The 570,707-nt window shown below is 46.8% G+C and overlaps 16 protein-coding genes and 1 long non-coding RNA gene across 39 annotated transcripts in view; 4 read left to right on the top strand and 13 right to left on the bottom strand.

The window, feature by feature from the left end:
• The first annotated feature begins 39,566 nt into the window (after window positions 1–39,566).
• NHLH1 (nescient helix-loop-helix 1) lies at window positions 39,567–39,971 on the top strand. Its single transcript, XM_035099184.2, has one exon. It carries the CDS (start codon window positions 39,567–39,569, stop codon window positions 39,969–39,971), a length of 405 nt encoding a protein of 134 aa, XP_034955075.1.
• Window positions 39,972–61,949: 21,978 nt separating this feature from the next.
• Window positions 61,950–65,118, bottom strand: LOC118076205 (Golgi-associated RAB2B interactor protein 3-like). Its single transcript, XM_035098830.1, has 4 exons — window positions 64,960–65,118; window positions 63,627–63,829; window positions 62,359–62,537; window positions 61,950–61,999 (listed from the first exon to the last, which is right to left on the bottom strand). The coding sequence occupies exons 1-4, from the start codon at window positions 65,116–65,118 to the stop codon at window positions 61,950–61,952; spliced, it is 591 nt and encodes a 196-aa protein (XP_034954721.1).
• Window positions 65,119–82,408: 17,290 nt separating this feature from the next.
• On the top strand, window positions 82,409–125,364 carry VANGL2 (VANGL planar cell polarity protein 2). Of its 3 annotated transcripts, none has more exons than XM_035097787.2 (9): window positions 82,409–82,835; window positions 101,109–101,316; window positions 115,197–115,472; window positions 116,482–116,602; window positions 118,329–118,936; window positions 119,465–119,601; window positions 120,624–120,759; window positions 122,158–122,389; window positions 124,612–125,364. In XM_035097787.2, exons 3-9 carry the CDS (start codon window positions 115,402–115,404, stop codon window positions 124,870–124,872), a joined length of 1,566 nt encoding a protein of 521 aa, XP_034953678.2. In that variant the 5' UTR covers window positions 82,409–82,835; window positions 101,109–101,316; window positions 115,197–115,401; the 3' UTR covers window positions 124,873–125,364. The 3 variants fall into 3 exon arrangements, with proteins under 3 accessions (XP_034953678.2, XP_034953680.2, XP_034953679.2); XM_035097789.2 differs by lacking the exon at window positions 82,409–82,835 and adding an exon at window positions 84,544–84,788; XM_035097788.2 differs by lacking the exon at window positions 82,409–82,835 and adding an exon at window positions 92,445–92,695.
• A 3,548-nt stretch (window positions 125,365–128,912) lies between these two features.
• LOC132591364 (SLAM family member 5-like) lies at window positions 128,913–151,850 on the bottom strand. Of its 3 annotated transcripts, none has more exons than XM_060269783.1 (8): window positions 150,892–151,850; window positions 144,773–144,918; window positions 138,578–138,784; window positions 137,512–137,772; window positions 135,879–136,001; window positions 134,702–134,740; window positions 133,762–133,808; window positions 128,913–133,440 (listed from the first exon to the last, which is right to left on the bottom strand). In XM_060269783.1, exons 2-8 carry the CDS (start codon window positions 144,822–144,824, stop codon window positions 133,315–133,317), a joined length of 855 nt encoding a protein of 284 aa, XP_060125766.1. In that variant the 5' UTR covers window positions 144,825–144,918; window positions 150,892–151,850; the 3' UTR covers window positions 128,913–133,314. The 3 variants fall into 3 exon arrangements, with proteins under 3 accessions (XP_060125766.1, XP_060125767.1, XP_060125768.1); XM_060269784.1 differs by lacking the exon at window positions 150,892–151,850 and adding an exon at window positions 147,195–148,239; XM_060269785.1 differs by lacking the exon at window positions 150,892–151,850 and having other exon boundaries at window positions 144,773–145,130.
• Window positions 151,851–151,887: 37 nt separating this feature from the next.
• Window positions 151,888–213,126, bottom strand: LOC118075668 (SLAM family member 9-like). Of its 10 annotated transcripts, none has more exons than XM_060269774.1 (11): window positions 213,002–213,126; window positions 209,028–209,375; window positions 207,950–208,294; window positions 206,591–206,857; window positions 176,260–176,304; window positions 167,438–167,539; window positions 165,608–165,646; window positions 160,932–160,981; window positions 158,119–158,211; window positions 154,601–154,690; window positions 151,888–152,982 (listed from the first exon to the last, which is right to left on the bottom strand). In XM_060269774.1, exons 1-11 carry the CDS (start codon window positions 213,051–213,053, stop codon window positions 152,896–152,898), a joined length of 1,518 nt encoding a protein of 505 aa, XP_060125757.1. In that variant the 5' UTR covers window positions 213,054–213,126; the 3' UTR covers window positions 151,888–152,895. The 10 variants fall into 10 exon arrangements, with proteins under 10 accessions (XP_060125757.1, XP_060125755.1, XP_060125760.1 ...); XM_060269772.1 differs by having other exon boundaries at window positions 167,438–167,542; XM_060269777.1 differs by lacking the exon at window positions 176,260–176,304 and having other exon boundaries at window positions 167,438–167,542.
• Window positions 213,127–224,422: 11,296 nt separating this feature from the next.
• On the bottom strand, window positions 224,423–228,984 carry BGLAP (bone gamma-carboxyglutamate protein). The gene is made up of 4 exons (XM_035099422.2): window positions 228,841–228,984; window positions 227,622–227,669; window positions 226,379–226,439; window positions 224,423–224,830 (listed from the first exon to the last, which is right to left on the bottom strand). Exons 1-4 carry the CDS (start codon window positions 228,899–228,901, stop codon window positions 224,689–224,691), a joined length of 312 nt encoding a protein of 103 aa, XP_034955313.2. The 5' UTR covers window positions 228,902–228,984; the 3' UTR covers window positions 224,423–224,688.
• A 5,364-nt stretch (window positions 228,985–234,348) lies between these two features.
• PMF1 (polyamine modulated factor 1) lies at window positions 234,349–240,584 on the bottom strand. Its single transcript, XM_035098831.2, has 5 exons — window positions 240,421–240,584; window positions 239,297–239,402; window positions 238,304–238,404; window positions 237,157–237,352; window positions 234,349–236,080 (listed from the first exon to the last, which is right to left on the bottom strand). Exons 1-5 carry the CDS (start codon window positions 240,582–240,584, stop codon window positions 236,030–236,032), a joined length of 618 nt encoding a protein of 205 aa, XP_034954722.2. The 3' UTR covers window positions 234,349–236,029.
• A 1,355-nt stretch (window positions 240,585–241,939) lies between these two features.
• On the bottom strand, window positions 241,940–257,354 carry SLC25A44 (solute carrier family 25 member 44). 3 transcript variants are annotated; one of them, XM_035098984.2, is made up of 5 exons: window positions 257,245–257,354; window positions 252,388–252,508; window positions 250,148–250,781; window positions 247,057–247,184; window positions 241,940–245,619 (listed from the first exon to the last, which is right to left on the bottom strand). In XM_035098984.2, exons 3-5 carry the CDS (start codon window positions 250,767–250,769, stop codon window positions 245,428–245,430), a joined length of 942 nt encoding a protein of 313 aa, XP_034954875.1. In that variant the 5' UTR covers window positions 250,770–250,781; window positions 252,388–252,508; window positions 257,245–257,354; the 3' UTR covers window positions 241,940–245,427. The 3 variants fall into 3 exon arrangements, with proteins under 3 accessions (XP_034954875.1, XP_034954874.1, XP_060125341.1); XM_035098983.2 differs by having other exon boundaries at window positions 257,240–257,354; XM_060269358.1 differs by lacking the exon at window positions 257,245–257,354 and adding an exon at window positions 257,154–257,183.
• A 3,246-nt stretch (window positions 257,355–260,600) lies between these two features.
• On the bottom strand, window positions 260,601–279,208 carry LOC118076207 (semaphorin-4A-like). The gene is made up of 13 exons (XM_035098832.1): window positions 279,121–279,208; window positions 278,362–278,519; window positions 276,903–276,965; window positions 274,165–274,263; window positions 273,816–273,927; window positions 271,883–271,990; window positions 271,654–271,793; window positions 271,038–271,207; window positions 270,308–270,458; window positions 268,057–268,246; window positions 265,515–265,630; window positions 262,368–262,525; window positions 260,601–261,073 (listed from the first exon to the last, which is right to left on the bottom strand). Exons 1-13 carry the CDS (start codon window positions 279,206–279,208, stop codon window positions 260,668–260,670), a joined length of 1,959 nt encoding a protein of 652 aa, XP_034954723.1. The 3' UTR covers window positions 260,601–260,667.
• Window positions 279,209–283,028: 3,820 nt separating this feature from the next.
• LOC118075825 (semaphorin-4A) lies at window positions 283,029–358,522 on the bottom strand. Of its 7 annotated transcripts, XM_035098143.2 has the most exons (18): window positions 357,945–358,522; window positions 357,469–357,857; window positions 351,569–351,733; window positions 349,773–349,934; window positions 316,865–317,029; window positions 303,171–303,331; window positions 300,528–300,590; window positions 299,107–299,205; window positions 298,855–298,966; window positions 298,372–298,479; window positions 298,003–298,133; window positions 295,680–295,849; window positions 294,877–295,027; window positions 292,451–292,640; window positions 291,266–291,381; window positions 290,950–291,107; window positions 288,872–288,990; window positions 283,029–287,902 (listed from the first exon to the last, which is right to left on the bottom strand). In XM_035098143.2, exons 5-18 carry the CDS (start codon window positions 316,959–316,961, stop codon window positions 287,232–287,234), a joined length of 2,346 nt encoding a protein of 781 aa, XP_034954034.2. In that variant the 5' UTR covers window positions 316,962–317,029; window positions 349,773–349,934; window positions 351,569–351,733; window positions 357,469–357,857; window positions 357,945–358,522; the 3' UTR covers window positions 283,029–287,231. The 7 variants fall into 7 exon arrangements, with proteins under 7 accessions (XP_034954034.2, XP_060125964.1, XP_034954035.2 ...); XM_060269981.1 differs by lacking the exon at window positions 357,469–357,857 and having other exon boundaries at window positions 349,773–349,931; XM_035098144.2 differs by lacking the exon at window positions 357,469–357,857.
• An 8,023-nt stretch (window positions 358,523–366,545) lies between these two features.
• On the bottom strand, window positions 366,546–370,759 carry LOC118097139 (uncharacterized). The gene is made up of 2 exons (XR_004694010.2): window positions 367,369–370,759; window positions 366,546–367,330 (listed from the first exon to the last, which is right to left on the bottom strand). It is a non-coding gene; the product is annotated as an uncharacterized LOC118097139 (long non-coding RNA).
• Window positions 370,760–374,301: 3,542 nt separating this feature from the next.
• On the bottom strand, window positions 374,302–420,555 carry LMNA (lamin A/C). Of its 2 annotated transcripts, XM_035097758.2 has the most exons (12): window positions 420,075–420,555; window positions 387,780–387,936; window positions 385,815–385,940; window positions 385,425–385,595; window positions 383,493–383,618; window positions 382,926–383,146; window positions 382,421–382,634; window positions 380,527–380,634; window positions 380,217–380,336; window positions 379,411–379,503; window positions 376,498–376,746; window positions 374,302–374,473 (listed from the first exon to the last, which is right to left on the bottom strand). In XM_035097758.2, exons 1-12 carry the CDS (start codon window positions 420,422–420,424, stop codon window positions 374,447–374,449), a joined length of 1,962 nt encoding a protein of 653 aa, XP_034953649.1. In that variant the 5' UTR covers window positions 420,425–420,555; the 3' UTR covers window positions 374,302–374,446. The 2 variants fall into 2 exon arrangements, with proteins under 2 accessions (XP_034953649.1, XP_034953650.1); XM_035097759.2 differs by lacking the exon at window positions 374,302–374,473 and having other exon boundaries at window positions 376,574–378,739.
• A 43,366-nt stretch (window positions 420,556–463,921) lies between these two features.
• On the top strand, window positions 463,922–486,329 carry MEX3A (mex-3 RNA binding family member A). Its single transcript, XM_060269474.1, has 2 exons — window positions 463,922–464,619; window positions 483,937–486,329. Exons 1-2 carry the CDS (start codon window positions 464,034–464,036, stop codon window positions 485,040–485,042), a joined length of 1,692 nt encoding a protein of 563 aa, XP_060125457.1. The 5' UTR covers window positions 463,922–464,033; the 3' UTR covers window positions 485,043–486,329.
• Window positions 486,330–511,488: 25,159 nt separating this feature from the next.
• LOC118075853 (ras-related protein Rab-11A) lies at window positions 511,489–527,215 on the bottom strand. Its single transcript, XM_035098199.2, has 5 exons — window positions 526,998–527,215; window positions 519,615–519,810; window positions 514,737–514,930; window positions 513,534–513,614; window positions 511,489–513,225 (listed from the first exon to the last, which is right to left on the bottom strand). The coding sequence occupies exons 1-5, from the start codon at window positions 527,035–527,037 to the stop codon at window positions 513,083–513,085; spliced, it is 654 nt and encodes a 217-aa protein (XP_034954090.1). The 5' UTR covers window positions 527,038–527,215; the 3' UTR covers window positions 511,489–513,082.
• Window positions 527,216–537,189: 9,974 nt separating this feature from the next.
• On the bottom strand, window positions 537,190–550,702 carry RAB25 (RAB25, member RAS oncogene family). The gene is made up of 5 exons (XM_035098200.2): window positions 550,378–550,702; window positions 543,098–543,293; window positions 540,154–540,347; window positions 539,188–539,268; window positions 537,190–538,424 (listed from the first exon to the last, which is right to left on the bottom strand). The coding sequence occupies exons 1-5, from the start codon at window positions 550,415–550,417 to the stop codon at window positions 538,288–538,290; spliced, it is 648 nt and encodes a 215-aa protein (XP_034954091.1). The 5' UTR covers window positions 550,418–550,702; the 3' UTR covers window positions 537,190–538,287.
• Window positions 550,703–557,908: 7,206 nt separating this feature from the next.
• On the bottom strand, window positions 557,909–562,864 carry LAMTOR2 (late endosomal/lysosomal adaptor, MAPK and MTOR activator 2). The gene is made up of 4 exons (XM_035098388.2): window positions 562,636–562,864; window positions 561,526–561,688; window positions 559,463–559,552; window positions 557,909–558,170 (listed from the first exon to the last, which is right to left on the bottom strand). Exons 1-4 carry the CDS (start codon window positions 562,701–562,703, stop codon window positions 558,114–558,116), a joined length of 378 nt encoding a protein of 125 aa, XP_034954279.1. The 5' UTR covers window positions 562,704–562,864; the 3' UTR covers window positions 557,909–558,113.
• A 406-nt stretch (window positions 562,865–563,270) lies between these two features.
• Window positions 563,271–570,707, top strand: part of UBQLN4 (ubiquilin 4) — a 13,905-nt gene continuing 6,468 nt past the window's right edge. Inside the window, exons 1-6 of the mRNA XM_035098387.2 lie at window positions 563,271–563,582; window positions 565,201–565,352; window positions 566,074–566,318; window positions 567,295–567,557; window positions 568,159–568,317; window positions 569,470–569,692. Of these exons, the coding sequence (XP_034954278.2) occupies window positions 563,400–563,582; window positions 565,201–565,352; window positions 566,074–566,318; window positions 567,295–567,557; window positions 568,159–568,317; window positions 569,470–569,692 (1,225 nt within the window). The 5' untranslated portion in view covers window positions 563,271–563,399. The remainder of the gene's footprint in view (window positions 563,583–565,200; window positions 565,353–566,073; window positions 566,319–567,294; window positions 567,558–568,158; window positions 568,318–569,469; window positions 569,693–570,707) is intronic.

Below are 570,707 nucleotides of genomic sequence, written 5' to 3' on the forward strand. Positions count from 1 at the left end.
TTGTATCCTCCACTCTGGCACAGTGATGCGTCCCTGGAGTCAGTCCTGGGGGCAGGCCTTTGGCACCTGCAGCACGCAGGCGGCACCTTGACATGAGAAGCAGCCGCAGGGGACGAAAAGAGGTGGCTTCACTCACCTACCTGCTAGGCAGAAGCAATTATGCAGCATTTCCTGGTAGCGGGGCATGCAGGATTGTCTGGAAGTGTGGTGAGAAAGTTAAATGGCGCGGCACTGCTATTCCAGTAGGGAAACCGGAGCAAAAGGTGGCATGCGTGGTTCTCCCTACGACAACCCTGTGGTGTAGGCTAGGCTGAGAGTGAGTGTGACGGGACCACTCTAACCACTACGCCACACTGGCTCTCACACCACCTCAGCGAGTGTCCCTCTCCACATGCTCTGGCAGCAGATTCCGTAAGCAACTCCTGTGCTGCGACCTTTTGGTCTTTCCTGAATCTGATGCAAGATCAGTTTCCTTGGACTGATGAAGCTCCGTTTCAAGTTTTATTGCAGTGCCATGAAGATCTCACGCTCTGTTCCTCTCAGTCACCTTCTCCCCACATCCCCAACTAAGAAGCCCATTGGAAAATACTCCAGGCCCCTGATGAATTTTGGCCATTTTCCCTCTGTTCTGTTGGTTGAGGGGTGGAGGGAATCTTCCTCTTCTCCCTTTCTGTAATTTCCCCCTTTTGGAATGAGAGCAGCAGGTCTTTCTATCGGCTCTCCTCTCCCTCCTCTCTCCCACAGCCCTTGGATCTGACGGCTGGCAAAGCGAAGGTGCAGCTGCCACACTGTTGTCTCTGCCTCCCAACGCTCCACGGGCAGCCAATGGGCCTTCCTGCGGATGGCGCAGGAAGTCCTCACCCTGATGCTCTGGCTGCCGAAGCCACGGCAACAGAGGGGCAAGCGGGAGCCCAGCATCAGCTAGACCAGGAGCTGCCAAACCTTGAAAAGACCGAGACCTGTTCCTGCAATTCCCTTGGCAAAACGTCTTCTGACCATCTTTGAAACTGAGGAAGGGCTGTAGCTCAGTAAGAGAGCATCTGCTTTACATTTAGAAGGTCCTGGAACATCTCTCATCACCCTTAACAAACCACAGCTCCCAAAACCATTGCTACTTAGAGTGGCATCATAGCTCTTTAAGTGTATGATGTGAATTTGGCCTACTTCCAAAGAACCACCATTGCAGGGGGTACCACTTGTATTCCCAGCACTAGAGATGATGCTCAGATGGGGTGTCAGGTGCTAGCCTCTCCTTCTCTCTGAAGGAGAGGGCTCTTGTGCTCAGCTTCTGTTTTTGGGTTTTCCTTTGGGGCATCTGGTTGGCCAATGTGACGGAGTAGATGGGCCAATGGCTAGATCCAGCAGGCATTAGGACTCCACCTGAAGCACCAGGCGCAGCCAGGCTCTGCCCCACAGCTCTCACGCACCAGACACACTATCTCTGGCTTTGTTACCCAAACCCTTAGTTCGGGACCTCTAGCCCATCATCAAGGTCCACCAGGCCAGCCATTTTGTCCCATGCAGCCACCATTGTTTGGCCATAACTTCCCATGGCTCTGGTGGTGGTTAAGGATTACGGCTACAGAATTGTTAAAACTACTAATTAACTTATAATTAATATATTTATCTGCTGCCTTGGGCTCCTTTGGGAGGAAGGATGGAATACAGATATTACAGTGGTACCTCGGTTTACAAACACAATTGGTTCCGGAAGTCTCTACTTAACCTGAAGCGTAGTTAACCTGAAGTGAACTTTCCCATTAAAAGTAATGGAAAGTGGATTAATCCGTTCCAGACGGGCCTGCCGAGTACTCAACCTGAAGCGTACTTAACCCGAGGTATGAGTGTAATTGGTTCCGGAAGTCTGTTCATAAACTGAAGCGTTCATAAACTGAAGTGAACTTTCCCATTGAAAGTAGTGGAAAGTGGATTAATCTGTTCCAGACAGGTCCACGGAGTACTCAACCTGAAGTGTACTTAACCTGAGGTATGAGTGTAATTGGTTCTGGAAGTCCATACTTAACCTGAAGCGTACTTAACCTGAAGCGAACTTTCCCATTGAAAGTAATGGAAAGTGGATTAATCCGTTCCAGACGGGTCCGCGGAGTACTTAAACTGAAAGTACTCAAACCGAAGTGTACTTAAACCGAGGTATGACTGTAAATTTATGGTGTCTGGCCCATGCTGTGCTTTCACCCCTCACACGGAGAGAGCCCATGATTGTGATCAATCACATCCATCTCTCTGTGTGCTGAAGACCCCAGGATCAACCCCTGCCATTTCATTTTTTTAAAAGCGGAAACATTTTTGTTATTTAAACTACAAATATCGTGAAATTATGGGTTTTTTCTCGAAGTGACACACCATCCGAGTTATGCTCGGGTTTTTTTGGCGAATTTTGACACACCAAGCTCAAAAGGTTGCCCGTCACTGACTTAGACTGTGCCTAGAAAGCATTGGACAAGCAGAAAACCTATTGGAGCTGTGCTTTCTAGGCAAGTAACAAGCAGAAGCCCTTAATCCATGAATCTCCATCTACAGTGGTACCTCGGTTTATGAACACAATTGGTTCCAGAAGTCTGTTCATAAACTGAAGCTAACTTTCCCATTGAAAGTAGTGGAAAGTGGATTAATCCGTTCCAGACGGGTCCACGGAGTACTTAAACTGAAAATACGCAAACCGAGGCGTACTTAAACCGAGGTATGACTGTATTGTTTATCATCATCATCATCATCATCATGTAATAAGAATAAGAAAAATGTACAGCTTATGTTTTTTATGTTCTTCTGTAAGCTTGTTGCAATTATTATAACAACCATGCAAAGTCCAATACCATTCCTTCTTTTGGATTTAGCTTTTAGTCAACGTCCTCAAATACCAACATACTTTAGCGCATGTCAGGCAACCATCAAACACACAAGTATGTGCGCACACACACAGACACACACAAATGCTCTCCGTCCAATTTAGCTTGCTTTCTGCACAAAGCTGCTCTACCCATCTCGCCATCTCTTACAATTCTGTGACCCGGCATTTGGACTCATGGGAGAATTCCCATCACTGAAGCTTGCTTTGCTTTGGTAATTAGTGGTGGCAGCAGGGGAAATCACACAAAACCCGGCAGAAAGTCAACAATTTTCTTTGCGGTGGGGCTGCAGCCTCGGAAGCTGCCCCTGCAGCTTTCAAAATACGTGCCTGCTATGGTTTGGGGAGAAAAAAAGAGCCAGCGTCTGCTTTCCCACCCCTCTCCTTTTCATACTGGTGGGTTTTTTTGGCAGGTGTAGTCTGCAACATGTTCTTGATGCAATCACAGTGCCTTAGTGATGGGCTCTTTGCATACACCTGTTTTATTAGTCTTTCTGTGATGCTTCTCCGATGCTTCTGAAATCTGGAGGGGCTATTGCTCAAGAAAGGCAAGACATCCCTACCGCTAAAAAATGTTTGTTGTATGGAAAGTTACAGGCTTTCATCAGGAAGTTATAGGACATGCACTGATTGGAAACGAAGTGGTATGACCACCCCGGCAGAAGAGCAGTACTGAAAGCGTAATTGCGTATGACTGCCTCCACAGCATCATGAGCAATCCACAATAAAATGGACCTCTATGAGGGGACGCTGAAGTTATGCACTGCCGCCACGTCAGTGAAAACACCACATGATTTCCCACAAATTTTAAACTGGGGAGAGGGCCCAGATATTGAAAAACAGCCCTCCTCTGCTTAGATTTGCATTTCAAGGCGTTGGACCCACACACACTTGCAAACTTTTTTTGGGGGGGGGGGAATGTTGATTGGAATGTGTCCACAATTTTGTGGGGTTGAAATACCCCTTTATCCTGTGTCTCTGTTCACTGTGTTCCATTGTGACGCCACAGAAGCAACCCTTGTAAGGAAAATGGTCCCAATTTTTTGGGAGGGCGTTAGCTTCCCTCATTTGTTTTTTTGATAATTTACAAACATACCATGCTTATTTGGAAGAGAATATAGTGAACAAATTCTTTCTTTTCCATATGAAAGCAGTGGTTTTTATGAATCATGATGGGGGTGGAAAGAAAATAAATCAGCTCTTGTATGTATAAAAAAAACCTCAAGTTGTTTTCAGCTTAACTTTTTTTATTTTAGACTATAACATTGCAGAAGATGTTCCTCCCCAGCCTTACAGAATTGCAATAAATAAAATACTTAACCCAGTCCATTTTCCTTCCCAGTTCAACTAAAATTCAAAGTTGCTCAATTTCTACCATTTGAACCATCTTAATCATCTGTGTGTAACTGGCAGAGTTTATGTTGATCGCCAAGGCTTGGACCAATATAATCTGAATGATTTAAACCAAGTAATCTACAAATACCTTCCCTATCCTTTATCCAAATAAATCAGCAATATCACAAGTGTCTCTAATTTCAGCCTAACACATTAGCTGAAAGTTTAATATCTACTTTTGGAGACCAAGTCAAGAAACAAGGATGTGAAACTCGAGGAGAAATTAGTGGAAGGAAGGATGGAAGAGGTGGGGACAAACCCCCCTGAGATGCTGTCTCCACAAACCTCCACCAAAGGGCACTTGGCTATGATGCAACCTTTGGCAAATGTTACCTGAAAATAAACAAGGTATGTGCTCACCTGTGGGGTCTAGGGAGAGGAGGAGGGGCTGCCTGGCCCCGAGGGGGCTCTGACTATCAGGTAGCATCCCCTCCAACATGTTCTGGACAAAAATAGGGCCATGTGTTGTGCTTATTCTCAGATCACAGCCTGAGGGTGCTTGGCTCCCCGCCCCCTTGTATATTGCCCACCGCACATTGACCATTTATTTGCTATTTTAAAAGCAGAGTGAAGACAGACATAGGAGGAACAGCAGAAATGGCGTGAACACGCTTTGGCTGCCCTGAAAATACAGTACAGCATCCAAGCCACTTCCTGTCTTCCTGTCCATAGAATGTTGATTGCTATGGATCTGATTGCAGCGGATGGTACAATACCTGTCAAACACATCAAGGAACATTAAGACTCGCCTCCTGAGTCTGAGCACAGGGGCAGTTTGGTAAGGGAGATGGCATTCTTGCAGATATTTGAGTCCCAACCAATTGAGACCATCCTAGACCTGCAGGGCCAAAGCCAGGACCCCCACGGGCACTTTCCCCCGATCAACCAAATGCCTCACCAGGAGCGGAGTAGACCAGTGACGGCTGCAAGTGCACCAGGTAGGAGGAGTCTAGGGATCAGAGTGCCTGCTTTCAGGACGGGGGTTTGGCCCTTTTAAGAATCCACAGTTGGGTCACATGCCCACCATGCATTTAAAGCACTATGGCACCACTTTAAAAGTCATGGCTTCCTCCCAAAGGATCTTGGGAACAGTAGTTTGTTGAAGGTGCTGAGAATTGGTTGAAGACCCGTCACAGAGCTACAATCCCCAGCACCGTAAACGAACTAGAGTGGTACCTCGGTTTAAGTACACAATTGGTTCCGGAAGTCCGTACTAAACCTGAAGTGTACTTAACCTGAAGTGAACTTTCCCATTGAAAGTAATGGAAAGTGGATTAATCCGTTCCAGACGGGTCCGCGGAGTACTTAAACTGAAAGTACTCAAACCGAGGCGTACTTAAACCGAGGTATGACTGTACAGTTCTCGGGATTCTCGAGGGGAAGCCACGAGGCTGTTAAAGCGGTATAAGAGTGCTTTAAATCAGCGTTTCTCAACCGCTGTTCCACGGCACACTAGTGTGCCGCGAGACGCTGGCTGGTGTGCCGCGAGTGCAGTGATGAGAAGGGCGATTTGGGGAGAAGGGCAATCCCCAAAGCGAAGAAGACCTCAGGCCTGGCAGCTAGGCCTCTTCCCCACTCGCACCCCGCGCCGTCTCCTAGCAACCGGCCGTCGGCGGCGCTGATTGGCCGGCGCGGCTCCCGCCGCCATTTTCAAACGGCTTTTTTTTTTTTTGCCGAGGCGGCTGGGCGGCCCTCCTCCCTCAGCCGCCGCCATTAACCATTCTCGTCCCGGGCTTAAGCGGAGACGAGTCTGGTCTCGCCCGGCATGGAGAGCGGCCCTCTGGCTGAGAAGCCCCCTTTGAAGAGGAAGGGGAGGCGGCGGCAGCAGCAAGCGGCGAGGCCCGCCGCCGCCGCGGGGGGAGCGCCTGTGAGGCGCAGCGACGGCGGCGCGCTTCTAATCGAGACCACCGGAGGGGCCCGGCAGGCCTCCTCCTCCTCCTCAACCGCCTCCTCCTGCGGGCGGTAAGTGCCCCCTCCCACCCCTGCCCTGGGTCCTTAGGGTGAGGGGCGGGTGACGATGGTAATAGGAATAATAGTAATCGACGAGGGGGGCGTAAGAGCCTTCAGCCCCCTACCCGTCACAGGGACGATCCGACTGCATCGCCACCACCACAATCATTATTGATTACAGTACTATTGAACCCCAGGCCCAGTTTTCTCCCCGAAAAGGGGAGGGCAGCACAGAGTTGGTGTGCCTCGTGATTTTTTTCATGGAACAAGTGTGCCGTGGCCCAAAAAAGGTTGAGAAACACTGCTTTAAATGTATGTTGCACCAGCCATGCCCTTACTCACAAGGCTGTGAAACCTGAGAGCAGAAGCTGTGTAAGGCTCAGTTGCTTTAAAACTTGGTTGGAGTGGAGCGGCTTGCTTGGAGCTTTCCATGGTGCTGGAACCTCTGACCAGCCTCACATCCTTCTCTGTGGGGTCCAACATCATTGGACCAGAGCAGGCAGGGGTCTGGGGTGGGGAGGAAGAATAAAGGAGCGAGGAAAACAACATTGTGGCTGTGCAATTTCTGAACCCCACACCACTCACCCACAGCGCCCAGTCCTGGAGAAAAGGAGCAAGACACCCTTGCCTTGGGAAGGGAGGCAAAAGCCTCTTGGGCTCCCTGAATCAGAAAAGCCTACTGAATCAGGCCAGTGGCCCATCTAGCCCAGTATCCTGTCCTCACAGCAGTCAACCAGATACTCATTAGGGGAAGGACCTGAGGGTAATAATAATAATAATAATAATAATAATAATAATAATTTATACCCCACCCATCTGGCTGGGCCTCCCCCAACCACTCTGGGCGGCTTCCAACAGAACACTAAAACACAATAATCTATCAAACATTAAAAGCGTCCCTGAACAGGGCTGCCTTCAGATGTCTTGGGGAAACATATGGGAGAGAGCCAGTGTGGTGTAGTGGTTAAGAGCGGCAGACTCGTAATCTGGGGAACCGGGTTCGCGTCTCCGCTCCTCCACATGCAGCTGCTGGGTGACCTTGGGCTAGTCACACTTCTCTGAAGTCTCTCAGCCCCACTCACCTCACAGGGTGTCTGTTGTGGGGGAGGAGGGGATAGGAGATTGTTAGCCGCTTTGAGACTCCTTCGGGTAGTGATAAAGCGGGATATCAAATCCAAACTCCTCCTCTTCTTCTTCTTCTTCTTCTTCTTCTTCTTCTTCTTCTTCTTCTTCTTCTTCTTCTTCTTCTTCTTCTTCTTCTTCTTCTTCTTCTTGTCTGGTAGTTGTTTTCTCTTTGTCATCTGGTGGGAGGGCGTTCCACAGGGCAGGTGCCTACCGAGAAGGCCCTCTGCCTGGTTCCCTGTAACTTGGCTTCTTGCAGTGAGGGAACTGCCAGAAGGCCCTCGGCAGTGGACCTCAGAGAGCCCTCTCCCCTTGTTTGTTTTCCAGCAACTATTTTTCAGAAGCTTTACTGCCTCCAACCTTGGGGGCAGAGCATAGCCATTCTGACAAGCATCCGTGAATGTCCCTCTCCTTCCTGAATAGGTCCAGCCCTCTTTTAAAGCCATCCACGTTTGTAGCCCTCACTCCCTCCTCTGGAAGCAAGTTCCATAGTTTAACTACAGTATGCACTGCATGAAGAAGTCCTTTTTATTTTTTTAACCTGCCCTGAATCTCCCAACATTCAGTTTCCTCGAATGTCCACAAGTTATAGTGTTATGAGAACTGGAGAAAACCTTTCCTCCATCCACTTTTTCCATGACATGCATAATTTGACAGACTTCTATCATGTTGCATTTTGTCTGTCCCACATGCTGCAACGGAAATGGCTCCCCTGACCCAAAGCCAGGATTGTTGGTGAGGAAAGGCAAGGGAGCTACGCAACACATGTAGGAGTCTCACGCATACAGGCCCACGCAGAGGGAACTTGCTCATCTAGCCTGACTTGCAATCAGTGTCAGTGTAGACCGAGAAGGAACCTTTTTTCAGTCCAAGGGCCACGTTAGCTTCTGGGGCAACCTTCTGGGGGCCACATGGGCAGGGCCACATATCCTCATTTTCCCTTTGTGCCCTAGGTCTGTTTCTACACTCACATACTGCTCTCTTTCCTCCATCCAAACAAGCGAGAGGCATTATCGGAGTTCAAGGGCACATTCCAGCCAGGCAAAAACATTAAAGGAGAGGGCAAAGTGAGGCCAACGAGGGAGTGGTCTGGGGAGAAGAGGCTAGAAAGAGTAAGACAGACGCATGTGGAAGGTCACATTTGACTCTTGGGCTGGAGGTTCCCCATCCCTGGTGCAAAATAGTGCCACACAAGAGGGACTAAGGCATGGTATGTGGTAGCTTTCTCTTTGCATCAGTATTTGCATTCACAATCCTGCGGACTGGAAAATTACTTTATTTTGTGCAGTAGATGTGAGGAGTAACAAGTAACCAAAGAGTTTTTTTTTTTTAAAATACATTTTATTCCAATTTTCCGAATTCAACAAATTAACAAAACCAATCTTTTATACAAAATCTTATATTCACATCTTTTACCTTGCTCCGCCGAGCTATGACTTCCCCCCCTCCCTTCATGCGGGTTTCTTGTTAATTCCTTTTTTTGCAGTTCCTTTTTTAACATATTGGTCAATTCGTAAGGTTTATTTTAATCCTGCGAGAGTTTTTAATGATCTACAGTTTTTCTCCATATAGTCCACATATTTACTCCAGTCCTTTTGAAACCTTGTCTCCCCCTGGTCACGAATCTTGCATGTCAATCTAGCAAGTTCAGCATAGTCCATCATTTTTATCTGCCACTCCACAATTGTAGGTAATTCCTGTAATTTCCATTTTTGGGCTAACAAAGTCCTAGCCGCGGTTGTTGCATACATAAACAGTGTTTGATCTTCTTTTCTAATCTCTCCTCCTATTATTCCTAACAAAAATGCTTCTGGTTTTTTTGGAAAGGTATATCTAAACATCTTTTTCAATTCATTATATAAACTTTCCCAAAATCTTTTAACTTTTTCGCATGTCCACCACATATGATAAAATTCACCATCTTTCTCTTTACATTTCCAGCAACTTTTATCACTCATTCTATACATTTTAGCTAACTTAACTGGAGTTAAATACCATCTGTACATCATCTTATATACATTTTCTTTCAAGGCAGTACATGCTGTAAATCTTAAAGTTTGATTCCATAGTTTCAACCACGCATCATATTCAATATTATGCCCCAAATCTTTTGCCCATTTAATCATCACTTCTTTTGTCAACTCATCTTTTGTATACCACTCCAACAACAGATCATACATCTTTGCCAAAAGCTTTGTTTTGCCTTCTAGCACTTCTATTTGAAATTTGGATCTTTTATCCTCAAAACCTATTTTTCTATCTTCTTTAAGCACATCATTTATTTGATGGTATTCTATCCATCCTGTTAACACTCCTTTAATGTCCTCAAAAGGTTTTAAACTCCATCCTTTTTCAGTTTTCGTCAAGATTTCCTCATACGTGGCCCACCTCTTTTCCATATTTACTTTCTTAACTGTTAATACCTCTGCTGGTGAAACCCACCAGGGTGTTTTAGTCTCTAACAGCCTTTTATTTCTTTCCCACACCTCGTACAGAGATCTTCTTATCACATGATTCGTAAACCCGGTATGTGATTTCTTTTTGTCATAACATAAATATGCATGCCATCCAAATCTATTGTTAAAACCTTCCAAATCTAACAAGTCCGTATTCTCTAGAGTTATCCATTCTTTTATCCAACAGATACAGGACGCTTCATAATAAAGTCTCAAGTCTGGCAGGGCGAATCCACCTCTTTCTTTCTTATCTACCAAAATCTTATGTTTTATTCTAGGTTTTCTCCCCTGCCAGACAAATCTTGATAAAATCTTTTGCCACTCTTGGAATTGCCTCGTACCTTTAACCACAGGTATAGTTTGAAATAGGAATAACATCTTAGGTAATACATTCATCTTTATTGTTGCAATTCTTCCTAAGAATGACATTTTCATATTAGTCCATCTTTCCAGGTCTTTCTTTATTTCCTTCCATACTTGTTCGTAATTATCACTGTAAAGATTAATATTCTTTGCTGTCATCCATATTCCCAAATATTTTACCTTTTTAGCCACGTCGAGTCCATGTTTTAACTGTAATTCCTGTTTTTCTTCTTTCGTCATATTCATTGCCATAACCTTGGTTTTTTGTCTATTTAATTTGAATCCTGCCAATTGACCAAATTTCTCCATTACTTCTATAGCTTCTGCAACACTTTCCTTTGGATTTTCCAATGTTAAAACTAAATCATCTGCGAAGGCTTTCACTTTAAATTGCTTTGCACCTACCTTAATACCTCTAATTGTAGATAGGTCTCTTAATCTGATCAATAATATTTCCAGGACCATGATGAACAATAACGGTGATAAAGGGCAACCCTGTCTAGTTCCTTTTGTGATTTCAAAATATTCTGTTAGGGTGTTATTAATTATCAATCTTGCCTTTTGCTCTGAATAGATCGCCTCGATCCCATTCACGAATGTATTCTTCCCAACCATTGATTCCAAATTCCTCTTCATGAATTGCCAAGATATATTGTCAAAAGCTTTCTCAGCATCTACAAACATCAAGACAGCTGGTTTATCTATCTTGGTCTCCAGATATTCTATTACATCTATTATGTGTCTTACATTATCCTTTAGCTGTCTACCAGGAAGAAAACCAGCCTGATCCTTATGTATTATTTGATTTAAAACTTCTTTCAATCTCTTGGACATTATATCTGCAAAGAGTTTGTAATCATTATTCAATAATGAGATTGGTCTATAATTTTTGACTTCTAAGCCATCCGTATCCGGCTTTGGGATCAATGTTATGTATGCCTCTTTCCATGTATTTGGGATCTTTCCCCCCAACAGAATATCATTCATCATTTCCTCTAAAACTGGAACCAACAGTTCATTCAGTACTTTATAATATTTCGCCGTTAAACCATCTGGTCCTGGGGCTTTACCTTGTTTCATTCTCCCTATTGCTTGTTGTAATTCTTGTGTCGTTATCCTGTTATTTAGCTTTTTCCTCTCTTCTTCTGGAATTGGTTTCAATCCATATTTTCCTAGATACTCACTGATCTTCTTCTCATCTTCTTTCTTTTTGCAATACAAATCCTTATAGAATTTTTGAAAGGTTTTCTTAATCTCCTTTGAATCTTCCGTCATTCCTCCCTCTGTTTTAATCTTAGTTATTATGTTCTGATTTTGACGTTTCCTTAACTGCCAAGCCAACAGTTTTCCTGTTTTATTCGCCGATTCGAAATTTCTTTGTCTCATTTGTTTTATTTTCCACTCAATCTCCTGATTGATCAACAGGGAGAATTGTGTCTGTAACATCTTTATATTATTCTTTATTTGCTGATTCTCGGGTTTATCAATCAGGTTCTTCTCATTTTCCATGAGACATTTCAAAATTTCTTCTTTCTTCCTTTCTTTCTTTCGTTTCAGAAAACTGTTTTGCTGTATTAGAAAGCCTCTCATCACTGCTTTACTTGCATCCCATACCATATCCAGTCCGGTATCCTTGTATAAATTCCAATGAAAATAGTCTTTCAGGGTCTTTTTAGCTTTCGAGACCACCTCTTTATCATCAAATAAATCTTCGTTCATTCTCCACCTGAAGGACTTTTGGTCTTTGTTTTTCAATTCCATGAATATAGAGTTATGGTCTGACAGTGTACGTGGTATTATCTCTGTTTTACTCACCCTGGGCACTAGTTCCTTGGAGATCCACATGTTATCTATCCTTCCCGAACTCTGATTTGGTTCTGAGAAGAATGTAAATTGTTTAGTTGTAGGGTGCCTCAGTCTCCAAATATCCACTAGACCCAGGTTTTCTACTAGTTCAAAGAAGGATTTTGGTAATTTACCTTCATTCTTCCTTTTCTTGGTCCTATCCAATTCTGGCACTGTCACTCCATTAAAATCGCCCATAAGCATTATCTTTTGATCCATATATTCAGTCAGCCTTTCCTCCAGATTCTTGTAGAATTCAGCTTTATTTTCATTCGGTGCATAGATTCCCACCACTAACATTTTTTCTCCCTCAATCGATATTTGAGCCGCGATTATTCTTCCTTCTTCATCTTTAAAAATCAATTTCGGATCTAATTTCTCCTTTATATACAAGACCACTCCTCTCTTTTTCTTTTCCATAGAACTTATAAACTCTTTACCCAACCTTTTATTTTTAAGAATATAACTATGTTTTTTTGCCACATGTGTTTCCTGAAGACAAATTATATCCAAATTCTTCTTCTTCAAAACATGATCAATTTTATTCCTTTTAATCTTATTATTCAAGCCATTCACGTTCCAGGAATGTATCTTCAATGCCATTTTACTTCCTACTATCAGGAAGAGCAGAAAATTATTTTGCTAAACTTGGTCGGGTTCTTTATTTAAATCCTTATCTTCTTCTTCTTCTTCCTCTCTCTCTGACTCTTGATCTTGGTCTTCTTCCTCTGCCTTTTCTTCTTCTTCCTCTCTTCTCTTTCTCCTCCTTCTTTGTGGTCTTGGGTCTTCTTCCTCTTCCGCTGTTACTTCTGCTAGAACAGCCAGTTCTGGGTCCAACTCTCCCAAAAAAATTTCGTACTTCCTCAAGAATTTTCCGATATCCTGTATACTTGTCAGCACATGTCTCTTCTCCTTATAATGAAACATCATTCCTTCGGGGTATTCCCATCTATGTTGAATTCCATTTCTCTTAAGCAAGGCCACCATTGCTTTATAATTGTCGCGTTTTTTCAAAAATCTTCCTGGTATCTCTTTAAACACAATTATAGGCTTACCACTGATGATTAGCTTGTTGGTGAAACTCAGTCTTAAAATCTCATTTTTCATCTCCATTGTATTGAATATCACCACACAATCACCAGGTGCTTTCCTTGCTTTCGCCTTTGCTGATTTCACCTTAATTCTAAATACATTTACAATTGTCTGACTCACTTCTTCATCTGTTTTTCCCATCCATTTTGCCAATTCAGCAATTATTCTCGATTTGATATCTTCTCCCGTTTCTTCAGGAATACCCCTCAATTTCAGATTCAACTGTCTTTGTTTCATTTCTATCAATGCCAAATTGTCAAGCATTTGTTCATGTGCCTTATCCAGTTTTTTCACTTTGTCTTTCACTTTATCCGTTTCCTTTTTAACCTCTTTTACTTCTTTTTGTGTCTTCTTAATTGAATCTTCCATTGTTTTGGATCTCACTGACAGATCTTTTATCTGAGTCGAAAGCTCTCCCACCGCTCCTTCAATCTTCTTGTCAATCTCTCCCAATTTCTTATCCATTCGCTGTTCACTATGTTTAAATTCATCTTTAATTTTTTGCCATAAAGCTTCTAGATCTTTAACTTCTTCTTGTTTAGAGCCTCTTCTGTCTTTCGGTGTGCTTGCCGGCTTCTTTTCCTCTTTACCTGCCATTTTTATTCAGGAGGGAAACAAAAACAAACAAACAAACAAAAACAAGTAACCAAAGAGTTAACTGTGTTCTGTATAGCACCTGACCACTGAGGAATATCATGTTACAGAATGTACCAGAAGTGTTTCTGTATGTTTCAGTTGGTTTCGTTTCTGCCTGGGAGACGGTCGCAAGATGTCTGCGCTCTCACCAGGTTGTTTGTTATTTTTCTCTCTAGAATAAACTTAAGTAGTTATTAAGAACACCTTGGACTCTGTGTGTTCTTAAGAGGCTTTTTATCCAACGGCTATACAAGCTTTCGCTGTGTGAGAAGAAGAAGAACTCTGCTGTGTGTGTTTTACTGCCAGCCCGGATCTACGGAAGCAGAGAAGCGCTAGAGGAAGCGCGCCGGGCGATAATCAGTGGCTCCTAATTGAGTCATAAACAACTCAAAGGAGTCCTATACCCGTCACAGGTTATGGGTCATAGAACCTAATCAATCACCAAAGCAATAAAAGGTGATTGCAGCTGTAAAAGCCGTGGAGAAAGCCGGTGTAAAGAGCTAGCTGGGAGAAACCTGTTTTGCAGTCGGCAATCAACAGATGCACTCGCTAGCAGAACGACCCTGTACCAGAAGGCTGGGATCCGCAGTCTACCCGGAGGAGCAACGTGAGCGATTCTGAGTGAGTACACAGACACGGAACCCGGGGGTGGACAAGATGGCGGAGCAGCTACAGGAGTCATTTGTCGTGCCGTTCCAGAGGTTGAATGGCGACAACTATGCAGAGTGGAGAGAAAGGGCCAGAATGTGGTTGCTGGGAAAGGATTTGTGGACTTGTGTGTTAAATCCTCCAACCCCTGTCGCTGATAATTCAGCAGCTGAAGCACAGAGGTTTGCAGCAGAAACCAGAAAAGACAATAAGGCTCTATGTGCCATTGCCATGAGCTGTGATGCTACGCAACTGCCCTATGTGCAAAATGCTGAAAATGCTAAGCAAGCCTGGGACAGTTTGGCGGATGAGGAACTGAGACGCCAGAAAGAATCGGCTGAGAAGGGGGGCCGTGGGCGCAGAGAAGCCAGTGGGGGTGCAGTAAAAAGCACTGAGGAATCCACTGTGAGTGCGTGCGCAACAAGGCTTTGCTATCGGTGCCAGCAGCCTGGGCACGTAGCGAGATTTTGCCCAGCTCCGGAAGCAGCCAAGGTCACTCAGCCAGGTGCCAGGCAACCCAGCGGACGTGGTCGTGGGACCAGCCAGCAGCGCCGAGGCAGAGGACGTGGGAAAACTCCAGATAACCCTGTCAGCCGACATCTTTCTGCTGCCTTAGCAACGGTTAGAAACAAAGGACAGGACAGTTTCACTTTTATTATCGACTCAGGCAGCACCCATCATCTTGTACCGCCTTCAGGACAGATCCTGAACTGCAGGCCACTTGAAGATGAAAAAAGCCTGCATCTTGCTGATGGTTCTTCTGGAACAATTAAAAGCAAGGGTGTTTTTTATATGCAATGCTTAGACACTAACCTTGATGTTTATGTTGTACCAGGCATGGAGAATGGTCTTTTAAGTGTGTCTTGCTTATTGCGTGAGGGCTTTGAAATAAGTTTTGCTAATGGTGTTTGCAAAATTGCCAGAGATGGGGCTGAGCTGGTAAGCGTTACTGTTGGGTCTGATGGTCTGTTTGTCCTAGATGGGAGGGGGCAAGCAGGTGGAAGTAACACTGGTGATGCTCAGGCTAAAAGTGCCAATACCCCAAAGGGCACAGAGGGCGCTATTCATAAGGATTGTATTCATGCTTGGCACAGAAAATATTGTCATATGTCTTTTCCTTATGTGAAAAAAGCCCCTGATTTTGTCAAAGGTTGCAGGTTCAAGCCATGTCAAAAACACCTGCAATGCCGCGCATGTGCGAAAGCGAAGACGAAGAGATGCTCTTATCCTAGGTCTGAGAGGAAGAGCACAAAACCATTTCAGTTAGTGCACATGGATATTTCTGGGCCTATGTCAACGTTAAGTTTAGGTGGTTCAAAATATGTTTTGTGTCTTCTGGATGATTTCAGCCATTTTTCCTGGGTCATAACACTGAAAGAGAAGGGGGAGGCTGCCAGAGTGATACAGGAGTGGGTAGCCGAAGTAGAACTACAGTTCTCCGTCACTGTCCAGTGTTTCCAGAGTGACAGGGCGGGAGAGTTTTTGAGTGCAGAACTACAAGGGTTTTTCCGCAGCAAGGGAATTAGGCACAGAAAAACCGCTCCTTTTAGTCCACAGGAGAATGGTTTAGCTGAAAGGAAATTTAGAACGCTGTCTGAACTGGTAGAGGCAACGTTGTTTGATGCAGGACTACCCCAGAAGTTTTGGGGGGAATGCTATAAATTTGTGAATTATTGTTCAAATCGCGCTTTTAATTCAGTTGTGGACAACACACCCTACTACATGTTGTATGGCAAAGTTCCGAAGGTGCACTATTTCAGAACTTTTGGGTGTGAGGCTTGGGTTCTAATTCCAAAGCAGAAGCGCAGAAAGGGAGGATCAAGATCCAGAAAAATGATCTTCTGTGGTTACGAACCAAACTCAAAGGCTTGGAGGTTTGTACCAGCAGAGGGGGACCAAACCCGCGTTCACATTAGCAGGAGTGCTACGTTCTGTGAACAAGAGGGCTGGAGACGCATTCATGCTAACCCCGAAGTTCTTCTTGACTGGTCTTCAGGTTTTGACCAGGAAGAGGAAACTCAGGTGGCTGATGCTGGAGTTCCAGGTGCTGCAGGACCAGATCCAGGTCAGGCAGCTGGTCCAAGTGGTGTAGCTCCTAGGGAAGTGAAGCAAGTAGTCAGAAGCGCACCGACTTCACCCCAGGTCAAGCCTGGGAAGTACAGCAAACGTGGTAGGTCACCCACTTCACCCAAAGCAAGCCCAGAGGGGGCTGCAAAGCGTAGTAGGTCTCTTGACAGTGCTGCTAGTCCGAGAGAGCCACAGTCAGAGACAAGCAGTTCGGATTTAGAGGGGGAAGATGTGGGACCAAGGCGTTCAAAACGCACCACGAAAGGTAAACCACCTGAAAGGTTTTCAGCTGTCAGTGTATGGGCGAACCTAGCAGTGTGTGAGCCTGAAAGCTTTGAAGAGGTGCAACAGTTGTCAGTGGAGGAAGCTAGTAAGTGGAAAGTTGCAATGGAGAAAGAGTTGAACTCCATGCAATCTCTTGGTGTGTATAGCCTAACACAGTTGCCAGAAGGTAAGAAAGCAGTCAGTTGTAGGTGGGTCTACAGGTTGAAACCCACAGTGACTGGAGAGCCTCAGTACAAGGCTAGATTAGTGGCTAGAGGTTTTACTCAGAAGAAAGGAATCCACTACACAGATGTCTTTAGTCCGACTTCGAGAGCAGAATCTTTCAGGATGCTTTTAGCGACTGCAGCGCAGAGAGGCCTAGTGGTCAACCACTTTGATGTGGACACCGCGTATTTGAACTCTGACCTCCAGGAGGAGTTGTACATGTTGCCTCCTCCAGGGTTTGAGAGTGACGTGCCAGGTCAGGTGTGGAAGCTGCACAAGTCGATCTACGGTCTGAAGCAATCAGCTAAAAATTGGAATTCATGTCTTGATTCTGTTTTGAAGAGCCTAGGTTTCAGGAAGAGTCTAGCTGACAGTTGTCTGTATCTCAGAGGTGAAGGAGAACAGCAGGAACTGTTGCTTGTCTATGTTGATGACTTGATCTGCTTAGCAAAGAGCCAGATGCAAGTGCAGAAGTTTGCAAAAGAGCTAGGCAAGAGGTTCAAACTCAAGAATCTAGGTGCAGTGAATGTTTATCTAGGTGTGCAGATAGACAGAACTGAGGATGGAAGTTTCTTGCTCAGTCAGAAAGGCAAGATTGAACATTTGCTTGAGAAGTTCAGAATGTCTGACTGTAAAGGGGTCAGAACACCCATGGAGACAAACTTTGTGAAAGAGTCACAAGTGAAGGACAAAGTAGCGTTTGAGAGTCCTGAAGTGTTTCAGTCAGCGCTAGGGAGTCTGTTGTATTTGTCACAATGGAGCAGACCAGATATTGCTTTTGCAGTCAATTTGCTCAGTAGAGAAGCATCGAAACCTAGCGTGCATGCTTGGAATGGCATTAAGAGAGTGCTTAGGTATTTGCAGGAGACCAAAGAGTATTGTTTGGAGATGTCAGCGCAAGGTGAGCCACAACTCACTTGTTTTGCAGATGCTGATTGGGCCAATCAGGAGGACAGGAAGTCAGTGACTGGTTTGGTAGTCAAGTTTGGAAATGCCCTGATTGGTTGGCGGTCGCGCAGGCAAAGCCTAATAGCAATGTCTTCCACGGAAGCCGAATTCTGTGCGTTGTCTGCGACATGCACTGAATTGGAGTACTACAGATGTTTGGTCCAGGAAATCTGGGGTGATTGTAGCCAGCCCATCACTGTTTGGGGCGACAATCAACCATCTTTGAGACTGGCGGAGTCTGGACAGTTCAAGGCCAGAACCAAACACTTAGACATCCGCTTCCGAAACGTATGTCAGAGCATACAGGTAGGCTTGGTGAAGTTGAGGTATTGTCCAAGCCAAGAGAACCTAGCAGATGGGTTCACAAAACCCTTGAGTTTCCAACGGCATGGGGAATTCTGTGAAGGGTTGGTTTTGGGGTAAGTTTGGATACCCGCTATCCCCAGTGTTCAGGTGAGAGGGGGTGTGAGGAGTAACAAGTAACCAAAGAGTTAACTGTGTTCTGTATAGCACCTGACCACTGAGGAATATCATGTTACAGAATGTACCAGAAGTGTTTCTGTATGTTTCAGTTGGTTTCGTTTCTGCCTGGGAGACGGTCGCAAGATGTCTGCGCTCTCACCAGGTTGTTTGTTATTTTTCTCTCTAGAATAAACTTAAGTAGTTATTAAGAACACCTTGGACTCTGTGTGTTCTTAAGAGGCTTTTTATCCAACGGCTATACAAGCTTTCGCTGTGTGAGAAGAAGAAGAACTCTGCTGTGTGTGTTTTACTGCCAGCCCGGATCTACGGAAGCAGAGAAGCGCTAGAGGAAGCGCGCCGGGCGATAATCAGTGGCTCCTAATTGAGTCATAAACAACTCAAAGGAGTCCTATACCCGTCACAGTAGAACCACAGCTCAGTGGTAGAGCGTCTGTTTCATAAAAGGTCCCAGGTTTAGCCCTGAGCAGGGCCATGGCTAGCGGGTGGTGAGGTGGGAGGGGTGCAGGCAATGGGGAGTGCACGCAAAATCAGCTAAAATATATGACCATAAATATAAAATGTTGATTATTGGCTCATAAGAAATGGTTTTTAGGGACCCAGGTGGCGCTGTGGGCTAAACCACTGAGCCTAGGGCTTGCTGATCAGAAGATCGGCGGTTCGAATCCCTGTGACGGGGTGAGCTCCCGTTGCTAGCTCCTGCCAACCTAGCAGTTCGAAAGGACATCAAAATGCAAGTAGATAAATAGGAACCGCTATAGCGGGAAGGTAAACGGCGTTTCCATGTGCTGCTCTGGTTTGCCAGAAGCGGCTTTGTCATGCTGGTCACATGACCTGGAAGCTATACGCCGGCTCCCTCGGCCAATAATGCGAGATGAGCGCGCAACCCCAGAGTCGGTCACGACTGGACCTAATGGTCAGGGGTCCCTTTACCTTTACCTTAAGAAATGGTTTTAAATAGAGGGTGAATTGAATGGGGGTTGGGGTTGGAGGAGAGGCGGAAAGAAGAGCTAATTTGTCCATGGCTAGGGGGTGCAATCTGGACGATTCTGCCAGGGGCGCGAGATCACCTAGCTACAGCTCTGGTCCTGGTCATAGAATCATAGAATTGTAGAGTTGGAAGGCACCCTGAGGATCATCCAGTCCAACCCCCTGAAATGCAGGAATATACAGGTGTCCCTTATAGGGATTGAACCTGCAACCTTGGGGTTATCAGCACCATGCTTTAACCAACTGAGCTATCCAGAAGCTCCAGGTGGAGCAGCAAATGTGCCCTATCTGAAACCATGGGGAGCTGCTGCCAGCCTGGGTCTGTGATGCTGAGCTTGATGGACCAGCAGGCTGACTCAGTATCTAGCAGCTTTCCATGCTCCTGTTCAAGATGCAGGCAGGAATCCTGTCCTCAGCTGCAGGGGTGGGCAGATTCTGGTTGGTGGATCTCAGCGATCTAGTAAAGAAACAGAACAGGGCCCTGCAAGCCTGCCCAGTAGGGCCTTTCACACCTGGCTTTCAGCTTTTCAATTCTTCCTTTCTTTCCCCCACACCCTGACTGGGCACAGCATGGGGCCAGGAGCACAATGGGGCTGCATCGCCCAACCTTTGAACTCAGCTGTTTCCCCTGGGTCAGAGGTAAGGTGGGGCGGGACAGAGGGGTGGGGTGGGGAGAACTGCAGCTGCCCCCCCTCCACTTGCTACCCTGAGGGGAAACATATGGGAGTGAGCCGGGAAGTCAGAAATGGGAGCAGTTAATAAATGGAGCATCTTCGTATCCTGGCTTCACAGACTGGGAACTTTCTGGCTTTGGAAGAACTGGGAGGGAGTCAACTGAGGCTCAGCTCCCTTGCGGCTGGAAGTGGCAGTGTTGTCTATACACACACACACACACACACACACACACACTGCCCTCCCAAATCCAGCACGCCATCCAATTCATTATTTGCTTATTAAATTTTAAAAGCTGCTAAGCGGGAGAAGCGGGGAGGCGAAGCGCCAAGCTGGGGAGCGAGTCTGGCGTCAGAGCTCGGCACCGGAGCTGTCATCACCCAGTTTGGAGCTGGCTGCCTCCCATGGCATCCTTGGCTTCCGGGGAGGTGCAAAGGGCCTTCCTGGGGAGTGGGCCAGGCGAGCTAAGCTTCTGGTGGGGCCGTTCCAAATGCTGGGGAGAAGCAAGGGAAGATCTACTCCTTGGGGGCCAAGGGAAGATCTGCTTCTTGCATGCGAACCTTTGCGGGCACACAGGGCCGTCTTAAGCATATCTGGCGCCCTGGCGCCGTGGTGCGAAGATCCCTGCAGCAGCACCCCCCATTTCCTAGCGCGGCTGGCTGGCTGGTGCAGCATCGGGGTGGCCCTGGCGCCCTGCGCCACCCAGCCTTGCCGTAGGGCCGGCCCTGCGGGCACACACGCTAATCCCTGTCTGGGGTGCCTACCCCTTACCCCCAAAGAATGAGACAAGAGACTAGAGTATGGGTTCAAATTGGCCGCAACTTTATTGAACTTCAGAAGTGGGAAACTTGGCACAGGCCTTGGCAGGTAACCCTCTCAGCCCATCTGGCTGAGGATATGCAGGCTAATGAGGTACAGTGGGAGGGGACTGTAAAGCGCAAACTTACACAGCATGCCTTTCCACTAATCTGGGCCCGGGAGTTTGACCTACATGCCGCCGCTCTAGGGCCAGGGACTCCCGGTTTTTGCCCTTTGACGGGCCCTGCAAGTGCCGCCACATAGGAAGGGAGCATGAATGCAGTGCAGTAGACAGTACTGTGCTTGACAGACCAGTGGTCTGACTTGGTCTTCCTTTCCTTGTAGGTCTTTTTGGTGGGATGTCAATCTGGAAGATACCTGTGGGACTTCTCCAAACTTTTTTGGTTGACTTCTGATAATACGTTGACTTCTGATAATACGTTGACTTCTGATAATACAGTGGTACCTCGGGTTGCGGACCCAATCCGTTCGAGGGTGCTGTTCGCACCCTGAAAAGTTCGCAACCCAAGTGGCGCTTTCACGCATGCGTGAAAGCGCAATAGAGCACGTGTGAAAGCGCAATAGAGCACTTCTGCGCATGTGCACACGGCAGAACCTAGAAGTAAACACTTCTGGGTCCGTCGTGTTCGTATCCTGAAAGAACACAACCTGAGGTATGACTGTACCCCCCCCCAAAATTCATCTAAACATAGAGAAAACATAGAGGTTAATTTAGCGAAATGCTTAGATTAGAACTTAAAAGGAGAAAATAAAATAAACCTAAAGTGAAAGTTTGATTTGGAACGGATCAGGAGGAACAGCAAGAAGAAGAGAAGAAACAAAGGAACGCGTACTGTAAATAACAGGAAGTGATTTTTATTTTTCCTTTTATTTTTTTCCCTCTATTCTATTTTGTTGTAGCTTTGTATATGTTTTTTTTCTTGTTTTTTCTTGTTTTTTATAAATTTACTTTGTATATATATAATTTGATTATTCTTACTATTTTTTGTCCTTTGTCCCTTTTTTGTTATGTATGTTTTTAAAAAATTGAATAAAGACTTGATTTTTTTTAAAAAAATCATCTAAACAAAAATAAAAACATGAAAAAGGAAAAGGAAAGTGCAAAGTCCTCTCTCATAGGTAGATCTTAACTCAGTGATGGGCAACCTTTTGGGCTTGGTGTGTCAAAATTCGCCAAACAAACCGAGCATAACTTGGGTGGTGTCTCACTTCGAGAAAAAAACACCATAATTTTGCGATATTTATAGTTTAAATAACAAAAATGTATAATTGTAATATATAACTGTATTTAATAAACCAAAACCTAATTATTTAACCAAACCAAACCAAAAACTCCTTATTTATTACAAAGTGCCCAGAGTTGTTGAGCTTTTTGGGGGGAGCTGCTGACCAAAGTTTTGGAGGTTTTTTTGGGGGGGGGTGCAAAAGTTGTTTTGCTTTCTTGGGGGGTGCCCTAAAGCTGCAGTGCTTTTTTGAGGGGGGGGGAAGGAGAACAGAAATAAATGACGAATAATACCTTCGCTGGAACTAACACGTAGCACCGACATAGTCCGCCAAAGCGCCAGAAAAAACAGCACAGAAAAGGTTAAAAAACCAATCTCTGGCTACCAGCAACAACAACAACAAAAAAGGATCCGGGTTTTAACAGCGGAGACAAGCTGTAGGAGGAGCGAGAGAACAAATGGGGGGATAACAACAACAGCGTGAATGGGCCGATGGGGCACGTGCCAGCAGTGAGGGCTCTGTGTGTCACGTCTGACACGCGTGTCATAGGTTCGCCATCACTGTCTTAACTCTTACCCCACCCAGAAAGAGGTGAACACCCCCCAGCTCTCACCTGGGAATTTCCCTTCCCTTTCCCAGCCTCCCATCCTGGGACATCTTCACTTTCCTGCCTCTCACACAGGTTCCTTGACCGACCATCCATCACCTTCATCTGCAGGTAGTCTCTTTGCTAACCCAGAGTAGGGGATAAAAAGCCTAAGCAAAGCAGAACGAGAAAAAGAAAAAGAAATCAGAAAGATAGACATAAGAGAGGGATGAAAGAGTTAAAAAAGAAAGGAAAGAGAAAGAGGGGGGGGGAAGATTAAATAAAAACATTAGCAGAAAATGCAGAAGAGGAATTTCTGGTTTTCCGCCTGTAAATATTACTTTAAAGTAAAATATTACTTTAAAAAAATTAAAGATTTTCTTGGGTTACATAAGTACGTGCATTGTCTCTATTTTCAGGTCATGGAGTCTTTTCTACTAATCAGTTATGTTCAATGTGAGACATTGATGTTGTATGCAGTTTAAGATTTACAGCAGGGGTCAGCAAACTTTTTCAGCAGGGGGCCAGTCCACTGTCCCTCAGACCTTGTGGGGGGCCGGACTATATTTTGAAAATAATAATAATAACGAATTCCTATGCCCCACAAATAACCCAGAGATGCATTTTAAATTAAAGGACACATTCTACTCATGTAAAAACATGCTGATTCCTGGAACGTCCACGGGCCGGATTTAGAAGGCGATTGGGCCGCATCTGGCCCCCAAGCCTTCGTTTGGGGACTCCAGCTTTCAATCCATGTCAGCAGCCATCTTCTCCACTTTCTGCTAAACAATATCTCTTTCAGGCCAACCCTGTGATCCTGCATACGTGAGGCTAGAATCTGTCAGAGGGAATGTGATGAACCCGTCAGACTGGGCAGGCTAAGTGTTTCTCAAGAAGTGAGCTGTGAGGATAAAGTGGGGTGGAGAAATATGTAGCACAACACCTTGGGCTCCTTTTGGAGGAAAGGTGGATGACAAAAAAGAAAGAAAGAATGACTACCGAGTTAGATGGGGCCCAATGGCCTGGGCTCCATGGGAGGCAGCTTCCGATGCTGAGCACAGATCCCCAGAAGCGTTCTGAGCAATTTACCTGTGCTCATTTGGAGGGCTTGCGGCTGTTGTGGGGCTGGGGCTACGGTAGGCCTTTCAAGCCCCAAGCCGCATTGCAGGGGTAAGAATCCAGTGGACGCAGGCAGAAGGAGGTGAAAAGGTGCCATGCCACAGGCCTCCCCAATGACTTCTTGCTCCTCCGCATCCAACCTCTCGTCTCTTCCCCCCTTCTCCGCTGGCTAGCACGGAGGCAGCTTTAACCAGAGCTGCTGGCTCTAATCAAGATGGATAGAGAGCGAGGGAAGAGAAAGAAGAGGGGCCTCCCCAAGAGGAGAGGGTCGGGGAAAAGAGGAGCAGATGGACAAGGGAGGTGGAGAGCCACGCGGCAGCAGCTAAGTGGATTGATGGAGAGGCCTTGGAGAGAGAGAAAGATGGAGCCACTGCAGGCCAATGAGAGGGGAAGAGCAGAGCTGCTGCCGGGAAGGGACCCAGGCAAAGGTGGTGGCGAAGGCCTGCAGCTGACAGATGGATGGACACAAAGGCGCGAATGGCAGAGGGTGCAGTTTAGAGGGGGGGGGACAGATGGACAGGCAATAGAGCCCGCCGAAGAGAAGGGATCGGAGCATAATTAGCTTGGATCCGATTATGACAGACTCGATTAGGGCCATATTATGATCGGCAGCTTCTGCTACACTTTGGCTTTCGAGGGAACAAAGCCACAGAGGAGCCGGGAGCAAATGGGGACAGGAACAAGACCGTGTGTTTGTGTGTGTCCTTTTTACACAGATCTGACAGCAGGAGCAGCAACAGATTGCGGTGATATTGAGTAGCGAGGCCTTCTGTCGGGGGCTGCACGCAAACCCCAGGGAAATAAGGTGAAGCAGGCAGAAGGCCTAGTGGAGGGAGCAGAGCGGGCCGGGCTAGGACAGGCAGTGGGCGGAGGTGGTCTTGCTCAGGCAGCCTGGCAAGGGAGGCACAGGCGGCAAGCGTGCCACGGTGAGCCAACACTGCGCACACAAAATAAATTGCCCTGCTGCATGGAGTCAGAGGCACACACCTCTCCCCTGCATGTGTGACTTTGCAGAGATGCGGAGAGCACTCTCCTTGTGTTGTTTTCGAGTGCACATGTTCCAACCAAGCATGTACTCTGCAACGCACTCCCCTCTGCTCACTGCCTAGGAGTGTCTTGCGAACACTTGGGGAAGGGCTGTAGCTCAGCAGTAGAGCATGCAGACGTTTCCTGTTTCAACCCCCAGTGGCATCTTCAGGTAAGGGTGAGGGTGTACCCAATCTGGAATCCCAGAGAGCTGGGGCCAGGCTGCGTAGGCAATACTAAGGTAGGTGGATCATACTTCTGGCCCAAGCACCTACCTAATGTTCCTGAATGGGGCACTAATGCTTCTGGAAAAGAGTCCTCCTGATCAAGCCATCAGACACAGTGAGCAACATTAACTCTCCAGACAGGCAGCTGGGAGCATGAGAACATGAGAAGAGTCGTGCTGGATCAGGCCAATGACCCATCTGGTTCAGCATCCCGTTCTCACTGTGGCCACCCAGGTGCCTGCAAGAAGCCCATAAGCAGGACCCGAACACAAGAACAACTCTCCCCACTTGTGATTCCCACCAACTGGCATTCGGGGGGGGGTGCGCCATTGTGGTTAATAGCCATTCATAGCATTTATGAGCAGTAGGGTCCTACCTGGAGACATTCCCTGTGATCAGGTGCAAGTGTCAGAATTTCCATTAGGCTCTCGGACATAGCCTAGCAAATGCTACTTAACTGGGAAGACTACAATGGTTCATTAGGAATTTTGACAAAGTCTGTTTCGTCGCTCCTACATTTGAGGTGGCTTCCCAATCACCAACCAAAGTGAGGATCAAATCCAGTTTAAAATATGTAGGTGTTCAAAGGTCCACACTGGTTGCCAATTTGTTACTGGCCGAAGTTCAGGTTGTTACTATTAGTAAATAAAGCCCTGGACAACTTAGGGCCAGTTTACTTGCAGATCGCCTGACGTGATATACACCCACTTGACCGCTTAAATCTGCAAAACTGACCCTGTTACAGGTGCCACATAATATTTGTCCTGCATTTGTTAAGAAATTCAACTTCTAGTGTGGCAACACCTACACTTTGAAACTCCGCTGTTCAATTTCTGGTGCCTGATAAAAACGTTTTGTTTAGGCAAGACTGTCCAGGTATGCAGAATACCGATGCGTGTTTTCATATGTTTATATCACCTATTATCATTATTATTATTATTATTATTATTATTATTATTATTATTATTATTATTTGCATGTTTTAAATAGCTGTTTCTAACTTTACTGATAATTTCTCTGTTTTATTCCTTTGTAAACCGCTTCGAGGCTTGTTTACAACCAAGCAGTGTATAAATCATAGGGCATAAACCTAAAATAACGTTCAGATGAGCTTCCCCTTCTGCCTTTTCACCCACATAATTAATGAAGATGTTGGACAGTGCTGGAACCATGACAGGCTGCTGTCAGACCCTACAGCAGGACACTGATTTATAATTCCATTTGGGGTCCAGCCTTCCAAGTCAGGGCGGATTATTTCTCCTATAGCAGCATCTATGGCCTCTAGCCCATGGTAGCCCTTTTACCCACCCAAACCCACCTCTTTCATTGAAGGTGTGTGTGGTGGTTTGGTTCCTAGCAATGGCTTTGTAGCAGTTGGGGGTCACCCTCGTTTCTTGTACACAATTCCAAGCCAATTCTGTTTTCAAAGAAATTCCCAGGAGTTGAAGTTAAGCCAAGAAGCCTATGGTATCAAGGTTGTTGTTATTATTCTTTTAATGGGGAAGAGTCCCTTCCCAGGTGCTGAAAATTTGGTGTGGGTTTTTTTTAAAAAAAAAAATATGATAGTGATAATGGCCACTATGGTTTATCTCTCAGCTGCTGATCTTCCTTCTGCTCCTCACTTTAAAGGAAAGCATGTGGGGAGTCAGCAGCGGCGCTTCAAGGGTTAAGTCCGTCTGCTCTGCCTGACAAGAACAGGCCAGCCAAGGTCCCCCACGGGATTGTACAATATGTCGCCTTGCCTCCTGCCAAATGTTGCCTCTCTGGTGTTTTCATGGCTCCCATTTGCCTTCCCGCTCAACTCCCCCCCCCACGGTAAAACACACACTCACAGCAGCCTCCGCTGTGCCCATAGCAACTCAGTCCAGAGCTAGGCCTGGGAACAGTTGGCCTGGATTTGCTGGGATTCTGCAAAAGGAGGTCTCTTCCTCCAGAAAGGGAACATCCGAGGAACATCGCTGGTGGCTGAGCCGTTTGTGCGCTCGTTGGCGTTTGTTGCAGAGGTGAGAAGGAGAAGCTAAAAGAGGGAAGGTCCCTGCTCCAAGGGCCTTACAATCTGAATGGAACACAAACACACCCCAGCAATGTTTGAAATGAGAGGACTGTGCTGCAATTGGTGGGATTCACTCCTAGGCAGAATGTACGGTACCTTGAAGGCGGCTTTCAGATACGAAGCGATTTTAACCGCAACCCTAACAGACGTAGACGTTTTGGACCACAACTCCTCTTAGCCCCAGCCAACGTGGTCATAACCAGCGCAAAAACAAAACTATGCCATGATAAATCTCCCTGAAACAAGATTGATAAGGTGAATAAAACTAAAACTCAACTAATGATTGTTCAAAGAAACGTAATAGGTTTAAATTTCCCAAAAGAAGCTAGGATATAGAAAAGACATGAATATCTCAAAATAACCTCTAAATAAAGTAAACCTTGACAAGGTGCCGGCTAAGTGATTCGTTTCACTGGAAAATCTCTGTTTCCTCAGAAGGAAAATGTCTGAGGAAACAGATAGAGATTTTCCAGTGATACGAGTGACTTAGCCGGCACCTCGTCAAGGTTTATCACGACATAGTTTTGTTTTGGGGCTGATTATACATTTCCGCGATTGTCTTTTTTGCCAACATGGTCATAACGGCTGGGTCTGATGGGAGTTGGGAGTCCAAGACAGTTGAGGGGCACCAGAGGAAGGGGTGGAGGAAGGGGGTGCAGTGGGGGTGGTCTGCCCCGGGTGTCACCACTGAGGGGGGTGACAAAATGCCGGGCAGCACGCATCGCGGGGCCTGCAGCGCGCCAGAGCCACACGTCTCTCCTGGGAGTGACGCGGCGGCTTGGCTCCGAGCTGCCCCAAACGGTCCGCCCACCGCCTCCCCCTCAGCTGTAGGGTGGCTGAGTGGGAGGAGGCAGGCAGACTCCTTCAAGGCCCCACAGAGCGTCCTGCCCCCGCGGGCAGCTGTCCCTCCCCCGGCCATAGGGCACACACTCTGCCCCATGCGCCCAATCAGCTTGCTCCGCCGCTGACCAGAGGTGTAGCTGACCACTTGAACCTGCCCTCTCATCAAGTGGAGCTGGAAGGGTGGCCGGGGGTGATTCGGATGTTTATTGACTTTATGGGTTACTTGTCATTTCTTATTGTTGATTGCCTTCATAGCCTACATTTTTCGCTAAGGAGCTCGAGGTGGCATCCATGGTTCTCCCCCTTCTCATTTAATCCCCCACAACAACCCTGAGAGATGGGTTCGGCTGAGAGGCAGTGATCGGGCTGAGATCACCCAGTGAGGGAATTTGAGCCTTGGCCTCCCAGGTCCTAGTCCGACCCTCTAATCATGAGGGATGGCTTCCTTTCCAGAACCTGGTTCTAGCAGTGTGACCACACCCAGAGAGGACACTGGGGCCTGTGGAGACAAGCAGGGCATTCTCCTTTCCCCTGGAAGACTGGTCAAGTTTCCCTCTTTTATGCAAATGGCAGAGCATCCAGGCTAAAACAAGAAACTACAAATTAGGAAGTCTATGGCTTCAATTAAATGGAGGGGCAGCGGAGGAACACCCAATTATAAAGTTGTTTTTTAAAATTACATTTCCCGCCCCCCTCCAAACAGAGAGAAAACATGCTTAAACTGAGCTGCTGGTGGGGGAAAGGGGGGGGGAATGAAAACCATACATTAAAAGAAGCAAGAAACAAAATCCACAACAGGTGTGGCAAAATCTGTGCTGTTAACGACATGCTCCATATTCTGGGGGCCATAATCGAGATTTCTGGCATTGCTCAGTGCCTGGACCCAAGTTAAGCAGAAAGGATTCTGCTTGTTTTTGCTCTTCCCCACCACACAGACTCACACTGAACTAAACATTTCACCCAGGTGCTTATTTGATGTTTGTATCTCACCGCAGCTAGTATTTAGATTAATGTTGGTTTTGTATTTTATGGTTATATTACACGTGCTTTTACTCATGTTTTAATCTCCTAATCATTAGTAGCGTTAGTATTCTTTCCTCTGCCATAATCTCACTCCCATCGCCACCCTCTAGTTCCCCGTTCCTGCAATTTATTTAACATCTTCCTCCTTTTGTCAGCCCTTTTGAGGTTGAGGAGTAAAGAAATGTTTTAGCAAATGAGGAACATGTGTATTCATTTAAACCTTTTTTGTTAAGTAGGGCTAGCTTCTTTGTACGGAACTGATGTGACGCTTATGCCGTGACCTGCCTGGCAACTGTTTATAGGGTGAAAGGTGAGAAATAAATCCACAAAATACAGTGATGCTTCGCAAGACGAATTTAATTCATTCCGTGAGTCAATTCGTTCTGCGAAAAATTTGTCTTGCAAATCGCGGTTTCCCATAGGAATGCATTGAAATTTCTTTTTTTGCCCATAAAGGTAAAGGTAAAGGGACCCCTGACCATTAGGTCCAGTCGTGACCGACTCTGGGGTTGCGCGCTCATCTCGCATTATTGGCCGAGGGAGCCGGCGTATAGCTTCCAGGTCATGTGGCCAGCATGACAAAGCCGCTTCTGGCAAACCAGAGCAGCTCATGGAAATGCTGTTTACCTTTCCGCTGTAGCGGTTCCTATTTATCTACTTGCATTTTGACGTGCTTTTGAACTGGGACCAAGCAACGGGAGCTCACCCCGTCACAGGGATTCGAACCGCCGACCTTCTGATCGGCAAGCCCTAGGCTCAGTGGTTTAACCACAGCGACACCTGGGTCCCCCCCTTTTTTTTGCCCATAGGAACGCATTAATTAAATTTCGATGCATTCCTATGGGAAACCGCGATTTGCAAGACAAATTTTTCGCAAAACGAATTTGTCTTGCAAGTCACCATCAGACCGCAAGACGCATTCGTTTTGCGGAAAATTCGTCTTGCAGGGCATTCGTCTTGCAAGGTACCACTGTAAAAATTAATAAATGTTTCCAGGGCAGCTTACATAGTATTACAATTATACTGTAAAAATAGAACAAAAGCATTAAAATGGCACAGGGTTGTATCCAAGTAAGCCTTACTTAGAGTAAGCCACTAAACTTCATAGCCATGATTAACATATCCATTTATTTCAATGGATCTGCCCTGCACATAAGAACTCCCATCAGCCATGGGAAGCATGGCCAATGGCCAGGAATTATGGAAGATGTAGTTCAGCAGCACCCGGCAGGCCAAAGTTTCCCCACATGTGGCAGAAAAGCTGTATTGTTCTTTTGAAAAAGTGTAAAAGCAGGAACCTGCCGCAGGTGATATAAATGCAACTTTGCAGGGGGTTATAAGGACAAGCACAAGAGAATGCCTAAAAAATTTTTTTTTGAACACACAAAAGTATTATATAAACTGGAAGAATCAAATACTTTAAGGCAGCTCGCCCTATAAGTATGTGCTTGCTTCATGTTGCAAGACAGGTGCTAGGAGTTGGCAGTGGCACTACCAGACGGTGGCTGAGGCCAGGAACCCTCCTGTCCTTGCTGCAGCTTTTTAGTTTAGAAAAAAAAGGCGAATATGGGAGCATATGTTAATGATTATTTCGCATGGTGTGGAGAAAGTGGACAGAGAACAGTTTTTTCTCATAACATTAGGACGTGAGGACATCTAAAGAAGCTGAACGTTGGAAGATTCAGGGCAGGCAAAATAAAGTACTTCTCCACACAGCTTTTTGTTAAAACTCTGCGGTTCGCTCCAAAACGGTGTAGAGCGAGGGCCACCAACTTGGAAGGCTTAAAAAGAGGATCATGCTAATTCACGGAAGAGAAGGTTATCCGTGGCTACAAGCCACAGTGGATATGTTCTCAAGCCACTGCCAGGGGCAGCGCGCCTCGGAATAGCAGTTGTTTGGGAAGCACAAGAGTGCTGCTACACTCAGTTTCTGCTCCCCGGTTGGCCACTGTGACAGGAGGATGCTGGGCTGGCCGGCCTGATCCTGCAGCCAGCCTCTTCTGACAAGTCCTGACACTGCCTGCTGCACCTTCTGCTCAAACTGCATGTAAGCAGCCAGAGGAGTTTGGAAAAGGAGCTATCACCTCCTCATGCCTCATCCTCTGGAGGTGCCGACTGGGCCCAGGGGCTAGCAAGTGGGGGGGGGCGTGGAGCAGGGGGGACTCAGGGAGAGGCCCCCACTCCAAACATCTTGACCACTGGCTGCTGGCCCTTGCAGATCCACCTTTGCCCATTCCACACACAGCCTAAGTGGAAAGTCCGCTGCACCAACTGTCAGAATTCAGGGTGATGCCAAGGCTGGCTTCGGGGTGGGGGGAGAGAGATTTGTCTCTTTTTAAATCAGCTTTAATGAGTCCCCTCCTAATGTGAAGGCGACGCGTGCCGGCTTCTGTCTCCCTTTTTCATTCTGCCTCTCCCTTTCCCTCTCTCTCTATTTCTTCTTTATGAAATATGCATGCTGAACAGATGTCTCCAACTCCCTGAGGGCCCACACCCCATTCCCCCTCCCCCTCCCACTGCCTCCCTCCCCTCTCCTCCAGCCCCCCCCCCCGTCCCAGGGGCTTGCCCTTCTTTTCCCAGCCAATGGCATCCTTGCTCCTGGCTTTTAATATTTATGAGGGGGGGGGCACTGGAGTGGCCAATGGGAAGCCCGATGATGGACACAGCATGCAGCCAGGCTGGGTATATATAGTGGTTGGGGCAGGCATCCCCAGGTGCGCCCATGGTGTCAGTGCAGAGCACCTGGGCGTGTGGCGGATCAGGGGGCCCCCATGTGGCAGCCGCACCCCTGCCAGAAGAAGGCAGGTGCTGGGAGCACAAGGATGCAAACTTTCTTGCCTGCAGATGATGGGATGCATGAGTGGATCAAGGGATGAATGGAGTGGCCCGCTCTACCTGGATTCCCACTCGGATATTGCCTCTGAAGCGGAAAAAGCGCTCCAGGAAGAAGTGGTTTGGGAAGGAAAGGGTCTCCTTTGCTCAGGGGTAAGACTTCTCATGTGCCTTGGTGTGTGTGTGTGTGTGTGTGTGTGTGTGTGTGTGTGTGTGTGTGTGTATTTACTGTGTGGGTTTTTTAAAAAATTAAAAAAGAAGGCCTGTTTGGAAGTTGGTTTTGCACATTTGTGGTACCCAGCTGAATGATGTTGCCACAATCAGTAGGCAGTGAAGTGTAGATGGGAAGGAAGGAAGGAAGGAAGGAAGGAAGGAAGGAAGGAAGGAAGGAAGGAAGGAAGGAAGGAAGGAAGGAAGGAAGGAAAGAGAAAGAAAGAAAGAAAGAAAGAAAGAAAGAAAGAAAGAAAGAAAGAAAGGAAGGAAGGAAGGAAGGAAGGAAGGAAGAAAGAAAGAAAGAAAGAAAGAAAGAAAGAAAGAAAGAAAGAAAGAAAGAAAGAAAGAAAGAAAGAAAGAAAGAAAGAAAGAAAGAAAGAAAGAAAGAAAGAAAGAAAGAAAGAAAGAAAGAAAGAACACCTGGGGAAAACTGAAGGAAATGGGGAAGAAAGGGAACCTCTAAAGAGGAAAGGGGTTTTTTGTTTTAAACTGAAACTACAATCACAAATACTGTATCTATCTATCTTATCTATCTATCATCTATCTATCTATCTATCTATCTATCTATCTATCTATCTATCTATCTATCTGTTTGACATCAGAAAATAATAGTGTGTGAAAAATAGTCTCCATTTAACAAAACAGGTGAAGAGATCCCATGGCTTATATGAACTACATCTGTTTGCTGAACCATTTCTATCATTTCAAGAGCCTTGGTCAGCCATTCGTTTATAGAGCATGGTTCTTCTGCCTGTTACTTCCAATGTCTAGGACAGACAGATGGATGGATGGAAGCAAAGCACTTTTATTATTTAATAATAACAACAATTAATAAATTTATTATTTATACCCCGCCCATCTGGCTGGGTTTCCCCAGCCACTCTGGGCAGCTCCCAACCGAATATTAAAACACAATACAGCATTAAACATTAAAAACTTCCCTCAACTTCCCTATTACTGTCTTGATTCGTGAACATTTCCCTCTCCGCATTTTGTGCTGTGAAGGAAATGAATTACATCCTGTTTTGTTTCTTTCTGGAACAGGGTTGCCAACTGACCAGCCTGGCCTGGTCTTGTACCTTTTAGAGCAACATGTTCTGTAGACACCATTCATGTTCAGCTGTTCACAACACAGGAGATAAACCTTGTTACCTGCTCATGTCAGCAGATCAGGCAAAGGAGCGGAGGCTGGTGTTTTTCTTTTTTTAAAAAAAAAAAAGTTGGCAAACCTGCCAGAATGGTGAGGAAAGTTTGTGTCTAAGAGTGGGCTGTCTTCATTTCCATGATATCCGTAAACAATTCCAAGCCAAAGTTTTTTTAGAGGCAGATTCAGAGAGGAGCCACTGGATCTGGGTGGAGCACAAATTAGTAGTAGTAGTAGTAGTAATAATAATAATAATAATAATAATAATAATAATAATAATGCCTTCCGTCTGACTGGGTTGCAGGGTGATGCTCCAGGGACAGAGGGGGTAGGTGTGGGAGAGGGATGGGTCTGCTGGTCACCTGCCTTCATCCCATGGATAAAGCAGAAAGATGGAGATTGCCTCCCCAGCCTGCCCACTTAATTCTTCTAACTCCTGAAAGGCAGCCCAGATAGAGACGTCTTGCAATATTTCGCAAAGATGCACAGGCACAGACTTTGACTAGCCTTCAACTGGAAGACGGGGCTTTAGCATCAAATGAAAAAGCACTCCGTGAGAATGAGCCTCTTCGCTCCCTTGCAGCCTGAGCCCACGGCATTTGCCAGTATTAATATGGGCAGAGAAGGACCTTTCCTATCTCTTCCTTCCGAGATCCTTTTAAAACTGGACATGTGGGGGATTAAATCCAGCCTCTGCATGTGCTCTGAATGATGGGCTTTCTCAAGGAAGTTTGGAAGAACCCAGTTTGGCACAAGGCAGCCCCTAAGATACGCTCTTCTTCCCGAGGGTGTCCCCGCAAATTCTGCTCCTGCGCCTTTCATTTTTGAAGGGTTGCAGCTCAGTGGCAGAGCATCAAATCTGTACATAAGTTCACTTCTTGGCATCTCCAGGTAGGGCTGGGGGGAAACCCTATCTAAAACCCTGGAGAGTTGCTGCTAGTCAGTGCAGGCACTACTGAGCTGGAGGGAGTAATGGGCTAAGCTTAGCAGAAGGCAGTTTCCTGTGGTCCTCTGAGGTGGGAAATGCCTGGTGCCCAGTATGTTTGAGCCTTGCCCTCCAGATGTGTGTGGATCTGGCGCTGGTATTATCCCACCTGACTCCAATTCTGTGAGAAGTTTGGCAGAGTTTTAAGTGTTGAATTCATGTGGTTTGGGCATAACATATTATCACTGTAGAATTTAGATGGAGTTTCTTTAAATGAAGTGTCCCTTGCTAATGTTGGTTTTATTTTCATTTCTTTTAATGCTAAACGTACGATCACACACCTTAGCAATCCTGAGAATTAATAACTAGATTCATTTAAACCAGCTTGGAGAATTTAGCTCCATCTTGAATCTTCCATATGCAAACCAGACACCCTTCCCCCCAAAGCTACCATGAGAACAGAACGCAGTGAGAGTCGGGGCAAATCTCACAATATTTGGCTTTGATTGCACTTAGCTCAAAAACCTTGCTTATACTTCCAGGTGCCACTCAGAGAAGCAGGCAGTAATAAAAAAGGCATTTGGTGCCTCTGAGCATATGTAGAGTGCCTTTCCTCATTCTGCACACCCAGAAGGCGGGTCCTTCAGTGCCATTTGCAGGGCAGTAACTGTGCCCCAGGGTGCTGTGTATCAGAAATTAAGCACGAGACTGTTCCTTTAGCTGCGTTTGCTCCCCAAATACTGTGGCATTTTTATCCACGTTCCCTCCAGCTTTCTCTTGTTTGACAACTTCACAGGGGCTTAATTTCGCCCTGGCTCAGCCTTGAAAGCTCAGTCCAGGAGCTTTTCATGCCACGAAGGAGACATCTCTGAACTTGTGCAGTGTGGTTCTGTAACCAAACCAGCGACACACAGATCTGGGATCAGGGAGGCAACATCTGCCCCACAACATTCACTGATGAAATGAGGGATTGGCTTGCAACATCCCAGTGCCCGCCTTTCCATCATCTCACACTGAAGGTTTCTCCCTTGCACATTCAATGCTCTGTCCACTGATTTTGCAACAAACTATTGGTTTTTAAAGCCAGCGATGTGTCTTGTCAGAAGCTAAAAATGAGCCTCACTCCAGCATGTGAAATAGCAGCACCTTGTTCACTTTGTGGCACCATGATGTCCACAATGGGTGTGCAACAGAGGGAAGGCATATCTCTCTCCCTTCTAGGGGTGAGCCCTGAAAACAAGTTGTATGCTAACAAGCTATTAGCAGCTCAGCCACCCCCAGAGGAACTCAAGAACCCGTTTTCCTTTCCTTATTCAAAACATGTTTTCATACACTGGTTCAGAACTCTGCTGTAGCTTCTGATAACTGGATGAAGTTTGGATAACCCAAAGTCACTAGCCAAACAACGGTGTATTGATACCCAGGGGGGTTAGGCCAGGGAGTGGAACAAGAATGTTTTGTGCCACTGCCACATGATGCTGTGTTAAAAAGTGCCCCTTTCTTTGTTGACTCTCAAAAATCAAGAGCCCTGCCGTGGTGGATCAGTGCAGGATCGATCCAGCATCTTGTTTTCAGCTGGTCAGTCAAAATGCTTCTTCTTGGGAACCCCACAAGCAGGACATGCCCACCTTCCCATGCTATTTGCCCCCAGCACCGGACATCAAGAGGCCTCCGAACTGTAGGCTCTGCCCCCGTATCATTATGATTGATAGGTTTATTTTGTAAAAAGAAAAGAAATGAAAAGCATTGAAGACTATGACTATTACCCCATCCAGTAGCAGCGAATGCCTCCTGGGTTAATTGTGCATAGTATGGGGAAGTAATGTTTCAAAGCAAGTTGAGCAGTTTATTTTCCTCGATCCAAAAGATGTGGGTACTCCCTGGATGTAATGCAGGCACCCCCAAACTGCGGCCCTCCAGATGTTTTGGCCTACAACACCCATGATCCCTAGCTAACAGGACCAGGGGTCGGGGAAGGTGGGAATTGTAGTCCAAAACATCTGGAGGGCCGAAGTTTGAGGATGCCTGCCTTAGCCCCAACGCTAAGGGGTGCCTGATGTAATGGATTCATTACCGCTTAGGGTCTTGCTTCTCCTCTTGACCATGCAAAGTGTCATTTGAGCACATAAGAGCATAAACTAAACGAAGAGGCCTGGATCAAGCCAGAGCCCATTTTCTCCTCAAAGTAACCAACCAGATGCCTCGGCGGAAAACCTGCAAAGAGGACCTTAAATGCAAGAGCATTTTTCTCACCTGGAGTCCCCAGCAACTGGGATTCAGAAACATTACTGCCTCTGAAGTATCTGAAGAAGTGTGCATGCGCACGAAAGCTCATACCAATGGCAAACTTAGTTGGTCTCTAAGGTGCTACACTATTGTTTCGACTACGCCAGACCAGCACGGCTACCTACCTGTAACTATTACTGCCTCAGACAGTGAAGGAAGAGCATAGCCATCATGGCCTGTAGCCACTGAGGGCCTTAACATCCACGAGGGTGCCTTTCCCTCCTTCCTAAGGAGGCTCCCAGGGTGTGGCTTCAGGCAGACTTGAGGCCTGCCAGTTGCTCCCATTTAAAAATAAAATAAAATATGGTAAGCACTGAGGACTAGCAGGCTGACGAGCCCTCCTTCCTTCCCCAGCCATTGGGACAAGCTGGCTTTCGCACGCCCCAGGCACCAGATTTCTGCAACAGAAGGGCTCTTTTCCAGAGACAGGCGGGCTCTTCTCCTCCCTCCCGACCCTGCAGGCCTGTCTTCCCTCCTCTCCCATCCGCCACCTGTCACCTCTCAGGAGGGAACAGAGCAGGCAAGGGGCTTCCAAAGTCTGGCCCCCTCCCCCTCCCTCCCTCCGAGGTCTTGGGATGGAGAGCACGTTGGCCTTCCTTCCCCCACAGGCAGCATGTAAGAGCATCTGCCAGAGAATTCCCTCTTTTCAGACTGAGGCCGTCTGTCACTCGCAGATATTATTCCCCCAACCTACCACATTCAGTCGCTCTCCCCGTTTTTTCCATTCCCTCCCCCCACTTTCTCTTTCGCATTGCACTTTCTTTAATCCTCCCACCTGTTTCCTTTCATTCGCAACCTTTTCCCGCACTCCTTGTTTCATGTTCACTTCTTCGATTGGTTTTACACAGAACTTATTTCGTTTTCTTTTAAAAACCACAAACCTGGATCTCTTCCCCCCCCCCAATGTTCCCTCACCTTGCTCGCTTTAGCCTGCCTTCTAGAAGCATCTCCAGCTAATACTTTACAGGTGAAAGGCTGCCACAAACTCTTTATGGTCACACTATGAAATACTTGACAAACTCGGCTAGAGTGATTAGCTTAAATGAATGTATTTATTACATACCCCCACCTTTCCTCTGAGGAACTCAAGGTGGTTTACATATGTATTTCTCCTCCTCCCAAATTTATCCCAGCAAGAACCCTGTGAGGTAAGTTAAACTAAGAAGAAGTGACTGGCCCAAATGTGCCCAGGGAACTTCATTGCCGAGTGGGAATATTATTATTATTATTATTATTATTATTATTAGGCAAAATCTGCTCAACAGTGGAACAGGCTCCCACAAGAGATGGTGGACTCTCCTTCCTGGTATGCCCCGCATAGGACCTTAACTTCCACAAACAACAATATTCTGGAGATCCTGAGCCATAAGGTGGCTAGATTGGCCTCAACTAGGGCCAGGGCCTTTTCAGTATTGGCCCCAACTTGGTGGAACGCTCTTTCACAGGAGACCAGGGCCCTGCGGGATTTGTCATCTTTCCACAGGGCCTGCAAGACAGAGCTGTTCTGCCTGGCCGTTGGGTTGGATTGATTCTGACCCCTGTGTTTTCCTCCCTCATGGTTTGGATTTATGGACTACAGTACTTAAAATGAGGCTGCATTTTAAATTTTAATATTGTATTTTAATCTGTATTTTAATTAATTGTTTTCTTTTTTATGTCTTATTGTAATTTTATTGGTGTTAGCCGCCCTGAGCCTGGTTTTGACTGGGGAGGGCGGGGTATAAATATAATAATAATAATAATAATAATAATAATAATAATAATAATAATAATATATTAATATTATTCCTTGGATTTGGACCCTGGTCTACCAGACAACATTCTAACCACTACACCACACTAGGCTTGCTTGACTTCTTTTGCTACAGAATCCCATCTGAATAGCAATAAAAAACACAGGCTGTCTAGGCTACTCTCCTCCAGTCCCTGCAACTGTGTTGGCCTCCATCTGTGTCAGGACACAATGAAGCGGAGTGCGCCTTTGTGGGTGATATCAAACAGTTGGGAAGTTGCAGCGCCTGCTGTGGCTGCAGAGACCGATATGGGAGAGACATGTCTTGTTGCAACTGGAGAGGATGAAGGCATCGTTGCGCTGCGCTGCTACAGGTGCAGCATGTCCTTTCTTTTCTCTGCGTTCCTCCCAGCGGTCATTCCTCCTCTGGTCAGTGCTGTGGGTGCACAACTTGACTGTCCCTAGGCACTTGTACCCCTAACTTCACATTATCCACTTTTTTCGGTGGGAATTTGCAGGAGCGGTCTGAAGGATTAGTTGCTGCTCCTGTTATTAGCAGTTGCTATTTCGTGATTTGTTAGGAGCTATGAATTTGACGAAACTCCAGGAGGCAGTGGAAGACAGGAGTGCCTGGCGTGCTCTGGTCCATGGGGTCACGAAGAGTCGGACATAACTAATCGACTAAACAACAACTGCACAGTTATTTTATGGCTTGTGCTTTTAAAAAAATATTTTTAATTGATTTTTTTTTAAGTACAACAAAATCAATTGCAAATCCATATCAAGAGATTACTCTGAATCTCAAGACCTCCCCCCATTCCTTCCATGGGTCCTAATATCAACATTTACAACTGCATATCAATCCGTTATCCACATTTTTTTTTATCCATCTGACTTATCCATAGTTTCTGTTACCTTACAAACAATATTAAAATCCTGCTAATGTGTTCGTCTGCTTACAGTGGCCTGCTAAGTAAGTTATAAAATTTCCCCATTCTTTTTTTAAAGTTCTTGTCTTCACGGCTTGCGCTATTTTATGGGTTCTTTGCATCTTCATCTGACTTCCTCGCAACCCTCCCTGTGGCCGGCGCAAACGCGGAGGTGCTCTGAACGCTTCTATTACAAAAAATTGTACACTTTTAGATATATATAATTTGCTCCATTTTCCTCCTTTCAACAGGTTAAGGACTCTTCTTTCTCGCTCGTTCTCCCTCCCTCGGCGGTTAAGAAATCCTGACTGGCTCTCTCCGCAACTCAGCCCTGGCACAGATCCAGAAGCAAGACCAGCAACCTTTATTTCTCTCATGGCCTAAGCGGAGGCCATCGCCCTGGAGTCCCCGCCACCCAACTGTGCCATTTTGAGGTGGCCTCCTAAGCCGGGACCCTAAGCCCCACCTGTCCACCCCTTTGCCCCCCCGACCCGCTCTAATTCGCCCTCCTTTCTCCCCCTCCCTTGCCCCGCTCCCCTACCTCGGCCTCCTTGCCTTGGGCCATGATGCTCAATTCGGACCAGACCGAGCTGGACCTCCAGCCAACACACTCCGAGACGGAGTCGGTCTTCAGCGACTGCGGAGGCCGAGGCCTCGCAGGGGAAGAAGCCGGTGGCGGGCTGGGCTTATGCAGCCAGTCCCGGGTAGCTGAGCCTGGTGACCCTCTGAAGAAAGACCTGCAGCACCTGAGCCGCGAGGAGCGGCGGCGACGGCGGCGCGCCACGGCCAAGTACCGGACGGCGCATGCCACACGAGAGCGCATCCGCGTGGAGGCCTTCAACATGGCCTTCGCCGAGCTCCGCAAGCTGCTGCCCACGCTGCCCCCAGACAAGAAGCTCTCCAAGATCGAGATCCTGCGGCTCGCCATCTGCTACATCTCCTACCTGAACCACGTGCTGGACGTCTGAGAAGGGACGGGACTGGCTTGGCCTGGCCAGAGGAGCCCACACTCCTCCTCTTCCTCTCCAACCTGCCTCTGCTTTCCTGCTTCACCTCCTCAGGGGAAAATATATGTATAGCTCGATCTTGATCTACTGTAGATATAGGTAGGGGGGCAGCTGGTGGAGCCAGCCAGGTGGACCGCTCCTCCAATTCTCTGCCTGGTGGAAACGCCTACAGATGCTAAAATTCTCCATCCTTAAATTATCCAGGAATCCCACACTGGGGTGGCCGACATGGTGGTTAAACTGCCCTCCAGCTGCAGGCAAGGAAATGTGGGGTGCCTCAGTACTTCGTGCCTGGAACACCTCCTTGCCCAGGTCAAAACCACCCTTGAGGTATTGTTTGTTTACACACTCTCTCACTCTCTACTCAGCTCTTTACACACAAGTGGGCCCACTAGAAAAATATTATTATCATCATCATCATGATTTACATTTCCATCACCCTAAGGTCCCAGGAAAGGGCACAACATTAAAAACACATTTTAAAACAATCATAGTCACAGGAAAATATATAAAAAACCATAGCAGCGTTATTAGGCCAATCAAGCAAAACGTTACAAAACAGCATGCAAATTTTGGAGTTCCCCAGGACTCTTTTTTTCAGGTTAGATGTCAACAGGGCAAAGGGGGCACAGGGAGAGAGCAAACGTTTGCTGGTGATGAAGAGCTCTGGAGAACTCGAAAGCTTGCACACCTTTTTGCAACATTTTGGTATTGGGTTGCGTTCAATTTAGTTACACCCAGAGTAGACCCATAAAAATGAATGGGCAGGTCTGAGTAGGACTAACTTTGGATTCAACCCCAACACCCTAGTATGGATTTGGATTTCAAAACATCTGGAGGTTAAGGAAAGTTGGTTTGTGGTCATCCTGCCAGAGAGCAAGAAGACCAGTTTGAGACTCCAGGGGCAGCCTCTGGAGACGGAGGTTAATTGGGAAGCAACTGTCTTGGTGCTGGATGGATGACCTAGGAGGACCCATTCCCGATATCCAGAGTAGGGACTCGTTTATACACTTTTCACGATCTACTCTCTCCTTTTCCTACTTTTACTCTCGTTAGGGCAGCCAGATGCTACAGAGGGTCAGGCTCCTATATTATTCATAATTTTATAACAGGGTTTTGTTTGTTTGTTCATCAGAGCTGCAGCTTGTCAAGTACATCTGAGAAGAGCTGAGCTGCCTATGCACCTACAAACAGCAAAGATCCCTGTTCTCCTTTGTATCAGGTCATTGCCCCTCTTTTGTTTTCCAAAACACAAGACACAACATAGTGGTGCCGCTGGCGTAAGTCTGGCCCTTCAAGCTCAGAATACCATCTTAACTAGCCTTCTCAAAACTGGTGCTCTTCCAGATGTTTTGGACTCCTGTCTCCCATCAGCCCCGGCTGGCATGGCCAGCGCCCAGGAATGATGGGAGCTGGAGTCTTGAGGGCACTACTAGTAGGTTGGGGAAGGCTGGCTCCAAATGCTCCAACAGCAGCTTTCCAGGGTTTCAGATGAGGGTCTTTCATACCCTCCAACATTTCTCTGATGAAACTAGGGACGTCCCATTCCATAATGATAATTTTACTATTTATACCCCACACATCTTACTGGGTTGCCCCAGCCACTCTGGGCAGCTTCCAACATATATAAAAACATAATAAAACGTTAAACGTTTTTTTTAAAAAAAAAAAACCTTCCCAATACATGGTTGCCTTCAGGTGGCTCGGGGGGGGGGTCGGAAAACTCCATACCCTCCAACATTTCTCCAATGAAAATAGGGACATCCCAAGGAAAAGCAGGACGTTCTGGGGTCAAATCAGAAACCAGGACGGCTTCTCTAAATCAGTGACGTACCTGGGAAAATAGGGACACTTGGAGGGTCTGGTCCTTTCCTTCCCTGTCTGGAGATGCTGGGGATTGATGCTGAGAATGTGCTTGACCCCTGAGCCGCTGCCCTTCCTCTTCGGGTGCTGCATGACAAACGTGTGTATCTCAAACCACCAGCAGAAGACCAATGATCCAGACCAACATTCTGTTTCTAAGAGGGGCCTGCAAATGGACTCCCCCCGCCCCCACACACCAGGAAGCTTAGATGTTGGGCACAGAGGTGATGGATTTCCCCTATTGCTGCTCCCCCTGCGTCTGGTGTGCCCCCGGCCCAGTCTACTGCCTCTAGACAGGGGATGTTCTGTTGAGCTGTTTTAGCCCACCCTAGTCGCTTTGCACAATACTCAGAAAAGCTTGGGAGCTACTGGCTTTTCTCAGAACATGTGATTTGGCTCCTGGTTCGGAAGGAGACACAGACAAGTGCCAGGGTTGGAGAGGATGGAAGCCCCTTCTCGTGTCTTGAACAACGTCTGCGTGCCACAACCAGCATTCCTTTATTACTTATTTATTTGGTGTATTTATATTTTTAAGATGTTATTTATTTGCAGTGTTTATGCACTTTTTTTGGAAGGGAAAGAACTTGGGAGGAGGAGGGGGGGCTGGGGAAACCTTGTTTACGGTATGTCTTTATATAAGTGTGTGTGTATTTATATGTGTGTCTGTTATTTGGTTTAGAACAGACAAGAGATTATTATTATTATTATTATTATTATTATTATTATTATTATTATTGATTTTGTAAGCAGAAGGGAAGATATTAAATTCTTCCATTCAGATGAGAATGATCTGGTGGAGAAAGGAGGGAGGAATTAATGATGTGTCCATTTCTTTCTTTAAATAAATTAAAATAAAAATCCCCGCCTCATGTGGCCTTGGGTGGCAGCTGGGTAATTTCACGAGCGGTAATTGATGGTCACGGACTCCGCCTGTTAGGATCAGCCTAATCAAATCTTACGCTCCAAAGCATGAAATGATCACAGTGGGGTGGAAGGCTGGAGGATTACTGCTGGAGGGGCCTCCCCCTTCATAAGCCCACCCCTCCCCGAGTCAGTGGGAAGGCTGAATGTTTGGTTCACTGCCCCAGTGCATCATAGGCATTGGCTGGGCCAGTCCTACCATTAGGTGGACACACAGGTGACAGGCGTGGGTGGGGTGGGGGGCATAAAAAGGGCATTATTTTGAACTGCATCAGCCAGATTCTTTACTGAAGCTGCAAAATGTTTGGCCATCTCAGGGAGGGGTGTTCAAATTATCCCCCCCCCACAGTGGTGCACAGAAGAGTCAAAGTTTGGGTCTCAGCCTCAGGCCTGTCACCAGGATGTGCATCTCAAGCAGCAAAATTGAAACCACATCCAGACACTATACAATTAAAGCACTCAGATACCACTTTGAACAGTCGTAGCTTCTCCTAAAGGTTTGTGGGAGCTGTAGTTTGTTAAGGGTGCTGGGAGTTGTTAGAAGATATTGTCAGGAGTGGGTGCCAGGAGCAGGTTAGCAATAACTCACATGGCGTCAGTGAAGTTAACTCCTTATTCAAAGAAACAAGACTGCTCAGGAGGCCAAGCCTGGAGAGCACATCAACTTTTACTGGTAGATCTTGCCCCAATGAGGCAGTTGCAATGATTGAAGGTCCCCACCTTCCCACAGCTCCCTAAGTCTCCTCCTTCCCCAGTTCCTTCCCAAGCAATCTGAAGCTCCGTTGTCTTGCTTGTCTTTGCTCCGCCCTCTTCACACCTCTTTGGGTTCTGGGAGACCAGCAGGGAGGGCACCCTCTGGCTTCTTCAGCAGCCTGCCTCCTCTCCAGCCTCCACTTCTGCCTCTGATTCTAGACTGCTCTCAGCCACAGACTCTTCCTGCTCACCAAACCCTGTTACCTCTTCAGCTCCTGACACCTCCTCTTCCCAGTCTGCTCCCTCTTCTTCCTCTGACCACTCACCGTCATTTCTTCCCTTGGTGGTTCCCTGGCTGGCATCTCCCGCCACTCATCTGTATCCAGCCAGTCCATGACAGACACCTGTTCCCCTCACATGCTACAATTCCCAGAGTTCCAGAGATGGACCAGTCAGTTGCCAGTGCAGGCAGGGGCGCCAACTAGCCCCCCACATTGGGGTCTGTGTGTGCATCACGTGATATCACATGACGTTTCCCGCCACTGCAAGCACTTGCGCACCAGGCTGGGCCACGCCGCACGGATGTCCCCACAGGGGTGGGACACAAGGAGGGCAATCTTTGCCCTCACTCGTCCCAGCTCCCGGGTGGAGGCTAAGGCATGCAGAGGGCGCCCAGTGGTGGGAAGGGGATGTCAGCTCCCTCAATATTGGCTGGGCCCCCTGATTCAAAACATTGAGGGAGCTGGAACCCCTTGCACCCCCTATATCTGGTGCCAGTGTTCCAGTCTGAGCCAGATTATTGGGGTCCATCTAGCTCAGTGGACTGGCAGCAGCGCTCCAGGGTTTCAGACAAAGAGTCTTTCCTGGAGAAGCCAGAGAACTGGGATCTTCTGCATGCAAAGCAGGTGCTCGATAATTGGAGCTACAACTGTTTCCCATGTCAGTTTCACATGTGTTCAATCATAAGTACAATATGTTCTGTTATCTGCACTTGTTTTAGAATATACACACACAATATTCACATTTAAATTGTGGGCATTTGTTTCCCCTTAAAATATGCACCTTCAATGCATTCTTTTCTAAAATACCCAATTTTTGTACATATTCCCCCACAATATACATGTTTGTATGCAATTGTTACCGGTATATTTAGCTGAGGATTGCATTGCGAAATCCAGAGGGGCTTGTGACCCCAAGGATATCTGTTCCAATCCATACATTAGTGTGTTGGGAAGGTGGAAATTAGGACTGTTCAAAAATGCAGATCGAATAGCCAGGCTTGCTTTCCTACGGTGGCTATTCTAAATTCTGGGTGCCTTCCTTAAAAATATGCCCTGCCTGTACATCTAACTGGGAGACTCAGAAAAGAGCCAGAAAAACGAAGTGAGGGTCTCAGGCAAATTCATATAGAAAGAGGCAATTCTTGAGATACTCTGACCTCATGCCTTTCAAGACTGTAACAGGTTAAAACTGCAGCCTTGACTTGATCCTAAACAATTGCCAACTGATGATGATGGCAATATTCAAGTATCGTATTTTTCCGTGTATAAGACTAGGGGTTTTTTCCCCCAAAAATTTAGGTTTAAAATTGGGGATCGTCTTATACATGGGTAGTGCTGAGGGGTGTTTTCTTAATTTGGAGTCCCCCAAAATAGGGGATGTCTTATACATGGGGACGTCTTAAACACGGAAAAATACGGCATTATGTTCTGTCCTGCATGCTCCAGTTTAAACCCTGGTGGTTGCATTTTGAATCAACCTGATGTTTCTGAACTGTCTTCAAGGGCACCCCCATTTAAAGTGCACTACGGTAATCAAACCTCAAAGTAAATAAGGTGTCAGCGATTGAGGCCAGATTTAGGCCAATCCTTGAAGAAGGGCCACAGGCAAAAAAACTGTGGCCTGATTCCTTCCCATGTAGAGCACTGTGTGCTCCACTCCCCAGGTTGTGACAACCTAGAGATGGGATTGTCTCAAAACCCTGGAATCAGCCAAAGCAAGAGGGAATTAATTCCCCTTCGAGGGAAATTTACTAGACTTTGGACCTGGGACTGGCAGCTTGGGACTTTTGTAAGAGGGTTCTGAATTGCCCCACCTACCAGAGATGGTTCTCCATCCTTTGCTGGAGAAGGCAGAAGCGCAAAACCCCATGCTATGGAACAATATGGTTTCCAAGATAAAGTAAAGGTAAAGGGCAAAGGGACCCCTGACCATTAGGTCCAGTCGTGGATGACTCTGGGGTTGCGGCGCGCATCTCACTTTACTGGCCGAGGGAGCCGGCGCACAGCTTCCGGGTCATGTGGCCAGCATGACAAAGCCGCTTCTGGTGAACCAGAGCAGCGCACGGAAATGCCATTTACCTTTCCACCGGCGCGGTACTTATTTATCTACTTGCACTTTGACATGCTTTCAAACTGCTAGGTTGGCAAGAGCAGGGAACCGAACAGCAAGAGCTCACACCGTCACGGGGATTCGAACCGCCGACCTTCTGATCGGCAATCCCTAGGCTCTGTGGTTTAACCCACAGCGCCACCCGCTGTGGTACCACCCCTTTAAATTCCCTGCCACTTTGCTAGGGAGTGAGACTCCGGCAGTTCTCCTCAGACCCTGCTTCCTTTAGAGGGGGCGGATGGGTAAGATGGCTCAGTAGAGATTAAAATTTTGCCAGGTCAGTAATTCTTTCCTAAACTGCAGTTGCAGAGCAGAAGGTCCTAAGCTACACACCCCAGTAGCAATTCCAATGTCAGGGCTGACCAAAATCCCTCTGCCTATGAGAGGCCCTGGATTGCTGTGGCAAATTGTCCAGAAATGGGCTATGCAAACCAGTAGCACTACACAGTATAAATTAGATCAGAGCCCAGACTCGGAAACCCTCACCCAGAACCATAGACCTGTTTCCTGCTTCATACATGATCAGCATCCATGTAGGTTCTCATCCTGGCCGGACCTTTATTGACACCACCATGTTAGTGGTGTACTCTCCTCCTGGACATTGCTGTTTAACATTTCAATTGTGCGGTAAATCAAAACCTACAATATTCAAGTCATCATTTTGTTGTTGTTTAGTCGTTTAGTTGTGTCCGACTCTTCGTGACCCCATGGACCATAGCACACCAGGCACTCCTGTCTTTCACTGCCTCCCACAGTTTGGTCAAACTCATGTTCGTACCCTTCTTTTGCAGGGCATCTTCTTCTTTGGTGACCACCCGTAGCCGAGTAAGATTGTCTTCCATAAACACGTTTTTAAAAGAAGTGTGCATGCACATGAAAGCTCATACCAAAATAAAAACTTAGTTGGTCTTTAAGGTGCTACTGAAGGAATTTTTTTACGTTTTTAAAAGTGACTGTGGAGGCCAATTCTGGATCCACACGTCCTTCCACAGTGGGGACATAGGTTTCCGGGCGGGAGTTGATCGTGGTGAGGGTTTGCCAAGCGTGCCTTCCTCTTAGCACGTTTCTCCCTTTTGTCCTGAGCTCGAGCGTCTTCAAAACCCATGCCACCTTTGGTAAATGCTGTTCTCCAATTGGAGTGCTCACAGGTCAGTGTTTCCCAGTTGTTGGTGTTTATACTACATTTTTAAAAAATATTTGCCTTGAGAGAGTCTTTTAACCTCTTTTGTTGACCGCCAGCATTATGCTTACCATTTTTAAGTTTGCAGGTTATAGGGCAGACTTAACTCAAGGCTTGCTTCCTGTTTTCAGTCTCTCTCACACATACACTCTCCCTCTTTGCCTCATGTATTCCCAAGAAAGCAGACACAGAGCCTGGCAGCAAATTCTGTTTTCCTTTTTGCCTCAGAACATGTGGGGTTCCCCAAGGAGAGGATGGGAGGCCGGTTGCAGGTGTTCACAAGTTGCTCCAAATTTCTTCGGATAATCGATTGGATTCGGCTGAATCTCTGCCCGCTGGGGACACATTTTTTGGGGGGGGGGGATGGACATGCAAAGGCAGCGGCAGAAGCGTGACAGTTCCATGCCTGCTGAGTCCTAATTCAGAGTAGTCTTTGACTCTTTCTTCTTCCTCAGGGTGATGAAAATGGAGAGGCTTTGTGACTGCTTGGCCCAGGCCCCAAACAATGGAGCAAGGTGCGGAATACTGAAAGGGAACAAATATAGGGGAGCAATTTGATTCAGTTCACATTTATTATTATTATTATTACTTATTAATCATCTTCTAAACAACCGTCTCAAGGCAATTCATGCATAAGGTAGTTTAAAACACTGAAAAACACAAAAACAGCAAATAGATTTAAAACAACACGAAAAACATACAAAGTAGACACTCATGCTATTTATCCTACTAGGAAAGCCTATAGGAACAGAAATGTCTTCAACTGTTTCCCGAAAGTAAAGATGATATTACCGTATTATTATTATTATTATTATTATTATTATTATTATTATTATTTCAATTTATATACCTCCCTTTATAAAGAAATCTCAGGGCGGTGTACAATATTAGAAAGTGGCCGTCGTTCATCTCTCAATTGCAATACTGTTCCACATGGGCAGCCACACTCAAACCTTCCTCTGACTTACTGCAAAGGGGGATTCTGAGATCTTAGGAACTTGCAGGAGTCAGGCGAAACCTTTCCACAGATCGCAGCAATGCAGTGGGTGTATAAGGGAAAAGGCGGTCTCTCAAGTAACCTGGCCCTGAGCTGCTTAGGGTCTTATATGTTAGGACTAGCACCTTGAACTTGGCCCAGCAGCAAACATTTAAGGGTGGATCTAGTAAATTTGCACTTTCTGAAACATTATGAGAACAGAAACACAGCCATCTTTTGCAATTTGCACTTATCCGAATTTTGCGATATAGGGATAGTTATCCGACCAGTGTTTACACAAATGCATTCTATTAAGGGAAACTGTGCATGAAAATTAATATACGGTATTAGTGAAAATAACATACAAAAATTCGTTATATTGTGGGAAATTGCTTGCAAAACTGTGGACGTTGGTCGAAAATGTGCTGTGCCATTATGAGAAGGGATCTGAAAGAAGTGGGAAAGGTGGACCCACAGAGGCGTTCTAGAAGGCAGTTCTGGGTCTTCCGAAGGTGTAGAAGAGCTTTAGATCAGGCATCCCCAAACTTCGGCCCTCCAGATGTTTTGGACTACAATTCCCATCATCCCTGACCACTGGTGCTCTTAGCTAGGGATCATGGGAGTTGTAGGCCAAAACATCTGGAGGGCCGCACTTTGGGGATGCCTGCTTTAGATGAATGGTGAGGCTGTCTGGACCAATAGATGATAGATAGATAGATAGATAGATAGATAGATAGATAGATAGATAGATAGATGATAGATAGATATTCTGTCCAACTGCCTGCATTTTCTTACTTTCCTTTGGATGTGGTTATGAGGACTGGTATGATCACTATAGCACCTTCACTCTGTGATCTTAGAATTAAGGATCCAGGGTCTCCCTTCCTGGCAGATGGTGGGCACTCATCTGAGCCCCAGCACCTCTTCCTGCAACACAACTAAATATGGTGTTCTACCACTGACTAGTTCCCCCTCCCACCGCACAGTAGCACCATCTTGTTGCACCCCACCATTCCCCCATCAGCCCTGACCCAGCTCCTGCCTCCGTAGGCTAAAAGAGCTTTGAGGACTTCTGATTCACGGCCTTGGAAACAGCTGCTCCCCTGTTTATTATGGTTTCCTGCGCTTTTCCCCAGTGAGACCAGAGGAGAACAGAGCGAGGCTCGAGAGGACATGCCTGGACATGCTTTAATGAAGAGGAAGTGAGGGGGGGGCAGCTTGTGGTTGTGGGTCACACATGGGCAGGCAACTCTTGAGCCAGGAGGGCGAGTTTTGGAGCAGTTGGTGTCATCAACTCGTTTTGTTTTGTTTTTATTTGAAGATGGTACTTCCCACCTTTTTTTGCAGTTTTAGAGTTCATTGAAACATACAAGAAAAGCAACATAAAAAGAAGCAGAGCATCACACACTATGTCACTAAGGGCTCTGCTGCACCATGAGATTTTGCAACTGCATGGGAGCCTTTTTCGACCTGTATGAACACTCACATGATGAATTGCATTGTTTTCTTGGGAAGAATTATTGAACTTATTTGGCCCTTTGTCTCCTTCTGGTGCCCTTCTATATTTTTTTCTCCCTTTTTTATTAGCATTAGTTGCTGGTACCCTTTTAGCAGTTTTGCTTCCTAATGGTTTTGTGTTATATGGTGTGTGTTTTTTGCCCTTTTTTATATGTAATGTTATCAGGGCTGGGTGTGTAGGGATGGATCAGCCCATTCCCAGTCACGCCTGCCCCCAAATTAGCCCATACCGTCGGCCAGTAGGCTCGGAGGCCTTCCTGCAGCCCCAAAGTCAAGTACAACTTAATGTCCCAAGTGCTGTTGCATTTGAACAGCAACGACCATCACCATTAATAATAATTAAATAGTTCAGTCACAGGGCCCTTTTGGAAGGCCTCAAGAGACTCGGCAGAAGGCCTAGATGAGGCTGGCCTTGTTACTACGGCCTCCTCTGCTCCCCTTGCTGCCTCTTGCCGTGTGTATTTGGGGGGGGGGGTGGAGGTTGCCGAGGCAGCCTGACGGGAGCCCAGACAAATTAATCACGTTATGAAAGTGTGAACATTCTGTCGTTTTCTCCAGCCCGTCTGCAGCGCCCATTGTTACACGCCTGCCAGCCAATCCCACGACATATGGACCCCATTGTTGCCTCACACGAGGCAACAACCCGCACCGGCCCTTGTAGTCCCCCTTGACAGATTGGGCTTCCTTCTCCTCCTTTAATCTCTCACTCGCTCCTTTGTGTTCAGCTTCAGGTAGACTTAACAGACCAAGTTAGCTTCTGTAGCTTGCAAGGCCTTCTTCACAATGTTTGTTTGTTTTTTTCATCACCAGAGTCCTGTCAGCCCTGCAGTTTTGACACAACTGCAAGTTGTTTTCTGTCTAGAAAGCAGGCCGTATTGCACGTTGCGCCCCCACATGCACGCACATGTTAGGTTGCTATGACTCCTGGCACACATGCACAGGCAAAATAATAATAATAATCACATGCACATAGACAGGAGACAATAGCCACACAGGATTGAGGCAATTTCTTCAAAGCGCACACACGGAATGGCTAACAAAGTGGCTGTAGCATCAGTTTTCAGCTTCTGTCACAATTAACCTAGTGATCGCCAAAGAAGAAGAAGAAGACGACGACTAATCCTTTAGGTGTCTCTGCACACTGGAATCTGTCTTACAGGAAGCAGGTGTTGGATTTTTTAATGCATTAAGAAAACCCCCAAATGAGCCTTCCTTAGTAGTACTTTGGGGAGATTGGATCTTCTGGCTATACCCCCTCTTGGTAGACTGAGCCCCCTAACTGGGACATATCCCTCATTGCAATTCTATTTTGGCCTTCTTACAGGGAGCCAGGTGGGACCCAAGGGAGTCTTGGATGGGACCCAGGTGGCGCTGTGGTTAAACCACTGAGCCTAGGGCTTGCTGATCAGAAGGTCGGCGGTTCGAATCCCTGTGACGGGGTGAGCTCCCGTTGCTTGGTCCCAGCTCCTGCCAACCTAGCAGTTCGAAAGCACGTCAAAATGCAAGTAGATAAATAGGAATCGCTACAGCGGGAAGGTAAACGGCGTTTCCATGTGCTGCTCTGGTTTACCAGAAGCGCTTTGTCATGCTGGCCACATGACCTGGAAGCTGTACGCCGGCTCCCTCGGCCAATAATGCGAAATGAGCGCGCAACCCCAGAGTCGGTCACGACTGGACCTAATGGTCAGGGGTCCCTTTACCTTTACCTTTACAGGGAGCACAGGGTCCTTCCCTCCCTCACCCATTTTATCCTGTGTTGCCAGGGCCGTCTTAGGTGATGATCCCTCCGGCGCGCCTCGCACTCCTCCACCGGGCAGGGCCAGGTGCAGCAGGCAGCCGAAGGGCACAGCACGACAGGCAGGGGCGCTGCCAGTTGTCCTCCGTCTCCACCTGCATGGCTGAAGCAAGACGGCAGCAGCGGCAGCAAAGCTGCCTCTGTCAAGGGAAACCTGGACCTGGGCTACTTTCCGCCCACACTCCTTCAATTCACAGCGAGCACAGACAGTACTGTCCCACAATGCTCCACTGCACCTCATTTGCATAAATGAGGTGCCACGGAGCATTGTGGGGCAGTGCTGTCTGTGCTCACTGTGACTTGAAGGAGTGTGGGCAGAATGTAGCCCAGGTCCAGGTCCAGGTTTCTTTCTACGGAGGCAGCTTTGCTGCCGCTGTTATCGCCTCGCTTCAGCCACCGCTGCCAGGAGCGGAGCAGGCGAGGTGGAGGTGGAGGCGCGGGTGGCTCCATGTGCCTCCTTGATGGGCCCCCTTGATGCGCCCCCTGCTGGGCAGGTGCCCTGGCGCACTGCGCCAGTCAGCCCAATAGGAAGGACGGCCCTGTGTGATGCAGCCCGAGAAAGAATGACTGGCTTAATATCACCCACTGAACTTGGCTTAGTGGGATTCCCCCCCCCCCCGTTCCGGTTATATCTTCTCACCTTCTTAATAGGGGCACCCTCACAATATGACATTTGGAATTCATAAGTGCTATGGGTTAAACCACAGAGCCTAGGGCTTGCGAATCAGAAGGTCGGCGGTTCGAATCCCCACAATGGGGTGAGCTCCCGTTGCTCGGTCCCAGCTCCTGCCAACCTAGCAGTTCGAAAGCATGTCAAAGCGCAAGTAGATAAATAGGCGGTAAGGTAAACGGCGTTTCTGTGTGCTGCTCTGGTTCGCCAGAAGCGGCTTTGTCATGCTGGCCGCATGACCTGGAAGCTGTACGCCGGCTCCCTCGGCCAATAATGCGAGATGAGCGCGCAACCCAGAGTCGGTCACGACTGGACCTAATGGTCAGGGGTCCCTTTCCCTTATGTCAGCATGAAGTGATGGCCACCAACTTGCATGTCTTTAAAAGAGGACTAGACAAAGTTCATGAAAAATAACTACCTTACCAGTTGCTGAGAATCACAAATGGGCAGAATTGCTGCAGCACACAGGTCCTGCTTGCTGCTTTCCCAGAGGCATCTGTTTAGCCACCGTGTGCTGGACTATATGGGCTTCTGGCCCGATCCAGCAGGGTTTTTCTTATGTTCTTCACTGCTTACCTTTATATTTTCAAAGGAAAGCCACCATTTATTTCTGCCAGTAGCAAAGTCTTGCACCCAGGACCTCCACATGACCTAGTGATGTCTATGTCATTGCACCAACTGGTCTGTTTTCTTTTCTGTCAACTGGCACTGTTCCTCTTTGGATCTTTAAAATAAGCAATTCCACCAACTTCACCAGGAGTTACTCCAAAGAAAGCTTGCAACTGTGTACACACTTACCCCTGAGCAAGCATGCATCTGATCAAACTGCGCGCATTGGTTCGATTAACTCAGCTTAGGTTTTAAATAACATGGCGATGGGCAGTTTCCAAACACCCTCTTGTTTCTGAAGCCAGCACAGGCAAGGCGGCAAGGAGCTGATGAAGGCAGGAAACAGAAAACAGCAAAGCACCTTCCATGGTGGTTAAGGGGTGCTGGTGTTTAGCAGTGATCCTCAGTGTGAGGCCGGGATTTCTGGTGTGAATGTGTAGGGTCTCTCCCAGCCCTACCTGGAGGTGCCAGGAATTGAACCTGGGACTCTCTGCATGCAGAGCACTTAATCATGTCCCTTCCTCTACGGTAATAATAGGTGACAATCATCTCCCACACTCCACTTTAGGGGCTTAGCTTCTTTTCACCACACCCAAGGAATATATATCTTTTACAATCCAGCCTTTTTCTTGCTTGTGTTTTGAGGCCCCGTGTCTCCCCCCCCCCGGTTCCCTAAGGTGTAAATAACTAGACACAACACATTTTATTTGGGATCAAATAAAAGCTCATACCAATGACAAACTTAGTTGGTCTCTAAGGTGCTACTGGAAGGAATATTTATTTGTTTTGTTACAACTTTATTGGTTACAGATGTGAGGTTTGACCATAGGCATGTTCCTCCTGTCCGTCTGCTGGGAGTGTTTCTAAGGGTGAAGCTGGTGGGGGTGGGGGTGACACTGCCCTGTGACCTAAGTCAAATTGGGGTGTCCCCCAAGTGGTTCCCTTAGAGCCAGTGTGGTGTAGTGGTTAAGAGCGGTAGACTTGTAATCTGGGGAACCGGGTTCGTGTCTCCGCTCCTCTACATGCAGCTGCTGGGTGACCTTGGGCTAGTCACACTTCTCTGAAGTCTCTCAGCCCCACTCACCTCACAGAGGAAGGGAAAGGAGAATGTTAGCCGCTTTGAGACTCCTTCGGGTAGTGATAAAGCGGGATATCAAATCCAAACTCTTCTTCTTCTTCTTCCTTAGGAGGAGGAGTATGGCCCTAGCCCCCGCCTGGCCATCGGAGAGGAGCCACTCCTCCTGGATCGCTTTAACAGGATACCCTTACCTGTGGAGGGGCAGGCGGAGGCTACAACCTCCCCTCCAACCAAGACTAGGCTTACCCAATGCCTATCTGCCTTTACAAAGTTGTGACAATTGTCACGAGGTAGGTGAAAACAAAAATGGCAGTGCCAATTAGCCAAGTTGGAAAAATACCTACGCAGCTCTTGAAAATTAGGCGGCCGACATTGTCCAATAGCAAGGTCAAACCATACCTGAACAAAAAACAATCCAAGGGAGGGAGGGTAGGAGAACAGGCCAGAGAAAAGCCGAAAGGCCACGCCGGTCGGGCATTTAAACTTCCCCTGGGTGCAGTGCCAAGGACTGCAATTGCTCGGTTGGTCCCGTGCCCAGGGGAACGCCCACTAACTCCTGCCGCCATTGGCCAATTGAGCAACACTTTAGCAGATACACGATCTGGACTCCAGTAGGCTGGATTTCCAGGGAGGAAAGGAGCCGAACGGATTTAACATCCCGCCTGAGGGAGAGTTCTGGGGAACGTAAAAGCTTGCTTCTTCCTTTGTGGGCTTTGTTGATCATTTTGACAGCCCCGCTTTCTTCCATGAAGGCACACAAAGGTACCTCAAGCAAAGCATTGTGCGCCTTCAGACCAGGCTGTAGCTACACGGTCAAATGGCATCCTCTCCTCCATTCCCAGTCTTTTCTAGAACCATCCCAATGGATTGCATCTCAGAGGGAATCCACTGCAATTTTCCAAGGTCCTTGCCTAACAGCTGCGGCCAGGGGCAGCTGCTCTTCCTTCTCTCTCTCTCTCTCTCTCTCCTCATCACAGCCATGCCAGCCGAATTCACACTGCCCTCTGCCTGTTGCTCACATGACTGCAGCCTCTTGATTGGGAGATGGAAGTGGTCTTTGGTGGGGTCCAACCTTTGCAGGACACACCACATCCATTTAAGCCAGGTTGGGGAGAAATGAGGCTGGACATTGCTCCAGAGAGCATCCTTGGGTTCAGACTCTGAACTGCCCTGGGCATATCCAAACCCAGCCTTCCCAAGAATAAATAAGCTTGTAATGTGAACAGGAACTACAGTGATTTAGAAAATGGAATGAGTTCTGGCTGACACCAGTCAAGAAGAGAAGCTGAGAAAACCTGGCTTGTTTCTGTTTTGTAAACAGTTTGGAGCTACATAGTTCCTTCTAACCCAGTCGCTGTGGACCATTCAAAAGCTTGCAAATACTACAAAGTGCTCCCTTGCATGAATAAACTTAGCAGAGTTATTGTAAACAGGCATGGCCCCAGGGACACACATGACCAAGAATCTGCTCAGAGCTTTGCAGCTCAGAAAGGCCAATCGCCAATTGGTCCTAGTCTAGGGTTACCAGACACCCCCAGTTCCTGGGGACAGTCCCCGGATTTGCAAATCTGTTCCTGGACAAATTCCGTCCCTGTAATATCCCCAGATTTGCACATCTGTCCCTGGGAAATGTGGCACCGGCAGCCTCAGCAGCCCGGAGCCAGCCTGGTAGCGCAGTTGGCTGTAGCTGGCTTCAGGAGCTGTTCGCTGCCGTGGCGCCCGCCATTTTTCCTCACCGGAAGTCCTACCAGGCTGGCTCCGGGCTGTTGACTGCCGCTGCCAAAGGGGAACCAGGGATGTCCAGCGCTACAGATCTCCTTCCCCCTTCCCCCTTTGTTTTGACTGACTGGGAGACGCTCCGGAGTTGCGGGCGGGCGGCCATTGCCCAGTTTTTCAAAAAAACCTCTGCGCATTTATGTTTCACAACGTGCAAAATAAGAGCTTTGCACCTTGCCTGGCAGAGAAAGCGTGCGCCTTGCGCCCCTCCAGGGCAATGCCCGCCCGCCCGCAACTCCTGAGCCTACCCTGATCGGTCAAAATAAAGGGGAAAGGGGGCAGGAGATTGGGGAAGGCTCAGGAATCACAGGTGGGCAGCACATCGTTGCCCAGTTTTTTTAAAAAAAAAACTCTGCGCATTTATGTTTCACAGGGTGCGAAAGAAGGGCTTTGCACCTTTATACAATATGCATGTGTGCTTGGGCCCAGGGTCTTTTGCCTCACCATCCCCACTACTGACTCCCTGTTGCTACTGAGCTTCATTGAAAAAAATCTGGCAACCATATTCTAGTCACTCGCTGCACCCTCTCACCTTGGGTGTGATATACTGCTTTTAAATGGGACCTAAGCCATTTTATATGGGACCCAGGTAGCGCTGTGGGTTAAACCACTGAGCCTGGGGCTTGCCGATCAGAAGGTCGGCAGTTCGAATCCCTGTGACGGGGTGAGCTCCCATTGCTCGGTCCCAGCTCCTGCCAACCTAGCAGTTCGAAAGCACTTCAAAATGCAAGTAGATAAATAGGAACTGCTACAGAGCGAAGGTAAACGGCGTTTCCATGTGCTGCTCTGGTTTGTCATGCTGGCCACATGACCTGGAAGCTATACGCCGGCTCCCTCGGCCAATAATGCGAGATGAGCACGCAACCCCAGAGTCGGTCACGACTGGACCTAATGGTCAGGGGTCCCTTTACCTTTAAGCCATTTTATGGCTCCAATCAAATGTCTCCACAGTACAGAGTTCTAGTGTTGTGAGAGAGTGATATAAGCTTTTCTCTCTCCATGCCAGACATACATTGATAAACTTCGATAATGTCACCTCTTACATGCTTTTTCTCCAAACTAAGAAACCCCAAACGCTGCAAACATTCCTCATGGGGGGGGGTCATGCCTTCCCCTTGACCAGACCCCTCTTAACTCTCCCCTCCCCTTCCCCCACCAGCCTCCCCTCTCCCTTGTGCCTCTTGGCCCAAGACTCACAACGGTGTGGTTTGTCTAGCCATTGTTTTTATTAAAGTCAGAGATGGTTGGAGAAGAGGGGAAAGCACCTCTGTCCCTTTGGGGCCTCTTCTGCTTCTTGGGCCACTCTCAATGCCCCCCCTCTCTGTCCCCCTTTCTGCTTCCTTTGCGGTGTTTGTGGCTGGTGCTGGAGAAGGAACCCATGAGAATAGAGGAGATCTTGCTGGGGCTCCGGCTGGCAGCTGGAGGGAAAGGAGGAGAGACCCCCGAGAGGAGTCAGCGGAGCTGCTCCCACCATCCTCACCTGCTGCCCCTCCCCTCCATGGGCACAGGCGTGCAGCACTGCCCCTACCCATCTTCGGCTGTGCCAGGGGTAGCCAACGTACCCACCCTTGTCGTTGCTGGACTACAGCTCCAACATCCCCCTGACTATTGGTCATGCTGGCTGGGGATCATGGGAGCTGCAGTCTAACCAACGTCTGAACCCTTCGCCTATCAAAGCGTGCAACGAATTTATTCCTGCACTGCAGAGGGGTGGACTGGATGACCCTCAGGGTCCCTTCCAATTTGAAAGTTCAATGATTCCATTGCCTTATTTTCAGATGCCACAGTTCTCAAATCCATTTGATTTTGGAAATGTTGATCCAACATGGCACCCCTGGATTAATGGATACAGTGGAACCTCAGTTTATGAACACCTCGGTTTACGGATTTTCGGTTTACGAACGCCGCGGACCCATCTGGAACGGATTAATTCACTTTCCATTACTTTCAATGGGAAAGTTCGCTTCAGTTTATGAACGTTTCAGTTTATGAACAGACTTCCGGAACCAATTACACCCATGCTTTGGGTTAAGTACGCTTCAGGTTGAGTACTCCGCGGACCCGTCTGGAACAGATTAATCCACTTTCCATTACTTTCAATGGGAAAGTTCGCTTCAGTTTATGAACAGACTTCTGGAACCAATTGTGTTCATAAACCGAAGTACCACTGTAGATGGAGATTCATGGATTAAGGGCTTCTGCTTGTTCCTTGCCTAGAAAGCACAGCTCCAATAGGTTTTCTGCTTGTCCAATGCTTTCTAGGCACAGTCTAAGTCAGTGACGGGCAACCTTTTGAGCTTGGTGTGTCAAAATTCGCCAAAAAAAACCGAGCATAACTCGGATGGTGTGTCACTTCGAGAAAAAACCCATAATTTCACGATATTTGTAGTTTAAATAACAAAAATGTTTCCGCTTTTAAAAAAATGAAAAAGGGAAGGGCCGCGTGTCACCGAAAATGGCTATGCGTGTCAGTGCTGACAAGCGTGTCATAGGTTCGCCATCACTGGTCTAAGTAGTTTCCATTTGCACCACCACTTTCCTTAGAAAACCCGTCCTTTGCTGATGAATCGCAGCAAATGTCAATCTGCAGAACACCCAATTGATGTTTGCTCTGATTCAGCGGAGGGACAGGCAGAAGCATGGCTGATCCCTAAGATGCTTACAGTAGCATAGATCCTCCAGTGTGTTTGGGGATGGGATCTGAGAAGCCGGCCGGAGCAGCTCTTACCTCTCTTTGATGAATGGCTTCGGCGTGACTTGCTTGACCTTTTCCTTCTGCTGCTTTTTCTGAAACAGGAAGAGCACCTGTGAGAATGGCTGCCATGTCCACCTCCTCCATTCACCATTCACCACAAGGACAATCGGAAAGTGGGTGGGTGTGGCTCCCCCCTACACCTCACATTTAGGGCTTATCTACAGTGGAGTTTACTGTCAGTTTGCAGCTATTTGCAGTCCCATTTAATTAGCACAATCCACATAATACAGATCGTGAAGCTGAGGCTCCAATACTTTGGCCACCTCATGAGAAGAGAAGAATCCTTGGAAAAGACCCTGATGTTGGAAAGATTGAGGGCACTAGGAGAAGGGGACGACAGAGGACGAGATGGTTGGACAGTGTTCTCGAAGCTACGAACATGAGTTTGACCAAACTGCAGGAGGCAGTGCAAGACAGGAGTGCCTGGCGTGCTACGGTCCATGGGGTCATGAAGAGTCGGACACAACTAAACGACTAAACAACAACAACAACAACATAATACTACTCTCAAACAGCACCAATCTCAATGCTTTTCTCCTGAAAATTTGGGTTTACCAGATACAGGATGTATTGGGGGGGGGCACTGTTGACTCCGCCCAGGCCTTGCTGCTGAACAACATCAGCCCCAAGCTGCTTTGCGAGGCTGCAATTATCCCAGCCTCGCAAAGCGACACAAGGCTCACGCTGCCCTCTCCGAGCTGCTTTGCAAGGCTAGAATCTGATTAGATCCCAGCCTCACAAAGCGGCACAGAACAGGCTTGGGGAGGGTGGTGCGAGAAACACCCCCCCCCAAAAAAAAGTGCCCGGGGCGATTGTCCCAGCAGCCCCCCCCCCACGTTATACCCCTGCTACTGTGAGATCAGAATTCTGGACAAGATGGGCCTTGGGTACGATCCAGCAGCCAGGCTGTTCTTATACTATAGGATATTGGGAACTAGTTGGGTAGCCAACGTTGTCAGAATACAACTCCCATCATCCCTGACCATTGGATATGTTGCTTGGGAGTAATGGGAGCTGGAGTCCAAAAACATCTGGTGTATATGTGCACCACCTAGCTTGCCATAATGTCAAACTGGAGCTTTCTGCCAGCATATGTTTGTTTGGGGTGGTATGGGTTGAACGCTTTCGCCGTCAGCCTCAAATCCCAGCTCCGCACTCTGGCTGCCAGCACAAAATTTCCCTGGTACCTGCTTCCAGATGAGTGGTCCTGATGCCTCCTGTCCTTCTTGTCGCCCTTGGAGGACCTTTGAAGGAGTTCTTTGGAACTTGGACCCTCTGAAGGTGGGAGGCTCTCTGTTTCTGCTGGTATCCCTTGGCTGGGAGTTGGAGATGGGCTGCTGCTGGGTTCAAGGATGCTATACTGATTCTCCAAGGGCTCAGCTGGGTTCCTCTTGTCCTCTTCTTCTTGCAAAGTGCTTAGGACTTCTGCAAGGGTGTACTCTCTGTCCACAGGGAGCTGGGGCTCAGGATTCTGGGTGGATGGAGAACAAGGTATTTGAAACAATGGCCATGGACCTAATTTTCTTTCCTGGCAGCTTTAGGGCAGCGCGACCAGTTTCCCCACATTGGGTGCCAAGCCTAGGGGGTGCCGTAAGGCGTCACAACTATGACATAGTGACTTGAGCAGAGCAGAAGGTGAGATGTGGGAGGGCGCCCAATTTTCAGCTCACACAAGGTGCCACTGAAGTTTCTACAACTATTTGGCTGTAACGTTATTTGTTGGAAGAAAATTCTATTAGTAAAGCTTTGGAACCATATTTCGGGTCCGGACAATATTTATTCCAAGAGGAGTCAGTTTTCATCCACCCTATTGCTTCAAGCTGTGCAGTACTGTATTAATATCTGCATTATGTTGTAAGGGTGGACGGACTTGAGGCTTGTCGGACAGACGTTGCTTGTTGTTTGCTAGGAACTGTCAGATCAGCCAACCAAAGCCAGGTGCATAAGATAGAAATAAATAACGCATTTTGAGCACAGGCTGAGGCTAGGAAGACGTTTTTAGAAGCTGAAATGAGTGGAGCTTACAGTCCTCTCACATACACACTCATGGTTACTCCAAACTTACTTCATTTTAGCAGCCTTATTTAAACGGAGAGGAAACAATGTGAATAACTAGTTTTCAAGAAACCTTTACTGATCTACTTCAGAACACACAGAGCTCTACCAAGCGCCCCCCCAATCTAACAGCACTCCACCCCAGCTCTGCTAAGTAAATTCCCTTTAAACCTTTTTTTCAGCTGGGGTTCCCCAGGTGCTGTTGGACTGGGAATCCCATCATTCACCATTCATCCCAGACTGCTATGCTGGATGAGTTATAGCCCAACAGTGTCAGGAGTATGGGCAGGAGTCAGGCTCTGGGGCCTGTAGTGCTTTGCAGGTCTGGGGCCTGCCTCAGCTTGTGCTGGGGAAGCAAGGCGTGGCCACACAGGTGAAGACCTCAGCTTGTGCTGGAGAAGCAAGGAGTAGTCACCCAGGTGAGGCCACTTGAGATCTCACTGCACCTGGTGGCAGGAGCTGGGAGGGATAAAAGCCCAGCATTTCCCTTCAGCTTTTTGCCACAGCAACGCTATCCCTGCCTGGTTGCATCTGGCCTCCTGATCCTTGCTCCGTGGACCCTTGCCTTGCCAACGTCTTGATTCTTGTTCCTTGGACCCTTGCCTTGCCAACGCCTTGATTCTTGCCGTGGACCCTTGCCTTGTCGACGCCTTGATTCTTGCTCTGTGGACCCTTGCCTTGTCGACGCCTTGATTCTTGCTCCATGGACCCTTGCCTTGTCGACGCCTTGATTCTTGCTCCATGGACCCTTGCCTTGTTGATGTCTTGATCCTTGCTCCGTGGACCCTTGCCTTGTCGACGTCTTAATCCTTGCTCCGTGGACCTTTGCCTTGCCGACGTCTTGATCCTTGCTCCGTGGACCCTTGCCTTGCCGACGCCTTGCTCCTTGACTCCCAGACCTTCACCTCTGCCTTGCTCCTTGACCCTGCGACTGCCTGCTGCTGGACCCTCAGCCCTGCACCTGTTCCTGCCTCTACACCACCATCTTGCCTCTGGTCCTGACGCCCGCCGACCGGACCGTGACAAACAGTATCTGAGACTCCAAGGTTAAATAACACTGCTTTTTAAACAGCTAAGATCAGTTCAATGTACTGTTATAGATTTGAGGGGTCTAGATTATACCTGTGGGTATAATCTGGACAAGTGATCCTGTGTATGGGAGGCTAGAATCTATAGGAGGAAGCTTGCCAGTTCATTTGTCAAGGTAATGGCCTCAGCTGCTCAGTTAAATAAATACCTGTCATTCACATCTTAAAAGACTGAGCTCTGTTCCCATAGAGACATGTGGGTGAGTTTTTCCCCTGTCTGTTCTGGTTATATGCCACATCATCCTAGGATGGAGAATAATAGGCCAAGACTGTGTATGTGAAAGTTGTGAGAGAATTTTTGCTAATGCTGGCAGCTGGAGACTCAGACGCATATTTTGCTTGGTGCTGGACTCCAAAGCTAAGGCTTTGGGCTTCCCTGGAACTCTAATGGGGAGGCAATATCTGTTTTGGTGTTAATGCTGTGAGCCCCTCCATCCTATGCTCAGGTTGAATATATGTGTCAAGAAAACCATATATCATAAAGACACCACAGTCTCTGTTGACCTTCATTCCAAGGAAACTGAACCCTGGGAAAGAGCAAGCACGCCTGGAGTCTCTCACCGCTTAGAGATTAGGATGTGTGCAACACTGGTGTCAGAAGTGCTGGAGAAGAGCAAAGTGGGGTGTCTGTGAAGGGATGGCAGAATGCACCTCAAACAGCACTCCTTGGTGCAAGAGCAGGGATAGTGGAAGTCCTCGAGGGTTACCCTACTTCCATCTCCGAAATGGTAGAGATCATCCATCTGTGAGAATGGAGAGGGCTGGGGTCTTCTGAAGTGATCTTTGGTGTGGGAGGAGTGTGTGTTAACTATACCCTATTTTCGCCTTCCTTCTCACATCCCCCCTGCATTCCCAGGATTCCGGGTGTCCTACTTTTAGGGGCTTTACTTCCATCACCGCAAAGGAACTCACATCTGTAGCATTGAGGGCAGGCTGGCCTGGCTTCCATAGGTCTTCAACAGGCTCCTTCTTCAGGCTAATGTCCGAGGGGGGTCGCAGCAGGTGGACAACCTTGACCCATGACTCAAACTCACTTTCCTGTGTATCTGGTAGTGGGCAGAGCTGGAGGTAGAAAGTGCGGCCGGTGGACATTTTGAATCGGAGCTGTTGCTTATCAAAGTCATGGATGGAGATCTTGACAAAGCACAAGGGAAGGAGCCTGCAGGGACACAGGGAGAGAAAGGAGGAAGATCTGTATGTGTGTTTGTTGAGGGAGCACAAAATGGGGTCTATGAACTGACTTGCCGTCACACCACGCTCTGCACCCTCTTTATTTATTAAGACTTTTTAATGGCATGTACATTCACTGAAATAGCACAGCCATTCTTAAAAATCACCTCTGAAAGCAGCAAGAGAATTTAGAATGAAACAAAGTGAGGTCTGCTACACTCACGTCCTGCTTGTGGGCTTCCCATTGCGGTTGCCAACATTTTGGAGCCAGTGCCTACAGTTCCCAGAGTTCCCTGTAAGGAGGGATCGACTGGTAACCCATCCTGGAAATTAGGGTCGGCCCAATATATTTTTGGTACTTGAGGTAAACCCACAAAATGGCGCCCCCTTCCCCACCACGTAAGAAGGTGTGAGTGAAAATCGACATCAGGAACAAGGGAATAAAGACCTATATTAGGATCTGCTGTCCCTGTGGATCCTGCCACCTGAGGCAGTCACCTCACTTTGCCCCATAGGTGGGCTGGACCTGCTGGAAATTGTATCTCTGTAGGGATAATAGGAGGGACCCAGGTGGCGCTGTGGGTTAAACCACTGAGCCTAGGGCTTGCTGATCAGAAGGTCGGCGGTTCGAATCCCTGTGACAGGGTGAGCTCCCGTTGCTTGGTCCCAGCTCCTGCCAACCTAGCAGTTCGAAAACACGTCAAAATGCAAGTACTGTAGATAAATAGGAACTGCTACAGCGCGAAGGTAAACGGCGTTTCCATGTGCTGCTCTGGTTTGTCATGCTGGCCACATGACCTGGAAGCTATACGCCGGCTCCCTCGGCCAATAATGCGAGATGAGTGCACAACCCCAGAGTTGGTCACGACTGGACCTAATGGTCAGGGGTCCCTTTACCTTTACCTTTAGGGATAATAGGGGCCTCCTAACCACTCTCAGCACCCTTAACAAACTACAGCTCCCAGAATTCTTTGTGAGGAAGTCTTGACTATTGTACCATAGTGCTCTAAATCATGCGAATGTGGCCTTTTTAAACAGGGTGCTGCCTTGGTGTGAAAATGGGCAAGCTGGGCCTCACCTGGTCAGCTCAAACTTCGTATTCATCGAAGAGCGGTGTAACCGGGCGGCATGGAGGCTTTGAGGCTGCTGTCGGGGAGGGAATATTGGCCGGGCCAGCAACAGCACGTTGGGGACCTGAAGGCCTGGGCTGGTGGCCGCAATGGCAACCCGCACCATCTGGACTTGATTGTGGACGTCCAGGGTGCCACCTCGCTTGCTGACCTGCAATGCAAAGAGAAGTTACCATGTGGTGACTGTTGGATCAATCCATCAACCTCTGATGGATGATTTAGAAGGATTGGGTCCGGCATCACTTTCACTATGTGTGTGTGAGTGTGTGCCAGTGTCCATACTCGGCAGAGTTACATCTCAACGCAGCTCCTTCCTTGGAAGTGTCTTCAGGGTTGAAGGTACACACAGCAGACAATAAACACTCATGGACGCCATAAAGATTCGATCAAGTGTAGACGCTTACTTGACAGACATAAAAGCATATCGGTAGCAAATGTATGCAGACATCCACCACTGCTGGGGTCAAGGCATGCTTAGAGTCCAACAAGAGTCCAAGACTCACTCTCACTGCTTCTCATCTCCCTTTACGCTTGGAAGAAAAAACTGACACTGCCTTTAGGAGATAAAGATGAACTCCTCTTCTGGCCGCTAACAAACCAGCCTAAGAAGATAGCTCCCCAGAAGGGGTCTGCTTCCACTGACACAGACTGAGCAAAGTCCCCCTGACAAACATCACCTCACCTCTCTGCAAACAATAGACATCACTCCCTATGTTCCTGGAGATTTAACAGCTATGTACTGAACTGCACTCAAAACTGACAGCACAGCCTGCAATTCCATACTGCTCCAGTAGGGATAGGAAAACACTCCTGCTTTTAACTCCATAGAAAAATAATTTCAGGCTTACCAAACTTGCTAGACTGCAGATGTAGGTTACCAGCTACAACATCCTCACTGCATCCGTGAAACTCACTGCCACTACACCAGAAAAACACCAGCCTAAAGTGTTTTGGCAGGAGGTTGGCAGGAGCTGGGACCAAACACCCTAGACATGGCGGCATGTCTCGTATCAGCACCCCAGACTATTTGTAGGGGTGGTTACAGCAGGGAGAATTCTGCCAGGGCCAGATTTTCCAAACATGTTTCTGCAGCGACAGAGAAAGGGGAATTCTCTTCGGCTGAGTTTTGCCCAGTTCTTGAGAAACTCTGGATGTGAGCTGGGGAAGGATCTTGACTCAGTGCTTCCCCCCCCCCGGCCTTGCATGCAAAGGGGTGTTGAGTTCAACGCCCCATTTCCAGAGTCCCAGGAAGCAAACCTATACCTGGACAAAGTCCCATACCTGGACAAAGTCGCTTTCAAACATGGTGGCACACTTGAACAGGTTGTACTCCCCAGAGCGTAGTTGGCGCTGGAGGGGCCCCATAGCTGTATTGAAGAGGCCTTTGGTGGCGATGTGACTGGGTGGTTTAGGCGCCTCCATCGCATTCCCTTGCTCCATGGCCTAGATGGGGTGTGAGAGACTAGTGGTTAGAACAAGAGCAGGGAGGGGCAAGAGAGGCAGGCAAGAATTAAGGGCTGTAGCAGATAAGTATATGTGTGCATGTGTCAGGCTACTGTTATAAAGGCACAGGAGCAAAGCTGAGAGGAAAAGGTGGCAACCTTCCCCGAGTGCCTTGATTTGTGAGTTGTTTTTGCAAGATTGCCAGGTTTCCCCACTGGCTGCTGCTCCTGTGCCTTTAACAGCCTCTTGATTTGCAGACCTTATCAGGTTAGGAAGCTGTAGGTAGCTGTAGATCTTGTAGGTGTGGCTTCTGCAAAAGCAGATCAAGCTCTCCCCTCATCCGTTGGCAACCCAACTCATGGGGCGTTGGGGCTAAGGCAGGCATCCTCAAACTTCGGCCCTCCAGATGTTTTGGACTACAATTCCCATCTTCCCTGACCACTGGTCCTGTTAGCTAGGGATCATGGGAGTTGTAGGCCAAAACATCTGGAGGGCCGCAGTTTGGGGATGCCTGGGCTAAGGACATGCTCTGGTGCCTGTGCTCATCGCTTGCTTCTACCATGGCTTGTTTAAAGGGTGTCAGTAACTGACCTGTGGTCTTTTTCCGGCCCCTCCTGCCAGCCCTGCTCAGTCCCTGTTTTTCCCAGGCCCCTTGGATGTAGCTCTCTGCCGGAGAAATCTTGTGATGTCATCCTTCCCTCTATGACCTCTCACTCCATTGCCATGGATCTGCCTGCAGAGTTCTTGAGCCAAGGCAGGTTGGTCCCTGGGATTGCCATCTTTTTGTGTTTCTCGAGAGGGTTCTTGTGGATGCAACAGCCACAATGTGGACAGCAGAAATGCAACAGAGACAGAGGTTGCCACACGGCGGTTATAAAGGCGCAATAACTCTACTGGTGGTTTATGGCGCGAGAGCAACAGTGGGTCCAACAGTCAAGGCGGTGGTTACTTTGACGCTGCAAACTCAGCAAAAACAATGCAACAGGCAGCAGCCACGAGTTACTGGTCTCTGCAGCCACAGCAGGCGCTGTGATTCTCTAGCAGTTTGACTACAACCCCAGAGGCGCACTCCATTGTCAGCCAACCTTTCCCAGCTCAAGAGGTACACGGCAGAGGTGTCTAAAATGATGTGCAATGGGGAGAAATAGGTAAAGGTTCCCCCCTCCTTCACTCATAATGTTATAAACCAGTGGCCTCATTCAGTTAAGATGAAGCGTGGGGGATTTAGGACAGACCACAGGAAGGCCTTCTTCACATGGCATATAGTTGAACTCTGGAACTCACTGCCACAGGATGTAGTGATGGCCACCAACTTGGATGACTTTAAAAGGGAATTAGACAAATTCATGAAGGAGAAGGCTTCTAATGGATGGGCTACTAGTCATGATGGCTGTATGCCACCGTCTGGATCACAGCTGAAAACTGTCTATGTGTAAAACTAATAAAAAAATTTTTTAAAGAACAAAAGAGGAAATCCTGGGTAAAAATCTTGTTCTGCCATAAGCTTACACACTGGCCTTCGGCAAGCTGCCATAATTTATGCTCCCCCTCCCATCTGAAATAAAAAGTGGCCTACTTCGCAGGGCTGTTGTAAGGACCAATAAAATATCATTTGCACACTGTAAACTCCTAAATGCCATTGTGCCTCTAATTATTTGAGCTCATTAGGGTTCTACCTAATGTGAGTCATACTCAGACTTCACTAGACCCATTTAAATTCATTAATGGGTCAATTCATTTCTGTAGGTCTGTGTTGAGTTGGACACAAGTTGGGCACAACCCTCAACTCCTGGATTCTTGACCAGTTTGAGCTTGGCAGCTCTGTCGAATAACATCACATTTTTATTTTAGCATTCCCAATTGGAATAGCCTACACATTTACGAATTCAATAGCAGAATTTCATGGGTCCCAAGGAAAAGCTCATAGGTGTGGACACTGGCTCCATCTAGTGGAAGAAACAAAAACACACTTTTCTGAAGTGCAAACTTTTGACCAAACACTAGTTTCCCCTCCTAACACTTACCCACACTATTGTTTATCATTGTTATATAGACTGCCAACTCAAGTGGGCTTTTAGCAACCATGGGCATTAAATGTCATGCCTAACTGATATTGCAGAATTAAAATGTTTAAAAAAATGAATAAGAATGGAATACCTGAATAGCTCCGTTGGTTAGAACACAGTGCTGATAACTCCAAGGTTGCCCTTATGGGCAGCTGCGTATTCTGGCACTGCAAGGGGTTGGACTAGATGATCCTTAGGGTTCCTCCCAACTCTACAATTCTATGATTCTAAGAACCTGTTGGATCAGGTCAATGGCCCATCTGGTCCAGCCTCCTCATCTAGTCCAGCCTCCTTCTCACAGGAAGCAAGCAGGACCCAAGCAAAAGAGCCCCCTTTCTTCCTGGTACAATAGTCAGAAGCATCACTGCTTCCAACCAGGGAGGCAGAGCATGGCCACTGCAGTTAATAGCCATTGACAGCCTTATCCTTCATGAATTTAATCTTTTTAAAAAGCCAACTAAGTTGGTGCCAATCACTGCCTCCTGTGGCAGCGAGTTCCATAGTTTAATTATGCACTATGTGAAGAAGTCCTTTCCTTTATCTGTTCCAGCATTCAGCTTCATTGGATGTCCACAAGTTCTGGTGTTATGAGAGAGGGAACAACAACAACAACAAAATCTCTAGTTACAGGTAGGTAGCCGTGTTGGTCTGAGTCGAAGTAAAATAAAAAAATTCCTTCGGTAGCACCTTAAAGACCAACTAAGTTTTTATTTTGGTATGAGCTTTCGTGTGCATGCACACTTCGTCAGATACACTGAAACAGAATCCACCAGACCCTTATGTATATTCAGAGGGTGGGGGTGATGGGAATGGGTGATGGGCTGAGGGAGTGGTGAACCTGTAGATGGCTGTTAACGACTGTTGATGACTGCAATTGGTCCTGGGGGGGGGGGGGGAAAGCAAGGGCTGAGGCGCTAAAGAAAGCTTGATCTCTATTTGTTTTATCCAGGTCGCACATACGGTAATTTGATAAACTTCTATCATGTCACCTCTTACTTGGCTTATTGCAACCTTTCATCAATTCAATTCAATTCAACACCTTTATTGGCATATATAAGACAATAAAACCATATAGACCATCCATATGTGTTATAATTCTGAAACATACAGTAAAGAGGGAATCTTTGGCAATCACTATTATACAGGCCAAACTACCCCAGATTTAACTTCAAAGATCCTAGTCAAAAATTGTACCATAACTCTAGTGAGGAGAGTCATCTCTCAGTAGAGACTGCACCACGTGTTGTTTATTGGCGGGGGCCCCAAGCCACAGAGATGACACCGAAGGATCATCACGGAAGATGTTAAAAAGAGGGCAGTCCAAAATTATGTGGTCCAAAGAGTCAGGTACATTCTGGCCACAGGTGCAGAGTCTATTCTGGTAAGAGATGCCTCTGAGCCTTCCAGATAACACTGCGGATGGAAAGGCATTCAAGCGGGCCAGCATAAATACTGTGTGGTGTAATGGGGTCACTAGATTGTAAAAATAATTAGGCATCATTCCATGATGGAACAGGGGCAAAGTGGAGATGACTAAAACACAACAGGAAACAGGAAACTCTCCCCTCCTCCGCCGAGTCTTCCAACAACCACAGCGAAGAGCTGGTTGTGCAGAGAGGGGAGTGTGCGGAGGAAAGACACAACAAAGGGCCGAATGTGCTAAAAGGAATTCCAAATATACTCGGCACAACCGCTGAGCTATCCCTGAAACTGAGATTTAAACTCCAAGTACCCCCTGCACCCCCTGCTCCACCTGAACCATCCCAAAACCAAAAAATGGAGGAGCTAATGCAACCTTTCATCATAGAGGAGCCACAAACCAAAACTGACACGGGGACAAATAGAAGACGACTACAGTGGTACCTCTGCTTACGAATTTAATGCGTTCCAAACGCACATTTGTAAGTCGAAAAAAATTGCAAGTCGAATCCCATAGGAATGCATTGGGATAAAAAATTCGTAAGTCGAAGCAACCCTATCTAAAAATTCGTAAGTAGAAAAAATCCTATCTAAACCGCATCCAAGATGGCGGACGGAGCTCCATTCGTAAGTAGAAACATTCGTCAGTAGAGTTATTCGTAAGTAGAGGTACCACTGTATTTGTTTCCCCAGCCCAACAAGACAACAACACTAATTCAGCATATGAATCAATCTGGCTAACTTGATCAAAAAACACACACATACCCCCCCCCAAAAAAACTAATCTCACTACAGCCAACCAAAGACAACCAGCCACTGGGCCTTCCCCAATGTCTCTCACTACCGAGGAAATACAAGAAGTGAATAGTAAGAGAACCCACACAAATGCCGCTGACACATACACTAAGTAGAAGAATAGAAGCATTGCCACCGAACTTAAAAATGGAAAGCGTAATGCTGGTGGTCAACAAAAGAGGTTTAAAGACTGTCTCAAGCCAAATCTTAAAAAATGTAGTACAAACACTGACAACTGGGAAACACTGGCCTGCGAGCGCTCCAGTTGGAGAACAGCCTTTACCAAAGGTGTCATGGGCTTTGAAGAAACTTGATCTCAGGACGCAAGGGAGAAATGTGCTAAGAGGAAGGCACGCTTGGCAAATCCACACCGTGATCAACTCCCGTCTGGAAACCAATGTCCGCACTGTGGAAGGACGTGTGGATCCAGAATTGGCCTCCCCAGTCACTTACGGACCCATTGTTAAAACCGTGTTTATGGAAGACAATCTTACTTGGCTACGAGTGATCGCCAAAGAAGAAAGAAGACCCCCACTCACCATGCTCCTCCCCCTCATTTCTTCCTAACCTAACACAGTATGTAACACTAATGACTCACAACAAATGAAACCGTTCTGTAGAAAACGCAACTTGAGAAAAAGAGACAATGCACGTATTTTTGTAAATGTTATAAGAATTTTGAGGTCATATATATATATATAATAATTGTTCATAAAACATGTACATGAATGTACAGAAACATGTCTGAAGCAGCACAGGAAGACAGGCCTGACTGACACCATTTTGACTCTCTCTCTCTGACCAGGTGTTCCTCTGCAAGGAAGAAGTGGGGTGGGGGGAACCTTCTCATTGTCTCAGGAATTAAAGTGATAATCCCTGGCATCCTGATACCTGACTGCCAGACAAAAGGGTGTGATTAACTTGGCTGGGAAACAGGGAAATGTAAATATCTCTCAATTTTGTTGATTAGGTTTTGGGGGCAGGGGGCAGGGTCCAGGGTGCTCAGATTACTGCCACCAGACCTCCCCTTTCATGATGTACCTATGATGAATCTAGGGAGGGGGGGGTCTTGGGCTACACCCCTTCTGTGACATATGGATGATGCTTCTGGGGGGTGGGCTGAAACCAATTTCAAATCTCTTTTTAAGGGCAAGACATCTTTGTTTGGGGTTCCTTCCTTGTTCTCCTGTGTGAGAGGAAGGACCCTGTTGCAACAGCGAAAATAAAGGCTTTGCTTCTCAAACTTCTCTGGTTGGCCTCTGTTATATTCTCCAACCGATGGAGAACCCAATAAGGGAATAAAGGCAGATTTTTGCCTATATCATAAACTAAGAAATCTTTAGTAAAAATATATCATAGAGGAGCCACCCTATCCCATTGATGGCTGTAGCCAGAAGGTTGAAAGTGGTATAAGCAGTGCCGGATTTACATATAAGCTAAACAAGCTATATAGCTTAGGGCCCCACTCTCTTGGGGGCCCCCAAAAAAATTAAAGGAAAAACAAAACTGGATGTACATTTTCAAAATATAAGATAGAAAAACAAATAAAATAAAACCTACATACAGCAGCAGTGTTTTGTGTTGTGCAGGCTCCTATTTGTTATGTGCAAATGGTTTTACAGTAGATACCTATTAGGTCCATAAATTACCATGTAGCCTATATTCAACACAAAAAAAAACAGCAACAATTTGTTGTTGACAAAGGACAGCTGGACATATAAATGGCCCCATTACCTTCAGGAGCTTAGGGCCTCATCAAACCTAAATGCGGACCTGAGTATAAGCTGAGGTGTGTACTTTTCAGGCAACTGTTGCACATGCTGGGGGTGGGGGACACAAATCAGGTACTGGGCGCCAGGTAATGACACCCCTGCCCCCTCTCTGGTAACAGCAACATTAAAGAGCAACCTGAAACACAGTGGAGGAAGGGGGGGGAACACAACCTCACTGCATTTCACTGCTACAGTACAGTACTAAAATGCACATAGCCACAGTGAGGCACACACACACACACACAGTGACACACACACACACACTGTGCTAAAAAACAAAACCCTTTGTCTCTGCTCAATCCAGAAATGATAGCAACTGAACTTCTTAATGTACAGTATTCAGTCTTTTTGCATTGCAGTCTCCCTTTGAAGTTCCCTTGCTGCAGGACGGTCACTTTAAGGTCCCTGGAAGAAGGAAATGCGCCGCCACTCACTTTTGAATGGTATCTTGCAAGACGAGCAACAAAAAACTTGCAAGACGAATGCAGTTTTGCGATGTTTTTGGTGACTCGCAAGACGACGTTTTCTACGGCCGCGCTTCGCAAGATGAATTTTTTTTGCCAGGTTTTCGTTTTGTTTTTTTGCCGCGGCAAACCGCGCTTCGCAAGACGAAATTATCGCAAGACAAAGCGACTGCTCTTTCTGGTGTCTGGTTTTGCTTCCTAGAGACTGGCCTGTTTGCCCTATGAGGAATAAATTGCAGGCATGCACTCTTGGCTGATAGCATCATATATCACACTGGAAGATAAGCAGGGGAATGATCCCCCTATTTTTGGGGGAGGGGAGCGTGATTAGGTCCTGCAGTAGCATTGCTGGAGCAGATTGGGGAACAGAGTTGGCATCTGGGTCTGGAGTAGGGGCCGCTCTACATGTCCATATCTCTGTTATGTGGCTGGCTGTTGAGAAGCTGTTTTAAGTGGTGGGGCACTGTTCACATAGTGGACTGTCCTCTGTAAACTAGGACATATAGCCATTCTGCTAAGTGTGCCTAGCTCAGTCTGCTCCAGGTAGGTTCTTAGGCAGGGTATGAACTTTGGAAGAGACAGGTGGGGACACCGTAAGGAGGGACCCCTCTTCCAAATGTCTCCCAACACTCTGAAAAAGAAAACAAACTATTAAAGAACTAGAAAGACATAGCTGCCAAGTTTTCCCTTTTCTCGCGAGGAAGCCTATTCAGCATAAGGGAATTCCCCTTAAAAAAAGGGAGAACTTGGCAGCTATGTAGAAAGAGTGTAGCATAGTGGTTAGTGTCGGACCTGGGAGATTAGGGTTCGAATCACCACTTAGCTATGAATCTCTCTGGGTGACGTGGGGCCAGTCACTGCCTCAGCCTACTCTGCCCCGATAGTTGTTGTGGGAATTAAATGAGGAGGTGGGGGAGCATGTGCACCAAGCTCCTTGGAGAAAAAGGCAGGAGGGTAATAAATAATAATAATAATAATAATTTTTCTACCATACCCATCTGGCTGGGTTTCCCCAGCCACTCTGGGTGGCTTCCAGCACATATAAAAGCATAATTAAATGTCAAACATTAAAAACTTCCCGATACAGGGCTGCTTTCAGATGTCTTCTAAAAGTTGTGCACAGTAGTTCTTTATCTCCTTGATATCTGATGGGAGAGCGTTCCACAGGGCAGGTGCCTCTGTAGACAAGGCCCTCTGCCTGGTTCCCTGTAACTTGCAAACTCAATAAATTAGTTTCATTTTTTTAAAAAAAGCTAAAACAGAGGGAGCACTTGGGCAAATCCTGCCTCCTTAAAAGCACCAGATTCACCTTAAAGCAGGCATCCCCAGACTTCGGCCCTCCAGATGTTTTGGACTACAATTCCCATCTTCCCCAACCACTGGTCCTGTTAGCTAGGGATCATGGAAGTTGTAGGCCAAAACATCTGGAGGGCCGCAGTTTGGGGGTGCCTGCCTTAAAGTATCTTTCCCCAAACCTAGGACCCTCCAGAAATTTTGGACTATGCCAACACCATAAAGCCAGGCTGGCGGGGGCATAGCTGCCAAGTCTCCCGTTTTTTGCTGGAAACCCCCGGGTTTTAATCCGTTTCCCGCTGTTATCCCGAATAGAAAAAAAAATCCTGTAAATCCCCCGATTTCCTACCTGCCAGAGAGGCTCCTTCTGCGCATGTCTGGACATGCGCAGAACCGATTTCGGGTGCCGTTCTGCCCATGTCTGCGCACCGGAAATCGGGCAGAGCGGCACCGGAAATTGCTTCTACGCATGTCCAGACATGCGTAGAAGTGACTTCCGGTGCCGCGCCGCTGCTGATCCCGGATTTTTCAACGGGAGACTTGGCAGCTATGGCCGGGGGCTGATAGGAGTTGTAGTCCAAAACATCTGGGTTGGGGGGGGGGGGAGAGCCGCCTTAAGGTCTCTTAGGCTTGCAAGCCGGCGCTGGCAGGGAGAAAAGAAGGGAAGCAGTAACATCCCCGCACCTCCCCAGTTCCCCAAATGTGCGTGAAGGTAGCCAGCTGGGCGGACTGCGCCTCTCAGAAACCAGCTGGGGAAGCCTTATGATGCCACAGGCAAGAACCGCCTGGAGATGCAACATTGTGAATGGACCCGCTCAAGTCGGAACGAACGTGAAGCTCGGAGGCGGAGGAGGAGGAGGAGGAGGAACCCCCAACAATCAGGAGGAGGCTGGCACCCCCTTCCTTGAAGCTGACAGCCCTTTCCGTCGCTCATTGGCTCTATCCGCCCTCTCCGACGCCTCCTCCCCTTTAAGAAAAGAAGAAGAGTCTCGCTTTGGGAAACGCCATCAATGGAGCCTGCGGAGCAGCTGGATTGGCTCGTTTGGAAAGGCTGGCTCCGCCTCCTCGCCTGGGCTGCCTTTTGAATGGAGAGGGTGAGAAGGGAGCGGAGGGCTCGCTCTAATTCAGGCTGAAGGGTGAATAGGGAAGCGGGAGGAGAGCGGGGGGGGGGAGTCTGCTGGGAAGGGGCTCTTTTGTCAGGCCGTCTTCCCACTGAGGCTGCAAGCGGAGGCCGGGGGAACAAAGGTCTTCTAGCATTAGCCTCGGTCCCCTGCCTGCTCCCATCCCGGCCCCTCTGATGCAGTACTTTGCTATTCCCCACCCCCACCCCAGACAGAGCACCCGCTAGATCCCCTCCGAAGGCCGGCCAGGATTAGCCTAGCTGCGCAAACCCACTGGATTCAGATAAGTGACTTTCCCTGACTGAATAGTTTCTAATATTATTCATTCATTCATTCATTTTCATTTCGAAATCTCTTTCTGTGAAGTATCTTGAAATGATCAGATCATGCCTCATTGCGCCTTAGGTTTCTCAGGACTGAACTCCACGTGGCATTACCTGCGTGTTTGAGGCACCATGTGTACTGTGGTACCTTGGTTTACAAACTTAATCCGTTCCGGAAGTCCGTTCTTAAACCAAAGCGTTCTTAAACCAAGGCACACTTTCCCATGGCAGCGGGGGACTCAATTTACAAATGGAACACACTCAACAGGAAGCGAAACTTGTTCTTATTACAAGGCGAAGTTCACAAACTGAAACACCTACTTCTGGGTTTGCAGCTTCTTAATCCAAGTTGTTCATAAACTAAGATGTTCTTAAACCACTGTGTTTTAATCAGTATCTATATATTTTAACCAGTACAGTCATACCTCGGTTTAAGTAGCTTCGGTTTGAGTACTTTCAGTTTAAGTACTCCGCGGACCCGTCTGGAACAGATTAATCCACTTTCCATTACTTTCAATGGGAAAGTTCGCTTCAGGTTAAGTACGCTTCAGGTTAAGTATGGACTACCAGAACCAATTGGGGACCCAGGTGGCGCTGTGGTTAAACCACTGAGCCTAGGGCTTGCTGATCAGAAGATCGGCGGTTCAAATCCCTGTGACGGGGTGAGCTCCCGTTGCTTGGTCCCAGCTCCTGCCCACCTAGCAGTTCGAAAGCACATCAAAATGCAAGTAGATAAATAGGAACCGCTACAGCGGGAAGGTAAACGGCGTTTCCATGTGCTGCTCTGGTTTGCCAGAAGCGGCTTTGTCATGCTGGCCACATGACCTGGAAGCTATACGCCGGCTCCCTCGGCCAATAATGCGAGATGAGCGCGCAACCCCAGAGTCGGTCACGACTGGACCTAATGGTCAGGGGTCCCTTTACCTTTACCAGAACCAATTGCACTCATACTTCGGGTTAAGTACGCTTCAGGTTGAGTACTCCGCAGAGCCGTCTGGAACAGATTAATCCACTTTCCATTACTTTCAATGGGAAGGCTTGCTTCCGGTTAAGTACGCTTCAGGTTAAGTACAGACTTCCGGAACCAATTGTGTACTTAAACCAAGGTACCATTGTATCATACCAAGCCAACAGTTGTGGCTTTCCCCAAAGAACCCTGGGAAGTGTAGGTGCTGAGAGCTGCAAATGGCAACAGTTTGTTATGGTTGTTTTCATTTACTGAATCTCCCCCCCCCCCCCAGAAAGGCGAACAGCCTGGCATTCTGATGCAAGCAATACAATGGTGTGGGTTCTTGTAAACCTTTGCATGCATGCATGACATCAGCCTGAAATTGATGCTGAGAGGCAGGCGGACAGAATCAAAGTGCTGGAGCATTTTCCAGGTCATTGTTGCAGGGTGTCTTTGTGTGCTTTCTGGGTCTTTTGCACTGACCCGTCTTGCCTCTTCCTCAAAAACTTGCTATATTTTCCACTTTGTTTACAGAGTGGCTTTCCCTTTGAAAGCAGGCCTAAATTTGCATGTATAGTTTTGCAGATTTGTTTCATGGGCCTGTGGGAGTTCAATGAAGGGCCTAGCAATGCCTCTCTCTATCAAGAAAAGTGCTTGGGGCTTCTTTGAGTATTTTGGGGTGGGATTCAGTCACATGCTGGCAAATTCAGGTTGCGCAATTGCAGCTGATTGGGAGGATTTGCGCAAGGAACCCAATTCCCCAGCAGATCAGACTTAGGGTGGGAAAGCACTTCTTTGAAGCAAGGTTATCTAACAAAAACAAACAAATCGAAATGAATGCTCAATAAATAGCAGGCAGTCATCTCATCTCCTTGCAAACAATGGATGAATGTTTAGTAAAAAAAAGTTGTCTGGAAGTGGCCTCGGGTTAGAAAGAAGATGGCTAAAGCGATGGAAATGTGTGAGAGGTCTGTTAAAATTCTGTGTGGTACACAAGGGTAAGTGGATTGTTTGATTCCCTTCCTCACCCCTGCTCCTCAAATCAGAGTACAGTTGTACAGTACCTTGGTTTAAGTACATAATTGGTTCTGGAAGTCTCTACTTAACCTGAAACAAACCTTCCCATTGAAAGTAATTGAAAGTGGATTAATCCGTTCCAGACGGGTCCGCGGAGTACTCAACCTGAAGCGTACTTAACCCAAAGTATGAGTGTAATTGGTTCTGGAAGTCTGTACTTAATCTGAAGCCTACTTAACCTGAAGCCAACTTTCCCATTGAAAGTATAGGAAAGTGGATTAATCCGTTCCAGACGGGTCTGCGGAGTACTTAAACTGAAAGTACTCAAACCGAAGCGTACTTAAACCGAGGTATGACTGTACTATGAATCAGGGTCACTGGACAAAATGGATTTGCAAACAAACCAGTACAGGACAGTCCAAAGAAATACTTCACACATGAATATTACTTGTGGAACTCACTGCTGGAAGATGTAGCTTAAATGGCTCTAAAAAAGCAGTTTAACCAAAAGAAGTCTATCAATGGGTTCCTCCAGCCATGATGGCTAAATGGACCCTCCTGGCCTAGGAATTAGAAAATGGCAACTTCCCTGGTAGGGACCGAAAAGGGTGAGCCACCTGTGCTTGAAGGTCACACTTCACTTCGTGCTTCAAGAAATAGAATACGTGATGTGTACAGGTTCCTGTGTGCCTAAAAGTACCCACACAGGAGATGAAGAGAAGAGGAGTTTGGATTTGATATCCCACTTTATCACTACCCGAAGGAGTCTCAAAGCGGCTAACATTCTCCTTTCCCCTCCTCCCCCACAACAGACACCCTGTGAGGTGGGTGGGGCTGAGAGACTTCAGAGAAGTGTGACTAGCCCAAGGTCACCCAACAGCTGCATGTGGAGGAGTGGAGACACGAACCCGGTTCCCTAGATTACGAGTCTACCGCTCTTAACCACTACACCACACTGGCTCTCAGTGTTGTATCTCTGCATGAGGAGGTGTGGCAAGATATCGGGGTGCTTTCCCCAGGACTCCCTCCCCCTTTCCAGGCCACCATGAGATCAAGGCCAGCAAAGACGTCTTCCTTGGGGTCTCAGACCTCCTTTTCCTTCCTCAACTCAAGGTTCTCATTTGCTACATTTCACCCACCGTTTCCACTCTCTTTCTGCCTAATCTTCTCGGATCCTCCCTCCTGCCCTGGCCCCTGAAGGCCCCACTGAACAGAGTGAGGGGGTGAATGATCCGCAGGGCTCAGGGCAGGAGGGTAGGTAATGAGAGGTGGCAGTTCTAGGCCGCCCACTTGACCACGGATGCTGTAATGACCACAAACCTGAACCTGGCAATTATCTCATTGCCCCTGGTGGGTGGCATTTGTGGAACGCCAGGCGCAAAATTCAACCTCAATTAGAATAATGGGGCAAATTGCAGAGGGAGGGGGCAGGGTAAGGCAAAGTCCAAACATATATAATGACTCTGTCTCAGAGATAGCTTGGGTGGTCCACTGGACTGCTGGGGGCAGGGGGGAAGAGCTGTGTTGCAATCCAGCATTTCACAGACCAGGAGAGGGTCATGCTCACAACACACACATTTTCTTACCAAGAACCAGTTTGGAAATTCCCTCAATTCCACACATTGATGATGGCTCATTGTCACCTGTTTGCCTGATGCAAAATCCAAGAGAGCTTTCAAATTTTATTTTTTTTAAAGCATTTGGAAAAGTATCATTGCCTGACAGTTCCAAATGTACCATACTTCAGCATCTGTGGTGCTGTGCAAAAATTGCAGGACGCACATTGCAGGAGGCTTAGTGTTCATGTGCATGCATGGCTATAATTTATCTTACTTATTAAATTTATTTCTATACCGTCCTTCCTCAGAAGACGATAAGGCAGTTTACAACAGACAACACAAATGCCGCAATGTAATATCTATGCAACGTTAAAAAATTAAAAGAATTCTATAATGAAAATACTCAGAATTACATAATAAAATGCAGGTTCATGGAACAGCATGAAAGATAATGGAGGAGAAAATCAGCAGCCGGGCATCAGAACCACAAACGGACCTCGCCTGACACCAAAAGGATAGTAATGAAGGCCATCAGGTGACTGCATTTTATTTATTTAGGATTTGTATTTATACTTCGCCCACTAACCGAAGTTCTCAGGGCAGCTTACAGTATATTTAAAACACAATAAAATGGCCACAATAGCACCACCACCTCGTTGTCTGGTGTTCCACCAAGTGCTATTCTGCAGCTGAATCTCCTGGCTGTTGAGGCAGCTAGGATCCCTCCTCTTCAGGGAGGGGGGACTTTGCGGGCGGGACCCGTTCTACGCACTGAGCAGGGGGGGGGTGTTCGGCCCCCTGCTCCACCTATCCCTGCTGTCGCGCTCAGGGCCGTGGCTGGCCAATAGGGCCAGCTCGTGGGCGGGGTTTCCTGTCTCAAAAGAGCGTGGCAGCCTCCAGATCGCCCCTTTTCGCGCTGCTCCTCATCGGCGGTAGGCATTGGAATATGGAGTCATCTGGTCTGTTCGAGGACTGGTTGTGGCCATCATCCAACCCTCCTCTTATAGGGGTATCCCCTTAAGGGATCCGGCGGTCGTGGATCCCGTCCGACGCCCAGCTGGTGGCTAAGGCCATGGCACGACCCCCGGTGACACCAGGGGGAGCTTTCAGTTGTATTTGCATCAACAGGCTCCTCCCTTATATGACCCCCCCCCCGCTGAGCGGGGTGGAGTCACGCTTGCTAACGAGTCCAATACCTAAGCCAATACCTCTCACTTGCTCTAACCAATAAAGTTGTGACCTTATTCTACCCATTAACTCCAATACCATGTGTCACTGTGTCTGTCTTTATTTCTTGCCGGGGGCGGGTCCTCGAACCGCAAATGCCCTCGCTGGGCGGCTGCTGCTGTATCACGCAGTCTTGGCCCTGGTGGCTGATGCAGGAGGTTGTGGGTGGATCAAAGATGCCATATGCCTTCCTGGACTCCTAGAACTCCATAAAACGTTGGTCTGTTTAACTTACTTCTGAGTAAACATTTCTAGGCCCTGGCCACACAGCTGAACTGTAAGTCACAGCCGGGCTTGACATAGTTTAGCTTTAGCTTGCAGTGTGATCCTCTGCATGTTTACCCAGAAGAAAATCCCACTGTGCTCAATAGGGCTTCCTCCTGGAGAAACCGTGCATAGGATTGGCTTTCAAAGCCATCAAATTCCTGGAGGTCAGCGCAGCCCATGGCTATTAGCCATGAGGACCCAGGGGCGGACATTTGCAATATGGTGCGTCATGCAAGCCCAAAATTTGGTGCCTCCAAATGGATCTTCTTGATTATGGGTATTCTCAATTTTGCACTTTCTTGATTTGGCATCTTGTGTGGGGAGGGGGAACTGCCACACCACCCTAAATCTGGTGCTTTCTGTGGAACCCCCTTGTCAAAGGCAAACAGCAGGGGAGGGCAATTGCATTCTCACTCCACCTGTTGGCTTCCTAGAGGCATCTGGTTGGTCACTGGGAAACAGGATGTTGGATTAGGCAGGCCCTCACTCTGATTCAAGGGACCCAGGTGGTGCTGTGGGTTAAACCACTGAGCCTAGGGCTTGCTGATCAGAAGGTCGGCGGTTCGAATCCCTGTGACGGGGTGAGCTCCCGTTGCTCGGTCCCAGCTCCTGCCAACCTAGCTGTTCGAAAGCACGTCAAAATGCAAGTAGATAAATAGGAACCGCTACGGCGGGAAGGTAAATGGCGTTTCCATGTGCTGCTCTGGTTTGCCAGAAGCGGCTTTGTCATGCTGGCCACATGACCTGGAAGCTATACGCCGGCTCCCTCGGCCAATAATGCGAGATGAGTGCGCAACCCCAGAGTCGGTCACGACTGGACCTAATGGTCAGGGGTCCCTTTACCTTTACCACTCTGATTCAGGAGAGGTGTTCCTATAGCTGTACGTAATGGTATTTGGCAGTTAGGTCACACTGAACCCTGTGGGATTTACTTCTGCACAAATGACCTTTTTGGATCACATTGTTAGACTGAATTGTGATCAGGTACTAAACATTATTTCAGAGGCTTTAAAAATAATAATGGTAATAAAATTAAATCTCTTTCTGCTCACCCTCCTCCTCCTCCTCCTCCTCCTCCTCCTCCTCCTCCTCCTCCTCGTGTCACCTTTCAGAAGCAAAATTGTGTGAGAGAGAGAGGGGTGGGGAGAGAGATTCTGAGAATAAAATTTTGGATTCCCAAGCCTGCCCCCTTCAGATTCTACCCCTCTCAATCCCATTCTACTCCCCCAGGAAAAACAAAACAGGTACTGTAAAACTAGGTTAGCTAGTTATAAATTGCCAGAAAAGAGGACACGGATCTGCATAAATGTTGCATGTGATGATTTATATAAAGAGATACACATTTGGAAATCAAGTTTACTGTTGATGAGATTCAGCTGGGTCCTACCCACTGAAATGAATGAACCTGGTTGTTGTTGATTAATTCAATGTTTTTCTCTGATAAGAATAGCATTGCAAAAGAACACAATGAACAGCTTGCCGGATCAGGCCCATGGCCCATCTGGTCCAGCATCCTGTTCTCAGAGTGGCCAACCAGATGCTCCAACGCTAAACCCACATGCAGGATTTGAGCACAAGACCACTCTCCCTCCAGTGGCTTCCAGTATTCACACAACCCTGTTGGCATATCACTGCCATTGTGGTCCTTAGGGTTGCCAGACTCAATAGAGGACAGGACTTCTGTGCCTTTAATTGCCCTGCTCTCTTTTGAGTCTTAGAGAAAACTTAGAGAAACCCGCAGACCCTTTGCTTGGAAATTAAACAAAGGGTCTGCTGGTTTCTCTTTAAGGTTTCCAGACTCAAAAGAGAGCAGGGCAATTAAAGGCACAGAAGTCCTGTCCTCTATTGAGTCTGGCAACCCTACGGTCAATTGCTCATTGATAGCCTTCTGTTCCATGAATATTTCCATCCTCTTTTTAACCAGTCCAAGTTGGTGGCCATCATTACATCTCTCTACTGGGCTTCTGGATGAACCCCAAGCCAGAATTAAGATTGCCGGAAGAAATATCAACAACCTCAGATATGCCGATGACACAACTTTGATGGCAGAAAGTGAGGAGGAATTAAAGAACCTCTTAATGAGGGTGAAAGAGGAGAGTGCGAAATATGGTCTGAAGCTCAACATCAAAAAAACTAAAATCATGGCCACTAGTCCCATCACCTCCTGGCAAATAGAAGGGGAAGAAATGGAGGCAGGGAGAGGTTTTACTTTCCTGGGCTCCATGATCACTGCAGATGGTGACAGCAGTCACGAAATTAAAAGGCGCCTGCTTCTTGAGAGAAAAGCAATCTTAAAAAGCATCTTAAAAAGCAGAGACATCACCTTGCCGACAAAAGTCCGTATAGTTAAAGCTATGATTTTCATAGTAGTGATGTATGGAAGTGAGAGCTGGACCATAAAGAAGGCTGATCGCGAAAGTATGGATGCTTTTGAATTATAGTGCTGGAGGAGACTCTTGAGAGTCCCATGGACTGCAAGAAGATCAAACCTATCCATTCTGAAGGAAATCAGCCCTGAGTGCTCACTGGAAGGACACCAGGCAGCTGGGGCACCTGCTCAGGCTGCTGAGCAAATGCTATCAACTATTGATACCTAATTTCAAGACTCCTGTTCCTCTTTCAATGGTCATTTACCTTGAAGCCAGACTTGAACCTAACAGTCCCTCTGTAAAAAAGGATATATATGGAGCTGCCCTATGTAAAATTAAACAGGGTACAGGAGCAATTCCCTGGGTGCTTTTTAAGTTTGGCTCCTGCCTGAGTCGTCTCCACTTTATTTCCTAGACATGTCTCTGTCTCGATTTTTTATTTTTATTTTGAAAGCGTTTGGAAAGGGTCAAAAGCCTGGAGAAGGCGAAGTTTAGCCCCCGCCCACCCTGCTTTCTGTCTTCCTTTCACTTTAACAGTAAACCATAAAACTAATTGGGGCGGGAGGGAGGGGGGGCACTGGGAACTTCGCGGCGGAGACAATGGAAGCGCCGGAGGGAGGCGCGCGCGGGCCTGGGAACAGCCGCGGAGCGTCCACAGGTTCGAATCCTCTTCTGTTCACACGCCGGCAGACGCCGGAGAGGAGAGGATCCGGAGCTGCCAGTGTGGGCGGTGCGGCTGTTTGCAACGACTTCTCGCCTTTTCCCAAGGCGAGGGACCGCAGGCTTGTTGAATCCTTGTGCTCTCTCTCTCTCTCTCTCCCCCTTTTTATCTTACACATTTTCGAATTGGATTTCCTCCCCCTCTTCCTTTTTTGTAATTGCATGGAAAACGGAAGGAGCCGCCCGAGAGAGAGAGAAAATTGGAATTTTGCAGGCAGTTTGGGTGGCTGGAGAGGGCCGGGAACGAACAAAAGCCGCCGAAGCAGGGAAGGAAAGGAAGCTGCTACGTCCGCCTTTGTCATACGCAAGCCGGAGAGCAACGGGATCGGGGCCGCTGTTGGCTGGATGCAATGGTAATTCGGATCGAAAGAGCGCCTGGGTCTTCCTTTTGTTTCCTCTACCCCCACCCCCTCGAAATCAGAGTTTGCAAGGATGGCAAAGGAAGGGGCCGTTCCGTGTCTGCGTCCCCCCACCCCGGCTTTCAGCTGTGGATGTGCGGGAGGGGACTTAAGAGGAGCTCGTTTGAGAGGAGGGGGCACTTGGAGGGGGGTTCCGGGGAGGGCCGCCTGGTAGGTCTGCTGAATCCTCCTGCTCCGATGGGCCTCTGTAGAGCCTGGGATTTGCCTGGGTAACTGTCCAGGGGAAACGGTAGAATCGAGCGCTTTGCAAAAGGGGTGTGGGGTGGTGGTGGGAAGCCTGGGAAATCTTTGCAATGGGGAGGAGCGGGTGGGGGAGGGAAACGGGTCTCGTACAGCGCTGGAGGGGGGCGGGCGGGTGCGAAAAAGGCGTGGATGGTGGTTGCAGGATTGATTTGGCATTTTCCCCACTTCTCTCCCCCCCGCCCCAATCTACTAAATTGCATCCAGCACGTATCTTTAAAACTGGAGGAAGTGGCGCGCCCGGGGAATGGGGGGCGGGTTTTGCTCCTCTGCGTGGGCTGGTCAGGTGAAATTTTGCAGGGGTTCCAAACAGCTGGGAGCTGTTGGTTTTCCTGTATCTCCCCCCCCCACGCTTTTTAATCTGAATGATAGAGTTTAAGCACACATGGGCGTGGGGGAACGGACGTTGGGAGCCCGGCGTTGCTCCACTAGGGCCAAGTTTGGAATGGCTTCATATTGTAGAGCATTGTGCCTAAGGAGGGGTGTTTGGTGCAAATCGTTTGTGCAAACGTGCCCTGTTTGGCTAGGTAGCTGGAACAGTAACAGACCCAACGCCAGAGAGCTGGCGGAGTGATCGGCTGGGCAGCTGAAACGCAAGTCCGGCTTGTTTCTGTGCCTGCCTCCTAAGGCGTCATGGGAATGCAAGGCGGCTTCTTTGGCTTGTTGCCTGGCCGTGGCCGTTGGAGCGGCGGTGGCCTCCGAAGCCAAAGGTGTGCCTGGCTGGGAACCCGGATAGAGCGCACAAATCGACTTGGGAGACTGTAGCCATGGTGGAACGCCTGTTTTATTTAGACCTCGAAAAGCTCCTGTGTGTGTGTGTGTGAAAATTGGGTAGCTGCAAGAAAGACCCCCAAAATGGAGGAATTGCCACCTTCTGTTGGATGGAAAGATGTTACGCCCTCGCCAGGGGCATCTTCTATTCCTCCAAACAGGCGTAAATACCCAAAAGGGAAGGTAGGGGAATCTATTATGGGCTGTTCCAGCACCTTTTCCAAAGCTACTTGAGAGGGGGTGCTGTTTAGCACAGCAGCTTGTTTGCAGTTTTGCTGGCCTTCCAGGAGTTTCACAAACAGGGTGCGAAGGTGATCTCCATTGCCAGTTGTTTTGCTATGGTAGCTGGACATCACTATCTGAGGCACAGTTTTCTTGCTGCCACCCCCAATATATTTATTAAGACTCCTTTAAATAGCTATTTGTGGCAACATCCTGGGGCAATGAGTTCCAAAGATAGGCAGTGGGTCAGGAGGTCCTTCCCCTTTTTGCATATACTGTACAGTATAAACATGGGAGCCTTGGAGGCCTCTCGAGGCAGGATGCTTGATGAAAACTTTGTCTCCCTTTAGAGTAGACCATGATAGAGAAACTCCTGATTGCAGCCAGATGCAGTACAGTACTACTAAGTTCAGGGCCACCTAGTGACCAGACTAAATAATGGCACTATCCACATACAGTACCTTGATCTCTTTGTTTTAAAGGAGCAATAATGAAATAAGTCAGCATTGTTGAAACATCAGGTCATGGATTGATGTTAGTCATTCATCACTAAATCTTAAACACTTCCAAATAAGTTGACCCAAGAGAGTGATTGTCTGCAAAATATCATTGCTGGGAGCCTTGCAAGATGGCTTTGGTTGAGAGTCAGAAAAGGTGAGCTTGCATTTGGCCAATTGCATTCTCAGGGATAGAGAAAAACACCAGTTTTTGTATTTCACATTCAATTTGAACATGTTGTGGGTGCTCCATTGCGTAGAAGCTGGAGTCTAGCCTTGGCCCGTTCACAGAGTTTGATATAAACTTTTTTGATATATAGTTCTTGTACCAAATTGAACTGGCCCTAGAAACACGGTTGTAACTTCTGTTAGCATGGAAAACCGAAGAAGCAACTTTCCCCAAGGTTGGAATGGATGTTCTGATTTGTCTTCCCGTTTGCAATATATCTGAGCCAAATCCAGTGGTGTATCCAAAGCCCAAGTTCTGTAGCTAAAAAGGGCAATGTTTGGGTCATGTTCAAGTTTCCTGTCCTGTGTGCCAATTCTCTCTGCTTCTCCATTTCCTTGAAGGTAGCGAGGGCGGATGGTAATATGGCAAAATATATGGTAATACAGTATATCCAGCATGCCTGGAATTCTGCTGCTGTAAAATGCTTTGCGCTGTTGGTCATGAGCTCACCTGGTAGGCCAAAAGCGAACTGGGGTGTTCTTCAGTTGTGCAACAATGTCAGAGCAACGTCAGACAAGGAGAGTATCTCGCTGTACCTGGGATAGTGCCCCCCCCCACAAACCAAATAGTTTCAACCTCCCAGTTCACCTAGATCAGCTGTGGACCTTTCCCAAGGTCTATCTAAAATCAGGGTGTAGAGACAAAAGGTTCCTTTCATGATGTCGATGTGTTTATTCTGTAATAGCCACAGGATAAGATTTTATTATTTCTCATGCATTATTAGACTTTATTCCCTTGTTAGACTTTCTAATTCACTTGGTGGCCCTTTCTCAACAAAGTACTGTACTTAACAGTCATCTCTGAAGCATTACCAGGATATTTAGGCCCTCCTGATCTGAAATATATTAAAAGGTTGTGGATTTCCATAAGTAGCTGTTTGGATTCACTGAAACTGATGCTGCTAGAGAAGGGTTCTGGAAGAACGTAGTACCTTAGCAATCTTCTCTAACTTGTAACTCTCCGCTTGTGTTTTGACGTTTTTTTTGGCAGGTGTTGGCTATGATATGGCCAACTTTTCTTTCTGTGATGTATTCAGCTACTGGGTTGAATCTTATCATTCTTGCGAGAAGACATTGGTGTCGTCATGGTCTAATTATTTTCCTTTTAATCAAGGTCACCAAGGGTTTATGGTCTGTGAGGAGCCTGGAATGAGCATCTGCAAAAGGGTTTCAGTGTTAAAATGCTAGCTAGGCACTTCAGTTTTTGTTTTGTAATGTTTCTCTGCTTTGGAAAGAGTTCTGGAGTAGAATGTTGCTAGCATCCATTCTGAATAATGTATTCTACCTAGCTTTCGGTTGTTTGCACAAGTGCCCAGGGCCGGCTCTACATAGAACCCCGGTGGCGCAGTGCACCATGGCGGGGGGCTGGTATGCTGGGCGCCGGCCTGGCAAGGAGGGCGCCGCGCAGCGAAGCCGCGCGGAAACCAATTGCGCCCTGCGGGGGCGGGGCGATCTCCGCCCCTCAGCACCAGGGTGCGCGATCTGCTCAAGACGGCCCTGCAAACGTGGGGCAGTGGAGATCATGTCCTTTATCTTTGTAAAGGCAGCCTGCTAATCTGATCTCGAAGATGTGATGGATTTCAGTAATAGGTTTAGAGGATGTGCTTCTGCGGGGTTGTCTTGCACAATCAAGCAAGATAATTCACAGTTCCAAAAAAGCGCGGTAGTTCTGCTTTTGAGCCTCTGATAGCATTTGTCTTCGCCTGGCATGTCTTAATTGTTGCAAGAACTTTGCCTCCGTGAAAAACTCATTTCTCCTTGTCTACCTTGAGTCCAGATTCATGGATCTTAAGTCAAGACTGTCCCCTGTGTCCCCAATCTGTCTTCCAATAATGTACCTGATTGATGTCATCCATGAAGACCTCCTTTTATGCCTTGGACGAGTTCTGTCATCTTCCTTTGAAACATCTCAGAAGCTGTTGCAATTCCAAATGGCAAGCGTTGAAGAGTGTGATAGATGGCGTTGGTGTACAACTCTGGTATTTGGTGCTTGCCAGAAACTGCTTGAGGCATCCAAATATTTTGGTTCCTGTCACTTTTGGGAGACAGTCCTCTAGTGATGGTAGCACATATTTCTCACAGGCTACAACTTCATTAAGCTTCTTGATCTATACAGATTCATATCTTTCCTCCCCCCATCATTGGAACCATTGATGCACACTATGGGCCATACGTAAACGACGTCCCTTCATCTTTCCTTGCTCCATTTCCACCATGTTGAGTAAGGGATGGGGAGTCAAAGGTCTGTTTTGCATGGTTTGATGTCTAAACAAAGCTGTGTATCTGAAGAAGTGTGCATGCACACGAAAGCTCATACCTATGACAAACTTAGTTGGTCTCTAAGGTGCTACTGGAAGGATTTTTTTATTTTATTTTATTTTATATTTTCGACTACGTCAGACCAACACGGCTACCTACCTGTAACAAGAATCTCCTCCTGTTAGCAGACCAGTTTCTCCAGCCACACACTGTCTCATTCCAGCAGCTACTCTGCGACTTAGGAGGTTATGTAGTTATGACCCCCATATCACGTACATGGCAAACATATAACTGCTCTTCTTTGGTATCATTGTGCTTTAAATATATACAGTCATACCTCATGTTGCGTCCACTTCAGGCTGCGTCTTTTCAGCTTGCGAACGCGGCAAACCTGGAAGTGTTTACTTCCGGGTTTTGCCGCATGCGCAGAAGCGTTCTGCGCGCTTTGTGCATAAGCACTGCTCTGGTTGCGGACTTTTCGGGGTGCGAACCAGAACGGATCATGTCCACAACCAGAGGTACCACTGTAGTGTGAATGTGGACCTACCAAGGATTCCAGAACCTCCCCGCCCTGGATAAGGCAGAAACCCTTTTACCACATCCAAGGGGAAACCTAGGCTCTCCTGGATGCTCTGCCGCACAAGCAAGGACAAGGTGTGTGTCTTTACCGAATGTAGAGCCAAAATAAAAATGGTGCTCTCCTGCTGTGGTCAGTTTTTGCTTCATCTGGGAATGGTGTGCAATAGGAAAGTGGCCTGTTTGTGTACGCTTCCTGCATGGTGGTCTTACAACAGGACAACTGTCTCGGTTTTCCACCCCTTAAAGGTAAAGGTACCCCTGACCATTAGGTCCAGTCGTGACCGACTCGGGTTGCGGCACTCATCTCGCGTTATTGGCCGAGGGATGTCATGTGGCCAGCATGACAAAGCCGCTTCTGGCGAACCAGAGCAGCACACGGAAACACCGTTTACCTTCCCGCTGGAGCAGTACCTAAGGTTAAGGGGTGATATGATAGCCATGTTCAAATATATAAAAGGATGTCATATAGAGGAGGGAGAAAGGTTTTTTCTGCTGCTCCAGAGAGGAGCAATGGATTCAAACTACAAGAAAGAAGATTCCACCTAAACATTAGGAAGAACTTCCTGACAGTAAGAGCTGTTCGACAGTGGAATTTGCTACCAAGGAGTGTGGTGGAGTCTCCTCCTTTGGAGGTCTTTAAGCAGAGGCTTGACAGGCATATGTCAAGAATGCTTTGATGGTATTTCCTGCTTGGCAGGGGGTTGGACTGGATGGCCCTTGTGGCCTCTTCCAACTCATATGATTCTATTTATCTACTTGCACATTGACATGCTTTCGAACTGCTAGGTTGGCAGGAGCTGGGACTGAGCAACGGGAGCTCACCCCCTTGCGGGGATTCGAACCGCCGATCTTCTGATCGGCAAGCACTAGGCTCTGTGGTTTAACCCACAGCGCCACCCGCGTCCTTTCCACCCCTTACCTTTCTCTTATTGCTGTAGAGTGTTTTAAGAATATGCTAGCCCAGCTGTTGGGTCAAGCAGATGGGAAGCCCACAAGCAGGACCTGAGAGCACTAGTGACCCCTGGCGCTGCAACTTCCCAGGGAGGAGATTGTCATCCCCTTTTCATATCCTGCTGCAAAGTTTGTCTGGAGAAGATAATCCATGAGCCCAGCTATGGATAACATGCTAAGTCCAAACCATGGCTTAGCTTGCAGGAACCGAGGAGGAGCAAAGTTTGCAATCTCCTTTTTGGGAGCTTGTGGGTTTGCCCTAAGGCCTATGCCATGGTTTGACTTGGTGTTACATGCGAATGGAACCATAAATCACTTGTGTTTATGTATCTCCTTTTCTTTTTCCTCCCGGATAAATATTGAATTGCTAATGGATCCTCACACCTGGGTTGCATCTTGTTGCCCTTCTGGGTTTTTTCTTCTTCTCTGTATTCAAAGATCAGCCTTGGCTCTCTCTGCGATGGGAAAAATGCTCTCCCTAGTGCACATTGGAGCTTTTTATTTGGTTCCCCCTTCAGGCGTGAACATCGTAATTGCTGAGAAGGTGCACAGGGAGAACTGCTTAATCAAGGAGCCCTGGCTGATTGTGCTGGGACTCTTTTATTTGGCTCTGGGGCTGATCCTGCTCTTGCCTGACTTGGCACCTGTGCCTGCATTGAGGATGTGTGTCAGTGTGCAGGATCCTGCTCTCTTGAGTTTTTTAATTAAGCCGTGACTTAGCTTCAGGCAGAAGACTCGCTAGAAACCCATCTGGATTTTTTAATTTAGGTGGCGATTGGGGGAGCTTCAGCTTCTCTGCCCCCTGCTTTCTGGAGTGGTGTCTTTAAGCAGGGAGAGATGTGGGTGAGGTCTCCACTTTGCCTGAAATCCCTGTTTCCCAGCCCTGGAAGTGCATAGTGGGGGGAGGGTGGCTTTGCTTGCTTATAGGGCATGGAACTTTGATTATTCTACATGCTGCTGATCAGAATCCTGGAATTCTGAATGCTACAGGAATCCACCCTGTTGGGGATTGAGCCTTGGACCTTCTGCATGCAAGGCAGATGTACTGCTACCAATCTATGGCTCTTCTCCACTACTGTATCTAGATCAGGGGTGGCCAACTCCCAAGAGACTGTGATCTACTCACAGAGTTAAAGGCAGTTATCTACCCCCTTTTGGGGGGTTCAGGTCAAAGTTGTTGAGCTTTTTTTTAGGGGAGCCAATCTTGTTGAGCTTCTTTGGGGGGAGCTAGTGATCTACCAGTAGATCATGATCAACCTGTTGGACATACCTGATCTAGATGAACACAGTGGAACCTCGGTTTACACCTACCTCCGTTTACGAACACCACGGACCCAGAAGTGTTTACATCCGGGTTCCGCGGCGTCGGATGCGCAGAATCGGCACTTCGTGCACGCGCAGAAGCATGCCTTCGGGGAGCGAATGCCTCCGTTTACGAACGCCTCTGTGGAAAGGATTGCGTTCGTAAACCGAGGTTCCACTGTAATGACTGTGGTCTCTTGGAGAGCTGGGCTGCAGAGGCAAAACTGAAGCCCAATCATGATAAAGCCCCAATCCCAAGGCAGCTGGCATTTCAGTGCTTTGTAGCTGAGGCTCATGAGAGATGTTGCCCATGGTTGGCACCCTGCTATGGCTCCCCTCCAGATGTCGTTGCACACCATCAACCCCTGCCAGCGCAGGCAAAGGCATCATGGGAGTTGAGTTTCAGCAAGAATTGGAGGGCACCTCATTGAGCTCTTCTGTGCAGGAGCGGCACCGCAGCAGCAGCAGCCTTGGAGAAGGAGTGTCGCCGCTGGTGCGTACTGGGAAGAGGCAGGGGGGTGAGGTGAGGTCAAGGGTCGGGGTGGTGCAGGGGCACTGGCAGCCCTCCTGGTGCCCCCTGCCAGCCCCAATCTTGCTGCCATGGGAAGTGGCAGCATCTTCTCCCCTCAATAAGGAGATGGTTGAGTTGGAAACAGTGCAGAAAAGTGTGAACAAAATTACAAAGAGGATGGAGCGCAACGTTTGGGACTTTATAGTTTAGGGGGAAAGGCAGGTAAAAGGCGACATGGTAGAAATTTATATAATTTGCATGGCACGGAGAAAGCGGATAGAGAGAAGTCTTCCTCCCCCTCTCGTAACACTAGAATTCGTGGACATTGAATGGAGCTGAATGTTGGAGGTGAACGTCAAGACAGATAAAATACTTTTTCACGCAGCGCATAGTTAAAACTATGGAACTCCCTCCCCCAGGAGGCAATGATGGCCACCGACTTGGATAGCTTTAAAAGAGTATTGGACAAATTCATGATGGAGAAGGCTATCAATGGCTACTAGCCATGATCACTATACTTCTGAATACCAGCTGGTGGGAATTGCCCCAGGAAAGAGCATTCTTGGCACCTGCTTGTGGGCTTCCTGTTGGGGCATCTGGTTGTCCATTCTGAGAAGAGGATTCTGGACTAGAAGGGCCATTGGCATGATCCAGCAGGCTCTACCTATGCCTACTGGGCCAGCCACTCTTACTCCAGCAGCTTAGTATATTTGCTCTCTAGTATACTCCATGCTTATTGGTAAGAGTTGCCATGAGTGTGTCAAAAGGCCTGGCTCTTGGCTCAAGCCAACGGCCCACTGAGTCCAGCATCCTCTTCTCACAGTGGCCTGCCAGATGTCTTTGGGGCAGTGTTCAAAATTCGGCAGGTGCATTTTGCACCTGGCTATTGGCCACTTGCGACCAAGTGAAGATGCCTGGGCGGCGCCTGGCATCTCAACCTTCTGCAGGTGTGTGCTTTAGATCTTGCCTGTTTTCACACAGCAACAACACATCCTGTAGAATTCTGTCTGTGATAGTTTATCTTCACAATCGGAATGAATTTCAGGAACCAAAAAGCTGTATCGAAAAATACGACCTTTTGAGCCATCTGGCCCCCAAATGGCAACTAGACATTCTGTTTTGGCAATTGTAACCCTGGTTTTAAGGAGCCATTTGGCACCTAGTTTATATATCCGAGTTTCTAACACTGCTTTGGGGGGGAGCCCAAATGCAGGATCTGAGCACCACAGCACATTTATGTGTAACACTGCAATTTATGAGGAAATAGCAGCCTCTTTGGCCTGTTTTCATTGAGGTGGCTGACTTTTGTCTGGGCTGTAGCACTAAGCTGAGGCCTCACCCGATGGAATGCCTCCCTCCCCATGTTTGTTTTTAAAATCCTGCATGAAAGATGTCGGGGAGAAAGCTAAGCCAGGCACCCCCAAACTTGGGCCCTCCAGATGTTTTGGACTACAATTCCCATCATCCCTGACCACTGGTCCTGTTAGCTAGGGATCATGGGAGTTGTAGGCCAAAACATCTGGAGGGCCCAAGTTTGGGGATGCCTGAGCTAAGCAATAACCTTTCTTCTTGATCTGCTAGTTTCCTGTGGTCAATGTTACATTTTTTAAAAAAAACCACACAAAAAGGGTGTTGGAATTTTAATTTTATTGCGGGAAAGAACGTTCCATCATGTGAGCTGGTCCCCTTCAGTCATGAAGTCAGGCAACCACCTCTTGTGGGAGAAATGGCCCTTTGGTTCGCAGATGTGCTGTTTTCCCGCATTGGTTTCCGTGGCAGGCATTTTAGGGTGATGATATCGGTGTGAATGCAATCTCTGTTGTCTAGCAGGGAGCCTGCCATGCCACATTTCAGGCCTCCCATTTTAAGGGTTTTGTGTGGGGTTTTTGATCTGGAGATAATGAGGTGGCTGCCGGCAGCCCCTCAGTCAAGTGTTTTCATTTGCTAGGACGGCCTGTTGGAATGAGGGTGGTTTGGGGGGGGGAGGGGGCTGGCTCTGTGTGGGAGACCTCAGAGCTGCAGATGGTGCGTCCTGTTGTGGTGATCGGCCTGCAAATGACCGTGAGGCAGGGGAGGGGGGCAACTGATCCCCCTTCACTGCTGCTGCTGCTGCACTGGCAAAAAACGGCTCTTGTGTTTTTCTCTTGGAAATGGAGATAATGGTCGTTGGGGAGTATGGAATTCCGCCTGCGTTAGGGAAAGAGGAGGAATTCCAGGACTTGACATTTGTGAATGTAAGGTACTAGCTTTTATCGCTGGGCTGCTGTGATGTGTGTGTTTTTGGAAAACTTTTAACTGTAATGTCCAGTGCCTTCCCGAGAGCTATCCAGCTTAGCGTGTTTATTTCATTTCACATTTAGTAAGCAAACCTAAAAACTTTGCCATGCCTGCCTGATGTTTTTGCAATGCGTTGTTACAGAGAAACAAAAGTAGTAGGAAATTTTCAGTCCCATGACGCCAGCTCGCTAATCTGTATGATTCGCCGTTTTAATCGCAAAACAAGAGTCTTGCGGAACCGTTTTAAAAGACAGGCAGTTTTTATTGCGGCAGAAAAATACTGGAACCAACTTGGTCTCCATAAAAGCAGAATACTATTTTTCTCCCCCTGCTGCAGCAAGGCTGCCCTTCTAGAACTGGCTGTAATTATAAAATTGTGGCCACTACCTCCCCTTTGGTGTACCTGTGGGACTCAGGGTGGGGAACCACCTGTCCAGGGGGCAAATGCAGCCTCCCAAGAATCAGTATATGGCCCCCAGGACTTTCTCCAGGCCGTACCCCGCTCACCAGCCCTGCTCTGCACTCTTGTCCAGGAGTTCTTGCTTTGCTTTTAATGCATCTTTCTGCTGTGATGTGTTTCTTGACTGGATGGAGGACAGAGAGATGAGTGGGTTGGGGATGTATGGGAAAACTGCCTTTTGTGTGGCTGGTATGTAACTTTCTGTACAAAGTTTCTGTACTTACTGGTACCTCTTGCTCTGGCTGTGCCCAATTTTGTCTTTTGGCCTGCCCACCAGTGGCACATGGCCAGTGTTAGAATATGTTAGGCAACAAATGCCTCATTAAACCAAGGTTACAGCCGCTAAAATGGAATGTCTAGTTGCCATTTCAGGGGCAAGACGCCTCTAAAGTCTTGTTTTTCAAACGATGGACTGACTGTGATTGGTTCTCAGTTACACGTCTGGCTAGTTCAGATGACTACAGTGGTACCTCTGGTTAAGAACTTAATTTGTTCCGGAGGTCCGTTCTTAACCTGAAACTGTTCTTAACCTGAAGCACCACTTTAGCTAATGGGGCCTCCTGCTGCCGCCGCACCGCCAGAGTAAGATTTCTGTTCTCATCCTGAAGCAAAGTTCTTAACCCGAGGTACTATTTCTGGGTTAGCGGAGTCTGTAACCTGAAACGTTTGTAACATGAAGCATTTGTAACCTGAGGTACCACTGTACCTTGAGCTAGGTTAAGCTTTGAGAAAGCTTTAAGAAGACACGTCACTTAAACCAGGGACAATCCACATGTATATTGGCCAATTCCAACCTCTTTTTCTTAACGGCGACTGGTCCTGCTCAGGCTGCACAGAAAAAGCAATTTGGTTCCTGAAATTCATTCCGATTGTGCAGATAAAATATAACTGAGGGAATCCTACAGGGTGGGTTATTACTCTGTGAAAACAGTCCAGACCCTCCTGGCAAGCAGTTTCTGGTCTAATTAATTTAGTTTCTAATGGAAAATTGACACCTTTCTCTCTAATGGCTCCCATGTTGCGAGTTATACATGAACAGAGTTGTGCTTTGATGCACAATTGTAGGGGCAAGAAAAAGGTGAGACATTTATATGGAGAGATATTTATACACTTAAAAACATGTGGTGTCATCCTAAGGAAGAGAGAAGAGCTGGCCTGTGCTTTTGGAATAGCTTTGTTGTGGTTTGTGAATGTGTTGTGCTGGGAAGAGAGAGAGACATAGGGGAGCAGTTTGCTTTCGCCTTAACTACAGAGGCCTGGGAGTCTTCAGACTTTCTCCTTCTCTTCCCCATCACTGTTTTCTCTCTCTCCACTCCCCCCCCCCAAACCGCCCTGCTACTGCTCTAACAGCATCTTTGCCCCTGTGGTTAGTGGCAAGGGGGGCCAGCCTGGTGTTGCACGGTTCTCCACAGGGGTGGGGGAGGTTGCATAGTGATGGACAGGAGACGAAGATGACCCTATTGTGCAAACCCAGCTAGGCATGCTCATTTCCTTTAAGCCAGAGAAAATCCTGCTTGGGAGCGCCGCTCACCACTCCTGCCTGATGGCTACAGATGGCGGCAAGCAGAGGATGGAGAGTGTGTGCGTGCATGTTTGGGGTGTAGCCACGAGCACCTCAGCTGCAGATTTTGTAAATGGCTCCCACCTGTTTCTCTCATCCGCAGGTGCACAGTGCCTCTCTTCTTAATGCTACAATAGACTTTAAACAAAAACTCTTTTGCTTAACAGGTAAGGACACTTCCAACCGTGGAGGGCAGAACATAGCCATTGTGGCTAGTTAGCCCTAGAAAGTCTTACAGGTCCATCATGGCACCTGGCTGGGCTGATGGGTGTTGTAGTCTTAAGATGCCTGGTGGGCACCAGGTTGTCAAATGCTGCCCTAGTTGAGCTGTGGGATGCTTTGACTTGCTCTGGTTTGTCTTCCAGAGGAATGCCTTTGTTTCACAAGGATGCAAGGAGAGGCCTCCTCAGTCACGTCTGTCTAGTCCAGCAGTGGCCTAGCAGATGCTGTCAACCAAAGCAGGGTGTGAGGGCAGCCATCTTCCCTCCTTATTTGCCCTCTGTACCTTGTACTCAGAGCTCCCTCTAAGCATTCTGTTTAGATAGCATGCCTAATTTTCCTGGGTTGGTGCATCCTCTTTCCAGGGGTTGGCCCGCTCCTTTAAAAGAAAGAAACGATCAGACTTGTCACTATATCGCGTGGCGTTGAATTCCGTGAAGATTTACGCCCCAACTGTACAGTGCGTACAGTCGTACCGCAGAAGTCAAACTGAATCCGTTCCCAAAGTCCGTTCGGCTTCCAAAACGTTCAGAAACCAAGGCACGGATTCCGATTGGCTGTAGGAAGCGCCTGCAGCCAATCGGAACCCGCGTTGGACATTGGGTTCCAAAGAAAGTTCGCAAACCGGAACACTCACCTCCGGGTTTGCGGCGTTCGGGAGCCAAAACGTTCTACTCCCAAGGTGTTCTACTTCCGAGGTACGACTGAACCATGGTTCCTCCTTTTGGACCTTCAGAGAAACCTCTTTCCACTGCTGAACCCTGGAAACTCCCTGATCTATGGATGAACAGCCCACCCACCTTGCCACTATCTACTCCCAGCAGCGTTCAAAATGCACCAGGCGCATTTTGCACCTGGCTGTCGGCCACTTGCGACCAAGAGAAGATGCCCAGGTACCAGGATAGTGCCAGGTGTCTCCACCATCTGGAGGTCTTGCCTGTTTTCACATATTAGCAACACATCCTGTAGAATTCTTTCCACTATATTTTATCTGCACAATCAGAACGAATTTCAGGAACCAAAAAGTCGTATTGAAAAAATACGACTCTTGAGCCATCCGGCCCCCAAATCGCAACTAGGCATTCCGTTTTGGTGACTGTGTAACCCTGGTTTAAGGAGACATTTGGTGCCTAGCTTATATATATCTGAGTTTCTAACACTGATCAACAGCCCACATGTATTCACCATTATCTATTCCTAGCTAGCCAGGGCTTGAGCAGGAAGAAATCTTTCCCATCACTGGGAGATGCTTGGGATTGAACCTGAGACCTTCTGTGGTCAGAGCAAACACTCTGCCACAGAGCCAAATCCTTTTGTTGGAGGACCTGGTCTCTATGGCCTTCGCAAGGCTGAATTGGTCCAGCTCAATGTGAGATGTTGCTCAGTAGTAGTAATCCTATCCTGCTGGGGCCCACCCTCTCTCTTCCTTCTTCTGCAAAAATGAGTGGTTTTCAAGTGGGTTTCCTGCATCAAACCCCAAACATTTAATCAATTGCCCCCATGCTGGCTCAGCTTCGGCCCTGTGGGGTTCCGAATGCAGAGGAAAGACCCCCGCAGGGGCGGCCTCCTGTGTCGATATGCCCTGCTGATGTGTTCGCATTCAGGAGAGAGCCCCTGAAATTGTTCCCAAGAGTTGCCCTGTGTGTGCATATTCAGGAAGGGTTTGGTTCATCTGCCCTATTAATGTGGGTTTCCTAACCCACCCACTCCCAGGAATTCTCACCTCGGGAGCTCCTCTTTGCCTTGACTGGATCTGCACTGATTCGCGCCTTCCTGGAAGATTTGGAAGTGGGCGGAAAGGGAAGCTGTTCAGATCCTCTTCACTTCGTAAGCTGGGGAAGAGCCCACCCACTTCTCTCACCCCCCCCGCCCCCAGATCTACGATAATTACGCCTCTTTGGGTAACTGTTGCACCAATAACTGTCAGCTCTTTAAATCGACGAATTAGTAGAACGGTGACGAAGCGGCTGCTAATTGCAACCAAGAAAACCCCCAAGTTAGTCAGTCTACCATTATAAAACCATGTAATTAAATTCCAAACTATTGCTTACAATCAATTATTTACAGCCAGCCGTGTTCTGCAGACGCAAACAGACGGCAACCAAGGGCGAGGGAGCAGATGCTTCGTCTGAGCTTCCTGGTTCTGGAGCACCAGAGAAGAGCCCCCAAAACAGTGGCAAATTACTGCTTTAAATTGAAGCAAAGAGACAAGCTCAGTGACTCTTAAAAAAACAAAAATGGATGATTCTTAGTTTTTAAAACGCAGTTGTGGTGCCACTACCCAGAGCACAGGAAGATCCTTTGTATTTGGTTTTGGCATCTCATCCATTCAGCCCAGGACTGTCTGTTTCGATTGGGATGGTCTTGGGCAGAAGTCTCTGGCAACCTGGTCCTTTAATTAGATTTAATTAGAGATGCTGGGTCTTGAACCTGGGACCTTTTGCGTGCAAAGCATGTATGTGTTGTGCTGCTGAACAACAGTCTTCTTCCAGATTCCTACAGGGCCAGAGAGAACCTCTCCTGCTACTTTGCTTTTAGATGGCACTTGGGGGGCCAATTGGAGCACTAGCAGGGAAGGGGCTGCGGCTCAGTGGCATCTCCCGAAAAGGCTGGGAATGTCCCCTGCCTGAAACCCTGGAGAACCTAAGGACAACAACAGAAGAGAAATAAGAATTATCAGAAGATTTGAAATGCAGTAGGATTATGATGTTGATTAGAGCCCTCTGAAGTTCCGAAGCATGGGGAGTCCACCCAAAAAATTATAATTTGCCAGAATATTTGGATTATTTGACATGTATATGTATAATATGGAATATTTGATATGATTGGATTGTTAAAATGGAAAATTTAATAAAAATGATGATAAAGAAACTCTGGAGAACCACTGCTGGTCAGTGCAGTCAACACTGACCTAGTCAATGGTCAGACTTTGTATTTCTGGAATCCCTGTGTTCCTTACTGTAATTAGCATGTTGGATCAGGTAAATGGTTCTGTTTTTGGTCATGGCTAATCTTGCCCCTCTGGGATGATGCTCCCAAGCAGGGCATGGAAGATGATGGACCTTACCTCATCAGCATTAGAACTTCAGAGGGTACAGTACCACTGTACATGGAGGTTCCATTTTAGTGATCTTGGGACAGAGCGGTTGGATCTTTTAAGCCAAGTGGCCGCCAGCTTATTGTAATGGCATAGCTGCGCAACCCCAGTAGGACATTTGCTGCCTGCCAGATGTGTGTTGCAGCCTGCCAAGTGACAGTCTTAGCAATCCCTGTGCTATTGCTATCTGGTTCATAGAGGTGTCTGGCCTTCTGAGTGTGGAGGTTCCACTTGACTATCATAGCAATTAGCTGGTTAGTACAACTCCGAGGCTTGACGTGGTAGCCTTCTGCCTTTCGGCACTGTGCAATATTCAGCTATAGGGCAGCTATCATCGAATGCAAGGCAGTCAATTGACAGTAATTAACAGGTCAATTGTCCATCTACCCAGCTCTATAGACCCTTCGGCTGTCTCGCCTTTCAAGTTTACTAGCTCGGCAAGAAGAATCAAATGTGAATAGTTGAGTTGTGAAACTGAGTAGCAAGGTACAGTGGAATATGCTGGTTGCCAGACTGCTGTGATAGAATCATAGAATTGGAAGGGACCCTGAGGGACATCTAGTCCAACCCTGTGCAATGCAGGAATCTCAGCTAAAGAATCCTGTCCACTAGCTACTTCTTTCAAGACACTTGCCCAACCATCCCAATAAGAAACCAGCCCCTCTCCAGCCCAAACCATCAACTCTTACTTTAGAAACCATTTTGGATGAACTCATTCCTATTTGGCAGTAGAAGGAAGCTGAGTCAAACAGGGATGACCTCTTAAGCGAGCCCTTGCCAACCTGGGGCCCTCCAGGTGTTTGGACCACACAGTAACCCAGTGTTTCTCAAACTTTGGTCCCTGGCTGTTGATGGACTACAGCTCCCATCATTCCTGAACACTGGTTGTGATAGCTAGGGATGATGGGAGTTGTAGTCCAAAAAAGCTGGAAACACAAGTTTGAGAAACACTGCCTTAACCCATAGTAACTTGCAAGTTTACCTGTAAGATTGCCTTGCCCCATATATGCCTGTTTGACTGTTTTGATTTGCAGAATGCCATGTTACAGGTGACACACAATATCCATTCTGTGTTTGTAAGAAATTGAACTTTGGAACTCCCTGCCTATTGACGTCAGCCAGGCAGCTTCACATTTACTCTTTTCAATCCCTATTTTTTTTTATAAAAAATGTTGATGCAAACCTACCCAGATATGTGGAACTCTGGCGGGTGTTTTAATCTGTTTTTTAAGCTTACCAATTTTAATTACTCTTTGAAAGTTTTAAGTACAGTGGTACCTTGGTTTATGAACTTAATCCGTTCTGGAAGTCCGTTCTTAAACCAAGGCGTTCTTAAACCAAGGCGTGCTTTCCCATAGCAGCGGGATACTCAAATTACACATGGAACACATTCAACAGGAAATGGAACATGTTGTGCTTCCAAGGCAAAGTTCACAAACCAAAACACCTACTTCTGGGTTTGCGGCGTTCTTAATCCAAGTTGTTCATAAACTAAGCTGTTTTTAAACCAAGGTACCACTGTACTGTAGTTGTTTTCAACTGTTGTTTACTGATAATTTCATTGTTCTGAGGTTTCTTTTACATTCATAAATTTTATGAAACGAGAAACAAAAACATCTCATCAGCCCACAGTGGCACAATGAGACATATCGTCCACAGGGCTACAGGCCCCTCCTTTTCAGCTGGTGGGGTGGGTGGGCAGGACCTGGTGGACACTCCCTGTCTTTCACATACCGGTGACTTGGAAGGGCCAAAGGGCCAAAACACTTGATTCCCTGCCTTTTGGAACAGTCTGGACACGCCTTGTCTTGCAGATAAGTCTGGAGACATTGCTAGGCTATAAAGTGTCTGGAGCCAGCAACTTCCAAGGCTGCTTCTTTGTTGTTGTGCATTGATGGCCATGAGGGGTAGAGAAGGAAGGGAGGACGAGAAAGGACTCCTCCAAGTTCACAACTATTTCTTCGGCTGGTTGCCTGGAGGGAAACCTTTATGTGCTATATTTGACTACGCCTGCCTTGCAGTGAAGCCCTTGTTGCGTGTCCACCGGATAGGCAAGTTCCTTTGGAGTGTACCTAGGGTTGCAGCCTTAGTTTCTGTGCTGTGGGATGGCTGGGTTCATACCAGTGTTTCTCAAACTCTGCTCCGCAGCCGTTGTTGGACTACAACTCCCATCATCCCTAGCAAGCAGGACCCAGTGGTCAGGGATGATGCGAGTTGTAGTCATACAACAGCTGCAGACCAGAAGTTTGAGAAACGCTGGGTTGTACTCTGCCCCTCCAGGCCAGGAGTGAGACTGTGAGCCACCTTTGTAAAGTATTAGACAAAAATCATAGAATCATATAGTTGGAAGAGACCACAAGGGCCATCCAGTCCAACCCCCTGCCAAGCAGGAAACACCATCAAAGCATTCTTGACATATGCCTGTCAAGCCTCTGCTTAAAGACCTCCAAAGAAGGAGACTCCACCACACTCCTTGGTAGCAAATTCCACTGCCGAACAGCTCTTACTGTCAGGAAGTTCTTCCTAATGTTTAGGTGGAATCTTCTTTCTTGTAGTTTGAATCCATTGCTCCGTGTCCGCTTCTCTGGAGCAGCAGAAAACAAAACGATGATGCTTAACCTGGTGACAAAAAAATTAGAATGCAGAGCATTCCACAAATGGGGTGCCACTGCAGGAAAAGGCCCGTTCTTGTGTTGCCACCCTCCAGACCTCTCATGGAGGAGGCACACAAAGAAGCGTGTCAGATGATGAATGCAGAGTCCAGGGTCGGTTTTTATGGGGAGAGGCGGTCCTTGAGGTACCTTGAAGTCCTGGGGTCAACATGGTGCGGATTGAGAGTGCAGCGCAATAATGCACGAAAGGGGGCTTGTTTGCCTCCCATCTTGTGTTCCGTTCCTCATGTCTAGTGTACTTACGATGGTTGTTTACGTCCAGTGGCTTGAACAACAATAAGATAATCGCTGAGAGGAGCCTCCTTATCCCAGGCACTTTTTTTCTTGCTGATCTCCTATTTTGGGTTTGGTCTTTCCACAGCTCGCTTCCGGAATCCCTGCATTGCGGCCGTTGTAGATGTTGAAAGCTGGGGCTCTCCCCACGGAGTGGGACAAGGCGGGGGGTCTGACCCCAGCTGCTGAGTGCTTTGAAGGCTCCATGATGCCCAGCCACTTGCAGGACTAAGTGGATGGTGGGGGAAGGTACTGGACCGTCAACCGTGACTGCGCCTTGGTGTGTCACCAAGTTGGTGAGTATTGCTTAATGCAAGACGGGGGTTTGGGGGGGGGATTGCGCATTTGGAGTGCAGACCCCGTGGTCTCTGCCCTGTCCTGAATTTGCTTTTCCTTTTTTTAAAAGTGCATTTCTGTCCGAGAGAAGTGTCTACCTGCTGAAAACTTGGAGGTGGGGGGGTTGAAGACTCACAGGCCTGGGAGCTAAATGTAGCCCTCCGGGCATCTCTTTCTGGCCCTCTGATCTCTCCCCCAGGACACACCTCTCTCTCATCCTGGGCGCTTCTGATTGGTTTGAATGTGTTCTCAAATGCCGATAATGCCTCTTGCTTGCCTGCACCGGGGGGGGGGGGGGAGATATAAAGAGGCTTTTAAGTGTGTGTAGAAACTGGCCTATTATACAAAGGTGAAATCGGCATTAGTTGCTCTGCCCCACTTACACCTCTGGCCTGCCCTCCACTGGCATTTTGCTCTCGGAAGGTTGTGTAGAAGGAACTGTGGCTAGCTCAGGCGGTAGAGCATGTGACTCTTAATCTCAGGGTCATGGGTTCAAGCCCCACGTTGGGCAAAAGATTCATGCATTGCAGCGGTGACTCTCATGGTCCCTTTCATTTCTACAATTCTCTGATTCTGTGGCCCTTGAGCTGAAAAGATTCTTTGCCCATCTTGGGAGCGTCTAGAAATCCTTATGGTAGGAAGATTTTTTTATTAGCAATTATTATTTATTGTTCATAGTAGTTTTGATTAAAAACAAAACCTAGAAAGATTAAAAGGAATAGTATGGGCAGAGAAGTGTGTGATATGTGCATTTTGACATAGTTGCCTTAGCTGCTGTTTTTGGAAATGGTTTTTTTTTTGTGAATACTGAGTTCATGAACCAGGAAGAGTTTGGTCTTCAGCTTGCTGTGGTTTGTCCTCCTAGTCAGGATGAACCTCGTGGCAGTCAGTGAGAGGATGTTTCTAGGATCAAATGAATCTTGATTACACGTCTCTGGCCAGAGTGAGGTGATGAGATCATGATCCTAAGATTGCAAGATGTGTTCATCCTTTATCTGTTGCTTGGCTGTAGCCCTCTCCAAGCAATCTTTCGGTGCTGTGGACAAGAGGGGTGGTGCTGAGCTCCCTAAGCTTCACACCTTTGCATGTTGAACAGGAAAGTCTGAAGGGGAATACAGTGTTACCTTGATATTCGAACGGCTTAGTTGTCGAACAAATCGGCTCCCAAACGTCACAAACCTGGGAGTGAGTGTTCCGGTTTGCGAACGTTTTTTGGAAGCCAAACGTACAACGCGGCTTCCGCTAGTTCTGATTGAGTGCAGGAAGTTCCTGCAGCCAATCGGAAGCTGCGCCTTGGTTTTCGGATCGTTTCGGGACTTGAATGTACTCCCGGAACGGATTAAATTCGAGAACCAATGTACGGCTGTATTTTCATATGCAGCTGAATGTGCTTCGAATCCTCCACTGGTTTTTTCCTTGCGGGGAGACTCCTATAGCTGCAGGAGACTCCTAGCTTCAGACAGCTGCTCTCCATGAGTTGAGGGTGATGGGCTATGAGGGCATGAGAAAAGCAGAACCTGGTGCCTGCATCAGACCAAACGCCTGCCTAGTCCTCTGGGAAGGACAGCTCAAGCAGGGCATGAGGACAACAAGACTCTCCCCACTTGAGATTCCCAGCAACTAGTATGCAGAGGGTACCACCTCTGATACTGGAGTATAATGTAAAGCAGGCATCCTCAAACTTCGGCCCTCCAGATGTTTTGGACTACAATTCCCATCTTCCCCGACCACTGGTCCTGTTAGTTAGGGATCATGGGAGTTGTAGGCCAGAACATCTGGAGGGCCGCAGTTTGGGGGTGCCTGATGTAAAGCCATCATTAGTAAATAGTATGTACCCTCCAGACATGGTGACAGTGACCCTCCCTCACTTGTTTACTTAACACTAAGTGGCTTGTGTGTGCCAGGGTGTGTGTTTGTACACGCGTGTGGGCACCAACAAAAATGCTTGTCCTATTGCCAGCCCTACCTCAATGTTTCCTAAACTTCCAATCTGTAATATGGTTTAAAAAAAGAAAGAAAAACTTTCCACTGTTCAAAATCAGTGGATACCTGGTGGAGGTTGTTTATTTGACTTATTTTGCTTTTGTTTGCTAACATACACGTTACTAATTTTATGCAAAATAAAAAAATCCTTCAGTAGCACCTTAAAGACCAACTAAGTTTATATTTTGGTATGAGCTTTCGTGTGCATGCACACTTCTTCAGATACACACGAAAACTTACACCCAGATCAAACTTAGTTGGTCTCTAAGGGGCTACTTGACGTTTTGTTTATTTATTTCGACTGTGTCAGACCAAGAAGGCTACCTCCCTGAATCTACAATCCTATAAACGCTTAAGGTTACTCCCAGTGATTGCAATGGAACTTACTTCTGAGTTGACATGTGCAGGTCTTCACAGCAGGTTTTTAAAAGTTACAAGCACATTAAAATCCTGACTTCAAAATTATTTTTATTGCACTCCTTGTATATATTTTAAAGTGTGACCGTTAAATAGTGTATATGCTTCCTTTCATAGTTTAGGTTTTTAAAGTAAAAATGTCACTCAAAACTATTTAACATATTTATTTTAGCAGTTCTTAAGAGCTATACAGTACTTTCCATGGAAATTTAGCTGGAAAAACAGTTGGTTACAAATGTGATTTTAGACTTGACTAGGTTTCTCAGCTGCACTTGTTTTATGCCACTGATTCATATTTTAAAGAACGATGCATTTCTTAGAAGTGGGTTTTCTGCCCCAATCTTCCGCACAAGTCATGGACATTTTTTTCTCTTTGGGTGATGCTCTGCAGAAAAGGTTCCTGCCCCCCCCCCCCACTCGCCACTGCTGCTTCCGGTTGCTGAAGCATGTTTGTTTTCTGACTTCAAGGCAGAGGTATGCCAATTCTTGGTTTGAAAGGTTTACTTAAAATAATCTCCTGTCCTTAGCTAAATAAAACTGGTTCTCTTCCTTTGGACGGGAGACGCTGGGAGTTGGAACTGGCAACCTTCTGCATTGCAGAGCATGTGCAATTAAGTCCCCGGGCCTTGCAGGAGCTTCACACCCAGATAAGCAGCTCATGCAAAACCACAGTGTGGGCTTCTCTGAGGGCAGGTAATATCTACCCTGATGCACCTGGTGAAAGTTAAGCATTGTAGGCTGAAGAACTGTGCTTCTGGATGAGTCACCGTTCCCGGCACACATCTCCTGAAGGCAAGTAATCCTGCCACATTACTACAGAGGATTATTAGGTTGCTTCCAGTAGCGCATTGTCGAGGTCTGGTAGTATGACCCATTAATTCCCCACCCCACCTGGGGGCTGGCTGGAAGGAAATTAGGCCAGAGAATGACCCGTGGAGAGAGGCAGCCTCCTCCAAGTCTGGGTAATCCTCCTTCAGGACAGACTGCGCCATGCAATCAGACCCTATACAGCTGTAGCTGCCTACTCCCCAGTGTCAGGAGGTGGCTGGACCAGAACAACAGCTCAGAGATGCAGTGGGAACCCTCCTCTCATGTCCAGTGCCCTAGGAAACTACCGTGTTTCTCATAAAATAAGACACCGTCTTATATTTCCCCCCCTCAAAAACCCCCATGGTGGCTTATTTTCGGGGGATGTCTTTTTTTTCCGAGCGGAAGCCGGCAACAGCGCGCTGCGTGAGGCCCGACCCAGCGGGACCCGGGGAGAGCCGGCAGCACACGCTGCGCGGGACCCGGGGAGAGCCAGGGAGCAGAAAATAAAAACGGCAAGGCTGCCCTCCCATTTGCCCTCCCCATTTGCGTGCTGCTGAGGAGCAGAAGAAACGCCGTGATCCAAGGAGCACGGCCATGTTGGCGGAGCAGGAAGCAGCCACGGAGGCGGCTGTGAGAGAAGCGGCGGCGGAGGGCCCGGCAAGAGGCGGCTGCACGGGAGCCGCTTCGGGGAGCGCAACGCAGCGCGAAGAGCCTGGTGAGAGGCGGCTGCGGCTGCAGGTGAAGCCCGTGATCTCTGTGGGCGAGCGCTCTGAGTGCTGCGGCGGTGGCAAAGAGGCGCCCGATCAGCCCGCCTCTCAGCTGATCGTCGGGAAGCCCCCGCCCCCGCAAAACACAGTGAGGCGGCCGCGGGGGAAGCGCCGAGAGCGCCCAGGAGCGTGGCTACAGCGACAGTGATCCCAGCAGCTGTGGAGGTGGTTGTGGGCACGCGCCCAGCGCCAAAGCACGGCAGCGGCGGCCACTGCAAGTGGCATGAAAAGAAGGCTGCCAGCAAACACGCTGTTGCCTCTTGCCGGCTCTTCTGAAGGCGCTTAAACGCCTTCCTTTCCTTGCCAGACCTGCCCCCCCCCGGCTTATTTTTGGGGTATGTCTTATATTTAATCAACTTGTGAAAAGCCTGCCATGTCTTATTTTGTAGGTGCGTCTTATTTTATGAGAAACACGGTAGGAAGCTGCCTTGAATGAACCATAGTTTAGTATTGCTTATGCTAACTGGCGGTGGCGTGCCAGGGCTTCACCAAGTGATATTTTCCCAGTGACCTTCTGCACGCAGAGCAGTTACAGTGCCACTGAGCTGCATCCCAAAGTCCGGGGCCTCACAGGAATCATATTAATGTAGCTTAATTTTCTACCGCACAATCCTTTGGGACTGAGCCCTCCCCAATCCCAGCTGGGTGCTGAGAACGAGAGAGGGTGTCTTTGGTTTTTTTATTTTTGGCTTTTCCACTGCCATGCCTTCCTCTTTCCCATAAATCTCCCCCAGAGACACCGCATAACACTGTGAATAAAATTGAGAAAATGCAATGCCCGACTCCTGGTTCTTTCCAAAGAGGCCCCTCTTCCTTTGACCTGTTCTAAATTTTTCATCCTCCTCCTCCCCGCATCTTCTGCTGCATTGTTTCTTAAGAAAACCTCCCTCCAAACAAACCTCGGAATGGGGGTGGGGAGAAGGCGGGGAGGCAAGGGAATACCCCCCCCTTCGCCCGGTTCCTCCCCCCCTCCCTTCTGCTTTAGTTCGCTTTGGATGCTGGCCTGCAAGCTCTCGGGCCTTGTTGCCATCGCCTAGGCAACCAGGGTATGCATGTTTGCAGGGCGAGCTTTTGTTTCCTCTTGTGATAAATGTGCAAGAAAACCTCCTGGCATCTTGCACAAAAGGCCACTCTCTCTCCCCGCCGCCGCCTGTTCTTCATCCTCTTTCTTTCCCCTCTCCCCATATTGCCCGTTTTCGTCTCTTCGAGGCGAAAGAGTTTGGACAAGAGCAAAAATTCCATCTCCTCATTAAGCACACACACCATTTCCTTCAGTGACACGAGTCCTATTCCCTGCCTGTGCTTTGGAGGCTGCTCTGTGAAGGGGGAGGTCTGCTGATTGTGCATAGACCCTCCCCACAATTGGGAACCCCACAGCAACAGTACGGGATAAGGCCTGCACATGTGCCCCCACCTCCATGAAGTTAAGCCACAACCCCACCATACCGTTGTATCCTGAGGGTACTGAGAGTTGTGATGAGACGCTGCACCCCCCCCCCACCCTAATTCCTCTTCTGGAGTAACAATTCCAAGAGTGGTTTATCAATTCCCTCCTCACAGGGAACCTTGCGAATTGTAGCTCTGTGAGGGGGACAGGGGTCTCCTAACAACCCTCAGCACCCTTAACAAACAATGGCTCCCCTCCCAGAATTCTTTGGGAGAAGCCATGACTTGATAGTGGTACCATAGTTCTTTAAATGCCTACCCTCCAACATTTCTCTGATGAAAATAGGTTCATATTATTTAGTAATAATAATAATAATAATATGCATGCATACATACATACATACATACATACATACATACATACATACATACAGTACATACATACCCACCCCAGCCTTCTGGCTCGGTTGCTCTAGCCACTCTGGGCAACTTCCAAATATTTAAAAAACATAATAAAACTATGTAGGGCTGTCTTTGGATGTCTTCTAAAGTATAGTTACTTATCCCCTTGGCTTTGAGGTTGCATAACTCCCTACTCTGCAACATTTCTCCGATGAAAATAGGGATGTCCTAAGGAAAAGCAGGACATTCCAGGATCAAATCAGAAACTGGGACGGCTTCTGTAAATCCAGGACTGTCCCTGGAAAATAGGGACACTTGGAGGGTCTGTAGAGTGGTACCTCGGTTTAAGTACACAATTGGTTCCGGAAGTCTGTACTTAACCTGAAGCGAACTTTCCCATTGAAAGTAATGGAAAGTGGATTAATCCATTCCAGACGGGTCTGTGGAGTACTCAGCCTGAAGCATACTTAACCCGAGGTATAAGTGTAATTGGTTCCGGAAGTCCGTACTTAACCTGAAGCGTACTTAACATGAAGCGAACTTTCCCATTGAAAGTAATGGAAAGTGGATTAATCCGTTCCAGACGGGTCCGCGGAGTACTTAAACTGAAAGTACTCAAACCGAAGTGTACTTAAACCGAGGTATGACTGTAAATTTATGGTGTCTGGCCCATGCTGTGCTTTCACCCCTCACACGGAGAGAGCCCATGATTGTGATCAATCACATCCATCTCTCTGTGTGCTGAAGACCCCAGGATCAACCCCTGCCATTTCCGGTTAGCAGGATACAGTGGTACCTCTACTTACAAATAACTCTACTTACGAATGTTTTCACAAACGGAGCTCCGTCCGCCATCTTGGATGCGGTTTAGATAGCATTTTTTCTACTTACGAATTTTTAGATAGGGTTGCTTCGACTTACAATTTTTTTCGACTTACAAATGTGCGTTCGGAACGCATTAAATTCGTAAGTAGAGGTACTACTGTATCGGGGAGATGAACTGGTTGAGTCCTTGGTGAAAAGCTCGGGCACCTCTGGTCGGAGAAGACGGTCTGCATGGTTGCCAGTTGGCCTGACCTGGTTGGGAAAATGCCCTTTCCATGTACACAGTCTTGTTTGCAGTTTACACCTGCCTTAGGCCAAACCAGGTGATTTACCCACCTAGTAATGCCTCAGCTTCCTGAGGTATCAGGCAGAGAAATGTCCGTTTCCATTTAGCTGCAGAGGGCCTGAGATAGAGTCTGGGAGCTTCTGCGTGCCGAGAACAGGCCGTTACTCTGAACCAGGGATGGGGGAACCCTCCAGATGTTGTGGGACTACAACTCCCATTGGCCAGCCTGCCTGTGGCCGATGGGCGTCGGAGTCCCACAACATCTGGCGGTTCCTCATCCCTCCCTGCTCTGAGCTGGCCCGTCCCTTTGCTGCCTTTAAGCCCAGAGCAGAAGCGCCGCGGTCTTATTTCTTAGCCATACGGTTGATTGCACATTGAGGACATTTTGCCTCCTTTCATTCTCCTCTTAGCTTTCCCTTTCTTTCTTTCTTTCCACACACACTCCCCACCCCCACCCCGGTTTCCCATAAAACTCTTGCCAAGGAAGCCTTGTAATCTGGGGAAAGAGGGTGGGGGCAACTCTTCCAGTTGAAGCCTCTTGCAGTCCTGCTGTTCCAGAGGAGGGGGCCTCTAGCGCTTTGTGTTTGGGCTCTGTTTTGCTGAGGCGGCTCAGCATGGTCTGTTATTGCTGCTGCTGCTGCTGCTGCTGCTGTTGTGTTTTGGCCTGGTCAGATTTGGGGATGGAGGACGGAGGTCCATTTTGCAGAGGGGGAAGCTGAAAACCATGAGGAGGAAGAGATCAATAATAAAAAAGGGCTGGTGGTAGTCAGGAGGACTCAGCTGAGGGAATGTGCTCAGTAGAGTGTCAGTTGAGCAATGGGAATTGGCTTGAAGTGCTCTGTTAGTTGCATGATTTTGCATGCCGTTAAAACAATTATTTTTGAAGCAGGCAGGCGGGGAGGAGTATCCTGCTTCTGGGTGATTCGCACGCGTGGCAGCACAGCACCTCTGTGAATGGGCGAGGCCTCTTCTAAGGAAAAGCCTGTCTGCAGTTTTTTAAAACCAATATTTTTAATACAAGTCATTTTTTTTAAAAAAAATAAAGAGTCATTTATCTTATAAATTTTATGTACCCCTCTTTATTGCAAGAAAGAACCTCCAAAGTGGTTTCGAAAAAGAATAAAATAGCAATGAATTCAGTTGAAAAGCAGCAGTTTAAAACATTCTAATAATGATTAAAATCAAAGGTAAAATTCTAAAGGGCTGCCCAAATAATTGGGGGCGCTGTTTTTGTTGATTTTTAAAAAAAGCTTCTGAAATCGTGTTTGTGGGGGGTTTTTTTGGTTCGCTGAGCTCTGGGCAAGCCAGGGGAAGAAGGGACTGTACCTTGGAAGTAGAACATCTGCTTTGCATGCAGAAATTCCAGGTGACATTTTCAGGGAGGCCGGGGAATGACTCCAGTCTGAAACCCTGGACAGCTGCTGCAGTCAGTGTAGAACAGCACTGAGCTAGATGGATTAATAGTGAGGTTTCCCCCCCCCCTCCAATCAAGTGGCACATAAATTTTATGAAAGGAATAATAAAAGGCAGACTTTGTAAAAGGTAACTTCTGACATCCCTAGAGGAACATAGTCTTTGCCAACTGGTGCCTTCCAGATGTTTTGGACGACCAGATCCATCACAGAAACGTAGAATTGAAGAGTTGGAAGGGGACCCCCAAGGGTCATCTACCGGTAATCCAATCTCAACTAAATCAGTCTGATAGGTGTTGTAGTCCCATGCGACAAGAGCTGATGGGGAGTTGCGATCAAGAACATCTGGGGGGCCCCAGGCTGGGGGTGGCTGCTGCAGTGTGTATTGGATTGAATGGCTTGCCCAAGGCTCCACCAGGAATTAGTAGCAGGGTTCTCATCAACCCCTTGTCTCTGGCTTTCTCATTTTGATTTCCAAAGAAGCATTTATTATCTTAACTAGCCGCAGGTGCTGCTGACTTGGCATGGATCCATTCCGTAGCCACCATCTTTAATTGGTCCATGGCCTTCCCCCTTGCCTTTGTGTGCCGGGGTGTGTTGCATGTAAAAGGGGCGTTTTGGGATCAAAACCCGGATTGGGCTGTCAACTTGCCCCGCTGCAGGTAGATCCAGTTCTCCACCTGCCACAGGCAAAGCCCTTTTTGCACTCCTCCAACAGAAAACTTAATAGGCCTTTGCTCTAACCCTGTGGCATTGCGCAGAGCACGTAATACTCCCTTATCTTCCTTTTGAACTGGAGGACTCCTTGGCAGTGGTTTTGGGCGGTGAGCTTGCAAGGTGCGCTGGGGTGGTCGACCTGTGATTCAGATTCTTGGAGAATCTGGAGAGAAGTGGCTGAATCCATCTCCCTTTGGGGCCTGGCCTGCGGGGAGGGAGGGTGATGGGACACGCCTTGTTTGTTCCTGCAGTTGATCCCCCCCTTCCCTTCTCTCCCCCTCTACCATGCACACGTCTGCGCTTTTGAGTCTGGAATGGTGCAGGTAAGTCATACCTGGAGGCCCTGAGAGGAGAAAAGTGGAAGGCCTGGTAATTAAACAGCAGCTGGGCACCATCAAAGCATCGCTGGTGGAGCTTCTCCCCACCCCTAGCTTTAGGGACCTGCACCCGGCTGCACTGAGGCATGTGACCCATTTGAGGAACAACACGGAGAGCCCAAGTAGGTTTCCTGCTTGTTTTGGCAGCCAGGTCCATATCTGCGCTCCTTACTCCCAAGTCCGGTAGCAGAATTGGAAACTCAAGATATATAAGCTAATAGCCAAATGGCACCTTAAATCTTAAGTTACGGTCTCCACAACGGACTGTCTAGTCACCCTTTTAAACGATGAAACAACAGCAACAAATTTCATTTCTATGCTGCTTTATATTTTAAAGAAAAAAAATCTCAAAGTGGTTTACAACATCAAATAAAACAATGCAGAAGCAAATAGCAACAAGACATCTGCACAGATTACCTGCCTTGTGGTGTGAAGGAGAAATCCTCACCTTGGCTACAGGAATGCAGCTTTTTAAAACCTGCCTCTGTACAGCTTGTTTTTGGAGCAAGTCCCCCTTTTTGCATTGATAAATTTGGTTTAAATAGTTACAGGTAGGTAGGCGTGTTGGTCTGATGTAGTCGAAACAAAATAAAAAAAATTCCTTAGAGACCAACTAAGTTTCTCATTGGTATGAGCTTTCGTGTGCATGCACACTTCTTCAGATGGTTTAAATAGGTTACAGGGTTGGTGACCAAAACTGGAGTAGCTTAGGTTGGCCAGCATCCTGTGACATCATTTGGGATATGTGTGAGAGGGTCTTTCCTAGACCAGCCATTGGTGGGGTGTGAGCTGTTTGGCTTGTGTGGAATGGAGGTGACAGACCCCCTACTTGCTTCCTCCTCCCAGGTCTTTAATAGCTCAGGCTGGAATGACTCTGTCTCCCCCCCCCCCCCAACCTCCTAAACTATTTGGACTGTGAAGAGCTGGCAGAAGTACTTGTGATGGCCCCAGGGTGGTGAGATTGCCCACAAACTGGGATGAGGTAGACTGAGAACAGGCTTTGCCCTCAAGACACTGGAGGGATGTGGATAAGATAATAAACAGAGCACACAAGAAGGCTGCCTCAGATCCTCTTGTGTGGAATAAAGGCCAGAGTTCGTAGTGACATGCTTGCATCTCGCCTCTGCCTTCCTTGGTCGTAATGGGAGCCTGCATCTCCTCCAGGATGCAAAGGCCAGCCAGGTGTTTTCCAGGACACTCCTGAGGGAGGCGGCAACCCCATGTGTTGATTGTCCCCAGCATGTGGTATGCAGATGTTGACTGGATGCTATTATTATTATTAATAATAATAATAATAATAATAATTAATCCCTTCACCCTAAGGTTGCAGGGCAGGTGACAACTACTGTATTAAAACACAATATTAAAAACAGCGTAAGACAACTTAAAACCACAGAAAATAAATAAATAAATATGCACCTCAAGTGCCAAAAGCCAGGGTAAAGAGATGCAACTTCAGCATTTGACAGAAGCTGAATAACGAAGGTGCTGGATGCATCTCTGTGCAGAGGGAATTCTACAACTTAGGGGCTGACACAGAGAAGGCCCTCTCCCGAGCTGCCACCCCCCCTGAGCTTCTGTGGATCCTAACCAGGAGGGCCCCCCTCTGCTAATCTTAACACCCGAGGGGGTCCATAGGGAAGGGAGGCCTGAATCTAAGGCTTTAAACACAAACACCTTAAGTTTGGGCCCGAAATTAACCAGTGCAGGTGTTTTAAAACAAGGGTTATATGAGAACTAAACAGAGCCCCAGTTCTGGGCAGTTGAAGTTTCTGAGTCGCCTTCAGGGGCAGTGAAAGATTCATGCATTGCAGGGGGTTGGCCAAGAAAGTCAACGCGGTTCCTTCCAGAAGATCAGAAAAGCTACCTTCTACCAGCTTGGACTGTTTGCTTCACTGGCCCAGTATTGCCCACTAGTGATGACTTTTTTTACAACCTCATTTCCCTGTATCTTAATTTGATGAGCTTTCATTAAAGATTAGATAAAATCTTACTTTCAAAGAGATTTGATAAAAAAAACCCTCGCGCACAAAATGATTTAAAAAAATTTATTTATCAGTTTTTTGGCCATTTTTGAAGTCACTGTAAGCAGAAATAAAATTGAATCCAAGCAACATTATAAAGGGTCATCAAACACACAAGGAAGATTTTTATCTGCAGTAACCGTATAGACGCCGCTAGAGGACAATGTTTTGCTACCTCTCCTATAGGTTCTTTTCCCCAGCATGCCCGGCAGGGTCTGCTGGCTGAGTTTTGAGGTTCCCAAAAGGGGCTTTTACCTTGCGCAGGTGTGACATTTGTATACCCTATGTTGCTAAGAACACTCCCCATTGTGGAATGTGGTGTTGTGTCCAAATTTGATACGAAATATATATAGAATTGTTAATACAATTTTACGAAATGGTAAAATGGCATACAAAAAACTGTTTGTGCGTAACCTTTTTAAATATTTCAATGGAATATACTTCATTTTCGTCATTAGTAGGCAAAAGTTCATCCATTTGTGCTACAGGAAATAATTTTTGAGGGGGGGAAATGAAAAAGTCATCACCCTATTGCCCACTCTGGCTGGCAAGCAGGGCTTGCCCCATTCCTGCCACCCTGTGGACCTTTTATCTGGAGGTGCCGACTAAGAGGTGCCTCTACTTCTGCTGTTCTGGCCCCTCCCCTGGGAGAGGGGAAGAACCTGATCTGGCAGGTTGTGTGTGTTTTTTTTATGGAAGGCCCCTTTGCCGAGCAGGCTGGGATTCCTCCCAGAGCGCCTGACTTGCCCGGACAAGAGTCCCAAAGCCCTGCGGTGGGCGCGTTTGCCTTGGATGGCTGATTCCCTTGCCTTGGCTCCAACCCTGGGCTTGCTCTGAGGCAAGCGATATCTGGAGCAGAACATTAATGCGAGCATAAGTCATGTGAAACAACGCTCATCATTTTGCAACATTGGTAATAATGCAAGTGGCGCTGCTGTGCTTTTGTGTGTGTCTGTGTGTTGACTTCTGGTCTCCTCGGCCTCCCTTCCCCGGGGCTGTTGGAAATAACTGAGCAAGCACAGTGAAGCCCTTTCTTGTTTGGGGTAAGATGTTCCCGCTTCCAGGAGAAGCTTCTTTGTAACCCAGACGGTCGGATTTAGAGGCCCAGGCCCATTTTAATTCTCCTAATAACCGGGACTGTCTTAATCACGTGATGCTGGTGAGGGCTTTTGGTATCAAGGAAATCTTGTTCGTGAAACTGGGATCTGGCCTACGCAACTGAGACTTTTTCCTGTGTGTATGGAGATGGGGAGAGAGCATGTTGTGGGGCAGTGGGATGAGAGAAAAGCCTGAATGTATTGAGGAAAATTACGGGGCGTGTCACTCTTTTTTGAATCGGGATCTCTGTGTCCACAGTTCCTATTTCTGAGACAATGGCTTCTAAAGTTGATGGTTTGGGCTGGGGAGGGGCTGGTTTCTTACTGGGGCAGATGCCTTGAAAGAAGTCCAGTAGCTAATGGACAGAATGGTTTAGTTGAGATTTGTACATTGCAGGGGGTTAGACTAGAATTGGTGGCAGGGGATGGCTAAACACTGTCATGGGGGGCTGCTGACCCCAATACAGTGGTGCCTTGGTTTAAGAACAGCTTAGTTTATGAACAACTTGGATTAAGAACACTGCAAACCCGGAAGTAGGTGTTTTGGTTTGTGAACTTTGCCTTGGAAGCAGAACATGTTTCGCTTCCTGTTGAGTGTGTTTCATTTGTAAATTGAGTCCCCCACTGCAGTGGAAAAGCACGCCTTGGTTTAAGAACGTTTTGGTTTAAGAACAGACAGATTAAGTTCGTAAACCACGTTACCACTGTAAAGCAAAATTTTCTAATCCCCCTCCAATGCCTTGCACAAAGAGGCATTCTCACTGGGTGAAAAAATTTTCTGTTCAGCAGCAGTTCAGATAAGCAATGATACACTCTCCTCAGCTGATCTACACAGATTAAATATAGGGCAGGGTTGTGTGTGCATGTGAGAATGTGGGTTCATTGCACCTACCACTGGCATTTGGGCCCCAGAGGGCTGCCCCAAAAGGTTAGTGGGGTGACTTCCTGCGGATTTGGAGATAAGCCTCTCCTCTCCCTGATCCTGGTGTTTTATCTCTCGGGGATGGGGGTGGAGGGGAAAGGAAACATCTGGATTTATAGTCAATTTAGGTGTGACACAGAACTCCTGGTATATCCTGCTTCCCTACCCTCCTCTGCACAAACACTTTAAAAAACAAACAAACCCTGCAGGTGGAATGCTAACATATCAGGGTTCTAGCTTGAAGTGCTGCTTTTCTACATGTGGGGTCTTTTTTTCTTTGTCTTTCCTTAGTAAATATGCATTAAGCATGCCGGTCCTTCAGCTATAGATCGTACCATATGCTCTCTCCCGACTTGTCTCGAGGGCTGGGCCTGGTGAGCATGGTTAAGCAGTTTCTGCCTCCCTCCTTCTGCAGGTGCCCCCTTTTTTTCTTCTAAGACGAGCCCAGCTAGCCGATCAAAATAGAGTCCCTCAAGGTGAAAGTTGACTTTCTGAAGGTGCCCCTCGGCCTGAAGAAGCCCACTCTGAAAGAGGCAGCGGCTGCCTTGGCGGCTGTCCCGGGGCCTGGGAGACCCAAGTCCATCAACGTGGACCGCTACAAGGCGCGGCGCTCTGACAACATGGACAACGAGTCTCAGTATTCCGGGTACTCCTACAAGTCCGGGCATTCCCGCAGCTCCCGAAAGCACAGGTGAGTCTGCCGGTAGGATGCACCCTTGGGCCTACTGCTTTGAGCCAGGGGGAGCACTTGGTTTAAACCAGGGTTTCCCGATATTGGGCCTCTAGTTGTTGTTGTTGGACTACAACTCCCATCATCCCTACCTAGCAGGACCAGTGGTCAGGGATGATGGGAATGATAATCCAAAAACAGCTGGAGACCCAAGTTTGGGAAACCACGGTTTAAATTGTTGCAGTGAGCTCTCAGTGTGGGGCTGCTCTGGAAGACTGCATTAATGTAGAAAGTCCTGAGCAACTTGGGTTCAAGGGGGTTCCCTTGTCTCTGCCCACCTTGTGTCTAGGAAAACATGAAGTACTCTAGCACGCAGCTCTGTTCTTCGTACATTCTGCCTTCTTCTTATTATTATTTTATTTTTAAAAAAGTCATAACAATAAACTCCAAACAAAGTTAAAAGTTAGAATATAAATTTGTCCATTGCTGCAATGTTACAAAACAATGACAATAAGCTTTAATTATACATTGCCGTATCGAATCCCCTGCGCACCTCAATTTTCAAAACCTTGAAACCAAAAGCACCATCAAATCTAATGCACACCCTAGTTTTAGTGAGTGAATTTGACCAAGAAAGATGTGCATTACATTCAAGTAAATAAGGATTGGAAATGTTTAATGAGCAACCGTGGCAACAGGGCTGGGCAGTATATTGATATATTGTCCAAAACCAGTTTGAAGCTCATATTGTGACATCGGTTTTTTAGTTTTTGACCTGGCAATATATTGTGAAACAGGGTGTGTGTGCATGCAAGTGTGAGCTCAGTGGGTAAGGGCCTGATTCTGTTCATGGCACCTTCCTGCGGGTCCAACACCTACAGAACTGTGGGGCTGTGTCTGTAGGCGACTGTGAAGACAAGATGGGAGGACTTGGTGGGCTGTAGCTGCCCTGAGGTGCTGAGCAGGACAGTGTCCTATTTCCTTCCATGGTTCTTAGTGTGCATCTCTTCCTCCCTTCTTCCCATTGCAGAGATCGACGGGAGCGGCACCGTTCCAAGAGTCGAGATGGGAGTCGAGGGGACAAGTCGGTGACCATCCAGGCCCCTGGGGAGCCCCTGCTGGACAACGAGTCAACTCGAGGCGACGAAAGGGTGAGTGGCTTGTGGCCGAATAAAGAGGGGAGCCCCTTTGCGAGGGCCAGGGGCCGCCACCTCCTGCCCGCCTTTTCCTGGCTGGCTTTCCCAACCAGCTAACACCTAAACAGCGAGTGATTTATTCTGAGGTTGGGCTGGGCAAATGTTCCAGGGAGCTTCCATGTGCTTTGTTCGGTAATGGAGAGAAGCAGCGGCAGGCAAACCTGCACGTCAGCCTGGATAGCTCAGTTGGTTAGAGCGTGGTGCTGATAATGCCAAGGTTGCTGGTTCGATCCCCGTATGGGACAGCTGTGTATTCCTGCATTGCAGGGAGTCGAGCTAGATGTTCCTCAAGGTCCCTTCCAACTCTAAAATTCTGTGGAGCTCTGTATTTGGCGAGTCTCCTAATTGGATACAGGTTTCCTGCCCAAAGTGACTCGCGGGCAGGGAAATTTTGTGTGCCGTGCTGCTGGTGGATCCTATAAACAAATGGAAATGTTCTTTATGTACTCCATCATTTATTTATTATGGAAGTTGGATATGGGCCATATTCTTGTGCTTATAAACGGAAAGACAAAGGAAGGGGAAGTATTGGGGAAGACTTAGAGTAGGGAGATCGGTTTGTCAGTGCCAGGAGTTGCCCCCCTCCCCCAATTTGCCACCCATGGATGAGGGCAGTGCATTGGGGCCACCATTCAAGTTTAGCCCTAGTATCAATAAGATACTTTTATCATGCTCTGACTGAAGTTAAAAGCACTTTTTAGCCTTTGCTCATCCAGTGGGGGGCAGGGCAGCATCAGATGGGGAGGCATGCAGGACTTCTTTTTGGTTGGGGTCTTGACCTGTTAGCAAGAAATGTATCAAAAAGCCCTTGGCAATAGGCTTACCGGGGATCAGAAATATTAGGACAGAGGTGCACATGAAACACTTAATACAGAGGTAGTCCCATCTGGTCCAGCCAAAATGATCAAAGGGCCGGAGCGGTGTTCCTAAGAGGCAAGGTTTTGCAGCATTTGGGACTTTAGAGGAAATGTAAGTAAGGGGTGACACAAAAGAGCTTTATGAAATTATGCGTGGCATGCAGAAAATGCATAGGGAAACGTTTTTCTCCTCTCATAATACTAGAACTCTGGGACATCCCACGAAGTGGAATGTTGGAAGGTTCAGGGCACGTGGAAGAAGGGCCTTCACGTGGCGCTTAAACTATTTAACTCGCTCTCACGGGAGGCAAGGATGGTTTTAAAAAGAGAGTTGGACAAATCTGCGGATGTTAAGGCTATCAACGGCTACTGGACATAATGGCTTGCCTCTGTTTGCCTCCACAGCCAGAGGCAGCAAATGCTTCTGAATCCCAGTTGCTGGGAAACCGCAGGAGTGGCGAGTTGCTCTTTGTGCTCAGGTCCCGCTTGCGGGTTTCCCATTCCGGCATCTGGTTGGCCCCTGTGAGAACAGGACGCTGGACTAGATGAGCTATTGACTTGATCCTGCAGGCTCTTACAGGCGTGTGACTAGACAAGGGAGGAGCAGCACCCGTCTGTTGGAAGTACACATGAAGAAGCTTTAAGGCAGAGTCAGTCCACCTGGCCTGTTCCTCTCTGCCATTACTGGCACCTATTTGCAGCAGAGGAAAGCCGTGCTCGGGACCCCAGGACTTGACCCTTCTTTGTGCAAGAAGGTGTCCTACCATTAGGTGTCTGCCTGCTTCCTCACCTGCTCCTGCTTGACCCTTTCCCTTCTTTTGCAGGACGACAACTGGGGAGAGACCACCACGGTGGTGACGGGCACATCTGAGCACAGCATCTCCCACGATGACATCACGCGCATCACCAAGGACATGGAGGACAGCGCCCACCTGGACTGCTCCCGCCACCTGGGCGTCTCGCTGGGCGGGGCCCTGGCCCTCCTCTCCTTCCTCACGCCCTTGGCCTTCATGCTGCTGCCCCAGCTGCTGTGGGGGGAGCGGCTGGAGCCGTGTGGGACGCCTTGTGAGGGGCTCTTCATCTCGGTGGCCTTCAAGCTCCTCATCCTCCTGCTGGGCAGCTGGGCCCTCTTCTTCCGCCGCCCCAAGGCCTTCTTCCCGCGGATCTTTGTCTTCCGCGCACTCCTCATGGTGCTCGTCTTCCTCCTGGTCGTCTCCTACTGGCTCTTCTACGGCGTCCGGATCTTGGACTCTCGCGACACCAACTACCAGGGCATCGTCCAGTACGCCGTCTCCCTGGTGGATGCCCTTCTCTTCGTCCACTACTTGGCCGTGGTTCTTCTCGAGCTGCGGCAGCTCCAGCCCCACTTCACCCTCAAGGTTGTCCGCTCCACCGACGGGGCGAGCCGGTTTTATAACGTCGGCCACCTCAGGTGAGGAAGGGCGGCAGTAGAAGGGTGCACAGGTGCCGGTAAAGCGTGTTCTGATGATGATGACAACAACCTGCCCTTCGCCAGCACGTCCTAGGACGAGTTACAACAATTAAAAATTTTAAAAAGGTTCAGACGTGTTACAGTCACAAGAGTAGAGTGGAGCATGAAACACGCATCCTGAAGGCCAGGATTGATTTGTTTGAGTGACTTCAGTAAGATTTTTTTTTAAAAAAATAATACATCTCCCATCTGACAGGCAAACAACTATTTGTTGTTGACACCGGAAGGCAGCCCTTTCCAGGGGAGTTTTTAATGGCTGATGTTTTATTGTGCTTTAAATACTTTGGCCGGAGCTGCCCAGAGTGGCTCTGGGGCAACCCAGCCAGATGGGCGGCATATAAATAATGAAATCGTTACTGTTGTTATATTATTAAAATGAATGAAATAAGTAACAGGCACTGGAGACTCCATTAATCAGTAAATCAATTCATCTGAGGACCCCCCTTTTCTTTCTCTGTCTCCTTGCAGCATCCAGCGAGTTGCTGTGTGGATCCTGGAGAACTACTACCACGACTTCCCGGTCTACAACCCGGCCCTCCTCAACCTCCCAAAGTCTGTTCTCTCCAAGAAGATGTCTGGCTTCAAGGTGTACTCCCTTGGCGAGGGTGAGTGATCCCGGCTCTCTGAATCATAAAACCGCAGGCTTGGAAAGGGACCCTGAGGATCATCTAGTTTAGTGTTTCCCAATGTTGTGTCTTCAGCTGTTTTTGGACTACAACTCCCGTCATCCCTAGTGGTCAGAGATGGTGGGAATTGTAGTCTGAAAACAGCTGGAGAACCAAGGTTGGGAAACACTGATCTAGTCCAACCCCCTGCAATGCAGGAGTATGCAGCTTTCCCACCTGGGCATGATCAGCACCGTGCTCTTAACCAGGTGAGCTAGGTGTACATGTGAAGCAGTCTTGCAAATAGTCAGAGCATTGACCCACCTGGCCTGTCAGCCTCTTTCCTAGGGCTCTAACCTGTTCCCTTTGGTCTTCTGAATGGGAGGGCTGGGGTTTGAACCCAGCAGCATAGGAGCCAACTCCTAGGGGCCGAGGTCCCTTCAGACACCCACCCACCCTAAGTTGATGGACATTGCCATTCAAATGGTGTGTGTGCATCATGTCATGTGATTGATTATGTGAGGTGCGGCTTACCTGTCCCCCCCCCATATTTTATTCAAGTTGGTACCCCTGCTGAGCATCCAGTGGCTGCTCTTCCATTGAATTATGCTCCTTCCCCTGGTCCCCATCCCCCCGCCATCCTGCACAGGCCTGCATCTTCACTGCTGGTTCCTCTCTCCTCTTTGGCCACATTCACACCATACATTTAAAGCACTATGATACAACTTTCAACCGTCATGGCTTCCCCCAAAGAATCTTGGTAGAGTTTAAGACTACTGAGAGTTGTTAGGAGTCTCCCCACCCCCCCACCCCCCGGCCACGGCCATTGCTCTCCCAGATTAAAATTTCCCAGAGTTTCCTGGGGAAAGAGGGGTTGATTGTTAAGCTAAGCTACTCCGGGAATTGTAGGAGGGGAATTGGGCTCTCCTAAAAAAACTCTCAGTGCTCTATGCGTGATTGCAAAAGGTGGTGGCCAGAATTTGAAGCCGCCTTGACCACCCCTCTCTCTTCCCGCCCTCCAGAAAACACAACCAACAACTCAACAAGCCAGTCGCGGGCTGTCATTGCCGCAGCGGCCCGACGGAGGGACAACAGCCACAACGAATATTACTACGAGGAGGCTGAGCATGAGCGCAGGGTGCGCAAGAGACGCGCAAGGTATGCACAAAAGGGGATGGCTGTGTGTGCCTGTTCGTCCCACAGCAGAGAAGAAACTGAGCTTGACTTGCCAAGTCCTTACGGTTGACATTAGGTAAAGGTAAAGTGACCCCTGACCATTAGGTCCAGTCGTGACCGACTCTGGGGTTGCGCGCTCATCTCGCATTGTTGGCCGAGGGAGCCGGCGTATAGCTTCCAGGTCATGTGGCCAGCATGACAAAGCCGCTTCTGGCAAACCAGAGCAGCACACGGAAACGCCGTTTACCTTCCCGCTGTAGCGGTTCCTATTTATCTACTTGCACTTTGACGTGCTTTCGAACTGCTAGGTTGGCAGGAGCTGGGACCGAGCAACGGGAGCTCACCCCGTCACAGGGATTCGAACCGCTGACCTTCTGATCAGCAAGCCCTAGGCTCAGTGGTTTAACCACAGCGCCACCTGGGTCCAGTACGGTTGACATTATGCACTGTAAACTCCTTGAGGCAAAGTTGTGAAATTTATGGAAATTCTGGGAAATCGTGCAATGCTGACTTCCCTAGCGAACCTAAACTTGTTTCATCGGTTTTACAACTTAAAATGCATTCGTTTTATCATGGCTTGTGAAATTGTGCTGTTTTTGCACATTTGTGAAATTCACACGGCCCTCCTTTCTGTCAGGGGATTGTTGCGGCTACTCCCGAGTAAAGACGCTCCAGTCCGTTCTGTCTTTAAGGGTTTTATTGTGCATACTATTTACAGTGCAGAGATAGCAGAAAACGTTGACCTCCTAGTCACTCTCAGAATCCGGTAATGGCGCCCTTCTGCTCTGGGGCCAGCATAATAGCTTGGTCACCCTGAAACGCCGCCCTCTAACCTTGCGTTTGGGCGCGCGCCTCAATTCGGGCGCCGGAAGCGGCTGTGCTCCCTCTTCCACTTGTTGGCTAGGGCAGTTCAGGGGCTCTGATACATCGCTGAGCTGTCCCTCCTCCACTTGTTGGCTTGAGCGGTGCAAGGGCTCTGATACCTCGCTGAGCCTTCCCTCCTCCTTTCTGCTCCCCTCCTCATTCCCCCCACCTGGATGATGGGGGGAGGCTCCCTGTAGGGAGTCCCACTGACATTTTCCTTCCACAAATTTCTGCAAATGTTCCAATACCTTTTGCTCCTTTTCCTTCCCTCCACTCCCTCCTCTCCTCTCACTGTGGCTTTGAGAGGTGAGCATGCAAAAGGGTCTGCAGTCCATGGCTTACTACAGGCACCCCCAAACTTCAGCCCTCCAGATGTTTTGGACTACAATTCCCACCTTCCCCGACCACTGGTCCTGTTAGCTAGGGATCATGGGAGTTGTAGGCCAAAACATCTGGAGGGCCGCAGTTTGGGGATGCCTGGCTTACTATATCGCAGGGCCCCTCTTGTCCCGACAGGCTGGTGGTGGCTGTGGAGGAGGCCTTCACTCATATCAAACGGCTCCAGGAGGAGGACCAGAAAAACCCACGGGAGATCATGGACCCGCGAGAGGCAGCACAGGCCATCTTCGCCTCCATGGCCCGGGCCATGCAGAAGTACCTGCGGACCACGAAGCAGCAGCCGTACCACACGATGGAGAGCATCCTGCAGCACCTGGAGTTCTGCATCACACACGACATGACACCTAAGGTAGCAAAGGGAGATCGGAGGGCCAGCCGAGATAAAGGGCTGTTCTGTTAATCTTATATAGGATTCTTCTACAGAAACTGCATTGTATCCCACTAAACTGTACGCTTAATATGGCATGCAGCCTAGAATATTTGGGTGTGGGTATGTGCCCAAGAGTCACTGTTGCTGCTATGCCATTCTGGCATAGTTAAGTAGAGCTCTTCTGGATCATAACAAGGCTTGGGCCTGGTCCGTTGTCTTGACAGCAGCAGCCCGTCTCATACCGGTAGTTGTGTATCCCCATCAGCCGGCATTCGGAGATAGACTGCCTCTAAACTTGAAGGTTCAAATTTAGCTCTCATGGGACTCTCAACATTCACCCTTTCTCGACACAGCTATAACAGGCCAGCTTTTTGTCTGAAGCCGTTGCTGTTTTTTGGACTAAAAGGCCTTTCCTCAGCAATTTCCCAGAGTGCCTTACAAAAATGGGGAAACCCAGACCCTAGGCATTTAGGCTTTAAAGCCCAAGATCGGAAGCAACTTATGAAGCCTTCAAATGTCTGTTTAGACTCTTATATCTCATCATCCCTGATCACTGGCTATCGCTAGCTGGGGCAGATGGCTTGGGGAGAGACTGGGCTTATATTTTGGTTTGTTATTCTTCGTTAATGTGGTAGCCACCTTTTTTGAAGTGTAACAGAAAGGTGGGATATACAGTAATACCTCTGCGAACGTACACCCCCGCCGACCGTCCATTTCGGCGAACGTTCGCGGCAAACCCGAAAGTACCGGAACGGGTTACTTCCAGGTTTGCCGCATGAGCAGAAGCGCAAACCGCTGCACGTGCGTGCGCAGAGTGTCACTTTGTCGAGTGTCCCTTTTGTCCAGGGGTCAGCAAACTTTTTCAACAGGGGGCCGGTCCACTGTCTCTCAGACCTTGTGGGGGGCCGGACTATATTTTGAAAAAAAATATGAACGAATTCCTATGCCCCACAAATAACCCAGAGATGCATTTTAAATAAAAGGACACATTCTACTCATGTAAAAACACCAGGCAGGCCCCACAAATAACCCAGAGATGCATTTTAAATAAAAGGACACATTCTACTCATGTAAAAACATGCTGATTCCCGGACCGTCCGCGGGCCGGATTGAGAAGGCGATTGGGCCGCATCCGGCCCCCGGGCCTTAGTTTGGGAACCCCTGCTTTTATCAAACGTCTGGGGCTCACAGGTACCACTGTAAATATTTTTAGGCATTCCAGGCTCTTGTGTATGTATATGGAACCTCACTTCAGGTGTCTGAGCTATAGAGGAGCCAAAAGCGCTTTGTCCTCATTCAGATGGCCTGCCTAACAAGGGTGTTTGTCATGGGGTCAAGTCTCAGTGAGGGCAGTAGTTTCCTGCTTGCCCTCTAGAGCAAGGTGATCCAGGAGCACTACCACCATTGAAATATATGGCAAAGGGTCAAGAAACAGGTTCCCAAATGCTTCTTTGGGCTATAAGTCTGAAAGGGTTAAAGATACCTGTTCCAGAGCCTGTTGGGTTAAACCAGGCATCCCCAAACTTCGGCCCTCCAGATGTTTTGGACTACAATTCCCATCATCCCTGACCACTGGTCCTGTTAGCTAGGGATCATGGGAGTTGTAGGCCAAAACATCTGGAGGGCCGCAGTTTGGGGATGCCTGGGTTAAACAAAAACAAAAGCACACCAATGGCGCCCCCTAGCAGTGTAAAGCATGATTGCAAGTACTGTTAAGATTGGCCTACGCTGCTTCGCGGTGACTGCCTCCCCAGCTTTTGCAGCCTACAAACAAGCACTAAGCTCTTTCAAGCAGGGTTTTAGTATTTACCATGTGTTAGGCAGTGCAGTTGAATTGGCGTTTGAGGGTGGGGGTTACATATTTCAGCTTAAAGTAAAGCTTCATTCATTGGACGTTGGGTTGTTGGATATCGCCCTTACATTCAGAGCCAGATTACAGATTCCTTGACATGATAGAAGTCTACTAATGACATGTTAGAAGGGCATATAAAGAGAGGACAGGGAAACATATTTCTCCCCTCTCTTGCAACACTTTTGGACCCTCAATGAAGCTGAAGATTTGGGACAGATAATAGTAGTAGTAGTAATAATAATTGGCCACTGGGATAACACAATGTTGGACTCGACAGGCCATTGGCTGGATCCAGTTGGGCTCTTCCTCTGTTCTTAAGACGTGTCCCTTCTCTCTCTCCTCTCTGCAGGCCTTCCTCGAACGATACCTAACGGCTGGGCCCACCATCCAGTACCACAAAGACCGCTGGCTGGCTAAGCAGTGGACTCTAGTCAGCGAGGAGCCAGTGACCAACGGCTTGAAGGACGGGGTGGTCTTCGTCCTGAAGCGCCAGGACTTCAGTCTGGTGGTGAGCACGAAAAAGATCCCCTTCTTCAAGCTCTCGGAGGAGTTTGTGGACCCCAAGTCGCACAAGTTTGTGATGCGGCTTCAGTCAGAGACCTCCGTGTGAACTGAATCTGGGGTTTAGGGGCTTGGATGCCAGAGGAGCAATTTGCGACGGGGAGCAGCCCGGGTGCACAACGCCTGCCTCGTAGGAATTTAGAGGAGATTTCCAAGTTCAGGGTTTGGAAAGAGGTATTTCCACCAAGTTTACCTTCCTGGAGTTGGGAGTTTGCACCTACGACCTTACATCTTCTGATGCCGCCATCGATGGACCTTTCTTCACAATGCCAATGGAGGGGTGGGGTGGGTGCCCTCTTTTTCTTGTCCCTCCCCGGGTTTTTCATATTTTTTTCGTAGCAAAACTCCCAGAAGGTGTGCAAGTGGAAAGGAGGGTATCTTCCCCACCCCCCAACCCTTGGCCTGGTCCCGAGTGAAGTGATTGAAATTTATGGTGCCAAATTTTAAGGGCTAATTCCGTTCACTGTCTTCACCAGCATCTCCAAACATGGTTGTGGGTCTGAGGAACCTTCTTGAATGTTTGTTTGGTTGTTGTTGTTTTTTTAAAAAGGAACACAAACCGACTCTAACCTCACAGTTCTGGCCTTGGAAATATCACCTGATGCTGTTGTAGCGGTTGCCGTCCATCTTCTCTTGTTCTCTGAGCTTGCACAAGACTTTTGCGGAGTCCCACGAAAGCAAATGCCTGTGGATGGTCGGCTTGTGTGGCTGCTATTTTTGTAATCTTCCATCATTCTGTGGCACATGCAAAAGAACAAACAAACCCCAACCCAGCCAGCTCTCCCAAATTTTTGCAAGTCCGATCTACAAATCACCCTGTTTCAACTTCCTCTGGGGTCTTTCTCTGACTCAAGTTTTTAAACACACAAAGACACATTTTGGGGGGAGATGGGGTGAGGCTTTTTTAAAATGGTGACTTTTTTTTAAAGATGCTGTTCTCTTTTAAAGGACATCCTGTGTGTTGTAAATAGTTGACTTCTCTAGGGTGACCCAACCTGTCTCCTGGCTGGGTCTGCCTCCTTGACTATTCCCTGTGGTATGACTTGAAAGAAGGCTGTTACATTCTGTAGGACTTGGGTATAAGCTGATAAACTGACCCCCCCCTCCCCTTTCTGGAGTGTGAGAGGCTGCTGCTTTTGCACAAGCCCCTTTGAAATGAAAGGCAGCCCCCACGAGCGGGTGGGTGTTCCTGTTCATTTTGACAAGGCTTCTGCAGGGAAACTGCCCAGTGGATCCCACCCTCTTTGAAAACCACAGCAAAATGCTGTGAATTTCAGAGCTCTGGAGCAGCCTTGCTCCCTCCACATTGGGTCCCCCCCCCAGATCCTCACTATTATGTTTTTTTTTAATTTTATTTTTTAAAAGCAGGTTCTTCCCTTATAACAGCTGCACTGAAGAAAATTCTCCAGTGTGAGAAATGGGCAATTTACGGCTTTGCTCTTCAAGCAGGCCGGCTTTCTGTCTGTGTTGTGGAGTGGTTTGCCTCCACTCAACCTTGAACAGCTTTGGTGGAGAGACAGAACATCTGGGTGAAGCTGCTGTCTTATCATCCCAGAAAGGAGCCCCCTCCTCCCCTGTTACTTTCCCCAGGCAACCCTCCCCCCCCTGCCTTGAGCTTTTATGCAGCTCTGCCAGCCGCCTCAATGCCTTTTGGGAAATCCAAGAACAAAGATGTTGATTGGCTGCCCCCCCCCCTGCCACCAGAGCCTGATGAACTCCCATTGTCCTCTTTGTGCTTTAAATGTTTGTTGTTCTGTTTGGCTATTTCTTCTGGAAGAAATCCCACGCACCCACCTTTGCTACAAGGAATATATATACCTCAGGAGTTTTTCTGCCGAGGTTCTTCCCATAGCTGCGCTGCAGTTTCAACTTACCTAGGGTTGTTTCTTAAAATAAAATTAATTATTATTAAAAGTAGGTGTCGGGTTGCTCTCAAACTAATTGCAGTGTTGCTGCTTGGTGAGAGCTACTCAAGCCTTCTCTCATTGTGGGTGGTTCTTCTGGGGGGGTGGTAAGGATGTTGGGGTGAGAAATCTCAAATGGCATCATTGGCCAGGCTCCTCCTCCTCCAGCCATTTTAGACTACAACTCCCACCAGCCTCAGCCCACGCAATTATGCTAGTTGTGGAGGATGGGTGTTGTAGTCCAAAACAACTGGAGGGCAACAGCCTGGCTAAGGGCTGTCAGATTGTATCACTGTGATGTTAAAATTTTATTTCACTGTGATAATTTTTTTAAATGTTTTATTTTTTATATATATATTTGGAGCACGATCCAGCCAGAAGGTGAAGCACTTTCTCAATGAATTCCCTTTGATTGCAGCATCTGTCCTGTTGAAACCAATGTGCAACGCTATGGCTGGATTCTGCCTTTTTAAAAATTTTAATTATTAAAGGAGGACTTTGAAAAGATGTTTCCTTAAGTTGGATCTGTCCAGTTTCGGGTGGGGCGGGGGTGAGGGGAGTAAGCATTCCAGAACCTTTCCCCCCTGCTGTGGAATCCCACATGACGAAATGGGAGACCTCCTGATGGAGGCCACTTAGGACCTCTTCGGCACATCTTGGTTGAAAGGGCACACCTGAAAATGTGAAGTCCAAACATCATCTGTTGGCTACAGTCGCGACCGGAGTGGGGTGGGGGGCTTGCTGGGGCCAGCTGTAGCTCGCTGCCCATTGGGAAGCCCAGCCTTGCTGGTTGCAAAATGGCCTTCAGAAACCTGAAAATGGGGCCTACCTGCATCAGTGGGACATTGCTCCCCTGTTGTACTGGTGAATATTTGCCCCTCTTTTCTCTGCCAGAAGGCGCCTCCTGTTGCGCCATCTCCTGCCCTTTATTTTTGGTCTTCATTTTTCTACCTATGAAATCTGCTTCACTTCTGCCATAAACCTGCTTTAAACTAATGGCAACATCTCCACCCCCCAACACTCCTGTATGGCTTAGCCTACTATACATGCAGATCTCCTTGATCTGGGTGCTAACACCTCTACCAGGGCAGCCGAAATGTGACCCAAGAGCCACGTAGCAGCCCCTTCAACCCCAACTGCAGCCTTCACCAATCTGATGCCCTTCAGACTGGGGCTGATGGGAGTTGTAGTCCTAAACGTTTGGCAGGCACTTGCTTGGTAAAGTCTGGTGGGTTCTCTTTAGCCTCTGGCTGGGTTGGGTCCTGCACCTGTTTAATGAGTTCAGGAAGTCTTAGTTTACTCTTAGAGCAGTGGTTACCAAACTTGGATCTCCAACTCCCAGCATCCCTAACTAGCAAGACCAGTGGTCAGGGGTGATGGGAACTGTAGTCTAGCAACAGCTGAAGACCCAAGTTTGGGGAACACTGTCTTAAAGGAAGCAAGAGCTGGTTCTGTATGTACAAGTGTGCAGGTGAGCCCGTTTCTTGAGAGGCTTCAGGCACGTTATGTAGTGATCCATTTGTGTAGTAATAATTCTCTTGTCTTGCTTGCCTTGCTTTCTCTGGCTGGTGGCTGGTCGCATCCTCCTAGGGATGGTTGCCACTTTGTGGCAAAAGCTCAAAGCCAGCCAGAAGTCACAAAATGCTCACAAGCCCAGGCAAGCACCAAGTTTGTGGCAACACATCTTCAGTGTTTCTCTTCCACTAAGATGGAGTGATCTTGACTATACAGTGGTCTTTCCTCTCCTCTTTGTTTACCTAGTTGAGAACATTTAATTTAGGCTTTCCAACCTGGTGCTCCATTGCTGGTTTGGCCTGCCATTCCTGTCACCCCAGGCTGCCGTACTGTGGTCCTGCTCACATTGCACAGCTGTAATGGCTGGGGCTGATGGGAGTTGTAGTCCAGAGCAGCTGGCAGAGCCGGGGAAAGCGGATTTAACCTGTTCCTGCTTGTATCTCTAATATTGGCCTTCTAGGTGTGACTTCACCATCATTTCACATTGTCACAGACGAAACCCTTTGGCTTGATCGCAAGTAGTGGTTTGGTAAGAGGACATAGTTTCAGTGGCAGAAATACCACCCACCCCCCTCTTGTATTGAAAATGTAAAATAGAAACTTCTCTCCCCCCCCCCCGCCTCAAACACACACACTGAATTTAGGAAAATACTTTTTTTGTTTCTTTTTTAAAGACAGAGTTGGAAAAACCTTGTGCATGCGTGTAGAAAATTGTAAAATGTAAAATTGTTTTTTAATATATAAAATTTTGTTTTTACAGTTTGCAGTGGTACTAAGCATTATTGCAATGTTAGTAAGGTTTTTTTTCATAAATCTAGGAAGTAAAACTGTACATTTTTTAAAAAATAAATAAAAATAAACACTTTTTGGAACTTTTGAAATTCCTTTTTCCCCACCCCCCTCTTTCCAATATTTACAGGAGAGATGTGAATTTGAAATGTGTTTCTAGCTCAGCCAAAGTCCCCTTTGCAAGTTAAATGTGGAAACTCCAATCTGACCCCTGATAAATATCAAGGACTGTTCTGCTGAGAAACGGGAGGCAGAGTGGATGATAACAGCAGCACCGCAAATCAACTTTCACAGATAAGAGGCTGGCAGGTGATAACCTGCCTAGAGCCATCCAAAGAGTTTAGTTATGGAACTGGCATTTCAGGTTCCCCATTCGCAACACATACTACTGGCGTCTCTGATTGATTTCTTCATCATTAAGATCACTGTGATAGAAATGGGGTTCTGAGTGGGCCTGAGTCTTAGGTAGCAAGCGGCTGGGAGTGGAAGTCTCCTTTGCCATTTTGTCCTTTGTTTGAATTGGTTACAGCTTTTCTTACTGCAAAATCCACAACAGCAAACTACGACTCTTTCCCCCCAAGCCGCAGGCTGCTCTGAACGCTTCTGCTGACTGCTCTTGTTGCAGTCACTCAGGGCAAAATGCAGCACATTAACGGCTTAATTAAATGCCATTATGGGCAGAGTGCATCTCTCTGGGATGAGGTGGTGGAGCAGGAAAGCAATTGACTGGAAGGTCGCTTCACTGAGCACAGTGGCTGTGCTGCAATTGCTGCTGTCAGAGTACGCTATTCGGTCCGCTGTGTCTGCTATCTGAGACAGAATGCTGGGTGAATCCCCCCTTTTTTTAAAAAGGGATGTTTTATTTTATAAAATGGATACATTGCTTGCTTGCAAGAAAAAGGGGGGGGGGAGACAAACCTCAAAGCAGTTTGAAAGAGGAAGAAAATAAAATTATCGTTGAAAACAACTACACAAAACAGTCAAGTACTAATTAAAAACGGATTGAAGCTCATGTAAACGTCCTATGTATCTGGTTGGCTTGTCTAAACGAAAGTGCTTTGCAAGCGCTGAAAAGAGCGCAGTAAAAGGAAAGGATCTGCACGATGTCAATAGGCGGGGAGTTCCAAAGTTTCGAATTCCTATAACAAAATCAGTATCTTATAAATGCGGGGTGAGTATTCTGTGGCACCCGTATCATTTCCTCTTCCACAGATTAAAGCATTTGGCATTTGTCTCTATTCTCTTCCAGCAGTTGAAGCCAAGCACATGGGTACATCAACCTTTGCCGACCTGGAGCCCTGCAGGTAGTCTGGATTCCCAACTCCTATCTCTCCCAGCTGTTAGTACAAACTGGCCATCATGCCAGGGAGTTCTGGGAGATGGGAGTCTAAAACATCTTGGAGGGCTGACGAAGGCTGAGTACTGAAAATGTGGCAATTGAGGGTGTTGTGCACTGCGTACTAGTAGCGTGCAAGCTAGTGCTACTCTGCCCTGTGCTCTGAAAGATGAGTTGTGGGGGTTTTGCCCCGCAGAAAGGAATAAATTTTCAGCTAAATAAACTGTAATTTTGGTGATAATATCAGCAATAAAAGGTTTATAATATAAAACCCAAAAGCACGAGGGGAGGAGTTGAAAAAGAAAAGAGCTCTCATCCATGCTGGCAGATTTACTGAAGCTGGAAAAAAAGATATCCCTAGAGGAATTTAGGATCAGCCTTAAAATAGTCTTTTTTTATCTATTGCTTATCTCACGAAACAATGGAAATTCAATTAATTCCTGCTTCTACGCATCTTTACACCCTCCAGTGACTGTGCTTATAATAGCTTGGTTGCAATTGCAAGGATCTCCGAGCAGCTTTGAATGCCATGTTACTGAACTCACTGGTTTGTTTGCTTGCTCTGCAAGAGCATGTCCCATACAGATTTTTTAAAATCCAAGAGGGCGTCTGTTCTGTTGGCTAAATATTTGAAGAACACAAAGAGGAGCCTTGTTTGGAAGTTCTAGCAGGGGAGCGCAGCTATCGAATACCCTTGACCGAAGAACGGTGCACTCCTCCTATCTGGGACGGTCGTCTTCTTCCACCGAGCGCACAGCTTCGGGAGGGACGCACATGGAGCGGTGAGGGAGGAAGGGGACACCCACCTAGCCAGCCAGATCAGCCTTGCTGGATCTGGTCAGTGGCCCATCTAGGCCAGCAGCCTGTTCTCCCAGGGGCCAGCCATGTGCCTCTGGGAAGCCTTGTAAGCAGGACCTGAGCCCAAGAGCACACACTCCTGTGGTTTCCATGCCCTGAAGGCTGGCTTGGGGGTTGTTCCTGATGCCTAGGACTGCACCAGTCTCGTGCTCAGCAAGTGGGAGAAGGGGGCCCCTACATGAGTACGGATTTTGAAATCCCACATATACATCTATGTGCATATAGAACCTCTTCTCAAGTGTGCCAAATGTGTGGCCAGTGTGGGGCTGGCTACCAGGTGCAGTGGGAGCTGGGGCTGGCTGTAAATTCCTCACAAATAGTTTTAAGGCAGAGGGCCCCAGACTACGGCCCAATGGACCAATTTATCCAGCCCCCGGCGGCGCCCACTCTTAGTGGCACGGCGACCCACTTCCAGGTCGCTTGGGGACCGGAAATAGCTTGCGCACACGCACGTGCGTCATTTCTGGTGCACTTCCGGGTCGGAGGAGGCCCGTGTGCATGCGCACAAGCCATTTCTGGCGACCCGGAAGTGCACCGGATAGAGCGTGTGTGCAGGTGCATGGGCACACGCTCGCCTGCCCTCTGCCTCGCTATGGGATCGGCGCTTCGGGCACTGGCCCAAAGCAGCGGTAAGTCTGGGGACCCCTGTTTTTAGGTGTTAATGGGATTTATGGATTGTCTGAACCCCACTTACCTTCAGCTCATAGTGAGCATGAGGAATATAAAGCTCATATATATGCATTTATGTACATGTCTGTTGCACAGGAAAAAATATGTGTATATTGACATCAACGTTTGGACCCTCTTATACAAACTTTACTATTATTGTAGTAAAGGTAGAAGGGGTGGAGGGAGATGTTTAGTTTGTCCCCTTTCTCTCCTCCATATTCAACTCAAGGTTTTTGCAAATATCAAGCACAATAAGAAAAATCACTAAACTTACATGTACAGAGGGGCACCGTCCCATCCCTAATTCTTACTACCAAAGTATATCGTAGAATCAGATTTGGAAGGGACCCTGAGAATCATCTCAATGCAATGCAGGATTTAATAAATTCAACACAGTGGTACCTTGGTTCTCGAACTTAATCCGGTCCAGAAGTCTGTCCGACTCCCAAAACGTTCGAAAACCAAGTTGCGGCTTCCGATTGGCGCAGGTGCCCCGGAAACAATAGCTGACAGCCGCATTGGACATTCAGCTTCCGAAAAATGTTAGAAAACTGGAACACTTGCTTCCGGGTTTTTGGTGTTCGGGAGCAGATTCGTTTAACTAAGCCGTTCGAGAACCAAGGTTCCACTGTGTTTGAATTTTTATTTTAATAATGCCACCCCAGTGATGTTGTTACACTTGCATTTGTTTAGTTTGTGTTCATGTATAATAAAAATGCAACAATAAAAAAGAAACACCGGCTATCTGCAGACCTAACTGCCAGTACAATCATCGAGACCAATGACAACCCCCACAAGCCAACCTTTTCTGAGCCAAGGCCAAAGCAGGTCTGCGTCTCCTCAGGAAGAAGGCTACTGTCCAGACTCCATGGCACTGCCAGGCAAGTGGAGAAGGTGTGCTAGAATGAAGAAGCATATTCAGTAGCTGGGGGAAATAAATTAGTGTTTTTGTCCCTGAAGAAAGAGGACTCTTTGAAAAATGTGGGCACATTGGCTAGTTTATAAATATCTGGCTTGAATGAAAAAATCATTCAAAAGTTCAATACAGTGGTACCTCGGTTTACAAACACAATTGGTTCCGGAAGTCTGTACTTAACCTGAAGCGTACTTAACCTGAAGCGAACTTTCCCATTGAAAGTAATGGAAAGTGGATTGATCTGTTCCAGACGGGTCCGCGGAGTACTTAAACTGAAAATACTCAAACCAAGGCGTAACTGTAAATGCTTCCTCTTGCACTCATAGATTGATCCCCCAACCATGTGTGTGTGTTTGTGATGTCTCAAGGGGGGCTCCAATCCTACTTTAAGCTGAACACATGCCATGATTAAAATCATCAAGGCTCCGTATGTTGGTAAGATGTATTGGAAAGAAGAGCTTTTCACCTGCCCCGTATAAAAGGAACTTGGATGGGCCTCCTGGGTTAGGGAAGTCCACATCTTGCCTGCACATTTGGCTGGTGGGCCTGCGTGGTTGAAGCCTCTTCGTTATTATTTATACTTTGTACTTGCACCATTTCCAGAGGCTCCTCGGGAATTGGCTTGAAGCCCTGTGGGGGGAGGAGAACAATGGAATTCAAAAGCAGAAACGATAAAATCCCCCTGCCTAAAAACATGGGAGGCACTCATGGCTATGTTGGAATGCAAGTGGTCCATAAATATATAATTATTGATATAAACCGCTTAATTAGGCAATCTTGCTTGAAAACTGGAACAGAAGGGTTTTGAAAATGAACAAACGTCCCTCCTCGTGTTACTCCTTTTCTACCTGACTCTTTTTCACAGAGTGCTATGATGCCTTTCTACCATATTTTGAAAGGAAGCAGTGGTTGGGTCCCTCCTTGCCAGGGGGTAATATAAAGCCAAATTACCTCAGGATTCAGCTGTGTGGCCTCTTCTGCAGCAGGAAAGTCGGAATCTGCAAATCAAAAGTTAAAGATTTGACAATTATCTACACAACATCTGTGGGTAAGTTTTGGCTTTCCAGGTGCCACTGAACTACAACTCCCATCAGCCCCAGCAAGTATGGCCAAGGGATGATGGGAGTTGTAGTTCATTGGCACTTGAAAGGCCAAAGCTTCCCCACACCTGATCTGCAGTCAACCCTCAGCTCTGAGCATCTCCCATCTCCAGGGATGGGATACAAATACAGTGGTACCTCGGGTTTCAAACTTTATTCGTTCCGGAGGTCCGTTCTTAACCTGAAACCGTTCTTAACCTGAGGTGCGCTTTCGCTAATGCCCCCCCCCCGGCTGCTGCCGCAACACGATTTTCGTTCTCATCCTGGGGCAAAGTTCGCAACCCGGAGCAACTACTTCTGGATTAGCGGAGTTTGCAACCCAAAGCATTTGTAACACGAAGTGTTTGTAAGCCGAGGTACAGTGGTACCTCGCTAGATGAATTTAATTCGTTCCACAAAAAATTTGTTCAGCGAATCCCATAGGAATGCATTGAAATTTTTTTAAATTTCTTTTTTGCCCATAGGAACGCATTAATTGAATTTCAATGCATTCCTATGGGAAACCGTGATTCGCTAGACAAATTTTTCGTAAAACGAATTCGTCTAGCGAGGCAACCTCGGCTCGAAAAATCATTTCGTTAAGCGGAAATTTCGTTAAGCAGGGCATTCGTTAAGCGAGGCACCACTGTACCACTATACTGGCCTGCCTCTGGAGGCTGTTGTCAAGATTGTTAAGATAATGTAGGTAGGCAGAACGAATTTCAAGGTGCTCTGTAGAGGATTAGCAATGTAATAAAACAACATGGCTCTACTGGACTTGTTTAAAAAGCTCTGCATGGATATTTTTGTACCTGATGATTCAATGATAGATACGGTCCTGCTATGGCTTCCTATGTCAAGAGAGAGAGAGAGAGAGAGAGTATTCATTTAAAGTAATACTGAGAATAAATCGTGTATTTTCTTCACAGGGAAGGTGAAGTGCAAGATCTAAAAATAGACACTATCCATTTTTAAATCCTTGAAGAATTTAAGGGAATCAATTTAGTTATTCACCTGCCAGAAAGTTTCATAGCGCGGTGGGCAGAATATTCCTTGAGTGATTACACCAAGGCATTGTGAATTTGCAACAAAGGTTGAAGGATGAACTCTGACACCGGGTGGGACAGCACAGCATATCTGTCAACCTGATGCCCACCAGATGTTTTTGCTGGCAACTGTTGGCTTCACCCAGCGTGGTTCTTGTTGTTCTAGTTGGGACTACTGGAAGTTGTAGTGTAGACGAAGCAGTGTTGTAGCACACGCTCATGTCCACCCACCAGGGGGCTCTGTAACTCAAGGCTCTCCTTCCACCTCCACCCTTCCTAAGGACGGCCATTTTGGCCACAATCCCACCAAGAATTCTGGGAGCTGTAGTTTGCTAAGGGCAATGAGAGTTGTTAGGAGACCCCTAGAAGAGGCGGGCTTAGGGCAGAGCCTTCGGGGCACCACAGGGGGCTCTGCAGCTATGAGCTAGAATGGAAAATGGGGGTGGGGGACCAATTTTTTGTGTTGCACAGGGTATCGCTGAAATTTGAGACCTACCCCCCCCCAGGTCCACCACTGCCCCTAGTCCCCTTGTGGAGCTACAATTCCCAGAGTGGTTTAACAACCAATCCCTCTTCTCAGGGAACTCTGAGAATTGCAGCTCGGGGGGGGGGGATATTAAATAGTGGGTAAGCATAGCAGACGACACAGGAATCTCTCCAAAAGCAGCTCTTTATTTGGAAGCTGGAACAGAACTGAACTGCATTGCTGAGCCGGCCTGCTTTTATAGAGGCTGGCTCAAACAATGTATCAAACCTAATTCAAAGTTCCCTCCTAATGTTCCCTCCTAAAACAACTGACAAGGACCTGAGGACAAACTATATACACTAATACATAACAGGGGAATAAGGGGGCCTCCTCGCAACTCTCAGAGCCCTTAACAAACAAATCTTGACAGGAAGCCAGGAAGTTTCTTTGCTAAGCAAATGAAGTGCCAAGTCTCACCTCTTCCTCTCTTCCTTCTGTACATGAGGAACAGGATCAGCAACAGGACCAGAACGAGCAAAAGTGGAGCTAAGTACTTAGCGTACAAGGATGTCAGTGCTCCTTGATCGAGAGTTGAAGGATCTGGAGTAACAGTTGGAGTGAATAAGAGTGAATTTCAGATTACATATGGCAACCAAAATTTGCTGGATGTTGTAAATATCTCCCGATGGACACTGCAACGCCCATCAGCCATTGCCAAGAAGTCCATATCGCCATGCTGGCTGGGGCTCATGGGAGCTGTAGTCTAAAATGGCCAGCAGGCACCAGGCATAGCTGCCAAGTTCTCCCTTTTTTTAAGGGAAATTCCCTTATGCTGAATAGGCTTCCTCGCGAGAAAAGGGAAAACTTGGCAGCTATGCACCAGGTTGGTGAAGGTATCCCTAAGGTATCCTAGCCACAAACCACTCAAGCGATTTAAGGAGGGGTTAAGCAGTGGGAGACCACAAGTACCAAGGAATTTCTCCAGTGCATGTCCCATTTAAATGCACGGCTATTGTACCAATAATATTTCTAATGGCCACCAGCTATTGCTGCTAAGCTGGTTTTCTTTTGGACTCTGAACTCTCCCACTTCCTTTGCTCGTAGGCTGTGGCTCAAATGATGCATTTCATGGGATTCCATTATTATTTCATCTTCCACTTTTCATTAAAGCCAAAGCAGTCCCAAGCAATCGGGGTCTCAGGGCGCTTCCAGGCTGTCGCTGTTTTGAGATGGGAATTAAATCGTATACAGTGGAACCTCGGTTTTCGAACGTAATCTCTTCCGGAAGACCGTTCAACTTCTGAAGCATTAAAAAACTGAAAACTCAACATGGAAGCCTCAATACAATAAGAAAACTCAAAACAGAAGCCACCTCGGAAGTTTGACTTCTAAGGCGCATTTGAAAACGGAAGCATTTACTTCTGGGTTTATGGTGTTCGGGTTCCAAATGGCTTGTTGACGGAGACGTTCGAAAACCGCGGCTCCACTCTTAATGGCAAATTCTGGTTGCACAATTATCGGGAGGCAAAATAAGCCCTTCCCAGTGGAGGAAGGCTGGCTGGCTGGCTGGCTGGATAGATGGAAGAGACTGCTTAACCTCTTCCCTGTTGGTCATTTCCCAGCTCACAATTGCCCTCGCCAATCCACTTTTTCATCTACAGATGAAATACATGAGGAAGCTACAGAAACCCAGAATTGTCGCTTCCTCATTGGAAAGGGCCGTTTTGAGCTGGAAAAGAAGCAGTGCGAAAGCAGTCTCGATACTTTCTGGTAGCCTGAGCTTGTCTAGGATAATTTTAAGATTTATAAAATACCACCCCGCTACCCAGAAACAAAATATGGGTTTGTGTTTTGGGGCCAGTGGGGGAGGGGGGGTTTGAGGTGCCTGATGTCACTCAGGTGTGAACATTCCATGACATCATGCCCACTAAGCCAATAGTAAGAGATGCAGGGAAGAGCGGGATTCGCTGTAGCTAGGCAAGATATAACCACTAACAGTCACATTTTTTAAGTCTCTTGGGAATAGACTGGCACCCGTTTTGCAAGGCAGTGTTGATGTGGGCTTCTGTGCTTCTCCCTTGTGGAAATTCAATATGGCAGCTTGCCTCACCGTGGCAGTGACCTCTCAGGGAAACGGTGCTGGAGTTTTGACTCTCCTTGTTGTGCACAGTGCAGGTGTAATCCCAGGTTTGATCTGGGGGCTTCTGAGTGATGTGCAGAAACGGCTCCTCAGAGAGAACCGTCCCCATTTCAGAAGTCGACCAGGCGTAAGTCACGTCCTCTCCTTCCCCTCCTGTTACCACACAGTTCAAGGTGACATTGCAGGTCCCATTCACTGAGTGGATGGTGATGGCTGGCTCCAGCGGCCTTCCTTCGGGAGAGAAAATTAAGAGATTCAGTCACTTTATGTGCTGGACAAAATCTTTTTGAATAGCGAATCCATTTCCTACTTGGGGCATTGTGGTAAAACTGATATGCTGGAGCAGACCAAAGGTCAACATAGGACACTGGGCAGATAAGAGACTTCATGGAATCCAATAAACAGCCCTTGCCCAATGTATACCCTCAGCACCTGGTAGCCAGGGATATACTTCCTCCGAAAATGGAGGTTGTGTTTAGCTGTAATGCCCTAATATTTAGTGACTGATAAGACTCTCCTGTTTGATGAGATAGATTATTAGCTGTGTGCTCATCAACTTATAGGCCACATTCACATACATTTAAAACACTATGGTAAAAAAAAGGTAAAGGACCCCTAACAGTTAAGTCCAGTCGCAGACGACTCATGTCACTTTACAGGCCAAGGGAGCCGGCGTCACTCTATAAACCAGGCATCCCCAAACTTTGGCCCTCCAGATGTTTTGGACTACAATTCCCATCATCCCTGACCACTGGTCCTGTTAGCTAGGGATCATGGGAGTTGTAGGCCAAAACATCTGGAGGGCCGCAGTTTGGGGGATGCCTGCTATAAACAGTCAGAGCTTCCCCCAAAGAATTATGGTAACTGTTGTTAAGGGCGCTGAGACTTGTTAGGAGCCCCCTATAAACTTCACAGAGTGACAGTTCCCCCAAGTTCCCTGTGAAAAGGGATTGACTGTGAAACCACTCTACAAATTGTAGCTCTTGGAGGGGATTAGGGTCTCCAACACACACACACATGCACATCCGGCACTTACTGCCTTGATGTTCTGTTTTACTCTTTACAGCGGGGTCAGACAGTGTAGTGATGACACCCAAGTCTCTGTTGGAGGGGTCTGTTCTGTTATAAGTTGGCTGCAACGTGAAGGACTCATTTTGTTGCCATGTCGTGTTGACAAACTTAGCTTGGAGATGTTTTATTTGGTCATCTTTGGAGGGATGTTCTGATTCCTCTGCTTGATGAGCTAGATTAAGAAAGGAAGGAATGTTAGTGACAGGGATGCCTTGAATATGCCTTCTGATGAAGCAGAATTGTTTGTTTGTTTCATAAAATTTGAGCATTGCTTGATTGCAAACAGAACCAAAACTCTCAGAGCGGTTTACAACAATAATAAAACAAATAAAATTAGCAGAAAAAAGCCGGTCCAAAACAACAATAAATGCAGAAAAACCAGCAATAAACTAAAAACAGATACAACAACAACAACAACAACAACAACAACAACAACAACTTATCGTTGTTGCCACTCTGGGTGGCTTCCAATAAAATATTAAAAATACATTAAAACATCAATCAGTAAAAACTTCCCTAAACAGGGCTGCCTTCAGATGTCTTTTAAAAGTCAGGTAGTTGTTTATTTCCTTGACATCTGGTGGGAGGGCATTCCACAGGGCGGGCGCCAGTAGTGAGAAGGCCCTCTGCATGGTTCCCTGTGGGTTCATTTGTCGCAGTGAAGGAACCACCAAGAGACCCTTGGAGCTGGACCTCAGTGTCCGGGCTGAATGATGGAGGTGGAGACGCTCCTTCAGGTATACTGGACCGAGGCCGTTTAGGACTTCAAAGGTCAGCACCAACACTTTGAACTGTGCTTGGAAACATTACTAGGAGCCAATGTAGGTCTTTCAGGACCGGTGTTATATTGTCTTGGCGGCCACTCCCAGTCACCAGTCTAGCTGCTGCATTCTGGATTAATTGTAGTTTCTGGGTCACCTTCAAAGGTAGCCCCACATAGAACTCATTGCAGTAGTCCAAGCGGGAGATGCACCACTCTGGCGAGACAGTCTGCGGGCAGGTAGGGTCTCAGCCTGCAATCCAAATGGAGCTGGTAGACAGCTGCCCTGGACACAGAATTGACCCGCGCCTCCATGGACAGCTGTGAGTCCAAAATGACTCCCAGGTCCTTCAGGGGCACAGTTGCCCCATTCAGGACCAGGGAGTCCCCCAAACCGACCTGCCCCCTGTCCCCCCCAAAACAGTACTTCTGTCTTGTCAGGATTCAGCCTCAATCTGTTACCCGCCATCCATCCTCCAACCACTTCCAGACACTCACACAGGACCTTCACCACCTTCACTGGTTCTGATTTGAAAGAAAGGTAGAGCTGGGTATCATCCACATACTGATGAACACCCAGCCCAAACCCCCTGATGATCTCTCCCAGCAGCTTCATGTAGATGTTAAAAAGCATGGGGGAGAAGCCGTAACCCTGATTCACCCCACAAGTGAGAGCCCAGGAGTCTGAACACTCATCCCCCCCCCCACTTTCTGGACACAGCCCAGGAGGAAGGAACAGAACCACTGTATAACAGTGCCCCCAGCTCCAAGCAAAGCAGATATTTACTTTTCTGTTGCAACAGAGTTCCCTCCCGAGGTAGGAGAGACCCAGAAAAATGGTGTACAAGCTTTTGAAACTGCCCACCCTGTACCCCAAGACCACCCCCCAAATAATCATACATACATCACAGATGGAGGTGGTCTCCATCAGAAATTAAAGTGTTGCTTCTCTCCTGTCTGCCAGGATACCTGATACTGCCTTATCTGATTGCCTTTTCTGGGTAGCCTGCCTAGCCATTCCTTTGAGATGGTAAATACTTTCATTCCTGAATCTCTTACACATATTGATGGTTTGCCCAGCTTAACAGACACTTGCCAGACTGTATTTGCAGGGAGGTGTAAGCCCCTACAGCCCAAAGACAATTGGAAAGCTTTTCCCATTTCCTTCCTCCTTGCAGAGAAACATTTGAGGTCAATTTGGGAGAGTCAAAATGGCTTCAGGATTGCTCTCCTGTACTATTTCAGACTGTACTATTATGGGGACCCAGGTGGCGCTGTGGGTTAAACCACCGAGCCTAGGGCTTGCTGATCAGAAGGTCGGCGGTTCGAATCCCTGTGACGGGGTGAGCTCCCGTTGCTTGGTGGTCCCAGCTCCTGCATGTGCTGCTCTGGTTTGCCAGAAGCGGCTTTGTCATGCTGGCCACATGACCTGGAAGCTATACGCCGGCTCCCTCGGCCAATAATGCGAGATGAGCGTGCAACCACACAGTCGGTCACGACCAGACCTAATGGTCAGGGTCCCTTTACCTTTTTCTTTTCTTTTTTTACTATTTCAGACATGTGGTTTATGAACAATTATTCTATGTTTGATACCTTAGAATTCTTATAACTGGATCCATAACAATGCATTTGGGCAGCACCCCATATGTTAAATTTCAGCCATGTTTTGAAAGCTGAGAAAATGGGAGAGTTTCCATCTAAGTTTATACCAGTTGCAGAAACCAGTCAATCCACTAACCAAACGGCTGGCGCCGATCATTAAACGAAGTACAAAATATAAAGAAAGTAACACAACCTCGGGAGAATTAAGTATTAATTATTAAACACGACAAGCTAGAAATTAATAGTCATAGCAGATCTGAGAGCTGTGACAATGTTCAGATATGTTACTGCCTGTTTGGTAATAGATTAATTAGTGTCCTCAGGGAAGATGATCAAAAGGTTCTCTAAGGATCGACCATACTGGATGTGCAGCGAAAATTCTCTTCATCACATAGAGGGATGATACTATCTGTCTACTTCAGCTATCCCAGAATGAGGGAGCTGGTTAGCAGTTTGGCCATCTACATGGGCTGAATATGGATTGAACAAGGGGACTGCCTCCCCCTCCAGAGATGCCAGTTTGCACCCAAGATTGAGGGGGCCAGGCGCATGTTGTGTGCATGCGACGTCACACACATCGCGCATCGTGCACATGTGACCTCATGTACATTGCGTGTGTTCAAAGCTCCCGTGATTCTGCAGGAGCTGGCCACTGTACCTGCAACACTCAATGTGTGTTGTGCACAGGGCTGCCTCAAGATTGTGGGCCCCCTGAAAACAAATATTGAAGAGGCTGAGATGCCTTTGGTCCCCTAGAATTAGCGCACCTGCCCCCCTTTTTTCCAGCAAGGAAGACCATCCCTTTCTGGCTGCCCATCCTTGTACAATTCAAAGGATTGAAGCGACCATTTTCCTAAAGCAACAGTCCCCGCAAAAGTGGGTTGGCAAGATCCCTCTCCTGGGTATAAAAGTGGGGAGGATCTCTTTGGTACTCAATTCTCTTTTGTTGCAAGAACGCAAGTCAGCTATTTCTGAAAACAATGAGTTCTGGGGAGCCCCTGGAACATTAGCTGTGTGAATATTCTCACCTCAATTAAAACTATCTTAATGCAAGGAGGTGGGATTGGCGGGGATTTGCAGAGGAAAGCTGGCAGCTGGCTCATTAACTTCTCTTTAATGTTCCTGCTTTGAGCAGCACCCCTGGGATCCTGAGGCCACTCAGGGGCCCACATTTCCGTACTTGGAGGGCAACTCTTGTTCTTTGCAAAGCCTCGCCTCTTCCCCATATGCAAAGAAGAGATAACTCAGTACTCCTAAGAGGGCAGCACAGAGAGCATGCGGATTTGTAAAGCTCTTTGTTTTTCAGAATGGGGGTTGTTGAAATTTCCCTGGAACAAATGCACACACTGAGACCTAAAAGCGGGACATTGTCCTCAGCACTAATACTGCAGCATCAGCAGTCTGTTGACGCCATTGCTCTTGAGAAGTTCTTGAGAAGTTCAGATTTGAAAAAAGGAAAAGGAAAAACCAGCAGATTTCTACACATTAGGGTTTGAATGAAGGTATGTTTGCAAGTGAGGAGGAATTAAATAACCTTTTAATGAGGGTGAAAGAGGAGAGCGCAAAATATGGTCTGAAGCTCAACATCAAAAGATCATGGCCACTGGTCCCATCACCTCCTGGCAAATAGAAGGGGAAGAAATGGAGGCAGTGAGAGATTTTACTTTCTTGGGTTCCATGATCACTGCAGATGGTGACAGCAGTCACGAAATTAAAAGACGCCTGCTTCTTGGGAGAAAAGCAATGACAAACCTAGACAGCATCTTAAAAAGCAGAAGAAGAGTTTGGATTTGATATTGTTATAGAAAATTATATGGGGGGGGGGGAAGCAGGACACCATTATTAATGAACAGAGAGGGGTGACCGAATTTGACAGCTGCAACTACCCAGAATCCTGTTCAATGCCATCTTCCCCGTCTCCGCTCCACTTCAAAGACCCTCACCCCTCCCGCTTGGACGCAACCCTGCCTTAAGGAAGGCTTAAGGATCAGCATATGCACACATAATCCACATGACTAGCAACTTGGGAGCCATAATTCCCCATCAGTGGTATCTCATTCACAATGGAAGACTCCTCTGAACAAAAGTTAATTTCTCTTTGTGTTTAGGACTTCACACCTGGGTGGGGTGATAGGAGAATTAGGAGAGGTGTCAAAGGTGCTCAGATTTCTACCTTGAACCCTCCCTTTTTGTAAGGTATTGATTACGTAGCTGTGATGTAGGAATGATGTATTTTGGGGGTGTTTCTTGGTGATGGGAAAACTGATAAAAAGTGGAGGTTCTCTTTTGTTCTGGGTTCCTTCCTTGTTCTCCTGCGTGAGGGGAAGGACCCTGTTGCAACAGCAAAAATAAAGGCTTTGCTTGTCAAAATTATCTGGTTGGCCTCTGTTATATTCTCCGACCGATGGAGAACCCAATAAGGGGTCTTGTGTACCCCATAAGGGAATAAGAGCAGATTTTTGCTTATTACAATATCCCACTTTATCACTACTTGAAGGAGTCTCAAAGCGGCTAACAATCTCCTTTCCCTTCTTCCCCCACAACAGACACCCTGTGAGGTGGGTGGGGCTGAGAGACTTCAGAGAAGTGTGACTAGCCCAAGGCCACCCAGCAGCTGCATGTGGAGGAGCGGAGACGCGAACCCAGTTTCCCAGATTACGAGTCTACCGCTCTTAACCACTACACCACACTGACATCACCTTGCCAACAAAGGTCTGTTTAGTTAAAGCTGCGGTTTTCCAAGTAGTGATGTATGGAAGTGAGAGCTGGACCATAAAGAAGGCTGATCGCCGAAGAATTGATGCTTTTGAATTATGGTGCTGGAGGAGACTCTTGAGAGTCTCATGGACTGCAAGAAGATCCAATCTATCCATTCTGAAGGAAATCAGCCCAGAGTGCTCACTGGAAGGACAGATCCTGAAGCTGAGGCTCCGATACTTTGGCCACCTCATGAGAAGAGAAGACTCATTGGAAAAGACCCTGATGCTGGGAAAGATGGAGGGCACAAGGAGAAGGGGACGACGGAGGACAAGATGGTTGGACAGTGTTCTCGAAGCTACGAACGTGAGTTTGACTAAACTGCGGGAGGCAGTGCAAGAGAGGAGTTCCTGGCATGCTCTGGTCCATGGGGTCGCAAAGAGCCGGACAGGACTAAATGACTAAACAACAAAAGAATGTTTGTAAGTTTGTGAGCTGTATAAAGGTGTTAGAAGATGGCTGGATCAGACCCATCTAGTCCGGCATCCTGTTCTCACAATGGCCTTCCAAATGCCTCTACTGGGAGGTCTGCAAGCAGGATCTGAGCACAAGACCACTTTCTCCCCACTTGCAAATTTATAGTGTTTGTTAACCGTGTGGGGAAGGGGGTCCTACTGGGAAGCTGGAAATTCAAAGGCAGCTCTCATTTGGCTCCATCTGCATGTCTTGAACCAGCGACAGAGCAGCAATGGGGCTTTGGGTTGCTTCCTTTATTCTTGCACAGATCTGCTCCAGCCTGCATGCCTTGCAGTTTGTTGCCGTTACAAAACAGCAGCCCCACAAAACCACAAACGTTTCTTGTTGGGATTGTTTGCTGTTTCATTCCAGCCAGGCATATGGAAGAGGCTGATAAGAGGGCATGTTGAAAAACCGTCACCTTCAGTCTTCGGCCAGAGCCACACCTTACATTTAAAGCACGACCAGTGTTTAAAGCACATGGAGTGTGGAGACAGAGCTCGGCCGGACAAAAGAATTGGGCTGGACACCTTTTGGAAAGCGCGTGTCCTGCAATACCGTGAAGTTTCTGACTTCAGAACTCACCTGTCAGGGGAAAGAGCAGCAAAATCCAAAGCCATCCTCCATGGGTCTGCATTGGAGTCTGTTTTCTGCGGCGGATTCTAGAGCAAAACCTCGTGAATGATTCAGAAAGCAGCAGTTCCTCCTTTTCTATCTCCGCTTCCTCTTAACTAGAGAGTTAAAAGAAGAAACGGTGTAGAAATACTACAGATGATGAAGGCAGGCCATGGATTCACAGGGTGTGGACTTTTGTTTTCTTGAACTTTTTTAAAAAAACATGCACACACCAAAAACAGCCTCCAGGAAGTTTCAGTGGCCATGTAAACACACGAAGCTGCTAGCTAACGTGTCATGAGTCAAATAATCTGTCCCTCTGTATTAAGAGCCAGTGTGGTGTGATGGTTAGAGTGTCGGACTAGGACTTGGGAGACCAGGGTTCAAATCCCCCACTCAACCATGTACAGTAGTTGGGAAGCCAGTCACTGCCCCTCCCAGCCTTATTTACCTTACAGGGTTGCTGTAGGGATTAAATGAGGAGAGACAATGTGTGCGCCACCTTGAGTTCCTTTGATGAAAGAAGGTAGGATATAAATTCAGTCCATTAATCTACAAGTGATTAATGGATTGAATTCCTTGTAGTTTAATGGCGAATTTTAGATGTAGAAGAGATGTAAAATATTTGAATTATTAAAAATGATGCAGGAGGAAATGATTAACAATAGGACCCACAAAGGGGAGGAGGGAAGTCCAAGAGATTATTTGGAATGTTGTCTTTATGTTGTATGTTGGGTATGTGATTGTAAAACTGTAATTTGTGTCACACACACACACACACACACACATATGTTGTTGCTGCTGTTGTTTAGTCGTTTAGTCGTGTCCGACTCTTCGTGACCCCATGGACCAGAGCACGCCAGGCACTCCTGTCTTCCACTGCCTCCCGCAGTTTGGTCAGACTCATGTTCGTAGCTTCGAGAACACTGTCCAACCATCTCAGACTATATATATATATATATATATAGTCCGCTCCAACTGCCTGCAGCTCTCCAAGATCTCCTTGAGATCCTTTTTTAGATGGAGCTTCCTCCACCCCAAGCCTGCATTCTGCTGCTAACCACTGTGTTCTCCTCTCAGCAGAAGTGGCAGGGAAGCAGCTGGCTTAATATTTTTTCTGTGATTTTTCTGCCGAAGCTCTACCTCCGCTGCTCATCAGCTTTTTGCTTTGCAGCAGAAAAGATCCAGGGGAGAGGATGTCTGTGTATTAAAACAGGTGGGGGGAAAGGTTGAAGTTATCCATCTCTCATTCTTGAAGGCTGCTTGGAGGAGGAGGAAGAGGAAGAGAAACAAGAAGAGGAGGAGGAGGAGGAAGAGATGCACATGGCTGCATGTAAAGTGGATTCTGGCTTCAGCTGCTGCAACTGTTTCGTTTTCGTTTTATTTTTTGCCTTAACACAGAACAGGGTCAGGGTTGAAAGCATTGCTGGCAAACTCCACATCAATTTTAATGCTTGGATTTGCTTGGGTATTAAAAAAATAATGCAAGGTACAGCCCCCTGGAGATGCTAAGTGTCAAAGTCGGTGTAAATATCAGACTTTGAAAAGTTGGTAGCACTGGATCAAGTTCATAAATCTTATTTAATTAATTAAACTAAATAGTTTTAACTGGCTTTTGAATAAATGTGCAATTAATTGTTGACGCACCAGAATAAGTGATTGGTCTGTGCAGAAGTTCCCCTTTGCTTTGCCTTGCACCCCGGCCTGGTCCAGAACCCAATTGAAGATCTGATCTTAGCCACTGAATTGAAGTTCAGTTAAACAAAAGATCTCTTCAGATTTTCTGTGCATCTGATAAGATCCAATTCTGTGGGTAAGGCAGGATTTTCACCAGGCACAGAGCTACGGGGCAGTGAGAAAAGTTATTGGGCCATCGCCCTGCCTCAGCTTCTACCATCTGAAGGCAGCCCTGTTTAGGGATGTTTTTAATGTTTGATGTTTTATTCTGTTTTAAATCTGTTGGGAGCCACCCAGAGTGGCTGGGGAAACTCAGCCAGATGGGCTGGGTATTATTATTATTTCATCATCATCATCATCATCACTACTACTACCAACCTAGCAGTTCGAAATCACACCAGTACAAGTAGATAAATAGATACTGTGGCAGTAGGAAAGTAAACAGTGTTTGCGTGCTCTTTGGTTTCCATCACGGTGTCCTGTTGTGTTTAGTCATGCTGGCCACATGACCCGGAAAGCTGTCTGTGGACAAACGCCGGCTCCCTTGGCATGAAAGTGAGATGAGCGCCACAACCCCAGAGTCACCTTTGACTGGACTTAACCATCCAGAGGTCCTTTACCTTTTACCTTTACGATCAAAATGCAGGTCAAAGGAAAGTGTGGATGAGCCCTTAACTGGGCTCTGGCAAGACAAATAATAATAATGCAAATATACCTGACCAGCATCTTTTGGAGCCTGCTGTGTATCCAAAAGGAGCATCAAGGGAGAGCTGGACCGTCCTTGTTGAGTTGAGGAAGTCTCAACTTCCATTTCTCATTTTTCCAGTTTTAAGTTAAGCTCTTCACATTTTCACACCACTTTATGATTTTTTGAAAATCCAGCAACATTTAAGTGCAAAGTTCTGTTAATATAAATAGCCTTATTTGAAAGACGCTACAGACCCTTTGTTAAGATTCGGTTAAGATCTTGAAATTTGCAGATGATACAACAGTTACTGGGCTTATCCGGGAGGACGATGAATCTGCATATAGGCGGGAAGTAGACCATCTTGTTTCGTGGTGCAGCAGGAATAATTTGGTGGTAAATGCCCAAAAGACATTGGAAATGGTAATTGATTTCAGAAGGCACCCTTCTGTCTTGCCGCCACTTTCCATCCATGGCAACATGGTTGTAGTAGTAGAGTCCTTTAAGTTCCTGGGCTCTATAATTTCTCAAAACTTAAATTGGTCAGGCAACATCAATAGTATTATTAAAAAGGCCCATCAGAGGTTGTATTTCTTGTGTCAACTAAGAAAATTTAATTTGCCCCAGGAAATGTTGATTCAATTTTCTAGAAGTATCATTGAAACTGTTCTCTGTAATTCTATTACTGCCTGGTATGCCACAGCCTCCAATATGGACAAGAAAAGGCTCCAACGAGCAGTAAGAATTGCAGAAAGGGTAACTGGTGCTAGTTTGCCTTCAACAGAGACACTTTATGCTATCCGGGCTAGGAAGAGAGCAGAGGGAATTGTCGCAGATCCTTTGCATCCCAGTCATCATCTGTTTGATTTACTTCCATCTGGACATCGCTACAGGACTTTATACACAAAAACGGCTAGGCACAGGAACAGTTTTTCCCCTTGTGCCATCAAATTGTTAAATTCGTAGTTGTGTAGCAGAAGGGGAAGCCAGTTATGGGTGGGGTTCCTTTGCTCTGCTATTGTATTGTATGTGGGAAAGTGTTTGTATAAGGTACGTTTACATTGCAATGTAGCCGAAGCAAAATTCCAAGTATGTTGGTACTTGGCCAATAAATAATAATAATAATAATAATAATAATAATAATAATAATAATACTTCACCCATAATGCATTCTTGTGTGTTATTTTCACTTTAATATATCCATTTATATGAACACTTTACCCTGGCATATACAATTTTTTGAACATATTACTGGAGAACTGCAATGCAAAACTTAAAGAAGTGCAGATTTTGAAAGATGACTGTTGCTTGGTTTTTGTGTCCTTTTGAAAAGCGTGAATTATGCAAGTTTGCCTTTAAAAGCAAACGGAATAAAATTTCTTCCCAATCTGTCCCTCGACATTTGATTAGTAGGCATGGAATGTGAGCAGAGAGCGAAGGGACTAAGAAGGCAGAGATGGCTGAACCAGGGAAGGGTTGACCGAGCAGCGGAAGAAGAATGGACAGGAAGCGAGAGGGAATAGTTATTTATTTTAAAAAGTAGCATTCTGTTGAAGATCTCAAAGTCCTTACAAATCAAAGCATTACAGACATTCATTTAACAAGGTAATGGGTGTAAAGCACAACAAAGATAATTACCAAATTGTATTATTTGCGGACGATATCCCTTTATTTATTACAAAACCAGAAGATACAATTCCAAAAATTATGGAGAAAAAAGAAACCTTTGGCAGAATATTCCATAAATTGGACAAAATCAGAGATTTTACCAATAGGGCCAAGGGCTACATTATATAGAAACCATCAATTTAGGATGTGCAAAGACTTTATTAAATACTTGGGTATAACGATTTCATCAGATATAGACCAAATTGTAAAATTAAATTTGAATCAAATTATAAATGAGATTTCTTTTGATATTGAAAGGTGGGGACCTCTAAACCGCTCCCTTTGGGGAAAGGTTAATGTCCTCAAAATGAATGTTGTTCCAAAGTTTTTATACATTCTTAGAGGATTACCAATATATATTCCCAAATTATACTTCCAAAAAATAAATCAACTATTTAGATTGTGCCTGTGGGGTACAAAGCCACCAAAAATATCACTGCATAAAATGCAACTTCCAACTAAGGAAGGCGGCTTTGGGCTCCCAAATCTGGAATTATATCACCAGGCTTACATGCTGAGTAAGACTAATTATTGGAGAGCTAGCAGGAATCCCAATTGGGCTACTCTCAAACATAGTTTCTTTGAACCACTTGTAGGGTGGACTAAACTCGGCTCCAGTTTTATGAAATATCCTATTAACCTGGAGAATATTAAAGCACCTATAAAAATTTGGATGAATATAAATAAAAATAAAAAGGATGACCCCTATCAGCATGATAAATTAACAATATGGGCCAACCCAAAATTTAAAAAGTAATAATTTGGCAAAATTGGATGAAAAAAGGTATTTTGACATTGAATCAATTAATTGATGAAAATTACAAATTTGTGGAATACAGTATAAGACTTTGCAAGTAAAGTACGGCTCAACTAGTGAAACAGAATGGCAATACATCCAATTGAAACATATGTTGGAAAGGCAGTTTGGCCCTGACACTATAGCAGCATTGGACACACCCATGCTGCTACGAGATTTAATCTCTACAACGAAAACAAAAAACTCTACACTTGCACTATATAAAACCCTACTCAACAGGAAGAAATACGATTTAGAATATGATAGACAGAAATGGAGGGAAGAGTTAGGGGTACAGATAACAAATGATACATGGGAGTCAAGTGTAAAATCAACAGAAATAGCCTCTATGGATCTAAGACTAAGACTTATTCAACAGAAAATAATATCCAGAGTCCACTGGACTCCAGCAAAACTATACCAGAAGAAAATAACAAGTGCAGACAATTGCTGGAGATGTGGAAGTAAAAATGCGAACTTAATACATATGTTGATTAACTGCCCGATGATAAGATCATTTTGGTGTGAGGTGAGGATGTTTATAGCAAGAGTAATAAAAAGAAATTGTTATTTAGGGGAACTGAATTTAATTCTAAATTATATTCCGGAAACGTGGGAGATTTCAAGGGGTCAAAAAAAAATATGGATGTAACGTGCTATATTAGAAGCAAAAAAACTTGTTTTGATGAATTGGAAGAGCCGCAAAAAGATTCCATTGAGCACATGGATTGATAATATGGACAGATTAGCTACATATGAACAAATTGCATGTCGACGCAGAATAAGAATGGATAAATATGAACAAAACTGGAATGAATATTCAAGCGATAAGGCAGATAGTAGTGGGAGGTAGAGGGAGGAGAGAGAGGTGGGGAAATATTGTTTAAAAAGGTATAGCCATAGGTATATCAGTGTATCCAAATCTGAATGGTCAAATTGTGTTATTACTGTTATTATGGTTTTTGTTGTATGTGTCTTTTGTGGTTGATGTTTGTATCAAATAATTGATGAATATATTTTTTAAGGCACCAATTTAACCCTGCAATAGCAGCACAGTAAATAATGACGGTTTAGTGGGGGACCAAGGAAGTGGTGCAGCAATCACAGGACTGTTTTACTACATTTAAAAACTGTAATTATATTCAACACATCATGTTGTTGTTGTTAATATTATTTCCCCCATCAAAAAACACACAAGGTAATGTGCATGCACACAACATTCAAAATTACCCTAAAGTGCAAAAAAAAAATGCACATACTTACAAGAAAATCAATCAAATGTTGTGAGACAGCAGTAATGATTCAGCCTGCTGATCAACAAATTAATCTGGAAGGGGAGACAAGTGAGTGAGTTCTGTGGATGCCATTGCAGAAGAGGGGTCCTTTCTTATGAAGCTAATCCATCTTCTCTCCAAAGGTGGAGGCACTTGAAGCCTCTATAAAAGATCTCTACAATTCACTTGGAAGCAGACAACCCTGCTGTCCTGGGCTGCTGCAGATGACGGGTCCATGTTTCTGCTCAATTCTGACTCCAAATATCCATGTATTTTTGTCAGGAGCTGGCATGGGGGGGTGGGCCAATCCCCCAGGCGTAACGCAGGAACATTTTAGCCGCCTCCCGGCGTAATTCATGACCTGAGGCTGTTTGTTGACATCGGGCACACATGTTCCATAAATCTTGCAGAGTAAACACACAGCGGATTGAGCCGGAGGTTTGTGCACTAAGCTACTTTATTGCTAAGAATTAAGCAGGACAAAAGAAAACATGTCTCCTCTCGTTCAGAGAAGTCCGAAGAAGAAAACAACAAACGGAAACAGAATACAGCTACATCCGCTCCCATGATCCAACAGTCTTTTGCTGGAATGGATCAACACAGTCTTGTGACTGCAGACTGCACAGTGGGAGGAGTAGAAAGCTAACAATTTTGGCTTCCAGTGCATATTCTCTATTGCAAATAAGGGTCCTAAATAGGCAGCAGATATTAACAGGTGGAAAGCAGCATATGGGTGGACAGAGACACTGTGACGGCCACCAACTTGGGTGGGTTTAAGAGACAAATTCTAAACCATCAAAAGTGGGCAGGGATAAGTTTTCTTCCTCTGTCTTAAGATGAGAACTGGCAGGGCATTCAATGAAGCTGAATGCTGGAAGGTTCAGGAAAGAGAGAAAGAGAGAAAGAGAGAGAGAGAGAGAGAGAGAGAGAGAGAGAGAGAGAGAGAGAGAGAGAGAGAAGAGAAAGAGAGAGAGAGAGAGAGAGAGAGAGAGAGAGAGAGAGAGAGAGAGAGAGAGAGAAAGAAAGAAAGAAAGAAAGAAAGAAAGAAAGAAAGAAAGAAAGAAAGATCTTCACAGAGCATATAGCCAAAAGATGGTACTTGTTCCCACAAGATAGACTGCTTTAGAACGGAATGAGACATTGCATTGGGTGGTGTGAGGCATTTAGCAAACCTCAACAATTACCTGATTGCCAGGGTTTGCAAAACACAGTGCTTTGATTTCAAACCATGTGGGCAAAAGCAGGCCGCCTGACATAATTGTGAAGACAGGTGATTGACATGGTGCATTTCCCCCCTTCTGCTCTGCTTTGGAAGAGTGAGTTTCTACTAGATGCTGCTGGTGGCGGTGTTGCCCTGTGGGTGGGCCCTGCTTTGCTGTAATGGCTGGTACCCAGTGGGATGCGGAAGGCAGGAAGCTCAACAGCCAATGATAGGTGGAGCCAACTCATTCTAGTTTTGTCCTCCTCCCTGTTGACTTCTCATGGAATCATAGAATTGTAGAGTTGGAACGGACCACAAGAGTCATCAAGTCCAACCCCCTGCAATGCGGGAAATCTTTTGCCCAAGGTGGGGTTTGAACCCACGAACATGAGATTATGAGTCTTATGATCTACCAACTGAGCTATCCCAGCTACAAGAGCAACACTGAGATGAAAGGCTCACCCACACTTCCTCTTCTGCATGGGTCTGAACAGTTTCCCACTGGTCTTGTGCTTTCAAGTGGTACTCCGGGACTTCTCTTTTGCAGTAAATTGGAACAAATAGCAAACTGTGGAAAACCCAACGTGTTGGGGCAAATGGGTGTGTGGCTAAACCCTAAAGAGGAGGAAGCTGACAGAGAAGGCCACACTCTAGGCTGAATGTATGTAGGTAAGAAGGCAGGCAGGTGGGGATATAGCTGAAGGCAGATGGATTTGCACCTGTGCCTTGTTTGCTCTGATGGTCCAGGCTCTGCTACTGCTTTGTCCCCTTGGTCCTTGGTCCAGAGGGTTGCTAGAGAATTTTGTCATACTCTGTGGTTTCAGGAGGTCTCGGGTTGTTCACTGTATCGTAGACTGTCTTGGAGTCCTGGTCCTCACACTGCAAGAGAAAACCAAAACATGTCCACAGGACGGCACCGTTAAGGAAGTCGTTGCCTATTCTGGAAGATATTGCTGCCTGTTTGCAGAATGAGCACCAATTCAGCAATGCGCATCAGAATACCAGCTGAGCCCTGTTGGCCGGAAAAGCCAAGGTGGGTCTACCTAGTCCAGCAGGCTCTTCCCCATAGTGGTGTCTCCGAAATTGACAAAAGCACAGCATGAGTAGCTATCCTAAACTGCTGCCCATCCCCAGCAGCCTAGTGGTGAGAGTTTTGGACTAGGACCTAGGAGACCAGCATTCAAAGCCCCACTTGACCTTGGGCCAATCGCTTCCTCTTAGCCTAACCTACCTCACAGGGTTGTTAGGGGGATTAAATGAGGACGGAGAGGACCGTGTGTGAACGAAATGTGGACACAACACAGATCTTTGTCCAATCTGATGCCCTGCAGGTGTTTTGGGCAACAACTCCCATCAGCCCCAGCCATGGTCCTATCAGTGCCAGCAACATATGGCTGTCCCTAGCTCAGGCTGATGGGAGTTGTAGTCCAAAATGGCTAAAGGGCACCAGGTTGGGGAAGTCTGCCATAGATGGCGAGCTGAGCCTCACAGATTTAGAAGGAGAAGGATGTGTGTCTGCGAAGGTCAAGAGTTTTAATACTCTTGGGTTACAAACCTAAAGGAAAAGGAAAAGGACCCCTGACAGTTAAGTCCAGTTGCAAACGACTCTGGGGTTGCGGCGCTCTTCTCGCTTTACAGGCTGAGAGAGCTGGTGTTTGTGCACAGACAGTTTTTCCGGGTCATGTGGGCAGCATGGCTACGCCGCTTATGGCGCAACGTAACACCGAAACCAGAGCAGCGCACAGAAACACCATTTACCTTCCCGCCAGAGCGGTACCTATTTATCTACTTGCACTTTTTGGCATGCTTTCGAACTGCTAGGTTGGCAGGAGCTGGGACTGAGCAACAGGAGCTCACCCCGTCGCGGAGATTTGAACCGCCAACCTTCTGATCGGCAAGCCCAAGAGGCTCAGTGGTTTAGACCACAGCGTCACCCACATCCCTAGTTACAAACCTAGGTTGCATTAAAAAAGAAAGCAGCAGATGGAGAATGGTGCAACTGTGTCCATGGGGTAAGTTCAGAATATACGAGTGGCTTCTCTTGCATTGTGAAAGTTCCTTTTACCACTTTGCAAAACTTATTGCAGCTTGCTAGTCACAAGGAGGGGCAAAGTGGCTGTGAAATGCACTCGCATAGACTATGGGGAATCTTGTTAGGGATCATTTCCCAACTATGGAGAGGCATTCTTCAGACTTCCCCCTTTGCAAGCCGTGGGAAGCCAAGGAGCTCATTTCCATTAAAAAAGAAAACAAAAGCAGAGGCTGTTAGGAAAATAAATTTAGCAGCTAAGACCACATTTTGTGCTGTGTTGTGGTGTGACTTTTCTTCTTCTTCACACCTGGAGATTACACTCACATCTTCCCACCCCCACCTTTAACGCAACCACAGATCTTGCAACTTTCTATGCCACCAGCCTTGAGTAACATGTGGCTTTGCAATGGATCCAGCTTCCCCATCACCACTTGCTAAGAAATATATGTTTAAAAATCCACGTGCCTCTTGAGGCTTGGTGATCTCTGAGTAAATTGTTTTCTCGCTCTTTTCTCTGGTTCTCCGCATCTTCTCATCGTCTGTTTGCAAAGGATTCTGGGAAAGAGAAGAAGCAATTTACCGGGGGTGGGGTGGGGGCATGTAAAAAAAGTCCTTGTTGTGGAGCTGGAACATCCCTGGAAGAACCCAACTATGGATTGCCATGAATCTCAAATCTGTATCCTGCCAAAGAGGGATCAGGTTTCCTAGGGCAGTTGTCTTTAACCTTGAGATTACAGGTGTTGTTGGACCACAACTTCCATCGTCCCTGACCATAAGCAGGTTGGGGATGATGGGAGTTGTAGTCCAATAACATATGGGGCCTTAAGGCTGAAGAACTCTGCCTTAGGGTGGCTGTGCAAAGAGATGGACAGCTTCAAAGTACTTAGTATTATCTTAGAGAGGGGCTAACCAACACAGTATCTTCCAGACATAGTGGGCCACAACTCCCATCAGCCCCAGCCAGCATGGTCAATGGTCAGGGATTATGGGAGTTGTAGTCCACAGCATCTGGAGAACATGACATTGGCTATCCCTGCCTTATAGAATGACAAGGAAGAAGAAGGGATTCAGCTTCCCCCTCACTTTAAACACACACGCTGATTCTTGATCTCAATATGGTAAAATAAGAGTTTGGGAAGAGTTTAGGAGAAGATTCTTATGTACCGTATATTCCAGCATACAAGGCGAATGGGTGTCTAAGACGACCCCCAAATTTTCGAGTTAAAATATAGAATTTGGGATATACTCTATATTTTAACTCGAAAATGTCAGCAGCGATTTCTCGTGCCGCGCTGCCCATAGCCAAAATGTCAACAGCGCCAGAAATCACTTCTGAGCATGTGCGGACATGCGGACATGCTCAGAAGCGATTTCTGGCGCTGCTTGGCGAGTCCCCGTGCTGCTCGATGAGTCCCTGCATGTTCAGCGAGTCCCTGGTTTAGCGCAGTGCGTGGGAGACTTGCTGAGCGGGCAGTACCCGCCTTATAAGACGACCCCCGAATTTTGAGACGATTTCCCGGGGTTAAAAAGTCGTCTTATACACTGGAATATACGGTAGTTTTGCTAGTTGTTTTTAATAAGCTGTTAAACCAAGCTAGTCAAGCAACTTATTCTCACAATGGCCAACCAAATGCCTGCAGGAAACCAGCAAGCAGGACCTACGCATGAAAGCTCTCTCCCCTCCTGTGTTTTCCAGCAACTGATAATCAGAAGTGTTATTGCCTCAGACTTTGGAGGCAGAGCAGAGCCATCATGGCAAGCAGCTCTTGATAACCTAGTCCTCCATGAATTTGTCTAATCCTATTTTTAATCCACCCAAGTTGGCGGCATCTCTGGCTCCTGCGGGAGGGAGTTCCACAGTTTCTGCGCTGCATTTAAAAGTACTTCCCTTTGTCTGTCCTGAATCTTCCAACCTTCAGTGGATGTCTGCGAGTTCTAGCATTATGAGGGGGGGGGGAAGCTTTCCCTAGCCGCTTTCTCCATGCCATGAATAATTTTGCGAATTTCTATCATGTCACCTCTTACTTGCTCTTTCTCTAAACTAAAAAGTCCCATTGCAAATTACTAATAAAATGGTTTGCCTTGTTATTAGACTACATTTCTAATGCCAAGAAATTCTATGCCATTTGCAGAAAGTATGCAGCTTTCAGGGGAACTTTGCAGGGGCAAGACAATTTTTGCAGCGGGTTTTTCATGTAGGACAGGAAGAAATTGTCTTGCCCCTGAAAAGTTCCCCTTGGCTCATTTGTAGAATGCTTGCTGATGCTGTGCACTCAGAAGGTCCCGTGTACAATTTTTGACATCACTGGTAGCATTGGGAATATCCTGTGCCTCAGACCCTGGAGAATCATTGCCACTAATTGTAGACAGTACTGAGTTAAATAGACCAGGGGTGGCCAACTCCCAAGAGACTGCAATCTACTCACAGTTAAAAACTGGCAGTGATCTACCCCCTTTTTTTGGGTTGAGGTCAAAGTTCTTGAGTTTTTTTTAGGAAGGAGGAAGGCCCATTTTTTGGGGGTTCGGGTCAAGGTTGTTCAGTTTGTTCTGGGAGGAGGTGAAATGTTGAGCTTTTTTTAGGGGAGCCACAGTTGTTCAGCTTCTTTGGGGGGAGCCAATGATCTACCAGAGATCTACTTCATACATACAGTGATCTACCGGTAGATCACGATCTACCTGTTGGACATGCCTGAAATAGACCAATGGCCTGGCTTGATATAAGGCAGCTTCCTGAGTCCCTATCTCTGCGCTCTGAATCATCTCATCTGAAATCATAGCAGAGATGAGGCCAAGTCCAATCCTGCAATCAGGACACAATCCCTCAGTTTTCTGCAGTGCTTGGAATGAATAATAGAATCATAGATTTGTGGAGTTGGAAGGAACCCTGCGGATCTTGTCCAACCACCTGCCAAGCAGGAATCTCAGCTAAAGAATCCATGACAGATGGCCATCCAACCTCTTCTTAAAAACCTCTAATGAAGGTCCACCACCTTACAAAGTTCCACTGTCAAACGGCTCTTAATGTCAGAAAGTTATTCCTTAGGGTTAGTCAAAATTCCCTTTCTTGTGATTTGAATCCATCGGTTCAGATCCTCCCCTCTGGAGCAGCAGAAAACAAGCTTGCTCCATCTGCCTTGTGACAGGCCTTCGGATATTTGAGGATGAGGATGACTATCACATGTCCTCTGCTCTTTTCCAGGCTAAACATACCCAACTCCCTCAACCGTTCCTCATATGGCTTGGTTTCCAGACCCTTGATCATCTTGGTCACCCTCCTTCACGCATGTTCTAGCTTGCCAGAACAGGACACAGGACTACAAGGGTGGCCTACATAGCTGCCAAGTTTTTCCTTTTCTCGCGAGGAAGCCTATTCAGCATAAGGGAAAATCCCTTAAAAAAAGGGATAACTTGGCAGCTATGGTGGCCTACCCAATTAATTCAAAAAGCTTTGAACTAAAAGCAGTTCCTGCCAGCTACAACATGAATTAAGTCCATTTTGAGGTAGAACTTTGTACTTGAAGATGAACTAGAAACCATTCATTTTCTTACATTTTTTTAATAAAAAAAAATTACTCTATATTCTTTTGACCTTTAAGCTCAAAGAATGTTATGGCTGGGGGAAATCAAAATAACGCTTCACATTCCACTGTGTAGGCGTTTTGATGGTTTCTCAGTCTTAAGAGTATTTTACACTTCACCACAGATGCTCATAACATTCTGAACGCTGAAAAGAAATTGCCAAGGAACATTTGAACAAACCGTGAATTGAACTGTGAACTGCACACCAACCAAACTCATTCATTTTGTAACGGGACAACCATGAACTGGAGTCAGTTCCTTTTGGGGTACGTTGTACTTGTACTTCAACTATAACTAGTTTCTTTTTTAAAAAATGAATTTTCCTATTTTCTGTTTTCTGTGCCAATATTTTCAGGTCTGAAGCTCCGTTTTTCTCATGTAGATGGATGGTAGCAGCTTCCTACCTGTTTGGGGAGGTGGACTGTGGTGTAGATGGTTTGAGGCCCAGCCTTTTTTGCCTTTGGTCCTCTCTGCTGTTGGGGTTCCGATGGGGAATTCTGAGAGTGGAAGAGAAAGCCACAATGTTTGTGACATTGTGGGTTGGAATAAATTTAATTAAATAATAATAATAATAATCAAGGTGACGAGAGATAAGCAGGACATTGTTACGATGGCTTTACCACCACAGGGGTAAAACTGTTGTATTTTAAAAAGTCAGACTCCCCCCCCCCCCCGAGGTCCACCAAAGAAGTTGATAGAGCTGCCCAGAAAAGTAGTCATTGCCTGTAATCTGTAATCCTGGAGGAGCATGCATGCAAGGAATTCTGGGATATAAGCCCAGATATCTGGCCAGAAATGAAGCCAAGACAAAGACACACACACACACACACACACACACACACACACACACACACACACACAAGGCCATGCAGATGTTTATTGAATTTTGGTGACTAAAATATGATGTGAATGGAAACTCTCAAGTCATGTGGCCTTTTTTTGCAAAGTGGATTTGATGATTAAAATCCTCACTTGTGGGAGGATCAAAGTAAAATCAGATACACTTCGAACTTTTCTGAGTTTTTAAGTGGGTGGTTTTAATTTTTTACTTTGATAAAACACTTATAAAATAGAAACTAACACTCCCCCACCCCCACCCCTTAGGAAAGTAAAAAAAAAATACCTTGAGAGACTGGCTCCACCCAGTTTCCATTGTTACCTGTTGGTGAGGGTGACTTTTTCAAGAATATGGTATTGAAGTAAGCAAATGTGTGTAAGAGAATGAGCGTTTTTCTCATTAATTCATGGTCCTCTTTGAGAAATGCACCAAAGTCCATGCCTGAGATTTTTCGGAAGCATTGAAGCACTTCCTCACAGGTCTTCAGTCCTCAAGAGACTAACCCAGCAAAAAAAGGTGTCAACATGTCGCTGGTATTTTAAGCACGGTGCACTTCTACTGTGTTGTGCTCAGGGCTTATTTGCTTTTGAAACCTTGCCCCCATTTTGAATTCCATTGTAGTTATCATTTACTATTCATCATGTTCACTGTAGGAGGGGGTTAGGGGGATGGTCGTGCCTAAAAGTTTACAGGATCAACAGTGGTGGGCAGGACCGGCACGGATACCCTGGAGAGATGCTGCCAGGCACTGATCAGCCTTCACTGACCTGATGCCTTCCAGATGTTTTGGACCACGACTCTCAACTGTTCCAACTAGGACATTTGAAAGGCACCATTTGGGAAAGACTGGTGTCTACAAGACTGAACTCAGTGAACCACCTGATCCAGTTCAAAACAATGTGCTCTTCAGTGGTTCTCACCCATTCTTTTGAAGCAGGTACACATGATGTTACCCACAATCCACTGGTTTCATTCTGAAATGCTGAGCTTTGAAGCAGTTTCTCTAAAGCCAGTTTCGCTCTCATTTCAAAACTGTTTGAGTGGTGAATCCCAGGAGTATTAGGTTGGAACTGTTTCCTGGGGATGGTGGTCCTACATTTTGCGGTGTCAGGGGTGGTTGTATCAGGGAGGAGCACCCCACACGACCCACTGCCTGCTTACTGCAATCCTACCTGTGTCTGCTCAGAGGAAAGCCCCATGGTGGCGCAGTGGGTTAAACCACAGAGCCTAGGGCTTGCCGATCAGGTCGGCAGTTCGAATCCCCGCGATGGGGTGAGCTCCCGTTCCTCGGTCCCTGCTCCTGCCCACCTAGTAGTTCAAAATCATGCCAAAGTGCATGTAGATAAATAGGTACCGCTCCGGCGGGAAGGTAAACAGCATTTCCGTGCACTGTTCTGGTTTCGCCAGAAGCAGCTTAGTCACGCTAGCCACGTGACCCGGAAGCTGTACGCCGGCTCCCTCGGCCAGTTAAGCGAGATGAGCGCCGCAACCCCAGAGTCGTCCGCGACTGGACCTAATGGTCAGGGGGTACCTTTACCTTTTACTCACTGGTAGGTAGGATTGAAACAATGGGGAGGGGGAAGACATGCTAATCTCTGCCCATAAGTCTCTGCAAACGAGGATGTGTGTGGGGGTATGTGTGTGTTAATCTGTCTCCTTTCACTCACTTTGAGAAGAAGCAAAGCTGGGATCTCCAAGCAGGTACAGTTTAACTCATGAGCAACCCTCCCACAATGGCTATGCTTCACCTCCATGTTCAGAGGCAGCAATGCTTTTGGATACCAGCTGCTAGCAAACCGCAGGAGGGAGATTGCTCTTGTGCTCAAATCCTGCTTGTGGGTTTCCCACAGCCATCTGTTTGGCCACCGTGAGAACAGGATGCTGGACCAGAGGAGCACCTGGCCAGTGGCTCACCTCTGATGGTGGAGGGAGAGCATAGCCATTGTGGCTAGTAGACATCAATAGCTTCCTCTTCCACAAATTTGTGCAATCCTCTTTTAAAATCAGGCAGTGTGTGTGTGTGTGTGTGTGTGTGCACCAGTCAGAAGAGGGGCTAAGAAAGAGTTTAAGCGTCAGCTCTGTGATGTGTTCACGTAGACTTGTCCTCTCTTACTTGGGAGTAAATCCCAAGGCGCTCTTGGCTGCAGCCACAGGAAGATGATCGCTAGGGGAGTTGTTGAGGTGAAAGGGGAGGAAACATGGGCAGACAGTGGGCCAAGTGGAAACACATCAAACCGTGATGCTTTGTAACAGGATTTGCAAAATCAAATGGAAATGCAGACAGGAAAAACAGCCTTGCTTACATTTTAACCCTCTAACATGTACATACCACTTGAGTGGGAAATCCCTCTGTGGATCAGTTGGCTCAATGGAACTTACCTGGGGAAAGTTTTCAATTTGAGAATAAACAGTGTGGCACTCTTTGGGTTCTGCAAAGAGAAATCACGTATGTTAACTGAACGGGCCTCCACCCCATTCAGATATGCTTTAATTATGATTTTTCTTATAGCCCTTCCAAGAGGCTCACAAATTCTAATTACTGTACTACAGTAATTGTCTAGTCCCTAGGCAGATAGGTCTCTCTTTCTGTCCACCTTTGTTGTTTGGTCTTGCAAATGAAAGAGGATAGATCTGCCCCAAAAGAAAGTCATTTTCTTTTCTTTTCTCTGTATTTCTGGAGGACTTTCATCAGCGAATTTGGAGTTGTCAGCTGGGGCACAGTCTATTGATTAATGTGTTGATAATCCATTAGAAAATGTATCTTAGGACTTAAGTTTTTAAAATGCTGTTAAATGCCAGGAAAGAGGAGCACAGGAGAAACATCAAGAAGCAGATTAGTTTTTGCAAAAAAAAAATTGCAAAAATGTTAAATGTAAGCAGAAAGAGCCAATCAATAAGCTTTGCAGTTTAATCATATATATTTTTATTTCACACACACAATCACAAAACAGGGAAGGAACAGAAATGTGAAATCCTCCATAGGAGATTGTTTACGTTCCAGGTGTAAACCAGTTTAAAATCCTCCATCATTGTTATGGACATAAACCAAGGAATCCTGGGAACGGTAGTTCCATTGAAAGGCCAGGCACCATTCATAAAAAGGCCTCAGTCAATCAAACTACAGGTCCCAGGGTCCTAGTTTGAAGGAATCCAGAGTCATTTAAAAACCAACTTTAAATTTGTGATAGAGAAAGAAAATGTATTTTGTTCTAGAACCTACGAACATGTCTGCAGCAATCTGTTGCTTATTGTCAAGAAAAACAAGAGAAAAGAGCAATCATTTCCAGAATAGTAGTTTTAGGGGGTTTAGGCTGTACAAAATCCAGAACTTTCAGTCAAAAAGCCCGGCAGCAATGGACTTTCTCTGGTTTTCCCCACTATAAGGTTCACGTTCTTCATAAAACCGTATTATTTACATCACTGCAAAGATTGTTCACTTTTACTATAGATTTGAGTGTCTTAGTCTTTTCTTCTTACTGAAGTTTCGGTACATTCCAAATTAATGTTCACTTTTGTTAATCAAGCGTTTTGTACTGCCATTTGTTTTAATTTCTGCCTTTGCTCTGTATTCACAACACTTTCTACTCCCCACCCCTTCCCTTGAGAGCATCTGCCTCCATTGGCCGCATTCACCCATACTTGGATTCTGTTCCTGGAAGGCAGACGTTGTATTTTCATCCCTACATGTCTTTTACTAAGAGGAGGGCAAAATTGTTCCAGGTCTCATTTTAAGGCAATGGAGGAACTCTCGCAGGCACCTACTGGACAACACCTGTAGCATCACAAATAGCAAGTCATGTAGGTTGCATCCCATACTCAGTGAAAACCTATTAAAATTAAGGGGCCTAAGTTACTCATGCCCATTAATTTTTATGGGCCTACTCTAAGTAGAACTTAGTTGGATATCACCCACCTTGCTTGCGCGAAGTTTGGTTTAAAAATGCTTCTTTTACTTGTACTTTACTTTTAGTATTACTCCTTTCTAAGCAAAGCACTTCTTCACTTATTATTATTATTATTATTATTATTATTATTATTATTATTATTAAGATTTCTACTGCACAGGGTGGCAAACCACAAAGTAGCAAAACAATACAATTGACAATAAAATAAAAACCTATTTAAATCTTTTTTTAAAAAAAAAACACTAAGAAGATGTAAAACTATTTTAAAACACATAAGCACTCGTGTCATATCACCTTTCTAGGTAAAAAAAATACGCAAAAATTTCTCTGGAAATTAAGCAGGTATTTTTTTTCTCTTTCTTTCCTCTCCTTCACATCCCACAGCCCTGAAGCACACATACTCAGGAGTCACTGTGTGAGAGGAATGCAAGTATGGATTCTCCCCATTGTACGTTCTCAACATATGAACTGATAAACCATCGTAGAATCATAGAATTGTAGAGTTGGAAGGGGCCGTTTGAGCCACCCCTAACGGTTCAACCTCCTGCGTTGCAGGAATCCTTTGCTCAATGTGGGGTTCAAACTCACAACCCTAAGATTAAGAGTCTCATGCTCTACCAACTGAGCCATCCCAGGAATGACCAAAATCAACTAAGAAGAAAATTGGAGAATGGAGACTGAACCCGCAACCTTGGCGTTGTCAGCACCATGCTCTAGTCAGCTGAGCTAGTCAGCTGATGGCAAAAGACAAGAGGGAGTCAGTTGCCAAGTGTGAAATTCTGTCAGTTTCCAGTTTTCCCTTGTCAGTTCTAATGAGAGGCAAAGAGCCTTCAGCTAATGTGTAAGAGGCCAGGATGCTTGTGTTTGTGTGTGTACTGAGTAGTGATCCTGGCCCAAGGAGAGTATGAGACCCTCTCGGATGGGGCCTAACTGGGCAAATTAGGGAACAGAGCTGTCATCTGATTAAAGGACTCTTTAGTTGATTAATCATGTTAGTTGCTTATTTTCAAGAAAAACAAAAGAGCAATCATTTCCAGAATAGTAGTTAGCTGATTAATCAAACGATGTTTCATTAAATCTGCAAATAAAAAGAACACTACTGAAAGTGGGGAAAGCCCTTGCCATAAGAGGATGCACACACACACACGGGTGGCACTGTGGTCTAAACCACTGAGCCTAGGGTTTGCCAATCAGAAGGTCAGCGGTTCGAATCCCCACGACATGGTGAGCTCCCATTGCTCGGTCCCTGCTCCTGCCAACCTAGCAGTTCGAAAGCATGTCAAAGTGCAAGTAGATAAACAGGTACCGCTACAGCGGGAAGGTAAACGGCATTTCCGTGCGCTGCTCTGGTTTCAGTGTTACATTGCGCCATAAGCGGATTAGTCATGCTGGCCACATGACCCAGAAGCTGTACGCCGGCTCCCTCGGCCAATAAAGCGAGATGAGCGCGCAACCCCAGAGTCGGTCACAACTGGACCTAATGGTCAGGGTTCCCTTTACCTTTCACACACACACACACTCCTCAAAAGTGTCGCCACCTTAGCAGAGGCCTTCCCATGTGTGCAGGGAGAGAGGGAAGGCAAGAGGGGATGCCTAAGATGCTGTTGTACAGCGTTGGTTCAAAATGATCAGATATCCAATTAATTTAGGGCACTTTTGAAGCTGACCCATAGACTTTTAAAACTGGTCAATCTAACTGAAATTGGTGAAATGCTGCAGTCTTAATAAGGAGGGCTCCCTGTCTTTGAATAAGCAGGGTTGGTGGTCAGAGGACAGTGTAGTTCAGGCACCCCCAAACTGCGGCCCTCCAGGTGTTTTGGCCTACAACTCCCATGATCCCTAGCTGACAGGACCAGTGGTCGGGGAAGATGGGAATTGTAGTCCAAAACATCTGGAGGGCCGAAATTTGGGGGTGTCTGGTGTAGTCACACACCAGCCAGGACCCACAGCAGAGACAAGGTGCAAGAGTGTCACACTCCACTTCGAGGAGGAAGTGGCTGATTTCCTCAGAAACCCAGTGAAAGCATAGGTACTGGGGCAGGGAGGGAGGGAAGGAAGGAGCAGAGCACCAGCTGTTGCATTTTACCATGGCTGTTGCTATTAACAATAAAAAATATTTCCATCTTCTCCTCACAACAACCCTGTGAGGTAGGTTAGCAGGAAGATACCGAACGGCGCAATGTGAGCAGAAGGGAATTTGAACCTGGGTTTCCCTAGTCCTAGTTCAACACTGTGACTGGCAGGTTTAACAGGAGCCCAAGCGAGTCGCACTCAGCTCCTGCCAGTGGGACAGCAAAAGGAGAATGGGGGTGCGTGATGTGAGGGAGCAAGGGAGCACCGAGTCAGACAAGTAAGGTGGTAGCGGGGTGGTGGGGGCATCCTGTTTCAAACAGTGTGCAGAAACTCGTAGCCGGCTCTGGGGAGAGGCCGGAAGGGTGCGTGTGTGTGCAGAGGGCCCCTCGCCTCACTCAGGGATCTGTAGCACCACCTGCCAAGTAATTAGGAGACATATTTCAACCTGGGATTGAACATCTACTTCGCCGATCATCACACCTATTAATTGCTCGCTGCTCAAAGCCAAAAAGCGTGCTTCGAAACGGTCCCACTTGATAGAAACGAGAGCAAGTTTAAACGGACTGGCTGAAGTGTGCGGAGACCAGTTGTAAAAGCCTGGCGCAGCTTCTCCCGCAGGGTGAAGAAAAGCTGCCCCACCTGAACTTCAATCTCCTCCACAATTATTCCAGGCAATCCAAGGAACCTAAGAAGAAGCTGGCTGCTGGATCAGGCCAAAGGCCCATCTAGTCCCACATCCTGTTCTCACAGTGGCCAACCAGTTGCACGTTATGGGAAGCCTGTGAGCAAGCCATGGGTGCGACTGCCCGCTGCCTACTTCCGACCCTCGGCAACTGGGATTCAGAGACAGGCTGCCTCCAGGAATTTGCTTAATCCCCTCCTAGTAGCCACTAGCCCAGTGAAGGACATGAATTAATTAGGCCTTTTGCGTCAAAGTACTATCCTTTGCTTGTCCTGAATCTTCTGCAAATCTATTTCACATGGGATGACTACAAATTCTAGGATCATGAGGAGAGGAATTGCCCACTTTTCCTACAGGGGTGGGACGGGCACTGTCAAAGCAGGAAGGGGTTTTACCTGACTGAGGTGCAGGATTCAGGTGTTTCCTGTGGGAACCTTTGGAAAGAAAAAAAAGGTGAAAAAGGAGAAGTGAGTGGAACAAATGCAGGCACATATGTCTTAACGATGATCTCCTGGGGGAGGGAGAAGGTTCCCCCCCCCCTTCAGCAATTTGCTGCAGGGCTGTTTTTCACGTAGGAGCCCATGGAATAGCCACTGGTGCTAAGTAGCATTGTAAAGGTAAAGGGACCCCCGACCATTAGGTCCAGTCGTGACCGACTCTGGGGTTGCGCGCTCATCTCGCATTATTGGCTGAGGGAGCCGGCGTACAGCTTCCAGGTCATGTGGCCAGCATGACAAAGCCGCTTCTGGCGAACCAGAGCAGCACACGGAAATGCCGTTTACCTTCCTGCTGTAGCGGTCCCTATTTATCTACTTGCACTTTGATGTGCTTTCAAACTGCTAGGTTGGCAGGAGCTGGGACCAAGCAACGGGAGCTCACCCCGTTTTAGGGATTCGAACCGCCAACCTTCTGATCAGCAAGCCCTAGACTCTGTGGTTTAACCCACAGCGCCACCTGCGTCCCAAGTAGCATTGAGCTTTGTACAACTATCCCTTTGTTGGTAAGTGTTGTCAATTGACCAGGGGGAAAGAAAATCCTTCTTGGTCTGCTATCATATGCTGGACACAGGTACCAGCCAGTAAAGCTGTTCGCTATCTGCAAAGCAAGGAGATGCAACAGGGAGAGGAGCAAGGTCAGGTAAAAAGAGCTGGCAACCCTAGCATGGACAGCACTTTCACACTTAGGCAGGAAAGGATAGGAAGACCTTCCCTGTCCCCCCGCCCCCCAGGGGCCGTGCCACCCACAAATCCAAGCGCTGATCGTGCCAATCGCAGGGACTTCGCTGATTCCCCTAGTCAGATTGCATATGGCTCAATGGCGTCAGCAGGAGGATAGAGATCTATAGAATCAGTTCAAATGTGTGCTGGAAATGTAAAATGTAAAAGGAAGGAAGGTACTTTTTATCATATGTTGTGGTCATGTGGGGTGGTAAAAGCTTTCCGGGAAATGATATCTAATGAATTGGGGAAACAATGTTTCAGATAACCTTTGTTAAAAAACCAGAAGCTTTTCTGTTAGGAATCATAGGTGTGGAACTACCAAAAGAAAAGATGGTTTGTGTTTGCAACAACAGCAGCAAGGATGCTCTCAGCCCAGCTGATTTGGATAATATGCCAAAATGGCAAGATTGACGGGAAAGATCAGAAACCAGGAAGGCCAAATATTTGTGAAAGACTGGAATAACTTTTTAACATATTTGAGAGACCATTGTAAACAGTTGAAATCATTGGCAGGAATTACAATGACACTTGTAAAGTAAAAATAATTTTGGATTCTATGGATATTTAATAGATAGATTACAGTAGAAGATGCAGGAATAAAATTTAGAAATGGAACCCATGGAGAGAGGGAGGTCTGAAGGTTCGAGGCCTCATTTTTGTTTATTTTTTATTTCTTGTTTTCGAATTGTTATGCTTGTTAATTTGTGTGTAAAACTAATAAAAATACGAGAGAAAGAGAGAGAGAGAAGACTAGCCCAATGGGTGGCTGCTGGATGTCAACTGTTCTGGGCCGTGATCAAGAGTGGCCTCTCCTCTCTCAGGGCTTTGTCTCCAAGTGGTTTAACAATCAATCCTCCTTCCCAGGGAACTGAATCTCTGTGAGGGGAATAGAGGGTTGGACTAGATGACCAACTCTACTATTCTATGATTCTCTTAGTTTAGATCCATTCACTTTTTCAACAGGGAATTCTAAAATGGTGCAGATAGTTGCATGAAAGTCCGTACCTCTTTTCTTCTTCCACCACACAAAAAGGCCAGCACAGATGATTACAACTACCACTGCAAGGATAGCCAATATGTACAGAGCTTTGCTGCCCCTAGGTCCGTCTTCTTAAACAAACAAACAAAGAAACAAACAACAACAACATAATTTAGTAATTCCAGTAGTAATGATAGAATTGCAAAAACATTGCTGAAGCTAAGTCATAAGGGCTTTGCTAAGCCTACTTAAGTTGCAAAACTTTTTTTTTCTGAATAAACTTATTATTCTTATGTCAGCAACTGATCTTTAGTGATCTTTAGTGTATGCTTTAAAAATAAAATAAAAGAACACCCCCCACTACCTCTGATTTAGGCTGACAAAGGAGTGTGGCAGAAGAAATTAAGCAGAGGACACATTGTTGGCGGTCAACCCCACAGGGTTGGTGCAGGAATGGTGGGCACCAGCCAATTTCACCAGCCTAGTTCCCCCCAAAAGCCCACGACATGTTCCAGAGGTCCAAAGGTGTTTTGAATATGTGCTCCTCAAACAGGTGTATTTCTGCATGGCAACCTCTTTTTTAATGGAGGCTGTGTGCGAGTGTGAAGTGGATACCACCAGCAAAGGTCTGTGAGAGATGATGGGCCAGTTCCTACCCCCATCTTCCCTGGAGCTCTGTGTGCCCTGAGGGAAGTGAGAATTGGAGGAAGCCAGCCGCCAGCCCAGGCCACAATCTGAACCATCAGCTCCAAGTTAGCATGGTAGTACATTCGTCTTAGCATTTTAAAACTGCCAACCATGTCAGGTATCTTATGGCAGAAAGGCAGTATAGAAATCCAATTAAATAAGTAAATAAGTAATAAAAAAAACCAGCCATACAAAGAAGGAAAACTTCTTTAAAAAAATCTTCTGTGATATCACAAACCTTTGACAGCAGCTTTGGATTATAGGATAGCCCAACACCCCCAGTCTACAAAGGGCCCACCCTTGGGTATAAGGTGCCGTTTTGCAACGGTGCCAACTTTTTATTTATTTATTGGAAGTCTTAAATAATTTTTTAAAAGAATTATTCTACTATAGAGTACACATAATGACATTTAATACATAAAATAACACAGCTGTGGAACAAGAAAAAAAACATCCATTGTGAAGGGAGAAATCGCCTTTACTTTTAAATGTTTCATGACACACAAAAGCTAGGCAGGTGAACCCTGCCCAGGTACTGTTGATTATGGTTTCTCTCAATTTCTTCTTTTTCCAAACTTTTGTTTTGCCCCATAGCAATAATTTTAAAAAGTGCAGTGCATAAGCATTTGTTTAGGGAAGCTTTTAATGTTTAATAGATTGTTGCATTTTATTGTTCTGTTGGAAGCCGCCCAGAGTGGCTGGGGAAACTCAGCCAGATGGGCAGGGTATAAATAAATAAATAAATAAATTATTATTATTATTATTAATATTAAATGTTGTGCATTTTAGGGCACATCAGTCCTGCTATATGTATTTTTGTACACAATTTGGCCCAGCATACACATTTTTGTATTGTTATGGAATAATACCCTGGGTCCCTTATAAACCTGTGATCCAGGGAGGCAAGAATCTATAGAAGTAACCTTGCTGAAACCTGTCAGACCATTTCCTTTGCATCTTTAAAAAGTGAACTCCGTTGCCATGGGGACAGGTGGGTGGGCTTTTCCCCACTGGACCTGGATGAATGCCAGATCATCCTACCGGTAGGTTGGAGAACAATAGGGTGAGGTGAGGGGGCTGCGTCTGGGACAGTTGTGTGTGTGAGTTGGCTAATGCTGGAATCTAGAGACGTGTCTTGCTTTGTGTTGGGCTTTGGGACTCCCCTGAAACCCTAATGAGGAAGCAAGATCTGTTGTAGGGTTAATGCCGCGAGCCCCTATTGCCTATGCTCAGGTTGTATAGATGTGTAAATAGATCCATATATCCTAAAGATACCACAGTTTCCATGGTCCCTCATTCCAAACCAAACCCTGGGTATTAAAAATAAAGGCATAAATAAATAAATAAATAAATAAAATTTATGTACCATCCTTCACCCTGGAACCCTTTAAATCTCTCACTGCTTGGAGGTTGGGGTGGCCTACAACAGCATGTTACATTTTGTTTATATGCACATTTTTGTGAACATTATTTGCTTGGAAAACTGCATCAAAAAATTGGAAGTACAAATTTCAAAATCAGCTGTGTTTAACTCCCTGTATTGGTTAGTGGGGACGGGGGTGGCGCTGTGGGCTAAACCACAGAGCCTAGGGCTTGCCGATCAGAAGGTCGGCAGTTCGAATCCCCATGATGGGGTGAGCTCCCGTTGCTCGATCCCTGCTCCTGCCAACCTAGCAGTTCAAAAGCACCTCAAAGTGCAAGTAGATAAATAGGTACCGCTGCAGCGGGAAGGTAAACGGCGTTTCCATGCGCTGCTCTGGTTTCCCAGAATCGGTTTAGTCATGCTGGCTACATGGCCTGGAAGCTGTACGCCAGCTCCCTTGGCCAATAACGTGAGATGAGCGCCGCAACCCCAGAGTCGTCCGCGACTGGACCTAACGGTCAGGGGTCCCTTTACCTTTACCTATTGGTTATTGACATTTCCAAACTTATTCCCCACCACCACCACCCTAACATTCCTCTTTTTTTCTTCATCTCCATCCCTGAAAAATCTGCCTTTCAGGTGACTCCTAAAACTTACAAGGAGTGACTTCTATTCCTTTCAACTACCCACTGTGCTACATGGACATCTGTGGTCCCCCCCCCTTGATTCAGTTGTTCCTTGCAGGTCAGGAAAAAAGGCTTTTGCAGCCTTCTGGTTTCATTCTGAATGTAAATCTCACACCTTGCCAAGCGGTTCCACCTCGGTGTACATGACAGGAAGTTGTGAAGCAACAAGACAGAAATAAACCTATCCAGAGAAACATCATCCCCCACCCCCCAAACTTGCTTCACCTGATATATCTGAACGACAAAATGTTCAAGGATCTTTCAAAACTTCCCCAACAGTGGGCAGGTGGAATACTGATTAAAAAAACAAAACCCATGGTTCCTCTGCAATGTCCCTTTTATTGCACATCCATGACCATCTGTGTTCATGATGCTTTCAGGGTGTGGTCACATGCGATGCTGCTTTCAACACTGTTTGTGCCTGCAAAGCTTTTGGGTTGGTCACTCTGCTTCATTTCCAGTCAGTACCATAGCCTGTAACTTCCTGCTGAAATCCCGTAGCTTTCTATCCCACAGATGTTCCAGTTTCTTTTTGTGCTGCTTTTGCTGAACCAAAGAAACAGAGAACAGAGAAATCTGCCTCATGCTGGTCTGTTTGGCTCAGGATTGTCTACACCACAGCTCTGCAGAGTTTCAGGCAGAGGTCTGCAAGTGAAGCAGATGTTCTACCACTGAACTGCAGCACTTCCCCAAATAGGGAAGCTTTTAGATTATTGTATTTTGGTGTTCTGTTGGAAGCTGCCTAGAGTGGCTGGGAAACCCAGCCAGGTGGGCAGGGTATGTATAAATAAATAAATATATATATATAATTATTTATTTATACCCTGCCCACCTGGCCGGGTTTCCCAGCCACTCTAGGCTGAGCCACCAAAATATAGAATGCAGCCACAATAAAAGGGGCTCATTGCCAACCTGTCCTGCATCAGCCTGGCCTTGTGAATACTTGTGGGGTGGGCTGAAGATATGCATCACTCAAGCAAGTCATACTTATGCTGAGCACACTTCTCGCATTTGTAGCAGGCTTTCTGGTGGTATGGAATGCCCACTGACATCGGCTGCTAACCTTGCAAGCACATAGAGGAAGAAGGAAGAACTTATGTCTGTCCATGGATCATCTTTGTCTAGGCATGCAGGGTAAGGAATAGGCGCAAAGAATGTACTGCAAATGGTTTGAGCCATGCAGCAGATTCTGTTAGGGCAAAGTTGCACATGATGTTAAATGTGCTATCCTATTGTTATAGGTTGGGGAGAGTCAGTCTGAACGAGATCCGCAAGTCTCTTCCAAACCTGTGATCCCATGATTTTCAGGTTAAAATCTATAAGATAAAACCTGGTGAACTGGTCTGGCTACTTCCTTTGTTAAGGGAATGGCTTTGCCTGGTGAATTGTTGTTGTTTAGTCATGTCCGACTCTTCGTGACTCCATGGACCAGAGCACGCCAGGCACTCCTGTCTTCCACTGCCTCCCGCAGCTTGGTCAAACTCATGTTGGTGGCTTCAAGAACACTGTCCAACCATCTCATCCTCTGCCGTCCCCTTCTCCTTGTGCCCTCAATCTTTCCCAACATCAGGGTCTTTTCCAGGGAGTCTTGTCTTCTCATGAGGTGGCCAAAGTATTGGAGCCTCAGCTTCAGGATCTGTCCTTCCAATGAGCACTCAGGGGTGATTTCCTTAAGAATGGATAGGTTTGATCTTCTTGCAGTCCATGGGACTCTCAAGAGTCTCCTCCAGCACCATAATTCAAAAGCATCAATTCTTTGGCAATCAGCCTTCTATATGGTCCAGCTCTCACTTCCATACATCACCACTGGGAAAACCATAGCTTTAACTATACGGACCTTTGTCGGTAAGGTGATGTCTCTGCTTTTTAAGATGCTGTCTAGGTTTGTCATTGCTTTTCTCCCAAGAAGCAGGCGTCTTTTAATTCTGTGACTGCTGTCACCATCTGCAGTGATCATGGAACCCAAGAAAGTAAAATCTCTCACTGCCTCCATTTCTTCCCCTTCTATTTGCCAGGAGGTGATGGGGCCAGTGGCCATGATCTTAGTTTTTTTGATGTTGAGCTTCAGACCATATTCTGCGCTCTCCTCTTTCACCCTCATTAAAAGGTTCTTTAATTCCTCCTCACTTTCTGCCATCAAGGTTGTGTCATCAGCATATCTAAGGTTGTTGATATTTCTTCCAGCAATCTTAATTCTGGCTTGGGATTCATCCAGTCCAGCCTTTCACATGATGAATTCTGCATATAAGTTAAATAAGCAGGGAGACAATATACAGCCTTGTCGTACTCCTTTCCCAATTTTGAACCAATCAGTTATTCCATATCCAGTTCTACCTGTAGCTTCTTGTCCCACATAGAGATTTCTCAGGAGACAGATGAGGTGATCAGGCACTCCCATTTCTTTAAGAACTTGCCATAGTTTGCTGTGGGTGACACAGTCAAATGCTTTTGCGTAGTCAATGAAGCAGAAGTAGATGTTTTTCTGGAACTCTCTAGCTTTTTCCATAATCCAGCTCATGTTTGCAATTTGGTCTCTGGTTCCTCTGCCCCTTCGAAATCCAGCTTGCACTGGGAGTTCTCAGTCCACGTTCTGCTTAAGCCTGTTTTGTAGAATTTTGAGCATAACCTTGCTAGCGTGTGAAATTAGTCTGGTGAATTAAGTGTTGCCATTTACAAGTTCAAAGAGGGTGCCATAGAGATGATTGGGTGGGCCTTCTCCCACCTCACCTGGCCGGATGCCATGTCATCCTAAGGATGGAGAACAGCAGGCCAAGGGAGGCTGTGTATGCAAGAGTGAGAGAGAATGGTTGGCTGGTGCTGGAAGCTGGAGACACAGGCATGTCTGTTCTGTGCAGGACCCAAAGTTCTGCCTTGGGGCTTTGCTGGAATCCTAATGGGAAAGCAAGATCTGTTGGGGGGGGGGGTTGATGCTGTGAGTCCTTACATCCTATGTATGCTGAAGTTGCATATATGTGTAAATAAAATCATATGTCCCAAAGACAACATGGTTTTCACTGACCTTCATTCCAAGGAAACCAAACCCTGGGTAACCACAGGAACCCCTGCTTGAAGACTGGAGTGTGTGCAACAGTATTTAATGTAGCATAGAGTCTCAGGGGCAACTGGAGATGGAAGGGGGGGCAATTTGGTGGCGGCAGGTAAGAGTTAATGCTTTTGAGCTAGGTTAGGAGAAGGCTCTTGTCTTGCTTGGCCAATGGACACCCTCTTCTTCCTGGTAGTAGAGAACCCCATGTGGTATAAGTCACAGAGGTGAAGAATTACAATTTGGGAGGGACAGGGGGTGGGGATGCAACAAGGGACAGGGGGTGGGGACAGAGCTAACCAATCTCCATGGAGACCACCATCTTGCTGGGTTCACAGTGAGAAGCAGAGGGGCTCAGAGTGAGCAACAAGCAAGGGGTGGAACCAATGAGAAGTCAATGGCAAGGAATGTTGACTAATTGGACTGAGAGGGGGAAATGGCAACTGGGTGGGAGGGGGAATGGAATGGAGAGCATGTGGAAAGGGAAGGGAAAGAACGAGACACATAGATACTAGAAAGGGCAGAATGAATCATCTCATTGTCTGGATAGGCCATTTCTTGGTTCATGCTACTAAGTTATTTCTAACTGCATCCCCAGGGATGGAAGTGAGAGCTCCCCATAGAAACAAATGGAGAAATCCTAGGAGAGAGTGGCTTCTGTTATGCACCCCTGCAGTGTAGCTCATACTTAACAGTGCAGGTGAGAGTGTTAGAGGTTTGCAACAACCTTAATATATCACTTAATATATTTTTAGTCTCATTGGGTCATTTAAACAAGTAGCATTAAATAATATTAAAACCATAGCTGCCAAGTTTTCCCTTTTCTCACGAGGAAGCCTATTCAGCATAAGGGAAAATCCCTTTAAAAAAGGGATAACTTGGCAGCTATGATTAAAACCTATCCTTTTGCTGTGTAATCTTTCATTCTGTAAATGGAGCTACACTGGTATGTGATTCCCCACGCCTGTTTTGGATGGGACTGCACACCTCCTGAAGGACCAGACATTTCATTTTGGGGGGGGGAGGGGGGCTCCCGGATATTGCTTTGCCAGTTAAGTCATAAGTAGCCTCATTGGCACAGGGTCCCTATTTCCAGCTACGGAGGTTACCAGACTGGGATAGGCTGGTCACAGAGTAGCCCATGCACTGTTAACCTAACGGGGAGATTACTATAATGCAGTCAATACATTTATACAGACATAATGGTAGTATAACAAATACCAGTGATATAAGAGAGAGAGAAAGGAGATCAGCTAACCCAACTTCAGATTAAACCCAGAGTCTCCGAAACAATTCATAGCTATAAATCTAACATCCTTGTTCTAATCTGGTTAGGCTCCACTTTTACTACAAAATAGTCTCACTCAAACGAAATCGAACCATTTCTACTGAGGCATTCCTGCTTCTATTTTTCAACAAGCATTTCAAAAATCTCTCTTGGGTCACTGTATAATGGGGCAAATTAACTGATAATGGATAATATTGGATATTGATTACTGCAATGTAATAATAATAATAATAATAATAATAATAATAATAAATATCTTATTTATACCTTCCAACAGAAGTATTAAAATACAATAATTTATTAAACATTAAAAGCTTCTCTAAAAAAGCTTCCATGTACTCTACATTGAACTTCCCTTGAAGCCCTGTCTTTCTCCAGGGTCTAGCCCTCCCCTTCACAGTTCTGAGCAGATAAAATCTCAGCAGGGCATGTGTTTGTGTGGGGAGGGAAGTATCTTATCTCTGGTGCCCACACACCCTTTATCAATTCACAGAGTGAAGCTGCTGGTTTGTGTTTTGCTTTGCTAATATCCTGCTGGAGGGCTGTGACCTGCTGCTGCTCACATGTTTGGGGGCACCAGGTTGGGGAAACCTGCAGGCTAGCTTATCTTTAACCTCTTCTCAATCTTTAACCTCTTCTCTTATCTTAAACTCTTTTCTGCGCACACGTTGCCCAGCTGTTTGGGCAATGCCAGAATTAGCTTGATGGCATAGCGCAGGGCCTGAGCTCTAAGCTTTATCAGAGATGTCCACACCTCCTGTTGTCTGCTGTGTCCTGAGCATATTAAGGCAGACCAGTCAGCTGTGTTTGAAAGATAATATTCTCGGATGCAGTTTTCTGTTTCTTGTACAAGCATTTAACCGTATCTCCCCCCCCACACACACACACTAAAATAAAGTACAACGGACATGCAGACACAAAACACTCCAACACAATGGCTATGCATAAACGCACAGAAAATAAACCGAAGCTACCGGTAAATATATTGTTCATTACAATTTATCTCATCAAATTACAGTATGCCGAGACCACATAACACCGGTCCTGAAAGACCTACAGTGGCTCCCAGTACGTTTCTGAGCACAATTCAAAGTGTTGCTGCTGACCTTTAAAGTCCTAAACGGCCTCGGTCCAGTATACCTGAAGGAGCGTCTCCCCACCCCCCACCATCGTTCTGCCCGGACACTGAGGTCCAGTGCCGAGGGCCTTCTGGCGGTTCCCTCGCTGCGAGAAGCCAAGTTACAGGGAACCAGGCAGAGGGCCTTCTCGGTAGTGGCACCCGCCCTGTGGAACGCCCTCCCACCAGAGGTCAAAGAGAACAACAATTACCAGAGCTTTAGAAGGCATCTCAAGGCAGCCCTATTTAGGGAAGCTTTTAATGTTTGATGGATTTCTGTATTTTAACATTTTGTTGGAAGCCGCCCAGAGTGGCTGGGGGAACCCGGCCAGATGGGCGGGGTATAAATATATTATTATTATTATTATTATTATTATTATTATTATTATTATTATTATGCCACCTAGCATGACACAAAAGATTCCATGTAAATGTCATCTTGAGAAAGGCATTTATCCATGACCCACGAGTTACATTGGCTAGAGATTCTAACTCCTGGCCCCTGTCCTGTATCTAACAACATGTGGCTGGATTTACTCACTTGGGGATATTTGCACCCTCTTTCCAAGGGGGACTGGCCCCCTTGGGACAGAAGGCGGCACAAGACTTTGCGAAGATTTAAGTGAAGGGGCACAAACAACAAAGAACAGGGAGTGGAGCTCACCAGTCTGCGTGGGGGGCCACATCCCAGGTGTCGTCGCTTGGTGCTCTGCACGAGCCGATGGGACAGGGAGCGAGTGCGAGAGAGCAGATTGGAAAGAGAGATCAGGCAAATTGGTAAAGATCTGGAAAAAGTGTTCTGTGCATCTTACACCGGAAAACTGCCTTTGGAAGGAACGTTACTGTTCCATTGAAGTGTCTGTGTTACTTAGTTAGGATGCTGATCAGCAATTTGAGCTCTTGGGCCTTAGGGAATGCCTGGACCCCCCCCCAAATTGCAATAAAAGCCATAAAATGGGGGGGGGGGTTGTTTCTGACTACAAGTCAGGCTAAAGCCTAGACCTGACCCAGTCTCAAGGTCCTCAGAGGCACCCCACAAACTGAGGACCTTGAGGAATAAGCAGGACCTCCTGGAATCAGTGTGAACAGCAGGGAGTTGTCAAACTGTACAGGCAGCCCTCTGTCCTTGAAAACATTGGTGCCAAAAAAATGCAGGTTTAAGAGCATTGATGTGGTTTCTACAGACCCAGAGTTGTTGTGTAGCTTGCAAACATGGGGTCTACACACGAGTAAGCAAATTCACACACTCCTTCCCTGTCCTTCATCTAGGCAAGCAAGGCCACATTCACATCATACATATAAGGCGTAGCCATGGCTTCCCTAAAGCATTCTGGGAGCTGTATTTTGTTGCGGGCACTGAGAGCTGTGGGGAAGGCCCTTATTCCTCTCGCTTTTGTGTAGTGGTTTAAGTGCCAATCCCTCTTCACAGGGAACTCTGAGAATTGTAGCTCTGGGAGAGGAATTGGGGCCTCCTAACAATCCTCAGCACACTTCACGAACAACAGCTCCCAGAATGCTTTGGGGGGAAGCCATGACTGTGGCCCAAGAAGCACTGTAGAAGGGCACCTTCCAGTCCCTCGAGGACGATGCGAAGCAGGGCTAGCGAAGGATGTGGCCTGGGGAAGAAGGGGTCTGTGGCTGGTTTGGTGTGGGGAGGTTCCTCAGGGCTTGGTATAGAGGCTTCTGTCTGCACTTGGCCCCCCAGGCCTGAAAGAACCCATCTTAGGTGGACATCCTGTTTCGTATTGGCTGCATTATTTCCGTTTGCAGGTGGAGGGTTCACAGCTTTTCTGTTACTTATGAAAACAAGCCCCCTAATCGTATTTACTCGCCTGTCCAGTAGAGCAGTCACAGCCAAGCTTCTATTTGTGAGAAGAGGCCTTTTTAAAGGGGGGGGTGCATTAATCATGTGTAAACCCCCCACCCTCCATTGCAGGTAGCACAGATATAACATCCGCTCTCAAGGAGTAGCTAGCTCTTGCATGCATGACACAAAATTGTGTGAGCGTGACTAACACACCCACACTTCCTTCCGTTTTCAGCGTCATCGCCTTGCTTGGTTTAGCTGAGCTACTTGAGTCTTAGATAAGCCTGTTTCTGCTTTATCGAACCCTGGCTGCTCCCACTGCCTGGGCCCCAAGACAACCCAACAGGTGGAAGTGGTGGCGAGGCTGATCTCTCCCCTTTTTTGCCCTGATGGAGCTGAATCTCTCTCACTCACAAGCTACACCGCACACTTATTTTCCTGTAGCGCTCTTGAGTGTTCCGTTCTCTTTATTCTGGTATTTCACATACCATGGGTGGGTGTGAGATGGTTTTTCTAATTATTTGGCTAGGCTTTATTTTTGTGAGGACACATTACTCTCTAATCCGTGCTTAATGAAAGAGGCTTTATCCTCCATCTTTACCTTTGGCAGGGGGAGGGAAGCTTTGTGGGAAATCAGACACCCATACTTGCAGGAGAGTACCCTGTGCACCTGGGGACTGAATGTGCCTCTCCAGGTATCTCGATATGTATGCCCTTAAGTTCAAACGTCAGTATCTTCAGGTAGGGCTAGGAATATCCCGCCTGAAACGCTGGACAGGCTCTGTCAAGCAGTGTCATATAGACAACACTGAGTTAGATGGCCCAATTATCTGACTCAGTATAAGGCTACTTCCTATGTTCCTAAAAGAAAAAGACATACTGGGTTTTAGTTGGTTGACAGTCTTATTCACAGGCCAGCAGGTTTTATTATTTAGGTTTTGTAATTAGAGCTGGGCATCTCCTGTGACTACACTTATGAGAAGTGGACCCCCCATTTGTTACAGGCTTTGAAACAGAGGCTGGATCAGTATCTATTACAGCTTTGTCACCAGAATTGAACTAGATGGCGTCTGTGACTCTATAAATGAAATAATTCCAGATTCCCCATATGGAGATTCTGTCCATTCATTCCTTGAAATCTTAGGAGACTAGTTAAGATTTCTAGTGATCTGTGGGGAAACCTTTGTCCCATCCATGATTAGGAAAAGCTAAATAAATTATGCAAATGCTAGCACTGCAATACAATTTTTTGTTGTCATGTTGCATATCAGTTGCAGAATTATTGTTGCTGTGGGGTTTCTGTTTATAAGCTAAATAAGCCAGATCTCCTCATGGTTGAAATGTTTCACAATGGAGGTTTTGCTACCTTCCCTGTGTCCTCTGTCTTCCCAGCTGGGTCACCTTCAAACAGGTTTGTAAAACTAGGCATGACTCTATACACAGAAAAAGAACGGAGAGCTCTCTTTCTAGGCCTCTTTTAAATAGATAAAAAGTTTACCACTGCACATTTCTTGTTAGTACATCTCAACATTTCTAATTCAACAAAACCAGTTGGGATGCTTTGCTACCTTTTCTGAGTCTTTGCCCCCATCAGACTTGCCCTTGTGCCCCTCTGCTTTCTCCTGAGGAAACCTGATGTTTATTGATGAATTATAGCAACCACCAATCAGATTTTCTCCAGACTAACATTTGCTCCAATTTATTGCTAAAGAGTAGGTTTTCCAGGGGATAGCAGCTGGGTAAGGGCAAAACTGGACCCGTGCCTAGACTGCATGGGAGAAGTGGAAAACTGCTCTGATCCCTATTTCTAGGCAGAGGACAAGCACAGGTCTGGATCAGCAAGTCATCAACAAATAGGATTGCAAGACTAGCTTAGATACAGGCATAATTCTGCCAAAAGAAAAATGGAGAGAAAATCTTACCATGGCAAATTTTCCGGACAGACACTGTCTTGGATGCTTCGCTAACAGGGTTCTTTACTATGCAAGTGAAGTTCAAATCATTGCCTTCTAAATTGTGCCTGGTAATAACAAGAGATCTCCCGGTAGATTCACTCATGTCGGCTGGGGTCCAGCTGAACATCACATCATCTTCCCAGCTGCCTGCAGAGCAGTTCAGCTGCAGAGTTCCATTCCCACCAAGATAATCTTTTCGGTCACAGGCAATCTCCAGGTCAGCCTCCACTAAATGCTCTAAACAGGAAGGGAGAGAGACATGGTATACAAAAGGGCAATAATTGGCAGAAATGGCAAATAGGGCAGTTGCAAATAAATGGAAAGGTAAGAGAAAACAGCAGCAAAAGCATACAAAAAGTTTTTTTTATTTAGAATGGAGATAAGCAACTAAACATGAGAGATTATTTCCTTCCCTACAGACCCCCTTGGATGCGAAGATCAGCAGAGGAGACTCTATCTCTACTTCCATTTCCCTCAAACATTTGGTGGGTGGTGGTGGCCTAGGATGGGGCGTTCTTTGCAGTAGCCCCTGAGCTATGGGATTCCCTCCCTACAGAGGTCTGCCTGGCACCTTCATTATATAATGTTTATATCATATGCTGAACACACCCCTCTTTACATTGGCCTCTGACACCTCATATGTATTTAGGACCAATCCTAATCTGCTACATTTAAATTGTTTTACTTGATTTTAAAACCTTTTAATCTGTCCTGGGGCAGGAAATAAATACAATATAATATGCCTGGCTGAGTGCGAATTCTGTGCCAAAAATATCCCACACTGGTTTTCATCCCTTCTTGTGGGAAGAGTGAAAGTGGTGTGATGGAGCCATTGTAGCTCTTGTGGGGTGCACAATCACCTCAAAAACCCATTAGGCTACAGCTGATAATGAGGCATTATCTTGAATTAATGTGAGATCTTACCCATGGGGATGGGCACTGTTAGTTATTTTGTGGGGGGGTCTGGATAGAGTTCCATATTGTGTTGTATGAAGCACCATTTTAATTCTCCTTGCAGGCCTCATCAGTGCAGAAGGGCCCTGGTGTGGATGCAGGCACAGAATTATTTCCACAGGGTCAGGGACTGAAGGAGAGATGATGCTCTATTATCATTTGTGACTCTACATGAAAGCCAGTTCAAGGCTTAAGATGCTTTGATCAGAACCCCATCCTGGGTGGCTGAAATGTTTAGAATACTTACTATACACCCTCAGGGGAAAGTTCTCACTTATTGGATCTTTGTCATCAGCTATCCAGATCTGTGCTGTGTATATGCCAGAATCCTCTTGACTTAGATTATTGATTTGTAACCACATGCAGTCCTCAGAGACACTCAGTCGCCCTCTATATGCTAAAATTTGGTCATTGAGTTCACATCTCTCTTCTGGATTCTTTTGTGGAATAGCGGCTACAAAAATTTGAGCACCCTTCTTTCCTTTAGTTCTGAGCCAGGAAATCTTTTTAAATTGTTCTGAAGTGTTCAGCAGGAAAGTTGCAGATCCTCCCAGAATTCCTTTCATATTCACAGCATTTTCTTCACCAGAGGAACCTATATGGTCAATAAAATGAAGGAAGAAACTGTCAAGAAACACTGAAAGCTACCTTGACTTATGTCAAGTCAAACCATTGGTCCATCTAGCTTAGTATTGTCCACACTGACAGGCAGTGGCTCTCCAGGATTCCAACTAGGCTTTCTCAGCGCTCCTGGAATTTGCCAGGGATTGAACTTGGGACCTTTTGCATGTAAAGCAAATGCTTTAGTACTGAGCCACAGCCCTTTCCCAATTGTACCACACTGTCCCAGTGACCCACTTCAGCATCTGAAAGCAGATTCGCTGACAAATCTGCTGGGCACTGATCTGTCTGGTCTCTTGAGATTTCTTGATTCCACTCTCCACAGCAGGGTTAATGTACATTTGGCAGCAAGGGGCTTTCCAGACAACGTAATGATTGTTATAGGATTGGGAGCTTGGCTTGGATGATACTGTTGCACACCACCCCAATGTCTGAGCAATGCTCCCCACTCCCAGATACCTGAGTCATGGTGGGCAATCTGGCCCTCCAGACCAGGCATCCCCAAACTGCGGCCCTCCAGATGTTTTGGCCTACAACTCCCATGATCCCTAGCTAACAGGACCAGTGGTCGGGGAAGATGGGAATTGTAGTCCAAAATATCTGGAGGACCGAAGTTTGGGGATGCCTGCTCCCGACTCAAGCCTGCAGTCATATGATGGGAACTGAACTCCAGCAATTCCCCAGCCCTGTGTGCTCATTGTCTGTGTGGCAGAGTATCCTTGTGTAGACCCTGAAAGGCTCTGTGCCACCTGCCTTCCAATGGGAAAGCCCAGTGGTGCCCTCCCAAGGTGGGGGGTGGACGGACTGAAACTAATGCAGCCCCACAACACCCTGAGGCGGCGTTTGCCAAAGGCTTTGTGGCAGCACTGGCCGCCTCTGGGCTCCCCTTTGCTTTTAAGGCTGCAATCCATGCCTGCTAAAATTGATCATGCCAGTCTTTGAAATAAACTTGGAGAGGACTTTAATATTTTCTTGCCTACATTTTCAGGGTGAAAAACTGACTCTTGTGGAGGTTAAGATGTTCCCTAATCACCCCACTTTTTCATATTATTTTCTCCAGTTTGCAACCCAATCTACATTTCCTCCCCCTCTTTTTTTGGTTAAAGGTAAAGGTAAAGGGACCCCCGACCATTAGGTCCAATCATGATCGACTCTGGGGTTGTGGCGCTCATCTCGCGTTATGGGCTGAGGGAGCTTCCAGGTCACGCGGCCAGCATGACTAAGCCGCTTCTGGCGAACCGGAGCAGCGCACGGAAACACTGTTTACCTTCCCACCTATTTATCTACTTGCACTTTGATGTGCTTTCGAACAGCTAGGTTGGCAGGAGCTGGGACCGAGCAATGGGAGCTCACCCTGTCGCAGGGATTCAAACCGCCGACCTTCTGATCAGCAAGCCCTAGACTCTGTGGTTTAACCCACAGCGCCACCTGCGTCCCCTTTTTTGGGTAGGGTTTTATTATTTCTGCTCACATTCAACCAGAGGCCATACAGTGAAGATGTCACATACCGGTAGTCTTAAAAGTCCACCAGATGTAATGCTGGTTTTTCTGAGTTGGACCCTGAGGGGAAGAATGAATTTGTGCTCTCTCTCCATCCCATGGACTGCTGTTTCGCACTTCAGTTGCAAAGCTGGGGGATGTTTGGGACCCCTCTTGGGTTGCCCTTCTGGTCATGTGATAAATAAATTAGGCACTTGTGCCATAATCCCATAATAAATATCACAGGCAGACAACAAAAGAAGTAGGCAGGGGAAAAGGTGTGTGTGTGTGTGTGTGTGTGTGTGTGTGTGTGTGTGTAAGAGAGAGAGAGAGAGAGAGAGAGAGAGAGAGAGAGAGAGAGAGAGAGAGAGAGAGAGAGAGAGAGAGCACTCTACAACCTCATCTTTTGCAAGTTATAACTGTTGCTAAATGAGTATGTGATTACACAAAAGTGCTTCTCAACTGGAAACTTATCACTTCCTCCTTGCCCTGTGAGAGAGAGGAAGCAGCATTCCTGCATTACAAAAAGGATGGTGCATAAACGATCTACAGTAGTTATTTAAACTGTCCTGCACAAATTATAGCACCCCCAGGGCAGTTTCTAGAATATTATAACAGAAAAAAACAGTCACAAAAGTGTGCATTGGTTTAAAAAAAACCCAGCCTAAGATAGGATGGGAATCTTTGTGGCCCCAAGGGTCAGATCAGGATCAGTCTCATGACCACGTTTGACAGGTGGGCAGGGCTGCTCAGCTGCCAATCACATTTTGCTATTATGACAGCACATGAGTGGCATCTGTCAAAATCCCTTGTGCTGTTTTGCACGGCTCCCTATGCTCCACCTTTTAACCCTCTGAAGACATAACCAAGGCCAGTGAGGGAGCTAGTCATTGCAAAACGAAGTACTACACAAACATTCCACTTTACAAACACAATGACTTCCCCGGAAATTGCTCGTTAGCTGAGCGTGTGTCAGTGGCTTCCATTCACCTAGCCAGTCAACAATTTCCACTGACAAAGATTTCTGATGTGTTCTCAACCACAGAATCTGTGGCTACTAATTCCTTGTTTTTGGATAAGCGATTTTTTTCATAGTGAGTGTTTTTGAAGAAGCAGTTATCTAGGGTTTCAGGAAGGAGTTTCCCACAACCCTCCCTGGAGATGCTGGGGATTGACCATGAAGAGTTTGGATTTGATATCCCGCTTTATCACTACCCGAAGGAGTCTCAAAGCAGCTAACATTCTCCTTTTTCCCTTCCTCCCCCACAACAAACACTCTGTGAGGTGAGTGGGGCTGAGAGACTTCAAAGAAGTGTGACTAGCCCAAGGTCACCCAGCAGCTGCATGTGGAGGAGCGGGGAATCGAACCTAGTTCACCAGATTACGAGTCTACCATTCTTAACCACTACACCACACTGGCTCTTGCACTCTACCATTGATAATGTTGTTATAATTATTCCTACCTTATAAGGTTGTTGCAAGTTTTATTGAGATAACATGTAGAAAACCGTTTAAATACTCAATACAGTGCTACAGTATATGGGAGTTAAACATCTAGGCAACTGTTCTGATGATAAGAGAAAGGATTAATTGTTTTATTGGATCAGATTGTATTGTCGGCACAGTTTGGAATCCACCCGTTCGCCCTTTCGATGGGTTCTTCTATTTTCTTTGATCTGCTTGGGTCTAAAACTTAACATCTCTTGAAATCACCAAGATAAAAGCTGACTCAAAAGCCATCTGAAAGAGCTTTCCTCAAGCATCAAGTCAAAATATAACAACCTGAATGTACGTATGCAACAAAAAATGAGAAAATCACTATGAAAGTTAAAATGAACTCTCCTAAGATTCCAATTCATTGCAAGCAGACAGAAAAGGTTTAAATAATATTGTAAATGTTGTTAAGAATTTGTTGCCAACACAGATAAAATGATGATTTTTATCATTCCTGCAATATAGTGCAGCAAGTACACAATTGTGACCCTTTGCTGTTGTTGTTGTTGTTTAGTCATTTAGTCATGCCCGACTCTTCGTGACCCCATGGACTATAGCAGCGTTTCTCAACCGCTGTTCCGCGGCACACTAGTGTGCCGCGAGACGCTGGCTGGTGTTTTCCCCGACGTGCGGCGACGTGAAGGGTGATTTGCTGCCTTGCCATTAATCCGCCGGAAAGGAAGCCGGCCGGGTCACGACGCGGGGCGAGCGCAGCTCTCAACAGCCACCACCACGGCCTCGGACGTGAGAGGCGGCCGGCGGGTGCTGCTGCTGCTGTTTGTCTCGCTCTCGCTCCTCTTGCTGACTCGATATGTGCATTCTTTCTTCACTTACGTACAAATGTAGCAAGCTGCGTGAAAAGGTAAAGGTAATTTCTTGCCCTGAAATTCTGCCCGGGAGGCACCACTTGCGGGGGTGGGGGGAAAGGGAATTTCAAGTGGATCTATAATGGTTAAATCCAAAGAATCCAATTCCTAGAGAGGCTTAATAACGCTAGTGGGGGCGAGCGGAAGGGGAGGTCAGTAATGGACTCATCTTCCTCGCTGGAGGGGGCAGAATGGCTCCTTTGCAGCTTTCAGTAGGGTGAGCAGATGACCACCAGGTTCAATAATAAAGGGACCTTGGGTGGGTGGAGGGTGTTGGAAAGGTGCAGAGGAGGAGAGACAAGGGATGGTGGGGGGCTAGGGTGGGGGTGCAGGAGGGAAGCACCCCCTTTCTCCCCTAGATCCTCTCCCTTAAGGGAGCAAACCTTGCAATGCACGTGGGAAGGGCACACAGAGCAGGTCAGAGGTCCTGGCACTGGAAGTGAAGGTAAAAGGACGGACTTCCTAACTGCAGCACATTGTTAAACTTAGGAACTCCCTCCCACAGGAGGCAGTGATGACCACCAACATCGGTGGGTTTCGTGGAGGAGAGGGCAACCTGTTGAGGGCTCTCCTCTGCCCGGCCACATTTGGAAGCAGCAGTGTTTCTGGATGCCAGGTGCCAGAAACTACAGGAGGGGAAAAGTGGTCTTGTGCCTGAATCCTGCTTGTGGGTTTCCCAATCGGGCCTCTGGATGGCCATTGTGAGGGCAGGATGCTGGACTAGGTGGGCCACTGGCCTGATCCAGCGGGCTCTTCTTAGGTTCTTATGAAAATGCCTTGTCTCCACTTGTTTAACCCCTGGCACCTAAATTATTGGGGATAGACTGCTGCTGTAAAAGGAGGCTCCCCACAGCTAGTGGCACAGACATTCCCCTCCCCTAGGCCAGCGTTTCTCAATTTTTTAAACTTTTTTAATGGTGGTGTGCCTCGTGATTTTTTTCATGGAACAAGTGTGCCTTTGCCCCAAAAAGGTTGAAAAACACTGGACTATAGCACGCCAGGCACTCCTGTCTTCCACTGCCTCCCGTTTGGTCAAACTCATTTTCGTAGCTTCGAGAACACTGTCCAACCATCTTGTCCTCTGTCGTCCCCTTCTCCTAGTGCCCTCCATCTTTCCCAACATCAGGGTCTTTCCCAGGGAGTCTTCTCTTCTCATGAGGTGGCCAAAGTATTGGAGCCTCAGCTTCAGGATCTGTCCTTCCAGTGAGCACTCAGGGCTGATTTCCTTCAGAATGGATAGGTTTGATCTTCTTGCAATCCATGGGACTCTCAAGAGTCTCCTCCAGCACCATTTGAGCTAGCACCCTTTGTTAGCACTATCCAAATAGCAACGCTTGGGTGAAATTGCAGAACCTTTCTGAGCATTTTGCTGCATGAAATGCCTTTACTGCTGTTTCAGCTTAAACCAAATATACCGCCTAGACTTCCTTTCTTACGGCAAAACATTTATACTGCCTAGTCTTCAAGTCTCAAGAAATGGATACTCTAAATATATGAAAGGTGCTATTCAGAAATACCCAAAAAAGTAGAAGAAAAGACAACCCGATCACTTCTAAATAGCGAAGGGTTGCTATTTCTTCACCCACCCACCCACCCTAGTTCTCTACTTGTGCAATCGAACTCTCCAGTGGCGCCCTGCCTAGAAATCTTAGGGAATCACGCACAGGAACCAAGGAAGGCCTGGAACAAGTTGCCCTAGTTACAGGCATCTATTATTTCTTATGCTCAGCACAAAATTGCTCCTGCTGCAAACTGTCCTCCCTGAGCTTTGACACGGCCTCCTCAGCTACAAGAAGTTGGCCCTCAGTTGGTGCAGTTTGAGGATTTCCTCCCCACAATTAAGCAGCATATAAATTTTATGGAGAGGGGAGAACTAGTCTTTCAAGGGCAGAGTATCACCATAAAAAACCTGCAGTTTCTCAAGCTGTATCTTCTTCCTTTTTTGCCCCAAAAATATAGAACTGAAGCAACCATGTGACTAAGCCTAGCAATTTTGTTTTACTTTTTGTTTTGTAGCCGTTTGTAGCAGTTCCTATATTTTGGTAATCATTCTTTTCTTTTTTTAAAAATAATGTTTATTAGTTTTATATAATAACACAAAAAGACAAGACATAGAAAAAACATTTCTGTCCACCTTCCCTCCCTCCCCCCCACAAGTCCCCTTCTGCCACAAGTGGATCCTGCGGGTGTTGAGAATCGAAGGTAGTCCATTTTGAAGCTGGGCTTGTCCTCACCCCCCTCTCCTTAGCTCCTGAACCCCCCCTTTGGTAATCATTCTTAATGATAGAATATCCTCTCTCTCTCTCTCTCTCTCTCTCTCTCTCTCTCTCTCTCTCTCTCTCTCTCTCTCTGGTAATCCTTAAAAATAATACAGGAGAGTTATAAATTTAAAAAAGGTATCTGGTGGTCTTTTTAAAGCCATTGTATTATCATTTATATATTGCTTATAATATCTGTTGGCCCTAAGCAATGCTGAGTTCCACTGATTTTTACCTAGTGTAAGAGACAACAAAGTGGACCTTGAAATAGAAACATTTCAACCTCATTGAAGGACAAGCTGTAGCTCAAAACCCTGGGCAACCACTGAGCTCACCCACCTCTAAGACCAAGCCTGGACAGTGGACTTCTACATCATGGGCGGAAATGTCTGCTTCTCTTTAACATACATGATATCTGTTACCAGGCAATGAAATGTTGGGTTGCGTGACTGGTGGAAAGTATTGAAAGACAAAAGAACCAAGCATATGGCTTCTGCAAGGCAAGTCCTGTCTGACAAACCTATTATGGAACCCTAGACTTGTAGGTCTTGGAAGGACAGATCGTGAAGCTGAGGCTCCAATACTTTGGCCACCTCATGAGAAGAGAAGACTCCCTGGAAAAGACCCTGATGTTGGGAAAGATTGAGGGCACTAGGAGAAGGGGACGACAGAGGACAAGATGGTTGGACAGTGTTCTCAAAGCTACCAGCATGAGTTTGACCAAACTGCGGGAGGCAGTGCAAGACAGGATTGCCTGGTGTGCTATGGTCCATGGGGTCACGAAGAGTCGGACACGACTAAACGACTAAACAACAACAGACTTGTAGAGTTGTAAGGGACCTGAAGGCTAATCTAGTCCAACCTTCTGAGGGCAGGAAACACAAGTAAAGAATTCCTGACAGGCGGCCATCGAACCTCTCTTTAAACATCTTCAGTGATGGAGACTCCACCACACTCTGAGGGAGTCTTTTCCAATGTCGAACAGCTATCACTGTCAGAAAGTTCTCCTAATGTTTATTTGGAATCTCATTTCTTGCCACTTGAATCCTAGAAGACAGACTTGTTCCATCTTCCATGTGACAGCCCTTCAGATGTTTGAAGATTACTATCATATCACCACTCAGTTGTCTCTTCTCCGGACTAAATATACCCAGCTCCCTCAACCATTCCTCATAAGGCTTGGTTTCCAGACACGTTCCCTTGATCTAGACATTAGACTTCTGTTGATACAGCCTAGAATTGTATTAGCTTATTTTGCTGTTGCATCACACTGTTGATTCATGTTCAGCTTGTGGTCTCTTAAGACCCCCCCAAATCCTTTGTACATGTACTGCTGTTAAGCTAGGTGTTCCCCACCTTATATTTGTGCATCTGGTTCTTCCTGCCTAAGTGAAGAACCTTACCTTTGTCCCTGTTGAAATTCATGTTGTTAGTTTTGGCTTGTTCTTCTGCTGCCTCCTACTGCGGTGCTAACAACTGGCGAATTTGGGGCATGTGACAGGAGGGCTGCTAAGCCCGTAACAAAGCCATGAAGAGAGAATGTGCCATAAAGTTCACCCCAGATCCCTCTGCAGCAAGCAAGACTGGAAGGCTGGCATAGATGATAATTGTTGAATGATCATAGCTAGGAAGCCATTACTGCTGTTGTGAATTGTCTTATACGCCTTTGTATAAAAGAGCTGCTGTGCCTAGCCCTGACATTTACACACCCAAGTCCCATCCATCAAGCATGGTCTTCTTTTGAATCTTGAATATTTTGAACGGTAAAAAAAGAAAACTTACCCATGAATAGGGAAAGGAGACAGAAAAGCGTCCTGCCAATCATCATTTTACCGGTTACAGGTAGGTAGCCGTGTTGGTCTGGGTCGAAGTAAAATAAAAAAATTCCTTCAGTAGCACCTTAAAGACTAACTAAGTTTTTATTTTGGTATGAGCTTTCGTGTGCATGCACACTTCTTCAGATCATTTTACCGTAAGCTCTCTTTCTGGTTTCCTGCTGCAGCGCCAGCAACTTTGCTGCCCACATGAAGAAGTGAAGAGGAAGAACGCTTTGCTGAAGGCCTCACTCTTTGTGTGTGGAGACTTTTTAACCACCCCCAGAAATAAATTCAGAAAAGACTCATATCCCATGGGCGCCCTCTGCTGCAGAAGTCCAAGTGGAGGACAACAAGAAAGCCTGCTTCCATTTCCACATCACTTTTCTCAACGCAAAAAGGCTGAGGTTGTTTTGGGGGGGGGGGACTGGGTTTGTTGTGCAAAGCAAACAATCATTTTAATTGTATGAATCCCATCTGCCAAATGCTGACCAATTGGAACTGGCGAAGAAATTTAGCATGTGATGAGCAAGTTTATTCAGCAGTGACCAACAGGGTGGAAATGGGTGTGGATGCATTTCACAAATCTTAAAAGAATGTCCCTGTTTCCATGTTGGAGGCTGTGCACCCTGAGCAACATTAGGGAAGAAAGCAACGTTGTCAAGAAAGCAGAAATGGGGATTCGAACCGCCGACCTTCTGATCGGAAAGCCCTAGGCCTAGGCTCTGTGGTTTAACCCACAGCGCCACCCACGTCCCCGCACTCACATGTATTTGATGCATATCTCCAAGAGGACTGGAATCTTTTGCTGAAGTCCCTACATGTGTCCATTATGAACACATGTTTAGCCGTAACCTTATGCCCAAAGAAGTTCACACACCAGAGGAATAAAGAAAGGCTGATTTATTACTTGAAATGAAAGGGACAAGAGTATAGTGATGCTGCTTCCAGACAGCACAATTGCAACATCATCAGGCAGCAAATCACACAGCATACACACAATGATCTTGGGAGTAAAAAGGATCCCTAATTCTCCCCAAAGCCTAGAGAATGAGTGCAGCGATGTGTCACAGACCCACATTAAATAAAGCAAAGGAAGGGGTGATTTTGAAGGCTAATGCAACCAAAGCCAGGAATCTGTGCCTCCTCTTCTTTTAAGACCCTCAACCATCAGAAATCTCTCAGCCATTCCTTTGGTCTGTGTCCAATAATGTGTGGGGCTGCTCCTTGAGAGCGTAGCGTGAAAGGGAGGTCCCGTTGGAGCTTGTGAGCCACTGAATATTACAAATATGGGCTTAAGTATTATTTTGAGCCAATGTTGTTTACGGAGAAGAAAAAATGTCTTTTTGGAAGAGTGAGTGTCGTAACACCTTCATTCCTTCATATTATTGTTTATTTCCTACAAGTTCATGGCCATTTGCTATTCTGCTTACTTCACTGAAGTTTGAAGTTGAAAGGACATGACCATACTGAGAAATGATTGGTTGTCTGTATGTTTCCTGAATCGTGAGTTTACCTTTCGAGGAAGATTTTATTTTCTGTGCAGAACTCCAGTCTTTCCAGAGGAGATAATTAATCTTTGCTGGTATAGCACAGGATTAAGGTTCTCATCCTTATATTAAGTATTAGGAGGTCGGGAAGTTTTACCAATGCCTTCCAGGACACATTTAAGATAAAGACTTGTACCAGCCCCAATATAGTTCATCAAGGGGTACATTTTATATCAAGTTATGGCAACTTCGCTGATGCCATGATCCACAGCAATAACCCATCAAAAACAACTGAGATTAGGACGTACCATTACATCCAATTAATTTGGAATGCTTTTGAAGTTCGCCAACAGGCTTTTTAATTGATTGATCGAATTGATTACTTGGCTAAATGTTGTAGTCGGTAAATAAACAAGGCATGAGAGAGTCATGCTCAGCTGTCAGGAGGAAAGATTCCCTCAGAGGCCATTGCTTTTCTTCTAGGGAAAAAAGGTGCCCCTACTGTGTACCCTTGAGTACCCCCCTCAGAGGCCCAATGAGAACATGTGTGCCTTGCAGGAGGGGGGGGAGCAATGGAGTGAGCAGCATAGCTGCCAAGTTATCCCTTTTTTAAAGGGATTTTCCCTTATGCTGAATAGGCTTCCACGCGAGAAAAGGGAAAACTTGGCAGCTATGGTGAGCAGAGAACTAACTCTTGCATTTTATTTTCTCCTCACAACAACCCTGTGAGGTAGGTTAGCTGAGAGATCATGACTGATCCAATGTCACCTGGTGCACTGAGCCATGTTTCAGATCCAGTCCTCCCATGCAAAACCATGGATTCAAGCTATACAGCTGCAAATAAAACATTTTAAGTGTCTGTTTAAGTACAATATACAATGCGACACTAGATGGCGATGGTGAGCCTTATGGAAAACTCAATGTAAAAATTTTTTTTAAAGCATTTTCAGAACATTTTCCATATGTGTGTAGATTCCACCCATGCCTGACAAAGTTAAAAGGAGCCCAAGCGAATTGAACTCCGGTCGCTCCAGGAAAGCCATGACTGAGTTATAATTTTTTTGCAGGGAGGGGTGTACATCCTTTGGCCAGCAGAGTGGAGCACAAGCAAAAACCTTTTCACTTCGCTTTGGGATCTGTAGCATCACCTGCCGAGAAATTAAGAGGCACATTTCAATCTGGGATTCAAAGTCCACTTGATTAATCACATCTCTAAGTTGTTCAGTGCTTGAAGATGAAAAATGTCTGGTGGTCAGCAGCGCAGCATGTGTTGTCGGTGCCTGGGGGGGCCGGAGCGACCCCCCCCCAGCAGCCAAGTGGCACTGGCCTGCGTTGTCTGCCAGCCTATGCAGGAAAGAGCGTGGCCAGCTGACACAAACCTTGGCAGGAGAATCTCCCTGGCACCTGTGGAGAGGAGCCAATGTGGACTGGGATGAGCTGCCCCCCCCTTTGCATATCTCCCTCCATCCATTCCTGCTCACTTTGGGCCTGGGCTGCTGCTGCTGCTGCCACCATACAGGGAGTGCAGCAAGCCAAAGAAGGAGCTCGCCATGCAGCCATGTAGCACAGGGGCCAGCCTCTGTGTGGTCCAGACTGGAGACTGAACCCAGTCTTGGTTCTGGAGAACCTTCAGCCTTATAGGCTATGGATGGGAGGAGACGTTTTGTTCTTTTCTTATTTTAGGTAAAACTGCCTAATCCTCGCCTGTTTCAAGAGGTATTTTTGAAGTGGTGCATGCAGTTGGGTGAAACCTCCTACCTCTTTGCTTCTTCCACCACATGAGAACGCCAGCACAGACACTGATGGCAACTTTTTCCACTGTGAGAATGGCAGCCAATAGGTTTAAAGACATATTTTCGGAGCAAGGCTCTGTGGTTTAGATGCACATACAAAACAACAATATATGTTAGTTTCCAGACCCTAATGCCACATAAAACTGTAAAGGTAAAGGTAGCCTTGACCGTTAGGTCCAGTTGTGAACGACTCTGGGGTTGCGCGCTCATCTCGCTCTATAGGCCGAGGGAGCCGGCGTTTGTCCGCAGACAGTTTTTTCAAGTCATGTGGCCAGCATGACTAAGCTGCTTCTGGCGAACCAGAGCAGCACACAGAAATGCCGTTTACCTTCCTGCCGGAGCGGTACCTATTTATCTACTTGCACTTGATGTGCTTTCGAACTGCTAGGTGGGCAAGAGCAGGGACCGAGCAACGGGAGCTTACCCCGTTGCGGGGATTCAAACCGCCGACCTTCTGATTGGCAAGTCCTAGGCTCAGTGGTTTAGACCACAGCAGCACCCACATAGAACCATAGAAATGTAGACTTGGAAGGGATCCCAAGGATCATCCAGTCCAATCTCCTGCAATGCAGGAATCACAAGTAAAGAATCCATGACAGATGGCCATCCAATTTCTGCTTTAAAACCTCCAAGGAAGGAGAGTCCATCACCTTCTGAGGGAGTCCGTTCCAATGTTGAACAGCTTTTACTGTCAGAAACGTTACTGTTTTAACGTTTGGTTGGAATCTCATTTCTTGCAATCAAGTCCTATCCTCCAGTGCAGGAGAAAACAGGCTTGCCCTTCGGATATTTGAAGATGGCTATCATATCACCCCTCAGTCTTCTCTTATCCAGCCTAAACATACCCAACTCCCTCAACTGTTCCTCATAATCCTTGGTTTCCAGATTCTTTATCATCTTGGTCACCCTCCTCTGTGGACGTTCTAGCTTGTCAATATTCTCCTCCAATCATGGTGCCCAGAACTGGACACAGGACTCCAGGTGGGGTCTGACCAAGGGCTCGCCCATACGTCCCAGGGGAAAACCTGCTCTTTGCTGCTGAATTGGAACAAACGTCAACCAGGTTTCCCATGGATTGATGTTTGCTCTGATTCAGCTGTAAAGAGTGGGTTTTCCCAGGGAAAGTGGCAGGGCAAATGGAAAACCACTCAGACTCCTACCTAGAAAGCATGGGACAAGGGGGAAACTGCTCAGACATGTGCTTTTTAGACGCAGGACAAGCAAAGTGTGGATGAGCCCCAAGGCAGAATACAATGGTGGTATTACTCTGAACATTATACTTCTGTTGATGCAACCTAGAATTGCATTGTTGTTGTGGTTGTTGTTTGCTACTGCATCACACAGTTGACTCATCACACAGTTGACTCATGTTAAGTTTGTGCTCTGCAGGACCCCTAGATCCTGTTTACATGTGCTGCTGTCAAGCCAAGTTTCTTCTATCCTACGTTTGTGCATCTGATTATTAGAACCTTGGTTTTGTCCCTTTTGAAGTTCACTCTGTTTGTTTTGGTCCAGTTCTCCGTCATCTTGTGCTGCAAACAACCGTGAAATGTAAAGAATCACACATGGGGAAAATATCAAGATTGTTTGGGTCAGTGGGCTCTGAGCAAATTGTTGTTGTTTAGTCGTTTAGTCATGTCCGACTCTTCGTGACCCCATGGACCAGAGCACGCCAGGCACTCCTGTCTTGCACTGCCTCCCGCAGTTTGGTCAAACTCATGTTCGTAGCTTTGAGAACACTGTCCAACCATCTTGTCCTCTGTCGTCCCCTTCTCCTAGTGTCTCAATCTTTCCCAACATCAGGGTCTTTTCCAGGGAGTCTTCTCATGAGGTGGCCAAAGTATTGGAGCCTCAGCTTCAGGATCTGTCCTTCCAGTGAGCACTCAGGGCTGATTTCCTTCAGAATGGATGGGTTTGATCTTCTTGCAGTCCATGGGACTCTCAAGAGTCTCCTCCAGCACCATAATTCAAAAGCATCAATTATTTGGCAATCAGCCTTCTTTATGGTCCAGCTCTCACTTCCATACATCACTACTGGGAAAACCATAGCTTTAACTATACGGACCTTTGTAGGCAAGGTGATGTCTCTGCTTTTTAAGATGCTGTCTAGGTTTGTCAACAAACAACAAACAAACCTGAGCAAATTACTGTATGCAAAGACCTTTTCCAGGTCCTCAGTCCTCCTAGTCAGGTCATCTTCAAACAGGATCATCTCCTAGTCAGGTCATCTTCAAATGTGTCCAGAAGAGGGCAACCAAAATGGTCAAAGGCCTGGAATCGCCTTATGAGGAACGGCTTAGGGAGCTGGGTATGTTCAAATATATAAAATGATGTCATATAGAGGAGGGAGAAAGGTTGTTTTCTGCTGCTCCAGAGAAGCGGACACGGAGCAATGGATTCAAACTACAGGAAAGAAGATTCCACCTAAACATTAGGAAGAACTTCCTCACAGTAAGAGCTGTTCGGCACTGGAATTTGCTGCCAAGGAGTGTGGTTGTGTTTCCTTCTTTGGAGGTCTTTAAGCGGAGCTTGATGGCCATATGTCAGGAATGCTTTGATGGTGTTTCCTGCTTGGCAGGGGGTTGGACTGGATGGCCCTTGTGGTCTCTTGCAACTCTATGATTCTAGGATCGTAAGACTAGCTTAGACCCATGACTCTGCCTAGAAATGAGTGGTGGAGCACTGTCTTCCTAAGTAGCTTTAAAGAGAGAAAAATCTTACCACTGCCAGTTTCCTGTAAGGATATTACAAATGTTCTAATTCCTGAGAACAGTGACTTGTGCAAGTGGGAATTGAGAACAGTGATTAGTGAATTGTGGGCCAGCCGGGAACGCAATTCATCTAGCATGACCCATAACAAAAAACAAAATCTGGGACTACATAATAATCAGACAAGAAGAAATTCGGGACAGGATCAAGAAATGGATTTGAGAGATCTGATTCTGAGCTTGAGGGGGGATATAGGAGAAATGAGGAACGAATTTTCAGAAATGAAAAGTGATTTGAATGAGAAAGTGAAAAGCCTGGAGGAAAAATTTGATAAAATGGGGACAAAAACAGAAGAAAATGCCAAATCAATTTTAGAATTAGAGTCCCAAATGAAGGAAGTATTAGAAGAAAATAAAGAAATGAAAAAAGAGGTAGAGGATTTAAAAATTAAAGTACAGCAACTAGAGGAAGCATCCAAGAAATCAACTAAAGATTACAGAGAGCACAAAAAAGATAGTGAAAAACTAAGAAAGGACAATGAGGAGTTTAAAATTAAGCAAGAGGCAACATGGGATGCACTGTCAATCTTGCAGATGCAGAGCAAAGAGAGGATTCTCAGATTGAGAGGAATACCAGAAAAACAGGGAGAGGACGTAGAAAAATTAATAATACCACCACTGGCAAGTTGGATAGGAATAAGTGAGGAGGAACTGATAAACAACACAGAGAGTATATTCAGGGTCAACTCTAAGAAGGCAAAAGCTAATAAGTGGCCTGGAGATTGTTTAATCACAGTAACATCAAACAAAATTAAAAATTTTATGCTCAGAAATAGAAGGAGGAACCCACTGAAAATAGATGGAGAGGAAATAATAATACTAAAGGAAATCCCACCACGCATACTTAAAAAGAGAGAAAAATACCACTTCCTGGCAAAGGCCCTGACTGCAAAAGGAATATACTATAAGTGGGAAATTCCGGAAGGAATTACCTTTACCTTCAAAGGGATAAGAAAAAGAGTGGAAACAGTAGAAGATGCAGAAAGATTCCTGAGAACATATAAAAATGATTTTGTGGGCGATAGACAAACAGTAGAAAGGGTGCCCAGCCCTAAAACTTCAAGACAGAAACTCACAGAGCAGGAGAAAAGTGAAGAAAGTGACTAGAGGTAAGAAGCGAAGAAAGAATTCAGAACAAAGAAATTGAAGAGCCAAAGAAAGAAACCCAGTAGTTCATGTTTTAATTTTGGTTAAATAAAGATGATTTTAAAAATACTGACATGGAATGTGAACGGCTTAAATGACAAAAAGAAACGGAATAAAATAGAACATATACTTTGTAAACAAAAAAACGACATCGTGTGTCTACAGGAAACACACGTAAATAAAGAACACAAAAGAGTGTTGATTAATGCCAAATTAGGAGATGAATTCATTGCAGCAGACCAAACAAAAAAAAGAGGAGTGGTGATGTATGTAAAACCAACATTGGATCCCAAATTAATATATTCAGATGCAAATGGAAGAATAGTGATAGTTAAAATAACACATCAGGGGGAGGAGATAGTAATAATGGGACTGTACGCACCAAATGAGAAAAAAACAGCCTTTTACAAAAAAATAGAAGCAAAATTGATGGAATATATAGGAAAAAAATTGGTAGTTCTGGGAGACTTCAACGGGGTGGTAAACCCACAATTAGACAGATCAGGGAAAGCAAGAAGTCAGGGGAAGATACCAGTAGTTTTCACGAACTTAGCAGACAATCTGGATCTAATAGATTGTTGGAGATATAAGCATAGAGAGGAGAGGGACTACACCTTCTTCTCGGACGCAAAAAAAACAGCCAGCAGAATTGATGCTATCTGGATAACTAAAGATTTGATAACAAGAATTGAAGAAGCATCGATACTTCCTAAAACAATCTCGGATCATAATCCAGTTATGTTAAAATTGAAACCAAAATGGGTCTCTGGAATGAGGAGATGGAAATTAGATGAATCATTGCTAAATAATGGAAAAATAGTAGAGGAAGCAAAAAAAGAATTAGAAAGATATCTGGAAATAAATAGAGAGGGGTACGATAACATAAACATGATTTGGGACGCGGGAAAGGCAGTCATGCGGGGCTTTTTCATTAAACAAAGTATAGAGGAAAGGAAGGAAAAAAATAGAGAGAAGGAAAGGATTCTGGAGGAAATTAGGAAAAAAGAAAAGGAGATATTAAAGAAACCGAATCCAGAAAGTATTAGGAAAGAAATAATGCTCCTACAAAAAGAATATGAGAGGAAAATAGAACAGGAAATTGAAAAAAAGATAAGATGGTTTAGACAAAATAAATTTGAATTTGCAAATAAGCCCGGAAAATATCTTGCGTGGCAACTGAAAAAGAGAGAATTGGGAAAACAAATAAATAGAATAAGAGTGGGAGAGAAAACAATAGATGACCCCTTTTTAATAACTAAAAAGTTCGTGAAATTCTACGAAAACCTATACAAACCGGAGGTAGGAAAAGAAGAACAGATAGGAAAATATCTACAACAACATAAAATACCTGACATAAGAGAGGAGAAACTACAAAAATTAAATAACCCAATATCGGAAACTGAAATAATGAGAGCAATACAGAAATTAAAAACAGGCAAATCACCGGGCCCCGATGGTCTACCATCGGAATATTACAAAAAACTGGCAGAAATATTGACAACACCACTTAAGGAAATTATGAATAAAATCTTAGAAAGTGGCACAATGCCTGACTCTTGGTCAGAGGCGTATATTACTCTTATCCCCAAGCAAGGAGGAGATTTGGAACTGATGTCAAACTTCAGACCAATCTCGCTTCTAAACTGCGATTACAAAATTTTCGCAAACATACTTGCCAACAGATTAAAGGAGGCTTTACAGGAGGTTATACACCCAGATCAAGCAGGGTTCCTTCCAGGAAGATCAATAACAGACAACACAAGAAACATCGTGGACATAATAGAATTTCTGGAAGTTAACAACAAAAGAGAAGCAGAATTATTACTCCTGGATGCAGAAAAGGCATTTGATAATGTCTCGTGGCAGTACATAAAGAAACAACTAGAAATAATGAACATCGGGGAAAAGTTTAGAAAGGGAATAGGAGCCATATATAGCAAACAATCAGCGAGATTACTGGTTAATGGTAATGTGACAGAGAAAATCAAAATAGGCAAAGGAACAAGGCAGGGCTGTCCAGTATCACCCTTACTCTTTATTCTAGCGTTAGAGCCCCTTCTACAGGAAATTAGAAGTAAAGAAACTATATTAGGAATAAAAGTCGGGGAAAGGGTGTATAAGTTAAAAGCATTTGCCGAGGACCTGATCATAACAACTCAGGACCCCCAACAGAGTATACCAGTGGTGATGGAAACAGTTGTAAATTTTGGAAAACTAATGGGAATGAAAATAAATCTTCAAAAAACAAAAATGATAACCAAAAACTTAAGACAGGAAGAGAAAAAGAAACTACAGGAAAAAACAGGATTAGAAATAACAAACAAAGGAAAATATCTAGGAATTTGGATATCAAATAATAACTTAAATCTATATGAAGACAATTATAACCGAACATGGAAGGAGATAAAAAGAAATGTGGAAATGTGGAACAAACTGCACCTATCACTATGGGGGAGAATATCGGCAGTTAAGATGAACATCTTGCCAAAGATGATGTTCTTATTTCAAGTCATCCCAATATTAGGAGGATCTAAATGCTTCAAAGAGTGGAAAAGGGAGATAGCAAGATTTGTGTGGAATGGCAAGAAGCCTAGAATAAAGCACCAACTTTTGATAAGAAAATAAGAGGAGGATTTGCCCTGCCTGATCTAGAACTCTATCACGCAGCAGCAGGGTTAATCTGGCTGGGAGAATGGATTAAATTAGAAAGAACGGATATTTTAGATCTCGAAGGCCACGGCGCGAGGTTCGGATGTCACTCCTATTTAATATATGGGAAAATCAAAGCTCACAGGGGGTTTCTAAATCATATAGTAAGGAAATCCTTGTTTAATATTTGGACCAAATACAAAGGAATATTAGAACCAAAAATTCCACTCTGGACATCACCGCTAGAAGCAGTAGCGGTGAAAAGGAGAAATATGAGAAATGATTGGCTAACATATAGAGATGTATTAGAAATCAAAGAAGGAAAATTAGTGTTGAAAGAGCACGAGGAAATCAAAAAACATTTAACGGATTGGTTTCAATATTTTCAATTAAATCAAAAATTTAAAACGGACATAAAGGAAGGATTGGCAACTGAAACGTCAAAATTTGAAACAAATTTAATCAGGATTAAAAAGAAGAATATTTCCTTAGTATATGATTACCTCCTGGAGTGGGAAACAAAGGAAGCTGTGATGATTAAGTGGGCCCAGGACATCGGCCACAACATACAAATGGAACAATGGGAGAAAATGTGGGTTGATAATATGAAATTCACAGCATGCTATAGTCTGCAGGAGAACAATATGAAAGTATTCTATAGGTGGCACTATACTCCCAAAAAACTTGCAAAAATGTATGGAGGACCAAGTCCCCAATGCTGGCGTTGTAAAAAAGAAATTGGAACATATTACCACATGTGGTGGACTTGCCAGGAAATTAAAAGATATTGGAATAATATATACGAAGAAATCAAAAAACTATTTAAACAACCAATAAAAAAAAGGCCGGAAATATTCTTATTAAACATACTACCACCAGAAACTCCCAAAGAAACAAAATCCTTACTGCTGTATGCAATGACCGCGGCCAGGGTACTAGTAGCAAGAAAGTGGAAGAGTGAGATCTTACCCACTATATTGGAGTGGCAAACACTTATGCTATAATACGTACAACTGGCTAAACTCACTGACTCAGTAAGAGAACCATCAACACAAAAAGTATCCAAAGAGTGGAAGGTCTACAAAAAATACCTGTCAGAGGGCCTGGTATGGCTACTCTAGAGTAACGACTCCAGCATGGTCTTTTAAGGTTTTTATTAAGTGCTGATTATTTACAGTGTTCAGAGCAGTAAAAATGCATCCTTAAGGTGAGGTGTCTGAACTCCCGAATGGCGATTGGCGCGTTTTCTTCCAGCACCACAGCTTTGGCAGACCCAACCTCTTCCCCCTACGTTTGCGTCGCAATTCGGGAGTTGGGGGAATTGGCCTCCCCCCTGTGCGTCCTACTTCCTGTCCCACCTGCGGCCTGGGCTCCACAACCTTGCCTGAGCCTCGGACACCACTTCCTGACTCTCCGCTGGAGGCAGAGCTCTCCTTACTCTCTCCCGCGCTTGGGGATGGGCTGGAACTTAAGATGGGAGGGACTTCCCTGTATCCCTCGTCCCTCACATCCATCCCCCTCCCAGGCTCCTCTCCCCCCCTTCCTAGTGGCTCTCCGCTTGCTGGGGACGAGTGAAACCCCAAGAAGTCTGTGGCATCCGAGCCTGTGGGTGTAAAAATTTCCCCCCAATCCTGCGATCTTTCTCCTTCCCCCTGAGAAGACGGGAATCCCAAGAAGTCAGTGGCGTCAGAGCTGGTGGGAGTAAAAATGTTCTGCCAGTCCTCTCCTGCCTCTGACGTCGTTGACCTCGGTGAAACCCACACCTCTTCTTCCGTGTCCTCAAATTCCGCTTCCCATCTCCATGGAGAGCTGCTGCCTGCTATCCCTTCCTCCTGCCCCTCCCCCTCTCCCTCCCTTTCCATGTGCCAGGGCTTGGGCCTGTGGGGGAACAGGGCGTGGAACTCTTCCACTAAAAATTCCTCAGGTACTTCTGTGGCCGGTATCCACTCATTGTGGGACGGCGGAGTGTCCTCCCATGCTATCAGGTACTCCAGTCCTCTCACCCCTCTCCTTGAGTCTAAAATCTCAGTTGCCTCATTGAGCTGTCGGGCGTCTCCCGTCTCCCCCCCTCCCTCTGGAGGCTGATCGCTGTCCCTGAACCTGGTACTTTCCCTGTACGGCGACAGCAGCGATCTATGAAACACTGGGTGCACTCTCATGTCCTCCGGCAGTGCTAGCCTGAAGGCTACCGGGTTGACCTGTTGCGTGACCGTGAAGGGGCCCAGCCTCCTGGGTGCTAACTTCTTGCATCGCCCCCTGGTGGGAAGACCTTCCGAGGATAACCAAACCTTGTCCCCCACCCTGATGACCTCTCCCGGTCGCCTGTGGCGATCTGCCCCCTTCTTGTACGCTTCCTTGGCCCTCTCCAAGTGTTCTCTGAGCTGCTGGTGCACCGTCTCCAGGTCCTCTGCCCAATCCTCTGCCTGTGGGCCCTCTTCCTCCTCCTCCCCCTCCCTCTCCGGGAAAGATCTGAGGTCGCGCCCGTAGTTGGCCTTAAAGGGCGACACCCCTGTGGAGACGTGCACCGCATTGTTGTAGGCAAATTCTGCCAGTGGCAGGCGATCCACCCAGTCCGTTTGCCTCTGGCTGACGTAACATCTCAGGTACTGCTGCAGAATGGCGTTGACCCTCTCCGCCTGTCCATTGGTTTGCGGGTGCCTAGCCGTCGACAAGCTGACCTCCACCTGCAGGAGGTTCATGAGCCGCCGCCAGAACCTGGAAACAAATTGGCGGCCACGATCCGAAATAACCCTTAAAGGCAATCCATGCAGTCTGAATACGTGGTCAACAAACAGTTTGGCCGTCTCTTCTGCCGAGACCGCCCTGGCACACGGTATAAAATGGCACATTTTGGACATGAGGTCCACCACCACCAACACTGCGGTCTTGCCCCTGGACGACGGCAGGTCTGTGATGAAGTCCATGGACACTACTTCCCACGGCCTGTGCGGTGTGGCTAAGGGCTCCAGCAAACCAGCTGGTGGCGCTCTGACCACCTTTGCTCGCTGGCAGGTGTCACATCCCCTTACATAATCCCGAACATCCTCCCGCACCCCTGGCCACCAGAAGTGTCTCATGACTAGGTGAGTGGTTTTGTCCCTTCCAAAATGACCCGCCGTTGGGTTGTCGTGCATCTGCTTGAGGGCCTTACCTCTCAGCTGTTTGGTTGGCAGGTACAGGGCTCCCTTGTAAAAAAGCAAACCCCTCCTTTCCTCAAAGTCTTTGGCCTGCTCCCCCCCCCTCTCAGTTCTCTGAAGATGCGGGTGGCAAATTCATCAGCTGCTGTCAGTGCTGTGAGTTCTGCCTCGCTCACCACTGTTGCTCCGCAGGACCATGCTGATGGGGGGAAAATATGCCTGGGTGCCGGTGGCAACTCCTCCTCCATGTACTCTGGCTTGCGGGAGAGGGCATCCGCCCTGACATTCTGCTCTCCCGGGATGTAGTGGATGGAGAAGTTGAAGTTCGAGAAGAACTCTGCCCACCGTATCTGCCGCTGGTTGAGCACCCTGGCAGTTCTCCAGAACTCCAGGTTCTTGTGGTCTGTGCACACCTGGATGGGGTGCTTGGCGCCCACCAGGAAGTGTCGCCAGTGCTGGAACGCAGCGTGGATCGCGAGAAGTTCCCTGTCAAACACTGTGTAGTTGCGTTCCGGCTGGGTCAGCTTCCTGGAGAAGAAGGCACAGGGTCTCCACTCTCTGTTGGCGTCCAGTTGCAACAGAATCGCTCCCAGAGCCTTGTCCGAAGCATCTGTCTCCAGGCGTAGGGGCGCATCCTGCACCACGTGGAACAGGTGCTGGTCTGAAGCGAATACCCTCTTGAGGCTTTCGAACGCTGCTTGCGCCTCTGGTGTCCACCGGAACTTCTGCTTGCCTCTCAGGCAGTCGGTGATAGGAGCCGTGACGCGAGAGAAGTTCTTGATGAACTTCCTGTAGAAGTTCGCGAAGCCTAGTAGGCGTTGGGCATCTTTGCGCGTCCTGGGGCTGTGCCAGTCCAGGATGGCCTGCACCTTGTCCTTGTCCATCGCCAGCCCCTTGTCTGACAGCTTGTAGCCTAGGAAGTCCACTTCTTTGGTGTGAAACTTGCACTTCTCCAGCTTCACATACAGGTGGTTGTCCTTCAGGCGCTGCAACACCTCCCTGACATCCTTCACATGCTGCACTGGGTCATTGGAGTAGATAAGGATGTCATCCAGAAAGACCAAGCAGTTCTTGAAGAGGAGGGACCCCAGGACGTGGTGCATGAAGGCCTGGAAGCATGCTGAGCCCCCTTGCAACCCGAAGGGCATCACCAGATATTCAAAAGAGCCCAGAGGCGTGAACATCGTGGTTTTCCATTCATCACCCTCCCGGATCCTAATCAAGTTGTACGCCCCTCTTAGGTCGAGCTTGGTGAAGATCTTGCCCCTGCGTGCCGCTGTCAGGAGATCATCCACTCTGGGCATGGGGAAAGCCATTGGCTCTGTCACCGAATTCAGCCGTCTAAAATCCACCACCAGACGGCGCTGTTGCGTGTCTTTCTTGTCCACCCAGAAGACCGGGCTGCCCCCTGCTGCCTTGCTTTCTCTGATGAACCCCCGCTTGAGGTTCTTGTCGATGAAAGCGCGCAGATCCTCCAGTTCCTGATCTGACATGGCGTACAGCTTGGCTGGGGGTATAGTGGCCCCTGGCACCAGGTTGATCTGGCAGTCAAAAGGCCTGTGTGGGGGTAGGTGGTCGGACTCCGCTTCGCTGAAGACCTCCTGCAGGTCCCAGTACGGCTTGGGTATTGCCTCACGCCCCTCCCCTGGTTGGTGCTGCATGCAATGTTCCAGACAAAAGTCCGATCCAAAAGTGATGCATCTCTGGTGCCAACTTATGGAGGGGTCGTGGCGCGTCAGCCAGCTCATGCCCAAGACGATGGGGGGGTCTGAGATGGTTGTGACGTTGAAAGCCAGTGTCTCTGAGTGCCTTCCCACCGTCATTCTCATGGGGGGGGGGTTTGATGCGTGATGGCCCCTCCCAGCAGCTCTCTGCCGTCAATGGTGGCCACGTGCAGGGGAAAATCCAGCTGCAGAAGTTGGATCTGGTGCTCTTCCGCAAAGTTTCTCGAGAAGAAGTTGGCTGAGGCCCCACTGTCAATTAAGGCGAGGACTGTCAGGGGATAGCCATTTGGGAGCGTGAGCGTGACTTCTAGAACCACTCCTGCTCTGGGAGGGGTGGGCTGGCTGTGCTCCTCTCTGTGCGGGTGGGCGGGCGGGGGCTGTTGTCTGCTGACTGTGCCTGGCCGCTCCCCCTTGTCTCCTGCAGCCAGGCTGTCTCGTTTCCCTGCTGTGGTGCTGCGTCAGCTGGGGAAGGTACAACCGTTCCCGCCTTTCCTTGCCACTCTCTGCGATGAGGGCAGTCTCTGACGCGATGCCTGGGGGAGTTGCAGAGAAAGCAATTCCCGCCTCTTCCCTCCTTGCGTCTTGGCGCCGCCGGGGTTTGAAAAGCCCGCGCGCGCGCGCTCCTCCGATCTCCATCGGTTCCGGCTCTGGGCTTGGCCTGGGCGGGTGTGGGGGCGGGCCCTGGGGTGGGGTTTGGTGATGTGGTCTGTCCTGGGAGCGTGGGAACCAAGGTTTTGCTGCGCGCGTCGCTTGTTTGTCATTCCATCTGGATTCCTGTCTCACCCCCACCGCTAGCGCCGCTTTGCTTAACTCATCCATAGTTCGCGGTTTGGGACCTCTTGCCAGCTCATCCTTAACGTCTGCGTGCAAACCCATGTAGAAGGCTGATTTCACTGGCTCACTTTGCAGATCCCACCCCAGTTTGTGCACCAGCATGGTGAATCTCGCCCAGTAGTCCCTAACTGTCGATTTTCCTTGTGTTAAGTTATGAAGCTCCTCTTTAGTGGCCTCCATTTCACTGTCACTAGCGTACATTATTTTTAAAGCTTCTAGAAATAATTTTGCGTTCTTCATGCAAGGATTTTTTTGCGCGATGAGCGGTCTTACCCATTCTCGGGCGGCCCCCGTCAAATGCTCTATGATAAAGGAGACTCTGTGCGCGTCATCTGGGAATTCTGCTGCATGCAATTCCAGCGCATAATTTATTTCTGTCTCGAATCCTAGGTACTCCCTAGGGTCGCCGCTAAACTTGGTGACTAGGCTCTGTCCCCTTCTCACTTGGACTAGCTGCGGCTGGGGCACCCCCCCACCTCTAGCGGCTTTCTCCTCTTCCAACTTCTTCTGTAGGTCCAAAACCATCACCCTTAGCTGTTTCTCAGTCTCCTCTTTTGTCCTCACCTGGTCCACCAGCTTGTTCAGCTCCTCCTGCGCCCCTCGCGCTTCCTCCTGAGCGGCATGCAATTGCTGCTGTGCGTGCGCTGTGAGGTTCTGCAGCTCCTGCTTCGCTGCTTCGGCCTCCAGCCTCCAATGCTCAGCCTCTTGAGCGCTCATCGCTGCACTCCAAAGTAGCCAAAAAAAAGATTCGGGAGTTGCTGTCAGAGGGCCTGGTATGGCTACTCTAGAGTAACGACTCCAGCATGGTCTTTTAAGGTTTTTATTAAGTGCTGATTATTTACAGTGTTCAGAGCAGTAAAAATGCATCCTTAAGGTGAGGTGTCTGAACTCCCGAATGGCGATTGGCGCGTTTTCTTCCAGCACCACAGCTTTGGCAGACCCAACCTCTTCCCCCTACATTTGCGTCGCAATTCGGGAGTTGGGGGAATTGGCCTCCCCCCTGTGCGTCCTACTTCCTGTCCCACCTGCGGCCTGGGCTCCACAACCTTGCCTGAGCCTCGGACACCACTTCCTGACTCTCCGCTGGAGGCAGAGCTCTCCTTACTCTCTCCCGCGCTTGGGGATGGGCTGGAACTTAAGATGGGAGGGACTTCCCTGTATCCCTCGTCCCTCACAATACCTAAAAATGTATTATCCTAATAATTCCATATTGGCAGATATAGAATAACGTTTGCAATATAAAAATGAGACTAAGCGAAAATAGAGAAGAAAGGAAGAAAGCTATAACGAAGACCCGTAGAAAATAAAGAATTTGAAATTGTAACATTGGAAGGACGGGAAGTTTCTAAGAAGGAAGAAATAGGATCTAACATAAAGATAATATACGGTTCACATTGCGAAGAAGAATTTATTTTGAATTATGTATTCAGTTCTTCTGTATTTATCTTTTTTTCTTTTGTATGAGATACGATGAGGAGAAAATTATCGTTGTATTTATATCATGCATATGTTCTACTTTGTATTATTTTAAACAATAAAGTCTTTATAAAAAAAAAACAAATGTTCTAATTCCACAAAACCACCAGAGGTGCTCTTCTACCTTTTCCCAGGTCCTCTGTTCTCCTCACAGCCACTTAACTTCATCCACAAACAGGATTGCAAAATTAGAGGCTCATCCACACTTTTGCTTCTCCTGCTGCCTTCCTCCAAGAAAACCCACTCTTTACAGCTGAACTGGAGCAAACTTCAACCAGGTTTTCCGCAGGTTGACATTTGCTCTGATTCAGCAGTAAGGAACGGTTTTTTCTTGGAAAAGTGGACAAGTGGAAAATCATTCAGACCCGTGTCTAGAAAGTAGGGGGCAAGTAGAAGTATGGTTGAGCCCAAGCTTAGATGCAGGCATTACTCTGCCAAGATAGAAATGGAGAAAAAAATCTTACCACTGCAAATTTTCTCGAAAGACACTTAACATTTGCTATGATTTAGTGTTATAGAGCAGATTTTCCAGGGGATAGTAGCTGGGTAAGGGCAAAACTGGACCCGCACCTAGACTGTATGGGAGAAGTACAAAACAGCTCTGATCCCTACATTCTGGGCAAAGGACAAGTAAGAGTCTGGATGAGCATGTCATCAACAAACAGGATTGCAAGACTAGCTTAGACACAGGCATAATTCTGCCAAGAGAAAAATGGAGAGAAAATCTTACCACTGCAGATTTCCAGGAAAGACACTGTCTTGGATGCTTCGCTAACAGGGTTCTCTACTATGCAAGTGAAGTTCAAATCATTGCCTTCTAAATTGTGCCAGGTGACAAGAGATCCCCCAATGGATTCACTCATGCTGGCTGGGGCCCAGCTGATTGTTGCATCCTCTTCCCAGCTCCCTGCAGAGCAGTTCAGCTGCAGAGTTCCATTCCCACCAAGATAATCTTTTCGTTCACATACAATCTCCAGGTCAGCCTCCAATAAACGCTCTGAACAGGAAGGGAGAGAGACATGGTATACAAAAGGGCAATAATTGGCAGAAATGGCAAATAAGGCAGTTGCAAATAAATGGAAAGGTAAGAGAAGACAGCAGCAAAAACATACGAAAAGTTTTTTTAAAATTTAGAATGGAGATAAGCAACTAAACATGTGAGAGTATTTACTTCCCTACAGACCCCCTTGGATGTGAAGATCAGCAGAGGAGACTATCTGTACTTCCATTTCCCTCAAACATTTGGAGGGGTGGTGGCCCAGGATGGGGTGTTCTTTGCAGTAGCCCCTGATCTATGGGATTCCCTCCCCACAGAGGTCTGCCTGGCACCTTCATTATATAGTGTTTATAATCATATGCTGAACACACCCCTCTTTACCTTGGCCTCGGACACCTCATATGTATTGAGGACCAATCCTAATCTGCTACGTTTAAATTGTTTTACTTGATTTTAAAACCTTGTAATCTGTCCTGGGGCCTTATGGTAAAGGGCCATAATATAATATGCCTGGCTGAGTGCAAGTTCTGTGTCAAAAATATCCCACACTGGTTTTCATCCCTTCTTGTGGAAAGAGGTGAAAGTGGTGTGATGGGGCCATTGTAGCTTTTGTGGGGTGCACAATCACCTCAAAAACCCATTAGGCTACAGCTGATAATGAGGCATTATCTTGAATTAATGTGAGATCTTACCCATGGGGATGGGCCCTGTTGTGTATTGAGTCAAATGATTTTATATCTGTATTATCTGTATTATTATTCTCTGTATTTGCATTAGGATAAAGTACTGTAACTGCCTTTTGGTTCCAGAGGGTACAGCTGCTATTGGTCCTGTTAGGTTTTTTTGTGGGGGGTCTGGATAGAGTTCCATATGGTTTTGTATGAAGCACCATTTTAATTCTCCTTGCAGGCCTCATCAGTGCAGAAGGGCCCTGGTGTGGATGCAGGCGGAGAATTATTTCCGCAGGGTCAGGGACTGAAGGAGAGATGAGGCTCTATTATCATTTGTGACTCTACATGAAAGCCAGTTCAAGCCTTAAGATGCTTCGATCAGAGCCCCATCCTGGGTGGCTGAAATGTTTAGAATACTTACTATATACCCTCAGGGGAAAGGTCTCTCTTATTGGTTCTTTGTCTTCAGCTACCGTGATTTGTGCTGTATATTTGCCAGAATCCTCTTGACTAAGATTGTTGATTTCTAACGTCTTGCAGTCCTCAGAGACACTCAGCCGGCCTTTATATGCTTGAATTTCGACATGGAGTTCACATCTCTCTTCTGGATCCTTTTGTGGACGCGCTACCACAAAAATTTCAACATCCTTTCTTTTAGTTCTAAGCCAGGAAATCTTTTTAAATTGTTCTGAAGTGTTCAGCAGGAAACTTGCAGATCCTCCCAGAATTCCTTTCATATTCACAGCATTTTCTTCACCAGAGGAACCTGTATGGTCAATAAAATGAAGGAAGAAACTATCAAGAAACACTGAAAGCTACCTTGACTTATGTCTTCTTCTTTTTTTAAATTTAAAAATAAACTTTATTTCTTTTCTTAAAGGAACAACAAATCAATACGCAATCAATACAATACATCAACACAAAAAAAGACAAACAAACAAAACAAACAACAAACACCCATCTTACCCATGGGGATGGGTCCTGTTAGGTTTTTTTGTGGGGGGTCTGGATAGAGTGCCATATTGTGTTGTATGAAGCACCATTTTAATTCTCCTTGCAGGCCTCATCAGTGCAGAAGGGCCCTAGTGTGGATGCAGGCGCAGAATTATTTCCACAGGGTCAGGGACAGAAGGAGAGATGATGCTCTATTATCATTTGTGACTCTACATCAGGGGTCCCCACACTAAGGCCCGGGGGCCGGATGTGGCCCAATCACCTTCTAAATCTGGCCCACGGACAGTCCGAGAATCAGCATGTTATTACACAAGTAGAATGTGTCCTTTTATATAAAATGCATCTCTGGGTTATTTGTGGGGCATAGGAATTCGTTCATTATTTTTTCCCCCAAATTACAGCCCGGCCCCCCACAAGGTCTGAGGGACAGTGGACTGAAAAAGTTTGCTGACCCCTGCTCTACATGAAAGCCAGTTCAAGCCTTAAGATGCTTTGATCAGAACCCCATCCTGGGTGGCTGAAATGTTTAGAATACAGGCACTTACTATATACCCTCAGGGGGAAGGTCTCACTTATTGGATCTTTGTCATCAGCTATCCAGATCTGTGCTGTGTATATGCCAGAATCCTCTTGACTCAGATTGTTGATTTGTAACCTCTTGCAGTCCTCAGAGACACTCAGCCGCCCTCTATATGCTGGAATTTCAACATGGAGTTCACATCTCTCTTCTGGATCCTTTCGTGGACGCGTTGCCACAAAAATTTCAACATCCTGCTTTCCTTTAGTTCTAAGCCAGGTAATCTTTTTGAATTGTTCTGAAGTGTTCAGCAGGAAAGTTGCAGATCCTCCCAGAATTCCTTTCATATTCACAGCATTTTCTTCACGAGAGGAACCTGTATGGTCAAGAAAATGAAGGAAGAAACTGTCAAGAAATGTAGGAAGCTGCCTTATGTGAAGTCTGACCATTGGTCCATCTAGCTTAGTATTGTCCACACTGACAGGCAGCAGCTCTCTGGGCTTTCAGCTAGGAAGGGCTGGAGCCTTTATTTTTTGTTCACATTCAAGCAGGGCTCAAACCATGAAGATGTTGCAGTGTCACCTGTCCTCTAAGGGCAGGTGCACACCATCCATTTAAAGCACATCCAACACACATCTAAAGCACATGGCTCCCCCCCACAAAAGTATTCTTGAGGCTGCAGAATGCTAAAGGTGCTGGGAGTTATAGTTCTGTGAGAGGAAACTACAGTTCCCAGGATTCTTTGGGAGAAGCCATGTGCTTTAAATGGATGGTGTGGAGCTGCCCAAAGTCTTCCAAAAGCAATTCTAGTTTTCCAGGGCTGGGTTCTGAAGAGAATGACAAAATGTTGCCCCCACCCTATTCCATGGACTGGTGATCGGTGCTCCTGGAGCAAAGCTGGAGGGTGTTTGTGACCCCTCTTGGGTTGCCTTTGTGCCATCAATAGTGGAGCCAGAGGAGAGCCAGCAGCTTCTCCTTCCCTCAAGTGCCCCCTCCAGTATGGGACCTCTCTGAAGCTGGACTTGGGCCAGACTAAAATTCCTGGCCCTACTTGAAGCAAAAGATGGCCGTTCACAGCAATGCAGCCAGAGCATTTAGGGGTGTGTGTGCTAGGAGGGCAGCTAAGTCTATAACCAAGCCAGACCCTGTATGAAGGAAGTCTTGCTCTCCTCCACTATTGACGGCACAAAGAAGAATTAACAAGGAGGACACATTTCCTCTGTCTCTTTCCCAAAAGAGGTAATCATTACAGGTCGGCCAAAGCATTTTCTGTGCCAAAACTGGGGCTAAACCCCAACTGAAATGGATCTCAAGAATCAATTTCCTCCAAGTGCCACAACCACCTGCTCAAGAACCTTGGCCAAGAAGGGGAGATTGGCAACAGGCTGATAATTACTTAGATTTTTTGGATCCAGGAATGGTTTCTTGAGGCGTGTTATTACCACTGCCTCCTTCCAATATTTCTCTGATGAAAATAGGGATGTCCCATTCCATAATGATAATTTTACTATACCCTACATATCTTATTGAGTTGCCCTGACACTCTGGGCAGCTTCCAACATACCGTGTTTCTCCTAAAATAAGACGGTCCTCAAAAATAAGCCATGTCAGGCTTTTAATTAGTAGAATAAATATAAGACATCCCCCGAAAATAAGCCGGGGGTGGGAGCCGCTTCGGGGAGCGCAGCGCAGCGCGAAGAGCCTGGTGAGAGGCAGCTGCGGCTGCAGGTGAAGCCCGGGATCTGCGTGGGCGACTGGGGGCGAACGCACTGAGCGCTGCGGCGGTGGCGAAGAGGCGCCCGATCAGCCCGCTTCTCAGCTGATCGGGCGCCTCTTCGCTACCGCCGCAGCGCTCAGTGCGTTCGCCCCCAGTCGCCCACGCAGATCCCGGGCTTCACCTGCAGCCGCAGCTGCCTCTCACCGGGCTCTTTGTGCTGCCGCTTCGGGGAGCACAGTGCAGCGCGAAGAGCACTCTTCTGGTGCTCTTGTGCGTGCGTGCGCGCGAGGGAGAAGTCCCCTTTTCCTTACGCAGGTGCAGCAGCAGGAGGTTACCCCCGCGAGGTGGGCAGTCTGTGCTCTGCACACACACACACACGCCTCGCTCCGTCTCTCCCCCCTCCGCAAAGACACCAAAAAAAGGACATCCCCTGAAAATAAGCCGTGGTGTGTTTTTTGGGAGGAAAAATAAATATAAGACGTGTCTTATTTTAGGAGAAACACGGTATATAAAAACACAATAAAACATTAAACATAAAAAAACCCTTCCCTAATCAGGATTGCCTTCAGACAGCTCGGGGGTTGGATAACTCCATAACCTCCAACATTTCTCCAGTGAAAATAGGGACATCCTAAGGAAAAGCGGGACATTTCAGGATCAAATCAGAAACTGGGACAGCTTCTCCAAATCAGGGACGTCCGTGGAAAATAGGGACACTTGGAGAGTCTTTCCTTCTCGCAGGCAGGGACTAACCCCTCTTGCAAGAAGGCATCACTTCGTTAGCCTAGCCAGCTGTCACCTCCCTGCTTGTTTTTATCAGATACACACACAATTAATTAATGATTGCTCTATCTATACACACACAAACAAATCATTAATTAATCACCCCGCTTCCTCCCCAAGGAGGTGAGGCTGGCACAACAATACACAGGTCTGAAAAACATTTGAAAGCAATCAAATATCTTCACACAGCTGAATCCTTTCAAGGTGGCCAGGAACAGTGTCTCAGTCATGAGATGCCTGAGGGAACAGGAAGGTTTTCTGGTTCTGCCTGGATATTCTATAATAGTGAAGGACAGGCACATTTCAGCAGGGAGGGCATAGCATCAAAGGGCAGCTGCTACCAAGAAGACCCTGTCCGCTGGGAAGCTCAGTGGCACCACCACCAACAGGGCCTCCCCTGCCAATTGCACACCCAATATGGTTGCTCACAGTTCCATATGGCCCTGTGATGGTGGAATGTGTGTGTGGCAAGACCTGCAACTTCCTCCCCAGAATGGTAAAGTAGGAAGGGATCCCAGCCTCCAAACTCCTGCACATATTCATTAAACTTAAGTCCTTCTGACTTTTAATGTAGAAAGCCCCGGGGTTTTGGATAATTCTGGCTTAAATGAGGGCCATGTCTCTTTTCTTTTTTTAAGTATAATTTTTATTAAGTTTTCTATTTTAAAGTATTCATTAAACAACCTTAAAATGTCAATGACTTCCCTTCTTCTCTTTCCACGGTTCAATTCGCATATCGTAAATCCCTGCATAGTTTACATAAACTAAACCATTCTGTATTCCATTAATACACCCACCAAAACTTTATTATTATTATTATTATTAATAATAATAATTATAATTATTTATTTATACCCCACCCATCTGGCTGGGTTTCCCCAGCCACTCTGGGCGGTTCCCAACAGAATTAAAAGCACAATAGAACATCAAACATTAAAAGCTTCCCTAAACAGGGCTGCCTTCAGATGTCTTCTAAAAGTCAGATAGTCGTTTATTTCCTTGACATCCGATGGGAGGCCGTTCCACAGGGCAGGCGCCACTACCGAGAAGGCCCTCCGTTTACAATGTTGAATTTATCTTAATGCTGCCAACTAATGAGGACCACGTCTTCCACATGATAGGTGACAAATGATGATAGCCTGAAAACATTTTTGCTGTTGGGAATCACCTTAAAGTTATTTGCATACCAGGAATGCCTCCTTCATGGTCCCACGCCTGACACCCCCCACCCACCTTTGTGCCCATCATCAAACAGTGGAGGGTCACCCTTCGTGCATGGAACGAAGGGGGCTGTACCCCAGAAACCTGCCACAATAAACGGGGGGGGGGCTTTAAGGTGCCACCACCAAAAACTTTGTAGTTTTGGAGCCAGGATTTGTGATAGAGCAAATGTTTTAAAATGAATTGAAGAAGTACCTCCAAATAACCAAGACCCTATCTATCAAGCATGTTCTTCCTTTACAGATCTTTTTTGGGGGGGCGGGTTTGCATCCAAAACTTACCAGCTGGTAGCCCAAGTAGCCCCAGAATGAAAAATGCCCTGCGTAGCATCATTTGGGCTTTGCTCTGATGTTTCTTTACTGTGTGTTTCCTGTCATCAAGGCTCCGGGTAAGTCATAATGAAACCAAAAGTTCTCTAAATACTTGTTCTCTAAATACATCACCACCTCGACCAACCACAAAAGAAGCTGCCTTATATGGAACCAGAACATTGCTCTGATAGGCTTCATCAGGGGAAACGAAACTCTGGACTATGGGTCCAGGCCAGGCCCCGCCTCAGGTCTCCCCTTTCGGCCCATGAGGCCCTTTAGTGACATCCGCTTGCCTATCTCCTGATGTCCGGTGAGGTCAGGTGTGTGACAGGTAAAAGGCACAGCATCAAATACAACACAGGAAGAAAGAATTAGGACCTTTGGCTTGAATTGGGCACCTTTTGAAATTGGCAGCCTGGGCGGTGACAGAAGAAGGCACAAAATTCTTACTTACTTACTTACTTCAAACCTTTATTAGGCATTTTACAAATAAAACCATATATATATATATATATATATATATATATATATATATATATATAGTGTATGTATGTGTGTGTATATATGTGTGTGTGTGTGTGTGTGTGTGTATATATATATATATATATATATATATATATATATATATAACCCAGGTGGCGCTGTGGGTTAAACCACAGAGTCTAGGGCTTGCTGATGACATAGGCAAAAATCTGCCCTTATTCCCTTATTGGGTTCTCCATCGGTTGGAGAATATAACAGAGGCCAACCAGAGAAGTTTGAGAAGCAAAGCCTTTATTTCGCTGTTGCAACAGGGTCCTTCCTCTCACGCAGGAGAACAAGGAAGGAACCCCAAACAAAGGTGTCCTGCCCTTAAAAAGAAATTTGAAATTGGTTTCAGCCCACCCCCCAGAAGCATCATCCATATGTCACAGAAGGGGTGTAGCCCAAGACCCCTCTCCCTAGATTCATCATAGGTACATCATGAAAGGGGAGGTCTGGTGGCAGTAATCTGAGCATCCTGGACCCTGCCCCCAAAACCTAATCAACAAAAGAGAGAGATATTTACATTTCCCTGTTTCCCAGCCAAGTTAATCACACACTTTTGTCTGGCACCCAGGTATCAGGATGCCAGGGATTATCACTTTAATTCCTGAGACAATGAGAAGGTTCCCCCCCCTTCTTCCTTGCAGAGGAACGCCAGGTCTGAGAGAGTCAAAATGGTGTCAGTCAGTCCTGTCTTCCTGTGCTGCTTCAGACATGTTTCTGTACATTCATGTACATGTTTTATGAACAATTATTATATATATATATATATATATATGACCTTAAAATTCTTATAACACTGATCAGAAGGTCGGTGGTTCGAATCCCTGCGACGGAGTGAGCTCCCGTTGCTCGGTCCCTGCTCCTGCCCACCTAGCAGTTCGAAAGAACATCAAAGTGCAAGTAGATAAATAGGGACCGCTCCAGCGGGAAGGTAAACGGCGTTTCCGTGCCCTGCTCTGGTTCGCCAGAAGCAGCTTTGTCATGCTGGCCACATGACCCGGAAGCTGTCTGCTGACAAATGCCGGCTCCCTCGGCCTATAGAGCGAGATGAGCGCCGCAACCCCAGATGGTCAGGGGCCCCTTTACCTATATATATATATATATATATATATATAATCTGGGGTTTTCCCTGTTAACCTGCTCCTTGCAGGACTGCTACCAAAAACTCGGCTACCCCCGCCGTTACCCTTTGGTCAGCGTCAGATAGGCAGAATCCCACCCTTTCACCTTGCTAGGGTTCCAGACAACCCAAAAGAGGGGACAGCACACGTTGACAGAGCGTACTGTACAATGTACAATGAAAGAGAATATGCTCTACAGTGTCCGGGACATTCATAGAACATCTGCAGAATGTCTTGTTTCTAGGAATGTTTTGATATCTTCCCCTGACAAATGCCGAGGGAAAAACATTCAGACGGGCCGACATAAAAGCCCTACGTTGGACTGGGATTATTAACTTAGTGACGTAATTGGCTCTGCTATCTAGGATACAGTTGTACCTCTACTTACGAATTTAATGCGTTCCGAACGCACATCCGTAAGTCGAAAAAAAATGTAAGTCGAATCCCATAGGAATGCATTGGGAGAAAAAATAGCAAGTCGAAGCAACCCTATCTAAAAATTGTAAGTAGAAAAAATCCTATCTAAACCACATCCAAGATGGCGGACGGAGCTCCATTTGTAAGTAGAAAAATTCATAAGTAGGTACCACTGTATTTAAATCATAGAATATAGGGGAGCAGATTTTGTTTACAGCTGCCACAATATTTTGTCTCTCGACATCCTTTAGTCTAGTTAGGATATTATGGAAAATGTATTGCTCGCTACAATTGTACAAGGGCTCCAACTCGATGCCTAAAGATTCAATCTTTTTTTCAAGGTACTGATAGCATCTTGATTTATAAGAGTCTTTGAGCCAATCAGTGAGTAGACTTGATGGGGAGCAGCGAAAATGGCAGTGTAACCAATATTTTATTGAGGTGGTCCACCAAATTCAAAAAGTGCTGAATTAAAGCCAAGGTTGCAAAGACAAAGTTAGGAGCACATTTTGAGGGTCCTCCTTTCTTTTCCTTCAGCAGCAGCAGCAGCAGCAGCAGCAGGGCTTTAAATCACCAGATGTCAGATGATTGACAGGTAGGTGGCCAACCCACCTATCAAAACGGCCTGCAGAGGGTTGGCCATTAGTTCCTGACCTCTGAAACTACATGGGCTGGTGAGGGCTCTCCAGGCATAGCTGCCAAGTCTCCCGTTTTCCCTGGGAAATCCCCGTTTTTCCAGCTGTTCCTAGCTGAAAAAATGGATTTTTTTGTTTTTCCCCTGTTTATTCTGGCGCGGTGGCCATTTTGGAACTGGGCGGAGCATGCTCAGAAGCGACTTTTGATGCTACTCTGCCCAGTTCCAAAATGGCTGCAGTGTGACTTCTGGCGCGGCAGCCATTTTGGAACTGGGCAAAGCAGCATCAAAAGTCACTTCTGAGCATGCTCCGCCCAGTTCCAAAATGGCGGCAACGCTACTTCCGGTCTGCTATTTCTGGCCCGGTCCCTTATTTCTCTGACAGCAACTTGGCAGGTATGTCTCCAGGGTTTCAGGCAAAGGATTCTCCCAGCCCCACCCAGAGATGCTGGGGTTTGAACCTGGGACCCTCTGGATGCAGAACCGATGTTTTATCTGTGGGTCAAAGGGTCATGTTGGAGATGGCAGGATCATCATATTAGAGCAGCAGTTGCCAAACTGTGCTCCACAGAGCACTTGGTGCTCTACAAAGCATCTTCAAGTGATCCCAAAGAGATAGGAAAGAAAAATAAATTAATATGAGCCGTTGGCATAAGGGTGAAAATCAGTGGTGGACCTGCATTAAGGGGGCCCTGAAGCTCAAACTGCCATGTGAGGGCCTTCACAACTAGCAATGCTAGTTATATAAGCTTTATTTTACTGGATAGCTTTAATGTGCTTATGTGTTTCTTTTTTAAAAAAAATTTATTAGGTTTTACAATTTTATATTCAACATAGTCATCATCAATACAAGAAAAAATATGTAAATCCAAATCTTACTCCACCCTCCCTTGACTTCCCTCAACTGCCTCTTCTGGTTCTTTAAACATTTGCTTCTTCTGCTTTTTTTGATTTACCTTAATTTTAAAGTCTTTTGCCTAAGTATTCTTATATTCTTATCATGTTTATACCATGTCTTTCAAGTTACATCTTACGTTTTGTTATTTTCCCAATTATTGCTCCTTAACTTTTACACTTCTTTTCTTAATTGTAGGTGTTTACTCAAACCCTGCTAGTGAGTCCACTTCTGTAGTGAAGTTAGGAATTAGAAAATGTTAAACCTTGGTTCATGCTTCAGTGTGGCCTTATGGGAGAAGGAAACCCTATGGCTTTCTGGGAAAGTATGCCGGGTTTCCCTTAAGACGAACTCTTCTCTCCCATCAGCTCTGTCTCTAAGAGTGTGATTTAATTGTCTTTGGCTGGGAAGGAAGGCCAAGATGTTATCTGCTTAACACTGCTTAACACTAAAAAGGGGAGACCTGTTGCAGCTGAGAGGGAAATGTGGATTGGAGCTGTTATGTATTAAGTTAGCTGCAGTACTCCTTCTGGCCACTGTGGCTGCAGTTCTTACCCTGCCCACTGTGGCTGCAGTTCTCACTCAGGTCCACAACATGCAAATGAAGGATTGAGAGTGCTGTTCACGGATTGGGTAGCTAGGGGAAGTTTGTTACTGTTGCAAGTTACTGAGTACTATATAAGCCAGTTGGCTAAGCCAGTGCTCCCCAACCTTTTTATCGCCGTGGACCAGTCAACGTGCTTTTGAAATGCTGTTTGCTTGTAAGTATGCTTAGCTAGTTATACTATGCAACGTTTTGAGTTTCTGTTTGTAACCCTTTATAAGACATGCACACCTTTTTAAGCTGTCTTGTTTTATACTAAATCCTGGAAAGGACTTTTGCTTTCTGTTTTCTTTGCTGGGGGAAGCTAAACCGGTGCCTAAACCGCTTAGTCATCTACCTTACCTGATGAATTTCTGTCTGTGTCGCGGTAAAGTGATTCAGGGCCGTGTGACCTGGTAAAAGCTTTGCAATATTTCTGTAAGTACATCATAAACAGTTCCGTCTTTTTTAAAGCCTCTATTGTCCTTGTCTTTAAGTTTTTCTGTAAGCTTCGCCATTTTGGCATATTGCATAAGTTTTGCTTGCCATTCTTCTTTCATTGGTATCTTGTCATCTTTCCATTTTTTGGTCTAGTGACATCCTAGCCACTGTTGTAGCACACATAAATAACTTCTTCCGCTCTTTTGGCAAGTCCTGTCCTGTAATACCTAACAGAAAGGCTTTGGGTTTTTTTTAAACAAATGTTGTATTAAACATCTTTTTCATTTCATTAGAAATCATTTCCCAATACAGTAGTTTTTAATTGCTATACAATTCCACCACATATGATAAAATGTACCTTCTTTCTCTTTGCACTTCCAGCACTTATTAGAACTTGTTTTATACATTTTGGTAATTTTAACAGGTGTCAAATACAATCTATACATCATTTTCATATAATTATCTTTCAAAACTATACAATCAGTAAATTTTAAATTCACTTTCCATAGTTTTTCCCAATCTTCCATTTGTATATTGTGTCCTGAATCTTGTGCCCATTTGATCATTACACATTTAACCTCTTCATATTTAGTTTCCCACTCTAGCAATAAATTATACATCTTCTTCAATGTTTTGGTATTATCATCTATAATTTCTCTTTGTAATCTGGATAAAATAAATCCTTTCTTTTTGTCTTCCTTAAATTCCTAATTTAGTTGATAGTACTGCAGCAAGTCATTTACAGTATATGTTCTCAAATCTTTTCAAATTCTTTCAACTTTAATTTCCCTTCTGTTACTATTCAGAGATCTCTATATGTAAGCCAGTTTTCTTTCCTATTTATTTTTATTGTTGTTGCTTCTGTTGGTGACAACCACCACAGGGGTCTGTTGTTCTAATAAATCTTTATATTTTCCCCAAATGTTTGTTGTTGTTGTTGTTTAGTCGTTTAGTCGTGTCCGACTCTTCGTGACCCCATGGACCATAGCACGCCAGGCACTCCTGTCTTGCACTGCCTCCCGCAGTTTGGTCAAACTCATGTTCGTAGCTTCGAGAACACTGTCCAACCACCTTGTCCTCTGACGTCCCCTTCTCCTAGTGCCCTCAATCTTTCCCAACATCAGGGTCTTTTCCAAGGATTCTTCTCTTCTCATGAGGTGGCCAAAGTATTGGAGCCTCAGCTTCACGATCTGTCCTTCCAGGGAGCACTCAGGGCTGATTTCCTTAAGAATGGATAGGTTTGATCTTCTTGCAGTCCATGGGACTCTCAAGAGTCTCCTCCAGCACCATAATTCAAAAGCATCAATTCTTCGGCGATCAGCCTTCTTTATGGTCCAGCTCTCACTTCCATACATCACTACTGGGAAAACCATAGCTTTAACTATACGGACCTTTGTCGGCAAGGTGATGTCTCTGCTTTTTAAGATGCTGTCTAGGTTTGTCATTGCTTTTCTCCCAAGAAGCAGGCGTCTTTTAATTTCGTGACTGCTGTCACCATCTGCAGTGATCAAGGAGCCCAAGAAGGTAAAATCTCTCACTGCCTCCATTTCTTCCCCTTCTATTTGCCCCCAAACGTTTAGTGATCTCCTAATTATGTGATTATAAAATCCTTAATGTACTTTGCCTTTATCATACCACAGGTACGCATGCCATGCAAATCTGTTGTCTTTCAAGGTCTGACCTATCCATATTATCTAATCATGCCTTTTCTTCACAGGAAACATGTGATAAAATAAACATACAGGGTTGAGGGGGGAAACTTAATCCCATCGTTCATTTGCAAATTTATATAACATAATCAACTCTTCACCTTTCAAATGCTAAGTTCCAAGAGGGTCAATGAATAGATTGTTTGAAGTGGAATACTGTAGTGTGAAGCAGTAAAAATGAAAGTGCAAACTTGTGAGCAGAATACCCCACAAGTCTTGGGATCTTTGTGCGAAAATTGTGCAAGTCAGTTGCATGTCTGTGCAACTCAAGACTTGAGGCAAAACCTCTTCCCAATCCCACGGGGTTCCAACAACTGCACTAACACTTAACTGTACAGAATTGGCACCTGAATGTAGAAGCAAATCCAAAGGGATAGGGGTGGAAATAGTAACTGGGATCTGTAATCCTGCTGGGATGGGTTTTGGAAATGCATGTTTAAGGCAGATGTGCTCTTCAGATAAGAGCCACAATAGGCTGCTGCATCCCTGCCCTGAGTTTTCTTCTGCTGCACACTACATGCAAGGGTAAAAGGTAAAGGATCCAGTCCGGACAACTCTGAGGTTGTGGCGCTCATCTCGCTTTATTGGCCGAGGGAGCCGGACGTACAGCTTCCGGGTCATGTGGCCAGCATGACTAAGCCGCTTCTGGCGAACCAGAGCAGCGCACGGAAACGCTGTTTACCTTCCCACCGGAGCGGTACCTATTTATCTACTTGCACTTTGATGTTCTTTCGAACTGCTAGGTTGGCAGGAGCTGGGACAGAACAACGGGAGCTCACCCCGGCGCGGGGATTCGAACCGCCGACTTTCTTATCGGCAAGCCCTAGGCTCTGTGGTTTAACCCACAGCGCCTCCCACATGCAAGGATACTTGGTTCCATTTTACAGCCATTACCACTGTGGCTTGGCTGGAGCTCACTCTAGGAGTCTACATCTAAACAGAAGTATGGTCCAGGAGTGGAGTGATGGGCTAGAACCTGAGAGACCAGAATAATAATAATAATAATAATAATAATAATAATAATAATATTATAATAATAATAATAAATCTATTTATACCCTGCTCATCTGGCTGCGTTTTCCCAGACACTCTGGGCGGCTCCCAACAGAATATTAAAACACAATACAGCATTAAACATTAAAAACTTCCCTAAATAGGGTTGCCTTCAGATGTCTTTTAAAAGTAAGATAGTTGCTTATTGCCTTGACATCTGATGGGAGGGCGTTCCACAGGGCAGGTGCCACTACCAAGAAGGCCCTTTTCCTGGTTCCCTGTAACCTCGCAGTGAAGGAACCGCCAGAAGGCCCTTGGAGCTGGACCTTGGTGCTGAACGATGGGGATCCCCATTGAGCCAAGAAAAATTACTGAGTGACCTTGGACAGGCCACTCACTCTCATTCTAAGCCACCTCACAAGGATAAAATGCTCATAATAGTTTATACAATTTGTGACAGATACTTTAAAATTTACTCCTGGAATGCAAATAGGAATCAAAATATCAAATTATTTTTTAATAAAGAAGTATTATAACATGCTACACATAAATAAGAGGAAAGTTGTTGTGATGATTTTCTACAGCTACACCGTGACCTAAATTACACGTCTCATTATTATTATTATTATTATTATTATTATTGCATTTATTTTTTTGAAGCAAAGCAACATATATCCTGTTTTCCTATTTCAGGTACCCGACTATGAAACGGAACCGCCCAAGTGGAGTGCAGTGAAAGAAAAAACAGAAAGTCAAAGCTTTGGAACTGCAGTCACTGGCTGGATCGTTGCTGAAATATGTCACACCTTACAGTTCAGCATCAACATCGAAAGGTCAGGATGAACCTTCACTATGAAGCTGTAACACCTATACATGATAATTTCAAGGAGGTTGTTGATGCCATAGAAGAACTTTAATCCCACAGAAACTGTCGAAACCAGAGAAGCAGCGTAAATGCTTTTGCCAGTAGTATGTTATTTTTGTTTTTTATGTTTTTCAAGTTTCTGGAGTAATGTCTTAGTAAAAGCAAATCACACTCAAAAATACCTACAGAACGTTGGAATCAGTTTTGAGAAGTGTGTTATCAAAATAAGAAGTCTGAAGATCTTTTTGAAAGACAAAAGAAATGAGATTGTGGAGACAGCACTGCAGTTTGCAACCGACACTTGTGAGGAGATGGACATTCCTTAAATGGAAAGAAGGATCGTCAGAAAGAAGCAAATGATACTTGGAGAAAAGGCTCAAGATGAACCACTCATGTTGAATGAAGAATTGAAATCCAATGAAAGAATTGAATGAAGATCAATGTTAGAGTGCATTGACAGGTTTTATCAAGAAATCGACACTCGCTGCAAAGACATGGAAAGTATATCAGCTCGGTTTGCAGTCCTCGAGCCCAAGAATGTGATCACAACTTCAGAAGACAAACTTCCACAGTTAATACAAAACTTTAGTCATAAACTACAATGAGCTGTCTGAAGATGGTATCCTTAGAGAGATTCATACCTGCCAAGTCTCTCGCGGAGAAATCCGGGATCGGCAGCCGGTGTCGCTTTGCCCATCTATGGGCACCAAAAATGGCCGGCGCTAGTGGCGGAAGTTACGTCTACACATGTCTGGAAGTGCGTAGACACAACTTCCGGTGCCCGCACCCGCCATTTTTGGTGCCCATCGATGGGCAAAGCGACACCGGAAGTTGCGTCTATGCACTTCCAGACATGTGTAGACACGACTTCCAGCGGCGGCCATTTTCTGGTGCCCATAGATGGGCAAAGCGGCACCAGAAAAATGGCCGCCGACAGGAGCCAAAATAAGGGAGATTAACAGGAGAGGAGCTGAAACGGGAGACCGCCAGGAAACGGTAAGGAAAAACGGTTTCCCGGGAAATACGGGGTACTTGGAAGCTATGGAGAGATTCCACAAGTAAGATGACATCTACAAGCTGCCAAAGTTTCAAAACCAGATTCTCTGAAATGGTCTTCTTTAAGATTTTTAGAGTTGTTGAATATGAACTTTCAGATTCTGTACCAAATCTGATTTTAGCCTTAAGAATCTTGTTAACGTTATGTGTTTCTGCAGCATCATGTGAGAGGAGTTTTTCCAAGCTAAAATTAATCAAGAGTTATCTTGGGTCCACTATGAGTCAAGCTCGGCTCTCTGGCTTAGCCATCTTGAATTGAAAACAAAGTAGTGAGAGGAATTGATTTTGATGATGTGCTTTCAAAATTTGCAGAGGTTCCGAGATGTTACTGATGAAAAATTTAAGAGAGAGTGGGATGTATACAGAGTTTATTTAAAAGAGCATTGCAAAAAAAAAAAAAAGAATCTGTTGGCAGGTCTGGATTGACGTTCTACGTGTAATGGGAGAATCTTATAAAATTAATGTAAATGAAATAACCTAGAGGAGACAAAGTTTAGTGTGCTGTTAAAAAATGTAATCTGGGAACCACAATGAGGGGACCAGAGGTCATGTGGAAGCAAACAACAAATTGCTACATACAACAAGCACCAACTTTGGAATCAATGTTTGTTTATTTTTTCATTTTTTTTCTGATTATTATGTTACATAGTTTTTAAAACCAATAAAGCATTTTAAAAATTTGCAGATAAAGTTAGGGGGAAAGAGTTTTAAGTGCTTAAACTCACAATGTTAAGTAAATAAACCAGAAAATAACACTTACAACTGTAAGTTTCTTAATTTTCCTTCTTTTAATAATTTCATTTGGGAGGGGGGGAAGTGACAAGAAATTTTCTGCACCGGGTACCTCCTGACCTTGCTACGCCACTGGCTGTATGAGAGAACAAATCGGTAGGTTGTGTGTGTGTGTGTGTGTGTGCAGTACCCTAAAGTCAGAAGATAAGTACTTTCATTTGCTTTTTAGCAAATGCCCTCTACTGGCTTGCGAGTAACTCCATGAAACCCAATGGGACTGATTTCTGAGTAGACCTGCAGAGGATTGGGAATTCTCATATGACCATGGTGAAAAACATTCTCTATAAGGAAACGGGGAACACACTAAAGATTCTGTCTCTGCCTATCATCTGAACTCTGGCTTCACCCATCACCAGAATTCAGCCTCTGCTAGGCTACCCAGAAGGGAAATTGAAGAAAAGAGGTTGCCTATCTTTGGTGTAAAGATTTGAACAATTCATTGTTTATGCTGTGCTTTGACCACCCACAAACCACAATGCTAAGTGCTGGCCTCAGTGTATTAATTAAATTGTTATACAAAGGGGGTCAGTCTAGAATCTAGATTATACCCATGCATCCCTTCCAGGCTTACATGAAGCTAGGATGTATAAAAGAAAACCAGAACCCCAAAAGCAAACCATTTCCTTTGTTAAGGTAATGGCCTTAGATACATACCCATCATCAGCAACTTTAAAAAGTTATCTCTGTTGCCATAGAGACAAATCGTTGGGTCTTTTTCCACTTCACCTGGCTGCCTGCCATGTCATCCAAGGACAGAACAAGAGGCCAAGGAGGGCTGTGTTTGGGTGAGTTTTGGCTGATCCTGGAAGCTGCACACACACACACAGGCATGTCTGCTCTGTGCTGGACCCAAATCTGTGATTTGGGGCTTCCCTGGAAACCCAGTGGGGAAACTCGGGCTGTATTTATGCCCTTATTTAAGATCTACGTAAACCAGCCAGCTAGTTACAAGTAGCTAGCCGTGTTGGTCTGACGTAGTCAAAACAAAATAAAAACATTCCTTCCTGTAGCACCTTAGAAACCAACTAAGTTTGCCATTGGTATGAGCTTTCATGTGCATGCACACTTCTTCAGATACAGTCAGCCAGTGGCAGCCTCCTCCATCTCTCTCCCAACCATTACCACCACCAGAATATCTCAGTGCAGCATACAACTTCCCCCAAACTTGGGGCCTGCAGAGGTTTTGTACCTCAGCTCACATCAGCCCCAGTCTACAGTGCTGAGGCTGTTGGGAGTTGTAGTCCAAAATTCTGCAGCTCACCAGGTTGGGGAAAGCTACAGAACCGCATAGGACAGCACCATGTAGCACCAAAAAAGCATATCATGTGCATAACTCAGTGAAAGAAAAGAAGTGTGCTTATGTTTTTAAGTTATTTAATATTTTATTCATAAAACACCAATTTTTAAAGCAAGCATATTACAGAGGCAGCCTGGAGGCAAAGGCACAGTAGTTACAAGCAGTATCTGTTCAGGGTATTTCAAGGCATGGGTCCTGCTGTGGACCTTAAGAGACAAGGACTGTGTAGCACCAAAGCGAGTAGATCCCTCCCCCCAGATGCTGGTCTCCGAGCAGGACTCTCCTCTTTTCTGTCCCACACACTGTGCTGACTTTAAGCAGGGCCTCTATACTGGCCCATAGAATCTCCTGTAAGCTTCTTGGATGCCGATGAGGTCGGCCATCTCGTCGCAGGCGGGGTTCGGCTCACAAACCTCTCGCAGGGGCTCAAGGGGGTCTGGGGTTGGGGCAGCATGGGCGTTGTAGAACCTGCCAGGGAGCAGCAGCCACGGTTGGAGCATTTAGCAGACATTTTGGGGCTATATCAAAATGTTCTCAGTATGCCAAAGGATATCCACGTATACAAAACTTTAACTAGCAAGATACACATTTCTTCATGCAAAAATCCCCATTAAAAATCTTCCAACGTTACTGTAAAATTTCTCCTAATTTTGCCCAGTATACATTTTTGCAAAACATTTGCAAAAACCTAACATAATGATTATGCACACTTTTACCCTAGTATATGCATTTTGTACACATTACACCACACTTTGGAACTCCCTGCCTATTGACTTCAGGCAGGTACCACCACTGTACTCTCTTCAGCGCCTGCTACAAACATTTTTCTTTGGGCAAGCCTCTCCAGATATGTAAAACATTGACATGTCTTTTAATCTGTTTTTTAGCTTAGCATAGATTTTACATTTTTTGAACAGTTGGATTTAACTATTTTTAATGGTAATTTTGTTGTTTTTATTTGTTTGGTAAGCTGCTTTGAGGGTACCCCCCCCTTAAAAACAAGCAGCCTATAAATTCTAATTAATGAAATTAATTCATTAACTAATTTGCTGGAGGACTGCATTGCAAAATTTGGGCATTTCAAAAGACAGCTGTGTTTCAGAAAGTAGGTCCACTTTTAAGCACAAATGGAAATGAATTTCTTCCCCTCCACTCGATGCCAGGGTGGGGTTGGGGGTAGAGATTTTTCATTAATTGCAAGGTTATACTTTCCCCCCAGCAAAGAGCTGCAAGGTGATCAGACACTGTAGGGATAGGAGCTAAACCCTCCCTTGTTCCATCTCCCACCGTTTACTCCTCTGCTCCAATCTGCATAGTCCCACCCCTTCATTTGCATACTCTTCCCCTGGGTTCTGTTTCTCGGTCACACTGGAATGCACATGTGATCAGGGCCGTCCCTAGGCCCGGGCTGGGTGGCGCAAGGTGCCAGGGCGCCTGGCCATCAGGGGCGCGGAAGGGGCACCAAACGCTGGTGTCTGCGTCCGCACGCCTCTGCTGTTGAGCGGCTTCAGGCAGCTCTCCAGAGGCGCGCGGGGAGTGCTGGCCTGGGGCCGCCTGAACAGCTGAGCGGCCCCAGGCTCACGCTCCCCGCACGCCTCCGGAGCTTCGCACGGGGAGCGGGAGCCTGGGGCTGGCTCCTCCGCGCCTCTCAGCTTTTGAGCGGCTTCAGGCCGCTCTCCGGAGGCGCGCAGGGAGCAGGAGCCTGGGGCTGCCTCCTCCACGCCTCTCAGCTCCCCGTGCGCCATTCCTGCCCGCCTCACTCACGGAGGGCGCCGGAGGGATCTTGGCACCAGGGCGCCAGATATGGTTAAGACGGCCCTGCATGTGATGCATCCAGCCAATTCTTGCAGCAGAGAGAGTAACAGCTTCTTTACAGAGCCCTGTGTTGACATTATCTGGGTAACTATTCTCCTCCGTCCAATGTTTGGGACCTCCTGGAGGCGTCTTCAAAGCCACTAGGGAGCCCACCCCCACCCCAGATTCCTAGCTCATGACAAGTTGCACATTTATCTTTACCTGTTATAGTTCCTCTTGTGTCTCTTCATTACTTGAGCACTGACGCGCCTGGAGACAAAAGCTACAAGAGGAAAAGTTGCATATTTTATCAACAGCGCTGCCTCAGCCCTCTATAGGAGGAGTTCTCCCTATTTGCCTCCTCCCTGCCATCAGTGGGGCTTGTGGCTCAGGAACGAAACCAAGGATCCTGACAGTCTCCGTTTTCATTTTGAAAAGCAACGTGATTCTAGCCCTCATTGTGGAACAGAAAGGGAAAAAGGAGATTTCCATACTTTTAGAAACATAAGAAGCTGCTGTGGTCCATCTAGCTCAGTATTGTCTACACCAGAGCTTTTCAAGCTGGGGACACACTTTTTGGACATGCATCATTTCGCGAAACAGTCATTCAGTTTTACTAGTGAACTGGAGGTTAAACTAACCCAGAGGTTGGCAACCTTTGGCCCATGGGCCAGATCCGGCCCACGGAGGCCGTTTATCCGGCCCACGAGCCGCCCAGTCACCGAGCCGCCCACTCGGCAAGTCCCCCAGGCATTGTGCTAAACCGGCATAGCGCAGCGTGGGGACGTGCGCAGATGCCAAAAATCGCTTCTGCTCATGCCCAGATGCCGAAAATCGCTTCTGCTCATGCCCAGACGCCAAAAATCGCTTCTGCTCATGCCCAGACGCCGAAAATCGCTTCTGCTCATGCCCAGACGCCGAAAATCGCTTCTGTGCAGGCACAATTTTTGGCTTCCGGGCATGCGCAGAAGCGATTTCCAGCGCCCCGGACATGTGCAGCACGACGCCGGAAATCGCTTCTGCGCATGTCCGACCCACGGACGATCGTCCATGGGAATAATCCGTTCCATGGCCAAAAAACGTTGCCGAAGCCTGAACTAACCCCTATCCAGCCCTGGAAGGAGTGTTTGTGTGACACACTGCAGCCGACACACTAACATGTCGCAGCGCACAGTTTGGAAAGCTCTGGTCTACACTGATAAGCAGTGGCTCTCCAGGGCTTTTGATAGCCTCCCCCCCCCCAATTCTAGTTGAAGATGTGGGCAATTGAACCTGAGACCTGCATGCAAAACACATCACCACACAGCTACAATTCTCCCACCTTCCCTAGTCTACCCCTCCCCCCCCTCAAATTTTCCAATTTTGCAAGCCTAGGTCTCTTCTGCAGATATAAGTCTCTTTGAAGCAATTATCTAAAAATAAATAAAAATAAGCAAGAAAGGAATAAAAGTGGAGATAAACTGACCTTCAGAGCTGGGTGAGTCGTTGGCACTGTTGGAGTGGGCAGAGTCATCTGGAAAAGGAGAAGGGCAACTGCAATGAGCAAAAGGCTACTTGCCCCTTGGCCAAGTGAGGCACCAGGGAACAGTTGTGGTGCCTGTCACCCAAGGGCACGGTTTGGGCCTGAGCACTTCCTAAGAACCTCTGCTTTCATTGTAGCGATGTAATCCTGCTAGCCCTTGTGACCAGGATAAGCTTGGTAAGTACAGAGGCAATGCCTGCTGAAACTGTGGCCGAGGGATGGGTCAGGAATGATAGTAACCTTTATCTATTTCATTTACACCCTAGAGTTTGAGGTGATGTACACACTTCTTCCCAACAACCCTGTGAGGTAGGTTAAGCTGAGAGGCAGTGGCTGACCCAAAGTAACCTGGGAATTTGAACCCTGGTCTCCCAAGTCCTAGTCCGACACTCTAAACACCACCACCACCACTGGCATGGAGGGGGTGGGGGAGAAGAGAAACGGTCGGTCAGCTTTGAAGGCAGAAATGAATCTGAAGTGATGTTGGCATCTCTGGGTCCTGAAGGTTATTCTTTTTGTTTTGAAAAAAGCTGGCACACCCTGGAAATACCCACAATCTTAAAACTGTGATTTATTGTCTAAATATTTAGCTTTGCTCACATGTAGGTCCGTATAGTTAAAGCTATGGTTTTCCCAGTAGTGATGTATGGAAGTGAGAGCTGGACCATAAAGAAGGCTGATCGCCGAATAATTGATACTTTTGAATTATGGTGCTGGAGGAGACTCTTGAGAGTCCCATGGACTGCAAGAAGATCAAACCTATCCATTCTTAAGGAAATCAGCCCTGAGTGCTCACTGGAAGGACAGATCCTGAAGCTGAGGCTCCAATACTTTGGCCACCTCATGAGAAGAGAAGAATCCTTGGAAAAGACCCTGATGTTGGGAAAGATTGAGGGCACTAGGAGAAGGGGACGACAGAGGACAAGATGGTTGGACAGTGTTCTTGAAGCTACGACCATGAGTTTGACCAAACTGCGGGAGGCAGTGCAAGACAGGAGTGCCTGGCGTGCTATGGTACATGGGGTCACGAAGAGTCGGACACGACTAAACGACTAATCAACAACACATGTAGGTGCATATGAAGACTGGATTTTGATGGCACCTGCAAACTCATCTATGGCCACATAGAGAATCATAACCCAGAGATGGTTTGACCACTTACCTGCTTGGCAAAGGCAGAGCGTGGCCACTGCCAGGAAGCTCACCAGAATCAACTTGTTCATCTTGATTGATGCTGTTTGCTAACGGGGAGATGTTCTCTGCAGGTCTGGAGATGCTTGCTTCCTTCCTTCCTCTGGGGTCTCTTCCACCTGGGTCTCTGTTCCTGATTTATACTGTTTTGGCACCCCCCCACCCCCCAGCCCACTTGGCAGGAGGGACAGCCCACAGGACCTCCTCCTTCCTCCTTGCTCTCTAACCACAGAAGGGGCAGAAAGCCAGGTCTATTTTGGAGCCCATCTGCTGGGCAGGAAGGCTGCCAAGTCCAAGCAGTAATTGTGGTTTGGGGGCAGGGATATCATCTGAAGAAGGCAAGCTTACTTGTCTGCAGGGAAGGGACAGGGCAGGATGGACGCCACAGTCAGACTGGGAAGCCATGATGCTTTTGCAGCACTGGGAGTTGGGGTGTTTTGGGGACCCAAAGCTCAGGAAGGAAACAGCTACCTAGATTTCATCCTGTTGGGTGGCTCAGGTTTCAAATCAAAGCAGACTGGGGACGCAATATATATTGGAAAGCTTATTTGAAACACATTTAAAGCACATAAAGGTAAAGGGACCCGTGACCATTAGGTCCAGTCGTGACCGACTCTGGGGTTGCGGTGCTCATCTCGCGTTATTGGCCAAGGGAACCGGCGTACAGCTTCCAGGTCATGTGGCCAGCATGACTAAGCCGCTTCTGGTGAACCAGAGCAGCGCACGGAAACACCATTTACCTTCCCGCCGGAGCGGTACCTATTTATCTACTTGCACTTTGACATGCTTTCGAACTGCTAGGTTGGCAGGAGCAGGGACTGAGCAACTGGAGCTCACCCCGTCACAGGGATTCGAACTGCCGACCTTCTGATCGGCAAGCCCTAGGCTCTGTGGTTTAACCCACAGCGCCACCTGATCCCCTCCAAATAATCCTGGGAAGTGTAGTTCCCTCCCTCATAGAGTTAGCATTTCCAGCACCCATAATAAACTACAGAACCCAGGATTCTTTGGAGGAAGTCAGCCTGGATAGCTGGGTGGTTAGAATGCAATGCTGATAGTGCCCAGGTTGCAGGTTCGATCCCCGTAAGGGACAGCTGCATATTCCTGCATTGCAAGGAGTTGGACTAGATCAGGCATCGGCAACCTCCGGCCCACGGGCAGGATACGGCCCATGGAGGCCGTTTATCCGGCCCATGGGCCGCCCGTGAACCGAGCCACCTGCTCGGCAAGTCCCCTGCGCACTGTGGTAAACCGGCGCCACGGGGACCTGCCGAGCGGCGCCAAACATTGCGTCTACGCAGCTGCAGAAGCGATTTCTGGCGCTGCAGACATTTTGGAAATGGGCAGCCAGTACCGGAAATCGCTTCTGCGCAGCTGCGGACATGTGCAGAAGCCATTTCTGGTGCTACGCTGCCTATTTCCAAAATGTCCGCAGCGCCAGAAATCGCTTCTGCGCAGCTGCGGACATGCGCAGAAGCCATTTCCAGTGTTTGGGAAATGGGCAGCGCGGCACCAGATATCGCTTCTGTGCCTGTGCTGCTCATGTCCGGCCCACGGACAATAGTCCATGGGAATCCTCTGGCCCACGGGCAGAAAACGCTGCCGACGCCTGGACTAGATCAGGCATCCCCAAACTGCGGCCCTCCAGATGTTTTGGCCTACAACTCCCATGATCCCTAGCTAATAGGACCAGTGGTTGGGGAAGATGGGAATTGTAGTCCAAAACATCTGGAGGGCCAAAGTTTGGGGATGCCTGGACTAGATGATCCTCAGGGTCTTGTCCAACTCTAAAATTCAATGCTTCTGTGTGTTTTGCGCTGAATAAACTTTAAATGCAGTGTGTGGATCGAAGATTTGACCTCGTGCTGTGCTGCAGCAGCTCAGGTGCAAGCAGCGAAGCTCCTCTTCAGCTGTCGCTTTGGTCATCAATTCACATGCCTCCAGTTATTATTCCCATATTATTTGGGTTAAGAGACAGTGCAATGCATAAGGGAAGTCCCCAGTCTGAATCTCGCCCCTTGCTATGAACACACCAAGAGTTCGTGAATAGCAGTGAAGCCAGGGGGGCTCTGGGGGGGGGAGGGAGGGGTGGAAGGAAACCCAACTACAAAAATAGACCTCCCTTGGATGGTCGCACCTCATAGGTTCCTCTTGTGGCAGGAGGGGGCCTGTGGGGAGGCGTCACGAAGAAGGAGGAAAATAATGTTGATTTTTTAAGAATAAGAATCGGAATTAAGAATAAGAAACCCGCTATAATGATATTAAGAAATTATGAAAATCAGGAAGAAGGGATCTGAGGAAGTCGCAAATACAACGTTTAACAAAGTAAGAAATTAATTGATTGTTTGTTGTTGTATTATGTTGGAGGATTATGTAGAAATAGTTGGGGGGTTCCCTATCCCAATCTCTCCTTTTGTCTTGGGGCCTCCTGGTGGCACCCCCTTCTCCAGGGGCTAAGGAGAAGGGGGTGAGGACAAACCCAGCTTTACAATGGACTACCTTCGACTCTCAACACCCGCAGGATCCACTTGTGGCAGAAGGGGACTTGTGGGGGGAGGGAGGGAAGGTGGGTAGAAATGTTCTTTTATGTCTTTTTTTTTCTTTTTTTAAAAAAGCAGTGAAGCCAGCCTCCTGCTTAAGCTATAGGTTTTACAATATATGGTTAGAGATACAGTTTCACTAAAATAGGGAGAAGTGGGGATTGTGGGTTTGAGCCCCTCTTCCTCTCTGCAATCTGAACACTGCACAGAAGGTGGATTTAGACAGACAGTACCACTCTCACTGTCTCAATTTCTACTTCTTGATCTTTAAGGGCTGTTGCAAGGCAGATATAAGCAAGAGACAATTCGTTTGGGAGATAAAATGGCGTCAAAGCATTTGGATGTTTCCATTCATGTAACTTCCAATAATAATAATAATAATAATAATAATAATAATAATAATAATAATAATTTATACCCTGCCCATCTGGCCGGGCTCCCCCAGCCACTCTGGGCGGCTTCCAACAAAATATTAAAATACAGAAATCAAACATTAAAAGCTTCCCTAAACAGGGCTGCCTTCAGATGTCTTTTAAAAGTAAGATAGTTGCTTATTGCCTTGATATCCGATGGGAGGGCATTCCACAGGGTGGGTGCCACTACCGAGAAGGCCCTCTGCCTGGTTCCCTGTAACTTGATCCGATTCTATTCTTAATTGATATAGCACCGTGGTAGTTTACAAATAACAGGAAGGTCAGGTCCTTGCCCCAAGGGGCTTACAAAACAGACACAAGAAACAACCAACAGAAGAAGGGGAGAATAGAGGCACACAGGTAAGCAGGGGAGGCATATGTGGCTGTTTCAATTGCATGTCCTTTGGATTAGCCAAAGGGTTAGGGACCAAGGTGTGGAGGATCCAAAGGCTTCCTGGAAAAGGTGAATTTGGAGGAGGGACTTTGAAAAAAAAAGGGAGGTGGTCACACAAAGATTTTCCAGGAGGGAGTTCCAGGCATAAGAGGCAGTGAGAGGAAATGGGTGGAGTCATTTGAGGGAACAAGGGATTTTAAATGACGGGAGGGTGGTGGCAATAGATGAGTGAGGGTCACAGGATGGGACCTCTCTAGAAATAAACACAGATAGGGAGGCACAGAGGGTTCCAAAGGTTCTAGGAGCAGACACCAAACCAGTGTAAGGAATTAAGGGGGGGGGAGGGCATCATTAAAAGTAACAAGGAGGTGAATAATTTTGGTAGCAGAGCGCTGGGTGGATGTGAGGGAATGAAGGTGAGACAACAGGAGGCTGCAGTCGTTAAGAGCGCATCCCAGCCAGGCAAAAAAAGCACCGAAGGAGAGTGTAGAGCAGGGGCAAGTGATGGGGCATGGCCTGGGGAGTCCAGGAGGCTGGAAAGAGATGCTTGGAGGACCACATTCAATGCCTGGGAAAGATGGTTGGAGGATCCAGGACAGGCATCCCCAAACTTCGGCCCTCCAGATGTTTTGGACTACAATTCCCATCATCCCTGACCACTGGTCCTGTTAGTTATGGATCATGGGAGTTGTAGGCCAAAACATATGGAGGGCCGCAGTTTGGGGATGCCTGATCCAGGAGTTTGCTTAGGAGGGCTACCTACATAAAGTCAAGGAGCAACAGCAGCAGGCAGTCATCTCCGTTTTCCATGCTCTTTTTGCGACGCGGAAGTCCTTTCCATGTAAGGACTGCGCCTCACCCTTAAAGAAATCTGCCCCTGAAGAAAGGAGATCTGGCTCTGGGCCAAGAGCAACTGGCAACCAGGGGCAGAGGAGGAAACAGCCTATAAGCCTGTAATTTACCCACAAACTGCAGAGATCTGTGGGGTTTTCCTTTCCATGTGGATGTGTTCAGGGCCAAAGAGAAACTCAAAGATTTAATTTGCCCTTGGCTCCTTCTTTTCCGGCATCCGATCACAGCAGGCCACATTGCTGAGCTCCAAAGCCCCAGGATGGCCTCCAGATCTGGGGAGAGGAAATGGGACGGGGTATTTTGCCCTCACTTGCCCTGGATGCAAATCGCTAGCAGACACACGGGAAGAGAACCATGCCAAGATAGCATGCCCCCTCTCTCCAGTGCCACGTTGTACTGGATTAATGTTGCTTTGGGGCTGTGAAAGGCCACCCCATTCTGCTCCGAAACCAGGCACTGTCACAACACTGGGATGGGGTGAACAGCATGGAATTCTAACCCCCTAAAAATAGTTTTTGCATTCATGCAATGCTTCAGAATGCTGAAAACACTGCACATCCCACCATGGGAAGGGCCGTAGTTTAGTGGCAGAGCACCTGCTTTGCATGCAGAAGGTTCCAGGTTCAATTCCTGGCATCTCCAGGAGAGAGCCCTACAGGGAACTCTGGAGGGATTCTGCCATAATGAGCTAGATGCACAAATGGCATGCTTCCTACATTCCACCACAAGCATTTCAAGAGGCCCATAAGATCAGTATTATCTCGAAAATGCAGACAGGATTTCACCTGTGCATTGAAGCCAAGAGGCAGCGGCTTGTCTTAAGCAGATTTGCCAATAAGCCCCCATCTCCTCACCCAGAGAGATAAGAACTGCATTCTGCTTACGCCTCAATATTTTACAGTTAGACTTTATGCTTAGAACACATGCTTGAAATTCTAAATATCAAGCTTCTAAACCGGGCACAGGGAGCTTGTGACCCTCCAGATGTTGACTACAACTCCTATCATCCCTGACAGTTCAATGTGTTGGTTAAGGATAATGGGAGTTGTAGTCCAGCAACATCATAAAACCTGCAAGTTCCCCACCTGTGTTCTAGTTGTCATGGCTAGAATGGACCCTTGAAATGTGCTTGCTAAAATATCAGAAGCCAGGGATCACTGGGTATTGTTGCTGGGGGCGGCGGCGGGGGGGGGGGGATCTGCTGCCACCTCCCTTCCCCTGATTAGCAAATAGAAGTTATAGGAAAAATATATATTAAAGTTTGCATAAATGTACACGTGTCACAAAATTCAGCCAAATATGCCTGGCCTGGAGGCAAAATTCTAGCAGCAGTGAGGAGCCAAGAGCCCTGACTATAGTCAGCATGAGATGGAATGCCAGCCAGCAGTGAACCGGTTGCCCTGCAGTTTGTTTGCCAATGACAAGACTCCACGTTTGTGGCATTCTACAGGAATCTTTGTTTTCAGCACTCCTCACACCCTACGTGCTGGTTCCCGAGTTCCCAGTTGCTCCCCGGCTCCTGGAACTACATCTGGAAAAGATGAGGCTGACTCGAGGCAGCCAAGAGCTCTCCTAAACATCCCACGCTGGCCACTGTTGGCCACAGGGAACGTGGCGCAAGCCAAACAACAAGCACTGGTTGGCACCCCGCTCTATATTTACAGTGTAATCAAGGAACCCATGTTTATACAAGAAAAATATGGGTCAACTTTACATCCAAACACAAGCATTGTATCTAATTGGGAACAGATGCTGACATGTACAATAGAGAAACACCCTCCTTCTCTAGCTTCAGGGGACTGGTATTCCATCGCTCCGAGAAACCCTCTCTATAGGGATGCGTTATTGAGAAACCTGATCAGTTCTGCCACGAAGTCCTGCCTGTTGAAGTGCATTGTGGGTCCTATTTAACACACACACACATTCCATTCAAATGGGCCTCGCTTTAGCCCACTGGTAAGCAAAGCATGCCCAAAACATACCCAGCACATTCACATTGCAGGGGGCTGGCAACCAAGAATTTCCCTAGAAGAAAATGGGTGACACATAAAGCAGATTTCTACACACTCGGACTGCTGCTACAACTCAACCTAAGCAAAGCCCAGCTAAAGGTCCATCTTGCCCAGCACTCTGAGCGACGGGGAAGACTCAGCTCAGTCACAGCAGAAATATGTTGCACAATTCATTGCAACTCCAGCTTGGGCAGATGGCAATATTTGTGTTAAAAGAAATGCAAGGCAGAAATTGTAGCAATACTTTATAATGCCGTTTTAATCTGCTTCAAAAGTTACACACACATACACACGAAGAGTATTTCAGAGGAGAGGTTTGGTTGTACTTGCTTTATACATCAGTAACTAACAAATGTTTGCTTCCTTCAAACTAAGAGAGGGGAGGTGCTGTTGCTTAGGTCACCCCCCAAACACCCCAATGATTCTGCTGTGAACATGGGCTGTTTTGTGGCAACCTTACCATTGGCTCACCAGTTGCTCAGCTTCATGGTGGACAAGACGTAGATGGAGTTTTTGAGAAGTGTTAAGTAGGGAGGAACAGAAGCAGGGAAGCAACTTACAGAAAGAAACGAGAATGACTGAGAAGCAATAAAAACTGGGAGAATATTGCAGTGGGAAGTGCCTCCCGCCTCAGTTTCCAAGGGAAAAGGAAGGTTCAAGCAGCTGCAAAAAGAAAAAAGCCCCCCACCCAGCTTGTACAGTCCAGAGTGTGGTCATATAGTCCAGGTCCCAAACACACAGCAAAAACTTTTTTTAATAGCCCAGCGGCAGGATTGTGAAAGTAACACTCTGCAAGAATTGGAAACCAGTGAGTCCCACACTGCAGTAGACTTGTGGTCTGTTAGTTCTTTGGGGAATCCCACCTCAGAGCCTATATAATCCTGGCCTTCCAAAGCACCTTTTCAGTTGGGGCTCCGTTCGTGAAGAGCCAGCAAGGCTTTCCTCCTCGCTAAAGCTCTTCAAGGCTGCTCACGATCTGCTGACCTTCTTGAGCAACTGCCTGGAAGGAAAGAAGGAAAAATAATTAAATGCTAGCAAGAGTCTTTCAACATACCTCTTTCCCATTTGTGTTCCCTCTGTTAGATTGTAAGTCCGCAGGCAAGGGCTGCCTTCTTACTGATCTTATGTAAGTTTCTCAGGGATCCTTTTTGACTCCTTAGCAGGGTAAAAATGTTTCCTTCTAGGTTCTGGGAAGGGTCTGAGGGCAATTTTGTTGTGGCTTTCGTCCTCCCCAGCGGGGTGATCCTTTAAATGTTCAAAAACTTGAGCTGGTACAAAATGCTGTGACCAGATTCTGCTTTTACAAGCAAACCCACAACAAAATGTTGCAGTGTGATAAGTGTGCAGTCTTGCAGCCAGCCAGCTAAACCCTTTTCCAGGACACTCCACTCCATCCATTTCCTCCTCCTCCCTACGATCATTCTGTGTTCCATGACACACTGAGCATGCTCTGTTCTCATTATGGTTTCTTTTTCCCTCTGAAAATTTGTAACTTAGCAATATCGTAAGATGTGCAACTTTAAGAACTGGCACCTTTGTATTATCTGCTCCAAGCCAGCCAGTTGCCTCCATCTTTATGTGTGGATGATACTATATTGGTTACAAAAGATCCGCATTTGGAGAATGAGTCCTGTGTATATGGGATTACTCATGAAGACTCCTCTTGCCACAGTGGCCCTATGTAGTGTGGGACTGTGATTCTTAAATAATCATCTCATCTCCCATGAACCTGCCACCGATCTCAGCCCTTGCTTTGTGTCCCATTGCCTTTAGTGGTACCATTGGCAGGGACGTGGGATAGCACATTTTTGGTCGGAGAATTCAGGTTGTGGGACTCAATTCTACGACTCCTTTTCTGGAGAAGTCTTGGTTGGCTCCTTCTTTTGCCCATCAAGCCAACTAAGAACAACAAATTCATTCAGCAAGGATTCCACCTGACCGAATGTTTCTCACCAGTGTTTGAAGACAAGTGTGGGGAAGAGGGTACATTTCTCTTCTCCTTCCAGGCTGTTGATGCGCCCCAAGCAAATGAATCCAATGCACAGGTGGGCATGCTACCTGCGAGGCTCCACTCACCTGCCACTCTTCCTTCCTCTTTCTGATCTCCTCCTGCAGGTCTGAAATTCTCTTCCGGCCAGCCAGCACTGCTTCAGCCAACCTCGAGTTCGCGTCTTCCTTTGCTTTTATGGCCTTTTGCAGGAATCTGCGCTGCTTCAGAAGGTACGGCACAACAGCACTGTGGACGTCTTCCTCTGGGATTCCACTGGGGCGCCTGAATTCAATGAAGGCGTTACAAGAGGGGTGGGAAATCTCAGGCCCAGAGGCCAAATGTGCCCCCTCCCTCCGGGAACTCACTATCTGGTCCTCGAGACCCTCCTCAGGGCACATGCCTCAGCAGCCCTGCTTGCCATTCCCCTCAAGTGCTTTTTACCAGAAAATGCCCTTGAACTCTGTTCACACCCCTTTCTTGCCTGGATGGAGGACAGAGAGGGCTGTGTGAAGAACAAGCCTATTGTACAAAGGTAAACTTCACATTTGTTCCTCCGCATGCTTTTGCCTCTGGCCCTGCCCAACGTGGGCATGTGGCCCTCGAATGTTTCGCAGACGGGGGAATGGCCCTCGGTCTGCATTACGAGGAACAAGGAATGAGCTTAGAGGCGGGCGATATAGGAAAGCATCGAAGTCACCAGCTTTTAGAATGTGCCTGTTGGTATGTGCAACGTCCGCACATTGCTGCAGAAGTGCTGGCAAAACACTGGTGCTGCAACAGGTGTAGTCTGTGCCTTCTCACAGAAGGGACCGCAGCCTAGCTTTTCATGCAGGAGGTCCCTAGCTGCTCAGTCCCCATCAGTGGAGCGGCAATAAATTGCTAGCACATTTGCAAAGCTAAGCAGGGTCTGGTATGGTTTCCTATTGGATGGGGGGGTTGTGTTTAGAGATTCCCGCACTGCATGGGGTTAGGATAGATGACCTTTGGGTCACTTCCAACTCTATGATTCCATGATCTCTAGGTGTCATGTGTGAAACGTGTGTAGAGGCCGTCTACCAGATTCCCAAATAACAAAAGGTTGAAGGCGGAGGGTGTGTGTGTGTGTGAAGTTGCCCTCTCCCTCTGCTTCCCAGCTCTATCTAAATGGCTGCTGTGAAAAGAGGCTGCCCGACAGGACAGACCTCAGAGTCAATCCAGCCAGGCAGTTCTTATGCCAAGGGAGTCACTCCTTACCATGCTGGTGTACTCCTTTTCTTTGCTTCTTCTGCAAGTTCATCTAGTGATTTAAAGAGCACACTGAGATTCCCTTCTTCCTTCAGATCCTGGATCTCCTCCTGCACAAAAAAACCCACAAGACACACAATCTCTGCATATAACGTGAGGATGTACTGCTGGGTTTTAATTTTCACACCTGTAACATCTGACGTCTCTCTGAGCTGTACTGCCAAAGGTTCGTGCATTGGACACACATGCAGGACCCAAATCCAAACTATTTATTCTAGTTGTGGCTGTAGCTTTTAAATAGATTTGATTTAATATTCTTAAAAAATTAGGGACAAATTGCAGCCTTTTAAGTACAGTGGTACCTCTACTTACAAATAACTCTACTTACAAATGTTTCTACTTACAAATGGAGCTCCGTCCGCCATCTTGGATGCAGTTTAGATAGGATTTTTTCTACTTACGAATTTTTAGATAGGGTTGCTTCGACTTATGAATTTTTTCTCCCAATGCATTCCTATGTGATTCGACTTACAAATTTTTTCGACTTACAAATGTGTGTTCGGAACGCATTAAATTCGTAAGTAGAGGTACCACTGTACAGCCAACAAATAATCCCACCTCAAACAGAAAAAAGCCTTTGACATATCTAAGTCAAGAGTGCAAGAGGTTTGCAATAATCAATAATGTTTAACAACTTTTCACAACAAGGTCTCCTCCCTGCCGCAGATGATTATGAACTTCATTGCCATTCTCTCACTGGACTTCGCACACACACACAGGCCTCCTGTTTTCACAGTAGTATCAGTTGCTATTTACTATGTTGCAGTCAAGTCACATCACATATGCAGGACTGAACCATCAAGCTGGTGAATGAAGAATTCAATCCTTCCAGGTTTACTATTTATTCAAAATGAGAAATCTGCACCCTTTTCTGAAAAACAAGAACTGCAGGCTGCACCGGAACCTATAAGGAAGGGTTTTGTGCTTTCCCTTGGCCCTTACCCGAAAGGAGATTTGCAGGTGGGAGATAAACTGATTGTAAACACACTTGGTGAGTTCAGGTTGCACTTTGTAAAGACGACTGTAACACTTCGCAAACCTATTGTAGCTATGGGTAGAGAAAGAAAATGCCATCAACATTTTAAAAAACCCTGCACATTGTTTCTATTATCTACGCACTAGGGTGCATAATCAAGTACTCATTTTTATATATTCTTGCTCTTTTTTGTCCTCTCCTTCCTTTTCTTTTCGCCGCTTAAATAGGATTTAATCAAGAAAGATACCTAATTTTCTGACATGTAAACTTTTCGTTTTCATGTTTATCCAAGCCGGATATAGTTGATGTTGCATGATTTAATATTACAGATTAATATGCTTTAAACATTTACAGTGTTTATATTGGAAATATTTCCATTTTTCCAAATCAAAAACACACACCATACTCGTAATTTTTCATGTTATACTTCTTCCTTGCCGGAAAAGAGAATTGGACTGGGTGGCAACTCCAGACTTTTAACGGAAAAAAGTTTGCAACAGCAGCATCACCTCTGACCATGGAAGTTCCATTAAAGGAAACCCTCCCCATAGCGCTTATCAAACCCTTAAAAAACTAATCTAAGGTCATGACAACATCATTTGTGTTGCCATTGTACTCATTTAACACTAACCTTTCTGCTGCACCTCATCCTGTGAACAAAAACATTCCAGGGAGGTGCCCTCTGTGCCAGGTTTTTAAATGAATGCTGCAAACCTTTTTATTCCACCAGGCCTATGGAGAGTACACCACCCACAATGGGTTACTGGTCTTTGGTTTTAACTGTTTGTGCTTTTATTTCATGCTTTATCTTATTTTTACTGTTGTAAACAGCTTTGATATGTTCTTGTGATATGGCAAGTTTTTTGTTTTTGTTTTTTTACGTAAGTCAAAAAGCACCCTTCATACTTTCCACAGCCAGGCTCCCCCCAGGCTGACTACAATTCCCATCAGCCCCAGCCAACAAGAGTTAATGAATTCCGCGTAAACAACTCTCATGGGACCTTCCCCACTAGATGTCGCGATGCTTCCTCCTCATAACACCAAGCCAACTATCGCGAGAATTGCCTCCTCCCGCTTTCGCCTCCCTTACCTTCCCGCTTCCACAATTTTCTGCAAGGAAACCTCGACGATGTAGTCCAGGAGCTGCTCCCGGCTGGGGTTGCTCGGAGGCTCAGCAGCAGCAGCAACAGCAGCGCCGGCGGCCTCCTTCTCCCCGTCGGCAGTACCCACACCCTCAGCCACCTCAGTCGCCATTTTGGGCCCGCCACAAATCCAAACCCCTCTATAGCCCCGCCCACTGACGCCCACGCTGCTTCCGATTGGTGGAATGAGGCAGTTGTAGACACTCGGCCCCACCCACGTGATTTGTGGTCACAGAAGAGGAGGTAGGACCTGGGTTTTTATTTAATTGGACGCGGCTTCCGCTTGTGCAATGAAAATCCTTTAACGCAGAGCGAAGTACAATGCCGCCCCCTGCTGGCCAGTTTCATATGGCATCACTGATCGGCGTGAGTAGGACAGCCTGGCAACTTGACTATACAGTATTATTATTTCTTGCAACTTTGCTAACACGGTATTGTTATTAATAATTCTTTAAAAGCACCTATAGTTTTCCTAAGGAATACAGGAGATTAAAAACAAAGACATACCGGTAGTCCAATAACCACGAACGGCCCAAACGGAAAAAAGGAACGGCGAGAGAAAGGGACACGGAGATCATTCAGGAGCCATTAACTAAAAGTTGTTAAAATTGCCCTGCCTATGATGGCTTTAAAAGTGAAGTGGGGCAATTCATGGGAGGATAAGGCTCTGAATGGCTTGGGTCTACCTCCACTGTTCTAGGCAGTATGCCTTTTGAATACCAGCTGCTAGGAATTGCAGGTGGGGAGGATGCTATTGCACTCAGGTTCTGTTTATGGGTTTCCCAGATGAAATCTGGTTGGGCACTGTGAGAACAGCACGCTGCACAAAACAGCAAACTGACAAAAGAGAGTATGTGAGAGGGAAATCTCAACATGCAAAGGAATGATGGAGAGCAAGAGCCAGAGATCTGAAATTGGCACTGTGCCTCAGTAAATTCAGACTCAGCTGCCCCAGGACCCCCACGTATCCCCATGGAACGTGTGCAAAGGGTTAAGGAGTGTGCACACACAAGTCACACAGGAAGCTGGAGAGGTTTGTCTGACCTCGCCACCACTCCATATAAACAGCAGTAATGCTAAAAATATACCTCATTTTCATCTCCAGCTGCTCTAGTAGGGAAAGATTACTAAAGAGCAAACTGTGTTGTGGTGAACTCTGCTCATCCACAGGCCATCTTTTCAGTGCCCAAGACTCTTCCAAATCCCCAGGCAAGCCTAGAAGCAGTCGGAAAGCCATTGTTTTAAAACAGGAACAGGGAACATCTGTCAAGATGTTATTGGATGTCAATGCCAACCACCCTTGACCATAGGCCATGCTGGCCAAGGCTGATCGGTGTTGTCAGTTCAACAACATCAGAAGGGCCAAATATTTACCCTCTCCTGATTTTGGAGCATTCCATCCCTGTTGAGCGTAAAAGGTCATTCGTTTCTACATCATAAGCAAAAGAAGATTCACCAGGAAAAGGGTCAAATAAATAATAAAAACTTTAATTACACTTCAAAGACTTTTTACAGTGCAAAATTGAAACCTGTTTTAATGTACACAAATACATTCAAACTCCATATTGAAACAGCAGGCACAGATATCGGAGATCGCTTGGAAATTCTCCCCATTTAGAGAAGACATGGACAGGCAAATCCTCACTTCTTGTGGCTGTTGAAGATTTCCTGTTGGCCCTATGCACCCCATGCTCAGATCATGTTTGCATCTGTTTTATAGGTAGTCACTACAGCTTCCTCAGATCCGTTCAACGGAGCTCCCTACAGATTCTTTGTGTACTAAAGACTGCAAAACAAAAATAATTCAGAGTATCATTGCACTTTAAAAAACAAAGTCAAGATAAAGAATGGAATGAGATTTCAGCCCAAAGTGGTTATTTGTACTTGAGAAGTGCATAGGACCTTACCAGGAAAAACACATGCCACAAACCGCTCATCAATCAACCAGCACGAGGGATCAGCTACTCTATATACAATCCACTGATAAGGCTCCAAGCATTTTCATAAGGGTTGGTCGTCATATAGCAGATGAACTGACATAAGTAACATACCAATGCAAAACCATCACAGCAGCTTTCCGAAGGGGTGGAGCATTAATCCATCCAACTCCCCTGAGATTATAATAATCTTCCTTTGCCACTTTATCTTAGAAGCAGGAGCGGCTAATGTTTTTTGGGACCCTCCAGGGGGCTGCAGAGAAGTAGTGGGTGTGGCACCCCATACTATAGCACACACACTTGCATGCAAGCACGCAGGACATTGTGCCTACTTTATTTTATTCTTTTGCCACCACTACCAACATTGCTGGAGTTTTGAGTCAGGGAAAGAAAATTTTACTTGGTGGAGTACATCAGGCCCCTGGATCAAGGGTTAGCTACCCCTTCCGCAGAAAAAGCTAATCCACCACACCATGTAGGTGCTCTTAACACATCACCATGTAAACAACCTCCCATCAAAGACAATTGCAAAATGCAATGGAGGTTTTTTTTTGTGAAACTTAAAAATACAGAAAAGTACAAATTAAGAGAAATATGTTTTGACTGCTGCTCTTACCAAGGGAAGGGGAGTCAAAAAATGCCTCCCACTTGGCAAAAATCAAATTCAACACAATTCCCAGCATGTTGGGGGTATTCTGCAGAGTCAACACTACTCCTAGGTGGCCAAAATATGGGCCTGGTTCTGCTCCCTGTGCATTTGCTGACTACGAAATAACCGTGCAGTATGAGGACTCCAAGGTCGCCTAATTTTTTTCGCTTTATTAAAGCCCGGGGGGGGGATCCTTCAGTCCTCCAACAGGTCACCACAGAAGCCCATGCCACACTCAAAGGCCTCATTCTAAGAGACTGAGTGGGAAACCTTATCTGGGCTGTACTATTTCAGATTCCGGAGGGGCTCACATGGACTGGTCCTCTATTTAAAATAAAGGGGGGGTGACCACCCATTAAGAAGGAAGCTCAGCTAGCAAACTGGCTTTCTATGGCAGGGTTTTGTGAGGTTTAAATATGGGGGGGGGGAGTCATGTGAGCCTCAACCTGCACTACTACACCCCAGGCACGTGTCTCACCACCTCACTAAGAACTAAACCAAGTATATGGGGTACAAAACCTTATGGTGACAGGTCAAAGACTTTGTCTACTTACAGCTGATTTTGGCCAGGATTGGGATATTTTACCCCTCTTGCTTTCCTGCCCTTAAGTGGAAGTGGGTTGTTTGTCTAGTTCTACCCCCTGGCCCATCCCTTTTCAGCACACCTCCCTGCCTCAGCCTGGGGTGCATTTAGGTTCAGGGGAGCAGGAAAAGCATCAGAAGAGGGTTTGGGAGGGACAGACAGACTGGCCCACATATTCTACTTCCAGGGCCCACAACATGCCAAAAAATTTCCACAGTACAATGTTTATAGGGTTTACTTAAAGAACCCTATAGAAACTTATAGGGTTTACTTATTTGCAGAGTACAAGGTCCATCCATAGCCCCTTTCTTGGTTCCTGATTATGGCACTAGAGTAAACTCTGATCCAAGTTAATATATATATATACATATATATATTAAAAAAAACACTGCTTACTTTAGAGAAAAGGTCCAAAGTGCAGAGAATATCACCTCTCCTGTATTGCTTCCAAAGATGCCCACCCCCGTAATCCATTTTAAAACAAGTGAATTTACTTCCAACATGGTATTACCACCTCTACTCCCCAAACTGCAGCCTTTCACAGACTTACATGGCTACAAAAGCACTGTGGACACAGGGGAGCAAGGTAAAAACAAAACAAAACATGCAGAATCAGCACCAGTGACAATAAAAAATAGTGACAGAAGCAAGATGGGAGGACAAAATGGAAAGACGCCCGTCACTGGAAAGTGGGTTGCCCTGCTTCTCCTACTAGCCCAACAGCTGGAAGTTCTTAGATCAGAAACAGGAACCCAAAGCAACTTCAACCAAGGTGGAGCCAGACCTGCAAAGGGCTGCAGTCTCAACAGGCTGCCCTGCTCAGACAAAAGGAGAAGCTTCCACCCTTGCCCACCGCAAAAGTAGGTGCAGAGCTCCTTCCCAGTTACTACACTTTCATGAAACACTCATTCAGTGATTGAGACATACTTGTACAAAGATAAAAAAGGAAGTATTATACAACTCTTTTCAGCAAGATAATTATGTTCTGCCTTTCAGATGAATCCTAAAGGAGGGGAAAAGCAGATTTCATTGTGCTTAAAAGGAAAGGGTAAACAATTTTAGGGTAGGAATCTTCTTTCTTTTTTTAACACTCACATTTGCAAAGGCCACAGAATAAAGGGTGCGTCCTCCCCAGAGAGGACTTTAATCCTAGAAGATACATGGACGTACCAAAAGTACCACTGTGCACCTCTACTGCTGCAGACTCTCAAAAGGAACTCCTTGCTTTTGGTATTATCTCCCTGCTTTCAAATCTTAACTCTGTAGACATTTTGGAGCGATGTCTGAGGGGATTTATTATTACAGTATTATTTATTTACTAATGACTTCTTTCCAGGAGGTGTGTACAGTTGCTGCTGCAAGTAGCAGTTTCTGCAGCTCACGGGTGGTGGCAGCAAATAGCACAAAGTCTTCGAAGGTAGGAATTTGGCAAAACGAAGAATAAAAACACATTTTCAGAAGATCGTGTTGTTTTGCTTCATTCGTTTAGTTGTGGTGTGTTTCCTTTTAATTCAAAAAGGAAAAAAGAAGATGCGCCAAGGTTCCTTCACATATGAGCAAGAGGTTTTTTACAGTAGGTACTTTCTTTTACAGAATGCTGCAATCAATCCAAAGGGGTAGACAAATACTGGGGAAGGGGACTTTTTATATACTGTCCTTTGCATTTAATCCTTCACTAACAAATACTTGTTAGAAAGCTCTCCGGGCTCACTTTTTGGTGGCTTTTCAACCATGCCAATGGTCCAAGAGATTACAACAAAATCCGACTCCCCCTTCCCCGGTTTTGCTACCAGTGCCTTGAGTCCACCAACTCTGGGCGGAGGCTCAGTTTCTTCAGAGTCTCGTAGCCCACCACGATGACAATGGTGGAAGGGGTGGCTGAGATGATGCGGGCGGAGAGGCCTTTCATCAGGCCCCAGGGCCCTTCCTCTGCTACCAGCTGCTTGAATGTGAGAACAATGGAGCTTCTGCCTTCCACCTGAGCGGGAGAAAAGAACAGCCACAAAGTCAGAGCTTCGCACGGAAACAACACAGGAGAAAAAAACTGTGGACAAACCAAGCAAGCTTGTTTTCCCCTGCTCCAGAAGCTAGGAACTGAACCAAAGGAATCAAGTTACAAGAAAGGAGATTACAACTAAACATCACTAAGAGCTTTCTGATGGCAAGAGCTCTTTGACAGTGGAATATACTCCCAAGAGAGATAGTGGACTCTCCTTCCTTGGTGGTTTTTAAGCAGAGATCGAGTGGCCACCTGTCATGTATCATTTAGCTGAGATTCTTGCACTGCGGGGATTAGGACTAGATGACCCTTGGGGTCCCATCAAACTCTACAATTCTGTGCTTCTACGACCCACCCCACCCATCAAAACAATCATATTCAATGCTAAGAAAAGCCCAAGTTCCAAGAACCAGATACCATATTGGCCCAAATATAAGCCACACCCACAAATAAGCTGCACCTTTAAAATTCAATATAAAATTGGAAAGAAAAAGAAACAGCGGCGGTGGCAAGATGGGCAAGAAGAGACATTCTGAGGGGGGCACACAACTCGCCTCGCAGTACGTCAGGCGGGGTGGGACGGTGAGTGCCGGTAGGGGCTGCCATGGCAGCGCTGCCATGCGATTCCCCTCTGCCTGCCCCACCACTGTTAATGTAGCCAGGGGGTTCCCGCCCTGTGTCCTGAGTGGCGAGCGGCAGAGCAGGCAGAAGGGGATTGCATGGCGGTGGTGTGGCAGCCCCCACTGGCACTCGTTGGCCCACTGCCCACCGCTCCAGGCACTGGGTGGGCATCCCACCCACCCACCCCACGACAGCGAAGACGAACAGTGGGAAGCGCGAAGTGCCAGCACCCGCCACCCCTGCTCGCCAGGGCCCCAGCACGAGTTAAAAGAGTTAAGGGCAGGGTTCACTGTATGTCTGTTTCAGCCAATTTTGGTAAGGTCGCAAATATAAACTGCACTTTAACTTTTCATGGTCAGAATTTGGAAAAAAAAGTGTGGCTTATATTCGGGCCAATACGGTAAGTTACAGAAACTATAGAATTGTGCCAAATTCATTCTCTTTCCAATGTTTTCATTGTATTTCTATTTTATTTACATATTTTAAAGCAAACCTGCCTTTCACGCACAAGTAGCCAAGATAACACATGGCTACTTCAGAATCCTCAGCTTTGTGGGCCTGGGGCCTGCCTCAGGATCCTTCCATTTCTGAGCAGGACTCAAAATGGTGAAATTTACCTGTAAAGTTCGAGACCTGAAAACATGGACAGGATCACAAAGCTGGAAAGTAATTTAAAGGTCATCTAGTTCAAGCACAGGAGAGCATCCTGTGCCCAAGGGAAGCCTAATTTACCATGAGCCCCTGCCAAGGTAATCATTTAAAACGATGCTTTATTTGGCTGTAGGATGCTCTTACCTGCACACGAGCCCGGATGACATCCATGGGGTTGGTGAGAGTGGAAGCTGTCGCAGCGGCCATTGGCCCGGATATGGCTTGGAGGAGCAAGTGTGGACAGTCCTTGGGTGTCAGGCTGGAAAGCTGTTCTGGAAAGAGGAGTGAGAGCCAGGTTACGTATACCAACATATAGGTGTGCCATCTATCTACCTCACTGTGCTGGTGGTGAAGGCAGAGAACAGGGGAGGGCTGCTGCCTTCTGGTCCTGTATACCTGAAGGAGTGTCTCCACCCCCACCATTCAGCACGGACACTGAGATCCAGCACCGAGGGCCTTCTGGCGGTTCTCTCATTGCGAGAAGTAAGGTTACAGGGAACCAGACAGAGGGCCTTCTCGGTAGTGGCACCCGCCCTGTGGAACGCCCTCCCAGCAGATGTCAAGGCAATAAGTAACTATTCTACTTTCAGAAGACAACTGAAGGCGGCCCTGTTTAGGGAAGTTTTTAATGTTTGATGCTGTACTGTTTTTAATATTCGGTTGGAAGCCGCACAGAGTGGCTGGGGAAACCCAGCCAGATGGGCGGGGTATAAATAATAATAAATTATTATTATTATTATTATTATTATTATTATTATTATTATTATTATTCTGGTCCAAACTGGAAGCACCTGTTTGGTAGTTGCTGTTGGGAGGGAAAGGCTGGGCTGCATGGAAAACTTAGATCCGGCAGGGATGATCCGAAGTGACATTTTTCTGTTTTAGATTACTGGTGCTTTGCCAAATGTTTTCCAACTGCAACAGGCAAAGCATTTAAATAAAAGGAAAAAACAAAACCCTTTAGTAGCTGGCTGTTTTAGATGAACTTGTAGCAAATGTTTTTTGTTTTTTCCTAATCCACACACAGGATAGTGAGACAGTATCATTATTAAGGTCAGTTTAAAAAATGATAATCCCGGAGTAACATGCAAACTTTCATGTCCCCCCCCCCCTTTAGTCAACAAAGAACAGCCATTGTTTATTTATCACAGGATGTCTTGCTGCAGTACGGGACTTGTGGGCCCCAGGCACAGTCTAACCTGATTAAATCTGCAAAATGCTTCATCCATTCCATCTCAAGACTGCCACAACTTGCAAAAAGGGGCTATCCTCGTACCCAGCAATGTATATTCTCTACCACCCACTTCTTTGTTTTTTCAGGGAAAAGGGGTTGTACCCAGTACTTGATTTGGAGAAGAGTGCCAGAAAGCCTGAAAGGTTGCAGAATACATTGCAATTCTGGGGCTTATGCTAATCAAGGAGTCTTCTTACTCATACCACATATTTTTTCCCCCTGAAGGAGCAACATGGCCACTTGGCTTTTTGTATACATACCCTTAGCTGCAATAGCTTTTTGTAGCAAAACCAGCTAATAGTCTTGAGCTTTCCTTGGCATTCACATTTCAGATGTGCACATGCATTCAACAAGATAGGCTTTTCCAACAAAAGCTCAAAACCAATTATTGGGTGTATGGGAGAATTATAGACAGTCTTTACACCAACCGGTTCCCAAGGTGGCTCAAATTATTTAAAAAATATATATTTAAAGCCCAGTAAACAGGTTCACAAAGGCCTGTAAGCCTAGAAGGTATGGAATGTTGGCAACAATTGAGCCTATGGGGATAAGTAATACTAACTCACCCCACTGTGAATCTGGAAGTTCCAGATCCAGACACAGAATGCCAAATAAAGGATCTCTTCCCTTCGCTGCTACTTTTGGGGATGGCGTGGGATACACTGCTGCCTAATCACCTATGCTAAAATCCTGCATTTCTCCATTATTTTCCATAGGCAGCTCTCACTTCTACCCCAGAGGAGGGGGGTAAATGGATTGTGTCTGTGCGTGCAAAGGAACCAGACATCAAACAGACTGGTTGTCTATAAATTAAATTATGGTTGAGACACAGAAATGTTAAGTGTATCAGCTGGAAAAGGAAAAGGAGAACGATGGAGGGCAGTGGGAGAGGGAGTTGGCTGACTCAACTCCACAACAGCTTGTACCCTTGGAGGAGGGGCGGAATAGGGTTGTGGGGCATAACTCCCTTCCTTGCAGTATGCAGAGAAAGGTAAGAGAAAAGGTTAAAAGGGCATATTTTCCTCTTTCACCTCAGACAAGCCTATATACCAATTAAATACTCAGGTTTGGGGCTGCCAGCCAGCCCTTCACCTAATCCCTCTAGAGTTATACAACACAGCAGAGGCAGGCTTCTTTGACCATTTCCCACTTCCTGAAACTCCTCTGCAAGAGGCCTCAACAGCACTGCAAGGCTCTTGTTTGAAGTTGGCAGGAGCCTTGTATGGGACAATGCCTCTTACTGCAACATTTTGTTGCAGGTCTCACTTATAAAAGCAACTTAAATTCCTGCAACCCCCTACATCAGGCACAGCCAAACTTGGCCCTCCAGATGTTTTGGGACTACAATTCCCATCATCCCTGACCACTAGTTCTGTCAGCTAGGGATGATGGGAGTTGTAGTCCCAAAACATCTGGAGGGCCAAGTTTGCCTATGCCTGCCCTACACCCCCCACCAATAAAAAAAAAGCTCAGCAAGTAACATAGGGGTTGCTACCCAGGATGTGTCTTCTTAGCAACTTGCTCTTGTAATTTTTAAGTTGTTTAAAGCTGTTTTCAACATTGTGCAATATTGTGTATTAATGTTGTGCTTTAATTGCTGTAACCTGCCCTGGAAACTTAGAGTGAAGAGCAGGTAATAACACTGTAATAACAAATGAATGATGGTTTGAGTCGACAATATATGCTTTCAGTTCTAAAAGAGCAAATGAGATGCTTGCCAAGCACATCTGGAGAGGGAGTTCCACAACCTCAGAACTGCTTCCTAAAAGGTTCTGCGATCAGTCGCCGCCACTGACGCCCTCTCAGAAGGTAGGTGGCAGCTGGGAGCGCAGGGGCCAGATTGGCTTCCTTAACATTTGTACTGGGGTTTGCATGGGAACAGAGTCTTGCAGTTCCTCTGGTCCCAGCCTGTATGGTGCTTGCAAAGGCAGAGGGTGAGCTTTGATCACCTGCCAGAGAAATGAACAGAAGGGAAGTCCAAAGGCTGCTTTGGTTTCTCACCTGCATAGAAATGGTAGAAGGGCCACCAGACGGCGCTGTTGGGAATGTAAGTGAGTAGGGAGGCCACATAGCCCCTGTAGAACCCCCTCAGCCCGTCGGCCTTGAAGATCTGTGCGATGATGTCCCGCGTTTGTCCGAAGACCGGGAACCGTTTCCCCTCATGGGTCTGCACTCTGAACCGGCCCATGGTCTCGCCCATCCGTTGCATCATCAAATGCTGGGAGATCACATCAATGGGCACCGTGATGCTCTGGGCCACGAGGGAGGCTGAGCCACCGGCCAACAGAGACTTGACTGTGTTGCTGTTGGTGTACTGAGAGAAGTACTTGCGAGTGAGTTCGTACGTCGTCACGTAGCACTGGCCTGAGATCAGGGTGAAGGTGTTGACCAAGAAGCCCCGGTAGAGCCCAGCTGCCCCTTCTGCCCGCAGTATCTTGACAAAAGCGTCAAAGGTCCCGTTGTAGAGGCGCTTCCCCTTCTGGACCTGCAGTCGCGTCCGGATAAGTGTGAAGGGGTACACGCTGACCCGGATCATCATGGTCATGCAGACGCCAAAGACGTAGAATTTCTTCTTGTCCAGGTGCTCCCACTCGATGATCTGGATGTTGCGCTTGTCCTCCATGGCTGACGCCCCCTAGTAATGAGGCAGGAAAGACACACTGATTATTCCTAGACAAGCTGCTCATTTGGGATTCAGGCTCAGCTGCCCAACCTGCCCACAGTATTTAATCAACCATCAGCAAGGCTTTACAGCAGCTTTTGTCAAACCAATGCCCTCCAATTGTTTAGGACTACAACTCCCATCAGCCCTAGATGGCCTGGCTCTTCTGGATCATAACTCCCATCAGTCTCAGCCAGCACAACCTCTCAAACTCGCATGGAGTTTGTGCTGTGAGCCAATTCTAGAAGTCCATGGAAAGCAATTCCACAGAATATGAGCTCTCAAAAGGTTTCAAGTAGGGTTGCCACCCAATTGAAAGAAACTGCTGCTGATTTATAATTATATGAATGTTATCAAGTCTCCATAAATTTGCAGATGATAGCAGTTGTGACAAAGGCACTCTCTTCAAGTTTCAGATTATGTATTCACAGGCCCTTAACAGGCAGTATATTAGATGAGGCATTCCCTTCTATAAGAGAAGTAGGAATGCCTCTAAGATGGCATACATCGCCTGGTTTTGCTAGCTCCTTTAAATTGTATGAAAGATACTGAAAAAATCTGCCACCCAGTTGAGGGCACATTTTAAATAAAACAAACTGATTAATCAGCTGAGCACCATATAACCTAGTTGCCATCCTTTGCAGTTCCCAGGTGCTGAAATCTTTTATAGTGCTGACTTTGATTTCTATGATTTTCAGTGGTAGTGCAGCAGCAGCAATGGCGAGAACCTCAGCTATTTGCCCAACCACCACCTTTCACCAGAAAAAAAGGAATTATGCAAAACAAGATTTCTGTGCAAACTGGCCTAATTCACATAATAGATACAACTTGCAGTATTTCTTTTCAGTAGTCTCAAGCAAATTCCAAATGCTACAGCATTCTTAAAGGTTATCGCTTTAATTGTTCAGATTTTTATCACTTTGTTTTGCTTTTTTCCCTGGTTGCTTATCAAGGTTGGCCAGAAAAAAACCTCACACATTTGCCTTTTGAAAAGACAGGGCCAAACTATATAAACTAGTAGTCAGTATTTTCTCAGAATGTTTCATTCCACTTCTCACTCCTTTAGAGCAGCAATAAAAGTCTCAGGAGCAACTGTGTCCATACTGCTTCTGAGTTCACAACACAACCTTAAACTGGCTCTTCTAGAAAACCTGCCCATTTGGTGGGAAGAAAGCCAACGTCTCTTTCCTGACAGCTTTCCAAAAGTGGATTGAAAGGAAACTGGGCGGGTCCATGTTCAGGTTTTACCTGTGTAGCTTGGATAAACTCATTTTATTCTCTAGACCAGCCTTTGCAAACCTGATGCCCTCCAGATGACTCAGTTCAGACAATTCTCCCAAACCAGTTTGGAGATGTGGGAATGTGACATAAGCTCCTGTCTCTGATTCTGTAGCAGTTACGCTTTAGGTCCTGCTGGATTTTATTTCGGCTCTATGGCTTGCCTGCTGCATGATGCCTGAACTGAGTCATTCTCAAGCAGCGCAACATTCTGGATGAAGAGATGCTTATTTATTGGATTTATATATCTCCTTCCCAACAGAACTCATCAAAGGCAAAAAATGTAGCTACTAAATGGTACCTTTTACTGAACATGTAGTGCAGGAGGATTTGTGGGCAAAGATGAGATTCTCTCCCCATGCATGTTGAGTTCCCAGCTATTGCCAAACCGTTAGATTTCTTCCATTCCCGACACCAACCTTCTGTAAAGTAAAGAGAATAAGCATTATGTGTTTACAGGGGGTGGAGGTAAGGCAGAGAAGAGAGCTGTGGTGAAGGGATAACATGGCCACCACCCACTGTAGATGATATGCTCTCTACCATTTATGCCTTTGCAAAACGTAAAATACTGTAGGTTTTGCTCTACAATCCTAAAGACTAGAAACTTGATTTTAAATGACAGCTGAAATTCTCAGAAATCTGCAGAAGCAACCCCATTCTTATATTCAGTGCCACATTCCATCTCAGCTGCACAGACCGAAGTCCATCCACAGGGCAAAGTTGGACTTTCTGCGGATGGAAGAGGGAGCTTCCTCAAGTCACATTTTTCATTGACCATTGTGCTCCTCTCCTTCACATCTCTAACTAAGAAAATGTGTCCTATTCAGTCATTTCTAGTTGTGTACATATGAATGCAAGAAGCTGGCTTATGCCAAGCCAGATCAATGTCCATTTAGTCCATTACAATCTATTCTGATAGGCAGCAGCTTGCCAAGGCTCAATGTCCTCCCCAGCTCCAGCAGAAGCTCTTAAAGTTACTAAGATTTCCTGCATTGGCAGGGGTTGACCTTCGAACCCCTTCCACTTCGATGATTCTGGAATGAAAAAAGTGAAGAGTTGTCAAAGTGGAATTAGACCCTCCACAGCAGGGCTGATGGAAGCCTGGCTTCCTATCTCTCCCTCTGTTGCGACTAAATGGGATGGAAAATGCTCCCTGAAAATAGGAAATTAATTAAGCCACCAGGGAATAGGTTCTAGTTCAACCAAGCCTTTTCCCTACTCTGCTGATTTTCTATTTTCAGGCAGCTTTAAAATACACCCCCAACACATACACACTCTTCCACCTGCTGCAGATGAAGGCTAGCCTAAATGTCATTTGAAGCGCAAAATATGGCAAACTTGCAAATAAGTCTTCAGGTTATTAGCTTTTTGTTTTTTTGTTTGTTTTTTTACTAACCTGCTCTTCCAAAATTGCATATGTAAATTGTGGACCGGCAGCTAGAAAATACTGTAGACCAATAACTTGTGTCAATACATTTTAAGTGAGACCTGGCCTCTGTGAGCAGCACTTAGGAGGTGTAAGCAGAGCAACAAAGAGGTTAAGACATAAGATGCACACAAGACCATAAGGGCTAATGACCCTGAGAATAAAATCTATTGGCTTATTCATCTGAAATGGTCAGAATCCTCCATAACCTCAGAAACCCTTTTCTCCCACATCTTCCTTTCTGCCTTGTAACATTCACTTATGTTAGCCTTGCACTTTGTTTACAAATCAGCTGAGACACAACCTCCTTAGTGGTGGCCCCTACATGGTGGAAATCCACTTCTTAGCCAAACTCTAAGAAGGGAGTCTTTCTAATCAAGCGGTGGCCAGCTGGATGCTTTTAGGGATTCCATACCCCAGGGCTATTCATGAAGATGGTTGGGAAGCTGCAGCTCATGTAGAATGTAGTTGTCATGTTGTTATGCACGACAGCAAGATGGAGATCATGGACCATTGGTACTTAAAGCCCTGAAGAGCTCAAGACTCAAGTATTTAAAGGAACACTTTCCTCAGTACTTGCCACCAAGAAGATGCTCCAGGCTTAACAAGGGAGGACCTGCTCATGGTCCCCGACAGGTATTGCCTGTAGGGTGGTGACACAAAGTAAGACCTTTGTGGTGGTAGCAGTGCCTCAGTTGTGAATTCCCTTACTGTGGAGATAGATTGTCCCTCCTGTTATTCTCATCCATAGCTGGAGTGGTACTCAATAGTCTTAAGTATCACTGTCTGCTGAACTTTATGAACTTGGCTAACTCCCTAAAGCTATCTGAGGTCGTGGCTCTCACCATATCCTAAACATTTCTCACCATCCCTATTCTCCACAGCCTGCTGGTTTATATAGTCTGCATTTATTATTAAGATAGTGTTGCATTTTATTTGTTGATACTTTCAGTTCCTTTTTGTTAGTTTCTCTTATTTAATTTTTTTGAATGCTGCTTTGCATATAATTCTTGTATTAAAAGCAGGCTAAGAAATCCAGTTTGGTGTTTTTTTAAGGGACATGTTTCACTTCAGTAGTATAAACAAGCCCAAGTTTAGCAAAAGCTGCAGCTCTCTCTAAACGTGATTCTTTGGCCAATGAAGTTGGGGCTTTTGTGCTCTAGTCTAGAGGAGAGAAAAAAGACAAGGCTCTGGGACTTGCCCAGAACAGGAGCTGAGCAAGGGCCCACCCCACTTGACACAGTTCTCTAGGGACAGTAAGAAGTCAAACAACTGGAAAGGCAGCAGGCACAGCTAATTTTAATTCTGAACTCATCTCTCCGAAGGCTAAAGGAACTTAGGGTAGCCAAGTAGATTAACATTTACATAGTTTCTTTCCCCCAAACAAGAAACAAATATTGTCGTGTTAATAGCTGGAGCCTTTCTACAATGCACTTAATCATCTCCCTCCACCATCCCCAGTTCACAGTGGGGGGAACCAAGTCCTACCATGAACAAAGCCATGGTTTACAAGTCTGCAGAGTCACATGATTACACAGAAAAACTGAGAAGAAGAGTCAGGTATTGTGAATTCTAGAGTAGATTCTCAAACTGCTGGATCACAAGGCAGGACAAAAGTACCAAGATTCACATAACACTCTGCAGAGTGCTACAGAAATACAAACCCAGCATACTGCTGTATGCGGAATTAGCATAAATTATCTAATCTGTCCGCTCAACTCCTGCACTCATTTCTACATATTTCGAGACCCACCAAGCCCAATGCAGCTCTCTTGCAACCTATTGTGGGTTGCCTGGAACGGTTGTTTTCTCTGTCTCTCTCATCACATTTGCATAGCTGTCAACTTTCGGATTTGAAAATAAGGGATCAGGAGCCTCACCTGTCCACTTTCGGATTTGAAAATAAGGGATCAGGAGCCTCACCTGTCCACTTTCAGATTTGAAAATAAGGGATCAGCAGCCTCACCTGTCCTGGGGACAGTCTACGGTATATCTAACAATCCAGGATAGCAGCGGGAAACGGCGCTGGAATAAGGGAATTTCCAGCAAAAAAAAAAGGAAAGTTGACAGCTGTGGCTTGGAATAAGGGAGTTTCCCGCCAAAAAAAGGGAGGGTTGGCAGCTAGGCACATTTGGTGGTAGGCAGCAGAACCAGGAGTATGACTGTGGCTCCAAGGAGCCACCATAAATGGCTGGCAGTCTGTGTTTCGCTCGACAGGTTGTAAGTTAGGCAGGTATGCTTAAGTCTTTAAGAGACACTGCTTTCACCTCTTTATTTCCATGAACTAGAAACTTATTAAGGAGAAAAAGAAAGGGCTCCCAGGTGACAAACGCCAAGGTTTGTCACCATGCAGCAGACACATGGTTGTGTGAAAAAATAAGCTGGGGCAAATTCATGGACAACTAATATCAGCACCTATGAGGTTGCCAACGAAGTACCAACAGTCATACATGACACCTCAGAGGACTTCTCTGGTGCCTGGAGGTTCCCTTCTCTACCCAACCCCACCCCTGAAATCGGCCTTCAAAGACCTATTCTACTGTAGCCAATAGAGGAGTTTGCAGGCATGGAGGTACCTGCAAGTTTCTCTGGTTGAAATGGGCCCCAAAAGGTTGGCAACCCGTGTGCTCCAGAAGCAACTTCTATCCTTATACAATCTACAAGATTGCACTAGCATCCTTCTCATATCCTCTTCCTCCCACCCAAAGCCTTACATAATTTCATCTCCACAGTCTACGAGCCCCAATAGTACCTTTAGCATTGCTCCTACCCACAAGCTCAACAATTCTAGTCTGCTTCATAGCTTCTCCATAGTGCAGATTTCCCAATGAACCCACCTTGGTCCCCTGCCTGCTCCCCCAAATACTCTTTTTATATGCCCCAAATCCTCATTATCCTGCTCCCCATCTGCAGCCCACATCCCTATTCCCACCTCTCTTCTTTCAAGCCCTTTGTAGCATTTGTGTTTTCCACTTTAGACACTTGAGAAGTACAGTATATTTTTATGACCAACCTTGTTTTTGTAATTTTAAACTGTTGTGTGTATATAAAAGTTTCATGTTTTTGTTGCATTTTAATAGTTGCATTAGGGTGAAGGGCGGGAAAAAGATTATTATAGTAATACTATTTCCTCTCCACTCTCACCTCTCCTCCCCCCCGCGGTAAGCTGCCTCACAGGAACAAGCCTACTCCCCACAACATCACCTCCTTCCTATGGGGTGCTTTGGCCCTTTCCCCTTCACATGACCTCTTCACCCCAATAGGAGTCCATCCCCATTGAAACCAACTCTCTCCTAAACCTTATAACATAGACTACACACACGTATACATATAACACCCTCTCGAGGCCAGCTGTTTCTGTTTTTAGTCCCATCAGGGGAAAAGGCGAGGTATAAATAAATTAATAAAATATTATGGGCCCTTCCCCCAACTCTGAATACAGTACACTGCAGATACCTGCTCCCCTCCCTACAAACGACTCTCAAGGGGGACGGCGTCTTCGTGTCCCTAAACATCAGCTCCCGCCTTCATCACGCACCTTGCACCCCCACCCCACGAGCTTCTCCCCACGAGCCCCCCCCCATGGCGGGTGGTTAGGCCCCTCCTCCTTTCAGAGGCCCCGCCCCGCGCCCCTCACTCACCTCCTGGCGGCGGTTGGGCGTCCCCCCTCCTGTCCCTGTCCCCTGAGGAACCACTCTCTTCCCTGCCCCAGGCAGCGGCCCCTTACCTTACCCCAGCGCGCCCCCTAGCAGGCTGCCTCTCACTGGCCCCAGCTCCGACTATGTCCCCTCAGCTTCTCCTCACGGTGTCCGGGCAAAGCCCTCGGGCCAAGGGGCGGGGCCTCTCGGCCACCCGCCCGAGCCAATCAACGAGCAGAAATCGTCCCTCACGCTCCAGCCCCCATCTTACTTCCTGGCTAACCGAGGCCTCCTGGCCGACTTCATCTTACTTCGCTTGCGCTCGCCTCGCTGCCAGTGACAAAGATGGAAGCGGCGGGTTGGCGGGGCAGAGGGGAGGGGGCATGCGACGCGTTAAGAGCGCATGGAGGCCGAAAGGAGGAGCATGGAGTTTCGAAATACTAGAGTGGTACTTCCTGTGAAAGACGCTGCGATTCTCTAGGGTTTATAGTTATTTTGAATTTGCGCTTTTCAGACTCGAGTAGGTTTTCTGACATCCGGATTTTTTTGGACCTTATATTCCCCCCACTATGAAGACGCTGCTTTTATTTAGCAATCGTTAGGGTTAAAATACTCTATTAATCCACTCACCCCTGAAAATGGGTTCAGGGTTCCAGTAATCTCCCTTTAAACCCAGGGGGTTGCTGTTTTTTTGAAGAAAAAAAGGTGCCACCATGAAGTTGTTATAGTAAGTGCCACACTTTAAACTCTTTTTAAGGTGCTGATACAGTGTGCTCTTGAGTACCCCCAGAATAAAAGCACTGCTTAAACCAATTTTTAAAAAGTGTTTGGACCACATAGCCTCTGCAGCAATTTACACCATGTTGGAATCAAACAATGGTGCTACATATGGTAGAAATTGCCCAAGGGCTTTTCATGGCACAGAATGTTGGTGGTTCTGGTGTTTTTGTTTTCGCTTCTAGCGTGCTTGTAAATTCTCAGTATAGGGCAGCTTGCCCTGTTTTAAAGTAAAGGGACCCCTGACAATTAAGTCCAGTTGCGGACGACTCGGGGGTTGCGGCACTCATCTCGCTTTACTGGCCGAGGGAGCTGGCATACAGCTTCCAGGTCATGTGGCCAGCATGACTAAGCCGCTTCTGGCGAACCAGAGCAGTGCACGGAAATGCTGTTTACCTTCCCACCAGAGCAGTAGCTTTTTATCTACAATACTTGCACTTTGACGTGCTTTTGAACTGCTAGGTTGGCAGGTGCAGGGATCGAGCAACGAGAGCTCACCCTGTCGCGGGGATTCGAACCGCCGACCTTCTGATTGGCAAGCCCTAGGCTCTGTGGTTTAGACCACAGCGCCACCCGCGTCCCACATGCAAGGGTACTTGGTTCCATTTTACAGCCATTACCACTGTGGTAATGTTTTAAAGCACACACTAAAAGACACAGGAAAACCTTCCAAACCCACCCACACAATTCTATTTTTTTAAAATAATTAATTTGCAGTAGGCAAAGCATGGAGCTATACTACATCTCCCACCTACCAAATATCTCAAGCGCATAATAGAAGGGCCCAAGATCACATGAGTCATACACAGGGCCAGCTCTGTCAAAAAGGAAAACGGGGATCCACCTCCACTGTAATAATGCATGGGGGTCCATGTTAACTCTAGGGAACCTTGCACAGAAGCAATCATACCCAGTGGGTCAGGCCTGTCAGTATCCCGTTCTGCAACTCTCAACATCTTCCTGGTGTAAATAGGTTGGGCTGCTCCTTCTACATAGGAAATCTACCTTAAGATTTGACTCCCTCGAATCAGGCACATTCCTCTGTAGCCTTCCTTTCTCTGGCAGTCTTCTGGGATGAATTACATTTAGGCAGCTGCATCTCAGTGTGAAAACTTTGAGCAAGGCCAAATAAACAGCCCTGACCCTACCACCACACCCAACACTGGCATTCACTCTGTTATAAGAATTTTAAGGTTATATATAAAGGTAAAGGGACCCCTGACCATTAGGTCCAGTCGTGACCGACTCTGGGGTTGCACGCTCATCTCGCATTATTGGCCGAGGGAGCCGGCGTATAGCTTCCAGGTCATGTGGCCAGCATGACAAAGCCGCTTCTGGCAAACCAGAGCAGCACATGGAAACGCCGTTTACCTTCCCGCTGTAGCGGTTCCTATTTATCTACTTGCATTTTGACGTGCTTTCGAACTGCTAGGTTGGCAGGAGCTGGGACCAAGCAACGGGAGCTCACCCCGTCACAGGGATTCGAACCGCCGATCTTCTGATCAGCAAGCCCTAGGCTCAGTGGTTTAACCACAGCGCCACCTGGGTCCCATAAGGTTATATATATATATATATATATATATATATATATATATATATATACACACACACACACACACACACACACACACACACACACACACACAAACACACCACATGTCTGAAAACAGGGAAAAGTCCCGAAACCATTTTGTCTCTCCCAAATTGACCTCAAATTGTCAGATTGTCTCTTTGCTCACAAATCCTGCCTTAAGGGCACATTTAAGATATGCCTGTGACCTGGACTCAGGAATTAAGCAGTTATCATAACAAACGAATAGCTAGGCTGTCTGGGTAAACCCATTAACGGCCAGGTAAACCAATCAACAGGTTTCATGTCAGACAGGGTTTTGTTGTAGACCATGCTTCTCTGATGTATGTATGATGTATTGGGGTGGTGGTCTTGGGCTCCAGGGTGGGCAATTTCAAATGTGTCTATATTAAGGGCTTGCGCACCATTGTTCGGGGTCCCTCCTGCCTCTTGCGTGTGGGAGTGAGCAGCACCCTGTTGCAACAGTTAATAAAGATCAGGCTTACTAGTGGCTTTGCTTCTCAATATGGTCTGGTTGGCCTCCATTATTTTCTCCTACTGATAGAGAACCTACAAAGGATTCTATATGGTCTCTTGGGTACCCCATAAGGGAAAAGTAGCAGTTTTTTCTTATAGCAACTCCAAACTGACAGCTGTAGAACAGAGATGGGCAAGGGGAGTCTGTCTTCTAAATTTTGGTAAGCATTTCACAGAGAGATTTATGGACAGGGCCGTCTTAAGCATATCTGGCGCCGTGGTGCCGTGGTGCGACGATCCCTCCGGTGCCGCCCCCCCCCCCGGGCCCGTTTCTCAGCGCGGCTGGTGGGCAGGCGCAGCCCGGCGCCACCCAGCCTGGCAGTAGGGCCAGCCCTGTTTATGGATTTGGCTGTGAGTATGGGGACCCTTCCCAGAATCCTGTCTATGGAGGTAGGGATGGGAACCTGAAAGGGCAGGAAGGATTTGGCCAGTTGTGTGGTGCTAGGTCCTGCATTTACATGGCATTGTACAGACAGAACTAGGTGGGAAAGAACTGCAAACAAGAGGTAACACCCTGTTTCCTGGTGGCATTTTGTAATAGCATCACAGTCGTGACAAGACTTTTCTTCTAGCTAGGTTGCCCGTGTGAGCTGGTGAGATCATGAAAGCTGGTGAGGAATCAGGTAGGCCAGGCTAGATTCTCTCCTCTGCCACGGCTCCTCTGGAGTCATCCCTGTTTGGCAGGCCCAAGTCCAAGCAGTTTTTGGTAGCCCTGATAGCCTGAATGGAGCACGTTGACATAGCAGGTGTTGGAGCTGTCAGTAGTTTTCTTGCAAGGGCCACTTGCAGAAGGCTCTGGCTGCCATTGAACAGGACTTTCTCTTGCCTGGATGTTTTATTGGCTTTGAGGGGGCTCCTGCACCCCTGTACTTTGCTTTTCACTTTCACTGTGTCTGGGTAGCAGAAGAAAACCACGGCCACTACGGCAATCAAGGTGATTGGCCTTGAGGAGGCTCTGCTCTTCCCACTGCTGCGCGTGCACAAAAGGCCCGGGTTCCCGGTCTCAACATCCTGCTTAAAGTCATTCTTTCCTGCCATGCTGGAACATAGTAAGAAGCAGGGATAGAGTAATCTGTCTTTGGGTCTTTCCAATCTTAGGGTCCATATGAAAATTAACATGGCTCCAAGTACATTTCGCCTAATATTAAAATGTTTTTACGCAATTGTCTGAAACATGCATTTTTGCAAAAATGACCCTACTTATTATTACTACTAGTATCTTGAAGCCCGTTAAATTAACGGGTGCTAGAACATGCAATTCCCCCCGCCCATTCCCCCCTCTCTCCCCCTCCCTTCTTTTCTCCACCCACACGTACCGGGACTCTCCTGGGCTGCCACCGGCGCTGCTCCTCTGTCGCTGCTCCGCCTCCTCCTCCTCTACTGCTGCGGTCCATGCCTAGGCAGGGGAGGGGGGAAGGTAGGGGCGGCCAGGGCCCTCTTTCCTTCCTGCCCTCCCCCTGGGCTCGAGCCTGCTTTTGCGAAGGGTTAGCGGGGAAGAATGAGCAGCATCCCTCCGCTGCCACCGGCTTTTTGCTGAACGCAGCGGAGGCACGGGGTAGCAGAGGAGATGCTTCACGGAGCAGGGAAAGAGGGGCGGGCGGCGGGCAGCTGCCACCCGCCCCTCCTTCCCTGTTCCCTGTCAAACATCTCCTCCCCCCCAGCTGCTCTTCCCCCCCCCATGCGCTGTCCCCGCTTCTGTCTGCCTCTGACCCTGCACCGCGAGGGAAACGGTAGGCAGAGGGTGGGGGGAGAGAGAGCGTGTGTGTGCGTGATGCCTGCTTGCTGCTGGTCGTCGGGGGGGGAGCATAGGAGAGAAAAAAGGGGGGGAAAGCAGCCTCCTTCTCGCCTTTCACAACCCACCCAGAGCTGAGCCTGCCACATGCCGGGTGGGGGGAGGGGTTGGGATGCGGCGATGGGGTGGGGGTGGTCTCTGCGTCCAATCCCTGTGTCCGTGGGGCACATGCTCAGTAGCGCGGAAAACGGGACACACGGAATCTGGATGCAGAGACACAGGGACTTTATTATATAGGATTATTATTTATTGAATTTATATCTCGCCCTATACCCAGAGGTCTCAGGGCAGTAAAAGTAAGCCATTGCACTATTTCCACTAATATAAGCATTTTTGTGCACAGTTTGAAAAACTGCAAAATCTGGAGAAGTATGCATTTTGAAAGATGGGTTTCAACATAATTGTGAACTGACGTGCACATAAGGTAGGTTTGCATTAAAATGTGAATCAAACCAACCCCCTCCCCCAGTCTTACTAATAAATTCACCCTTTCACCTGCTATGTGCTTTCACAGACTTGTTTCTAGCCTGCAAATACCCACCTTTTGTATTTGTTATTCCAGTTATCACTGCATTTCCTTCCATCCCAGGCACAGTAAGGATCTCGTGCTAAAATGCAGTCGGGACAGGTTTTGTGAATGCCACAGTTGGCCAACGGGACTTGTACGATTCCTTTGGAATACCCCACATAAAGGATCCCCTAAGAATGCACAAACAGAAATATTTTGTTACTATTAGGAGGGCAGGCGAAAGGAAGACCTTCCTTACATTGTGTATGATTAACTTGTAGGACTTATTGCCATAAGGTGCAGTGATGGGCCCTAGCCTTAAAAACTATCTAAAAATGTAGTTAAATAAACATGCCAGTGCCTCATTCACCCCAAATAATAGCCAGGGATAGACTTAACTCCATGAAAAATTCTCCCCCTGCCCTTTAAAGGGACCATCAACCACCTCTCATGATAGCAAACTCCAGAGTTTGTGCTTTCCTTTTTGCCTGTGCTAAGCCTTCCACCAAACAGCTTCATTGCAGGATCCCATTGAAATGTAAGTAATTAAATTAAGTAATTAATTTATAAAAATTAATTACTCAATTAATAATAATAAATACTGTAAAAGTGTTATTTGAGAGGGAGAAAAAGGTCTCTCTATCCACATTCTCAACTCCACACACTATTTTATGCCACCTTTCATTATATCATACATTCAATGACTTCCCTCCTTTTCCTCCCATGGTTCATTTAGTTTATCCACCATTCCTACATATTTTTGCTATAACCACCTAATTCAGTTCTCCTGTCTTACATCACTCTAATATTTATTGTACTGTTGAATTTATCTTAATGCTGGCAGTATTTTCAGCTGTGCGCAATTGTTCTCCATAAACTCAGCAAACATTTTTCACTCCTCTTTAAATGTGTGGTCTTCTTACTCACTTATTCTATTCGTTAGACCAGCTAGTTCCGCATTTTCTATCATCTTAAGTTGCCACTCCTCCTTACCTGGGACCTCTTCTCACTTTCCATTTTTGGGCTAATAAAATCTAAGCTGCCGTTTTTCTGTACATAAATAACTTTTTTCTGACACCTGGGGACCTCTGTCTGAACAATTCCTAACAGAAATGCCTCTGGTTTTTGGGAAAGGTTGTTTTAAACATTTTTTTCATCTCATTATAAATTATTTACCAATATTCTTTAACCTTTTTACATACCCACCACATATGAAAAAAGTTCCTTTCATTTCTTTACATTTCCAACACAGATCTGATTCTACTTTATACATCTTAGCCAATCTACTCGGGGTTAAATACCATATTTGAATCATTTTCATGCAATTGTTTTTCAGTGTGTAGCAGGCAATGAATTTCAAGTCATTCTTCCAAAGTTTCTCCCAAAGGTTTAGTTCTATATTGTGTCCTATGTCCATTGCCCAGTGTGTCATTGAAGCTTTAACAAACTCATCCTTTGTTTCCCATTCCAATAATAATTTATACATTTTAGACAGTGGATTTTCCTTATTCTGTAATAACTCTCTTTCAAATTCTGAGTTTTGGTCTGAAAACCCATTTTTCTTATCTAGTTTAAACATATCATATAGTTGATGATACTGTATCTGTAACTTGTCTCCTTAATTCTTCCATTGGTTTCAATCTGGGTTCACTCCCTGAAAAGTCCAACAAATCTCTATAAGTCACCCACTGTGTGTCCATATTAATTCTCTTAATTGCAATTGCTTGAGTGGGTGATAACCATAGGTTTTTTTCTTTCCAAATTTTTATATTTCTTCCAGACTCTATACAAATGTTTCCTAATAATGTGGTTCATAAAACTCATAGATTTTTATCTTTCCCATACCAAAGACATGCATGCCAACCAAATTTTATATCGTGGCCTTCCAAATCTAAAATGTGTGCATTTTCCAATACTGTACAACCCATTCCTTTAGCCAACACAGACAGGCTGCCTCATAATACAGTTGTAGGTCTGGCAGGGCAAGGCCCCCTCTTTCTTTTGTATTTATTAATATTTTGTATTTAATTCAAGGCTTTTCCCCATGCCAAATTTAGAGATATCTATTTTCCATTGTTACGTTATTAACAATCAGGATCGATTGGAATAAAAACATCATTTTAGGAACTACATTCATTTTAATGGCTGAAATTCTACCTAATAGGGAAAGTTTCATCCTTCCCCATATCTCCAACTCTTTTTTAAATTTCTTTCTACAGTTTAGCATAAAACTATTTTCAACCTATTAGCTAAGATTGCAGCAAAAAGTTTATAGTCACAGTTAAGTAAATAAATTGGTCTATCGTTCTTAGTCCTTGTTAAATCACAGTCTTGTTTAGAAATTAGGGTGATAAATGCGTCTTTCCTCTCACCAAAATTCTGTTCATACTGTCCTTGAGTGGTTCAGTCAGTGCATCTTGGAGCTTTTTATAATAAATTGCAGTAATTCCATCTGGGCATGGTGCTTTACCTGTTTTCATTCAACATAACACCAACTGTAGTTCCGGTGTTGATATGAATGCATTTAAAGTTCTCAAATCCTCTTTAGATAATGTAGGTATATTATAGTAATTTAAATAATATTCCATTTTCTCGGGATCTTCCTTCTCACCCCAATATAATGCTGTGTAAAACTCTACAAACGCCTTTCTTATCTCAAATGTTTCCCTTCATCAGTAATTTTATTTATTATCTTATTTTTTCTTTCTTTTTAAAGTTGCCAAGCCAACAATTTGCCCGGTTTTATTTGCAAATTCAAAGGTTTTTTTGTTTCATTAATTTTATTTTCATTTCAATCTCTTGATTCACCAAGATTGAGAATTGTGCTTGTGATAATTTGATTGCCTGCAGAGTTTCTTTATTCTCTGGTTTTATATTTAATTGTGGCTCTCCAGGGTTTCAATCTTTTCCCAGCTGAGGATTGAACTTGGGACCTTCTACACATGGAGCATCTGCTCGACTACTGAGCTGTGGCCCTTCCCCTTAAAATAAAGTACGGTTCTAGTCCATGTGGTCTTCAATAAAGAACGAGTTTAAATAAGAAACTGCCTTATCCCACATCAAACTACGGGGTTGCCTAGGAGCTTTCCAGGGTTTCAGACGTTCTTGAGACTCAGCCTCTAAGCTAAGGCCATTTAACAAGCTTGCAGCTCCTGTTCCTATCCAACAGAGTCTGCCCACCTTTTCAGGCAAGAGCAGCAGGTTTTGGACTGCCTCTGGCTCCTCAAACAGCTGGATCTCCTCGATGATGTGAGCCTCGCTGCCGACGACCACCACTTTGTGAATGGCTCCCTGGTCTGTGGAAAACCAAGCAAAGATATAGAGTCTGAAATTTGATATGGTAGTAGCAGAACTGTTTGTTGAAACCCAGGCCTGTCCGTATCAAGTGGGTGGGAGCTGACGTTTCTCCCTCTTGTGCAGTCCATCCTCACTTAAGAACACAAGAAAAGCCTACTTGATTGGGCCAGTGGTTCCCAACAGGTGGTCCGGGGACCCCCAGGGGTCCGCGAGCTATGCCAGAGGGGTCCGCAAGATGCTATTAGAATAAAAATATATATTAAATATATTTCGTATGATAACAGATTTTTTGTTTTGGCCGCTTCCTGCATGAGCAGAGTCTAGCGCAAAACTAGAATTAGATAGAGGCAGTAGTTCTGCTGTATGCCGTTAGGTGGCACTTTACAAACACTACTGTTTTGCAAAGAGGCAGCGCGCGCATTCTACTAACGCTCACCTCCCCAAGATGCTTTGCGCGCGTCGGCTTCATTTGTGCGCTACTGCGCAGGTACCCTGTCTTCTCCATTCCCCTCCCTCCTCCCTGGCGCACGCTGCCTCTTTGCAAAACAGTAGTGTTTGTAAACAAAGCGTTGTTTTTCGCGGAAGCTACAGTTCGCGTAGTTAAAATTGGACCGTTGGTTAAAAAGTGGTTCGTTAAAACGACAAAGGCCTACCTACAGATGAAGAGGAAGAACTGTAAAAAACGTATAAATATAAAATATAAAAAGACTCTTAATTTGGCTCTCACTTTTTAATTTTAGGATTAGGAATTAATGGGGGTCCTTGTCACAATAGCGGCTCGATGAGGGGTCCTCAAGAAAATTTTGTTGGGAACCCCTGGATTGGGCTAATGGCCCATCTAGTCCAGCATCCTGTTCTCACAGTGACCAACCAGGTGCCTGTGGGAAACTGGCAAGCAGGATCTGAGCACAAGAGCCCTCTTCCCCTTGTGGTTTTCAGCAATGGAAATTCAGAAGCATTGCTGCTTCCGACTGTGGAAGATCGATAGCATGGCTAGATCGATAGCATCCTCCACGAATTTGCCTAATCCTTTTGTAAAGCCATCCAAGCTTGTGGCCTCCCATGTCTCCTGCAGGTGCAAACGCCATAGTTTAAATGTGCACTTCTACTTTCAGAGCAGCAACTGTTTAATTGACTGGCTGACCAAGGCTGGATCTACACCGACCTGTTTAACTTTATTAAAATGGTACAGTCGTACCTTGGGTCGCGAACACCTGGGACTCGGACGTTTTGGCTCCTGAACACCGCAAACCCAGAAGTGATTGTTCCGGTTTGCAAACGTTCTTTTGGAACCTGAACGTCTATGACGGGGCATCCACGGCTTCTGGTTGACTGCAGGGACTTCCTGCAGCCAATGAGAAGTCACGATTTGGTTTTCTAACGTTTTGGAAGTCGAACGGACTTCCGGAACGGATTCCGTTCAACTTCCAGGGCACGACTGTATTAGACATATCATTCTACCGGTAAAACGCCACAGGGCATACTTGTAAATCAAATATTTTTTTACCTTTGTTTCTTTCGCCAAACCCCTGTCTCCCTACTCCCAGTTGCTCCGCAGTGCCCTCTGGTATCACATTTTAATAACACATTATGAACATTAAAAGTACAGTCGTACCTTGGTTGTTGAACATAATCCGTTCCAGGAGTCAGTTTGACTCCCGAAACGGTTCGTAAACCAAGGCGTGGCTTCCGATTGGCTGCAGGAGCTTCCTGCACTAAATCAGAAGCCGTGGAAGCTACATCCTTTTGTGGCATTCAGGAGCCAAAACACCCGAGTACCAAGGTGTTTAACAACCAAGGTAGGATGTCATGTGTCCATATAGTTATCAGAACCATTCCTTAACAACTTCATTAACATTAAAAACCATGAGTGTAGATCTGCTCCAGGTAAGTCCTAGGAAAGTGAATACGTTCCCTAGAGCTCCCCATCCTAACTCCAAGGGTAAATCAGCTGCTAAGCAGAGAGAGCTAAGAGGGGTGAGGAAAGAGCTCTACAATCCCAGCAACCAGCTTTCTCGGCCTCTCCTGGGAGAACCATCAGCATCATCTAACCATTATCTGGCTACTTCTGGTGTAACAAATTTGACGCACAGGCCACTTCTGAGATTTCCACTTTTCAAAATCAAAAGCTTCACAATTGAGTCAGTCTTGCTTGCTCATTATCTGGCTAAACTAGGCTTCCTCAGACTCGGCCCTCCAGATGTTTTGAGACTACAATTCCCATCATCCCTGAGCACTGGTCCTGCTAGCAAGGGATCATGGGAATTGTAGGCCAAAAACACCTGGAGGGCCAAGTTTGAGGAAGCCTGGGCTAAACATTGCAACCTGTGTAATAAGCCCTTGCTGGGTCAAAGGAATAAGGAGGGTTACAGAGCAAATGTATTAATCTCGACCTCCAGGGCAGGGGAAAAAAAACCACCCATACCTGTCCCAAGAAACAGTATGGTGTAGGGAATTCCCAAGATGTTCTCAGTTTTGTGTACTGTAATCCGGGTGTATTTCACATTGAGCTTCACAAACACAGGCTGGTTATAGAGTGGCTGAATCGTCTGATCCATCATATAATGTTCTTTCATGAAAACGAGGGTTTTGTCTGACGGTGGGCTGGCAGAACACTGAAGGGGGAACAGAAAAAGAGGCCCATTGGATCAGGCTGAGACCCATCTAGTCTAGCATCCTGCTCTCACAGGGGCCAACATGCTCCTATGCTATGGGAAGCTGTCAAGGAGGACCTTTGTTCCCCTATTCGCCCAAGGCATGAAGATGTTACTAACACACTTAATTAGGAGTCCTCCATACTGTTCTCTTCCAGTTTTTATCCATGACTTAAGCTCATTCTGGTAAATATTCAGAGTCTTGCACGGTACAGGTTGAGTGTGATGTTCAGCCAGTTAAGTAGGGTGTGTTTTGTGGCTGTCTCACCCATCCGAGAAGCACCATTTTTATTTTGGCTCCACGTTTTGTAAAGACACACAGCCTCCCTGGAGGAGAAACCAAACTGTTTGTGGGGCAACTGTTCATTTCAGGAGCTAAGGACACACTTTTTTTCAAGGGAGATCTACTAAGGGTTCCAGAACCCCTTAGACCTTTCTAATAATTTTCTACAGCCTAAGTGGAATCCCCTACACCAGGGATAGTCAACCTTTTTATACCTGCCACCCACTAATGCATATTTCTTGATGGTAAAATTTCCTTGCCGTCCACCAGTGCTCGATGGAAGGAGGATTCAGCTTGTGCCTAGAATCTTAGTGGGTGTTGGGGACAGGTTGACAATCCCTGCCCTACACGGTCTTGGTTAAGGGTCATAACTGGATGATCCTCTCACTTGTGGACCAGCTGGCAGAACAGAACTACAGTGGTGCCTCGCTAGACGAAATTAATTCGTTCCACGGGTCTTTTCTTATAGCGAAAAATTCGTCTAGCGAATCCCATAGGAATGCATTGAATTTTTTTGAATTTTTTTTTTTGCCCATAGGAACGCATTAATTGAATTTCAATGCATTCCTATGGGAAACCGCGATTCGATAGACGAATTTTTCATAAAACGCATTCGTCTAGCGAGGTAACCTCCGCTCGAAAAATCCTTTCGTTAAGCGTAAATTTCGTTAAGCAGGGCATTCGTTAAGCGAGGCACCACTGTACAGGAAACACTGGAGATGCTGATCTTCTGTCAGGACAGCCTAAGGACATAAGTTTGCTTTAAGACTTGATGGCAAACTATACATTGCATCCCTGAGAACCCGCATTCCCTGATTCCAACAGGCATGTGCAATCACTTTTCAGTAGTGTAAGGGGGAGAGATTATAGAGAACCTCCCCCTCTCATCAGGAGCAGTTCATCCCCGAGCAGCCATGAAAGCGCAGGGTCTGAAGGGGCTAGTCAGGAAACGGAGAGAGAGTGCCAGGTCTCTGGCAGCATGGGAGAGCCCCTGCTCCACAGACGGGAAGAGAGAGGGGGGGAAAAGGGGGGACAGGGGAAAAACAGATTGTAGACCCTTTCCCCCGGCACCGGAATTAAGGAGGAGGAGAAAGGGGAGGAGATTCACTGTCCCGCAGCTTTTATGTTGGTCAAAGTCGCGTAAAGGGGCAGTGCCGGATTCTGAATCGGAATGAGCAGACATGCATCCAACAGCTCGTTACACTGTAAATAGAGTGCACCAATAAAGACTGTTAAAAGACAAGCATGTGGAAAGTCGTTACTCTAGAGTAGTCGCAACAACCTTGACAAGTAGCTTATTTCCATCAGTGCAAAAGGACACAAATTAACAGAAGGAACTGACAGCCAAAGCAATTACACAGGAACTTGCAAAAACATTCAGAAATAATTAAAATTTGATTCCACTTCAGAAAGACGACAACTTCAAAATCTGGGGTTAAATTAGAAGGAAGAAGCATTTCTCGGTATCAGAGAGGCCCCTGGTGTGCATTCCACATGTGTGATGCGATGTTGCACCATCTAAAGGAGGCTGAGTGCTCTGAAGGAGCCAGCCTCTGATGCTGTGACACACGGCACTTGTGACGTCACACCCACACCCCAACCCCATTCCAACAAATATTCAAGGGGCTGAAGACAACTTGCCCCCCTAGAGTTGGGGTGCCTGCTCAGTATCCACACCAGAAGCAGTATTCAGCTGGGCATTGCACACTTCCAAGCAGAGGGCTAAAAGCGGTACTTACAGAGCCAGGGCGAGGATCCATGGCCTCCCCTTCATAGGGCAGCCATCGGGAGCCATTGTGTAACTCTTTGTATCTCCCATTATCAAAGACTTTGTTGATAGCACAAAGGTCGAAGACGCAGACTGCCGAGCTCCAGAGACCTTCCACCTGCCTGCAAAGAGATGTACAAACCAGCTGCACCACTAGAAGGAATAAAGCACTCTGCATATGCTTTGAGTCAATTTACTTCACCAGTATTTAGCACATTGTGGGACCCAAAACAAATTCCAAGGTAGGGATGGATGAATTTGCCTATTTTGATTTCTCACTTTTCCAATTGTAAGTTCAGCTAGTCACATTTCTACATCAGTTTGTGACTCTTTTCTCAAAAAGTCCACATAAACGTGGTCAGCGTTGAGTGCTTATTTCCCCTAAGAGACACATTTTTGCAAGAGGTTTTGCTTCATATTTTTCATTGTGTATGTTGCTTTTCTCATCATATGCATTTTTGCACACACTACCCCGATATATGCATTTTTGCATGCAAACAGCATCACAACTCTGCAAATTTCCTAGGATAGTTGCATTTCAGTTCATTTATTGTTTGGGAATGTGCAAAACTAGGTAAGGACCCATTTAAAAAAAAGGTAATTGAACCAAATCCTATCCCCCATTATGCTGAATGGCTAATACTCTCCCCCCGCCTCCCCCCCCCCGGCTACCCGGCTACTAAGGATTCTCACAGCCTTACCATTGAGGAACGAAGACCCCATAGAAAAATGCACCACCTCCTGAGTGTGGAACAGCAAACATGTGTTGAATGACAGAATAAGGAAACTGCCCTTCCTTGGCGCAGGAAAGATGCGCTTTCAGAAAGGTGGTCCATTTCTTCTGCAGCAATGTTTTTCCTCCGACATCGTTCTGTAGAGGATGGGAAAGCAAACATCGCTGACAAATCAGATTGGTAGGCATAGTCCTTTTAAGGACTCTTTTGAGATAATCTGATTGCCGCTTTTCTCTATTCATCCTGTTAATTTTACGGTTTGCTTTGTTGCTTACTGTTTCGTCATGGAGTGTTGTACATTTCTGTCTCGAGTTCAGCAAGCTTGTAAGCTGCCTGGGAGGATTTTATAAGGGAAGCTGAGCTACGATGAAGACTGGTCATGTTCAGCATCAACTCAGCGTCACAGAATCACAAAATTGTAGAGCTGGAAGGGATCCCAAGGGTCATCTAGTCCAACCCCCTGCAATGCGGGGAATCTCAGCTAAAGCATCCATGACACAAAGCCACCCAACCTCTGCACATGCTCACAGCACCGAAAAAAAGTTCCTGCTCAAAAGCTTCTTTGATTTTGGAGGCAGCTCACCTTGCAGATGCGAGCAACCCTGGAGACGATCACTTTCTCAAAGAAGTCAAACTCCTTAGCTGTTTCCCAAAAGAAAAAATAGACTTTGTCGTCATTTGCGGGGGTTGGGATGTTGAAGGAGGCCACAAATGTTGCATCATCTGGGGAGGGGAGGGGAAGAAAACCGCCATATGTGAGATCTGATTTAGTTTCTAAGGCCCTTCCCCGCTCCCTCAGCATCTGCTCTTACCAGACATCCAGTGCTCATTCTTCAAAACGGAACTACTGCCTAGGGTTCGAATGATGACGGGCTCATTCCCTGGAAGGTTTTCCTGGGTGGCAGTGTAAAGTTTGCCATCTGCAGGGTAAAGGCAGGAGAGAAGGTGACTCCTCCTTCCCCTTCAGCCCATTTTCTCGAGCGCTTGTAATTCACTGCCCACAAGGCCAGTTCAATATGTTTTTGCACTTGAGGCGAACTGCAAAATGGTGCGTGTTCCCCACCAGGGAAGAAGAAGGTGAGTGAAGATGTCCATCAGGAACAAAGGTAGGGAGAATCAAATCAACCTTACCCAATAGTTGAGCCGGGAAACAAAGGCCGTCTCAGTGCCAGGTGGGCATGGGCACATAGCCCAGGAGACTCCAGCGGGCAGCCCCCATCAGCAGTGCCTCCTATTTACCAAGAGTCTGCTGTCGAGGTGGCATAGGAAGGGGGGGGGGCTGCCAAGGAAGTACTGGATCTGGCCTCCAAGGAGCACATTGCTGCCGCAGCTGGCAATACATTCCTTGCTGTTCCTGTGGATGCTGCTGCTTGAGGCGGTCGCCTCATCTTGCCTCGTGGGTGGGCCAGCCTCTTAATTTTGCCTTGTAGATACCTTGCTAAATATCTTGTAAGTCAGTGTGCTTTCCTAAACTTGCTCATCTCCCTCCCCAGGACCCCTACAAGTTAAATCTCAGAGGGGGTGGCTTGTCCCCCAGGGAAAGGTAGCCGCGTGAATCTATGCATTGTTCATCAAACTGCTTCACACATTGCAGTGCCTGGGGTATATTTTAATCACACTGCAGGGTGACATGTTGTCCATCTTTCAACAGGAGGAAATACAGGCAGGGGATGGGCTGTCGTCCTCCCTAGATGGATGTTCTCCAAATGATTTGGACTATAATTCCCATCAACCCTAGCCAGCACAGCTGATGGGAGTTGCAGTTCAAATCATATAGAATGGAGCACAACCTTTGGCAAGGAATTGAAGGGGTGCAGTGCCCTTTGGGGCGCCTCGCCCAATAAAAGCGCTTTTAAAGAGGGAAATCATGGCGTGAAATCACGTGAGATCATGGCATCAAAATGGCTGCCATTCTTTCACGCTGGAAAAGAAAGAGAAGGTGGCATCTGGGAAGATTGTGTTGCAGATTTTGTAGTTGAGTTGTTGGGGGGTACGGCGTGAGAGCTGGGGATGTTATAACAGACCTCTGTCTTCCTCTATGGAATGCAGAAGCGGGCAATAGGTAAAGGTAAAGGACCCCTGACAGTTACGTCCAGTCACAAGCAACTCTGGGGTTGCGGCGCTCATCTCGCTTTTCTGGCCGAGGGAGCCGGCGTTTGTCCGCAGACAGTTTATACGGGTCGTGTGGCAAACAAAGCTGCTTCGGGTGAAACCAGAGCAGCGCACAGAAACGCCGTTTACCTTCCCGCCGGAGCGGTACCTATTTATCTACAGTGGTACCTCTACTTACGAATTTAATGCGTTCCGAACGCACATTTGTAAGTCGAAAAAAATTGTGAGTCGAATCCCATAGGAATGCATTGGGAGAAAAAATTCGTAAGTAGAAGCAACCCTATATAAAAATTCGTAAGTAGAAAAAATCCTATCTAAACCGCATCCAAGATGGCGGACGGAGCTCTGTTCGTAAGTAGAAACATTCGTAAGTAGAGTTATTCGTAAGTAGAGGTACCACTGTACTTGCACTTTGACGTGCTTTCGAACTGCTAGGTTGGCAGGAGTTGGGATCGAGCAACGGGAGCTCCCCCTGTTGCGGGGATTCGATTGGCAAGCCCTAGGCTCAGTGGTTTAGACCACAGCGCCACCCGCATCCCTATACTTTCTATGGAATGCAGAAGCGAGCAATAGGGTGGTGCAAACTTTCGACATCCACGGAAGTGGAACCCCCTCCCCTTCCAGGTGGCTCACCAACGAGGATTGCGGTGCTCCCATAGTGAGGGCTATAGGGGGAGACACCCTTCCCTTGAAGGAGGAGGGGCTTGCCTTCTGCATCTTTCACCAGACTGAATGTTGTTAGATCCTAGCAAGGCAAGGGAAGGAAAAGGAGAAAGGTCAAAAGAAGCAAAATCGATGGGAAGGTGTCCTTCAGAAACAAGCATCCCCATGGAGCTGTTTATTGTTGAAAGGAAGCACAGGTTCTGGGCGCCTATTGATTTTCAGCAGGAATGCTGTCCCATAGAACAGGGTCAGCCACACTGAAAGCCCAGCTTCAAGTTGCTAGCCTTATAAAGCCCCCCCTCCCTCCCCAAGAACTCACAATGTAAGCGCAGGTGGGATTGAAAGCATACGTCCCGCAGGTGTAAAGGTGTGTGTTGTTCAGTTGCACCAGGACACGGATGAAATTCAAGCATTCCCTCTGTGGAGATGAAGGTGAGAAAATCAGGATTGAACTTCCAGTTACGTTTGCATCCCAAACGAGGTTTCCACTGGGTGGTTGCTAAAAAGCAACCAAGAATGCATGAAAAACCAGCCCCTTTCCTGCATGCAAGCGCATAATAATGGCAATAAACAAAATCTGCCCTTATTCCCTCATGGGGTATACAAGAGCCCTTATAGAGTCCTTTGTAGGTTCTCCATCGGCAGGAGAAAATAACAGAGGCCAACCAGAGAATATTGAGAAGCAAAGAAGCTAGTAAGCCTGATCTTTATTGAACTGTTGCAACAGGGTGCTCCCTCTCACGCAGGAGAAAAGAGGAGGACCCAGAACCAAGGTGTGCCTGCCCTTATATAGACATTTAAATTTAACATTTTACTTATGTTTTACTTATATAGACATTTAAGACCACCCCCAGAAACATCCTTGCAGAGAAACATTTTGTCAGTTTGGGAGTCAAAAATGGTTTCAGGGCTGTCTTCCTGTGCTGCTTCACACATGTGGTTTATACATTTGTGTACGTGTCTGCTTGGTACATTGATGAGCATTTATTTTATATATATATATATATATATATATATATATATATATATATACACACACACACACACATTTATTTATTTATTTAATAATAATAATAATAATAATAATAATAATAATAATAGTTCTTGAAGAGGTTAAAGGATAACAGATTATTTATTTAGTCAAAATAAGCAGTGGTGCAACCAGATAATGCTGCAGTCTGGTCATAATGGTGTTTTGTTAGAACTGCCTTGCTCCAAAATGTGGCAAAACAGCCCTGCTGCTCACGAGGGGCCTGAACCTCTGCCCTAACGTCTTACCCTGATGGTGCCAGGTGAAGCTAAATAGCTGAACACAAATCTTACATGCTTAACATGAAAAGAGGCAAACCTCGGGGGTATTTTCAGGACCAAGGCAGCTCTCAGCACCCTCCAGGTAGGTACTTTGTCTTTTTTTTACCCTTTACTGAGTCAGAATACAGGAGCCAGATTGACCTATATGGTAATGAGAATGGTCCTCAAAGTTACCACAAAGTCAGAGATGATGGATATGGCTGCCGTTTTGGCACCCCTCTGCCCCAGGCGAGAGATGCAAAAGTCTGCAATGCAAAGAACGTCCAGGACAGCGGTGGTAGAAGTGTGGGCTACCTTTTCAAAACACAGATTTTCTTTTCTCCTGAAATGTCAGCAGATTTTTGGTGCAAATTCCTCTTAACATGCACATTTTTTGTGTGTGCTGTTTTTCCTAAAAAGCACATTTTTTTACAAAGCAGTTTCCCAAAATATAAGGCACTTTTGTTTGCTTACTTTCACCAATCAATAGGCACATTTTATGCACACTTTGCCATACAATATACATTTTTTTTGTACACATTACTTGGCCCGGAGAACTGCGTTGCAAAATTTGGAGATGTTAGGATTTTGAAGGGTGGCTTTGTCTCAGTCTGTGTGTTTTTTCAGAAAGGGCAAATTTGTTAAGTACGCCTTTAAATGAAAGCAGAATTGAATGCAGGGCAGTCTCGAGCAGGTCAGGCGCTGAGGCAGGTCAGGTGCTCTGGCGCCCCCGCTCTCGCAGCGTGCAGCACGGCTTCTGCGCGGCTTCGTCGCGCAACGCCCCACCTGCCGGCCGGAGCCCTAGCACCACGCACCACCGGGACTATACCTAGATTGAATGTCCCTGATTACTATCCTTCCTTTTAGAGCTGGGGTGTGCATAAGATAGTTCAGGATGTTATACTGGTATTATTTCTCAGCAATTTGAAAGAGGATCGCCCGTGGTTCTTCTTATACTGCCTGTGTTCACGCAGCTGAGTTTCTGTCTCCATCCCACCCACCTCCCACCCACAGGTCAAGTAGCTGCTTTGGAGTGGAGGTGAGCATTCAAACCAGCAAAAGGAAATGCACAGGCACATGCCATATTCCTAAACTAAGAGGTAGCACTTCCTCTACCCCCACTGCAAGTCAAGTACCTATTCCGGCGTATAAGACGACTGGGCGTATAAGACGACCCCAAACTTTTCCAGTTAAAATATAGAGTTTGGGATATACCCGCCGTATAAGAAATACGACCCGGCGTATAAGACGACCCCAGACTTTGGAAAAGATTTTCCTGGGTTAAAAAGTAGTCTTATACTGTACGCAGGAATATACAGTACTTTATTACGGTCATAGACCAGCATAAGCAAAACATCTAAATAAACAGCCTAACATTATGAATCCTAGCGAATAATTATTAAATAAATAGGAGCAAGAACCAAACGTAGATTTAAACATATACATAGAATACTTAATTAAGAAATGGGTGTGTAAAAATTTATAAGAAAAATTAAAAGATCGGTTAACACAGCTATATGGGGTGGGCTTCAGAAGAGCGGATCTAACAATAGGGGCCTTCAGTTTAGGACTGAATTGTAGCATAGACCAGTGTTTCCCAACCTTGTGCCTCCAGATGTTTTCGGACTACAATTCCCATCATTCCTGACCACTGGTCTTGCTAGCTAGGGGTGATGGGAGTTGTAGTCCCAAAACATCTGGAGGCACAAGGTTGGGAAACACTGGCATAGACCATACTTCGTGAAATATCTGTCCCCACTCCATTACCTCTTTGTTTTTCACCTTCAAGGCACAGTTATCCTTTATATCAGCCGTTGGACTCCACTGTATCTATTACAGGAAAAGGGGAGGAAGGGCATTTCAGAGGAGGAGAAACAAAAGAAGGGGGAAATAGTCAGATTGCAAATGCTCAGCCTTACTGGGATTCACCTGTGGAGTTATTTTGCAAATAGAAAGTCAAGACTAATTTTCTGTTTATAATATAGTTTTAACGGTTTTGTGTTATCTATACAGTGGTACCTCGCTTTATAAACACAATAGGTTCCAGAAGTCTGTTCATAAACTGAAGCGTTCATAAACTGAAGCAAACTTCCCCATTGAAAGTAATGGAAAGTGGATTAATCCGTTCCAGATGGGTCCGCGGCGTTCATAAACAGAAAATTCGTAAACCGAGGTGTTCGTAAACCAAGGTTCCACTGTATATATAAAAATGGTGAAGGTGCATGTGTGTTATTCCCCACTTTTCTCCCACAAACACTTACCCAATCGTCCTGAAATTTGGCCACAACCTCAAACTCACATGTGAGCATCATGCACTTACACTGACCAGCTGACAGGTATAAACCTGGATTTGTGGTCCAAAAAATTGCGCCCTCCTGTGGACACTCAATGAATAACGGACAAACATACTCCCACAATCCCTCACTCCCCGGAGACCACGCCTCCAACAGAGAGAAAACCGCTCGGAGACCAAGCCACTCCTCAGGGAACCAAGCCTGCCTCGGAGATCGCACATCCGAGACCAGGCCGCTCCCCAGGGACCCGCGCCCGCTCAGGAGATCATGTACCAGCGACCCCCTCCCCCCCCAAGCGCACTCCAGACACACACACACCCCACGGATCGCGCCCCCGCCGATTCTACCGCCTCGCACGACGTCCTTCCACCCCGAACAAGCCCACTCCGCACCCTCCCCACCCCACAGATTCCACCCCTGCCGATCCCGACGTCTCCCGGGGACCACCCCTGCGATCCTGACGCCTCAGGCCTACGTCACCACTCTTGCTTTCTGCAAAACCCTCCCCCCCCCTTGGGAAGGCTGCACCCAGAATCCTAAGTAAAAAGCCATTAAAACGAACCAAAGACATGATGATTAGTTTACCTACATTGAATCAGGACTTTAACCAACATTAAGCTGCTGCTTACCCTTCAAACCTGGTGCAAGCCATAGTTTCCTGGTTGGGGTGTCTTAATGACAAACAGTGGTTTGATAAAACTAGGAAGTAATGTGGTCTGGGGGCAGGGAGGGCTGAAACGCGAAAAACTCCAATGCACACATAGAAACATTTTTTTAAAGGCTCCTCAGTATCTCCCACAAAACAGGGAGCAGGGCTGAAAGGGTTGTCTTCTTGAATAATGTGGGTGAGCACCCTCATCAGAACACCACTCCAGACCTTTTCCCTCACTTTCTCCAGCACTCCTTATCCTGAAACCCCATTTCCCACTCACCTCATGCTTCACCCTGATGGTACCCATGCGAATGTCAAGAGCGAAGATAGTGTCTCTGGCACCCGCATAGAGAGTTTTCTTGTTTTTGCTCAGTAGGAAAGTGTCCCAATTCTGAACCCCCTTTTGCATGAATGGGAAAATCTTTCGTCTGGGGTCACCTGAGGATTAAAAAAAAATAAGACTAGGTACATTTTCAGCAAGCGTTTGGTAGCCAGTCCTGGTTTCCAGTGCTCAGTGGTGCTCAGCTTTTTCAGTTCCTGCTCCTTAAAGTCAGTGTGCCCCTTTTGTACCATGACCAGTGAGGGTGTATTATGGGGTGGATCATTGGGTGGTGTGTGTGAATATGTAGCAACTCTGTCCCCAACATGGGCAGTGTGCCCAGCATAGCGCAGTCTGGTGCCATTTTGAAAGGAACATCCTCACAATGGTGGGTGCAGACGGCATACCGTATGCATACAGTGCAAATACTCAACAGTCTAAAGTTTCTAGTCCTGTGCAAGTGCAAAGAATCCACAGGTGACAAACATCAGGAGCAGATGGGTGTGATCCTGCTCTCCCACCGAGATGTGCATGATCCACCAATTCTGAATGTTCACACAGGACTAGATGAGGTATAATAGTTTATTCCTACCAGTGAATACACTCACAGCCCACTGTTAACCTTTCCCATCCCAAATCTTGCTCATCTCCTTTGAGGCACCCTTTCAACTTCTCCCCTAGTGCACAGATGTTCACTCCGCCCTCCTTTGAGTTACTCACTTAATGGGGTGGTTTGCTTTGGCATCAGCTCTGTGGCCAGAGCGTTGGCAAACGTCAGAAGGCAAATGAAGAAGTGTTTGGAGTTCATGGTTGGTTATCAGCAGATGGTAGCTGTCAATAAATGCAGAAGAAAGAAAGAAAAGGGAAGGGAGGAAGGAAGGAAGGAAGGAAGGAAGTAATCACTAAAAAGTTAACGACATATTAAACTCTTGTTATATGAGGCCTAAGTGTCCTCTGTGGCTAGATGTCCTTTTCGCCAGCTTTGGTAGAGTGGAACCTCGGTTTTCAAACGTAATCCGTTCCGAAATGTTTGAAAACCAAAAACTGAAAGCGGAAGCTTCAATACAATAGGGAAACTCAACTGGCATGTTCGGCTTCCGAAAATCATTCGAAAAAAACAAAAGTTACTTCCGGGTTTTCGGTGTTCGAGTTCCAAAATGTTCATAAACGGAGATGTTCAAGAACTGAGATTCCACTGTACATTAGCTAAGGGTGTTTCTGGAACAGGGCCGTCTTAAGCATATCTGGCGCCCTGGCGCTAAGATCCCTCCGGCGCTCCCCCGCCCCATTTCCCAGTGCCCGCTGTGTGGCTGCGGCAGGCGCAGCCTCGCGGTACCCCCCTGGCGGCCCGGCGGCCTGGCCACCCAGCCTTGCTGTTCTGGGATACAGTAGGGCAGGCTGTGGGTTGATAATCCTGAGACTGGACTACTGCAATGTACTGATTGTGGGGCTGCCCTTGGGACTTGATCTGAAAGATACAGCTGGTGCACAAAGCAGCAGCCAGAATGCTGATGGGGGCAAACAGCCAACATCTTAGAATCATAGAATCAGAGAATTGGAAGAGACCCCAAGGGCCATCCAGTCCAACCCCCTGCCAAGCAGGAAACACCATCAAAGCATTCCTGGCAGATGGCTGTCAAGCCTCTGCTTAAAGACCTCCAAAGCAGGAGACTCCACCACACACTCCTTGGCAGCAAATTCCACTGCCAAACAGCTCTTACTGTCAGGAAGTTCTTCCTAATGTTTAGGTGGAATCTTCTTTCTTGTAGTTATTTCTTGTCTTCTAAAATATTGGCATTGGCTGGCCATATGCTACTGGGTCAAGTTCAAGTTTTATTTTAACATACAATGCCCTGAACAACTTGAGTACCAGACATTTTAAGGATCTGAGCACGTAACATATATCGCAGCTTCATCACAGGGATCACTTATAGGAATGCTGCTAGTTGTCCCCTGGGTTTCCAGATAAGTCAGGTATGTAAGCGTCTGGCCAGCATCCTCACTGTTAAATTGCAAGACTACCTTGAAGACCATTTTATGCTGACAGACCTATTTGGCTGTTTACATTTTCTTAGGTTGGACTCTGTTGGGTATTGTTGGTATGGTATTCTGTACTTTGTTGCATCTATTTTTGTATACCACATCGATATTTTATGAGTTTGGCAAGTGTGAGAGAAGTATTTATTACAAAATATACTGTAAAATCAACTACAACTGCTTGAAATGGGACGGCTGATCAGATATTCCTAAATATATGGCTCTCAGTTGCCACAATGGTACCTTTAGAATGCATCTGCCTGAGGCTCTTCTGAAGATGCAAGAAGGAAAATAGTAGTACAGTAGTAGTAGTAATTATTATTATTATTTATTTATATCCTGCTCATCTGGCTGGACTTCCCCAGCCACTCTGTGCGGCTTCCAACAAAATATTAAAAATACCATAATACATTAAAAAAACTTCCCTAAACAGGGTTTCCTTCAGATGTCTTCTAAGTCAGGTAGTTGTTTATTTCCTTGACATCTGCTGAGAGGGCGTTCCACAGGGCGGGCCCTCTGCCTGGTTCCCTATAACTTCGCTTCTCACAGTGAGGGAACCGCCAGAAGGCCCTCGGAGCTGGACCTCAGTGTCCAGGCTGAACGATGGGGGTGGAAACGCTATTTCAGGTATACTGGGCCGAGTTGGGGAGCTAAAGTTCTCATGTTGTGGGCATGAGCTTCAGTGCGGGTGAGGTGGAAAATACCTGCATGGGTTTATCATTAGTTGTGGGAAGATCCACTGAAGAAGACAAGTGATGGTACCAACTGAAGGCTCGTGCTCTTTTTTATCCAAAATTCCTGGGGCGGAATTCCAAAGCCACCGAGGTGGATCAGAAGCTTCCCAGGCCTTCTCTGCTCATCCTTTAAATGTCTTTTCCCCAGGTCCTCCTTTCCCCAAGACCCCACTCCCCCTTTCCCTGGACTCCCCAGGCTCAATTGCTCTTTCCCCAGTTAGGCCACAAGGTATTCTCCTTCACCAGCACCTACTCTTTTCTCAGGCTCCGTTTTTTTTGCCCTGCATTTGCTCTGCCCCATCTTGCACCAATCCTTGTTCTGACCTCTCTCAGTAAGCCCCAACCCTTTGGTGCTCAGCTCGTCTGTGACATCAAACAATGGCAACCAATGGCATCAGAAGTCAGGAGAAACAATGATATTTTTTTCCTTTTTGAACGGTGGCTAATTGCCCTGGTTCAGATGGAACCCTTTCCTATAAGATAACTATGAATTCAAACATCTGTATGAACTAGCGGCACTGGATGTGCATGGGCTTCTACATTTAATTTCAAAATCGAATCAAACCAGGCATTAAGAAAAGTGATCTTTAGCGCAGTGACTTTTGTATACATTACAGAGCAATTTGCCAGGTCTTCCAAAAATAGGCTACTGAGGCCCAGGCTGCCATTAGGAGATGTGAAATAAGTTCTTTATTTTTCAATTCCCCATCAGTTTCCACTCATAAATTCAAGAGAGCTACAGAAGATGGATAGGCTGCCTCCTTGGTTTTTACATCAGTGTCCATGAAAACCCATTGTCCATAGCTCTTTAATTTTGGAACAATCTTACCACAAATGCTTCTGTTAAGGGGAGAAACAAATGACAAATGCTTTTTTTAAAAAAATCAAAGTTGTTTTTTGTTTTGTTTTTTACCACACATGCATCCCTCCAAAGGTTATTAGAAAAAATCAAGCTGAGCAACCTGATATTGCAGACATTTGGCCCGTTTTAAAAGGACCAAAATAATTGATAGGATTTTAAAACAAAATGGATCAGGCTGCAAGTGCCCGTTTGATTAAGCAGACTAATGTTTTAAATAAAATTGTGATGGGCTGTGGTGGGAGATCACATTGAGGGACGACATGGTGCTCTGGGCCTCAAGTGAGGCCTGGCCAGGAGGGACTTGAGAGCACTGTTGTTGGGGTAGTGAGAAACATGGCTCCCCCCACCCACCCACATGAACTCTCCAGAACTGAGTTCTGGCACCTCTCAGGTGGGTGCCATTGCCATTATCAAAAAAGAACAAAGGAGGTGTTCATGGTGAGTTCCAGCACCTCTTTTTCTAGAAAAACAGCGCGGGTGAGAGATGTCTTTGGAGGTGAGCTTCTTCATCATCGTGTAGCAGCACTGCCCTGAGATCAGGGTGAAGGTATTGACCAAGAAGCCCTGGCAGAGCCCAGCTGCCCCTTCACCTTGCAATTTGAAGCCTTCCTCACAGACCCTGAGAAAGAAAAGCCTGAAATTCCACGCCACAGCCTGATATCTGGCAAGCTTAGTGGCTGCAGGTAGTGGAAGGGGGGGGGAGGTTTAATGCTCAAGGTCCAAGCTTCCCCCCCCCTCTTTTTTGACCTGAGTTTTCGCCACGAAAACCTGCTCTTTAAAGCTGAATTGGAGCAAATGTCAATGTTTGCTCCAATTGAGCTTTAAAGAGCAGGGTTTTTGCAGGGAAACTTCCAGAACAAAGATATGGAGCTTTAAATCGTGCCTGGAAAAAAGCAGAGGAAAGGCAAGTACTTCTGACTCAGGTATTGCCTCTGACACACCTGCCCCAAGAAGAGAATCAGATACAATAATCAAGAGTTATTAACCACTAATACCACAATGCATCAAACTTTTTAATAAAAATAGTACATATAAACACATAAAAAAACAAGTTATAAACAACACAATGAACAACAGACAAAACACCCTGTTGGACATGCATTTTCCTCCACTGAGATCAAATCAGGCTGGAGAGAGGTTGTTGTTTTTTTCTGAAGGGCAATTTAAAGGGGGGGTCCCTGCTTGAGGTGCTCCCCACTTCTGCCTCCACCCAAGCAGAAATTAGGTCTTTTTTATTTTCCTGTTTTCAAAGGTCTGTTTGACCAGAGGCAACTGTGGAAGAACTGTGTACCTGTGCATGCCAGCCTTTGCTTACCTGGTGCCTTTCAGATGTTTTGGACTAACCAGCCCCTGACAGAGGTGGCCATTTCAGACTCCAACTCCCATCAGCCCCAGCCAGGAAAAGCATGAAGCCGGGAGTCCCAAACACCCAGAAGGCATGAGGCAAAGGCTAGTGTCCACCACAGAAAATGATTTTTCAACTGACAATTTTATCTCTCTCTCCAGCCTCAGTCACTCCAACTTAACAGCAGCCGATAAGAGCCATAATTCCCCCCCATCTTGGTAAAATGAGCTTTGCTGTGGGGTGAGGAGGGGGGGGCATCATCTGACTGGATCTCAAGGAGCATGGGAAGAAAAAGCAGCTCACCTTTAAAAATCCTCATTTGGTGATACTGGCTGTGTATACACCAGACATTTAATTGGCACTCCCCCCCCCCCCATGAATCCTGGGAACTGCAGTTAGGACTGCTGGGAATTGTAGCTCTCCGAGGTGTAAACGGCAGTTCCCAGGATTCTAGGTGTGCGTGTGTTTTATATATATAGTGTGTACACAGCAGCAATATGGTGTGTGGCAGGGAGCTGTGATTTCCTGCATTGCAGGGGGTTGGAGTGGATGGTCCTGTGCCCCTTCCAACCCTGCAATTTGATGGCTCTGCAAACATGGGAGTGCTTTTGCTTATTCCTCAGAAGGGAAGGATAAATAGGCAAAAACCTGAGAAGTTGTGAGGACAGACTAAGTGATATAAATATTACTTCCTCTGGGAAAAGTCTCCTCCTATATTCCACTTCGCTCCCATTAAAACTTTTAGGACAGTACCTGTTTTTTGTTTGTTTTTTAAGTATACGTTTGAAGATTTCGCTTCCCCCGCCCCCTGCAACTCAATGGCCAATTATCAATCGATAAACAGTTAAATTAGCTGGTGAGAAGGTGTACCGGCTAGGATTTCCCACCTATCCCTCCTTTGGGAAGAGGTACCACTCCAATACAACAGTTAAGAACATCACTCTCTTGCATACAAAGACACACAGACACATATATGTACACACACAGAGGAAAGGTGTGTACAAGGCATGCCAATAGCTGCTGCTGCTTGGAAGAAACAATGCGCCTTTTGAACTCAGGTCCTCTTCATACATCACTTTTTCTTCAGCGCAGGCCAAAGACGTTTTAAAGACACACCTAAAAAGGCAAAACATGGACACGACAAAGACTTTTATTCGCTAAAAGATTAATCGTGCAGGTATGGTCATCGTGGAGCAAGCCTTTCCTCTCCCCAAAGTGTACAGTTGGTTGCTACTGTATGAAACAGCCTCCGGTGGCAACGTATGTGTCTTCCTACGAGGCATGTCCACATCGCTGAGTCCAGAGCATTAGTGCGCTAGCGGAATCCCTGGACCTTGGAAGTCTCTCATTCAAATAATTCTTCTTTTAGACCAACAAAAACAATGCAATTTTAAAACAAGAAATACTGCAAGTAGTTTTGCATGCCCAAGGCAATGGCAGTAAAGACAGGCCTAGAACTCAGGACAAATTTTGTTTCACACACCTCCCTTCCTCCAGCAACCAAGGTCTGTCCACAAACAGAGCAAATACAACAGAGGAAAGTTGTAGGAGCAAAAGGAAGGCTTGAAAGCTTCTGTGAATGCAGTTTTGCTCACTAGAGGTCAGCAGAGCAACATACATGGGAAAAGAAAGATATGGGGGGGGGCACAGGAAACTTCCTAAGGAGTTGTTGATAGGCTCAGTTCCAGGAGCCAAGACTTCTGACTGACTTTGGAAGAGGAGAAAAGCAAATGGGGAAGGGGGAGCCCCCTCAGGCATCCCTCTGCCAAGCCAGCCAAGGCACCTGTGTCAAGAGGAGATGCGATTTGGCTCTGTGCAGGACATTGGGCAAACTCCTTTTGCTGCCCACATGTCGAAGAGGAATAATACTGACCTACCTCACAGGGGGGTTGTGAGGCCAAACGCAGGTAAAGCACTTTGCAACTGAAAAGCGGGATGAGTTAGCAATGAGTCTTCTCACAGTAGGCACCAGCATGAGGCCCAATTGGCTGCCAAAATAAAACCGCCTTACAGGGGAGTTGTTCCCGTAGAGACTCCCACATGGAATCAGGCGATTGGTGCTACAGCGCAGCAAAGAAGATGGTTGGAAGTTGCCCGAGCTGCAGGGCAGGTATAGCCAATGTGGTGCCTTCCAAGTGTGGATGGACTACAATTCCCACCATCCGTAGCACCATGTTGCCCACCCGTGGTGTAAGGGAGCCCACTGCTTTACCCAAGCAATTTACAATGGTCTCCACGTGTGGGTAGCTCTTATATGTTGCATGCTCTAGTTCCGGAAGAACGTGGGCAAGGCGTGCAGAAAGCGTGGTATGCCGAGGGCAAGGGACCATCTTTCGAAGAATCACAGGTTTCACTTTAGGAAGTAGAAAGGGGCACAAGAATCTAGTCCTTATGGTTGCAAAGCCCATGCCTGAAAAACTAGGCGAGTGATGCCTGTGGAAATCGTAGAAGCTGGGGGGGGGGGTAGGTATGTGCGGAAGATTTCAAGGGGTGGGGAGACACCCTTCAGGCCTTGCATAGCTAATTCTCCTGGCCCACACAACCCAGAAAACCAACATAAACTATGCAAACATGTCGTGCCTTTTTAAAAGGAAAAAAAGGACCAAAATTATGGCAGCCAACCAAGATTTCTTTTTTGCTTTTTGGCACAGAATTTCAATGGCCCGGCTACGCAATTATGTATATTATGGAGCAGAGCACACAGACCTGCTACAAAACAGGTGAAAGGGGCCTCTAATGGTTTCGCAAGGTGTGGAGAAGGACTCCTTAGGTAAGCTATAAGAGGGCGCAGCTCAGTGGCGGACCATTCTGTCCCAGGCTCAGTCCCTTACATCTCTGGATAGGATTGAGAGCATCCCTTCTGATACCCTAGTCAGTGTTACTGAGCAGGACGGACCAGTGGTCCGACTCACTGTAAGGCCATTTCCTCTGCTCCTGAGCGCTCCTTGCAGGACACAGAAAGACCTTCCAAACACCTCCCACCTACCCACTTCTGTTTCTTTTTTAATTCAAAGCAGGCAAAATGGAGACCTGCCACACTCTCCACAAATGCAAGTCAGAGGCAGGCCTAGCTTAACCGCAAAGGAAGACTGAGAACCACCTTGGGCACGATAAGGCACAAGGGCCCCTCTGCTCCAGGGAACCTTGCACAGAGCGCCCTGTAGCTCCGTCCTCTCAGTATCCCTGTTCTGTGGCCCACTATACTTTGTAGAGCTGCCTCACGATGATCACTGAGCTTGCCCGTCTGCATAGGAAGCCCAGCCTTGCATCGCCGTGACCTTAAGAACTGCCACCCTCTCAGCCGAGGCCATTCCTCTGTAGCCCCTCTCTCACTCTGGTTGGCATCTAGGATGCATGGCATCCAGGCTGTTACCTCTCCATGGAGCAAACAGCCCTGACCCAACCACTCCTTGCCACACCTGCCCTTGACTCCTGAGCATCTCCAAACCCAACAGCTCTGGAGACCAGGAGTTAGCGAGGGGACTCCGCCTTCTGGGTTTTGGTAAGCACTTTGCAGAGAGGTTTGGCGACTTGGCAGTGAGTGAGCATTTGGGGGTGCTGGCCCAGCACTCTATGGATGGAGGTGGGGACATGAAAGCACGACAGGGATTCAGCCAGCGGTGCAACACTAAGCCCTGGGTTTTACGTGGCATTGAACAGACCAGAAAAGGGGGAGGGGGGAAAATACTGAAATCAGAGGTAACTCTGTGTTTTCTGGTGGTGTTTCAAAAGAGCACCACAGTAGTGCTAAGACTTCTGGTCTTTTCATTTTTGTCAGGTTGGCTGTGTGAATTTGTTGCAATTGGTAATGGTTGCTCCTGGCAACAGCTGGCGGGGGACAAGGTAGGCAAGGCTAGATCCCCTCCGCTGCCACGGCCGCTCTAGAGTCATCCCCATTGGCCAGGCCCGAGTCCAAGCGGTTGTTGTCAGCGTCGATGTCCTGAAAGGGCCCCCCCACTTCAACACAGCAGGTTTTGGAGTTGTCGGCAGCTTCCTGGCAAGGGCCCTGCATCTGGTATTCGCTGTTTTGCGGGGGGATCTGGCTGCTGTTGAGAGGGACCTTCTCTTGCCCGGAGGGCTTACTGGCGTCGGGGAGGCTGCTGCAGCCCTGCACTTTGCTCCTCGCTTTCAGCTTGTCGTGGTAGGAGAAAAAGGCCAGCGCTACCACGACGGCCAAGGTCATTGACAGCAGCACCGTCACAGTGACAAACTGGACCCAGTAGGAGCGATACTCCCCCACTGGCTCTCCTTCAGCATACGATTCACGGGCTCCGTCCACCCTGGCAGGGGAGTCACGGGTCCTCACGTGGTAGCGCGCCACAGATTGCTTGTAGCCGTTCTCGCTGGCCCAGCACTCATAGAGACCCAACGTCTCCTCGTGCACAATGATGACCAGAGCCTTGTCGTCCTCTAGGATCAGCCTGTCCGGAATCTTCCTGTCTGGGTAGTTCCATGAGTAGTTGGCCAGAGCGGAAGCCTGCGGGCAGGGCAGCCTCACCATGGTGTTGAACGAAGCCGTCATAACTGAAATTTATAGGAAGAGAAACGAAGCTGTGATTCATGCCCTCCACCATTTCATAGATTAAAAAATAAGGATGCGTCGTTTGTACTTATAGCATCCCTATTCTCATTTCAAGAGTCACCATATGGGCTTGATGGCTGGGTACACGCTGCTGGACACTCTAGCATTCATGCACATGCATTGGTTTGCATGCACACTAGTACATGCATCTGCATCTCATGCCATTAAACATAGCTCTAAGGGGATTGCTCCATCAGCGCAAATGTTTCTGCTTGCCTGATGCAACAATCTCCTCTCTCCTCCTGAATTCTCCAGCCAATTTTGGGCTGTGTGCAGAGGGTGGGAGGAGAGCCCTGTTGCACAGGCTTCTGCTAGCAGGACTGGCTAGCTGAATATGCTCAAAAAGGATTCACTTTGGAGGGGAAGGACCTGGAATCTGATGGAACACACACTGTGGACACGATAAGTTTTTCTTTTTTTAAAGAAAACCATTACCAACATCTCCCTTAAAGACAAACAACAACCAGGGACTGTCCCAAGGCAGCTGGAAAACACAGCGAACATGGGTGCACATGACAGTTTGCTACCCCAAACCCTCTCCTACCCTTCTGTCATAGACAGATCATTGCCCCTAACATAGTCTAGCAAATTTCTCCTCCCTGCTTGAAATGAATCTAAAATCCTCAGGAGCAGCAGAGGTTGAAAAGATAGTCAGTTTCTGGAGGTGATGCCACACTTGTGATACGACCACAGCCATTGAGATTCCTAACACACATTTCCCTCCCCTATCATTTTCTTGGGTGGTTTTCCCAAACGAAACTTGTGTGCGGCTTTAGCAAATGGGCAGCTTGTTTTCAAATGCATTGCTTTCGCAAAGCAACAAACAGCCTTGGGAAGTGCAAGGCCTTTTGTTTCCGAACAGGGGAAGAACCTTCGCCGATCAATCAAACTCTGCAAGGCTCATACTAAACTTGTTAGCAAACTGCCTTCAGGGCCACTCCGAGTCCTTGGTATGGCTCTGCCATTTCCGCTCTTGGGCTGGCACCCAGGATCTGGCTTCCCTGCCTCGATATTCTGCACCAAGTCATTCCTAGGAACAAGGAGAAGACAGGAAAGTAAGAACTGCCTTACTGGGTTGTACTAAGAAGCGGGGATGGAAAAATCTGTCCCTTTTGATTTTTATCGGTTTCCCCGTCTTAAATTCAATTTTCCCCATTTCCCCATCAGATTGCAATTTCCCCAACTGAGATTCTTTTGGGAATTATACGGACAGAACTACCTCAACTGCACAAAAACTTATTCATGTATGCTTCTACAGTGGCAAGAATGTTACTTACCCCAAAATGGAAAGAAGCAGAAGTCCCAACAAAGGAAGAAGAATGGATACAAAAAACTTATGGAATATGCAGAAATGGCAAAACTTACCAGAAGAATAAGAAATCAAGATAACAAACTTTTTATAAAAGAATGGAAATGGTTTATTGAATATTTATGGATAAATTGTAAACAGATAAGAACATTGGCAGGATTATTGTAATAACCTGCAGTTTTATAAGAGTATATATTTAAAGTAGATGAATAAATGAGCAAATTAAGTTAATTTGGAGATGCAGAAGATATTAAAAATAAATTTAAGGAACTGCAGAAAGAGGGGGGGAGGAAGTCAAGTTTTAAAATGTTAAAAAGATTGTAAAATTAGTGAAATGTATAAATCTGAAAAGCATAGAAACATTTTAAAAAAACAGATAGCAATTTCCTCTCACAAGTTTACATAATAACTTATACAAATTTTCATGTGCATGCGATTGGGCTGCCACTTGCATGGCATCTGTACGGGTTGCCACACATGCACACTCCATATGGGCTGCCGCGCCCTGAGTGCTGGAGAGGGTTCCTCCGCCACTGCTTAAGAGCACAATTCAAAGTGTTGGTGCTGACCTTTAAAGCCCTAAATGGCCTCAACCCTGTAAATCTGAAGGAACGTCTCCGCCCCCACTGTCCAGGCAAGAAACAGAGATCCAGCTCCAAAGGCACTTCTAGCAGTTCCCTCACTGCGAGACCTGAAGTTACAGGGAACCATGCAGAGGGCATTCTCAGTAGTGGCACCCTCCCTGTGGAACGTCCTCCCATCAGATGTCAAGAAGTTAAATAACCATATAACTTTCCGTAGACATCTGAAGGCAGCCCTGTTTTGGGAGGCTTTTAATGTTTGATCCCCTCCGCACTGTATTTTTGTTGGAAGCTGCCCAGTGTGGCCGGAGCAACCCAGTCAGATGGGCGGTGTATAAGAAATTATTATTATTATTATTATTATTATTATTATTATTATTATTATATTGTTATTACTGCTTCAGTAATGTCTGCACTGATTTGGGCAGCGACTTCCCAGGGCTTCAGACAGGGACTTTTATCCTTGTCCTACCTGGAGACGTTAAGGATTGAGTTTGAAACTTTCTACATGCAAGGCAATTATTCTCCCTAACCACATGCACACCAACTTCGGTTCCATGACAGAAGAAAGGTGGGGTTATAAACCTAAGAAAAATAAATAAATAACAAGGGGAGGTGGGCGGGGTGGGGTGGGGATGAGAGGGTATTAACCTATATCTGAGATGCTTCACAAAAGGAGCAAGCACCACAATCCAAAATCGCAGGCTCCAGTGCCACCACAACACCATTAGCATTTAGGGAGCAATGAAGCTGAGCCATGTTGTATCAGACTGGGTTGGGTCTGCCCACCCCACTATCACATTTCCCACAGCAGCCAATCGGATGCTTCCAGGAAGCTTCCAAATAAGGAAGTTCCCTGCCGTTGGTTCCTAGCATCTGGTATTCAGTGATATGGACTGCCTCTGGACAGAGAGGTTCCATGAAGCTACGGGCGTCTTTCACGCTACAGATGTGAAATTTAGCACAGCATAAGCTAGGGAGGGACTGCTAACACCACATTATGATGTCGTGAATGGATTGTGTCAGTTATCATGCACATATTTGGGGGCCCTGTTGTTTTTTAATGCAGCAATCCCTGAGGGATACTGCAAATACTCACAAGTTGTCTGTAGCACCCCGGATATCTCGGCACTTCTGCCCATCCCAGCCGCAGTAAGGATCTCGCGCTAAAACACAGTTGGCGCAGGTGGTGTAGATGCTGCAGTTCGCCAAGGGCACTTGCAGGACTCCCGTGGAATAGCCCACATACAGAATCCCCTAAGAAGCGACAGGCAGAGGAAGACCACTGTCATTATCATTCTTATACTTGTTTCTCTCTTTGTGTAGCTATGAGATGGATGTCTGCATTTTTTTTTAATGAGATACGGCCCCTTAAAAGTATGTTGCCCCAATCCTATGCAAGAAAGGATGTCCACCTTTTCAGGGGAGAGCAGCAGGTTTTGGACCGCCTCTGGCTTCTCAAAGAGCTGGATCTCCTCAATGATGTGAGCCTCGGTGCCAATGACCACGGCTTTGTGAAGGGCACCTTTGTCTGTGGGAGGCAAAGTATCAAGTGAGACATAGTGCTGGCAGAAGGGTTTGTTAAAATGCAGGCCTGCCCCCATCAAGGGCTCTGTGTCCCCAAAAGCGGCATGTGGGCATGGTTGTAGCCAAGGGGTGGGGAGGGGCAGCTGCCCCTACATAGTTAACTGTGATTCTGCCCCCCCCTAACATAAGGCCTGAAACTACCCCCCCCCCCCACACACACAAAAATCCTGGCTACGCCCATGCATGTGGGTGAGGGGAAATGACCTCTTCCCTTCTTGCAGTCCACCCTCCCTCATACATGAGGTTCACTTCCACTTCCAGAGCCCTAACTGTGTGGCAGGGGGTTGCATTTCTGTTGACTGACAGAAAGTAAGCCATAGGAAGGGGGGGAACTGTTCTCTTGTGCTGCCCCTCCTGACTTCAAGGGGAAATCAGGCCCTAAGCAGAAAGAGCTAAGATGGGTGAGGCTTGGAAAGACAGACAAAAGCGTCTGAAATCCCACAATCAGCTTTCCCAGCTTCTTATGGGAGAAGGTTGTGGTTCCTACATTGCAGGGGGTTAGACTAGAAGACCCTTTGGGTCCCTTCCAACTCTGCACTTCTACGGTTCTATGAACCTTTAGCACATTATCTGGTGACCTTTGACATGATGGGCATGACATGTAGCTAGCTTCTGGGAGTGGTGGCGCCCACCCTGTGGCATGCCCTCCTACCAGATGTCAAGGAAAGAAACAACTATCTGACTTTTAGAAGACATCTGAAGGCAGCCCTGTTTAGGGATGTTTTTAACGTTTGAAGTTTTATTCTGTTTAATATTTTGTTGGATGCTGCTCAGAGTGGCTGGGGCAACCCAGCCAGATGGGGAGGGTATAAATAAACTATTATTATTATTATTATTATTATTATTATTATTATTATTATTATTAAAAATCAAAATGCTTGCGATCAATGCTGTTCAGCTCATCAGTTGGTTAAATGTTGCAGCCCTTGTTGGGTCAAAGGGAATAACGAGGTGACAATGCAACTAGCTCAATCTCTACCACCAAAGCAAACAACCACCACCACCACCTGTACCTGTCCCAAGAAACATCACGTTGTAGGGATATCCCAAGCTGTTCTGAGTTTGGTGCACCACAATCCGGGTGTATTTAACATTTTGCTTCACTAGCAGAGGTTGGTTATCGGTCGGCTCAATCTTCTCATCCATCAGGTAGTGGTCTTTCATGAACGTCAGAGCTTTGTCTGAAGACGGGCCAACAGAACACTGCAGGGAGAAGAAGCCCAAACATTATAAAAGATATAGGAAGCTGCCTTTGACTGAGTCAGGCTTGGCTCCTGAACAAATTGGCTCTCAAATGCTGCAAATCCGGAAGTAAGTGTTCTGGTTTGCAAATGTTTTCGGAAGCCGAACGTCTAACGCGGGTTCCACGGCTTCCAAGTGAGTGCAGGAAGCTCCTGCAGCCAATCAGAAGCCGTGCCTTGGTTGTCGAATGGTTTCGGGAGTCGAACGGACTCCCAGAATGGATTAAGTTCAAGAACCAAGGTACCACTGTACTGAGCTGCTGCCCTCAGAATGGCCAATGGTTTGCGATGTTGGAAGCTGTCATCCAACGACTTATGGAGAGCATCACGTCAGTTACCCCAGATCTATACTGACTTGCAGACACTTGCAGCCAGAGATTCAGGCAGGGGTCTTTCTCAGCCTTGCCTGGAGATGCCAAGGACTGAACCGGGGGCCTTTTTCCAGGCAAAGCTGGCACTGAGCTATGGTGAAAAAGCCAACAGGGTGACCAGGAGCACCACATAGCTCTTACTGTAATAATTAAAATATTGTTGTAGGTTTGTGGGGTTGCTCTGGATTATATTTGTGGGTCCCACCAAGCCTGTGATTTAGGAATGGGGAGCTTAGTATATAGCAGAGTGAACCTGCTGAACTGGTCAATCCAGTCTCTTGGTTAAGACAATATACCCTGGCCAATAGGGTGGGTCATAAAAAACTTTTTTTTGAAAATGTTTTTTTGAAAATTTTAAGGAGCTGTTATTCATCACATATGTTCTAGCACCCGTTAATTTAACGGACTTCATGATACTAGTTAAGTATAATGTGATGTTTTGACACAACACATAATATGAGTGGTGTTTTATTGTTTAATGTTTATGTTTACTTGTTTAGTACACCGTTTGCTTAATTGTTCCATATTATTTGTTCAAAACCATTGGTTTTTCATGTAAATTATCAACATGTTTTATCTTAAATAAATAAATATTGCAGAAAATAATAGTATGCAACTATTATTGCTCTACATAAAACCTAAAATATATGTTTATTAGTTCACAATTTAACATACTGAGAATAAATGAGTCAAATTCCTATGTTTTCATCACTCGTAGTGAGGCAAAATTTCAATCTGTAGGAGCAGGGTCTAAATATTAACCGATTTGTCCCAAATTTGAAATTTGACTATGTTTATTCCATACGCCTGATATAAGATCAAGGGAGGAAACATTTTTTTTTAAAAAAAGTTTTTTATGACCCACCCTACTGGCCAAGCATCCTATCTGCATGTGCAAAGAGGTTGGCAAAGAGCAGGAGGTGTTTTCTCACAGAAACAACTGAGTGGGTTTCCCCCACCCCTTCACCTGGCTAGGGGTGACATGATCTTGTAGTTATGAAGATGACAGCCAGGGCTAAAGTGTCTGTGAATCTGGAAGGTGCTGGGAGTTGGAAGGACACAGAGAGGCTTGACTTGCTCTGTGTGCTGAATCGAAAGCTTTGGGGACCCTCCACCTACAGCTGACCAAATGCCATGAGAGAAAAGGGCTGGAACTTGGCAGGACAACAGGAGGAATAAAATCTGGTCCTGCGACTATTTGCAGAAGAAACAGATCAACATCATGGAAGGAACTTTTCCTCTCTACACGCTGACCTTGATAGGCCTCGGAAAAGGTCCACGGCTGATCTAGGTGAACTGGGAGGTTGACACTATTGTGGGGGGCACTATTGCAGGTACAGTGAGACACTCTCCTTGCCTGACATTACTATGACATTGTTGCACAACAGAACAACCCCTCCAGGTGAACTCGTGACCAACAGTGCAAACCATTTTACGGCAGCAAAATTCCAGGCATGCTGGATACATAACGCCTTTTGCCATGTTACCACCAGCCCAAGCATATGGAGAGGCAGAGAGACAGGTACAGAGGGGACAAGAAACCTTAAGACAACATGGCCCATGTATTGCCTTTTTAGCTACAAGATTTTTTTGGATACACCACTGGATTGGGCCCAGGAGTATTGCTGATGGGAAGAACATCCATTCCAACCTGGGGGGCAGTTGCCTATTCAGTTTACCAATGAGTTATGGCTGCCTTTCTATGGCCTGTTAATTTGGTGCAAGAACTACATTTAAAGGCAGGAAAGTTTATATCAAACTTGATTAAGAAGAGGGCAAGGCAGACTCTGGCTTCAATGCAAGGAGAATGCAGGGAGCAATACATACACTGCCAGGACGAGGGTTCATGGTCTGGCCGTTGTAGGTCATCCATCGGGAACAGTCCTTGTTCAACTCTTTGTATTTCCCATCAAAGGCCTTTTTGATAGCATCATGCCTGAAGGCGCACACTGCTGAGCTCCCAAGATTTCCTGCCTGCCTGCAAAGAAATATGCAAGGTAGTTGCCCTACTAGAATTTTGCATATTCTCTGAGACTCATTAATTTATATCTAATTAGCACAATGCTAGACCAAAAATGAATTCTGAGGTAAGAGTGGATGATCTGTCAATTTCAAATTTTCCCAGTTTCTCATTTTTCCAATCTCAAGTTTAGCTTGCTGCATTTCCACATCAGTTTGCCTTATTATATTATTCTAAAAAGGTATGTACAAACATTTGTCAGCATTTTAGTGTGCATTTCTCCGGACACACATTTTTAAAAAAACGATTTTGCCTAATATAATTCCTTTTGGCTTCTTGCTGTCAGTAAGATACCGTATGCAATTTGGGGCTGGAGAACTACATTGCAAAATTCAGAGAAGCGCAGGTTTTGAAGGATAGTTGTGTTTCAATTAATTTAATAAATTAAAAAATTGTCCAGTAGCACCTTAGAGACCAGCTATGTTTGTTCTGGGTACAAGCTTTCGTGTGCGTGCACACTTTTTCAGATATAAATTTAATGTTTTATTTAATGTTTAATTTAATGTTTGGGGAAGTGCAGATTAGGGAGGTTCCTGTTAAAATGCAGACCAACCCAAATTTCTCCCCCTCCTTAGTCTCCTCACTAAGACTAAGACCCTCACAATCTTACCACTGAGAACCAAAGACACCGTAGAAATCAGCGCCACCTCCTGGCTGTGGGAGGGCAAACATGTGTTGGATGACAGTATAAGGGAACTGCCCCTGCTGGGTGCAAGACAGTTGAGCTTTCAGAAATGTGGTCCATTTCCTTTGCAACACCTTGTCTCCTCCAACATCATTCTAGAGAGGATGGAAAAACAAGCATCACTAACAAACCAGGGAGACAATTTAACCCCTTCCTCGCTTACTCACTGTTGGTCTTCAGACAGCAGACCAATGGAAGGAGTAGACAGTGGGTATTTCGGTTGCTGAACATTTCGGAAGCCAAACGTTTCGGTTTCCGAATAGCGAAACCCGGAAGTAAATTATTCTGTTTTCGAACGTGCCTCGGAAGTCCAATGGCTTCTGCTGAGTCCCCCCCCCCAAATTTTCTTAATTGACTTTGCAGACTGCCCTTTGTGCCTCGGTTTTCGAACATTTTTGAAGTCGAACGGTCTTCCGGAATGGATTACGTTTGATAACCGAGGTATCTGTATATTATTATTATTATTATTATTATTATTATTATTATTATTATTAACCTCAGGCCCCTAAGTAGCCCCTGAATTGTCTGATGGATCTCTTGGGATAATCTGATTGCTGGTTGTCTGTATTAATCCTGTCAATGTTACTGTTTGCTTTGTTTTACTGTTTTATGCAATGTTGCACATTTTTCTCTTGATTTTGGCCTTGATTTTTATAATGAAACCTGAATCATGATGTATTAACCAACAACAGTGGTAAAAGCATATGCTTAGTCCTCACACTGAGGATGTGCAATGTGACTTTTCTTCCTATTTATTTAACTATTTATAATACACACTTGAAAAGTTGTTCATTGAGCCTGTGTGAAGTTTGCCACCTGTAATCTGGAGGCAGGTCTCAGGTTCAATCCCTAGCTGTTCCCTACATGGATGCCCTGCTTCTGGGCTTCCCAGAGGAGTCTGGTTGACCACTGAGAGAAACAGCAAGATGCTGGAGTCGGGATGTAAGAAAGCAGCATCCCCCCCCCCAACTGCATTTTGTCACAATCAGCGCTGCTTCCATTCCACTGCAGTTTAGATTTCACCAACTACTATGTTATTCATCTTTGCTGTCTGCTGTTTAGTGTAAGTCATGTAAATTGCGAAGTTACATTCGTCACAATGTAAAAGAGAAACGTTAAAACCATGTTTAATAAGCCATCCATTATGTATTGTTTGTGTGCTTAAAAAACCCAACCAAATTATGTGAACAAGTACGTATAGAACTCGACTGACTGATTTCCATTCCTGGCTACAGACGGAAGCAGAGATTGCAGCAATTTTCACTTCCTTTACAATTTTCACCAGAGGTTTCTGATATCCGTACGCTAGAGTTATTAGATCAACCTTCCATAGCTTGCAACCCTATTCTTGTTCACAGGAATAATAAAATTGTAGAGTTGGAAGGGACCCAAGGGAACATGCTGCAATGCTGGAATCACTGGCAGCAGTAGTACAACACCCCTAATTGCATTCCCTATCTTTAATTCTGAATTTTAAATTGTTGCAACCCGCCCTTCGACCTGCTAATAATACTACTACTACTAACATCTGGTGGGCATCAGTTTTGGGAAAGCAACTGTAGAAAGACATCCTCTCTGATTTAGCAGCAGCTCTCCTTTCGTTCTGGTCTCCAGTTAAGAAATTTCAGGAAGGATGGATAGACGCAGGGGCATGAAAGCACCTGTTATTCAGAGGGAGATTGAACACAGAAGTCCTATTTAATTGCCACTGGCTGACCTAGCCTCTGTGAACTTGTCCAATACTCTTTTTTAAAAATCCCAAACTAAAAACTATTTTAGCTACCAGCCACCAGTACATCTTGTGCCAGTGGATTCTCAAATTACACTTTGTCCTTTCATTTGTCTGCCCCAAATTTACTTCTTATAATTCAAGCATTATGAGAAGGGAAGGGAAAATCATTGGCAGTCCACTATTGTCCAAAAGGGAATAAATCTCTATTATGTCTCCTTGCTCCAACCTACCAACTTTGGTCTTATTGCTGTCTTTTTTTCCTAAAGGAAAAACCTTTCCAATGTGTTAGCAAAATAATTAAAATTAAATTCTGGCTCCAGTTCCTTCTTGGAAAACCCTCTTTTCCAATTCCAGATATGTGATGAATGAAGGCAAGGGACAGCCACTCTGCACATGCTCGTGTGTTACTCCTTCAGACATTCAAGAGCTAAAGCTTTGCCATGGAAAATATGTTCCTGGGGCTGAGCCCAAGCAAGTCCCAGCTCAAAAGCTCCCTTGATTCTTGAGACGGCTCACCTTGCAGACACGAGCCACCCTGGAGACGGTCAGTTTCTCAAAGAAGTCGAACTCCTTAGCTGTTTCCCCAAAGAAAAAGTAGACTTTGTCGTCGACCGGGATGTTGAAGGAGGCCACAAAAGCTGCATCACCTGAAGAGGGAAGCCAGACATGAGATCCCCTTTGCCCTCCCAGTTCTTGACTCAGCTGGCGTGAATCCCCAGGCAAAAGCTTGTTGCCTAGGAGATGCATCTTCTCTGGGTACCAATCCATTAACTTATCAGTTGCCTAGGCGACCAGGCCATGGTGGATGGGGGGAGTCACTGGATTCTAGTTGGGGGTTGGACTAAGACCCTTCCCCCTTCCCCAGTCCTCTGGTTCTGCTCTTACCATGCAGCCAGTTATCTGTCTTCAAAACAGTCCTGCTGCCCAGGGTGCGAGTGATGATGGCCTCGTTGCCTTGAAAGTTGTTCCTGGTACCCGTGTAAAGTTCACCATCTGCAGAGTAAAGGCAGGAAACAAGATTATTCCTTCTCAGGAACAGTCTCTGTTTTCTGGAGTTCTGGTAATTCACTGCCGCCATTTTTTGCCTTTCTTGTCAGTCAGTATGCTTTGCTAACTTCCCCACCTTTCAGCTCCCTCCCATAACAGGGCCCATAACAGGTAAATCTCAGAATGGGCATCTCATCTCCAGTGCACATCCCTGGGAAAGGCACCACCATGGGTCTGGGCACAGCACAGGCCTCTATTGCCTGCTGGTGGGGGCTGATGGGAGAACATCTGGAGGGGAAGGCTGGATTAGAGCCTTCAGTAATGTGTCGTGGGGCAGGAGAGGGGGGCAGACAATGATTCTGGGGTGTTACAAGGGCTCACCGACTACGATTGCTGTATTCTGATGTTGGGGGTCAAAGGGGCAAATGCCCTTCCCTTCCAGGAGGAGAGGTTTGCCGTTCGCATCAGCCACCAGGGTAAAATTCTCCAGGTCCTAGCAAGCCAGGGAAAGAAAAGGGGGAAAGAAGGAAAAAAAGAATATATTGGAAAGCGTCCTTCAGAAAGCACCTCTATTTGCTGCACAATTTGGGAAATGTCATTTCTTCCGCTTCCCTCTCTGCCCCAGGAACTCACAACGTAAGTGCAGGTGGGGCTGAAAGCGTACGTCCCGCAGGCGTAAAGGTGTGTGTCGTTCAGCTGCACCAGGACACGGATGAAATTGAAACATTCGGTCTGTGGAGATGAAGAGGGGAAAGAAATCAAGATTCAGCTCCCATTTAAATTTGCACTCCAGAGGAAGTTTCCACCGGGAGGTTGTCAAAACACACAACTGTGTCCTAAAGTGTACAGAATGCATGCGAAAGCAGCCCCTTTTCCACTGGCAAATTTGAATGGGTTTTCAAAGTGGTTAAGAGGTAACACCTGCATTGTTTTTTTCTTAAAACATGGAGCCTGCAATTCCTCTGCATGGGAAGCATGTGCTCTGTCACTGGGGCTCTGGGCCCTCCTTACAGCTTCTCTTCTGGGGAAACCCTTCCTCTTCCAAGGAGCCTCAGATGGCTCAGGGGGCTTTGCAAGCTTAGGGGTCATGACACAGAGGCATCATCCTGCTCTTCAAAATCTAGCAAAGGCCCACCATCAGTTAGGCTTGGTGGGCACTCCAGAAGACGCTTATTATTATTATTATTATTATTATTATTATTATTATTATTATTATTATCATATTACATATAAGTTACCGTACAATTTCAGTACTATATATAACATATGGCTCTTTGGGTGGTGGCTCAGGTTTTGAATTACCTGCTCAGGTTTGACAGATTCAAGAGCTTTATATAGACCCCAAACTTCTATTTATCCAGACAAGCTTCAGCTTTTAGTTTCAAGTGTGGGAGGTTGCTGCTCCCCCCCCCACTTCTCTCTCCCCCCCCCCCATTTGTTTAATCAGCTTACAGTCAAGACTGTCTGTTTGTTTTTCATTACTGCTCCTTGAGGGTCTCTCTTGTCCAAAGACAAGCTATAAATTCCCCAATAAGCAAATGAATAAACTATCCACCAGGGGGAGCGACACTTGTGCATAATTCTGCTTTGACAAGTGCCCTGGGTGATTTGAAATACATCGGCAAGGATTTCTGATTCTCAACAGTCTAACAATGGCAGGAACAAAGACCCCCACCCACCCCTTAAATTATACTGTTGGAATGAAGAAATAGGGGTGGGGGGTGGGAGGCAGAGCAAGCAGACCAGGAATGGCTTTCTCTCTGTGTATTTGTGTGTGTTTATGGACTGTGAGCTCTATTCAGTTCTAGCACTCAAAACAAACTCCTGGGCTCAAAAAATTCTCTTAACTGTCAATGTACATGGTTCGCACCTGGCACCAGTTAATGGATCTGAGAGAGCAAGTAATTTCCTCATCCCCAAATACTGACAACCCCCCACCCCACTCAGGGTCTGCTTTTATATTTGCTGCACATAGACATACATAGACACAAAGCTATAATTACTAAGCAAGGAAATAAAGCTTCACACATAGAGAGACATAAGACATATCTTACCTCATTGCTTTTCTTCTTGAAGACGCACTCATCCTTTTTTGTGGCTGTGGGCCCCCACAGTATCTATCACGGGAAAAGGGAAATACTTTAGATAATAATAATAACAATAATAATAATAATAATAATCTGAGTTTCTCATTTTTCCAGTCTAAAATTCAATTCTCCACATTTGCATATCCCATTGCAGTTTTTTTTAATGCCCTTGTGAAATTTGTCAGCATTGTAGGGCTGATAAGCAAATTGCAGTATGCCGTTTCCTCTAATATAGTACACTTTTTGCATGTTATTTCCCCTCCTCTCCCTGTCCCAATACATGCTACTTTATGCCCACTTAGAGAAACGGCACCACAACATTTGGAAAAGTGCCAGTTGTGGCACATTTCTGCTGTCCCCAGTCTGCCCCTTTTAAGATTCTTGAGTCTTTCTAGTCCTCCATTATCTGAAAAAGGAGAAGTCCTGTGCACGAATTGAGATAATGTTGCGGTTTTCACTGGGTGGCTTATTCCCACCTTACAGCCACCTGTCTCTGGCCCCTGGACATTATTTTGGTTAAGGTGATCAGCTGGCTAATTCTGCTGCTTAAACAGGACCTGGGTTGGCAACTTTTAAGAGAAGGCTGTTGTTATATAATCCTGTGGTCCTCAATTAGTTGGACCATCAGTGCAGAGTGCCTCCACCCCCATCGTTCAACCTGGACACTGAGGTCCGGCTCTGAGGGCCGTCTGGCGGTTCCCTAACTGCGAGAAGCAAAGCTACAGGGAACTAGGCAGAGGGCCTTCTTGGTAGTGGTGCCTGCCCTGTGGAATGCCCTCCCATCCGATGTCAAAGAAATAAATCATTATACTGTATGACCTTCCATAGACATCTGAAGACAGTCCTGTATCAGGAATCTGATATTTTGGTGGGTTCTTTGATATTCTATTGAAAGCCACCCAGAGTGGCTGGGGCAACTCATTGAGATGGGCAAGGTACAAGTAATAATTTTTATTATTATTCTACACAGTAAGCTCTCAACTTACATGCATTTAACTTGTGCGCATTCAGCTTTACATGCTTGGCAAAAGGGGGGGGGAATTAAGAAGGTGGTGGCAAGGGGCAGGGCATCTGGGGGGCGGGGAGACTTTGGCAATCCCACCCACCATTAAACCCTATGTCGACTATACACAGTTTTGCCTTTAGGCAGGATCCCCGGAACGCAACTCCCACCTAAGATTCCTGTACTTGAGGTGACCAGAAACCTGCCTGTAAGGAAACGAAACCTGGCTTGAACTGCTTCTTTTGCTTTTGACGTACTGTTCTGCTTTCACCTTTGTACTCTTGTCTCTTATTTTCTATCTGAGTCTAAAGAAATTCTAGGAAATTTGTTCTTGCGGCTAAACTGAAAGAGCGTTCTCCCCCCTCACGAGCCTAGGACCCTTTGGTTCATGATCTTATACAGTCATACTTCGGTTTAAGTACGCTTTGGTTTGAGTACTTTCAGTTTAAGTACTCCACGGACCCGTCTGGAACGGATTAATCCACTTTCCATTACTTCCAATGGGAAAGTTCACTTCAGGTAAAGTACGCTTCAGGTTAAGTACGGACTTCCAGAACCAATTACACTCATACTTCAGTGTGAGGGACAGGGGATACTGGGAGGTCCCTCCCATCTTAAGTACCAGCTCATCGCCAAGCGCTGGGGAAAGCAGGGAGAGTTCCGCCTCAAGTGGAGACTCAGGAAGTGGTGACCGAGGCTCCGGCAAGGTAGCGGAGCCCATGCATAAGGTGGGACAGGAAGGGGGGAGCAAGGGGGGAAGGCCGACCCCGCCGACCCCGGAATTATGCAAGAAACGTCGTGGGAGGAGATTAGGTCTTCCCAAACTTCTTTGCTGGAAGAAAACGCGCCAACCTCCATTCGGAGGTACTGACACCTGACTGACAACATGTATATGGATCGCTCCGAGCACTGTAAATAATCAGCACTTAATAAAAGCCTAAAAGGACAATGCTGTGAGGAGTCGTTACTCTAGAGTAGCCGCATCTGCATCTCTGACATTCAGGTTAAGTACGCTTCAGGTTGAGTACTCCGCGGACCGTCTGGAACGGATTAATCCACTTTCCATTACTTTCAATGGGAAAGTTTGCTTCAGGTTAAGTATGCTTCAGGTTAAGTACGGACTTCTGGAACCAATTGTGTACTTAAACCGAGGTACCACTGTAACAGCAGGCTTTGCTGGGCAAAAGTATATTCCTGTGTATAAGACTACTTTTTTAACCCAGGAAAATCTTCTCAAAAGTCGGGGGTCGTCTTATACACTGGGTCATATTTCTTAATGGCGAGTATATCCCAAACTCTGTATTTTAACTGGAAAAGTTGGAGGTCGTCTTATATACCCAGTCGTCTTATACGCCGGAATATACGGTAAGTCACGCTGGTCTTGAGGAAATGAGAAGGGGAATTGGTGCCTATCCCTGCTTCTCCTTGTGGGTATTTCTTTGGGATTCAAAGAAATCAACCTGGGGGTTGAGCTTTCTAAAGAGATGGGGTGGTAGCTATGCAAGAGGGGGGGCAGAAGGCCTGTCATCACCAGAACACCACGCCAGACCCACCCCCTCATTTTCCTCCAGCACGTCTTATCCCAAAGCCCCGTTTCCCCCACTCACCTCACCCTTCAGCCCGATGGAGTCAGGGCTGCTGATGTCAAGAGCAAGGAGAGCATCTCTGGCTCCCACATAGAGAGTTGCCCCGTCTTTGCTCAGGAGGAAAGTGTCGTAATTCTGAACCCCCCTTCGGTGGAATGAGGAAACTATTCGGCTGGAATCCCCTGAGGGAGGAGAAAATATGGTTAGGCTCATTTATGTTTTAGAACACCTCTTCAGAAATTATTGTGACCCCTAAAGGTGGTTAATAATTTTTGTATTGGGGGGGGGGCAGCAGCAGCATCTACCCATAGCCAGCCTTCTGGGGTGGACATGGCCAAAAGTTGGCGTGGTCACACAAACCACTTTCTGCCTCTCTCGCACACATACGCAGCACACACAACCCCTTTCCCCAGCTGAGCTGTGCAAATCAGTGAGGAGGAGAGGTCATCACCTCCCTCCCTGCTCATCAACTGATCAAGTGGAAGATTCGCATCTCCATCAGGGGACTGGGCTGGGTGGAGAGGGTCAAGCTTCTTTGCCACCCCCACCCCACCCCGTTCTGTGTCTACTCTGGTGGCAGGGGCAGTAAAGAGGAAGGGGGGCTGGTTTAGCTGGTCTGCTTAATTGCATTCACTCTCAAAGTACAGACCACAGCCTTGCACCCTCCCTGTGGAAAAAATGAGGATAATAATTGGCCTACCTTACAAGGGTGGTGTCGGTAGGATTACAATGATGAGAAGTGCTAAGTTTGAAAGCAGCAACAGCTAGGTATTCTTATTATTTAAAGTTTTGTCTTTGACAAAAGGTAGAGAATTTTCTAAGTCTGGATCTGTGACCATTTTTTTTTTTTGGTGAGCAATTGAAAAAATACTGGGGAGAAAAAGAAGAAACCAAATCTCGGCAGCCACGTGAGCCAGTGAAATGTGTTGATTAGGGTTGTCAGACTAAGACAGGCATCCCCAGATGTTTTGGACTACTATCCCCATCTTCCCCAACCACTGGTCCTGTTAGCTAGGGATCATGGGAGTTGTAGGCCAAAACACCTGGAGGGCCGCAGTTTGGGGATGCCTGGACTAAGAGCTCAAAGACCTGGGTTCAAACCCCTTCTCAGCCATGAAGCTCACTGGGTGACCTTGACTTATCTCTCACCCTAGCCGACCTCACAGGGTTGTTGTGGGGATAAACTGGGAGGAAGAGAACCATAGATGCCACCATGAGTCCCTAATGAGAAAAGCAAGGTGTTCATGTAGCCATAACCTGCTCCATGTCAATCCTTGCCCGCTGCAGCCATCCTGAGCATATCTGCCAAGTTTTCCCTTTTCTCGCGAGGAAGCCTATTCAGCATAAGGGAAAATCCCTTTAAAAAAGGGATAACTTGGCAGCTATGATCCTGAGGCTGCTGGATGTGGAAATGGGGAAGCAAGCAAAGTGGAATGAATGTCCACACTTTTCATTCTAACAAGGAGGAAGTGAATGCAGTCAGGGCTGTCTTAAGCATATGCGGCGCCGGGGTGCAAAGATCCGCCAGGTGCTTCCCCCCCCCCCACACGCCTGCCCAGGGCAACAAACCAGCCCGAGGCGTCTGCGTCTGCAACTGAGCGAAGCTGGGCACCTCGTGGTGTACCTCATTCACAGTACTGAGGAAAAGAACCACCAGTAATGTTTCCCTGTTCACCTAAAAACAATGCTTATATGTCAAGAAGAATTATGGGATATCCTCACTCAGGAAGAGCTCTGCAGCATCAGACTAAGAGCCCATCTAGTCAAGCATTCAGTTCCTACTGTGGCCATCCCAGATGTTTATGGGAAGCCCTTGTGCAGGACATGAGCACCATAGCCCCCCCCCCCACTCTGTCATTCCCCAGTAACTCTGGCTGCATACACACCAAACATTTAAAGCACTTCTGAAGCACCCGCCCACCCAGAAAGAATCCTGTTAACTGTAGTTACACATCAGAGCGGCGTTTTCAAGCATCCTTCAGTTCCCAGGATTCTTGTAGTGCGTGCACACTTTAAATGTGCTTTGTCTCAGAGGCATGCTGCCTTTCGCACTGGAGATCATAGAATTGTGGAGTTGGAAGGGACTCCAAGAGTCATCTAGTCCAACCCTCTGCAGTGCAGGAATCTCAGCTAAAGCATCAATGACAGATGGCCATCCAACTCCTGCTTAAAAACCTCCAAAGGACTTTTGTTTTCCTCGAATTCCTTGGAAATACTTAAATCTAGTTCTGTATCACACACCAGATACTCTAGGAAGCCCACAACCATGACAAGACAGCCACCCCAGCAACAGGCATTCAGACAAACACAGAGGTTTCTAGGTAGCTGTTATAGCTAATAGCCACACACATCCTGTTAACATCATCCAAGCCTGTAACCATCATCACATCTTGTGGCAACAAATCTCATAGTTTAACTACGTACTGCACGGGCAGATATTGTGGTGCACCCCATATTATGTTGCTGGAGTACAATTCCCATCAGCTCGTACCAGCCCCCATATTGGATGGCTTGGGTTGGTGGGAGTTGTAGTTCAACAACATCTGGATTGTACAGGGTGAATAAATTTGTGCCTATGAATCTCCCACCATTGTGCGTCATTGGATGACTAGTGTTACGGAAGATGCGCAATGACGGTGATCCCATCCCTGTGGCTGTTAATTGCCTACATTCATTAAATGCTACGCGAGGTATATTTACATTGCAAGTGTATGCATGTCTACACAGAAGTGCACCCCTTGGGATTCAAGCGGACTTGCTCCCAAGCACACAGACGATTGCAAACTTTACGCTACCCAGCCTATTTACTGGTATATCCCGCTGAAAAAACCCACATGGGACTTGTGAAGTTGCAATGCGATATACACTTTACTTGGAAGTCACGAGGCTTCCTTTCTGAACAGGCAGCTCCGGGGCTGCATTATACACAGATTGCAAAACAAAAAGGCTCCCCAAATGCAAAACAAAAGGCACCCCTGAAATGCCTTTTTTTGCCCACCAACTTCTCAGCCACACAAGACCAGCCCCGACCTGGCTCATTCTCCCCTTCGCTGCTGTGAGGGACAGGGGATATCGCGAAGTCCCTCCCCTCCTGAGTTCAAGCCCATCCCCGAGCACAGGGGAAAGCAGAGAGAGTTCCGATTCCAGTGGGGAAGCAGGAAGTCGTGTCCGAGGCTCAGGCAAGGTAGCGGAGCCAGGGTCCCAGGTGGGACAGGAAGGGGCAAATAAGGGGGGGAGACCCATCCCCCCAACTCCGGAATTGCGCAGAAAGCGGAGAGGAAAGAGGATGGGTCTACCCAGGCTTTTGTGTTGGAGAAAGACGCGCCAAAAGCCATTCGGAGGTTCTGAACCCGACTGAACACAAAGCTCCGTGTAAATAGCAATGACTTCAGCACTGTAAATACGCAGCACCAATAAAAGAATAAAATGCAGAGCTGTGTAGAGTCGTTACTCTGAAGTAGCCCGCTCTGGCCACTGTGACAGCTGCCCCCCAAGAAGTCCTGACTTCCAGCATCCCTCCTCACAGACGCCTCGCAAAGATTTCTCCGTCCCCCACAGCGAGGCTCCCTCCACCGGTATCTGCGGCTGGGACACCTCCAAGTCCTGATAGTACTTCGCGGCCAGCAAGGCCGCCACCAGCGCCAAGGCCAGGCCCAGCCGATGCAAACGCAGCAGAGGAAGGCGCCGGGAACTCCTGCCACCGGCCTCACACTCGGCCTCGCTGGGCTCTGTTTTTGGCGGGGCGGCGAGGCCTCGGGGGGGCCTGGGACTCCCCTCTTCTCCCCTGGCCATTGCCCACTGCCACGGCCTCTTCCCTGGACTCCAACTCTCGGGCCCGGACTCCCAGCCTGGTGCCCCTGAGAGCCCAGCGCCCTGCACCACTACGGCCTATGGGTAAGATGGCCCTGGATGCAGTGAAATTAGATAATCACCCCCACCCAAACTGTTCAGCAGCTTAACAGGAAACTGAGTTTGAGTAAAATGTCTGCTTGCAATCTTGACAGTCCCTTTTAAAGTAACTTGCCCTGAATAAGATCCATTTCCTATAATTAACACCCTGCCTCCTGCTATCAGGAAATGGCTTGATAGTTAACCGAAACATGTTCATAAGGGCTTCATTAGGCTTCCTCCCTCCCTCTGGTCAGCCCCCCCCCTTTACTCAGCTCCTTTTCTGAAAACAAGTGTTTGTTTGTGTGATTTCTGTTTGGAAAGAAGCTATCCCAGGTGAGAGTTGGGCTAATCTGTTGATTTTGTTCTCTAAGTTTCCAATTCTTCCAATCTTAAAATTTACTATCAGGGTTGGGCCACCCAACCCATGAGGCATACCGAGGCAGTGCCCCAAGAGCGATTCCTGCCCACCCCCGCCAGTGACAGAGAAGTGGTGGCAGCAGTAGTGGAAGCTTCTGGCAAGATATCACCAGAACCTGCCATTGCCACTTCACAGGCACTGCCATGTGACTCAGGTAGCAGCACCTTCCTGTTTCACCTCAGGCGGCAAAACATGATGCACGCCCCTGTTTACTTTTCCACATTTCCACAGCAATTTGCAGATTTTTTTAAAAAATATTCACAGACGTTAATCAGCATTTTAGTGTGCATATCTCCTAATAAATACATTTTTGCAGTCTGGTCTAATGTACACACCATTGCAAGCAAACCTCCCTCATACAATGCATTTTGTTTGTTATTTTCACTTGTATAGGCATTTATGTGGACATTATACACTAGTGTGTGCCTTTCTGTACATGTTACTTGGCTGGAGAACTATATTCCCCGGAGCCAGTGTGGCAAAGTGGTTAGTGTGTTGGACTAAGGAACTAGGGTTCAAATCCCCACTCAGCCATGAAGCTTGCTGGGTGAACCTGGGCTAGTCACTCACTCTTAGTCTAACCTACCTCACAGGGCTCTTGTGAAGATAACATGGGGAGGAAGAGAACTATGTATGTCACACCTTGGGCTCCTTGGAGCAAGGTGGGATATAAATGTAAACAGAAAATAAATAGCAAAATTCGGCAAAGTGCGCATTTCAAAGGATGGCTGCCTTTCAGTTCACATCTCGATTCAGAAAGTTCAGATTAGGTCAGCTGGCCTTTAAATGTGAACTGAATTGAATTTTGCATCCATCTCTACCACTGTCACTGTGGGCCTCCTCCTCTGAGCACAGGAAATGCTGCAACGGAATTTGGCTGCACTCAGTGCACACACAGGACAGGATTAACCACATGCCCCAATGGTGGTTGATGGGCTGGAGGCGGAAAGGCAGAGTCTGGGAAGAGGTTCCTCCTCTTTTGGGTGCGGGGGGTGGGCTTTGGGCCCACAGACAGGTTGGGAATTACCTGTTTAACTTTGCAAAGCCATGGTGACCTGGTGAAGAAGTGAGGGCAGGGTCAGCATCCCACTTCACTGCCCAAGCATTTCCATGTGCCAGAAGTAAGGGGAAAGATGCATTGATGCCACAATGCCAGCTCAGCTGGTTACAGCATGGTGCTGATAAAGCCACGGTTCCAGGTTCAATCCCTGTATGGGACAGGTGCAAATTCCTGCATTGCAGGCGGTTGGACTAAATGATCCTCATGGTGCCTTCCGACTTTATGATTCTACTAGTGTCATTCAGCCCGTTTAGAAAACGGGCACTAGAAGATATGTGAGAGGAGCAGCGGGGCCGCGGCCTTCCCTCTCTCTCTGCGCTCGGTCGCGGGGTGCGCCGGGAATGCAAGTAAACAAACTTGCTCTCCTGTTGTGCCCCGCACCCATGGAGGCTGGCCCCTTGAGGGCGAGGAGCTCAGGACGGGCAGAGGCCAGGGAAGGTGAGGCACACTCGGGCCGGGCTGCTCCCGCTGCTGCTGTTACCGTCGCCGCCTCCGCCTCCTTCCTTCGCCAGAACAACGGAGGCTGGTGACGAAGGTGGCTCCGGGGGCGCCCATGGCTGTCGTGGGGCCAAAGTCGGGGCGGTGGCGGTGGGAGGGGGCGGGGATCCTCTAGGCGCCCATGGAGGCCGGCGCTGGGAGCGGCCTGCTAGCACAGCCTCCGGCGCCGCATGAGAGTGTCCTGGGCGTGCAACCGAGATATTGTCTCTGCGTCCAATCCCTGTGTCCGTGGGGCACATGTGCAGTAGCGCGGACACAGGGACACAGGGACTGGACGCAGAGACACTTGCATATTATTATATAGGATGATAACTTATATGCTAACTTCCCCCCCAAAGGCAAAGATGGGCAAAATAGCTGCCCAGGAAATTTGGTTGGAAGTTTCCAACCTAGAATCTAGCAAGCAAGCAAGCAAGCAAGCAAGCAAGCAAGCAAGCAAACAAATAAATAAATAAATAAATAAATGGAGAGAGTGATTTATCAAGGGTAGGGATTAGGAAATGCAAAGTTAGAACACTTGTACTTTGCGGCAGGATGGGGATATAGAGAGAGAATGTTGTTCACAGAATCTATGTGACTGCCCCCTCCCCAGTGAGGCAGCCCCCACCCCAAACAGTAACATATCGCTGCAAGCTTTCTATGGCTTCCTGAACACTGGTGCTAGAGTTACATTTGCTTGGGATCGGGACTGTGCAGAAGGACACAGAGACATAGGAAGCCTCCTTAGACAGAGATGGCCCATTTATCTCAGCATTGTCTACTGTGGATGGCAATGACTCTACAGAGTTTCAGGCAGGGGCTCTCCTAGTCCTACCCAGATGATGTTGGGGATTGAACCTGGGCAGTGCTTTTTTCTGGGGGTACGCATACCCCTAAACATTTTGTGAATCTAAGTTTGGCCACATCAAGGGACAGTATTTCAATATGAGTAGGAAAATGAGAGTACCCCTAAACATTTTTTTTAGAAAAAAAAACACTGAACCTGGGATCTTCTGCTTGCAAGGGCTCTCCCAATGAGCTATGGTCCTTCCCCACAGGTTATGTCAAGATCCAAATGAAAAGGACTATAACTCAGTGGTATAGCATCTTTTCTATGTGCAGAAGGTCCCAAGTTCGTCCCATGGCATTTCCAGGCATGATGTGCAACCCTGGGGAGCTGCTGGCAGTTAAGGCAGAACCAGATGAATTTATAGGAGGTAAGTTCCTAGGTTCCTGTGGAAGCCATTGGGGCTACATTGGGGCCCTGGGGTCTCTAGTTGCCCATTTGTCCTTTCGTGCCCTTCAACCAATGAACACACCAACAATACTTCCCAACATCTGCAGCAATATTCACTCTGCGCTGACACTGTCAGTACTTCTCTGAATGAAAACTCACCACAACCTTAGAGGGAGGAAGTGGTGAGATGCAGTTCAGATTAGAATTAAAACAGTGAGCTGGCCTGCAAGAGCAAGGGTAGGCAGTGGTCGGTTTGGGGACCAAGCACACCTAGGAGCATGCACCCTCTCCCAACATATAGAAACAGAGACTAAGAGCTCCCTCTTTGATTTAGCTTTTAGTTCCATTCCTTGACTTTTCTAGCAATGGAGCAGACAGATTCCTTCCTCTCCTTTCTGAGCAGAGCCAGTGAGATGACTCTGCTCAGCCTTCCAGTCCACCTGGATTCTGATTTAAGTTGGAGATGTCCTAAAATTAATCCCGCAATTGGAGAAAAACAGTCCAATTTGCATTTCTCATTGCGCTATGCTATAGTAACATCACACAAGTATGCACTGAGCCACTGCGAAGAAGCAAACCTGATGTGACTGTGCATTTCTTCCATGTGTTTTACTGATGTGTGCACATACACTCCTGTGGACTTGCATAAACTCCACACAAAATGGAATTTTAAGCACTTGTGCACACAATCTCATTGAGACTGCAACCTTGCAATATTTTCTTAAAGCCTACATGCACATCAGTAGCATGGCAAGGCAGTGAGGGGAAGCACAAATGGAGGGACGTAGCTCAGTGGTAGATCATCTGCCTTGCATGCAGAAGGTCCCAGGTTCAATCTCCGATGGCACCTCCAGGTAGGGCTGAAAAACAACACCCTTGCCAGAAATCCTGGGAATGTTGCTGCTAGTCAGTGTAGTGATACTGAGCTAGATGGAACAATGGTATGAGACAGCTTCTGCACAGGCACATTACAAGCTTCAGGTTTTTTTAAATTAAAAGAACAAGGGGTAATTCCTAATGCACTGGTACCACTTCAGAAATAAGAAATCTAGCAAGAAAATCAAGTGAGATTTTTGGGAGCACTCTTAAAATATGCATACAAGCACACGCATGTTGTTATGTGAGCAGGGCTATCAGTATCCTGAGGCAACACCTGGATTTGACAGAGTGTCAATAGCCTGGCAATATGTTGCCATGGGAACTAAATTGCTAGCCAATTGTTTCTGGATACAGGACCATTCCTATTTTTAATGTTCTGAAGCAGTTCTTCTCCTACCATCTGAAAAGCAAAGGATGTCATCCAGGGGTCTGTGCAAAGGGAAGACGGTCCAGACTGAGAACAGACACAGAGAGCAGAGTTTGGGTTTCTTAGGGTGCTGGCGGTCACCCTAAAGTCTGATATGGGAGCAGCAGACATTGGCTGGGTGCCTCCATCCCCTACACACAACTGGTATATCTGTAAATGGCTCTCAGAGTTATAAACTGGCAGTGAGCCCCTAGCTGTCTCATTCCAAAGGGCACCAAGCCTGAGTCAGTGCAGCACCACTGGAATTTAGGAAAATGAGAAGCTGTCTTACACTGAGTCTGTCTGACCATTAGTCCATCTAGCTCAGCATGGCCTACAATGACTGGCAGTGGCTCTCTGGGGTTTCAGGCAGCATTTTTTTCCCTAGCAATACTTGGAGATGCTGGGCATTGAAGATGAGACTTTCTGAATGCAGAGCAGATGCTCTACTCCTGAGCTGTGGCCCTTCCCAAAGGCATTCGGTAGCAACTTAGGAAGACCATTGTTCCAGGTTCCATCTATCTCAGGACTATCCAAGCTGCAGTATTATTATTATTATTATTATTATTATTATTATTATTATTATTATTATTATCTCTCCAGAGTTTCAGACAAGTGACGTTCCTAGCTGTGCCAGTAAATGCCAGGGATTAAAACTAGGAGCTTCTGCAAGCAGTGCAGGTATTAGATGCTCAGCCCCAGAACTATGGGGTCCATCACATCGAAATAAAGTATGTTTCTAGTCCACATGTTTTTGAACAAAAAGGCTGATTTACTGTAAATAGGAAGATTCCTTATACTGGAACTGCCCATTCATCCATCTGGACTGGTCATTCATCCTATTTACTTGACTGGCAGCAGCAATCCAGGGTTTCAGATGGGATCTCTCATAGCACTACTTGGAGATATCAGGGTTTTAAAACCTGGGACCTTCAGTTGGCTAAACACATACGCTCTCCCACCGAGCCAAGGTCCTTCCCAAACTTTCTCATGCTCTGGAGGTGTGTGCACAATGATAAATACAGTATATTAATCTCCACTTTGAGGATTTAAATTAGTTTGAGTTGGAAATTCAGATTATGTAACCCACATTTAAATTAAAATTTAAAAAATACCCTCTTCCCGACACCCACCCATGCACAAGTGTATTTTTAGGGTCCTCTCCTCCCTCCCTCCTCCCAAAAAACTCACAGGAATTCTGGCTCTTGTGTACATTGGCTTCAAGAGGTTTAAGTGCACTTAGTTTGCATTGGACAGCATCCATACAGTTTCCCTTAGGTCCAGGTTGGGCGGGGCGGGGGGGCGTCATAGTGTGATGACAGAACATCTGCTTTGTATGCACAAAGTCCCAGCTTCAATCTCTGGCATCTCCAGGTAGGGTCAGAAAAGACCACTTGCCTGAAACCATGGAGAGCCACTACCCGTCTGTCTTGACAGCCCTGACAGCGAGACGGAGCAATGGTCTGATTTTGTGCAAGGCAGCTTCTTATTCAAAGCAGCCCTTTATTCAGAAACATGTGGTCTAGAACCTTGCTTTATTCGGAGGGGAAGAGCCATAGCTTCATGATTCAGGGCTGGTCTTAGTCTGCAGCAGCTTCATCTCTAGTCCCCAGCCAGCCCCTGCCCACTTTTCTCTTTCTGACCCACTCCAGTCTCCATCTCTCAGCAAAAAACGATCGGAGAGAAGGAATCAATGGGCTGGAGAGGCAGCAGCTGCTGTTTGTTTCCTACACGTCGGCAGCACAGATGTCCGAGTAATTACTGCCGGAAGATGCTGCTTTTACCACACCGGCTCTATTTTGGGTTGACAAAGGAACCGCTGCCACCACTCCGTCTTCCTCCCACCCTCCGGCCGCTTGATAAGTTTCCTTTGCACAGAGCTGTTCAGTGGCCAGAGCTGTGGGCTGCTAAATTAAGCCAGTGTGGAGGAAGGAAGCCCCTCCGCTCACTTGCATTTGTGTGAGCAATGAGCGTATAGGCCAGGCATCCCCAAACTGCGGCCCTCCAGGTGTTTTGGCCTACAACTCCCATGATCCCTAGCTAAGAGGACCAGTGGTCAGGGATGATGGGAATTGTAGTCCAAAACATCTGGAGGGCCGAAGTCTGGGGATGCCTGGTATAGGCAGAGGATTGGGGCCACTGCTAGCACTACTCAGAGCAGATCTGCTTGAAATTCATGGAGCAAAGTTGGTCATGTCCATTCATCTCAATGGAGTCTGCTCTGAGCAACCCAAGGTGAGCTGAACCGGTCATGACTTCAGATGGCCGGTAAAGCATTCTCACCAGCCACCTGATGATGATGCTCTCCAGGTATTGTATTTATTATTTTATTTATATACTGCCCTTCATCAAAAGATCTCAGGGTAGTTCACATAATAAAATACAAGATAAAACACAGTAAATAATTAAACCAAAACAAACAGCCCCCATCTTCCCACAGATATATTTAAACGGCTATAGGATGTCAACGAGCCAAAGGCCTGGTTGAAGAGGAACATTTATGCCTGGCACCTAAAATATATAATGAAGGCGCCAGGCGAACCTGGGCATTTCCCACCACCCCTCACCCTGCTGGATGCCACCATCATCCTAGGAAAAGGAACAGCAAGCCAATGGAAGGGCTTTGTGTAAGAACATATGAACATAAGCAGAGTCTGCTGGAAAAAGGCCAGTGGCCCATCTAGTCCACTGTCCTGTTCACCTGGTGGCCACTCAGATGCCTTTGGGAAATCTGCTAGCAGGACCTTCTCCCAAGATCCCTCTCCCCTCCTGTGGGATTCAGGACCATTGTTGCCTCCGACCATGGAGGCAGAGCAGAGGTATTGTGGATCCTTATCCTCCATGAATTTGTATGTGGGAGTTTTGGCTGAGGAGGCAAGATCTGTTGGGATGTTAACGCTTTGAGCCCCCCCCCCTGACTCCACCCCATGCTCAGTTTGTATATATGTGTGAATAAGACTATATAACCTAAGGACACCCCAGTCTCTGCTATCCTTCATTCCTAAAGAAATCAAACTCTGGGTAAGTGCCTGGAGTCTCTCACCGCTCGGAGATTGGGGCAGTGCACAGTAGCACCATCTATTCATTTAGGACATTTCATTTCATTTAGGAAACCCTTTCCCCTGAAACTTCCCAAAGCGATTTAACAATAAAGACATATCTAAAAACAATTTAAAATCCAATGCAGATGTCAACTGGGATAAAAATTACTGTTCCTCGGCCATTGATGAGTTCAAGGCAGTATGCAGGCTTATCTCTCTCTCAACCAGATGCCTCTTCTGGGGAGCTTGAAAGCAAGATCCGAGTGCAGCAGCAGCAATTCTTCCCACTCATGTTCCCCAGTAACTGGGAACCAAAGGCACACCACCTCCAACACAAAGCCATCGGGACTGGACCCTTCAATAACCTTATCCTCTACACAGGGGTGCCAACTTGAATGAAATATTGGGGGAGCCCAGGTAAGCCCTGCCCTGCATAATCAATCACAAAACATGGCGCACACATATCAACTTCGGGAGGGGAGGGCTGACCACCTCAGATATTTTATTGGAGGGGCCAAAGGAACCTCAGCTCCCAGGAGCAGACTCCTATGCCTCCGTTGATTTTCCCAGCCTCCTTCTAAAGCTGAAGGGAGACCACTGCATCCGGCAGCAGTAAATTCCTCAGTTTGGTCTTCCCAACGGATCCTGTGCGGCTGAGAGATGGGGAACTGCTCCAAGGTCACCTCACTGAGCTTCACGGATTCGAACCTGGGGTCCTCTCAGTTCCAGGTTCACCACTGTCACCACTATGCCACACTGGTGCACAACGAATGTGCATGGACACGGACACATATGAGCTGGTGCACATGGACGGTGCTGTGGCTGTAGCGGTGGAAATATCAAGGCAGGCCTTGTTTGAATCTGACCTCTGACACCATAAACTTGCCAGCTGGCACTGTCTTTTTGGCCACAGCCACACCATACATTTAAAACAGTCATGGCTTCCCCTAAATAATCCTGGGAGGCATAGTTTGTTAAGGGTGCTGAGAGTTGTTAGGAGGCCCCTATTCCCCTCACAGAACTACAGTTCCCAGAGTGGTTTAACAATCCATTCCTCATCACAGGGAGCTGCGACAATTGTGGGCAATAAGGGCCTCTTAACCGCTGCTATCAGCGATTTAACATCCTCTGCCCCTTGACATCCTATGCCCTTTTAAAATGTGTTTTTTTGGGGGGGGGTTATTGGGTTGTTGTTGTTTTTATTTTGATTATGTATTTTGTCATTTTATGTTACGCTTTTATTCTGTGAACTGCCCTGCGGGGTATAGGGAGGCATATGAATCCAATAAATAAAAATAAATAAATAAATAAATAAATAAATAATAAATGATAATTTAAATGTATGGTATCAGTGGGGTCTATGCTACCTAATTGTGTTAGAAGGGGAGGCCATTTTAAGCATGTTCCTTCATTTTTAAAATGTGCCCTTCAACTGATTGCTCACTGGAAGAGCACATACATTCTGCCCCAGAATGTTTTGTGAGGACACTTCGGTTGGGCTAATAAAGACATTGCCCTAATATGGTTTTTAGAAATAAGTGTCTGAACGCTGCTCTTCTGACATATGAGTCAGGCGTGAGCTGCAAGGCCCAAGCGAAGAAGGGGAGCCTGTGGCAGTTTAGCTTGGCCTGTTTGCCCCCCTTCTGGAGAGCCAAATCTCTGTCCTCCCAGTGTGAGAGAGGCTTGGCCTTCAAGGATAATGTCAGGCTACATTCATACCATACATTTAAAGCACTGTGACACACCTTAAACAGTCAAGGCTTCCCCAAAAGAATTATGGGAGCCGTAGTTTGTACAGGGTGCTGAGAGTTGTTAGGAGGCCCTTATTCCCCTCACAGAACTACAGTTCTCAAGAGCAGTTAATGATCGGTCCCTCTTCACAGGGAACTATGGGAACTAGAAAAGACATCTCTGCCGTCAATGCCCCTGTGGTATGTAAACAAACAAACACGAATCTGATGCTAATGATGTGAACGTGCTGATGCAAACAGCTAGAGGAGAAAGAGCCATGAAATGCCCCAGAGGACCAACAACTTCACAGCCTATCTTTGCCACCATGAGGACTAGAAACCTACTTGTGCTTGGTTTGGTGTTTTTGTTTTTTTTCAAAGAACCCTACTTAAATCCTGTGTGGAAATTCAGCACTCATTTCCAAGCTTGCATTCATAAGCAGTGCAATCATCGAAAACACTCATCACAACTCACGTTGCCTTCCCTCTTCCAAATCTCCCTCGTTCTCTTTCGAAGCCCCCTTTCAGTATCCCCCCCTGGGTGCTGCTGCTATCCCTGTCCTTCGAGTTACTCACCTTTCCGGAAGGTTATCCTTGGCATCTGATCTGTGGCCAGAGCAGCCGCAAACATCAAGAGGCAGCCCAAGAGGTGGGAAGACTGTCCGGAGTTCATGGCTGGTTATTAGCAGACGGCAGTAGCTGGGTTGGTTGAGAATGGCAGAGGGGCAGCTAGCTTGGTAGCTGTTAAAGGAGAAGAGGAGAAAAGAGGAAGTCAACCAATAGAAAGAGAACGTATTTGGCCAACTGCTTGTCTGGAGCGGAACTGGGTTGGCTGATCAGAAGGTAGATTTCGAAACACTGTATGCGGTATTTTGCTGCCATGATGGCAGCCTCAGAGTGTTTCTGCTTGTGGTTGTTCCAGTGAAGCAGGAAGGAAAAGAGGAGGCCTTTCTACACAATGCAACGCAGAGAGACCACGGCTGGGAATTGAATTAACCAAAGAAGAAAGCAGAATCTTAATTCTGAATTAACTCTGCAGTTTAGACTGGATCTGAAATCAGTTTACCAAAACCACTGTCCTGGTTTGGAAGGAGTGGAGAGACAGTTCCATGGAAGGGGGTCTCTCCAGAGCTGGAATACCCAACAGGCAGACTAAGCACGTGCTTAGGGCAACCCCCCTCCCCAAAATGAGAAACTTTGCAAAAAGCTTGACATTTGATATTTCAAAAAGGGAAACACTAAAGTAGGCATCATGGGAAAAACCAGAATTTTAAAAGAAATCTCACACCCATTTTTCTGTTCTCTTTTATTACTCATCCTGAAATAAACCAGGGGGCGCCCCACTAATGTACAGTACATCAAACCAGAGGAAGGAAGCCAGATCCTTTCCTGTGTTACACATGGCATCTATGCATGCCCATTTCAGCATACATATCAGTTTTGTGTCATTTCGAAAAATAAAATTATATTTCATGGTTTAGTGTTGTTTTCATTTTGAATTACACAGGCCTGGGGGGCAGGGGTTAAAATAATCTTTTCATTGGTTAGGACTTCTAAAGGTCTTAATCCAGCCCTGGGTCATAGAATCGGAGAGTCGGAAGAGACCCCCAAGGGTCATCTAGTCCAACCCCCTGCAATGCAGGAATCTTAGCCAAAGCATCCCAATTCTGCTTAAAAACCTCCAAGGAAGGAGAGTCCACAACCTTCTGAGGGAGACTGTGTTCTTTCTGTGTCTTCCTTTGGTCCTGTGGCAGTCTTTCTACTACCCATATAAATTTGCCCAGCTTAGGGACTGGTATGATAGAAGCTTGCACCAAGTAAGAGATCTTTATAAATACAAACAGCCTTTATCCATAGAAGGACTTCCCACAAAACCTCAAGGCATGCATGTCAATTAACTTCACATTCTAGACAGTCATTTATCAGCAATAAATCAAGCAAAGATATAGCACTGAGAGAGCTCAGCAGCTTAGAGCTCTTGATGGTAGAATATGAACACAGTACTAAGGGTCTGGTCCCAAAAATATATTCTCTATTAAATGACGAAACAACCAGCTCTTTTCATTTTCTCTGAAAGTGCTTTGGGAATGTGATATTGAGCAGTCTATCACACATGAGCGCTGCGCTGATATATGGGATAAGCAACTAGTTAAATCAATTCCTGCAATGGCCAGAGAATGCCATTTAAATTGGATCCGTCAATGGGATCTTACCTGGTCTGCGCCGGGCACACATTTCCGGCTCTTAGGGCTATAACTGCTAGAGAGGCTGTGAAGTTAGGCTTTTCTTACATACCGGTATGTGCTGGGATTGCCCCCACATTGTTTCGTATTGGAATGTGATATTTGCTTGAATAAATGCTACAAAGCATTTATTTGCTGTAAATGCAAACCATTATGTGACTTTCACTCTGCAGTTGGCTCTTCTCAGTATATGGGATGGAGAAAATGGGGACTTTGTGTACAGACCTTTGATAACTTTCTTTTGGTCAGACCAGGGTTCAAATCCCAACTCAGCCATAAAGCTCACTGGGTGGTGATCTTGGGCTAGTGACTGCCTCCCAGCCTAACCTACCTTGCAGGTTTGTTGTGAGGATAAAATGGGAAGGAGAAGTATGCATACCACCTTGAGCTCCTTGGAGGAGAGGTGGGATACAGATGTAATCAATGATAAATAAATAATAAATAAATTGGCTAAACACACTGTGGAGTATTGGAACTGTGGGGAAATTGACACTTGCATTAAAACTGGCAGAAGGAAAAGCTAAACTGATGAATTTCTTTGTGGTCTGGCACCATTCCACGGAGTACGTTAGAACACATGGACAGAAACCAAATCTGTCTCAGGCATTTCTTAGATTATGGGATGAACCCTGATGCTCTCCTAGAACAGCGGACAAAAGGATCTCAATGCTTTCATAGTACTTGGGCAGATGAAACACAAATGTTGTAACTGCAGGCACCAATCTTTTTTTGGGGGGGGGAGAGAAGGGATGTTGCTTGCATCTGATTTACTTTAATTTGAGCATTAGTCGTGCATCTTATTTGCCATATTAATGTTTGCCATATTAATGTTTCACGCTTTCATGTTTGGAATCTCTCATTCTTCTATAGGGTAAAAACTTTCGCAATAAAAATATGCAGAAAAGAGGAAGACTTAAGGGACAAGTTTATCATGCCCTACGTGAAGATGGCAGCGAGTGGGGAGTTCTGCAAGGTACCAAACAAAGAGGTGCCACTAATCCTGGGACTGTGGGAAAGATCCACCGAAAACAAGTGGTAGCAAAAAGCTAAGAGGGGATTCTGAAGCCAAGGAGGGGGATCATAAGCTTCCCATGTGGTTCAGTACTGGCACAAAATTCAGAGCAGTCTTTGCCACCTGGTGTTCAGCTGTTTTGGGCTACAGCTCCCATCATGGTACAAGAAGGCTGGTTTAAAGCATATCCACCGTAAGCTATGAACTGTAAAGAAATTTTTGTTTCTTTTATTTCTTTCACTTTTTCAATCCTTTATTATTTTTTCAATATTTGGCACAGACGGACTGGAAATTCAATGTTGTAAACTCTTTTCATTGTTGGCGAACCAGCGACCAGAAATGCTCAGGAATTGCATCGGACCACCAGGGTATTTGCGAAATCAGAGGGAGTAATTTGCCTTCTTGTTTCTTAAAGATTCCTGCACTGCAGGGGGTTGGACTAGCTGATCCTCGTGGTCCCTTCCAACTCTACAATTCTGTGCTTCTGTAAACAATGGAGGGGTACCAGGTGCTGGAGAAAGTCTTCTGCATTTTACCTGCTCCAGCCAGTTTACTTACAGCAAACGGGAAGAGAGGTTAGAAGAAGAGAAGAGGAGTTTGGATTTGATATCCCGCTTTATCACTACCCGAAGGAGTCTCAAAGCGGCTAACATTCTCCTTTCCCTTCCTCTCCCACAACAGACACCCTGTGAGGTGGGTGGGGCTGAGAGACTTCAGAGAAGTGTGACTAGCCCAAGGTCACCCAGCAGCTGCATGTGGAGGAGAGGAGACGCGAACCCGGTTCCCCAGATTACAAGTCTTAACCACTATACGACACTGGCTCTCAGGCAGCCTTTCCCCTATTGGTTTCTCTGTTCAAACTGGCAACTTCTCCAAAATTATTGGCATATGCTAGGAGATTGCTTGAGCATTATGCAGTCCGGCTCATACACCCATGCCTTTGTCTAAGCTGGTCCCCCAATTCTCCTTGGAGCTTTTTGTCCATCCGCTGAAACTTATGCCTTCAGGTGACCAAAGCTTGACACAGATGCTTAGCCAATTAAATTGCCCCTGGAAGGCCCAGAAGTAATCCCAAAGCATCCCAAGGAATTCACCTTGCGTTGCAAGCTTACAACGCCCTGTTGGATAATGAAAACAATACTGTAGCATGAGAGCAACCTGTCTGGCAACTCTGGCATTGGCACCTGCCACGTTTATCAAACATGTCCTCAAATTACCTTAATTACAGACAAGTAATTTTATGCAGATGAGCAATGGCCCTGCAGCCCATTATATTTGGCCACTGTGCCTACTAGCAGCCACATGCCCCTGCCTTAAGTCCAACCTTGTCTTCAACTGCTTGGGGCTTTTCCCTTGGAGATGACGCCAAGCTGAGCCTTTGCCCCCCTCCAGTCCTATTCCCAACACGCTAGCCTCTACCCCACACGTCGCGTGCCGCTGGCTAGACCATAATCAAATGCACAATCTGGAATTTAGCCTACAACAGCTCAAGTTGCAAACACAGTAAGGGCCAAGCTCTTGACAAGACACCTTTCCTGCATTGAGTAACTGCGTGAATGGGTTCTAGAGTAAACCACGGGTGCAGGGGCCCTGGCCTGGATTGGGACCACAGGAGAAAAGGTCCCCTAGCAGTGGGGCCAGGATTCCAAGCTGAATGGGGGAGTGCACCTGCTAAGAACTCTAGAACCTAAGCAAAATATTAGGGCAATGGTTCCTGGAATATTGCTTATGTGCTTTTATAATTATATAAGAAAGAGGTAAACACACAAAGAGAGATGCAAATGATATTAGTAGTCGTAGTACCGATGTTGCAAGACATGTCCAAATTAGCATCTTTCTCCCATCCCATAATACCTTTCAGGCCTGGCCCTTCAAGTGCTGAGTCAGCTGCCTGTCCCTCCTCCTGCTGCTGCTGCTGCTCCTCTGGGTGTTACAGAGATCAACCTCAGAAGCCGCCAGGTGACAAGTGGCTGACAGAGGCAGGACAGGCTGGTGATAAGGTCCAGCCAGAGCCGAGTCACCCTCATTTCCTGGCATCACCAGAGCCCGCCTGCAAGGCCCAGCTTCTTCTTCTTTGCTGAGCCTCGGCAGCCTTCATATGACTTGAAAGCAGGTGGTGGGGAAGCCAGCAGTTGTGCAAGGAAGAGCTACGGAAGCCCTGCTACCGAGTGAACAGAAGCAGCCGGCTGGGGCTGCTTCCGACACACCCCTCATTTGCATTTCCATGCATATTTTGGAGCTCCAGAATTACCCAAGTCTAGTTCCAAAACGTGACAGTGATGCATTAGGAGCGCATCGTCGTTCCATTTTCTGTTTTCAAATTTCGTACGGAACTTTTTTTGCATGACCAGGTTGCCACACCTTTCCATTCCTGGATCCCTTTTTATGCATCTCTGTTACACATGAGCATGTTGATATAACAAATCATGCTTCTTCTTCTTCTTCTTCTTCTTCTTCTTCTTCTTCTTCTTCTTCTTCTTCTTCTTCTTCTTCTTCTTCTTCTTCTTCTTCTTCTTCGTGTGTCTGTGTCTAATCCTCCCCCTTTCTAAAATTCATTTATTGGTGTGTGTTCTTCTTTTTGCAAATCCATCAAATAATAAAATAAAATCGGGATTAAGGGGTTCAAGACTGTGGTGGGTGTGCTATGTATGTCCCGTTGGTGTAGTAAGGGTGGCACTCATCCTTCTTCTGATAGGAAATATAGGAGGGGAAGAGAAAGAAATGTTCCTATTTTCATCTGAGGAATGTTGGAAGATATGAACTCTCCCAGGCCTACCTAGAGATGCCATTGGGGTCTGACCCAGGGACCTTCTGCAGATGGGGATTGCATGCGGTTCACGTTTTAAAGCGAAGTAATCTAATTTGTACCTCTCAGATTAATATATGTGAATTGGAATGTAGTTATCCTTCAGACCTCTCTCAAGTGTCAAAAACCAGGGTAAAGAGGTAAGTCTTCAGCATTTGCTGGAAGCTTTATAATGAAGGTGCCACACACTTCTCTGTGGGAAGCTCCACGATTAGGGGCTCCCACAGAGAAGGCCCTCTCCTGACTTGTAATAACGTTTGGGATTTGACCATAATGAGAAAAATAACATCTTATCTCAGAGCAAGAATCCCGAGTGATTATAGAAGCAAATCATGGGAAAGCTGGTTGCCTCTTATACAACACTGCCAATAAAATATTTACCTTCTGCAAAAAAACCAAATTTGAAGTTTTTTTTAGAAGAAATGCTGTAATTTTATGTTGTCCTATTTTCTTGCAGACTACTATACTCTGAAGTAATTTTCACAAGAACAATTTCATTGATTATCGTTAGTAGTTGCCAAGTGATTTTTTTTTAAGTGTTAAAAATGGTTTTTGGTCGCCTTCCAATGATTTGACTTACTTTGTTTTTGTGTTCATTTATTTACTTACAAAGCACCCCATTGGAGTTCCGTAACATTCCATGCTGTGACTTTTTTTTGGGGGGGGTCACATACAAAAACTCAGAGCGTCTTCAGGTAAGGTTAGGAGAGGCCCTTCCCTTAAACCCTGGCAAGCTGCTGGCACTCAGTATAAGGCAGTTAGCTTCCTGTGTCCCTATGCTTCACATCAGGGAGCAAGCCAACTGTGGAACAGCCTGTCAGATACCATTCCAAAGGAATTAATCGCACTGCCAGCAAAGAAGAATCTAATAGCCATTGTTAATAAGAGTAAAGGCTGAGAGGTCTTTTTCAGTGTCTGTTAAATCAGTGCCAGATATGTCACATGAAGACCAGCTGACTGTCATATTGTGTTATGTGCTACACAACAGATCAGTTGAACATTTCATGACCTTCAGAAGCATCAGTTGCCACACAGGGGATAAACTTCCCTCTGACGGCTCAAAAAATTGGGAAAGGCATCAGTCTCCATTGTAGCCAAAGCTATGGCCAAGGCCAGTAGTACCTATTCAGGGTTGCTTTGGTTCCTAACATACCGTTGTTGGCTAGTCTGCTGTGAACTGGTGCATGGAAACTATTTTATTTGGGGTGTGTGTGTGGATTTGTTCAAGAATGATACACGTATTTCTCTCCATGAACCAGTCACTTAAGAGACTCACTACCAATTGAATGCCTGGGATGCCTGAATTAGTCTCAGAGCCAGAGGCCTACCTAAGGTCCTTGCACCTTTGACAAGGAACTATATTGGTGTCGTCGTCCCAAAAAAATCACTTTACCACAATAGCCATAGTAGAAATTACTACATTTTATGCAATCCAAGTGCTCTAAGTGTCCAGCATGAGGGTGAGATGAGGAGGAAGGATGAAAAAAATGCACGTCTATGCGCCGCTGTGCAAGAAAGATGATCGTCACACGTCATATAGGTGATTTTTGTGCCCCTGGTGGGGGCTGGTTTCACCAACGCCAGGTACACCTCTGCTCAGGGACAACAGCAAAGCTATGTATACCACAACATTCTCAAAGCACTAGGGAGAAACAAGGGTGATGAATCTCAAAAGGCAGTTGCAAGGATCCTAAAGGGGGGGGAGGACACTTTGGAGGCTGGTATTTTGTGTGACATACTATTTTATCCATTCAGCAGAAGCCATCTAAGCTTGCAAAGTGCTCAAACTGAGCTTTCACTGCTGTAAACCTACTGGGGAGTCCTCTAGAAAATGTTCCTCAGGAAATAGTGGGGCAGTTCTGACGACAAGACTGGGGGCTGAAGAAGGAGCACAAACCGAAAGCATAAATTAGCCACACACCGCAGAAGACACGTGACGATGCTGCCGCCCACAAATTGAAGGCTCGTTCCGACTTCTGCTTGTCCCACTGCTTTCCCTGGGAAAGCCCAATCTTTACCGCTGAATCGGAGCAAACCTCAACTGGGTTTTCCCAGGGAAAGTGGCAGGGCAAACTGAAAACTCGCCGGATCCATGTTTTCTAGACACAGGACAGGCGAAAGTGTGGGTGAGCCCTCAGTCACAAAACTGTCTTCAGATTCTTCAATCCCTGATGAACTGAAGAGAGCCCCAGAACATCAGGGGAAGGCTTAGGCCAATAGTGAGAAAGGTTTCCGTGTCCTGGCAAAATTTTCACCCCATATGTGCAGACTGAACATCTGTGCATGAAAATACCCAGACAACCTTCCAGGAGATTTTAATGAAAGCATTTCAGCCATTGTCAAGATCACATCCTTCTCGGATATTGAGAGAAAAGGCGATGAAAGCAGATGTGTTTGGATTCAGGACTTTCAGCTGTGATGGAAAATTACCCCCCCCCCAAAAAAAATGTTGAAACTGCATTGCATCTGTATTTGAGATGAATGATCAATCACTATAGTGGAGAATGTTCCTTTTCAAAAGGATTTTTTTTAAAAAAGAAAGGCTTCTGATCCACCATTCCTCAAGAGCACCTCGCTGCTTCATCCCCTCCTGAGTGCGGCAGAGATTGAATTTGTTAGATCTTTGAATTACGCCGACATGATTCATGACTTTGCCACATCCAAAGCCAGCAAGAGACAGGGGGAAATGTTTAAAAGAAATCAGCATAGTGAATTATTTATGCTTGGAAGATATTTTGATTTGAATATACTTGTTAATTTTTTGGAAATTTGTTTTGAGGGCTTCGTGATTCAATTTGCTTTTGTAGCAAGTTCAAGCTTTCGTGCCATCTTATTCGCAATACCCTAAAAGATCACATCATTCGATAGAGAGGCAATAGATCATTATGCTCCACAAGATAAAGCCTCCCACAGAAAGCATTTCATCAGGAGGTACCTTCCGTATGATGTAGGAACCAGGACTTTAGTGTGCTGCTGACACTAGTAGTGTGCAACCAGTGGACATGGGGGGCTAGGCAAGTCCCCTAAACGTTCCCGTTAAAAACGTGGATATTAGGAGGAATGCATGGTGCAAACCTGACAAATTTTCATTTTAAATTTAACTGATGCAGAGCGTGCCTTTCAATCTTAAGACTGGAAAAACGAGAAATGGAGAGATAAACCAAAACTGGTGTTCCCATCTCTTGAGGAGGCAAGAGGCTGAAGCCAGCCCAGCCCTGTAGGTCCTCTGTTGCAAGCCCCAGCTCTTTCGTCCTGGTCAAACAAATCTGGCAGGTTTCTGAACCACTCCTAAACCTCTGTAGGGAGAAGAGAGTGGGCTGCACTTATGCACTGCAGACGAGCAATGCATTTGTCATATCACAGCCAACAAAAATAGATATCATTCTCAGGGCTTCCCCCCAGCTGGAACTCACTGGAACTCAGTACTGGCACCTTTCAGGTGGACACCATTGCCATGATAAGAGAAAAAGGGAGGTTTCCATGGTGCGTTCCAGCATCTCTTCTTCTAGCACTTCTCATTCTTCCCCCAGAATTGAAACAGCACATGGATGGGCTTCCTTCTGCTCTGGGTACCTCTTTTCTTTTCTTCTCCTGCCCAGCTCCGCTGTTCTTCCCAGGGAACAGGCTGGCTCCCCACGTGTCCCCTCAGCCACACTTCCATCACTCCCTCTCCTTCTGGTGCTTTCTCCGTGCCCACCCTCTTCTCTTTCAGTAAGAGCAGCCCTCCCGCTGAGGCTCTTTCTAGTCACAGCACCGCAGAAACACAAACGCAGGCCAGAGCTCTCATCATCGCCACCAGGGGACATTTTCACCCAGGAGGCACCAAACTCCACTTCTGCTTAACATTCACTTGTCGTATGAATGGAGAACTTGAGCTGGGCCAGCAGAATTAGGCTGGGGCCGTGTCTGAACCCGGGATTGCAGGGAGAGAGAGGGCTGCCTCCCTCCTTATAACAATTAAGACCATTCATCCAGGTGTTATTGATTCATTGATTTGCAGTGTTTATGCCACGTCAATTAGCCACAAAGGCTCTCAAGAGCAGCTTACAAAAATCACTTCCAAGAGGGTCGCGGCCTGCAGGCTCACAATCTAAAAAGGCATGGCACATGAGGAGAAAGGAATGAGAGGGAGGAGGAAAAAGCAAGGCTCAAGCACACGTTTTTGAAGCTACAATGTCAGTGGGGGTCAGGTTCAGTATCTGTCTATTGTTGGTGGCTCATATCAAGGCACAAATGCAAGATATAAATGTTTTAAATGTAACGATAATGTACATGTATTGAATTATCCCCACATGGCAACCAGGCTGGTGGAAGATGTAGTTCACAACATCCAGAGGGCAGCAAAGCCATGAATTTCCTGGCCATCCCCTGGCCAAAACACTTATTCTTGTTATAGATCCTTTTGCTGCATTAACTACAGTCGCGTGTCTACATAAATAGCGTCAGAGAAGCCCAAAAGCAAATGTGAAGCTCAAGTATGTGAAAACACTACATGCATTTTCTCACACTCGTCCTTTCTCTCCCTCCCTACTTTCAAACTTTAAACCTCGAGGCAGATACCTAGCCCTGGAAAAAAACTTTGGTTCCTTTTGCTTGTGTTGCAAATCTGTCAAGGATTCCTTCTATCAGCCTTTACCAACCTGGCACCCTCCAGATGTTTTGGACGGGGGCTTGCAATCCAAAACATCTAGAGGACACCTGGTTGACAAAGACTGCCCAGGACAGTCCTACCCAAATGATTCTCTCTGACACATTCACAAAATGGGAATAACTGTGGCCTATTTGGAAGAGAGGAAACATGCCACATTTGGCACATTTCCTTTGCTGAAGAGCAAGCGACCTACTCATCCCTGAACCAGTTAGTAAAATTGGCAGCCTAGTTTCTCTCTCTCTCCATCTATTTCCCTCTCCTCCTACTTGTTCCCATGCACTCTGATGCTTGGACTTTGTGGTTATAAAGCAATCCTTGTTTTATGTTTTCTTTGGGCATTAAATTAAGTGTTAAATCCAGAGGGGAAAAGTTTGGGAGGCCATTGACTCTCCCAGCTGCTTCTGCCAAGCCCAGAACTATCTTGTCTTGTGATTCCGACTTTTTCTGTGCTCAAAGTTCATGAACAGCAGCTGTAAAAAAAACGCAGCATTCAAAGGATACCAGAAAAGTAGTACACAGCATAATTGCCAATGTACAGTACTCTGAAAACAACCCTAAAGAAAAAGCAGTTCTAAACAGCCACAATTATACAGCTTTTTCCCCAGCAGGGGCAGGGGGCTTAAGTTACGCACAACATCATGACAAACTCTACAACTGAATTGGGCAAATCTAGAGTATCTGCGCTGACATAACTGGGAGCATAAGCAAAGGGGAGCCAGATTCACCATATTTTGGGGCCGTCTGCTTAGTAATAACAAAATTACTGAACAGACGGGCAAATAGTGTGACGCTTCTGAGAAGTGGCATGCCCACAGGAGTGTGGGTAGGGAGTTTACAGAGACAAAGCAGAAGTAGGAGAAGGGGGAAATGAGGTTTCTAGATGAAGTCACGTCTGTATTCTACGCCAACCTAGAATAAATTTTACGCTATGGCTCTGTACTAATGGCGACCAACACAGACTAGGGCCACATTCACATCATACATTTAAAGCACTTAGATACGACTATGAACAGTCAGGGTTTCCTCTCAAAGGATTCTGGGAACTGTAGTTCATTAAGAGTGGTGAGAGTTGTTAGGAGACCTCTGTTCTCCTCACAGGGCTACATTTTCCAGAGTGGTTTAAAAGTCAATCCCCTTTCATAGGGAACTCCGGGGATTGTAGCTCAGGTATGATCGTGGCCTAGAATCCCCGCTGGACCCAACTTTATACAGAAAGGGAAAGAACCCATATATATATGGATTTTTCTTATTTTTCTCATTTATTAAATTTATACACTGCCCTTCATCCAAATATCACAGGGCAGTTTACAGGATAAAAACACAAAATGCATAAAATAATAACACCCCCAGAGAGAAAACAACAATAGCCCCTTCAAAAACATTTAAAAGGCCACAGATGGTTTAATCAGCCATAGGTCTGGGTGAAGAGGGATGCTTTCGACAGGCACCAAAATATATGTAGTGAAAGCATCATCCGAGTCCCCCGGGGGAGGGCATCCCACCAATGGGGAGCTACCACAGAACAGGCCCTGCAGACTTCTTGTGGAGGAGGCACACAAAAAAGGGCCTCGGATTCTGATCTCAGAGTCCAGTTCATATGGGGAGAGGTGGTCCTTAGGGTATTGTGGTCCTGAGCCTTTTTAGGCTTTATAGGTCAAGACCAGCACTTTGAATTGGGCTCAGAAACTATTTGGCAGCCAGTGTAGCTGGGCTAGGAATGGCATTATATGCTCAAACCGTTAGCACCGGTGAGCAACCTGGCCACCAAATTCTGCACCGGCTGAAGTTTCCGAACCATCTTCAGAGGCAGCCCAATGTACACAGCATTACACATTGCCAGCTTACCAGAGCATAGAAAACAGATAGGGGGTAGCTGGGTCACCACCCAAAGCCGATGGAAGGCACTCCATGCCCTCAAGGCCACTTGAGCCTCAAGTGACAGCAGTGGATCCACATCCACCCCCAAGCTACACACCTGCTCCTTCAGAGGAAGTGTAACCCCATCAAGAGCAGGCCATCTCCCATCCATCTGGTCTAGGGAACCATCCACTAACAGTGCTTCCGTCGTATCTGGATTGAGCTTCGGTTTATTGACTCTCATCCAGTTCATGACCAAGGCAAAACAATGGTCCACCACATCCACGGCCACAGCTACAGAAGAAAAGGAGAAGTAGAACTACGTGTCACCAGCATATTGCTGACAACATACTCCAAAACTCCAGATGACCCCACTCAGTGGTTTCATGTAGATGTTAAACAGCATGGGGGATAAGTTTGAACAATGAGGAACTCTGCACTGAAGGCACCATGGGGCTGAACGACATCCCCAGCATTATCCTCTGGAAATGACATTTGTCATCACCACTGAGGCTGATGGAAGCTGCAGCCCACAACATCTGGAAGGCCCCGAGTGGACAAAAATATGCCACAATGCAGGGAGACATCAGGTGTTTGCTAAGACTGGGAAGAGGACAGACCTCCCACCCTCCATTACCATAAGAGCATAAGAAGTGCCTGCAGGATCAGGTCAGTGGTCCATCTAACCCAGCAACCTGTCCTCACAGTGGCCAATCAGATCTCCAATGGGAAACCCCCAAGGAGGACACAAGAACAAGACCACTTTCTCTCACCGACAGTTTCCTGCAATTGGCATTCAGAAGCATTACTGCCTCCGACTGTGGAAGCAGAGCATAGCCAACGTGGCCATCGATAAGGCTTCCCCCTCAGCATTGCAAGGTTCAGGAACCCTCAGATCACATGCCTTTGTAGGTGAAAGGGGCTCCCTTGAGGAGGGTGCATTGGCTGCGGCCCCCTCCCACAAATCCCACAGCTGGCTCAGGAAAGAGAGACCATTACCATGAACCTCAGTCTTCCTCCCATGCCAGACCAAAAGCCACCTAAAACGCAAACCCTGTGACTTGGCAACATGGACAGTGGTGCACTGGGGTCCATGCAGACTGGATTTAAAAGCATGCTCTTGTTTAGATGGCAGTGCACCTTGAAGTGTGGCAGGTCAGCCCTGCGGCATTTGGCAGGCCCTCTTGCTGAGTGGGGCCCTGGACCTCTGCCATAAGTCCTGCCCTGACAGCGCCACCAAACACGAACGTCAAACTTGCACGCCCAGCAAAGAGTGAGGAAGAGGGGAGGGCATCTGTTACCTTTCCGGGAGGGTGTGAAGGCCAGGTTGCATTTGTGGGCATCCTTCTGTGGGATAGCAAATGAAACCACCCTTTGGCGATGGATGCCTTGGCTGGCTGGCTGGCTGGAGCAATGGTGGCTTCTGGGCCAAACCAGTTCTCCAGCAGCCTCTTGGACCGAGGCAGGCAAAGTTCCCCCTCAGCCACGATCTCCCCAGGCAGCTCTCCCAGCTGAAGACCTGGCTTCCTGGCTCAAGGAAACTCCAGTCTGTTTTCTTGCAAATAAATGGCTCTCTTCTTCCTCCTCCTCCAGAGCTATGCCTTTGCTGGAACCCCGGTTCCCGCTGGAAAGTGCAGAGAATGCTCTCCCCAGAGAGAGCGGGCTGTGGCTGTCACTCGCTGTGAGTCAGGAAACCAGATAGTCCACCCCATTCTCTCGTTCTCTCTCCTTGGTGGAGCAACACAGGCAGCGAGTCTCAACACATCCAGGGGCCTTTCCCTCAGCAGCAAAGGCGGCGCCCGCCTCCTGAAAGCAGCTTTGCGTACCACTCAAGGAGGGGGATATTGAGCTGCTTTTGGACTGAGAAAGTTCCTGCAAGGCCTTCCTGAAGCACTTGGGTTGGGTCAGTGCTAGGGGGCAGGTTGCGGACCAAGGCTGTTTTCACATTCCTGTTTGCTGTGCATTCACTGTGCTCGCGGGTCTGGGTTTCTGTTCTGTGCTCGCAGAATACAACCCAAAATTCATATGTATCCTGTGCATTGTTCTAAAACACCATAATACCGTTTGACGCATTGTTTCTCAAACCAGCTTCAGAGTGGTTGGAGTCCTATTTGGTCTCCAGCCAAAGTGGGAACACCTGTGCGGGGTGGGGGGCAAAGACCTCACCTGTTAAGGTGAGCACCAAAGGAATGATTCTGACATCAATGAAGCTGTGCTGATGTGAACAGCCTGGGGAAGGGAGAGCTGTGAAATGCACCAGGGGGACGGACAGCTTCAGCGCACTGAAAGGTGGTCACGCGAACACACCCCACATCCACCAGATTCCCAGTTCTTGGAGGATTTCCAGTGGTTGTCCCATAAGCATGGAACTCCCTTTCCCTAGAGGGTCCTTCAGAAAGGAACGCCATTCAGAACTGTTCTCACACCTTCCTGTTTGGCCTGGCATTCAGGTAGTCAACTTTTTTCTCGCACCGCTTTGTTCGTCCTGCTCCTCTGCCTGTTGCATGCACAAATTCAGCAGGCAAAAGTTTTCCCTGGCCTGGAGAGAGGAAGCTATCCGAGGAAAAGCTGTACCTGTTTAATGTCTGCGAGTGTGCCGAGCTGTTGCAAAAGGTGCAGGAGCAGAGGCAAGGACAAAAGTTGGCAAGCCAAGGTAACCAGAACTACAGCTGAACAAAAATGGAGTGTGTGTGTTTATTTTCTGTAAAAAGAAACCAATCAGGTAAATAAACGAACCATGCATTTTCACATTACAGCCTCACCGGGGAGAGGGGAATTTTGGCTGTATTATTCCAACTATTCTTATTTCAAGACAATAGCGTCACAACTAAGGATCTGTTTCTCTCCACCCCATCACCGTTAATTACCTCATAAACCCCTGTTCATTTGACAGCTGCGTCTCTAGACACAGTAAGATCAAGGACACACAAGAAGAGTAATGACTCAGTTCCAGAATTCTCTCTGAAAAACAGAAGGACGGGTTGTTTTCAAAGCTTTAGCTCTGTGTGTCTCTCCGCCCCCCTCCGCCCCACAATTCTCCCACATATTGTAGAACATGTTAATTCAAAATACAGCTTACAAAAGGATTCCACTAAAAGGCTATTATATCAATGAAGGTAGGCCCAAAGAGTCAGGGGTCCCACCTCTTTTTGGGGAGCTTGGGGATACATTTGGAAATCTAACAAAACCGGCATGGGCAGCAGAAAATACCCATTTCACATACAAAGAAGTAGTGATGTTCAGACATACCCGCTCTATAAAACTAGGGTTTTTTCCACACATACCTTTTTGCTCTGCTCTTTCCAGGCTCAGTTCATATATTTAAGCTCTGTGTCTGAGCTCCCTTTTCCCCCCCCCATCTTTTTACTTTGCCTGCAAAAACTTGCTCTTTAAAGCTGAATTGGAGCAAACAGCTATATGTTGAAAACCCGAATTGCTGTTTGGTCTGATTGAGCACTAAAGAGCAGTTTTTTTGTCAGTAAAGCTCTGGAGCAAAACATAGAGCAATTGGACACGGAACTTTAAAGTCCTATGCCTGAAAACAGAGGCAAAAGGTAAGTTTGGATCAGCCTAGGTAAAAAAACCCAACCCTACACACCCTCCAAAGCAAGGAACACTGAGCCCAATAAAGCAGGCAACCCACCCACAAAACAAATACTCCCCTCAACTGAAAACCCTCCTAACGGGAAAATACCTACAAACAAAGTAAAACAAAACCAGACAAAATACACACCATGCAACAAAACAAAGGAGACTCGCATGTGGGGCCCAGAGGCATTGTGGAGAAAGTAGGCAAGGAGGCCAGACAAGACTGTATACAGTGGTACCTCAGTTTACAAACACAATTGGTTCCGGAAGTCTGTACTTAACCTGAAGCGTACTTAACCTGAAGCAAACTTTCCCATTGAAAGTAATGGAAAGTGGATTAATCTGTTCCAGACGGGTCCGCGGAGTACTCAGCCTGAAGCGTACTTAACCCGAAGCATGGGTGTAATTGGTTCCGGAAGTCCGTACTTAACCTGAAGCGTACTTAACCTGAAGCGAACTTTCCCATTGAAAGTAATGGAAAGTGGATTAATCCGTTCCAGACAGGTCTGCGGAGTACTTAAACTGAAAATACTCAAACAGAGGCGTACTTAAACCGACGTATGACTGTACAGTATATGCACTGTATATGCACTCCAGCCAGCCCAGTGCCACCCACAAAAAATAAAATAAATGAAACCCAATTTTTACAAAATTGGGCAATGTAGTGCGCCTACTCACATGCTAAGTGGGGGGGGGGGGTTTCGAGGGTGCCATGATGCCCATGGGCAAATTGGCAATCCCAGGAATGTCTTACAGAATCCTAAAGACAGCCAATTTACAGCAACAGAAATCATGGCTCTTGGGTAGTTAGAAGCTTCCTTTATCAGAGGCCTCCCTTATGCTTCCAGTGATTGTCTATGGAAAGCTCAGAAACCCTAAACCACAAGCCTCTCAGATGCCACCCACAGGACTCTCTGGGTGGATTTAGCAGAGTGGAGATGCAAAGAAGATCCTTGGACAACGTTGCTTATACGTTTTGAGAATCCGCAACTGCCTTTGCAACCAAAACGGGCTCTCCGTGTGGAGGATTAGTAACACACATATCCCCAAAGGAAAAATAAATCAGCATACTACAAAGAACATGAATTTATACGCAAATGGATGAAAAAAACTGTACTCCTGCAGGAGGAGAAATCGTCCTCCTCACCTAAAACATGGTTTCTGAAGGGAGGGGGGGGAAATCTACAGGGCAAATATTTCTATCTTCTTTGCTCATCCTTTTAAATGTCTTTTCCCCCACATCCCCTTTGCCCACCTCCCCAGGCTCAATTGCTCTTTCCCCTGTCCAGCCACAAGTTCTTCTCCTTCACCACTTACCCTTCCCTCAGGCTAATTTCTCTGCCTTCTGCCTGCTTGGGTCCCCTGCTTTGCAGCTATCCTTGCTCTGACCCCTGTCACTAAGCCCCAACCCTTTGGTGCTCAACTTGTCTGTGACATCAACCAGTGGCAACCAAGGGCAGCAGCACTGGGCAATTTGAGCAACAATGACACGTGTTTTTAAAAGTTGGAAGTCGCCCACTCCAGATGGACCCCCCCCACCACCACCACCACCACGAGATTAGGTTTTGAATAGGCTGCTACGGCTTCGAAAAAGAGGTCATGTGCGTTCCTCCAAAGATAATGCAAAAATCAAGTTGATCAACCTGATGCCATGAAGATTGGGGCATGTTAACCAAAACAAAATGCTTGTGAAACAGCTCATCAACGAAAAGGGTGAAAATAAAACCTCTCCAGGGTTGCAGAAAGGCGGCATTCCTAGCCCTAGCCTGGAGACCCCTGGCAAAACACAAGCTCTGTCACTGAGCTTTGGCTCTTCCCTACTGTTCTCCAAATGTTGCATGCCATGAATGCCACCTGCCCCAGATTTTTAAGGGCATTCCTCTGGTGCGTCCCCCCGGAAATAAACGATGCTGTCCCTGTTCAGCCTTTTGGGGAGAAGCAATTCTACAGACTTCAGTGGGGCTTAGTGCAGTGTAAGGATAGAAAGGATCTGTCCATTTCAGTTCTCTTGGGTTCTCATTTTTCCAATCTTAAACTCAGGCCTCCACATTTTGCAGCTACATGTCAGGAAAATTCATCAGCATTCTACTGCAAATTTCTCCCCGTAAACACATTTCTATATGCAGCTTTAACTAATGTACGCATGCTGCAAGCAGATTTCCTCTAACACAGTGTATTCATTTTTACTCACGCTTTCCCCTAATACAGTCGTACCTTGGAAGTCGAACGGAATCCGTTCCGAAAGTCCGTTAGACTTCCAAAACTTTCGGAAACCAATGTGCGGCTTCTGAGTGGCTGCAGGAAGCTCCTGCAGCCAATCAGAAGCCGCAGAAGCCTTGTTGGACATTCGGCTTCTAAAAATAGTTCGCACACCAGAACAGTCAATTCCGGGTTTGCAGCGTTCGGGAGCCAAAACGTTCGAGAACTAAGCTGTTCGAAAACCAAGGTACGACTGGAGATGCATTTTTTTTATAAACATTGCTTGGCTGGTGAACTGCATAACCATTTCAGATAGGTGGAAATTTCAAAGGACAACTGTGTTTCGGTTCCATTATTATTATTATTATTATTATTATTATTATTATTATTATTACCCCAGCCACTCTGGGCAGCTTCCAACAAACTAAAATACCAAACACAGTAAAACGTCAAACATTTAAAACTTCCCTATGCAGGGCTGCCAGTACTGTTTCAGATAGTGTGAATTTGATTGATACAGCTTCAAATAATATCTGAATCGAATTTCTCCCACATCCCTACTCCAGAGTATGTCCACATAGGTTTACAGCCACAATCCCGTGTTCAGGGATGAAAGACAGACGGGAAAGACAACTTTTCCTGTTTGACGGCAATCTTGCACACACTTGCTCCAAAGAAAACATGCCCACGATCAGGACGCAAGTGTTCATCTGATTAAACACTCTTAGGTTCTAAATAGAATTGTGATGATGGACAGTTTCCAAACACCCTCCTGCTTCTGAAGACAGAGTGGGGCAGAGGGGGAGAGATTTGGTTTGATTCATATTTTAAGGGGGAACCGACCTAATCTGCACTTCCCGAAATGCAAGGTAAACCAAAACTCAGCTATCCTTTGAAATTCACGCTTCCCCAAATCCTGGGATTCGGTTCTCTAAACAAATAGTGAGTGCAAGATGCCTATATTATGGGAAGGGGTGCATAAAATGCATGTGTCTCGCCAGAGTGGTGCATGCTCTAGTTATCTCTCGCTTGGACTACTGCAATGCGCTCTATGTGGGGCTACCTTTGAAAGTGACTCGGAAACTACAATTAATCCAGAATGCGGCAGCTAGACTGGTGACTGGGAGCGGCCGCCGAGACCACATAACACCGGTCTTGAAAGACCTGCATTGGCTCCCAGTACGTTTCAGAGCAAAATTCAAAGTGTTGGTATGACCTTTAAAGCCCTAAACGGCCTCGGTCCAGTATACCTGAAGGAGCGTCTCCACCTCCATCACTCTGCCTGGACACTGAGGTCCAGTGCCGAGGGCCTTCTGGCGGTTCCCTCGCTGTGAGAAGCCAAGTTACAGGGAACCAGGCAGAGGGCCTTCTCGGTAGTGGCACACGTCCTGTGGAACGCCCTCCCACCAGATGTCAAAGAGAAAAACAACTACCAGACTTTTAGAGGACATCTGAAGGCAGCCCTGTTTAGGGAAGCTTTTAATCTTTAAGAAATTAGTGTATTTTAATATTTCTGTTGGAAGCCGCCCAGAGTGGCTGGGGAAACCCAGCCAGATGGGCAGGGTATAAATAATAAATTATTATTATTATTATTATTATTATTATTATTATTATTATTATTATTATTAAATGGAAATACTGAATGAAATCAAACCTGAATTAGAAAGAGCAAGACTTTGCTCCTGCCATTTGGTTTTGGGTGGACACAGTTTTGCCCAAGTCACAAGGATTCTGTTCTCCAGGCCACAATTTCATTTCCAGGGAAGATTTTTTTTTAAAAAAAAAAAGCTTCAAAAAGAACCAGGCAATCTGTTCTCCACTGTCTGAATCTAGAGAAATAGTAGAGAAAGAGAGAGAGACGCCAAGGAAGACCCAAAACAAACCATTAAGCCCTTTCTCCATCATCTGGACTTCCTGGGTCATTTTGAAGCTGCTTTGAGGTTTTCCTGGTGCATGTGTAAGACTGCTATTCTCGACAGAATCATAGAATTTTAGAGTTGAAAGGGATCTGGGTCATTTAGTCCAACCCCCTGCATTAATTACATCTGTCAATTATTTACACATTGTCTAAAAACACAGCAGCAGTCTCCTTCCTCACAAAGCAATCGCTTCAAGTGGCGCCTGAAAATTTTGCTTCATAACTTTTGTTCTCCAAGGACTAGAAACTTGCTTTTTAAAATAATTAAAAATAAAGTACAGGTTTTGGGGCCCCTGCTGACTCTGGGCCAGAACACAAAAGTGTCCCCTGTCTCTCCGCCCACCTTCCAGTTGGCCCTGGAGCTTCCCAGAGGCATCCATGTTTAACAAACCGATCTGATTTAAAAAAAATAAAATCCTTCCAGTAGCACCTTAGAGACCAACTAAGTTTGTCATTGGTATGAGCTTTCGTGTGCATGGTATCTGAAGAAGCGTGCATGCACACGAAAGCTCATACCAATGACAAACTTAGTTGATCTCTAAGGTGCTACTGGAAGGAATTTATTTATTTATTTGTTTATTTATTTATTTATTTATTATTATTTGTTTCGACTACGTCACACCAACACAGCTACCTACCTGTAACTAAACCGATCTGAATCAATCATGGAGGAAGAGTGGGGTGGGGGGCAATTCTAAAACCAAAAAAGGGAAGGAAAGGCGAGGAATGCTGAAAGCGCTTTTGGTCAGGCAAGCCTACTCAGATACGTAGAATGTTGACAGGTGTTTTAATGAGGCTTATTGTGGATTTTAATTACTTTTTGAGTGTTTCAAATAGCAGGGTTTTTGTGTTTTTGATAGTTTTACTGTTCATTCTTTTGGCAAACCTGCTTGAGGCTTTTTCCCCCTTGTAATTAAGCGGCGTATAAATTTTATGAAATAATATGAATAAGTGCCGTTATGTTGACTGGCTCATGCTCTCTTTTGGAACCTCGCCTGGAATGACTCCACTGCACCCCAAGCTCTCTAGCCCCATCGTTCGGCCTGGACACTGAGGTCCAGCTCCGAGGGACTTTTGGTGGTTTCCCTCACTGGGAGAAGTGAGGTTACAGGGAACCAGGCAGCGGGCCTTCTCGGTAGTGGCGCCCGCCCTGTGGAACGCCCTCCCGTCAGATGCCAAGGACATAAACAACTATCTGACTTTTAGAATACACCTGAAGGCAGCCCTGTTTAGGGAAGTTTTTAATGTTTGATGTTTTGTTGTGTTTTTAATATTCTATTGGGAGCCACCCAAAGTGGCTGGGGAATGAAGGAATGAATGAAATATGTAGTATATAAGGACCCTTTGCGGAGAGCCGTGGTGCAGCTGTAGATTCCTGGATTTGTATGCAGAAGGTCTCAGGATGAGCACCTCTGGGTGAAAGAATCGCACAGAACAAATGGGGGGGATGCCTTTAAAGAAAAAAAAAAAGACCCTATAGAGCTGCTCCCAGGTAGAGGAAACCAAATGGAGTGACGATCACCCTACTCACTTTATCAAGGCTAAAACTAATCTGTGCCCTTCACCACTCACGTACGTCTCAGTTTTGGCTCCAATGCAGATCCTCCTGGAATTGATCGAACACTGTAATTATTTTGTCATGAGACGCTATTATGCCATACTTCCCCCCTTTCCCCCCCCTGCAGGGGTGGGGGGAACATCCCTTCCTTGGCGAACATTCAAAAGGTTCTCAACACTTAAGAGGAGACCCGCTCTTGTGGCTTTTTGCGCCTGGCTGGTTAGCTAAATCAAGGGGAAAGTGGAGAATAAGAACATAAGGCCAGTGGCCCATCTAGTCTGGCATCCTGTTCTCACGGTGGCCAACCAAAGATATGAGGGGGAACCAGTAAGCAGGACCTGAGCCCCAGAGCCTTCTCCCCTCCTGTGGCTTCCAGTGACTAGTTTTCAGAAGCATTACTTCCTCCAACTGTGGAGGCAGAGCATAGACATATGGCTAGGAGCCATCGTTAGCCCTCTCCTCCATGAATCTGAGGAATCCTCTTTGGAAGCCATCCAGGTAGGAAGGCCACCACTGCCTCATGTGGGAGGGAGTTCCATAGTTTAACTATGTGCTTTGTGAAGAAGGACTTTCTTTTAACTCTTGAAGGTGAGTTCCACAGATGGGATTGACACTGCCCATCTCAACTCCATCTCCATTATTTTCCACTAGTACATTCTACGGAAGGTGTGGGGAACCTAAGGGCCTCCAGATGTTGCTGGAGACTGATGGGAGTTTTAGTTCGGTCTCATCTGGCAGGCCAAAGGTCCCTCACTCCTGCTCTACAGAGTCAGGCATTCACCATGACTCCGTCTCACTCGGGTCTCATTTTTATGGAGTTCTCAACCTGTGTGCAAGCTGTACCACTTCTGAATGAAGAGGGGGAAGGTCTCATCTAATGGAACGCTATATGCAAAGAATTCCTCCCCATACACGGAAAACAAGTGTTTCAGGGAAGATGCCAAGGTGGAACTTGGAGGGCTAGATTTCTGCATGCGGACTTCCTAAATGAGGGGCATTTAGTAATGAACCGGTCCAGGGACCAAATGCAATCTTTCGGGGGAGGTGTTACTTGCTGTTTTGTCTGTGCTTTATTTGGGGCAGGGGGTGGGGTATAGTGCTTTGATTTGGGGGAAGGGTCCTGAGTATCACAAGATTTTTTTTGTCCGTGAAATGGAAAGCAGCCCACACCAGCTCCTTAGATTTCAAAATGTGCCTCCGGGTGCAATAAAGCTTGGGAACCCTTCCAGCACAAACCATGAACAAAGAGCCATTCCTATTTCAAACTGCTTCCAATTGTCTGGGTAAAGAAAAAAATGTTCTTCTCTGCTCCAGCCTTGGTCAAATGAGAATATATACAGTACATGCATATCGGCAAATTTGCAATCCATTCCTTTCTCAATCTGCCCAGCGTTCCATGCCTCTCAAATTCTGGTTGAACTAGAATGATTTCTCAAGTTCTGAAATATACTCGGAGTTGAGAGTGAATTTCATGCTCTTTATTCAGCTCATAGTCATCAAGGAGGAGAAGAGAAGACGAATCGCTCTTTTCCCAAAACCAACTGCTTATATACATTATTTACACAATGGGCCTTGCGTGATTGGCTACTTCAGGGCTACACCTGTGGGCCAATTATATTGTGGATTGACTTCTGCCTGCAGCCTGATTGGCTGCTCCTACAGGCCAATCAGGTAGCAGATTCACTTCTGCCAGCCGCCTGATTGGCTGCTCCAGCAGGCCAATCAGGTTGCGGATTCACTTCCACCTGGAGTTGGATTGGGTAGCTCCCGCTGATTCTGAATCCTATTGTTCTAGGATTCAGCTCAGTACATAACACCCCTCCCCTCTAAGTTCCAGTCCTGCCCGGGAAGTTGCATTCGTAGTCCCCAAGGTCTGCTGGCCGCCTCCGTGTGCGTTGTGGCCTGGGGTGTTCCTTGGTCAGGGGTTCTGGTTCTGGCTCGTGTTCCGAGGCTGCTGGCTGTGCCGGGGCTGTCTGGTCTGGCGCCACTGAACCACTAGGTTGTAGCTCTGGTTCCGGTGTCCTTCCAGCCTCGGGGCGCCCCTCTGTGCCTACTGCTTCTGCTTCCCCTGCCCACCCCTCTCGCTCTACAGGCCTCACTGCCCTGCTGTCCCCTTGGGACCCCTCTGTCCCGCTCTCCTCCCGGGTTCCTCCTGGGAATCGTCGCCGTAGCTGGTCGCAGTGGCGGCGCCAACATTGCCCCCCTTCCGTTAGTACCTCGTACGACACGGGACCGGTCACCTTGGTGACTGTGGCGGGTACCCATGCTGGGCCTGCCCCAAAATTCTTTGCATACACTGGGTCCTGGGCCACAAATGTCCGGGGGTTCCTGCCTTTCCCCACCACTACCTCATCCTGAGCTCTGTCGGGGTGAAGTCGGTCCAGTCTAGTTGCAAGGCGCCGGCCCATTAGTAATTCAGCTGGGCTCCGGCCCGTCGTTGTGCTTGGGGTGCTGTGCTGTGCTAGAAGAAATGTGGCAAGGCGGTATTCCCAGTCCCCTTGTGTCATGCGGCGGAGGCTGTCCTTGGTGGTCCGCACCATGCGCTCCGCTTGGCCATTGGTGGCAGGGTGGAATGGTGCTGAGCGGATGTGGCGGATGGCGTTCTGCGCTGTGAAGGTCTGGAACTCCTCTGACGTGAATGCGGTTCCATTGTCCGAGACGAGGGTGTCAGGGAGCCCGTGGGTCGCAAACAGCTTACGTAGTACCCGGATGGCTGCCGCTGTAGAAGTGGATGGTACCAGTGCGACCTCCAGCCATTTGGTGTAGGAATCCACCACTATGAAGAATGTTTTTCCCTGGAAGGGGCCAGCGAAGTCCATGTGCAAGCGTGACCATGGATGTCGGGCGGACTCCCAGGGCTGTACTGGGGCCCTTGGGGGATCCGGGCGGGATTCTTGGCAGGTCTGGCAGTGTTGGACCCAGGCCTCTATCTCTCTGTCAATCCCCGGCCACCACACATAACTCCTGGCAAGGGCCTTCATCCTCACTACCCCTGGGTGTGTCTCGTGTAGGGCTGTGAGGACCCTTTTGCGGAGGGGCTGGGGAACAACAACCCTGCTTCCCCATAACAGGCACCCCTTGTGGGCCGACAGTTCATGTTTGCGGTTTGTGTAGCCAGCGAATTCTGGCCCGGGGCTGCTGCTGGGCCATCCTCGCCACACCCAGTCCAGGACCCGGGAGATGACCCTATCTTTTGTGGAATGGTGCGCAACTTCTTGTGCCTGAATGGGTCGGTCGGGAAGCAGCTCCAGGGTCATAACCTCTTGTGCAGGCGCTGGGTCGGGGCCTGTTTCTGGTAGTGGTAGCCTGCTGAGGGCGTCTGCGTGGCCCATCGCCTTCCCAGGGCGGTGGATTAGTGCATACTGGTAGCCGGCAAGGAAAATTGACCACCTGAGGACACGTGGAGACAACACTTGGGGGGTCTGCTTCTCAGGGGCAAACAGGCCAAGCAACGGCTTGTGGTCAGTCACTATGGTAAAGGGCCGCCCGTACAAGAAATCATGGAATTTTTTTACGCCCTTCACGATTGCCAGACCCTCCTTGTCAATCTGTGAGTAGTTTCGTTCGGCTGCAGCAAGCGTCTGGGAGAAGTATGCCACCGGCACCTCTCTTCCATCCGGGAGTTGGTGTCCCAGGACAGCGCCGATGCCATAGGGAGAGGCGTCGCATGCCAGCACCACTGGCAGCCTCTCGTCGAAGTGTGCTAAGACCGAGTTCGAGACGAGCAAGTCCTTGACTGCCTGGAATGCGGCCCTTTGTCGCTGGCCCCACACCCAAGGGGCCCTTTTATCTAGGAGTCTGTGTAGGGGCTCCGCTACCGCTGCCTTATGGGGAAGGAAGGCATGGTAAAAGTTCAATAGTCCCAAGAATGACTGAAGTTCGGGCTTGCTCTTGGGCGCTGGGGCCTCACAAATGGCCCGTACCTTGTCACCGGTTGGATGGACCCCTTCTGCGTCCACCTTAAATCCCAGAAAGTCCACCTGCGGCACTCCCAGTAAACACTTTTCCCGCTTCACCTTGAGGCCCGCCGTCTGGAAACGGTGCAGGACGGAGCGGAGGCGGTCCTCAAATTCCTCTGGTGTGGGCCCGGCGATCAGTACATCATCGAAGAAGGGGGTGACGCCAGGAATCCCTTTAAGGAGAGAGTCCATTAGATTCTGGAATATGCCTGGTGCCACGCTAACGCCAAATTGCAGCCGCTTTACTCTGAATGCCCCTCTGTGCGTCACAATCGTCTGAGCCTCTGCTGTGGCTTCGTCCACAGGCAACTGTTGATACGCTTGGGCCAAGTCCAGTTTGCCAAAGATTTTTGACCCAGCCAGGGTGGCGAGGACATGGCTGACCACTGGCACTGGGTATGCATGGGCCGTGAGAGCCTTGTTTATGGTGCATTTGTAGTCTGCACAGATGCGGACCGAACCGTTAGGCTTGACGGGTGTGACAATTGGAGTTTCCCAGGGGGCGTTGGGCACCGGCTCCAGCACTCCTTGCTCCACGAGCCGGTCCAATTCCTCGTCTATGCGGGGTTTCAGGGCGAACGGGACCCGGCGGGCCTTGTGTCTGATGGGTCGTACAGCGGGGTCTAGCTGTAGGGCAATGGGGGGTCCTGTATATCGTCCCAATGCCCCATCGAAAACCCCTGGAAACTCTTTGCATATGGCGTCCACGTCCACTTGTAAGCTAGTGCGGTTCACCCCGGTAACGGCTAGCCCCAGAGGTCCAAACCATGCCAGTCCCAGTAAGCTAACGTAGGGGCCCTTAACTACCAGCAAGTCCAATTGTTGCTTTCGCCCTCGATATTGCACCCTGAAGGTCCCCACCCCCATAGTAGGGACCTTACGTTTCTGGAAGTCCCGGAGGGTGAATGGGGCCGGCCTTAGTTTGGGACCCCCATTAGGGCACAGTTCCCTTAATGTTCGGGCCGAGATTATGGATAGAGTTGAACCCGTGTCCAGCTCCATGCGGCATGGGGCTCCCTCTATCTGTACCTCTATATAAATTTTCTCTGTGCTGGGATGGGGCAACTGGAATACCTGGTAGTCCGTGATCTCCGTTGAGTTGCCTTGGTGCATGGTGCCGTGTGACCTGGGGCTCCTGGGTCGGTCATCTGATGCTTGTCGACGGGTGAGTCGAGCCCGACACACCCGGGCGATGTGTCCCAATTTTCTGCACTGCCTGCACTCTGCGTTGCGGAAACGACAGGTCCTCCTCTCGTGGTTCTCCCCGCAGCTTGCACAGTTCCCTCCTTCTCGTCGAGGCTGCTGTGGTGTGTGTGCTGCTTGAGTGCGCCGCTGTACTCGGTGTACTTCCTCCCTGTCAGATTCGGATTCGTCGGTGAGGTCTTCGTGGTAGACCCTCGGTTGGGATGGCGGGGCCGGTCGTGCCTCTTGCGTTGACCTCTCGGCGGCTTCGGTTGCCAGGGCTTCCTCCAGAGCAATCTGGAACGTGAGGTCTTTTTTGGCGTAGAGGCGTCGTTGCAACATCTCGTCCCTCAGGCCACCGACGAGGCGGTCACGAAGCATGTTCTCCAATTCTGAGAAGTTGCATAACCGGGCGGCTTGGCGGAGGGAGGTCACAAACCCAGTTATGGTTTCCCCCGGGGCTTGCCGCTTTGCGTAGAAGGCATTTCGGCAAGCTACCACCGAGGGCTGTGGTGAGAAGTGCTCCTTCAGCCGTTCCATTATTGTTTTGTAAGAGACGGTAGCGACATCTCTAGGTGCAAGGAGAGCCCGGGCGATTTCAAACGTCTCCTCTCCACAGACGCTGAAGAATGTCGCCCTCTTCATGGCATCGTTGGTGACTTCTTTCGCTTGCAGGAGGAAGTTGAAACGGGCGGCGTACCCTTCCCAGTCTCCTGATGCTGGTTTGAATGGCGAGAAGCTGCTGTCGGTTGCCATTCTGGGTTCCTTGGGTCCTGGAGCTGAAGCCTGGATGCACGGTGCGATGCAGCGGTGCAGCAGGTGGCGGTGCTGCGGTGCAGTGCGTGGTGGCGGTCAGCTCAGCAGGATCCCACCTTCGTCGCCAGTGAAATATACTCGGAGTTGAGAGTGAATTTCATGCTCTTTATTCAGCTCATAGTCATCAAGGAGGAGAAGAGAAGACGAATCGCTCTTTTCCCAAAACCAACTGCTTATATACATTATTTACACAATGGGCCTTGCGTGATTGGCTACTTCAGGGCTACACCTGTGGGCCAATTATATTGTGGATTGACTTCTGCCTGCAGCCTGATTGGCTGCTCCTACAGGCCAATCAGGTAGCAGATTCACTTCTGCCAGCCGCCTGATTGGCTGCTCCAGCAGGCCAATCAGGTTGCGGATTCACTTCCACCTGGAGTTGGATTGGGTAGCTCCCGCTGATTCTGAATCCTATTGTTCTAGGATTCAGCTCAGTACATAACAAGTTCATTCCAGATTTGGACCCTGTGCCACAACTTTTCAGTTGCAACTTTTTTTTTTTAACTGCACCCAAGAAATTTTGATGCGGTTGCAGTGTCTTCATATCAAGATGGTTCGGAAGCTGTTTACCAATTCAGCTCATTGGTCCCTCTAGTTCAGTAGTGCCTGCACTGACCGGCAGTGCCAGGGTTTCGTACAGGGACTCTTTCCAAGCCCTACTTGGAGATGCCATTGGGGATGGAACTGAGGACCTCCTGCACGGAATCATAGAACTGTACAAGGGTCATCTAGTGCAACCCCCTCAATGCCCAACGTGGGGATCGAACCCACAAGCCTGAGATTAAAAGTCTCATGCTCTCCCGGATTGAGCTACGGCCCTTGTCCAGAGTCAGCGTTTTGTGTATTGCAACATACACTTTCAGAGGATTGGGAGAGAAAGTCCCAGATGAACTGAGAGGGATAGCAGACTGAGCATGGTTTGGACATATATATATTTTTTATAAACAGGAGGATTTCTAATGCCACTCAGAACTCTCCAATCCAATCCAAAAGTCAGATGAAGGGAATTTCAGAAGCATCCCTAACTTTGCATCCACCTGGATGAGAACAGCGCGGACTCCTGACTTCTCTGTCACTTGGCCACCATAAGAGGGTGAGGGGTTTGCATTGTGCTCCTTGTCAGATGAAGGCCAAACGCCCTGAGCTTTGGCAGCAACTCAGCCCCACACCAGCCACTGCTTTTCCTCTGAGAAGGCCTCATGGAGGAGGATGTGAATCGCTGAGCCCATTGTCTGGAAGCCGGGGGGGGGGGAGAGAACGCTCTGAGGTTGGCGGGGTGCGGGGAGCAGAGCGTGTCCCAGAAGCAAGACAGAAAGTTCCTTGTAGTAATGCAGGAAAAACTAGGTTAGCCCCGGCCGGATTTCACAGTCTGCCGTGCACCGTTGGCCGAGAAACAGGGCCGCACAGCATTTTGAGCCCCTTGCCATTGTTTTGGGCTGGGCCCCTGCCACAGGAAAGGACGTTAAAAGGCATTCCTCCTTCCCAGGGAGAACTATCAAGGCTCAGCTCAACGTTTTCAACTAGTGTATTTTTAGCCTTCGGGGGGTATTCCTGCAAGTTCCGATTCAAAAGGCTTGATAGTGTGGCCACGAACCTCAGAGTCCCCTGGTCCAAATGCCAAGTCTTGCAAAAAGAAAAATCTGGCTCCCCTTTTGCGCCCTTGGCAGCTGTCAGCATGCATCAATTGATCAGGTTTGAAGCCTTTCTCCATTGAAAACCTCCATGCCAGGAAGAGGCCCGATTGCTAGATTTTAGCATGCCAGCAGCTATTTAATTTCTGCTGCTATAGGCAGAGGAACAAGGGCCAATAAAAACGTTGGCAACCCTGCCTCTGCTACAAACAAACAAGGTTCCCTCGCACTGGGAACTATGCCTCAGTCTTCCACCTGGAATATGGGGATACCAAAACTGCAATACCAGAACTGGTGTAAGGGTGACAGGAGCCTGCTGCACGTTTAATGCGATGCACAAATGCTGGTTGTTATACCCATAGAATAGATAGTAATATATTCATAATAGAAGAAAGGACGGCCTTCTTGCAGAGGGCAAGCCCCTGATATTCTCCATCCCCCTCCCATGAAGGGGGGGGGAGGCAGCTGATGGGCAGATCCTGCACAGGAGAGAGCGAGAGCGTTCAGCTCTGTAATGAGAAGGGATGAGCGAAACAGCCTCCTCACCGTTTGCTCACTGAGTTACGAATCCAGCATAATAAGCCTTGAGGGAAAACCCTCTCCTATTTCAGGGCTTCAAAGTATCTTCGGAGCTTCGTGCTTGCGTTACCCAAATGCATCCTGCGAACCCTGCACGTGTCACATGCTGCTCTTTTCCTCCCCTCGCGTTGCAGCATCACATCTCCTGATTAACCCTTCCCGGACTGCTTATTGTTACATGTGCTTTCCAGCCTGAGGGCCACATTCCCTCCTCTGCAGCCGTCTGGGGGCCACCCGCCAGTTTGGCGCAAGGCAAGAGGCTAAAAGTGGGTGGAGCTACGGATGTGCCTCTTGCCGTTGTATAGAAGAGGCTACATTCATTCAGCTGGACGAAAGTCAGGTGTTTCTAGATACACGTCTGGCTAGCCTTTGCCTTAGGGAAGTGAGATGCTTCTGCGATTCAAGGGCACATTCCAGCCAGGCTAAAGAGGATGGGGTAGAACAGGGCTGGTAGGGGCGTGGCCTGAGGAAAGGGCGTGGCCTGGAAAAGGGCCAAATTGAGAGGCCTGGGGGCCTGCAGGTTTACAACGGTAGATTAGCAGGCAGCCACAGCTCAAACGGATTGGCTCCCTTTGGCAAATAGTTCGAGCGAAACCAACACCCCTCACATGCAAACGGGACGTTTTCATTTCCTTTAGAAATTAAAGGGGAGCAAGCAACTGAGCATCCAAAACACATTTAAAGCACATGGTTCCTCCCAAAGAATCCTGGGCACTGCAGATTGTTAAGGATGCTGGGAAATGTAGCTCTGCAAGCAGGGGGAACTACAGTTCCCAGGGTTCTTTTGGGGGAGCCATGTGCCTTACAGGTGCATTCGATGTGCTTTAAAAGTATGGTGTTGATCTGCCCTTCGTCCTGCAACCGTGCAAGCACAGAAAATATTCACTTCATAATCTATCTCTGTTTGAATTATGAAAATAGACCCTTCAGGGCTCACGACACATTTGAGACTTACGAACCTACCAGATTCGATTGACCAACCGACTAATTTCAAGTTTCAGTACCACCACCAGCAAAGAGGGGAGTGGAAGTGAGTAGCCTCCAGGCAAAGCCTGAGGAAGCTCCTTGCTAGCTTCACTTAAACTGCCAATACACACAGCAGCTTGTGAGCCAGTCTCAGCCTGATAGGAAGTGCCTGTAGCAGCTGCCCTCCCCACCTGTGGGAAGCCCCATTTCCAACTCTAGCATTCTCACCCCTTCCCTGATGTAGCAAGGCCTGGCTTCTCCTGCCAGGGCACTGAGAGCGCTGGAAACACCTCTCTGCAGCTGCCTGCAATTACTGATCCTGATAGCCAACACTACAGTCACCAAGAGGCTTTTAGAACCTGGTTCACAAACCGTTGCATGAATCAGCCCAAAGCCCATAAAGGGCTCTGAGGACGCATAGAGTTCAAGGGCAGGGCGCATTGTGCAAAGGAAGAGCACAGAGTATGTCCCAGAGGATTATTGGATAGGTTGGCTCTCTCTCCTTCCTGGTCAAAAGGACATAATAAATAATAATAATAATAAATTTTTATTTATACTCTGCCCTCCCCAGTCGAAACCGGGCTCAGGGCGACTGACACAGTAAAATTACAATAAGACATAAAAGAAAAAAACAAATTAATTAAGATACAGGTTAAGATACAATTTAAGATTTTAAAATGCAGCCTCATTTTAAAATAGCCCAAATCAAAACCATAGGGAGAAAAACATAGGGGTCAGACTGAGTCCAGCCCAAAGGCCAGGCGGAACAGCTCCGTCTTGCAGGCCCTGCGGAAAGATGTCAAATCCCACAGGGCCCTGGTCTCCTGTGACAGAGATCATTCTACCAAGTCGGGGCCAGTACTAAAAAGGCCCTGGCCCTAGTTGAGACCGATCTAACCACCTTATGGCTCAAGATCTCCAAAATGTTGTTATTTGTGGACCTTAAGGTCCTCCGCGGGGCATACCAGGAGACAGCCAGATTTCCCCTTGTTCCAAGAGCACTTCCCTCCATAAAAGAATTCTGGGGGCAGATTGTGCTGTTTTCCCCCCACCCCAGCATACATACTCTTCATCTCGGGGTTCTCTGGTATGAATTCTGCCCTCTATAAAAGTCCGCATCGTCTGCCCCCACTGACTGAAGTACAGTGGTACCTCTACTTACGAATTTAATGCGTTCCAAACGCACATTTGTAAGTAGAAAAAAATTGTAAGTCGAATCCCATAGGAATGCATTGGGAGAAAAAATTCGTAAGTCGAAGCAACCCTATCTAAAAATTCGTAAGTAGAAAAAATCCTATCTAAACCGCATCCAAGATGGCGGACGGAGCTCCATTTGTAAGTAGAAAAATTCATAAGTAGAGTTATTCATAAGTAGAGGTACCACTGTACTTGACAATTATATATCTAGATCAGGCATCCCCAAACCTGGACCTCCAGATGTTTTGGGACTACAACTCCCATCATCCCTGACCACTGGTCCTGTTAGCTAGGGATGATGGGAGTTGTAGTCCCAAAACATCTGGAGGTCCAGGTTTGGGGATGCCTGATCTAGATCGAGATAGATAGATGTGCCCACTCTCTGACCCACATATCTGACACCCCACACAGCTTTACGTGACCATCTCAGACCATGTGGTTGAGAGAGCTGGATTCTTCCTGCAAGCACAGAGATGCTCCCGGGAGGAAAGATTGCAGACTGAGCTCCGTCTTCATTTTCCCACATCCGACCAGATGCAGGAGCCCCAGCCTTTATCAAATTAAACCTGCTCCTCTCCTCCCCATCCTTCATTCCCCTGCCTCACAATTCCAGCTCCGGCTACCCAAGCATGAAATGGAAAGCTAGCTTCCTTCGGAATCCACCCAGAACATCATGCAGAGAGACAGTGGAAGGGGAAAATCCCCCGACGCTTAATTTCATGCAACAATCGCAACTTAACGTAATGTGTGGGGAAACTCCCCGACATGCGCCGCACGTGCATTTAAATTCTTCCTCATTAGATCCTTGCAAATGAACCAGTGTGAAATCGGTTCATTCGTTTATGGGGCTCCGGCGAAGGCGGAAGAAGCCGGGTATCCACGCCTGTCTCACTCCATTTACATCTCTAAAGGGTTTCCTGGCTGGGAAGCCCACTCAGAACAAGAAGGGGGAAAGAGAGCAATGCTTCTACGCTCTGTGTCTGCTTCTGATGCTTTCAACAAGGAAGCTCCCGCCAAACCAAAGACACACATGTTCTCACTCATACGCCTCTCATTATTCCATGAGAAATTATGGCTTTCAGACGGGAAAATGTTACCTGGTGGCTCAGCGTAACCCAGATCTCCATTGTCTTGGCTCAGTTGTATCGGAAGCACAATGCCAGACTCTGCCCAGATCAGGTCCAGTCGCGGTTGCTACAAAACCGACCTGCTCTTCCCAGCCGTGCGGAGAGGAAAACCCCCTCTGTCAAAGCATATCCCTGTGTCATAACAGCCAGACTAGCTCTGCGAACATCCCTGGCGTTGCCATAGCGACGGCTTACCTCCAGCAGTGGTCCAGGGGCTCCTGCTCTTGAGATCTCTCCAGCGTCAGCCGTGCAGAAAAGACCTGCGAGAGATTCCCGGTTCAAGTTCCAGATGCGGGACTCGGACAGACGGACAGATGGAGGGTGCTCATCCCCCACAGGGGGCTCATCGTGTGGCTGCTAAGAGAGAAAGACAAACATGAATTCATCGGCCTCTCTCCAACGAAATCTGCCGCCCAGCCAGATGTTTCCCTGTAGCAGCCAACAAGGCATTAGAGCAGCTCATGAAGGCAGCCCTTGTCCCCGACACGCCCAGAACAAGACGAATGATCTGATCCCAGCAGTTTCCTTTGATCAAGCTTCACACTGAGCGTGTGGAGTAAATCATGTTTTCCCCGAGTTGCAATTCCATGCCCAGTTATGAACGGGCAATATAAGCATCCTGGATCCTCAAACCACCTGCAGATTCTTTGCAAAGGAATAGCAGGTGCTTGTTTTTATTGGGGGAGCGAGGAAGAAGAGCCCACTGTGCAGAAGATAATTACTTTAATTATACATATGCATTTTTCGACTCGGTATTTTTAGCCTTCCCCACATTTGTTGGCGGCTTACAAATCAACGAAATCAAGCACGTGTAATATTCAACTGAAACTGAAGTGCAATTCATCACACAAAGACCACTCGTGCGTTGCACAGGCAGATGATGTTTCAATTTCCCCCTTTCCTAAAGACCTGAGCAGCTGCAAAGGCTTTATTAATACTAATGCTAGGGTCCCCAAAGTGGAGTCCGTGGGCACCTCTGTACCCTCTGACACCAACTTGGCACCAGAAAAGTCCATTTTAATTCCCCCCCCAAAAGACAAGATCATTACAAAAGAAGTACAATATTTTATCTATATGTATACAAATAAAACATACGGTAAGTATAATTTAATTTTTTTGGAGGGATTGTTTATTTTGGGAAAAGATATTGCCTGTTCTTTCGTCTGCGTTTTATTTGTTATGGGGTGCCTGAAATGGTTTGCCTACTTGGCAGGGTTCTAAGTGTTTCTTGCGTTGCAAGTGTTTCTTGTGAAATATGGGTATTTTAGGAATAAATAAACATTCTTTCAGGCAGGGGTCTCTCTCTCTCTCTCTCAGCCCTACCTGGAGATGCCAGGGATTGAACCAGCGACCTTCTGCATGAACATAGCGGACAACTGCGTCTGGGGGAGGGCTAATCCAGAACCCCCCCCCCGCCACGCTGGGAGTTCTCTCTGTTGTGCCGGAGAGACCTTCCATTATTGCATTTTATACCTGTAGGACCCAGGTGGCGCTGTGGGTTAAACCACAGAGCCTAGGGCTTGCTGATCAGAAGGTCAGCGGTTCGAATCCCTGTGATGGGGTGAGCTCCCGTTGCTCGATCCCAGCTCCTGCCCACCTAGCAGTTCGAAAGCACATCAAAGTGCAAGTAGATAAATAGGGACCGCTCCGGCGGGAAGGTAAACGGCGTTTCCGTGCGCTGCTCTGGTTCGCCAGAAGCAGCTTTGTCATGCTGGCCACATGACCCGGAAGCTGCCTGCAGACAAACGTCGGCTCCCTCAGCCTATAGAGCGAGATGAGCGCCGCAACCCCAGAGTCGGACACGACTGGACCTGATGGTCAGGGGCCCCTTTACCTTTATACCTGGGAATCCAACCAAGGAGCCCGACAGACCCATGTATATTTGGAAGGAAAGGAAATAAATGGGGGAACAGGACCCCCTTGCCTCCCACAACAAGATGCCAAGATTAAAGGGCTTTCTTCAGTCCCCTTTCAAGATGTATCCAACTCACAAGGTTATCACCCGCCTGGCTGATTAGTTCATCATACGACCGATGGCTAAGATTACGGAGGTAGTGGCCCTTCTTCGTCCCCTGTGAGGACTTGCAGCTGGGACTTTTCAGGGGGAGATTTGAGTGTGCAGACCCCTCCACATTCGCACCATGAAATGCAGGGCTCTGAAATGCAAAGCAGTATATTCGCATTATAGATTGCCAAGGATAACTAACTGTCCGATTCTATGACTGCAAGCTTTACTTTCAGAGAGAATTTTTACTGGTAAGATCCATGTTGTTGTTTTTAATAACTGAATTTCTTTGCCCTTGGGGATCAGATTCAAGAAAGGGGTGGGGGAGGTAAACAAACAGACAAAAAATAAACTAGCTATCTCCCGGGCTCTTCGCTGATCCAGCTGCACACCATGCGTAATTGTATACAGCTTTCAAGGATAGGAAAGACCCTCTTGCCTCCGATCCCCAGGGAGGGGCTGCAATTAACGCATAGCCCAGACAGTGATGAGACAGAGGGACTAAGGATGCAAGTCGGTGAAAGGAAGCCTTGGATATTCCTGGCAATATTTAGGGTATTAGGGGAGGGGTACTACCTCTGATGGAGAACATGTCACGCTCCTGGGCAGGAGTGCTAACTTGAATAAAATATTGTGCGGGGGGGGGGGGCAGGTAAGCCCCACCCCACATAACTGATCACATGACACAGTGCATACACACCATTTGAATGGGAATGCCCATCAACTTTGTGGGGGTCCGGCTCCCTCAAATACTTTTAAGGGCTCCTAGGAGGGCTCCCATGGCTCCTAGGAGTTGGCTCCTATGCTTCTAGGATAGTTTGTCCACCTTTCTACAGCAGGCTAGTTTACACACACACACACACACACACACACACACACACACACACACACACACACCACTTTTCTATCCTCCATCCAGGCAAGCAAAAGGCAGGCTCAGAGTTGTAGGCCAAGCAAAGTCACCCCAGGAGGGTGTGAAGCAAAGTCAGTGAGGGAAGTAGCCTGGGGAGAGTTCGGAGGGCCTAGAAGGCCTTGACAAACACCTTAGGCCTAAGGTTCCTCACCCATCACTTAAAAAAAGAAAGAAAGACGTAATAAGTCTATTAACCCTTATCAGCCACGATACTGAAACGGAACCTCCACGTTAAGAGGCACTCTACCTCTAAGTACCCGTTGCCGGGGGCAAATGGGGGGTGAGGGTTGCCTGCCTTCATGCTCCAGTGGTGGAGGCAGGTTCTGCCTGGTCACTGCCGGACACAAAACTCCCTGTGGGGTCCCCTCCTCCTCTCCACGCCATCCGGCCCAATCGCCAGCCCTCTCCCCCAGTGCCAAATCAACAAAACTACCCAAAGGGAAAGGAAGGATGTACAGTAGCTTCATGTCCTCCCCACCTTGTTTTTGTTCAGAAGGGTCAAGGGGAGGAAGAACAGGGCCAGGAGGCTCCGGAGGCCAGTGGGGCTGGGGGAGCAACTGCCGGTACCTGCGATGGTGTGGGTGGGCCCTGGGCCTACTGCAAGCACCCAGCCCTGAGTCTTACAGGAGCCTCAGCAAAGGAGGAAAGTGGCTGGAATGTGGTGCATATTTTTCCTTTAAAAAGAAGCAGCAGCAATCGAGGCCTCTCTCTCTCTCTGCCACAACCCCAGCCTATGAAGATGCTTCTTGCCCAGGGCCGGAAATGAAAGGAGAGATAACGTCTTAGGAAAGATAAATACCGTGGAACAAAACAAATCTTCGGGCCCGACAGGAAAATGTACAGGACAAACTGGGTTGAAGTGGAAACGCAGCAGCCACTTTCGTTGCGCTGATAATCCACCCACCACGCAGACCCATCCATCTGGAATCTCTTTCTCTCTTTCCACACGCACAGACACTCTCCTAGACTCATAGAATTGCAGGGTGGGAAGGGACCCCGAGGGTCTTCTAATCCAGCGTTTCTCAACCGGTGTTCTGCGGCACAGTAGTGTGCCACGAGACACCGGCTGGTGTGCCGCGACGTGCGGCGAGGAAAAGGGCGCTTTGCATTGCTGACGGACTTCCGGCGAGGCAAGATGGCGCGCGGCACGGCAGCGCGAAGCTCCTGAGAGCGACCAGCGTGCCCGTGCCGCCAGCCTAGCCTCCGGACCGCCGGAACCGCCACCGCCGGTACGCAGGCGCCAAGTGAGCCCGGCGGATCGACCGGGGAGCCGCTGGAGGCCCCCCCCCCCCGCGACCCCACCGGAGCGACACCAAAAGCGCCCGGCTGGAGGATCGACGGACCCCTGGGCTCCACGGCAGCCGCGTGGGCGTCGGAATCGCCCGGCGGATCAAGCGGGAAGCCGCTAAAGCCCCCCAGCGAGCCCGTCTGCGGCCGGGAAGAGCTCCGAAGCCCGGGACCTCCCACCACGCGACGGCCCTGCCTCGTCGCCGCAGCCGTCGCCACCCCAGCCGCCCCAGGAGAAGAGGAAAAGGAGGGAGGCCCCCCCCAGGTGAGGGAAAAGGGAAAGATAGGGAGGAGAGGGCCCCTCGCCACCCCCCAACCCAGGTGAGAGCGCCTGGTGGGTCCACCTGGCTACCGCGCAGAAGTTCTTCAGTGGCATGCTTTACGTCTCCCCTCCAAACTAAACTAAATATAGGGCGGCACAGAGTTGGTGTGCCGCGGGATTTTTTTTCATAGAACAAGTGTGCCGTGGCCCAAAAAAGGTCGAGAAACACTGTTCTAATCCAACCTCTTGCAATGCAGGAATCCCAGCTAAAGCACCCATGACAGAAGGCCACCCAACCACTGCTTCCAAGGAAGGAGAATCCACCACCTCTCGTGGGAGTCTGCTCCTTTCATGTAAGTGGAATCCATTGGTATGGGTCCTACCCTCCAGAGCAGGAGAAGACAAGCCTGCTCCATCTTCCATGTGTCAGCCCTTTAGATATTTGGAGGTGGCTGTTGTAGCTCCTCTCGGTCTCCTCTTTGTCAGGCTAAACATGCCCGACTCCCTCAACGGCTCCTCATAAGGCTTGGTTTCCAGACCCTTGATCATATTGGTTGCCCTCCTTTGCCCACACTCCCAGCTTGTCAAGATCCTTCTGAAATTGAGGTGCCCAGAATTGGACACAGAATTCCAAGTGTGGTCTGACCAAGGTGTAATAGAGTGGGATTATTGCTTCCCTTGATCAGGACACTATACTTCTGTTGATGTAGCCTAGAATAGCATTAGCTTCTTTTGCTGCTGTATCACACTGTGTTCTCTCTCTCCATCTCCCCTTCTCCCGCCACCTCCCCCCCAGTTTCCTAACGTCTTGCCCCTTCATTCCATCTGCATGGTGGGATGGGGGGGAGAAGAACTACACTTGTGGAGTGCATGCATGTTAGTTCTCCCTTCCGGTAAGGGTTGAACTGGAAAAGCTGCCTGCCTGGAACCCCGAAGAGCCATTGCCCACAGACTGTCTCATCAGAATGGTGCATGCTCTGGTTATCTCCCACTTGGACTGCTGCAATGCGCTCTACGTGGGGCTACCTTTGAAGGTGACCCGGAAACTACAATTAATCCAGAATGCGGCAGTTAGACTGGTGATTGGAAGTGGCCGCCAAGACCATACATTGGCTCCCAGTATGTTTCCGAGCACAATTCAAAGTGTTGGTGCTGACCTTTAAAGCCCTAAACGACCTCGGCCCAGTATACCTGAAGGAGAAACTTCACCCCCATCGTTCTGCCCAGACACTGAGGTCCAGCTCCAAGGGCCTTCTGGCAGTTCCCTCACTGCAAGAAGTGAGGTTACAGGGAACCAGACAGAGGGCCTACTTGGTAGTGGCGCCCACCCACCAGATGTCAAGGAAATAAACAACTATCTGACTTTTAGAAGACATCTAAAGGCAGTCCTGTTTAGGGAAGTTTTTATTGTTTGATGTTTTATCATGTTTTTAATATTCTGTTGGGAGCCTTCCAGAATGGATGGGGTAATAATAATAATAATAATAATAATAATAATAATAATATAGCCAATCTGCACAGACAACCCTGAGCTAGGTAGACTAACAGTGTCACAGTCTTCTTCACATGCATAAAGTCCCAGGTTCAACCCAGTTGAGGCTGGGAAAGACTAACCAAGGGTGAACCAGAATATCTAAGTGCACACGATCACAGTGTGACCTTATGACCCTCGGCAGCATCACCCTTGTCCTTTTAATTATCCCAGTGACTTGAAATATTTTATACTGTGTTGCCAATAAAGGTATTTGATTTGATTTGATTTGACTCCGGACCAACATCCTGGAGAGAGCCCACTGCCAGTCAAAGTCAAGAAAACTGAGCTGGATGGGCGGACTCTGCAGAAGGCAACTTCTTATGTTCTCAGATTTCTTGACTCTTTAACAACAACTTGCCCCATCATTCCACCTGCATGGTGGTGTGGGAAGCATGGAACATGTGCCCATTAACCAGCTGTTTGTTTTTTTAAGGGCTGGCTGGCCCTTTGAAGAAGTATCTGAAGAAGTGTGCATGCACACGAAAGCTTATGCCAATGACAAACTTAGTTGGTCTCTAAGGTGCTACTGGAAGGAATTTTTTTATTTTGTTTTGGTTAAAGGGCGTGTGTCCATTAGTGAGGTCACACACACACACCCTGCTGCATCTCAAGCTACATTTGCACAGTGATGTTCACATCAAAGAGGGGACCGATGTGTCTTCACACACACACACAACATGACCATTTTGGGGTTTCCCTGCCCCCACAAAACTCCTACTCGTTGAAGCATTGCCCACGCATGTGCGAAGGAAATGTCCGCATTACCACTTGTTCCACATAATTTTCTAGCCGGATTGAAACTGGCTTGAGAAATAAAAACACACATCAAACACAGCAGAATTGGTCAAGAAGCTACAGGATCGATAGGGAAGGCGGCTAATGGTGTATGAATACGACTTCAAAAACTAGCCATGGGAGCCCACAGCACGAGGGAAATAGGCGGTAATGGAAGCAGCCCCTAAGTGGCAGGGAAGGAGCAAGCCCCCCCTCGCCCCACTTTGCCAGGATTCAGAGCTGGCCTCTTCCCACGGAGCACTCCGTGGCTTAACATACTTTGAGCTCATGGGCTTAAGAAGCTTGGACTTCAAGCTGGGTCATGCTATGAAAGGGTTCATTTGCAGCAGCAAAATCCAAGCAGTCTTTCCCAAAACTCACCCCTCTCTCTCAAAGCTCGCAACAAAGACACACCTTCCCAAGAGAACCTAGCTGGCTTTCGTGCTGTGTTATATAATGTGCCTAAATGAAAGCCATGGTTTGGCTAGGTGTTGCAACGGAACTTATTTACAAGGAAATGAAGCAAGGCTTTACTAAACATGAGCTGCTAGATGGGCTCAGATCTTGCAAGGAAGGAGCAGGTCTGTGCATAAATCTCAGCCGGCCTTGCTTGTTCTACAGGAAGGACCTCCAGCATCCACCACACCACAGTCCTCCTGCTACAGGTATTAAGGGGGGGCAGGGAAGAGGATATCCCCATTGTCTCTGCAAAGCAAGCTTCTAAATAGAATCACCAACACTTAAAATCCAGCTCAGTCCTCTCCTCATTCTGGTTTCTTGGATTTCACCAGTCAGACTTCCCCACACACTTGCAGCATTGCAGAAGTGTGTCCCCCTGGCCCCCTGCAGATGAAACTCAAAGGTCTGACAGCCCACACCAAATTAGAATTTGATGGCAGCAGGCACGTTATGCTGTAGCTTATAGCGATCTTTCTCATGCTCTAAGTGCAAGCAACCGCACACACCAGGCTTCTTCAAGCACACAGGAGTTTGAAACCTGGCATCCTTCCGTTCGGCCATGCCGCTCCTTCAAACCCTTTTGCGCACCCCGATGCCACAGCCATGCCAGTGAGTGCATTGTTTTGCACCGCAGGTGATGTGCTACATAAACCGTACCAAGTCAGATCGTCGGATCAAGTCGGACCATTCGCCAGCCAAGCTCAGAAATGGCTACACCGAACTGTAACAGCTCTCCAGGATGTTTTTCAGATGTCAGAGGCTGAACTTAAGGCTCCGCTGCTGAACTGCAGACCGTGCACAACAGATTTTGCAACTGGTCCCCCACCCCACCCCCGTGCAAGTCTGGGTGAAGAGGCTTGCTCGCGCATCGCCGTGCATCTCATGGGTTTGCACGGACAGCCGCAACAGCCTCTTCTTCCCCACCAGATCCACACATTCGGGGCCCGTCTGTGGAAACTGCACAGACTGCATTCCATCTGCGCTCCATCTGTGCGGAGAACGGTACAAACACATTGGAACTTGCCCGAAAACAAAGCCAAGCCCTCCTGCAAAGGAAGAAAAGTTAGCGCTTTTTAGAAAAGGGCACAGATTTCATACCACAGGATTCCCAGAGGCATCCCCAACAAACTCACGTGGCTTGTCTTGGGTCCAGTTTTCGCTTCCTTGGAGGTGTTCGCTCTTTGCACAGCTGGGAAAATAAAAACAGAGCCTGCAAAGGGTGTGTGGGAGGCGAGCTTCCTCTTGGCTCCCCTTTTCCTTTTGCAAAACTGATTGACCGCGGACTTTAAACAGTCCCTCCTTCTTAGCCACCCTGGGAGAATTAGCGCTGCTGTGATCTCGCTGCCAAGTTGCCTGCCAACCGGGCTCTGCCGCCTGGCACATCCATGGTCCCTCGGTGGCTGCTTGAAAGGCCTTGCACAACTTCGCCAGCGAGATAAACACTCCAGAACTCCGTAAGAGCCAATCTCCAACTCGCCGTTTATCACATAAACCGGGGAGTCAGCCGCACACAGGCACACACACAAGCACACACACATGCAATCCCGTCCCAAGGCTGCCAAATCCAGGCCAGGATTTATGAGGAAGGCTCGGCCACAAAGGGTTTTATCTTTGGCTTTTAGATAAACGGTCCAAAAGTAGCTTGTGAGTTTCTTGGGGCAAAGGGGAGGGGAGAGGAATCAAACAACAGGCCTTCTCAGCGAAGTTTTCTGGACCATGAAAAGGAGGAGGTGCCGCATCATATGATCGCAGCCTATTATTTTAAGTGAGCAGCAGCAGATTCCAAGTCAGGACCGGCAAACAGACAACAGGGGCCGTGCCCTCGAAAGCAAGGAGCAGAAGGGGCCACCCACCACCAGGGTCATCTAGTCCAACCCCCTAAAATGCAGGACCCCAGGCTGGTGCCCTTCAGACGTTTTGTGGCTTCACTGTCCATCAGCCCCCCCCCCTGCAGCATGGCGAAAGTCCAGGGATGGTTGGTTCGCAGTCCAGCAAAACCTGAAGAGCAGCAGCTTGGTAAGGCTGGTCAGGGCCATTCAAATGCTGCAGCAAGAAAAGCCTGATCTTGTAGGCTGCTATGAATTATGCACACGCATATCATTGCCCTTCTTTTGGATAATTGAGTCTGCACTTTTGCCTGTTTTGTATAATTTATTCCACCTTTGCAAGTCACAGGGCAGAAGGAAAGAGCTGTGCAAGATGACCCCACCCTCAGCTATTGCAAACTTCATTCCTGTCATCCCCACTGGCTTCTGTGTTGGGCTTTGAGCTAACCGGGTCTCCTCCTTTCGGACTGCAGCTACCATCAGCCCGTCACCATGGCTGTGCTAGAGGGCATGCAGTTGGCTAAAGCTTTGCTAATATTTGAACCGGCATTGCCTGTCTGCTTCTAGGGATGAAGGAGAGATTCAATTTTGTTTGCGTTTTAGTGAGAAGCAACCTGATTTGCACTTCGCAAACACTTGTGCAAAGCAAAACATACACCAGTGTGGCATAGTAGTTAAGAGCAGTAGACTCGTAATCTGGTGAACCGGGTTGAGTCTCCGCTCCTCCACATGCAGCTGCTGGGTGACCTTGGGCTAGTCATACTTCTTTGAAGTCTCACTGCCTCACTCACCTCACAGAGTGTTTGTTGTGGGGGAGGAAGGGAAAGGAGAATGTTAGCCGCTTTGAGACTCCTTCGGGTAGTGATAAAGCGGGATATCAAATCCAAACTCTTCTTAATCATCAAACTTTGCACTTCCCCAAATGTTGTGATGCAGTTCTCCAGCCAGTTTGTATAAAAATGCCTAATTATTGGAAAGTGCGCCTTAAAACACACACGTCCCTGAAAGTAACAGCCAAAAATTTCATTATATAATAATACATCGTTTGACGGAGTGTGTCTATTAGCCAAAACTGCATCCCAAAATGTGTATATGGCTCTGAAATGCTGACAACTTTTCATAAGGATTTTTAAAAAAATCTCCAGGATGCTGCAGAACTGTGGAGAACTGAACTTTCAACTGGAAAAATGAGAAACAGACAGAAACTGAAGTGGATAGATTTGTCCACCCTCATTCCCTGCTTTATTTCTCTGGAAATAGAAAGCTCAGATCACAAATGTGTCCTGGGGTCTCTTCCCTACCTGATATATTTGAACATGCCAAGATCAAGGCTCTCCAAAGAGGCTGGAGGAGCACTTATTTGCTGTAGGCATATTAATAAAACTTCCAACTGGTAACCAAATTTTGCCATGCCTTTTAACACCCTTCAGTGTTCTGAAAGAGCTATGTTCCATTCTCTTGTGCACCGTAACTTCCTGTTCATTTGGTTTTTTATGCTCTTAAAAAACATTATAATATTTTCATGCTGCAAGTCAGAGTTCAGTGGCTCTGATTGTTCCCAGCCCACATATCAGGCCAGGAAGTGACCAGCTCATGGGTCCAGTATGGCTCAGGAGGCCTCTTCATCTTTCCCTTTGGACTCTCGCCAGACCCCACCCCTCACCAGCTGATCTGTTGCTCCACCCACTATTGTCTCTGGCCCCACCCCCCACAGGCATGCAGCCCCGCCCCACCCAGGAAGGTTGCTCATAAAGGAACACAGCCTTGGGTCTGAAAATGGTTTCTGACTCTTGCTGTAGTTGCTATCAAGCAGAGACAGTGCAATGTAAAAAAAACCTAATAGTGTTTCCCTTACCATCACCACCTGGCTTTCTATTTAAGTCGCCTACCGTAGCAGCATCCATTACATCAGGGGAGGTGGAGATGCAGAACCTCTCCATAAAACCTGCCAAAAGTCCAGCAAAATTTGGCTCCTCCTCTCTGTATCCTTCCAACCCTGGCGGGCCTTTACAAGAACTTCACTAAGGATTCAGCTACGTTAGTAAAGAAAAGGCGCTTTATACGCGTTATAACACTGTGACACCAGATGGCGCTGCAGAGTCCCATCTTTCGCCAATGTTATTTCCCACTATGACATTTACAACACATTTTCTTGAAATGCTTTTTTTTATGTGTCTAGATCCAGCCACTTGGGATCACTCTCAACTCAATTATAGGATTCAATTACTGTGACTCTAATAACTAGCCTCTGAGTTGTTGTTGTTTTTTTACCCTCCTCCCTCCCCATTGCTTTTCCTTTTGTGCCATGTCCTTTAGGCTGTAAGCTTGAAGACATCTTTAAGCCATTCTGGGAGCCCCTTTTCAGCTAAAGAGCGAGATAAACATTTTTTAAAAAATAAAAGCCATGACGCTTGCATTATGGAGACCAAGCTTCAGTGTGGTATGATGCTTGCTAGCGTATCCCTGAAGCGACATGGTGTAGTGTAGATTGCTGAACTATTAAACTTAGAATTGAATTTGCACTGGGAATAGACATACCCTAACTTATATCATAGGGGAAACAGGGAGGCTTCTGAATACCAGGTACTGGAATCTGCAGGAGGAAAGAGGGCTCTTATGCTCGTGACCTGCTTGCATGTTTCCCCAGGCATCTGGTGGGCCACCGTGAGAACAGGATGCTGGACTAGATGGGCCATTAAAAGATAAAGGGTAAGGTCCAGTCGCGGACGACTCTGGGGTTGCAGTGCTCGTCTCGCTTTACTGGGTGAGGGAGCCGGCGTACAGCTTCCGGGTCATGTGGCCAGCATGACTGAGCTGCTTCTGGCAAACCAGAGCAGTGCACGGAAATACCGTTTACCAGGCATCCCCAAACTTTGGCCCTCCAGATGTTTTGGACTACAATTCCCCGACCACTGGTCCTGTTAGCTAGGGATCATGGGAGTTGTAGGCCAAAACATCTGGAGGGCCGCAGTTTGGGGATGCTTGCCGTTTACATTTCCGTCGGAGCTGTGCCTATTTATCTACTTGCACTTTGATGTGCTTTCAAACTGCTAGGTTGGCAGGAGCAGAGACCGAGCTACGGGAGCTCACCCCGTTGCGGGGATTTGAACCGCCGACCATCTGATCGGCAAGCCCTAGGCTCTGTGATTTAACCCACAGTGCCACCCACCATTGGCCTGGTCCAAAGTTTCTTACATTCTTAATGTTTGCTGGAGAACAGCATAACAATCATGACAGGCACCATCTAGAAGCAGTTCCAGATCCCTTTATATCAGCCTTTGCCGCCTTAAAGCATTCAAAATATTTTGGACTACAGTCCAATGGAGTTGTACTCCACAATATCTGGAGGGCACTACCTAGGTTCCTGATGGCAGCTTTACAGAATGAAGCCTTGGAGAAGGCAATCCTGACCCCTAGTGGCCACAACTACTAAATGCACAAGAGACAGTCTATATAACATGGGTAGGGAAACTAAGGCCTGGGGGGGGGGCAGATCCGGCCCAATTGCCTTCTCACTCCGGCCTGCGGACAGGCCAGGAATCAGCATGTTTTTACATGAGTAGAATGTGTTCCTTTTATTTAAAATGCATCTCTGGTATATTTGTGGGGCATAAGAATTCGTTCATTCCCCTATATATATATATATATATATATATATATATATATATATATATATATATAGTCCAGCCCCCTCACAAGGTCTGAGGGACAGTGGACCCTCCCCCCCCCCTTGCTGAAAAAGTTTGCTGACCCCTATACTGTATGTTCAAAGCTCTAGGCTGGAACATCCTTAAGGCAAATGGGGATGGTGGGAGAGGGGCCTTCTCGCTCATGGGATACACACCTTCCTGTCATTTTGCTGACTGTGCTTAATAGAGATTGTAGTAGAAGACATCCACGAGGCATGGAAGAGTTTGCCACAATTAGAGTTGCCGTATTTCAAAAGGTGAAGTTGTTGAGCTTTTGGGAGCAAAGCTGTTGATCTTCTTTGGCAAAACTGCAAAAAATAAATAGTGTTTTGGAGCTAATTTAAAGGAAAAATCACCAAAAATGTCACTGCCGACATGAGTTGCCATATATGCACCCGGATTTTCCAAGACATTTTTTGCAATTTCCGCCTAGACACTACTTCCGACTGCAGTATTCCAGTTATGTCTGGGAAATTCCGGGTGTGTGGCAACCCTACCCACAATATTGGGCCAATGACACTGAAGGAAGAATTTACAGTCATACCTCGGTTTAAGTACGCTTCGGTTTGAGTACTTTCAGTTTAAGTACTCCGCGGACCTGTCTGGAACGGATTAATCCACTTTTCTTTACTTTCAGTGGGAAAGTTCGCTTCAGGTTAAGTATGCTTCAGGTTAAGTACAGACTTCCGGAACCAGTTGTGTACTTAAACCGAGGTACCACTGTATTGCGATTGTCAAATGATGTCTGCGTTTGCAGTGCAGATATTGCTTTGGAAAGCTGGAATTTTGTAGGGTCACCGTTCAGTGTGAACTGAATTGAATTTCTCCTCAATCCTTAGTTCGGGCTGATGGGATTTGAGTTCAACATCGTGGAGGATCTAGACGGGCCTGAGTTTCTCCTCCAACCTGGTTGAAAGCTTCTCCAGGTTGGGGGTTTGGGCGGGGGCAGAACTGTAACCGGAGCAGGTTTAACCCTGAGCCAGCCCACACACAGCCGTTTCAGAAATGATTATAAATATAAAATTAAAAGCCGTCATAAAAAATTAATTTGCCTTGGTGGCTTTCTAGAACGTTAATTAACATTTATGGGCATCCCAGAGCACCAGTGTGTGAAATCCTTTTTAACCGTCAAGAATTGATTAAGCCTGTGACCATCCATGGTTGTTAGGCCTGACCAGGGTGCCATATTTAACATTTTTATAAGAATACCCAAGTATAGAAGAACCATTTTATGGGCTCATTTCAGTGTCTTACCTTCAAATATTTTAGATGGCAGATTGGCCCGAGACCCAGACAGACGTGGTCCGTGTTAACTGTGCAGAGGTCAATCTCTTGTGTTCTTTTCCGGGCGTTTCCATAAGGAGCTCAAAGAACACATAGTACATCCTCTTTATGGCAAGTTTCCTGCTTAATCTTCAGAGAGCCTCCTGAGTTCCTTCCTCAAGGACTGATGAATTTATTGCCACACAAGTGGCCCAAATATCTGAAGTTATACCACATTGGCCTGAATATAAGCTGCACCCTCAGATCAGATAAGCTGCACCTTTAAAATTCAGGGGGGGGGGAGAGAAAAGACAATACCCGAATATAAGCCGCTCCTTTAAAGCAGGTGGCGCTGTGGGTTAAACCACAGAGCCTAGAGCTTGCCGATCAGAAGGTCGGCGGTTCGAATCCCTGCGACGGGGTGAGCTCCCCTCGGTCCCAGCTCCTGCCAGCCTAGCAGTTCGAAAGCACGTCAAAAGTGCAAGTAGATAAATAGGGACCGCTACAGCGGGAAGGTAAACGGCGTTTCTGTGTGCTGCTCTGGTTCGCCAGAAGCGGCTTTGTCATGCTGGCCACATGACCTGGAAGCTAAACGCCGGCTCCCTCGGCCAATAATGCGAGATGAGCGCCGCAACCCCAGAGTCGGTCACGACTGGAACTAATGGTCAGGGGCCCCTTTACCTTTAAAATTGTGTCTTATGCTGGTGGTCCTAGGAGCTACGCGCTGCAATCTTGCCTCGCCTATTTTTGCAAGGTTGCGAATTTAAGCCGCACTTTAACTTTTCATGGTCGGAATGGGGGGGGGGAAGAGTGTGGCTTATATTCAGGCCAATACGGTAGTTGCTGTGATCACTAGCTTATTTTAAAAAATAATCTGCTTTTGTTTGCAATTTGTCTTCTTACAAGTCAGTGGACAGTAATGAACATCCGACTGACCAATCCTGGAAGTTCACAATATGCTCAAGTGCCTTTGTTACTTTGCACGGCTGGGATAAGTAGTTGACACCCACTGCAGCCTCTTTGTGTTCGGCTCTTGGGAGGTTGTCCTCGAGGTCGCCCTGACTGAAAACGATTTCCCCACCCTGCATTATTCTGCAGCCAAAGGACAGTCTAGGGATGCTGCAATGCTGCATGTTGTTTCTGGTTTTGGTAAATTGATGCCTAGGCCGTGTCTGACATCAGCCTAGCGATGTAATCTACTCCAGGAGCATTCCTCCTCTGGTGGATTTCCTTTTGCCTCTCACCAGACCAGAGGCGCCGTTAGGAATCTGCGCCCTGTCCAGTGGGGCAAAAGGGGACTGCCTCTGGTTCAGGGAAATGCCCTCATCCGAGTCACGGCACCAGAAATGTAAGGTCAGGAATATGGATGATTGGCTTCCCAAATTGACCAGACGAAATCTCAGGCAGTTGTACATATTATAAAACAGATTTATTAAAACATTTATTGCAATAAATGGTGGCAGTGAGAATGAGTTTCTCATTCTGCCCGACCCATGGGCATACACAGAGTGCTTTTATAACAAAACTTACCCCAGCGCCACCCCCATGTAAATTACAAAGCTTATACAGGATGTGTTCTTGTGGTTTATGCTAGACAGGATGGAACAAAGGAACAAAATGTGGTGTAGCTAGAATTTCTTAGAAGTGCTGTGTGTGGTTAGATCTTTGCATTAGATGTGCAAACATGCTGTGCTTGTAAACAGAGATTTAGAATTGAATATACAAAATGGAGTTCTTCTTGCTCTCCTGCGTGGCCTGACCAGGATTATTCTGGCCCTGGTCATTGCCACCCTATATTCCCTCCTCTTCAATATGGAGATGAAGAACAGGTCTGCTTCTGCATCTCCATTTGATTGACCCATCGCACTACAGTGTTTCCTGGTGTTTCCTGCTTGGTAGGGGGTTGGACTGGTGGCCCTTGTGGTCTCTTCCAACTCTATGATTCTACAGAGGAGCCAGCAGCTTCCCATGCTCCAATGTTAGGCCAAAGGATGGGCAACAGAGAGCAAAGTAAGTGAGGAAGCTTCTGCTGACTTTTCCCAGCTTGTTACTCAGCTTGTCTCAGAAGGGTTACCAGAAGCTTTATACAGACCAAGGTTCTGCATAGGGCTAAGACAATAAGAAAGAAAATTAATATTATGAGCAGAATCTCTTTTAACTATGACCAACCTGGGAGCCAAGAACTAATCTAACTCCATACACTGGGCAGACCTTCACAGTCTAGGCTAACCTTGTGGTACAGATCAGCCTGCTTCTTAATGTTTTTAACATCACTCTCAACACGTGTACTCTAGTTGTATACAGATGTTAGTTCCCTGATCCGTCCAATATCGGTCACCACGCGTTGATCATGATTGATGTACACACAGCAGGAGGAGTTCAGAAGGGCTACCTGGCCAGCTGCATCTAGTCCTGAGAGTCTGGCCAAAACCTAATGCTTTATTGAGAGACTTCAGAACTCTGAGAAGATTGCTGGGCTTCAAAGAAGTATGTAGGGCAGAAGAAGGCTAACTGGAAGCTTGCTCAAATGTTAGGTTTTTGACTTCCAGGGAAATAGTGCAAGGCAGATAGATAACTTCGGGGTGGAGGCTGCCTTTTCTACTGAACAGTTAAAATACCTGACCAAGGCTGTTAAATGTTTCTTAGGGTCACCAGAACTAAGAAGGTGCTAGGAACTAGCAGTCATTAAAGACATTAGTGCATTACTTTCTTAAATCAAATAGCAAAATATTTCACAAACAGACCTACATTTTGTTACCTGGCACATTCAGACCTTCATTTTGAAACTTCTTAACTTAAGGTATACAAGCTAGTGTTTCTAAAACAAGTGAATAACGTGCACTACCAAACAGTTTCTTAAAAGTGCTACCACACATACACATGGGGTTGGAAATCTTTCCTAAGGGGGAAGAATAATTCACTGTTAGGACAGACACCATCAGCTAATTCATAGGACTATACACAAACTCTGAGAGCCTGTAGATTAAGGCATTCAGTCTGCAGAACTGTCAGTGTAAAATAACCATGAAAGTTTTTTCTCTCTCTCTCTTTTCCTGCTTCAGCTTGATGCTATAAACCAGAGTAAAAATGCTTGCTGAATTTAAGCCTGGTTCAGCTTTTGATTAGTTCATTTCCATAACTCCTAAGCATTTTCTGTTGAAATTTTTAGCCTTCGTGTTAGACCTAACTGGAAACACATATTTGCATTATACAAACATCATTTTTGTCGAAGCACAAGTGCCACTTTCTACTACATTGCATTTCCATTTGAGGCACACACAAAAAAATCACAATACAGACTTTTGGCAACAAAGGGTTCTTTCTCTCAGGTGGGCCATGAATCTATAACGGCCACACTAGTCTTCAGAGATACTGGGTGTGTAACTATAGTTGCTGGAAATCTAAAAGCCAAGGGGCTTTGGCCACTGTTTCCAAAACTTTATGTCAGCAGGAAAATACACAGTTCTCTCTCAGCTCAGTACTGGGCTTCAATGCAAATCAGTGGGTTTCAAGAGTTCCTACACAGTTCTAAAGGCCAGGAAGATATATATAACAATTGGAGGTTTGTCCTAGCTGAGCATTTGGCTACAGAAAGAATGGCTATTGTTCCAGTTTGCCAGAGTCAGGAGAGGCTTACATTAGACATCAGTGGGCTACCATCATTTCCAAAGCCAGAACTGAGGGGTGCACCTGGCCAACTCTTCCAGTTACATCCCCAACCCAGCTATAGCCCTGTATCACCTAGGGAGTTGCTGGAACCCTCCCCATATCTGTATGACCTAGGGAGTTGCTGGAACCCTCCCCATATTACCCCATGGTTCAATTTCTGAAACTGTTTTGGGTCTGTTCGCTCAAGTGAGGCAGGTACACTGCCCTTCCTTCCAAATTAAGGATACTGCTTTGGGGGCAGGTAGACTTCTACTGTGGGTCCCACTCAATTGATGCCTCCCATACAAATATACATACATACATACATACATACATACATACATACATACATACATAAGGGTCTAAGATTTACTGTGCCTTCTTGATGATTGGCGTTGCATAAGATGGACGTTCCTCAACCCGTGCGTCGAGTGACAGCGTCCGGAGTGTCACAGCAGGGGCTACTTCGGTTTCCCATGCACTGGGCGTCTTTTGCCGGTCAGACGCTGCAAGGGGAAACTGGTGCACCGTGCGCTGGGTGCCCACTTCTGATTAGGCACAGCAGGGTGTGGATCCAGGGGGTCACCTCAGGCACTTTCACCAGTTGGAATGGATACCTCACCACCTAGGAATGAATAGGGTCTCGTCTCCCTTCCTTCAAGGATTCACTCAGGGACTCGCTAGCGTCAGGCTGGAACCATCGTGTCAGGCTCCGCAAGGCTACACGCTCTTCGCTCGAGTGATTTCCTGTAGATAAAAAACAAAGGAAGGGGGGGGGGAGAGAGATTGTCCTTGTAGCTGCCGCTGCTGTTTTAGAACTTCTTGCTGGTAAGTCCACCACCAAACTCTCCGAGGTAGTGCGTCCCACGTATTGGACATTGAGGTGTGTCTGGCACACAGAAGTCATCTCTGGGATGTAGCAGCAGTTAGTTGAGAAGTCATCTCTGGGATATAGCAGCAGTGCCTTACAGCAGTCTTCGCAGAATTTCACAAGGCTTGCAACAGGATTCCACGTCTGGTCCATCTTTCAGGATCTCCCCGTGGTTTCTCTTTCCTTCCACAGAACTTCATGCATGTGCAGGGTCGAGGGGGGCGCTTTAAATCCGTATTTGCCTCCCATCCAGCTGCCGACGGCTGAGTTCTGCTGGGATACTGAAGCCTGTTTTTCAAATTATGCAAAGTCTTGTGGTTTCTAGAAGAAGAAAAACTTACAGCTGCTTTGTAGCAACGGGCTGTTTCTGTGAGACATGCAATTTTTTAAAAGTCAAAGCATTTAGAGCAGTAGTGTTTTTGTAACCTGAAACGTGGATCTCCAAAGCATAACATCTTTTCTCCCTACTGTCACAGCAACGGTCTTTGGTCACACAATGTCACACAATAGAATGTCCGAAATGGCAACACCAGCCAGGCACAGCCACAGTCTCTAAGTGCAGGTTGCAGGAGAAAACAAGTTGTGCAAATACAAATCATGCAGAATCGCTTGTGTAACCAAATAAGGGGGGTTACGCCACACATCTCTGCCGGACGTTTGAGAGTTATTGAGATGTTGCAGCCTGTCTTCCAACGTAGTGTTAGATTCAAACAATGTCTTTACACACAAATCTCAATTCACTATAACTTTCTTCTACCTTATCCTGAATTCTTTAGTTGACAGACATTCATTTCATTAAAATATGCACTTCTACAAATTTTCCAACATGTTGCTGTCACAAAAACATATGAAATGGGGTTGCAGGTAGGAGGGTTAAACCCTTTAAACGTAGTTTGCTTTTAGAAGGACTCAAATGTCTCTTTTTCCCCATTCTTGTAAGTTTCCCCAAAAACTAAAGTCTGCACAGTTCCAACAGGACTTGGGGAAAAGATGTTAATTGTTCAAATAAAATCTATTGTCTCTTGCGTTGTGAACTACTTAAGTACATAATTTTTCTTTTCTTTTCTTTTGAAGCCAGCTGAAGCATATGAAAACATTTTCTGAGCACCGTTACTGGCATTTTGTCAGTATCCTGTGCGGCGGTAGCCTCATTTCTAGTGTGGTGAATAGCATTTTAAAGGTTCCAGAGATGATTTTTCTGAACCAATCCTCCGCTGTCTGTTTGTACAGCCCTTTTAGGCATAAAATCAGTCTGATGCTTCTTTTGGCTTTTTGGTGCTGTTTCAAGGATATTTAAAAACAGAATACTGGGTGCCTATGTTTATAACAAAGTCCAGATGCAGGTAACTCTTAAGTCACCTTGACCATGGCTCCTTGCCATGCCTGCCAAACTGACGAACTCTCTTCTGCTGGGACCCCCTTGTCCCATCTTTCTCCGAACACTCTTCCTTCCTCTTTTACGTTGACCGAGACATCTCCGTCCTAGCAACTGACCTTCACCAGTGACCTTTGAACCCCTTCTGGTTCCTCACTGGTCCTTGAGCCATTATTTGTTGCTGTTTAACCACTGCCTTTCTCTTCATCTTCTTTCTCAAAATGCCTTTCTTCTCTCTGGGGGGGGGATACTGGTTTGCGCCACCCTTTTTCTCTGAACTTGTTGTTGGCAGGACTTGTGAATTAAATTTCTTTTATGACATTCTGAATTTATCAATCATGAATTCTAGGGAAATCACATTTTTTCCTCCTCTTGACCATACTCCTCCCATTTATGGCCCTGTAAAGTATCCCCTCATTCAACCAGAGCATGCACTGCAAACTTTGCCACACATACCATGCATTGGACACTTTACCACACTCTACCTCCCAGTTTTTCCTTGTTTCCTAAGTATCTATTTGTCAGGGGACCTCCTCCCTACTGACTACTAACATACACATTTTCCTCCTCCCTTTGCCTCTTACCCAAAGCGCCTGGTTTTCCCAGTTGACCTCTGATTAACTGAGTACTACCAACACGCTGGAGATGTGATCAGGATCTCCCTTCCCCTCATTAAAGGGGGCCAATTCCCTTCAAGGTACCTTTTCCCTTTCTACTTACCCCAGCCGGCTTTTCCTGTTCTTCCCTTCCAACCTCGGTCCTTTTGCCTCTTCGTCCAGGGCACAGAAACTCAAGGGCCACCTCTGATCCTCCGGAAAAAGTCTGCCGGTGTGCACCAGACCAGAGGCGCCGTTAGGAATCTGCGCCCTGTCCAGTGGGGCAAAAGGGGACTGCCTCTGGTTCAGGGAAATGCCCTCATCCGAGTCACGGCACCAGAAATGTAAGGTCAGGAATATGGATGATTGGCTTCCCAAATTGACCAGACGAAATCTCAGGCAGTTGTACATATTATAAAACAGATTTATTAAAACATTTATTGCAATAAATGGTGGCAGTGAGAATGAGTTTCTCATTCTGCCCGACCCATGGGCATACACAGAGTGCTTTTATAACAAAACTTACCCCAGCGCCACCCCCATGTAAATTACAAAGCTTATACAGGATGTGTTCTTGTGGTTTATGCTAGACAGGATGGAACAAAGGAACAAAATGTGGTGTAGCTAGAATTTCTTAGAAGTGCTGTGTGTGGTTAGATCTTTGCATTAGATGTGCAAACATGCTGTGCTTGTAAACAGAGATTTAGAATTGAATATACAAAATGGAGTTCTTCTTGCTCTCCTGCGTGGCCTGACCAGGATTATTCTGGCCCTGGTCATTGCCACCCTATAACCCCACCTCACTTTTTGCCGGTTTCTAGTGTGCGGTCCCCCCAGGTGGTCACCGGTGAGGAAATATGGACCACCCTCTTCTCATGAACTGGCCTGGGCAAGGAGCCAAGGCCTCCGCTTTCTCCCAGGAAGGCCCACTTACATTAAAGGCCGTGAAGCCCCACTTCCCACCTTCGTACCATAGATTAAGATACCACAACGCAAAAATGAAGGAAGACACAAAAGGCTGGTTTGGTAGACATTTTTTAAGTGTATTTGGTTTAAGAAAATACAGGAGCACTACTGCCACATGAACAGCAAACGTAGGCCGCAGAAGAGGTCAACAGCACAAAAAACACCCTAACAAAAGCACTGGACAATTGTTTTTGGTGGTTGAGTCTTGCGGGGGGGGGGCATCAGAGAAATAGAGCAATGACATGGTTGGGTGTTGAATCAGGGTGAAGCTCTTGTGAAGACAAAAACAAACGAGAAGCAAGATTGCAGCTGGCAGCAGGCAGGCACGTTTTCGGTTTAGTGTTTTAATTCTGCACCATGCCCTACCCCCACCCGAATTAAGGCAAGAGCACAGGCGCATTGCAACACACAGCACAGGTTTTGCTACGTTGCTGCCCCATCGAAGAGGGTGCATTGCAAGCTACTGGCAAACGAAGCTGCCCAGAGGTTCCTGAGGAAAGTTATTTGCCTGCAATCCAAAGCCGCATGCAAGGATATATGTGTGCATGGAAAAGGTGCCCCCCGGTCTCATCACACACCTCACTCTAGTTCCACAGTGGAGAGCATTTTTCAAAAACTGTTTGTCTACAAGAAGAAGAAGAAAACAGATTGGAACTGTGGGGCACAGGGGAAGTGGCTGCTGTTTAAGGGTGAAGGGGAGATCCCTGCCTGAGACGCACACATGTAAGAGGGGCTTTCCTGGGCCAGAGGCTAGGTGAAAATCAGAGCCCCTTCAGAACTCCCTCAAAACTATGAAGATTTCTCTAGGTCCTATTAAGGAGTTCAGCAAATTTGTGGATCCTTGAGAAGCGACCAGATGGCTCTGGCTGAAGGGATCAAATGGGATCTTTCTCAGAGCACCCGATATTGCCAGTCTGTGTGTACAGCTCACACAACAGCCTCGCAGGAGCCCACCATTCAACAAGGCCCAATTTAGGGTACATCAGGGGTAGCCAACATGATGCTCCCCAGGTGGTGTTGGACTCCCATCAGCCCCATGGTTGTGGATTATAGGAGTTGCCATGCCGCTTTGGGTCCAGGCTAGAGAGGAACCATGCAGCGTGTGCTTACAGACCCAGGGTCCTAGGCTTACTCACAAGTAGGGGGGTCCATGATACTCCTTCACTGCCTGTTAAGAATGTCTTTGGGAGGCCAGGTATACAAGGCCCCCACTTGGGCCTTCCATTTGCTAGAAGCAACACAGGCCTCATTCCCGCCCCCCCACCTTGCTGAACTCTCTCTGCGCTATTGACCTTGTTTCTGGACCACGTTTTGGACCTAGACAGATTCTCTGTGCCTGACCCTGCCTGTGTTGAGACGTCACTGCACCCTTAGGTGACTTAGATCCGGCGTGTCTTCCAAACTTAACATGAGACACACACCTGAAAACTGAGGAGACCCAACTGTCTGCTGCAAGAGAAGGTGGCCTTTCTGAATCCTCGGCTGGGCAGGGAAGAGAAAGAATATCTTGCAGACAGGACTACACCAACAGAAGACCATGGTGGGAATCCAGCCTTAGTCAGAGACAAACAAGGGCCTCAAGGCTGACAGGGGCTTGCCCCATGCGCATCAATGGGAGAAAAAGGTTCTTTGAGAAGAGGAGAGCTTGTTGCTGGGCACTGTGGCTTCCCTCACTTTGCATCAGCTGCTCTGATTTCACAAAGGGGTGGGGGGCTAAAAAGACCTACAAAACTCCCCAAACCTACTAGGTGCTTTGGCTAGGAAGCTTTTTAGCTCAACAGCCCATTTAGGGCATCGCAGTCAAACTCAGGCACAGGAAAAAAGCTGGTCCCGGAACTGAAATCAAAAGGCACTTTTCCCCGAACGTTCGCTACACCTTCCCATAGCCCTTAAAAAGGCAACTAAAACAAGAGCACTGGCTACGGCAGCCATCTTTCAGCAAGGAGCTGCCATCCTTTGCTTCTGGGCTGCCAGTCTGGCGAAGACCATCCTTGCCAAGGCACATCGCGAATACCACCCGATACGCCCCCACCCACCCTTTTCTCCCTCAAAGCGCCGCCAAAGAACAATACAGTACGTAAATGTCAACCCTACAGCATTTATATTGGCTATTATAGCATAGCAGTTGGTTGTAAGGAGGAGGGGAGGAGGGTTAACAGCAGCTGCAACTCGAGCAAAGCAAGGCAAGAGAGGCAGAGAGAAAAAGCTTTGGAGAGAATTGTTTTTGGACTGGACAGCTGTCAAGCCCCAGCTGCCAACAACCTTTTCTTACAATGCGGGGGATCTTACATGCTTGTTTTCCAAAGGAAGGTGGTTTCAATTTTTGAGCAGAAACATTTCCTTGAAGCAAAAGCGGGTGTTAAATTGTCATGTGCACCCCCAAAACTGTCAGGAAGGGCATCAAAAGCACACGTCGGGTCAAGTATATGAGCTGCTTTGCGGGGTGGGAAGAGCTAAATCTAGATTTCTTCATTTAAAGGCGCAAATGTGGATGCAGTTCATCTGAATTTGGTTCACTCAATTATTTTGTATTAATTCTGAGTGGACGAAAAGTAGGGGCGCAAACTAAATTTTAAGATGAAGTGTTATAATCCCGGTCAGTTTAAGGGCTGCTTTGCATTGTAGCTGCCTTAGAGGGCCTCATCAGCATGGAGTAAAACAGCCTGACAACAGACATTGGATTAAAGTATGGTACATTTCTTGTCCAGGATCTCAAACCAGAACTTAGACTGAAAATTAATGTGGGTTTTATTTTATTTTATTTAAAAGAAGAGTCTCCCACTCACATTGACACTGTAAACAAGGCTCCACTCTGAACCAAGAGGTTGTCTCTATGAGCATCAAACTGTTTTACCTCAGGTGTGTAGGGGCTAACTGTGGGTTACAGCTGCTGTTAGCCAAGAGTGGCTTATGAGTATAATTCATCTTTAGCGTATCCCACAGGGAAACGGCAAGTGCAAAAATCCCTCTCAGAGTTTGTCCCTAAGGGAGAATATGAAACCAAGAGAGCCTTGTCTCTGTTGGCTGTTTTTCTTGTTTCTTTTCTTTTACGTACAGATTCCAATGAAAAATCTCTATATATATCTCTATACATATACACACCCCTATGTTAAAGTAAAACATTTCCCCCCTCCTTTTTGGCACCAATAACTCAAATTTCTTTGGCTTGGTTGTGGTTTTTTTTAAAGCTTTTTTTTTGTTCTAGAAAAAAAATTCTTAAAAAACCCCTGAAGCATCTTTAGCATTTATATATATTTTTATATATCTCGATATGTAATAATAAAGTATAAATTCCTGCAGTAGAAAATAACTCCTTTTATAAACTTTTCTTCTGTGCATGTAAGGAATAAGTTGCTTTTTGTCTAGCAGGCTGTGAGCGTTGTCGGGGAACAGCGGCAGGTTTACATGATGCTGCAGTTTTGAGGGCCCTGGATGGAGACACACAGAGAAAGATTTTTATTAATAATATTTAAACTAATTAGAAACTTTTTTTAACAAAGGCACCTCAAAGCAACTTGCAAATGCCCACCCACAAAAAAATTCCATACACTAAAATATACATATAGACTCAGTCAAAATTCTGAGAAATGAATTCCTCAAATTCTGAGGTTCAGGACCTTCCTCTCCAAGGAAAGGACAATAAAAATGGGTTGTTTTTTTAAATAGTTCAGAAGATGACTGAGGAGAGAAATGGAATTTCAACACCACAAGGAGAAAGTTGGACTCTCCCTCAGTGCCCTGAAATAACCCAGTAGTTATTGCAGATCATGCCTAGTCCTTTATTCTTGCAAGAGGTCAAGTAGTTTCACTGTTTAGTCAATGCAATATTTTTATGGCCGGCATCAAATCCCCTTTTTTCTTCAGCAAAAATTCATAGCAGTTGAGATAAATGCTGAAAGTGCTTGAAGCCTAAAGCTGACGGTGCCTGTACTTTGTGGCGCTGCAATAAGATCGAGAGTTTCTCGAAGACAGTGGGCAGCTCAGTTTAAGACTGACCCTGCATTATTCTTAGGGACAGACAAATCCGTCAGTTCCAGATTTTATTCTTCAAATATTAAATTTAGTTGTCCACATTTGGACATCATTTTCTTTTGTTTCTTTAAAGTAACCTCACAGATTCCCATCAAACCCCCCACCCCACCCTCTTACTATACATAAGGGTCTGGTGACTTCTGTTTCAGTGTATATGAAGAAGTGTGCATGCGCACGAAAGCTCATACCTATGACAAACTTAGTTGGTCTCTAAGGTGCTACTGGAAGGATTTTTTATTTTTATTTTGACTGCGTCAGACCAACACGGCTACCTACCTGTAACTCACAGAAATTGATAAACATTTCTCTTGATACATTCTTTTGTATGGAATTTCCCCTAAAATTCCCCTAAAAACATTTGGCAAGCAATTCTCCGTAATATAATTCGATTTGCATTAACATTTGCATTTTATATATTATTTATTGCGTTTATATCCCACCTTTTTCTCCAGAGAGCTAAAAGTGCGGTTCATGGTTCTCTCTTTCCTCATTTAATCCCCACAACAACCCTTTTGGACAGGTTTGGCTGAGAGGCAGTGACTGGCCCAAAGTCACCCAGCGAGCTACACAGCCTCGGGAAGATTTTAACTCTGGTCTCCCAGGTCCTAATTCAACACTAACCACTGCACCACACTGTTCCCACCTTTCCCATATATACACAGCTTTGTACATTTCTTTGGTTGTCAATTGCAAGATTCAGACAAACACAAATTTCAAAGGGTAGCTGTGTATCAAATTTGCACCCCCCCAAAAAAGCCAGTGAATTAGGTGGGCTTATATAAAAGGGGGAACCAACTTTCTCCCCAATCTCTAGTCATTCTCATTATCACCGAGCCCCCTGTGCACATCACTTGGGAATTTCTATGCACCTCAAGCAACCTGATCTGGTTTGTTAAAACAGCTGCCACATTTCAGTTGCCTCCAACAGTCTTAATCCACCATCACTTAACAAACAGGTGCAGAAACATGGTAGAAGCATTCATGGCAAAACTGACTGATTTCATTCATATACAGAAATGCAATTGGACAGCATCTGTCGTTTGGGAAAAGCCTTGTGATGCCTTTTTAAAGTTAGACGAATTCTCCCCAGTGATTAATGGACATGTAGAGTTGTAGCCAACTGGGTTCTACTCAGAGTAAACCCACTGAAATTGCTGGGCGTAAGAGAGCCATGCCTGTTAACCTCCATGGGTCCAAACCGAGTTGGGCTGTGCCCAATGCTTACTCTTTTTTTGCTGGTCTGCTAGGGTCTTGCTGGAAGCATTTGGGGAATGTTATTTCACACTTAGCCTTGTGTGTTTTCAAGGGTCTCCAGACATTAACAGTTGACAATGCCACAATGGATGCTACAGTTAATGATGGGACTCCCTCCCCGCTGAATGCCCCTAAACTCTGGCCCCCAAAAGCCCAACCCACTGACCTGCTGGCGTGGGCTGGAATTGCCCAGGATGTAGGTCCGGGGGAGCAGGTTTTCCCCAAGGCTGCTGCCTCCGGTACGGTAGCTGCGTGTGATGGTGAGGCTGGAAGAGGAAGAGCCAGAGGACAGGGTGCTGGTCGCAGCGTTGGTGGTACTGGCCCCCTTGTCTGCCGGCTGCCCGCAGGTGCCGCAAAGCACAGTGCGGGAACGCAGGTTGTACTCGCCTGGGTCGCCAGAGCCGCTGCAGTGGCTCTAGAGGAGGAGGAAGATCAGAAGCTGAACCACACAGAGAACAGGGATGGGGAACCAATCGGCCTGCCTGGGGCTGCTGAGATGCTCCGCTCCAGGCAGGTGGGTTGCAGTCCAGGCAGGTGGTTGCAGTCCACTGTCGGGAGTGCCACAGCTTCCCCATCTCCAACGCAGGGACAGAATCACCGAAACTTTCGATTAGAAGCAGGAAAAAAGCTTTGAAGGATAGCAATGGACGTTTTATTCAGTCTTTTGAAGAGAAAAGCAAAAAGTCACGCACTAGGTTATGATTTGGGATCTGCGTATGTGCCTAACAGTGTGCAATTGAAAATTTTGCAGCAAATGTTTAGAAAGTTTTTCAGAGGAGGAATTAACCCTGTGGATGGGGAGATTTGAAAGGGAATATTAATATCTAAAAAGTATGTAAATTAATATCTTTTTAGTAAGGCTTTAGAAGCAGGACAGTGATATACGGGAGGAATTAAAAAGGTGGAGAACCTCTGGTCCACCAGGGGGAGTCTAATTTGGCCCAAGAGGCCAATTCCCCTATACCTCAGCTACCTGTCCATCACCTGAGAGCAATGTGATATCAGCTGATGGAGGGAAGAGGAGGGTTCAATTCTGCATTGGCTGTGAGTGGCTGTTCCCAACAAGGAACTGGCACCCACAGCCAAAGCAGTGGGGTTTAACCGCCTTTTAACAAGTGCCAAGCAGGCATTAAATGCTGCTCGGTATCAGAGGCACCAAGCAGCAGTTGTGCTTGGGAGAAGTCCCTCTCACAGTGGATCTGCAAATTTCTTCCCCCTGCTTTTTGCAGATCTGCTGCTAGAGGGACTTCTCTTGTCTGAAATGCCTACATAATGTTGACTCTTTTTGCCTCCCCCCCTGTGGGTGTGGGGGGAGAGGAACCACTTGCAAGTAATTAATTAAATCATTAAACAATGACATCATAGAAGGGACACCATGGCCACAAACTTAGTGTCCCTCTAGGTGACAATTCCTAAACTTGTTTAAACCCACTTTTGTTGAATCTTACAGACCCATTTCCCTGCCTAATGTATATTATAAGAGTTTTGCTTCTGTCCTTGACAGTTGCTTAAAATGAAATATAGGTGATTACATCCATGTGGACCAAACTGGCTTTATCCAGTTTGGTCTCCATTTGGAAATTAAAAATATTAAGTATTAATAAGTATTATTGTTAGTAGTAGTAGTAGTAGTAGTAGTAAGTAAACAGAAATATCCTTAGCATCTTTAAAATGTTTGACTGTGTGGAATGGGCATTTCAAATTGGTTTAGTTAAAAGCATTAAATTTGGCCCTAAATTTATGTATAGTCTTGTGGGTGAAATTAAGAATAAGTTTAGACTTTAAACAAATTGATCACTGGGGTACAAGGTGAGGCCACCCCCGAGTTTGCTTGTGATTTTTTATGCAAAGCAAAGAAGAGCTAACCAAGGCTCACGGTTGCAATGCAAACATTTCTAAACTCTGGTGGGAGCAAACTTTGAACATGCAAACTCAGGGGCTGCCACAAAAAGGCCCCCTCTGGGGACACCGCCAAACTTCTTGGGGATGTGAAACTAGCAAGAGGGCCCAACTCAGCTGATTTTAACACCAGGGAGGGTCTGTAAGGAAGGAGGTTTGTCTTCCAGGTATCTGGGACCTAAGTTATTTGGGGCTTTCAGTGCTAACATGAGCACCTTGAATTGGGCCTAGCAATGAACTGGCAGCCAATGCAGCTGTTTTAAAATGGGGCTCTAAAATTATTGGTTGTAGAAGGTTTAGCAACTTGTCCTACTACAGAAATTGCCTCATAAGTTAAAATTAATGAGAGGGCGGTGTAAACAGGATTCATTTCTATTTTCTCAGTTTGATTTTACTTTATTGACTAATAGACAAGAGATTGGAAGGTCAGTCTCCACAGCATTGGGTGTAACTGACTGAAATAAAAGTCTTGGACCAGGGATCTTCAGTTTAAAATATGGGTTTCAAACCTGCAAGGAAAGCGGAGAATGTGGTTCAGCACCTGGTAATATCCCCCCATGATTTGTATCGAATTAATGTACATGTCATACTATGAAATATAGGAGAAATGCATGTTTCAGTACAGTCGGTTTAAGTCCGCTGCGGTTTGAGTACTCTTGGTTTGAGTACTCCGTGGACCCGGAAGTGTTTACTTCTGGGTTCCGCGGCACATGCAAAAGCGCTCTATTGGCGTACTCCGTTTAAGTATTTTTTGGGGAGTGAATGGCTCCCGAGAACGAATTACGTACTTAAACCGAGGTATTCAACTTGTTGGTGGGCTATTCTGCAAAAAAAAAAAAACATGTTTGCCTATGGTGTGCTGTTTTTCTTTTGTACTTTGGGGTAAGAGAGAAAGCTAACAAAAATTATAGACCAAATCAAAGGAGCACACTCTGTTTCAGGAACCAGGACAGACCAAGCTAATACAGGGATGTGCTAAAATACAGGAAGAGAAGGGGAGAGAGGCAGGTCTCTCAAGGAGCCCCAGACAAGAGCAGTCTCCTAATGTGCTTCCGTAGGCTTTTATTGCCCTCCTTTATTAGGAGCATTGCAGTAGCGCATGGAAGCCTTCCGTGAGAGGGCGGGTCATGCCTGCTCTGCAGCCACTCCCCCTGCTAGCAGAGGACCCCAGAAAACTCACATGGTGGTGGTGGTGGTGGTGGCCATCTTCATCCTCATCTTCATCGTCATCGTTGACAATCACGGTGCGCACCAGCTTCCGCATGGCCACTTCCTGCGGAGGGAAAACAAAGAAAGGATGTCAGGTGAGTTGCTGGTACTTTGCTCTTCCAACTGGGCTTTATGTCAAAGAGGCGGACAGAGAGGACTATGACCTGGTCTTGGTACTGGGAAGAGGGGTTTGGGAGCGGTTATCGATTATCACCGTCTCTTAAACCTCTTTTTAAAAATGGGCATGTAACAGTCAACAGAGGAGTCACATCCACACTGGGAACTATAGCTAAGCTACAGTTCCCAGCACCCTTCACAAACTACAGTTCCCATAATTCTTGGGGGGAAGCCACCTGCTCTAGATAGATGTTGATGTGACCGGAGCAGTATCCTATAATTTAAATTAAGAGGTGGGGCACTCTAGGCCCTGAGACTCTGTCCAGGCCATACTCTGAGAACTTTTGCCTGGCAGGAATGGATCCCTGATAAGGCCTCTTTGCTCAGATGCAAGGAGGAAGGGGGGAGATGTGTGTGTGGTTGTTTTAACCTAGCCAACTGTACGTGTTGCACCGGTGGCTCCACCCATATTTTTGCTCTGCCCACCCCATGAGGAAATGTGTCCCCACCCCAATAAATTCGCAGGCATAGCAGGAGGAGGAGGGGAACACGAGAGGCATAAGCAAAGGGCAATGTAATGGAGTCCTGGGCTTTGAACAGCAACAATTCTGGCCTCGCTGAGGAATAGTGGCCCCAACCATCCACCACAGGGTGCCTTACCTCTCCAGAAGAGGTGAGAAGAGCAGTGCGCAAGCTGTCTCCAGTTCCCCACGAGCTCTGGTTTTTCCACACCATATCACTGGGAGGGTTGTGGGTCACCCCGGCACCAGAGGCCCAGATCTTAAGTGGGGAAAGAGAGGAAGAAGAGAAAGTCATCAAGGGAGACGCCGACACACAACAGTGCTGTATATTGGAGGGGGGTCCAGGGGGCTGCGCCACATCCATGCATTCATCCTCCTCCTCCCGCAGTCGCTGGCCCCGTCCTGGGGATTATGCACTTCTGCTTTGCACGAGGCTCGCAGCTACTCACCGTAACCAGCTGGCCTGCCTTCAAGGTGAACTTGGGGGGGAACCTGTAGGAGATGGGGGCCTCGTCTCCATTCTGGCGCTTGATCTGCCAGTTTCCCAGGGACTGGTCCTAAAAAAAACACAGAAGAGGGATGGCCGTGGTAAGTGAGCCCCATTGCAGGGGAGGCACCAGCAACTGTGCCATCTCCCAGGAAGAAGTGTGGATGTGGGTCTCTCTTGAGAAGGCCTCATGAATGCATCTCATTCCTGCCATGCAGAAACCAGCAAGAAGCAGCTTCCCTCCCTACTGGCTGCTAGGAAATCTAATCAAGCACAACTCTGTATATGAAATAAGAGTGTATTGTACATTAAATATCTCAATGCAACACATACTATAACTCAGTATAATGTGAGCTTAAATTTTATATATGTCAGGGATGAACCAGAGGTGCTAGGTTTCCCAGAGGGGGAGACGTTGGGGTGGAAAGACAAGGAGGTGAGCCCGAAGGGGAGGGGGAGGACAGAGCTGTGGAGATGGTTCCTGAAGAACAGCCAAGAAGGGAGGTAGAAGCGGGAGGTTCACAGGAGCGGCAAGGGTTAAGTTCCAGCTCAGACTCAGGAGGCGTGTACAAGCCGGCTCTCCGTGTGGAAAAGAGGCATGGCGAAAGACGGAGCTCAAGGGTTCGCCATTTTCTGGCATGCTGGCCTGGGCGAGACAGGCATCAGCAGAGATCTGAGATGAGTGACTCTGATGAATGATCATGACTTGCTAATGACTGCTTGTAAATAATGAAAATAAAAAGCCATAAAAACGCCAGGAGGCTCTTGTGATGATTGTATGAAGAGGGGAAGCCTGTCAGCCATGACTAAGTATATATATCATTTTATTTATATTATATATATACTATCTTACATATTACTATTTAATGTCACCAGGTTCAAGAGTTCAACTGTAATGTCCTGAAGACCAGGGTACAGATTCTCTGTGTTAAATCTTGCAGTTGAGAAACTATAAGATGAGGACTCCAACAACGAGATGTTCGGGTAAAATCTCTCTTTCAACACCCTTTTTCAGGTCGGTCCAAACTTGGACCTGGTGACATTGAATAGTAATCTGTAAGATTGTATACAGTGGTACCTCGCAAGACGAATGCCCTGCAAGACGAATGCGTCTTGCGATCTGATGGTGACCCGCAAGACAAATTCGTTTTGCGAAAAAATTCATCTTGCAAATCGCGGTTTCCCATAGGTATGCATTGAAATTGAATTAATGCGTTCCTATGGGCAAAAAATGAAATTTCAATGCATTCCTATGGGAAACCGCGATTCGCAAGATGAATTTTTCGCAAAACAAATTGACTCACGGAACAAATTAAATCCGTCTTGCGAGGTACCACTGTTTATCTCTTCAAGATGGATCTGAGGCTGTTGTTATATATATTCTTTAAGCTCACGTTATAGTACATGTTGCATTGAGATAATTTAGTGTACAATATGCTCCAATTTCTTATAGAGAGTTGTGCTTGTTGAGATTCTACTCTCTGTATTCCTTCATTGTTTAATGCTAGGAAATCTAAACAAAAGCGGCAGCTGATGCCCAGTGGGCTTGGTAGGACGGAAGGCAGGGAGCCCAACAGCAGGTGGCGCCAGAGGCAATGGCAAGCAGAGACAAATAATTCTAGCCCTATCCCCACCCCTCCTGAGTTCTACAACAGAAGCACCTTCTGATAGGCAGGGCGGATGGTGCAAAATGTGCCTGGCACCTGGCAAATTTTGAACTTGGCTGACTGAAAAGCTCATCAAGATCTACCTTATGGGCAGCTTAACATGCCACTCTCCCCCCCCTGACCACCCGAGGATTTCTGCCAAGCAGCAAGGCACTCCCCCTCTCCCGTCCCCACCACGAGGAAACCCACCTCATTCGACTTGTTCCTCAGGCGGACAAACTTCCCTGCCAGGTCAATTTCCTCCACAGCCACGCGGCCGCTGGTCCGGGCATGGTGGGAATAGCTAGTGCGACTCTCTCCATCCTCGAGCTTACGCTTCTTGGAAGAGCTTTGCATAGAAGAGTGGGAGATGCGTGTCCTGGTGCCCCCCTTCTGGGAGGTGGGGCTGGGGGAGAGACGCAGCCTGGGGGGGGGGAGAAGAAGAGAAAAAAGAGGGTGTCAAGATGACTTGTCTTCAGATGCATGCAGGAGCTGAAACTAAGAACTTAAGAGCCCTGCTGGATTGGCCCATCTAATCCAGAGTCCCGCCTCTTCTTTCTGTTCTTTTCCAATAGCAGGCCCATTTGCAAAGCTCTCCACTCAACCTACATTCAGACCCACCAACACAGAAGGAACAGGAGGCCACCGTCTGAGGGAGACCACCCTGTTTTGACTCCAGCCCCCCCTGGGTCAACATCCCCAGCCCTGCACCTACCTCTCCTCCTCTCCCTCCAGGAGTTTGCGGTAGGCGTTGATCTCCATGTCCAGGGCTAGCTTGATGTCCAGCAGCTCCTGGTACTCATCCAGCTGCTGCTGCATGCGGGCCCGCATGTCTGCCATCTCCCGCTCCTTTTCGGACAGGATGCGGCGGCTGGTGTCACGCTCCCGGGCAAGAGCGTCCTCCAGGTCACGCAGCTTTGCTTCCTTGGCAGAGAGCTGGGAAGGAGGCATAAGAGAGGAGCTGGCAGGTGGAGCAGGCCAACGGCACAAGCGGCATGGAGGTGGGATAGAAATTCACTAGATTCTCACAGTGTGGGGGTGCTCATTATTACTTTACACAGGGTTGGGAATCAGAAAGGGCTCCGCTCAAAATCCCTTAAGAGTTAAGTGGGCAGCGTTTCAGTGCAATGTAGCTGTTAGCTGGAGGAGTAAGCCTCAATTTAGAGCACCCTGGGCAAAGACATTCAGCAGTGCCACAGTGTCATCCAGGGAGCCAACAGCACTCGAAACAGAGAGCACAGCACTGGCCGCCTGTCCCTGGTGACCCTTCCCGACCCCTCACCTGCTTCTGCAGCTGGCTCAGCTGCGCCGACAGGCTGTCGATGCGGATGCGAGTCTGCTGCAACTCTTCGTGGGCTACCCCCGCCATGCTGCTGTTCCGCTCGGCTGACTGCTTGGCGTTTTCCAGCTGAAAAGGAAGATCGGCCACGATGAGGCACAGAAGAAACTGGGCGCTCCATAAAGGAGGACAGAAAGGAACATTCTGGGACATGGGCTGCCTTTGTCTAAAGCAGCCTTCGCCAACCCGGTGCCTTGTGGGTGCTTTGAACCACAACTCCCAACATCCCCCAGCCAGCATGGCCATCTTGAACTACAGCTCCCATCAGCCCCTAGCCAGCACTGAACATGAGTTTGCAGTGGGTTGGGAACACAGTTTAATTTCTTTAACCTGCACCGCAAGTGGAGGTGGATTTTTTTTTACTTCTGGAAATCCAAACCAGCCACCGACAGAAAGTGGCTATCTGGGAGCAGTATTTCATTGCAGTGTTTCAAAACAATATTTAACAGCCCTGATTGTTGTACAAGACAGAGACAGAGAGAGAGAGAAATACAGTGGTGCCTCGCTTAACGAATTCCCTGCTTAACGAAATTTCTGCTTAACGAAAGGATTTTTCGAGCGGAGGTTGCCTCGCTAGACAAATTCGTTTTACGAAAAATTCGTCTAGCGAACCGCGGTTTCCCATAGGAATGCATTGAAATTCAATTATTGCATTCCTATGGGCAAAAAAAAAAATTCAAAAAAAAATTCAGTGCATTCCTATGGGATTCGCTAGACGAATTTTTCGTTATAAGAAAAGACCCATGGAACGAATTAAATTTGTCTAGTGAGGCACCACTGTAGTGGCTATGATAATGTATTAGATATGGCCCTATGTGCATAGACCACAATGCAAGGTTGTTGCAAACCACTCTTCTCTCAACTTCAGTGCCGTATCCAACACACGCGACTATCCGTAGACTACACTACTACAGGGCTGCTGCCATCCATTCCCTCGCAGCCCTCACACCCAGCCTGCGAAATGGGGAGAACCACCCAGGACCACCTCATGAGAAGAGAAGAATCCTTGGAAAAGACCCTGATGTTGGGAAAGATTGAGGGCACTAGGAGAAGGGGACGACAGAGGACAAGATGGTTGGACAGTGTTCTCGAAGCTACGAACATGAGTTTGACCAAACTGCGGGAGGCAGTGCAAGACAGGAGTGCCTGGCGTGCTATGGTCCATGGGGTCACGAAGAGTCGGACACGACTAAACGACTAAACAACAACAACAACCCAGGACCATTGGAAGAGCAGTCCTTTGAATGCAGGCAGTGACCAACTGGCGTGCAACCATGCATGTGCGCACTGCTGCAGCCAGGAAGGTGGCAGAGGCAGAGCAGGGCAGAGCAAGCAGACACACAGAGTGTGTAATGTAGCCCCCACACAAATGGGGTCACTGCCTGTACTTCAAAAACTTGAACTCCTCACATTTCCTACACCAAACAGGACCTAAATGAGAAATAGTGTTAACTCCTGGACTTTAATTCTAGCTTTTTAGTTGGGGCTGGTTGGGTGGAGAGATAATATGTGTAAAAGGGAACGCAAGGCTGGCCCAGGATGTTTTGCCACTTGAGGTGAGACAGACAATGCTCTCATGCTGCCTTCTCCTAACCCCCTCCCCTGCCCCCAGGAGGCTGGAGAGGAGCAGGCGGGTGGAGGTGGGTGGCAGCCGTGGGGGGTGGGGGTGGAGGCCCAGTCTGCCACCTGAGGCGACTGCCTCACGGGTGTGCCAGCCCTGAGTTAAAGTCTTGAATAGCTCCACAATCTCTTAGGAGCAGGCTGCCACTGCGGTGCAAACCGGAGGAAATAAACAAAGAAGTTGGCACCAAAAGTAATGTAGAAAAGGCTCCATCTCTCCGGCAAAAGGTAAGGAGTTTAAGGCCAGGGTGGTACCTTGGAGCCATAAGTCTTCTCCAGCTCTTCCTTGTACAGCCTGACTTGCATTTCGTGCTGTGACCTCAGATCATGCAGGGCGTCGGCCAGCTTGTTCTCGAACTCCCGCTGGCGCCCATTGTCAATCTCCACCAGGCGGGTCTCGTGGCGGCGTTTGCTCTCGCGAAGCTCCTGCAGGAGAAGGCGGTAAGAAGAGTCATGGGGGACAAAGGCTATTCATGGCTGGCAGGCAGGGGCAGAGAGAGGGGGTTCTTGTGCTCGGGTCTTTTTTCTGGGTTTCCCCAAACAACCTTCAGCCTTACAATGCAGGGACAGGAACTGTGGGCAAGCCCAGGGGGTTGGGTGAGGGTATGTGCTGCTGTGCCGTTTTTTGCAGGCCGCCCCACTCACCTCTCCATAGATGTTCTTCTGGAACTCGAGCTCCTCCCTCAGGGTCTGCAGTCTGTTCTCCGCATCCACCCGTCGCAGCATCTCGTCCTGAAGTTGCTTCTTGGCCTCAGCCAAAGCAGCTTCCAGCTGTGGGTGGATTGGCAGGGAGACAGGGTGGGATGAAAAAAAGAGAACGGGAGAAGCATGTCAATGGGATGGAAGGTGGCGGCCTTTATATATGCCCACCTGAGCGCTTGAATCCATGGAACTGGCCCTGTTACAGATGCCACATAATACTCATTCCACATTTGTAAGAAATCAATCTTTTAGTGTGTACTCTTTTCAATGCCCGCTAAAATTGTTTTTGTTCCAGCAAGCCTGTCCAGATTTGTAGTACGTTGATCTGTGTTTCAATATGGTTTTTAGTTCCCTCTTTGACTTTATTCTAACATTTTAAAAAGCTGTTTTTAATAGCAACTTTATTGTTTCATTCTTTTTGCAAACTGCTTTGAGGTTTTCCCTTACAATCAAGCGGTATATGCATTTTGTGAAATGAATAAATTATACTGGGGGCAGACTGAAGCCGTGGCTGGGCCAGGGACTGCCGTTTCCCCCAAGCACTGTCTCTCAGATGGGCTGGGAAATCTCTGGGAGCACCTAGATGCATTTCCACTTTGCTGGCATTCCAAAAACCAGCCCAAGAATAGGGGCCAGCCCCGGCTTGGCACTCTCATGGGTCACAGGTGAAGCTGCCCTCTGCAAAGCCAGGCCGTCTATTGCACTCAGAAGCTTCTGCTGAAAGCAGCTTCCTAGCATACAGAAAAGACATGTGGTACAGTCCTCCTTGGAAGTGAAGCTTTCCAGATGGGAGGGGGTGAATAACAGCTTTGTGTGAGCACTGCGAAGGGTGCTTCACCACATATCCTCCTGCCCCCACTACAGTCTGAAGTAGTACCAACAGCCAGAAGGTCTACCCCATATGCTTTCACCTGCAGACATGAATCTGCTTTAAAATCCAAGAGTTATTGTTGGGTTTAAAGGACTGCCTTGCCCAGATGGCAGGCTGTGCTGCCATCGCCTGGCTGTTTTAAATCTTCATGGGATAGATGTCCTAAACTCTAGAGCTTCCCACTCCCCCCCTCCCCCAAAAAGGTTCCGGGACATTTATGGACTAGGGTTGACGAAGGCAGGGGTTTATAAATTCACTATGGGGTGGGGAGAGGGAGCCAGCTTCCTCCTCCCTCTCCCATAACAGAAGAGCTGTAGGTCACCCAATAGAACGGGCTGGCAGACCAAAGAAAGCACAACGCAATTGGCCAGGTGAGATTGCTTTCTTTTTAAAAGGTTAGTATGAACTCGTGGAAGAGCAGAAGATCTATCTGCAGCGGTTAACCATGAAAGCCAAGTGGAACCTCCAAGACCCAAGGCAGTCTATCCTGATTGTCAGATGCTGGAGTCAAATGACAGGCAACCAACAGTCACCCTTCAGGCCATATGTGAGTACGCTAAGAGGCAAACCGACCGGCAGCTGCTCGAACAGAAAGCTGGCCCAGACAGCATTATGGTCTGAGCCAGCAGAGGTCTTTCACATTCTTAAAGATTACACCATCAAGGGCAGGCATGGTCAAACTTTGCCCTCCAGCTGTTTGGGGACTACAACTCCCATCATCCCTTGCTAACAGGACCAGTGGTCAGGGATGATGGGAACTGTAGTCCCAAAACAGCTGGAGGGCCAAGTTTGGCCATGCCTGATCTAGGGTGAACTTCACAAGTCCCCACCTCCCACCCCATGGATAAATTAAGGTCCACTGCAGAGAAACAGGAAAACAAGATAAAGAGGGGAGCTGACCTCAGCAGCACCCACCTCACAATGGTAGCCTTTCCTAAGGGGGTCAACTGCTGGGGTGTGTGTGCATGAATTATCAGTAAAAAGTGGGTTGCTTTGAAGGCAGCTCCAAAGGAGACTGCTGAGCTGGTGGTCCTCACCTTGGCCAGTTGCCCCCGCAGATCACGGAGCTCATTCTCCAAGTTGCGATTCTCTCCCAAGGCAGTGGTGAGTGCTGCTTCCTTGGAGTTCAGCAAGGCCTCGACGTCCTTCAGGCGGGCTTGGGCGGTCAGCAGCTCCCCTTCCTTCTTGGTGTTCCTAAAACGGGGGAGAGAAGAAGGCACAGCTGTTAACCCAGACTGGAGAGAGGCTTTTTCTTCTTCAAGGACCAAGGTACAAAAAAAAAAAAAAAAGCCGCGACAATTTGTTATTATAAAAATGGCAAATGACAGAATCATTACAAAAGTAATAAAATGGTTCATCTGTTTTCTTTGTAAGTCAGTCTGCAATGAGTACGATTTCATAATATAATGCAGAAAATGCAACGCAAAGTTCTTAAGCGGCAAGATCGACAAGACACACTGGGCTTTGCTGGGTTGGGACACAGAGCCATCTAGGTCAAGCATCCTGTTTCAAACAGTAGCTTGTCAGATGCTCTTAAGCAGGTATAGGCAAACTTGGCGCTCCAGATGTTTTGAGACTACAATTCCCATCATCCCTGACCACTGGTCCTGTTAGCTAGGGATGATGGTGGGAGTTGTAGTCCCAAAAACATCTGGAGGACCCAGTTTGCCTATGCCTGCCCTTAAGGAAGACCTTCAACAAAGGTATGGAGCCAGCAACCTGTCTCTGCTGCTCACCCTTAGCAACTGCTATCCACATCTAGACTGCCTCTGGACTTGGAGGTTCTAAAAGAAACAACATCAATCAATAACACTGTCTCCCGCCTCTGTGAAGTTGCCTAGTCCCTCTTTGAAGGCGCTGTGAGCCAGCAGGCATCACATTTCCAGAAAATTCCGTTTTCTGCACCTGAACCTCAGTTTCACTAAAACAACCAATTATGAGAAGTTCTTTCTATCCACTTTTGCCACAACAAGCGTAGTTTTATAAACTCTCCTCATGTCTCCACTTAGCCTCTCCCCCCCCCCCCCTCCAGGAAGGGAGGAAACTGGGAGACGTGCAATGCGGCACAGACAAGCGTTCTGCAACCAGATGCCCAGGTTACAACTTTTGCAGTCCAAAACATTGTGAAGGCTGATGTGGGCCACTGTGACCCTATCCTGTAGCAAGTGTGTTTAGAATTATGTATAACACTGTTTTAGATTAATCCACTAAGGGTTTTGTTGATTAATCTACCAAGGTCCATTTCAGAAGTTGAAGGCACAGGTTAGTTTTCCATGACTACTTTGGTTCGGGTATGTTACTGTCACAGATAAAGGGGAGAAAAATATGAGACAAAAGGAGGACTTCCGTCCTAACAGAGGTGTAGCCCCTTACATATTAAATGTCACGTTTTCTTAACTGCCTTTAAAAAGAGATTAATGTGTGTATGCCTTGGTACTCAAACAACTTGGAACCTAAACACTGCAAACCCGGAAGTGCTCCTGTTTGAAAACTTTTTTTTGGAAGCCGAACGTGCTCCGTTTTGAGTGTTACGCTTCTGATTTGAGTATTACGCTGAGGCCTGTGTTTTTGCTATTTATTTTGCATTTTTGTTTTTGCGGCTCTTTTTGTTTTGTTATTGATTGATTGATTGATTGATTGTGTGAGTGACTGCAGTACATTGCTTATTGCTTTCATTTTATGGATCAATGGTATTGTTAGATAGTAAAATTCATGTCAAATTGCTGTTTTAGGGGTTGTTTTTAAAAGTCTGGAACAGATTAATCCACTTTGCATTACTTTCTATGGGAAAGTGTGCCTTGGTTTTGGAATGCTTTGGTTTTGGAACGGACTTCCGGAATGGATTAAGTTTGAGAACCAAGGTACCACTGTATGCAAATTTAATCAATCAAGGGGCGTATTAGCAGATAATCTGGTTGGCTGACAGCCCTTAAACACAGGGATGGCTTTGACAGAGCTTTTCATGTTCCCCAGTTCTAAACAGGGAGATTTTGTGTCTCCTTGACTGGCTGGGAGCTCACCACAACCTGAGCATCTTTGGGAAAGCACTGCAGGAAAGTTTTTACACCAACCTGTTGCAGGTGGCCTAAGAGGGAGAGATGGGTGATGCTAAGCTGCAAAGCTCCCTAGTAGACCTTGTGGACTGATCAACACCTGTCAGCCTGGCTTGCCTCTCACGGTTGTTGTGAGGGTAACTGGGGGTGTTGAAACATCTTGAAGGAAAAGAAAATGTAATAGGAGATGGTGTGAAGGGAGATTTATATATCTAATTAAAAAGGCCAGCAAATAATTTCACAGGAACCATTGCATACCAGATAAAGAAAACTCCTACTCCAAGAAGAGGGAAAACTGGGCCTCAAGATCTTTTTATTTAGGTTATATATATAACCTAAATAAAGGAGGGAGACGAAGAAAGCTATAAATAAGGCTGAGGCAAGAGAAAATCCAAACGTTGGTCGTCAGCTCAGATCCAAGTTTCCATTACTCGCTTACATTCCATTATATTTTGCTTTATTTTCTTTTCCCCCCATCCCCTGCCAAGGAAGATGGAAGACCACGAGACAGAAACACAGCTGCTTCAAAAAGCATCACCCACCAAACAGATGATTTGGGGGGGGGGGAAAACAAACTAGGAAAGTCAGAGCTGCAGACGGAACCACCCTGCCTGGCTGGAATGTTATGAACAAGGGAGTCCCTCTTAGCCGATCAAATGCCACAACTGAGCTCATCTCCAACGTTTGGTTGACAGGGCAACAGGCTATGGGGATTCACAGGTCACTCAGAGAATGTGCACAGTGCGGTTTTTTTTAAAAAAAAAACACACCAAGGCAACCTAACCCGACTTGCAACAACAAATAAACACCATGCATTAAGGCCAACATGAAACAGAGTACAGAAAAATCTAACACACATTCCTGATTTTAAAAGGCAGGATTAAGATGGTTTGAGTATATAACACCTTTGATCACCCACCTCTGTGATCATTCTCCTACGCCCTTGTTTGTGTGCAGCCTCCACAAGTGGTCTGGAGGATGGCAGTATGAGAACAGGCCTTTTCTGTGGTGGCTCCCCATTTGTGGAATACTCTCCCCAGGAAGATTCACCTTGCACCCTTGTTACATCCCTTTAGGCTCCAGGCAAAAAGATTCCTGGTCTCCCAGGCCTTTGGCTAATTAATCTATAGCCTTTTACACTTGGGGTGTGTATGTTGTTATTGTTTTGTTTGTTACTACGGTGTGTATTTTTGTGCTTTTAATATTGTAAACAGCCCTGTGATCCTCGAATGAAGGGCAGCATATAAATCTTTTTAAAATGCATAAATAAAATTGAAATGGGCAGATTTGCTCACCCCTCATCATTGACTGGCTGGAACTGGGCTCCCAGGAAGGGGTCCGGTAAGTTACCCTTACCGTTTGGGAAGCGGATACCTGAGGGATTTGAGGGCGCACAGGATGGGCTCTCCAAGCTATGGAGCCTAGTCTAGCTAATAGTGGAAATGCAGAGCTGGTGAGGTTCGTTCATGGGCAGGTGAGTCAGTCTCACCAAGCCCAGCCCTGTTTACTGCAATAACAAAGAGCGGATTCCCCAGGAGCCTTTCCTAATCCTGAGCAAATGCTGAGCCAGAAACTCCTATTGTGTGCACTGTTCTACTGAGCCACAGTCACAGATATGTAAAATTTTGCTCACTTCAAACTAGACTGCTTGTCCGATCTGGGGAGGGGAGCTTGTCAAACAATTCTATACAGTACATAATGAAATACAAGCATAGTTTGGAGAGCCTATTTCTGGAGTCCACATCCCTGTATACTTTTGTCTGGGCAGACAAACTTCTCTCCTGGACTGCCTTCCACAGAAACCAGCTTTCTGAATTTTACCAGCAGAAGCCAGCTTCGAACAGCACTGTTTAGCTGGAAACAGCACAACAACCCCCCCCCCCCGAAAGAGTTTTTCAATGCTTTAAAAAATGACTTTTTTTTTAAGAAGGAGGGAATTAAAATAATACAAATGTAGCACTTTTAAGATTTTTAAACTGGATATCTCTTAAAAGCATGGTGGCAGGAGCCAAGACGACAGAATACCCACCCCATCATTTGTTTTTGCTGGGTGATGTATCTTGTCACATGTCAGAAAACGTAGAGGGAGCCAAGGGAAATCCCAGAGACACGGTGGCTCCCGATTTGAATGCAAGTTCATACACAATTATTTTACAATTGCTTTTACAGACAATCTGCGGTCTGTTGTATTATGTGATTTCTTGTTACGGCCTTGAAGCTAAACTTTATGAGCAAAAGTTCAAGACAACAGCATTACTAGCAAGAAGAAAAGTGAAATTAAAGAAGTTAAATAAAATAACATCGCTCTCAACAGTTCACTTCCGTCTGTTTATTTTCCTCCTCTTAGTAGTAAGTAACATTCCAGTGCAGCGTCTAGGACAAATAAGGCATGAACAGCAGTTCTAGAGGAATGCTCCCCTCCAACATTCAAGCTTGGCTTTGGGGGGGGGGGAGGCAAAGAAATGAAGGAAGCTGACAAACCAGGTTGCAAAAGGCCACCAGGCACTGCTTATCAGCAGAGGAAATCGAGACTTTTTGCACAGACAAGATTCTACTGAGCATGGCAGGCTCTGTTTTCATAGCACATAGGTATTTTGCCTGGGCCAGAGAACCTTAGGCTCTATTTTGCAAAAGGCAAGAGGCATTTCTATCCTCATTATTAGGCTTCTCTCCTAAATCGGCAGCTATCAACTGCTCCCAGTCTCAACACCGAAACTAGACTGCTTGCCTTTCAAAAGATGTGTTTCCCCCATCCCAGTTCTATTTCTTCGAAAGCATTTCCAGCACAAGTAAAAAATCAGCCATTTTCCTTTTGTGTGGCTACACCAGAACAGGTGGATTCCCCTCAAGACCTGAAAAGGGAAACAGCATCTCCCCAGCTTAGCCACAGAGATTGCAATCATTCGTTTCCTAATCATGAGGCAAATCGTAAAGGCGGGGAGGGGGGCGGAGAAACTACTAGTTTCTATTTCGAGTTCTTCTTGAGTTGGGGAGATTTCCCTTCCTGGCTAAGTTTATAAAGCTGGCAACAAACTGACCATCCAAGCTTAATATCAAACAATCAGTGAGCTTCCTTCCCGTCACCTTCTGCCAAAAACCAATTGACCAGTTAGCACAGTGCCTTCCGAGGCTCAGCTTCCTAGCAAAGCTCTTGGCAGAGAGCCCTCATCCACCTTGCCCTTTGCTTCATTCTAGCTGCACCTCCTTTGCTGCAACACAGAGGAAGGATCAGCAACCATACAGCCATTGAGCCAGATCAGGCCCACGGATAGTGCCATCAGGAGGTGGGGGCAGAAGGAACAGCAGGTGTGAAGATGGGGAACTCACTGGCAGGCAGACGGGACCGCCTCTCCTGGTATGCCCTGCGGAGGACCTTAAGGTCCACAAACAACAATATTCTGGAGATCCCGAGCCATAAGGTGGCTAGATTGGCCTCTACTAGGGCCAGGGCCTTTTCAGTATTGGCCCTAACTTGGTGGAACGCTCTTTCACAGAAGACCAGGGCCCTGCGGGACTTGTCATCTTTCCGCAGGGCCTGCAAGACAGAGCTGTTCCGCCTGGCCTTTGGGTTGGACTTAGTCTGACCCCTGTGTTTTCCTCCCTCATGGCTTGGATTTATGGACTACTTAAAATCAGGCTGCATTTTAAATTTTAATACTGTTTTTTAATCTGTATTTTAATCAATTGCTTTTTATGTTTTATTGTAATTTTATTGGTGTGAGCCGCCCTGAGCCCGGTTTTGACTGGGGAGGGCAGGGTATAAATAAATAATTTAATAATAATAATAATAATAATATTAGAGAGATGCTCTGGCTGACTCCACCATCTCCCTTCCCAAAGTAGCCCTCCAACTAGACAATCATTTGGACTCATGCCCTTCAACATCAATCCTTGAGCCGACAACCCCCAGCAAAGCCCCTTCCAGTAGAATCAGCTGAAATCAAGCGTCCTTTGATTTCTCCTCTCCTAAATATCCTCAGCAGCCATTCCATTTGGTCAGCTATGTAACCGTGTAATAACCGGTACCTGAATTTGCTTCCCTCCCCTCTTCCCTCTACATTCTTTTTCCTTTTGTGTTGTTCACATCTATTGGATTGTTCATGCGTGGCAGAAACTGTCTTGGTTTTCAATCTTTGTCCAGTGCTTAGAAAATTTTCAATGCTTTATGAATGATGGTTGCTGTTGTTGTTTCTGTCCCAGGAAGTCAGATGTTACACAGGAGTGCCAATCTGGCACTAGGTTCTGCTAACTTTTGCTGCAGGGGGACCACAGTGCCTTCTGGCGCAAGTTGCTCCATGAGCAAACACTTTTTTTGGCACGGCAGAGATATGACGGGGGGGGGATGCATGGATTGGAACAAAACACTTGCCAGGAACTAGCACATAAAATTGAATCAAAGGGGAAGGAGAGCTGGCAGAGTTTGGGCTTTTGACATCCCTGGTGGTGTCTCTGGAAAAGAATCCCATCAAAAGCAGGAAAGGGACAGGGCACGGGAGATCCTGTTGTTTCTGGAGAGAAGCGGTTGCTTGCGACCCAGGCCCATCCAAGTGGCTCTGACTCACCCATTCTTTTTCAGTATCAACGGCACCATTGCCAAGCCACCAGGGATGTGCCACGTGGGACAGAAACGTGAGCAAACGCCACCAGCTTTCTGTCGGAGCCAGCTGGACAGGATTCAGGATTGAGGGCGTGGCCCTATTGCAAGGCAAGAAAAGATGTTTGCTGCCCATGGTACAGCGAGGGCCACACCCAAAAGGCCCCAGAAAAATGTCAAGAGGGGATTTGCGGCTCTCACCTTCCAGATTTCTGAGCATTCTGATTGCATGTGGAGCCCCTGAACCAGGCACCCTCAAACTGCGGCCCTCCAGATGTTTTTGCCTACAACTCCCATGATCCCTAGCTAACAGGACCAGCGGTTGGGGAAGATGGGAATTGTAGTCCAAAACATCTGGAGAGCCGAAGTTTGGGGATGGCTGCAAACCCTCAAGAAAGAAAGGGAAGCAAAAGATTCCTGCCGTTTTCATTGAAGATTAAGGAGTTGGGAGTGGAGAATTAGGCGGAAGTTTAAAAAGGCGGGGGCTAAATTCAAATATCTGAAGTGCAACAAACAAGCAAGCCCTCACAAATATAGCAGCACAGATAGAAGCTTCATCTTCAGCTGATCAAAAGCACAGTCAAAGAGGGGTCCTGTACCCAGGTCACAGCAGGAAACAAACCCAAATTTAAATGGGTTTTTGCAGTGCCAAAGCAGAGCAACTTTTAAAAGTTCTACACGTCTCTTTAGGAAGCATTTTAACCTCGGATGCCTCTACCTGTGCTGCAACAGAACACTGCCTGTATTTTGACAACTTGCCATGGTTTGCTTTCAAACCAGAAAAGGGAATAAGGGAGGTCTGCAGACTATTGACATGATGTTTTAGTAGCATGCCATTTTCATGCAGACACAGCAGTTGGTGGATACACTAAACTAGATTGTTGTCCTGCAACACAAGCCAATACAGTATACTCATGCAAGTAACTGAGCTGCTTTGTCTGTTGTTTCTCATCTTTAAAGGGTGCCCCTCCTCACATTTGCAAAAGTCTCAATTTCCCCGCCCCGTCAAAAAATATATATAAAGAATACTAGACTCTTATACGAATCCTGCGGATCACGCTGAATCCATTTAGAGGGTGAGAGGAGACACCTGAAGCGCCAGGGTTAAAGAATGATAATTCCCTGCTCTTTTGCTGAAAACTACGAGGCGTGTACACAGTATATACATTATAATCTGAGTGTAATCTTTGGTGTTACTGTAACAAAATGCGCAAGCAATCCGTGCAGCTGCGGCTTGCTTCAATTTATCAAACACAGGAAACGCGATATTAAATAGTACATTGAGGGAGGGAAAGGAACAATAAGCGAAGTCTTGGCTGCGATCGTCTCCCCGCCTCCCGCTCCCCTGCCAACGCCTCTGTTCCGGCCCCACCCGGCGGGGCTGAGTCATCCCCGCCGCTTCGTCCGCAAATGGAAGCCGAGGGCCTCCTCCTGCTGCTGCTGCTGCTGCTGTTTGGGCCAGCCTGGCCCTAGCAACGCCGCAGATGGCGCGAGCGGGGCCGGGAAGGGAAACGGGATTCGAGGCGCTCTCCGGCCCCCGCGCAATGACGCCTCGGGAAGAAATGACTCAAAGGGACGGCCGGCCTCTTGCGCGCACCAACCTTGGCCATTTAGCAGACATTGGGAGGCCGCGAGCCGTCTGAGTGAAATGCCAGTTTTGAGTTTTTATTTCTTTTACACACACAAGAAAACGAGGCCGAGTGATCTCTCTCTGCTTTTTGTGTAAGAGAGAGAGAAAGTTGAGCAGCTTTGCGTCGCGGGAATCCTAGGTGGTGCCAGCACGAAAAACGCAACTGCTGGGAGGCAGGCGAGGGACATTCCTTTCGGCTGAGTAAACCAGCCAGCCAGCCCAAACGCCAACGCCGAAGGAGGCCCGCAGGCCTCCCCAGCCCCACAGCGCAAAGAGGCACCGCGAAGCGAAGCTTGCCGCTGCGCCCGCTCCCTCGAGGCGCCGGGCGGTCGCGCCTTTTCCGGTTCGAAAGGCGCCCCAAACCCGCGCGGCCGCAGCGACAAGCCTCCGAAACCGCAGTTGGATGCGAAAGGCCCCGGCCGCCGCTCACAGCGCGCGTGCCTACGTAAAATCATCTGGGTGCAGGGATGGGGGGACCTGTTGCATTGCAACTCCCGCCGTCCCTGACCGTGAGTTATGCGGCCCCGGGGGCTGATGGGAACTTGGAACCCCCACAACGTCTGGAGGGCTGCCCCACACTTGCTGGAAGGCAGCCTCATGCAAGTCTGGTTCTACGCAAAAGTTGGGGGCTTTCTGCGAGTTTAATGTAGCGAACCGCGTATGGCACAGCCTGTTTGACACTTGAGACCCAGAGCCAGGTGCCTTTTGATCCAGGAAGCTCAAAAGGGATAAGTAGAGAGGGCGAGCTCCTGTGTAACAAAGTACCCACCAAATTGCTTGTTGTTTATTTAGAAAATGATGACATGCATGGGCGTACCCAGGATCAAAACTAGGGGGGGGCAAGGGGAGGGGCCACAAAGTGGGCGGGAACGGCGAACTCGCGCTCCGCCGGGCTGTGCCCCTCCCTAGAAGCAGGGCTGGTGGGCGGAGGCGGAGCCCAGCCCAGCGGAGCGCGAGTTCAGCGTTCCCGCCCGCTGCGCCGCGCTCTCTGGTTCCCCGCCGCGCTTGGCCTTGCCAGAGGGCGCGACGGGGAGCTGGAGGGAGGGCGCAGCGCGGCGGGCGGGAACGGCGAACTCGCGCTCCGCCGGGCTGTGCCCCTCCCTAGCAGCAGGGCTGGTGGGCGGAGGCGGAGCCCAGCCCAGCGGAGCGCGAGTTCGGCGTTCCCGCCCACTGCGCCGCGCTCCCTGGTTCCCCGCCGCGCTTGGCCTTGCCTGAGGGCGCGCCGGGGAGCTGGAGGGAGGGTGCGGCGCGGCGGGAATGGCGAACTCGCGCTCCGCCGGGCTGTGCTCCGCCTCTGCCCACCAGCCCTGCTTCTAGAGTAGGGCAGCTGCCCTAACTTGCCGCATGGTGGGTACGCCCTTGATGACATGAAAAATCCCTCACAAGGTGGCCTTGGGGCAGGTACTCCTTTACAGCCAAACCTTCCCTCACAGGGTTGTTGTGACAAAAGGATCTCGCGTCAGGCATCAAGTAAGTTTGGGAGTGGGTGCATACTGCCCATAGGAAGTGGGGAAAGCCCCCTACAGACATGCCCTTGGGAAAAGCCCATTCAAATGCAACTGAAGATCCCTGCTTGGCTGCTCCCCATCTGTTGTAATGAGTGCAGACTTCTTCAGGTTGAAGCCAGGGAGCGCCATTTCTGCTACTGTGCAGAACCCTTGCACAATTCCAGCTTCCTTCCTAGCTTATCTGGGTCAGACGTCATCTCGGGACATGCCCCCCCGCCATCCCACCCCCCTCAGTCTTCCAAGATGCCATGAGATCAATGGGGTTCTCTGTTCACCAGTGGGATGGCTTCAAAGGAAGCAAATGAAAATCAGCAGGCTGGAGTGCGTGTGCCACTTGGTGAGAGACGAAGGCCTTGGGCTCTGGCCCCGCCCTGCCACCACACACACACACACACACTTTCCTTACTAGCAAAGTCACCGGTAACTTCCCAACGCCCTTGCCAAAACAGGGAGGAAACGGCAGCTGTCCCTGCTTGCCAACCTGCCCACAATTCACATGGCTCACAGCCTGTGTACACATGCCCCGTCCCTCACATTGCCAACCCTGCCACTTTCAGAACTTTCCCAGTGGAATCCGGGATATCCTGGATGTGCAAGAGAGCCTCCACACAACTTCGGGGTGCCAGCTCAGGTTTCGCAAAAGCCTTGCATCCAAAATGGCCCCTGCAAGCTGGAGAGGTTCGGCATATTCTTCAGAGCCAGTATCCCAAGTTGTAGGCCTGGAATAATTCCTGCCCAGAAGTCAATGAAAGGCTCTCTGGCTGAGGAGGGTGACGCAGCCTTTGCTCACCTGGTGCCCTCCAGATGTTTTGGACAGCGATTCCTATGAGTCCTGAGCTAGCACAGTTGTCTTGGGCTGCAACTCCCATCATACATATGCGCTTGCTGAGGCTGATGGTACTAAACAGAGGGAATCTAGGTCAGCACAGTGCAAAGACCTGGGAGCAGGCACTCAGCATCACTTGCGTCCAAGTGACCCAACAAAGAGGCTTTTTAAAAGGTTGGCTCCTCCAAGTCACTAACATGGGTATATGGGAGCAATCAAGGCAGTAGGTTGCTGTCAACTTACGTGTGCATGCTGCCAGCTTCACAAATGTTCCTTAAGTGAGCCATCAAAGTACAATATCTGACACACATTGCAGAAACCAACATCCAAGCCACTTCCCCTGGCTACCAAACCCTGTCGCCTCAAGTCACATTTTTACACTCCACATCTCTTACCAGCCGTGCCACTGACACTCCTAATAATGTAAATTCCACCTTGCTAGAACAGTGCAAAGAAGTCCCACCTCTCCCAGCATCCTGAAGCCAGATTCCTTCTGGGGTGCTCTCAATCATGGCATGGCAGACTGCCTTTCAACAAAGGTTCCAAGCTCTTGCATATAATAGCTATTGGTAATTTTTACGGCGTTAGTAAATTGATAGACCTACCCATGGATTTTCCCACTCCCTAGCCAAAATAAAACAAATCCCACTTTCTGCAAACACACACACACAAACAAGCTCAGCAACCTGAATATTCAAAACAAAGCCGAAACAAAGTACAATAAATATTGAACTTTATGGGCAGAATATTTGCTTACTAATATTTGCACAGGCACCATATCTCACAAGCAGAGCCATACACTTTGCATGCAGCTGTGGCACCTACAAAGTTTGCATATGGCAGAGCTGGGGTGCCCCTTCTGTCTGAACGACAGAGTAGACCAGCCTCATTCAGCCTGGTGCCATCCAGATGTTCTCTAGACTACTAGGCTAGGCCAGGCCAGCTGTCAGGGCCTGGAGTCCAATGCTGGCTAGGGCTGATTAGCAGTCCAGAATAACAAGAGGGCTGAGAGAGGCTGGAGGTGAGAATACTGTGTTAGATGAACCAATGCTACAATTTAAGCCTAGTATATACAGGCTCATGTGCTATTGGAGAAGAGCCACAGAGGGCACGCACTGCATGCAGAAAATTCCAGGTTACTTCCTGCTGGCATCTCCTGACTTACTGCCTGACTCAGTAAGGTGTAGTACACACCAGCCTGTAATGTGAACCCTCCTTTCCACACCTCCGCTCAATGGCACAGTTCAAAGGATCCCGAAAGCTCCGCCAGGCTGGGTAAGGCTTTTGAATCCACCCTCCCAGCAGCTGAAATCTATTCTGCTCCAAGATATAATAGGAGGTATTGTGAGGCCTCTGTTTGAACAGATCAGCCTCAACCGGCCCAGGCACAACAGAAGATAGCTTTTTATTATTTTGGCTTGCAGATAGAAACCCTGGGTAATTATTTACAGTGCAGGCCAAGGAGAGCGCTGGTTCTGTTTTGCATGAGGCAGAGGGAGCTGGGGGAGCTTTGCAAGCAGAGAAAAAAGCCTGGCAGCTGCAACAGAAGGCAGCTTTTGGCTAGGTTTTGGGATGAATGAGTCACCACCCCTTTAAAAGGGGGAGAAGTTGGCTGCAGTGGGATTGATTGACGTGGCACTGAGGACTGGAAAGACCACTGCTCTGCTGCCTGGGTCAGAAATAGGAAGAGCCATGTGCCCAGAATTGCCATATGGGCAGCTGCCAGAAATGCTGGGCATAAATTTTGAACAGGGTTAGGAAAATTCATGAAGGAGAGAAGGTTGACAGGCATCCATTAGCCATTAACTAAACCTCCATGTTCAAGAGCCGTTTACCTCTGAATAACAGGCGTTCAGAATATAGATGCTGAGGATATAAAATGTGGGCAAACCATTGTCTTCATGCCCAGCATGAAAGTATTAAAGAAGAATCTGCCTGACCACCATTGAAGGCAGAGGTGGATGGACCCAGGTTTCTTTTTTCTCATTTTCACGTAAAACTGTCGTGGCCAATGTTATTGTTTTATTGCCCTCCTATCTCTTTTGGAAGGCAGCAGGGAGACCTAACACCACCACAGCATTTCTAAGAAAATATGGTGACGTTCCGAGAACACTCTGCACATGCTTAAACACTGCGTTGTGAAAATGTCACGTGACTCAGGTGATTATCCTCTCGCAAGGGCGCTGCATAAATAGCTCCTGCCCACATGACAACCAAACATCCAACTTCTCAGGAAAAGTGAGAGGCGTGGAAAATATTTTCAGCAGCACAATGCTGGTTCCTTGATCTTGCCGCAAAAAGAGCTGGCTCTCGCTCAAGTCAGAAAGGTCACCTTGCTGGCCCTTTCTTCCTCAGCCTTGTGGGCGACCCCTTTCCATGCCAAGGCATGCCACCATTTGCAGCTGGCACGGCACCCAGTGTGTGGGAGCCTCTTGCCTGGAAGGGGGCTGTCCCCAGGGTGTGGCGGGCACTTTGCCACATTGCGAGAATTCGGGGCCAGCCTTCTGCAGGACACTGTAAACAGAGCAGTTTTCTTGCCGGTTGGCACAAAGCTCTGGCACATGCTCAAGAGATAGGCGAGAGCAGACTAACCTGGCTGCGTTCCCCCACGTTGGTCCATTGCCGGTTCTTCACAATATGTTTTTACTGGTTCTATTAATACCCACCATGCCAGAAAGGACACCTTCCTCCCTCTTGCCCACATAGCCTACATCTGACAATCATGGGGCTTAACAAGGACATTTCTAACTGAATTGTTTTACCCGACTCTTTCCCAATCAGATCAATTCCATTTCCATAAATGTGCTTGTTAGCAAAAACCCAAACGCAGGTGCTTTCTAGGTATTAAAGGAAGTGAGACAATTTCATCCTTTTTAAGGCTACATTTGCACCATACATTTAAAGCTCTCTATCACTTTAAACAGTCATTGCTTCTCCCAACAAAATCCTGGGAAGTGTAATTTGTTAATGGTGTTCAGAGTTGTTATCACTCTTGCAGAGATACAATTCCTAGAGTGGTTTAACAATCCATCCCTCTTCCCAGGGAACTCTGGGAATTGCAGCTCTGGGAGGGGGACAACAACTCTCTGCACCCATAAAAAGCTATACTCCTCAGTATTATAATTTTTTATGGGGGGGGGAGCCCTAACTGTTTTAAATGGTAGCATAGCACGTTAAATGTATGGTGCAAACGTCGTCTAAGTTACCTCTTTGTGCCAGGAGGATAGGACATTCTTAATGTGCCCCTCAACCGATTGTTCAGTAGTGGACTGCATACTTTGTTTGCAAAAGGTCCCCGGCTCAATCTCTGGCATTGCCAGCTGGAGTGCAGCTGCCAGTCCGTGTAGGCAATACTCAGCTAGATGGCCCAATGGTCTGAGTCAGTAGAAGGCAGTTTCTTATGAATAAAGTTTGCCCTCAGTATCTAAAAACGATATGGGTGTTATATTGGAGTGGATGAAGTGAATATTGTTTATATATAGTGGACAGATGAAGAATGGGAAGTCCCCCTACCTTCTGAATTTTATTTTCTCTCTTAAGCGCTTTTCTATTTCTTCTTCTTTATTACTCAGTATGTTTTATTGAATTTAGACCAAAGTCTTAGTTTGGACACAAAAAGGGACAAGATATTTGATAGTAAGTTTTGTATTTTTTCTCCTAATACAATACAATTCTCCTAATACAATTATTTTATCCTAATACAATTATAAAAATGGGATCACACTCACTTATAACTTTGGATAAATCAGCTATCAAAACATGCAGCCTTACTCATGTGTGTTGACTATTACATCAAGCTGCAGGAGACAGAGGGTGGGGGCAAGGCAGAAAGCACTTGTAAAAATAGTACACACCTCTTAAGCATCCCCCAAGATAGCTAAGGATGGTCTGGGTAGACAAAGCAACTGGCTCAGCCCACACAAGAGTCAAGGTCTAATCTGCAAGGAAGTCTAAACTTTCAGAAAGATCTTGGGAAGACTCCACACACTCAAAGCCAGGGGCCAAAGGGCAATTCCCTCCTGGCGCACATGGCTCAGCAACTGTGGCTTAAGAAGAACTGGCTGCTGGATCAGGCCAAAGGGGGCCCAATCTAGTCCTGCACCCTGTTCTCTGTGGCCAACCAGGTGTCCCCAATGGGACATCCACAAGCACAACAACACTGCTTCCCAAAGTGAGGGAGAACATAGCCACCGATTGCAAGGAAAAGCTTTGGGGCTCATGTAGCTCTTTCCCTCTTATCCACACGCCAGTGTAATTGATGTAGTTAGCTATAAACAGCTGTATTGCATGTACCTAACAAAAGAGGTTAGCTCAGGGATGGGGGAGCTGCAGCCCTCCAGGTATTGTTGGACTTGAACTCCCAGGCAGAGAGAGAGAGAGAGAGAGAGAGAGAGAGAGAGAGAGAGAGAGAGAGAGAGAGAGAGAGAGGAGAGAAGAGAAGAGAAGGGAAGGGAACTCCAGGGGTTGTGTTTTGCTTCCCCTGCACTGTCTCAGCTTTGTGGCTATTGGGTTGTTTCGGATTCCAACACCAACCATACCCAGATAGCATGGACAGCAGTCAAGGATTATGAAAAGTCGGAGTCTAGCAACGTTCAGAAGGCTATAGGTTGTCCATGCCATGCACTAACTGCATGCATTCTGAGTTTGCATGCATTCGGCCAAGTCTCCTTTCAGTACCAAATCTGAGTCCCTTCCCCCTCCCCTCCCAATCCTTGGTGCAAAACAAAATGTGGATGCACAGAGCAACAGTTTCAGACACAACCAAGCCAGATTGGCAGCTGGCCCAATGTGGCAGCATAGAGCTTTGCTGCTGGGTAGGCAGCCCGGTTCCCCAGCTTCGCTGCCAAGAGAGCCACTCCCCAAAGTGGCATTCATGGGTGTCGGATCACATGTCCAGGCCGGCGGCCGCTTTGGCTCATGACCACATGGGAGGAAATAAGCGGCTGAGGCCAGAGAAAGCAATCCCCTCCTTTCCAGGGAGAAGTCGCTGCCTTTTTATCATTGCCTTTTTGAAATGTATACCAGCTCAAAGCTTTTTGAAAAAGAGCACTGAATCAGACACGTTCTAAGGCAGGCATCCCCAAACTTCGGCCCTCCAGATGTTTTGGACTACAATTCCCACCATCCCTGACCACTGGTCCTGTTAGCTAGGGATCATGGGAGTTGTAGGCCAAAACATCGGGAGGGCCGCAGTTTGGCGATGCCTGTTCTAAGGCCATGTTCCCTTAATTGCAACCTTCCAGGGGCCACATGTGAGTGGGTGGGGCCAGAGGCAAAAGCAGGTGGAGCAACCGATGTGAATTTGAACAGTAGGCTAGGTTTTATTACACACTTTCACAGGCACTTCTCTTTCCTCCTCCGCCCAAACAAGCAAGATGCAGTGTCAGAGTTCAATGACCCATTGAAATCGGGTGTAATCATTCCGGTCGCAAAGTGGGGGCTGTGGTTCAGGAGGGTATATGGCCGAGGGAGAATCCCGAGGGCCAGATAAAAAGGCTGGAGGCCACATTTGTCACCTGGGTCCAAGGTTCGCTATCCTTGTAGTATGGGAAGAACACAGGGTGACGGGGGGTTGCACAGCTGTGTGTCCATTGGGGAGTAAAACTGGGCTTTATTTCACCAGGGTCAAAGACCCACTTTGGCACACACACACCATGCACATTTGCACACACGCTGGGAGACTCAACGGCACCTCTCCGGAGGCTTCACCCAGGGCAAAAAACAACAACATGGCTACCCCCTCCATAGCTAGGGCACATGCCTCTCATGTGAAACTGGGCAATACTAGAAGCAGTCTCAGTTGAGCTTCAGTCAGGGAACCTCCACAGCCCCCAAATAATGTGATCTAGCCAGGTGTCAAGATTTTGACCTGTGCTTCCAAGGGTCTTGCCTCCTTCCTCAATGTCTCAGGAGGACTAAAATTGCCAGGCAAAGTGAGAAACCACGAGGGCACTCAGTTTTTTCTGCCTGGCTTGAGAGCTTTGCTATTCACTCTTTCCTCGCGAATCACCTGGGCTGCACCCTGAGGTACCCACCTTGGCCATGCTCTGCCCACCTGGTGGAGTCCCCTCCACTCCCCACAACGTTCCACCCCCTATCTAGGAGATTCCACCCCTGGATTCCCAAGGTTGGAGCTACCACCAGAGACACAGAAACCCTCACTAGGACACAAGTTGGTGCATTCCAAAGTTGCCACAGCTGCGAAGGAGAAGAGAAAGAGGGAAAGCAGCCGGTTGTTCCGGCTGACACAATGGACCCATTGAAGGAGGAGAAAGAGATGCAGCAATCGTGGGACAGGTGGACAGCTCAAGATGTACAAGTCACTTAAAAACCCTTCTCCTGCTGCTGGGATTTGGGTAGACTGAATGCAAGAGGCATGAAGGCTACAGATGAGAGAAAGACAGAAGCATAGGCTGTGCAAAATGGAGAAGAATGCTTGGAGGAGGGCCTTTTTTATCTTAGCAGATCAAGGCAAAGGTATTTGTACACATAGTTCCATAATAGGCCAGCTCAATCTTGACTGTCAAGAGCATGGTTCCACCAAGTTGAAGAAAGCACAGCCAGAGAACAAAAAAGTCTTAAAGTCTTCCTGGGTGCTGAAACAAAGTTATTGCAGGAGGTCATATCTCCCAACAGGGTGTGTTTGTGTGTGTGTGTGTGTGTGTGTGTGTGTGTGTGTGTGTGTGTGTGTGTGTGTTTGTTAAAACTTCAAAGCAGCTGGGCAAGGGGAGGAGGCTCCAGTTGCTATCAGAGAGTCTCTCTGCAGCTGCTTTGAAATAAACACAGTCGGGGTTGAGATCTGAGGACTGATAGCTCCTCCACCCATCATCAGGCAGGTGGGAGATGCACTGTCAGCTCCCTTGCAGATTAGAAGAACTTTCTGGCCTGCTGCATTAACAAGAGCTGCTGCATTAGCAAGAGCTTTGAACCATCCGGTTGCCCCATCAAAATGCAGAATTCCGCAACCTGCAAAAATTATGCAAAGGATGGAATTCATCAGCGCTGGTCCTAGAATTAGGCAGAATGAGGCAGGGAGTGGGGAACAGCGCTCTTTTGCTCAGGTCCTCCTGCATCTGGTTGGCCGCTGTGGGATCAGAATCCTGGACTAAATGGGCCAGTGGTCCGATCCAGCAAGCTCCTATGTTCTTATGCTTCAATCTGCCAGTGCCAGTAACAGGAATGAGGTAGGTGTGGAAGAGGGATGCAGTCTTGTCTCAGGCTGGCCCCAAACATCACGGGTCATTCTGCAAAAATCTGCCCATCTAGTCATGGGCGGGGAGTTGAGGAGCAGAGAATGCAGCCCTAGAATCTCCCACTTACTCAGAAGCTTTCGAGCAAAGCCACATTCTATAAATCTTGCTCTTTGGAGAAAAGTCAAGGTGCTTTTGAGATGCCAAATCCTATGCTTGCAGGTGGGAGCTGCGGAACACCCATAGCCCTTATTTTGTAAGTCAACAGAGACTCCTCACACAGCAAGCAACACACACATGGAATGAACCACACAAACCTGTGGTCAGATCAGCTGCTCAAGTGGCGCTCAGTCCTACAAGCAACGTGGCTTAATGGATCCCAGTCCCAACAGAGAACTAACAGCTGGTTCTCTGGAGATACTGCTCTTATACATGGGTGTTCTATTTGAGTATGTTGGTAAAAGGGCGTTGAAGTAAGCACTTGGCAAAAGAAAGTGGGAGGAAGCAAAATTCTTCCTCCACCCTCCCTGCCTCCACCCGAGCCTCTATCCCAGGCATAGGCAAACTTGGCCCTCCAGATGTTTTGGGATACAACTCCCATCACCCCTAGCTAACAGGACCAGTGGTCAGGGATGATGGGAGTTGTAGTCCCAAAACATCTGGAGGGCCGAGTTTGCCTATGCCTGCTCTATACTTTGTCCCTCTAATCACAGGCATGCCATTGCCACCCCCTTCTCCTGCCCCCCTCTCCGAGAAAATGAGCCAAGTCCTCATCCCCAACCAAATCTTCAGAGATGTGCAGGGTAATCTGTTGCTCTGACTCACATCCTGCCAATTGAAACATGCCCACTGTGGATATACAACACCCCCCTTACATAGCTAGAAGCCAACAATTTCACACAGACACACACACACAGCATTGCTGCCTTCTCCTCACTCGCTCCCTTGTCTCCTGAAAGGACCTCAACTGCTGAGAAGTGCGTCTGAGTAGAGACAAAGGCCTCGATCTTGAAGCAAACAACTGTGCCTGGGCTACCCTGCTCCTGCCGTTAGGTCACATTCACACCATACATTTAAAGCACTGTTTCCCCTTTTAAATGTATGGTGCGAAACCATTGAAATTTATAAAACATAAGTAAAAATGATCAAGAAGATCAATTAAAAGAGGTGTGGGAAAAGGAGACGACAGGGCACATAGGTGGTCAAAGCTGGGGAGAAATATGGGAGAATCGTACGTTGAAAAAGTTGTCTATAAGAAGAAAATTACAGTATTATGAATTAATTTGGAGGTGGTATTTAACACCAGTCAGATTAAATCAAATAAATAAGGAATATTCAGTGTTATGTTGGAGGGGATGCCTGGAAACCAGGAATTATGCTCGCAAGTGGTGGGGGTATAAATATGGTATGTACAATTTTTCTAGCAAAGGGTGTTTAAGGAGATAACAGAAATCACTGGGTTAAAGCTGACCGAAAGTCCAGAGATAGCATTTCCAATTTACAATGGGGTAGAAGATTCACAGATATCTGAAGAAGTGTGCATGCACACGAACGCTCATACCAATGACAAACTTAGTTGGTCTCTAAGGTGCTACTGGAAGGATTTTTAAAAATTTTTTGTTTTGACTACTTCAGACCAACACGGCTACCCACCTGTAACTAGTACCATACATTTAAAGCTGCCTCCAAAGAAACCTGGGAACTGTAGTTTGCACTTCACAGAGCTGCAGCTGCCAGCACCTTTAGCAAAGTACAGTTGTCAATATTATTTGGGGGAAGCTGGGTGCTTTAAAGGTGCTTTTCATGTATGGTGTGGACACAGGCTCTTTGGAGAAAGGAGACAGTTCATCTGCACAACTCTGCACGAGCCAGACCGCTCCTTAAGAGCTTTCCAATGTGGAAAAAGAAAGAAAGAAACATCAACATGCTCCGAGAGCTCAAACTTCTGTGAGGGTGCCTCTCGCAGCCAATTGGCTCATTCAAACCCAGCAAGAGAGCAGAGTTCGTTTCTGTGGGAAGGAAGCATGCTTGTCCCATGCGTCACACAGAGGGGAAAATCATCCCCAAAGGAGGGAGAGCTCTGTAAACCCCTATATAAAGCTTTTAGAATGCAAGAAGTCCCAGGTTCAAACCCCAGGTAATGCTGGGGAGGTCCCCTGGAGAGTCAGCATGGCCCTTACTGAGCTAGCTGGACACTTGGTTTGACTCCATATAAGGCAACGTCTTGTGTTCGCCACAGATGGGGGGAAAATAAATCACATCAGTTTGGGGCAGGAATGGCAAAAGCTCTGAAATACGTAAAGACAACAGTTCTGTTGCCTTTGAAAGGATGCAGATATTGGGGTGGGGGTGAAAACTGGTCTTCCTGCATTTTTCCTTACATAGCCTCCATCTCTACACTGTCTTAGGAATGGCTACCTTCTGCTCCAAGTAGATAAGCCACCATTCACCATGAGTGGAACCTCCTTGTCCAGAGGCAGTGTACCTCTTTAGTTCTAGGTGCCAAGATACCAACCTATTGACCCCAGCATGTCCTGCTTGGCAGCACCCACAATGTACTATTATTATGAGTTGCCTTTGTATCCCACCTTTTTCTCCATGGAGCTCAAGGTGGCATTCATGGTTCTCCCCCTTCCTCAATTAATTCCCAGCGCAAGCCTGCAAGGTAGGCTAGGCTTTCCCATTACAGAAGAGATTGGGGGACGTGTGTCCCCTGCCAGATGTTTTGGACTGCAACTCCCAGCAACCGCATCAAGGACAGTCATGCTGGCTGGGGCTAATGGGAGTTGAGGTCCAAAACATTTGGAGGTGCATGTGAGGTTGGGGAAAGCTGTTATCCATAATAATAATAATAATAATAATAATAATAATAATAATAATAATAATAATATATTTATACCCCAGCCACTCTGGGCAGCTTCCAACAAAACAGTAAAATACAATAATCTATTAAACATTAAAAGCTTCCCTAAACAGGGCTGCCTTCAGATGTCTCCTAAAAGTCTGGTAGTAGTTGTACGCTTTGACATCTGGTGGGTGGGCGTTCCACGGGGCGGGCGCCACTACCGAGAAGGCCCTCGGCCTGGTTCCTTGTAACTTGGCTTCTCACAGTGAGGGAACCACCAAAAGGCCCTCGGCACTGAACCTCAGTGTCCGGGCAGAACGATGGGGGTGGAGACACTCCTTCAGGTATACTGGACCGAGGCCGTTTAGGGCTTTAAAGGTCAGCACCAACACTATGAATTGTCCTCGGAAACGTACTGGGAGCCAATGTAGGTCTTTCAAGACTGGTGTTATGTGGTCTTTGTGGCCGCTCCCAGTCACCAGTCTAGCTGCCACATTCTGGATTAGTTGTAGTTTCTGGGTCACCTTCAAAAGTTGCCCCAAGTAGAGCGCATTGCAGTAGACCAGGCATCTCTAAACTGCGGCCCTCCAGATGTTTTGGCCTACGACTCCCATGATCCCTAGCTAACAGGACCAGTGGCCAGGGAAGATGGGAATTGTAGTCCAAAACATCTGGAGGGCCGGGGGATGCCTGCAGTAGACCAATGCTGGCTCTCCATCCTATTAAGCCTCCTGAGCAGAACAGACCCACGAGCCATTCAAACAAATAAGCAGCTGGAGGCACGATTACCTGGAAGGGCTGGCCAACAGTGTGAGTCTCGGGCCCAGCTCCTTGCAGGCTCCAAAACATCCCAGAAGGATGAGCTTCTTCTCCCAGGCTTCTGCACACAGGCGCCAACCTCCAAATTCAGTGTCGCGTTAATTATGGGGAAAATCTGCTGCAGGTAGCAGAAATGTGACACAAAAGCAGCTGCTGTCCATTCACACCACTTTCAGGCTTTTGCATGGTGTGCTTCCAAGCATTTCCAAACAACAAAGAGGGCTGGGAGCTTTTTAAAAGCAAACTTTTTCAAAACTCAGCAGAGGTCTCAGGAAGTTTCTCTGTGAGATGGGAGCAAAATCTCATGATATGCAGTGCATGGTATTCCATCAGCTCTCTGTTCTTCTCTCCAGATAAAGAGAGATAAAGATGAGGGTATCACGATGGGGAGGAAATCTAGACATACCGGTACATGAAAAGCTGCAGCAGTAGAAAGCTGCCCCGAGTTAATGCTGGTGGGCCTGTCTCCTCCAACAGTTATTCTTCCAGGTAGAATGGTCTGAATGCATTCACACCCAACTGCAATCTTGGCTTTAATAAGGAGCTGGGACTCTCAGAAGCCAAAACAACTGTTTTCAGGACCACACAGAAGATGGAGAATAATCAATGACCCTCTGGAACTACGGGAGTCAAAATAAGGGACTCGTTGGCTATGGTCTGAGTCCCCTTCCCATGATGGGATTAATATTTTTTTTTTAGAATGAGGACAACATATTAAAGACCTACATTTTGCAAAACTTAGTAAGCGTGGATGCAACCCAAAGGAGTAATAAGAAATGGATCTCAATAATTGCACTCGGACATTTCTGTCTCTCTGAGAAGGTTAATAGGCACAGCTTTGAAGAATGGAGGAGTCAGGAAACACAATAAAGCTCTCTCTACACCCCCACCCCACCCCACCCGGCCCCTCTCTCCTCTTCACCCGCTGAAACGTGCAGGCAGCAGATCCCTGGTACAGAACTGGCTGTTCCAAAGTGTGGTTTTGGATGCAAGGGGAAGAAAGCAGAAGGAATCAATTAAGATCCGAACAAGAGCCCCACCCGAAAGCCATTGAGGCTTCTCAGGCAAGGATTGGGAGAGCTACAAACTGCTTTTTACTTTGTATATTTTAATTATTACTACTATTCTATTATTGTTAGTAAAAGGTTGGTTTCCTTGTTTCCTGCTATTTGTCATGGGCAAATAACTACCCTGATTTTGTCTGTGTGTGGGAGAAAGGGGGCATTCAGGAGGTTAACTTTTTAAAATAATGTAGCTCCTGTGCCAGCTAATAACTTTTATTGACTGTTGGGAGAACGCAGGCTACATGTTACACTTGTTACAGAACCACTGTAACTCAGGGGCAAGCAGTGGCATGGCACCCAAATGAGTCACAATGAATTCTTAATGGCTTTGGTGAATTATTAAATGAAGGGCAGCATCTAACAGGAGGCAGAGCAGGGGAGGGGCTGCTTAACCCTCTCCTCACAGTTCCTTCATGCCCCCTACGCTGGCAGCTTTTGCCCCTGCAGGGCTCCAGCTGAACGCTTAGGGCTAAAATATGCATTTGAAACCCTGGCGCGTGGAAGAAGGGTTGAAGGAATGAGCAGAACCAGCAGCTAATAAGAGAAAAATTAAGCATTGCCCTCACCCTACCGCTCCTCCAGTCAAAGTTACAGCCTCCCGAGGGTGCTTTTCTTGTATAATTCAATGGAACTTCCTATAACCTCCCTTGCTTCTTCCCATTCATTTTATGTGTCTAATATAACGCACATAGAGGTAAGTTATTTTAACAACTCATGGGCAAATATTGATACCAATTGTAGGCATTAGGCACTATCATGTTCCTTGTCTCGGAGCAGCAGTTGTTCTCAGCAAAGCGCAAACTGGATCCATTGTTAAATTAAACAGGCAAGCGCTTTCCAGGTTTTCTGACTGGGATCTCTCATAGACCTACCTGGAGACCTTGGGTATTAAACCAGGGACCTTCTGCATGCAAAGCTGATGTTCTACCACAGAGCTATGGCCCTTTGCTGCCAGTGGTGTAACAGAACCTGGGGGGAGCAAGTTCTGAAACTGCAGCAGGTGAAGCTACATGAGAAGGGCTCCTGTGAGTGATGTCTTGGCTCGATGGCAGGCATGCGGCCTCATTCTATTGTCTATATAAAGGAAGAGAACAGGGCCCTGAGCTCAGAGAAACCTCAGGGATGAAAAGGTGAGGAATTTATTCTTGGCATGAAAATAAACAGGCAGCATCAAGGCTTTGTGAGGGAAGGTAAACAAGAGACACTTAAACAGCAGCTTCCCAATATTGTGGTATGGTGATGGTGGGATGGTATTTTGTCAAGGTTCCTGGAAAAAATGCACAGTCCAAACCAAAGTTTTGCATAGGGGCACCATTCCTTCCCACAGTATTTGGTTTTCAGTGGCTGAATTCCCCCAATCATCACCAGCCATGTTTCTGCCCCAGAATGCACTCAAGGCATTAGGTTATGGACTCAAACTGCCAGCAAAGAGATTTTACCAAGCCTGTAGTTATGGCTGAATGTCACATTTCGCCTCCCCAAGGAAGGAGGCGCCAGAAGGGGCATTGGAAGGAACACGAACACACACACATGGAGCCTTGCTTAAAACAGCACGTGAACAGGCAGGATCTTGGATTGCCAGCAACAAGCCACCAAGAATCCCAAATCCTTGGAATAAATGCTTCTTGCCGGAGCAGAAGGGCGTTGGCCACAGCTATGAGTCATTAACGGTTGTGGTACAGAGTGCCAAGCATGTGCTCCGCCCTTTCGAATCCAAACCGCTGGCTGGTTTCTATAGGGTTGGCCAATCCAGAGCTTCTACGGCAGCATCCCTAGTTCCCATTGGCCCACTAGAAGATGCCGAGAGCAGGGGGCTGATGGGAAGCCTCACCCGTTAGGCACACATGAGGGGTGCAGGGCTGCTCCGGCTTTGTCTGTGCCAGGTCAAAGATCTGTAGCCATTTCTGCCTGGGGATTGGCGTGAGCCTTGAAGTACCGTGCCTTTACCAGGCTCCCCTGCTGCCTGGCTTTCATACTTTTCCAGGCTCCCTTACTGCCTGGCTTTTAACATGCATCCCGGTGAGGTTTTTAGGAAGGCAGAGCACATAGCACATAAAACCCCTTCACTCTTACTACGGGGAGGAAATTAGAACCCAGAGTAGCACATAGAGATGCAGGTTCCAATCCTGACAGCCTTGTCCAAATCATGCACTCCAGTCCTAAACTACTTTGCAAGGCACTTGCAAAGACAAATGCAACTTTGTACACACAGGGCATGATTTAAATTTATTCAGTGTTGCTCTAACCTGCTACAGATACCCAAGAGGGGAAAGGGTGCACCTTGCACTGATCAGCTTCCCCTGTAGAATCGCGGCACGCACCCATGCCCACAAACCACAAGCTACGGGCCTTTCCTGCGCTTTTTACATCTGTTGCAGGTAATTGCATTTTAAAGAGTGTCACAAGTTCCAGGTAGAATTTTGTACGAAGGTGACATATACGCAACCAAGAGAAACAGAAGAAGATGCCTCTTAGCAGGTCTGGCCAGTGGCCCACCATACCTGGAATTGTCTATTCTGGCTGACAGCAGCAATGATGGCTTTCCGGAGCATAGCTCGGTGGTCTGCATGTCCCAGATTCGATCCCTGGCATCTCCAGGTAGGGCTGTGAAAGAGCCCTGGAGAGCCACTACCCAGTTAAGTGTAGACAACAATAGCTAGATCAGGATCTCCGGCTGTTTTTGGACTACAATTCCCATCATCCCTGACAACTGGGTCCTGCAAGCTGGGGATTATGGGAGTTGTAGTCCAAAAACAGCTGGCAACCCAAGTTTGGGAAACCCTGAGCTAGATGGATCAATGGTCTGACTCTGCATGAGGCAGTTTCCTATGTTCCACTTGTGTTTTGAGACCCAGCTGAACCATGGAAAACTTGTATTCTACCACCAAGCTTCAGGCCATTCCATACATCATGCTGAGCAAACAAAGCCACATAGGGGAGGGTCAGATAAACAGCAATGGGTGGTAAGAGTCAAAGTCTGACTTACATACAAAGCCAATTTATTTCAGTATCACTGCCCACCCATACCAACACAAGGCATTTCTGGCAAATCGACAACCTGAAAACGGGACGGGAGTTGAGGAGCAGCCAACCTCATCAGGTTTAGTAAAACTTCCTCGCCTGCTCACCTGGAAACAATCCTTACTCACCACAGGTGAGCTGGCAAGTGGTTATAATATGCACACAATATACCTGGATATCAGATGCTGGGGATAGACAAACGGAAGCCACACACCCTTTTATGCCCAGCATATATGTTCCCTGGACGCTTCTGGCTAACTACTGCTGGAAACAGAAGTCTGTACCTTTGGGCCGAATAGAACAAGGCATTCAAAGTACAGTGCACATGGTCCTAAGATTTAAGGGGAGCCCGGAACCTGATTCAAGTGTTACGGCTCAAGGCATAGAGCATGCCAACAAAGAAAGAGTGCCTCTGAGCATACATGAACCAATTTTTGCTCACCACCAAGTTAACTACAAAGCTCCTTTAGAACCACGGGGGCTTTGTTGCTGCAGCAAACCTGCTCAGCAACTCTGGCCTCTCTCCAAGCTAATGACAGCTCAGCCTATGGACGCTTGGCGCTTCCTTGTATTCCTTTCTTGTAGCTCATACCTGGACGTGCCCACAAAAGTCCTCCAAGAACACAGTCCTCCAGCACAGATCATAGATCACAGAATTGTACAGTTGGAAGGGACCCCGAGAATCATCTAGTCCAACCCCCTGCAATGCAGGAATATGCAGCCCGTATGGGATCCCCGTATGGGAATCGAACCTGCAACCTTGGCATTATCAGCACCACACTCTAAGCAACTGAGCTGTCTGTCTGACTCTGTAGGCAATCAAGAACTCTGGCAGCAAGCGGTTCGCCAAGATATTACTTGTACTGGCCTGTTTGGGAGTCCTGGTTACCTCCTTCGCCAGCCACTGCTCAAGGGGGCTATTCTGCCTGAATGGTGATGTCGCCAAAGAGGAAGGGTCAGTCAAGAAATGTTGCAGGGGTGGGAATTACTTTAAGGAAGTGGAAGATCAGCATAGCTGCCAAGTTATCCATTTTTTTAAGGGAAATTCCCTTATGCTGAATAGGCTTCCTCGTGAGAAAAGGGAAAACTTGGCAGCTATGAAGATCAGTGTGGCCGCAGGGAAGAATTCAGGAATTGGGGGGGGGGCTGTGTGTGGCGCATTGTGGTGTTAAGGTAAGCAAGACAGTTGGGGAGATTATTTGCTGTTATAGGGAAGAGCTGCAAAGAAGCTCATTTTTTTAACCGAGTCAAAAATTAAAGGTTAAAAACTAGCATGATCCGCTGTGTATCTGTCACTGCACTCTAATTGGGACGGATGTCTCCCATTTGAGCCCTGGCACAGGTGGGTATTTCAACATGACCAAAGTTACGATGGGCTATTGATTATGGCAAGGGTGACTAACCTCTCAGCTAGGAGGGAGGCCTGATGCAGACCCCCAAGACCCAACTGATTTGGCAGTAGCAAAAAGGTAAGAAAAATTAAAGTGGGCTCCTCTCCACTCAGCTGCTTGATGGAGAATGCCAGAATACATGCTTGTCGCCAAGCCCTGATGTATTTGCTTCTGGTTCTCATGGTCACAATGATAAACTGGAGAAAGCTAACAAAAGCTTCAGAAACTAGGGACACGCCAGCCTCGAAGAGACAGACCACATCCTACCCGGCTTCCTACCCGCGGGATCCATTTCTTTGCCTCTCTGTTTTCAAACAAGAGGCTCGGACAACGGTTAAGAGAAGAAATCCAGCTGCACAATGCTGATAGTTGCCTTGCCAGGGTGCAAGCCGAGTCTGGGTGGCTGAGATACCAAGTGGCTGTTTCCACCCAGCCTCCAGATTAATGAACTCCTGGATATTAATGAATGCCTACTTGTATGCCCTGTTGCACTCTGTGGGGCCTAGCATGCAATGCAAGTAAGGCGCCCTAACTACTAAAAAGTCACCCCGAGGGGGATCCACTGACCAGTCAAAAAGAGAGAAAATCCATTCCTGAGACAGGGCAAGTGCAATGCAAAACTATTATCATTATTATTATTAACCACCAAGCATCAGAGTGGAAGGCACAAACAGAAAGGAACTGAAATCTAGTGAATTAAGAATTCTAGAGACTCCAAGGCGAGCGATATGTTCAAAGGGGAAACAATTGTTACGGATGGGAAGACTTCATCACGCAGCGTGCTTTGATCTTTGCAAAGCTACTACTGTACTGTAAAAAGGGGAACAGCTTGCAAGGTGGAGGACTTTGCTTCCAACCACAGGTGGGGCCCTCCATCCGCCTCACCCTCACGCAATGTCTAGCTCCCCCCCCCCGCCTGGGAATTTCTATTTGCCCTTCTAAATCAATGAATTACGATTGTAGTTTCCCTTCGGCTGACTCATACTGCCTCTTGTTTGCAGTCTCAAAACATTTGCTGCCTCCCCTGGCAACTGGTATTGTCGAGCTGTCGGACGAGGCAGGCAGGCAAACAGGTTAATTGCAAAGGAAAACCTTTTGCAACCAGCCTTGCAAAAACAGAAAGACAGGTAGCCGGCGCCCCACGGGAGGAGACGCAAAAGGGCCCCATGTGCTGCTGTTTGTGGCACAAAGCACACGGTTGTCAAGACCCGACACGTGGGTTGCAAAGCCTGCCTACTTCTGGGGCACAGCACAATGGCTGACAAAGCAGACACCTGGCAGCTAGACGGGACTTCCAAAATATTTCCTTCCTGCTGCTCTGAGTTTGTCTACTCCTACAGAAGAGAGGCAAAGCTACAGAACATGCAACTGCAGTTGACAACAACTCTTTCCTTTTGCATTAGTTAAATTGTAGTTAAGCACAGGGGCATATTAAAGAAGTGGCAACCGTGGTTAGGCGCCCCATGGAACACACCGAACTGCTATCTAACCATAATCTGAGGCTTGCAGCATGAATCATCTCAGCTGCAGCATACCAATGCCTGACGAATCTTCAACCAGGTTGGGGGCAGAGGAGAATAAAAGACACACCTGTAATGTCTCTAGCGAACATGCAGTAAGGCAGAGCTTTCCAAACTGTGTGTCGTGTGAATGCTCCCTGCGCTTCTCCCAGGGCTGGAAAGGGGTTGGTTTAACCTCTGGTTTGCTAGTAAAACTGAATTACTGTGTGGCGAAATGATGCATGTCTAAATGTGTGTCACCAATATGAAAGTTTGGAAGAAGAAGAAGAAGAAGAAGAAGAAGAAGAAGAAGAAGAAGAAGAAGAAGAAGAAGAAGAAGAAGAAGAAGAGGAGGAGGAGGAAGAAGAGTTTGGATTTGATATCCCACTTTATCACTACCCGAAGGAGTCTCAAAGCGGCTAACAATCTCCTTTCCCCTCCTCCCCCACAACAGACACCCTGTGTGTGAGGTGGGTGGGGCTGAGATACTTCAGAGAAGTGTGACTAGCCCAAGGTCACCCAGAAGCTGCCTGCATGTGGAGGAGCGGAGACTCGAACCCGGTTCCCCAGATTACGAGTCTACCACTCTTAACCACTACACCACACTGGAAGCTCTGCAGTAAGGGGTATTAAATCACTTGGGGTGAGTAGGAATCGACACCAGATAACCAGGCAGGTCTTTACAAAAGCTTGGCCAGAAAGCATGGGTTTATGCAGGCAAACAAGCCAGCAAAAACCCTTGTGCTGCGGCAACTTGGGTGGAATTAACTGCAAACCATTCCTTGCCCTATCTCTGGCTAATAATAATATTTCAGTTGTCATTCACACAGTGCATTTCAAATCTGTAAAATTATTTGCAGATATTGTTTTAGTAAGCTGCACCACAGCCTTATCGGACAGAAATATTGACCTATCATCCCAATTTGGCAGATTAGGGACCGAGCTAAAGACCAACTAAGGCTGCAACTCTGAGCACAGACAGCTGGGAGCAACCCCTCTGAAATAAATGGGGCTTAGATGTGAAAATTAAACGCATGTGGGTCTGGGCTGCAAGGCCACCCAGGGAGCTTGAGTCACAACTTGGGAAGTTCATCTGAGTGCTTCAGAGGTAATCTGAGGCAAGGCAGATTCACCCGCCTTCCCCAGCTAGTGCCCTCCAGATGTATGGAACTACAACTCCCATTGGTGCTGCAATGGCTGCACTGACTGGGGCTGATGGGAGTTGTAGTCCACCCCCCACCCCCCGCAAAAAAATGCCCACATAAAGAGCAGCCGCTCAGCACCTAGTGCAGCAGACTTTTCAAATGATTCTGCCACACATAGCACAACAGGATCTAAATGGAGACAGGCTCGCATTGCCATTGAGATGAGCACAAAGTTATCTAAAGCGGGATCTGCAATGGGACACATGCAGGTTAAATATAAAACTGAGCTGCATGCGGGCGGCATCTGCAAAAGGCATTATTTATGGGAAAGGGACTCTGCTATTTACTCAGAAAGGACCCAACGACTCACCTCCCCCGCCCTCACTTCTAAGGCTTCTCAACAGAGAAGGCTAGGAAGCCACAGCAAAGCCAAAAGCTGTAGGAAAACAAAACTGGCCTGCAGACTTTGGCATAAGGCTGCTGTAGCCTCCAGATTCCTTGCTGCCTATTAGAGTTCAGTTACGTCCTGAAGCTGAATACTGGCAGAGAAGGCAGGGGGAAAGAGGGTACAGTTGTTCAGCATGCAAGCACAGCACTATCAAACCATGCAGGGCAGAACACAGTTACTACAGCTGCACCTTGGTTCCTTTAAAACAAAAAACCTCCATGTTGAGTTTTGAAGTTCCTAGTCCTTTTGGTTCAATAGCAAAAAAAAAAAAAAACCTAACAAAATTGAGGGAACACAAAAAACTATTTAGAAACTAGAGGTGGCAAGGAAGCAGAGGGGAAGGACTGCTACTCGCTATAGTTCCTGCTCCTTTGCTATGACCACCAGGTCTTCCCCTATGCACAGCCTGTTTCTCTGCAAGTCTGAACTCACATTCTCCAGCACATGCCTAAGAAATGCGGAGGAGATGCATTCTGCAACCCCCCCCCCCCGGGGGCCCACCACAAAAATGCAGCCAACGCACAGTAACTAAGCATGTGGCGCAATCTGCCCAATGTGCACAATTTATTCCAGTTGCAGAAAATTAGGATGAGCGGAGTGGGGAAAAACCATATACTGTAATCACATAATTCCTCCACCACGCCCGAACGGAATATTTGAGCCAACACAGAAAAGGCTCCGTAGGAAAAAATCTAAAAGGGAGACAATGAAGGTCAGAACGGGCGCTAATTCAGCAAGCTGTTTGTTAAACCAAATGCACCCCTGGATGGAAAAGGGTTCAGCTTCAGAACAGAATGTTCCCCTCTCCAACCAGCAGAGCAGCAAACATACTGAACTGCAGTTTGGATCTACTGAAGAGAAAACTTGCTAAGCTTAGAGGCCCAGGGAAGCTTCCAAGAGAATGAAAGCTGTGCCTTGATAAGAGAAGCACCTATCCCTCAGTCTGCCCCAAGAGCTTGCTGACACTTCGTGGGCACCCCAAACTCAACGGTGATCTGCCACACAGAAGCTTTTGGCAAACCACTCAGGCAATTCATGAGACAACCACATACACAAATAGTCCTTGCCCAATTTGGAGTGTAGACTAAGCTGTGTATACACACTCCAAGTCTGCACTCAATGCGCTCCTAGCTGCTGGTAAGGGAAGTGGCATGCACACAACACGAGCCACAAGCCATATCTATCCTGACGTTTCTTGTGAAATATTGCATTTTAATGCACTTTTTCTCCAAACCAGCTTGGCTCCAAATTGAAAAAAAAAAAACAAATGATCCAGGTGTGTTTTAAGCCAGCTTGAGTTGTTTTCAACCAAGCCTTACTCAGAGTGAACCCACAGAAATTTATGGAGCCACCTTAGCCAGGCCCATTCATTTCAATGGGGTAGGCAATGCGGTGCCCTCCAAATGTTCTTGGACTAGAACGCCCATTGTTCCTCTCCACTAGCCATGCTGACTGGGGCTGACGGGAGCTGGTCAAATATCTGGAGAGCACCACACTGAGGACCCCTTAATCTGGTCAACACAAGGAGAGGGCAATTTATGCAATCTTAATGCAGACTATTTGTGGGTTGTCTCATTGCCAGCACCAAAGCCATCCACTGTACTTGCTCCCCAATGCACCCCAAACCAGGACATGGATACAAAATATTAATTTGAAGGCCATTGGTGGAAATTTAAGACAGTTTTTTAAAAAAATTCTGATTACTCCAAGATATTCTGAACACAGCTACAGTGTCAAGGAGAATAAAGCTGGGGTCCTTGCCCCCAAGCTCCCTTTCTAAGTTTGGGGGATCCATCCAACTATTGTATAAGATATACTGGGCACATACCACAGAGGTAAACTTTCCACTGCCAAACTGGGAATTCCAGGCAGCCGCGACAGATACCACAATGCCAACCACACAATAAAACCAATTGCCCACAAAAGAAAGTGTTCATTGTCAAGACTGAATGTGGGCTTGGGGAAGAATATGCCTCCTTCTCCTCTGCCCACAACAGAGTCGCAGTCTTCCCAGCTGGAGAATGACATTCTTTGCCCTCCCAGCTCATATGATGGCTGCCAGCTCCCATGCCCGCTTGGTCCCTGCCCAAAATCCTTGCGGGCCACCATTCACTGGGCTTACGCTTTTGACGCAATCCTAACTACTCCAAATCGTGTAGAGGTGGGTGGTGGGTTTGGGGGGGGGCTTGGGGGGGACGACTGAAGAAAACGCCGTTTGGACCAAGGGGGGGGTTCTCTCCACCCACACCCCGAGTCCCTGGGCGAGCGCACCTAGCCAGCCCCTCCCCGGGCGTCTTACCTGGCCTTGAGCTCCTTGAACTCCTCGCGGACTTTGCTCAGCTCCAGCTGGAGGCGCGCCCGCTCCTTGGCCACCGAGTCGAGCGTCTTGCGGGCGTCGGCCAGCTCCGCCTCGTAGGCCGACTTGATGCCCGTGACCTCGCGGCTCACCTCCTCCTCGGACTCGGTGATGCGCAGCCGGAGCCCGGCGTTCTCGGACTCGAGGGAGCGCACCTTGTCGATGTAGATGGCCAGGCGGTCGTTCAGCTCCTGCAAATCCTCCTTCTCCTGCAGGCGGGTGATGCGGGCCGGCGAGAGCGGGGTCGAGCCCGCCCCGCTCCGGGTGCTCCTCTTCTGGCCGGGGGTCTCCATGGCGCAGGCGGGGGTTCGGCGAACGAGGAGGACGAGGGAAGCAGCGGCGGCGGCACTGAAGGAAGCAGTAGAATTCCAACGCAGGCCTCACCTCGGCTCTCCAAGTGACAGGCGGTCTGAGTCACGGGCTTGGAGGGCAGCTCATATAGCTTTGGGAAAAGGCGGGGGAGGCAGGGAAAGAGGAGGGGAGGGGCTAGGCAAATAGCACCAGCCCCTCATTTACATAGTTAAAGGAAAACTGTCCAGGTCCAGGACTGGGTTTTTGTCACATTCTCTGATGCTTCCCTTCTTCTTCCGTCTCCATCCTCCCGATCTGCTTTGCCTTCCCCTCCGCTCAGGGTGTTTCGACGTTCCAGAGAGCAAGGAGCCTGTGCGCGTAGTGGTTAGAGCAGCCTTTTCTCAGACGGCGTCGGAATGCAGCGCCCACCATCCCAAGCTAGCAGAGAAGATGGGTCAGGGATGATAGGAGCGGTAGTACCAACAGCGTATGTGGACCCAAGGTTGAGAAAGGCTGGGTTCGTTGGAAGGGACCCTGAGCAGCACCATCTAGTCCAACCCCCTGCAATGCAGGAATATGGGGATCGGACCTGCAACCTAGGCCAGGGTTCGAATCCCCATTCGTAGGGAAGATCCCAGTCGCCGGCTCTCAGCCTAGCCTACGGTACCTCGCAGGGTTGTTGGGGATTGAGGAGGTGGGAGGGGGAGAACCATGTCCGCCCCCTCGATCTCCGTGGAGAATAAAAAGGTGCGGTGTGGTGAATGCAACAAATAAACAAGGGCCAGTTGTTTCTGTGTGGGTATGGGAAGCAGGATTGCAAACGGTGCAGGTCTTGCACTGAAAGGGGGTGGCGAACCAGTCGAAGTGCAAAATATCTAGAGGACAGCACGGTTGGCAGGGAGTGCTACTCTGGATTGCCCCACTCCAAAATAAAAACAAACACAAAATACTTTATACTAGCCGGGCGCGGTGGCGCGTGCCTGTAATCCAGCTACTCCTGGAGGCTGAGTCTGGCGGATCGCTTGAACTCAGGAGTTCGGGGCTGCTGTGGGCTATGCCGATCGGGTGTCCGCACTAAGTTCGGCATCAATATGGCGAGCTCCGGGGAGCCGAGGCACGCCATGTTGCCCAAGGAGGGGTGAACCGGCCCAGGTCGGAGACGGAGCAGGTCAAAACTCCCGTGCCGATCAGTAGTGGGACCGCGCCTGTGAATAGCCACTGCAGCCTTACCTGGGCAACACAACGAAACCCAGACTCTAAAAAAAAAATACTTTATACTGCAGGCCCAAAAGCAGATCCACAATTCCAAAATAGATGCACTTCTGGAAACCCCCGGGAGAGCGGGCCGGTGTACTTACCCCTCTCGTAAAGGAGCTAAGAAGCTTTTGTTTCTCATCTCTCCACATTAAAAGGGCCAGAACCCTTTCTCCACCCCTGACCAGTAACAATTACTGAAAGTGAAGTCGACTCCACGCTACAGCCGCACACCATGCATAAAACACTCCCAAGAGTCCTGGGAACTGTAGTTTACCTGTCACAGGGATACAGTTCCCAGCAGCCAGGATTCAGAGGCTGGCAGGGCAGAGACTGGAAGGGGGGGGGAGAGGGAGAGAGGGAGAGAGAGAGGGAGAGAGGGAGAGAGGGAGAGGGAGAGGGAGAGGGAGAGAGAGAGAGAGAGAGAGAGAGAGAGAGAGAGAGAGAGAGATGCTTTAACTGTAGTTGGAACCCCCGCAGCTGGAACAATTTGCTCCAAATTATCAGGACTCTCTCATTGCAGCACCTTCCATCCTGCAGCCAATGACAGTCCACGCTGGGTCAACCCTACGAAAGGATTCTGCCTTTCCTCACTTGGCACATAGGTAGCCTTGAGAGGCTGCCATCTTAGGATGCTCTTGTGCGCTTTTTGGCACTGGAGCGCACTGGTGGGGGCGGGGGGGAGCAAGTGAAGCTTTAAAACCGCTTTGTCCTCAGTGCCCAAAAGATGGGGCTGGTTTAACTTGTCTAAGAGTCTTTTCCCTCTCCTCAGGGACCCCTGGGAGTTGTAGTTTTCTGAAGGGGCCCAAATCAGTAATAGAAAAGGCCAGCACACTCACTAAACTACAGTTCCCAGGATTTCGGGGTGGGGTAGGGATGGTAAATCATTATAATTCATCTAGTATACTTTTGGTATGCAAATATGCCTTCGCTTGGGAGAAATAGTCTCTTCACTGAGCTACAATTCCCAGAATTTCCTGGGAAGAGTAATTGGTTATTAAACCACTCCGAAAATTATAGCTCTGTGGGGGGAATAGGGACCTCCTAGCAACTCTCAGCACCCTTAACAAACTACATTTCCCAGGGTTATTTGGGGGAAGACATGGCTGCTTAAAGTGGTACCATAAATGTACTGTATAGGGCAGAAGATGGAGCCTATTCAGTTTCACTAGGTTCAATGGAGCTTACATCCACATAAAGCTGCGACAAGGAGTCAGATTCCAAGCATATCCACAGCTTTGGGTGCAGGGATCCAAAAACACTGCTCAAGTATATATATACACACACCTCACAGATTTAATTTGAGATCTGAGGAAAAGAGAAGTGAAAATATGAAGAATGGCGAGGAAGTCTGGCAAAACATTCACCCGGCCTTCCCCCAAAGGAAAAGAAACAAGATGATTTACCAGGCACTGTCCCTAGTGTTATAAAAAAATTAAGGTCTTATATATCTATAATAGATGTTCATAAATGTACCAAGTAAACACATACAAATATGTAAACCACATGTCTGAAACCCACAGAAAACTCCTGAAACCATTTTCTCTCTCCCAAAATGACCTCAAATATTTCTCTGCAACGTTGAAGGAAATGGGAAATCTACCCATTGTCTCTTTCAGGGGTGTAGCAAGGGGGGAGCAGAGGGGGCGGCCCGCTCCTAGCCCCGTCTTTTGGGGGGCAGCGCGAGTGGTGGTGCTGGTACCCAGCCACGTAGCACACATGTGCAGCGTCACTACGTAGCAACGCATGCGTCGTATGTAGTGCTGCACACGTCGTACGTAGCGACGCTGCGCATGCGCGCTACGTAGTGACGCCCTGCCCCCAGGTGTGCGTCATGTTTGCCACTCTGGGCGCCCAAGCGGCTTCCTACGCCACTGGTCTCTTTCACAAATCCTGTCTTAAGGGCACATTTAAGATATGAATAGGGTGAGCCTGTGACCTGGACTCAGAAACTGAGTATTTAGCATTACAAAGGAATCGCCAGACTGCCCAAATAATGTAATCAGTTATCATTCTCAGGTAACCTGGAAGACAGGTTTTCTGCTGTAGACTGTCTCTTCTGTGATGTAGGTATGATGTATCTGGCTGGTGGTCTTGGGCTCCAGGACGGGGCATTTAAAATGTCTATATAAGGGCTTGCACACCTTTGTCCTGGGTCCCTCTCCCCCTCCTCTGTGTGTGATGGAGCACCCTGTTGCAACAGCTTTAATAAAGATCAGGCTTATAGCAGCTTTGCTTTTGTATATCCCGGTCTGGTCTCTGTTCATTTCCCGACCGGATTGAGCCTTAAAAGGTACGCTCTCTCCGAAGGTCCAGTCTTCCTTAAGAAGCTGAATGCCTTGAAGAGACCCCATTTTTATTCTTATTTCACTAGTAAACAGAGACATTTGGAAATCATACTGTTGGGTTTCCAATCCAGCCAGCTAGATCGTTCCTCTGAGTTACAGTTCTGGGAATAAGGTGCTTTGAAGAGTTAGAATAATAAAATCATAGACTTGTAGAGCTGGAAGGTACCCCAAGGGTCATCGAGCCCAACCCCCTGCAATGCAGCTAAAGCAGGCATCCCCAAACTGTGGCCCTCCATATGTTTTGGCCTACAACTCCCATGATCCCTAGCTAACAGGACCAGTGGTCAGAGATGATGGGAATTGTAGTCCAAAACATCTGGAGGGCCGAAGTTTGGGGATGCCTGAGCTAAAGAATCCCTGGCAAATGAAAGAGAGTCCACCACCTAACGTAGGGTTGCCATATTTCCAGAAGTAAAAACATCAATTCCGCCTTTGAAATCACAGTGATGTCTGGGAAAATTCGGACATATGGCAGCCGTATCCTAACATTTACTCAGAATCTCCCTTCTTGTAATTTGCTGCCAAGGAGTGTGGTGGAGTCTCCTTCTTTGGAGATCTTGTTTCCTGCTTGGCAGGGGGTTGGACTGGATGGCCCTTGTGGTCTCTTCCAACTCTATGATTCTATGAATCCATTGGTTCAGGGCCTCTCCTCTGGAGCTGCAGAAACAAGCTTGGATTAATTTCCTTCTTATACAAAACCCTTGCTGAGAATCAAGTTTGCCCCCAACCAACTAAATCTAAACAGCTGGTGGGAATTAAAGTGTGTTACGAACATTGAAAAGGGTAAGTTGAACAAGTTGAACAATTGATGGCCAAAAGCACCATATAAATCTGTGTCAACAACTACTAGGGAATGTTCACTAAAAAAAAAAGTGCATGGATGGTGATGTTATGAGTTTGGGGGCAGGGAGCAGATCCCCTTAAATTAGTAAATGTTGTAATATTTGGAGTTCGAGATTCAGGTAGGTAGCCATGTTGGTCTGACACAGTAGAAATACACACACACACACACACACACACACACACACACACACATATATATATATATATATATCTGAATAAGTGGGCATGCACATGAAAGCTCATACCAAGAACAAACTTAGTTGGTCTCTAAGGTGCTACTGGACATTATATATATATATATATATATAATTTCTAATATTTGGAGTATTAAGGGAAGATGCATATGCCGGTTTTACTGCTCAGGGAGATTGGATGACAGAGGTGTCATTAAGAGACAAATAAAGTAGGCCAACATGGAACATATTTCATAAAGACACTATAGCCTCTGTTGTGCCTTAATTTTCCAAAGGGATAACAAACCCTGGTTAAGTACCAAGAGCCCTGGAATTCCATGCACCGCTCAGCAGAGATTGGGGTGGGCAGTAACACTGGTGTCAGGTGTGGGATCTGTGTTTTCAGGCAAAAAAGGCCTGCAAGCAAATTGTGTCTGGAGTCAAAATGGAGAGAGGAACAGCACCACTCCTTGAACAGCTAAAGCTGTTGAGGGGGCAGCAGAGCAAGCAACTTGAGAGAGTGGAGCCAGCTGTTTGACACAATGATCCAGCAGCAACTCCAGCTGTTAGTGCAGCGGGTGAAGAGGTTGCAAGCAGAGTAAATGAAAAGTCTCCTTGGGGAGAAAAGTGTGACCCCCAGTGCGGGCGAGAGGCCCGCCTGGTGAGGTGCTGCAAGGGGCTGGAAATGACCCAGGGGTGTAGCTGTGGTGGGGCTTGGATTGCAAGTCAGTAGCTGGAGGCGAGGGAGCCTTGCAGCAGGATGAACGGGCTGGAGTTATGGAGTCAGCTCTTGCAGGATTGGAAATTGTTCCTGAGAGGTGGAGGGAAAAGCCAGCACCTGTCCTGCAAGGAAGGCAGAAGTTTCCTGTGTACCCATGGAAGAGACGGTGGTTTCTTGTTCACCGAAGGAGAAAACAGGGGGGCCACAGGCTCCTGCTTTGTGATGGAGGAAGAAAGCGGTCTGGCAATGTTTCCTGCAGTGGGGAGAACATGCAAGGAAAGCGCCAAGAAGAGGTGTTTCTGTGTGCATCAGAAGTGCAGAAGGCTCCTGTTGGGTTGGGTGAGATGAAGGTCACCAGTAATTTCGCCCCTTGTGTGCCCCAATATGGCCTGGTGGGATGGGGGAGCAGTTGCAATGCTGGGGGCAACAGCCAGGGTCACCCAAAGTCTTGTGGGATTGGGGAGCAAGAATTACTGGGAGGGTTACGTGCCCTTGTTTAGCTCCATAAAGCGTTCCAGAGATGCTGGGAGTTAGCAAAGAGGGGGATTTCTGGCCCCCAATTTGGGTGGAGCATGCCAGTGAATTCTGAAGTGTGAAACCACCAGATGAAAGCCTGGTGGCAAGATTCTGATTTGGAGTTTGGGGGCAGGAGATGAAGTGGACTGGGCCAAAGGGCAGAGAAACGAAAGGGCTCTCCAATGTACCAGAGAGGAAACAGATGGGATCCTGAAATTATGTCTTGAAGTGGCTGCAGAGGCTGTTTGGGGGGTGAGGTGGGGGTGGGGGGTTGGAGGTTCTGACCCACAACACTCGGAAAGGCCAAAAAGTAATAGACAGACTGAACCTGTGATTTTTGAGCTCCAGAAAAACTGCTTAACTTGCTTGAAGTGACAACTTTCTGAGAATGCCACAAACAACCCTGTGTAACTGTGTGATTCGCTCACAAAGAATAACTCTGTGAAACCCCAAGGCACACAACCATGCAGGCAGCTGGCTTGCTGGGGAGCGAGAGAAGTTTAGGTCTATTTTCAAATATTGCTTATTTTTCCTGCAGGGATCTTTCCTGTAAGATAAATGCTGTTAATTTGTGCTTTCTACATGTTTCTGGTGCTGGGAACTGGTGAATGATTTGTTGTTGTTAGAATTGTTCAGATAATCATCGTGTGTGAAAAATGTCTTTGAAATGCAGATTTGATTGGAGTATGCACCCAGAAGGAAGGAGGAGGAGGAGGCCTGGGGGATTCCTGAGGAACTAGAGATGGTCGAAAGCAATCGGCACTGTGCTGAGTTACAAGAAATGTGCTCCCATTAACTTTTTCTGTTATTTTTCTATAGGATATTCTTATGGATTTTGCATGGTCAGATGCACGTTTTCTAAGAGGAGGGTGATATTATGAGCTGTGGTGGTGGCAGATCCTCCTAAAATCTAAAATTAGCAAATGTCATAATTTAGCTAATGTTCTGAGTACAGTGGAACCTCGGTTCTCGAACTTAATTCGTTTGGGAAGTCTGTTCGACTCCAGAAATGTTCAAAAACCAAGGAGTGGCTTCCAATTGGCGCAGGCACCCCGGAAACAATAGCTGACAGCTGCATCGGACGTTCTGCTTCCAACAAAAAATTTGAAAACCGGAACACTTACTTCTGGGTTTTCGGCGTTCGGGAGCCAATTTGTTCGTCAACTAAGCTGTTCAAGAACCAAGGTTCCACTGTATTAAGGGAAGATGCCAGTCACAGCATAAAAATAAAGGCTATGCCATTTTTTGTTTTGTTTTGTTTAGGAGATCAGAAGATAGAGGAGCCCCTTAAGAGACAAAGAGAGTAGAGCATTGGGCCATTAAGGGCAATTTGACAATGTAAATAATACTTAGCGGATACTGTATACAGAAGGAATGGGGGGGGAGGAGTTTGCCAGGGTTACAGTGGGCGTGATGTCACCACAGGAAAAAGTGCCTTTTGCAGGAGGCTTTTGAAATGAAGGTTTACAGTGGGGTGGTGGTGCTGAAATTAGAAAGGGAAGAGTTGTTTTCTGAAAAGGCTTCCGAGAAGGAGGAGGAGGGAGCAGACCGCACCAAATGCAGGTTGGCTGGGAGAGGCTGCAACATGGCTGACCTCTGCTCTGGACCCAAGCCAGCTGGAGCAATGGGAGATGTAAAAAGAGACACTTTTCAGGTGCAATGTTCTGTACTCCCTTCCACTGAAGGCTTCAGGTTGTAAATAAACCATATTTCATAAAGACACTTGGCAAACTCCTTGGTTTGTCAAGAGTGTGGTGGCATTTCAAAGGTCAGTATCTGTTGCCACACCCAGTGCTTTTTTTCTGGGGGGGGGAATACAGGGGGACGCATACCCCTAAACATTTTGTGACTCTAAGTTTGGCCTCATTGAGGGGCAGTATTTCAATATGAGTAGGAAAATGAGAGTGCCCCTAAACATTTTTAGGGGCGGGAGAAACACTGGTCACACCCCAACTTCAATTTGCTTCTTGCCTTTCGTGTGCATGCACACTTCGTCAGATAAGTGTATCTTATCTGATACACTTCGTCAGATTCAGTGTATCTGACGAAGTGTGCATGCACACGAAAGCTCATACCAAAATAAAAACTTAGTTGGTCTTTAAGGTTCTACTGAAGGGATTTTTTATTTTGAAAAAGCAGGAATGTGTGTAACCCACATAGTTTGCTCCAGATGGTGTTGGACTCCAACTCCCATCAGCCCCAGCAAGCCTGGTCAAAGGTCAGAGACGGTGGAGGCTGCATTCCAGTGATATTTGGAGGGTACCATATCGGCTGCCACTGGTGTAGGCTAACATGCCAGTCACATCTACAGGACTCGCCTTTCTGAAAATGCGCTGGTTTCACCAACTCTTTGCTTTTGTTCTTTCTTTTTAGTTACAGTACTTTGCAAGGGCTATATACTCAGCAATTTTGGACATTTTCGTTTAGAGAAAAAGGCAAGTACTATAAGAGGTGACAATGATAGAATCTGATACAATTCTGCATGGTATGGAGAAAGCTTTTTCTCCCTCTCTCATAAGACTATTATAGTCATACCTCCGTTTCAGTACGCTTCGGTTTGAGTACTTTCAGTTTAAGTACTCCGCGGACCCGTTTGGAACGGATTAATCCACTTTCCATTACTTTCAATGGGAAAGTTCGCTTCAGGTTAAGTACAGACTTCCAGAACCAATTGTGTACTTAAACCGAGGTATCACTATATTATTATTATTATTATTTTATTATTATTATTGAACATCCAGTGAAGCTGAATTATAGGAGGATTCAGGACAGATAAAATAAAGGACAGTACATAACTAAGCTATGGAGCTTGTTCCCACAGGAGGCAGGAGTGGCCACCAACATGGATGGCTTTAAAAGACAAGGGAAATTTATGGAGGAGGATAAGACTATCAATGGCTACCAGCCACAATGGCTATGCTCTGTCCCCATGGTCAGAGGCAGCAATGCTTCTGAATACTAGTCGCTGGAAGCCACAGGACAGGAGAGGGCTCTTGTGCTCGGATCCTGCTTGTAGGTTTCCCGCAGGCATCTGGTTGGCCACTGTGAGAATAACCAGAGGCAGGTGCACAGCGGCGGAGTGAGGCCGGGCACCCATAGAAAATGTTTTGTGGGTGCCTGGGCCCACAGGGCTCCCTGGGGTTGGTGCCCCTGTGTGTGTGTATTCAAATAGCCTTCATATAATAAGAGGGATGTTGTAAACATATCCTTATTTCTATCTGTGAAAGCAATCTTTTACAGTGGCAGCTCCTACACTTTGGAACTCCCTGCCTCTTGACATCATTGTACTGTTTCGGGCACGTGCTAAAACCCCTTTTTTTGTTCAAACAAGCCTACTCAGATATGTAGAATGCTTGCATGTGTTTTAATCTGTTTTTACATTACCACTGATTGTTTTAACTTTTTTCGCTGATAATTTTATTCTTTTTCGTAGACCACCTTGTGGGGTTTTTTTTAAAAGCAATCGAGCGGTGTATAAATGTCATGAATCAAATAAAAATAAAATAAATAAAACTGAGCCTGAGCAGTTCCAAGGTGTGGCTGAGTCTACACATTGCAACAGAATTAGATGGTAGAGCTGTGGCATGGCAGGGCTGTACCACTTCAGGCTGCCTGTGGCAGGGGATCATTCTCTCTCTTTTTAACTCATTCATACTGTGCAGAACAAACAAACAAAAACCCTGCAAGAAAAGCAAAAAACTAGCAGAGGAGTCTGGCTTAACCTAAAAACCTTTACTTCCTGGTGTGTTAATATTTTTTTACTTGCTGGAAACGGTAGCTGCTGGGTTGTGTAAAATAACCCCAAAAACCCCCAAGGGAGAGCATTAAAAAAATGATGCACCCACCCCCACCTCAGCAGCCTGTAATGGTACAGCCCACACTATCGTCTCCTTCTGCTGCTAAAGCAGACCTATCAACCAGGCTGCTAACAAGGAGACCAAACATCCCTTCCGAACCTTAATTAAAAATAAAGGGGGAACCCACATCTGGTTTCCCGGCAGCACGGGAGTGACTCATTCTGTTGCCATGGAGACATGCACACACACACACACACAACCTTTTATGAACGAGTAATCTAATATATCTCACTCATGGCAGGAGTGAGTCACCAGTTCTCAATGAGCAGACACCGTTTTCCTCCTCCCTACATAACCAGTCTCAGACTCCACTCTTTCAGCGTCCTCTCTGCAACTTTCGAAAACTTTCCCCAAATATGCCCGCCCCCCAAAAAGAAGCCACATCTCCGCAGAGCCTTGCCAGGAGTGGAAGGACAGCTCATGGGCAGAGCTCTGTGCCCAACCAGGTTGAGTCAATGTGGAGGGTTGCAGAGGTGGACTGGCAGCAGGTCTTGCGCACTCTGGGGTTTGTTCTGAATAACTGGAATCCCCGTGGTTAGAAGGGTGGGTGAACCTGCCAATTTCAGTTTCTCTCAGTTTCTTCTTTTTCTAGTCTTAAAAGAAGTTCTCCACATTTCCACACACTTCCCCCACCCCCATCTAAAGTCAAGATAAAAATTCATCGTCACTCGGGTGCGAATTTATCCTTATATACATACAGTGGAACCTCGGTTGTCGAACGGAATCCGTTCCAGAAGACTGTTCAACTTCCAAAATGTTCAACAACCGAGACGCAATTGCCGGTCGACAAAACCCATTGAAGAAATGGAGAAATGTGCCTCACAGGGGCGTAGGAAGAGGGGGGTGATGGGAGCGCAGCGCCCCCGGCAGCACAATCACAGTGGGGTGCCATTGTGGTTACCCCCCCCCACTCACGCTGGGCGAGCGGCAGTCCCCACCCCCAGAACGCGCGCAACGCCACTACAGGCGGCACGGCACGCCCCCCAGAACATGTGCCACGCCCCTGCGGGTGGCGCACCAGCCCTACCCCGCCTGCTCTCCGCACCCGGTGCCGGAGCATGAAGCTCCGCCACTGGTGCCTCAGAAGCCATTCGACTTCTGAGGTGCGTTCGAAAATGGAAGCATTCACTTTTGAGTTGTCGGTGTTCGAAAGTCGAAACGTTCGACTTCCTAAACGTTCGACAACCAAGGTTCCACTGTATTTTTGTATGCACTTTCCCCTACTATATCACATTTCTGTAAGTATATATTTTCACTAATATATGCACAGCATATGCATCTGGAGCAAGGTCATGACTGAATGGTTGAGCCCATGTTTTGCATGCAAAAGGTCTCAGGTTCAACCCTGGCATCTCCAGGAAGAGCTGAGAAGGAATCCTCTGGAGAGCTGCTGCAAATCAGTGTCAACATAATAATAATAATAATAATAATAATAATAATAATAATAATAATAATAATAATAATATTTATACCCCGCCCATCTGGCTGGGTTTCCCCTGAGCTAGGTAGGTCAACAGCCTGCCTCTGCATAAGGCAGCTGCCTATTTAATTTGGTCCTTCATTTGGAAACATAAGGTCTTACTTTAAGTTTATGGAGCACACCGTAACTCAATGGTAGAGCATCTGTTTTGCATGCAAAAGGTCCCATGTTCAAGCCACAGCCATCTTCAGGTAGGGCTAGGAGAGACACTGGAGAGTTGCTAGTGGTCAATGTCAAGAATATTGAGCTAGACAGACCAATGGTCTGACTCTGACTATGTTCCTAATCAGAAGCTTCCTGGCTCACAGCTGATGCTTTCAACCACCACATGGCACCCATTCTCACAGCGCTCTCCTTGTTCAAGTCCCAGCACCCACAAGCCACAGCACAGAAAGCATGGATTATGCAACAGCTTTGTGGATCTTGCCAGCTCCTGCCAGGTGGAATACCTAACATGGGATGGAAAAGTTGGCTCAGGAAGCACTTGACTTCACCATTCAGGTATGAACAGGTTTTCACCAGGATTGGAAACTGCTTGGAATCAGGCCCATTTTGCTTTCCTAGCCAAATCAAAGAACATTCCAGGCAAGAGGGGTTTGGGATCCCCTTGTTTGCACTGACAACAGTGTCTGTCTTGAGTCTGGAACGATGAAGCATGTTTGCAGACAGGGCCGGTGGAACCAAAGCAGTCATCTGCCATTGTCTTCTGGGGGGGGGGGGGACAAACCAGAGCTGCAGATTCAGACAGGAACTGATCTGGAGCAATTAAAATAAAATTAGAGGGCTTGAAAGAAACCAGGGCTTTGCTTTGTCAAAGTAGGAAGTCTCTTTGGAGTTTGCCTCCGGAGGATCTGCTTCTGAATTTCAGAGCAGGGGAAGTAGCCCTGCACCAGACAAGGTTGCTGGCCCACCTAGATTCCTAGAACAATGTTAGAATCATAGCATTGTAGAGTTGGAAGAGAGCTCAGCGGTCATCTAGTCCAATCCCTGCATTGCAGGAATCATAGGTAAAGAACCTCTAACAGATGGCCATCCAACTTCTGCCTTACCTTTCTCACCCTGATCTGGCCACAGTGATCCATGCGACGGTCACCTCCAGGCTTGATTATTGTAACTCGCTCCACGTGGGGCTGCCCTTGAAGCTGAGCCAGAAACTTCAGTGGGTGCAGAATGCTGCAGCGAGGCTCCTTACAGGGCCCTTGCCACGGGATCACATTCATCCAGTGCTTTACCAGCTGCAGTGGCTCCCGGTGGCTCCCGGTGGAGTACAGGGTCAGGTTTAAGGTGCTTTTTTAGACCTTTAAAGCCCTATGCGTCCTAGGACCCTCGTACCTATGGGACCACCTCTCCTAGTATGCCCTGTGGATGACCTTAAGGTCCAAAAATAACAACACTTTGGAGGTCTCGAGCCTCAAGGTTAATTTGGTCTCAACTAGGGCCAGGGCCTTTTCAGCACTGGCCCTGACTTGGTGGAATGCTCTGTCACAAGAGACCAGGGCCCTGTGGGATTTGACATCTTTCCACAGGGCCTGCAAGGCAGAGCTGTTCCGCCTGGCCTTTGGCTTTGACTCACTCTGACTCCTTATATAGGATTTGGTATATAAATTTTCCCTTGGCCTTTTTGCTGGCCCATGTAGGACCAGCATGGATAGCTGGCTCGGGTGAATATCTGATGTTTCCCAAGTTAAAACAGTACAACGCATCATCAGAGATCTACAACCTCTCCTGGACAATGACAGCTCTCTTTCTCAAGCTCTGGGAGGAAGACCTTTCATTGTCTACAGACAGCCACCCAATCTTAAACAACTCCTCACCCACAATAATACAACCACCAGACTTAACATGGACACTGGTACCAGAGCCTGCAATAAACCCAGATGCCAACTTTGCTGCCACATACACCCGGACAACACCATTACTGGCCCCAACAACATCCAACATACCATCTCAGGACTATTTAATTGCTCATCTTCTATGCCATCAAATGCCAACAGTGCCCTTCAGCTCTCTATATTGGACAAACAGGCCAAACCCTACGCCAAAGGATAAATGGACATAAATCTGACATCAGGAATCACAAGACAAAGAAACCAGTAGGAGAACACTTCAATCTCCCAGGACATTCTATACAAGATCTCAAAGCAGCTGTTTTATTACAGAAAAATTTCAGAAACAAACTGGAAAGAGAAGTTGCTGAATTGCAACTCATTAGCAAGCTTAAAACCATGGAGCCACCTGGAATGAACAGAGACATAGGATTCTTATCTCATTATACATGATCAAGCTTTCCTTAGCACCTCAGCCCTTGCTTCCCCCCCCCCCCGCAAGACCAATTGCAGTCATTAACAGTCGTTAACAGTCATCAACAGGTTTACCACTCCTATCAGCCCATCACCCATTCCCATCACCCCCACCCCCCACCCTCTGAATATACATAAGGGTCTGGTTTCTTCTGTTTCAGTGTATCTGATGAAGTGTGCATGCACACAAAAGCTCATACCAAAATAAAACTTAGTTGGTCTTTAAGGTGCTACTGAAGGAATTTTTTTAATGATGTTTCCACCCTTTATGGTCTTGATTTATGGGCTATTACTGAAATGAGGCTGCATTTTAAGCTGAATTTTAAGCCATATTTTAATTAACTGTTTTTGTTGTTTTTTGTTTTGTTTTGTTTTGTTGTTTTGTTTCCTATTACGTTTTATTGTAATTTATATTTGGTGTTAGTTGCCCTGAGCCCGGGCCCTGGCCAGGGAGGGCAGGGCATAAATATATTATTATTATTATTATTATTATTATTATTATTATTTAAAAACCCAATAAAGGAGAGTAGTCTGAGGTAGTCTGTTCCACTGTCGAACAGCTCTTACTGTGTCAGAAAGTTCTTCCTAATGTGTTGTCTTCTCTGACTTGGCAGCTTCCCTCAGACCAGGAAAAGGTCTCTTTCCCATCACCATTCACTTTGATCCCTTTAGATGGAGGCACCCTTGGGAGTTCACTGGAGTTCAGACAGTGGAGGCTGCCCATGAAGGCAAATGGGACACAGCTCTAGTATCACCCTGTCTGCCCTCCACTTGCCTGCCTGCCTATTACAACTGGTCCAGATATGGATAAATACAGTGGTACCTCTGGTTACGAAAGCTTCAGGTTACAAGCTCTGCTAACCCGGAAGTAGCTGCTCCTAGTTGTGAACTTTGCCCCAGGATGCAAACTGAAATTGAGGTGCACGCGCAGCGGGAGGCCCCATTAGCAAAAGCGTGCCTCAGGATAAGAACAGTTTCAGCTTAAGAACGGACCTCCGGAACGAATTAAGTTTGTAACCAGGGGTACCACTGTATCAGAGCCAGCTCTCCCAGGAAGCAAGGTGAGGCGATTGCCTCGAGTGGCCAAAGACCACAAGATGGCGCCCCCATGGGCTGATTGTATAGAAATATTATCAGTCCCTTTTGATATATGTGCAGATCATACTGATTAAAAATACAGCTGAAAAATGAGCATGATGTTTACATGGAGAGATGGTTGCGTATGTTTACAACGTGCTGGAGGATTGAGGATTTCGGCAAACTGCCCTTGGCAGATGAAGAGAACAGTTCTTTGGAACACAGCTGGAAGGGACACACACACACACACACACACACTGTCTGCAGTAAAATGGGACAGCAAAGTCATTAGGAATTAGATGGACTATGGGACATGCATGCTTGTAAAAAAAAATGGGACAGGGAAAGAATGAAGGAAAGAAGGAAAGAAAGAAAGAAAGAAAAAGAGGCCATGTGCCAAAGCCACAGAATACAAACTGTTCCACTGTGTAACGGAAAACAGGTTTTAGCTCTGGCCTTCTCTCGTTCAGTTTCCATCTAAGATGGATTCAACTTTCAATAAATAAGAGAGCAAACGTTGCTCTCTCTTCTTGTTCTCTGTCTGTCTGTCTTTCTGTCTGTCTGTCTCCTTATCTGGGTTTCAAGTCACCCCACCCAATGCCACACTTTCCTCCTAGCCAAGACCCTTCCCATCCATCTGCTTCCCAGATCTCCCCTGTGAATTCAGAGTGCAGAGGATCAGGACAGGGGCCAATTCACAAAGCCAGTGGATGTGACTCACTCTTACTAAAAAATGCCAAGGCAAGTGAGAGGCAATAAAACAAAACAAAACAAAACAAAACAAGCCAGAGCCTCTCCTACCTCTTGCTAGGCCGGAGCAGCTGCATCTTCCACCATTTTCTTCCACTGAAATCCAGCTTCCTTTTAGAAAACACTTCTCACTTCCACAAAATACCTAGCAATCCTAGGCAAGCTTATGTAGCTAAAACAATGCGATTCATGTACAAGGACGTATTCCCAGGCATGGGGGAACTCTCCTCTCCCCATTTACGGAATATGTTTTTTTAAGTACCAGAAAGAACAAAGTATCACCAACTGCAAAACCACATCCCCTTTTCTCTGTGGAAAGGATATAAGCTCAAATACAAGTTGTTGTTGTTTTAAATGGTTTGGAGTCAGGGCTAACCTATAGTAGCCCAGCATCTAATAAGAACACAAGAGGATGGCCCATCTAGTACAGCATCCTCTTTTCACACTGGCCAGCCAGATGACCATTATGAAAAGCCTGCAAGCAAAGACTCGAACACAGCAGCAACTCTGCCCTGCTGTGGTTTCCAGCATCTGGTCTCCTTCATTTTGCCTCCAACACGTATGCCAAGGCCTTAAACGTTTGCTGTTAAAATAAGAATATATCCACGGGATCTCCCAAATGCGGCATCTCTGTGTCAGGGATGGGGAAGGCAGACACACAGCTGGATTGGCTTCTTAGACAGCCAATGCATGAGGGAAGCAAGAGTGCACTTGTTCACCCGAAACCCTGCAGGAAGCAGAGTGGATCTCCCATTTCAGTCAGCTGGTGCACAATGGAGCAAGGTTTCAATCCTGCTTGGTTGCTATCTCCCTGGCATTGGCAGCTGAACACATCGGCCCGCAGTGGGGAGGGAGAAGTAAATGTTTTTTTTTTACTTATTTATCTAGTTAATGTATTTATATCCCACCTTTCCTGCAAGCTGGTGGCTTTCAACATTTATAAAATACAAAGGGGAAAAAACCTTGTTAAAAACAATAATTAAAATACATCAGAACATGTTAAGACTAGCCATTAAAATACCATTTTGCTCTGGCCACAGCCCAGTGATCAGCAGTGTCGGCACCTTAGTTTCCGAAGCCTGTCTGAATGGGAAGGTCTTAGCCTGCCAGCAGAAAGATAACTAAGAGCAGGCTTCCTCAACCTCGGCCCTCCAGATGTTTTTGGCCTACGACTCCCATGATCCCTAGCTAGCAGGACCAGTGGTCAGGCACGATGGGAATTGTAGTCTCAAAACATCTGGGAGGGCCGAGGTTGAGGAAGCCTAAGAGGATCCGGCCCATTGGGCCAGACGATTCCCTACCTGTACTCTATGTGGAATGGCCAGGCCATTGGCCCTCAACAGATATGTTTCTCATGGGGGCCAGGAGTGGCTCGTCTGTTCGGTGAGTGGGGCATTGCCCCACCAATCCCCCCCTGCCTTTAGCCAGCCTCCCCCTGGCTGCCTACATTCTCACAGCCAGTTCAGAGGGTGGTGCTGCCTCACCTCTGCTCAGAAAACAGCTGCCTTCTGCCCTCCTCAAATGCCATCCAGCTGCAGCCATTCCATCAGTCTCCCGCATCTGTTTCCATCCCAGCTTGCTGTTATAAAACTGTGACTTTAAAGAAGAGGTGCCCAAGCATATTTTTCCTTCCTCCCTCCCTTTTCCTTCTGTGTTATGCCATTTTTGCACACCTAAGGGCAGGAACTGTCTTATTACTTCGCTTTGCAAACCACTTTGAGGGTCTTTAGGACTAAAGAGCAGAGTAAAATGCTTTAAATAAACCGACTCTAGCCTGGAGTTTGTGACATTTCCAGAGGAGCTTCCTGATATATAAATGAATCTCTGCCTCTTCTGGGCTCCTCATGCATTCATGACATTGTTAAATGCCAGCCCATATCCACTCCCATTTAATCTGGATTTACCCTTTCTAGAGTGAAATCCGATCAGTTAAAAAAAAAAGGTTGCCAATGACCCATTTGCAATATTAAGCCCCCATCTGGAAGCACCCCTGAGAGAGCTGTATCTGATCAGATTTAGAATAGATCAAGTTTGGAGAAACTCTTCCGTGTTTAAAGTTTAACGGAGGCTCTCCTTCCAATCGTATCCTGAAATCTCTTGCTCATCTGTAGAACACAACATACCAGTAATCAACCACTTCCACTATGGGAGTGCAAAAAAGAAAGAAAGAAAGAAAGTAGAATTCTAAAACCTGCACACACTATGCGAATGATGTAATTATGTGCATATATTTGCTTAAGTTTCTCTAAGTCAGCTTTTGCAAGCCACAGGGGAAACTGTGGAGGAGTCTGAGGCCACTGTGACGTTGAACTACTGCTCAGCCCCTCCCTCTGGACTCCTCCTTATCCTTGTTTTTTCAAGCTTATATTTGTAGCCATAACAACCAGACACTTTGTGTGCGTTTTATGGTTTTATTTTTAGTGGAAGCCGAAATTCTCAGGATGGCGATGACCGTGCACACTGTAAGATCCTGGAGAGACGAGCTCCAGACACCCCTTTTAAATGTTTTCTTGATTTATTGTGTTTATTTACGATCAGGGAGGTTACATGGTCCAGCCTTCAATACAAAAGTTTGGTGTCAGCCACGTGGCTTCATTTCCAGTCAGCTCATAGGTTCTTGAAGGAATCCAGGAGCTTTGTATACCACAAGCTACAACTAATCCAGAATGCGGCAGCTAGAATGGTGACTGGGAGTGGCTGCCAAGACCACATAACACAGGTCCTGAAAGACCTGCATTGGCTCCCAGAACGTTTCTGAGCACATTTCGAAGTGTTGGTGGTGCTGACCTTTAAAGCCCTACACGGCCTCAGCCCAATATACTTGAAGGAGCGTCTCCACCCCCATTGTTCTGCCCAGACACTGAGGCCCAGCTCCGAGGGCCTTCTGGCGGTTCCCTCACTGCAAGAAGTGAGGTAACAGGGAACCAGGCAGAGGGCTTTTTCGGTAGTGGCGCCCACCCTGTGGAACGCCCTCCCATCAGATGTCAAAGAAATAAACAACTATCTGACTTTTAGAAGACATCTGAAGGCAGCCCTGTTTAGGGAAGTTTTTAATGTTTGATGTTTTATCATGTTTTTCATATTCTGTTAGGAGCTGCCCAGAGTGGTTGGGGAAATCCAGCCAGATGGGTGGGGTATGTATGTATGTATAAATAATAATAATAAAATGTTTGGTTGGGGTGTGTGTGCGTGCGAGTCCTGCTTTTGTGGCCATAATGTGGTAATATCCGAGAAGCATCATAGAACAACAAATAAAGCAGAATGATGTGTGTGGATGGTCCATTACAAATCCACTACAAACACAATTATTATTTTTGTTCTTTGTTTATTATTATTTTATTACATTTATATGTAATAAATATTTTTTTTCTGCAAAGAGCTCAAGGTTGTGTACACCATTCTCCTTCCCTCTACAGTGGTACCTCGGGTTAAGAACTTAATTCATTCTGGAGGTCCGTTTTTAACCTGAGGTACCACTTTAGCTAATGGGGCCTCCCGCTGCCGCCGTGGCGCAATTTCTGTTCTCATCCTGAAGCAAAGTTCTTAACCCGAGGTACTATTTCTGGGTTAGCAAAGTCTGTAACCTGAAGCGTCTGTAACCCAAGGTACCGCTGTATTTGGGTTAGGCTGAGAGGCAGTGACTGACCCCCAAGGTCGCCCAGTGAGCTTCGTGGCTAAGCAGGAATGTGAACTCTTGTCTCCAAGTTCCTAGTCTGGCGCTCTAACCACTACACCACACTGGATCTTATTATTGCATCCATGACATGCTGCAGAATGCTCCCTCTGCCCACCTTCAGCCTCGTGCCAGCTGGGCGTGAAAGGAGTTGTAGTTCAAAACTTATGGAGGGCACCAAGCAAGCAAAGTACTGCTGCGAATGGTTGGCTATCTTGCTTTTGCTTCCTCCAACCTGCCCCACAACGTTCCAGAGTGTTTGGATCAAGGATCTTCATTCATCACACCCTCTAGCAAAAAGATTCCCTCCCCTCTTTTTCATCCCACTCTCCTCCCAGCCACAGGCTTCTCTAATTGCTGCACAAGGCAGAGAAATGTGGAGATGTGAGCTGGCAAGCAGCAAAACGGCTTGTGTTGGCACCATTTCCTGCCCGATGGCTGCGAAAACTAAGTACACCCCTCTTAGCTGCCAAGGAAAGGGCGCGGAGCTCCAATGCAAGCTGGAACACAGGCTGGATCCATCACAGAAGAAGCCCCGATCTCTTGGGGCTCCTTGCTTGCTTTGTTGCTGCTGAAATGGCATGATCCTGTAAAAAAACAAAACTTTACAGGGATCCTAGAAAGGAGAAGGGGTGGCAAATGCAATTCAGCAGAAGTGAATGTAAGAACATAAGCAGAGCCTGCTGGGTATCAGGCCAATGGCCCAACTAGTCCAGCATCCTTTTCTCACAGCGGCCAACCAGATGCCTGCAGGAAACCAGCAAGCAGGATCCGAGCACAGGAACAATTCCTCCTCCTGTGGTTTCCAGCAGCTGGTGTTCAGGAGCATTGCTGCCTCCGACTGTGAAGGCAGAGCATGGCTATCACACCTAGTAGCCATGGATAGCATTACCCTGCATGAATCTGCATCTGCACTGCTGGGGGTCAGACCAGAGAAGGGATATTGGGTTCACTGTCGTGGACAACTCAGTGAAATCCTCAACCCAGTATGTGGCAGCTGTGAAAAAGAGCAAATTGCATGCCGGCGATCAAGGAATAAGTATCTTACAATCCTTAACTGTGTGAGAGGAAATGCCCTCTCCCCTTATTTCCCATCACTAGACTTCCCCAGTTGTTTTATTTGTTTTAATTATTTTTCATCATAAAAATGAGGTAACATGACAGTAGTTTGTTAAATTATGCCTGGCATGAAGAAAGTGAAGGGAGAAAAGCTTTTCTCCCTCTCTCACAATGCTAAAACTGGTGGACATCCCAGAAAGCTAAATGCTGGAAAGATAAAAGAAAGTTCTTTTTTATGCAGCACATAAACTATGGAACTCTCTCCTGCAGGAGACAGTGATGGCCGCCCATTTTGAAGGCTTTAAAAGAGGACAACCAAGCAGTTTAAACGTTTTATTAAACAAACAAACAAGATAGTGCTGCACTGTGTGGTCCAAGAGATGTACCCCAGAAATATTAGAAGGGGGGTGTTTGGCTTTGTTCAGGGGCCCTAGTAATTTTGAGCACTCTGTAAGCAGTGAGCAGCCTTCATTCATGGCTGCTTCCCTCCCTCTGCAACCCCCCCCCCCCAGTTTCTCTTTTTTGGGGGAAATAAGACGTGAGTTTAAAAATAAAGCAGTCCCAGCCCCTCCCCTGAAGAGCTGGTCACCGGCAGTGACTCAGAGGCTTCTTTTTTTGGTCTGCTGGCTCTTTGAGGTGGTTTCCTTAGTGACAAGAGGGAAACCCCAAAGCATCTGGTTTTCGATATACAACATCACATGTCTCCTGAGCACAGTGTCATGCGCTTGGGGAAGACGGGGAGGGGGGCCACACAAGCACATTCAGCGAAACTCCATTTAAGACTTTTTCACCAGTAAGGATGGAAGGACTCATCAGTTTTGGCTTCTCTCAGTTCCCCATCTTTCCCATCTTAAATTCACTTCTCCACACCTCCGCATCAGTTTGCAATTAAAGAAATGAAGTTCCTATGAAAATTCTTCAGAGTTGGAGAGCAGTTTTCTCCTAATGAACATATCTTCGAATGCGTTTCCCCCCCCCCAATGTACACATTTGTGCAAATCAGTTCCTACAGAATTTATTTTGAAATGTGATTTTTCACTATTTATTTCTATGCACACTTTACCCTGGTAGGTGTATTTTTGTATATATTACTTGTCTAGAGAGCTGCAAAATTAAACAGACTATGAATGTCAGAGGATGGCTGTGCTTCGGTCTGCATATTGTTTTGGAAAGTGTGCATTTATGTAGCGTCCTGAGATCTTTGGATGAAGGGTGGTATATTAATATTTATTTTACTACTACTACTACTACTACTACTACTACTACTAATAATAATAATAATAATCCATATATGAACTGAATCAAATTTCTTCTCCATCCCTAGTTAAACGTAACCATCAGGGATGGCGCAGGAGATATGGTGAATTAATGGGGGATACCACCCCCAGCACCCCCAAGTCACAGTGCACAATGCCCAAATTCAATCAAAGCACAGTACCATTGGCTACTAGCCATGATGGCCATGTTCTGCCTCTACTGATGGAGGCAGTATGCCTCTCAATACCAGTTGCAGTGGGATCATAGGTGGCGAGGAGACTGTTGCACTCAAGTCCTGCTTGCAGACTCCCCAGAAATGGCATCTAGTGCACCACTGTGAGAACAGAGAGCTGGACACGATGGGCCTTTGGCTGGATCCAGCAACCAGGCTCTTCATATGTTCTTATTACTAACAACTGGCTGCTCTTTCACGACACTCCAAAAACAGCTGCCAGAGACAGCAGCCTCAGTCTGCAGGGAGCTTCCCTGGAGCAGCGCAAGAGCGCTGCTATGTGCAAACAGTGCAGTGAGTGGTTTGCACATGCTACTTTACAGTGCCGTGCTCTGACTGCCCCAAATTGCTCATTTGCTACAGAGGAGCAAATCTATGACTTGATCATGTGCTCCGCAAAGGCAAGGAAGCCAGAACTTATTTGTTCAGGACGATGTCACTGTACCAGATTTGAGATGATATAGACGATATAGATATATAGATATATAGATTCAGCAGTTTGATGCAGTAGCACAAAAAGCCATGCAATTCTAAGCAGCCCCAACAGAAATATAGTGTCCCAATCAAGGGACATAATAGTCCTGCTCTATTCTGCCTTGGTCAGAACACACCTGGAATACTATGTATTTAAGAAGGATGTTGACAAGCTGGAAGGTGTGCAGAGGAGGGTGGCCAAGATGATCAAGGGTCTGGAAAACAAGTCTTATAAGGAAGGGTTGAGTCGGTTGAGTGAGTTGGGTATGTTTAGCCTGGGGAATAGGAAACTGAGGAGAGATATGATAGTTATCTTCAAATATCTCAAGGGCTGTCACATGGAAGATGGAGCAAGCTTGTCTTCTGTGCTTCAGAAGGGAGAACCTGAACCAATAGATTCAAATTACAAGAAAGGAGATTCCGACTCAACATTAGGAAGAACGTTCTGATGGCAAGAGCTGTTTGACAGTTGAACAGGCTCCCTTGGAAGGTGGTAGACTCTCCTTCCTTGGAGGTTTTTAAACCAAGGTTGGGTGGCTACCTGCAGGGATTCTTTAGTTTTGATTCCTGCACTGCACTGGATGGTCCTTGAGGTGCCTTCCAAGTCTACAGTTCTGTGATTCTACTGTTTTTATATCTGTTGTGGTTTTTAATTGTTTTTATATATGCAATATGTTTGCCTCAAAGGCCAAAATGTCTTGGGCTGGCCCTGAAGGGAACCTCTGATCAGCCACCCGCACAGCCAACCCCTTCAATCCATATCAGGCAATTCTATCACCAAACTACACCAAAAGGCAAGTTTTGCACTGCAAGCCCAGACTTGCGTGCGAAATCAGTACATGTGCTTCATTCATCCCCTTTCCCTGCTGATTTATGCTGCCGATTGCCTGTACTATTTTCTCAAGAAAAAAAGGTGAAAGATCAGAACTTCTGCCACATGTCTGGCTGACTTGAAATGCAGCTTCCTCCCCACTGCCATCCACTTTGTAGGGTTGCCATATTTCAACCGAAAAGTTGTTAAGCTTTTTTTTTTTTTTTTTTGCAAAACCGTTTCTGAGAGTATCAAGGTGATGGTCATACACAGCTTTAACCTCTAATGCTTCTCTACAGTGGTACCTCGACTTACGAATTTAATGCATTCCGAACGCACAATCATAAGTCGAAAAAATCCGTAAGTCGAATCCCATAGGAATGCATTGGGAGAAAAAACCCTATCTAAAAATTCGCAAGTCGAAAAAAATCCTAACTAAACCGTATCCAAGATGGCAGACAGAGCTCCGTTCGTAAAAGTCGAGTCATTTGTAAGTCGAGGTACCACTGTACTGGGAAGGTTAAGAAACTCAGGGAGGGAAAGGCTCCCAATGGCCACATTTGCACCATCCATTAAAAGCACTATGATACCACTTTTAAACAGTAATGGCTTCCCAAAAAGGATTCTGGGAGCTGCAGTTTGTAAAAGGATGTAGAGAGTTGGTAAGAGGCCCCTGTTCCCTTCCCAACACTAGGATTCCCAGAGTTCTTTGTGAAGAGGGATTGATTGCTAAGCCACTCTGGAAATTGTAGCTCCATGAGGGCAAACTGCATCACATAGGATTCTTTGAGGGAGCCATGACTGCATACCCTCCAGCATTTCTCCAATAAAAATAGGAACGTCCTATTCCATAATAATAATTTCATTATTTCATTATTTATACCTTGCCCATCTGACTGGGTTGCCTGAGCCACTCTGGGCAGCTTTCTGTCTTGCCAGAGTGGTGCATGCTCTAGTTATCGCTCACTTGGACTACTGCAATGCGTTCTATGTGGGGCTACCTTTGAAGGTGACCCAGAAACTACAACTAATCCAGAATGAGGCAGTTAGACTGGTGACTGGGAGTGGCCACCGAGACCACATAACACTGGTCTTGAAAGACCTACATTGGCTCCTAGTATGTTTCGGAGCACAATTCAAAGTGTTGGTGCTGACCTTTAAAGCCCTAAACGGCCTTGGTCCAGTATACCTGAAGGAGTGTCTTCACCCCCATCGTTCTGCCCGGACACTGAGGTCCAGTGCCGAGGGCCTTCTGGCGGTTCCCTCGCTGCGAGAAGCCAAGTTACAGGGAACCAGGCAGAGGGCCTTCTCGGTAGTGGCACCCGCCCTGTGGAATGCCCTCTCACCAGATGTCAAAGAGAAAAACAACTACCAGACTTTTAGAAGACATCTGAAGGCAGCCCTGTTTAGGGAAGCTTTTAATGTTTAATAGATTATTGTATTTTAATAGTCTGTTGGAAGCTGCTCGAGTGGCTGGGGAAACCCAGCCAGGTGGGTGGGGTATAAATAAATAAATTGTTGTTGTTGTAACAACACACACACACACTTTTTTTTTTAAAAAAAAAATTCCCTATACAGTGTTGCCTTCAGATGTCTTGTAAAAGTTCTACAGTTTCTTATCTCAAAATAGGAAATGTCCCCCCCCCCAATTCTCAAACACACAATCACAGACAGTGCAGTGGTAGTCAAAACCTTTCAATGCCTGGTTGCAAAAGAGAGGAATACCACCATCTAGTGGTGAGTAATGGTTTTAAAAAGAAACAAAATGCCACTGGCACAAGTTAACTCAATGCCTTTTCTTTGGACCAACAACCTGTTTCCAACATAGTACGGAGCATTCAGGTCACACAGAGCTCGTTGTTGTGCTGCATGTTGTAAAATACAAACTCCCAAAAATCAAGGGTAAGGAAAGTATGCTGTCCTTGACAAATATAGTCTGGATTGGCCTATGCCAATGTCTCGGTATAATCCTACCAGGTCTTGAGAGTCTGAATGGGCATCATAGATTGGAGATGTTCTCACTCTGCCACTCTGGGTTCCTCATGGCATTCACTGCTGCAGGGAACAACTCAGTCCCTGACCGGCCCAAATGAATGAGAGCAAGAGGAGAAAAGATGAGAGGAATCGGGCAGAGAGAAGAGGCGCCTCAGGTCCGGAGGCTACACTCAAAGGAGGTTATTATCTGCATGCCTGATTTGAAATCATCAGCCACACCTTTGGCTATGGGGTATTCTCATTTCAGTTGATCATGTTAGGAAGAAGTTAGCTCAGCCTTCTGCAACCTGGTGCCATCCAGATGTCTGGGGCATGACGTGCTGGATGAGGCTGATGGGACTTGTAGTGCAAAACATCTGGCTGTGGAAGACTGAGGTGGCTTATTCCTCCACGCAGTTGCCTGATGATTCTCACAAGGCCAGAGGTCCCCAGGAGCATGCTCATAGACAGCATTTGCCCTCCTGGGAGTCTGGATCGGAGACAGCTTAGTAAGAGGGCAACCCCAGAGGAGCCCCAGAGGCATAGCTGCCAAGTTTTCCCTTTTCTCGCGAGGAAGCCTATTCAGCATAAGGGAAAATCCCTTAAAAAAGGGGATAACTTGGCAGCTATGCAGAGGGTTGTGTGGTGCCAGGGGTGGAAGAGGAGTTGAAGATACACATAGAAGGTGCCAAAAAGAAGATGCCTTTGTTTATAGTCCTAACCTGCAAGCTGGTTAGGACCCAAACCAATGGATTCAAATGACAAGAAAAAAGATTCTGACTAAAAATTAGGAAGAACTTCACGAGGATAGGAGCCATTTGACAGTGGAAAGGACTCCCTCGGCAAGTGGCGGACTCTCCTCCCTTGGAGGTTTATAAACTGTCTGTTAGGCATTCTTTATCCGCAATTCCTGCATAGAAGGCGTTGGACCAGATGAACCTTGGGGTCCCTTTCTACAACTCTAATTCTACGTAATTCTACGACTCTGTTGCTTTCTTACTTCTTCACATTTGCCAGTTGCTGACTCTCCATTTTGAGAGGCAGCCTGTCCTGTGCTCCCATACTGCAGCTCCATTGTGGGAGCGCTCACACCAGCCATCCCTAGAGGAAACTGGGAACGCTCACAGGCCTCTCCGGTTGCAACCTGGTGAATGAAACGAGATCGCAAGGGAGGCCCCGTCAGCCAGGCCACCAACTGGCAGGTGGCGTCAAGCCCCACAACCAGCCCAGGCCTCAGCCAAAGAGGCTCCAGTAACTCCAGCCAAGTGAGAGGGAAAGCAGCCGCTAGGGTCTGGTTTTGAATGTCATTAATGTGGCTCCCTCCCTCTCCTCCCCACCGCCGCCCCCATGCAGCTCATAAGCTGAGTCACCCTCAAGCTGGTGGGGGAAGAATAGTTCAATTTACGCCTTCCCTTGGGCCAGCTGAGCTCACCCAAAGCTGCCAGATGGTTTCTTATTTTGCAGGGGGGAAACATACCCTCCTGAAATGTAAAGCGCTCGACAACGACGGCACCAGGACCGTGCGGGTTCTGTGTGTGTGTGTGTTGGGCAAGTGTGCCAGATGGAGCCGTGAAATATAATGAAGGCTTTAGCATTCACGTGATCTCCGCTTTCATTCTTTCTTTAAAGCAAGTTTCAAGTCCACATGGTTGGCGGGAAAATGGTTGCTGGATTTGTGACCAGATTGGCTAAGGGAATAATAATACAGTAATGTTAAGATTTATACCCTGCCCATCTGGCTGGGTTGCCACAGGGCTCAACTAGTAAAATTGTATGTGTTGGGGTGGGTGGGTGTTAATTCTTTTTTGCTATATGGGGGCACATATATACAAATACTGTACATGTTTTCAGATTTTGTGATTAGAAATCTCTAGGAAGAAAGGAAAGAAACACACCGGTCTGAACTCGTCCATATGAGTTGCAGATGTTCATTTTTCATGCTTCTTTGTATCCCTTGATTTGCTAAGTCTTTTTAACTTTAAAAAGTGGCATTTCAATGAGCCTGGAGGTGGAGCCAAAGGATGCCCCACCCTCATCAACCCGCAGGTATGCCTCTAGCAATGAACTGGAAACACCCTCCCCCACCCTCAAGAGAACAAGCTCCCAAAATGCTAAAATGGACAATTTCCACTAATTACAGTGGTACCTTGCAAGACGAATGCCTCGCACAACGATAAACTCGCAAGACGAAAGCGTTTTGTGATGTTTTTGGCGCTTCGCAAGATGAAGTTTTCTATGGCTGCGCTTCACAAGACAAAGTTCTTCGGCAGGTTTTTTTTTCTTTGCCGCAAGACAAGATTATCGCAAGACGAAGTGACTCACGGAACGAATTACTTTCGTCTTGCGAGGGCCCACTGTACCAGCAACCTGCCATAAAGCTCTGTAACTTTCCACTATAAACCACTCTGGAGAATGCTGCATGTTGCTGAACAGAGGTAAGCCACCCCAATGAACGAATTCCCTTATTGCAAAAATTGTTTGGGGCATGGAAATCATACAACTAGTGAAAACAATATCTTCCTATATACATAAAAATGTTTACTGTCATCACGCTCTGCAGTTCACATGGCTGTCAACAGGTGGCAACACCAACTGCAATTGCTTTAATGTCATATGCACACAACAGCTCAGGACTGTCTAAATTTAGTGCAGTTTAGAGTTATTATTTTTTTTACCTTTTCTGAAATAAAAATGGTAGTTGTTTTTATTTCGGCTACAGGAACCTTTTGTAATTACAGAGTACACATATTTTCCCTCTTGGTCTGTTTCGTTACTGACTCAGTATATTACAAAGCTGTATCCTATATTTTTTTATTGTCAATTGCAAAAACTTGTTCTCCCTCCTCGCTCTTTCTCTTTTTTCTGTAACCTGTTTGTAGCTATTAAAATTCAATCTAAAAAAATCCTGATTTGTTCCAAACAGCATGCTGGTACAACAGGCAGGAATCCAACAGGCAAACTCTTCTCCTCTGTGCAAGTCAGGGTAGCAAGGTATTGCATTTCTGCCTGTTGATCAGCTAGTCAAGGCCCTGGAACATCCCCAATCAAAGTCTGCTGTCCTTTAATCAAAATGGGTTGCATAAAAGCTGCTGAGAGCCACAGTGACCTGCATCTCTCAGCGAATGACACACCAGGAAGGGGGAGGAAGTGTGAGATGACAGAGCCATTTTTACCCACCATTTATAAATCAATAAGGCCAAGTGGGCGTGATTTATAACAAGCAGAGCCTGTAGGAGCGCTCTTTGTGTCCCCCTCCCTCACAAGAGATGGGGCTGGCATTTACTGGGCACACTTTTCAGGAATCTGTCCCCCACTTCCATTCCCCTATCATGTTATCACATGGGTCACCTCCAGACTCAGGATTTTGTGGATGGGATTCAAGGACGTACTGGAAACTTAAGTCCACGCAATCAAAGTGGATTAGAGGGCTCTGCCTTCCTGGCACAGCAAATCCACCGTTGTTTTTCAAACACCCTTTTTGCAGTTACGGAAAGTGTGAGTTGAACGAAAGGCAGACGGGAGGACCCAGAACCATCGCACCAGCAAATCTGGATGAATGCTCAATAAAGACCAGACATAGTCTAACCTCTGTGGGAGCTTTGTGGGAGCAAATCAGGATTAATGCTCAATCAACAGCCTGTCTGGGGACGCCTGCAAGCTTCCTTTACTTCTGCCTGAGAAGACTGAGATCCTTTAAAAAAAATGACATGGCATCATTTTTAAACATTTAATTCATGCTTTGGTTACATCCCGGTTGGACTACTGCAGGCATGTCCAACAGGTAGATCGTGATCTACCGGTAGATCACTGGACGTCTGTGGTAGATCACCGGTAGATCAGTGGCTCCCCACAAAGAAGCTAAAAAACTTTGGCTGCCCTAAAAAAAGCTCAACATCTTTGTCCTGCACCCCTAAAATGACCTGAACCACAAAAATACAGGGTTTTCCTTCCTAAAAAAAAAGCTCAACGTTGCTTTCTTCCCTAATGAAGCTCAACAATTTTGACCTGAACCCCAAAAGGGGGGGGGGTAGATCACTGCCAGTTTTTAACTCTGTGAGTAGATCACTGTCTCTTGGAAATTGGCCACCCCTGGACTACTGTAATGCACTTTACACGGGGCTGCATTTGAAGTGTTAGGAAGCTTCAGCTGGTCCAGAATGCTGCAGCTGGAATGCTGGCTGTGACTGATTACAGAGTGCATGTCCATTTCCAAGGACAATTCAAAGTGCCATTTATGATCTCTAAAGCTTGGGCCCAGGCTACCTGAAATATGTGTCCCTTTACAATCCTGCCCAGCTGTTAAGCTCCTTCTCTTGTTGCCAGCAACGTTGTAGGCACAAATGGTAGTGAGCTGAGACAGAGCCTTTTTGGTGGCCACTTCCAGATTGTGAAATTCCCTCCCAAGAGAGATTGGACTGGCCCCCTCTTTACTATCCTTCTGCTGGCAGGCCAATACCTTCCTGTTCAGGCAGGTAGGTATTTGGAAATGAAGGGGAAGATGATACTGACCTCTGGGATGCTGTCAAGGCAAACCAGATGTTCATTGCTGGTACTAAATGTGTTTTGATATAACTATTGTTTTTTATTTGTTTGTATTTTATAATGATTTTTTTTGAAAATGCTTAAGTTGTCTGGAATTCCCACTTGGGAGAAAGACAGGATATAAGCACATTGAATAATAAAACGATCATAATAATTTGGGGATAGGCAGCTTAGTGCCTTCCAGCTACTTCTAAAACCAACCATTTGTTTCAAACTAAGGTTGCCTAGTGACCAGAGCAACTCAAAATTGAACTGTTCCTCAGCCTCTAGGAATTGTTTCATCTGTAGAGAGTGAAGATTGTCATGGAAGCCAAACTCAACTGCAGATCAAACTGCTCCTAAAAGGATAAGTTCAAAAGTTGGCCACTACACAGACCAGTTCAGAAGTTGGCAATTCTTTCTAAAAGCACAGAAAGAGTGTCCTGCTGCCCACACTCTCTGCCCTGGAGTGCTCCCCCTCTACTCCCAGATGTGTGTGAGGACTGGCCATTGTTATGGGAATAGGACTCTGCCTATGCTCAGAGGCCCTCTAGAGTTGCTTCACAAGTTCTAGAGTCCAACCCCGGCATTGGAAATGGAACCTGTAGGTGGTACATAGGTTGAGGTAGTACATAGCTTTAGAAATCATAGAATTGCAGGGTTGGAAGATACCCAAAGGGTCATCTCCTCCAACTCCCTGCAACACCGGGATAACAATTCCGGAGAGACTGTTCTGGAAATTAAATCTCTACACGCCAAATGGATGTATTTTGCCTCTAGCACATATGTCCATCAATGCACATACATGACCACTGAGGCACCCACCATGCATCACATACCCTGCCGTTGAGGCTGTCGAGGCCTGGTATGAACTGTTGATGGCACATTTTAGGGTGTCTTTACCCCAAAGAACAAACACATTCTTGGTGTTTGAATCCATGGCGGACAGGCTATCTGCAGAATAAATGTATATTTATTCATATAAATGTTCTTGTCCCCCCCCCTCCATTTTTTTATTTATGGAATTTTATTTACAACATAACACAACTCCCCACCCCCCAATACACAAATCCACCCTCAGTAAACATGAACATAACATACAACAATACAAACAACCAAATAAAAGACTTCCTTTATCCTGTATCTGGCCTCCTTATTTACTTCTTATAAACTGTTTCCTTTATGAATAATTATTAAGATTTTTCTAATTATAACTTAAATATCCACAGTCCCCTGCAGACATTAATCAAAACAAGTCCAGGTATGTATTTTAGGGCACTGTTGTTCTTGTTCTTGTTGTTAAAATTTGTATACTGCCCTTCATCCGAAGATAACAGGGTGGTTCACAACATAAAAAGACTATATGGGGACAGAAAATGATAAAACAAAAACAAGCTAACAACCCCCCTCCCACAAACAGATTTGAAAGGCCATAGAATGCTAATCAGCCCAAGGCCTGAGACAGCAAAGAGGCCCCAACAATACACAACAGGGGAGGAGGTGACCCTAGTGACAGTGATATTGATGAGAGAGTAGGATGATACTACTACCCTACAACCAGGCTCCACCCTATTTCCTAAGAAATGGCGGGGGGGATGTTGCCACCTCAGCATCCCAGCTAGGGAGCATGCCAAACCCTGAGATTTCAGGGCCCAAACCTGAAACCGAAGGACAGCCTCCAGCGATGTCACAGGGGGTGCGTATTGATGATGTTACAGAGTGGTGATGTCAATAAGAAGCAAGACACATTACACATGATTAACCAGTCTCTGACAAAAACCCCACACATACCCCACCACCTCCTGAGAGTCTATATAATAATTTGCAGCTAACCCTTGCCAGGCTGAAGCTTGCAAGCAGCACACACCGTCTTCTTAATTTAAATACTATTACAAATAATAAGTCACTCTTGCCCACCTGGAGAGTCAAGCCCTCCATCTTCTACCGGGGAGCAGGCAAACCTGGAGACTTCAGGTCAGCACTAATTGTCTGGCAACCCTGGTTCTGGCTGACAAAATGTACCCTTTTTTCATCAGGAGGCTTTGGCTTTCAAAACCATCCAGGAAGGCACAGTGGCGCTCAAGCAGGCTCTGTGGTCATTGAACAAAATCAACCTCACCTAGGCCTGCGTTTGTGACTCTCAAGCTCTCTCCGACACACAAACACACACTTCAAACGGAGCCAAGATTAGTTGGTGAACAAGCCCAGGATGGAAAAGGGGAGTTTCTCTCTCTCTGTGAGTCTCTCTCCTCCACTCTGAGCCCCCACCTCCCTCTGACATCTCTTTCCTTTGTGCTTCTTGGGCCTTGGCATGCCAGAGACTCCTGGGCTCCCTTTGGGGGTGTTGCAGAGAGGCAATTGTGTGTCCCTTGTGATAACATTACACCACCAAGCCTCCCCTATGGGCCCCATCTAGACAATAATAATAGCATATACCTTTCTGTTTGTGCAATGGGAGGGAGGGGGCACATAAGCACGGGGGGGGGGGGAGAGAAACAAATATTCTCCTTGTCTCCCCCCCCCCCCGGTGTGGGTGTGTTTGCACACACATATTTTTGTTCCTCAACACCTGTCTTTAGCACACCCACTCTCCTAAGCAGCTGGACCTGAAATGTCAGGGGGATCAGATTAATCCTACGGGGAGAGGTGGGGGCAGGAAGGTTTAATCACTCCCTCTCCCATCACCACTAGCTTGGCCGATTTGGAACAATGGGCCATGCCTTCTCTACCTCTTCTCCAGCCGTGGCTATGAAGCACACCCACCCCAGCTTCCCAGCCCCACCACACCGAACCTCTGCCCCATTATGAACCATATTCAAACGGTACAGCGCAAAAAGATAAAATAAGGCTATCAAAAATCCCTCCACAATGACCAAACTTGCATCAGGGTAAATTAAGGCACAGTCCAATCCTTCCCATCCAGGTGGCAGATATTTATCCTAGGTGTTTTCTTGTGTCTTCCAACACCCCAGAAGAATTTGCATTGTGGTGTGCATTTCTTTTCCCTTGTGAGCGAAAATAAGCACCTCGCTGCTAAAGACAAACAGGTGCACGGAAAGTGGAAAACAAGTGTAGAGAGAGAGCGGGTGGCCCCAATTCAGGTGAAGTTTGCTTTGATGGTCCCACTGAAACCAAACAAGCCTAGTTATTTGTGATTGATTCAATGGGATGGATTGTGATATCGTAAACAGAGTTTGCCATAATGTTTGAAACAATGCCATCTAAGAAGCTGGGGTTTGAGAATGGCCAAACCAGGATCTGAAACTGTAGTGTGAAGCTGCTGCAAACCATGGTTGGTGAATACAGTGGCTTGGCTTTATAACCACTCCAACTAACCATGGCTTGGGCACATTGCTTCACCCTCAGATGCTGCTATTTGGGACAGTACCTTGGGTTCTTCAGGAAAGTGCAGAAAGAAGGAAACCACAGTTTGCCTGAACATCTAAAACACAAACCATGGCTGGGAGTCTATAGTTAGTGTAAATCATGGCTTGGTAGGAACCAGTCTTGCTCATAACTAATTCTAACAAGGGTTGCAGGACAAGCGTTTAGTCCATTTTGAGCAGAGAAAGATATAGTTACCCTAGCAATCAGAAGAAGAAGAAGAAGAAGAAGAAGAAGAAGAAGAAGAAGAAGAAGAAGAAGAAGAAGAAGAAGAAGAAATTTATCACTCCATTTTCCCTTGACAGGACTCAAGACAACTTACAGGTAAAATCAAGAACTGTCAAAAACATAAATATTAATAATAATAATAATAATAATAATAATAATAATAATAATAATGTGTGTTTGTTGCCCCTCCTCAGGGCTGGCCCCAAACGTGCTGGTGCTTGGGGTGATAAACACGATGGTGCCATGTCAACGGCTGACTGGCCTGGCCATGGAATCTTCTTTCAGCACTGGGGACAGGATCAGGTCCACTACTGCACCTGAGGGCCACAGGCTAGCTTGAGGATGGAGGAAGCCTGAGGCAGCTGCTTCAAGTTGCCTATTGGAAGAGCCAGCCCTATCCCTACCTCCCTCTTTGTCCATTTGCGAAATGTAGAGATTAACACAAGGTCTGCCACCTCCAGCATTAAAGGCTCTCTGGTTCCTGCCCCTTTTACAACAGTAGTAAGACATAAACAGCTGAGACCATGAACAAGAACGAAGGCCCCTTCCTTTTTGCACAAAGCTGGCACCTGCCATATGTTTCCTCGGCTCCTCTCTCACCCCTGGCACCACACAACCCTCTGGGGCTCCTCTGGTGTTGTCCTCTTACTAAGCTGTCTCCAATCCAGACTCCCAGGAGGGCAGACGCTGTCTGTGAGCACGCTCCTGGGGACCTCTGGCCTTGTGAGAATCATCAGGCAACTGTGTGGAGGAATAAGCAGCCTCAGCCTTCCATAACCAGATGTTTTGCACTACAACTCGCCCCAGCCAGCAGAGCATACCCCAAACATCTGGAGGGCACCAGGTCACACAAGGCTGAGCTAACTTCTCCCTAACACGATAAACAGGAATGAGAAAATGCAACTTGGTTTCCTTCCCCACTTCCTAATCCCTCCATTCCCTCACCCTGCTGTCTGGTTCTGTACCACAAGCACCTCCAGAAAGGCAATTTTGCTTTCCTCTTGCGGTTGTCAATGTCCATGTACATTGAGGGCATATTATCTTCTTGCAATCACTGTTCAAGGAAGGGGTTGAAGAAAACCCATTATTTAGTCACCATGGGACATTGTGCATATCAGCAGCTGCAGAGGGACGAGCAGAATCTCACTCATGGGCTCTTGCTGCCCATGTTCAGCTGTGTTTTCTGCATGCAAACGGTACATATGCATGCAGCACCAGGAGTCCTCTATGTGCATACAGGTTTTACATGTGCATTCTTGCCCAAGTTATGCTGAACGCATGTAGGGAGCATGCAAGAAGCTAGCGACTGCAGACAGGAACGTTCTCGCTCTCTCCCACATACACATTGAACGTACACTCATGTAACATGTGTAAGCAAAGCACATTCCAGGATAAATTACTGGATGCACAGACACATGACATTCATAACTTTCTGGCGTGTCTTGAAAGCAATTCTGCTCCTAGGGGAAGGGCCACAGCTCAGTGGTAGAGCATCTGCCAAGTTCAATCCCCGTCATTTCCAGGTAGAGCCGAGAGAGAACCCTGCCTCAAACTCTGAAGAGCCACCACCAAGGCTGGCCCAAGACACTTTGGCCCCTGCAATGGGCCTCCAAAATGGCGTCCACCTCCCTGCCAGGGAAGAAGGGGTGGGGGGAAATCTACATCCAGAACAATGGGGAAAGAAAGGTCTACATCAGGATTTGCTACCCCTGTAGATTCTGCCGCCAGATGTGGTCACCTCACCTTGCCTCATGGGCGGGCCAGCCCTGGCCACTGCCAACCAGTGTAGGCAATACTGAGCAAGATAGGCCAATGGTCTGACTCAGTATGAGGCAGCTTCCTATGTTCTTAGAACTTCCTGTCAAAGGAACACACACAGAGAGCCACTGCAAGACTGCCTTAAGCTTTGAAACAAGAGCTTACCTGTAATACAAAGAGGTTGGCATCCGCTAGGATCACAAAGTTGGCACTGTCTCTCCAGCTGTCTTTGTTGTTTCAATGCCAGCGCTCCTCTCTTGTGGTCTCGGCAGCTGCTGTCTGTCTGGACGGCCTGTGGACTGACTGCCGCTGCGGTAGAGGTGGCAGGGAACAGCCCGCCCCGTGTCCATCAGGCCAAGAAGCTGGGAGATATTGCTGCACCCTGCCTGCTTGCCTTGTTTCTCATCCGTATGCACCATGGCAGGTCCCGTTTCCATGCTGCTGATTGCAAAAGCACGGGACATCTTAGAACAGATCTTGCATCCTGATCCCCCTGGTTCTGCTTTTGTTTGTTTGTTTTTCTAAGGTTTTTAAAACACATTGCAAAATTTGAAAGTTTATTGTCTGCACATTAGGGGCTTTTGGTGTGAGAGAGCTGAGGAGGCGCAACTTTCTAATACTTTTTATTGTGAAGATCCTCACAGTCCAAATAATGGCTTGTCGCAGCCAGACCACCAAGGGTCATGCAGAAATCTGAAGGCACCCTTTCTCCCAATATCCAAGTCCAAGGCTCTCACCACTGTTGTACACTGCCATTTTTTCCACTTTGCACATTTTTATATACTGCAGCTAAGGAAAAAAGGGGGGGGGACCACAGTCAGGTCCAGAGGGTGAGAATGTTCGTTTGTTTTTTGTTTTAAAAGCACTCCTTAAAGCCCAGGTACAATACAAAGGCCTAAGCATACATAGCTTAGCAGCAAATGTGGATTTGCAAACAGGTACCCACAGGACAGGAAACAGGGGCTTGTCCTGGCTTCCCATGCATGCGCATGCATGACACATGCACAGAAACACGTGTTAGTGGTTCTAATGGCATGCAAGAAGTATTTGATACATACCTCTACTCTAACCTCCCAACTCAACTCTCAAAACTGGGATTGGGGAGGGGAGAACCATAGTGTGTGAAGCTCCCTTTGGAAATATTTGTGGGAATGCCATAGCCCTGGCTCCCAGTAGCACTTACAAGTGTTATGGCATTTTATGTCCTTCTGCTCTAAATGAGCACGTCAAGTTCTGGATATTCAGAAGTGAGCTGCCGCATGCTGCCCACTGGGTTCCAGCTTCTTGTTCTGGAGGGGTAGCTGCCTTAGTCTGTTACAAAAACGGGGGGGGGGGGAACCACCAAGTAGTACAGATGGATCTGGCGGTTTATCGCCCTTTAAAGGTGCCACAAGACTCTTGCTGGCTTTTCCATGAAGGTCGGTGACCAGGCCAGCTGGGAAAAGTGGAAGACTTTCTCTTTTCCTAAACTAAGCAGCGACAGACTCTGGTAATATGGCACCCAGAGGAAGGACAAAATTTAGCGGCATGCCCCTCAAAGATTTCTTATTTTTACAATAATTCATTTTGGTACTTTGAGTAGGTACCTGTATAAATATAGGCATTATTATTATTATTATTATTATTATTATTATTATTATTATTATTATCATTATCATTATCATCACCATCATTTATTATCATCTCCCCCCTCAGCTCAGCTCCCTGTGTGAGGGAACCACCCACAGCACCCTTGTCAAGCCAGAGAGGCAGAGACAGAACTGTAACAGTGCCTTACCTTGCAGAACGGAAGAGTGTCTGCTTAATTCTCTTGGTAAGTTGAGACCCTTGGCTGCAGAATCAAGAGTGAAAACGTGAGAAGGGAAGCGGTTGAAGGCCAAGGAAGAGAGGGGCATTTACAGGGTTTTCAGCTTAGTCAAACAATAACTTCTCTTCCATCCATCCCTCTCCATCTAGAAGGAGATGCAGGGCAGAATGACTCCAGCTGGACCTGCAACACACCCAGAGTCTGAATGGGAGATGCGGGGGTCCTTACTTCTCTGTCTCACTCTCACTCTCTCTCTCTCTCTCCTCCATGAGCTCATACAATCTCATTTTATGGGAGAGACATCTGTTTCGACTCAAAGGGGAGTGGAAGGGGGGCGCCTTCCACTGCCAACAACAAAACAAACCTCCCATCCCTGAGTCACCCCCTCATTTCAATAAAGAAAGAAAAAAATACATTTGCTTCCTTTCCATCCCCCAGCCCTTCCTAAGCTTCTGCATTCGGGAAAGGGTGCAAAAGCAACACTTATGTTTAAAAGGCAGCTGGGGGAGAGGGGAAATGCCAGCCTGAGTTGCAGAGGGGTTCTCTTTCATACTTGCATTGTTCTACATAAGGCAGAATGCTTGGGTGTCACACACATATCATTTCTGGAACACCCCCTCTTTGAATGTTGCCCATCTCAATAGGGTCATCACAGTTTTCAAATGTTTAGAGGGGGGGCATAACTGCCCCTACAGCCTCGGGGAGGGAAGGGGTAAGAGAGTTGCCTACAGGACCCACCAGCATAAACAGCCAGTTTCCTTGGGAAGGAATCTGAATCCCCTCTTAGCACCAACACCCCTTGCAGATCATCACATAGTGGAAGTATATACTGTAGTTTATAGAAGCAGATAGATAAGTAGACAGATCGTAGAAACAAGTGGATGAGAGGGCCTATAACCTAACGGGAAGAGCACACACTGTGAATTAGCGATGTGGTAAAATCTGCCCTCAAATTTTCTCAAACGCTTTCTTCTCCTGTGAAAGATACTTAATTGCATTACTTAATATGTGCAATTGCGATGATTATTAGTAATAGGAACGTTTGGTTCTGAATCCTGCATTTGTATTACATTTCAAATATTGATTCCTTATTGAGGGGATTTGTCAAAACCCCTTAAGACATTTCTACTGGAATATAAAGCAGTACTGTATATAAATTACCGGTAACTAAATAAATGAAAGAAGATTCCAGTTCCACACACATTTTGTAATTTTCCTCTTTGGAGTTTGTGACATGATTGTAACTTCCAAAATGTCAATGCCCATCTTATTTTACTTATTTATTTTACTTATCTTTTATTTACCTTGTTTTACTTGTTTCTTTTATCTTAGCATGCGCATTTGGATAATATGTGTTTCTCATTTTGTTTCTTTAGTGCTGGTCATTGGCCATAACAAAAAGGTTTGGTTGAGTGTCTGTTTTTCGGATGTCTTCTTTAAAGCCCAGGAACTCAGAACACAGACTATTGGGGAGAAAATCTGTATAATCAAAGAAAGGACATGGGTAAACAACCCTTGGCCACCTGAAAAGTAAGCCAAGTGTAACAACAACAACTACAAGGCCACACCCCAATTGATGAGGATTTTCAAACACATTTTTTCTCTCCTCAATAACTGTAGAATCGTAAAAACAAGAACCCCACAGGATCAATTTATGGCACAGCGCTACGTTGAATGAATGGGAGTGCAGCTTCCCAGTGGACTGTGAGTGAGTGAGTGGGTGGGTCCTTTCAATTGCTCTGTCTTGAGCACCAAAACATCTTGCACCAGGCCTGTTTTTACTCTCCCTTTACGTATCCCAGACCTGTTAAGAAGAAATAGAGCTCTGCTGGATCAAGCCAATGGCTCATCTAATCCAGCATCCTGTTCTCATAGCCACTTACAAGATGCTTATGAGAAGCCCACAAGCAGGACCTGAGCGCAACAGCACTCTCACTTTGAGCTGTTTCCAGCAGCTGGTATTTGAATGCATTACTGCTTCCAACAGTGGAGGTAGGGTGCAAAGCCAACAGCCCTTTCCTCTTGCTGGTCTGACACATAACTGGGGCCAGTGGTGGCATAGGAGTTAGCATCGGACTACGACCTGGGAGACCAGAGTTCAAATCTACTTGACCATGAAGGTCACAAGGGTGACCTTAGGCCAGTCACTGCCTCTCAGCCTAACCTGCCTCACAGGGTTGTTGTGGGGATTAAATGACAGGGGGAACTATGTACTCCGCACTGAGCTCCTTGGAGAAAAAGATGGGATATAAATGCAATAAATGAACCCTGAGGCACCCTACAAGTGAGATCCCAGGGGTCTGAACACTCAACCCCTAACACCACTTTCTGGACATGGCCCAGGAGGAAGGAGCGGAACCACTGTATGACAGTGCCCCCAGCTCCCAGCTCCTCTAGATGGTTCAGAAGGACGTCATGGTCGATGGTATCAAAGGCCACTGAGAGATCCAGCAGAACTAGGAAACAGCTTTCACCTTTGTGAAAGCCCATCGCCCAGCCCTTCCCAGCTCTCTTTTATGAGCCAGGATGGGGAAGGATCAAGGAGACAGGTGGTCGGTTTCACTCATCCAAGCAGCCTGTCCACATCCTTGGAGGTAACAGATTGGAATTGATCCCATGCAACTTGACTAGACAGGACTCCAGCACTCTCCCGCCCTGACCCTGCTCCCACAGTGGAGTCTACCTCTTTCAAATCTGAGCAACTTTATCTGCAAAAAACTCTGCAAAATCACTGCAGATCTTGGGGTCCTTACTAGGCCCCAATAGCGATATTGGTTCCATTAGATTGCGAACCACCTGAAAGAGTATCCTACTGCTGTTTTCTGCAGATGCAAGAGAGGCGGTAAAGAAGGTCCTCTTTGCCATCGCTATCACCACTTGGTAGGCTTGATATTGAGCTCTAATCAGTGTCTGGTCAGATTCAGAATGAGTTTTCCGCCACCAGCGCTCTAGTCGTCTCAGCAATTGTTTCGTTGCCCTCAGCTCTGGGGGAAACCACAGGGCTGTCCGGGGTCCATGCAATCGGAGAGGGCGCTTCGTAGCCAGACAGTTGACAGCCCTGGTTAACTTGGCATTCCAGCAGGCCACCAGGGAGTCAGCTGAAAGGCCAACAACATAGGATAAAACATCCCCAACCACTCTCTGGAAACCATTTGGATCCATTAAGTGGCAGGGGCGGACCATCCGAATCTGTCCCACCTCCCTGCAGAGGGGAAGGGTCGCAGAAAAGTCCAGTTGCAACAGGAAGTGATCCGACAATGGCACTTCTTTTGTTTCACTTTTACTTAGTATCAGATCACCCACATCCATAGAGGTGAACACCAGGTCTAAGATGGCATGTCCGCGAATATGAGTTAGGCCAAACTTATTCAGGGACAACTCCATGGAGGCTATATAACTCCTGTATTTAAACTATTTAAAACGCCTAAAAGCATTTAAATAATTACTTAATAACATTAACACAGGGGGCGGCCCTCACCCATGTCTCACCCCCAAAGAGCCAACCCCAAGGGACAACCCCCTTTGGTGCCCCCCACTGGGGGTGGCCCCACCCCCTATGCAGGTAGGCTTTATAACACTGCCCCAGCAGCTGGACCCAGCCCAGCTGGGGTAGCAGCTGTTCCCACTTTGCCTGCCTGCCCAGGGACCTGGTCCTTGCAGTACTTTCTGCAGTCCTCTTCGCTTCTGTAGCAGCAGCAGTCCTCCAAGTGGGGGAGACAGCAGTCCGTCCCCCCCACAGCTGCAGCAGGAGTCTCTGGGTGGGGAAGATGGCAGTCCCCACTGAGGGACTGCAGAGCCAGGTAGATATTGTCCCAATGTACAGGAAAATAAAACTTTTTTGACTGGCACCAAAAGAGTGCCAGTGCCAGGAGGGCTTTGCTGGGGAGAGTTCTCTATAATCAGAGCCAGTTTCAGATCCCCCCTCCCCGGATGTTTGGGGGAGGGTGATGTGTTACCACTACTCATACACTGCTACCATAGTTTCTTTATGTGTAGCCATAGATGTGATTCTTGAGATGGTTGTCTTATTAGTGCATTAACGAGTGCTATGTTTTTACCACTGTGTTTTCATTCTGTTTGCATGATCACCTCCAGGCTGTTGGTATTTTGCAGGAGGGATTCGGGTGCATACCAGAAATTTAGGTTTGCACAATTAAAGTGAATTGAAATGCTCTGTTGCCCTGGTGTCACATATCCACTTAAAACAAAACAAAACCCAACTAGTATTTGCACTTAAGACTAATGAATATAATAACAGTACCTCCAGTCCCACCTCCACCCAGTAGGGACAGTAGTGGGGCAGGAAGTCAATGCAGTCCTGAGCCAAAAGGGAGGTTGGGAGTGGAGAGAAGAGAAACCCGGAAGGAGGCTACTCAAGCAGTCTAACCCAAGCCTTGCTGGACCTCACTGGTGAATGGCAATAACTGTCCTTTCATGGAGTGAAATAAGATCCCTGTTGGATCAGTCCAGTATCCTGTTCTCAAAATGGCCAACCAGATACCTGTGAGAATCCTGTAAGCTGGACCCGAGCACAAGAGCACTCTCCCCCTTGTGGTTTCCAGCAACTGGTACGGTATTAGAAGCATGACTGCCTCTCTCTGTGACATATACAGGAGTATACAGACCCAAGAGTCTGTAGTCCCATTTTGATCCTGGCAAGCAAGTGTCTCAGTGGCGAATCAGCATTGCCATTTTTAAAATAAAAAATATAGTTCCATTTAATAACTCAATGCCCTCCAGATGTTTCGGACTCCAATTCCCATCAGCCCATATCAGCGAAGCTGGGCTGTTGCAGTCCAAGGCATCTAGAGGCCACCAGGTCAGCAAAGGCTGCATTAAATCATGACAAGCTGACTTTGGGCTTGCTGTGTGTGATTCTGATGCAAAAGCTACCCTTGTGAACCCAGTGACGCATGCCTGAGTAACCATCTCTTAAAAGATTTCACAGTAATTCTTGAGTCTTCACACAAATGCTTCACCACACCAGACCCACCCACCCCTTTCCGCTCAACGGTCATGCAAACTGGAGGTGTACTTTTAACAAAAAATCTGGAATCAAGGTAACAAGGGTTGCTCTGACCCAGGCCAGGAAATGATGTCTGTGTCTTTGTGGGAAGATTAAAAGTGCTTCCTTTGAAGCCAATTTTCGGAGAGAGGGTCATGCAAAGCAACTCGGACCCTTGGAAATAACCTGCACCCCACACCCCCATCCAAATGCAACTGACTGAAAGGTTGCTTCTACACAATTCTAAAGATTTCCTGCATCAAAGCTGGGTTGGTAGGTAAAGAGGGAGCTCTGTGTTTCCATGCCCCCCGCCCCGTTGCACATGCCACTCACATTTTCCACTGGGCTCAGGTGGGTCTCTCCAAGCAAACAGGAACCCTGGTCTGGAGGAGGGGGGCGGACGTGCCCTCTGGCCCAGCAAGACGGGACTAGAGCTAGACTCCATTCCGCTGGAATGCCAAAGGGCTTTTACCCAGGCTTCGTTAACCCTCGCTGCCCCTTCTCCCATCAGGTCCTCATCTAGGGGATTCCTAGCAAAGGAGCCATAGAGGGTTTGTCCTGCCTTCTCGCTTCTGCCGGCCAAATTTCTACATTACAGGAACGCAGGAAGCTGCCTTATGCCTAGTTGCTCCATCTAGCTCAGGACCGTTGACTAACAACAACAATAACAACAATAATTTATTTATTGTTGTTGTTGTTATTATTATTATTATATTTTGGCCAGCCCTATCTGTCCTTGAGATGTCGGGGTCCGAAGCTGGAACTTTCTGCCTGCAAAGCAGACGCACGGCTACTGTGCTATGGACCTTCCCCGCAAAACATAGCTGCCAAGTTATCCCTTTTTTAAGGGATTTTCCCTTATGCTGAATAGGCTTCCTCGTGAGAAAAGGGAAAACTTGGCAGCTATGCCGCAAAATAAAGAGTAAGGTTCTAGTCCGCATGGCTCTGAGCAACGGGCTGATTTAAACAGGAAGCTCCCTTATATGTACAACGTCACACCGAGGTCAGTGTCATCTGCACCGCTGTCCGTGGGTTTCAACCGGGGCTCGTTCCCGGCCCTAGCCGGAGATTGAACCTGGCATCTTCGGCATGCAAAGCCGTTTGCTCTCCATGCACTGAGCAGTGGCCCTCTCCCTATCTCCCTTCCACCTCAGTCTCTTTAACTTCTCTTTGTTTCCTTCTCGATTTTTCCCCCTCTTCCCGCTCCCGTCCTTCCCTCCCGGCAGCGCACTCAGGCCGCCGCCAGAGCTAGAAAAGGGGGTGTGTGCGCCTTCCCCGCCGCGCGGAACTACATCCCCCATCAGCCCCCGGGCCTCCCTCTTCCTGAGTGTCAGTTTCACGCTGCAGCCAGGGAATTTAAAACAAAAGAGACTTCTCTCGCTCTCCCTCCGCCCCTCTCCTGCTGTTGCTGGTGCCGCGATCGACTCGTCCTGCTCCTCGCCGGGACTCAGGCGCTCCCTTCACCGTGCCTTTTGCTGGCTTCTTCGCACGCGCGCGCGGGGGTGACTTGGGGGCTTTTCCATCCCGCCGGATTTTCCCCCGCTCCTGCTTTTTTTTTTTGCCGTCGCCCCCCCTCCCCGGACTAGCTCTCTCTTTCTTTCTCTCCATCTCCACACCCACTTCGGCGGCCAGGCGGGGTCTGCGCGACAGCACAGCAAGAGCATTTTAAAAAGAAAAAGGGGAAAGAGAGGGGGATCTTTGTGCGCCCAAGAGCCACACTGGGCAGAAGGGATCAGGTTACAGCAAAGGAACCGAGAGAGAGAGAATCTGCAAGAAAGAAAAAGAGAGGGGTCGGGGTGAAGGGGAGGGGTGAGGGAGAAAGGGGGCTTGGCCAGCAGGGAAAAGAGGGGTGGTGGGCGGGGGTCTCTCCCTCTTTCTTTTGCCTCCCCCCTACCTCTTTGTGCCTCTCCCCCCTCCTCTCTAGCAGGCTCTTTGTTTCCCCCTCCTCCTCTCCTACCCACCCGCCCCCTCCCCATCCAAGCGGCAGCAGCAGCAGCAGCAGCAGCAGCAGCAAAGGCAGCAGCAGCAGCAAGCCCCATCCTCATCATCACCATCCCGCCGCCGCCGCCGCGCCCCCCCACCCCCCTCTCTCCCCAGCCTTTGTTAGCCATGCCTAGCCTGGTAGTGTCAGGGATAATGGAAAGGAACGGGGGCTTCGGGGATCTGGGCTGCTTCCCAGGGAGCAGCAAGGACAGGGCGCTGCTGGAGGATGACCGGGCGCTGCAACTGGCCCTGGACCAGCTCTGCCTACTGGGCTTGGGGGAGCCTTCGGCCGCCGCCGCGCCCTCCGCCTCGGCCCTGGGGGTCGGTGGCGGAGCGGTGGAGGACGGCATCAGCAACAACCAGCCGGCGCAGCCCCCGGCGCCGCCCCAGCCGCAGCAGCAGCCCCAGCCGCCTCAAGCGCCCCTGCCACAGCCGCCGCCGCCTCCTCCTCCTCCTCCGCCAGCTTCAGCAGCGCAGCAGCAGCAGCCCCCGTCGCAGGCGGCTCCCAAAGGCTCCTCGGTGGCGGCGGTGACCGTGATCCCACCTCCTCCGCCGCCGCCACCCGCTCCGCCGACCGGTGCCGCCGCCGAGGCCGGCAAGCTCTGCGTCCTGTACAAAGAAGCCGAGCTGCGCCTCAAGAGCAGCTCCAACACCACCGAGTGCGTCCCGGTGCCCAGCTCCGAGCACGTGGCCGAGATCGTGGGAAGGCAAGGTGAGCGCTCCGCGCGCGAGAGAGGCTCGCCGGACGGGACTGCAGTAGGGAGGGGGGCCGCGCTCCTCCGCGTTGCCCATTGTCTGCGCCGCGGCGGTGCAACCCCAGCCCGCCCGCGAGCAGCGCCCCCCACACCGCTCCCCGGGTGGCTAGCTGGCTGGGCAGGCGTTGCGCCGGACGGGGGTCCTTCTTTCTTCTTGCTCACCCCCTCCGCTCTTCTTCCTCCCAGTTCTCACTTTCTCTCTCTCCCCACCGGTTCCCCCTCTTTATCTTTCTTCCTCGTTCCTTCTTTCCTTCCATCTTTCTTTCTTCTTTCTTCCTCCCGCCCCTCCTTTGTCCCGAGTCCTACCGTTCTCCCCCTCCACTGATGTTCGCCTCCTCGCCCGCCCTCCCTCCTTCCTTTCTTTGTGCCTACAGTAAGTCTTTTCCTCCTGCTGCTGCTACCGTCGCTGCACTTGTTTTTCTGGCCTCTTCGCTCCCCCCCCCCGCCACGTCTTTCCCAGTTTTGTCTGAGAACCTTCATCCCAGCACCCCACTTCTGTCCTGTCTCCCACACCCCACCTCACGTCTTTCCTGCGCTGGTGATGTTGCCCTTCTCGCCCCTCTTTCGTTTTCTGCTCCTTTCTTTTATCCGGCCTTTCCAGCTCTCTCCCTGCTGCACCCCCTTCTTCCCCGTCGCTCCTGTTTCTTTCAGACTTTCCTTTGCCCCTCTTCTTTTCCTCCACCCGCCATCTCTCTCTCTCTCTCTCTCTTATCCCCCCTCCCCTTCTCAAAAAAGTTCAACTTGCCCTTTCCTCTAGCCTCGCAAAAAACCACTACTCTTGTTCCCACTGAAACACTTAATGTTGACCTGCCTTAGAAGAGGGGGGCATCAGTGGATGCAAAGTTAAATAGTGTTTCACACACCACACCCCCACGCCCACTTCGTAGCTCCCTTTGCTTTGTATAAATCATTTCCAGGGCCACTTGCTAGATTTTCTCACCTCACACTTAAGATGAATAATGGCCACTGCAGGGGGTGGAAATGGGGGTGGGGTCCTTCTCCATCAGGCATGGGGGGAAGGCAATGGATGTATTTTGAGAAAGGGTCACAAATCCATACATTTTACTAGCCACACAGTGCACTGTAGAAATAAAAAGGACTGGGAATTCTATCGCTCTAAGCTAGATAATAAATAAAATGCATTAAATTTATAGGAGGGGAAAATGGCAGAAAGTTCTCTCTCTCTGCTTTCTGTCTTGTCTTGTGTCTCGCTCTGTTTTTCAAAAATGGAAATGCAAAATCTGAAGTGCCCCCAAGACACTCTGAAAACACGCCTGTTACTTTTAATTGCATCCTGATCTATATTGTATCTCTCTGGTCTTACAAATATTACAGTCTCCCGTCTTGAAGATTTGGTGCACTTGCCAATTTTCAATGGGCTGGTGCTAGGGACTCGGTGGGGAAGGCTGAGAAAATCCCCCCTTTTGTTGAGTGCATTTCTGGAAGCAAAAGGGGGTGTGGTTCTCTTCTGGACTGTAATAGTGGCTGGTGCGCAGGGCTGTGTGTGTGTGCAGAAAGGTTGCGAATGCTTGGAGCCTATAAAGGATTGAAAAACAGATTAATGAAAGTTGAACTTGTTATGTGGCCTGTATTTGTTTGTGTACGTGCTTGTGTAGAGATGACAGTTTTTGTTTTAGAAGCCCTCCTTTTGTCTTCATTTATGCACACTTTTCTTTCCTGTGGCTTTTTTTAGTGGTGCTCTCGCTGCATGATAGACAACAGCTGAGAGCCCTAAAAAGCAAAACAAAATTACATCCCATGTGTGTGTGTTATGTCCTATCCATACCCCTGGAGGAAGATGGCCAATAAATTGTCTACCGCCCCCCTCATCTTTGTCAACACACCAGTGCCAGAGTCTGCTAAAGTTGCCTTGTTCCAAAAGGAGGGGGGGTCTCCACATTGTGTTGTTTTTGCTAATACTCGTGTGTCTTGTCAGCCCTGGAGATGTGGTTGCAACTCCCAGTTGTATGTACCACATGGAAGGGGGGGAAGTTTTATAGGGCCTCTTGGGAGGGAAGAAAGGAAATGGGGTTTCAGTTGCAAATTGTGTGGCAGAGGGGGGCAGGATTATGGGGCAGAGGAGTGAAAGGATGATCCACCGCAAAAAACAGAGCCATGTTATTAGAACAATGGAGCTGGCAATGGCAGGTCTTCCTACAAACAAAACCAACGGTTAGAGACTTTGGGGCTCAGCAGCTGGGCCCCTGCAGCATAGAGATGAGCCTTCACCCCCATATCCAGGGGAGCAACACCTTTCTGAGACTGTATCAGCACTGACCTGGTTGTAAAGCCACTACCTCCAACCTTCCCCAGGGGATAAACCAAACCAAACCTTTCCTCCATTCCCAAAGTCAGTTAGAGTTCATTCAAAACCTCTGCAAAGAAAAATGGGGGGGGGGGAGAGAGCAAGGTCGCATGGAGCAACACATGAAAGGGTGGGTGGGTGTGCACCCACCGAAGGTGCCCACCTCTTCCTCATCTTGTTCATTGTCCATATTGACACACTACCACAAGTCCTGTTTTGCCCAGGTGCTCAACACTGGTGGCGCAGGCGAAGAACTGGTGTGAGGTGCATTGCAGCGAAAGATGGGCCTCTCTTTGTTTAATTATGCTGGGTTCTTGGAGGGGGTGTGTGGAAAGGTGTGTGTGTGTGTGTGTGTGTTGTTTTTAAAATAAAATTGCCTTTTAAGCCAAATCCAAAATGGAAGGGTTGCATAGCTGCAAAATAAGATGCTGCTGTTGTGTTCTCTGGGATAACCCTGCTGACCCACACTCACAGGCGAAGGGGGTGTGTGCATGGCATACAGCAGTGCGCTTAGAGAAGGGCTGGTGGAAACTAATGGCTTTTTCTCAAGAGGAGAGGTGGGCTTCCTCCCACAGTTTTAGAACCCTAATAAGGCAGCTCCTCAGTTCACGTGCACCAGCACTGCTCAAAATCTTTTTGTTTCTTTTATTTCCCATGGAGTGGGACTGCTTTTGCACTGCCCCAAACCTGAAACTCAAAAGCAGATAAACTAACAAGGCCTGGGATGGGAAAGGCTAGGTTCCTGAAGGCTGGCTCTGAAAAGGGCACCACCACATCCCCTTCACCTCAACAAAGAGAGGGTTCTCAGCCCCATTGTTCTTCATGGGGCCTGCTATTGGGTATCTTTGGAAAATCTAACCAATCCATTTTGCCAAAGGCAGACACCATGGCTTCCAGCCTTTTCTAAGCACACTGCTCTACACGGTGCCAATAACACACACACACCCTCCGCCTATTGAGTGTGGGTCAACAGAGTTACCCCAGAGAGCACAATAGCAGCATCTTGTTTTGCTACCATGAAACCCTTCCATTTTAGATTTTGCCACAGGACAGAGGATTACTAGAATATCTACTGGCTTGGAGTCTGTGAGTGAGTGAGTGAGTGAGTGAGTGAGTGAGTGAATAATGAAAATTTGGAAGTGGTTGAGAAAACTAAATTTAGGCATGACTAGTTGAATGAAGCAGAAGATGGGGGCTATTTAAAAAACCTGCAGGGGGATAAAAATGCAAATATTCAGCTTGCTCAAAATGAATGTTTGGCCTTCATTAATCTTCTCCCAGGTTAAATACAATCATGGTTTTCCTCTGCTTAAGTAGCTTTCTTCATCAATCAAAGCACAGATTGTTAAAATATCCAGTGTTGGGATGGCTTACCATACATGTTAAAGGGGGCCATTCAGTGACATTGCTAAATAGCATTTTTAATTAGCAGCATAAATACCCACCGATTTGCTTCCCTGTTGCCCTTGAAAGTACATTGACAATGGGGTTGATTTCCATTCCCACATCCTGGACTTCAGGAATAAAGAGTCCAGGAGTCCTCCATCCCTAAATGTAAAAATGAAAATCAGATGTAGCTATTTTTGATGAGCAAAAACTGTGCCCCTCCCCATCTAGGTTTTGGGGAGAGGTACCCAAGCATGGATCTGTTTTGTGCAAAAGACACCATGAGAGGCAAAGTTCTGCTTGGAGCATATGCATGCTCCTTGGAAACTGTGTTTTTAAAAGAGCTGCTTGCATGCTCTCGACTTAATCATGGAGCAAAACAATGCGGCCCTTCAAGTTACAGGATTTATAAAGGATGCAAGATAAGTTCATATTCTGAGTGCAGGCATCTGCCAAGGGCACTTTATTTAATTATTAATTCTTTAATTATCCATCCTGATCTCCACCCTGCTCCAGCTCAGCAGCTCCTGGGCAGGGAAATAGTACATAAGGAAAAACAAGGTGTTAAAGATATACAAATGCACAAAAAGCAAATGTTTGTGGAAACAGGTTCAGTTTACCAAATACCTAGTTATCCACCAATGAGGAGTTTCAAGCCTTTGGGGGGAAATAAATTTTATAGACATTTTATAGAAAAACAGTTCCATTCCTGTGAGGCAACCCTCCACATAGCCTTTCTGCATGGACTTGGTGCATAGACAGTGGGCGCTCTGGGTTGGTCTTAAAACTGGTGATGCAACATGAGACTGAATGTGTTATCTTAAGGGCTGAGCTAAACGCTAGGAGAATCATGCAGTACAACCCTCTGTCCCTTCAGAATGAAGGTTGTGTGAATCTTGAGCATGATAACATGTAAAACCTTCCTGTGGAAATCTAGTATGTAAAGGAGAAGGATTCTGTCCTTGGCCTCTTGCTGGCATGCTACTTTTTTTACAGACAGGAAAGCTATGGGTTGTAGTCAACTAATTCCTACTCAGAAGACCTACTAAAATTAATGATCCTAAGTTAGTCATGCCTAGTAACATAAACATGGCTACTCTAAGTAGAACTAGCGTTGAATACAACTCTTTGCCTTTACATTGCATCCATTTAGTGAGCATTTCGAAGCAGTATCTGATCACATAGATCATCTTGGATATCCAGGTGCGTCAAGAACAGCCAAAGAAGGACCTCACTATTTTTTAAATAGGGACTGCTGGAGCCATCATGAGATGCATGACTTTGAGTGCAGGAGGCCTTTGTTCAGCCCAATGGATTAATGATGTGGTGATAGTGTCATGTAATACAGTATATAGATAGAACGTTTCGGTCAAAGTGGTGGAGTTATGTGGAAAGCTGTAACTTCATTGACTTTTAGCAGAAACCATACTATTGGTGAAATTACCCTCCTTGGCATTGTGGATGAAGGTGGTAGCACTATACCCCCAACCACTGCAAGTAGAAACCCTGATTTCTCTGCACAGCGTGATGGGTGGAGCATGTCAGGTTGTGAATGATGCTTCAGCCAGCTAAAGTCACCATAGTTTGGTCTTAGTTTTTTTCCACACTCACTTTTGCACATACCTGCACCAGTGATTTATATACCATGACCTACGTTTAACAGGAGCCACCTCTTCTGCAGTTGTGTAGTATGGCAAATAAATTGCTAAGTTTAACTGTGATTGTTCTCCTCTAGCACAGAACCAGAGAACTTCCCAGGAGAATCCTGGAGCTTACTCCTGTGCAACACAAAGCAGATTGAACTGCACAAATAGCAGGGTGCGGGACTTTAAAAAAAAATGTTTCTAGACCTCACGATTGCAACAAAATAGTGCTTTCTTCTTTAACAATAATACTTAGGATTCATAAAGTGTTTCAGGTGGTTATCTTTACAGCAACCATCACAACTAGAGTGGGACTCCCCTTAGTGCTATTTGAGGGAGAGGGAGTTACACCAAGACTATGCTGGCATGAACTGGTGGAAGTTGCAGTCCAAAAACACTTGGAGGGCACTAGGTTGGTGAAATCTAGTACAGAGAGGTGGAAAGGAAAAAAAGTCACCAGTTCTAGACAAACTTCTGGTTTGTCTGTGCTGGAGGAAGGTGCCTGGAGAGGTTTTAGAAAGTTGTTGTTTAGAGGCTTGCAAAATTGGAGTAATTTTGTACCTGGCTTAATTAGACCTGGCTTTTTTTTTCTTCTAGTGCCAAGACTCAGCTCTAGAATGCATGTGGTAAAAATGGATGAAAGTGCTGCTGAGAAGGCGCAGGGAGCATTTCCTTCACTTATGTAAAATGCATTTCCTTTGACAGTGAATAGTTACAGTGTCCTTGCACGTTAGGGAATGGTGAGGGGTGTGTTGTTGTTGTTTAGTTGTTTAGTCATATCCGACTCTTCGTGACCCCATGGACCAGAGCACGCCAGGCACTCCTGTCTTCCACTGCCTCCCGCAGTTTGGTCAGACTAATGTTCGTAGCTTCAAGAACACTGTCCAACCATCTCATTCTCTGTCGTCCCCTTATCCTTGTGCCCTCCATCTTTCCCAACATCAGGGTCTTTCCCAGGGAGTCTTCTCTTCTCATGAGGTGGCCAAAGTATTGGAGCCTCAGCTTCAGGATCTGTCCTTCCAGTGAGCACTCTGGGCTGATTTCCTTCAGAATGGATAGGTTTGATCTTCTTGCAGTCCATGGGACTCTCAAGAGTCTCCTCCAGCACCATAATTCAAAAGCATCAATTCTTCGGCGATCAGCCTTCTTTATGGTCCAGCTCTCACTTCCATACATTACTACTGGGAAAACCATAGCTTTAAGTATATGGACCTTTGTTGGTGAGGGGTGTTGTTGTTGTTGTTTAGTCGTTTAGTCGTGTCCGACTCTTCGTGACCCCATGGACCATAGCACGCCAGGCACTCCTGTCTTCCACTGCCTCCCACAGTTTGGTCAAACTCATGTTTGTAGCTTCAAGAACACTGTCCAGCCATCTCGTCCTCTGTCGTCCCCTTCTCCTTGTGCCCTTCATCTTTCCCAACATCAGGGTCTTTTCCAGGGAGTCTTCTCTTCTCATGAGGTGGCCAAAGTATTGGAGCCTCAGCTTCAGGATCTGTCCTTCCAGTGAGCACTCTGGGCTGATTTCCTTCAGAATGGATAGGTTTGATCTTCTCTGGATTCCAAATCGGCAAGTGGTGTTTCCAGCGAATTTGAATCCTGAGACCTATTTTTCTATTTTAAGTGGTATTCATGAGAAAAATATAGGTAAATCTTATTTCAGGTTTCTATAGGTGTAAGGTAGAAGTGAGGAATCTCCGGCCTGGAGGACAAACGTGGCCCCTAAGCCTCTATTTCTGGCTCCTGGGACTTTTTCCACAGGAGCCAAACTCTCACTGGCTCTGTTTTGTACCCTAGGTGTTTTTGCCTTGATGGAATGTGTCCTTGAACTCTAATAATGTCTCCTCCTTGCTTTGATGAAAGATAGCAAGGGGTGTGTGAGCGTGTGAAGAAAATACCCTAATGTACAAAAGTAACATTTGCATTTGTTCCTCACCCCTAGTATATCAGATCCCATGTGCCACAGGAAGGAAAAGATAACAGCACAGCAAGCACTATTGCCTGTTTCACGTATTATTATTATTATTATTATTATTATTATCATCATCATTTATTAGGTATACATGCCAAATTTTATCACATGTATTTCAACAAATGTAACTTTTTTGATGATAGTAAGCCCCAGAAAGCTGATTTTTACCAGAGCCTCTGAGTCACACCTGAAAGCCAGTTGCACATTCTCCACATCTTGAGGCGAATTCTGGAGGGTTGTTCATATTGTAACATAGCAATTCCCAACTTGCCATTGAAAGTACCGTATATTCATCAGAAAGCTGCCAGTACTAGCTCCTGAATGAGACGGTTCACACAAGATAACAGAATCAAGTGAGGAATTGCATGTGTAATGCAGAACCTCCATTTCACCTCACACTATCTTTAAACAAGACTTTTCAGTTTATACATTTCAGCTACCAAACTTCAAGTGTTCACTAATGAAGTGTATTTAATGTACGTGTATGTGTGAAGCAAAGACACTTAGGTTTGCAAACCTGGGTTTGTCACATGGATAATTCACATTTGTTAAATGTATGTGGTTGGGGGGGGGTTGTTGTTGTTTTTAAAAATACACTTTTAAAACAGGCCACCAACACTTATGGGTCCGGAGACACACCGGGAAATCTAAGAAACTCATGGGCACCACAAAATATTCCTTTAATGGAAGAAAAACTGGTGATACTCAGAACACCTACAGCAAAGCGAAACATCTACACACACTGCAAAATAAGTAGAATTAGCAAAAGAAGAAGAAGCAGGCAATACACCACCCAGCAATCAATTCCTCTTCACAGGAAACTCCAGGAGTTGTAGCTCTGTGAGGGGAATTTGTGGCCTCCTAAAAACTCTCAGCACCCTTAACAGGTTACAGCTCCCAGGATTCTCCTGGTTTATAGTGATATCATAGCACTTTAAATGTATGGTGTGGATTCGTCCTTAGTCCGCCTGAGAGAAGCCTGATGCTTTGTATTTTATACCATTCATTTGTTTTAGTATTTTAAAACTGTGAACTGACTTGGCAGCCAGGCGGCATATCAAAACAAAGGAAGAAAAGAGCATAGGGTTGTCAAGTGCGAATCAATTCTGAGAGGAGGCCCTGACAGAGAATTCTAAGGGTGGACTAGCTTCAGCAGGGTGGGGCTGTTATTTCCTTCACCTTGGTACTTTATTTGGTTTTCTCAGACCACTATTTATACATGTCTCTGGCCTTTTCTGAGCCCTTTCCTCAGCCCCCATTTATTCAGCCCTCTCCCAATTCTCTATAGAAGTTGTGTCTTGAGAGGGTTTGAGAACATAAGAGTCCTGGGACCCTCTTATATTTTCATTTTTACCTCATGTTTACCTCATGTGTAGGCACCAAACATCAGAGGCTGGATCACAATTCCCTTCCAGAAGGTTCTGAAGGGCCAAACCAGTCCTTCAAAATTGCCCACAGAACATGGTAGCTGGGTTTTAATGGCTTTCTTGCATGCCTGTATAAGAGAGCCTGAGTGAAACCAGCTTTCCCTGAGGGCTTGGCCCTTTTCATACATTTTTTGTTCACTAATGAGCACATGGGGTGTGTGTGTGTGTGTTTGTATCAAATTCATAGCCTGCCCTTCCAAAGGGAGCCCAGGGCATTTCACATAAATAAAATTACATAAGAACAATTAAAAGCAGCACACACCACAGGCAAAAGTAAAAACGTCATAAAATTATCAGCCAAAAGTCTGGACATATAAGAAAGTCTTTAGACGTTTCTTGAATTCAAGTAAAGAGGGAGACTTCCTGATTTCCCTTGGGAGGGAATTGTGAGGGTGCCACCATTAAGAATGTCCTGTCTCTGGTACACCCCGCAAGCTCCCTGTGTTCTGAGGTAATCTTTTCAGGAACCTATGCATGTGCACCCAAACACATATAGGCTCCTCTCTGGAAAATGGAGAGTCACAGATCACGTTTAGGATGCTGTACAGTGGAACCTCGAGTTGCAGACGTAATCCGTCCCAGAGGCACATCCACAACTCTGAGCGTTCGCATCCAGAAGTGCCCCGTCTGTGCATGCCGCGACGCGATTTAGCACTTCTGTGCATGCGTGAGCAGCAAAACCCGGAAGTAGCTGTTCCGGTACTTCTGGGTTGCTGCAGGACGCAACTTGGAAGCAGACGCAACATGAGGTATGACTGTATATGTTTGAGTGCAAGAGCATAGGTCCCATGCAAGTGATACACTTCCACCATATGAAAACAGCTCTTGTCTTCCTCCAGATGGGTTATGAAAGAGGTGTCAGACATAATAAAGCTTTATTGGGATGTTTTAGGGTCCACCCCAACTGCTATTCAAATGACTGAACTATCTTTGGGGCTCAGAAACTGATGCAAAAAGCATCTCATCACCCTCCCTTTCTTGCCATGAACTCTAAAGCAGCATTTTCATACCATGACCCATCTTCAATTCTAGCCTGCAACTTGGGATCCGTTTTTCTTTTTACTATACTAATTTCATTTTAATGTTGTATTTTCCTGCTTCTCTTTCTCCTCACCGTTTTTCGGGCCCTCCCCATGTCTTTCTGCTTTACCTTCTTATGCCCCACCCTCTTTTTTCTTAGCTAATAAAAAGGGTATTGTGCTGAGAAGATGCAAACCTCCAGCCTAAAAAAAAGCAAACAAACCCTGGAGAGCACAGTTCTATAAATTGATAGTTTGGGCTAGCCCCAAGCTTTTTGTAGGGGGCCCAACAGGATGCCATTATTGGTCGTGGGACCGCCTTGTCAGCAAACTTGCCCCAAGAGCCACCATGCACATGAACCAGCAGCAATGAGGAAGAAAAGCAGAAGTCACTACTTAGTCAATGCTTGCCTGCTCTCCTTCCGGGTGGTGGCCCCCCATGTTCGGTTTCTTCCTTTTTTCATGGTGGCCAAAATTGAGCCTGGTAGGCCCAGCCCTCACTATGTCCCTTCGAGGGGTAGAGCAGGCATCCCCAAACTTCGGCCCTCCAAATGTTTTGGACTACAATTCCCATCATCCCTGACCACTGGTCATGTTAGCTAGGGATCATGGGAGTTGTAGGCCAAAACATCTGGAGGGCCGCAGTTTGGGGATGCCTGGGCTAGAGCAAGGGGGTGAGGGCAACTGCAGTGTCTCTTCAGCACTGTGACCACTCATTCACTTGAGGTGGGCCTGGTAGTCTTGGGCTCTGCCAGAGGTCACCAGCTCCTGATGCTGGCTGAGGCAGTCGACTTCAAAATTTTGTGCCTCTTTCAACTCCTTTTATTGCAGCAACCTTTTATTTAATTTATCCATCTATCGAAAACACAAATAAAAAATATCCGAAGCAGTGCACAAAAGCAACCAACAACCATCCTAAAACAGCAAAAGACACGTAATGCCCAAGTGAATGAATTCAAAACAATATGCACTACTGTAGATGGTGGTATGTGCCAAATCAGTATTAATGGTCAAGCAATATCTGAGTGGACAATATTTATTTATTTATTTTGACACAGGCTAAAACCAGGGCCAGCTCTATTATAAGGCAGAGTGAGGCCGCTACCTTAGGTGGCAGAAGCTGCTGAGTAGCAGCAGCTCACAATTGCTTTTCTTGAATTCCCCTTTGTTGCCACACGGCCTGTTCTAGCATAGCTGCCAAGTTTTCCCTTTTCTCACGAGGAAGCCTATTCAGCATAAGGGAATTTCCCTTTAAAAAAGGGATAACTTGGCAGCTATGGTTCTAGGCCCCTTAATCTGACCAGCTAACGGTTCCTGTCACCAGTGCTGAAGTCAGATTTCAGTGTTAGTCCAGTGGCTTTTCTATACATTGAATTGTGAAGGGGCACCATCTTGTTATTTGCCTCAGGCATCAAAATTTCATGGGTCAACCATACCAAAAACATACAGTAGTATGGTCATACTCCGAAACTATCTTCACAGCTCAATGCCTGTAGTATTAAGTGGGATTTACTCCCAGGTAAATGTAACCATAAGTTGTCTTCCCTCTGTGCTTAGCTTTTTTCTGTATGTTTTGTTTCCTTGTCTTCTTTTTCCTTTGCATTTTGTCTTCTTTTAAAAAACTCAAAACACCTTTTTACCAAAATAAGTGCAAAGAAAATGGTGACAGTGTCATGGTGTGACAGTGACCCACCTGAAGCCAGGATGTGACCCACTTGAGGGTTCCTCTGACCCACCAGATGAAGATTGATGCTATAAATTATTAAGAACAGGTGACATGCAATAATTGTTCAGTGTGTGTGTGTGTGTGTGTGCGCGCGCACGCCATTCTTGAAATCAGAGGAGGACCCAGGCACTACAGAGCAGGGTCCAAGATCATTGGAAGAAGTGTAATACGTTGCAAATGCACTCTTTTGCAAGATAGAAATGAAAACAAAAGCTATATACTGTATTCAGTTTACTACTTTTTAAAAAGTATATTTTGGGGGTGGGGAAAAGGAGCCTCGCCTCTTTCTTTTCTGTCAGCTGGGCTACAGTATCTAGTCACCTGGCAACCCTAAACAGTGGGATTATTAATTTGGTGTCAAATTCTGGTGGAATTGACTTATTTGTGCACACTTGGGGGGGGGTTAAAGGCCTGGCCTCCAGGTATCTGCTCAAGTGAATGAATAAACATTTGAAATCAACAGTCCTGGGTTAAAGCATGAAACTACAAAGCAGTGTTTTGAAAGCCCTGCTATCATACTGGTATACACACCAGAGATCTGCTGCAGCTCAGTGGCAGACCTGGTTTTTGTTTTGTTTTTCCTGCTTAACATACAAATTAGTCAATGTTTTACAAACAATGGATCTTGTGGTAGTCACTGAGATTATTCCACTAGGAGAGGGTTCTTTTTAAATTATGGCTTCATTTCCAGAAGAGATTAAGGCCATTGCTCTGGATAGTGTGTGTGTATTCTATGCCATAGTAACTGCAGGTCTGTACCAAGAGAAGCTGCATTCTGCATCCTGGCAATGCAAATTTGAGTGACAAACTTGCTTCATTTTACAAGTTTTACACAATTTATTTCACCATGTTACTGTTGGGCATTCTGCTGCCTCTTGTCATGGGAAGGAGCTATGGAGGACTCTGAAGTCTCCCAACCTCTGAAAACTTTAACCAGCAATTTGCCAGCCATCTGAGTTTCACTACCGTATGAAGCAAATACTCATAACCCTAACAGCCAGAAACTTTCTTCAAAAGAGAGAGAGCGAAAGCGCTCAGATTCTTAGGAATGCTAATTTGCACCTAATACTGTATGCTGCGCTTTTGCAGAATGACAGTGCACAAGCAGCCCCAATACCTCCATCAGGTAATCAGGTCCAGAACTCCCACTGAGACCGGTGAAATGACGGATGCCCCACTGAGGCAGGCCCAACTCATTCAATTTTTTTCCATTGCAATACAGTAGATCTAGAGCCAAAATAGATTGCCAACCTGAGTGCCTCTTAGTAATGTGAACAAAACCACGCAGCAAGTGCAAATGGGTAGGCCAGAGTGGGGAGTGTGCGCTGAGGAGGAAGAAAAGTCCCTGAATGAGCATGTAAAATTTCTAGTAAATTCAAGCATACCTTGGTTCTGCAGATCAGCCTGGCTTAGAATCTAGGGCAGTAGGAAATTGTCTCCTGAAGCTCAGCTTAATTCAATTTCCTTCTCCCCCTCAAACAACCCAACGCCTTTACCTCAGGACCCCTCCCCCTATACTTTGCACCTGCCTAAGCTTCCTTTCCTGTTGTCACCCCCTCCCCTTCCTGTTCGGGCATGGAAAACATGTGTCCAAGATGACCATCCCGACAGTGACACACCCACTTTCTACTGTACTGCGATACGCGCCTGGCTGCTGCTGGCAGTGCCATTTTTTCATGCAACAACAGTTTACACTGGCAATGCAGTGAGGCAGAGCTATCCCAATGGTTGGCTGGTGATCTGTAGCACATGCTTTAATAATCATCATCATCATCTCCAGGTTTTGTTTAGCTTAACCCCTCCCCCCCAAAAAAACCTGTTTTTAACTGTACAGCAGATAGATAGATATATATCACCTTTATTTATTTTTTACAAAGCCCGTAGGAGCATAATTGCCTAGATATCTGTTTATTTCATAAAGGAATCATTCTAATTATTATTCAGCCTGTGCTGCAAGCCAGGGTTAAGATTTTCAAGATGCCCGCCTCTGTCTGGGTAAGTAAAGGGATTTTGATTCTACGTCGTAGAATGGATGCACACCTGAGACATATTATGAACACTGAAAAAGTGTGACTATGACAAGCAGGTGTTAGAAAACATGATGGTAATATCGGGGTGCTGCACCCTCCCTAGGATCGCCTCAGGCTCCCTATCTATCTAGCTTTGTTGCAGTGTCAAGCAGCCCACAGTATAAATCAAGACATAAATTCCCTCACTCGCCAAAGAAAAATTGGAAGTCCAAACAGCATTGGCTAAATTATAAGTACCGGTATTTGCAAGTAACTGCTTTGAAACTACGAAAGATTAGATCCTTAAAAGAGCAATCTTTGGCCTTTCCAGACTGGAGACAAGCCTGTAACTTACCATGTAGGATCGCACTGCTGATTTTCACCTTCCTGTTTATTTATGTGAACAGAAGAAGCTACCTAATGCAGAACCAGGTCACTAGCCCAGTGCTGCCTCCCCTAACTGGCAGTGGCTGTCCCAAGGTCGCAGGAAAAGGCATTTCCTTTTTTAGCCACCTAAGGTTTGTTACGAGATGTCAAGGAGTTAAGTTGGGGTCTTCTGCATGCAATGCTGGTGCTTTACCCTTGAACTGGGCCCCTGTCAAGCTGGTATTGTCCCCTCTGTTTGTCTCCTGTTTGATTTCATCCTTCTCTCTGTCTTTGTACAGTATCTCAAACTAACTCTCTCTCTCTCCCCACCCCCTTGCACCTCCAAATTTACAAGGAGCAAGAGGCTGGGATCTGGCGCAGGGCCTTTCCCATTATAGCATCCATTCTTTGGAATTCACTGCCTGGGAAAATCCACCAAGCTATTTCCTTTGTTCTTCCACCAGCCTTCATACACACAAAACCTTTCCCAGACTATTGTTATTGATGCTGAGTTTGTTATCCTGATTTTGACTGGTGTTTGTGTTTACATTGTGTTTCATAGTGTACTTCTATAGACAACATTGTGCAGGAAAACAGGGAAGTACCTGCATAACTGCAACACCCTTGCTTTCCAAGTACAGGAAGAACCCCCCCCCCGTCATTTCACATTTCCACCTGCTGAACATGATTAAACTGATCTTAAGTCTTTATTTTTAAAGACTTGTAAATGTTCATCTGAATGTATAATCTAACAATTGTTCTGGCTGTAGGTACGAACTAATCGTGACAGATAGCTTGTGTCCATGTGCATGCATTTATTAGTGCATTTAAGTGCACTTGTTGGGATGCAACTGCAGAGAGTCTTGACTTCTAAGAGACCAAACATCCTTAGAAGGCAAGATAGAGACAAGCGTGGAGTTCATGAGATTATTTTAAAAGATATTTCATGCAGCAAAGCAACTTGTGGATCTACAAAGCTTGGGTTACTGCACTACTGTGTCAGGTAGAAGGGTCTCGGCCTTCATTTCCACCTGACATGCTAGGTTTCTATGTGCAGGGAGCATTCAGTTACATGAGCTGCAACCTGAAATTATACAACCTACTTAACTTAGGGCCAAAGTTGACATGATGGCAGCTGTTATGTGTGTCCTGACCTCTAGCACTACCCCAACCACATAGGAGCAGGAATAGGGGTGGGGTCTTGTTCTTAAAATGGGGGCATGGCAAACATGTGAGCCCCCCCCCATCTTATGGTGTGCTTCTCTACAGCCTCTCTCCCAGCTCCAAGTAGAGAGAGTTCGGCATGCCTCACTTCCTTTTGCTTTTAAACTTGCAGACACACTCACTTGATACATAACGGGGTAGTTTAGTGTTTAAATAAATCACACTCTTCCCATTGCATCTATATTTGTCCCAGGAACAAGGCCTAATAATACAGGTCTTCATGGTTATTTGAGATGTCCAGAGAAACAAACAATTCAGATGTGCACACAATTTCTCTCACTTTCATGCTACTAGTGGTGCAGTAATAAAACTGCTAGCTAAGCAGGGTCTGGTATCTTCAAACTAGATGAGGGAACCTGTGCTGAGATTTCTACATTGCAAGGGGTTGGACTAGATGACACTCGGGGTCCCTTCCAATTCTATGATTCTATGAATGTTTTTTTCCCTTTGCTTTTTGGCACGCTGGAACTCAAAAAGCTTTGCTTCATGGATTGGTTTCCTTAATTAACAAGGCCCTTAATTAACGAGTTCTTGTTTAGAAGTGGGGGAAGATCCCACAGCTCCACTTGAGGTTGAGAGAACATCTACTCCACCAACATATATTGGTTTTATACCAATTTGGTTGTCACGTGTCCCTCCCCGCAAGAACACAAAGTATCCTGGGAACTGTAGTTTGGCGAGAGAGTATCAAAGCCCTATCTCAGAACTACAGATGCCCAGAGCATGGAAATGACTATAAAATCCGTTCAAGACTGTACTGCAGATATGTTTTGAGTATGGATATAATGGGTGGGAAAAACTATCCCAACAATTCAGTCCAAATTCACAGCAGAGGAAAACAAGCTCTGAAATGGTTACGTTACAAAAATTCAGTTGAATTAGTAACTCGGGCTACATTGCAGGTGTGCAATTACTTGGAAAGGGATTTCATTTTTTAGGCTTCTTTGGAGTATGGGGGACTTTTAGCACAGCAAACTTGTTATTGCAAGCATTCCTCCATCAAGTCATGTTTGCAGCTCCGCACCCTATTCATTCCACTTTGAGGCAATTTCCTGGGACATGGCAGAAACAACATACATGACAGCATTCACGAGTCCAGCCCTGCCAGGCAAAACCTAGCAAGGAAAGTTAACAATTTCTCTAGACCGCTTCCATGTGCAAAGGGGTTGGCACCAATATTGTCTTCAGCTCACCTACTGCTCAGTAGTTTGCCTGCTTGGGCTGGGAGAATGGGGCAGAATCTGCAGGGATGTGTACTTCTTGCTTCCTTCACGTGTGTGAGGGGGCCTCCCCTCCCTCCAACTCTGTTTCAAGAGGAAGGGTTCCCTCCATCTGTCTGACTCTGCGGCACCCTTTGTCCTGTTTCTGGGCCAGTCACAGCCCCCACCCACCCACCCACGGTTGCCTGCCTGCCTCCTTTTGTCTGTTCCTTGATTCCCCCTCCCCCTTTCCTCCTCTATGCTCTCCTTGTCAGGGTCCCTTTTGCCTTTTGGTCTGCAGTGTGTGTGTCCCCCCTCCTCTTTTTTTTTACCCTGCCTGCATCCCTTTCTCCCCCCTCCCCAGAGAGCCTTGTGCAGCAACATTTGTCCCCAATTACATCTCTGCCTTGGTTTCCTTCCCATCTGCGCCCAGCATGGGTTTCCCCCATCCTTTGTCTCTCGGTCTCCATCACCCCTTTGTTTCACCTTTCCTATTACACGAGGGCTCTTTCATTGCTCTTCCTCCCTCTAGCTCCGCTCAGCCACTACCACCACTACTACCCATTAAATCAGGGAGGGCCTCCATGTCTATCTTAGCTGAACACATCTGGGAAGAAGAATCGGGTAGCGGGGAAACACAGCCGTTGTTTTGTCTCCTAAACAGGCCCTGGACGGCGGCAGATTTTCACAATGCAGATTCCCGGCCCCAATGAAATTGATCCTTTCGGTGCAGTGTGAGTGTAAGAGAGAGAGAGAGAGAGAGAGAGAGAGAGAGAGAGATCAGTCCATTAGGGGCAGCATTCCCCCCTCCCCCCCCCAACTGCACTGCATTTGTTTCCTCCCAAGGCGCAAAGCAGCAGTGAGTGGGGCTCTCTGGCTTCCTGCCAGTGCTTGCCATCTAGACTGGGATTTCTGAAAACATACCTTACCTCAAGTCTTGGGATAAATTATTTATCCCAGTTCCATGAATATAGAGGAGGGAAGAAATAAGTTTTTGTCTCTAGGATATTTCGTCTTGGAACATCCTACTTTTCATTTCTTTGTTTAATGGTGTTATGCCATAAGGGCAGGAATGGGGAACTTTTGGCCCTCTGGGAGTTGCTGGACTACAGCTTCCATCAGCCACTGCCACTGGTCAGGGATTGTGGGAGTTATAGTTTAGCAATGTTCTTGTTCTCCAGCTCCCATAAACCCCCAGCCAACATGGCCAATGATCAGGTAGGATGAGGGTTGAAGTCCAGCAACATCTGGAGAGCCACAGATTCCCCATCCTTGTTCAGTGGAATTCTCTTTTTTTCTGCCATCTTCACTAGCATTCATCAGACCTTTTATAAAACGCAGTTGTGCTTTAAATGGCCTCTTACGTGGGGCAAAGAATTGCATCCAGGTGATCAGGAAGGCAAGTCCATTTGGCTGCATTACAACATGTGCAAGGGCAGAGCGGCTATTGAAAGGTGTGTGTCTGTCCTGTTATACAATGCCTGCCTTTCTAGCCAGCAACTCCTGGAGATGCGTAAGAACAGAGGAAGAGCCTGGCTTCTGAATCAGACCAAATGCCCATATAGTTGCCAGGTGGACTCTCCAAACTTGTGATTCCCAGTTGCTGGTATTCAGAGGTGCACTGGTTCCAATACTGGAGGTGGTACATGGCTAACATGCCTGGTAGCCACTGATCCTCCATGGGTTAGTCAAAAGTAAGGACTTAGGGCATTTACACCCAGTAGTTTATTGTGGAGTCAGTGTTTTTTACAGCATCCACATGACGTCATCCTAATCAAAATCCAATATCTACCCCCTCCCCATTCCAGTTTAAACCAGATTTACTATTGGGGGGGAGGGGAATTATCAGATTTTTCCATAGAAAAAGGATCTCGAGATTTAGTAAGAAAGTAATATGGGGCAGCATTTTGATGATGACATCATATGGATGCTTTTTATTTGTGGGGAACAAATCATGGAATGTTAGCACTGGAAAGGAGAAATGTAACCTAGGAGTCAGCTAGATTGGTAAAGAAAAAGCAATTTACATGTGTTGTATATGCGATATAACATTGTGCCACCAGATGGCGATGTGGACTCCTATTTTTCTCTACTTGTTTTCCCTGTTTAAATTTACAACACATTTATCTGAAACGCTTCTTTTATGTGTCTAGATCCAGCCCTAGAGGGAGGAAATGCTACCTTACCCACAGCGTTCCAAGAGACTGTCTTGCTGGATCAGACCAAAGCGTCAGCTAGTCCGGTTCCCCACAGTGACCCACCCCAGCCACTGATATTTGGGGAGGCAAACTACCTTTGAACATGGAGACTTGATTTTGTTATCATGGCAAATGGTGACTGAAAAATCTCTCTTCCATAACTTTGTCCGATCCCCATAAGGGTTCTTCCCATAGACTGGAATAGATGGATCTTTGGTCTGATCCAGCACAGGCTCTTCTTACATTCCTAAAGCCACATAGAATAGTGGTTATCAGCACACATTTCTCCAACAAATCCCCTTAGTTGTCTGAAGAAATAATCTTCTCTGAAGCTTATTTAAAACGCTTTAAAACTAGTTTCAATCATAAAAATAAGGTGGGTCCTGAAAATATGCACTTCAGGTGTCAAAATCCAGGGTAAAGAGATGTGTCTTCAGTATTCTCTGGAATATTGAAGGTGTCAGACTCACCTCTGTGGGGATGGAGTTCCACAATTTAGGGGCTACCACAGAGTATGTTCTTTCCCATTTTTCCACATGGCGCATCATTTCATGAGCCCGTTAGTTGTCTTTTTGCTAAACTAAAAATCCCAAAACATTGTATGTAACCTTTCCTCCTAGGGGTAGTTGCTCCAGCGCACTGATCATTTTGGTTACTCTTTTCTGTCCCTTCTCTGATTCTTCAGTGTCATTTTTAAGGACTTTGTGGTGGCCAGAACTGTACATTACACGCATCCTCAGTGCCTTTCAGAACTGGGCCTACCACTAACTCTTATATCCTTTGTTTCTTTTCTGTCTTTAAAGGTTGCAAAATCAAAGCTCTGAGGGCAAAGACTAACACCTACATCAAGACTCCAGTACGTGGGGAAGAGCCTGTCTTCATGGTGACTGGGCGGAGGGAGGACGTCGCCATGGCAAGGAGGGAAATTATTTCTGCAGCCGAGCACTTCTCCATGATCCGCGCTTCTCGTAACAAGGCTGGCACCACCTTCGGCAGTGCTCCAACCTTGCCGGGGCAAGTCACCATCCGAGTCCGGGTCCCATATCGCGTGGTAGGCTTAGTGGTGGGGCCTAAAGGAGCTACCATCAAGCGGATCCAGCAGCAGACCAACACCTACATCATCACACCCAGCCGGGACCGGGACCCTGTCTTCGAAATCACGGGAGCCCCAGGCAATGTGGAGCGGGCCCGAGAGGAGATTGAAACTCATATAGCCGTCCGGACAGGCAAGATCCTAGAATACAACAACGAGAATGACTACCTGTCCAGCAGTCCTGACTCGGGCATGGAGAACCGATACTCGGAGGCCTGGCGGGTTCACACTCCAGCCCCTGGATGCAAGCCTCTCTCCACCTTCCGTCAGAACAGCCTTGGGTGCATTGGCGACTGCTCTGTGGACCCTGCCTATGAGACACCCCGGCTGAATGACCAAAACGACTTCAATTACAGTTACCTCTTCCCCAACTATGGTGTCAACAAACAAGATCTGTATTATGGCGTGCCAGAGTCTGGTGCTCCTTTGTGGGCTGGGCAGGAGAACACCAACCCTGTCTCGGTCCTCTTCTCCAAGCAGCAGCGATCTAGCAATACGGGCTCCATCCATCCCAACTCGCACCGTTCCCCATCCTCATCTATACAAGAGCCTACCCTCTCTGGGCTTCCTAGAAGGTCTCAGGGGGAGCCTTTGCAAGGGTTTTCCAAACTGGGTGCTTCTACTGCCACCCGGACGTCCATCTCCAGCAGCCGGGAGTGCATGGTGTGCTTTGAGAGTGAGGTGACGGCAGCTCTGGTCCCCTGTGGCCACAACCTCTTCTGCATGGAGTGTGCCGTGCGGATCTGTGAGCGGACTGACCCAGAATGCCCCGTGTGCCATGCAGCAGCCACTCAGGCCATTAGAATATTTTCTTAAGAGAGAGAGAGAGAGATTGAGAGAGGGGGAAAAGACAACATAAGGGGAACTGGAGTGGGTGACAGGACAGGAGGGAGGGGACAGCAGAGAGCGAGAGAAAAATACAGATATGAAATAATTTGAAGAATGAACGAATTAGGGGGAAAAACAAAATGAAATTAATTTAAAGGAGAAGAAAGAAATTATTTTAGGAGCAATGTAGGGTTATTTTTAAAGAAAATAATAAAGATGATGATAAAATTAAAATGGAGAAGCCAGGAATATTTGGGAAGGTAATCACTACACTATAAAGCCTGTAGTGTCATTTTTAAATCGAGAAACTCTTTAACACACACACAAGTGATTCTCAAGCAACGTGGGAGGTGCGATGTGGTGGCATTTTGGGGCAGGGCCTGTGGTTTCTGCCGGCAACAGAGAGAAGTTATTACTGGACAGGTCAGGGGTCGTCTTCTCATCCCGCAAACCCAGCCTTGGCCTGAACGTGGTCTGAAGTTGCTGGGCCCTTCAACCTGCCTGGTGGATGAAAAGCTCAGAAAGGAAGTCAATCAGGAAGAGAAACAAGAAAGAATAATGAGAGAAACCATCAGCCTCTGGGAACCTGATCAAACGAGGGCACAACTGTATTACCTCAAAACACTTAAAAAGAAAAAGAAGCAGCTAAAGATCTTTATATTCTTTTTCCTCTATTTTTTTCCTAAGAAAAAAAAATTAAAATGACAAATAATATTAGAGCCAGTGAAATGGGGAAATGGGGGTGTTAGAAGAGCCCCGAGATAAAATCCTCCTGGCGACCGTTTTATTTTTCCATTTTGAATCTTCTGAGCCACCACAAAACTCTTTTGAACTTTGTTTTTTCTTTTTCCTATTCGAGCAGGGATTCATCTAATAAGAATCAGGAGTCACTAACAGGGTATTTTCCAAAAACAAACCCCCCATACCACAAATCAACGCTTCCATATTCCCACTCAAGGGGGATTTGGTGAGGGTTGACATCCAGGTTTCTGCATTTCGCTCCCCGCACTTGCCAAGCGATGCAATTTCAAACATTCATGCAAAAAGACAAGCCTTGTTTTTTCCTTCCTTTGTTTCTCTTCATTTCGACAACGACAATTTCGCACCAAAACCTAAGAATGATGATCATGCAATACTGGCAGCGAAGCCCACTTAAAACAAACCCACAACCCGACAGAAAGCAAAAAATATATATATACGAATTAACATGTTTATATATAATTTTGTCGTCTTTTTAAAATGGACCAAAACTTTTGTTACACAAAATCAAATAAAGAGATAAAATAAGAGTATATCCTTATGGACCAAAACCTCTTTTTGCTGTCCTCATCTGGATCTTCCTGAGGTTGCCCTAGTTTTATATATTATATTTTTTTCACAATGAAGCAAACAGACACATGCTCAAAAAAAAAAAAGAAAGAAAAAATAATATTGAATTGCCTTGTTAAACATCCTTAATCATTTCAAGACATTTGACTCCTGCTTTTGTTACATAGGATGCTTTATCAAACTTTTGGGAATTGGAGAGACAAGCACTCAAACTCGCTTCCCTGCCAATTTCAACGGCCCCAGCAACGTAATGTAGTCAGGTTTTTTCAAGTTGCTACATGGATGCCAAATTGCCAAGATTCAGAGGGGTGGATTAAAAATAACAGAGTTATATGCATTAAGTGTGTGTATGTGTGTATGTATACACACTTACACACATGGTATATGCTCCTTCCCATTCCCGTTTTTACATATGCTTACACTTCTCGGACCCTTATTTAGAAGAAACCGTTGGAAACAAGAAACTTTGCAGCTTCCTATAGATGGTTCTAGAAGATGAGAGCTTCTCAATTTTTATCTTTGTATGATATGTTGCAGGAAACATGACTTTCATCATCACATAACATGCTTCCTGATGGAAGCCATCCCCTCTTTTTCTCCCCCCCCCCAAATACTGTCCTATTGATTTGTCCTAAATGGCCCTCAAGTCATCCACTGACAGGGCTGGGTGTGCTCTTGTGCTAAACAGAATCCCTTCAGATTCCACCCCAGATTTTGCAAAAATTATTTGACATAGCTGTTAGCCTTGGGGAGCACAGGGCTATCTATGCGCAACACCAAAGTTTCACCCCTTGGCCAGAGGAGGTTGGGCTGTGGCTACCTATACTCCCTCCCATGTTGTCCCATTGGGAAGCCTCCTTGGATCCTGATTTCTCATGATGCCAAATTCCACCCCTTATACTTTATCCCAGAAACTTTCAGAGAGCACACACAGCCCTGCAGCTCTACCATTTTTTTATTTCTGCAAAAACCCAAACTGCATTCTGCTGAATGTAACAAGTGACTATGATCCATGTCTGAAGGGAGGGAGCTGGGGGTGAAGGTGTTGCTTTAAATGATGACAAAACATGTGTATTGTCCTGGAACTGGAAGAAGAAGGGGTTAAGATGAAGGGCGATCGCCTCCTAGGTTATTAACTTTACATTCAAAAGACAATGCTCTGCTAAAGGGGACACTGTCAGTTTTACTTGGGACTTCCCACCTACACCCTTGAAGCTGAAGTGGCTTCCTTCTGTATTGCAGTTTTGTGCAGGCCCCTGGGTGTTTTTCAAAAAAACGAAAACCACCCCTAATCAAAATTATTTGCATTCTTTTTTACATTCAGGTGAGCTTGGCAACATGAATTACCTGCTCTCCTTTCAAATTCCAATACATAACTGCCTCTGAATTGTGCTGGATTGATGGCAGTTCCACAACTTGGGTCAACCACCATGGAAAATTAGAATCTAAGCATGCCAAATCCATTCATGACAAACCCAGGTGAATTTTTCTCCTTGAAAGCAAATGTGGATGGTTGCAAGTGGACGAGATGGAGCTGATTCAGGTGGCCTTCAGCCTCTCGGTTTCCAAATCTGGCAAAGTATCATTGTCAGCCTTGGCCAACCCAGTACCTCCAGATGGCAAAGGCTGGCCTTGCCATCAAGATTCATCTGGAGTTGCCTTCAAAGCAGCTTGATCTCCACACCACGTGGGAAGTGAAGTGTGCGGCTTGCCCTCTTCCGTCCTTGGCACATCCCTCGGCATGCCAGCAAAACAACTTTCTATGCATTCCTTTTGAAAGCCTGCAAAGGCTTTTGAAATACTTGGTAACTGGCCTCACCAGCTTTCCAACCCCCTTCTTAAAAACAAGTCCCTTCATGGACACCACAAATTCTGACAGTTTCCCCTTTTCTTTGAAAAAATAATGATGAAAAGTTCTGGTGCCTGTTTTGTCAAATAGGACTGTATGACTCCTGGTATGAGAAATGGGGAAAGGAAACGGGGGCTGCGGGGGAGGAGGGTGGGTGGGGGCAGAAAAATACATTTTTCTTTTTTTGGAGAAAGAAAGAAAGGATGCAAAAGGAAACGAACGGATACTGACGTGATTCCATTTGTTCCTGGTGTGGGAGGGGGCTGCCTGGCCTTCTCCCACTCATGTAGATAAAAGGGGATAGGGGGAGGAGGAGGAGGAGGAGGAGGATGAACAAGAGGGTGTCCCAGACTTTGTGGCAAAGGAATAAAGGGTGGGGTCAGAAGGATGGCCCCCCTGTCTGATGGTGCTCCCTCTGACGACGTTGCGCCCCATTCGGGGCTGGATATATTCTTTGGATTTAGTTGTTCTTGGCGGAGTGAAGTCTGTTTCGTAGTTAATGTGAGAAAGTTTTCGGTCAATGTTTTTTTTAATTCTTTTATTGCCAGGCAATGGAGAAAGGATAACTGAGGAAGAGGAGAGGTCTCCCAATGTGGGGAAAATACTTATTGGGAGGTTGGGGCAGATTTTAGCTCCGGCCCTATGGGGTGAGTAGTAAAAGGGTGGAAGAATGGCGACCGGGAGCAGGGGAGGGGCATGTGGATCGGTTCCTATCCTTCCCCCCCCATTGTCTTTCTTATTAAAATAAACATTTGAAACACTCTTCCCCACCCCCACCAACACACATGCACGCATGGTGAAAATCGATGGATATTCCCCCTTTAAAAAATAAAAATAAGAGTATAAAACCCAAACCAACATCCACACTTGCTAATTAGAAATGGAAGGGGCATGTATCCTGTCTTAGAACAAATGTTCTTCATGAACCAGGCAGGTCTTGCCTCTTTTCAGTTGATTTTTTTAAAAGAGAAAAAAAAGACCCTTTTTCTTAGTTCCAATAACTTTTTATCTATCTATCTAATCTATATATACATATACATATATATTAAAAGAAAGCCTGATGTAGCAACTCTAGTTTAATAGCAGTATTTTAACTCCCATCTTTAAAAAAATATATATAAATATAAATATATATATATATATTTCCGCCCACTTGCCCTCCCTGTTATTTTTTAATGTAGCCAGAAAAGAGAGAGAGAGAGAGAGAGAGAGCAGAGAGAACCCCAAATTGCAGAACCTTAGTTGTAAAACCCAACAGCTACCTCTGGTCTGAGGGGGGGGGGCTGCATACTGTTGGGGGGGGACCCTGTACGGGGCCTCACACATTGAAATTCCAGGGACCCCTTACAGGAATTGGGTGGGAATACATTGGTGTGATTCCTTTTTCTTTTTTTAAAATATATGTATATATATAAGTCATAAAAGAAAAAGAAAAATGCCCATGACCTTAATTTTTTCCTCTGACATGTATCTTCCTTGATAGGTATGTAGGGATGGCTTGTTTGTCTGATTCACCAGCAATAGACAAAAACTTACGATAGTTTTTTATTTTTATTTTTTTTAAGTCATCTCTTCCAGTATGATCAGATGAGCTCTTGGATCATTTGGGAGCTTTTAAATTCCAACCTGTGCCAATCCCCAAATCTGCACTGATTTTGTCAAGAAAACACCACCCTTTCTCTCCCCCGCCCCCCGCCCCAAAGTAAAGATGTCTGCAGGGGCCAGAACTAAGTGCTGAAGGGTGTGCTTTCTACACAGAGAAGATCCCCGATTCAATCCCTGGAATCTCCAGTTGAGGGATCTCCTGTAATACCAGATTGGAGTGAGGTGGGGGACACCCTTTGCCTGAGCCCCTGGAGTGTTGCTGCCAAGTACTACGCTAGATGGATCAATGGTCAGTAGAAGGCATCCCAGTATAAGATGGGGCTGCACTGAGGAAGAATTAAACTCCACCACTCATAATCACCACTACCTTGTAGCGACGGGGGGACGGGGACCTGTGTCTTGAAAACTCACACCAACCACAGGTTAGGCTGCTCATTTGATGGGGATCTCTGCCTTCCCACTTTTTTTCTTGCCAAATGCATAAATGCAACAGTCAGCTCTGTTTTCACTTATTATTTTTACCCTAGAGAACAAAAACTTGACATTTGGGAATTTAGACATTCAGGCCTGCAGTGTACCAGAACTGGAGTCAGGCCTGGATAGCAGCACCCCAGTTTCTACGATTCTTGGGGGGGGCTGTGATATAAAGCCAGTATAAGAGGATGGTATTCATATACCTTGAGAGTAAAGAGATGGATCAAGAGATGGATAGTGCGGGCATACCATTTAAAAATGCCCTTTGTTGGAAAAGGCACCCAGCACCTACCCCAGCCCAAATTCAATTTTGCCCAGCCCTAGCTAGCTACAATCCCAGACTAGTGGCTTGCCATTTGGACCCCATCCACTCCACTGGGTGATGTGATTTATCTGCAAAGGCACCTACTTGTCTTTGCAAAAGGTTTCAGATGAGAATAGAAGATTGTTACCATTTTGAATATTCAGGGTCCCAATTAGGGTTGCCAGACTCAATAGAGGACAGGACTTCTGTGCCTTTAATTGCCCTTCTCTCTTTTGAGTCTGGAAACCTTAAAGAGAAACCAGCAGACCCTTTGTTTAATTTCCAAGCAAAGGGTCTGCTGGTTTCTTTTTAAGGTTTCCAGACTCAAAAGAGAGCAGGACAATTAAAGGCACAGAAGTCTTGTCCTCTATTGGGTCTGGCAACCCTAGTCCTAATGGAAGATTCTGAGATTTTGAGAAGAAGCTTCCTTGATTTCTTGGCAAAATTAAATTTTCCAAGAGTTTCCATGGCATGCCGTTAGTCAGGTGGGCGGCGGGGAGGGGGGGGGATGTATTTGAACTTCTGGAACCAATTGTAATTTTGACAAAATTCAAAAAGTGGATTTTGGAACATCAGATATTTCAGAACTTCTTTGAAACACTCATGAGTGGCTTCTCTAACACCAGTTTATTGGCAACAAAAGGCAACATTTTGAAGGTATCAGCTTTGCTTCAAAATCTTAAATTGCAAAGATATTATAACTAAAACAAATAAAAAAGCACAGTCATCGGATTAAGGAAATCTTGGTTGATTAATCATATGTCTTTCAATCTGCATAGATTTGAAACCTTTAAAAAGCTACTTTTAGAGAACAAAAAATGGTTTCTGTGTTTTTACTTATACACACATACATGTCATGGCAGTAGAAGAGGCATTCCCTGTTCTCTTTCACACAAGAGGGAATAGTTCTTAGGAACATAGGCAGCTGCCTTATAATGAGCCAGATCTTATACTAGCTAACTATTTTCACAGCTGGACAACAGCTCTCTTGGGGCTCTCTTGGGGTTTCCAGCCCAGTTCAGAGATGCTGGGGATTGAACCTGGGACCCCTTGCATGCCAAAGCAAGTGCTCCACCACTGTGATATATTATCCTTCCCCTCAAAATGAATTCATGTTCTAGCTAGCCCCAATGGTTCTGAATAAAGGGCTGGTTTAAATACAAAGCTGCCTTATACTGTATCAAACCATTGGTCTATCTAGCTAAGGATTGGCAGCGACCCTCCAGGGTTCCAGGTAGGGCGTCTTTTCTAGCTGGACGTGGAGATGCCAGGAATTGAACGCAGGACCTTTCGCATGCAGAGCAGATGCTCTCCCACTGGACCACAACAGCCCTTCCTCTTCTTAGATGGTGCTTGCCAGTTTTCAGAGGTTACTAGTATTAAAAGTAATGCTAAAGTAATTTAACTAGATAATCAGGGCACCTTTTTAGTTGATTGATTTTTTTAACCCAATTAATCAACCTAAAGGATGCTGCCCTAAAATTGCTGACATGTTGTTTGAAACTTTGTCAGCATCAGAATCTTTCCCTTTTGAATTTCAACCTTTAGCAAAAAATATATATATTTTAAAATCCTGGAATTTCTAATTTGAATGCCATCTCTCAGCAGTGTGAGACATAGTAGCAGATTTCAGCTCTCCCCAAATGGGGTTAATCGCCAACATCTGTGGTCAGATTCGAAGCCATTGTTTGAGGTATCTGTGTGTTTGTGTAAAAGGGTGGTAGGAAATGTAATTGGGGGTGGGGTGGGGATTTCCAATTATCATACTCCAATAACTGCTTCATGGATATAAATTATATAGAGAATAGTATTACTGTAATGCATTTAAAATGATGAAATGAATTTGGATTTATATTTAAATGAGGAGACCTTATCGAAGTGGCCAGACTAGTTGCAGAAGTATTTTTAGCTGGTGGGAAGATGATTTCTTACCCCCCCATCCCTTCCCACCCCCCACATGCTCTCTCTCACACACTCACTCTCACACACACTTTTTAAAAATCTCCAACAATGCAAAGGCTATGACTGTTAAATCTCAAAACCCTCCTGAATCAACAGCAACGAACATTTCAATCTTTTAATCCTTTCATTTGTTTTTGCCTTGATGATGATGATGATGATGATGATGATGATGATGATGCATTTACATGCCTGGTTGCTTGAGGTTTTTGGTTGTTGTTGTTTTTTTTCAATGGAGAGGGGGGAAGACAAAAAAAATTAGAACATTTCTTTATAATTTAATATTTCTATTTTAATAAATGCATTTATTACATGTAAATGTAGTAAGGAACTGGGCTAAATAAAATACTTTTTATTAGGTAATTTATTATAAGGAACAAAGGATATTTTATTTTATGATAAAGTGATCCTTAAAAAGATTAGAATGTTTAGAATATATGTAGGTTGAAAATACATTTGTATCCAGAGTATTGCTTAAAAAGTGTTTTTAATATATGTTTCATTCTTTCCCCCTTCCTCTTTTTTGTGCGTGCCTGTGTGTATGTATCAGTGGGTAGTTACAGTAAGAATAGCCCTTCCCAGAAAAAAAATAGTTATCACAAAGTTGTATTTAAAAATGATTAAAAGTGATGAACATTACAAATCGGACAAAAGAAATGCCACTTTTAAAACAGTAAATGTTTGCCTTTGGTTTAAAATCATCCTCAGCTCACCAACACCTGGGTATGCAATTTTCATTATTATTGGATGTTTAAAAAATAAGCACACACTTAAGAATTTAACTGCATAGAACAAATTTGGGTGAAGCTGGATTGGCAAACTTGCCTCTTAGTGGATCTGCTTAGATGAGCCTATGCCTATGCCATCCTAAGGTAAAGGTAAAGGGTACCCCTGACCATTAGGTCCAGTCACGGACGACTCTGGAGTTGCGGCGCTCATCTCCCAGGTCCTAATCCAACCCTCTAACCACTACGCTGCACTGGCTATCAATTTATCAAACTTACCAGACAAGCTAACATGTACTGTGGCAGCCATAAAGGTAAAGATAAAGGTACCCCTGACCGTTAGGTCCATTCGCGGATGACTCTGGGGTTGCGGCGCTCATCTCGCTTTACTGGCCGAGGGAGCCGGCATACAGCATATGTGGCCAGCATGACCAAGTCGCTTCTGGCAAACCAGAGCAGTGCACGGAAACGCCATTTACCTTCCCGCCGGAGCGGTACCTATTTATCTACTTGCACTTTGACGTGCTTTCAAACTGCTAGGTTGGCAGGAGCAAGGACCAAGCAATGGGAGCTCACCCCGTCGCGGGGATTCAAACCGCCGACGTTCTGATTGGCAAGCCCTAGGCTCTGTGGTTTAGACCACAGCGCCACCCACATCCCACATGCCACCCTAGTGTCCTTCAAATATTCCTGGACTACAAATTCCATAGGAATTACAGTCCCTGGAGGACTCCAGGTTGGCAAAGGGTGGTGTGGACTCATTGGGTCCATGTTTCCAGAGTTGGAATCAAGGGCTTTGTGGGCAAATTGTCAGACCAACACTAAGCAGGTCCTTGTCTCTGAGCTCTCTTCAGGCCCATTGGGGTACCAGAAATCTTTCCTCAAAACATCCTCTTTGATGAGCAGGCAGGTGTGGGGTTTGAGATGGTCTAGCTTGCATGAATACTCAGGACATTCTTTTGGGTCTGGCCCTGGCTTAGTAGAGCGGGACCCTACGTTTTTAAGCTAGTTTTGGATCCTGTCACCACCCTCTTCAGCTGCTGCCTCTTCCTATGCAGTCTTTATCAGGACAGTTTTGGACCAGGGACCACAACCCTTTCCCTTTAAACATGGAGATAGATGCAGGGTGAGTACGACCACAGAATATGACTCTGGGCAAATAGACATAAAAATGGCAGCCAGCCACAGACTGTTGCTAGTCACCTGGTGATCTGTTGTGCCATATCAAGCAGCAAGGAGAATTCCCCATAACTTCCTATTGGAAATCCAAGGGATCCGGGAAATGTAACAATTCTGCCATTCCCTTAGCTGTCTAATAACACCCACACCATGGTAAATTACTACTTTGTAAATGGTTGCCTCTATCTATCCTCCATCTTTACTGGTGGGCTAAGTATTTTGGGTCATCCAAAGAGGACCTTCTCTGCCCCTATGGAGAGTGTTAGAAAGACAAAAAGCAATTTGCTTCTCTGGAGTTATTCATTTCCTATCACAAAATTCTTAAGCTTGTGCATTGGTTCTTTTATTATTTAATATATATATTTTAAAATCTTAAAAGCATAGGGGTAATGATCCAGGTAACAGTTTATTCCCACATGTTGCTGGACAGTTGCCTTGTTTTGCTAGAGATTCAAAGTACTTTTGTTGGTGGTTGAGTACCCAGCACTGTGCAGGATAGAACCCTCCGAGTATATCTCTACACAACAGACTTAAGTGGGATTAGTCTTCATTCACTCTTCCCGGGAGACTGTACATTATTTGTGTCAGGGAGCTAGGAATTGTATTTACAGGAAGAAACCCTCACCACGCTGCAATCCCCATAATTTTCTGGGGCAGGAGCCATGACAAACTGGTATGAAACTGACATACATTTGCATTATAGGTGTTTGCCTCCTGGTGGCAGCCAACATAATGCCCTCCAGATGTTGCTAGACCACAACTCCCATCATCCTGACCATTGGCCATGCTGAATAGGCCTAATGGGAGCTAGAGTCCAACAACTGAATGGCACCATCTTGGCAACCCGTACACTTTGCAAACTTTTCTTTGTTTTTTTTTTAAAAGCCATGAATATCCCAAATCTACTTTTCTTAGAGGACAGGGACATTTATGAGTCTTCTGCCTTTCAACAAAATAACCTTAAGGTAAGAAAGCCACACACACCCCAGCTCTGTTGGCCTTTGCTCACAGAATCATTTTGTAATTTTTAACCAAAAAGAGAGAGGGGGGAGAAAGGGAGGGAAGAGGAATCACTTAAGTATATTAAAAAAAAATCTTTCTAAAAGTATAAAACTTTCTAATGTATTTCTTATAATCCTATAGAAAATAATAAAAATGAATAGTAGATGATATCAATATAAAATATAAGAAAAGTGACGATCCCAGACTGAGCAGAATGTAAAATAAACTCTTAACCAAGGTCAGGTTTGTTTTCGTTTTATTAATTTTCCTGCTAATGCTATGCCCCCCACCCACCCAGTACTACATTCCTTAGCTGAAATTTGAACCACGGTTTAGTAACTTTGTGTCAATCAAAGCTGCAATGTTATTTTTTTATAGGGGGGGAATTATGGGATCTAATAATATGTATTTTTTAAAAAAAGAATTAAGTTTTGGTGGTTTTTTATGTTGATCTTTTAAAGAATATCCATCCAATACATTAGAAAGGAAACAAAGATTAGACTTATCCTTTTTAATTCTGACTTCCAGCACTGTGCTAGGAAGGGTTTGAGTTTTGAACAGAAATTGGAACATTTGAGAGGATGAGGTTTTGTTTTTCTTTAAAGGCAAAGCTGGTGTTTTCCTTCAGAGAAAAAGGAAAGAAAATTTCTCCAAAATATCAAGAGTTTTGGAAGGCCTTTGCAACACGCTGGTTGAAATAGCTATTATATTCTACATCTAAATTAGGTGATGAACATGGTTGATATCAGAGCACTGGGGCTCAGTGATCAATGTGGAATAAATCTCTAGCTGATACAGTATTCCTTATCTGTTTGGCCCTGTCCATTTCCACTCTTGATGAATATACAGCAGCAGCAGCAGCAGCAGCAACAACAACAACAAATTCCTTCCCTGGAATTTTAAAGGCAACCCTGGATTAAAATGGGCTTGCCCACGGTTTATCTGCGTGTAAGGTGGAACCATGTGGGAAAATAGCTTTGTTAAGTAAACTTCAGGAGGCGGGACTCCAGTGCCTCTTTCCAGAAGCTGTGGGGTTTCATTTGGGTAATTGGCTTAATTAAGGGCTTATCCACACTTTACCGTTCCTCCGTATTTTAAAACTATGTCCAAGTGCCCTTTTGTTTTGCTCCAGAGCTTTCACCATGAAAACCCACTCTTTAAAGCTCAATCAGAGCAAATGCCAGTCCATGGTAAACCCGAATTGCCATTTGCTCCAATTCAGCTTTAAAGAGTAGATTTTCTTGGGGAAAGCCCCAGAGCAAACGGGAGGGGGGGGGAGTATGCTCAAACATGGAGCTTTAATACACAGGCCTATGCCTGAAAATAGTGGAGCAAAAGGTTAGTGTGGATAGGCCCTAAAACGCCTATATCTTCCAATCAGCTAAGGTTTATTTGAACAGATGACACTTCTGTTAAGCTGACAGCCATTCTGCCCCTACCTCTCCTTCCCCAATTGCTTCTGCCAAACTTATCTGCCAGGGCTACAAAAATATATATAACCTAGGCACTGATCTCAAATTTGAGTGCCTTCAGATTTGATCATTTTCCCTAGCAACATTTTTCAATTTAATTAACTGGCATGTATAGCATTTGTATAAAAGAAAATCTGGGGTGTTCGTGTATAAGAGTTTGACTTCCCCACTCCCAAGCCCTGATCTCTCCAGTTTTGTGCTCCCCAACAAAACCCAGTGCTTTTGACAAGCCAAACCCATAGTTGTAGGAAAAATTATGCCCAGCAGACTGAGAATGAGCAAATGTGGAAGTTGGATATTTTTAGGAGTGAGATGAGAATACCACTTAGAACAGACTGAGCAGTACTCAGTGAAGTTCTCAAATGTGTACATTGAATTCTTTGTGTCTGTGAAGATTTCAAAGGGCTTAAGAGCCCCCAGGTCACCTATGCCCCTGCCAAGTGGTCAGCGGCCAGCCTGCTTCCTTCCCTTCTAGACATTCTGATCCTTATTACCTGAAGAACATATTGCGCCGAGTATCGTCTCCCGGGGTAGCTGGGATCATCAGCCTTTGCTACTCCAAAATAATTTCAATATTATATGACATTATTATAATAAATAATAACATAGTTTTAAAGTATATAGGCACTATTATTAATTAGAGTGGTTTTGAACTAAGTCTCTGAGAAGTTTAGGAGTGGCTTCTTTTAGGCTGAGTCATTTTCTTGTTCTGCAATAAGGGAAGTCAGATGTTGAGGGGTGCGCCTGCAGAGTCTCAAGGTGGGCGGTTCCTTTGGCAAGCCTCAGAGCCGCTGTGGTCCATGATGTTAGTACTTCTGGAGCAAGACTGGACTCATTTTTCACGGAGCATACAAGCATTGTGTCGCTATTTGGGCCAGGGATTAACCAGCACTGGTTGGGCAGCTCTGGAGTGTATCGCCCATTCTCAAATCTTTCCTCCTTGTGCAAATCTAGATCATAGCTGTTCAGACCTCATTCTTACCAGATTGCCTTCTTTTGCTTTCCCCACTTAGAAACCCAAGATCTAGGTCCAAGGATGCATAGACAGAATTCAAAAACTGCGTGCCCCTGAGCACATCCTGAGCCTAGGAATTTGAACTGCAGTCACAATTCCTTTTTAGATAAAGGTTAATTCCTGGTTTCCCAGAATTGCCTTGTTTCAGCAGTCTAATCAAAAAGACCTTTTTGTGGTTGCCATAGTTTTTGGAAATGAGGTCCCTTGCCAATTTCTTGCAAAGCACCAAGTAGTCTACCAGTAGGTCCTTTCCAACCCTTTGCCCACCCCTGGTCTCAATTAGCAGGTTTGTTACTCCATCTTTTCTCATTTCCAAGTAGGCCAGTATGAACCTTGAGCAATTCCTCCATATCAAATTCGGTTGACTTGTAAATAATGGCATCATGTTCTACAAACCTCTTTCTGAATAGGCTAGTCCTGCTTAAGTTGGTTGGGGTTCTCGCAGTGCTTTCTCTTACCCGAGGGTACATCTGATCTCTTTTAAGCAATTACTTGCGAGGTAACAGTTTGACAAACCCCTGGAACTTTTAATTTGTGAATCCAATCTTAGAAACCATTTCCTATTATCGGAATCCAGTTTGGAACAGGATTAGGTTACTGAATCTCCTTTGATTTGTTTGGGCAGCTGGCATTTGTACTAGCAGACCAAGAAAAGAGACAGGCCAGCTTCTTGTTTTTATTTCATTCTTTTGTTTACTTGCTCTTTTATTTTACCTCAATTTGTTCTTTTGGTTTGATACTTGAATGGTGATACAAATATCGCCCTGGACTGAAACTCAGATGCACTTTATAGATCACACCACTTTTCGCCAACCTGGTGCCCTCCAGAGGTTTTTGGACTGCAACTCCTCAGTTGCCATCCCAAACCTCTGGAGGGCACTAAGTTGGCGAGGACTGCATTACGTCTATACAGCAAATTTAAACCGGTTGCAAACCAGGTTAATTGCCGGAAATCTTCAAAGAACCTCAAGAATTGCAATTTTTGCAAAGGTACTGAGAACTCTCTTAAAGGCCTTTCCCCAGGATTTCATGTGGGACAAAGCCATGATGATAACCCGGTTTAAATTTGTAGAGTAGATAGTTTCTAATATTTGTACACTAGTCAGCAGATGGCATCCTTGCTTCAGTCAAACGAATGGCCAACGTATTTCTTTGTTGGTTTCCGTGACTTAGAGGAGTTGATCTAGTGGATGCTAACATTTCCAGGAACATTTCACAGTTCTTGGGAACGATTTGTGCTCTGATTTTTACTATTCCCTTTTCTTTATTCTTTTTAGTCATAACTAAAAGCCAGGGTCCACTTTTGTTAGTACTTTTGTACAATGTTAAGACATCTCATTGGCATCAGTGAAACTTCTGGCATGTAAGATCTGACCCCCCCCAGTTGTTATTGAAGTACTGTAGAAGGGAAGTCAAGTACTGTACAGCATTTGGAACCAGAATTTCACCTTGTGAGTCATGTGAGAGAATTCAGATTTGTTGCCTTTTCAGGTGCCACTGTCATCAGGAGAGGGGGGGATCAATTATTGATGAACTGGATGTGGCAGCCATTATTTCACTCATGTCATTAAGGAATTGGTCCAGAGTAATTTCAATTTAGGAGGAACTGCTTTTGCCTTTAAATTAGTGTGGAATTCATGTACTGGGTTTGATGAAACCTAGAATAGTTTCCCTCGTTACAAAGTAAGAATTCCAATGGAAAAACAGTAGAGAAAACTGGAGTTCCGCCATAATCGCCAAGGAGTTGTATTCTACTAAGCTCTACTCAAGAGTAACCCTTTGAAATTAAAGGACCTAAGTTAATCATATCTATTAATTTAAGTGGGTTTATTCTGAGTCGGGCTAGCATTGGATACAATCCAAGAGTCCAATCTAGTAATGTTGAGACAAATGGGAATATATCCATTGGGGCATATTCTGGAACTGTTGTAATGGGAACAGATTTATCCTTGCAAGTGAAAAAAAAAATCAATCTTTCTGAAGTTCTTCCACGATCTTCCACATTTCTAAACAACCAACTAAGAAGGGTTTGCTGAGAGCCTCACTGGGTGAGAAGGTATTCTCTTCAGGAGGGCATCCGAGTTTAGATTGGGGGAGTTAATCTTTTGGCCTCATACCAAGTCTGTGATGCAAACAACCCCCTTCCCAAAGCTGCATTGAGTTGTGCATTTCATCAGTGGCTAATAGCAGCTTTGGGAGGGAGGGTTGGAATTTGTCTCAAGGAATCTGTGCAGGGAGCAAAGGGTTAAATCCCCCCCTGCACCACAGGCCTGGTCCAAATCTGAGGTGCTTTTACCTCCAGCCATGGAATTTTTGCATCCCAAATCGTTTTGGCCTTTCATTTGACAAATCTGCAGCTGTAGCTGTCTGGCTTAAAAAGAAATGTGAGGTTGTTTGCCTTCTGTCGAAATGGACATTCTGCACTTCTTTGGGGGGGGGGGAACATTCATTTTAACTGTTTCTGTGCTTATGTAATGACCTTTTCTGCATGGAGTTGCAAATGAATTTTTCCTTCCCCAGCTGAACTCTGCTATTCCTTTCCACCCCATCCTGCGCCTTGGTTCCATTTCAGCACCACTTCAAGAGTCAAAACAGCTCTATGCTGCTGAGCAGCTTTTGCCAACCTGGTGCCCTCCCACATAGTCCCACTATGACTCCCGGAACAGCAGGAGGGCAAATGGTTGGCGAAAGTGGCTACAGACTTTTTAAAAAATCATTTTTAATGCAGTTCCCAGGTTCCCTGGGGAGAAGGTGCTTGTGCTCTTTTCCTAGAGAATAATGGGGCTATTCTACAAGCAGGAACTCTCTCAGCACCTTCACTAGAGTGCAGAATAAAGCTGGGGGTGGGAGAACGGTTATGGCAGTTAAATGGGCATAGGTTTCAACGGAGAATGCAAACTCTGTAGCTTAGCTGAATCCAGCAATTTATTCCATCATATATCCGGGCACGTATTGGAGGGCTGCTGTGGGCTTCAATTTTCTTTTTCAACATGGTGCAGGACATATTCTCCACCTGTAAACAGTTCCGTCTTATCTTTGACCATTCTTGTCTCAATTTCTGGTGTTGCTTTTTTTGTCATAGGAAATCTATAATCAGTCCTTGGAAGCAGGTCATGCATTCCATCCAGGGTTTGGGTTTTATTTTATCAGTTGTTACCTGGTTTCCCCCAACCCCTTTCTTTCTTCCTCTCTCTCTCTCTCGGTCTGTAAAAACCCGAAAGAGGAAGAGAGAGAAGCCAAGAAATGTTAACCCATCCATAGAGAGAAGAAGATGATTACTAGTTAGACTCAGTGTCTTGAGTTCGGAGGCATATAGTAAAGAGGAGATTTTTTAAAAGTCAAAAGAAAAAAGAAAAGAAAATAATGATGTTGCACAACTTGTAGGAAAACAAAGAAGGGAAAGGGTTATTGTATTAAATGTGCTAAATTACATTAAGAACTTAATTTTATTAAAGTATTATTACTTAAGAAATGCAGGGTCTTGGTCTTCATTGCTTCAGTTTCTCCGTTCGCTCTTTGCTCCCCCCCCGCCCCGCTTTGCAATGCAATGATGTTGTAACAGCTGCTACCCCTGCAGATATCGCTGGACTACAACTCCCATTAAGGTGACACAGAGGCTGTTGGGAACTGTAGTCAAAGCACCAGGTTGGCAGAGGCTGTCCTAGCCAGTTATTTTGATACTCGGGTGAGGTCCCCAGTGCTAAGCACACATCGTAAACTTGCACTCGGTGGCTTGGGAATTGTGTGCAGACATTTGGGAAATGGAGGAGGCTGTCTTATACTGAGTCAGGTCACTGGTCCATCTAAGCCAGGCACAGGCAAACTCGGCCTTCCAGTTGCTTTGGGACTACAGTTCCCATCATCCCTGACCACTGGTCCTGTTAGCTGGGGATGATGGGAGTTGTAGTCCCAAAAAATCTGGAGGGCTGAGTTTGCCTATGCCTGATCTAAGCCAATGTTGTACTTTGGGTGGGTGGGGGCATCACCACCTGATGATGATGGAGGACAACCGCCATCAGCCCAAGTCAGTTTAGCCCAGGCATCCCCAAACTTTGGCCCTCCAGATGTTTTGGACTACAATTCCCATGTTTCCTGACCGCTGGTCCTGTTAGCTAGGGATCATGGGAGTTGTAGGCCAAAACATCTGGAGGGCCGAGTTTGGGGATGCCTGGTTTAGCCAATGTTCAGGGGTGGTGGAGGTGGTATGGGGGATCCAAGCAATGGTGGCTGATACCCACAAGAGCAGATGGAGCCACAGCCAATGACATGCAAAGCCAAGCAACCAATTATAGCTTTGTCCTCTGAGTTCAACAAAGGGAACACTTGAGACTAAGACAGGCATCCCCAAACTGTGGCCCTCCAGATGTTTTGGCCTACAACTCCCATGATCCCTAGCTAACAGGACCAGTGGTCAGGAAACATGGGGATTGTAGTCCAAAACATCTGGAGGGCCAAAGTTTGGGGATGCCTGGACTAAGACCACATCCATGCCATACATTTAAAGCACTATGATACCACTTTAAACAGTCATGGCTCCCCCCAGAGGATCCTGGGAAGTGTAGTTTGTTAAGGGTGCTGAGAGTTGCTAGAAGACCCCTATTCCCCTTCCAACAGTTTCCAGAGTTCCCTGTGAAGAAGGATTGATTGTGAAACCACTCTAAAAATTGTAGCTCTGGGGAGGGAATGTATGTGTGCGTGTGTGTGCACCTGCGCGAGTGCGTGCTCAAAACTCTCAGGACCCTCCCAGAATTCTTTGGGAAAGGCCATGACTATTAAAGGTGGTGTCATAGTGCTTTAAATGCCTGGTGTAAATGTGGCCTAAGGAGGAGGAAGCCAAAAGCCAAGGCTGCCCACTGCTGTTCTGCCAAGGGGGGAGGTTCTCCTAGGATCTGGAACAATAAACACACAAATGGGGTGAAGACTGGGTATTTTATTAAATAGCCCAAAGAAAGCTACATGGTATTGTCATTACCTTATGTCTCCTCTCTTTGCTTGCTGGGATCTCCTGTTAGCAGTGGATGTGGTTCCTGCAGCTGTGGCCAGCCCACAGCACTTTCCAAACCCAGCCTACATCAAAGTCCTCAAGTTCTGAAGCTCTCCAGCAGGCATCCCCAAACTGCGGCCTTTCAGATGTTTTGGCCTACAACTCCCATGATCCCTAGCTAACAGGACCAGTGGTCAGGAAACATGGGAATTGTAGTCCAAAACATCTGGAGGGCCAAAGTTTGGGGATGCCTGCTCTCCAGCTCTGAAGATCTGATGAAGAGATATGGCTTTGGACTTCTACACTTGTTGGGGTTATTACGCAAGCCACACCTGGTGTTTGGGCTGTACATCAGGCTCCCACCAAAATGAAAGAACATTGCCTAGGCCAGCCTTTCTCAGCCTTTGGTATCCAGATGATGTTGGACTACAACTCCCATCATTCCTAGCTAGCAGGACCAGTGGCCAGGGGTGATGGGAGTTGTAGTCCAACAACATCTGGGGACTCAAGGCTGGTTTAGGCTAACAGATACTCCTTTCTATCTTAACATCTAAAATCCTTACATTTTGCCAACCAGGCGCCAGCAGTGAGAGGCCTCACAACATATAACTATGAGAAACTCTCTTTGACATAAACAAGATCAACAACCACTTAAAAGCCCGGATCCACAGGATTTCTGGGCAAGTAAGGAGCACTGTTCCATGCCACCAAATAGCAATGGTCTTCCACAATATGGAAATAAACCTGCACTTGTAAATAGGAAGGTGGAGGCTGGCTGAGTGCAGACTGCAGTTGGTGAGCCAGTGCCCCATTTACCCCAATGGACCAGCCTCTGCTGGACCAAAGGTTAAAGAACAAGGTTTCAGAAAAGCTGCTTCCTCCAGCCCTGCCACGAGATGCCAATAATTGACCCTTCTGCTCACAATGCATCTGCTCTACCACTGTGCAACATCCTTTGCCCATCCCTTCCCAACAGTTCCGATTGCTGAGATCCCGAGCTCTCTCTCTTGAGGTAGACTGCTCCTGATTAAGAAGCTCTTTCCTCACTTTCCAATGTCAAGTGTTTTTGAGCTTCTTCCACAGCTGCCAATGTAACCCCTGGGGAGCAGTCACCACTTTGTCCTTCACCTCAGGCCACAAAGTGTCATGAACCAGCCTGGCTGGAGGGGGCCAGGCAAACCTGGAGACTGGAGGCCAGGCAACCAGACCTGCTCTGCTCTTTTGGGAAAACTGCTCCAGTTACTCCAAGCAGGAACTTCTACATTGCCCGAAGTTAGGGGTGGGGGAAAGGGGGCTGAGCCCAGCCCAGTTGCCCCTTCTCCTCCACAGGAATAGATGATGACATATTTTGAAGATTAGAACATGAGTTCATCCCTCCCTGCCCTCCCCCATCCTTCCTGCGGAGAGTTTGTTTGGTGTGATGACATCGCCGCTTGGCTCAAGGCACAGCTAGGGCAGATGGTGGGCATGGCACGGGTGCCTGGCTGCTTCTGGACAGCATCATGCCAGGGGGACCAGGGCTGTCTGATTGAAGCTGCTTAGCAGAAGGACCCCAGGCGGGGGTCTGGCTTGTGTGGCTACGGTGGGGAGAAGCACTTGCCGTTCTGCTGAGGCTTGGACCCTGGTGGGGCCTGGAGTGTTACTATCATCATCATCACCATCATCACTAATTAATTACCTCCCTTCCCCCTAAAATCCCAGGGTGGTTTACAACAATTAAAACACATTAGGTAAAGGGTAAAGGGGCCCCTGACCATCAGGTCCAGTCGTGTCCGACTCTGGGGTTGTGGCACTCATCTCGCTCTATAGGCCAAGGGAGCCGGCGTTTGTCCGCAGACAGCTTCCGGGTCATGTGGCCAGCATGACAAAACTGCTTCTGGCGAACCAGAGCAGCACACGGAAATGCCGTTTACCTTCCCACTGGAGCAGTCCCTATTTATCTACTTGCACTTTGATGTGCTTTCGAACTGCTAGGTTGGCAGGAGCTGGGGCCGAACAACGGGAGCTCACCCCGTTGCAGGGATTCGAACCGCCGACCTTCTGATCAGCAAGCCCTTCCTAGACTCTGTAGTTTAACCCACAGCGCCACCTGGTTTACAACAATTAAAACACATTACTGGTATTAAAAAACTGTCCAAAACAACAGCCCTGTGGGCAGAGTGGCAAGCTTCTGCTGGGGGCTTGACAGTCACTGTTATTACTACTTGCCCACCCTAAGGTCTCAGGGCAGCTAACAACATTAAGACTCAACATTAAAAACAATTTTAAACAACTTGCAATCATGGAAATAAGATGGGTCCTAAAAAGATGCGTCTCAGACCAGGGTGAAGCAGTGCACCTTCGCTGAATTTGCTGAAACCTGTCTAGTGAAGAAGGCAGACACACCTCTGTGGGGGGTTTTACAACTTAGGGGTTGTCCCAGAGGATGCCCTCTCCCGAGCTGCCAACCCCCTGAGTTTCTGTGGGTCATGGAACAACCAAGAGGGCCCCCTCTGAGGACCTAAGCACCCGAGTGGGTCTATAGTGAAGGAGGCGGTCTGGTGCTGTGGGTTAAACCACAGAGCCTAGGGCTTGCCGATCAGAAGGTTGGCGGTGAGCTCCCGTTGCTCGGTCCTTGCTCCTACCAACCTAGCAGTTCGAAAGCACGTCAAAGTGCAAGTAGATAAATAGGTACCACTCCGGCGGGAAGGTAAATGAAATTTCCACGTGCTGCTCTGGTTCACCACCAGAAGCGGCTTAGTCCTGCTGGCCACATGACCCGGAAGCTGTACACCGGCCCCCTCGGCCAGTAAAGCAAGATGAGCGCCACAACCCCAGAGTCATCCACAACTGGACCTAATGATCAGGGGTCCCTTTACCTATTTGGAACCTGAGTCATGTAGGGCTTTAAGGTGAGCACTTTGAATTGGTAGGATGAGCACTGAGTACACCTCAAAGCTATTTAAACTGCATTGGGTTTGTATAGTTTACGCAAGCCTCAAGAATCTCCAGGCATCGCTAGATGCAAGGAACACATATACCGGTAGTAGACTTCTAGGGGAAGCGTCACAAGGTCAAAGCTTCATAGCCAACCCCCCATCTATCAAGTCATCATCATCCCCCCACTTCCACATGACCACAACTTATTGAAATGCCAAATTCACTCTCAGACACACACGCCTAATCTCCCTCCCTCCCTCCTCCCCCCCTCTCTTCCTGGTCCTTCTCTGACCTCACCTTGTAAATATAGATGGGTGAGATAGTAACAAAACCCAGCCAGGCTGACGAAACACTGACTCAAAGCAGGGAGAGTTCCAGGAATGTGAAAAAGGTAAGGGCTTGCTAAACAAAAACTCAAAGTCATCATCTGAGCTGGAGGGGACGGCTTACCCAGAAAGGCAGCATAATAATAATAATAAAAACAAATACAGTAAATAAAGGGAGGAAGCAGAAAGGACAGTGAGCATGGTGCAAAAAGAGAGAGGTAAATTGATCTTTTTTTACGAGGCCAGCAACAGTAGCTGGTGTTAGAAGGGCTTAATTTACAAAAACCCATAAATGCATTGCTTGGAAGTCCTGGCCACAATCCTTCACACATGGGACTTTCTGAGTCCTCTTGGAGCAAAGGAGCAAGATGAAGCTTCAGTAGCTGCTTCTCCTATTTTGATGCTTACTTCTCAGGTCTTGGGCAACCTAAGGATGTGGGCTGCTCAAGAACTGGTGGATGTCAGGCCATTGACAGGGACTCAAGACCACCAACTTGTCTGCTTGACCCTTGCCCATCCTGGCAGATGAAGGTAGCCTGAGCGGGTGTTGAATAGCCTTCCCCAACTTCTTGCTCCCCATATGTTTTGGACTACAACTCCCATCAGCCCCAGTCAGCACAGCTGTGCTCCCACCAGCCATGGCATCAGATGGCTGGCTGGCTGGCTGGCGCTGATGGGATTGTAGTCCGAAAACTGGCGCATCACCATCTTGGCAAATGCTGTCTCTCAGCTGAGTAGGCAACCAATGTAAAAGTTTTGGAGACAAGTGAAAGAGCCCCATAGGGCACCGCTGAAGCAAGTTCTCATTGACCTATTGTGCAATTAACCTGCAGAACTCATTGCCCCAAGAGGTCATGGCCAAGAGGTTAGATCGCTTTACATGGGGTTTAGATACTTTCCTGGAGGAGGAAGATGTCATAATGGCTATGTGAAGCCTCCAGGCTCTAAGGCAATCTACTTCTGGACACCTGTTTCTGGGTTCTTAGCTTGCTTTTCTCCAAGGCACCAGGCTGGCCAATGCTGGGTTTCTTGGCAAATCCAGCATGGGTTCTTATCTTAGGGTTTCTTGCCCAGGGGCTTACAAAGCTAGCACAATGCCTCCCTTTCAAATCATAATTGGGGCTCAGGACGGGAGATATCCACCACGGACCAATGTTTGCAGCATTTCACGCTGTTGGCCCACTGCTGTACCATGGAAAGCCCTGCCACTAGAGATTCAGCAGGCACCTTTTGTTTCAACTCCTGGAAACTTTTCTGTTTCGCCAGGCTTATGCAGGCAATTAAGAATACATCTTTCCATAATAGCTGGTGGCTGTTTTCTGATTTTTAACGATTCTGACTGGGAGCAGTCTTGAAAGACCTACATTGGCTCCCAGTATGTTTCCGAGCCAACCTAGCAGTTCGAAAGCACGTCAAAGTGCAAGTAGATAAATAGGTATCGCTACAGCGGGAAGGTAAACGGCATTTCCATGTGCTGCTCTGGTTCGCCAAAAGCAGCTTTGTCATGCTGGCCACATGACCTGGAAGCTGTACGCCAGCTCCCTCAGCCAATAACGCAAGATGAGCGCCGCAACCCCAGAGTCGGTCACGACTGGACCTAATGGTCAGGGGTCCCTTTAGCTTTACCTTTTATGTTTCCGAGCACAATTCAAAGTGTTGGTGCTGACCTTTAAAGCCCTAAACAGCCTCGGTCCAGTATACCTGAAGGAGCGTCTCCACCCCCATCATTCTGCCTGGACACTGAGGTCCACCTCTGAGGGCCTTCTGGCGGTTCCCTCGCTGCGAGAAGCCAAGTTACAGGTAACCAGGCAGGCTCCCGCCCTGTGGAACGCCCTCCCACCAGATGTCAAAGAGAAAAACAACTACCAGACTTTTAGAGGACATCTGAAGGCAACCCTGTTTAGTGAAGCTTTTAATGTTTAATATATTATTGTATTTTAATACTTCTGTTGGAAGCCGCCCAGAGTGGCTGGGGAAATTATTATTATTATTATTATTATTAGGGTTTTATTGTATGGTATTGTGTACAATTGTTCATATATATATGAATGAATGAATAGTGGTATTAAAATATTTTTTATCAATCAATCTGTCCCAGACAAGGGTTAGTAGTTCAGCAACATTAGGAAGGTGACATTAGCCACTTGTGCCCCAAGGTCCCCTTCCCTTTGTCTTTTTCTTAAAAAGCTAAAAAATGGCTCCACCTAATGGAGACAGCATTATAACACAACCTGGTTTCCCAGGCTAGATCTGTTCAGACCAGACCACAAATGATCCAGTTCCCCCCACCCCCACATGTGCACCTCTGACATATTAGCTTTCCACAGATATTTGTTGCTATTCCTCCACTTGCTGCTTGCAGCAGTGCACAGAGACAGAGAGAGAGAGAGAGAGAGAGAGAGAGAGAGAGAGAGAGAGAGAGAGAGAGAGAGAGAGAGAGAGAGAGAGAGAGAGAGAGCACGTCAGGCTGCGTACAAACACCATTCCTTTAAAGCACATCCCACCCCTCAAAGAATCCTAGGAACTGTAGCCTGTTTAGGTTGCTGGGAGTTTTAGCGGAATGATGATTCAACAACAGTTCCCAGGATTATTTGCAGAGGGGGGAACCTGCTTTACTTATTGCATTTATATCTCAACTTTTTCTCTCTCTCAAGGTAAAGGTAAAGGGACCCCTGACCATTAGGTCCAGTCGTGACCGACTCTGGGGTTGCGCGCTCATCTTGCATTATTGGCCGAGGGAGCCGGCATACAGCTTCCAGGTCATGTGGCCAGCATGACAAAGCCGCTTCTGGCAAACCAGAGCAGCACATGGAAACGCCGTTTACCTTCCCGCCAGAGCGGTTCCTATTTATCTACTTGCATTTTGACGTGCTTTCGAACTGCTAGGTTGGCAGGAGCTGGGACCAAGCAACAGGAGCTCACCCCGTCACAGGGATTCGAACCACCGACCTTCTGATCAGCAAGCCCTAGGCTCAGTGGTTTAACCACAGCGCCACCTGGGTGGTGAGCTCCCGTTGCTTGGTCCCAGCTCCTGCCAACCTAGCAGTTCGAAAGCACGTCAAAATGCAAGTAGATAAATAGGAACCGCTACAGCGGGAAGGTAAACGGCGTTTCCATGTGCTGCTCTGGTTTGCCAGAAGCGGCTTTGTCATGCTGGCCACATGACGTGGAAGCTATACGCCGGCTCCCTCGGCCAATAATGCGAGATGAGCGCCACAACCCCAGAGTCGGTCACGACTGGACCTAATGGTCAGGGGTCCCTTTACCTTTACCTCTCTCAAGGTAGTGTTCATTTAATCCCCCAAACAACCCTAGGCTGAGAGGCAATGAGCGGCCCAAAATCACCCATTGAGCTTCATGGTCATGGGGGGATTTGAATCCTGCTCTTCCAGATCCTAGTCTGACATTCTAACCGTTACATTATGCTATTGTGCTTTGAATGCACCCATAAGGATATGGGTGTGCAAACATTCTTCATCTAGCCTGGTGGTTGGTTGCTTCCCCGACTCTTTTCCCATTCCAGGCATGTGCACAGTTTTTTCTGCACCTGGGTGCACACACCTTTTAAAGTAAATAAGTAAATGATCTGGGGTTGCCAGACTCAATAGAGGACAGGACTTCTGTGCCTTTAATTGTCCTGCTCTCTTTTGAGTCTGGAAACCTTAAAGAGAAACCAGCAGACCCTTTGCTTGGAAATTAAACGAAGGGTCTGCTGGTTTCTCTTTGTTTCCAGACTCAAAAGAGAGCAGGGCAATTAAAGGCACAGAAGTCCTGTCCTCTATTGAGTCTGCAACCCTAAAATGGTCCCAGGAAGTGCACAATAGCGAACACAACCAGAGTTTTCTAGCTAGTTATCATGTTTCACAATGGACAAAATCATTGCTTGTGCTTGGGGGCTGAGGAGTATCCTTCATTTTGACATATAACAATAACAATAATAATAATAATAATAATAATAATAATAATAATAATTGTGCAAGTTCTCTGTGTTTAAAATAGACAAGCCAAAAGTATGTCCTGCAATTCAGGTTTATGCTATGTGGTGATATTGAGAGAACAGCTCCTCCAAATCAGGTTTCTGAAATCCAAATGCACCTCCAATATGTGACAAGGGAAAAGGCACATTGTATCATCTGGGCAACTGGGAACAAAAGGGCTAAGCTATGCCCAGGTAAGGAGCAGACAGAAGCAGCGGATGTGGCACTAGAGAACAGCCACCGAAACACCACCACACATGTAACAAAAACTCACCAAAAAGGATCTACACTAATGAGCTTCTACACCAACAGGGACTGCAGATGTGTAACAGGCTGTTTTGAGTTACCTGATTTTCCAAGGTAAGGTGAAGTGCAAATCAAATGTTTTCTCCTGTTATATATTGTATTAAGGGTGCCATCACACTGCAGTTTGCTTGGGCACAGACAGGTGGCACTGTGAACTACAGCATGGCAATTGCTCTCCCCACCAAGAAAAGGACCCGCAATGGTAAAGCGTGAGGAAGCATCATTCCAGATGAGCTATGGAGGAACACTCAGGACAGAGCAGCTTCTCAGCAACTGCTCTCCATTCTTGCTTTGCTACCACTCTCCGCTGCTGTGAATTGTGGGGCAAGTTGTGCAGTAGCAGCCGATGAATTGATCGCCATTGGTCTCCCGCTGTTGCTTACTGAGAAGGGGGGGTTGGTTGACAAGATGTCACCTGGGGAGGCAGGGCAGGGCGAGGTCTAAGGGATGTAGTGATAAGCAAGGCTGGCAAGCAATGTGAGCAGGGGTGCAGTCCCAATTTTTTAAAAGTGTCATTTGTTTAAATGATGCTTATGCCTATTGTACACCACCCTGGTTTAGAAGTGCTTTAGGTCAATCCAGTTTTCCATGCATCACTGTGTCTGTTATGTCCAATTGCTATAATAACACCAGGAAACTGTTTTGAGCGCAAGTGCTGCAGGTTCAAATACCGCTCATACTGCCAAAATGTCATTATTAGAGCCAGCATGATGTCGCACTTAAGAGCGCAGTACTAGGGCCTGGGAGACCAGAGTTCAATACCCAGATCGGCCACGAATCTCAGCATATCTGAGCCTAACTCACCTCACAGGGTTGTTGTTTGGGTAAAATGCATGGGCATAGCTGTCAAGTTCTCCCTTTTTTTAAGGGAAATTCCCTCATGCTGAATAGGCTTCCTCGCGAGAAAAGGGAAAACTTGACAGCTATGTGGATGGGCGGAGAGAGAGAACCTCAATCTCCTTGGAGGGAAAAGGGTAGGATAAAAGTGTAGTAAATAAACACAATGCAATAAAACAAAGAGCTTTTATTTAAACATTTAGCACACACAGAAGTCGAGACCCCACAAAAAAACAACAACAGAAGTTCCAAAGCAAATGAAAGGAAGGCAATTCCATACATTAAAATACCCCCCTCCCAATAGCCTACTATTTACACAAAGGTTGCAGTTGGGAGCAAAACCAAGGGAAAGCCACGAGAATCTAACCATCAGGATACTCTCATCTTTACCGGTTGATCACTCCAGAAAAGGTAGCAAAGTCAAAATAGGGAGGGGAGGGAGAAAACAACTCTGACCAACTTCTTCTTCTTTCTCCATCCTGAGGGTCAGCCATTTTCTCCAAGGCTGAGCAAGAATGCAAACTCCAGCTCCATTCATGGTCCCCAAAAGGCTACTTATTGCTGCTCTGGGCTTCCCATTTCCCAAACTTGCTTCGGGAGGGCTCGTGAGACATGAAGCTAATGGGAACCTGGGTCTTTAAAGCAGCACAAGGGACAGCAGGGAAATATACCAATTTGGTGGATTAAAATCCGCGGGAAGTGGTCACCCAATGCGATGAGCCAACATAGGGTGTGATCATACCAGGCCGGGAGGCTTTTCTGCTGCTGTGGTGAAGGTGACAGACGCCCTCACAAATGCAACCTGAGTGGTGAGTTGTGCTTTAAAGCCATCAGGCACGCCCAGAACAGTCACCACTCAGAAGCAACTCCTATTTGCTTGTTGATAGTACAAAGCCATTTTGCTGCCAAGCCACAGGACGGTTAAAGTTCACCGTCTTCTAAGCGAGGCAGGCCTCGGGCCTTGCCTCAATTTCTGGACTTCTTTACGCAGGCGGAGGCTTAGTCAAGAGCCCAACTTTTGTACCTCAGGGGAGCCCCCCAATTTTTTTGGGTGGGGAGGGCATGTCTGTATGACAGAACCAACTTGGGGGCGGGACCAGGCTTAATTCATCATGGCTTCCCTCAAAGAGGAGTTCTAATTAGGAGGGAGCAAAGGAGATGTTGCTTTTATTTAACATTCAGCAACTTAAAAAAAAATGAAAACCACAGTTCATGAAGCCATGATAGTGAGTCCACTCTACCTTTGGTTTAGAAGTGAGCTGCCCAACCAGCTCAACCCCTTTTCATTCCAGACATATAGTGTTGAATGCCATGACCCCCTATGTTAGCAAAGGGCTCTACTTAAACCAGGTAATATACACTAGAGTCAGGAAAATAGTTTCGGCAAGAAATTCAAAGGGCCTACTCATGCGGAAAGCGCCATGCCTGCGACCCACCAACTTCCTCATGCCATCAGCCACCTCTCAGGGAAGAAGGCTGTGGAATTGGGATGGGGTGTCTCTCAATGGTGGTCCGAAAATGGGTGGTCCGAAAAGCACCCATTGACACCAACGTTTCCCCACATCTAAAGAAGAACATGATCCGTTATGTGTTTCTGACCTACATGAAGCAGAGTGAGTAGCACAGTGGACGTTGGGTACCAGAAGAAGAAAAAGAGGAGTTTGCCTGGAGCATCATTTCCCCCCTTGGAGGTACTGGGAAAGTACCCGGAGACTACTTGGCCTTCCTTGTTCCCCTTTTCATTTCCTGGTTGCAGTCTTTGCAGGCTAGATGTTCTGGCAGCAAGGGGCTTGCCGGCCCTCCTGGTGGGTAGGCAGGACCTTGATCGGCTCGATGGTGCTGCTGGCGCTAAACTCCGTCTCCGGCTGCCCACCAGCAATCTGCCTCTGGGACACAATCCGGTAGATTTCTGGAGAGCAAAAAGCGGAGAAGATGAAGTCATGCAGACAAATGAGGCTAGTACAGTGATGGGGGACGGTGTGTTTTGGAGAGCAGAAGCGTAGCTTATTTCTTATGTAAGAAGCAATAAGTAGCTGTTGTAGCATCCTTAAAAAAAAAAAAAACACCTCCCCAGTTGGTGTAATACCTTTGCTGGGACCAGCCCAAATGTCACAGAAGTATGTAAAGTTTTCAAGTGCTCCGGAATTCTTCACCAGGCAAGCAGTTGCAAGAAGCCAGTTTATCTGCGAGTTCGCCCTACCCCACGTAACGGCTTACCTGTTAGGATGTTGTGGAAGGCAGTCTCCACATTGGTGGAATCCAGAGCTGACGTCTCTATGAATGACAAGCCATTCTTTTCTGTGGGAACATAAGAACATGAGCAAGGCCTGCTGGATCAGGCCAATGGCCTATCTAGTCCAGCATCCTGTTCTCACAGTGGCCAACCAGATACCTGTGGGGAAGCCTGCAAGCAGGACCCAAGCACGACAAGAGCATTCTCCCCTCCTGTGGTTTCCGGCAAATGGCATTCAAAAGCATTGCTGCCTTCGACCATGAAGGCAGAGCATAGCCATTGTGGCTAGTAGCCACCAATAGTCATACTGTCCTCCATGAATTTGTCCAATCCTCTTTTAAAGCCATCCAAGTTGGTGGCCATCACTGCCTCCTGCGGGAGGGAGTTCCACACTCGTGTGAAGGACTTCCTTTTTTCCCCTGTCCTGAATCTTCCAGGTGCAAAGATGAACAGACCTCTGTTCTTGACAGCCTTGTCAGAAGCAGAGGTACCAAGAGCCAAACCAGTTTGAAGCTATGAGTTGGAATTCCTTTCCCACTAGCCAAGATGCATTGTTGGGGTTGGCAAACTAGGATGGAAATGCATCCTGCACATCCCATAGACATTTCGAGGCTTCACATTAGCAAGCAGGTTCAGAGCTCAGCTCCCCAGAATATCCAGATGTACGAGGACAGAGGGATTGTAACTATAGCAGCTGCCCCTTGAGGAAATAAAGACTGTTGCTCTGTTGACAACACATAACCTCAACAACCCATATCTACTCTTCACTTCTCTATAACGAGGGCTACTTGGGTTCCACAATGCCACACGGGCACAGCAAAAGTTTGAAATTTAGAATCTGGTTCAGAAGAGGCATCCCAAGAAAGCCAGCCTTATTTCGTTCTCCTTAAGAAAAATTAAATTCAAGGTTCTAGTCCCTGCGGCTGCAACACAGTGAGTGGGGAAAGTGTAGCCCTCCAGATATTTTTTTGGAAACAACTCCCATCCTCCTTGACCCTGCTGATTGGGGCTGGTGGGAGCTTGAGTCCAACAGCCCCTGGAGGGCACCAGGTTGGTGAAAGCCATTATGTACAAAACAGAAATGAAGAAAAACACAGATATGCACAGTGCCTTGTGCAGAGTCTAGGGACCCTCCCTCACCAGAGCAAGTAAAAGGAGGCGGCGGGAGGAATGGGGCAGAGGAGTACCTGCAAAGCTCTTGGCTTCATCGGTGGGAACTGCCCGCAGATGCCGTAGGTCGCTCTTGTTGCCCACCAGCATGATGACGATGTTGGCGTCAGCGTGGTCCTGCAGCTCCTTAAGCCAGCGCTCTGCGTTCTCATAGGTCAGGTACTTGGCGATGTCGTAAACAAGAAGTGCCCCAACTGCCCCCCGGTAGTAACTGCAGTGGGATCAGAAGGTGGAAGGTGGGAGGGGGAGGTAAAAACTAAGCATGCTGCACAACACTGAATGCCACCCCCATCCGTCGAAAAAAAACAAAAACCCATCCATTACAAATTTCACTCTCCAAATAACTGCATAGCCCATTACAAACATTTCATTTCTTTATTTTGTAACGTTTATATACCGCCTGACTGTAGGAAATAAAACTTCAAAGCAGTTTACAAAAAGAACAGAACAGTAAAATTATCAATACGAACAGTTAAAAGCAGCTATTCAAAGAACAATTAAAATCAGTGACATACTGAAAACAGATTTAAAAAAAATCATTCAGTAGCACCTTAAAGACCAACTAAGTTTTTATTTTGGTATGAGCTTTCGTGTGCATGCACACTTCTTCAGATACCAAAGTGTGCATGCACACGAAAGCTCAAACCAAAATAAAAACTTAGTTGGTCTTTAAGGTGCTACTGAAGGATTTTTTTTATTTTGTTTCGACTCAGACCAACACGGCTACCTACCTGTAATGAAAACAGATTAAAACACACATCTTCTGCATTTCTGGATAGCCCGGCGCAAACAAAAATGTTTTTAGCAGGCGCAGAAAAGAGAACAGCAAAGGTGGTTGCAGTGAGTTTCAAAGTGAGATTTCTTACAAATGTGGAACGAGTATTATGTTTTGGACTACAACTCACATCACAACTCAAAACTACAACTCACATCAGCTCCAGCCAGCTGAGTCATGATGGGAGTTGTTCTGAAACATCCAGAGGGAACCAGATTGAAAAGGTTCTAGAACAGCCTTTGTCACCAAGCCCAAGATTTTTAGTGCTTGATTTAATGTCCACTAACAGCTGGCACCAGAAACCGTGCAGCTGAATTAAGGACGGTTGTTTTAAGCTCGGAAGCTTTTGCCTACTTGTAATAAAACACCTTCCTTAAATAAATTAGGATTTCCCTTCTGTCCCTGCAAAACCTCTGCCCTTCTCACAGTCACAGAAGCCAAAGAAAAATCTTTTCAGAGCAAGGAAGGTGATCTTGAAAAACCCATTCCAAACTTAGAATTGTCTTGGCAACTGACAATCTCGTGATGGTGAGGGAACACTCTGCTCTGCTCCCAAGATATCTTGGGTCGACAATGAATAGAGTTCATCCATGCTGTCTAATACCCACATGAAACCACTGGGAGGAGACACAGGATTGAGAATATACTGAGAATATTTAGCACTGACTTTCCTTTCTATCAGACCCTGACCTGATGGTGGCTTTTGATTCCTTGGAACAGGTGTCTGGAGTTTAAAAAGGGCTGATAAATTGAAGCTTGGTCCAGACAAAACTAAGGAGCATTTGCCAAATTGTTGATCAATTGTGGGGTGGGGAGTTTTGCATCCAACCTTTACTGCATGGGGTTGGAATCTTTTTTAACTTACTTTTTATCTGCCTTAAGAACTAAGTCCACAGCACCTTCAGAGACCTTACATGGTGTGCACAAGGATCCCCACACCCCTCTGTGGAAGTTCACCCTTGATCACATGCCATGTCTGCAACACACACACCCATTTCCCACTCCCATTCCAACTGGACAACAGTATTGTCTGTACAGCACACAGCCCTCACCCCACAATTCCTTTTGATTAGATGCCAGCTGACTGCCCTTGAAAACAACCAAGAAATTGCAAGTAGTTCCAAACCTGGTGGTGGCCAGGTTGTCAACTGGAACTGGCCTCCTCAGATGTGGGACAGCTAAGTAAATTTAGCCCCTGAACTTCTAGATGGCTATATATACTAGCTGGCCAGGCCACGCATTGCTGTGGCTCATCCCTGTGATTCCCCCCACCCTGTCCTGATCCATGACCTATCCCGTCCCCTCCTTCCCCCAACCCACACCCAGGCGAGTCCCCACCTCCATTCGGCCTAGTCTGTAAAGGTGAGCCTCCATTTGGCCTAGTAGCTGCAGTACCAGTGTAGCCTCCGATAGAGGGCGCTGTGTTGCAACCTCTTCTGCCTTCTATTTCCCAGCTTCCCCGCATGTCCACTGGAGGGAGCACTTTTTTGTACAGAAATCCAGGTTTCTACCTGTGCTAGGTGTGTCATGTGGTCAATGTAAGTGGATAGTTACACCCCCACATGTGACTCCAGTGTTGTAGGCAAAGTTGAGGGCGATCGGGCAAGCGGTTGTGGAGAAAGGTGTGGAATAACAAACACACACCATATATATATATATATATATATATATTGCTCTCTGTGTGGCCCTTTGGGAATGTGCAGGCTGTGGGGTCTTCTGGATAGAGATGACTTAGCCACTCTGGTAACTTTCAGGTTAGATTGTTACAAAGAGGTCTACGTGGGGCTGCCCTAGAAGACAGCCTGTGCTCCAAAATGCAGCAGCCAGCTGGGCTTCCATTTAGATCACAGCTGCTTTAAAACAGCTGCACTGGTTGCCAGTTCATTTCCAGGCCCAATTCAAGATGTCCAGGCCCCAAATAACTGAGATAGTCTCCATCCCTACAGACCCTCGAGGGTGTTAAGACCAGCAGACGAGGTCTTCTTGTAGTTCCACTGTAGTTCCACCTCAGGAGCTTGGGATGGTGGAGGCCTGGGACAGGGTCTTCTCTGTGGCAGCTCTCAAGTTGTGGAACTCTCTCCACGCAGGAGAATCGGCCTGGCACCTTCAGCATTCACCAGAAGCTGTGTGGTGAAGATGCTCCTCTTCACCCCTGCCTTTGGCACCTGAGATGTGTGTTTTAAGGACCGATCCTATTTCTCTGATTCCAAGTGGTTAAATTTAGACTGTTTCCAATGTTTTTTTTTTTAATTGTCATAACCTGCCCCCTGGGACCTTAGGGTTAAGGGCGGGTAAACAACAGCAGGGATAAACAACAGCAGCAGCAGCAGCAACAACAACAACCTCCTTAGCTGTCTCACTACTAGTATATTAAGAGGCACACTAACCTACACCCAAGGCCCAGTTTAAGGTCTTTGCCTGGCTGCAGAGGTAACAAAAGGACCCCTTTCTCCCACATGAGCCTGCCTGCTTATTAGGGGGTGCTCTGGGTGCCACCCCCCAGTTTATCAGAGGTCTACTGTCGGGGGGGGGGGAGTATTTTTTTGGCGGGGGAGCTGCACTCAGTGAACTCCATCCTGTTCACCAGGCCTGATCACTGCTGTCTTTTAGGCTCCTGGTGAAACCCACCTTGTTCTCATGAGCTTTGAATGGCACAATTCATTGCTTTTATGACTTCTGATTTCCCTTGCCGAATTAGTTATTTAATCTTCCAAGCCATTTTTAGTTGGGGATTTTTTTAAAAAAAGAGAGATTGGGTTATTCCATTTAGCCACCTAAATGGTGTCAGCATTAAAGCAGGACAGAAATTTAGAAACCAATAAACTAAGTACAGTGGTGCCTCGCTAGACGAATTTAATTCGTTCCACGGGTCTTTTCTTATAACGAAAAATTCGTCTAGCGAATCCCATAGGAATGCATTGAAAAAAAATTTGAATTTTTTTTGCCCATAGGAACGCATTAATTGAATTTCAATGTATTCCTATGGGAAACCGCGATTCGCTAGACAAATTTTTCATAAAACGAATTCGTCTAGCGAGGCAACCTCCGCTCGAAAAATCCTTTCGTTAAGCGGAAATTTCGTTAAGCAGGGCATTCGTTAAGCGAGGCACCACTGTATGGTTTAGCTTTTCCTGGCCTGCTTTCCCCTGCCCATTATCAGAAACCCCCTAGTCCAGGGGTTCCCAACAAAATTTTCTCGAGGACCCCTCATCGAGCCGCTATTGTGACAAGGACCCCCATTAATTCCTAATCCTAAAATTAAAAAGTGAGAGCCAAATTAAGAGTCTTTTTATATTTTATATTTATGCATTTTTTACAGTTACAACAGAGTACTCCGTCAGTATACAGTTAGTTTTAATTTTCAGTTCTTAATGAGATGAGTTAAATCTGTCCTTTGAGTTCATTATTTCTGAAATATTAGGTTCCAAACTTGAAACTTTCACTCTGCAATCCGACCGCATGTCGAGCCGATTCCTATATTTGTTTTCCATGAAACACATGGAAGAAAATGCTTGCTTTGTTTACAAACACTACTGTTTTGCAAAGAGGCAGCACACGCCAGGGAGGAGGGAGGGGAATGGAGAAGACAGGGTACCTGCGCAGTAGCGCACAAATGAAGCCAGCGCGCGCAAAGCATCTTGGGGAGGTGAGTGTTAGTAGAATGCGCGCGCTGCCTCTTTGCAAAACAGTAGTGTTTGTAAAGCGCCACCTAACGGCATACAGCAGAACTACTGCCTCATCTAATTCTAGTTTTGCGCTAGACTCTGCTCATGTAGGAAGCGGCCAAAACAAAAAATCTGTTATCATACGAAATATATTTAATATATTTATTATTCTAATAGCATCTTGCGGACCCCTCTGGCATAGCTTGCGGACCCCTGGGGGTCCACGGACCACCTGTTGGGAACCACTGACCTAGTCCACAACTGTATTTACAAAGCAAAGAACAGCAGCCTTGGAATCTCTTTTAACAGTGGTCTGACTAGGACCCCAAAGTCGTAACGTCTGCATTGGTCCAAACTGCATTTTTATTGAATGGCCTGAGAGGCGTGGCTATGGGGTTTGCCAAGAACACTTTGGGGTTTCCCACTGCAACGTGAGAAGGCAAGGCAGTACTTACGCAGAAGTAATGGCGCGGTAACGCTCCTGCCCGGCGGTATCCCAGATCTGGGCCTTCACTGTCTTGTTATCCACTTGGATGCTCCGTGTGGCAAATTCCACCCCAATGGTGCTTTTGCTCTCCAGGTTGAACTCATTCCGGGTGAACCGAGAAAGGAGGTTGCTTTTCCCTACTCCCGAGTCTCCGATGAGGACAACTGCAAAGAAGCAACAAGGTAACAAATAGGGAGAAGACAATTTAGCATCAGAATGCTAATGGCACAGGGAAGGCAAATGGGAAAATGTTGTTCATTTGCTTAACCCCCCCCCCAGCCTTTGCCCAAAGGTTCAAGGCTAGAAACGGAAGGATAAGGCAAAAGGTTTGACACTCAGTTCTACAGAATGCGTAGAAGTCTTTCCTGGACTGTACTATTTTGGGTTGCTGGGGGGTGGGGGGTGGAGTTGCATGTTTGGCTGCTCCCACATCTAATATACTGCTTTGAACATTTCTGGGGTGGGGAAGCAACCAGCATATTTTGCACAGCTCTTTCTCTCAAACATGCAAAACAGTTCTTATCAATTTACGATGGGGTGGAAGGTTCACAGGCTATGAAGGACTTGCTCACAAATTTATTGAAAGCTGCACGAATTATATGATAGCTAGGAAGTGGAAGGGGCAAGCAGAATATAAAATGGACGAATGGTACAAAGAGGTGTGGGATATAGCTATTAATGATAAATTAACATGTACCATTAAAGTAAGATGGGGAATATGAGGGAGAAATGATATTGAGGAGATATGGAGGGTGCTTGTAGAATTTGTGCTGTTAAAATGGAAAGGGGTCAAACCATCACAAGAGGTGTTAAAATTTTGGGAGGTTGGATAGCTACAACGATGGGTGGGTGCACATTTTTATTCAATTTATTTATGATTATTACTTTGTCAAAAAACAAAACAAACAAACATGCAAAACAGAATCACAAAGTGTAACTCAACGCCTCTTTTAAGTCCAGCCCACAGGAACCCCAGGATTCTCAGTCAACAGGAAATGGTAGCACACAACCCCAAATCTCCTAACCACAGACTTCTTCCTAATCACCAACATAATAGCTTAGGCAGTGATGCATTGGGAAGTGTTTCTGATTAAGGCTTCCTGTCCTCAAAGTTGGCAGCACCTAGGCTTGCTATACATCAGGAAATTTCCTGACATGTCCTATTTTTCGGGTGTAAAAATGGTGTTGGGGATTTTGCCAAATCGGCACAGTGTCAGGGAAAACCGGGATGTATGGCAACGCGATGGAAAAAGCAGTGGAAACAGCTCCAGAAGCTTAAAATCACTATCAACAACTTTGTGGGTGTCAGGATTTTTACCTTTTGAAAAATGGCAACCCTATCAGCACTACAACACCAGGAGGAAGGTAGACTCAAAAGGGTCCTAGTTCTCAGTGAGGTTGCAAACCCAACAGTGGCCACATTCACACCATACATTTGAAGCACTGTGATACCACTTTAAACACTCACGGCTTTCCCCCAAATAATTATGGGAGCTGTAGTTTGTTAGGCTGCTGAGGGTTGGTAGGAAACCCCTATCCCCCTCACGGAGCTACAGTTTCCAGAATGATTGTAACAATAATTCCCTCACATCCTCCCAGTTTATTTGTTGTTCTGTGGTGCTTCCTGAATGATACCGCATTATTGTTGTCTCGCATTATTGTTGTCTGGCAAGGCACTCTTGTGCTATAGTGCACAACTGAAGTAGGACAAAAAAACCCAACACTATAGCATTTGTACTTAGAAAAGTTATGACTCCCTTCTAAAGAAAAGTTGCATTCGGGACTACTTAGTTTAGACAAAAGGTGAGTTAAGAGGCGGCCTGACAGAATTGTAAACAATTGCTCATTGCATGGAGAAAGTGGATTAAGTTTTTCTCCCTCTCTCACATACATGAAGCTGTATGTTGGAAGATTTGGGGCGGATAAGTAGAATAAGAGTTTGGATTTGATATCCCGCTTTATCACTACCCTAAGGAGTCTCAAAGTGGCTAACATTCTCCTTTCCCTTCCTCCCCCACAACAAACACTCTGCGAGGTGAGTGAGGCTGAGAGACTTCAGAGAAGTGTAACTAGCCCAAGGTCACCCAGCAGCTGCATGTGGAGGAGCTGAGATGTGAACCCGGTTCACCAGATTAGGAGTCTACTGCTCTTAACCACTATACCACACTGGCTCTTTAAAAGAAAGCTCTTTATGCACTGGCGGAGAAAGGCAGGCGCGGGGGGTGCGGTGCGCACCGGGTGTCAGCCGTGAGGGCAGGTGACATTGCCGCGCCGCGCCGCGCCACCCCGCTTGCTGCACGGGTGGTGCCCCCAGACGCTCGCTGCACGACGATGCTGCTGCGGGCAGCTAGCGGCTAAGGACGCTCCCCACACAAGCGGCTAGCCCCGCCCCTGCACCGCTCCAGGTGCCGGGGCAGGTAGCTCCGCCCCTGTCTTTATGCAGCATGTAGTTAAACTCTGGAACTCCTTCCCACAGGAGGCAGTGATGGCCACCAACCTGAGATGGCCTTAAGAGACGATTGAGCAAATTCATGGAAGAGAGAGCTCTTGGCAGCCACTAGCCATGATGGCAGTGCTGAGTGTCTCCACAGTTGGAAGCAATGATGCTTCTGAATACCAGTTACTGGAAAGGACAGGAGGGGAGAGGGCTCTTGTGCTTGGGTCTTGCTTGCTGGATTCCCACAGGCATCTAGTTGGCCACTGTGAGAACAGGGTGTTGGACTAGATGGGCCATTGGCCTGATCCAGCAGGCTCTTCTTATGATTTCAGCAGGACATGTAGCGACTGGAAATAGAACAGATCGCATCTGCCTCCAAACGTTTGCAAGTGCAAACCGTGTTAGTAGTATGATGGCCTATATAACCACCCCAATGAGCACAAGGACAATAAAATGGGCATCATTCCAGATGGGTTCTTTAGGCCCAGAGACCCAAGGCCTACCTTGGCAGAGAATGAAGCACACCTCCTTTCCCCTGAGCTGAAATGCTGCTTCACAAGCCCATCCAGGTAAAAATGCTACAAAACAGGAATGGCTGGATTCCTGTCCCGCCACCCCACCCGCCCTCCATGCAGTGAGCCAACCCAGGGAGCAACTAGGCAGTCAATGCCTCACCTTCTCACGCCTGGTTTGGAAGCCCTTCCTGTCTCACTGCCAACCACCAGCTACCTATCCCTGTTCCTCAGAATACAAAAGGACTGTTTGTGAACCCATCTCTGGGTGTGGAACATGAGCAAGTGAAGGTGAAAGGTTTTTTTATTTTTTTTTATAAAAAAGAGGTGTGTAGCAACACAAGCCGTCATTCCAGCTTTTTCAAAGAAAAGGAAGCAGAGTCATCCGAAGCGAAATCCAGAGACTTCAGTCCATGAGCAATCGTTGACTCATTTGGATGAAACTCCTCTTCCGACAAGAGCAAGATGTAAGCAGGGAGGGCCTCAGCAGCTCAGCCTACAAGTGGTCTTGGGTCTGGCTTCACCCTCAGACCCCCTCCAGAACTAGGGTTCCCCGCAGGGCAGTCTCGAGCAGGTCGGCCACCCTGGTGCTGAGGGGCGGAGATCGCTCCGGCGCCCCCGCCCTCGCAGGGCGCAGCCTGGTTTCCGTGTGGCTTCGCCGAATGGCACCCTGCCTACTGGCCCGGCGCCCTGGCGCACCGCACCGCCAGGGGTCTACCTAGAGCCGGCCCTGGTACCCCGCTCCCCCTGGGTGCTTACATTCTGCAACATGTCATTGATCCAATAATAGTGCTGGTGTGGTTTATTTATCCTGGATCATCCACACATCATTGTGAACTATTCTGGGAATTAAAAAATTTCCTTCAGTAGCACCTTAAATACCAACTAAGTTTTTATTTTGGTATGAGCTTTCGTGTGCATGCACACTTCTTCAGATACACTTGAAACAGAAGAGTCAGACCCTGGGAATTGTAGCTCTGGGAGGGGGCAGTGTTAGATATATTAGCTAATTACCAAATGGCACCGTAAACCTAGGTTATGGTCACCACCCCACGTTTCATTTTTTAAAATTATTATTCATTTCATTTCTATACTGTTTTATGTTTCAGAGGGGGGGAAATCTCAAAGCGGTTTACAACACATTAGTTTGGAAGCTGCCCAGAGTGGCTGGGGAAACCCAGCCAGATGGGCGGGGTATAAATAATAAATTATTATTATTATTATTATTATTATCAAATAAAACAATCCAGAATAAAATAGTGACAAGATCGGCTGGCTGGTGCACAGCAGCGTCTTTTGATGCAGGAGCCCGCAGGGGTGCGTGAAACAGCAGAAAACATTGCTGCGGAACAGCCAGATACTGCAGATGTCAGTCACCAAACCTGGCGGCATTACATCTTCACTTGGTCGCAGTGGAACCCTCGCAGGCTGCAAAACATGCTAGGCACCTGGGGAATTTTGATCATTGGGAGGAGAATCGGGGGGTCCCCTAGCAACTCTCGGCACCCTTAACAAACTACACCTCCTAGAATTATAGTGCTTTAAATGTATAGTACAGATGGGGCCTTAGTCTGCTCCAAAACAGCATTAGAAGTAGGACTGTGTAAAGGTAAAGGGACCCCTGACCATTAGGTCCAGTCGTGACCGACTCTGGGGTTGCGGCGCTCATCTCGCATTATTGCCTGAGGGAGCCGGCGTACAGCTTCCAGGTCATGTGGCCAGCATGACAAAGCCGCTTCTGGCAAACCAGAGCAGCGCACGGAAACGCCGTTTACTTTCCCGCTGTAGCGGTACCTATTTATCTACTTGCACTTTGATGTGCTTTTCAACTACTAGGTTGGCAGGAGGGACTGCGTATGAATGCACAATAAAATGGATATCTGGATGGGCTGTCAGTATTTGGCTCTAAAAGCATCCTAACAGGATGACATTGGCTAAGATAGCCTTACTCATCAACCCCCAACTAGCACCAACATTTTGAATACAGCATCCACCAGCCCCGGGTCTGATGTGATACTGTAGTCCAAAACATTTGGCTGGAGAATGCTGGTTTTAGAGCACTGCATTTGAGGTGAACATAATCAAGCGAAGCAGGAAATTCTCCTGTAAACTTGATGGCTCAGAGTGATATACTGATGTTTTCAATGAACAAACCAATTTGCACACACAAGTCAGAGTGCCAGCCTGCAAAGCTCACTGGCTGACCTTGGGCCAGTCATGCCTTTCAGCTTAACCAACCTCACAGGGTTGTTGTGAGGATGACAAAGAGAGGTGAACAGCAATATCCTGCCTGGGAGAAAGCCAGGATATTAAAAGTGGGGAACAAAGTAAAACCAATGGCAGCTGCTTTAGACTGCAACCATTTGAACCAACTTTAATTTAAAAACTAAAAAAACAAAGTAGGGCTGCTCAAGGATCCATGCAACCTCCTTCCCCCATATTCCTTGTGCAGCTCTTTTCAGGGCTGGCCCTACCACTAGACAGGATGGAACACTTGCCTCAGGGGGTAGATCCGGGAGAGGCAGTGGTAGCAAAAACAAACAAAAACAAAACCCATGCCATTCTTCCTGAACCTCTTGCTATTCCCCTTTGTTGGAGCTGTGGTGCCACAGCCGCTAAAATAGCTTGCTGCCTCCAGGTGAGCTAGATTGCCAATTAACTACGGTAAGTGCTGCAGACCTCCTGTTTTTCAAAAGCCAAGCCATGGACTTTTGAAAAATTTGGTATCTTTATGGTAGTTTTGGTTATGTGAATGGTGCCATGGACCCCCAAATTGGGAACCACTGCTCTAGAAGACTTCAGTGTTGAAGTAAGAACCAGCTGAGGGGGGCACCATATTGTCCTCTGCCTCAGGTAACAAGTCTTGAGTCAGCCCAAGCTCCAGGAACATCCATCACTCTCTGTCCCTCCCTCTTCAGATAACCTCATTTCCAACACTCAAGAGTTATTAAGGAACCTGCCTCCGGAAGAATGGCTCTCATAATATACAAAGCAAAGAGACATGTATTGTTATTCAGACATCTGGAAAGTGGCATTTCTGAGCTTCTGGCTTTAATATGCCCAAGGTAGCTCCTGATGATGCTTGACTTGCGCAGCAGAGGGGGCTAGAAGCATTTCATCATTGGTCCCTCCCTAATCTTTACAGCAGCCCTATAAAGTAGGCCAGTACAGTTATTCCAACTTTGCAGATGGAGCAGGAGGCACGGTTGGCCCAGTTTTAAACTGCTTTGAGTGTGTTTTTTCTCACAGTCCATAATATATAAAAATATTTTTATGAAATATTTTTCTGCCTGAAGAAAACTATAGGACCCCCACACACTTGATGTACAGAATCTGACTGGATTGAGGGTTCAATCTCTTGCCTGAGGCACCTTGCCTCATTTTGCCTAATGGTAGAGCTGGCCCCTGGGAGGAGGAGGGAGAGTTGAAGGTCAAGACAATGTACAATTAAACAAACCAGCTTTCAAAGGCAGCTTGCCAGAGAGAGCAGGGCCAGAAAAACTTTCCAAACTTGTTGTGAAAAATAAGACTTAGATAAACCAATAAGGTACAGTTCTGTGGGGCAATTTGGTTTTTCAGTTTCATTAGACACCCCCTCAACCCTCAGTTCAAATTCCTGGGTTTTTAAAACCCAAGGAAGAGAGATCTCAGGTGTTTTGCTGAGATTCATAGACACAGCACAACACCTGCTCCCAAAACTGAGTCCCATTAACACCCTGGGACATTATTCCTGAAATAAGTTAAATAATAAAATTTAGAAAAGGAAGCAGCAGAGAGACCCACAGTTGGGGCAAGGAATTGTCAGCTGTTGTATGAATCCTGGTTTCAGGGAGGGGAGGAAACAAACTGGGCTGGAATATGGAACAGCCACCTTTGATTCTTCCCCGCAGCCCTGCAGGGTAGACCCACAAAAGCCCAATCTTTCCCCATTTTTACTTTTAAACTTGATGTCTGTCTTAGACACCCAAGTTTAGATGGGTGTAAATAAAAAAATTAGGAAACATGGGATGTTTGTGGGGCCGCAGCACAGGGCTTATGGGGGAAAAATCAGGGGTGGCTGGAGTTACCCAACAACTTTTCATGAGTGGGGCAGTTTTACATAGGTTCTACATTACTGTATATGAGACATTTCATAGGCAAGTTGCGGGGGCTGCTCTCTCTTAGGGTAGAAGCGAATACATAAAATCGGCCTTTTGAGTGCAAAATACACTTTTTAAAAGGAGAAGAATGGAGCAATGTAAGAGTTTTAAAACAGCACACATCAGCAGCTAAGTAATGATCGTGTTTGGACAGAAGCTTCTCTCCTGTTAACACCCCCCCCCCACGCCCTAAAAAGCAAAAGAATAAGAGTTTGCAACTCTTAGGAAGGCCAGGAAATTGAAAAAAGAGGGGGAAAACTTACTTTTGAAGAGGTAATCATATTCATCATCCTTGGCCCGCATAGTGACTTCAAGCTCCTCAGGAGTTTAGGTACCGCACAAGAAAGCAGGTGAGGACACACCTGTGCCTCTTTCCTCTGGGTCCAAAAGAAGCAGGTGATCTCACTACTCTGCGATTTCCTGGGTTTAACCAGCTTCAGGTACAGCAGTCAGGTAGCACAGTCTTAGGAAGCCATTCCCACACTGCCATTGGTTGCTCTGCTGTTCTCTCCCTACATTCTGATTGGCCCAGTTTAGGGCTTGGATATGTACTCACCATGGACTGGCTGTCAAGGAGCTCACCTGGCCCAGGTAGGTGGGTGGGGCATATATCTTTAACCAGAAAAACTTTTAAAGGGCTAGAACACATTTGCAATTTAGAAAAGCCGAAAACCATGGGTGGAGCTTAAAACGTTAATTTTCTGCCAATTTGTAACCTGAATGATCTGCTTCCTGGCTGACCCCACCCATGCAAGCTGAGCAACTTTACTTCATACATTGGAAGAAGTGGGTCCTGAGACCCTTGACCCCGTTCCTTAAAATACCATCTGAACAATATTGGGGAAGCAGTAAAGAGTTTACTGAGGACAATACGTTCTTGCAAAAGCGGGGATTCAAAGCAGGCACAGTCCAGCTTATATGAGTTTATAATACTGTATTCCCTATGTACACCTTCCTTCCCTCGTCTCCCCATTGACTGGGCGCTAAAAGGTTTTCCTTCCCCCAATTACAGTATCAAATACATACAGTAACAGACAAGACGCTGGGCGTGGGGAGAAAGTTCTCCTTCAACCCCAGAGTTGCCTCCACTTCCGGCTCCACCAGCAGAGATAAAATCAGGGCTTGCAAAGGAGGCGGGAAGCGGGGCTGCAACGTGCAGATGCGGAGGCGGCGGCTTGATCTATAGACAATATTTATAAAAACTTTAGAATGCTTCGAATAACTTCGAATTGAATAAAGTATATAAAGAATTCAGACAAGATTCAATAAAGATAAAGTTTATTGAAAAATACAGGCAATTAATTAAGAAAATAAATAGCCTATATCAAGGAAGTCGGAAGTTGATGGCTGGAATAATTTTTTTTGCATTTGTGATGTATTGTTCTATTTCTTCTTGTATTGTGCTTTTTTGTTTTGTTTCTTTTTCTTTTTTTAAGCTTTCGTTGTGTGTGTATGTGTTGATTTTAAAGCAATAAAGATTGAATAAACAGAATAAACAAAATAAAAATAAAAAGGAAGGGAGGGAGGTGATGAAAGGAATTGCCAAAGGTGTTTGAAAATGGGCGGGGGCTCTTGGGATGGGGGTGCCCAATTGGGGCTTCTCCAGGGGCAGCAGAATGTCTTGGGCAGGAGAATCCCTGCAGGGGCTCTGAGACCCCCTTTGGCTTCTTCCTCCCTCCCAGGAAGCTGCAGCTTGCTCTGGATTCTGGGCTCCTTGGGAAGCTGAACCTGCAAACCTAGCTAAGACGGAACCTGCAAACCTGGCCAGGATGGAAGGAGGAAGATGGACGGTTGACCTGGTCAGGCTGTCTCCCACATCCCTCCCCACAACCTCTGAGCATTGCCTCCCAGGACCCTCGGAGAAATCTGGTGAGTTCCAGGGGAGAGGAGATGGGGACATGGATGGATGGGTGAATGAATGGTGGAGGGAGAAAGAGGAAAAGATGCAGAGGAAACAAAAGGCAGCGAGTTCTTGGCAGGAAGAATGAAGGGGTGAGGCCTTCTCCAAAGCAACTCTTTGTCTCTTGAATCCCTTTCATAAAGTAGTGGGGGCAGATTTTCTTCCTCCAGGATTTTAAATCTTAGGAGTTACAGTGGTACCTTGGTTCTCAAACTTAATCGGTTCTGGAAGTCTTCCAAAACCAAAGCGTTCCAAAACCAGGGTGCACTTTCCCATAGAAAGTAATGCAAAATGGATTAATCTGTTCCAGACTTTTAAAAACAACCCCTAAAACAGCAATTTAACATGAATTTTACTATCTAACAAGACCATTGATCCATAAAATGAAAGCAATAATCAATGTTCTGTACCATAAAATAAATAAGACAGTATTGTAGATTATAAAAATTAATTTTTTTGTACCTCCACTGATGATAGTCATTGTTTGGATGGACTCTCCTCTATACATATCTATAACTATATGATATCCCTTAGCCTTTAGAATTTTCCACCATTTGCGATCCTTTATTACCTCATAAATGCTTTCTAAGGGTGCGCTTAGAGAAATCCTTTTTAACCATAAAGGTTGCCATTTCCTCCATATACCTAATGCCAATTTCTTGGGGCCTATTGCAGATTTCGAGTCTTTGCTTGCATTATTTGTGAAAATTCCAAAATCTTCCTGCGCCATTGTTTACCTCGTCCTCAAATTTGATCCACTTTTTGTTTGTTTTCAACTGCAATTTCTAGTAAAGTTTTTAATTGAACAGCTTCATAATAATTGTAAATGGGAGGCCTCACCCTAGTTCTGATTTGTGATCGTACACAAATCTCTTTTGTTTCCTTGATTATTTCCTTCCAAATATCCATTGTCTTATCTCACGATTCCATTGTTCCATTTGCTGTTTTCTCATCTCTAATGGAATAGCTTGAAAGAGATAGCTCAGCTTAGGGGCCCAAAACATTTTAGCAACCTTGACTCTTGCTGTAATACTTAAGAGTTTTATTCCTCCATCTTTTTATATACTTTAGTATTTTTTTTCCATACCTTCCTATAGTTGAGTTCTGCGCTCTTGTTAATATTTCGGCAGAGTTTGATACCCAGGTATTTTATTCTTTTAGTCCCCGGGCCCATACCTGTTGTGTTGTTAATTACCTTTTTTCAGCTAGATTCACATTAAAATACATTATTTCTGATTTTGTGATATTTACCCCTAATCCAGAGCATTCCTCAAAATCTTCTAATATTATAATTATTTCTTTTATCCCTTCCTTAGGATTTCTTATGTTTACAATAATATCGTCTGCAAACAAATTGATTTTCATCTCCTCTTTCCCAATCTTATAGCCCTCTATCATTCCACAGTTCCTTATACTTTCCGCTAGTTGTTCTATAGCCATTATAAATAGGAACAACAAAAGAGGACACCCCTGTCAAACTCCTCTGTATATTGGGAACGGTTAACTCTCACCACTGCTGTTCCTTCCTTATATAGGAAACTGATAAACCTCTCCTATTCCATATTTTGTCATTATTTCCCATAAAAATTCCTGTGAGAGTGTATCAAATGCTTTAAAGACGTCTAATTCCAGTAGCCCGAACTTTTTTCCTTGTTCGTGATAGATTAATAATATTTCTAATCGGGTGTGTGATATTCCTACCCTTAACAAATCCATATTGGTCTTCTTTTATTATTTGAGGGATGACATTTTTTATCCTGTTTGCCATAATTTTGGCAAAGATTTTATAATCTTGGTTTAATAGACTTATAGGTCTAGACGAGCCTACTTCTTTAGGGTCTTTGTTTGGTTTTAAGATTACCATTATTTCTGCCTTTCTCTCTTACATCTGTTAATAATTTATTTTCTATCCTCAGTTTCTTCCCTTTCCAGATAAACCTAGATATATCTTCTTGCCATTTTTCAAACCATTCTGCGTTGCCTATTGCCAGGACTGATTGGAATACAAAGAACATTTTTGGCAATACAATCATTTTTATTACTGATATTCTTCCCCAAAATGATAAATTCATTCTTCCCCATATCTCTAAATCTCTTTTTATTTCTTTCCACACATTCTCGTAATTATCTTTAAAAATATTAATATTCTTAGCTGTCAAACAAATCTCTCAGTATTTGACTTTTTTATGTATAACTAGCTCTGTTTTCTGTTGTAATTCCTTTTTGTCTTTCTCCATCATGTTTTTTTTACCAAAAGCTTAGTCTTATTCTTGTTTAGTTTAAAGCCTATGACCTGCACGAAGGCCTGTATCTTTTCTACCACCTTCGGTAGAGTATTTTTGGGATCCTTCACTGTAATTACAAAGTCAACTGCAAAAGCTTTTAATTTATATGCTTTATTTCCTACTGTTTTTCCTCTAATTAATTTCTCCACACTTTCTCTCTCGCCAGGGCCTCTAATACCAAAATAAATAATAATGGTGATAGGGGATATACTTGTCCCCTTCATTATTTTACACTTTTTTGTTATAACCTTATTAACAATCAGCATGGCCTGTTGGTAAGAATCAATTGCATTAATTCCTCTCCCAAATGCTACTCGAGCCTGTGATCATTTGCTCCCTGGAAAAAGAGAAATACAGAGATGTGTCTAAGAAGCCAATTCCACCATAGATTATAAAATAATGCAGTTTATTAAATGTGAATGGAGTTATCTTGTTGTTCTTGCCATTATCGCATCTGCATTCCTAAAAATGTGGAACATAGGACAGTGGAGAAAGGAGACAGTGTTAAATAGGAGAATGCGCACATTGCGATTGATGTGTGTTCAGTTCTGTTTTTGTCTTTCTTGAAAGTCTAACAGGATTCCCTTTCCTCTCAGACTCCCAAACAGGTGAAGAAGATGAAAGTCAGAATTCTATGGAGCCACCTGTGAATTCATTGGGAAGAACAAAGAAACAGTTTAAATGCATGGAATGTGGGATGTGCTTTAGTCACAGTGGAAAACTGAGGATACATAAGCAAACTCACAAAGGAGAGAAACTATTTGAATGTATGGAATGTGGAAAGAGCTTCAGTGGAAGTGGAGTTCTTAGAAAACATCAGCTTACTCATGCAGGGGGGAAACGATAGATATTTGGAAAGAGCTTCAGAGGGAGGGGGGACCTTAATATTCATAAGCAAATTCACACAGGGGGGAAACCATATATAATGTACGGAGTTCTCCACTCAGTTTCCCCAAATTTCCTGGGAAGTGAAGATGACTGTCAAGTTGCTGGATGTGTTGAAAAGAATTTGGCAGTGTTTGTTTTGTATCTTGGGGGGCATGCTATCTGGCGACCCTCTCTTTTTCAAGAGGTATCTGGCATCCTGGACTTTTCCCACAATGCTGTGTATTGCTCAGAACTGAGCTGGATCCAGATTTCCTGTGCCAGTGCACCATTCCCACCTACAATTCCTCGGTTTGTGAATATGGCTGGTTTGGGTTCCTTTGCACCACTTGCTACCACATCCAGCTTACCATTAGCCATGGTTCTTACATTCCAGGTTCCTATGCAAAAAATTTCTTTACAGCATCGGACTTTCCTTTCACTTCCAGGCATATCCGCAACTGAGCGACCTTTCGGCTTTGGCCCAGCAACTGAGCGACCTTTCGGCTTTGGATGACAGAGGACGAGATGGTTGGACAGTGTTCTTGAAGCTGCAAACATGAGTTTGACCAAACTCCGGAAGGCAGTGGAAGACAGGAGTGCATGCCGTGCTCTGGTCCATGGGGTCACGAAGAGTCGGACACGACTAAACGACTAAACAACAACAACAGCACCACTTGCTAAGAATCTACTTTTGTTGTTGTTTAAAATGGGTTTTTGCTGGTAATGGGTTCAAGAAACTTTAATAAAGCACAGATCCCTTTCAAAAATTTCATTCTCATGTATTCCACTGTATCATTTGGTGGGGTTTCCCCCCCATCCCCCAGTTGTTTTGTTTATTGAAAAGTGCCCAATCTTCTGCAGGAGTGGGTTTGTTGCGCAAGAACTCCAAAGCAGCTTAAATTATGCAACCTGAATTTGCCTGTGTGAGACTGAATCCCACCCCCAAACAGGGATGGTTTGCAAATGTCCTTCATCAGATGCATGAAGCTTGAATTGAAGCTTGCAGTTATATTTATTTATCTCTCTATCTCTCTCTACACACACACATACACACATATTTATGTTCCTTGGTGGAAAGAAAAAAAGGTCATTTCTATTGTTGTTTTGCTGCAGATTTAGTTCATTTAAAAGCACAAAAGAACCACAAATAATATTGAGGCAGGCTACACATTTATTCCAGTTCAGTCTTTGCTTATTGGCATTTATAGCCCCCAAACCTATCCACCTAGCAGGCTGCCTCTCTCCCCTGCCCCTACACGCCCATCAGTAAGGTTTTCTGTGGAGACACTGAGGGTTGTTCCATGACAGTTGTCACTTGCTGACAATGCAGAAGGAAGCTACCTTGGTTTAGCCACCGGGGCTGACTTCAGGGCTAGAAAAGTCCCAAGAAAAGTCTTTTTTTAAAAAAAAAAATTACATTTCACTCTTTTTTGCCTATCATTTTGTTTTCATGTGCTGTCATGTAATTTTATTATTATATCCAGGGGTCTCCAAAGCTGGAAGAGATGAAGGCTTGTATTGATACTTGAGGGGGCTTTGTATCATTTCACTTCAAAATGTGGAAAATGTTTGTGGGGCCTCTTCCTCCTCCTGCTGCTGCATCTGCTGCTGAGTTGGACCCTGGATATCTGCCCCAAATGTTTGCCTTGATGGTAGCAGGATGGGAGAAGTCAAATGCCCAGAACAGAGCAGTCTTTCCCTTTGGGCTTACTGGCGCATTGCGCCACGGCTCAGGCCTCTCAGGGGCACCCCAGTGAGTCTCGCCAGCTGTGCCTTGCCAACTACAGTGGAACCTCAGTTTACGAATTTTCGGTTTACGAACGATTGTAACCCGGAAGTAAGTAAACCGAGGTTTCCGAGGCCTACGGAGGCCTCCACGAAGGCCTGAAGACTGGGCCACAGCTGCGGAGGCGCTCCCATGGCTCCGCGAAGGCATCGGACGCTCTGTTGCCTTCGCAGAGGAGCAGCAGGTGCCTCCAAGTTCTGACAGTGGAGCATCACCTCTCAGGAGGGGCCAGGTCCAGGTGGGAGGGTTGCCACGGTGACAAGGACCTGCCCTCCTTTGTGACCTCTCTTGCTTCTCCCTTAAAAGCCAGGTGGCCATTGTGGGTTAGCAGTGAGGCGAGTTGAGTAGTAGAGAGAGGTGGTGGTTGAAGACAATAGAGAGAGGTGTTCATTTGATTGTTCATTTGATTTTATTTGATTTATTATTTTTATTTTATTCATTTGATTTTATTTATTTTAATTTTATTATTTTACTTTTTTAACACTTACTGTATTTTACTTTTATTTTATTTTTTGTTCTTTATTTTCATATTTTTTATTTTACATTTTTATTTTGTATATGTTTTGTATATATTTATTTTGTGCATAGAGGAGTAGTTAGCGGTAAGTATAGGGTTGGGGCCAGGCTTAGGCTTAGGGCTGGGTGTGGGTGTGAGTTAGGCTTGGGTGGGCATTTTAGATAGTTAGCTAGTTTAGAGAGGAGGGTGGGAATTTTTCAGGAACAAAATGTACAGACTGTAAGTAGCATTCCTTTGCTTTCTCTTGGTCTCCGGGGGGGGGGGTGAGTCCTGGGGTCCCCTGCACAGCCTTAGCTCTCTGAAAATCGACTCGGCCAGTCTTCTCCAGAGAGCTCAGCTCCTTCACACTCTTTCCCTGCCTTCCCCTTTTCTCTCCCCTCTCATCATTTATGTTTGCTAGGACATTTCTAGCCCACTTTCCTCCCAGGAGCTCAAGGTGGCCTTCATGGTTCTCCTTGCCATTAACTGTTATCTTCACAGCAGCCCTGCAAAGTAGGCTAGACTGGCCCAAGGTCCAGCTTCAGGGCTGAGTGGGGATTCAAACCCTGCTCTTCCAGGTCCTCGTAGTCCAGCCCTCCAACCGCTCAATCTCTGCCTGGCTCCATTTTGCATCTCTCCAACTGCCCTACGACATTGACCTTCTCCCCCTCCTAGGGGTCTCCTTCTCCAGGAAGGGCAGGGCTGTCCTAAGAAGATGAGGCAGAGCAGCCCTTTAACAGCTGGCAATGCTTCTATTTCCTTTGGGCTGGAGCTTTTGAACCCAGAGCACTTGGGGCCTCCTTTCTCTCTCTGCTAGCCCTTCATGCTCTGGGCTGCCTCTTTCCAGCTCTGGTGATGCCCTTTCAGGTCACTGAACTGCAGAGAGACGGAAGGAATTGGGCCAGACGCCCCTCTTCACACACAAACACCCCCCAAGAATTGGGGCTGCCGGCTTCTGAGTCTCTCTCTCTGCTCGTCTCTTCTAGGTTCAGGTGCTTAAGATGCCTGATCAGCTGCAGCAACAGGGTGGCCCCCCTGCAAGGCCCAGAGCAGCCTGTGGCGTCAGGTGAGCAAGTGAGCCTCCTTTTGGGGACAGAGGAGAGCAGGAATGGGCTAGGGGGGCAGCTAGTCAAAAGATACACAGAGCCAGACGGCTGGATCCGACCCAAGGTCCATCTGAGCCAGCGTCTGGAAACTCAACCCCCCCCCAGCAACCACTCCGTTTTGTGGGGTCCAGTGGAGGAAGCAGGGGGCTGGGCTGTGGGGTGAGGGGGGGGGAAAGTTGTCTGCAGAAGGGGCACCTTCCCTAGGGAGCCATGTTCTGGGGACAGGAGGCCAGGATTGGCGCCCAAGGCCTGGGGTGTCCCTCCCCTGTAGTAAGACTTGGAATCCAGGATAAAACTCTTGGAATGGCCTCTCCAGGGGCTCAGGGACAAACTCACCTGTCCCCATGTCCTTTTCTTTGCAGATGTGCTGGGGATCCACATCCCTTCCCTAGCGGTGAGTATTGGATAAAACGAGAGCAGGGATCCCTCAGACCCTTCGTCATCCTGGCCAGGCCTTCGGCGTCTTGGCCAGGCCTTCTTCATCCTGGCCAGGCCTTTGGTGTCTTGGCCAGGCCTTCTTCATCCTGGCCAGGCCTTTGGCATCCTGACCAGGCCTTCTTCATCCTGACCAGGCCTTCGGCGTCTTGACCAGGCCTTTGGCATTTTGGCGAGGCCTTCTTCGTCCTGGCCAGGCCTTTGGCGTCTTGGCCAGGCCTTCTTTGTCCTGGCCAGGCCTTTGGCATCTTGGCCAGGCCTTCTTCATCATGGCCAAGCCTTCTTCGTCCTGCCAGGCTTTCTTTGTCGTCCTCTTATCAACTGCCAGTTCTAAGGGCGGGGGAGTTGGCACTAGGCTATGCTCATCTTGTCTGGCCGTTAATCCTCTTTCTTCCTGGCTACTTCCTTCACTGGGAGCTGGCTGCAAACCTTCCCTGGCGGCTGGCTCATTCATGACATGGGCCCCCTCCCTCCTTGTGACATGATGATGATGTATCAATGATGTATCAATAATGGATCTGGACATGTATTCTGGTAGGGAGGGAAGGTCTTCAAAGAGCTTGTAACCCATGTTCTGGGTTCTTACTCTGTGTGAGGACCTGTTGCGCAACAACCTGTTTGCATGCAAAAGTTGTGCTCCCCTCCCTTGAGCTACAGCCCTTCCCCTATGAAAACGAATTACGCTTGGTGTCAAATCCCTCTTCTTTTTGGCAAGTCCCCAAATGCAACCAAAGTTTAAGTAGGTCTGCATTCACAACATTAATCCGCCATGATACCATTTTAAACCATAATGGCTTCCCCCAAAGAATTCTGGGAAGTCTAGTTTGTTCAGGATGCACAACAGGAATCTTAGGTGTCTCTGAAATAAGCACTTTGCTTCTTTTATTTATGGAATATTTTTCAATGTACAGTACACACCCCTACTTGTTTCGCTACATTAAGCACAGTAATAAATTTAAAAAATGCTCAGTCCATAGCAATTTATTTACAAAATATAATCTTTGTGTCTCTTGCTATATATACACACAATACATATATGTATAAATGTACACACACAATATACTGACAAATTTCCATTTCCACAAAGGTCTGGCTGTGTCTTTTGGATAGGGTAAATTTCGAAGTATCTCAGCTTGGTGATCCAAACATTCATGTTTCGGTATGGAGGCTGAACACAAAAGGAGTCACAGCCACAGAAAGAATTCTGAGCAGGGAGTCCAAGTGCATTGTGAATGTGTAACAAAAGAAATAAAAGTATAGGAGGTGGGGAATCTGAATTCCCTACTAGGGCAGTGCCTTTATTAGGCCAACTAAAATACCACAAAATAATGTGCAAGTTTTCAAGTTTCACAGAACTCCTCATCAAGCCAGATGAAGAGATATGGAGAACTCAAAAGCTTGCATACTATTCCATGACATTTTGGTTTGCGTAATAAAGGCGTTGAGCTGACAGGGACTTTGGAATAGAACAAAAGAATCTAAAAAGACCCCCATCAGGGATCCTTGCAGCCTCCTTGACACGCTAGCCAAGCTGGAAGCCCCCCCCCCAACACCAGGCCTTCCTCCTGCTTCTCCCCCCCCCCCAGCAATCTGTATTGACTGATAGAGTTCTTCTCCATGAAGTTGTATAACCCCCTTTTCAAGCCATCATCCATTACCACCTCCATCAGTTAATCACTTTTGTTGAGAGACTAGGAAGTGTCAGGGGAGTCTTCATAATACCCAAATTTCCTGCCCTGCAAAATGCCCTTCTTCCTACCTACCTAGTCATTCAACCACATTGGCACCATGCCCAGGGCATTGTGCGTAAATTCTGGTGCAAATTTTTTGGCCCCACAAGAGCTGCAGTAGATATCACATGCAGCGAAGCCCTGTTACCATGAAGTAAAAGCCACTGCATTCAACAGGGCTTACTCCTGCGTACACATGGTAAGCCTCACAGAAAGCCAGCAGGATTTAAGTTAGCACACGTTAAGTTAGCATACATTTAAAGTGCAATGGTGCCACTTTGAACGGTCGTGACTTTCCCTCCCCAAAGAATTCCGGCAGCTGTGGTTTGTTAAAGGCGCTGAGATTTGTTAGGATGCACCTCTTTCCCTCCCAGAGCTACAATTCCCAAAGTTGCTTGTGAAGGGAATTGTAGCTCTGTGCGGGGAATAGGGGCCTCCTAACAACTGTCAGCAAGCTTAATAAACTACAGCTCCCAGAATCATTTTGGGGAAGCCAATAACCTGCAATGGAACTTGCACTGCGATCCTATTTGGATGAAGAAGCCCTACCAGAGTTCAAAGGACTTCACTCCCAGCCAAGAGGGTACAGGACGGCTAGTTGTGATTAACTTTTGCAGGGTTGTGGCTACTGTTGCATTCACTATAGATTCGTGTCTGTATTGGAAGACAAGGCTGGGACATTGCAGGGTTGTGGGTAGTTCTTTTGTACAAGTACTGACCCACAAACATGGAATTCTTGATTCAAGATGCTTTGTCACCCCCAAACACACTATTGTGCTCCCTAGATTTAGGTAGCCGAGCCTGATCCAAAAAGTTTCCATAACTGCCCCCCAGGCTGCAGAGGCTACAGTGAGATGGACATCATCATCCGGAGTGTGGAATCCTCTCCCACCCACCAAATGTTGGCTTCCTCAACACGGCTGATGTTCCTCATGTGCGACCCTCACTTCAGAGGTTCAAGCAACAAGCTCGCTTCCCTTCCACAGCTTGAGAGGTGGAGGCTGCATCAGTGTGTTCGGCAGAGAGCGAAACAGTGTTGTCCAGGGGGCTTTTCTGCTTCTGTTTCTGCACTTTGTTGAAAATGTCTAGCAGACAGGAAGGAATAAATAAAGATGGTTACGCACCACCCCAATCTCCGAGCAGCGAGAGATTCCAGGCGTGCCCCAGGGGCTCACTTGCCTTGGAATAAAGGTGTCTTTAGGACAGATTGTTTTATTTGTACAGGTAACTCGCAATGTACGCACATTTGGCTTGTGCAAATCCAGCTTTACGTACTTGGCAATTAAATTTTTTAAAAAATTTTTTAAAGGGGAAGAATGGGGAAGATGTCCAGGTAAAAACCTTTGCCAATCCCACCCACCATTGCACCATAGTGCTAACTTGTGTGCATTATCAGCACCAATAAGCTACCATCTGGGAAAAACCTGAATTTTATGTTTTTCCAGACTGCATGGTTTACCTTTTATCTCCATGCGTAAAAAGGCTAAAGGTTTCTGGGAAACCTTACCTGAGAAAATGGGGAATGGGGGCTTAAAACAAACCCTTCTCCATAGGCTGCAGCCCCTTCTTGGAGTAAAGAACAAGTGACAGCAAGGAAGATCACTCTCCTTCTCAGCCCTGGCTGGGCCACTGCACATTTGGGTACCACCACCGCCCCGGCACCACTTTTCCAGTAGGGTGCCAGCACGGTGCCCCCCCCCGGACGCCACACCCCCAGAACGCGTGCCACGCCCCTGCGGATTGTGCGCCACGTCCCCTGGGGGGTGTCAGCCACGCCCCCTCCTGCTCTCTGCCCCCCGGTAGTGGAGCATTCAGCTTCACCACTGGTACCACCAGCTGATGACTGACCTCTCAAGATAGTTTCAAAAGCCAATTCAACATTTGTGGAGTCCAGTGCAGAGGTTTCCATAAAGAGTAGGCCGTTGTTTTCTGAAAGAAGAGAGAAGCAGTGAGACCCTATCAGACCTCCATTCATAGATCAGATCAGATCATCAATTTAAAACTGGGATTGGTAGTCATCTTTTTTTATTTCATGATTTATAAAATGCATTCAGAGAATACCAAAACAGTGGACAGAAAGATAATACAATACAGTGGTACCTTGGTTCCTGAATGGCTTAGTTGGCGAACAAACTGGCTCCCTAACGCCTCAAACACGGAAGCAAGTGTGCTGGTTTGTGAACGTTTTTCGGAAGCCGAACGTCCATTTTGGCTGGCGGCATTGTTTCCGGGGCCAATCAGCCAACCAGAAACTGCACCTTGGTTTGCAAACGTTTTGGAAGTTGGACGGACTTCCAGAACGGATTGAGTTTGAGAACCAAGGTACCACTGTACAGACAATAACGCAGTTTGTAGCCGATTTAATCCAGTGGGTTAATCAATTGTTAAAAGTATCTGCAATTGATCAGGGTGTAGATTTCATTTTTATATAGTGGCATTGCTCATTTAGTAATAAAACCCATTATATAAGTGTGCCAGTACAGATGGCAGGAACTATTTTAAAAGAGGCACTCCATCTGAAAGCTTCTAACTCTTCACACAAGTGCTGAGAAGGTACATGGGATGCTCCCTTATACAGTACCGAGTCAGAACATTAACCCATCTAGCTCAGTACTGTCTGCGCAGATTTGCAGAAGCTCTCCAGGGTTTAAGTCAGGAGACACTCCCAGCCCCAGCTGGATACGCTGGGGGGTTGAACCTGGGACATTCTGCATGCAAGGCAGATGCTCTACCACTGAACCACAGTCCTTCCCTGTGGTGGAGCACAAATCCTTCTCAGAGCCCGATGCGCGAAGCCACAGAGCTGCCCCCTACCTGCATACATCTTGGCTTCCTCTGTTGGGACCTCCCGGGCTTGGGTCAGATCTGTTTTGTTGCCCACCAGCATCACAATGATGGTAGCTTCTGCGTGGTCATACAGCTCCTTCAGCCAGCGCTCCACCACGTCGTACGTCTGGTGCTTGGTGATGTCAAAAACCAAGAGGGCTCCCACTGCGCCTCTGTAATAACTGAGAGATCAGGACAGGGTTAAGAGAAGGGCGTATGAAGAACTAGCAGCAACAACAAGGAAGCATGGGTGTCCTACGATTCCTTCTCTTTTCTTTGGAAGTCTCAACATTATTTCTTAAATGAGGTGCTTGATTACAACATACATTTAAAGCGGGGTACAGTGTCACTTTAAACAGCCGTGGCTGCTTCTGCCCCAGAGAATCCTGGGAGCTGCAGTTTGCTAAGGGTACTGAGTGTTGTGACTACAACTCCCAGAGTCCCCTGGGAAGAGGGATGGACTACTGACCCACTTTGAGAATTGTAGGTCTGTGAATAGGGGCCTCCTACCAACTCACAGCGCCCTGTACAAACTACAGCTCCCAGAAATTAATTCTTTGGGGTATCACAGTGCTTTAAATGGTGTGAAGGTGGCCTATGTTGGTTCTTCTTTCTGCATCTTCCACCTTAGATCTCACTTTTCAAATCACAGTATTAATTAATTTGCACCCAACATAAGGTGACCAGTTATGCGTTACCAAAAAGAAAAAGAAAAGAAAAAGAAAAAATATAAAAGAGGTCAACAATTTGCATAAAATTTGTATGTGGGGGATTTATATCTATGGATGAAAGCTTACAAATAATTGCTATACTTTAAACAGAGATATAGAACACCTCCCGATAGTGGGGAAGACAGCGCGAGTGAGTGGTGGGTTTGCCTAGTCTGCTAACCACTGAAAGGTAACTTCAAAGCTCCTGCATCCTTTTTTTATGGTCCCTTACTTTTTAAGCCAGTCTTGGACTGGACAGCCAGGCAAGAACGTGAGGAAGGTCATGAGCAGAGCTGGTGAGGGTCCCAAGGGCCGAACAGAGGTGCCTGGAGGGCCGCATAGAAAATCAGAATCACAGTTCGAAGGGTAGAGTTCGAAGGGACTACAAGGATCATCTAGTCCAACCCCCTTCAATGCAGGAATAATCAGAAAGGCCTTGTTCACAAGTCCCATTGAAATGTCTTTACTTCAGAGTTGCATTGACATGCACACCCTACCCTTCCTCCACAGAGGTAAGAACAGACTCTCATGTAGGCAGGAAGGCTGCTGTTCACTGCTGGCCGCACTCAGATTTCGTTTGCTACCTAGAAGTAGTTTGGACGTCTTCCAAGCATTACACTACGTTTATCCCAGCAACAGATTGCTGTTGACAAAGGGAGGTGGACACCCATAGCAGAACAGGAGGAGGCCATAAGGTCTAGAAACTTGAGCGACCTCACTCAATGCTGCAATGTCATGAACTTAGCTTTCTAACCCGATTAGAGAATCTCTGCAGTCTACTAATTAAAAAGAAAAACAAAACAAAACATGCAGAGAGTTCAAATAAGTAATAATGCTTAGCAATTAGAACTTCCAAGGGTGTAGCCACGTTCATTGTCTTCATTACAACACACTAATCCTGTATTATCAGGGCATCTTAAGAGGCTGACCACTTTTAAGAGTTGCTCTTCCAGAGCCTACTTTTGTCAGGCGCATCTGATGACACAGGGCTGGGTCCGTGTCCGCTCGGCTCACATTGATCTTATTATCTTTAGGGTGGCACAAGTCCTTTGTGTGGTTTTTAGCATTTTAATACCAGCGGCGTTGGACTGCAATCATATTCATTTATTTAAAAAGCTTCTGTGCTTGCCCTTCATCAAAACAGGTTGCAGGGCGGGGTGCAACAATATAGATAATATTTTGGGTGTGTCAGGAGCTGCCCTGTCCTTCTGGTCTGGACACGGTCACCAGCCCTGATCTGGGGAGTGGGGGGAGAGAAGAGCGCTTCCAGTGATGGTAAAAAACACAGAAAATGCCACTGATGTCACGTGTAGTTTGCTTTTTCCTCCTCCCTCCCAGTCCTTTTTCCTCGTGTGTGTGTGTGTGTGTGTGTGTGTGAGAGAGAGAGAGAGAGAGAGATGGCAAAACTCACTACAGGCATGTGGCCCCTGGAGGGTTGGCTCAGAGGACGTGGTGGAGCCTACATTAGCCCAGTGGGGCATGTCTGAGAAGCATTTTGAGGATAAAATCACTTGCATCTACCAGGACCTCAACTCTGCTGTTATAGCAGACAAATCTCAAGAGGTTTCCTCTTGGGTGTTTTAATACGGTACTGTGCTTGTGCGTTTAGGAACTGTTGCTCCTGTGTTATGTTCACAAGTTTTTTTTTTTTTACAAATTATATGTATCTCAAGAGGAACATCATTTGGGGATACTTTTATATATTTTTAGATGAGCACTAGGTCGTCTTTCATTGCCGTTTTAATACTTCTTGCTTCTTAACCTGTTTTTAGCCTGTTGTCATTTTAACTTTTTGAAGGTTTTAAAGTATTGTTCATTTTTTCTTATTGATAATATTATTGATTAAACTGCACTGAAGTTTTGTTTTTGATTTTACAATTACGGGTTGTATCCATTTAATAAAATTAATTTATATTTTTATTCTGTAAAATGTTGGAGATGCTTTGGTGTAAAAAGCAACTAACAATATCAACCGCTGCTTTAGTGTAAACATGCACAGGATTGGGGGGCTGAATGAGCATGCAAAGCACTTCCCTTTACAACGGTCTTGCAATATGACCCAATGTTATCCCAATGCTGCAGAGGGGAGAGCTGAGACTTGTTCAAGGCTGCGGATCAGGTCAGTGTGGATGTGGCGAGATGCAAAGGGAGGGGGGGGATTCCCAGTCCGCAGCAGAATCCCTCCCAATAACTTCTGCCCCACCAGCCCCGCCTGTACTTACGCTGAAGTAATGGCCCGGTAGCGCTCCAGGCCAGCCGTGTCCCAGATCTGCGCTTTCACCAAGGCATCTCCCACCAGGATGGTACGAGTGGAGAACTCCACCCCAATTGTGGTGCGGCTGTCGTGGTTGAACTCATTGCGGGTGAACCGGGAGAGCAGGTTGGTCTTCCCGACTCCCGATTCTCCAATCAGGACCACTAAGAGAGAGGGAAGGAAGGAGTGAATGTGTTGCATTCATTAAAAAGTCTAGGTGCAAATGCATTTATTTATTTTATGAATTGCTTCCTATTTAAAAAAACAACACACAATCGAATTGATGTAGCAATAAACATCACCAACAAAAAAACACATATGAAGCCAGTGCTTTTCTTCTGGTGGTGCACAAGAGTCCGCAGTACCGGCACATTTTTTTCAAGAAGAAAAGCTATTTCATATATAATAAATTCAAAGCCAGTATGGACACAGAATGGGTTTAAAATCTTGACATAAACAGCTGGCCCGGCAGTTTGGCACAAAATGGCACACCGCTCCCCGCCATCAGGGGAGGAAGAGTGAGTGAAAATCTATCCCAAACAAGTGGGGAGTAAAGATCTACAGTGCAATCTGCTGCCCCTGTGGATCCTGCCGTCTGAGGTGACCGCCTCACCTTGCCTCATGTGTGGGCCGGTCCATGATCTAGCCCAGCATCCTGTTCTCACAGTGGCTGTCCAGATGCCTGAGGGAAAACGGCAAGCAGGATTCGAGCGCAAGCAGGATTCGAGCGCAAGAGGACTCTCCGCTCCTGTGGTTTCCAGCAACCGGTATCCGCACCATACATTAAAAACACTATGCTATACCACTTTAAACAGCCATAGCTTCTTCCCCCAAAGAATCCTGGGAGCTGTAGTTTTTTAATGGTGCTGAGAGTTGTTTGGAGACCCCCTGTTCCCCTCACACAGCTACAGTGCCTCTTCACAGGGAACTCTGGGAATTTTAGTTCTGTGAGGTGAAAGGAGGAGGGTCTTCAAACAACTCTCAGCACCCTTAGTGAACTACAGCGCCCAGGATTCTTTGGGGGAAGCCATGACTGTTTAAGATGGTATCACAGTGCTTAGATGCATGGTGTGAATGTGGCCGTAGAGCCTAGCCTTTTGCAGTGCATGCATCATGGGATGGAGTGGCTCTGGCAGCCCTCCTTAGGATAAGACCTGGGGCTCTGCAAAGGTTCCCTTCTTTGCCTGAGAGGGTCCCACGTCTTGCCCTTCAGTAGTGATGTGATGCTCTTCTGGCCGCTGGCCACTCACCCAATTCACTTGCATTATTTTGAAGGCTGCTGCCAGGAACCTGCCAAGTGCTCCTGAATCTCCATTTACTGTATTTATAGCTGTGATTTCACGCCCTGAAGACTTTGCAACAATTAACACAGCACATTTTCAATCTCTGCAGGAAGGGCAAATACAACAGGCCATAATTCACACAAGGTACAGTGTCCTGCAGCTCCACCAGGAAACCCAAACCTGGTAGGTGTCGCTGCCTTTGAAGGCTGGGGAAAGCTTCAACAATTGTAGAATAACTATGTTGGGCTTCTCAGAATGGGATCTGTGGGCTGCTGGTGGCTTGAAACCTCCATTCAGAGGGATATGGAAAGGTTGCTGGACTGCCTGCCCTTGTCCCTGTGCTGTTCATTTGTTTGTTAGGATGATGACGGTGATTGAGATCCTACCGATCAGGGCCCAATTTATTTTTTTATTCATTACATTTATATTCCGCCTTTTTTCCAAGGAGCTCAAGGTTCCTCCTAGTTCCTCCTTCTCCCCATTTTATTTTATCCTTACAAGAACCCTATGAGATGGAGCTGTCTATCAGCTCCATCTGGTACGTAGGCTGAGACCCTACCTGCCTGCAGACTGTCTCGCCAGAGTGGTGCATGCTCTAGTTATCTCCCGCTTGGACTACTGCAATGCGCTCTACGTGGGGCTACCTTTGAAGGTGACCTGGAAACTACAACTAATCCAGAATGCGGCAGCTAGACTGGTGACTGGGAGCGGCCGCTGAGACCACATAACACCGGTCTTGAAATATCTACATTGGCTCCCAGTACGTTTCCGAGCACAGTTCAAAGTGTTGGTGCTGACCTTTAAAGCCCTAAATGACCTCGGTCCAGTATATCTGAAGGAGCGTCGCCACCCCCATCGCTCTGCCCAGACACTGAGGTCCAGCGCCAAGGGCCTTCTGGCAGTTTCCTCGTTGCGAGAAGCCAAGTTGCAGGGAACCAGGCAGAGGGCCTTCTCAGTAGTGGCACCCGCCCTGTGGAACACCCTCCCATCAGATGTCAAAGAGAAAAACAGCTACCAGATTTTTAGAAGACATCTGAAGGCAGCCCTATTTAGGGAGGCTTTTAATGTTTAATAGATTATTTTATTTCATTTTTCTGTTGGAAGCCGCCCAGAGAGGCTGGGGAAACCCAGCCAGATGGGCGGGGTATAAATAATAAATTACTATTATTATTATTATTATTATTATTATTGGTCCGGCTAAGAGCCCAAGGTCACCCAAGGCCGAATGGGGATTTGAACCCTGGTCTCCCAGGTCCTAATCCAACCCTCTAACCGCCACACCGCACTGGCTCTCAATTTATCAAACTTACCAAACAGGCTAACATGTAATGTGGCAGCCATAATATGTGCTTAAAAAGCCAGCCGGTATCTTTACTATGGAATTATTTTTCCATGTTGCTAAACAGCTGGGCCTCAATGACTCTTCCGCCAGTTTCATGGGATGGATCAGAGCGTCCGGCTGTTAACCAGAAGGTTGGTGGCTTGAGCCCCCCGAGGAACAGCTGTGGGCAGGATTCCTGCATTGCAGGGGGTTGGACTAGATGACCCTCGGAGTCCTCCAATTCTACAGTTCTGATTCCCATTTATCCCTTTGCTCTCTGTGTCAGCTCTTCGGAAGCCTCAAATCACAGCTCCTATGAGCAAGAATCCCAAATCGACTCTTGCCAACCAAGGCAATACTACAGAGGTCCATTTTCTACTTTTGCATGTTCCGTATTTTTCCATCTATTTTTTGGGACTCAAAATTAAGAAAATGCTCTATGCACTATCCGTGTATAAGACGACCCCTTATTTTAAACTTCAAAAAATTAGGAAAAAATATAGTCTTAGGCATGGAAAAACATGGTAGTTTTTCACATGGATTCCTCTGCACCTCAGAGCCTATCACGGGCAGCGGACGGGACCTCAGGCCTGAATGCGGACCCCCAACTCTCTCAGTCTGTCCCTCTGAACTCTCCTCCAGACCCCACGCCTCACTGGTCTTGCTTCACACCCTCCTAGACTGTTTTCCTCTGGCTGGAATGTGTCCTTGAACTGTGATAAGGACTCATTTGCCTGGGTGGAGGACGGAGAAGGGTGGGTGAGTGTGAGGAAACTTGCCAGTGCTATTTTTCTAGAAAAAGAGGTGCCAGAAGACACCATAAAACACCTTCCTTGTTCTCTAATAATGGCAACGGTGCCCACCTGAGAGGTGCCTGAACTGAGTTCTGGCTGAAAAAAAGCCCTGGATTCTCAGAGGTTCCTGGGAAGAGGAAACAGGATTCTTTTTTGGGGGGGGGGGAGGAAGCCATGACTGTTTAAAGTGGTATCATAACACTTTAAATGCATGGTGTGAATTGAGCCTTCTGCAGGCAGAGATGTGGTCTGAAGCTGGAGAAAAGGGGGTTGAGTTATTTATCTGCCAAGTACCACTGAATCTGTGTCCTCCAAGCTAGAATTTAAACGCTACCATCTCAGGGATCATGTTTGCTCCTTCACTGAGCAGCTGCAGATTTATGAAGGCCAAATATTTGTTTTGGTTTCTGAGAAAACCGCCATCCCTTATGCTGTTGTTTGTTTGTTTTTACTGCCTAGATGGGAGTTGTTAAGAGAGCTAGAAACTTGACAGTTGGCATCACTCTGCTTGCTTTTCCTAACCAGTGAACAGATCAGGGCTGGTTTCTGGCTTGTGGGTGCCCAGAACACCAAATTGGTGTGTTGTTGTCGCTCAAAAATGCTCCAGGCACTAGGGGAAAACATAGTTAGGTAGTTAGCGGGAACTGTTATAACAGGGACAAGGAATACTTTTCAGCCTTGAAGGCAACATTCTCTTCTAGTCAACCTTATAATGGCCACATGCCAATGGTGGGCAGGGCCAGAGGCAAAAGTGGGTGTGGCAACAAATGCAAATTCTACCTTTGTAGAGTAGGCTTGTTTCAGAGCTTCTTATCCCAGCAGGAACTCAATTCCAGCACATTCATGCACGTTCATGCTAACTTCCGGCACCTAAGTTTCTAGAAAAACAGCACTGCATACATGCAGATGCAAATTCAGTGTTTGAAGACAACTGTTTTCCATTGCTGCAGCATTTGCAAGCTCTAATCCAGGGGTCCCCAGACTTACCGTGCGGCGGGCCGGTGCCCGCCGCGCCGACCGTGCGGCCGGCCGGAGGGCAGGGGAGTGTGCGCGCAGCGGGCCGGAGGGCAGGGGAGTGCGCGCCCGTGCGCATGCGCACACGCACACGGGCGGGGGAAAAAATCGCCGAAAATCGCTTGTGCGCATGCGTATGGGCCTCCCCCGACCCGGAAGTGCACCAGAAATGACCTCTTCCGGGTCGGGAGAGGCCCATACGCATGCGCACAAAGGATTTTTGGCGATTTTTTGCCGATTTTTTAGATCGTCGCTGCGCCGCGCGCTGTGAGAGCGGGCGGCGGCAGCGGGCGGCGGGGGTCGTCGCGGGCCGGATTGGAAGGCCGATTGGGCCGCATCCGGCCCAGGGGCCGTAGTTTGGGGACCCCTGCTCTAATCCTAACTAACCTGCAGGTGAACTCTTGCAAAGCTCAGCTTGCAATGCGGCAGAACTCTTGCAAGATGCACCTGCCTCACTGAGCAGGCGAGCTGTGACAAGGCTTCTATTGAAAGGGGTAGAGTGCATGGCTTTGCAACTTAACTCAGCTCTCCTCCTGTGGTTGATGGGGAAAGCAAAGAGTCACATGCTTTGAAGTACCAGGAAACAAGGAAAGAGAAAAGCAAATAATCAAGCTGCAGGGAGGAAACAGATCCTATCACTACCAACAATAGTCACTAGGAACGCAAAGTTTGGCCAACTGATGAGTTGCATTAAAATGAATACAAACCTCAAGTTTTTGGCCCAAACCTCGTAGCAATTTTACATGCTTAAATTATTTAGGGTTAGGGTGTGCAGTGACTGCCATCTTAGAAGACGCATTCCTGCTTCTCTTACGCAATGAGGTATTTGCATACATGCTATACCTTCAAAGCACATTCTTTTCCTCAAAGAATTCTGGGCACTGTAGTTTATCCCTCAGGGAGTTACAATTCCCAGCAACATTTAACAAATTACAGTGCCCAGAATTCTTTGAGGCACTGTATGGTGTGCTTTAGAGCTATATAATGTGCACCATTTTTCGCAACTGCTTTCAAATACAAATATTTTGGAAATCTGTTCAGGATAATCTGTCTGATATGTTAGGATCTCATATACCCTTAGAAGTTAGAACCTAAAATATTTCTACTTGGTAATCATCAAGAGATAGTGTTCCATCTTATAACTGCTGCTACGATTAAAGGTAAAGGGTAAAGGGACCCCTGACCATTAGGTCCAGTCATGACCGACTCTGGGGTTGCGCGCTCATCTCGCATTATTGGCCGAGGGAGCCGGTGTATAGTTTCCAGGTCATGTGGCCAGCATGACAAAGCCGCTTCTGGTGAACCAGAGCAGCGCACGAAAACGCCGTTTACCTTCCTGCTGTAGCGGTTCCTATTTATCTACTTGCATTTGGATGTGCTTTCGAACTGCTAGGTTGGCAGGAGCTGGGACCAGGGAGCTCACCCCGTCACAGGGATTCAAACCGCTGACCTTCTGATCAGCAAGCCCTAGGCTCAGTGGTTTAACCCACAGCGCCACCTGGGTCCCTGCTGCTACGATTATGACAGCTAAAAATGGGGGGGGGGGAGTACATGCAAATATATTGGGAGGAAATAATAGTAACAAAGATTAAATTAATTTATTAGAAAAGAATACATACAAATCAGCCTAACAGATTTCTGGGAAAATTAGTAATTTTTGTAAAGTTTTGGAACATTTACTCTAATGATAATGTTCAACTTTACGCTGCCTTCAACCTGTTGTAACATTGTGAGTATCACTTTACAGATGTTGAATCTAAAATTTTAAAAGCATAAAAGGTACAGTGTGTACACAACTGCGCCTTTTGTCCTTCAGTTTATTAAGCTTTAAATGTGTGCAAATTTAATCAACTAATGCGGGCAGACTTAATCAGCCTTGATTCTTTAAGACAGGCACTCTTCAAGTGCCATATGGGTGCTTGACAAAGGATACTCAACTGCAGCCCAAAGGTGTGAGCCTATTTGTCCACTATTGTCTGGACTGACTGGGGGAGGGGTTGTGGCTCAGAGGGAGAGGCAGGCACCTGTTTGCATGCAAAAGGTCCCAAGTTCAATCCCCACTGGGATCCCCAGGGAGGACTGAAAATACCCTCTCTGAAACCCTGGAGAGCTGCTGCCAGTCAGTGTCCGCAGACTGAGATGGACCAGTGGTTTCTCACCATCACCCGCCCTGACCCTTTCCTAGCTGCAGATGGCAAGGCTGGAACAAGAGAGCAAATAAAGGGTTTGACTGCAGAGCTACAGCCCCTTCAACTCATTGCCCTACCTTAGGAATTTAGAGTGGACTTCAAATACCTGAAGGGGTGTCACATGGAAGATGGAGCAAGCGTGTTTTGCTGCAGCTTCAGAGCGTAGGACCCGAATCACAGAATTGTAGACTTCGAAGGGACCAAATGGATCATCTAGTCCAACCCCCTGCAACGCAGGAATCTTTTGCTCAGTGCGGGGCTCGAACCCACAACCCTGAGATTAAGAGCCTCATACTCTGCCAGCTGAGCTATCCTAGCGTATTACCGGTAGATTTCATTTAAAAGAAAGCACATTCTGACTCAACATCAGGAAGAACTCTCCGACAGTGAGAGCTGTTGGACAGTGGGACGGTCTTCGCTGGGCTCCCTGCAATGCAGGGGGTTGGACTACTAGATGACCGTTGGGGTCCCTTCCAGCGTTACAATTGTACAATTCTATAAATCCTCCCATAGCTTTAAAAAACAGGGGCATTTGGGGTCAACACACAGCTTTCACAGCAGTCCAGAAAACCCAGCCAACAGTTTTTTTGGGGAAAAAAGGAATTGGGAGGTGGGGAGAGAGAAAGAGGCAAAAACAAGATACTCACCTTTAAAGACGAAGTTATAATCTTCCTCTGAGGTCCCCATGGCTTGCTGCCCTCCTGGACCCACTTCAGCTGGAGCAAAGGGAAGGACCAGGAAGGAGGGAAAGGCTAGGTTGCTGTTTGTTTGTTTTTTCTTTTGCAGAGAAACCCCAAGTTTAAAGCAGAAAGCGTGGGGGAAGAAGGGAAGGAGGGGCGGAAAGGAGCGATGTTCACCTGTGAAAGAGAGGCTCTTGTTTGCAATGAGGGCAGATGGGTGGGGGACCCTTTGAACAAGGGGGTGGCAGGGCGGGAGGAGTAGGGAAAAGCCGTGCCACCCAGTCAAGGCAGGTTAAAGGTGCAGCTTCGCCTGACTCAGTGGGGCGTGGACTCTCTGCCGCCGCGCAGGTTGAACAGGTAAGGGCTGAGCCCAGCCCCGCCGCGGCACCTCACCTGGGCGGGTGTCACCTGAGCGGAGGGACTCCTCGTCCGCTTCCCCCTGGGCTCGCGGTAAGGTCAGCGGGAGGGGGAGGGGTGGGGTTAGGAGGGGCCACTGCCTGTTTCTCCAGACAGGAGCTTGGGTCTTTGACCGAGGCATCCATCCATAGACCATATTTTCTCTTCCAGTTGAGGAAAACAATGGCAAGGCAGCTTCCAAACTGACACTTATTTACTGGTTTCTGAAATCAAGCACAGTGATAAACCTGTGTTTGATGCCTGCCAAAAGAAAAGGGAGGGGGGAAAAGCTTTGCTTAGGCAAATGACCCAGATATGTATTTTTTTTATTCTGCATGTTTGTTTGCAAGTTGGGACGTACTATCACTTGGCAACCCATGCCCGAGAGAGTCAAACAGACCAGGAAATTACTGCTTTTCTATCGGCCTGGCATAGTTTTATTACATGTGCAATGTCGTTATAGGGCTCTGAAACGTGGCAACTTGGGGAATGAAAAGACTCGTTAAATAGGCATTTGGTGCTGGGGGGGGGGTGACTGTAAAAAAAAGGCAGTTGTTTATGAATCACTGTTTTTTATTATTATTTTATTAGAAAACTTTCATTTATAAAAAAGATACGAGTGAAGGAAAAAAGGAAAAAAGTGAGTGAAAAAGAAAAAGAAAAAATAAATACTGTTACATTACCATACATTAATATTCAGGTGTGTTTATTCTTTTTTTCCTAATGCACATATACTTGTCAATAACCTAATATACTCTGTGTAAACTCATTCAAAATATCATTGTATTTATCCAAAGAAAGTCTGTGTCTATAAGCTGTCTGTTCATATATTGCCAATATTGTCAAGCCATTGATTAAGAGTTCTTCCAGTTCAGTATCAGTCCCTCAATCACCATTAGAATCCATTTTTGCTGTCCTGCTGTCAATTTTCATAAGTGGGTATAAAGTTCATGAGCATATTCACCTCTGAAAATTTTAATTCCCCCCCAGTGTCTTGTTTATATAGTCCAGCACTTTCTCCCAAAACTTAGTAGGTGTGGGACACAGTAAAAGCATATGTTTCAAAGAAGCATTTATGAATCACCCACTCCCACCACAAGGGGAGAGTAATACCCCTCCCCACCCTCTCACTATATACTGTATAAGCATCTGGTGACTTCTATTTCAGTGTATCTGAAGAAGCTCATACCAATGACAAACTTAGTTGGTCTCTAAGGTGCTGCTGGAAGGATTTTTAAAATTTTGTTTATGACTAACTGAAACTGCCTTGGTCGCGCTGGTTGATGATCTCCGGCGGGCTAGGGACGAAGGTAAGAGCTGTTTCTTAGTTCTGCTGGATCTCTCAGCAGCTTTTGATACCATCGACCATAACATCCTTCTGGACCGTCTAGAGGGGTTGGGAGCTGGGGGCACTGTTATACAGTGGTTCTGCTCCTTCCTCCTGGGCCGTGTTCAGAAAGTGGTGGTGGGGGATGAGTGTTCAGACCCCTGGGATCTCACTTGTGGGGTGCCTCAGGGTTCCGTCCTCTCCCCCATGCTTTTCAACATCTACATGCAGCTGCTGGGAGACATCATCAGGGGGTTTGGGCTGGGTGTTCATCAGTATGCGGATGATACCCAGCTCTACCTCTCTTTCAAATCAGAACCAGTGAAGGTCCTGTGTGAGTGTCTTTAGGTGGTTGGTTGGAGGATGGATGGTGGCTAACAGATTGAGGTTGAATCCTGACAAGACAGAAGTACTGTTTTGGGGGGACTGGAGGCGGGTGGGTGTGGAAGACTCCCTGGTCCTGAATGGGGTAACTGTGCCCCTGAAGGACCAGGTGCACAGCCTGGGAGTCATTTTGGACTCGTAGCTGTCTATGGAGGCCCAGGTCAATTCTGTGTCCAGGGCAGCTGTTTATCAGCTCCATCTGGTACGCAGGCTGAGAACCTACCTGCCCGCAGACGGTCTCGCCAGAGTGGTGCATGCTCTAGTTATTTCCCGCTTGGACTACTGCAATGCGCTCTACGTGGGGCTACCTTTGAAGGTGACGTGGAAACCACAACTAATCCAGAATGCGGCCACTAGAATGGTGCCTGGGAGTGGCCGCCAAGACCACATAACACTGGTCTTGAAAGACCTACATTGGCTCCCAGTACGTTTCCGAGCACAATTCAAATTGTTGGTGTTGAACTTTAAAGCCCTAAATGGCCTCGGGCCAGTTTATCTGAAGGAGCATCTCCACCCCCATCGTTCTGTCCAGACAGTGGGGTCCAGTGCCGAGGGCCTTCTGGCAGTTCCCTCACTGCGAGAAGTGAAGTTACAGGGAACCAGGCAGAGGGCCTTCTCGGTAGTGGCACCCGCCCTGTGGAACACCCTCCCACTAGATGTCAAAGGAAAAAACAACTACCAGACTTATAGAAGACATCTGAAGGCAGCCCTATTTAGGGAAGCTTTTAATATCTGAAGCACTATTGTATTTTAATATTTTGTTGGAAGCCGCCCAGAGTGGTTGGGGAAACACAGCCAGATGCACGGGGTATAAATGTTGTTGTTATATTGCATATAAAGGGAGGGGTTCTCATTTGCAGTCAACAGACCATTTATAACAATTGACAGTAACATTAATGAAAAACGCACTCCGATGCAACTTAAAAACCACAGAATTATAATGCTTAACAGTGTACTGTATGTGTGTCTCTGGCCTACGTGATTTAAAACAGATCGCCATATTTATAAACTCTCCAACTCTAATGGACTTGCCGCAAGACTTCAATGGGCTTACTTCAAGTATGATTAACACTGTACATCACACTAACACTTAAAAGTCTCATGGAGGGTCAAAATTAACAAAAACTGCTGATGTGCCTTCAGGCATTTCCTCACAATCTTGAGAGCTAGCAACTTGGTTCCTCATCCGAAGAAAAGAGAAGTAGCAGCTGCTGTGGATGAGAAGCCTGCATTTTGTTGTCAGATTCAGGTAGATAGCTATGTTCATCTGATGCAGTCAAAATAAAATAAGAATAAGAATAAACAATTGTCCAGTAGCAGCTTATAGACCAACTAAGCTTTCGTATGCATGCACACTTTTTCAGATACACCAGTGTATCTGTAGTTGTCAGCCATGCTGCTGTAGTCGAGCTTCATTCCTAGCCTCCCCGCCATAAACCTGAAAAATTAATCTTGTTAGACAAGACCAGAAGGATGGAATGTTGAAGAGGGAGAAGCCAAGGTATATAAGGAGTTGGAATTATAACCTGAGGGGAGGTGGGGAGTGGTAAAACTGAGAAGGTCCAGAAGGTTCAATACATTGTGTTTGCAGGCTGGGGCTGGGGAGAGAAGCCTCCACTTCAGAGAGTCTAAGATTTCAAAAAGTTTCCAGATAACGTTATTTCCAACTGAAAAATAAACCACATCCAAACCAGAATAACGGAATGGTCACAGCAGGAGCAGTTGGCTTTCTCGGTGATGGTGAATCTTAAAAGCTCTCGGCAGCAACTTTTCCAGAACCAGAATTCAGAGGAAGTTGACCATTCCAGACTGGACCACATGCAAACAAGAGTAAGACCATGGAGCCCAAGCCTGGTCTACAGCGATGAACAGGAACTTCATTAACTATCAACCCCAAAGTTTGGGATCCTCTCCAAACCTGTGTCAAAGTTTTGCAGCAATAACCCTGCGTTTTGCAGCGCCCCCTCCCGCAATATGAGTACTTGACACATCAAACACAACACTGAACACTGCAAAACTTTGACACAGGTTTGGAGGAGACCCCAAATTTCAGGGTTTGTAGTTAGTAAAGCTATGGGCAGGAGCTCTCCAGGCAGGTGTTTCTCCATCCTACCTGGAGAATGTTCTCACACTGCTTTCTAATGCCCCTGCAGAAACCGTTTTTCTCACAGCCTCAGCTGACCTTGGAGCAGCAGGAAAAAGGGGGGGGCACGGACTCCATTGCAAAAGCCCACTTTGCCAAATAGTTTTGGGGAAAGCATGAAGGCCAAACCAGGTTCAAACCATGCTTCAGATGTGGCCCCTCTGAATGGTGGATTCAAGAGCCTAAGGATGTCCGTGACATTTAAGTGAAGAACACAAGAACAACCTGCTAGATCTGGCCAATGGCACACCAAGGCTAGCATCCTGTTCTCACAGGGACCAACCAGATGCCGGTGGGAAACTGGCAAGTAGGACCTGTTCACAAGAGCACTCTTCTTCCCTGTGTCTTCCAGCAACTGGGATTCAGAAGCATTGCCTCTGACCGTGAAGGCAGAGCATAGCCATCATGGCTAGTAGCCTTCGATAGCCTTCTCCATGAATATGACAAATGCTCTTCTAAAGCCAACCAGGTTGGTGGTCATCACTGCCTCCTGTGGCAGAGTGTTCCATAGTTCAACTATGCACTGCATGAGGAAGTACTTTCTTTATTCTATCCTGAAAGTTTTATAAAAGTATTTTATGTCACCTCTTAAAAAGGTAAAGGGACCCTGACCATTAGGTCCAGTCGCGGATGACTCTGGGGTTGCGGCGCTCATCTCGCTATATTGGCCGAGGGAGCCGGCGTACAGCTTCCGGGTCTTGTGGCCGGCATGACTAAGCCGCTTCTGGCGAACCAGAGCAGCGCACGGAAACGCTGTTTACCTTCCCGCCGGAGCGGTACCTATTTATCTACTTGGACTTTGACGTGCTTTTGAACTGCTAGGTTGGCAGGAGCAGGGGCACACTTAACACACACACACCCCGGCAATATTTTATTCAAATAATACGAGGGCAGCACAAACCACCTCCAGCCCTCCATAACAAACATTTCAGGAACTTTACATTACATTACAGTAAGGTACCCCTGACCATTAGGTCCAGTCGCGGACGACTCTGGAGTTGCGGCACTCATCTCACTCTATAGGCCGAGGGAGCCGGCGTTTGTCCGTAGGCAGCTTCCAGGTCATGTGGCCAGCATGACTAAGCCGCTTCTGGCGAACCAGAGCAGCGCACAGAAACGCCGTTTACCTTCCCGCTGGAGCGGTACCTATTTATCTACTTGCAATTTGAAATAGTCCAGAATCAGAATTTTGAGTGACAAGTTACCAGAAAGGCCAAAAAATGTGACAAAGCAGCATTTTGAAATCACTGAAGGTTCCAGCTTTGCACATCAAAAAATGCATTGCTTTGGTTATTTGTATCACATCAAGCTGAACTCTCATCTAGCCATGTAATAGCCACCTCCAGATCTGCTTTAGGTTCAGGCGACAAGCAGCAGCACGAATGGGGTGAAAGCCGATTATTCCGCATTGTGACATGAAACAGTGTGGTAAAGCTTAAGTTGATAACCACATGGACAGGAAGGAGACACCAGCTCAGGAATCAATTGTTCCAGAAATTCTCCTGGCGTTTGGGAAGGTAAGACACTCTAATCCCTCTTTCCACACAGTTATAAAGATTCATTCTGGAAAGGATGAGAAGATGCAAAATGAAAGAACTAGGAGATTAGTGCAAAACCACACATGCACCACACATGCAGGCTGCTGCAATCTGTGGGGGAAACACCCAGCAAGGCTGAAAATTGCCCTTGTTCAAAAGTTAACTAAGCTTTGGAGCAAGACACTTGGAACATAGACCTGCCAGGAAAAAGGGCACCTCTTCCCCTTTGACGGGAGACTGACCAGGCCAGTTAATCTTTGATAGTTTCATCTGTAGAAGGAATTCCATAAAGCAGTCTTCACCAACCTGACCACTCGGGTCAGCACCACAGAGTTAAAGGGGGATCCTGCCCAAGTAGGCACCTTTGCAATCCTGATGTACAAGGTGACAAAATGGAAGAGGCTGCAGAAGCAAGCACGCCGGCCAGCTCTCTTAGGCTGGAAGCATCTAGGGTTGCCAGACTCAATAGAGGACAGGACTTCTGTGCCTTTAATTGCCCTGCTCTCTTTTGAGTCTGGAAACGTTAAAGAGAAACCAGCAGACCCTTTGTTTAATTTCCAAGCAAAGGGTCTGCTGGTTTCTCTTTAAAGTTTCCAGACTCAAAAGAGAGCAGGGCAATTAAAGGCACAGAAGTCCTGTCCTCTATTGCGTCTGGCAACCCTAGAAGCATCATTGGCACACTATGTAAGCATCCAAAACACAAATCGGTTTCTCCTGGTGCACATGTAAGAGACAGAGTTGACAAAGGACAGGCTCATTTGGGACCCTGCCCAGGCAGGCAGGATGTGTTCCCAGGAGATCTGCACAGACAAGTATCACTTTAGTGTGCAATTATGACTAAAATGTTGATGTGGAAGGAGACAGAAAATGTAGTTTTGGGAGTGTGTGTGTGTGGTTACACACACAAAGCGCTGTATCCAACTAATATGTCCCATCAGTGCAAGAATTTACGCTTGTGCAATGGACCTTCTTCCCCAGCTTGCCCCTGCATCCACTCTGGAGGGTTGGGGAAAACCCCAGGGCAGACTTAGGGGTGTACAGGGTGGGATGGAAAGAGGGAGGAATTTATTTATTTTGCAAAGTCATTAGTGCTGCATTGGTTACAACCCCCACTGAATGATTTCCCCCACCTGTCAACTTAGCCCTAAGCAAGAAATGAGCCCACATTTCTGTTTTCAGAGAACTGACACTTATAGGAAGAGTTACATGAATGCATTGCACCCCACCCAGCCACCAAGACTTTCAACACCACCTGTCTCCTCTCAAGAGCATTAGCACAGCAAAGGCAGGCTTAAGAAGGTGTCAATGGCCTTCAAGCTAACCCAGCACCAGCTGCGGAAAGGGATTACTGGAATTGGCCAATTAAAAGCAAAATATGAAAGGAATGGAAATGCCTTTTGTTCCTCTGCTGCCACCAGGTGGTCCCCTTCAGTACTGAATCCCCTTGCTTATAACATCAGGAAACTCCTTCCAGAAAGCCTGGGTCCAGATCAGTGCTTCTCCAGACTTTTCAGTCCCAAGACACAGGTTCAGAGTCTGGAATACCTGAGCAACTGTGTGGGTTTATTTGTAAGCGACCCCTGCTGCGTTCTACGGGATTTATTTCTGGGTCAAATATGTGCAGGCGGGTGTTTCTGCCAATGCAGAGGAGCAACTTCCTCCTCTCGAAAATCCCAACTTTCCTCAAAAGAGAGACAGGACTCAAATGGCTAAGAACACGCTTTTTTATTTCCCCCTCCCACTGCCATTTTCCTTTTCCTGAAACACAATCAAGTGCTTGCGCCCAGCAGTCACCAAGGCTGCCGAGAAGCAAGAGTCCACAGGGCCACCTCGGTGCAAGAGCTTGTTCTGAAACTCTCTCCCGACAGGAGACGGGTGCAGCGGGTCGGCCTCGCCTTTGGGCTCCATCACCTGCTCAGGAGGCAGCCACCTGGGTGAGTGGGTCTTCGAGGTACTGGACCAGAGCTTGAGCCTGGGAAAACACAAGGACAGACAAGTTAGGAACTTGGAAAGCTGCCTTATATACAGAGTCAGCCTAATGCAGTGTTTCCCAACCTTGTGCCTCCAGATGTTTTGGGACTACAACTCCCATCATCATAGCTGCCAAGTTTTCCCTTTTCTCGCGAGGAAGCCTATTCAGCATAATGGAATTTCCCTTAAAAAAAGGGATAACTTGGCAGCTATGCCCATCATCCCTAGCTAGCAAGACCAGTGGTCAGGAATGATGGGAATTGTAGTCCGAAAACAGCTGGAGGCACAAGGTTGGGAAACACTGGCCTAATGGTCCACCAAGCTCAGTATTACATACACTGATTGACAGAGGCTCGGAAGGGTTCTCTCCCAGCGCTACCTGCAGATGCCAGAGATCAAATTTGGGACCTTCCGTATGCAAAGCAGATGCTCTACCACTGAGCTACAGCCGTCCCCATAGGGTTGAAAGAATTGGTTGGTTGTGTGCCCTCCTCCTCTGCAGAATTCAGGTAAAGCAGACTTGGGCATTGTCTCAGGCAGCGCCTTCAACAAGAGTACAGTTCTTAACCCGAGGTACCACTGTAGTTGTTGAAAAGCAGAAGCTTCCTAACTCCTTGCAGCCATGTGCTGGCTGGGGAAAGGGCAGAAAGGATCCACAAGCCCAAATCTCACCGCTTCACATACTCGCAACACCAGTTTGGGGTATGTAAAAACGAGGCCGTTGTCTCTCATTACATGAAACGCGGAGCTTTTCAACAGGATGAGTTGAGGTGACTCAGTTGCTAATCATAGCTCAAGTCGGTAGAGCATGAGGCTCTTAATCTCAGGGCTGTGGGTTCAAGCCCCACACTGGGCAAAAGATTCCTGCATTGCAGGGGGTTGGACTAGATGTCCTCGTGGTCCCTTCCCACTCTACAATTCTACGAGTCTATGAACAGTATAGTAACCGAATGATGTACAGACATGTGTGAACTGTACCTAAGTCAGTGTATAGAAATCAAATGTAAAACAGTCAAATGGTGTATGTGTATGAATTGGACCCCAGAGACCTTAATGCCTGCAATAAAATGCTATGAGTGGGATGGGGGAAGAGAGGAGTCCCCAGTAAACTGCCTTGAGGAAGCACCAAAGGTTCTTGGCTGGATGTGTTGCTGCACCTCTTACAGGGAGACACTCTCTGGAAGTAGTTATTTGAGTCACCCCCCACAACCTTATTTTACTTGTGTCACCTTCCAAGATGGGCTGCCCCACAAGAATAAAAGTAATAAAACCAGGAGCAGGTTGACCCCTTACCTTGGCTTTCAGCATGCCAAATCCCACCGTCTCTTTCGCGTACATGCACAGGAGCAGATTGGCAACACGGGTGATGGCAACACGGCCTTCCTTGGGTCGTTTTATGCATTGTGCAGGGCAGGGTGGAGAATATAGAGAATATGAGTCCACAATATTCACAGACTGCAGGGCATTCAGGTTTCTCACCCTACAGAGGTGTTGCCCTATTCAAATTCAGACAAGCTTTCTGCCGCTTTTAATACGGGGACAGCATAACTTTTCGGGGCCAAGGGACACATTGATCCTCTGGGGGCCGCGTGGCAAACTGGTCATGGCCAATGTGCAGAAAAATGGGAGTGGCGAAAACCACTCCTCTCCAAGGCTGCCTTCCAGAAGGCTTGCCCACCAGCTCTTCTACACTATTGAAATAGTAATAATAGTTCATTGCTAATCCTCTAAAGTAATATTTTTTTAAAGGCGGACTTGGGGGCCACAAAGCCATTTGGCAGCGCTAGATATAGCCTATGGGCAAGCCCCGCCCCCCAAGAGCTCTGAAGCAAGTGTCTCACAACAAAGGGAGATTCTGGATCCCCTACCTTCCTCTACCAGTGAGGCTGTAGCGGTTAAGAGTAGTGGACTGGGGCTCTTGCCACCACTCAGCCATGAAGCTACTGGGTGACCTTGGGCCAGTCACTCAGCCTAATCTACCTCCCTGGTCTGTTGTGAGGATAAAATGGGGAGAGGGAGAAGTATGTATGCCGCCTTGAGCTCCTTGCAGGAAAGCTGGGATATCAGTGTAATAAATGAATTCCTTAAAGCAGAAGCCCCATCCCAGAAGTGTGTGTGTCCCCATCACAGGCCTCCTCTGGTGCCTGCTGGAGCAGCTCCAGACTGCATGATGCTTACAGGGCTTGCTTCACCACCACGAGATGAATGCACAGCCCAACTACACGCTGCACTCACCAGGTAGCAATTTTGGCCGCTGAGGACCTCAAGCGGCCCCCTCAACAGACATGCAGACTGAATTCCCTGTATTGAAGGAGGTTGGACTCAAGGAATTAAGTCACCATGCAAAACAGTGGCTGGCAAGTTTGCCTCCTGGTTGAAATAATAATAATAATAATAATAATAATAATAATAATAATAATAATAATAATAATTTATTCTTTATACTCCACCCATCTGGCCAGGTTCCCCCAGCCACTCTGGGCGGCTTCCAACAAAACATTAAAATACAGAAACCCATCAAACATTAAAAGCTTCCCTAAACAGGGCTGCCTTGAGATGCCTTCTAAAGGTCTGGTAATTGTTGTTCTCTTTGACCACTGGTGTGAGGGCATTCCACAGGGTGGGTGCCACTACCGAGAAGGCCCTCTGCCTGGTTCCCTGTAACTTGGCTTCTCGTAGCGAGGGAACCGCCAGAAGGCCCTCGGAGCTGGACCTCAGTGTCCGGGCAGAACGATGGGGGTGGAGACGCTCCTTCAGGTATACTGGACCGAGGCCGTTTTAATGACATCCAAAAGGGCAAAACCCCAAAGGGGCTGATCAGCAACATCTGCAAATCCCTGGGCAAAACTCTGTGCAGAGGGCTTTCCATGTGCCATAAAATCAGCAGATTGCCAGGGCTTCAGTGCACAACATGGGCCGACTTTCCCACTTCCACCCTCCAAGCTTTTCTCTGCAGGTTGGTGGAAAAGCTGCTGGAAACCTCTCCTGGCAAATGCACCCTTGTAGTGGAGCCACTCTTAAGCCAGCAAATGGGATTATGAAGCTACGTTCTGACTCTAGCTGTATCTTCAAGCCTCTTGCCGATCTCCAGCCCACGCTAACAGAGGCCAAGCTGTATATAGGGTATCCCACAACCACCATGTTCCATCTTTCCAATATCGCTCCTCAAAGATTTCTAGATGTGTCATTTCATTGTGCGTGGAAAAACATGCTGCCACAAAGGTGTGCCTCCAGCCACGCCTGGGGATTTTAGGTTTCATCCTATCCCTGAAATGGATGTTCCTAGTGACAGAGGCATCCCAGCGAACCAGCAGCAGCAGAGGTCACCAGGATATTCAACACCTCATGATACATACCATACAGTCCATTAGGATGAACTTCAAGTTATCCTCATTGAAGGCTTGGTGCCCATTCTTGTCATAAGCCACCCAGATATTGCTGGCAATGGCAGCTGTGACTCTGGCATCTGTGTCTCCGTAACCAGAATATGCAAGGAGAGAGCCCTCATTGTTCAGAAGGCTAGAGAGGAACAGCAAAGAGGATTAAATAGTCCTAGAGAATTGTGTCTATGTCTAAAAGTGATTTTGAAAGAGATTAACAAATACTTTATTTGATTTGTAATCTGACGGGCACTCATAGGAGTGTAATGTCCATGCAGCAAATTAAAACAGCATGTGCAATGGACATTTTGCACAGTCGTGTTTACAGATCTGCACCTAACTATTTGCAACGTATTGCTTTAATTCAGCCTCTGCAGCCTGAAGTGTAGCAGTCCAGGACACACACATAAACACACTGCAAGTATGATTTGCTAACAAAAAGAACTGAAATGCTATATCAAATTATATATGCACAGCTACACACACACTAAGAAAGAGACAGAAAACACACACTCTTGACCAATTCAAGCCTGAAAGGAATATTCATATTCTAGAGTAGTTAAATCACTATTCACAACATTTATGCTACTGAAGAAAAGACCATAAGGCTGAAATGAATACAGCAGCTGGAATTGTACTGGTGTTTGCATGGATCAGTCTCAATCTTCGTGTGGTGTAAACGATACCCTCAAACGGCATGTTAAAAGCTTCATGCGTTTTAGAGTACTGTATCCTGCTTTTGCTAGCCTTTTCAAATGCTTCATCATGCGCAGCAATTTAAAGCTCCCCTCCTAGATTCCCTCTAAATGGTTATTATTATTAAAGCTAGCCAAATACACCTTGAGGCAGTAATAATAATAATAATAATAATACTTATACAGTGCCCATCTGGCTGGGTTTCCCCAGTCACTCTGTGTGGCTTCCAACAAAATATTAAAATACAATGGTCTGTTAAACATTAAAAGCTTCCCTAAACAGGGCTGCCTTCAGATGTATTCTAAAAGTCTGTTAGTGAGTTCCTCAAGTTGCAGTCTGCACTGCTACTCGCGAATAAGCCCCACCAACTCTGCTTGCCCAAGTACTCACAGGGTGCTCTGGACCCCTCCCGTGTTCGCCTGGCTCAGCACCTGCGTGAGGGCCTTGGGGCGCAGCATCACCACCTTCCAGCCAGAAACTCCCCTCGCAAAGCAGGGCGAAGCCTCGCATCAGCTGACCCAACAAGGAAATAACTCCGGGGAATGTTGGGAATTGTAGTCTTCCGCATCACAACATCACTTCCGGTTTCCCCCTTCCCCGTTGCAGAGGCTTCACCAACTTGTCGCTACGAGGTACGTTGCGGAGGGCCGCTCTATCCGCCCCGCCCTCTCTCGTCTCCTTCTGCTGAATTCTCCCTTCGCTCTGAGGGGAGAATAAAAGCCAAGGCTAGAGACCCCTTTAAAAACCCGAAAAGTGGCCGCCTGTGTGTGACTCTCAACTTTTCCTATCTCTCTTAGCCCACGAACGTGAAGAGCGGTTTCCCTATCAAGAACTTCCGGTGCAGAACGACACTAGGAAGGGCTGTTTCCATCGCGAAGATGGCAAATGCGGCGCCGTGTCCGATCGTCCACGAAATCTGTGAGAGAACCGCACAATGGCGGCTGCGGCGGCCTTTTCCACGGAGGCGCCGTGTTCCTACCCGTATTTTGTATGGCTCTTCAATCCTAATCCTGCGTCGAGTTTGGGGAAAAGAATTGCTTCGCCGGAAGTGCTCAAGAAACCGGAAATGACGATCGCCACGTCTCTATGGTAGCAGTCGGCAGCGGCGCCTCTCTGGCCCTACCTCCTCGGTGGCAGGTGGGCGGTCGGCCAAGATGGCGGAGCTGAGCGGCGGCGGGCCCGGCTCGGCCGGTAGCGGCGGAGGCAGCGGCGACAGCGGAGAAGGCGGGGGCGGCGGCTCCGAGTCGGGCCCGGGGGGGCTCCTCATCCGCGTGACGGTGAAGACCCCGAAAGACAAAGAGGAGATCCTCACCGGCGAGCGCGTCTCCGTCAAGGAGGTCAGCCGGGGGCGGGGAACCTCTCGCCGGGACCCCTCAGCCTCTGCGGGCGGAGGCCGGGGGATCTGCGGGAAGGGGCGGGGGGTGTCGCTTGTCTGCCCTCCCTTCTTCCCCTTTTCGTTACCGTCCGGCGGCGACGAGGAACAAAGGGGCGAGGCGGGCTCTGAGGCGCTGGAAGGATTGGGGGGAGGGGGGAGGAGACCCCACCTCCACCTCTCAGCCCGCGCGGCCCGGAGTCACGTGATGGAGCGCCCATCCACCCCTCCCGGAGCTGAAGTGAGGGGTGGTCGGTGCCTAGAGGCTGGGCTGTTGGGGGGGGGGAGTCCGCGGTCGCCCCCCACAACAGAAAGGCGCCGATGGGTGGGATTTGGGGAAGGAGCCGCTTGGGGCTGTCTATATACAAGGAGGGCCCTCCGATGCTTCGCGCGCAGAACAGCATCCTCAGCTGCACCATCTCCAGGGCAGGAGGGTCGCAGGGAGGCAGAAAGACACCCCCCGCCCGAGCCTCCCAGCAAAAGGGCTTAGCGCGAGGAGCGCGTTCGGAAGGGCTCGCCGGGCAAAGGAAACCAGAGACTCCCGTTTCCTCCCCGCTTCTTCCAACAAGACATGCCGGGCTCAGGACAAGGCGGTCGGATGGGTTCTTGAAGAGAAGCAGGTGGAAGAGGAGCTGAGATAAAACATGGGCACCCATGTTTTGGGTGGTGGTGAATGGAGTCGATCAGAGTGAAAGGAAATGAGGGTGGGTTGGGCAAGGCAAAGAGTTTGCAAGGCAAAGAAGCAAGCGGGCCTGCAACAAAAAGGGAGAAATATAGTGATGAAGCAGATCGGGCTTGAGGATTTGTCCGAGAGGGGAGAGAATGGGGAAACGAAGAATTGGTAAAGTCTTGAGAAGAGAATGTGAACAATTTGGAGTGGTTGAAGCGGGATCGTGAGGTGGAGAAGGAGAAGAAATTAAGATGAGAGTGCCGCCTTGTGGGGAAGATAGACAAAAGCTGAGTGGATCCAGGAGTTTGTTGCAGATCTTTCTGGGGTGTATGATGAATTGAAGGGGGGTGGGTTCAAATGGTTTGAAGCCTTCTCTGGGGTTTGGAGAGGAGGTGGCAGAGAGTAATAGAAACATTCTGGTGTCCTCCAAATGTTTTGGACTGCAGACATCTGCAGGATACCTGGTTGGACAATGCTGATTTATGGAATAACTTCGCTGAATGTTTATAACTTCGCTGAATGTTTGAAGCTCTTCACATAATCCTGATTGGAAGGGCAGTATTAGTTTCCCCATATTGCAGGGTGGGAGGGGGGCCAGGAGACCGAGTAACTAGAGGAGCTTATGTGTTCATAGCAGGAGTGAGACTTGACCTGTGGAGCTCCTGTATCACAGGAATCTGCCTGGATGTAGGTGGAGGTCTGGTTAGGATGAAAGGGAAAAACGGAGGAGAAAGCAGGTGCTCAGGGGAAAGCATACAGAGTGCTGTGTGGATGAAGAAACGGTGTTTGGTGTAAGGTGGAGGCAGGAAGACTAAATGGACCTGCAGGGGATGAGGGTTGCCACCAATTTGCCTTCTTGACCACTGCAAGAATGTCTGTGGAAAGCCTAACCTTCTAAAATGTCTTTTTCCAGTTTAAAGAAGAGATTTCCCGTCGGTTTAAAGCCAAACAGGATCAGCTGGTTCTGATCTTTGCCGGGAAGATTCTGAAAGACGGGGATACCTTGAATCAGCACGGGATCAAAGATGGACTGACGGTGCATCTGGTGATCAAAACTCCGCAGAAGTAAGAGCTTCCCTCAGAAAAGCAGGCCCATTCAGTCAGCTTTAGTTTATATTGCAGATATGTCACTTAGTGACAGTTTCCCCACCCCCCTCAAAAGACTGGCTCAAATCCTTCTGAAGAAGAATTATTTTAAATAGCTCCTATTTGCCTCTTTGTTTATATACAAACTGAAACATGCAAAACACAGATAAAAACACCATATTGAATTCATAGTAAAAGAGAACAACGCAGTGTGGCTTTAGTAGGTGACAAACAGATTTAAATAACAAACATAAATATCCAGGGGGAAACATGGAATGCTATGGTGGTGTCAGCCAGAAGTACTTGCAAAAGTAAATTACATGTTCTCCTATTCAGGGCCTAGGTATCCTAAAGGGCTGCTCTCTCCCACTGAATAAGATCTGCATTTCTCTGGGTGCACCTGCATTTGGTGGTTAGCTGGGTGGCTACTGGAGCATGTGTGTGTGGTAGTAGTTAATAGTAGTTAAGAGCCTTTTTATTGGCCTTAGTTGTTTTATCTGTGGGTTCTTCTGTTTGTACCTTACAGGTATGGCTTGGGCTTCCCCATTGCAAAATTCAGGGTTCTAAGAGTCGCTGAGCACACACACTAAATTATTCTAATGTACTTTGTAGGGAGATAGTAGCTTCCTTTTAAATTCAAGGAAAGCTATATGTTCACATAACAGTTGTGCCGTCACCTGTCACTTTCCTTTATTTGCAGGACTCAAGACCCTTCAGTGGCGCCTGCTGCTTCCCCTCCTCCTCCTACTGCTGCTGTTACTACTACATCTGTTGCTGCTGCTACTCCCTCTGCAGCCCCTGCTTCCCCTGCAGCCCCACCTCAGCCTTCAACATCCAGCAACACGCTCTCCGACGTAGGGAGCAGCAGCCGGAGGAGCAGCGGATTGGGAGCCACGCCTGGCCCAGCAGCAGATGGAACCCCTGGCGGAGCCACCTCCATCTTGTGTGAGCATTGCTGAGTTTCTTCTGCTCGGGTTAGCCTTTGGCTTTCCTGTCTTCCTGGGAACCAGTGGGACATTTTGGGGTCTTTGCTCCCACCCCAGCAGGCATGAGAGCAGAGTTCCAGGGTCTGAGGATCTCAAGGCAGGCAGTTCTGCTTTATTGATTTCTTAACAAAAGAAACGAAAGTGCAAACATGACAAAAAGAAAGAAAACTGAAGAATAAAAAAAATGGGGTGGCTTGTGTGCTCCAGATGGACTAGTGGGTTTATACGTGGATTCTGAGTTTTAAAAGCTTAAGAGAAATACTGGAGGGAAAACATTAATCACATGATGCATGTGAAAATTGGCCTCTTGTAGGAGCCCCAGCCTTGTCTATTCACACTTATATCCAGGGGTCAGCAAACTTTTTCAGCAGGGGGCCGGTCCACTGTCCCTCAGACCTTGTGTGGGGCTGGACTATATTTGGGTGGGGGGGATGAACGAATTCCTATGCCCCACAAATAACCCAGAGATGCAGTTTAAATAAAAGCACACATTCTACTCATGTAAAAACATGCTGATTCCTGAACCGTCCGCGGGCTGGATTTAGAAGGCGATTGGGCCAGATCCGGCTCCCAGGCCTTAGTTTGCCTACCCATGCGCTTATCCTTGTGGGTCTTTTGAGCCTGCTCTAAGGGTTGTTGAGCTGCTGGGCAAGATCCCAGAGAGCAAGAGCTGGGGTTGTTACATCTCATCCTGCCTTTTCAGTAAGCTCTGAGCATGAGCATAGCCAGGATTTTTGTTGGCTTTTATTTTGGGGGGGAGAACCTTTGATTTTGATTGATTTTGGGGGGCAGCTGCCCCCCTTGGCTACACCGATGGCTCTGTGTTGGTAGTAGAAGGAGCAAGAGGGAGATGAGCCTGAGAGGCTGGTTTTAGCCATTCAGACCCAGGCAGACCTTTCTCATTCGTGGTTCCTTTCCTCTCTGTCTTCTCTCAGCTGGCTTTGGCGGCATTGCTGGGCTCGGTCACCTGGGGATGGGCTCTGCAAACTTCATGGAGCTTCAGCAGCAGATGCAGCGGCAGCTGATGTCCAACCCAGAGATGCTCTCCCAGATCATGGAGAACCCCCTGGTCCAGAACATGATGTCCAACCCAGACTTCATGCGGCAGATGATCATGGCCAACCCCCAGATGCAACAGCTGATGGAGCGCAACCCAGAGATTAGCCACATGCTGAACAACCCTGAGCTTATGCGCCAGGTGGGCTGTTGTTTCCCTGCTTGTGGCTTGAGGCAGTCTTTGAACTTTGTTTTAGGCATCACACTAAACCAGGGTTTGCACTAACCATAGTTCAGAGCTCAAACCATTATTGTCTGCTTTTGTCATATTTCGTGTGTGTGTGTGTGTGTATATATATATAAGTTTTTATATACAGTCAAACCTCGTGTGTGTGTGTGTGTGTGTGTGTGTGTGTGTGTGTGTGTAAGTTTTTATATACAGTCAAACCTCTGTTTACGCCTATTTCGGTGAGCGACTGCCTCCGCGGAACGGATTGCAGTCGCAAACCAAGGTACCACTGTATATTTTCCAAACAAAACATAACATCTCCTCTCATCTTATACAACATTTTGGCTATAAGCCTAGGACTTCCATTTTTAAAACCAAGTCATCCGCAAAGGCTTTCACTTTGTACTCCTTCTGAGATTCCTTTTATTTTTTCATTTTCCCTTATAGTCCTTAGGAAGACTTCCGGTACCGATATGAATAATAATGGTGACAATGGACACCCTTGTCTTGTACCTTTCACAATGCTTTTGTCATATTTCTGCTCATGGTTTTCTGTTTGCCCTTCCCTTATCAGACCATGGAGTTGGCACGCAACCCTGCCATGATGCAAGAGATGATGCGCAACCAGGACCGAGCCCTGAGCAATTTGGAGAGCATCCCTGGAGGGTACAATGCCCTGCGGCGGATGTACACAGATATTCAGGAGCCCATGTTCAGTGCTGCCAGGGAACAGGTAGGCTAGGTCTGACTGTCGTCTAAGCAGAACGAAACACTCATTTAATTAGGATTTCACAAGATACACCAAGTAGCATAAGAAGAGCCTGACTTTTGGATCAGGCCAAAGGCTTATCTAATCCAGCATTATGTTCCCACAGTGGCCAACCAGATGCCTCTTCTGTCAAGCCCCTCAAGCAGGACCTGAGCACAATAGCCCCCTCCCAGCTTTTGATTCCTAGCAACGAGTGTTGAGAGGCATACTGCCTCTAATACTAAACGTAGTGCACAGTCATCACGATTAGGAGCCTGGGTAGCATCATCCTCCATGAATTTGTCTGAACCCATTGGGTAGCAACAGATTCCAAAGTTTAATTGTGCCCTTTGTGAAGGGCTTCCTTTTGATAAATGCCTGTTGATAAATGTTGATAAATGCCTGTGACTGACTGCTTTCCTAGCCCTCATGAGCACAGCAGTACTTTGATGTTCTGTGGTTTTTATATGAACCCTCCCAAATTGATTTAGAATTCTCTCTTAAGAGTTTTATTATGTAATTCACTCTGGGATTTTTGTATAAAGAACAGTGGAGGGGGTGAATGACAAAAACCGTTTGTACTTTTCAAAGATTAGTATGCAAACCCAAGTCCTCAAAATTAAGTTAGTCATGTCCATAAACTTCAATGTGTCTGCTCTGAGTAGGACTAGGATAGGATACAGCCTTGTGGTTACAAGTGTGCAAGCATCCAAGTTTTAGTGATGGTTGTTTTCATTTTCTCCCTTTGTTTCTGTGGTGACAGGGCAACATCTATAATTTGTCAGTTCCAAAGATCAATCAAGCTGTTGCTGGAAACCAGAGTTTGTTTAAACCATGTTGTTTGACTGAATTGCTAGGTGACGGGTTTAACCATGGTTTGTCAGTTCAGACATCACACCAAATCATAGCTATGCTCCTTAACTGTGGTTTGTGTGCTGTCTGACTAGAGTCAGAGACTCAGGGCTGCTTACAGTAAATAACGTAGTAAACACATTTTTGGTGAAACCTGCAGTTTAAATCAAAGCTCTGTTTTGTAATCCTGCCACACCTTCATTTCATTTTCTTGCTAATCCCGTGAAGCAGAATTCGCCTGAGAGTTTGCAGAGTCACTCATTGAGCCACATCTTCTTTGTCTAGTTTGGCAATAATCCCTTCTCTGCCTTGGGCGGGAGTTCCGACACCTCGAACTCGCAGCCCTTGCGGACGGAAAACCGAGAACCGCTGCCCAACCCTTGGAGTCCCACACCTACCTCTCAAGGCCAGGCGCCAAGTGGTGAAGGGAGCACCGGCTCGGTGACGAGCCAAAGCACACCCACCGTCTCCAACCCTTTGGGGATCAACGCAACCAACCTAGGATCTGGTACGTACATAGCATGGGGTCCGAAGGGCGGGAAGTGGTCCTGGGAGCTGCACGTTTGCACTCGGAGCTGGCCTTTCTAGATCACAGAACTGCTCTTCATTTCGAAGTGTGGTAGTTCTGTGGTTGCTTAACCTGAAGGTTTTTGACTGTTCCGGAGAGATGAGAATCAGTTGACGCTTCCACTCTGTCACAGTGACAGTTTAAGAACCGGAATTATTGCTCAGTTGAATGGAAAAACCCTCTTACTTAGTGTGAGGCTCTCATGGGTGACAAGGAAAAAACATTGTCACCCCCAACCTCAAAATCTGGTTGCTGAGCCCGTGAGAGCCAGTTTGGCATAGTGGTTGGAGTGTTGGACTAGGACCTGAGAGATCAGGGTTCAAATCCCCACTTGGCTATGGGGCAGTCAATGCTGCTCAACCTAACCTACCTCACAAGGCTGTTGTGGGGATTAAATGAGGAGGAGAACCATGTACGCCACATTGAGCGCCTTGGAGACAAAGGTGGGATAAAGATACAGTAAGTAAATAAGTCTCGTTACTGTTTTCTACCAGCTAATGTAATGGCATACTGGTATTAAGTAACTGACATAGGTTAAGTCAATTCTGTTTAACTCTTTAACATCCTTCACCTGTTACTGATTCATTCTGGGCTTGTGGTGGTCCTTTTTTTCTGCAAGGATCCAATAGGGGGCTCAACAGGGAGGGGGAAATCGGGTTTTGTTAAGCACGTTCTGGGTATTTCATGCATATGCATTAAGTGAAAAAATGTACATTGATTTGGCCCATCATTCCCACAAAACAACTGTTTATCTCTGTCATGGCACTTTTTGAATTAGGAAAGGCTTTGTGGGTTTTTTAGTGGTTTGTATCTGTGGGGAAAGAGCAGGGATCTCATTACAGTGGTAACTCGGGTTATGAAAACAATTGGTTCCAGAAGTCTGTTCATAAACTGAAGCGAACTTTCCCATTGAAAGTAATGGAAAGTGGATTAATCTGTTCCAGACGGACCGCGG

Source organism: Zootoca vivipara, chromosome 17 (assembly GCF_963506605.1).
Source record: "Zootoca vivipara chromosome 17, rZooViv1.1, whole genome shotgun sequence".
NCBI lineage: Eukaryota > Metazoa > Chordata > Lepidosauria > Squamata > Lacertidae > Zootoca > Zootoca vivipara.

What these genes read in the sequence shown, in the direction of transcription:
- NHLH1 (XM_035099184.2), top strand. Translation starts at nt 39,567, where the DNA reads ATGATGCTCAATTCGGACCAGACCGAGCTGGACCTCCAGCCAACACAC.
- LOC118076205 (XM_035098830.1), bottom strand. Translation starts at nt 65,118, where the DNA reads ATGGAGCAAGGGAATGCGATGGAGGCGCCTAAACCACCCAGTCACATC. An exon ending in TTGAAAGCGACTTTGTCCAG is followed by an intron (nt 63,830 to 64,959) that starts GTATGGGACTTT and finishes TTTGCATTGCAG; the next exon opens with GTCAGCAAGCGAGGTGGCAC. An exon ending in ACGAAGTTTGAGCTGACCAG is followed by an intron (nt 62,538 to 63,626) that starts GTGAGGCCCAGC and finishes GTGTCCCTGCAG; the next exon opens with GCTCCTTCCCTTGTGCTTTG.
- VANGL2 (XM_035097787.2), top strand. Translation starts at nt 115,402, where the DNA reads ATGGACAACGAGTCTCAGTATTCCGGGTACTCCTACAAGTCCGGGCAT. An exon ending in CAACTCGAGGCGACGAAAGG is followed by an intron (nt 116,603 to 118,328) that starts GTGAGTGGCTTG and finishes CTTCTTTTGCAG; the next exon opens with GACGACAACTGGGGAGAGAC. An exon ending in GGTGTACTCCCTTGGCGAGG is followed by an intron (nt 119,602 to 120,623) that starts GTGAGTGATCCC and finishes CCCGCCCTCCAG; the next exon opens with AAAACACAACCAACAACTCA.
- LOC132591364 (XM_060269783.1), bottom strand. Translation starts at nt 144,824, where the DNA reads ATGCAGACCCATGGAGGATGGCTTTGGATTTTGCTGCTCTTTCCCCTG. An exon ending in CAGAAGGAAGAGAGGAAGAG is followed by an intron (nt 134,741 to 135,878) that starts GTGAGACTTGGC and finishes CTCTTGACATAG; the next exon opens with GAAGCCATAGCAGGACCGTA. An exon ending in ATCTATCATTGAATCATCAG is followed by an intron (nt 133,809 to 134,701) that starts GTACAAAAATAT and finishes TTTGATTTGCAG; the next exon opens with ATTCCGACTTTCCTGCTGCA.
- LOC118075668 (XM_060269772.1), bottom strand. Translation starts at nt 213,053, where the DNA reads ATGATGCTACGCAGGGCATTTTTCATTCTGGGGCTACTTGGGCTACCA. An exon ending in GTGGTGGAAGAAGAAAAGAG is followed by an intron (nt 165,647 to 167,437) that starts GTACGGACTTTC and finishes TTCTTTCCAAAG; the next exon opens with GTTCCCACAGGAAACACCTG. An exon ending in AGATCACCAAGCCTCAAGAG is followed by an intron (nt 152,983 to 154,600) that starts GCACGTGGATTT and finishes TTTCTCTTGCAG; the next exon opens with TGTGAGGACCAGGACTCCAA.
- BGLAP (XM_035099422.2), bottom strand. Translation starts at nt 228,901, where the DNA reads ATGAACAAGTTGATTCTGGTGAGCTTCCTGGCAGTGGCCACGCTCTGC. An exon ending in CGACTCACCCAGCTCTGAAG is followed by an intron (nt 226,440 to 227,621) that starts GTCAGTTTATCT and finishes TTCCTCTTGTAG; the next exon opens with CTTTTGTCTCCAGGCGCGTC. An exon ending in CACAAGAGGAACTATAACAG is followed by an intron (nt 224,831 to 226,378) that starts GTAAAGATAAAT and finishes GCTCCCTGGCAG; the next exon opens with GTTCTACAACGCCCATGCTG.
- PMF1 (XM_035098831.2), bottom strand. Translation starts at nt 240,584, where the DNA reads ATGGCGACTGAGGTGGCTGAGGGTGTGGGTACTGCCGACGGGGAGAAG. An exon ending in AAAAGGAGTACACCAGCATG is followed by an intron (nt 237,353 to 238,303) that starts GTAAGGAGTGAC and finishes CATTGAATTCAG; the next exon opens with GCGCCCCAGTGGAATCCCAG. An exon ending in AGAGGAAGGAAGAGTGGCAG is followed by an intron (nt 236,081 to 237,156) that starts GTGAGTGGAGCC and finishes CTTTCCTTCCAG; the next exon opens with GCAGTTGCTCAAGAAGGTCA.
- SLC25A44 (XM_035098984.2), bottom strand. Translation starts at nt 250,769, where the DNA reads ATGGAGGACAAGCGCAACATCCAGATCATCGAGTGGGAGCACCTGGAC. An exon ending in CTTCTACCATTTCTATGCAG is followed by an intron (nt 247,185 to 250,147) that starts GTGAGAAACCAA and finishes TCCTCTTTCCAG; the next exon opens with AACAGCTTTCCAGCCTGACA. An exon ending in TCATCCGGGCTCGTGTGCAG is followed by an intron (nt 245,620 to 247,056) that starts GTAAGAGCATCC and finishes TCTCCCGCTCAG; the next exon opens with GTGGAAGGCAGAAGCTCCAT.
- LOC118076207 (XM_035098832.1), bottom strand. Translation starts at nt 279,208, where the DNA reads ATGAACTCCAAACACTTCTTCATTTGCCTTCTGACGTTTGCCAACGCT. An exon ending in AAAGCAAACCACCCCATTAA is followed by an intron (nt 278,520 to 279,120) that starts GTGAGTAACTCA and finishes TTTAATCCTCAG; the next exon opens with GTGACCCCAGACGAAAGATT. An exon ending in TGGAATAACAAATACAAAAG is followed by an intron (nt 261,074 to 262,367) that starts GTGGGTATTTGC and finishes ACTATGTTCCAG; the next exon opens with CATGGCAGGAAAGAATGACT.
- LOC118075825 (XM_035098148.2), bottom strand. Translation starts at nt 316,961, where the DNA reads ATGAACTCCGGACAGTCTTCCCACCTCTTGGGCTGCCTCTTGATGTTT. An exon ending in CGTGATGTTTCTTGGGACAG is followed by an intron (nt 291,382 to 292,450) that starts GTACAGGTGGTG and finishes TGCCTCCCACAG; the next exon opens with ACAAAGGTGCCCTTCACAAA. An exon ending in CGGGGTGCTACAGACAACTT is followed by an intron (nt 288,991 to 290,949) that starts GTGAGTATTTGC and finishes CCTTGTTCCTAG; the next exon opens with GAATGACTTGGTGCAGAATA.
- LMNA (XM_035097758.2), bottom strand. Translation starts at nt 420,424, where the DNA reads ATGGAGACCCCCGGCCAGAAGAGGAGCACCCGGAGCGGGGCGGGCTCG. An exon ending in AGAAGAACATCTATGGAGAG is followed by an intron (nt 385,596 to 385,814) that starts GTGAGTGGGGCG and finishes CTTCTCCTGCAG; the next exon opens with GAGCTTCGCGAGAGCAAACG. An exon ending in CTGGAGGGAGAGGAGGAGAG is followed by an intron (nt 382,635 to 382,925) that starts GTAGGTGCAGGG and finishes CCCCCCCCCCAG; the next exon opens with GCTGCGTCTCTCCCCCAGCC.
- MEX3A (XM_060269474.1), top strand. Translation starts at nt 464,034, where the DNA reads ATGCCTAGCCTGGTAGTGTCAGGGATAATGGAAAGGAACGGGGGCTTC. An exon ending in CGAGATCGTGGGAAGGCAAG is followed by an intron (nt 464,620 to 483,936) that starts GTGAGCGCTCCG and finishes CTGTCTTTAAAG; the next exon opens with GTTGCAAAATCAAAGCTCTG.
- LOC118075853 (XM_035098199.2), bottom strand. Translation starts at nt 527,037, where the DNA reads ATGCGGGCCAAGGATGATGAATATGATTACCTCTTCAAAA. An exon ending in TACCGCGCCATTACTTCTGC is followed by an intron (nt 514,931 to 519,614) that starts GTAAGTACTGCC and finishes ATCCCACTGCAG; the next exon opens with TTACTACCGGGGGGCAGTTG. An exon ending in CTTCCACAACATCCTAACAG is followed by an intron (nt 513,226 to 513,533) that starts GTAAGCCGTTAC and finishes TTTGCTCTCCAG; the next exon opens with AAATCTACCGGATTGTGTCC.
- RAB25 (XM_035098200.2), bottom strand. Translation starts at nt 550,417, where the DNA reads ATGGGGACCTCAGAGGAAGATTATAACTTCGTCTTTAAAG. An exon ending in GGAAGCCAAGATGTATGCAG is followed by an intron (nt 539,269 to 540,153) that starts GTAGGGGGCAGC and finishes CTCTTCTTTCAG; the next exon opens with AAAACAACGGCCTACTCTTT. An exon ending in TTTTGAAACTATCTTGAGAG is followed by an intron (nt 538,425 to 539,187) that starts GTCAGTCATCAG and finishes CCTGTCTGCTAG; the next exon opens with ACATTTTCAACAAAGTGCAG.
- LAMTOR2 (XM_035098388.2), bottom strand. Translation starts at nt 562,703, where the DNA reads ATGCTGCGCCCCAAGGCCCTCACGCAGGTGCTGAGCCAGGCGAACACG. An exon ending in TCATCCTAATGGACTGTATG is followed by an intron (nt 559,553 to 561,525) that starts GTATGTATCATG and finishes AAACGACCCAAG; the next exon opens with GAAGGCCGTGTTGCCATCAC. An exon ending in TTGGCATGCTGAAAGCCAAG is followed by an intron (nt 558,171 to 559,462) that starts GTAAGGGGTCAA and finishes GTGTTTTCCCAG; the next exon opens with GCTCAAGCTCTGGTCCAGTA.